The sequence below is a fragment of the Mobula birostris genome, chromosome 31 (genome assembly GCF_030028105.1).
Source record: "Mobula birostris isolate sMobBir1 chromosome 31, sMobBir1.hap1, whole genome shotgun sequence".
Lineage (NCBI taxonomy): Eukaryota > Metazoa > Chordata > Chondrichthyes > Myliobatiformes > Myliobatidae > Mobula > Mobula birostris.
Window position 1 is genome coordinate 31,024,665 of NC_092400.1, and position 487,587 is coordinate 31,512,251.

The window sequence follows — 487,587 nt, forward strand, 5'->3', positions numbered from 1 at the left end:
TTCTTGATTGGTCAGGGCATGAAGGGATATGGGGAGAAGGCAGGAGATTGGGGCTGAGAGGAAGATTGGATCAGCCATGATGAAATGGCGAAGCAGGCTCAATGGGCCAAGTGGCCTAATTCTGCTCCTGTATCTTCTGGTCTTATGGTCTTTTACACTTTATCCTGCATTGTTATAATTTTACCTTATTCTAGTTCAGTGCACTGTGTAATGATTTGATGTATAAACAGTATGCAAGACAAACTTTTCACTGAATCTTGGTACACATGAAAATAATAAACCATTCCAATCAGCTGTGTGGAGAGGGGGTGTCTGCTACATGGGCAACCACTTATTCTCCATATCGTACTTCCCTGGCTTATGTATCATGTTGACAGCTGGGACACAATGTCAATGGTTAACCCTGGCCAATGGAGGAGTTCAATGCAGATGACAATTAATTTCTTAATTCTTTTTTTCATTTTGTGAGCCAACAAAGACTTCATTCTGGTAAAAGAAATATTAATTCCTGAGAAAAACATTACTTATTTGGAATCTGCATTTCATGGAACCAGCTATTCATGCACTTTTGACATGACTGATTCAGGTTGAATTCCAGATTCCTCAGATTATAAAAAAGTCACACATTACTGGTTCACGAGTTGGGAAATATATTTATTTAGATTATGAGAACACTCAGTCCTCTTTTATTGTCATTTAGAAATGCATACATGCTTTAAGAAATGATACAATGTTGCTCCAGAGTCATATCACAGAAAACAGGACAGACCAAAGACTATCACTGACAGAACCACATCATTATAACATGTAGTTAGAGCAGTGCAAAGCAATACCATAATTTGATAAAGAACAGACTATGGGCACGGTAAAAAAAAGTATCAAGTCCTGATCGACTCCCGAGCCCCCGATAGCAGGGGACAAAAGGGAGAAACTCCCTGCCATAAAGCTCCAGGCACCGTCAACTTGCCGATGCCTTGGAAACAGCCGACCACAGCCGACACTGAGTTCGTCCATCCGAAAATTTCGAGCCTTTGACCAGCCCCTCCGGTACAGCCTCCCGAGCACCATCCTCTGCCGAGTGCCTTTGACCTCTCCACGGCCGCTGAAACACGCAAAGCCGAAGATTTTGGGGCCTTCTGCTCTGGAGATTCCGGTTACCACACAGTAGCAGTGGCAGCGAAGCAGGCATTTCAGAAGTTTCTCCAGATGTTCCTCCGTACTCTCACGTCTGTCTCCATCAAATCAGAATTGTGCACAGTCCCCTACTTGACAGATTACAGATATCATTCACTGGAGAGGCCACGCACGCTGTGTCGTGCCGCCATCTTCTCCTCCTCCTATATAAACAGAAAGAATTTTAAAAATGCATTAATAAAATCGAAACTAACAGTTTTAGCAGATTGTATACGTACAAGAGATAACTTGGATGAATAACGATCTTTCACTCATCCAATCTTAATTTTCTGGGATATTTATCATCAGATAGCAGTTTGATTTAAATAAGGAAACACTCTTAGTCTTGAAAAACACTGTAGTCACTGGGGCAGCACAGTAGTGTAGAGGTTTGCTTTACAGTACCAGCAACCCAAGTTCAATTCCCACTGTTGCCTATAAGGTGTTTGCATGTTCTCCCCGTGACCACATTGACTTCCTCCCACAGTCCAAAGAACTACCAGTTAATTGGTCATTGTAAGTCGTCCAATGATTGGGCTGGGATTAAATTAGGGGGTTGCAGAGTAGAGTGGCTGGAAGGGCCAGAGAGCCTATTCCGTGCTGTATCTCAATAAGTAAATAAAGGCCAGTGACCTTTTCAAATGGACATTATCTTTAGGGGAAAAAAGTATTTGCCAGATGTTTTCATTTGGTTTGGTGATTGGATAATACTTTTAACTCGTATCAAAGTGACACTTTATTAGGAAATATATGTTCAAGGTTTTCCAAGCTCCACAAGGAGCATTGGAAATATCCTTCATGATATTTTTTTGTGATAGGAAGAATGAGGGGAGATTTGATTGGAGTATGTAAAATTATGACGGGCATAGATAGAGTGAATTCAAGCAGGCTTTTTCCACTGAGGCAAGGGGAGAAAAAAACCAGAGGACATGGGTTAAGGGTGACGGGGGGAAGTTTAAAAGGAACATTGGGGGGGCTTCTTCACACAGAGAGTGGTGGGAGTATGGAATGAGCTGCCAGACGAGGTGGTAAATGTGGGTTCTTTTTTAACATTTAAGAATAAATTGGACAGATACATGGATGGGAGGTGTATGGAGGGATATGGTCCGTGTGCAGGTCAGTGGGACTAGGCAGAAAATAGTTCAGCCCAGCCAAGAAGGGCCAAAAGGCCTGTTTCTGTGTTGTAGTTTTTCTATGGTTTCTATGGTTTCTACTCGCCTGCTGCAGTTATAGGAGCAGGACAAGTTGCTTAGAATTTAAATACCTGTCTGCAAATAAGTGGAAGAGTCATTTTTTGTTGGGAGCACTGTTCACGCTAAGCCACATAAATGCGCAGCCACGCAGTGGCTGAAATGCTCCCATGCACTTACCCTTCGTTGCCGCGCAGCTGGAATATTCTTTCATCTAATGTTAATATTAAAATGCCGCGCACTTTTCAGGCCATGTAAAAATTTCCTGCTCAGAGCATTGGTTGCTCAGCGCAGTTGTGAAAAATGAGAGGGAACATTGGTGGTGGGGGTGGGGGATGTGGGGGTGGCTGTTAACTCTTTAAGAACCAATCCTATTATTGGTCACTATTATTTTAGCGCAGTTTCAGATATCTGATTTTCTTCACAACCCGCATCCCTCCCCCGTCCAGCCATTGTCAGTTCCTCAAATGTCAGTGATAATCTAGTACCTCGCTCAGGGCGGTTCAATCATGAACCCGCTAAGTGAGAAAGCTGACTTGACTGTGAGCCTGATGTCGTAACTTAAAGCCTGGATGGGTAGTGAAGAGATTATGCTGGCTGTGTAGATTTGCACATTCTCCCTGTGACCCTGTAGGTTTCTGCTGGGTTCTCTGGTTTACCACCACATTCCAGAAGACATGCCAACAGCCACGTTCCTTCAAACTTACTTTACAGCAGCATGGCCCAACTACCATTGCTCCGAGCAGGAAAGCTTTACACAGCCAGAAAACTGAGCGGCACTTTAATAAAGCATTATATAAAGCTGCATGGCAACAAAGGCTATGTGCGTGAGTGTATTTCAGTCACTGTGCAGCAGCGCACCCATTCAGCTTAGAGGGAGCAGTGGCCGATAATTTAGTTAGCTACAGTAAGTTATCCTTTAGTGAATAAAAAGCGGACCTGAAAGGCATATAAGACAATATTCGTCAGCAGGAATAAAGGGACGTAAGACCATAAGACATAGGAGCAGAATTAAGCTATTCAGCCCATCGATTCTGCTCTGCCATTCCATCATGGCTGATTGATTATCGCTCTCAACCCCATTCTCCTGCCTACTCCCCGTAACCTTTGAAGACTTTACTAATCAAGAATCTATCAACCTCTGCTTTAAATATACCCTGGTGCAATCCACAGATTCACCGCACTCTGGCTAAAGAAATTCCTCCTCATCCCTGTTCTGAAGGGACGTCCTTGTATTTTGAGGTTGTGCCTCCTGGTCCTAGACATCACCACCATAGGAAACATTATCTCCCCATCCACTCTATGTCTTTCAATGTTCAATAGGTTATCCTGGTTCCTGTCTCTCTATGTTGAATCTATTCGACATAAAGAGACAGAAACCAGGTTTGCTGGAATTTATCTGTTAGAAGCCAACATGATACTGATAAATCAAAGCACTTACTCACAGTACTGTGCAAAACCTTTATGCACATACAGTATACAGCTAGGGTGCTGACTATGTTTGCACAGTACTGTATTTGTTAACATGGAGCAGAGAGCGAGTTTGTAAATCTGGCGGGAGCAAAAGGTTTTGGGAATGGTGAGGGTGGAGCGCGTGGGACAGGTGGCAGAGAAAGAGTGCCAAGGCTTGGGGAGGGGCCGAGGGTGGCCCGGGTGTAGACAAACCCAGCCCTGAGACACACCAAGCAAGGTCAATTGGTTTATTGATCATTACAAAATGTCTCTCTGTTGCTTCCCACTCCCTCCCTTCTTTCTTCCCCTTTTCCCGAACCACGATTCCCCTCTCCCTGTCCCCTTCCCACTCTCAGTCCACAATCGAGACCCGTAACAGAATCAGGTTTATCATCACTCACACATGTCATGAAATTTGTTTTTTCTTCATGGCAGTTCTACAGTGCAATACGTAAAATCATTATATTACTGTGCAAAAGTCTGACGCACCCTAGGTGTATATATGTGCCTAAGACTTTTTCACAGGACTGTATGTGTTATACTACTGTGGTAAATGCAGTCAGGAGCATGGCAGAAGGCCAAGTCTGCCCTAACCCAATGTACACATAATTTTCTTGATACAGCAACTGATATCTCTGAATACCACCTTACATTCAGCAGTGCCAGTTTCCAGGTATAAAGAATCAGAATCAGGTTTAATATGTTGTAAAATTTGTTAACTTTGCAGCAGCAGTACAATGCAATACATGATAATATAAGGGGAGAAAAGTGAATTACAGTAAGTATATATATGTATATGTATATCATATAGCTGAAATTAAATAAGTGAGGTAGTGTTCATGGGTTCAAAGTCCATTTAGGAATCAGATGGCAGAGGGGAAGAAGCTGCTCCTGAATCATTGAGTGTGTGCCTTCAGGCTTCTGTACCTCCTCCCTGATGGTAACAGTGAGAAAAGGGCACGTCCTGGGTGGTGGGGATCCTTCATGATGGACACTGCCTTTCTGAGGCACTGCTCCTTGAAGATGTCTTGGCGGGGCGGCACGGTAGTTTTGTGCACAGCACTTTACAGTGCAGGTGACCTGGGTTCAATTCCTGCCGCTGCCTGTAAGGAATTTGTACATTCTCCCTGTGACCGTGTGGATTTCCTCCAGGTGCTCTGGCTTCCTCCCACATTCCAAAGACGTACCGGTTAGTAGGTTAATTGGTCATTGTAAATTGTCCCATGATTAGACTAGAATTAAGTTTGGGGATTGCTGGACGGCGTGGCTCGAAGTGCCAGAAGGGCACATTCCATGCTGTACGTCAATAAATAAATGCTACGAAGACTAGAGCCCATGGTGGAGCTGACTAATTTTACCACTCTCTGCAGCTTACTTCAATCCTGTGCAGTAGCCCCCTCCTCCCCATACCAAACAATGATGCAGCCAGTCAGAAAGCTCTCCACAGTACACCTGTAGAAATTATTGAGTATTTTAGTTGACAATTCCAAATGTCCTCAAACTCCGAAAGAAATTCAGAAAAGTATTCATTTCAACATGTGTGGATTGAGAAGCTGAATTAATGCTTCAGGCTGATGATACAGCATCAGAACTTTTATCAGTTGTTTGGCTGGCAGCACATTTGAAAATGTTGCTTTTTTTATTTCTGTATTTCAGCACCACAGCATTTGGCTTTTATTTTGATGGTTCTTTGAGAGTCTTATCTGGAGCCCAAGGTTAAAATGTAGTTACTGCGAAAGCATATGGTTCTTAAGTAAATCCCAATGTATTAAAACTCAGAAGCTCTAAAGCATCACACTTTGCAAAATGCAAGAAAATCTGTAAGAGAAGCCAAATATCCACCACAATCTCACCTGGTCCAGGAACACCACTGGGATTGTGAAACGGGCCCAGCAGAGATTGCACTTTCTGAGGAAGCTTAAACAAGCATCACTCCCCACTAACATCTTAACTACATTCTACAGAGGCGTGGTTGAGAGTGTGTTGACCTTTTGCATCACAACCTGGTACTCCAGCTGCAGTGCTGTCGACAAAAAAGCCTTGCAGAGGGTGGTTAGGGGAGCAGAGAAGGTTATTGGGGTCTCCCTACCTTCTGTCCAAGACCTCTTTCAGAGTCGATGCCTCCAGAAGACACGGTACATCATTAAAGACCCCTCACACCCTCTCTGTGAACTGTTTGTTCTTCTGCCATCAGGAAAACGTTACAGGAGCATCAAAACTAAAACCACAGGGCTACTAAACAGCTTCCTCCCACAGGCAGTCGGACTGCTAAATAGCTGCTCTACCTGACTCTGCTTTGGACACTTTTAACTTGCACTGGACACTTATAACTGATTTTAACTGACATGTGGCTGTTGTGTTTTACTATTTATTGTTATGTTTATTATTTAGTGTTGCGTTTGTTATGTTATGATTGCACTGCCCCTGAGAAACACTGTCTCATTCTGCCCTGCAGAGCTGACGTATGGTTAGAATGACAATAAAGTTGTTTGAATCTTGAATCTTGAATCTTGAAAAGCTGGACTGAAGGTACCATCTTTAATCTTTAATGAGAGAAGGCACCTTGCCTCCTATAAACAATATTAGAAGTCCCAGCAATAAATTACATGCATAAACTTTGTGATCTGTTTTAGGAATTCAAAAGTCCTTGAATAATGATAATAACAATGAACAATTCTGAACCTGAAATTAATTGCAACTTTTAAGTGTACAGGAAGCAATCTGCTGATTTCTGAAATAAATTCCAATTTGCTGCTTAAGAAATGTGATTGAGAGGCTTTTACAAAGGATTCCTATCCTTTTGTTGTTTAAATCTTATCTTAACTGGAGTGAAAGATGTTCACTGTGTTAAATTTCTTCTAGTGTGGTTTGTCCTCCCATTTACTTCTATCTTGTGCTGATCATGTTGAATCACTTGGTTGTTTAAGCAGTACAAGTTTGCTCTTGTCATAAAGTGCTTATTTTGACATAATGAGAGTTCCAATTAGCTGAAAATGCTTTTATCTCCGGATGGTCTACTAACACTAATGTTAAGGCATCAATCCTGCCAAGTAGGAAGATGTGGCGTGGTGGCATAATGGTTAGCACAGTGGTTTTCAGTACAGGTGACCTGGGTTCAATTTCCGCTGCTGCCTGTAGGGTTTCCTCCAAGTGCTCCCAGTAAATTGTTCAATGGGGAAGGGCCAGTTGGGCCTGTTCTGCGCTGTAAATAAATACTAAGGAAGCTCGTGCCCATGATGAGTTGCTGGCTGGTGTGCCTCAAAGGGCTGGAATCTCAATAAATAAAATCAAATTTCCTGTAGAATTAACAGAAGACTGCACTTCGTAAAATAAAGTACAGATTGAATCCGAGGACTATAACCTTGATGAGTTGTATATAGTGTAAATTAAATAACACTCATTGTATGTCTAAAATGACTGTTTATAAAACTGAAAATATTTCAATGTCAAATTATTATCTCATGAGCAGTAGTATGCTATAGTGAGCTCTTAATGCTTGGTGGCTATATCAGACACTTGGAACAGAATGTCTCTCTATTTCACTGCAGTTGTGTCTACTCTGCGGACTGCAACATGCGAAAGATAGTTCAAAGTGAATGCTTACTTAGACAAAGAAAAAGGTCATGCTGAACAACACTGTTTAGTGCCCCACATGTCTGTTGAGGCAATCCCATGACAGTACTGCTTGTGCTGTCAATTTCTTCTTTATTTGATCCCAAAACATGGCTGGCAATGGTAGTGGAATGTGAGATGGCATCCTCATTGTCGGACCATCGAAAACAATTGAAAGAGAGGAGACTTAAAGGAATCTGAAGGGAGCTGGGCTGAGGGAAGTGCAGAGGTTTCACAAAGTTCAAAATTCAAAGTAAATTTATTATCAAAGCATATATATGTCACCTTATCATACTTTGACATTATTTTTCTTGCAGGCATTCACAGAACAGAGAACTAGAATAAAATCAGTGGAAACTACACACAAAGACTGACAACCATTGAGCAAAAGACAAACTGTGCAAATAATAACTAATTATACTTTATACTTTATTTTCGCCAAACAATTGGTACTAGAACGTACAATCATCACAGCGATATTTGATTCTACGCTTCACACTCCCTGGATTACAAATATTAAATATTAAGGATATTAAAAATAGTTAAAATTAGTAAATATTAAAAATTTAAATTATAAATCATAAATAGAAAAATGGGAAGTAAGGTAGTGCAAAAAAACCAAGAGGCAGGTCTGGATATTTGGAGGGTATGGCCCAGATCTGTTAAATAAATAATATGAAGAACATGAGGTGTAGAGTACTTATTAAGAGTTTAAGAGTCACGGCAATAGATTATGTGAGAGTTCTGATGAAGAGTCTCAGTTCAAAATGTAGACTGTTTATTCCTCTCCGTAGTTGACTTGCTGAGTTCTTCCAGAATTCTGTGTGAGTTGCTCAAGATTTCCAGCATCTGCCGAATCTCTTGCGTTTACTCACCCAGCTGTCGAGTGCACCATAGCTTTTGGTTATGCTTCAGCAAATTATCTATTGAGTGATGCACCGCAATTTTCAAATAAACATAAAAATGAAAAGAAGCTTTTTTTTTTGCCACGATAATTATCCCAGAACAGAAAGCATGTTGCTACAAATAATAGGTAAACTGGGAGTCTAACTTTCAGAATCAGGTTTAATAATTTTATCAACACACATCAAAGTTGCTGGTGAACGCAGCAGGCCAGGCAGCATCTCTAGGAAGAGGTACAGTCGACGTTTCAGGCCGAGACCCTTCGTCAGGACTAACTGAAGGAAGAGTTAGTGAGAGATTTGAAAGGGGGAGGGGGAGGGGGAGATGCTGGCTTGGAACAAGATAAATGGTCGATATCATAAAGTGTCAATATTATTATAATGTACATCAAGACACAGATTCATACGCAAGTAATATGGGTGACATCAGTTAAAATTAAACGTGTTACTGAGAACTGGGTGAATTTTAATATTCCTAAAGATTTCTTTTCAGTTTGGAGTAACATTTTAGACACACCAGAATGAGAGGCAGCACCTTGTTTTATTGCCCCAATACTTGCTGCACAGGTTCTGTACACCAGGAAAGCTGTACTCTCCGCACTGAATGGAATGACTTACATTTATATACTGACTTTCACAACCCTAGAACACTCCCAACAATTTCATAATTTCTGAAATGAACGCAGTGATATATTTCAGGAAACGTCCAAGTATGGGCTGGTTATATTGCTGGAACCGGGCTTGGAAACAGAGGGTGTTGCAGGAGGTGGGAGGTAGGGGGTTGTGGGGAAGGATGTGAGGCTGATCAGGGGTCAGAACCATGGGCTGGGTGCTCCCCTTCCAGCATGATCATGGCTTTTCACCCAGCTTAGCTCTCAGTTCTTGCTTCCTTCCCAAGGCCCTTAATCCCTTGACATTTAAGAAAGATCACATCATTAAGAACTGAGATTCCCACATCCTGTTCACAAAGTCAGCAGAGGGCATGTCATTAACTATATTTAATGATATACTGTATATATCTAATGACTTGACTGCCACTGACTCTGTGGTCGAAAATTCCACAGGTTCGCCACCCTCTATACGAAGAAGATCTCAGTTCTAAATGACATGCTCTATATCCTGAGTCTGTGACAAATGGCCCCACCCTTCTCCTCTCCCCTCTCTGCTGGACTCTCCAACCCTTGAGAAAACCCTCTCTCCATCTGTTCTGTCCAACCTTGTTAAAATTATTATAGGTTTCTGTAGATATTCGTATTTGAGGATATTGTATTTGTAAGTAGGGTGCCGTGCACAATTCTGATTTGATGGAGACAGACGTGACAAGCACGGAGGAATATCTGGAGAAATTTCTGAAATGCCCGGTTCGCTGTCGCTGCTACTGTGCGATCGAGAATCTCCGGAAGGAAGGCCTCAAAATCCCCGGCTTTGCCTGCTGCTGGCAACCGAGGCTGGGGTCGAAGAGCTCGGCAGAGATGGTGCTTGGTACTCGGTGTCGGAGGGCTGATTGGAGCTTGAAGTTTTCGGACGACTCAGAGTCGGACCGTGGTCGGGCATGGCAGGGAGACTTTTCTTCCTTCTCCCGTCTGCGTGAGACATGGGACTTTCGAGAGACTTTGAACTTCTTACTGTGCTCATGGCCTGTTCTTCATCAAGTTATGGTATTGTTGCACTGTTGTAACTATACGTTAAAATTATGTTGTTTTTGTTAGTTTCTTAGTCTTGGTCTGTCCTGTGTTTCTGTGATATCACACTGGAGGAATATTGTATCATTTCTTAATGCATGCATTACTAATTGGCAATAAAAGAGGACTGCGTGTCCTCATAATCTAATATTCTCATCCTTTCACACTCCAATCAGTATAAGACTAATGGAACCAATTTCTCCACATGTAGCTATGCTACCCTCCCAGAAATCAGTCCACTGAGCTTATATTGAGCCCACTCCACACCAAGAATGTGCACCTCAGATTAAAAAAAAATAAAATTGCACACACAATTCTAGATGTGGTCTTATCATGGCCCTGTACTGCTGTAGCAGCACATTCTAACTCCCTTTATTCAATTTTATTGACTATATATACTTACCCGTATCAGGAATTTGCCGTGGAGTGTTGGCACGAAATGCAACAAGGAAACAACAACATTCAACAATCATAAAGAATAAAGAATTATATAAATTAAAGTTAGAGGTCGAAGTGTGGACATGGAGTAAAATACGGATGAATATATAAATAGCAGCATATATTCACAATGTGAACAGCATTATAAAAAAGTGGTTTGGAGTGTTTACAGTGCAGTGTCCGGCTGGTGGTGTAGTGGTGTCCACACTAGACTTTGAGGTGAGTGGTCCTGGGTTCAAATCTGGCCGGCTCCGTGCAAACTCTCCATCCGTGCTGAGTCGAGTGTCGAGCTAGCAACTCGGCCTCGTAAAAAAACAGGCAGAATACGAAAGACGTGGCAAGGTTGCCACACAATATGCTACAAGGTGTGGCAAGGAACAACAACTAGTGCAGTGCAGTGACTGAGGTCATATGAAGAGGGGAGTGGGTGGGGGGGAATCTAACTAGAATAGTTGATCAGATTAATTGCCTGGGGGAAGAAACTTCTAAAATGGCATGAAGATTTTTGTTTTAATAGCCCTATAGCGCTTTTCAGAAGTGAGCTTATGGAAAAGGCAGTTTGCAGAGTGGATAGTGTCTACGATTATTTTTCCTGTCCACATCATTGTCCTGCAGTGATGGTAGACTGCAGCCCATGACTTTTTCTGCTGACTGGATAGTTTACTGTACTTTTCACATATTGTGAGAGTTTGCTGCACCGAATCAGACAGTAATATCTGATGTGAGGCCCTCTATCATGGCAGTGAAGAATTGCACTGGTACATTCTGGGGAAGATGGAATTATACCAACTCCTGCAAATAAATACATCCTCTGCTGAGCCTCTTGCAATGTAGGTCGATGCATATCAACATTTATCCACATTAAACTGCATCTGCCATGCACCTGCCCACTCAACCAGTTTGTCTATATCAGATTAGAGCCTCTTTGAATTCCCACAGCTCACATACCCCGAAACTTTGTGTCTTCAGCAGACCTGAAGATGGTGCATTTACATCTATTTTCCAAATCAGTAGGACTTCTTGTAAACATACTATAAGAAGAGTATTTGCTACTTAAGGCGCTGCTGTAGAAATTCAGCAGTTCAGGCAGCATCTATGGAGGGAAATGATAGTCGAATTTTTGGGGCAAGATCCTTCACTTGGACTTTTCAACCCAAAATATCAATTGTCCCATTGCAGATAAAGGGCCTTGACCTGAAATGTTGCCTATATATTTCCTTCCACAGATGCTGCCTGACCTGCCGAGTTTCTCCAGCATCTGCAGTTTGTCGTGTCTCCTTGCTACAGCAGTAGAGGGCTTTGGCTACCTTGGTGAAGGAGAGAGATATACTGCATTCTGGCAAGATAACCTGGGCCAGAAACATTAATTAATTTTCTTTTCACGCAGGTGCTATCTGATCTGCTGCAGATTTCCAGTGTTTTCTGTTTGTATTTCAGATTTCCGGTATCTGTGGGGCTGTTTTTGCTTTCACAGATGACTTTGTCCTGGAGGCACTTCAGAGAAGGATTCCCCGGGTGGAGGTGTTGTCATGAAGAAACAGCAAGCACATTGGACCTATGCCAATACACTTTCAATGAATAAAGGGGTATCATATTGAGGGTTTGGCAGGTGACTGCCAATTCCCTCCGAGGGAAATCTAGAACTAGTAGGGGCACTATCCTGGGTTGGGAACAGATTACTGGACCTTTATAACCTCATTCCTGCTAACCACTATCCAACAACATCACACGAGAACCTTCACCGAGACACTCTTGCACACTCTTCTTGTAACCATGTTACGCTATCTTGTATGTGTGAGGACTAGGCCTTAAGCTGCGGTGTTGTCTGTTTACAGCCACCAGGAAAGAAGCATAAGAGCTGGCGCATTCCACTGGGGGCAGTGTGATGTGGCGTCCATGCTACAGACAGTGCCGTCCACACCCACCACCCCGCCCCCCGGCCGTTGTTCGCTCGGCAGACTGTTGGGGTCGACTGCAGATTTCTGCAGCATTGATGGCTCAAGTCTGGACTATTTATAGCATGGCTGTATCTCGTTGATATCTTACACGTGTTTGCTATCTTGTATGTGCTACGTGTGCTTTGTGCTGTGTGTGATTGTTGGTGTTGTGTTTTGCACCTTGGCCCTGGAGTAACGCTGTCTCAATTGGCTGTTTTCATGGATATTCATGTATGGCTGAATGACAATTAAATGAATTGAAATTGAATTGACATCACAAGAACATGCACACTAGTAGCTTAATTGGCCACTGCAAATAGCCCTTCTTGGTAGGTGTGTGGTAGAATCCAGGGTGAGAAAATAAAAAACCGGATCAGTGTAAATGGGTAGCAGATGACTAGCATGGCATAATGAGCTGAAGGGCCTGTTTCTGTGCTGTGTGACTCAGTGGACTATGCACGTAAATACCCACAGTCGTCAACACATGTGCATTTGGGAGCATCCTAACATGCTGCATCACTGCACTTCAGCGGGCAGGAGGGTAGTTAGAACTTCCCAAAGCATCACCATCACCAACCTACCCGCCATCGAGGACACATATACAGAAAGGTGCCGGTAGAAGTCTAGCAATATCATGAAGGATCCCAGCATCCTGCTCATGGACTCTTTGTCCCCCTCCCAACAGGGCAGAGGCTTTGCAGCATCCACACTGGGGCCACCAGACTCAAAAACAGTTACCTTCCCCAAGCAGTAAGGCTGATCAACACCCCCCACCCACTAACCCACCCCTCCACCACTGCTTTATCATTTCCTGTCAGAGACACCTTATGTACAGACACTCCTATACCCAGCGTCACTTTATGGACAGACAATAAGTGTATACATAAGGCAATCTTATGTATTAATATTTATTATGCTTTTATTGTGCTTTTTTTTTGCTGCATCGGATCTGGGATAGTAATCATTTCATTCTCCTTCACATTTGTGTACTGACGACTGAGAATACAGAAACTTTGCTCTTGAATTACTCTAAGGGTGGTTTGCCATATCCTTCTCAAGGGTCTTTTAGGATGGGCATGAGCATGTTAAACACATATCAAATTAACCTTTAAAATTCCCAACTTGACATGAGGAATGGGAGATTGGGGTGCTTTGGGTGTGATTGGAATAGTGAACTTGATGCCTTCAAGAGACATTCGATGCTGAATTTCTTCAGGAGGTTAAGTTCCATCCCAGCAGCCACTGTGATTTCAGTGGAACACCTGTACAGATGGCATTCCTTAATATGAAGCTTTGTTCTGGTGCAAATTAACCCACAACATGAAACTATCCCCCAGACATCTGGAGATCAAAAAGCAACTAGTTGTTTAAAATCCTTCACTCAACTTCACTCACCCATCACTGAACTGTTCCCACAGCCTATGGACTCACTTTTAATGACTCTTCATCTCGTGTTCTCCGTGTTTATTGCTTTGTTTTTGCATAGTTTGTTGTCTTTTACACATAGGTAGTTTGCCCATCCCGTTGGCTGCGGTCTTTCATGGACTAAATTGTGTTTCTTGCATTTGCTGTAATTGCACCTAAGGTAACGAATCTCAGGGTTGAGTATGGTGACATGTATGTAGTTCGATGACAAATTTACTTTGAACTTTTTTATTTCCCATGGATTAGTTCCAAACAATGTTGAAAGTTTTACTTCAATATCATCTGTTGAACAAAGAAGTTGGATTTTAGATTTTAAAAAAAAACACGTAAGAGATTCTGCAGATCTTGAGCAACACAAACACACAATGCTGGAGGAACTCAGCAGGTCAGGCAGCATCTATGGAAGGGAACAGTCGTCCTTTCGTACGAGACCCTTCTCAGGTCTTAAAGGAAAGAGCTAGAAGCCAGGATAAGGTGGAGTGGTGCGGTGCAGAGCGCACAGCCCGGGATCAGTGTGATTTAGAGTGTTAAGACCGGGATTGCTGCGGTGTGGAGCGCACAGATAATGATCAGTGCGGTGAAGAGCGTCAAGGAGGAGAAGTGAAGTGGGAGGGGTAAATGCAAAACTTGCTGAGATAAGACGGCAGCTTCCCGGTCCTATAAAATGCACGTCTAGTAGCATCCGTCCAGCATCAACTTCACTGCCCACTGTAAACATTTCAGCACTTTAATTCATACTGTTCATGAGTGCGAGGGTCAAGATGCTTGCGGGTGGATGTTTGCTCTGCTTGCTGTACTTTTCCCCGGCTCTAGGGCAGGCGCCGTGGCTGAAGGGAGGGTTAGCTGCTTTGGGCCGGGAGAACGGGACCTTGTGCCATTTGTTGTCAGGGAACGGTTCAGTGAGCTCCTGGAGCTTCCTGGCCCGGATGGGGGGAGGGCTGGTCTTCTTCCAAACTCTCTGGACCGGACAGGGTGACCTGGAGCAGTGCGCGGTTTGGAGGGAGACAAGCATCATCCGCACCTACCTGACCTTCTGCTTCGCGACCCGCGACGGGGCGGGGGCGGGGACGGCGGGTGGTCTCCTGGGACAGTCGGAGCCGTGGCTTCAACGCCAACTGAAGTTGCTGCAGCAAGTCGCGGCGGCCCGGTGCAGCCCGAGTCCCGCGGTGCTGGGCTCTCCCCGGCGGGACAAGAGCAGCGACCCGCCGGCAACCTGGTTCCACCGGCAAAGAGGAAGAGGAGCCAGTAGGAGTCGCCGAGGCTTGATCGTTCCTGGGACGTTCTGGTGTGGGGCCGGAAACTCCGCAGAAAGCTACGATGAACTCGGTAAGAACTTTCCCTTCTTTGTTGTAAAGTTCAATTAAAATCTTCCGTCGTGGCGGGGCGCGCAGGAAAGCTGCGCACATACAACGCGCGCTGGTGGGATGTGCTATCCCCTTAAAGGACAACCCTTAGTTGGGAAAGTGACAGGAGCGCAGATTCCCCCGAACAGGGAGTTCGCGCCAAGCTTTGAATTTCCAGAGCGCTCGCAACCTGGATACAAACGTTCCAAGGGTCAGGATCTGGAATACAATCGGAGCGAATAGTGCGAGTTGGCCATTCGTAAGCCGGAGAGGTGACAAGTTAGTCGAAAGCTACTGCTCTATAAAACTCGACCACAACGTTCGGTTCATTATGGGAAGGTGTGGAAACTTCAGGGAAAACGCAGAGCAGATTTGTCTGGATTGGAAAACATATTTTATGAGGAAAGATTGGCAAGCTTGGGCTTTTCTCTCTGAAGCGACAAGGGATGGGATAAGATTTGACGGAGGTGTATAAGACGCGTTGATGGAGTAGACAGCCAGCGCATTTTCTCCAAGGACAGAAATGGTGATACCAAAGGATATAACTTTAAGGCGATTGGAGGGAAGTATGGGGGGGGGGATGTCAGAGGTAGGTTCTTATACACAGCGAGTTGGGTGGGTGTGTGGAATGCCCTGCCAGAGATTATGATGGAGGCATTAATGACATTTAAGAGACTCTTAGATAGGAGCGCCGATGAAAGAAAACGTTGGGCAACGCGGGAGGGAAGAGTTAGACTGATTTTAGATGTAGATTATGGAACAATATCGTAGGCCGAAGGTCCTGTGTTATGCGGCACTGTTCTGTGCTTTGCCTCCCTTTTGAATTCAATGTTCAGGCATTTGGTGTCACTGATAAAGTCAACATTTGATGCTATTTTCTTTGTGTGTCAGCCGCAGCCTGCGACCCCTGTTAATCTTCTGGGGAAAGGCACTGTCGTGCCGCTTTCCTTCTGGGCAAGGCACTGTCTTGGCGTTGAGCAGGAAAATCCAGGAATCTGACCCGGCAATGAGGAAAGATGAGGAAAGATTGCCAGGTCGGGGTCTGTTTGTTACATGGAGGGGCATTTGCCGACGGTGGTTTTCCCGAGTACTCAAGCTGTGGGTTTGGCAGTTGCTATTGGAATCCTGATGCCATGCTTGATGGTACAAACTGGAGCCGCACTGCCCCAGAGGGGCAATTCTGAGCTATCCATCTGTTCCATTCAACACAATCCTCCTCTACCACGTGGCGGAGGATTTTCTTGGCTTTTCTCCATGAGGACAGTATGATGGTCACTCCTAACAATTCCTTCATGGGCAGATAGATGAGAACCTGGTTAGGTAGATGTATCCCTCCATTTCCTTCACTCATTGCCTGCTACTACTGAGGCTGGCAGGTGAATTCTTCATCACTTGGTCAGCGATGGCCATATCAAACCACTCTTGGTGATGTGCATCGAAGTAGCCAATGCACATTATTTAATTGCTCTGCCAAGTGTTGCTTATCAGCCGGGTGGAGGATGGTAAGTTATCCAGGAGAATATTTCCTTGAATGTTTTTCATGATACTTGACTTTGGTGCCTCAAACTAAATCCAGTACCATCCTCATCCCTCCTGTTGAGTGCGCTGCGTGTTATTTTAGCGAAAAGGTTTATCAAAATGCACTTTTAAGAATTTTAGGTGCTCAATCCCTTTTGGACTGATTCTTATCCCAAAACTAATAGGATACTTGAAATCGGACATTTTTATTGCCATATTCCATTATTGCACCTCAGACAGGGACACAGTGCCAATCGTTTAATTAGCAAACAGCTGCAGAGGTTGGAAATCGGGAATAACAAAACCTTGGAAATACTCAGCAGGTGGAGAGAGAAGTAAATCCTAAGGTTATCCGTTGATATCTTTCAACAGAACTGAAAGAATCAGACTTATAACATGTTTGAAGTTGCATACAAGTTGTGAGAGGTGATGTAAACAAAAGGATTATCTGTCAAGAGAGAGACTGAATGACGCAAGTATCGGGGTGCTGGCTGAGAGGGGGCGGTGGAGTTTTGCCTATTGAAACTGATCAGTTTGGAGGAGATCTAAGTACGGTGAAACTCTGGTAATTGGGCATTTTGAGGACTTTGATACTGGACTGGAAAATTTGGAAACTCAATAACATTTAAAATTTTATTGGTATTTTATTGTATGATTTCCAGAGAACCTGGCAAGTGTGCTGGAAGTTTGGCTCCTGTGAGCTAGAAGGGAGCCTGGTGGGTGAGGCACTAAATGGTTGTGATGACCAAATCATCAGATAATGGATTCTTGGAGTTTCACTGTAGAGTAGAGACTCCCTACTTTCTTTATGCCATGGACTAATACCATTAAGCCAGGGGTCCATGTCCCCAGGTTGGGAACCCCTGCTGTAGAGGAAGATTAACAAAAACAATGGTAAGATCAGCTGCAGATGCTGGAGACCTGAGAAACAGCGAGTTAAGGATATATTTTGGCTGTATCTGTGGAGAAGAGATTTTTGATACTTATAGTAAATCATCCCACTTCACTGTTGTAATGTTCAAATTTAATTGTCATTCAACCATACTCATATGTACAGCTAAAGCAGTGTTCTTCTGGGGCTAAGATGCAAAACACAGTACACAGTCACACACAGCACACAGAACACATAGTCACCATAGCATATACAGTCACTTAATAATATTTACACAACTCCCTGAGTGGCATGGCCTGAACATTGATTGCACATGAAGGAGCAACAGTTCAACAAGAACCAGCACATAGCAGTTTCAAAGAAAATTGGTTTCCTTTAACCAATATTATTAGCAATTCCTGTACTGCACAGCTCCTTCCTGACCATACCTTCCTTTTCGTGCCAGTCCTCTCTTCCATCCTCTGCAAACCTGATCTCACTAAAAGCTCGACTGTATATACACTGAAGTGGTGGCAGGTTCTACTTACCTGTTGCTGTCTGCTCTGACAATGCCTCTGTTTTAAAATGCCTCTATTTCCCAAACCCGCTTTTGCCACCCCACCCCTCCCTTATCTCTGTAAATCCCCCAAACCCACACCCTCCCAGTTCTATTCTTGTCCATACCCTTGCTCCCAGTTTAATTGGTCCACCTTTGGCGATTGTTCCTTCAGCTCTGGAAAACCATGGACCAACCGACTTGCCTCTCTTCCTTTTTAAACTTGTATTCTTCATTCAAGTTTTTGCCCGTCTGTGTTGACCATTGGTGACTTGTGGAATATGCTTAGTTACACAAGCTCATTGAGATATTTTTACTTCACTAACGAGTGGGTATCAATCTGTATTTTTAAAGTTGTTCTGATGTTGAAAATGAAAATATTTGGTCTCAATTTGCTTTCTCAAACTTCTCTTCATGTCTAGCATATCTTTTATGTTTTAACTTCTACCATCTTAACGAAGTTTTATTTAGCTCCAGTGAACAGATACCCCCTTTTTTCATGCATCATCTTAATTAATACTTTTTACAAACAGCTTCTATTACTGATATATTTCATAAACTAAGGCAAGAAGAACTGCATGTAGTATTCTAATAGCAGCTCGCTCACGATTTCTTTAGATTTAGGACAACCATGCCGGTTATTGGGTGGCGCGCGGGAGATACGTCTCCGCCAAAGGAGGTTTAAGGTAGCCTTCCCTCCGCAAGCCTGATTGTAAACCTGTTTGTGTGTGTGTGTAAGTGGATGGGTATGGATAGGGTGGCAAAGGGGCTTGTTTTGTTGCTGGTGTTTTGTTTTGTTGTTGTTATCGTTGCTGCTAGCGCTATTCTGGACAAGCTATGTTGATGCCAGCATGTGTGGCGACATCTGCGAGCTGCTCCCTGTACATCCGTGGGTGTGTTGATCGTTAACGCAAATGTTGCATTTTGCTGTCTGTTTCGACATAATGTGTGCTAAATAAATGGGTGGCGGGGTGGAGATATGTTACTACCAAAGAGGTGAAAGACGCATCTTCCTTCCACTGGCCTGCAGGTCAACCTTAGGCAAGGTGTATCACCTGCTCAGCACCCCCCCACAGATCAGGGTCACGTGAAACCATGGGGGCAGGTGATGGATGGTCGTACGAGCATTGGTGCATATCATAAGTCCTAGTTATGTGACCACTGACGCCAGGCACTCTCTGAAGAGTATTAATAATGGCCGGGGTCACCCTTCTTGTAAAGACACTGCCCAGCAGAAGGCAATAGCAAACCACTTCTGTATAAACAATTGCCAAGCACAATCATGGTCATGGAAAGACCGTGATCGCCCACGTCAAACAACACGGCATATAATGGATGAATGAATGAAGTCTGTTATACTCTGGACCTGATTTTGAAATCCAGGGTCCCCCTTGGTTTATACATCACTGTTGAGCTTTTTAACCATTTGGTTTGAACATAAGCAGCAGGAAGGGTGGTCCCCATAGCTGTCCTGTCGTGGAATGAAGTTGTGTTTGATCTATCCTTTCACCTTGACTACTTTCCTTCTGACCTATTTTCTTTTAATTTCCACTGCAATTCAATTTTGGCCTTGAAATATTCAGTGCTGTAACATTCTCTGGCTGCGTGCCCCCTTCCCCGTGTTAAATAGCTGATCCTGTACCTTGAGACTAACTCCCTTTATTCTAGACTTCTCAGGAAAAGGTCCCATAGCATTCACCTCATCAGGGGACCTGGACTCTATCGGTAGAATTTAAATAGCAGTAGAAAGTGACAACACACAAGACCTCAGCCCATACACATCAACTCTCCTACACTCTGGATCAATAACCACTGAGTCCCACACTGGAAAATGAGTGTGTGGATTTTCAGTAAGGACAAGGACTGACCACTGCTGTGAGTGACCCAGATGGGAAGCAACATGTGTATACTCATCGCCCTGGCTTACCCACAAACTTCTACTCAACGGACAACGTGGCGGAGAATGTTCAGTAAACGCACTTCACACACACACACACATACACACACACACACACACACACACACACACGCGCACATTGCCTTGACATTCTGCTGTCGTTGTGCTGAGTACGTGCATTTCAATGTCTTCCCCTGTATATTCTCATAATGGGTCGCAAAGGGTTGGCTTTGTGGTGCCTTTCCCACCATACACGGCGGATTATTTCATTTCTTTAGTAATGGGGATGTGTAAACGTGTGAATGTTCTTTGTATACTGTATTTAATGTATATATTTCTGTTTATTTTGTAATATGATTATAACTACATTATGGGATGCATCATATTCCAATTCACGTGTCATCTTAAGTTAACTTTGTGGGTCATTAAAGATGGTGTGTCTTGATGCCTGATAAACGGGGTTCATCACTGTGTGTGTGTGTGTGTGTGTGTGTGTGTGTGTGTGTGTGTGTTAGATAGATCGGGGCTGCCAGGAGTTCACACCGGAAAAAGTATGGAGCTATTATTGTGTTTGCCGGTAGATAGCTTTTTGTAAATATTGGCAGTTCTCTTTTCACTGTTCTCTCTAATTTTTGTAACACACCTAATGAACACCCTTGTACTAAAGTGCTAAGTGACTCCAGCCAATTTCCCCTTTGGTCATAACGACGTATCTAACAGTCAATGTGAGAATGCTTATCATCTCTGAAAGCATAACTCTGTGGGCAATACTCAGGACACCACGGAGAGGGAGGACTTCTCCGTTGAAGAATCTGTGGCACCTTCTGAACAGTGATTCTAGTCCTTACGCTTCAGGCAAAAGCTTGCCAGTAATAAGATACCGCGACTTGCACACAAGGCAGCAGAGAGTGACATAATCTGCCCACAGGGCATTTTTAAAGTGGTGATGTGATGTTATGTAACTTGTGTGGCATCATCATTCTTTCTCTGTGATAATTTTACTTTTTGAATTGACGTGTTTGCACTTAGCAAACCAGTAAAAGAGGCAAGTGACGAATGTTCCCTCTTTTTTTCTACAGCTGCGCAGACCAACTATTGCTATGAGCGGGAAATTTTAATCTGGCCTGAAAACTGTGTGGCATTTTAAATGTTATATATATATATATAATATGCATACTACAAATAATTAGAATGAAAATTGAAAAAGCACGCACTTTTGATTTTATTTATTAATTGAAGGGTATGGTGAAATACAGTACAACAGGGAAAATCTTTCATGTTTCGTAAACCTTTTCTAGCTGCGTCCAATTCCAGCTGTGCGGCAACGAAGGCTATGTGCGCGGGAGCAATTCAGACACCGGGCGGGAACGGTGCAAGTGACAGGAATTTTACTCGCAGCTGATGCTTGCGTGTAGGAATGTGCCTTTCCATACCTGTCAGTGCTTTTTTTTTTCAGAACCTCACAAACTTGATTCCTGTCATGCGAAATCGCCTAATTATAATTATTGCAAAAGATTTGTTCCTCTTCATTGCACGCAGTAAGGAAGCAAGAAACTTCAGATGCAAGAAATCTGAATAAAAGATAGAAAATACTATGAACACTCAGCAGGTAGGCAGCAGCAGGGAGGGGAACGGTTGATATTTCAGATCTGGCAACATATCGGAACAGGGCTTGTTTATACTTTAGAACGGAGGTGGCTGGAGACAAAATGGATGGAGACCAAAATGCTTCAATTGGTACGGAAGCAAAAATCAAACGACAGGAGGAACTCAGTAAGGCAGGAAACATTTGTGGAGGTCGAGGGATGGTGGATGTTTTGTGCAGAGAGTCTGCATCAGGTTGTAGGTTTCTTAATCCGTCTAGAGGAGATGTAAAAAGTATAAATTGAGACATCAGGATACAGTGGGAATGCTGGGAGGAGTGACCATGTGGGTTTCCTCTGGGTCCCCCCCCCCCCGACCATGTAGATTTCCTCCCGGTGCTTCAGTTTCCTCCCACAGTCTAAAGACATACTGGTGGGTAGGTTAATTGGTCATTGTGGATTGTCCAGTGATTAGGCTAGGGTTCAATTGGCGGTTGCTGGGTGGCGCAGCTCAAAGAGATGGAAGGGCCTATTCCATGCTGTATCTCAATAAATAAACAAACAAACTTGGGCAGCACCTGTGGAGAAAGAAACAGGCTGATGAACCCCACACCCATCCCCCCCCACCAACAATTGACCCCAAAGACCCGCCTTTCTTTCCTCACGACCACTCCACCCCACAGTTAGTCACCGTTCATGGTTTGGTGAGGTAGCTCCTTATTGGTCGGCTGCCAGCTGCTTATAACATTACTGACAATCCACACAGAGTCGAGGAGAAACCGAAACGATTGAAAGCTACCTGCAGAGAGAAAATAGAGACAGTAACGTTCATGTTATCGAACCCAAACCGGATCCTTGAGGAATGTAAAGGGAGGCTCACTGGAACTACAAATCCAGACAACCTAAGTCTGTCACAAGTCCTGCAGGCCTGTGTGACAAGCCATAGGGCACTGGGCTCCTAGGTTTCCAGAGCACATGTATCTGTTAATTGTTGGCTTAACGAGAGTCGTTAAACCCTTGTGCTTTCTGTTTAATCTTGACAAGTTTATTTTGACTGACATGGGTTTTCTACGTACTGTGATTATTTAAAGTGGACTCCCGATTAGCACTTACCACGGGGTCCTTGTTTTGAGAATGATTTGTCTCGCGGCCTCACTCAGGCGAGCCACTGATGTTCGGTTGAGATCCCCGCGTATAAACTCTTGTTTCCATCTCTACATGGGAGTCTGTCATTCCTCTGCCCCTGGGTTCAGTTATTTACAGTGCACGCTGTGACAAAATCAGTGTGCTGATTCACTGCGTCCAGTTTTTGGACATCCACACAAAGAGAGAGCCTGGATCTAGGTATTGCCAATGGTGACCAGGAATGTAGCAAGCTTGATCCTTGTTTAATAATCTCCTCAAGCATCCCACTCAGGGATTGAAATAGAGAAATCAGTAGACCTTTCCACTGCTTGTTACATTTCAGCATCCAGATGTCACACTGGAAAAGTCTAGATCCTAAAAGGTGATGGGATCAGGATCAACTATAATCTGTACATTTCAAACCCCTGTTAATGCTTACAATGCAGGCTATTAACAAAATACTTCATAAGACCAGAAAGTATAGGAAATGCTCAGTAGGGCGGTCTGCAATCTAATTGACTAGCAGCTACTTACTTCCACGATTCTTTGTCTGTATTTTTGCATCTCAATGATGCACATTTCTTGTAATTTTTATTATGCACAATTGCTGGAAATGAAATTGGATTGCTAATATTTTTCTTATCAAAGTGTGGGTTTCCTGTTTATGTCTTGGAAAAGGTTTGGATGTAAGCTTGTGACTTCTCTTCCAAAGCTGTTTAATTTCCATCTCGCTCATAATATCTCACTCATAATAGGTGAGACTGAAGGAGCGGTGTGATCTGAAGAGCATCTTGTGGGTATTCTAAAGCACTGGAAACATTTGGAACAGTGTTATAACTCACCTGCTTCATTAAGTTTTGAAGGGGAGAGACCGCTCTCACTCTGCAAGTAAAAGCTCTCCATATGATGAGGGGGAAATTGGTGAAGCCAATGCCTTCCATGAAAATCTCTTGTTGTCTGATGTTTAACTTATCCCTTTCCAGGTCTATGCTCAAATTGTTCACTTAAAAAGAATCATAGGCTATCGGACACAGCTAACTTACAAGGCTGATGACAAAGGACCATTGATTGGAAGATGTGTTTGAATCCCATTACAGGAGTTAGGGAATTCAAGTTCTCGTTCATTCATTATGTGCTGTAAGTGATCATGGTCTTTCCATGATCATGATTGTTCTTGGCAATTTTTTCCACAGAAGTGGTGTGCCATTGTCTTCTTCTGGGCAGTGTCTTTACAAGATGGGTGACCCCAGCCATTATCGATACTCTTCAGAGATTGTCTGCCTGGCGTCAGTGGTCACATAACCAGGACTTGTGATATGCACCGGCTGCTCATACGACCATCCACCACCTGCTCCCATGGCTTCACGTGACCCTGATCTGCGGGTGCTAAGCAGGTGCTGCACCTTGCCCAAGGGCGACCTGCAGGCTAGCAGAAGAAAGGAGTGTCTTACACCTCCTTTGGTAGAGGTGCATCTCCACCAGGCCCACCCAATTTAAGTTCCCATAGTCACGAAAATTTAAGCTTAACAGTCCCAATCAATGCTGCATTGATGTATGACACCAGCCCCACCACTGTGGTTTGGCTCTTGATTGAAGGTGGATAATAAAGACAGGCCATAAAATGATCTTCATCCAAATATCTATTCTCCATGTTACACTCTTTAAAAAATAATTTACACTGCCTTGCTCTTGACCTCTGTACCTGACCTTAGAACAGGGCTTCCCAACATTTTTTTTTAATGCCATTGACCAATAACATTAAGCAAGGGGGTCTATGAATCTCAAGTTGGGAACTCTTGCTTTAGAATGATCAGGAAAAGGGAATACAACCTGACTGATTCCCTACCCACTCCCTAAATCTTCCTCCACTTCAGCCTGGAGAAACTAGCATCACTCTAAAGCAATGACACCTTGTGTTGCCATATTCTATAAACCGGCAACGTAGAAACCATTTTCTTTACAGCATTGATAGAAATCTTAACATGCTAATGTCACTTATGATTGTACATTTCCAAAACCATTTGTAATCTTTTCCCCTCTCTTCAGGGACATTCAAATGGACAGATTCCTGCTGCAGAGAACATGACCATTGTGAACGTACAATATCTGCCTTTGGGTACAACTATGGAATGCTAAACTACAGGTTGTACACCATATCCCACTGTGATTGTGATTATAGGTAAGCCTGAAGCCAGTGTATAGAGGGTAAGACCACCACTGGAGAAGATGAGCTAAATCAAAAGAAATTAATTTGGTCACAGGAAGCGGGAAAAAAAGGAGAAAATGGGTGGGAAAGGATTGATGTACCTTCAATGGGTTTACTGGGTGGATGTACAATGCTGTATGGATCGGTGTCTCATTGAGCCCGTGTGCGCGAGGACACTAGGAGTAATATAGGGGAGAAGCAAGCTATTTATGCAGAGGACTAACATGGCTTTAGAGCAGGAATTGGGAGAGAATAGGTGATTAAAGCTCAAAGTAAATTCATTATTAAAGTACATATATATCACCATATACAACCCTGAGATTTATTTTCTTGCTGGCATTAAATCCATCATAGAGTAATATCTGTAACAGATGAGCTGTGGGTAGTATTTAAAGCATTATAACAACCAAGCAATTAGACCTAATGCATCAAACAGCATACTCCTGTGTAATTACAAAATAAGGATGATGTTTATTTTGGCTGGGGTTTTCAGAACCAGGGTGCTCAGTTACAAAGTAAATGACTGAATGGCTTCACCCAGAGGTGATGGATCTAAGTAAATCTGAGGACAATAGGGGCTTTGTTGCTCAGCATATTCAATACAGAAATGAATAACTTTTGGATGGAAGAGAGTTGAGGGATGGAAGTTAGTCTGTCCGAGGTAAAAGGTCAGTCATGGTCTTCTTGAATGGCAGAAGGGCAGGATGGCCTGCTTAACAAAAAAAGTTACCCAGGAGCATAAACATTAGAGCTGGTGTGGCCAAATAAAAATAAGGGGAAGAAGCAGAGAGAAGATAAAAGAAGTGCAGGTTCTAGCTGGCTTGACCATGAGACCACAAGACATGGGGTCAGTACTAGGTCACTTGGGCTATCAAGACTACTGTGTGGCTGATTTATTTTCCCTCTTAACCCTATTCATCTGCCTTTACTTGGTAACCTTTACCCCTTATTAATTAAGACCTATCAACCTCTGATTTCTTATAAAATGACCTTCAAAGAATTCTTTTTAGCTTTACGTTCCATCTTTCCAGGTTCAAGAAATGTCTCCTAGATGTCAATAACACCATCTCCTCGCTGGTCGGAGTGACATATTTCAACATACTCCAGATCCCTTGTTTCTCCCTGCAACCAGTCGACCTTTGTATGAAGAAGACTGTTTTGAGCTTGTGAGTCTGCCAATGACTTTTCTCACTTCCTTCTTATCTATCTGCTGGTGCTATCTCTCGGATGTATTCATGGGTACCCATATATTGCAAAGTCTCTGTTCCTGATTGGAAAATCTTCGAGGCTTTACACAAACATTTTCAGTACTGAGCTTTGCCAATATGGAGCATGTATTAGGGGCACAGCCAATCAGTTGAGCAGAATTCCCATCCATCAAAGTTATTGGAGCAGGGCAGACCGAAGGGAGAATAGAGAGACCGTAAGGCCACAAGACATAGGAGCAGAATTAGGCCATTCAGCCCATCGAGTCTGCTCCGCCATTCCATCATGGTTAATTTATACATACAATGGATGAAATGCCTATGCCTCATCTCCTTTCCTGTGCATGGCAAGGGTTAAACTGCCATCTCCCTCCCACCCTAACTGCCGGTTCTTTGCATTATTATTCTCGCCCACCTTTCCTTCAACCCACATTGATCCTTCAGTCTCCCCGTTGCTAGACCAGATTCTCACAAATACAAGAATCCATTTATCATAAAGCCTACACTTTCCCCTTTCTTTCTTTGTTATACTTTGACATAACTTTAAAGTTTTAATTTAAAGAAATCTAATGGAAGGATGTACTTCGCTAATGCAAGAGGATAGTAATCAGTGGATGTGGCTTGAAGGTTCTTTTGTTCTGTGGGAAGATTAGAGAGGATTATGGACAGTAAATTCACCAAAAAGATAATTCACAACCTGAAAGGGTAACAGAAGCAGAAACACTTATCAGATATAAAAAAACAATCAGTTAATCTCTCACAAAATGCTGGAGGAGCTCAACAGGTCTGGGCTGCTGAGTTCCTCCAGCATTTTGTGTGTGCTGCTTGGATTTCCAGCACCCACAGATTTTCTCCTGTTTACCATTTAATCTCTGACAGCTTGCTGGTAGTGGTCTCCTTCTGTGTCCCAGAGTGGCATAATGCTTTGAGATATTCAAGCATGATACTGCTGATGTTGTTGACCAACAGATGAAAACATAAATATCTGAACGCACAAACTTATCTCCTGCTCATTAACCTAGATGGTGAGTTACTACTCACGACCCAGTTGCAGAGGGAACCGCGGTCAAGCTGTTCATTTGCAAAGATATTGCACATTGCAAGAGAGATGTCTGAATGGTAATCAGGAGTGGGAATATTGGAAGATTTATTTTTTGCATTCCACCCCACCTCTGCATTTCCCACAGGTTTTAGAATAAGAGATCATTATAGAGTCATCGTGGCACAACAGAGAAATAGTTCAAATTTATTTTTGTCAGAGGCATACACACACAGGGTATGACTGCCATGTAGATTAGCTTTTTTTTTGCAGCAGAAGTACATTATGAATAAGGACAAATGTAAGTTAGCAGACTTCAATTAACATAAATTATGTGTAACTTACATGTGAGCAAAAATGAATGACAAAATAAACAATGACACTAGGGCAAATTTGAAAGAGAGGAAAATATTTAATTTGAAGAAGTGTTAAGGATTTTCAGGTTGTGCACCTACACTAATCCCATTTGCTTGACTTGGTCCTTATTCTCTATGCCTTGCCTATTTAAATGCTTGTAAAGATGACTCCACCACTCCCTCCAGCAGGGAGTTCAAGACAGCAACCACTTTTCCCTCAAATCCCCTTTGAGACTTTTTCTTCACCTTAAACCTTCATCCTCTGACAGCTCTGTCATTGTTTATTTTGTCATTTATTTTTGCTCACATGTAAGTTACACATAATTTATGTTAATTGAAGTCTGCTAACTTACATTTGTCCTCTTGTTTTTAATAGTCCTGCTATTGGACAAAGATTCTGACTACCTATCCGGGGTTCTTAAAATGTTGTATACCTCTGCCAGTTACTCCTCAGCCTCCTTTGCCCCACAGAAAAGAAACTCAGTCTATCCAATCTTTCCCTGTAACTAACGTCCTCCAGTCCAGACAATATCCTGATGAATCTCCTCTGCACTCCCTTCAGTACAACCATGTCATTCCTAGTGTAGTGACCAAAACCTCACCCTCGCCAGTATTTTGTAAAGTTGTAACTTATCCAAATGTTTGTATTCTATGTCCTGAGCTGTGAAGGCAAACATATGCCTTCCTCACCATCCTACCTACATGTGTCACCACTCTCAGGGAATTATATACTTGAACCACGAGACCTTTCTGTTCATCAGCCTTCCATTTATGTCCTGCCCGAAAATGACTTCCCAAAAATCATCACCTCGAACTTACTGGAATTGAATTCCATTTGCCAATTCTCTGCTCTACTTTCCACCTGATCTACTATATATCATGTTGTACCTCGAGAAGATCTTCCTTGCTAACCACAGCACCATCGACTTCCATACTGATTTACTAATCATACTGTTACCTTCGCATAAAGACGGCTGCAGCACCAAACCTGTCAAAGTCCTCCCTCAGAAAGCCATGGTTCCACAATTACCCAATGCCCCTATTGAAGCATATTTTGAATCAAATTATCCAGCTGCCCTTGGATACCATCTGTCTTAACTTTATAGATTAATCTACCATTTGGCATCTTGTCAGATGCCTTACTAAAGTCCATAGAGCAAATGTCTACTGTTCCACCTTCATCTTGGTTACCTTCTCAATGTCTCAGTCAGATTAGCGAGAAAGGATTTCAATAGTACGAGCGAGAAAGGATTTCAATAGTACGAAGCCATACTGACTATCCCTGATCGTTTGTTCAATCATTCGTTGTGTGCCTTGTCGTATGACGTAGGTGATCATGGTCTTACCATGACCATGATTGTTCTTGGCAAATTCTTCTACAGAAGTGGCTTGCCACTGCATTCATCTGGGCAGTCTCTTTACAAGATGGGTGACCCTAGCCGTTATCAATACTCTTCAGAGATTGTCTGCCTGGCGTCAGTGGACACATAACCAGGACTTGTGATGTGTTCCAGCTGCTCGTATGACCAGGGGCGAAGCCACTTCTTCACCTTGCCCAATGGTGACCTCCAGGCTAGTAGAGGAAAGGAGTGCCTTACACCCCTTTTGGTAGAAACGTATCTCCACCCCACCATCCAAATCAGCCGCTGATAATCCCTTAGTAATTTCTCCAGTATATTCCTTACCAATGGCATAAGACTTGTGGCTAATAAGCTTATCCGTGCTCCCCTTACGGGAGCATCATTAGCTACCCTCCAGTCCCCTTTATAACACTCCCAATTGTTAGCTGTCACTTTACCCAAAATCGGCTCCCAATCTCATTTTACGTCTCTTACAATATTGAAATCAGCGTTCCCACACACCCCACCCTGTCCATCGACCTTCCTGATTCTAAACCTGAAGCTGAGCGACTATCTTGCTCCTTACCACAACTGCATTGAAACTTACAGAATTGTGGTCGTTGTTGCCAGGATATTCTTCAACACCAGCCCAGCTTCATTCCTTAAGATAATGTAGAGTACTGGTTAAACTTAACCCAGTAAGTTTAAAGAGCACAGGAAAAGGAGGAGGTGGCTTTAAATGGAGTGCAGGATCTAGGCCCAGAGCCTGGGTAGGGCAGGCAGCAAATATTACGTGGTGTGTCCTCCTCTACATTGATGAGACCTGTCCTAAATTGGGGGACCACTTTGAATAAGACTCATCTTTTTCCAATCTTGATCTGAATCGAATAAGTAATTTCAAGTTCTGTTTTCTTATTGCTGTAATTTTGCCATGAATTCATGACAATGTTGAGCAGAATGCAACTTTCCTAAGGTACTAATAGAAGATTTCTTACTTTAGACCATAAGGCCATAAAATGTAGGAGCAGAATTAGGCCATTTGGCCCATCGAGTCTGCTCCGCCATTTCATCATGGTTGATCTATTTTCCTCTCAGCCCCAATCTCCCACCTTCTCCCCCTATCATTTCATGCCCCATCCAATCAAGAATCTATCAACCTCTGCCTTAAATATACATAAAGACTTGGCCTCCGCGTCTGCCTGTGGCAATGCATTCCAGATTCACTTTTGTTAGCAAAAAGATTGAAAAAAATATTAATTCACAGTATGACCTTCATAATGAACGAGGAGCCATTTTTGAAACCTTGAAGTAATTAATGGGTTATATATTACTGCACTACCTTCAGCAGTATGTTGAGAATTTCGCATGAAACATGCCACGGCTTGGTATTCTATGAATCAGGATCAGGTCTATCATCACTGGCCTACGCCATGAAGTTTGTTGTTTTGTGGCAACAGTACAGAGCAAGACATAAAGATTACCAGAAGTCACAGAAATAACTAAAAAGAACACAACAGCGGAATAATAATGTAGTGTTCATGGATTCATGGACCATTTCAAATCTGACGGCAGAGCAGAAGAATCTATTTCCTGCAGTGTTAATGGTCGTAATGAGAAGATCGTATCTCCCAAATGGTGATGGACATCCCTTCTTGAGACAGTATTTCATGAAGATGTCCTCAATGGTGGGAAGGGTGGGGCAGGGGGAGCGCTACACCTGAGTGACATTTCCGTGTTTGTTGGCACCCTGGATTTTAACTTTGATTACCACCCTAGTAGGTGTTGAATTTAAGGAGGATTTGTGTGGAGATTGGGCCACGGGAGAACTAATCAGGGAAACAGGATTTGGATGAGACAAACTTCTCTTCAACTGCATATTAACGAGCTTGTCTCTGTGTGCATCTCTCCCTTTCCCTTTCCTTCTCCTAATCTGTGCTTCTAACAGTTGCCATGCTGTTGAGCTGACACACCAGGCTATTTTACACTTTCCATCACCGTACAATTACACCCACCCTACTGTGGATGACGAAGTGGGACAGTTGCCTGCATCCACAGAAAGGCCAGCAACAACAAGCAGAGTGGATGAAATTGGCAGCAGTGTCTCGGGCGAATTTGTTTATCCAACTACACAGCAAGGAACAACGCAGAAATCTCGGAAGAACGAAGAGAAATGCAGGAATTGCAGTGGTCGCCAGAAGCAGGAAGCCAAAGATGCTTCTCAAAATACCTTGAAGTCAGGAGCAGAAATTGGAGGTATGGATTTTAACCATGCCATTGAGCAGAATTCAAAGGAAAACTCATTTCTTGTTGACCATGAGGAAAAAAGTTTTTCTATAAAACTTTTCCAGAGAAATGCTTCCACTTTAATGCATCATGCACGTGGTATTAAGTCTGTTGGCTTGGTTGAGAGTATCCATCCATAATTTTTCTTTCTCGACAGAACTGAGCACTAACAACTTTCCAGACATTCCCAATCCTTGCCAAATGGCTTGGATCATGGAAGTCCTTTCCGATTGATTCAATGTATCTAAGTGGAAGCTGCAACCATTTGGAAGTTGCTGGCAAATATGCCTCTGATTCTCAATCTTGGCTTCTTATTGGAAATCATTGGACAGAAAAGAAAGGCTAAGCACTATTTTAAATGTTCTAAGCACAAAATAATCTGCAGATGCTGGGGTCAAGGCAACACCCAAAACACGCTGGAGGAACTCAGCAGGTCGGGCAGCATCCGTGGAAACGATCAGTCAACGTTTCAGGCCGGAACCCTGACGAAAGGCTCCGGCCTGAAATGTTGACTGGTCGTTTCCACGGATGCTGCCCGACCTGCTGAGTTCCTCCAGCGTGTTGTGAGTGTTATTTTAAATGTTCTGTTGTTTGATTTATTTAAGTGTAGAACAGCTTGTAACAACTTGATACAAGGTAAATGTCCCAATATGCAGCAGCATAGGAAGACTGAAACATAAGATGTCCCAGTGATTACAGCTGGAAGTCTTATACCAGCAATGTCACACTGTGCAATTCTAGCTTCTGTGCTCTTAGTTTTAAAAACTGAAACATGCACTAACATAACTTCATATTTTAAATGTACATCACGATAAAATTTCGATTTCATTCAGTAATGTAGCTCCTGAGAAGATAAATTCACAAGTGCAAAACTAGAATTAATATAAAACTGTCTCCTTTTTCCTGAATCTACCCAATTTTTGCTTTATTTTATTTGCAAATCAAAATGATTTTCACCATTCCCCATTCCTGTTTCCTCGCTCATTTCCTTACCTGTCCGAGCTCTTTCCTCTTCCCTTTCTGTCCTCTCCAATCAGATTCCCCCTTCTCCAGCCCTCTGTCTCTTTCACCAATCAACTTCCAGCTCTTTACTTCACCCCCACCCCCCCTCTTGGTTTCACCTATCACCTGCCACCTTGTACTTCTTCCTCCCCCCCCCCCCAGCTTCTTACTCTAACTTCTCCTCTCTCTTTCCAGTCCAAATGAAGGGTCTCAGCCCGAGATTTCAACTGTTTGCTCATTTTCATAGATGCTGGCTGGCCTGCTGATTTCCTGCAGCATTTTGTGTGTGTTGCTTTGGATTTCCAGCATCTGCAGATTTTGTCATGTTTGAGATTTTGACGTAGTCAGAAATGGTGTTTAGGAGTAAAATTACTCTTTGACTAATTCAGCCTGTGATACAGTGAGTTGAGCAGAATCAAGTCCAATGCACTTTAATGTAGGTCACAAGAATTGTTGTATCATGCTGAACAAAGGCAGCCTTCTAAGATGTATTCATAGTAGCCACACGGTTTTGACACAGTGTTTACATTGCAGGCAAGACTAGTCTCTGACTGCACATTTCCTCAGTCTTCTTTAGGTCAATTCTCTTGTCTACCCAGTATTTTCAGTAACATTATTTGAAGACTCCCACAAAGACATGCAGATAATTATTTTTCTCTTCACTTCATATTACTTGGCTTCACTAAAACAGGGAACTGCCCCCCTCCACCCGTCCCCTGTCCTCCACCCCGTCAGCTGTTTTTTTTGTTGAGATTTTCAATTGAAATGACCATTGTGATTCACTCGAGCAAACACCCAGAAGGACCCAATTCTCGTCTCGACTGGGGGCCCCAAACAGCCCTTCCAGGTGAGGCAGCACCTCACCTGCGAATCTGCTGGGGTTGTCTCTTGTGTCTGGTGCCCCCGATGAAGCCTCCTCTGCGTTGCTGAGACCCGTCGTAAACTGGGCGACCGCTTTGTCAGGCACCTCCACACCATCCGCCACAGGCGTAACTGCTCAGTGGCCACACATTTTAATTCGCATTCCCTCCTGACATGCGTGTGTCCGTGGCCTCCTCTTACGCTCTTACGCCATGATGAGGCCACCCACAGAGTGGAGGAGCAACACCTTATATACCATCTGGGTAACCTCCAACCTGATGGTATGAATATTAGCTTCTTCCAGTGAACAAACTCCTCCCCCCCACTTCCTTTCTTCCCGACTCTGGCCTTCATTTCTTCCCACTTGCCTATTACATCCCCCTGGGTCCCCTCCTCCTTCCCTTTCTCCAATGGTCCACTCTTCTCTCCTATCAGATTCTTTCTTCTGCCCTTGATCTTTCCCACCCACCTGGCTTCACCTATCACCTTCCAGCTAGGCTCCTTCCCCTCTGACCTTTTTAATTCAGGGATCTTCCCTCTTCCTTTCCGCTCCTGATGAAGGGCCCCGACCAGAAACGCCAACTGTTTACTCTCTTCGGGAGATGCTTCCTGACCTGCTGAGTTCCTCCGGCATTTTGTGTGTGTTACCTAGAAGGCAGGTCTCTGGAGTGGAACAGAATGATGTGTATCTTAAAAGTAACATGTAGTATCATAAAACTAAAACAAATCCACTTCAAACTAAATTATAAAACAAACAGTAACCCTGGTCTTTGAGAGGACTATGCCATCCTGGAGTTGGAACTCAGCAGGAAATAAGTCTGACATTTGCAGTTCTTTGTCATTTAGGTAAGTAAACATTTTACAAAGGCAGAGGTATCTTGTGCTTCTTTAAATATTTTGCTCACTTCTCATTCTTCCATTTAACTTTGGACATCGTGACATTAACTCTGGCTGGAGAGATCAGTGTATGTCGTGGGTCCATCAAATATCTGCAAGGTTTTCCTTAGTGCCATCACACCACAGAAACTGTGCCGCATCACGACCATTAGATGGGAAAGGAATTTAGATTGGGTTGTTCTCCCCTTTAAAATAAAACCTCCTTGGTTGAAGGCTCCAGTGATTATACTTATTGATCACTGGCTGATACTTGGAGGAGACAATATGGAACATAGGAGGCACATTGCTTGCTTATGACAGATGCCAGTGATCCATCCAGGATCTGCATTGGATCCAGGCTAATCTGGTGTATGGTATTCTTCTGCTGTTGTCTGGGATCTCTTAATCAAATGAAATTCTTTAATCAGTCCAGATCAAATTTCCGATAGGGCACTAAAACCATATGAGGATTTTCACAAGTGCTTACCTTGAGTGGAGTTCAATAGTGGTAGAGTTGAATAAATTGAAGGCGAAAATCAATTTTCTAAATAGTTTCCATTATTGACTTCAATAAAATGTATTACTCATTTTGCAGGTGGTTCCCGAACTTGCAACTGTTACAAGCCTCTGGATCGTTGTGTGGCCAAGATCTTGCCCCAGGAATTCAAGTTCTCTCTTTACAACCAGGAATCCAAAACCCTCTATCACTGCAAGTGTATGAGAAGGTAAGGCCACCCCTTCACTGGTTAGTTCAGTTGTTAAGCCTGGGCTTGATCCTGTCTCATCAAGTTTGCTGTGAGTTCTGTGATAATGTTCACTATTCAATTAGTCCACTTCACGTTGATGCCCCAGAACGTGCTCCTCTCCTTTCAAATCAATGTGCTCAGTCCGATTATTCCTTTCAAGTTGGTCCGTTGTTTCACTTGTAGATTACAACATTTTCCCTACTGCAGATGTTGGACTAATAGGTCAGCTGTTTCCAGTTCTTTCTCTCCTTGTTTCTTAAATAGTGTGGCCACATTCCCCTCCAATACATACACAGGAACAATTCAGAAGTCTGCTAGATCCTGGAAGATGATAACCAGAGCATTCACTATCTGTAAAGCCACCTCTAGTGTGGTATCACAAACACAAGAAAATCTGCACATGCTCAAAATCTTGTGTGTTGCTCTAGTGTAGCACTCTAGCTGCAGCAAGACAGGTCATAAAGCACTCCAATGGGTGAGTCGGATGGCTCAGCACATCACTGGGACTTGGCTACTGGACCTGTAGACAATCTACAACTCTCGATGCCTACTGCACGCTCATAGCATCATTAAAGACCCATCCCATCCCTGACACAGTCTGTTCAATCTCTTGCCATCTGATAGGAGATGCAGAAACATCTTAGCCAAGACAGTAAGACTGAAAAACAGCTTCTTCCTGAGGGCTGTTGTGCAGCTGATTAATGCCACAACCCGATTTGCCAATGCCCTTCGAGTGTTATGAACTGCTATAGAGTGTTATCAATTTTTTTAATTAAGCCACACTGCATGCATTGTAAATATCTGTTTTGCACAGACTGGAGTAGCACTGTAAATCTTATTGTCTTGAGCAATGACAATAAAGTGCTAGTCTATTGGCTATTAAGCTTGCCAACTTTTCCAGTAATATTTTTAAATTGATATTTAGTTCTTCTGGTTCCTTGTTTTCTGATAAACCTAGAAGATTTTGTGGTCTTCCATGAAGACAGGTAGAAAGTAGCTATTTTATTCCCTTGTCATTTCCATATCCTTCATGTAAATTCTCCTGTTTCTATCCTTTGGGTACTTAATAAAGTCTTTTACAGTCTCTTTTGTTTCTTACCAGATTACTTTCATATTCTATCTTGTGTTTATACATTTAAACTCCTTGGAGTTCTAAATGTAATCTAAAATGCTGTGTTCTAAAGTCCTTGGGGCTATTTGCATTTCTGCCAAGTTCACACCACTATTTTTTAACTTTCTCTAATCAGCCATGGAGGAATAATTGGACACTTTGATTTTTATATCGTTAGGTATACATTTTTTCAACTTGCCTATTATGTCTTTAAGTGCTCACATTGATGCCCACCATCAAACTTTGCATTCTCCCAGTCAACCATAGCCAACTGTCTTTTTGTTCTGGCTGACCAATGTTTGTATAGCTTTAAGAACCTAGTTTCAAATTGGAACACACTAAACTGGATTCAGAAAAAAGTTTGATTTTACTGCATCCTTCACAAAAAGGCAATCAATTTAATTTCTCATTGTACAAAATATCCAAAGTGGACTTTTCCCAATTGATTTCTCACATATTGACCTTAGTGTCATGTGTATGTTCCATGACTTCATCTTTCATGATATTACAGCAATTTGATTTAAAAAAATCTCCCATGATTAGTCTTGCATGTACCTGTAATTTCTTGTTAATTCATGGCAAGTTGAAAACTGTAACTAGAATCAGAATCAGGTTTAATATCACCAGCATATGTTACGAAATTTGTTATCTTTGCTGCAGCAGTAAAATGGAATAGACAATAATAGAAAAAAAATCTGTGAATTATAGTAAGCATGTGTGTATATATATGATAGTTACATTAAATAAGTAGTACAAAAATAAAAATAAAAAAAGTAGTAAGGTAGTGTTATGTCCATTCAGAAATTGGATGGCAGAGGGGTAGAAGCTGTTCCTGAAACATTGAGTGTGTGCCTTCAGGCTTCTGTACTTCCTTCGTGATGATCACAATGAAAAGAGGGCACGTCCTGGGCCGTGAGAGAACTTAATGATGGATGCTGCCTTCTTGAGTCATTGCTCCTTGGAGATATCCTGGAACTACAGAGGATAGTGCTCATGATGGAGCTGACTGAGTTTACAATTGTAGCTTATCTCGATCCTGCGCAGTAGCCCCTCCCCACCCCATACCAGACGGCGGTATGGCCAGTTAAAATGCTCTCCACAGTACATCTGTAGAAACTTGTGAGTGCCTTTTGGTGACATACCAAATATCCAACCTAGAAATAATTCCCATCAACGTTTTCTGCCCTTCGATATCTCTTAGCTTGGACCAATACTACAGTGTGTCGTGCTTTAGAATACAAGATCAGTTCTTGCCGCTGCTTTGATCTTCATCCTTACTGATAGTGGCATACCAGCCCATCAATTTCCTTTTTGACTCTCCTTTCTAAATGTCAATGAGCCTCAAATATTTAGTTCCCACAGACCCAGCTCTTCCTGACCGAAGGTTATGAAGAGAAGGTAGGAGAATAGGGTTAGGAGGGAAAATGATTGAATGGCAGAGCAGACTCGATGGGCTGAATGGCTTAATTCTGCTCCTTTGTCTCATGGTCTTATTTTGGTCTTATCGTGTGACCAGCAAGAAAGGACGTAGTAATCAATTTTTTGTGCAGAGATTGTACATATTAATAATGAGAGTGCTCTTCATCAATTGGGGCTTGATGCAATGTCTGATTAAATGTTGCCACTCTTTTTCTCTGACCCTTTTTTCTTTCAGGTTTACAAACCAGATGAAGATGGAAGTAAATGTGAAAATGGTGAAGAAACTTTTCTTCAAATCTGTGTCGCAGAGTTGCTTCCAGCTGAAATCGGTGCCAAGGAATTGCAGCGGAGAAGGACACGTTCCGTAAGTGGTGGATTTGACTGTTGTGGCCACGGTGGGAAGGGGTTGGAAAGTGAATGTCAGTGCATGGGATTCCTCTAACAGTGAGAGGTTCTAAGAGGCAGGTGTAAGGAAGCCAAGGAGTGGAGCTGCCATCCTTGAAGCAAAACGGCACCTGATACACAATGTACCTGCAAAGCAAAGTTTCAAATCTGTTAATTTCTACAGATGTGTCATGGAGTGCATTCAAACTGGCTGCAGCACCGTCTGGGATGGAGGGGCTACTGCACAGGATCAAAGAAAGCTGCAGAGAGTTGTAAACTCAGCTCCATCATGGGCACCAGCCTCCGTAGTATCCAGGACATTTTCAACGAGCAGTGATAGTGTCCATCATTAAGGACCCCCATCACCCAGGACATGCCCTCTTCTCATTGCTACCATCAAAGAGGAGGTACAGAAGCCTGAAGGTACACACTCAGTGATTCAGGAACAGCTTCTTCCCCTCTGCCATCCAATTTCTGAATGGACATTCAACCCATGAACACTATATAGACTTACTGTAATTCACAGTTTTTTCTCTATTATCATGTATTGCATTGTACTGCTGCCGCAAAGTTAATGAATTTCACAAGTTTTGCCAGTGATATTAATTCTGATTCTGATGTCTAAGAATTCTGACACTTCGATCAGAGAGTGTCTGTGGAGGCTGAAGTAGAGTTAATGTTTCTGGTACTTCATCAGGCCTGGAAAAGTAACAGGAGGGGCAGGGAACTAATCTGAAATATTTTGTACAAATTATAGAGGGGGGAGAGAACAACGAGAATGTCAGAGACACCACTGCCTTCAGTACAGCCTGAGTGAAGTGACACAAAATGGTAGTTGATCATAGCTCCTCTGTCTGGAGGGGAGTAAAGATACGGGGGTGAAGGGGGACAGTGGAGAGAGGAGCTCAGTGGGCTGGAACTGAGGTGCAAAGCTCAATGAAGCTTGTGCTGACACCCCTTGTATCATAATAACCCACAAAATAAGGAAAAGGGACACAATAAAATGAAATTTTAGACATCAGCAAATGAACAAACAGTATAGTTTATCTGAATAACGCACAGGCCTGGGGGAGGTAGTCCTGGCTGATCACAGGTGGGAGAAATGGGGACAGAGTTAGAAGGGAGAATCAGATCTGTTTTATAATCTCAGCAAATTATTATAAAGTTATTATAAATTATGAAATAAGTAAATCATGCAAAAAAAGGTATAATGAGTTCATGAACTGTTTGTGCTGTATCTCTAATTCAGGGTCAGAATCAGGTTTAATATCACCAGCAAATGTAAAATTTGTTGTTTTGCGGCAGCAGTAAAATGGAATACATAATTTAAAAAACTGTAAATTACAGTTAGATACAGAATTATATATATATATATAATTCAATAATTAAATTAAATAAACAATGCAAATAGAGAGAAAAAAGTAGTGAGGTAGTATTCAATCTCCAAGAGGACCGCAGCTTAGTCATGGTTTGGGGGCTTGTGTGCGTCAGTGACCCAGAGAGCTACGTTGGCCGGAGTCAGGGCTTTACGCTTCGGCTGCTGATAGGGTCACCCACGCCAAACAAGTCAAAGGGCAGAGGTCTGACTAAGAATGGTCCATCGGTCCTCCGGGTTCGGGGGTTCAGCTCAGGGCTAACAACCCTGACTGGTCAAACAAAACTGTTACAGAGACAGCAATGAAGAATCCTTCTACATCTGAAGCCCTGAACACTGAGCTTCAGAGATGGAGGACCTTCATTGCTGTCCTAAATGTCAATGGTGTAATCGGCAGTAAGTAAGTAAGTGTTCACGGGTTCAACGTTCATTCAGAAATCGGATGGCAGAGGGGAAGAAGCTGTTCCTGAATCACTGAGTGTGTGCCTTCGGGCTCCTGTACTTCCTTCCTGATGGTAGTAATGAGAGGAGTGCATGTCTCAGGTGGCGAGGGTCCTGAATGATGAATGTCCACCTTCTTAAGGCACCACCACTTGCAGATGGCATCTGCAGCAGGGAGGGTTATGTCCATGATGATTCTGGCTCGGTCTGCAACCCTCTGCGGCCACTTGCGATTCTGTGCATTGTAACTTCCTTACCAGTCTATGATGAACCAGTCAGCATGGTCTCCTTGTATATCTATAGAAATTTGAAAGAGTCTTTGGTGACTTAAATTCCTAAAGAAGTAGAGTCAGTGGTATGCCTTCTTCATAATTGCATCAATGAGTTGGGCCTGGGACAGATCCTCAGAGATGCTGACAGACAGGAACTTGAAGCTGCTCACCCTTTCTACCATTAACCCCCTCAATGAGGACTGATGTGTGTTCTCCCAACTTCTCCCTCCTGAAAGGCCACAATCAGCTCCTTGGTCTTGCTAACACAGAGTGCAAGGTTCTTGTTGCAACACCACTCAACCAGCTGATCTTGGGTGCTCTTGTGTGCCGCCTCGATGCCATCTGAAGTTTTGCCAACAAGTGTTGCCACCTGCAAATTTAAAAATGGCGTTTGAGCTGTGCATAGTCAAACAGTCGTGACTTGGGGGGGGTGGGAGATAGAGAAGCAGTACGTTAAGCAAGCATTCGTGTGATGCATCTGTGTTTTGCACACTGGTGGAATGCCCAAGTGGTTATTATTTGATTATGGATTTCTTGAGTATGCTCCAAGAAAATAAATCTCAGGGCTGTATATGATGACATTTCCTTTGATAATAAATTTACTTTGAACTTTGTTGATTGTCAGTGAGAAGCCAGTGTTATCACTGATCTGCACTGACTGTGGTCTCTCAGTGAAGAATCTGAGGATCCGATTGCAGAGGTCTGGGGTTTAGAAGCTTGGTGATTTGTACGGAGGGATGGTGTTGAATGCCGAGCTGTAAATCGATAGTCAGAGGCTTGACATGCAGCTTGCTGCTGTGGACCAGTTGGTGAGGTAAAGAAATTGCAGTTGCTCAGACAGGAGTTAACTCTAGCCATAACCAACCTCTTAAAGCACTTCATTACGGCGGATGTGGCTGCTACTGTTTGATAGTCATTGAGGAAGTTCACCCTGCTCTTCCCGGGCACTGTAATGATCGATGCCCTTGGCACAGGTTTTCAGAAACGTGCCAGGTACACCATCAGGGCCTGACGCCCGGTCAGCGTTCATCCTCTTGAAGGATGTTCCTAGACTGCGACCACAGGGTCAGAACAAGAATCAGGTTTATCGTCGCCAGCTGCCTTGGGAATTTGTATAGTTGCAGTGTTATATTCCCCATACTTGTGTCCATCCAAGGGCTGTAATAAGGACATGAACACAACAGTCCACATAAAATGAAAAGGTTTGCTTGGTTTGTGTGCAGTCTAATCTGAGCGTGGTCTCAATCTGGCTGAGTAATTTGCACACTATCAATCACTATTGTTCACTACAAACATGATTTTCTCTACAGGTGTGAAAGTCAATCCAACTCCACCATGGCTATTCTCTCCAAACCCAGATATCTACAGGATATCATGAAAGGTTGGAGGACTGCCGGCGAAACCCTGTTTCCGTCACCAGATGAGCAGCAGAGAAATCAGAATGGAACATTTAACAGCACGGACTCCGTTAAGCTGTATCATCGCTGTTTACAGATGATTCGTACTTCAACTGTAAAGTCTTAAAGGCTGCTTTCTGGGCCACGCAGTGTGGGTTGTGACGCAGACACGGAACAGTACAGCCTGGATGTTGTGCGACCCCTTACTCTTAAGATCAATCTAACCCACATAGCCCTCCATGTGCCTATCTACGGGTCTCTTAAATATCACTCATTTATCTGCCTCTACTACCAACCCTTGCACTGCATTCCATGCACCTACCAGTCTCTGTGTGCAAAAAAAAACCATCTGATATATCCCACCTATACTCTCGTCCAATTACCTTAAAATTACCCCCCCTCCACCCCGCATATTGGCTATTCCCACCCTGGGTAAGAGTCTCTGGCTGCCCATTCTATGCCTCTTATCATTTTGTACTCCTCTATCAAGTTGCCTCTCATCCTCTTTGTGATTTTATGAATATTACGTGGCTCCATGAGTCTTAGGAGGGCAGCCAATGGTGCAGTAGCATCCACACTGGACTTCGGGGTGAGTGGTCCTGGGTTCAAATCCGGCTGGCGCCTTGCTCATTTTCCATCTGGTTTGAGCGCCGAGCTAGCAAATTTAGCCTTGTAAAACAGACAAAACGCTAAAGAAACAGCAAGGTTGCCCTCTGATGTGCCAGAGTGACACTGGAGGATAGTCTGAGTCTTAGTGGTAGGAAAAGGATGCCTTGATAAATATTTTGTCTCGGGGTGCAAGTCTATAGCTCCCTGAGTGGGATTGAGTATAAAAATTGGTAAACAACTATGTAAAACTTTGGCCTCCTCTACTGTCATGGAGACCAAATCTAGGTTGGAGGAGTATCACCTCCAACCTGATGGCATGAACTTCATTTTCTCTAACTTCTGCCCCCTTTTCCCTTTCCAGTTACTCCCTCACCCCTTGTCTTCTCCTCACCTGCCCATCACTCCCATATTGTTCCCCTCCTCCTTCCCTGCTCCACTATCCTCTCCTATCAGATTCCTTCCTTTTCAGCCCTTTATCTCTCCCAGCTTCTTACTTTAACACTCCCCCCACCCACTTTCCCCCTCACCTGGTCTCACCTATCACCTGCCAGCACACACTGCTCCCCGTTCCCCCCACCTTCTTATTCTGTCTTCCACACATTTCCTTTCCAGTCCTGAGGAAAGGTCTCAGCACAAAACGTCAACAGCTTTTCACCCTCCACTGGTGCTGCCCGACTGGTTGAGTTCCTCCAGAACTTTGTGTCTGTTGCTCAAGATCCCCGTCATTTGCAGAATCTCTTGTGTTCAAAACTTTGAGGGCACATTTGGAATATTGCGTCCAGTTCTTGTTGCTGCATTACAGGATGATTTGGCAGCTTTACAGAGGGTGCAGAAGAGGCTCACTGGGATTTTAATTGGATTAGAAACTACTACTTAGAAGCTTAAGTTGGATGAACTTTGATTGTTTTATCTGAGATATTGGAGAGTTAGTGGCAACTTGATTGAAGTTTATAAAACTAGAAGAGGCAAAGACCGTAAGATACAGATCTGAATTAGGCCATTCGGCCCATCAAGTCTGCTCTGCCTTTTCATCACGGCTGATCCATTTCCCTCTCAATCCCAGTCTCCTGCCTTCTCCCCATAACCTTTCATATCCTGATTAATCAGGAACCTATCAACCTCCGCCCTAAATATACCCAAAGGCGTTGACTCCACTGCCACCTGGGGCAACAAATTCCAGACTCCGCACCCTCTGGCTGAAGAAATTGCTCCTCTCCATTCTAAATGGACATCCCTCTATTCTGAGGCTGTGCCCTCTGGTCCCAGACTCCTATAGGAAATATCCATTCAAGCCCTTTCAATATTTGACAAGGTTTCAATGAGATCCCAACGCTTTCTTCTAAATTCCAGTGAGTATGGGCACAGAGCCTTTAATTGCCGCTCATATGATAACCCTTTCATTCCCAGAATCATTCTCGTGAACCCTCTCCAATGTTATTACATCCTTTCTTAAATAAGGAGCCCAAAACTGCTCACAATATCTATCCTTAATCAGTCCATGTCTATCCAAAGACTCATATATACAGTCCCTTATAATACCTTCCAATAACTTTCCCGCTACTGATGTCAGGTCTATAATGTCCTGGTTTTCTTTTAGAACTTTTCTTAAACTGCAGAGCAACATTAGCTGTCCTCCAATCTTCCCTATACCTTAGCTGTTGCTGAGGATGATTTGAATATCTCTGCTAGGGCCCCTACAAACTTCTGCACTTGCTTCCCACAGGGTTGAAGGGAACATTTTATTAGCTGGGCTCACCCGTCTTGTAAGGACACTGTCCAGAAGAAGGCAATGGCAAACTACTTCTGTAGAAAAATTTGCCAAGCGACCACAATCACCCACATCATATGACACAGCACATAATGATAATGACCCATGATAATGAGATTGGTTGAAATTGGAAGCTTGGTTAGCACAGATACAAGACCAGAAGACTTAGGCACAGAATAAGGCCATTCACCTTATAGAGTTTGCTCTGCCATCCATTCAAATCCGACTGAATCATAGCGTCGCCAAAGATCCTCTGTTCTGTGCTGTACTGTTCCAAAAATGACTTGACTCCAACAGGACTTTGTCATGAACCTTTCAGAATATGCACAAAAATCTCTGTGAAGATTATACTCTAAACTTTATTGTTGAATCAGAATGAAAATGTTTACATCCACAGAGTACACCATGTTTCTCAGCTGCCTTCAGTCAATGGCAGAGGGGGAAGACTTGCACATAACGCGCCCACACAGGAATTCTAGCCAGCCACATCTCAAAATGTACAGGACGTAGGAAGCCTACAACAAAAGTGAATCCAGTAAATTTAATAAATTCTTCATATCCATAGTTCATTGTCATATGAAGCCTTCACAGTTTAAAAAACATACCTGTTATGTTCACTGCCTCGAGGTGCAGGGAACATTGGCCCTAATTAGTAATACTGTCAGAATGATTCTCCTAGTGACGCTAGACTTCACAATAAACTAGACAGAAAATGGTTACCGATTTCCACAAACCGAGGGTGGGGCAAAAATCACAGATGTAATGTTGTACACAGTATAATTGGGGCCCAGTAACAATGTCTTTCAACAATACTGAATAACAGTGAGCGATGGGTGAGAAAAGTCACTCACTTTTGCTGATTCCTCAAGAGTTTTCTACTGCTTGCTTTTCAGTTGTGTCCTAGAGCACAGAACAATGCATTCTTATACATAACAGGTGTACATCATTACAAAAGTTGAAGAATCCCTATCTTTACTGAGGAGTCCTGGTTCAATTGAAGAGTTCATGCTTTTCTTTTCTCAGAATTATGTCAATCAATTCTGACGATCTTCATCAACGAAGTCTGGTACGGCATCCAGTGCCTTGAACTGTACACCGACTACTGCCAACATGTTCACAAAAACAGCAGAGCAATAAATTATAATATTTTACACAAGGTTGATGTAGCAATATCCATTCTTTGAGGACTATTTTCTGTTTTTTCCTACATCAGTCAAGCCTAAGTACACATTTGCTATAGTTTTAATTCTCTCTTGGACGATCCTCCGTCGTCAATAGCCAGGAAAAGCAGAGGCCTGGCTCCTGAGTGTGATGAGGGGATGAGTGAGCGGACTGCTCCACACACTCATCTTAGCAGCCACCCACACGAGGGCCCAGGGAGATTGACAAGAGATCTTAATACAGACCAGCTTTGCTGGTGAATCTGGGGGAAACAAAAAAGAATTTATGGACAAATTGCATGTGCAAAGTGGAAAACTTGGAAGATGCAGTCCAAGTTTTATTTAAATCCTAATTTAGATTAGATTAGGTTTATCTGTCAGATGTACATCAAATCGTACAGTGAAATGTGTCGTTTCACTTCAGTGACCAACATAGTCGAATGATTTTGCTTGGGGCTGTCCGCAAGGGTTGCCACACTTCTGGCAAGCCCGCAGCTCACTAACCCTGATCTTAACTGTACGTCTCTGGAATGTTGGTGGGGGTAACCGGAGCAAACCCAAGCGGAAAAGGGGAGAACGTACAAACTTCTTACAGACAGCAGTGGGAATCAAACCCAGATTGGTGATCACTGCCTCTGTAAAGCAATTCACGCTGACCGCCGTGCCATCGTGCTGCCCCATTATTTATTTGGCAATTGTGAATTTGACAGGCTTACCAAATGGATTGAACATTTCAAATGGGGCGGGAGTGGTGGCTGATGGGCATTTAAATCCGCTGGGACAACCTGACTGCCAGAAAGTTGGCCACATCTTGGTGAGGTGGATTTCACTCAAGACTCTGAATAGCAAAGGCACATACCCAGACCCACAGGGGTCCATCACTAAAGATTGACAGTGGGAGCCGATGATATCATCTACACTTTAACTCCGATCCTACTGTAGTTAGAAAAGGTGTCAAAGACATCACTTTAACCCCAGTCTAGTTACAGAAGGTGCCACAATGTTTGTATCAATAAGATGCAAAGGGGCATCTGCTGGTTGAAAGGGACCACACAGTAGGAGCATCTTATCCAGAGAGAAAAGACCTCCCCCCACCCCCAAATGCATTCTTCCATGAAACATACAGTATTGTGCAATCATCTTATGCACATATACATTGTATATAGTCAGGGTGCCTAAGACATTTGAACAGTAAATTTATGTATTGCACTGCACTGCTTCTGAAAAAAAAACCATGATGTATGTGAGTGATGATAAACCTGATTCTGATCTGGGTCTCTGTTGTGGACTGAGAGTGGGAAGGGGGCAGGGAGAGGGGAATCGTGCTTGGGAAAAGGGGGAAGGGAAAGGGGAGGGAGCGGGAAGCACCAGAGACACATTCTGTCATGATCAATAAACCAATTGTTTGGAATCAAATGACCTTGCCTGGTGCCTCAGGACTGGGAGTGTCTACATCCATGCCACATCCCGCCCCTGGCATTCCTCTGCCAACTGTCCCACACCCCTCCCACGACACTCCAGCCTCACCATTCCCAACATCCTTTACTCTTGTCAGATTTACAAACTTGCTTTCTGCTCCAAGTTGACGAAAGTTTGTCCTGTGCAAAAGTCTTTGGCATGCCGAGCTACATACATGTGCCAAAGACTTTTGGATAGTATTGTACATACAGCAGGAAGGCAAGAACAGGCAAAAAGGAAACTAGGAGCAGGGCTCGCATTCCAATTACATTTCACAAATGGTTCCAGAGACTCAGGTGGGAGCTCAACTCCACAATAAAAATAAAGCTGATTGCTCTACACATCTTTAAACTATGAATAACAATTACAGTTTGTGCTTTGTTGAGCTGTCAAAGTGGAAAGGGAAACTTTTATTTCAGTGTTGCTTTTGGTGATGGGTATTGGAAAGGTCTCAGCTGCAGGTCCAGACCTGTACTGCTTTCTCCAAACGCCACGGTATGCTGGTTGTCAGCACCTCTCTCTGAAGTCTTTGCCGTGCTCCGGCCTTCACCAGCCTCTGGCCTGCCGTGAGTACTGGAGGCCCTAACGTTGGGACTTGGCGACCTGGAGTGAAGGCTCTTGCTGCTCGAGGAATGACCTGCCTCGCCTCGCCTCGCACCTACCGCTCCGGTCCCAGAAGGTGTCTGGGGGAGTTTCGGAGACAGGCGGGGATGCTGAGCACTGTCGCTGTCGTGCGGATGCAGAACCTGGCTGGCAGGCCTCCCAGTGCGGCTGGCAGCCGCATCAGTAGCAGTCTGACCTTTCCCATGAGCTGCTGAGTGTTTCAACGCAGCTGGGCCTGTTGGTGAGGGCACGTCACCAAGGGCAGCTTCAGGATTCAGGCCATTCCCCGTGGCGGCTCTGGCTCCCGGCTCCTTGAGATGCCTGGCTTTCGACGCCTGGTCCCCCCGTGGTGAAGGACTGCGGCTTTTGCTCTTGGACTTGGAGCCCACTCGGAGGTTGAGGCCTTGCAGGCTCCTGGCTATTGGGATGACCGGGCTCTTGCTGCGGCTCCTGCTCCTCCCCTTCTTCATTTTGCCCGGACTAGGGCTGCGGGATTTAGGGCGGATCAACTTCAAGGTGCTCATCTCCTCCCCGTCGGAGCTGGAGTCAGAGGTGTCGGACTTGCTGGAACTAGAACTCGAGGAGGGCAGAATTATCTGTGGGGGGATGGAAGAGAGAGAGAGAGAAATGAAATCTGATTTTGAACTTCACGCAAACCTTGCACAACCTCTTTCTACACATGGCCCCTGATACCTGAGCAAAGTCTGATTGCTCGTCTGACTCTCTGCTGCAACCATTTGGGAATAATTCATAAAAAGATCACGGTGTCACATACACCATTGGACACTGGTCTGCAGAATGAACCTCTCCCCTTCTCCACGCCCCTCAAAAAAAAATTTAGGATAAGGTAAAAAACATGCTTTATCTTATGCCCGATGGTTTCAAATGCTAAAATATAATTTTACTACCGACGTCTGTGCAACAAAGAGTGAATAGACCTAATTCTAGTTTCCTTGTAGTCCCAAGCAAGAACTCTTGTGTAATTTTATCTTCTAGATGCAGGGACGTCTGGAACCTCTGATCATACAGAACCAGGGGTTAGACTCAGAATAAATGGTTGGCCATTCAGGATGGCGATGAGAAGAGATTTCATCGCCCTCAGAATGCCAAGTCTTTGGAATTTTCTAGTGAAGAGAGCTGTGTCGACCCAGCTGCTGTGTATCTTCCTGACAGAATTAGCCTAAATTTTGGGCTTATTAATTAAGGCACATGGGGCTTGTGCAGAAAGTGGAGCTGAGATAAGAGATCACCTACAATCTTGCTGAAAAGATCCCTTTGAAAACTCCTGCCTCTATTTCTGTGTGTCCTTATGTTAGAAGTTGTGAGTTCAAAGCTCACTCCAGGCACTAGTTTGACGCTGATAATCCAGCGGGGAGTGTTCAATTCTTACAGATGAGACATTGCACTAAGATCTTGCCTACCCTCTCGGGCGGAGGGAAAATATCCTTTGCAATATTCAAGTAATATTCTCCTGATCATATAAGACCAACACCTAAGAAAAAGTTGTCTGAATCCCTGTGACATTACTGGTCATGAGACCTCACTGGGACAGACTTGGGCTGCTGCATTTTAAAACACAGACCAATAAAACCAGGAATGGGCCCTTTATTCTGAACCAAATAAACTAGTAATTAAATGCCTAACTAAACAAATCCCTTCTGCCTAGTCCAGGGGTTCCCAAACTTTTTTTATGCCATAGGTTGGCATATGGCCCGCAGGGTGGGAACCCTTAGCCTAAACAATCTCCATATACCTCCATTCTCTGCACATTCATCTGCATATCTAAGAGCCTTTTAAACATCTCTGTTGTAGTTACCTCCACAACCACCCCTGGTACCCACCACTCGAAGTGCCCTACACATCTCCCTTGAACTTGTTCCTTCTATTTTAAATGCATACCATCTAGTATTAGGCATTTTGACCCTAGGGAAAATATACTTGCTGTCTACCCTATCTCATATTTCTTCAGTGGTTTGAACGGGGCACGACTGCGCAAGCGCGTGGAGGTCAGCCAATAAGAACAGCGGGAAGAGTTTAAAAAGACAGATGTATACAGTGAGGGTCGGAGGAGCGGGCATCAGAGTAGAGGGAGACAGAGGAGGAAGGCTTTGGCTCAATGGGGCTCCGGCGATAAAGGGTCGAGGCGAGGTAGGAATATGTGTAGAATACAGACAGAAAGTATGTGTGTGAGGCTCAGTGTCAGATGTGGGAGGTCCTGGAGACTCCCAGCCTCCCAGACGAACATGCATTGAGCTGCAGCTCCTAAGGGACCAGATTAATGAACTGGAGTTGCAGCTCGATGACCTTCGTCTGGTCAGGGAGAGTGAGGAGGTGATAGAGAGAAGCTATAGGCAGGTAGTCATACCGGGGCCTCAGGAGACAGTTAATTGGGTAACAGTCAAGAGAAGGAAGGGCAGGAGTCAGATACTAGAGAGCACCCCAGTAGCTGTACCCCTTGACGATAAGTACTCCTGCTTGAGTACTGTTGGAGTGGACGACCTACCTGGGGGAAGCAACAGTGGTCGCACCTCTAGCACGGAGTCTGACTCTGTGGCTCAGAAGGGTAGGGAAAGGAAGAGGATGGCAGCAGTGATAGGGGACTCTATAGTTAGAGGGTCAGACAGGCGATTCTGTGGACACAGGAAAGACCCAGGCCCGGGATGTTTCTGATCGTGTCCACGATATCCTGAAGTGGGAAGGAGAACAGCCAGAGGTCGTGGTACGTATTGGTACCAATGACATAGGTAGGAAAAGGGAGGTCCTGAAATCAGACTACAGGGAGTTAGGAAAGAAGTTGAGAAGTAGGACCACAAGGTTAATCATCTCAGGATTATCCCATGCCACGTGACAGTGAGTATAGGAATAGAACGAGGTGGAGGACAAATGCGTGGCTGAGGGATTGGAGCAGGGGGCAGGGAATCAGATTTCTGGATCATTGGGACCTCTTTTGGGGCAGGCGTGACCTGTACAAAAAGGACGGGTTGCACTTGAATCTGAGAGGGACCAATATCCTGGCAGGGAAGTTAACTAAGGCTATAGGGGAAGAGTTTAAACTAGCATTGCTGGGGGGTGGGAACCGAACTGAAGTGACGGAGGAAAGGGAGGTTGACTCACAAATGGAGGAAGCTTGGAGACAGTGCGAAAGGGAGGATAGGCAGGTGATAAGAGAAGGGACGTGCTCAGACCAGTGTGGAGGGCTGTCAGAGGTTACAGCAGGACATTGATAGGATGCAAAACTGGGCAGAGAAGTGACAGTGGAGTTCAACCCAGGTAAGGGTGGGGTGGTTCATTTTGGTAGGTCAAATATGATGGCAGAATATAGTATTAATGGTAAGACTCTTGGCAGTGTGAAGGATCAGAGGGATCTTGGGATCCGAGTCCACAGGACACTCAAAGCTGCTGCGCAGGTTGACTCTGTGGTTAAGAAAGCATACGGTGCATTGGCCTTCAGTAACCGTGGGATTGAGTTTAAGAGCTGAGAGGTAATGTTGCAGCTACATAAGACCCTGGTCAGACCCCTCTTGGAGTACTGTGCTCAGTTCTGGTCACCTTACTACAGGAAGGACGTGGAAACCATAGACAGGGTGCAGAGGAGATTTACAAGGATGTTGCCTGGATTGGGGAGCATGCCTTATGAGAATAGGTTGAGTGAACTCGGCCTTTTCTCCTTGGAGCAATGAAGGATGACAAGTGACCTGATAGAGGTGTACAAAGTGATGAGAGGCATTGATCGTGTGGATAGTCAGAGGATTTTTCCCAGGGCTGGAATGGCCAGCACGCGAGGGCACAGTTTTAAGGTGCTTGTAAGTAGGTACAGAGGAGATGTCAGGAGTAAGTTTTTTTTTTTTACACAGAGAGTGGTGAGTGCGTGGAATGAGCTGCCAGCGGTGGTAGTGGAGGTGGATACGATAGGGTCTTTTAAGAGACTCCTGGATGGCTACATGGAGCTCAGAAAAATAGAGGGCTATGGGTAAGCCTAGGTAGTTCTAAGGTAAGGACATGTTCGGCACAGCTTTGTGGGCCGAAGGGCCTGTATTGTGCTGTAGGTTTTCTATGTTTCTATAATCTTATAAAGTTCTTTAACATCTCCTCTCAGTATCTGGCACTTCAGAAAGAACAACTAGAGTTCGTCCAACCTCTCCTTATAGCAGGGTGCTGGGGTGGAGATATATCTCTACCAAAGGAGGTGTAGGGTGCTCCTTTCTTCTGCTAGCCTGCAGGTCACCCTTGGGCAAGATGTAGAACCACCCGCCCCCCGATCAGCATCATGTGAAGCCATGGGAGGAGTTGGTGGATGGTCGTATGAGCAACTGGTTCACATCACAATTTCTGATTATGCGGCCACCGACACCAGCAGACAATCGCTGAAAAGTATTGATAATGGCTGGGGTCACCTGTCTTGTAAAGACACTGCCCAGAAGAAGACAATGGCAAACCAATACTGTGGGAAAATTTGCCAATAAGAATCACAGTCATGGAAAGACCATCACTGCCCACGTCATATGACACGGCACATAACGAACAAATGAACAAACTTCTAACCCAGGCAGCATCCTGGCAAACTTCCTTTGCACCCTCACCAAAGTCTCCACATCCTTTCCTTAACATGGTGTCCAGATTCGAATGCATTACTCCAGATGCAGCCCAATAAGAGTTTTATAAAAATACAAAATAACTTCTTGACTTTTGAACTCAACAAACATCTGTATTCGGTAAGCACCCTGAAAAATCTAATAATATTTCTTTGTAACATTCAGGAAAGGACAATGCTCCCAATGTTTCTGCAACCTCTGAATATCTGGACAAATAGAACTGGCAAACATTGAGTGCAAGGCAGTCAGACCCTCCTCTATAATGATGAACTCACTATATATTTTCGTAGACTCAGGGCAGAGCCCCTGCTTGGACCTGTTACTCATTTGACTTGCTAAATTCCTCCAGCAGAGTGAGAGAGTGTGACTGTGAGTGTGTGTTGCTCAAGAATGGTGAAGGATTTCTGATGGCCACAGTGGAAGAAAGGATCAGAACTTTCAGCAGAGGGAGAAAATTCAGTTTTGCAAACAAGATTTCTTTACAACTACATGTGACTGTGGGCTTACAAAGCTAGCAGGAGTGTCGTCGGCTTATTTTCAGCAATGAGTCTGGTTATTTGCCACCTGCCGCTACGGGCTTGGAGGATCAAGGAAGGATTTGCACAGCAGAGCTAGAGAAGAGTCACCAAGCACAAGTCTAACTCCTGCTTGTTTCACTGCAGCGGAGCAAGCGCTTTGTCGCCAAGCCGTCAACTCGATTGCTGCTGGATAGAAGCCTGCCATGACAGCATCCCCCGGATGCACAAACCTGGACACTGGTGCATTTGCCTACACGCACTGTGACGCTCATTTGTGAAATGCGTTCTTGCACACGGTAACACAAGCACATGCAGCAGGGAGAAGTGGTGCAAATCAGGGGCAGATCTTGGACTGGGTGTTCTGACCTGGAATGGCTCGGTTACTCCCACAATGCTGTTGAAATTGTTGCTGTAGTAACACAGGATGTACTCCCCGGTGCCCTTTGGCACGGAATCCTCACTGAACATGACCTGCAGAGACATGGAAGAAATTCCGCAACAGTAATAGCATGGAACTTAACACCCTTTGGTTTGCTGATTCTTATAAGCGTAGAGTATTTTCTAAGTGGAGAGAGAATTCAAAAATCTGAGGTGCAAAGGGACTTGGGAGTCCTCGTGCAGACTCTAATTTGCAGGATGACTCAGTGGTGAGGAAGGCAAATGGGATGTCAGCATTCATTTCAGGAGGACTAGAATATAAAAGTAAGGATGTAATATTGAGGCTTTATAAAGCTCTGGAGAGGGTTGGAGTATTCTGAACAGTTTTGGGCTTCTTATCTAAGAGGATGTGCTGACACTGGAGAGGGTTCAAAGGAGGTTGATAAACTTGTCATACTAGAAGCATTTGTTTGCTCTGGGATTCAGAAAAAATGGGTGACCTCATCAAAACCTATGGAAAGGTGAAAGGCCTCAATAGAGTGGATGTGAAGAGGATGTTTCCTATGGTGAGGGAGTCCAAGACCAGAAGACACAGTCTCAGAATAGAGGAACATTCATTTACAACGGAGACAAGGAGGAATTTCTTTACCAGAGATTGGCGAATCTGTGGAATTCATTGCAATGCGGAGCTGTGGAGACCAAGTCATTTGGTATGTTTAAGGCAGAGATTGATAGGTTTTTGCTTGGACTGGGCATAAAGGGTTACAGGGAGAAGGCAGGAGACTGAGGCTTAGAGGGAAATGGATCAGTCAGGATGAAATGGCAGAGCAGACTCGATGGGCCAAATGGCCTAATTCTGCTCCTACATCTTACAGTCTTATGGTCTTAAGTGTCACTGTCTATTTGGGCAAGATTAAGCACGCATGTGTCAGCATTCTGTAGAGGCCTTTACAGAATAAAACCAAAAACCACAAAAACTAAAGTCGTTAGACAGTGCGATTTCCATTCCTTGAAGCCCAGAGTAATCTGTGACTGGCATTGAATATGCATCTTAATCAATCAAAATGCTTGATAATGAATTCCTAAATCCAGACCTAGTTTAAAGGGAGAGGAACCTCACTTTGACTTTGAATCAAACACTGCACTCCTCGAAGGCTAGTGATGGCCTATTGCAGCAAGGAAGGGCATCCATGAAAAAGATCAATTGCTGGTCTCTGTTGCCAGGTAACAGAGAGAGAACCTCAGCTGCGATTCTTGCTCCTGATCAGTGAACTCCCACCATGTCACTGAGGGCACTGCCAAACTCACAGCGTGTGAGCCAGCGCCTTCCTGCGTGGAGGGCCAAGATGAATACCAATGCTCTGCAGGGACAGCTTCTCTATTTTGTTGCCGCCATTGCGTTGCTATGGCAGTGAAGTCAGGTAAGGGGTACGTGGACATTGGTGTAGCAAGATGGTTGGGTTGAGCTGTTCTCCGATCTTGGCAACCCATTTGCAAACGTTCCGTCACCATACGAGGAGACATCATCAGTGCGCTGTTCATTTGTGGCACGTCTTCCGAATGCGTGGCCTTCACATACTTCTCAATCAGCTAATTGGTTGTCATTACAGAAACTCAATTGTGACGTAGGGAGGGGGTATCGTCGCTGATTAGATGTGTGGCGAACTCTGTGCGTTGACTGGAATCTTGCCCGCCTTGGCTTATAAATGGTTCATAGTCTCTTCCTTGCCTCTACCCATGAAGATCGAGAGGGGCACAAATTCGACTGGTGAGAGTCATGGCGCAAGCAAACACGCGGCATACAAGAGAATTCCTAGGAGCGTGGTTTTCCGCAAACAATTCTATAAACAGACATGTAGACCTCAATCCCATTTATAAGCCAATGGGGGCAAATTCCAGACAACGTACAGAGTTCGCCACACAGCCAATCAGCAAGGAGACACCCTCCCTATATCACAATTGAGTTTCCGCAATGCTGACCAGTCAGCTGATGAGTATATAAAGGCCAAGCATTCACAAGTGAGCTGTGCACTGATGATGTTGCCTCGTAACGTTTGCAAAGATCAGAGAACAGCTCAACCCAACCGTCAACCTCCTGAGCTACACATTTTCCGAGTTATTCTCAACATATGTAAGATGCAAATGTTAATAAATTAGTGAACTAATTAATCCTTGCTTATATAGACAAGAGCTACGCAAATATATTTTGATCCCCATCAAGGTACTGCTCAGTTTAGATATGGATTCCAATTTGTCCCAAAAAAAACCAAGAAGAGCAGCCTTAGATTATCAATCGATATAGCCAATTCAATAGCAAATGATGGCAATTTTGTGCAGGTAACATCTCACCCATTGAAACTGGTGTGAGATCGAGCAAGCTTGGTTTGGTTTGTATCCTTACAGTCAGCAGAGAGAGAGGAGACTTGCATCTAAACACAGAAACACACAGAGTTTAAGACTTGGGAAGAACATAGTTAAAAGACAAGGCATGTCAAGGTTTACTCTGAAGTGGTCATGATCACATGCACCCGTCCCTGGTCCTAGTTTCTTGTATCACACATTTTATTTTAATCCAATATCTTTTGGAGAGCTGTTAATGTTTTTGTCTCAACCACTAACCATTGCTCAGACAATCAAACTTTGATCTGTGACGAAAGCACCTCACCACTCAGTTTCCCAGGGGAACGGCTTACTGGGTAATATTTACCTGATAACATTGTTTGTCTGAATCAACTTCATCGTGCTTTGCCCAGACGTATGTTATGTAATCTTTGTGATGCTTAAAGCCAACCTGTGAACATGAATAGGAAAAAAAAGCAAAAGAGATCTGTTGTTTAAACCCATTAATCTCTCTATTCCCTCTACTAGTGACCAAACCAAGAGCCATATTGAATCTAGACAAGGAAAATCCTCGAACCACCACCCAAGTGGTAGCAACTCAAGTTTATTGTCAGTTAACTATGAACATGTCTACAACATATATATCCGTATAATATATGTAGAAGCAAGACAACATTTCTCCAAACCAGGGTGTAAAGCATAGTAATGCACAACACATATTACACCTGATAACTTATGAAGGTAAGGATAAAATCTAGAGATGAATCACACAGAAATAACAAACTATAAATAAAAAGGCATCTGTTAGTCTTGCGAGACCATGGATCTGCGCCTGGAAAGTCTTCACTCTCCAGGGCGCAGGCCTGGGCAAGGTTGTACGGAAGACTGGCAGCTGCCCATGCTGCAAGTCTCCCCTCTCCACAACACCAGTGTTGTCCAAGGGAAGGGCATTAGGACCCATACAGCTTGGCACCAGTGTCGTCGCAGAGCAATGTGTGATTAAGTGCCTTGCTCAAGGACACAACACGTTGCCTCAGCTGGGGCTCAAACTCACGACCTTCAGGTCACTAGTCCAATGCCTTAACCACTTGGCCACGTGCCCACTGAACAAACTAAAACGCATAAATTAAATATTGTAAGGTACGGAACAGATTAACCAGTGATACTTTGAAAGTGATGCGGCAGGGAGTGCAGAAGCCAAATGGCCTGAGGGGAAAAAACAGTCTCCCATCCTGACCGTTCTTGTTTTTATGCCACTGATGGTAGGAAGTCAAAGAGGATGCTGGATGGATGGGTGGGACCCTTAATAGTACTAAGGGTCCTGTGTATACAATGCTTCTGATAGATGTCTCTAATGGATGGTAGAGAGACCCCTATTTCAGAATCCAATCACTGAAACAAGAATTTCATTGGAAGTTTCTCCGGACGCACAAACGTTCACCACCAGACATTCAAAGCCCTTCTTTATTTTTATTATTTTATTGAGACACAGCACAGAATAGGCCCCTCGAGCCGCGCTGCTGAACAACCAGCCTAATCACAGGACAACTAACTTATCAACCGGCACATCTTTGAAACCAGAGCACCCGGACGAAACCCACGTGGTCACGGGGGAGAACGTACACACTCCTTACAGGCAGCGGCGGGAATTGAACCTGTTACACCTGCACTGTAAAGCGCTGTGCTAACCACTACGCTACCATGCCGCGACAAGTTCAAAGTAAATTTATTATCAAAGTGCATATAAGAGTACTGTGCAAAAGTCTTAGGCACCATAGCAATGTATATGTGCCCTTTTTAGCACAGTCCTGTGGGTCACCTTGATATTCATTTTCCTCCAGGCATTCACAGTAGAATGGAGAAATACGATAGAATACGTGAAAAACTACACAGGCTGACAATGTGCAAAAGAAGACAAAACTGTAAATAGAGATATAGATAGATAGATTAAACAAACAAACAAAAAAGGCTCAGAACATGAGTTGTAGAGTCCTTGAAAGTGATCCCACAGGTTGTGGAGTCAGTTCACAGTTGAGTTGAGTGGATTGGCTGATAGAATTCAGACAGTTTGGTGACAGGATTCCATGGAGTGGGAGGACAAAACCTTGTTATTTTTCCACCACTCCAAAGTAACATTTGATCACACATTCACCTCAAGGCTAAAGGATACCAATTCCATCTACAGACCTTCCAAAGGCGCCCTTAAAATAAGCTTAAGAAGCCTGTATCTCTATACAAAGTTCAAAGTAAATTTATTTTCAAAGAACGTATAGGTCACTATATACAACCTTGAGATTCATTTTCTTGAGGGCATACTCAATAAATCCACAATAGAATAATAACCTTAACAGAATCAGTAAAAGACTGCATCAACTTGGCCATTCAACCAGAGTGCACAAGACAACAAATTACAAATACAAAAAGAAGAACTAATAATAATAAATAAATACGCCATAAATCGTGAGAACATGAGATAAAGAGTCCTTGAAAATGAATCCATTGGTTGTGGAACTGGTGAAAACAAAAGATCTCACAGCAGGGAAGTTCACCATTCCTAAATAAAAACACATGGTCTTTGTGGGATTTTGTGTGGAAATGGGTGTAGTATTATACTTGTGACTATCCTTGAAGCACTTCATTGGTTGAAAATTTTGGGACATTTCCACATCAGGAAATGAATGTTGTTTCCATCACTCTCCTTGACTGACCACTTTCGTCTCACAGACTGATGTTGACGATGAAGATGGGAATCCTTCGGCGCCCTACCACGGCAGACAAGCCCGCTCCCAATGCGCGCTGAATTGTGCTCAGCTACAGCACAACATGCAAAACCTTTGAGGTTGATCAGGGAGACTCTCAAAAGTTTTCTTGGGTTGTCAGGGCAAAGAGCTTGTCACCAACAGATACACCAACTTACAAGAGCTACAAAAAAAAAGAGGACCAATAGCAAATAAATTGTATAATACGTGTATCTTACTGTCATTCTTGAATAAGACTGTAAGGCCATTATATCAGACAATTCCACCTGTTACATTTCTTTTTGCTGTCTCTAATAATAGTTTCATTAAGGATCCCACCTATCCATCCAGCACCCCTTTTGACTTTTCTACCATCAGAATGGAGACTCTGATGCACAAAGACCAGAACAGTCAGGGTGGGAAACAGCTTCTTCCCTCAGGCCATTAGGCTTCTGAACTCCCTGCATTTGAAGTGTCACCGGTTAATCTGTTCCGTACCTTACAAATATTTAATTTATGCACTTTAGTTTTATTTCTGCATGATTCACCTGTAGATTTTATCCTTACCTTAAGTTATTGTGTAATACTGTGCTTTACATTCTGGTTCGGAGAAACATTGCCTCCTTTCTATTTACCCTATATGGTTAAATGCGTTATATGCACACATATAGTTAAATGACAATAAACTGGACTTGAGACTTGAGATACTATTACATTGCAAAATCAGTATTTGTTTTGAATTGAAAAGTCAAGGTTATCCCCAACTGCTTCCAATTGTTGGTCTCACATGGAATAGTTGCCCATGACAGAGTTGTGTTCAGGTTACTAGATGTTAGATTTATGGGGCGGAAGCCAGTCAAAACTTCGAATATCGCTTTGGGGTTCGGATGGGAATAATACCATTGAAGACTCAAGATGTCGGCTGAGTTCAAACTGTCAGTAATCGCGCTGGCCCTTCTGAGCAGAATTTTGAGTCTGCAGAACAGAAGCCAAGGTTCTGTCGCCCACATGGGCTCCATCTGCTTTTCCATGCAAGAAAGACAGACAGGATTTTGCTTGTGTAGTATCTTTCATGTCCTTCATGGGATGTCCAGGAGCATGTTAGATCTGGTCCTTAAAACACAGCTGTGAGGTCAGAAATGGGGCAGCTTGTGCTCTTGTTGAAACAAAAGACGGCACTTCCAACACAATATTCTCAAATTTCAATCAAGATTTCTGAACTTGCGGAGAGGAGAAAGAGCACCACCATCTGACCACAAGTCTTCCACTGTGTGCTCTCCCTACGTCAGATCTGCCTGTCTTTGATCACTCTCCAGTCCTTGCAAATTCAGCTCAATTGCTATTGAGTTTGATTGCAGGGAGGGAAGCTGCATTATATCCTAGTGAAATTAGTTATATCGAGTTTCTTCAAAGATTGCTCAGACATGACTCTGCACTCTGAGGGGATTGTAACAATTCCGTTTGCTAAAACGCTCGGTTCATTCGAAGAAACTGTGCAGAGGGAAGGGGATATGGGTTGTTGGTGAAATCTCAATTGAAAGCTGAGGCTTATTCCCAGTCACTGATAACACTTCCGCTTGCAATTTTTGTTTCATATTTCCTCAGCAAGTGAAGAGAGAAGAGCTCTTCCATCTGTCCCATTTACTTAACTTATAACTGTTGATTTTTCTTTTATCACTAAATTTAAGTATTATAGGATTACCAGAACCCAGAGGAACATGTGATCTTATAAAATGGTGGCAGCTTTCACTTATTTTCTCAGTTATTCCTGCCCTCAAGGGCTTGTCCAGACACACACATAACACCCACTACTACTTCATTTGTAGTGCTTCTACCATAAACAGGACACCCGTGAGAGAAGGGCAAAGATATATGCAGTGTTCTGACAGAATCATTCTCTTCTTCATCCTCAATAAATCTAAGTCAAATGCATGAGAATGTTGGCATCGATCATGTCAACAGGTTGTTGAATTTACGCTTAGGAGAGTGGGGCTGGAGGAGGCAGCAGTGCTTTGAATCTCAGCACTGAGCAGCTTTACTTGGCCAGCTGGGAGTCAAACTGCGTCCCACATGCCACTGGAGTTGAACAAAGGGCAGAATGGAGAACGAGGTTAGAATTCGGACAGCTGAGACAACAATAATTAATCTGGGCTAGTTCACTGCTCCTGTACAAGATCCTGGATTCTGGAAATGTGAGGCAGGAGTGTAAAATACTATCAGCTTTGCCGTGTTACTCTGCTCCCTCACACACCTCTTAAACCCCAAGGATGCAGGTCTGAACATCTTACAGAGAGCAGCCTGGCACTGAGCTTCAATTTCTGACTGTGAAGGGCTGACCTTGTACAAGCCAAGCCAGTCCCACGAACTCTTGGCGAAGGAGTCTGCCATCCTGTAGCGGACCACCGCATCCGAGGCCTTGTTCCATTCATCCTCCACCTGCAGCTGAATCAACGGAGCCTGAAGTTTCTGGGCAAACTGCAGATAGGAAAAACAGACAGAAATTGGAGCTCTGAGTACTCAGGGTGCAGGCTAACCGTGATCAGCTCCATGAGTAGATTAATTAGTGAAAAATTAGATTAGGATAGACTAATTGTCATTTACATCAGGGAGCAATTAAATTCCTTGTTTGCTTGAAGCTCAAAAAGTAAACAGTATACATGGTCATAATAGAAACAACAGTGATGAGTCCAAAACTGAAGCACAAAGTCTAGTATAATTTGAAACAGTGTAAAAAGTGACAATAGGATAATTGCTGAGAGAGGGAGAGTTAAACCTAATTCAATATTTCCAGGTGATAATCAATTCTGGTCCCCTTATATTAAATGCAAGACAGAAGTACACCCAGCGTTCACTTTATCAGGTACATGAGTGGAACCCGGTGTGGTTTTCTGTTGCTGTGGCCTATCAACTTCACGGTTTGATGTGTTGTGTGTTCAGAGATGTTCTTCTGCCCACCCCACTGTTGTAACGTGTGGTTATTTGAGTTACTGTCGCTCTCCTGTCAACTTGAACCAATCTGGCCATTCTCCTCTGACCTCTTATTAACAAGGCATTTTGTCTACGGAACTGCCACTCTCTGGGTGTTTTTTTTTTGGTTTTACACACCATTCTCTGTAAGCTCTAGAGCAAGGGTTCCCAACCTCTTTTATGCCACGGACCCCTACCATTAACCGAGCGGTCCACGGACCCCAGGTCGCAAACCCTTGCTCTAGAAACTGTTATGTGTGAAAATCCCAGGAGATCAGCAGCATCAAGCACCAGCAATCATTCCACGGTCAAAGTCACTGAGATCACACTTCTCCCCCATTCCGATGTTTGGTCTGGACCTCTTGACCATGCCTGCATGCTTTTATGCATTGAGCTGCTGCCGCATGATTGGCTGATGAGATATTTGCATTGACGAGCAGGTGTACAGGTCTACCTAACAAAGTAGCCACTGTGTGTGTAGGAAACAGAAACTCTTCTGAGCAAGACCACTACACATCTGAAATTTCAATGGAACTAACATCCCTTCTATATATCAGCTCAACGGCAGATGAAGATCTTGTGTCCCTATTCCAGTCCTCTCCTCCACACTGTTCCAAGGTTTGTTTCTCAGTAATGACCCACCTTCAAGCAGAAAATGGCAGTAACAGGTTTGTGGTCGCTGATGAGGTACTCCATGTGACTACGGTAGGCATGCTGTAACACCTCAATGTGGCTGCTTTTGCTGGCTGGAGAGTTATTCCTCGCCAATAACGGGGAATTCTGCAATGAGTCGTAGCAGTCAGACACTTTCACCCTCCAGAGAATCCGATCTGTCCAGGCAGGCTTGCGCTTCTTAGAACTAGGAAACATCAGAAAATTACAACAGTAAAATGAAAGCATACTGCGGCCATGGTGATGCTGTGCACGAAGCCAGGCCTCTCCAGAGACAGACAACAGTCAAGAAATTTGGTATGGATTTGTGTTGCATAATATCTTCCAAGGTAAAGATAGAGAGGGAAAACATCCCTCACCCTCCAGTCTTCTTCCATTCCCCACTCTGGCCTTATACCTTTCCTCAGCTGCCCATCACATCCCCCAGGTCCCCTTCTCTTATCAGATTCCTTCATCTCCAGCCCTTTACCTTTCCAACCCACCTGGCTTCACCTATCACCTTCCAGTTATCCTCCTTCCCCTCCTCCCACCTTTTTAATCCTGGCATCTTCCCCCTTCCTTCTCAGACCTGAAAAAGGGTCTCGGCCTGAAATGTCGACTGTACTTTCATTTCCATAGATGCTGCTTGACCTGCTGAGTTCCTCCAGCACAGGTGTGCAGTGCTAGCTGGAGCACACCAGAGCGCATCCGGCACATCTTTAAGAGAAAAGCCGAAATAAACAAGCTAATTAATTAGGTGCCGCCCAGGGTGATTTGAGTATCTCAGAAACTGCTGATCTCCTGGGATTTTTACACACAACAGACTCCGGAGTTTACAAAGAATGGTGCCAAAAACAAAAAAAAATCCAGTGAGTGGCTGTTATGTGAGCAAAAACATCTTGTTAAATCCACTCGCTCGATGTTTTTTTGTTTTTGGCACCATTCTTTGTAAACTCCAGAGTCTGTTGTGAGTAGAGATCCCAGGAGATCAGCAGTTTCTGAGATACTCAAATCACCCTGGGCTGCACCTAATTAATTAGCTTGTTTATTTCGGCTTTTTCCTTAAAGATGTGCCGGACGCGCACCGGTGCGCTCCAGCTAGCACTGCACCCCTGCCCCAGCATTGCTTTCGATTTCCAGCATTTGCAGGATTTTTCATGTTAAAGATAGAAGATTCCCATCCCCTAAAGGATGTGTGTGAATTAATTGGGTTCTTATATCTGTAATAGTCACGATTACTGATATCAGTTCTTTAATTAATTCCAGGTTTACCTAATTAACTGAATTTAAATTCCCTCACTGCCCTTAAGGGATTTCAATCTTGGTCTCCTGAGCATTAGGCCAGACCCAGATTGTAACCCTTCTGCTTCTGTCTTATTAACTAAAGAACGGCATCGATAGTGACACAAGAGATTCTGCAAATGCTGGAAATCCAGTGCAACACACACAGAATGCTGGAGAAACTCATTAGGTCAAGCAGCATCTATGGAGAGGAATAAAGAGTCAGCATTTTGAGTCAAGTCCTGATGAAGGGTCTCAGCCCGAAACATCAACTGTTTATTCATTTCCATAGATGTTGCCTGACCTGCTAAGTTCCTCCAGCATTTTGTGTGTCTTACATCAGATAGAGAAGATCTGATAGATAGGGTAGACAGCTGGTATATTTTTCCCACAGTAGAAATATCTCACACCATTGATTTCATTCACTATGTGCTGTGTCATATGACATGGGTGATCATGGTCTTTCCATGACCATGATTGGTCTTGGTAAATTTTTCTACAGACGTAGTTTGCCATTGCCTTCTTCTGGGCAGTGTCTGTACAAGATGGGTGACTCTAGCTATTATCAAGAGATTGTCTGTCTGGCATTAGTGGTTGCATAACCAGGACTTGTGACGTGCACCAGCTGCTCATACGACCATCCACCACCTGCTCCCATGACTTCACGCAACCCTGATTGGGGGCTTATCAGATGCTACACCTTGCCCAAAGGGTGACCTGCAGGCTAGCGGAGGGAAGGAGTGTCCTACACCTTCTTTGATAGAGACGTATCTCCACCCTGCCACCCAAGTCTCATACCATAGGTCATGAATTTAAGGTCGGAAGAGAAGCAAGGGGCAAGTTTATGTTATACAGAGAGGGATGGGTTCCTGGAATGCACTGCTAGGGATTATAGTGTTGGGAAATGAGATAGAGGTGCTCAAGAGGACCTTATTAGGTAGGCATATGAATGTGCAGAGAATGGAGGGTTAAGGACATTGTGTAGGCAGAGGGATTACTTTAGTGTTTTGGTCAGGTACTTTGATAGAAGGAATAAAGGCAAAGGTTATTTTCTAAATGGCTAGTGAATTCAGAAATCTGAGTACAAGGGAACTTGGGAGTCCTAGTGCAGGATTCCCTAAAGATTAACGTGTAGGTTGAGTTGGTGGTAAGAAAGGCAAATACAATGTTGGTATCCATTTCGAGAGGACTAGAATATAAAAGAAAGTCTGTAAGGTGTTGGTTAGACTGTATTTGAAGTATTATGAGCAGTTTCGGACCCCATATCTAAGTAAAGATGCGCTGGCAGTAGAGAGGGTTCAGAGGAAGTTTACCAGAATGATCCCAGCAATTAAAGGGTTATCATACATGAGTGTTTGAAGGCTTTGGGCCAATATTTGCTGGAGTTTAGAAGAATGAGGGGAGCACCTCATTAAAACTTACCTAATTTTGATAGGCCCTAGATAAAGTGGACATGGAGAGGATGTTTCCAATAGTGGGACAGTCTATGACTACAGTGCACAGCCTTAGAAGGATGCACTTTTAGAACAGAAATGAGGAGAAATTTCCATATCCAGAGGGTGGTGAATCTGTGGAATTCATTGCCACATATGGCTGTGGAGGCCAAATCCTTGGGTATATTTCAAATGGAGGTTGACGGGCTCTCGATTAGCCAGGGTGTCAAAGGTTACAGGAGGAAGGTAGGAGAATGGGGTTGGGAGGGAGATTAAATTAGCCATGATTGAATGGTAAAGCAGACTTGATGGACCAAATGGCCTAATTTCTGCTCCTATCATTTATGGTCTTAACCCCCATTGAAATATAGGTGCTATTTTAGATACAGTAGGAGTCCAGTGAAAATTCAATAGACTGATTCCTGTGATGGAGTGTATATTGGTATAGTTTTAAATTCATCACCTGGTAGATGAGATTTGCTAAGGTCTCCCATTCTGTGTGAGGAGTGACCAAATACAATTAGTTAAGCTGCACGATCAATGTGTGTTCAAATTTCTACAATCTAATGACTTTCCAAACTGAAGGTCAACACAAATAAAAAAACATCCCATGTGTCACAAGCAGAGAAGGTCGGAGCAGTCCTACCTGGTGTCAAATGTGTTTGTGCCCACGTCGTATTTGTACGTTGGCCTGAAGTTGAGAGGTCCCTCCTGAAATCCGTTTAGTGCAGGCTCAATCACCTTTGCAATGTTCAACTGACAAAAGACAAGTAGTATTGTTAATAAGCTGGGTACTGACCAGGGCAAGCAAATTATTTCAACATCAATTGACAAATGTCAACCTCGGCTCAATCTCATCTCTATATTAGAAGGTGGTGGGTCCTAATAAACACATAATCAAGTCTAATTCTCAATATTGAGCAAGGAGTTGTTGTTGGAGATGGTGGACTATCAGAGGAGCAACGAAAACAAAGCTGACATTCTAGGTAACTGACCTGAAACGCTAACTGGTTCTCTCCCTGCAGATGCTGCCTGACCTGTTGGATACTTCCGGCAAAGTTTGATTTTCATTTGTTTTCCAGATTAAGCAGTGGTTCAGTTTTGTTCCACTGGATTTATGGTTTCTTCAAATCTGATGTGCTCACGTTAGATGTAAAGAACTTAAAACCAGAAATATTCAATCAATAGACTTGAACAAATAAAAAATGCGCCAACCCATCAATCTGAACTCTCACTGTCGTTCTGACCCTACGGACTGTGTGCTCTCCTCATCTTCCTCTTTTATTTTACTTCTTCAACTTTGGAGAGGATATTAAGATATATTTTAAATAGCCAGTCTTTAACTGGAAGGCAATGATAGGCAGACACTGGACTCTGAATTATTTCAATCAATATGTTTGCTTCATCCCGACTTATTTTGCTGCACCACCCTTATAACTTTGAACAAATAATTATTTTTTATAAACTTAATTTGATCAAACGCACAGAGGGCAGTCTATACCTCTGCTGGAAAAATAGCTGATTTACTGAATAGAAACACACAGAGACTGCTCAGAACCGATGTGACCAGGAGAGGGCGCTATGAACTCAGGACCAATGGAAGGCTCCAAGAGCATAAGGAAGGCCATTCAGTTCTTATTCTGTCAAAGCAATAGATCTCCAACCTGAAAACCATTGCTTATGTTTTTCTACAATCCTGTGATTCATTTTACATCCAGAAATCATATATATTCCTCAATGACTGAGCATCCACAGACTTCTAGTGTAGAGAATTCCGAAGAATTCACCACCTTCAGCTTGTAGAAACTTCTCACCATTTCAGTCCTGAATAACCTACCCTTGTTTTAAGACCGTGAACTCCTTCTGGTCTCCTCAAGGGAAACATATTGCCGATATGTACCCTATCAAGACCTCGCAGTATTTTGTTTCTTGGCCTTCGAAACTCCAGAGAACATTCAATCTCTCGTCATATGCCAAGCCTGCTATCCTAGGAACGAATCCACACTCCAAATGTAGCAAATATGTCCTTTTTTTTTTGCATAAAAAGACTAAAAGTTCACACATTCCAGGTGTTGTAGTCTCACCAAGCACTAAGCCCTATGTAAGTGTAACAAGACATCTTTATACTTGTATTCAAATCCTCTTGCAATAAAAGGCACCATACCATTTGTCTTCCATTTGATAAATCTACACATTAACTTTTAATTGTAATTGTAGACGCACTCTCGAGTCCTTTTGAACATCAACATTTTTCAATCTCTCACAATTTTAAATTAATTTAAAAACTGTAAACCATTCAGTATTTGATTTTCTCCCATCGGTATTAACCTCACACATTTCCACACTGTGCGGTCTCTTCCACATTGATAGCCATCATTTCACTTATCCAACTACATACTCTTCAGCAACACACATAAATCGCTGGAGGAACTCAGCAGGCCAAGCAGCATCTATGGAAAAGAGCAAACAGTTCATGTTTCAGGCCTCCGAGACCCTTCATCAGGATGAAGAAGACCCTTCGTCCAGATGAAGGGTCTCGGCCCGAAATGTCAACTGTTTACTCTTTTCCATAGATGCTGCCTGACCTGCTGAGTTCCTCCAGCGTTTTGTGTGTGTTGCTTTGGATTCCAACATCTACGGATGTTTTCTGGTTTGTGAGGTATTCTTGAGGATCTTTTGTTTTTCCCTCACTATTCACATTCCCACATCATTTCATTCCATCAGCAAACTTGGAAATGTTACGCATCAGTCACCTCAGCCAAACTGCTGACATACTGTGGATATTTGTGACCAAGGCACCAGATCTGTGGTTTAAAGGATTCAAAGTACATTTATTATCAAAGTATATATGCAGCATACAACATTAAGATTCGTCTTCCCACAGACAGCCACGAAACGAAAAAGAACCATGGAACTCGTTCAAAGAAAAAAAACATCAACCCCCCCCACACCCCCACATGCAAAAAAACCCATGCAAACGGCAACAGAAAAACAAGCAAAAAACACAGAATATAAAGCACAAAGTCAAAAGGTAGACTTCAGTCCAACTCAGCGTTCCTTATTTGCAGGCTGCCCTGATTTAAAATCACCCAAACCAGCGACAAAAAAAGGAGCAACAACAAAAGCTAGAAACTCATCGAACCGTGAATTAGAGTCCACAATCCACAAACTGTGTTGATTAAACTTTGTTCCAGCACCATCCTCTGACAGCATCAAAGGAGGGAGGGAGGGAGGAGGGGAGAGGGGGAGAGGGGGAGAGGGGGGAGAAGGAGGAGAGGGGGAGAAGGGGGAGAGGGGGGAGAAGAGGGAGAGGGGGAGAGAGGGAGAGACACAAACGCACGCAGACAGCTTCGTCCGAAAGCAGCGAGCGAGAGGCTGGTAGATGGCGCGGAACATTCACTCACCCTCCACACCGGCCTTGACGATTTCAACCTTCCTCGGGGTTTCGGTCACCGAGATCGGTTGTGGGCCCGCGCCCTGCCGCCATGCTTCTTAGCCTCGATGTTGCACACTTCTCTCACAGCTTCGTGGATCCGTGTAAATGGGTGCTTGATGGTCAACGTGGACTCAGTGATCCAACGGACCTGCTTCCAAACTGGAGGACTCTATGAATCTGCCGCAGATGAGCTGGTGAGGTCTGCTTCTTCCACCACTTCCGTATGCCCCAGTACATTAATAAAATTTTCTCTATACTATTCCTGAATTCTCCTCCACTCTGAGCAGTCACAGGACAGAGAGGCCAAAATGCCAATGGGGATGTTTCATTTCTTCATCCAGACTTTGACTTGTTCCTTGAATTTCTTTTCCCAGATTGCCTGCGATATCTTCACATTCCCAAATTTAGGACAGAGTGTCTGTATAACCAGTCTGATGTTTGGCAACACGTCATGGCCTGCGCCATGTAGTAAACTGAGTGTAATTACGACCTTCAGTGTTGGAGACGTTGACCTGGGCAAGGACACTGAGATTGGTTTGCTTGTTCTGCCAGTGAGGGGTACTTGCTCACAGCCCGTTAGGCCTCTGGCATTTAGGGTAGCAATGAAGGTCCTACATCTCTGTCTGTCCTTGCCCATCTTCTCTACTGTGCCCCAGGTAGAGTTCAGGATCCTCATTTCTGCCTCTACGGTACGGTGCCCAGTTGTCTTTGGTCTCCCGCGTTTCCTCTGCCCTTCAAGGGTCCAGTGAAGTGCTGTATTGATGATGGAGTTGGCCCTCTCTTCTCACCACATGGCCAATCCATCTCCAACATTTCCCCATGACAATTGTGGACACATCCTCTTGATGATACCGAAGGAGTAGGGCATATTGGACATCTTTCTTGGCGGGAAAATACGGAGGGGCACGTCGTGGAATGACAACAGCTAGGAGCATATTGCCTCTAATTCTGTACAGCCAGTTCCACGAACTCACTGCAGGGGGCGCTCACAGCTCACTGGTCCGGGATAGCCAAACTGAGTGCCCATCTCTTCCTTCATCACAAACAGTGCTTTCAGAGTGAAGATGAATGACTTACTCCCATTCCAGATCTGTAGACCCTGAGAGTTGCTGATGAGGCCAACGTGGGACCCGCAGACACTGCTGTACTTGGGCAAGTACTGGCTTGTTTGGCTAGGGAGTTGGTGCTATCCATCCTCCGTACTCCCAGCGACGGGAGTTGAGGCTCTCAATGTCAACCTGGGTGCTGCTACTCCAATTTGAATAATCGTCGGCCAGGGATTCCAGTGGGCTGCTGGGGATGTGACACTTATTCAGGGTTTGAAAACAGGATTGAACATTTTTTTTAACCTTCCATCCACCTATAATTTCTTGATGGTATTGGAATGAAACGTTTCAGGATTGAAACATTAAGCATGTAAACAAATGCCCTCATTGGGAAATGATGTTTAACATGGGTTTGCATATCAGAGAATATAGAGCTCAGAATAGAATGCACAGTATGGGACCTTCATCCCCCGATGTTGTGCCAACCTTTTAATCTACTCTGATCAATTTAACCCTTCCTTCCCCATAGCCCTCCAGCGCGGCAGCGCAGTGGTTAGCCAAACGCTTTACAGTACAGGCAGCCCGGGTTCAATTCCCGCCGCTGCCTGTAAGGAGTTTGTACGCCCTCCCCGTGACCGCGTGGGTTTCCTCCGGGTGCTCCGGTTTCCTCCCACAGCCCAAAGACGTACCGGTCGGTAGGCTCATTGGTCATTGTAAATTGTCCAGTGACTTGGCTAGCATTAAATTAGGGGGGAGGGGTTGCTGGGTGGTGTGGCTTCAAGGGCCAGAAGGGCCTACCCTGAGCTGTATCTCAATAAATTTTTAAAAATCCATGTGTCTATCTAGGAGTCTCTTAGATTTCCCTGCTGCATCTGCCTCCACCACCACCTCTGGCAGTGCATTCCACACCTACCACTCTCTGTGTAAAAAAACTACTTATGACATCGCCCCTATAGTTTCCTCCAATCACCTTAAAATTATGCATTCCTCGTCATATTAGCCACTTCCACCCTGGGCATAATCTCTCTCGCGTCCTGCATTTAGACTTCAGGGATTATACAGGGTAAGTATCAACAGATTTATTAATGATGAATGAGTTTTTTAAAAAATGTCCAGAACAGGAGGATAACTTCTCTGCACTTTGAAATACCACCTTAGAATGGGCTCTGTGCACCGGAGAGCGCCAAAGCATCACTAGATGGAAGTACGTGCTCAGTGCAGGAGGGTGTTACGTTATGTAACTCCAAAACCTTCAACTAATTGAAAGCCAAACGACGGAGCCCAGGAAAGCTAATGTACTGTGTTTTCACGCATCACGTGGTAGCGTCGTGACACGTGCAACTCACGTGTTTTTTTTACATATAACCCATAACGAGTTATTTAAACAAATAAAGAATGCTTAATCAAGGACATATTTGATTTGCCCAGCTAATACGATGAACTGATTCTGAGGCCTTGGGCCTGCTCTGGGCTGCTCCAAAGATTCAGATCCAAGGACTCCGTTTGGTTCGGAATGCTGTTGCTGTCGATCGCTTCCATTGTTTGCATGATTTGTTGTTTTTTTTTTCTCTGTGCTCACTGGGGGTTGGTCTTTATTTTTTTTTATTGGGTTCTTTCGGGTTTCTTGCTTTGCGGCTGCCCGTAAGCAAACAAATCTCAAGGCTGTATAATTTATACGTTCTTTGATAATAAATGCAATTTGAGTCTTTGATTTGCAATGTTACTCAAATATTAAATAGTAAATACACAACAGAGGACATGCCTGCTGACTGGACATCAAGGGCTGAGAGAGCAAGAACATGCACTGGCAAATTCCTGTGTGCAGTTCAAAGAAAGACTCAGTTTGATTGAGTACCAGCTGCACATGAAGTTAGGGACCCTCAGGGTGGACAGCCTGCGGCATGGCTGAGGGGCAGGCACACATTAAAGAAAGGGAGGAAACTAATAGCAAAGGAGGTCTCAACCAATCTTAAAACACCCTGCACCTGAATGTTTTTGCACTGGCTCACTCCTTATTTCAAACTTACACCCCTGCGGTCTGCTCGTTCCAGTTTGGCAGGCAGATGGAGAGCTTTCTGTTCGGCCTCAAGACACCTGAATTTTATCACTCTGCATTTCCCAAAATGGCTGTGTTGTCATGACAACACACCTGCTGATCAGGCCCATTTCCTCAGGCAATGACAAAATGAGTAGCTGAATATCCATGATGGATTTAACTGAGGTAAAGCTGGGCCAAGAACACAGAGAGGACAGATTGTATGGTATTTGTCATTAACTCTCAGTACAGACCCACTTGTCACTGTCCTGCTCCACAAAGTGGAGCTCTGTGGTCCCGCTGTTATAAGCAACACTAATATTCTGGAACCAGCACTTATCGCTTGTCCTGACTGGGGGAAAATAAACAGCTGCAGCAACCCTCAGCATTCACACAGTGAGACAATGCGTCGACGTGCGGGAAGAGGACCATTTCTGCTTTTTGTTTTAATTTTTATTAATGCCCAGTACTCACTGTTCAGGAACCTGTGAATTTCTTCATTTGCTATCTTTGTTTTTAAACCTGACCATTTCTCTCTTCCCCTTCCGAATAAACACACACAGCGCTGCTTTTTCTCACCCGTTTCTTGCTGCGCTTTTTTTAAAAACTCGAACATCTCGCTGTGTTTCAACAGGTAGGTAGCCATCTTGGGATCGTTTTAAAACTTACTCATCACCACTATCATGTTTTGTAACTCCAAAACATAAAATCAATTTAACAGAAAAGATGGAGAGTCTGAAATGCGAGTCTAAGTTAGTTTTTACTTTAAGCGAAGGTGTGCACGTATCACGTGGTAGCGACATGACGTGTGACATTCACATACTTTGTACATTTAACTGTAATAAATTATTTAAACCACAAAGAATGCTGAATCAAACAATACATTTACAGTATTAATCAAATATTACTGATAAATTAAATACACAACAGTATCCCATGTTCCAGGCTGGAGTGAAACTTGGACCTTGAAGTGAAATGTCATCCTCATTTGAGCCACATGTTTTCTGAACATAAAGATACCCTTGCTGGATTTAGAGAGGGCTTTTATCTTAACGATGGCCTGGTGCTGGTTGTGACACCTGAAAGAACGGACCGGTGGCACAATGGCAGGCAGAGAGCACTGCTCCCTCATGGTTCCAGCCTCTTCGGGCAACAGGACTGGAGGTGCTGCCTTTGTCGAGTTTGCCTATTCCCCGCATTGTTGTCCCCTGGGTGCTCTGGATCCCTCTGCGCTGACTGGCTCATTAATTGGTTATTGTAAATGGCCCCTTGTGTAGGTGTGTGGTGGGAGAATTGACCGGAGTTGGTCGGCAGGGGAGTGATAATAGGTTAAAGGGAAATGTGGGGGAGTAGTGTTGATGGGATTGCTCTGAGAACCAGCATAGACTCAATGGGCTGAATGGCTTCCTTCCACGTCCTGACAAGATACAAGAAATGCCCATGCCATTGACCATACCTGGTCCTTCTCCCACAGCATACCCAACTTGTTCTTCTCAATGGCATTTTTGATGAAGCGAATATCGTACTGCTCAATCCGAAAGTTCAGGTCACCGAACCAGAAGACAACGCTGTATAGAAACACAAATGAGTGACAGCCAACAAGAAGGAGAGTTACGTTTTCATCCCAACTCATTCCTACACCTCTCTGAATCTGAAAGCTCTTGTTCTTTTTGACCCTCACAGCCCTTTGCTCGCTTTTTCTGTGACTGGAAGGGAGCCCAGATCAGAGGCTCCCAATCTGTCTTGTATGCCGTAGACCATTACCATTAAGCAAGAGGTTCGTAGACTCCAGGTGGAAACCCCTGGCCCAGATCATTTTCTCAGCAGGTGTCTGCAGCTGCACATCCTTCACCATTCATCATTTTCCTGCGCTTGCTGAGTGGCAGGTCCAACAGCTCCCTCTGCAATCCAACTCCTTCCCTTGTTGAGAGCAAATCACCCCACAAGGAAGCAACTTCACCAAAAGCCTCCATAGCGACCACCTCCTTCAACAGCAGCCAGACCTCCTTACTCTACTCTACTCTACTCTTGCTCTCGCAAAGCTCTGCAGGTGTACCATTCTGACTGGTTATGTCACCGGCAGGTTTGGAGGCTCCAATGCAAAAGGTGCAGAGATCATACAATACACTCAGCCCGTTCCATCTCGGTCACAACCCTCCCCAGCATCGAGGACATCTTCAAAAGGCAGCATCCATCATTAAGGACCCTCATCATCCAGAACATGCCCCCTTCTCATGATTTCCATCAGGGAGGAGGTGGACATACAGTCAATGTTTAGGAACAGCTTCTTTCCTTCCACTGTCAGATTTCTGAACGGCCCATAAACCCATGAACAGTACCTCGCCATGCTGGTCTCCTTTTCTACCATTTATCTATCTATCTAATTTCAGGGTCAAAGCGCTCAGCAGAGATGGTGCTCGGTGTCAGAGGGCTGGTCAGAGGCTCGGAGTTTTTGGACGGACTCAAGAGTCGGCTGTGGTCGGGTGCTTCCAGGAAGCTGCATCGGCAAGTTTGTGGCGCTGGAAGCTCATGGCAGGAAGAGTTTTTTTTTTCTTCCTTCTACCGTCTGTGTGAAATGATGGGACTTTCGAGAGACTTTGAGACTTTTCACCGTGCCCATGGTCTGTTCTTCATCAAATTACGGTATTGCTTTGCACTGTTGTAACTATATGTTATAATTATGTGGTTTTTGTCAGTTTTTCAGTCGGTTTGTCCTGTGTATCTGCGATATCATTCTGGAGAAACATTGTATCATTTCTTAATGCATGCATTACTAAATGACAATAAAAGAGGACTGGGTGTCCTCATAATCTAATCTAAAAAAAATCTAATCTAAATATTTCTTATACTAATCCTTTTATGTAATGCCCTCTGCCATCTGATTTCTGAATGGACACTGAACCCATGAACACTACCTCACTGCCACACACACAAAATGCTGGAGGAACTCAGCAGGCCAAGCAGCATCTATGGAAAAGAGTGCAGTTGACGTTTCGGGTCGAGACCCTTCGGCAGGACCCAACCCAAAATGTCAACTGTACTCGTTTCCACAGATGCTGCCTGGCCTGCTGAGATTCTCCAGCGTTCTGTGTGTTTCGCTTGGATTTCCAGCACCTACAGATTTTCTCTTGTTTGTGATTGGAACATTACCTCACTACTTTGTTTTAATTTCTATTTTTGCACTACTTATTTAACAGATGATTCAGTGTTGTTAGCCGAGACTGAGGACGAGTTACTCAGAATGGTAGATAAGATAAATGCTGAGGGAGAACGATTTGGAATGAAGATAAATGCTGCAAAGACGAAGATGATGGTAGTATCACGGAAGAAAGAAGTCCCCAAAATCAGTATCAAAATTAACGGCGTAGGCATAGAGCAAGTCAAGAAGTTTGTGTACTTGGGACAGATGGTCACAGAGGATGGGAAATGTGATACAGAAATTAGACGAAGAATTGAGATTGCAAGATCAACGTTCTGGAGCCTGAGTGAGTGACAATGCTATGTGGCAAGAGGCTGGACTTTGGGCTGTGTTGTAGAATTTGGAAATGCTGCGTCTGGAGCAGTCTGTTGTATGGAGTCGAATCGTGGACCTTATGCAAGGAAGTGCAACGACGACTGGAGGCATTTGAAATGTGGTGATTAAGGAGAATGCAGAAAATTAGATGGGTGATGAAGATCAGTAATATGGAAGTGTTGAAGAGAGCGAGGAGAGTAAAGGAGTTGCTGAAGAATGTGCAGAAAAGGAAGCTGGAATATGCTGGACACTTGTTAGGAGGTGGTGGACTGCAGAAATTGTTATTGGAAGGGATGATACAAGGAAAGAGGGAAACAGGAAGGCAGCGAACCACTTGGTACGATAATGTGAGGCAATGGACTGGGTTGAGTTATGCTGAGGCCAGAAAAAGAGCACAAGATCGAAGAAGATGGAGGTGCATAGCCGCCAACCCTGGATTCGGGACGGCACCCACTGACTGACTGACTGATTTAACTATTATATAGAAATAAATATATATATGTGTGTATGTATATATACTGACTGTAATTTGCAGTTTTTTTCTATATTAATGCATTTTACGGCTGCTGCAAAACAACAAATCCCATGACGTACGTCAGTGATAATAAACAACTCTAGTTCGTCTCCTCGAAGGCTGGAGGCTGCTGCCCAGAACGCACGGCGGCAGAACCCATACTCACTCATGGTCGAGGACTCCACTGGCGGCGGGGCCATTAAACTGCTGCAGCTGCAGGATGCTCTCAAAGTCGTCCATCCGCTGCTCCGAGTTCTCCATGTGAGCCGGCAAGTGGCAATTGAGGAAACAAATCATGTGGCCGCTCAGAGACAGCCTGGCGCTGACCGCTCCCTTATTCCCCTGTTGCACAACAATGGAGAGCACGGTCACTGCCATCCACGCTTCTGAGGGGCACCACACTCTCACATTCGGCGGGCAGGACACAGGGACACCCACACCTCATCAGTTCTACCGTTCAGGGCAGGAGGCAGAAAGAGATGGGCATCTCTGAAATAACTGAAACAGGTTCCTGCGGCTCCAAGGGGTGAATAGTCAAGGCTAATGAACACAGGTGGTAAAAGTAAACTCCTCTACCCTTCAGGAGCTATTGATTCCTTTGCCTCTAAAACACTTGGGGCCTAGTATCTATTCCCAACAGGAGTGGAACTCACTGAGCTTATCAGGTGGTGTTCCAGGGCTGGCTACGACTGTCTCCTAGGAGTTGGGAAGGCAGCTTCAGGTGGAAAAATGGTTCCCCCCCCCCCCCCAACCCCAAATGTACATTTCTAATTGCATGTAAATTAAAGTCTGTCACGAGCCTTGTGGCCCATCAGGCCAGTGCTTATGCCAGTTTCTGTGGCGTGAAGCAACTGAGAGTATGAGACTACCCCCCCCCGCCCCCCGGATAGGACGCCAGTCTATCGTGAGGTTAACCTCCAGCATTTTTGCCGGTACTCATTCTCAGCTGAGTAGACTGGAGCATTGTGTGGTTAAGTGCCTTGCTCAAGGACACAACACACTGCCGCGGCCGAGGTTCGAACCCACGACCTTCAGATCGCTAGTCCATCAGCCTAACCCACTTGGCCACGCGCCACACTGCATGTAAATAGAGCTCTAATTAGTCAACATTCATCTGTGTCAAAATCAAGGTCAAGTTTATGGTCACAAGCGCATGTACAACGGAAAACTTCCTTGCAGCACTATCATAAGCACACAGCATTAGGAACACAACATTCACAACAGCATAAATTACACAAAATTAAACACTAGCCTCCCCAGTATCTAGGACATCTTCAAAAAGCGTCGCCTCAAAAAGGCAGCATCCGTCATTAAGAGCCCCCACCATCCAGGCCGTGCCTTGTTCTCATTGATACCATCAGGGACAAGATACAGAAGCCTGAAGGCACACACTCAGCGATTCAAAAACAGCTTCCTCCCCTCTGGCATCAGGTTTCTGAATGGACATTGAACCCATGAACACCACCGCACTACTTTCTAATTTCTATTTTTGCATTATTTATTTAATTTACCTATTTTGTGTGTGTGTGTGTGTGTGTGTGTGTGTGTGTGTGTGTACGTACACTTACTGTAATTCATGGTATTTTTCATTTCTTATGTACTGCATTGTACTGCCACCACAAAGACAACAAATTTCCTGACGTATGCCGGTGATATTAAACCTGATTCTGATTCTGAAGAAAGGACATAATCAGAACACAATAAAAGACCACGACAGTGCTAAGTGGTCACCGTGCTCATCGTATTGCAGCACTGAGGTGATTAAGGTTCAAGAACTGAACGGCTGAAGGGAAGTAGCTGTTCCTGAACCTGGCGGTGTAGACTTCAGGCTTCTATACCTCCTGCCCAAGTGGTTACTGTGAGAAGGCGTGGCCCGGGTGGTGGAAGACTTTGATGATAGATGTGTTCCATCCAGGCATGACAAGACAGAGTCATAGATGATTAGATACAGTCAGGGGTTCCTTGCCTGGGGTCCATGGACCACTCAGTTAGGGGTAGGGGCCCATGGCATAAAAAAGGTTGAGAACCCCTCAGTTACAGGATTATGGGGACAATTTCCTTCCAGAACAAAACGAATTTTAGAATGAAATTAATGTATACAAACTCCCTCACAGTCATCAGTGAAAACACAGGAACACAGATATGTGCACCATCAAAGGTATATGGGCATAATAGCTCAGGGTATGATCAAATACATAGGGACAAAAGAGGACAGGACATGAATCCAATTAAGCATATACATATAAGGGCAGCACGGTAGCCTAGTGGTTAGCACAACGCTTTACAGTATAGGCAACCCCGGTTCAATTCCCAGCACCACCTGTAAGGAGTTTCCGTGACTGCGTGGGTTTCCTCCAGGTGCTCTGGTTTCCTCCCACAGTCCAAAGACGTACTGGTTGGTAGGTTAATTGGTCATTGTAAATTGTCCCATGATTAGGGTAGGGTTAAAACAGGGGACTGCTGGGCAGCGTGGCTCGAAGGGCAGGAAGAGCCTATTCCGCACCGTATCTCGGTAAATAAATAAATATGTATGGACACAGGTGAGCAAAGACACAGAACATAAACACAGTCAAGATCGGTTGTACGGAACGTGACATACATTGCTCCAATCAAACCCTCCCTCAGTAAGTTCAATGTAGTGTACGCAGCATTGTCAAGTGTGCATCACAGAATAGATTAATCGACTGCAAACAGTAATTAGTGCCTAGGTTCATCTTCACATGCCTGCATAACGAGCTGCTTCTTATGTCAAATGGCAGCAGAACAATGCTGGCAGGATGTGAATGAGCAGGTATCATGAGTGCCACAAAAAATGAATGGTTATCACAGTGTAGGGTGATTACTGAGATCCCGATGCTTTCTAATCTCTGCCTGTGCTGACAGCAGAATGAACATGTTTCTGAGATCCCTCATGGCTCTAAAGGAGCTGATGTTATTGTATACTGTGGCAGGATGGGGTGGGAGGGTACAATGTATATTTTAGGAACTGCTGCCTTGCTGGTGCTTGTCATCTGTGCTGCAGTCACAGTCAGTGAAATGTAAACAAAGCCTTTTACCTCCTGGTAACCTACACTTGGTTTTTAGCTTATAGCAGATTTGTGATTGGGCCAACGTTTAGGCTTCTACAACATAGCTCATTTGGTAACAGTGCACTTCATGCCCAGTTCCGGACAGGTCAGGTACAATGCTAATCTATTTGAATTAGAGTTGCCCTGACCTCAAGAGGGCGCTGTTCTCAATTTATGGTCCTGAGGATCAGCTTTGTTGTGATGCCCTCAGGATAGACTAGCCTGCTCCTCTTGCTGTCATATCACACGTGGTTGGTCAAGAAATTGAGGACATTTTGGCCCCAATGAACCTTGGAGAGGCAGAATCTCCAAGGTTGAAGGATAAATAAGGGAGCAGAAGCACCAGCAAGGAGTAATGGTATAGTGGTCACCACAGCAACATTTGTTTGAATGATTTTAGTTCACTCCCTGCAAAGAAAACATCTATCCATAGTGATTTTGAAGCTTACCCAGTATCCACCAAGACCCGTCCTGGTGCAGTCTGTCTGGATGTCCTGCAGGCTTGGCAGGAGGTAGTATTTGGCAAACACCAAGAGCAGTTGCCCCTGCATCCTCTCAGAGGTCACCTGGGCCAGGAGAAAATCAGGGCTAGTTTTAGGCCTTAGCAACATTAGTTAAAGTTCTATTACAAAAACACCACTAATCATTTCATTTAACATGGAAGTATTACTGGTACAGAGCAGGACTGGCACTTATAAAAGCATCTTCCACCCGGCCATGCGATGTTCTACGGGCCTTCAGTATTCAGAGCAGTGTGGGTTAGACCAAAAGACTAGGTGTAGAGCCAAAGAGACAAGAGGGAGAACAACATTTAGTCAAAGGGGTGGTTTTCAAGAAGGCAGAGTACTGGTTATAAAGGAATTTGAAAATTCAGGACAACACACACAAAATGCTAGAGGAACTCAGCAGGCCAGACGGCAGCTATGGATAGGAGTAAACAGTCAATGTTTAGGGCCGAGACAGTTCCTCAGGACTGGAAAGAAAGGGGAAAAGTCAGAGTAGGAAGGTATGGTGGGGGGGGAGGAAGGGAGGAAGAGGTACACAGTGGCAGGTGATTGGTGAAACCGGGAGAGGGGGAGGAGATGAAGTAAAGAGCTGAGAAGTTGATTGGTGAAAGAGGTAAAGGGCTGGAGAAGGGGGAATCTGAAGGAGAGGACACAAGGCCATGGAAGAAAGGGAAGGGGGAGAGGCACCAGAGGGAGGTGATGGGCAGGAAAGAAGAGAAGGTGTGAGAGGGAAACAACAATGGGGAATGGTGAAGGGGGGGTGGGCCTGCAGGACAATTACCAGAGGTTCGAGAAATCGACGTTCATACCATCAGGTTGGAGGCTACCCAGACGGAATATAAAGTGTTGCTCCTCCAACCTGAGCATGGCCTCTTTGTAGCAGTGTGGAGGTCTGAGAGGCAGTCGAAGGCAAAATTGGAAATAATCATGTGAAGGGAGGAAATTATTGAGAGGCTGGGATAAGCGGGGAAAAAAGGGTTCTGAAGGCAGAGTCTGGTAGCAGAATTTTGGATGAGACAGAGTTTACATACTAGACTTTCTCCATCTTTCCCTGGCTTTCTCATCCCTCCCTTATCCTCAGAGATTTGTCCTTCATCCGCTCACTATCTCGTTCACATGCCCGCAATATCACCATTCTATACAAGGTGTCTGTTTTTACATTTAAAATAAATTGATGAACTCGTTACATGTGGCCGCTATTGGAGAGCCAACGTTATTGGCCATCACTGCAAAAGCAGGAACAAGTCACCCACTTGGTGTGAGCCTAGATATACCGGACAGCCAGTGATACGTTTCTGTCTCTGAAGGCATTAGTTTGGGTTTTTATGACAATCCAACCATTTCCACACCACATAAACTGACAACATTTTATTGACATTTTTTAAAATGAGATTCAAGTACTAAAGTGCTAGGGTGAGGTTTGATATTTTAGTCTACAGCACTGAAATACTATGTTAATGTTTAAGCAAACCATCAGGGTGACCTGGTTCCAATCTGGTTTGGTAGGCTCTGAGGTGGTTGACTAGGCCAACAGATGGTGGGGAAGTCAGGTGGTCCAGTTCTTCCATCATTTGCGCTAAGCTCCTGATGTTTGAATAATCCTCAAATCATTCTGAATGCTCCCTCTCCCAGTGAGAGTGTTGTACTTCTTTTTAAGAGAGTAATCCTGGAACCTTTTCCTCTGTTCATCCTTACGGTGACTGAGCTCCACACAAAGTTGTCTGTTTCAGAAATATGCAGTTGGGGAGTGATGCACTATCAATTACTCCAAAAGACCTATAGACATGGTTTACCACAGGGAGGCAAAAGACGTGACCTGCCGACCAGTGCGGACTGAGTCCGGTTAGAGTCTCCGGGTTGTGTTGTTGGTGGGGAGAGGGTGCTGATTCACCATCAATCATTCTGCCAGTGGATTGAAAGGGCCTTGCAAAGACCACGTAAGTGATCACCTAACTGGCTGCATCGCTGTCTGGTATGGGGGTGCGAGGGACATTCCACTGGATCAAAATTAGCTGCAGAAGTTGTACACTCAGTCAGCTCCATCACGGGCACTAGCCTCCACGGCATCTTCAAGGAGTGATGCCTCAAAGAGGCGGAATCCATCATTAAGGACCCCCATCACACAGGACGTAGGTTCAATGTACATTCAGAAATCGGATGGCAGAGGGGAAGAAGCTGTTCCTGAATCAGTGAGTGTGTGCCTTCAGGCTCCTGTATCTCCTCCCTGATGGCAGCAATGACAGCAAGGCATGACCTGGGCGATGGGGGTCCTTAATGATGGATGCTGTCTTTTTGAGGCATCGCTCCTTGAAGATGTCCTGGATATTACGGGGGCTGGTGCCCATGACGGAGCTGACAAAGTTCACAACTCTCTGCAGCTTACTTCAATCCTGTGCAGTAGCCCAGATGGTGATGCAGCCAGTCAGAATGCTCTCCACCATACACCTGTAGAAATTTTCAACTGTTTTTGGAGAATACCGAATCTTCTCAAACTCCTAATGAAAAATAGCTGCTGTCATGCATTTTTTTGTTGCTGCATCGATATATTGGGTCCAGGAGAGATCTTCAGAGACATTGACACCCAGGAACTTGAAATAGTTTACCCTTTCCACTTCCGACCCCACTATAGGGACTGATGTATGTTCCCACGTGTTACCCTTGCTGAAGTCTTTGGTCTTACTGACGTTGAGCGCAAGACTGTTCCCACCCCAGCTCAGGTCAGGTCACCAACTGATGAAGCCTTCATCCCTATCCATGCAGAACTGACAGTTCCAAACATCGGCTAGCTGCAGCTGATGGAAATCATGGTTACTCATCCAGAGCAAGGTCTGGCCTCTGTTGTTGACCCTCATAGCTCCAAGCCTACACAGAGTGATTGGCCTCTTGGTTAGCTTTATCACAGAGACACTCAACAGTGGAGGAGAAAGGGAAAGGTTGTCAAATCATGAACACGCACAAAATGCTGGAAGAACTCAGCAGGTCAAGCAGGAGAGGAATAAACAGTCGTTGTTTCAGGACAAGACCCTTCATCAGGACCTGAAACAGCCACAATTCTCCATGGGAGTTGCTGGGTGCTGCAAAACAGAGGGGAATCTGGGTGACCTGTGTTTCCTTCCCCAGCCTGACAGGAAGCCTGTTCATTCATGACGGCTCGGCCCAAAACGTCGACTGTTCATACCTCTCCAGAGGTGCCTCCCAATCTGCTGAGTTCGTCCAGCATTTTGTGTTTGCTGCTCTGGATTTCCAGCATCTGCATTTGGAAATGATCAAAGTCTCCCAGCAACACATACAAAATGCTGGAGGAACTCAGCAGGCCAGGCAGCATCTATGGAAACGAGTACAGCCGACGTCTTGGGCCGAGACCCTTCATCAGGACTGGAGAAAAAAAGATGAGCCAGAGCTAGAAGGCAGGGAGAGACAAAAGGTGATGCATGAAACCAGGAGGGGGATGGAGGGGTGAAGTAAAGAGCTGGGAAGTTGATTGGTGAAAGAGATACAGGGCTGGAGAAGGGGGAATCTAATAGGAGAGGACAGCAGGCCATGGAAGAAAGAAAAGGGGTACAAGCACCAGAGGGAGGTGATGGGCAGGCAAGGAGATAAGGTGAGACAGGGAAGAGGGACTAGGGAATGGTGAAAGGGGGGTTGTAGAGTGAGTGTTATTACTAACAACAGTCATTGGCATTAAGGTAACAATTTGAATGGATTTTCAAACTTACCAACACGTAACCAAAGCGACTGAGAGTGTCCATAAAGAGCTCGCTCCATTGGTCGGTGAAGATGGCATCCTTTAGCCTTTTATTGATCATGGAATTCACTTCCTGCAAACTTCAAAAACAAAAAAAAAAATTACACTTGTTTTACAGAATTTGATTCCTCATCTGGAAGTGATCTCTCCGCTCGACCAGCTCAAGAAATTAGGACCTTGTCAGATTTCTGCCTTCTTGAACCAGAGATTTTCTCCATGTTTGCACCTCACACCCTGACCTTTACAATCTGGCCCAGCGCTTAAATCGCCCAAATATCACCTCATTCCTCACTCATAGACCCGGCACTGCCACTTCGACGGGCTCTCAGGCATGGGACCTGCTGCTTCGATAGGCTCTCGGGCCTGGGACCTGCTGCTTCGATAGGCTCTCAGGGCCTGGGACCTGCTGCTTCGATAGGGTCTTGGGCCTGGGACCTGCTGCTTCAATCATCCCATACATGACCTTCCTGATTTGGCCTGATGCTTAAATTGGTCAAACATCGGCTTGTTCCATGCTCTCAGGCCCAGGCCCTGCCTCAGCTTTGCCTCGCCTTGGTTCTGCTGCTTCAAGTCGGCTCCAAGTCCGCTCCAACATTGGCCAAATATTGTCTTGCTCCACAGTCTCGGGCCCAGACCCTGCTGCCTCGATTCGTCCCTCGCACACAACATTGCAAACCCTCCTGCACCTTCGAGACTTCAGCCCAGACTGCGAAAAATGCCAGGTCATAAAGACCGTTCAAAAGCTCAACTCTGAAAAGGATGTTATAGGCTACTGACTGCCGTGATCACATCTGAGAAGAAGTGTGACTAATAAAGTAGCTAGCAGTTTTGTTTGCTGCCGGTAAGTCATCGCTGTGTTGCACCAGCACCATCTTAAACCCAATTCCACCCATGTGACCAATTAACCCGTAAATCTTTGGAAGGTGGGAGGAAATAGGAGTGTCCAGTGGAACCCCCTGAGGACACAGAAAGAATGTAATTCCTTATAGACAGTGCGGAATTGAACCCGGGTTACTGGCACTGCAATATGCTAACTGTGCTGTCCTATTGTTGAATGAAAGGCCTCCTGTCAGGCTGGGAAAGAAAACACAAATCGCCTGGATTAGCCTCTGTTTATCAACAGCCAGCAAGTTCAATGGGAATTGTCAGTGTTGAATGAAGCTGTGTTCAACTGGGGTTCTACTGCCTATCGCCTCCGGTTTCTGACATCATCCCTCTGCCTAAGCTCACAAGGAGGAAGGGGAGGGAACATCGGCTCAGACCACGAGGGGCCTGCGTCGGCTATTTTCATGCCTTACAAGGCACAGATTGGAAGTCTGTGTGGGGCGCCACTCCGCGCACAAACTAGAGCAATGTGTGATTAAGTGCCTTGCTCAAGGGCACAAACACGCTGCCACAGCTCAGGCTTGAACTAGCAATCTTGAGATCACTAGATGAACGCCTTAACCACTTGGCCACGTGCCCAACACAAGCTCACTAGGAAAGAGCCCAAAAGGTCCACGTGACTTTTTCATAATGTTGCACTGCAGATCTGAGGCTCCTTCAGTCCTGTGCAGACACAACAGTGAGCTAACAGCTTACCTGAAAACTCATGGGAGTACTATTGTTGTGACTGTCAACAAAAGCCACCAGAGAGACACAGCTGGTGTTATAAAAGTCTTTATTCAGTACACACAAGCTGACAGTATTTGGAGTCACTTTGGAGTGAGGATCCATGATCCAACATTACAACGCAGTTTTAAATGCTATAGATCAAAGCTAACAGCTAGGAAATTTCTATAGTCACAATGCATTCATAATGCTTCCTTTGAGTTACATATCATTTTAAAACACCAAGATCTCCAGACACCCAAAATGAATATTAATCACTGCTGTCTCTGAGCTGCATTCATGCATATGCAGACATCTCAGGTCAATGGGATGTTTCCAGGTTTGCAATTGTCCCCAGTCTGCAGCTCCAGGAAGACCATTGTCCTGAGCTGCATTTCAAATTCAACCTACAATCCATATTCAGATCTGAAGACTGGTTGCTGTTGAAAGTAGTATTTGCTATATTCCATAACTCCAGAATATGCCCCAACAATATTTCAGTGAGAAGTTGTGGAGAAAGTTTAAAGTGCACTTTTGAAGTTCAAGAACAGTGTACAATTTCAGCAAAATGGCTGGGAGGGAACAGTAGGCAGATTGAATTAATTTAGGTTCCTGTGTGATGCTTTGTGACATTTTTAAAAGAACATTTTCAAAGGAGTAACAGACAGACACACACGGAGCAGACAGCTGGGCTGAGGAAGGGGAAGAACAAAAGCACAACATTTTAATCACGCTGAGCTTCCTGGATTAAAAGCAGCCAAAGGAAAGAAAAATTGTTGGTGTCTTGGAAAGAAAAGTCAAAAAATGCCTTGTGTAGGAAAGAGGTAAGCGCAATTAATGCCAGCCTTCGCAGAGCAGTCCAAATAACCTACTGAAGGCCATAGCCAGAGTATTGGGAACACACATTTTGGGCTAGGCTTTCATATATGCTCTGAAATCCACAAGAGAATGGAAATAATGGGATTGGAGGGTTTGAGTTATAAGGAGAGTAGGGATAGGACGATAATCACTGAGAATTCTATCCCTGGCACAGGTCAAGAAAAGACAATAATGTAACCGTCAATTCTGAGATGGGGTAATGAGTCAGCTTCTGTGGATAAGGGTGTGGCAGAGCAGACATAACGTGAGAACACTTCGTCAGATATGTTCCAATCATTAAATATACTCAAGTGTTTTGTGTGCCACAGTTCCTGAGGGGACATGGAATTACATTGCGGAAGAGAGAATTTAGAAGAAGCAAGTGGGGGTTGCCGGCATATTTTGTGCACCACGGTCCCAAGGAGACATTGGATTGCACACAATTAGGCACATGGCGAGTCTAATAAAAAGAGGTCAGGTTTAAGCAGAGCAGCCATTGTATGAATGGGCCAGTGTTAGAGTGGGGAGTTGAGACTTTTGGCTCATTGAGGCTTCAGCAAGGAGAGGCGAAGGCAGTAGGTAGATATTTCTGTCGATGTTTATTCTTTCCTGTTGCACGTTTAGAGCAGCGGGGGTGCCAGACATGATCACCGAATGTTCCTCCTGTGGGACGTGGGAAGACAGGGAGACCTCCAGTGCCCCTGACCACCACGCCTTCAAGAAGTGCATCCAGCTGCAGCTTCTAACAGACCGTGTGAAGGAGTCAGAGCTGGAACTGGATGAACTCCATATCTTTTGGGAGGCGGGGGGGGGGCATGGGTTGATAGACAGGACACACTGTACAGAGAGGTAGATGCACCCCAAGGTGCAGGACACAGGCAACTGGGTGACCGTCAGGAGGGAGAAAGGGGATTGGCCGTCAGTACCGAGTACCCTGTGGCCGTTCCCCTCAATAACAGGTCTACCATTTTGGATACTGTACAGGGGTTTTAAACTCGTACAGGTCATCAAGTAATACTGCATTGGAGACAGTCCATTCAGCCCAACTCATCCATGCTGACCAGGGTGCCTAGCACTCTGCTATGCACATGCAGAATGCGGTGCACCTGTGTGGGGCAGATCAGCCCATGCGAAGAAAATAGACTAGTTGCTTAACGAAGCCTGCCGAATAATCACGGGCACACTGCGCCCCACACCCACTAACACAGGGGTCCCCAACCTTTTTTGCACTGCGGACTGGTTTAATATTGACAATATTCTTGTAGACCGGCGACCGGGGTGGGGGGGTAGGGTTGCCAACGGACAAGAGTAGCAGTCAAATACGTTGTTTATCCCGAGAAAGACTACAATGACCATGAAGCCTTGCGCGGGCACCAGTGCACATGTGTGAACGTGCCAATTTTCTTCACAAATCGTTTTTGGCGATTCTGTTCGGAGGGGGTGTTAATCACGACCGGAATATAGGTGATAAGTGGCTAATACACTCAATTTCTCAACCTCGTTTCTAAAAGGGTTTATCTAACGAATTTAATATTAAACACACAGCGTATATTTTCCTCGCATGAATACAGTGATAAGTCAAATATCAGGGGAGCTTGAAATAAGTGTTGAATGAACTTCCTGTAGAAGTGGTAGAGGCAGGTTCAATATTATCATTTAAAGAAAAATTAGATGGGTATATGGACAGGAAAGGAATGGAGGGTTATGGGCTGAGTGCAGGTCGGTGGGACTAGGTGAGAGTAGCGTTCGGCACGGACTAGAAGGGTCGAGATGGCTGTTTCCATGCTGTAATTGTTATATGGTTATATAGGTCACTTATAAGTCAATAGCAACATTTGGATATTAAACATACAGCACATATTTTCCCCGTACGAATTTATAAAATCATTGCAACACACCAATATTGCTGAATCAGTGGGAGCCCTGGGCTTGTTACCCTGCAACATCGAGGGGTGATGGGAGACAGCGATACTCGAAGGGGGTTCCTTATGTCCAGTCTATTCCGCAATTTAGTTTTTGTTGCATTCATTGCAGAGATATGTTGGAAATGGAAGCAACGTTTTCAGTGCTTTCGTGGCTGTCTCAGGATATTTAGCCTTGACTTTGATCCAGAATGCCGGCAGAGATGTTATGTCAAATATACTTTTCAGCCTGTTGTCATTTGCAAGCTCAAGGGGTTGATCTTCTTCCCGTGCTGACATGGATGACGCGTGGGTCATGACCTCGCGTGCATTCAAGCTCAACAGTGGATGTGACAGGGAATGAGGAAGGGTGCAGCTGAGTCATATCACCAAATCATATCGTTTCATCGCGGCCCGGTAGCGCATGCTTTGCAGCCCGGCACCGGTCCGCGGCCCGGTGGTTGGGGACCACTGCACTAACATCATTTACGGACTTGCAGGCATTGCTCCCCCAGAGATCGGAAGACACACTACAACAAAAATTGAAAAAGGTAAACAGAACTCGGATCCACGGCACCCACTACACCATCATGTGCCAGTTTCCAACGGCCTAAAATCGAGGAAATGCTTTGCTACAGTGCAGGAACTACCGCACGGAACATCCCCCCAAACACACAGGATTGACCTCCGGCAACAAACAGAAGCCAGAACCCCACCAAACAATACAGTGCAAGACCCCACAGAAATGTTGCCAGACGGGGCACGGATTGACAGACGGAAGTGGTGCACTCTCAACAGAGCGAGAGCGGGAGTTTGTAGGATGGGAGACAATATGGTGAAGTGGGGTTTAAAGACCAGCGAATTCTGTGAGTGTGGCGAAAGGGTGTAGAACATCGAACACGTTCTGCACAACTGCCCACTCTCACCTGATTTAGCCGACGTTGACCTGCTCAACGTCAACCAAACAACACTAGAGTGGCTGGCTGTCCGGTGTGACAAGCTATGATGATGACCAGGGTGCCCACCTAAGGTGGTTCCATTTGCCCAAATTTGGCCTGTAACTCTCCTTTCTAATTCATGTACAAATGTTGCTATTGTACCTGCCTCAACTACTTTCTCTGGGAGCTCAATATACGTGACTATTAAAATCTGCGGGCAATGTATTGAAGGAAAGTAGAGAGATTGGCCGGACTGAAGAATAGCATTCTTCCCTTAACCAATATTATAAAACATAAATTGACTGGGACTGCTGTTAGTTGGATCCATGCTGTTAGAAAAAAATGTGTTCTGTTTGTTGATATAGCACAGTGGCCACACATCAAAGGAATTCTGTCCAGAGTTAATGCTATACTGTCAGCGCAGGGCAGACGGCAGAAGAAGATAGGCACGCAAGCTATGATTTTCCACCATTAAATTGCAGGCTGCTTTCACATAATAGGTTTACTGAAGCAAGGAAATGTCCTTTATATGTTGTGTGGGAGAAAGGTCGGTTACCAAGGGGTACGGATTTTAGAAAATAAATCAGAGGGCACATGCTCTTTATTTCTGTAATATGCAATGAATTCATCAGATCTAGAATTTACTAACTGAAAGCATAGTGGAAGCAGAATTGATCAGAGCTTTCATGCAATCAAAAACAGAAAATGCTGGGGACACTCAGCAGGCAAATGTGATGTTAGCATTCATTTCCAGAGGACCAGAATGTAAAAGAAAGGATCTAAAGTTGAGACTTTATAAAGCACTGGTGAGGCCTCACCTGGAGAATTGTGTGCAGCTCTGGAGAGGGTTCAAAGAAGGTTTACAAAAATGACTCCAGGATTGAGTGGCTTGTCATATGAAGAGCATGTGACGGCTCCAAAAAGCCATCTTGTAGGCACTCACCAATCTGATTCTCCCAATCTACCTGAATATTGAAATCCCCCATGACTATTGTAATATTGCCCTTTTGGCATGCACTTTCCATCTCCTGTCGTAATTTGTAGACCACATCTTACTGTTTGGGGTCTGTATAGAACTCCAGGGTCTTTTTCCTTTGCAGGTCCTTAGCTCTATCCACAATGATTCAACACCTTCTGGCCCTATGTCACCTCTTCCTAATGATTTGGTTTCATTTTTTTTACCTACAGAGCAATGCCACCCCCTCTGCCTACTTGCCTGTCCTTTCGATACAATGTGTATTCTTGGACATTAATCTCCCAGCTATAATCTTCTTTCAGTCATCTGGAAGAGTCTCTAAAATGCCTCTAACGATTCTGCCTATATCACAATAATAGGCAGCAAGTTCCATGCACCCACAACCGTCCATGTAAGAAACGTGACATCCTTCCTATACTTTCCTCCAAACACCATAAAATTATACTTTCTTGTATTAGTCTGGGTGTCAGGGTGGAGACAAAGGAGGTGTAAGGCACTCCTTTCCTCCGCTAGCCTGCAGGTCACCCTCAGGCAAGGTGTAGCACCTGCTTAGCCCCCGGATCAGGGTCATGCGAAGCCACGGGAGCAGGCGGTGGATAGACGTATGAGCAGCTGGTGCATATCACAAGTCCTGGTTATGTGACCAGGCAATCCCTGAAGAGTATTGATAATGGCTGGGGTCACCCATCTTGTAAAGACACTGCCCAGAAGAATGGCAAACCACTCCTATAGAAAAATTAGCCAAGATCAATCACGGTCAAAAAGCATGATTACCCACGTCATACGACAATGGCACATAATAGCCGTTTCTGCCTTGGGAAAAAGTCACAAGCTGTCCACTCTACCTACACTCCTTGTCACCTTATACACCTCTATAAAGTCACTTCTCATTTTCCTTTGCTCCACAGAGAAAATCCCTAATTTGCTCAACCTTTCTTCATAAGACATGCTCTCTAACTCAGGCAGCGTTGTGGCAAATCTCTTCTGCACGCTCTGTAAAGCTTCCACCTCCTTCCCCCGGGATCAATAAAGTATGACTATACTACTAATGAGGCGACCAGAACTGAATACAATGCTCCCGAGTGTGGTCCCAACAGGGTTTTATAGAGCTGCAGTATCACTTAGTGGTTCTTGAACTCAATCCTGCAAATAATGAAGGGCAACACAGCATACACCTTCTGAACCACCCTGTCAACCTGCACAGCAACTTGGACGTGTGTCTATGGATCTCCGTACTGCATGCTTTCATGATCACATCTGGATTGTGGTGAAGACAAGTATGTGGTGCAACAAAGACAGTGAAATGAGCCTCCCATTAAGTTCTGCATTTGAAGCTCCACTCATCAAGTTAAATTCAACCGGAAATAAACTTACAAGCAGAGTTAAAGGAGTCCTTAGATTTCCAAATTCATTTATAGTAGGGGCTCCAACCTCTTTATGCCTTGGACCAATACCATTAAGTAAGGGGTCAGTGGACTCCAGGTTGGGAACCTCCGATGTATAGCCTGCCATGGGAGACTAAAAAGAAGCAGGTGGAGGTTCAGTGAATGTTGAATTGCACATTTCCAAGCCCCCTTGTACTTTGTTTTGTGTTACGCCACCCAGCACTGATTCATTATAATATTCTTGGTCCTCCAGTCCAAAAACCCACAGTTAGGTATCGTCAGAACTTAAAAAAAAACACCGAGGTATCTAGCAGATTCCTTGTCTGTCCCACTAAAATGTGCTGCTATGGCAGGAACCTGAATTCAGGGGACGTACCCTCTGCCGGCACTCCCATGGCATGGAATCGTGGGGTGCCTTTGAGGGCTCAGCAGTGTTCTGGTGGTCTGAAGAATTAGCCCAACGTCACAGCAGGGGACGGACCACATGTCCAATGGCCTCTCTCATCAGCGCCTGCTGGATGTGATGGAACGTGCAGAGTGCAGCTCTAAGCAGCTGCACCACTCACCATGGCCAAACCAACGGCCAGACATCACTGGCAGTCCCTCCACCCCAAAGGCAAGCAGCAATTCAGGAACAACGTGCACACAAAATGCTGGAGGAACGCAGCAAGTCAGGTAGCGTCTATGGAGAGGAATGAGAAGTCGATGTTTCAGACCGAGACCCTTCATCAGGATGAAACGTCGACTGTTCATAGTTCCTCCAGCACTGTGAGGTATATTACTCATGTATTCCAGCACCTGCAGAATCTCGTGTATTTAAGGGGCAATTCATGGCTGCTGGAGTCTTCTGGAGGGCAGGGGTAGGCTTTGTTGCCAACACTGCTGTTGGTATGGTATCTCTCTGTATAGAATGCTACAATGACTCCTTTTAACAGTGATTCCATTCCTGAGAATGTAGTCGTAGAGGGGTACAGTCAGGAGAGTTATTTACCATCATTAAGACATAGCCTCCCTCACGATGCCTTTGATAATATTCATCACAACCTGCAAAGAACCTGAGAGGAATCAGGTTCACCACTGATCTCAGCCCAGAATGCCAAAGTAAGGATCAATGTCTCTAGGCTGGAGCAAGGACCTATTCGTCAGGCAGGCGACCGTTGCTCTGGAGGATATCAGGTGCAGGCCGAATGAGGCAGTGGGCCCAGGCCCAAAGCAGCATGGCCCAAGCCCAAGAGCAAGGAATGAGTTAAGGGCCAGGCTAGATTGAAATGGTCAGGCTGTCGGGGCTGGAGTCAAGGGATAGGGCAATCCAGCTCCCTGCCCTGTGGTGTTTACCTCCCTCTGCGCTGTGGCCTGAACCGGTTGCAGTGATGACTGGCTTCCTGATTGTGGACTCACTTTCCTGAACTTCAGTTCTAACTGCTATTTGCTTGCTTCTATTGCTTACACAGTTTGTTTTTTTTTCCCTGCACATTTGTCGCTTGATGGCCTTTTTTTTCCTAATGGGCTCTGTTGGGTTTGTTTTGTGGCGGCCTATAAGGAGACGGACCTGAAGGTTGTATATAGTATATATACTTTGATAATAAATGTAAGAACAATTTTAGGCTTGGCTGAGAAGCCCTTCCCTGTGGGACAGGCGCTCAGCATTAGCGATTGCCGGCGATGTAAGAAAACCGAGGACGAGCACAGCTCTGAAATTATTCAAAGAGTCAAAGTGCATTTATCATCCAAGAACGTATACGGAATACAACTCTGAGATTCGTCTTCACACAGGCAGCCACGAAACAAAGAAAACACCACAGAACCCGTTCAAGAAAACATCAAACGCACAGTGCGCGAAAAAAGAACAAACTCTGCAAACAGCAAAAAGCAAGCGAACAACACAGAGAATATTGAACATCAAACCAGGAGTCCAGTAGTATCCAGATTAACACGAGGAATTCTGCAGATGCTGGAAATTCAAGCGACACACATCAAAGTTGCTGGTGAACGCAGCAGGCCAGGCAGCATCTCTAGGAAGAGGTACAGTCCACGTTTCAGGCCGAGACCCTTCGTCAGGACTCAGTATTCAGATTAGTTCAGTTCAGCGTCGTGCCACTAGCCCACTGCAGGCTGCAGGGCAAAGCACCTTCGCTTTGATTCAGGAAATATTCCGGAACGGAATGATGCAAGTAAATGGCAGGTAACAGCGTCAGTTTGAACTAAACTAGAGATGATCTAGAATGGAATGTTTTTTCAGTCTGAGCACGTGGTCTCCCATTACATTTTTCATGCCTGGAAGGTGTACCATGCACAACAGGGTCACATGCCATGTAACCCACAACCAGTTCTTTTAGTGCTGATCTCCTGTGGCTTCGTAAACACATACCAGAACTATATCTCTACTGCGCATCTGTTTGAGGTGTTGTTTGCTTTCGTCCTGTCTGCATATCAGCTGCAAATCTTTCCACTGTCTCTCCCTCATTGCTATAGAGAAAGTTTCTTTCCCAGTGTCTCTATGCGGCTTTGACATGTTCCCTTCCTGAGATCACAGCAGCACGGTAGGTAGCAGTTAGCGCAATCGCTTTACAGCACCAGCGATTGGAAGATAGGGGTTTGTTTCCCGCCCCATCTGTAAGGAGTTTGTACGTTCTCCCCGTGATTGCACGGGTTTCCTCCGGCTGCTCCAGTTTCCTCCCACAGTCCAAAGAAATACGGTTAGGTTTAGTGAGTTGTGGGCACGCTATGTTAGCGACAGACACAGCGCAACACTTGCGAGGTGCCACCAACACACCCACAGTTGGTCACTGGCGCAAAATGACACATCTCACTGTACGTTTCAACACACATGTGACAAATAAAGCTAATTTCTTCCACCTTCATTTCCTTTCAATTCCAATTGCAGGAAAGTCTTTCGATCAAAGATAAGCTAACGGCATCAATTCATCAACAACAACAAATTGCATTTAAATATCACCTTTAGCGTGATAAAGTGCCACATGACACAGGTTGCACCATAAAATAAATAAGAAATATCTTGTTTTTTTTCCCCACTTCCTCATTCCCTGCTGTTATACTGCAAGTCGTCTGGATCAATCTGCTTTTGATATTTTTCTTCTCATTAAGTTAAATGAATGTTGATTAGCAAGTTGACAGATAAATGCATATTTTAGTTAAAAGCTAGTTTTGCTCTCTGAAATTATGATATTATAAAGTAATAGTCTTATGGAAGGGGCCTGTTGCCTTGATAGAAAAGTCAAAGTTCAAAGTAACATTCATTATCAGAGTACATACATGTCAGCACATAAAACCCTGAGATGCTTTTTCTGCAGGCATACTTCACAAATCTATATAATGGTAACTGTAAACACGATCAATGAACAACAAACTGTGCAAATGCAGATATAAAATAAACAGCAATAAATAACAAGCATAAATAACAAGATAAAAGAGCCCTTAAATGAGTGTAGCTCTCCCCTTCTGTTCAAGAGTCTGATGGTTGAGGGGTAGTCACTGTTCTTGAACCTGGTGGTGCGGGTCCTGAGGCTCTTGTACCTTCTACCTGATGGCAGCAGTGAGGAAAGAGCACGGCCTGGGTGGTGAGGATCTCTGATAATGGATGCTGCTTTTCTACGGCAACATTTCAATCTTTGGGAGGGTTTTTACATAGAAAAATACAACAAAGTAATACAAATGTATAATTTAGCTATCTTTTAATTATATAGATAAGTATGCAAGCCATGTCTTTTCCTCATCTATGTAGCAGCTTTAGAGTCCTGTTCTATTATGAATGTTGTGACCTGTGAAATACAACAGAAGGAGAGGACTCCAAGCATTTAATACAGGATCTGGTTGAGTGGTCTTAAAGCTTTTTCAAAGTACAGTATGTACACAGAATACAACTCAGAGATTCATCTTCCCACAGGCAACCACGAAACAAAAAAACACCAAGGAACCCGTCCAAAGAAAGCATCCAACACCCAACAGGAGAAAAAAAAGAACAAATTGCGCAAACAGCAAAAAACAAGCAAATGACACACAGAATATTAAACATCAAACCGCAGAGTCCTTGAAGCAGTCTGGGAATGTTCAGTTTAGTTCAGTTCAGTTCATGTGTTATTATGCTACGTGAAAGCATAATAGTTCAAGAGCACATTTAACTTATTGTTCCTTCTGGACAATAAATATTGAAAAATAGTCTTCTGCCAGTAATACCTAAATGTGAAAACAAAGTTACTTAAAACATTCAATAGAATACTGAAAGCATATTAAAATTACTACTGAAATTATTTCTTCTCATCACTTCAGAACCAGGAAAAGCTGACTTAAATTCTCAGCTGTTACACCTGTTAAGAGTTCAGTCCCAAAATGAAACAGGGCCATACTGCTGGTTGCTAATGTGGGTCTGTAGTAGCAATGGGCCTGGCGAGCAAGATGTCAGTGAAATGATAAAGGACTAACAAGAAAAGCAACAGTAAATTAGTAAATGCAGCACTCCTTAGAGAGCTGATCTGGGAAGCTCCAGATTTGAAAGCTGATCTACTCTTCTTCAGAACTTTAAATTCCTCGGTGTTATCATTTCAGATGATCTATCCCAGATTCAGCACATAGGAATCATTACTTTCGTGGAAGTTTGCAAAAATTCAACATCTCATCTAAACCTTTGACAAGCTTCTATAGCTGCACGGTGGAGGGTATACTGACTGGTTGCACCACGGCCTGGAGTGGGAACACCAATGGAAAAGCCTGCAAAATGTCATGGGTACAGCCCAATCCATCAGGGACAAAGCCCTCCCCATCACTGAGCATATCTACAAGGAACACTGTCTCAGGGAAGTAGCATCCATCATCAAAGACCCCCACCAACCAGGCCATGCTCTCTTCTGACTGCTGCCATCAGGAAGGAGATACAGGAACCTTGCGTCACATGTCACTGAGTTCAAGAACAGTTATTACTCCTCAACCATTGGGCTATTGAACCAGAGAGGAGGACTTCACTCACCCCAACACTGAACTGATTCCACAATCTACGGACTCACATTCAAGGACTCTGTAACTCATGTTCTTGAAATTTATTACTTATTTTATTTTTGGATTTTTTTTTCTTTTTTTGTATTTGCACAATGGTTGTTTGTCCATCATTGTTTGCATGCAGTTTTTCGTTGATTCTCCCAGAGTGCAGGTGCAGTTGCTGCTCCAAAATAAGCCCATTGTGAGTGTTTATGGTGAGAATCAATTTAGACTCTTCTTCCATCTCCATCTGTAGGTCGGACTCAACTAAGTCCACATTGCTGAAGAATTCTCCTCCAGAAAGGTTTGCAAAGATATCCGCTATCCTGGGCAGAGAGCATGTATCTACTTTCGGTACTGGGGTGATTGTGACCTTAAAATCACCACAGATCCCGACAGAACCATTTTTCTTGGCTACTGAGACCAGTGATGTTGCTCATGGGCTCCACTCAAACTTGGAAAGAATTCTTGCAGCCGCCATGCGATCCAGCTCAGTTTATCACGGATGGCATAAGGAACCAGATGGGCTTTGTAAAACTTGGGTGTGGCATTTTCATTTAACACTATTTTACCCTTTACAGGTTTGAGTTTTCCAGTGCCATCCTTGAACACTGCTATAGCATCACTCAGTATCTTTCCTAATTTGTTTTCAGTTGATTCTTTTGCGGGGCATGTGGGATGCAAATGGCAGATGGATCTCCAATCAAGTTGTTGATGACTCAGACAATCACAACCCCTCAATGCTGGCCCTCCTGTTTTTAACAGATACTGTACGACCAACGTAGCTTGTTGATTGTTGTATTTCACTGTTACGAATGTCATTCCCACAAGAGTTACCTTTTCTCCAGTATAAGTTCTTAGTTGGATATCTGCAGACTTCAGTTCAGTAATGCCATTCAAACTCATTTTGTGGAATGACTGAAACCGCTGAGCCAGTGTTTGTTATAAACCATATTGCTTGTCTATTGTTAGTTTTCACATGGTAAATCTCAAACCTAGCCAGTCCTGTGTCAATCTCATCATTATCAGGTTTTTCATCAACAGTTGAAATGACAACTTGACTTTTTATCTTTTTCTCTTCCTTATACAGTCCATTTATTTTTGTATGTCTGACATGTTCTTTGTTGCATTTTCTACAAGTTTCACCTTTAAATCTGATGTATGTGAGCCCCTGCCACAACAGTAACACAACGTGTTCAGCCAGGCTGTTTTCTGTTGAGATATTGTACTTTCGTTCATGCTTGCTTTCATCGCCTTTGAACTTAACATCTCTCACCTTAAATTCATGCCCTCTAATATTAGAAATCTCAACCTTGGGGAAAAGATACCAGCTGTCTACACTACCTATGCCTCTAATAATCTTATAAACTTCCACCTGGTCTCCCCCTCAACCTGTGCCACCCTAGAGAAAACACCTTAAGTGTGTCCAACTACCCCTTGTGGTACATGCTCCTTAATCTAGGCAGCAGCCTGGTAATCCTCAGGTTGGAGGCAACCCAGACGAAATTGGGGGACCGCTTCGTCAAGCACCTCCGCTCCATCCACCAAAAGTGGACCTTCCCAGTTGCCAAACATTTTAATTCTGATCCCTATTTCATCATATCAATCCATGGTCTCTTCTTGGAACACCAGGATGCCACCCTCAGAGTGGAGGAGCAATACCTTATATTCCGTCCCAGTAGTCTCCAACCTGATGGCATGAAACTCGATTTCTCCTTCTGGCAAAATATTTTTCCCTCCTCCTCTCCTCTTCATCTATTCCCCATTCTGGAGCCTCTTGCCTCTTCTCACCTGCCCATCACCTCCCCCTGGATCTCCTCCTTCTTCCTTTTCTCCTACGGTTCACTCTCTGCTCCTACAGAATCCTTCATCTCCAGCCCTTTTTGCACCTATCACCTTTGGCTAGTCCTCCTTCTCCTCCTCCCACCTTTTTATTCTGGCATCTTCCCCATTTCTTTCCAGTCCTGAGGAAGGGTCTCAGCCTGAAATGTCGACTGTTAATTTATTACCATAGATGCTGCCTGACCTGTTGAGTTCCTCCAGCATTTTGTATGTGCTGCTTTGTTATACAATTAACCTGCTGGAATAAGCTTGGGAGGAAGTTGGAGCATATGGTAAAAACCCACAGATTAACAGAGAGGAAATCTGAAGGCAGGATTGACTCTGGGTCCCTGGGGTGGTGAGGCAGACACTCAAACTGCTATATTCCACAAATCTTTCCACAAGATCTGTCAACCACGTAATTTCAGAGTGAGTCATAACTGTTGGATTCCACGCAAGCTCTCAGGGCCTGAGTATAGGCATTTGCAAAAGATACTATTAAACTTGATAATGATTCTTTCAACAGTGTAATGGATAAGAGTGATCCTGATGGCAGCATTATGCAGGGGGGGGGATCAGCTCAACATCTCTAAGCTACTTTATCGCCACCTTAATCACTCACCCATGGGTGCTGGGGTGGAGATACATCTCTACCAAAGGAGGTGTAAGGTGCTCCTTCCCTCCACTAGCCCACAGGTCACCCTTGGGCAAGGTGTAGCCCCTGCCTAGTCCCCCCGATCAGGGTTACGTGAAGCCTTGGGAGCAGGTGGTGGATGGTCATATGAGCAGCTGGTGCATGTCACAAGTCCTGGTTATGCGACCACTGAGGCCAGGCAGACAATCTCTGAAGGGTATTGATAATGGCTAGGGTCACCCGTCTTGTAAGGACACTGTCCAGAAGAAGACAATGGAAAACCGCTTCTGCAGAAAAATTTGCCAAGAACAATCATGGTCATGGAAAGACCATGATCGCCCACGTCATACGACACGACACATAATGATGATGTCATACAATATAGCACATAATGATGACGTCATATGACACAGCACATAATGATGATGGCAAATCACTCACCTAGGGAGAGCAGCAAGAAGTTTATTCATACAAACCATAATGGTTAAAGGCTCAAACCTTGAGCTGATCATAGAAGTTACATGACAATCTCAGGGATGAAAACACCACTCAGTGTTCTGCTGGGAAATGTGCATACATAAAAGCTACTGAAGGCAGCATCAGTTCTGAAGGCAGCAAAGACTAGACTATAAACAATCCACCAATAAGTATGTGGAACTTTTGAACCCTGAGTAAATTATTTGCCCCTCTTCAGAACCTTGTCATTTTGCACAAAACACCTCAGAAAAGATGAATGGTTAAAGGTAGGTTCAACATTCAACGTTCAAAGTACATTTATTATCAAAGTAAGTGTAAATTATACAACCTTGAGATTCGTCTGCTTACAGGCAGCCATAAAACAAGAAACCCGAAAGAACCCAATTAAAAAGAAGTGGTAGAACGAAGAACAAGAGTGAGCTACCAGCAAGAGCTGCCCAATTAGATTGGTGAGCAAAGGTACAACTGAGCAGCAGAGATCCAAGACCATCCTAGCTTTGATAGCCGATTCCCAATTAGACAACTGATGCAGGCAGATAGCTGCACTGTGTGGCAGTAGGTTAGAAGGGTGCCTAACTAGGACTCAGAATTTTAAAAAAGTTTACAATTATGTAATTTAGAAATTTTGCACAGAAGAGATAATTTGGTTAAGGGGATAAATATAGGTTAGCTTTATTTGTTACATATACCTCCATCAAAATTCAGTAAAATGTGGCGTTCGCATCAATCAGTGAGGATTACACTGGACAGCCTGTGAGTGTTGCCATTCTTCTGGTGCCAACACAGCATGCCCTAATGTGGAGGAAACCAGAGCACCTGGAGAAAACCCACGCAATCATGGAGAGAACATACAAACTCCTTATAGACAGCAGTGGGAGCCCAACCACAATCTTACAGCCAGTGCTGTACAAAGTTGCGCTATCCTGGCCAGCAAACCAGGGTTAATTCTCTAGATCTTCTTAAAACTGCGTCACAGGATTACTTACATATATCCAAAACCGGACCTTGGTTCTTTTACCCACAGAATAACTCCTTCATCAGGGTGACACTCCCACAGTCAGCAGTAGAGCATCAGATTTTCTGTGCTCGAGTCTCCGGAGTAGGCCTTGAACCCAGGATGCTCAGACCCAGAAGTGAAAGTCCCACAGATGAGCCCTGTCTCAGAATTTCTGGGCTGTGGAGGACAGACCAGCAAGGGTTCCTTACCTGGGGTGGCAAGTGTGGGATTAATGTGATTTCAAAGTGCTTGCTTCAATTACAGGTCAGCATGCACATCAAACTAAAGTGTCCTGTTGGACAAAGCACTAGAATAGGAGATGGACAGCATTAGTTGAGTGCTTCTGGAAAACTACCACTTAAAATACAGAAAGAATATTTAGAAAGGGTGAATATATAAAAACAAATGGAAATAATTCACATCATTTTTGACTTTGAAAAACTTGTATCTTGAAATTCTAGCCAATTCACACAGGGTAGGAAACAGAACTGATAGTTTATCTGAAACGATATTAAAGGCTAGCTGAAATAATTGATACAAAATTATTTCCATCACGTTAGCATTCTCTGACTGCGCATTGCATGAGGACCCTTGACGCATTTTTCTCAGCATCAACACACGGTCTTCTGAAACAGCTTAAATGCTGGAAACAAAATGTTTTGGATTCTCAGGGATTGAAGAGAATATAAATGAAGGCATACTTCAGGAAAAAAAACTATTAACTTCATTTTCACAATCACATAGTATTTCATTTGATTTTCTAAATCCCGGAGGGATGCTAGTTATGATGAGCTACATTATGCATATTCCAGAGATTGCAGAACACTTTTCCCTAAGCTCCAATGGACCTGCATAAGTGCTTTCAAATTAAGCATAAAACAGAGACAATGTCTTTCAACTCACGGTGCCTGTTCCAAACACGATGCCAAATTAAATCAAATCTCTTCCGCCTGATCATGATCTATGTCTCTTTTCTCCTTGCATTCAAGTGTCGATCAAACAGCCTTGTAAATGTCGCTAACATATCTGCTTCCACCACCTCTCATCAGCCCGTTTCAGGCACTTGCCAATCTCTGTGGAAAAAGCTTGACCCACACATCCCCTTAAAACTTTCTCTCTCTCACTTTAAATGCACATTTGATATTTCTACCCTGGGGAAAGGATTCTGTTTACCTGTGTGTCAGTACCTTCAGTTGAACTGTTTTTTTTGTGTGTTTCCCCCCTAGCTGTCAGTCTGTGGTTTTGTATTGCCATGTGCTCCTGTCCCCACTCCTGCTCTACTCCGGCCCCTGTATTACTGAGTACTCCGTCTCTCATCATTACCTGTATTGCTGCCCCCTGTGTCTCATTGTGCTCCACCTATCATCTGCCTCTCTGTTTGTTGCTCAGGGTATTTCAGTCCTGTGTTTTCACCTGCTTGTTGCCAGATTGTGCCAGTGAATTTTCCTGAGCCCTTCCAGCATTTGTATCTGTACTCTGTCTGTCTGAATATCGACTCTGCCTGTTTCCCGGTTCTGGTTTTTGGATTTCTCTAGATGTTTTGATCTCTGCCTGAACTTTGACGCCGACTATGTTTGCACCTTGGGATTTGCTACTCAATTAATATCACTGTGTGCGCAGTACCGGGCCTGCGATTGGATCCCTGCTCCAGCCTCCTGACACTGTGCCTCTCATAATTTTATATTCTTCCACCAGATCTCCCCTTATTTCAAAGGGCATTGAGAATATGCTGGAATATGCCTCCGTTCATCCAGTAAATTCTTCTTCCCGTGTCAGAGCTTGGAATAGTGTGTGGGAATTTTGAGTTGGGCATGCAAATTAATTGTCCTGCCCAATGGATGCATTGGATGTAATTAGAATCTCAATCCTTAATCTGGAGGAAATGCAGATGATAGTATACTTATTATTTGGGTGGGTTGGAAGATTTTGTAAAGTTGGTTTTGGTAGTATTTTGCAATGTTTTGAGGTGTCTGCTGTAAATCTGAGAAGCATATGGGAGTGCAGAGGTGACATGGCAGAAGGGTACTGAGAACTCTACATTATCCTGAGTGGATAACATTCTGTTGAAAGGGTAATGTAATGCCCATTTGACTGGTAGCCAGCTGTGTTAGGGTGTATTCTGGACTTGTGGTATACAGCAAATACTAATTTCAACAACAGCCAGTCTTCAGACCTGAATGTGGATTGTAGGTTGAATTTAAAATGAGCTCTGAACAATGTTCTTCCTGGAGCTGCATTTTGGGGTTGATTGCATACAAAAGAACACTCCATTTGACCGGAGATGCCTGCATATGCATGAATGCATCCCAGAGTTAGTGGGAATTAACATTCATTTGGGTCTCTGGAGAGAGGATGTGAAGATTGAGGTGCTTGAAAATTATATGGAACTCAAATGAAGTATTGTAGATACATTGTAAATATAGAATTGTCCTGCTGTTACCTTTTGATCTTCAGCATATAAAAATGTCGTGTAATATTGGGTCAGACAGGCTTCTTCTTTCAGAAGCGTCTTAAGTATGATGCCTGATAAGGAATAAAGACTTCCAATATCTACTAGCTTCAGTGTCTCTTTGTTCACAGTCACAACAAGGTGTGTCACAACATCCCAAGGGCCTCTTCAGAGAAAGCAGAAAGGTCTCCTGGTTTATTAGCCAAAAATTCCCCCTTCAACAACAAAAGTTTGATTAACTAATCATTTGCCTCATTACTCTTCATGGAATTTCATGTGTAAAACATCTGATACTGCTGTCCACATAATGGTCACTACACTGTAAGTATTCCAAGGGGCTTGTTTTGAGGGAGTTCTGAGAAATGTAAAAGACATCTGGAATTTGTTATTGTTTTGGTCAAATTAAATACTCAGACCTTAAATGCTTGGGGCATCGAAGTTCAGAGTCCAATACCAACACCACCTGTAAGAAGTTTGTATAACCTTCCCATGAGTGCATAGGTTTCTCCGGGTGCTCTGGTTTCCTCCCACAGTCCAAAGGCGTAGTAAGTTAATTGGTCATTGTAAATTGTCTTATGATTAGTGTAGGGTTAACTGGGTGGTGAGGTGGATACATCTCCACCAAAAGAGTTCCTTCGCTTCACTAGCCTGCAGGTCACCCTTGGGCAAGGTGTGGTATCTTATTACACCTGCACTCCCATGGATCAGGATCACATGAAGCCATGGGAGCAGGCTTCACGTACGAGTAGCTGGTGCACATCACAAGTCCTGGTTATGTGACCACTGACGCCTGGCAGACAATGTCAGAAGGATACTGATAATGGCTGGGGTTACCCATCTTGTAAGGACACTGCCCAGAAGGCAATGGTAAACCACTTCAGTAGGAAAACTTGCCAAGTACAATCTTGGTCATGGAAAGACCATGATTGCCCATGTCATATGGCACGGTGCATAACGAACAAATGAAATGGAAGTGGTGCTGGGCGGTGTGACTACTTGGGCCAAAGGGTCTGTTCCACACTGTATCTTTAAGTAAGATAAATAAATGAACTTTTGTCTCAGAGATTTTTTTAAAAAATGATTAAACCAGCACTATCTAGTATATTTGCAACTTAAAGGCAAATTATCTGCAACTGATTTTCCATTGTCCTGAATGGAACGGTGTAATTTAAGATCAGCTCATTCCATTAATAATTGGGGGCTGCACGGTAACACAGCAGTTAGCACAGTGCCCCACAATACAGGCGTCCTAGGTTCAATTCCCACTGCTGCCTGTAAAGAGTTTGTACATTCTTCCCCGTGACCACGTGGGTTTCCTCCGATTGCTCTGGCTTCCTCCCACAGGCCAAAGACTTTCCATGGTTAGGGTAGGATTAAATCATGGTCCCGCTGGGTGGTGTGGCTTGAAGGGGGGTGGCGGGGATGAAGAGGAGATGGATGGATGACCAGCTCCAAGTATCAGATTGGATCCGTGTAAGAAATATATTAGTAGAGTGAGCAAGAAGTTACTAATCAAGTGAAAGTTGGAACAGAATCTCAAAAAGGGAACCAAAATCACTTGCATTCTTTCCCTGTACTAGGAAGTGATGGGGGAAAATGTGAAGAACAGAAACCAGGGTGCTTAGTACACGAAATGCTGTTGCAGGAAAGCAGCATCCATCATAAGGACTCCCTCCACGCAGGACATGCTCTCTTCTTGCTGCTGCCATCAGGAAGGTGGTGTAGGAGCCTCAGAACTCACACCACTAGGTTCAGCAACAGCTATTACCCCTCAGCCCTCGGGCTCTTGAACCAAAGGGGATAACTTCACTCACCCCATCATTGAAGTATTTGCACAACCAATGGACCCACTTTCAAGGACTCTTCATGCTCTTAATATTTATTGCTTATTTATTTATTATTATTATTTCTTCTTTTGTATTTGCACAGTTTGTTGAATTCTGCACTCCAGTTGAACACCCTAGTTGGGCAGTCTTTCATTGATTCTGTTATGGTTATTATTCTATAGATTTATTATGCCCACAAGAAAATGAATCTCAGGGTTGTATTTGATGACCTACAGTATATGTACTTTGATAATAAATTTACTTTGAACTTTAGATAGCAAGCACTAAACCGTGACTGCGCCCATTACACTGAAGCATGGAAATGAGGTATATTGTAGCAACTACTGCTGCGCTTGCTAAAATCAGTAAACACAGCAAAAGAAAGGAATTCAGTATGTGATAGCTGACGTACAAGTATTCTAGGTTTAACCCTGAGTATGAACAGTACACGAGTCTCGGTCTTTAGTGGAAACTCTGCGCCAGCTAACCTTAGGTCGGAAAGAGAGTGAACAGTTGTCACGTTTGCACTCAGCACAAATGGTCTGAAGGTCTTGAGTTAAGGAAGGGTTCTTACCCTTTTTTCTATGTGCTTTGGCTGATAGGATTTTATTCTTTTATCAGAGGGGTAAACATTTGATGAGCTCTCTACGTTCACTCCAGCGCGCCAGGGGTTAATTGCTTAACCTTGGCATACTGACTTGTGGATGGCTCATATAATGATCCAGATTTCCTGTTCCACGGTTGAGGGCAAACCGCCCTCATAAAAGCACAAATGAGGTGTTACAGGTATGTCACGTTCCAGTAACACGGGAGTAATTTTCAGCAAAGGATTTTACATTTTTAAGAAAGGAAATTAGGCTAAAATGTGTAGAAATATGGGATTTTTAGGGTTATTCTAAGAATTAAATGTTTCAGATGTAACATGAGCTTTTTTCTATGAAACTATCGTTCTGCAAAAACGCACTGCTTTCAAATTCTGCTTTCTGACAGGTGCAGATCCCCAGTGACCTTGGTAATGCAGTAAGAAAACTGAACATAATTGCCAGAATGGAAAGACAGGGAAGGGGAACTCAACCTTCAAGCTCTCTATTGTCATAGATGCTATCTCTTTCTGTTTTTTTTCCTGTGTGAACTTTTACAAGTTGCTGAAGAAGATCAAGTGGAATTATATCCAAGCCTGACCAACCTTTGCTTGTTTGCAGTTTACTGTGAATTATGTTACAATAATGAATGTGGACTTAACTTCCATCTGTAGAGCATAGTAGATTAAAGTCTGGCTAGATTTACAATTAGAATCAAATGGCTTTGGGTTAGCAAAAGAACAGGAACAACAACAATTTCTATTTGTACATTCTTGAACCATTATCATCAGGACCAGACCCTGAACAGCAGAAAAGACAATAAATTCCCAAGTAGCTACACCAAGAAAAATCAAGGAATATGGGTACTGCATTAGCCAAGAACATTGACTTTACAGACTAGCCCTTTGTGCATGGGTGCACAGCCACGCAGTTACTGAAATGCTCCCACGCACATAGCCTTTGTTGCCTCACACCTGGAATTTTCATTTATACAATGTTAATATAATTTTAAATTACACTAATATAATTTTGAAATCTATGTTAATGTAATAATAAAATACTCTGTAATTAATTATGTGTTAAGGAATATAATCCTTAAATTTTCTATATAATTGCACCACAATCTATATTTGAAACATTTTAGAGCTTCAAGGTATTTACATTGTCAGTGTTTCAAGTTACAACACTGTTACAAATTGTAACAATAAACACAGAATGGAAGTTGGTAGTTTATTGTTAATAGACTGCTGGCCTGCTGAACATCAATGCATCTGGGTGCGCAATTAATCTGTACAATATTTACAGACAATGATTTGTAATAAAGACAGATGAGGAAAAAGTTTACAAAACATGAAAGATTTTCTTTGTTGGACTGTATTTCATTATACCCTTCAATTAATAATTATCAAATGATTTTTCAATTTTCATTCTACAAAACATGAAAGATTTTCTTTGTTGGACTGTATTTCATTATACCCTTCAATTAATAATTATCAAATGATTTTTCAATTTTCATTCTAAGTATTCATAGTATGCATATCACAAAAAAACCATTTAAAGTATGGCGCAGTTTTCAATTCGTGTAGAAGATTTCCTGCTCAGAGCAATGGTTGGTCTGCAAAGCTGTAGATTAGATTATGAGAACACTCAGTCCTCTTTTATTGTCATTTAGAAATGCATACATGCATTCAGAAATGATACAATGTTTCTCCAGAGTGATATCACAAAAAACAAGACAGACCAAAGACTAACACTGACAGAACCACGTAATTATAGCATATAGTTACAGCAGTGCAAGGCAATACTATAATTTGATGAAGAACAAACCATGGGCACAGTAAAAAAAGTCTCAAAAGTTCCCGAGTCGATCGACTCCCAAGTCCCTGATAGCAGGCGGCAAAAGGGAGAAACTCCCTGCCATAAACCTCCACGCACCGTCAACTTGCCGATACCTTGGAAGCAGCCGACCCTGAGTCCATTCGTCCGAAAACTTCGAGCCTCTGACCAGCCCTCCAATACAGCCTCCCGAGTGCCATCCTCTGCCGAGAGCCTTCGACCTCTCCCCGGCCACTGAAACAAGCAAAGCTGAGGATTTCGGGGCCTTCTGCTCCAGAGATTCCAGTTACCACACAGTAGCAGCGGCAGCGAAGCGGGCATTTCGGAAGTTTTCCAGATGTTCCTCCGTACTCTCACGTCCGTCTCCATCAAATCAGAATTGTGCATGGTTCCCTACTTGACAGATAACAGACATCACCACCGGCGCTGCTGTCGCGCCGCCATCCTCTCGTCCATTTTACAAAAATATGAGAGGGAACATTGACCTGTTCCTATTTTTCACACTGGAATTGTTAATTGGAAGTGGGTTTCTCATGGTCCTGACCTGTAGTATCACTGCTCAAAGCTCTAAGTTCAAAGTAAATTTATAGAGAAACATAGAAAAGCTACAGCACAACAGGCTCTTCGGCCCACAATGCTGTGCCAAACATATACTTACTTTAGAAATTACCTAGGGTTACCCATAGCCCTCTATTTTTCTAAGCTCCATGTACCTATCCAAGAGTCCCTTAAAAGACCCTATCGTATCTGCCTCCACCACCGTTGCCAGCAATCACTATACTCTGCGTAAAAAAACTTACCCCTGACATCTCCTCTGTATCTACTTCCAAGAACCTTAAAACTGTTCCCTTTCGCGTTAGCCATTTCAGCCCTGGGAAAAAGCCTCTGACTATCCACACGATCAATGCCTCTCATCATCTTATACACCTCTATCAGGTCACCTCTCATCCTCCGTCGCTCCAAGGAAAAAAGGCCAAGTTCACTCAACCTATTCTCATAAGGCATGCTCCCCAATCCAGGCAACATCCTTGTAGATCTCTTCTGCACCTTTTCTATAGTTTCCACATCCTTCCTATAGTGAGGTGACCAGAACTGAGCACAGTACTCCAAGTGGGGTCTGACCAGGGTCCTATATAGCTGTAAAATTACCTCTCGGCTCTTAAACTCAATCCCACAATTGATGAAGGCCAATGCACCGTATGCCTTCTTAACCACAGAGCCAACTTGCACAGCAGCTTTGAGTGTCCTATGAACTCGGATGTCAAGATCCCTCTGATCTCCACACTGCCAAGAGTCTTACCATTAATACTATATTCTGCCATCATATTTGACCTACCAAATTAAACCACCTCACACTTATCTAGGTTGAACTCCATCTGCCACTTCTCAGCCCAGTTTTGCATCCTATCGATGTCCCGCTGTAACCTCTGACAGCCCTCCACACTATCCACAACACCCCTAACCTTTGTGTCATCAGCAAATTTACTAACCCATCCCTCCCCTTCCTCATCCAGATCATTTATAAAAATCACAAAGAGTAGGGGTCCCAGAACAGATCCCTGAGGCACACCACAGGTCACCAACTTCCATGCAGAATATGACCTGTCCACAACCACTCTTTGCCTTCTGTGAGCAAGCCAGTTCTAGATCCACAAAACAATGTCCCCTTGGATCCCATGCCTCCTTACTTTCTCAATAAGCCTTGCACAGGGTACCTTATCAAATGCCTTGCTGAAATCCATATACACTACATCTACTGCTCTTCCTTCATCAATGTGTTTCGTCACATCCTCAAAAAATTCGATCAGGCTCATAAGGTACGATCTGCCTTTCACAAAGCCACACACACAAAATGCTGGTAGAGCACAGCAGGCCAGGCAGCATCTATAGGAAGAGATTACAGTCGACGTTTCGGGTCAAGACCCTTCGTCTTGACTAACTGAAAGAAGAGATAGTAAGAGATTTGATAGGAGGGGGAGGGGGAGATCCGAAATGATAGGAGAAGACAGGTGGAGGAGGGATGGAGCTAAGAGCTGGTAAGTTGATTGGCTGAAGGGAAACAAAGCTGGAGACACGGGAGAAAGAAAGGGGGAGGGGAGCACCAGAGGAAGATGGAGAACAGGCAAGGAGTGATTGTGAGAGGGAAAGAGCGAGAGAAAAAAAGGGGTGGGGGAACAATAAATGAATTAATAAATAAAATAGGGGATGGAGTAAGAAAGGGAGGAGGGGCATTAGCAGAAATCAATGTTCATGCCATCAGGTTGGAGGCTACCCAGACGGAATATAAGGTGTTGTTCCTCCAACCTGAGTGTGGCTTCATCTTTACAGTAGAGGAGGCCATGGATTGTCATATCAGAGTGGGAATGGGACGTGGAATTAAAATGTGTGGCCACTGGGAGATCCTGCTTCCTCTGGTGGACAAAGCGTAGGTGTTCAGCGAAATGGTCTCCCAGTCTGCGTCGGGGCTCACCAACATAAGGCCACACCAGGAGCACCGGACACAGTTTATCACACCAGCCGACTCACAGGTGAAGTGTCGCCTCACCTGGAAGGACTGTCTGGGGCCCGAAATGGTGGTGAGGGAGGAAGTGTAAGGGCACGTGTAGCACTTGTTCCACTTGCAAGGATAGGTGCTGGGAGGAAGATCAGTGGGAAGGGATGGAGGGGACAAATGGACAACGGAATCGCGTAGGGAGCAATCCCTGCAGAAAGCAGAAAGTGGGGGGGGAGGGAAAGATGTGCTTGGTGGTGGGATCCCGTTGGAGGTGGAGGTGTTTGCATTTCACAAAGCTATGCTGACTATTCCTAATCATATTATGCCTCTCCAAATGTTCATAAATCCTGTTTCTCAGGATCTTTTCCATCAACTTACCAACCACTGAAATAAGACTCACAGGTCTATAATTTCCTGGGCTATCTCTACTCCTTTTCTTGAATAAGGGAACAACATCCGCAACCTTCCAATCATCTGGGACCTCTCCCGTCCCCATTCACGATGCAAAGATCATTGCCAGAGGCTCAGCAATCTCCTCCCTTGCCTCCTACAGTAGCCGGGACTCATCTGGTCCCGGAGACTTATCCAACTTGATGCTTTCCAAAAGCTCCAGCCCATCTTCTTTCTTAATGTCTACACGCCCATGCTTTTCAATCCACTGTAAGTCATCCCTACAACCGCCAAGATCCTTTTCTGTAGTGAAAACCAAAGCAAAGTATTCATTAAATACCTCAGCTATCCCCTCCAGTTCCATACACACTTTTCCACTGTCACATTTGATTGGTCCTATTATTATTAAAAAGTACATATATGTTATTGGGTGTTGAGATTCATTTTCTTGCAGGTGTTTACAGGTAAAAAGAACTTTGCAAAAAGCTACACATAAACATACAAAGGCAAACAGCGATGTGTAAAAAAAGGCCGACTGTGCAAATACAAATGTTATTGATAACGTGAGTCGTAAAGAGTCCCTGAAAGTCAGTCTGTAGATCAGAGTAGTGGTGATTGAAGTTATCCACACCAGTTCAGAAGCCTGAAAATGAAAGGGTAAGATCTGTTCCTGAACCTGATGGTGAGGGAACCAAGGTTTCTATGCTTCCTACCCATTGGCAGTAGTGAGAAGAGGATACTGCAGCTACTAAGTTAGCTTATTGAAAACAGGCAAGAACCACTAGAAGGTCTACTAGTCACTAAGGCTCACCTGCACTGACTTTACCTCAGAGCGTACCAAAGCGACCAAACTAGATGTTCATACAATGATTTAAGCACTAGGCGGAACTGGAAAGATCAGGTACAGGCCAAATCGAGCCAGCGGGGTCCAGGCCCCACAGTGTATCGAAGTGACTGAATCAACGTTTGGACAACAATTTAGGTGCCGGGCCAGATTGGAAAGGTCAGGGCAAAGGCCGGGCCAATTCAGCTCACTGCTCCACGATGTTTACTCAGCTCTGCGCTGAAATAAGGGTCTGTGGTCAGGAGGGTCTTTGTGGACTGCAGTTCAGAATGCTATCTGCTTGTGTTCATTGTTTGTACAGTTTCTTTTTTTCTCTGCACATTGGGTGCCTGATGGTCTTTTTTTATGGGCTCTTTTGGGTTTCTTTGTTTTGTGGTTGCCTGTTAGGAGACAAATCTCAAGGTTGTATAAAGTATACATACTTTGATAATAAATGCACCTTGAGCTTCACCAGCTTAGCAAATTACTAGAGCGATATGCATGAAAAATCAGAGTAGTTTCATAAGAGTGCGTATTAAATTAGTTCCTGTCTGGGACTAGTGCAGTATGTTACTTTAAGCTGATGTAATTTACAGTACATTTGTCATGTTTGTAATGTACTCTGCTGCTGCTGCAAATAGCTAATTTTCCATGGTATTTACACCCTGGGTGTGTATGTCCACAACAATAAACATGAACTTGAAATTAATGAAACCCGCTGGTTTCTTTGGTTGCGTAAGTCTAGGGAAGACACACTCTGTCCCACCAAACCTGTGAGATTGATCAACTCTCCCACCCCAAACCCCGGTTTGTGTGATGGCTGCATAATTTGCTACCCTGTTACAAATCAATGCCACGAAATGACAGGCAGTGCACTGCATACGATTAAAGGAATTATATTTATGAGTCTTAACTAAAGGGTTAGTAAAGAAAAACAAAAAGGGCCCATTTTAATTAAACAGTCAAATGTGCACAAGTTGGAGCTCAACATTTCATCATATTCACCAATCCTCAATTGACCTTCGCTCCTGGCTTCATCGAATCACGGTCCCGCTCCGGGTCAAATCCTACGACCTGTTCTCTCCTACGTCGTCTCTCTTCATCTCCCGTCGAACAAAAGCCCCAAGCCCAACCTTAGTGTCCTTCACCAGAAAAACCTCCCCTCAGTTCCACCATCCTGATTGGATGTCACACATTCCTCATCATCCCTTATCTTCAACAATAACCCAAACAGGCTGACAGCAGAACAGACTGCTCTACCAGAGCTGCTATATGAAATACACACAGCATAACAGTGAAAATACCAACCAGGGCATTACATTAAAAAGAGGCAATAAGTTGCTATGGAGATTGAATAAGGCTTCTGACTTTGCTGTTAAAGTCAGAAGTTACAGACAGTTAACTGAGTGCCTAAAAGTGTGCCAATGCTTTCCCTGCCTTCAATTATTTTTCAACTAGACCAGAGGTTCCCAACTTGGACTCCACAAGCCCCTTCGACTAACAGTAGGGGTATATGGTATAAAAAAGGTTGGGAACCCCTGAACTAGGCAGCCACCTTTGGCACAGGGAGCATCTTCTATTAAACTCCATGGGAACGGAGAAGAAAGATGCACCCAGCAACCAACATGACTTGTTAGCATCAAAATTTGCAAATAAATAACTAATGCATAAATTTATTCACTTAAATACTTGTAACTATTCTATCACTAATTCTTTTGCTCATTTAAGTTATTTGTTGACTTACTTAATTTACTGAGATACAGTGCAGAATAGACCTTCCGGCCCTTCGAGCCACACCACCCAGCAATCCCCCGAATTTAATCCGAGCCCAATGCCCAATTGACCTACCCAAACAGTACGGCTTTGGGTTGTGGAAGGAAACCAAGGCACCCAGATGAAACCCATATAAATAGTTGGCTTTATATTTGACTTGAAATACAATTTGACTTTTGAAAATATAATTGGAAATCTGAAGTGAAACTGTGAGAGAAAGTCAAGGTAAAGTAATCTAAGCAAACACATGAACAATGGTTTATCAGAATATCTAAATGCAGTATTGTTAACAATATTGAATACACGTAACAGTTTGAAAGTGAGTGAATGGAAGGAACACTGAAAGAAAGAAGTGCTGGTAATAAAAAATCCATTTTTCTCATGCCTACTCCACTGTATCAAAACATTGAGACATAAATCAATGATTCATGTGACTGATTAATTATTTACTTTTTGCTGAATTTCCATCATTAGCAATTTAATCCATGGAATCCAAACCATCGTCTCACTCTTGTCCTGTCCTGGCTTTTACCTTACTACTATGGTTTTGTTTCTTAGATGTGTGAAAGGATAACATTGCTTTACCCACGCAGAAGGATGAGGGCACACAAAACATCACAATCTGAGACATCCCGGACCCTGGCACCTGGGAGGCAACATACCATCCGGGTGTCTTTATCGCGTCCACAGAGGGTCACAGTCGGGAGGGAGAAGATGGCTGTGCGACGTAGCGCACGCGGCCATTCCGAATTGATATCGTATCTGTGAAGTAGGATGCCGTGCACAATCCTGATTTGATGGAGACAGACGTGAAGAAGCACGGAGGAACATCTGCAGCAACTTCTGAAATGCCTGCTTCGCTGCCGCTGCTACTGCGCAATCAAGAATCTCCGGAGGGAAGGCCCCAAAATCTCAGCCTTGCGTATCGCCTGTTGCCGGGGCCGGGGTCAAAACGCTCGGCAGAGATGGTGCTCGGTGCATCGGTGTCAGGGAGCTGGTCAGAGGCTCGGAGTTTTCGAACGGACCTGGAGTCGGACTGTGGTCGGATGCTTCCGGGATGCTGCATCGGCAAGTTTGCGGCGCTGGAGGTTTACCGTCTGCATGAGATGATGGGACTTTCGAGACACTCTGTGACTCTACCGCGCCCATGGTCTGTTCTTATCAAACTACGGTATTGCTTTGCACTGTTGTAACTATATGTTATAATTACGTAGTTTTTGTCAGTTTTTCCAGTCTTGGTTTGTCATGTGTCTCTGTGCTATCATTCTGGAGGAACATTGTATCATTTCTTAATGCATGCATTACTAAATGACAATAAAAGAGGACTGAGTGTTCTCATAATCTAATCTAATCTAATCTCATGTGCACCATGGAAAGCCCTATCACTACCATGCTTTTGTTTCTTAAATGTGTGAAAGGATAATCTTATTTTACCCACGCAGAGGGATGAGAGCACACAAAACATCACTGTCCGTCCCTCACAACAGAGTCCAATGCACAAGTCTACAGTTTTGGAAAAAAAAACACATTTCTTTGCTTGTTTTTTTCCGTTGCAAAGAACTCTGAGAAAGGGTCTCCAGCTTGAAACATTCACTCGTTTCTATTTGCACTGCCTGACTTCCTGAGTGTTTCTATTTTCTTTTTTGTTTCCATTTCCAGCACTTTTTGTTTCCCATTTTAAAATTCCCATTTTACCACACATATTCCCTATCTGGTCTTCGGATGGGGCGGACGCCCGAGCACTCACACTCAGCAGGTGTACCTACGTGCCGAGGAACACGGCATTTGGACAGGGGGTGGTGACAATTTGGCCACTGCACATGCACAAAGTACCTTGATTATATCACAACAAGGGAGTACAGAGGATTCCAGTTAACTGGTCCGTCAGTTGAACGGGACAGCAGCTTAGTTGGGACAACTCTTAAAGAATAACAACCAATTGAAAAAATAGCCGGGATTCCCTTGTTTATTTGGGACACTATGCCACTTAATTGGGACAGGAAACTGTTGCTAAATAGTTTATAACTAACATCAGTCGCGTGAACTTGTATAGCCATTAGAAACTACACCATGCTTAGAGCAAACTGTTTTTTAAGTAACATCATTTGCTTGTGTTTTGTTCAAAAAGCAGTGATTTTTGTCACTGATGGTTGACGAGATTTAAGCAGCAAGACAACTCAGAATTGTTTCGCGCACAGGGGTTTCAAGCATTCAGGCTTGGAGATGCCAGAAACGGCCGGGAGTGAAACTGAAATGATTTCCCTGCTTCAACAAGTTAAGAACTATGAAGAATTTGAAGGTATTGACAATCACCTTGAATGTTCCAATGAAAATGAAGATTTGGAGGATGCAATTGTCGGAAGAATTGTAGAACCGCTTTCTTGGCCATTAGATCTCACGGTGGATCTCATTCACCCAGTCCACCAGAGCTGAGTTAGGGCCCTGTTTCACCAAGGTATGAAGCCCGCCGGCTACCCTCACCTGGTTTTGCCTGCCTATCATAGGTGTATTGAGGTGTGGCTGCTGTCACATGCAAACAGCTGCTTGGAGCTACAGGCGAGAGCTAAGTGTCAATGGTGCCCAAAGGTGAGTGAGCTGCCCCAGAATGGACGTGACAAGCCCCTTTAACAAAGGTGCCACCCCTCCATGGACACCACATACTCAGCAGTTTACATGTGAATTCCTCCATCAATAACTTTTTAGGAACTAATACACACTTTTATAGTACTGTGGTAGTACTGGTCGTGTTCTAATTTGTTCTGTATTTCATTTAAATACATAATTTGTTACTTAGTTAAACAGTTTGTCTTTCTTATACCTTTCTTATACCTTCCTAACTATTTCCATGAAATTTCAGCTAATTGGGACAGCTACTTAATTGGACCAAAATATACTGGTCCCAATGTGTCACCATTAACTGGAATTATGGAACTTGTGCAGGATTAAAAATGCCTTTCTTAACATTGTTTTATTCCTTCTCTGTCCTCATTTTTCTTGCTCTGTTTACATCTCCTTCAGTCAGATCCACTCTATGACAAATAAACCTTCACCACCATATTCCAGACAGCATCATTATCATTATGTGTCATGTCAAATGACATGGGCAATCTTGGACCATGACCACGATTGTTCTTGGCAAATTTGTCTGCAGAAGTGGTTTGTCATTGCCTTCTTCTGGGCAGTGTCTTTACAAGATGGGTGGCCCCAGCCATTATCAATACCCTTCAGAGCTTGTCTGCCTAGTGTCAGTGGTCGCATAACCAGGACTTGTGATATGCACCAGCTGCTCATACGACCATCCACCACCTGCTCCCATGGCTTCACATAATCCTGATTGGGGGGACTAAGCAGGTGCTACACCTTGCTCAAGGTGACCTGCAGGCTAGCGGAGGGAAGGAGCGCCTTACACCTCCTTTGGGAGAGACGTATCTCCACCCCGACACCCTACCATCAGATATCATCTGTTTCCCTTGACCTGCATCCAATCACATAAATTCTCTTGGATCTTTTCCACTCTTCTAGCTTCGCTACAATTTAAAATGTGTTTTATTTTCTGCTGTGGGTTTGTTCTTGCCAACAATATCCATGGACTCAGGGACTAGTGGTATATTATATCTTTCAGTGTGACTGTACATTTACTGCTATCTTATATGTGCCTTGTGCTGTGTATGACTGCTGGTGCTGTCTTTTTCATGGGTATTCATATATGGTTGAATGACAATTAAACTTGAACTTCATTTTCTCTCACTTTCTCCTGTGTCTTGTTCTCCAAAGATGCTGCCTGACCTGCTGAGCATTTCAAACATTTTGTCTTTATTTCGGATTTACAGCAACTTGCATTTTTTTGTTTTGCTTTTAGATCTAATGAACTTATCCTGTGGTAGAAGAAATTAAAGGTGATTTAGATACATATCACCGGGTACATATGAAGAGACAGCATAGGTACGGGTTTGCCCCAACCCTTTCACGGCCTTGAGTCAAATTTCGTCAGACAAAGCCAATGAAGCCAAAAAAAGATGCATCAGTTCATTCAAGGGTGGATTTAAGTTCTTAACAAGGTTAATAAATAATGTATCCTCCATAACTTTATACAGACCTTTGGCCCAGGTGAGAGAAATCGAGAACAATGCTATTTACAAGCTATTTAGTTCCGGGTAATTTAGGCAGCCAGCCACATTCTGACTGCAGAATGGAAAGGGTTATACCCAGACAACGTGAGCCTGTGGTAGCACCTTAAAAGGGGCAATGAGCTCAAGGATAACAACATTGCATATACAGACAAGAAAGCTTCTTGGTGCTTGACACCTTACTACATATTTTGGCTCCTCTCACGCACTGCTGTCTGGTTTTGTGCAGCATCCTCTCAGAATATACAAAAACTACAGCAAACTGTCACATCAGCTGAAAAGGTCACTGGCCGCAGGCCAACATCACCGCAGGGGTTGTACGTGCCCAGCCCAGAGAAGCGGGCAGGAAAAATTATTACAGACACTACCCTCCCAGCAAACTGCCTTTTCCAAAAGCTCCCTTCTGGAAAGTGCTATAGGGCTATTAAAACAGAGACTTTGCACCATCTTAAAAGTTCTTTCTCTCAGGCATTTAATCTGATTGACGATTCTAGTTAGGCCTCCCCCACCCTGCCATCTAATTACCTCAGCAATCGCACTGCACTGTAAACAGCTTGACCCCTCCCCATTTTTATATGCACATTTTATTCCATTTCCAAACGCTAGTCTCCAAGTTTATTATTTATTTAGCCACTGTGCACATCTGCACAGAGCGTTGTTGCGGGAAAGCAGGCCCCCACCATCCCAGACATGCTCTCTGCTCACAGCTGCCATCAGGAAGAAGGTACAGGAGCCTCAGGACTCGCAACACCAGGTTCTGGAACAGTTATTACTCCTCAACCATCAGGAAGAAGGTACAGGAGCCTCAGGACTCACACCATCAGGTTCTGGAACAGTTATTACTCCTCAACCATCAGGATTCTGAAGCAAGGAGGATAACTTCACTCAGCTTCACTTGTTTCATCACAGAACTGTTCCCACAACCTCTGGGCTCAATTTGAAGGACTCTTCATCTCATGTTCTCGATATTTATTATTTATTTATTATTCGTTGTCTTTTTCTTTTGTATTTGCACAGTTTGTTGTCTTTTGCACACTGGTTATCCTCCCTGTTGGTATGGCCTTTCACTGACTCTCTTACGGTTATCAGATTTATTAGGTATGCCAGCAAGAAGATGAATCTCAGGGTTGTATATGGTGACGTACATGTACTCCGATAATAAATTCACTTTGAACTTTGATACAGCACAGAGTAGGCCTTTGAAGCACTACAATGAGCGCCGCCGCAGTAACCCGCGACAACCCCAGTTTAACCCTGACCTAATCATGGGACAATTTACAGTAACCTATTAAACTAGGTGGTACATCTTTGGACTATGGGAGGGAAGCGGTGCACCCAGGGAAAACTAACGTATTCCACGGGGAGGACGTACAGAGACTCCTTACAGAAGGCGCTGGAACCGAACTCCAAACTCCGACGCCCCGAGCTGTAATAGCACCGTGCTAATCGCTACTCTTTCATGGCATCCATATACAATTCCTATTCTTATTCTTCTGGCTGTTTGTCCATTATGCCACAAGCGATTAGGGCAGCAATGAAGATCCTCCATCTCAGGCAGTGTTCAGGGCTTCCTTCTTCATATCAGCAGCTTCCTCTCTGTTTTCACTACTGTCAGTCACACAATTCCCAGATGGCAACTCAGGAATACCGTCACACTCAGATGTAGACGGCTTCTTCACTGCTGTTTCCGTAACAATTTTGTTTTACCAGTCGGAGTTTTTACCCCTGAGCTAAACCCCCAAACCTGAAGGACCAGTGGACCACGGCATGGGTGACCCTACCAACAGACAAAGCATAAAGCCCTGACTCCAGCCAGCATAGTGGCACATGGCCAAGTGGTTAAGGTATTGGACTAGCGATCTGAAGGTCGTGGGTTCGAACCTCAGCCAAGTCACTTAACCACACAATGCCGAGAATGGGACCGGCGTTAACCTCGCGTAGACTGGCATCCTGGGGGGGGGGGGGGGTCTCGTGCTCTCAGTCGCTTCACGTCATGGAAACCAGCATAAGCACCGGCCTGATGGGCCACAAGGCTCATGACATACTTTAATCTAATCCAGCTTTCCAAGTCATTGAGACAAGGTTGCGGTTCTCTTGTAGTTCCTAGTCTCATAACTGTTGAATATTATTTTATGCTGCATGTTGTGTGAACACGTAAATTAGAAGCAAATTCCTAATGTGTGAAAATGAATATGGTAAATAAAGGTGACCCTCAGTCCTTGACATTTTGACCCGATACCTGTTTATTTCAATTAATACATAAACTAGAATCACTGCTTTTTCAGCAACAGCTCAGAGGGTCACACAAACTGCTCGGAAACACTGCCAATATTAACAAGTATTATGCGAAGGTTTTGAAGGGACGTCTAATTCCCACTGCCCAGATCTCAAACAGGAGAAATTCTGCAGATACTGGAAATCCAAAGCAACACACACGCAAAGTGCTGCAGGAACTCAGCAGGCCAGGCAGCATCTGTTGAAAAGAATATACAGTTGACGTTCCGGGCCGAGACCCTTCATCAGGACTGGAAAGGAAGCGAAGTCAGAGTGAGAAGGGGAGAAAGAAGTACAGGGTGGTAGGTGATAGGTGAGAAGGGGAAGGATGAAGTAAAGAGCTGGAAGAGATAAAAGCCTGGAGAAGGGGGAATCTTACAGGAGAGGACAGAAGACCATGGAAGAAAGGGAAGGAGAAGGAGTAGCAGAGGAAGGTGATGGGCAGGTGAGGATATAAGGTAAGAGAGGGAAATAGGAATGAAGAATGGTGAAGGAGAAAGGGGGGGGGGGGAGGTGCAATTACCAGAAGTTCGAGAAAACAATGTTCATGCCATCAGGTTGGAGGCTAGCCAGATGGAGTTATAAGGTGTTGCTCCTCCAACCTGAGTGTGGCCTCATCGTGGCAGTAGAGGAGGCCATGGATTAACATGTCTTTCTAGTCCTGATGAAGGGTCTCAGCCCGAAATGTCAACTGTTCACTCTTTTCTATGGATGCTGCCTGGCCTGCGGAGTTCCTCCAGCAACGTGTGTGTGTGTGTGCTGCCCGGATCTCAGCCGGGCTATCATAATTAGCCTTGGTGCCTCGAAATTTGGAGAGGAAAGTGAAACAATATCCTCATGCTTGATCCCAAGGGAGCAGAAGTTCCTGGTTTATGTATGACAGGCTCATAAGTCAGCAGTTATGGGAGAGGAACCTGTAGCTGTGGATTAATGTACCACACGTCTAATACTGGGAGCACACACATAATCTATAGATGTCTCAGAAAACAGAGTATTAATAAAAGCTCTCAGGTTTAAGGGATCAACGCGATTGATCTGACTTCACAACTGCACACTAATGTTTGCTGTTCACATCAATCTAATACATACAAAGTGCTGCTATGGATACTCTTGTAAGTTAAACCAAACACAAATCATGTTGCTGAGTATCGAAAAAATGGAGCCATTTAATGTACAGAAGGAAAAATAACTAATGGCTGTTTGATGAATTATTGATATTTAGCTTTAATTCCTGCTTAGCAAGACGTCGAAACCCCAAGCCTCAACCCCTATTGATTCGAAAAAAATTGTTGTTGCCGGTGAGAGAAAGGAAAGATCAGTATAAATTCATTTTGGATCTCCCCCTCCCCCTCCCACTTTCAGATCTCTTACTAGCTCTTCCTTCAGTTAGTCCTGACGAAGGGTCTCGGCCAGAAACGTCGACCGTACCTCTTCCTAGAGATGCTACCTGGCCTGCTGCGTTCACCAGCAACTTTGATGTGTGTTGCTATCAGTATAATTTATTGGTTTGCTGAGTTTAAAAGTAGGGCTGGTCCAGGTCAAGGGCTGAGGCACACGCATTCATTGGACAGGCAAGGCTGTGGATTCGTCACACCTGAGAGAATTCTTCTGGAGGGTGAGCCCACAGAAAGTACCCAGCCCCAGCGGGGTACCTGGCCAAGTACTACAGCCCTGAGCTGATCAACTGGCTGGAGTGTTCACTGAGATCTTTAACCTCTCACTTCGGCAGTCTGAGGCAGCCTTCGAGAAGGCTTCAATTATACGGTGCTGAAGAACTTGGTAACCTGCCTAAATGACTATCGTCCAGTCACACTCACATCCATTGTGATGAAGTGCTTTGAGAAGTTGGTGATGGAACATATCAACTCCTGCCTGAGAAGTGACTTGGTTCCACTTCAGTTTGCCTACCATCACAATAGGTCAACAGCAGGTGCCATTTCATTGCCTCTTCACTCAACCCTGGAACTCTGCACAGTGAAGATGCATGCTTCAGGATGTTTTTCAGTGATCACAGCTTGGCATTCAACGCTATCATCTCTTCAGAACTTATCAATGAGCTTCAAGCCGTAAGGGCCTATTCCACGCTGCATCGCAATAAAATAAATAAATAAAATCCTTGGCCTCAATACCTCCTTGTGTACCTGCATTCTTGATTATCTCACTTGGCAGGCCCCAATTGGTTTAGATCGACATCTCCTCCACAATCACCATCAGCACAGGGGTACCACAAGGCTGTGTGTTAAGCCCCCTGCTCTACTTGCTATACACTTATGAATGTGAAGCTAAGCACAGTTCCAATATCATATTCACATTTTGCTGATGACACCACTATTGTTGGCCAAATCAAAGGTGGCAACAAATCAGCATATAGGAGGGAAATCACCATATATGAGGGAGGTTGAAAACCTGACTGGGGTGTCACAACAACCACCTCTCACTCAACATCAGCAAGACCGAGGAACTCATTATTGACATCAGGAGGAGGAAGAGGTCCATGAGCCTGCCCTCATTGGGGAAATCAAGGGGAGGAGAGGGCCAACAACTTCAAATTCCTCAGTGTTATCATTTCACAGGACCTGTCCTGGGCCTGGCAAATAAACGCAATTACAAAGGAAGCACAACAGTGCCTCTACTTCCTCAGAAGTTTGCGAAGAATCGGTACAACATCTAAAACTTTGAGAAACTTCGAGAGATGTGTGGTGGAGGGTATATTGACTGGTTGCATCAAGGAATGGTATGGAAATGCCAGTGCCCTCAAATGGAAAAGCCAACACAAAAAATATTAGATGCAGTGCAGTTTATCACTGGTGATGCCCTCCCCAGCATAAAACACATCTACATGGGGTATTGTTACAGGAAAGTCACATCCATCAGAGCCACACTCTCTTCTCACTGCTGCCATCAGGAGGGCGAAACAGGAGCCTCAGGTGCCACACCACCAGGTTCAGAACAGTTATTACCCCTCAACCATCAGGCTCCTGAACCAGAGGGGATAACTTCACTCACCTCAACTCTGAACTGTTCCCACAATCTATGGATGCACTTTCAAGGCATGTTCTCGATATTTATTGTTTATTTATTTATTATTATTTCTTCCTTTTTGAACTTTCACAATTTGTTACCTGTTGCACATTGGCTGTTCGTCCTGCTGGGTGTGGTCTTTCATTGACTCTATTGCGTCTCTTATATTTATTGTGAATGCCCGCAAGAAGACAAATCTCATGATTATATACGGCGACATACACGTGCTTTGATAATAAATTTACTTTGAATTTTGAACTTTCAGAAAGCAAGGATCGCAGCAAAAGGAATATTTTCCTGTCCAAAACTTGTCTAATATCACTTACAGCTGACCTGATCTAGGAATCCCCTTTCACCTCAATGATTTCATTTCCTCCTTTTGATAACCTTTGCCGCAATACAGTTCCAGAATCAACAGCTCTCCCTCTACATTATCCAGGAGACCATTCTTTCTGTGACCGTGTAGGTTTCCTCGGGGTGCTCTCGTTTCCTCCCACATACGGTTTAGGGTTAGTACGTTGTGGCCATTGGCTCCGGACAGAACCCTTGTGGGCTGCACCCCCCCCCCCACCGACTCCCACCCCCGCTGCACATCTTGGGATGTGTTGGATGTTGAAACAATAAAAGTATTTCACTGTATGTTTCCATGTCTTGGTCTTTAAAAATCTTTAAATCATTGCTAACAGGATAGTTGAGATGTACCAAAAGAACGCAGATCAATCTTTTCTTTTCCCTTCTATGAATGTAAATAAGGCCAGTTGTAACATGTCCACACAACACACACTGAATACTGGAGGAACTCAGCAGGTCAGGCAGCATCAATGGAAATCAATAAACAGTTAACATTTCAGGCTGAGACCCTTCTTCATGACCGCAAAGGAAGGGGGAAGACGCCAGAATAAAAAGGTGGGAGGGAGGGGAAAGTGGATAGCTAGAAAGTGACAGGTGGAGCCAGGTGGGTGGGCAAGGTAAATGGCTGGAGAAGAAGGAATCTGATAGGAGAGGAGTGTGGACCATAGGAGAAAGAGAAGGAGGAGGCAATCCAGGTGAGGTGATAGGCAGGTGAGAAGAGGTAAAAGGCCTGAGTGGGGATCAGAAGAAGAGGAGAGGGGAGGGCCATGTGACTTTTATCTTAATCAACATTGATTGCTCAAGATTCATTAATTATCAAACTTGACAATTTCTGCACAACACACGGAGAACATGGGAATAGGAATCCACGAGCTGTTCAGATCCAGGGCAATTGGTAACCAAAGTTCAAAGTTCAAACTAAATTTATTATCAAAGGACATACATATATCACTATATAAAACCCTGAGATTAATTTGCTTGCGGGCATACTCAATAAATCCGTAATAGAATAATAAGCATAACAGAATCGGTGAAAGACCATGCCAACATGGGCCCTCAACCGGAGTATAAAAGATAACAACCTGCAAATACAAAAAGAAAGAACTAGTATTAAATAAATAAAAAGCAATAAATATTGAGAACATGAGATGACGAGACCTTGAAAGTGAGTCCATGGCTTGTGGGAACAGTTCAATGATGGGGCAAGTGCAGTTGAGTGATGTTATCCCCTCTGATTCAAGAGCCTGATGGTTGAGGGGTAGTAACTGTTCCTGGTGGTGTGAGTCCTGAGGCTCCTGTACCTTCTTCCTGATGGCAACAGTGAGAAGAGAACATGATCTGGGTAGGGGTCCCTGATGATGGATGGCACTTCCTTATGACAACATTTTAATGTAGATGTGCTCAATGGTGGGGAGGGCTTTACCCGTGATAGACTGGGCCATATCCACAACTTTTTGTAAGGTTTTCCAGTCAAAGGCTTTAGGCTGTGCTGGCAAATATAAGTGGAAAATCTCCCATTGCTTTCCAGCAACATCATTCATCCCCTCAAATAAGTACCAACAGGCAATGAAAGGGAAAAAGCTTTCACTTACCCAATGACATACATATCAATTCTTCCATCCGTCGAATTTAACCCCAAAAGTGACGAGACGTCATCAGGTGGCACAGCGGTGCCAACGTTCCATGTGATTATCTGCATACTGTCAAAATGAGAAAAGAACAGCATACTGAATAGACAAAACAGGTAGAAGCAGCACAAGAAATTAATGGATTTAATGGGATTACAGCTGAAAAGGACAAATACACACTGAGCTCAGATACTCTCACTTCAGATTCACTCCTCAAATAATGGGCACAGCTGGTGGGACACATACGTGAGGCAGGAAGCAATGAGGAACCATGCAGACAGATCAGAGTTTTGAAGTCCTTTTTCAGAAATCTTTGGTTGAGTTACTTATTCATAACTTTTACTCAAGAAACTTAACAGGCAAGCAGAGTCTGTGATTGAACAAGCTGTAAGATAAGGCTGAATGGTTAAATGGCCCTTACACTTCAAAGACTTTTCTCATACCTTACATAACAAGACCTAATTTCCTAAAAAGCCCCGTATCGATTCCCAGCTTAATAGTTCCTTTTACCCTAAATTAAATCCATTTAATTAATTTTAATATCTGAGCTGCTTCTTGGCAAACACTTACTATTGCACACATGGAATGTTCTGCTTTCATAGTCATAGTCATACTTCATTGATCCCAAGGGAAATTGGGTTTTGTTACAGTTGCACCAACCAAGAATAGAGTATAGATATAGCAATATAAAACCATAAATAATTAAACAATAATATGTAAATTATGCCAGGAAATAAGTCCAGGACCAGCCTACTGGCTCAGGGTATCTGACCCTCCAAGGAGGAGTTGTAAAGTTTGATGGCCACAGGCAGGAATGACTTCCTATGACGCTCTGTGTTGCATCTCAGTGGAATGAGTCTCTGGCTGAATGTACTCCTGTGCCCACCCAGTACATTATGTAGTGGATGGGAGACATTAACCAAGATGGCATTCAACTTGGGCAGCATCCTCTTTTCAGACACCACCATCAGAGAGTTCAGTTCCATCCCGACAACATCACTGGCCTTACGAATGAGTTTGTTGATCCTGTTGGTGTCTGCTACCCTCAGCCTGCTGCCCCAGCACACAACAGCAAACATGATAGCACTGGCCACCACAGACTCGTAGAACATCCTCAGCATCGTCCATTTCTCCATGGGATATAATTTTGCTTTGAAAATTCTGAAGTACAAAGTCACAAACAAACTAGGTTTCTTTAATACACAAGGCGACAGAACTAAACCATAGTGGGAGAGACCTTTCATTGATCCCCATGCTCTAGTTTTCTGGCTATGCAGCCTATGAGTATTTTCTATGCAATTCTTGTTCTTTAAAGTGCTAGGAAATTGGAAGATTTCACTGTGTTGGTTTCCATGGTAGAACACTTGCCATTGTTCACTTTTAAAGACCTGTTTATCAGATTACACTTCAAAGGTACTTTATTATCAGCTTTGAGGGGTTCTGGCATTGTGAATGGCACTCAATAAATGTTTTTGCACCGTGGACCGGTTTAATATTGACAATATTCTTGCGGACCGGCCGACCGGTGGGGGGGGGGGGGGGGGGGTGTTCAAATAGGGTTAAACTCACCTCAACATGTCTTTTACAGTTAGGGTTGCCAACTTTCTCACTCCCAAATGAGGGACAAAAGTAGCAGTCAAATCCCAGGACACTTTACCCCAAAACACTACCATGACCATGAAGCCTTGCACAGGCACCTGTGTGCGCATGCGTAACGTGCGCATCTAATGTGCACATGCACCTAAGTGCCAATTTTTATTCCCCACAAATCGGTTTTGCCTTCATCTTCCCGACTATACTGTACATACATTATTTCTGCTTTATATAGGCTGTGTATTTATCATATCATTCCTGCTTTTACTATATGTTAGTGTTATCTATTTTCAGTTTTATGTGTTATTTGTTATGATTTGTTAGGTTACTTTTTGGGTCTGGGAACGCTCAAACAATTTTCCCATATAAATTAATGGTAATTGCTTCTTCGCTTTACGCCATTTTGGCACGGAAGTTTTCATAGGAACACTCTACTTTAGCAGGGGAAATACGGGACAAGGGCGGACCCTTATGGGGCAAACCAATTTAGCCCAATATATGGGATGTCCCGGCAAACACGGGACAGTTGGCAACCCTATGTTCAAGTTCAACAGTGCGTGACAGGGAATGAGGAAAGGTGCAGCTGACTCATATCGTTTCCTCATGGCCCGGTAGCACATGCTTTGCAGCCCGGTGGGTGGGGACCACTGATCTAGTAAACTAAATTTCATTCCTAACCAACAGCCAATACTTTCTAATACTTTTCCAACAACGCTACTTAATATAGTTTCCTACAGAGGAAAGATGTGCTTCTACTGAAGGCAATGCAGAAAATGACAAAGGAGGTGGAAATATAAAGCCCTCCCAACTAATGAGCACATCTACATGAAACACTGGTATAAGAAAGCAGCATCCATCATCAAAGATCCTCACCACCCAGGTCATGCTCTCCTCCCGCTGCTGCAATCAGGTAGAAGGTTCAAGAACCTCAGGACTCACACCACCAGGTGCAAGAACAGTTACTACCCCTCAACCATCAGGCTCTTGAGTGAAAGGGGATTACTGCACTCACTTGCCCCATCATTGAAATATTCCTACAACCAATGATCTCACTTTAAGAAGTCTTTTCCTCATTATCTCATGTTCTTGTTATTTGTTGCTATTCATTTATATTTGCATTTGCAAAGTTTGCTGTCTTCTGCACTCTGGTTGATCTTTCATTGATCCTGTTATAGTTACTATTCTATAGGTTTGCTGAGTGTGCCCACAGCAAAATGAATCTCAAGGGTTGTATATAGAGCCATTGAGAATTTGAGGGCATATTTTCAGGGGTCATATATTTCAGGTGGGACCGAAGAGGAACTACTTCTTTCACAGAGCTATGACTCCTCGCTGAGACTGCCATTGAATATATTCAAGTCAGGGATCTGAGGGGTATGGGGAGAGTGGAAAGGTGGGACTGTGTCCAAAATTAAATCCTTCATGATCTTTTTGAATGGCTGAGTTCCAAATGGCCTTCTGCTGGAATTGTTTCTAAGATTGACTCACATAGGACTCTCACAATGGCAATAACAGTGCAATGTTTTACATGAAACACCGTCACGGGACAGGAGCAACCATCATTAGCGATCCTCTCCCGCAGGACATGCTTTGTTCTCGTTGCTGCCATCAGGAAGAAGGTACAGGAGCCTCAGGACTCGCACCACCAGGTTCTGGAACAGTTACTACCCTTCAACCATCAGGATCTTGAACCAAAGGGCTAACTTCACTCGCCCCATCTTTAAGCTGTTTCCACAACCAATGGACTCACTTTCAAGGACTCCTCATCTCATGTTCTCAATATTTATTGCCTATTCATTATTATTTTTTCTTTCTTTTTATATTTGTAGTTTGTCGTCTTCTGCACTTTGTTTGAATACTCAAGTTGGGTAGTCCTTCATTGATTCTGTTATGGTTTTTATTCTATAGATTTATTGAGTATGCCCACAAGAAAATGAAGCTCAGGGTTGTATATGGTTACATACATGGTATAAGGTGCTCTCCCCCTTTGTGCACTGAACCTGTGTGGCTCCTCCTGGAATTACAATCTCAAAGTGAGACTGAAATTCAAGGATTTGAGTAAATCTTGCCCAGCTCTGGGACGTGTGAAGCTGAAGGCACAGACACGAAGAGGCACATCCAACAACAGACCTGCCCGGACCTGCTCTCAAATTCAAACTACAAGCATTTCAGTATGTGTGAAAAAAACCACCACCACAGACCTCAAATCCACTTCTTCACGGAGCTGAGAGAAAATTATTTCCTCATCACATAAACCTCTTCGGCACTCAGGTCACACAATATTCAAATCTGCTTGCAACAGCCAAACCACAGGAATGAACCCTCCACATACAACACGGATCTGTGTTCTATGCTGGAACACAGAGATCACTATCAACCAAGGGAGCCAATTTGCATACTTCTTTGTTTTTTATGTAAGATAGCACAGAGTCAGAGGCTGGGTGGTTTGAGTTTGATCAGTTCACAGAGCAAATTGAAAGTAATTTTTTTTACATCACTCTTTCTTTAAGTACACTAAGTAACAGCTCTGTGATTTTGGCAACGCTTCAGTGTCTCAACCAATGATTATATTCAGTGGCAGAGGAGGTTACAGGAGCCATACAACATACTGCAGACCTGCTACCACAGCCATGGACCCTTCCCAGGAATTTGACTTTGCCATCGCCTTATTCCGCATGGCTTCTAGCTCTGTTTTCTAGTCTCTCGATTCAGAACCACCAAAAATCCCAGGTACTCACCCTCCCCTCTTTTTCCATTCCCCATTCACGCCACACCTGCCTATCATTTCCCTTTGGGTCCTCTCCTCCTTCCCCTTCTCCTCTGGTCCACTCTCCTCTCCTATCAGATTCCTTCCTCTCCAGCCCTTTACCTTTCCCACCCACCTGGCTTCACCTATCACCTTCCAGCTTATCTCCTCCCCCTCCATCCCCACCACATTTTTACTTCTGGCATCTTCCCCCTTCCTCCTGAGTCCTGAAGTAGTGACTTGGCCCAAAATGTCAACCGTTTATTTATTTTCACAGATGCTGCCTGACCTGCTGAGTTCCTCCAACATTCTGCGTGTGTTGCACCTGCAGAATCTCTCATGTTTACAACATACTCCTGCTTCCTTATACACCAGAAGAGGTTTAGTGGTAAGCTCTTCTAGAAGGGAATGTTAACACCACAGCATGGACGATAAAAATTGTGTCTACATCCCACAAAATTACTTGATGAATACATACATAGTTCAAGTGACTACATTTAATGGAAAAGAATGAGGTTCCTACCTCAGCCAGTTTTTCCAGGCTGTGTTCTAGACTGTTTGGGTAAAGCAATATTTCAATTCATTTTTTTTTTGTCAGCTCTAAACCTGTGAGTCTCTACTAAAGAAAGTAGGACCTAGTTAAGGGCGGAGTCAAGATGGCCCCAAGAGGCTGCCTCTGAGCCCATCTGCGGAAGCAGCTTAAATCCCTCTCTTTACTGTCTCTTTTTTCCTTTTCAAGGTGGCTGGGGTTCTATCGAGGTTCTGATCTGCAACAACACCAAAACTGTGGTGCTTTTTTTTAAAATGGCAGATGAGTTCTCACTCCTGGAGCTCGCTGGCCGACCGCTTCTCAAGATTCTCCAGGGCGGCTTGGAAGATGGCGCCTCAAGGGTGCAGCCCTATAGATGACCGATTCTAGGCCAGCGTTGCCGACTGAGGTGTCGTGGGAGAAGGAACATCACGATTTTGCTGCGGTGAATGTACAGACGGAGGTCTCTGTGGTCAAGTGATCGCGCTCTCTTTCTCTCGCTAGTGGGGATAAGTTGCTGCCAATTCCTAAGCCGGAGAATTTCAGAATAAAAAGCGAAATGGCAGACTGCAACATCATAACAGCGACTGTTAGTCTCTCCTTTCGCTGTGAAATGAGTGACATCCCTCTGTGCCTCTCTGGCATCAGCCAAACTAGCAAAGTATCAAGTCTGTGATCATAGTTGTCATCTACCTGCCCAGAGATCTTCGGTTCCCCTACATTTTCCAGCATTCCACCATCGATTGTATTTCCTTGCCTTCCTCAAATGCATTACCTCACACCTCTCCATCTTAAACCTGGTTTATGACTTTCTGCCCACTCAGCAGTCTGTTGTACTGTTATTTATAACCTTCCATTTCAGAATGTTTTGCTGTCAACTGTGATCTTCTTATGCCCACTAAATTTAAGTTTGAACTATTGATACATACCATAAAACCAATGGGGATCTGTGGAACCCCACACAACCAGCCTCCAAACAGTGAAATACGTGCTCACCATTACCCTTTGCTTATATTGTATTTTGGGAACTTACTTGCCTCCTTCCATCAAAATCCATGAACTATTACATTCCAATTAAAGTAATTCTTGTCAAAAGCCTTGCTAAAATCTGTGTCGACCATTCAAATCTGCCACCCTTCGCTATCTTTCTTGTTAGTCAGTTGGAGATATCTTTCCCTTAGCGAATTAATGGTGACTGTTCTTGAATAATTTCCAATTTCTCTCCCTCTTGCTAGCTGCTGTTGAGGAGCCTTGGGTCCCATGCTGCGAGGATTGAACAGCGAGGCTGTGGACTTGTTTTGGGGGACTTTGAGGTTCCTGCTGCGAGTACAGTATTTCCGGATTCTGGTTATTCTTTTCTTGTGCTGTTTTCGAGCGGGACGATCGATACAGACTGGGGCGCCTCAGCAAGGAACGGCTCTGCACTTTGGAATTTGAGCCATTTGTGTAAACAAATAAGTCACATTTCCATAAACCAGGTCATCCGTAAACTGAAATTCCACTCATACACTTGTTTCAGAACAAAGTTCATTTCATAAAAGGAGTCCGTTGAAGAGAAGCCTGGAATTCAGGTGCTGGTAGTAAATTCCTTCACGTTCCACTTTGCAGATTTCTTTTTCAGATGGAGGGACAGAAGCCCAGCCTTGTTCAACTATCCAGAATAAGGCAGTAGAACACACCCATTGCATTCTGACATAAATTATACCCCTCTGGAAATCCATTTGTCTAGTACTGTTTAGATTTCACTTCTTCATTCTTGCCTAATTGATTAAAGCACTTTCTGGATTTATCCACCTGATAGCTGAAAAAACATATTTTCTCAATGCTTCCTTATAATGCAGACTCTTATCGTTGGAGACCAGTTCCTCTTATTTGGATTGCTTGAACATTTCCCTCACATCTCAAAAAACAGAAGTGGAATTCTGGACCGGAGCAATTTTTACAATTGCATTTCATAAACACGAGATTCTGCAGCTGCTGGAAATCTAGGGGAATGCACACAAAATGCTGGAGGAGCTCAGCAAGTCAGGCAGCATCTATGGCGGAGGTTCCCAGGCTGGTGTCCACGGACCCCTCGGTTAACAGCAAGGCTCGTTTTGGGCCAAGACCCTTCATCAGGACTGGGAAGGGAGTTGGGGGTGGGGGGAGAGAAACCAGAAGAAGAAGAAGACAGCAGGAGAGGAAGGAGTACAAGCTGGTAGATGGCAAGTGAAACCAGATGAGGGGGGAAGGTAGGTGAGTGGGGCGGGGGGGAAGAAGTAAGAAGCTGGGAGGTGATAGGTGGAAGAGGTGAAGGAGGAGGAATCCGGTAGGAGAGAAATGGAAGGAGGAGGGGCACAAGAGGGAGGTGATGGGCAGGTGAGGAGAAGTGGTAATAGGTGAACCAGAATGGGGAATGGAAAAAGGGAGAAGATGAAGGGAGAGAAATGATCAGAAATTAGAGAAATTGTATTTAACTCCTTTGACCAAATAATTCTCCATTTATTTAGTTCAGTACCACTGTTCAATGACTGAATGATTTTTTTCTTCTCCTGTTACAGCCACTGCAGCAATGGCTTGTCCAAAAACCATTCTTCACAAATGAGTGTCAGGAGCCTCTTGATTCAGCTGGTCCTGAAGCCTGATGGAACTTCAATGTGGAACTGAATCAGGATCAGGATGCCAGAGGAAAAAATCTAGTTATTCCTCCTGAAGTTAGTGACGTTCGAATCAACAGCAACAGAACTGTCACTGTGTCAGAGGTCAACCGACTTCACACTACCTAAACTTCCAACCAGCATTCTCACTGGACCACGTGCCTATTTCCATACTGGGCAACACACTTATTTACTGGCTCACTAGGGAAATCAGAGCAGTTATTCTTCTGTAAATATAGACTGAACCCAAATCAAACTGTGACAACAACTGTCACGGTGAAACGCTGCAATTCTGAGAAAGAAAATCATAAACAAAAGAAATTCTGTAGATGCTGGAAATCCAGAACAACATACCGAAAAATGCCAGAGGAACTCAGCAGGTCAGGCAGTATCAATGGAAAGGAATAAAGAGTTGATGTTTCCTGCCAAGACTCCTCACTGGGACATGGTGAAAGGTTTCGGCCCAAAACATCGACACTGAGCCTTTCCGTAGGTGCTGCCTGACCAGCTGAGTTCCTTCAGCATTTTGTATATGTAATTCTGATAAAGATTATTTTCTATTGAAATCATCAGAACCGTGAAGTTCATGTTCAAATGTCTTTGTCACATTTTGCCAGGTCAAAATTACCCTTTGGCAGCAGCACTACAGACCATTACAACATGACAAACATCCTGCAAGTTAACATTGGCTTTAAAGTTCAAAGTACATTTATTACCAAAGTATGCATACTATTATAACCTTGAGATTCATCTCCTTACAGGCAGCCACAAAACAAAGAAACCCAACAGAATCCATTTTTTAAAAATGAAGACTGTCAAACACCTAATGTGCAGAAAAAAAAATTATGCAAATAATAAAAGCAAGCAAATAACATTCAGAACTTAAATTAACAATAAATTATACATAACTTGCATGAAAATATAAACATAATAACTTTAGTAACACAAGAGATTCTGAAGATGCTGGAAATCCAGAGCAACACTCAAAAAATGCTGGAGGAACTCAACAGGTCAGGCAGCATCTACAGAATTGAATAAAGGGTCGACATTTCACGCCGAGATCCTTCTTCAGGACTGGAAAGGAAGAGGTAAAATGCCAGAATAAGAAAGGTGGACAGGGGGGAAGAGGACAAGCTAACAGGAGTTAGGTGAAGTCGGGTGGGTGGGGAGGAGGGGGTGTTGGAGTAAGAAGCTGGGAGGTGATAAGTGGGAAAAACAAAGGGCTGGAGAGGAAGGAATCTGATAGGAAAAGAGAGTGGAGGATGGGAGGAAGGGAAGGAGGAGGGGATCCAGCGGGAGGTGATAGGCAGATGAGGAGAAGAGGCAAGGAACCAGAGTGGGGAATAGAAGAAGAGGGAAGAGGGAAGAGGAAGGCGATAAAATTACCAGACAGAAAAATCGATGTTTGTGCCATCAGGTTGGTGGCTAACCAGATGGAATACAAGGTGTTGTTCCTCCACCCTGAGGGTGGCCTCATCATGGTAGAAGAGGCGGCCACAGACCAACACATTGGAATGGGAATAGGATTTAAAATAGTTGGCCATCGGGAAATTCCGCATTTTTGTGGATGCAGCACAGGTGACATTAGTGCACGGTGAGAGAGTGGGAGAAACTTAAAGTCTGAGGCAGTGTTAGAGCTTTCCAGGTCCATTTCAGAACCTGATGGCAGTGAAGAAGAAGGGCATGGGTTAAGGATGAAAGGTGAAATGTTTAAGGTGAACATGAGGAGGAACTGCTTCACAGAGAGGGAGTGTGGAATGAGCTGGTAGCAGAAGTAGTGGATGCGGGTTTGATTTTAAAACTTAAGAGAAGTTTGGATAGGTACATAGATGGGAGGGGTATGGAGAGCTATGGACCAGGTGCAGAATAATTGTTCGGCACAGACTAGATAGGCTGAAGTGCCTATTTCTATGCTGATGTGCTCTATCGCTCAAAAGTGTTGTCGAGGTTTAAGATGTGGGTCTTCAGGCTCCTGTACCTCCTGCCTGACAGCAGCATTTAGAAGGGGGAAGGCTCCAGATGCTGGGGTCCTGATGATGGATGTCACCTTTCTGAGGTATCACCTCCTATAGATGCCCTCGATGGTCGGGAGAGCTCTACCCATGATGGAACTAGATGTGTCTACCACCTACTGTTGCCTCTTGCATTCCTGTGTACTGATGTTTCCCTACCAGACCATGGTGCAAGTAGTCAGAACACTGTACATCTGTAGAGGTTTGTTAAGAGTCTTCAATGGCGTGTCAAATCTCCGTAACTTTCTAAACAAAATAGTGGAGATCTGGCATGCTTTCTCCATGGATGCATCCTTGTACTGGGCCCAAGGTAGATCCCCTGAGGGGCTGACACCTAGGAACTTGAAGCTGCTCACCCTTTCCACCACAGACCCTCGTGCACGGTCACCTGACCTCCTCTTCCTGAAGGCCACAATTAGTTCCTTGGCCTTACTGATGTTGAACACAAGGACATTGTCACAACACCCCTCAACCAGCCGATTTACCTCATTGTCATATGCCTCCTCGTCGTTGGCAGAATAAAAGATGGTGACAACAGTTTCATTAGTGAATTGCAGATGGCTTTGGGTCTATGACTAGCCACATTGTTGTAGGTAAAGAGAGAGTAGAGCAAGGGGCCAAGCCTTGAGGTGCATCTGAGTTGACGGCCAGTGAAGAGTTAAGGTTTCCAATCCATAGCCATTGTGGTCACCAAACGCATTTCCATTAAAAATCACCCTTATACATATATATTATATCTTTTACACACATTATATATATTTTTGGCTGTTTGTCAGTCATCACCTATGTATAAACTTTCATATCTCTCTTTAATTGTAAATACCAGCAGGAAAATGAATCTCAAGGTAGTATATGGTAACATATACATACTTTAGTAATAAATTTACTTTGAACCTTAAACTTCAAATCTTCATATTAAATTGAAATAAAATTATTGACGCTTCCTTCCAGTCACACTGCCCAAATGTAATTAACCCGGTGAGTTACTGATCAAAGGCAGCAATAGCTTCTATTTATTAGTATTTTTTTTTAAATAGCTCCCATCTGACCCAACCTAGTTTGTGGGCTGACCCAGCCCAATTCCAACCGGACCCAGCCCAGTTTGACATCTGGTTATTTGTTGCTAAATTCGAACCAGAGTCAGACCAGGGTGAAAACAAGCCTGGGTGATAAACGTGACCCAGAGCTGATCTCTGGTTCCAACTGCTCAGCCTAAAAGCACCATCCATCTACTTGAGGGCTCTGTTTTTGGCTAAACCTCTTCTATCTTTTCATACAGACACTGTGGGACTATTCTTAGCTCCTTCCCTTATCAGGTGTTTCTCCCCAGCACAGCAACAGAACACTTGGCTAAATACAACCTCTGATATTCAAAAGCTGCAGTCAGAATGGAAGCCAGTATTGCCTTAGCAATGGGTGCCTCCCCAACCTGTCCCAGATGACAGACAGTCATCTCTCCAAGAAGTAGCAAGGACCCTCATGTTCCCAGCCTACAATGATCCCCAGACTCTATTACACCACACGGAGTGCAGACAGTTGTTGACACTGTGCAGTGCCAGATGGCATTTGAATTATTCATCAGACAGAATGTTTCTTCAGCACAAACAGTGGCAACAGGATGTTGAAGACCAAGGATAATTGACAGTAATGGAGGCAGATCAATATTTTTTTTTAAATTGCAATATTAAATGCTTCCCACTTCTTATCCAAAGCATTGATGGGCGACACAGTAGCCTAGTGGTTAGCACAACGCTTTACGGTACAGGTGACCCAGGTTCAATTCCCGCCACTGCCCAAGAGGAGTTTTTGTACATTTTCCCCACGGCCTTGTGGTTTTCCTCCGGGTGCTTTGGTTTCCTCCCACAGTCAAGGAAGTAACAAGCAGGGTGGACAAAGGAGAGGCAGTGGATGTTATTTACTTGGATTTTCAGAAGGCATTTGATAAGGTGCCTCACTGAGCAGGTTTTGAAAGTAATCTAGGCATATTAGTACTCAAACCCTAGTGTGTGAATAGATAATTTAATGAGTACTGGTTAAAAGACATCACAACGACACAGTAAGTTTGGACCCCAAACAATGACTGTGATTAGGCCACGATTGATGGCAGTTCAGCCAATAACTGTAAAATTGATTCTTTGCATTAGAACATTGAGTTCTGAGCAGCGGTTGGATAAAATTAGTCTCCTCAGCTGTGGCAGGAAGTGGCTGATAGAGCATCCCATAACTACCTTCCAGTCATAAATACTTTAACCAGTCAATAGCAGTTTCAGGCCCTGTCTAGAAAGAGGGTGCTGAGGAGGTTTAAATGAATGATCCTGGATATAAAAAGGGTTAATGTATGAGGACCGTTTGATAGCTCTGGGCCTGTACTCACTGGCGTTTAGAAGAATGAGGTGGGATCTCATTGAAACCTATCAAATATTGAAAAGCCTTGACAGAGTGGATGTGGAGAGGATGCTTCCTATAGCGACGGATTCTAGGACCAGAGGGCACAGGCTCAGAACAGAAGGAGCCCCACAGAGTGCATGTGGAAAGGATGTTTCCTGTAGTGGGGGGAATCGAGGACCAGAGGACACAGCCTCAGAATAGAAGGACTCCATTTGGAACAGAGATGAGGAGGAATTTCTTCAGCCAGAGGGTGGTGAATCTGTGGAATTTATTGCGGCAGCTGGTTATGGAGACCACATTGTTGGGTATATTTAAAGCGGAGGGTGATGGTCAAAGGTTATGGAGAGAAGGCAGGAGAATGGGATTGAGAGGGAAAATAATTCTGACTCTGTGGGTTGAATGGCCTAATATCTTCTGGTCTGAGATCCAGAATTCACAGAAAAGCTTGACGAGAGGACTCTAGTTGAAACTAGCTGAAGGTTAAACTGATGTGAAGAAGTTATTCCTCGTAGAAGGAATAATGCCAGGATGTTATTTTTCACTATAAGCAGGTGGAATGGCGATGCAAAGTTCAGGCTCTGAAATTATTTAAGGAAGTTGTGGATTTACTGCATCGCAGTGAGTTCAGACGGGGCCAGTGGCCTTATCCACCTTACAGTCTTACCTGACTGACTGACATGCCTGATATATTGCTGGTGCTTAGGGCAGCAATGAAGGTCCTCCATCTCAGGCAGTGTTCAGAGCTTCCTTCGTTGCGTCAGCAGCTTCCTCCCAGTTCTCACTACTGTCAGTCATACAAGTCCCAGGTGGAGACTCAGAAATACCGTCGTGCTCAGATGGAGAAGGATTCTTCATTGCTGTTTCCGTAACAATTTTGCTTTACCAGTCAGGGTTGTTAGCCCTGAGCTGAACCTCTGAAGCTGGAGGACCAGTGGACCACTCTTAGTTTGACCTCTACCCTTTGACCTGTCTGGCCTGGGTGACCCTACCAAGAGCCAAAGCAGCCAACATAACTCTCTGGGTCATTGAGGCATGCATGACTCCAAACCCAGTGACAATATACCAATGAGCACAAAGCAAGGTCTCAAAAACACCAAGGTTTTAAAAATAATTAATTAGTCTGCTTTTTTGATTATGGAAAGAATGACAGTCGGGATATTAGGATTAGAGAGTAGAGTTAGACCAAAGAACTGATTGTGGGTTTCAGAAAGGGTAGGATGAGGGAACACACACCAGTTAATACCTCTGACAATCTAACCTGGTTCCAACTTATCAATACAGCTATAAAGAAGGCAAGACGGTGGCTATTATTCATTTGGAGTTTGAGCTGATTTAGTATGTCACCTAAAACACTCACAAGTTTCTACAGATGTACTGTAGAGAGCATTCTCACTGGCTGCATCGCCATCTGGTATTGGGGGTGGTGTGGGGGGTTGGGGGCTACTGCACTGGATAGAACTAAGCTGCAGAGAGTTGTAAACTTAGTCAGCACCATCACGGTCACTAGCCTCCATAGTATGCAGGACATCTTCAAGCAGTGATGCCTCATTAAGGCGGCATCCATCATTGAGGACCCCCACCACCCAGGTCATGCCCCCTTCTCATTGCTACCATCAGGGAGGAGGTACAGGAACCTAAAAGCACACACTCAGCAATTCAGGAATAGCTTTTTCCCCTCTGCCATCCGATTTCTGAACGGACATTGAACCCATGAACACTACCTCAGTACTTTTTATTTAATTTCTGTTTTTGCACTATGTGTAGAATATATACTTACTGTAATTCAGTTTTTTCCTACACTATGTATTGCATTGCACTGCTGCCACAAGCAAATTTCACAACATATGCCAGTGATATTAAACCTGATTCTGATTAAAATCTACTACAGAGTAGAATATCTACTCTTTATTAAATACAATCTTAAGATATTTTATGTAAATCCAAAAAGGCAGCTGTAACAGATCACCTGACAGATGTGATTGTGTATTCCCGTCTCGGCCCAGATTACATGTTGCAACGTTAGAAACTGATTTATAACGCAGGGCTACTAAAACTCAGTCAAAATGACTCAACCATCACAGCCTTACAAATGCACAGATATAAATTAGTGAGGCTATTCTAATTGATCAATAGTCATGGTGAGTGTGAAGAACAAGAACATCCTTCCCAGCTGGCACTCAGTACACTCACCCACAGATCTCTCCCTCCCACACACAAAGACCATATTCTGTTCCATAACCAGGCGAAGAATTATTTTAAACCCACACCTCGATAGATTTCAAGCGCCATCCCTGTGACAGACCCATAACAATCTGGAATATTAAATTTAGTTCACCACAGTGATTTTATAGATATTCCAAACAAGCGGCTGCTTTATTTGTGCTTTCACAGAGTCATAACTAGTAGAAGAGAAATTCCTCTGGTTGAAACTTCAGGAATACACCTCACCCTGAAGACAATTCCGGAACATTCCTCTGAGATCTTTATTCGATTCACTGTCACCATTACTTGACCCAATTCTGTCAGATTTGTATAACAATGCTTGGGTCTGAGGACATGTGATTAACAAGCCACCATAAGGAATATCTGTCCTGCTTTATGAGATCATGGGGGTCATTTTAACTTTTTATATCAGTGCAAATAGCAGATCGCTTGCCACTTCTAATTCACGTTCTTCAGAGGTGTTTTAGAGAACAGGTCACTGACTGAACATCAACATTACCCAAAGTGAGTCCTGTGACTTGATCAGCTGGTAAAAAAAACACAAGAGGTTGTGCACGGGCAGAGTGAAAAGGTGGCAAAATGAGGCTGAACTGATGCTTCAAGGAACTTGTATACAATACTGTACAAAATTCTGAGGTAGACATGTATAGCTAGGGTGCCTAAGACTTTTGCACAGGTCTGTAGTAATTTTATGTATTGTGCTGTACTGCTGCAAAAACAAATTTCATGATGAGAGTGATGATAAACCTGATTCTGATATGGCTGATGGCGTGTGGCCAAGTGGTTAAGGCATTCGTCTAGTGATTTGAAGGTCGCTAGTTCGAGCCTTGGCTGAGGCAGCGTGCGTGTCCTTGAGCAAGGCACTTAGCCACACATTGCTCTGCGACGACACTGGCGCCAAGCTGTATGGGTCATAATGCTCTTCCCTTGGACAACATCGGTGGCGTGGAGAGGGGAGACTTGCAGCATGGGCAACTGCTGGTTTTCCATACAACCTTGCCCAGGCCTGCGCCCTGGAAACTTTCCAAGGAGCAAATCCATGGTCTCATGAGACTAACGGATGCCTATTAGATATGGGTCTGGATTGTGGACTAGGAGTGGGAAGGGGGCATGGAGAGGGGAACCAAAATCAGGTTTAATATCACCGGCATACGCCGTGTAATTTGTTAACTTTGTGGCAGCAGTGCAAGGCAATACATGATGTAAGGGGTTTCTTCTCTTATGTTACTGCTAAGGCTAATAAAATGGCTTCTCGGTTATGTTATAGTGAAATGGCTTCTCTGTAATGTTAACTGCTGAGTTAACGGTAGCAGCTTGTTTGGGTTATAATTACTGATAACGAGAATTGTATTCATTTGCTAACCGATTGGGATAGACATTATTCTTTCTTGTGTGTCTGTAAACTATTGTTTGTGTGGGCTTTGGGCAGAAGGCGCGATGGGGACAGAGAGAGGAGACGTGATGCTGTAAGCTGAGCGACAGAACGGACCCCGAGCGGGAGTCCGAGGCCCAGGGTCTTCGGCAAGGAGAGGAGACAAGGACAGACTCGAGTAGAGCATTTGGTCGATCACCGAGAGTGGTCCCATTTGTGGGTCAGCGGAGTTCAGAGTACATCACAGGAAGGGGGACCCGGTTCTGTAAGAGCTCCAACGATGTGTGCACAAACTGGTTAATAATAATGGCACCTTTTTCTTTTTTTAAAAACAGTTAAACAGTTCTTATTTTGTTCCTTTACTATCTACATAGTCAAAGTAAAAGTTATAAAATGTAATCATTTCATCGCATATGGTGTGCTGTCTGTTATTTGGGTGGGGTGGGGTACATCACACAGCATCCACACAAACTTGATCACCCAGTTTGGCAGGGCCGAAGGCTGCTCCCCCTCGCTGAAAGCGAGCTGAGCGAGCCTGAGGCTTATGAGGAGGCTACAATGATAAATATAGGGAAAAAATGTGAGTTACTGTAAATATACATTAGTTAAATAAGTAGTGCAAAAACAGAAATTTAAAAGAAGTAGTGAGGTGGTGTTCATGGGTTCAATGTCCATTCAGAAATCAGATGACAGAGGGAGAGAAGCTACTCCTGAATCGTTGAGTGCGTGCTTTCAGGCTCCTGTACCTCTCTCCTGATGGTAACAGTGAAAAGGGGGTGTGTTATGGTTGGGGATAAAAGGAGGGACCAGAGAGAAATTCTGTGATGATCAATAATGAATTGTCCTTGCCTGGTGTCTCACGGTTGGGTGCTTCTGCACCCGTGCCACACACCCCTCCATCTCTGGCACTCCTTCTCTACAACCTGTCGCACACCCCTCCCGTGATGTTCCTTCCTCGCCATTCCCAACATCCTTTGCTCCCACCAGATTTACCAGCTTGCTCTCTGTTCCATTTTGGCAAATACAGTACTGCGCACAAGTCTTAGACACTGCAGTGATACATACGTGTCTAAGACTTTAGCACAGTAACGTAGGCATAGAAACAGCAGCCAAAACTGAAAAAACAACTTGTTCCCCTGATTAACTATGCTTTTTGGAGCATAGATTCACAGCAATTCATGACACCTTTAAAATCCATTCAGCCAATCACATCCATTCCAGCAAACAATCAGCCAGGGGTTTGTCCCTCTTCCCAGCTTTTGGTCCACATTCCTACTGGTTATGACTCTAAGCTCACCTGGATTTTTTTTTTAAAATGCATTAGCTCCAGAGAAGTTCGAGCTGATCATAGAAATACTAAACTTTTGAGGGAAAACTTTCAAAATGTTAAATACAAAACATGCAGGATTTTTAATATGTAGCTTGCATTATGTAAGTAAAGAGGTAATTTTAATACGATCAGCACACAAAATCAGGCATGTTCCACTTATTGCGTAATGGAATGCAGAAAGGTTTCACTTCCTCGAGTGGCTACAAAGCCTTGACGCAAGACAGGCTGGTTCTTTGTAATACTGGGCCAAACTGCCCCAGATCCAGCCCTCTGCCCGCATTTGCCAGCTGCAGTATCCACCCCACCCACTCCAACGGCCAACAGGCCCCAAGTGGCATTTGAATGAGGCCTTGCATTGAGAAAGACCCAACAGACTTGAACTGATCACTGCTATTCTTTGATTCTGAGAGCCAAATACAATTAAATAATAATTCAAACAGATTTACTTAACAAATAAATTTTAAAAATTAAATAAAAATCTTTGTGACTGCATAACTGATTTAGCTACAAGCTCACAATAGGAAATAAGAAAAAAAAATTAAGACTCTAGAAACCAGAGTTGAGTGTAAATAAGGATGGGAGACCATCAAATCTGTTCCACCACTGAAGAGTTCGAACTGTCACCTGATTCACCTATGACTGGCACAGCTCCAAAGCCATATTCAAGTTGGCTAACGACACCACTGTTGCAGGCCAAATCAAAGGTGGTGATGAATCAGCATATGTGAGGGATATTGACAATCTGAATTACTGGTGCCATAACAACAACCTCTTACTCAATGTCAGTAATACCAAGGCACTGATTACAGACTTCAGGAGGAGGAATCCAAAGCTCCACGAGCCAGTCCTCATCAGGGGAACAGAGGTGGAAAGGGTCAACAGCTTTAAATTCCTGGGTGTTATTATATGGGAGGACCTGTCCTGGCCCGGCACATAAGTACAGTTATGAAGAAAGCACAGCAGCACCTCTCCTTCCTTAGGAGTTTGTGGAAATTCAGCATGACATCCAAAACTTTGATTAATTTTGGCAGATGTGTAGTGGTGAAAATATTATTATTAATCTTTTTATTGATTTAAAAGGAGCATAAACACAAACAGCTGTCCCATCCAAGACCGGAAAAAGCTGCAGAAGATCGTGAACACGGCGCAGCACATCACACAAACCAATCTTCCATCCTTGGACTCACTTTACACCGCACGCTGTCGGAGCAGTGCTGCCAGGATAATCAAGGACACAACCCACCCAGCCACACACTTTTCGTCCCTCTTCCCTCCGGGAGAAGGCTCAGGAGCTTGAAGACTCGTACGGCCAGATTTGGGAACAGCTTCTTTCCAACTGTGGTAAGACTGCTGAATGGATCCTGACCCGGATATGGGCCATACCCTCCAAATATCCAGACATGCCTCTCGGTTTTTTTGCACTACCTTACTTTCCATTTTTTAATTTTCTATTTATGATTTATAATTTAAATTTTTAATATTTACTAATTTTTACAAATTTTAATATTTAATATTTGTAATCCAGGGAGTGGGAAGCGCAGAATCAAATATCGCTGTGGTGATTTACGTTCTAGTATCAATTGTTTGGCGACAATAAAGTATAAGTATCAAGAGAATTATCTCAAATATATATATATATCAGTAACAATACAAACTGAGATTAAGATAGACATTGTCAAACTCATAGATATTGTTAAACTAGTATAAAATATATAATTAAAAAATGAAAATAGCAATTCTCCTCTTATCAGTTTATGAAGTGGCGAATATATTAACTGGTTGCATCTAGCCTGGTATCAGGGGCGTATCTACAGAAAATAGCCCCTATGGCAAGCACTGAAATTGCGCCCCGTCCAAACATCTGACACCCATCTTTTAGATAACTTTACCATAATATCAGCTCAAAAATACAAGTCAAGCTCGTTAATCTTTTAATTAACAAACTATGGCACTACATGAAAATTATAACTGCACCTTCCTTGCTTTCACGGATGCAAATTGGTCTATGATGTGACCAAAGTCAGTTTTATCAGTTTCTTCTCTTTCTACACCCAGCAGAGCAAGATCACAGAGTCTGCCTTGACCCATGGAGGCTCTCAAATACAAAAGTATCAGTTTTAACTTGCTGAATGATCTTTCACAGCTGGCAATGGAAACTGCGATGGTTAGCATTATCTGAATAGCAATGCGAAGATTGGGGAAGACGCTCTCATCTCCATACTGAACAATAAATTCAAGAAGCTCTTCAGGTCTTGATATTTTCATGTTGACCCGCCTTGATAGCAACATTCTGCAACCCAAAATGTTTTCATATAGCTGCTGTCCATCAACCTCAGAGCTGTAAAATTCGCCCAAATTTTCGCACTTCTTCTTTAGGTCGTTACTGTCAGCGCCGTAACACAGTACCTCGACATCGAGAAGGAACCCAAACTTGGTGTCAGTGTCATGCAAATGAGCAAACCTTTTGTCCATTTCCCTGTGAAGACGGTCGAGTGTTCCCTTCATGACTCTTTCCATTTCCTCCTTAGCTGTTAACCCAGCGTCTCTTGAGTTCTCATCAGCCATTCGTTTCTTTCGTCTCTGACGTCTTTCAACTTCAATATTCCATTCTTGACAGAGACCAACTCCTTCTTCGAGCGACTCACTGACCAACATTTCTCTTTCATCATAAAGATGATCTCGGATGGCTTTCAAATCCAGGGCAACATCGTGGAAGTCCATGCTAGGATTCTGCAGCCTCTTTTGAATACGGTTAATGCGAATGAGTACTTTGATCCAAAATCCTACCAAAATCAGAAAATTGTAACTCAACATGCGCTTGTACAGCTGCCTTGCGTCACTTCTTGTTTCACTGGTCTCGTTTTCATCGTCTATCATGTCCTGGAGAACTTGAAGTATCTCCTCAAGGTACTTGTTGACGGGCTTCACTGCTTCTGTCCTTGCACTCCACCTGGTTTTGGACTCCAACTTAACAACCACAAGCAAGGCGTTTTTGAGTTTTTCCCAGCACTGTGTTGAATGAGAGAAAAACACGTAGAGAGCTTCGATAGTTCCAAAAAACGTGACCATTATTGTATCCTGCTTGGCTGCATGTACACTCACCAAGTTGCGTGAGTGATTGTCACAATTCACAAACACTGCTAGGTTGTTTTTCTCACTTATTCTTTGATGAACACCACTTCTGTGTCCAGCCATCACAGCAGCGTTGTCATAGCACTGTGACCAACAATTGTGTAGCTCCATTTCGTCCTTCTCTAGCTGTTTCAAGATGTCTTCAACCAAGCTCTCAGCAGCCTTCTGGCTTATCTGGATAAAACCAAGAAAGAACCTCTAACATGGACTGTTTTCCTCTCAAAATCAACTTCCACATACCTCACTACTTCTGACATCTGCTCAGGAGTCGAGTCAAACATGAGACCATAGTACTTGGCTTTACGAATGCTTCTCAGTAAACTCTGGCAAACAGTGGATGCCATCATGTGGACGAATTCATTCTGGACACCCGGTGAAAGATGAGACGTGGATCCAGGATGACTTTCCAAATGAGTGAGGTGTTCTTTTATGACAGGGTCAAAGATGGCCAGTAGTTTCAGTAAGCCAAGGAAATTTTCCACATTGGAGTCATTGTCTAGCTGAAGTGACTCCCTGTGTCCTCGCAAAGCCAGGTTCTGAGTTGCAAGAAATTTTATGCAGTGAAGGATTCTCATCAAGATATCACACCACTTCTGCTTTTCTTTCTCAATCTGTGACTGAAATACCGCGTCAATAACTCCTCTGTTTCCAGCTAAATTTCTTTCCATTTCTTTCCACTATGTGAAGCATTCCCAATGATTCTTGGCATTTTCATGAACACTAATCCTTTCAGGTGCTTCTTTTTGGGGGGAATTGTGGAAGGGGAGTTAAGGATAGAGCGGGTGGGTTGGGGTGGGTATTTGATCCTCCACAATATTCCACGTGGGAATTTAAACTGGAGGTGGCAGTGATTTTTTTTGCAAGGTCGAGTTGCGAGCTCGACATCAACCTGGTACGGATGGAGAGCGTGCTCAGGAGCGGTCTGTCATGGGATTGAACTCGGGAACCTCCGTTCTCGAGTACGGCGCTGATCACACTGCGCCACCAGCCGACCAACTTTCCACTGATTGAATCCACTTTCCTGCTCCAATGAGGATTGATGGTCTGTCCGGGAATAGGGAAGACAACAGATACAAAATGCAGACTTTTTAGAAGGGGAATAGACCAGCCATGAGCAAGTCACTTCCTCACCACGACCATTTCTCAATTTCCTCTTGAACCAAGTTTTGTTCATTGAGCAGTTTTTGTTGATAGGAAAGGCCCCTCACTGTTCTGGAAATACTTCGAACCCAGCTTTATTATCTCTGTTCTCAACGTGTCAGGCAGAATTGATTTTCCAGTATCCTTGTCGAACTTCAGAAGTCCAGTGTCATGCTGTTCAATCACTTCTGGTATGACAGTTCCAGGCTCTTTGCCACCGACCAGTTCACTAGATTCAGTGTTGTCAGGTTCAATCTCGTCAGGTAAAATCTCGTCAATAAACTCAACATCACCACCTCCACCATCATCTTCCCCTCCTTTCATGTTCACGTTCTGTGTGGCAGCCTCACTCTTAATCTCGTCATACTCGGATTTATCTGACTTGACTTACTCCTCGGCTTGTGACACATTTGTACTTGATCCACCTTCGGATTCTGACAAACTTGTAGCAGGTGCAGGCGACTCCATGGAACGTGTCGAACTACTTGTTCCGGGCTTTTTAAAGGGCATGAAGAACTTGCTCGACTTCTTGGCTTCCTCCACCTCCAACTTTCATCTCTTCTGTCCTTCAGCTCCACTTTCCTTCTTCTTCGTGAAGAAATATTTCATGGTCTTCTTACACAATGCTCTGAAATAAGGCCATCCTAATGCTTCTCACCCATGATAATCAAAGACCGATCATATATCTGAAGAAAATTCTTTTTTCACTATCCAAGGATGGCTTGTCTGACTTTAATAGAAACTGCTCAGTGGCGTTTCCCCCCCCCCTTCAAGTGGCGCCCAGGGCACGTGCCATACCTGCCACACCTTAGATACGCCACTGCCTGGTATGGAAACCCAATGCCCTTGAATGGAAAATCCTAGAAAATGCAGTGGCCCAGACCATCACAGGTAATGCTCTCCCCACCATTGAGCACATCTACATGAAACTGGGTCAGAGGAACAGCATCCATCATCAGGGACCCCCACCACCCAGGACTTGCTCTCTTCTCCCTGCTGCCATCAGGAAGGTGGAGCCTCAGGACTCACACCACCAGGTTCAGAAACAGTTACTACCCCTCAACCATCTTGAACCACAAATGATAACTTCAATTACCCCATCATAGAAATGTTCCAACATCCAATGGACTCACTTTCAAAGATTCTTCATCTCATGTTCTCAATATTTATTGCTCTTATTTATTTAACATTAGTTCTTTCTTTTTCTACTTGGACAGTTTCAGTAGAGTCAGGTTTATTATCACTGGCATGTGTCATGAAATTGTTAACTTAGCAGCAGCAGTACAATGCAATACATGATAATATAGAAAGAAAAATAAATAAATGTCATAGTGCAAAAAACAGAAATAATACATATTTAAAAAGTGACGTAGTGTTCATGTCTTCAATATTCATCTAGGAAATGAGATGGCAGAGGGGAAGAAGCTGTTCCTGAATCGCTGAGTGTGTGCCTTCAGGCTTCTGTACCTCCTACCTGATGGTAATAATGAGAAGAGGGCATGTCATCGGTGGTGGATGATAGATGGTCCTTGATGATGGACGTCACCTTTCCGAGGCTCCGCTCCTTGAAGATGTCTTGGATACTACAGAGGGTACTACCCAAGATGGAGCTGACTAGTTTTATAACTTTCTGTAGCTTCTTTCAGTCTTGTGCGGTAGCCACCCTGCCCCCACCCCCCAAACCAGACAACGATGCAGCCTGTCACAATGCACTCCTCGGTATATCTATAGAAGTTTTTGCGTGTTTTAGGTGGCAAAACAAACACTCTTCCAACTCCTAATGAAATATAGTTGCTGTCTTGCCTTCTTTATAATGACATCGATATACTGGGACCAGGTTAGATCCTCAGAGATTGTGACACCCAGAAGTTAAAATTGCTCACTCTCTCCACTTCTGATCCTTCAATGAGAATTGGTGTGTGTTCCTTCGTCTTACCCTTTCTGAAGTCCACAATCATCTCTTTCATCTTACTGACATCGAGAACAAGGTTATTGCTGAGACACCACTCCACTAGTTGGTATATCTCACTCCTGTACGCCCTCTCATCTCCATCTGAGATTCTACCAACAATGCTTGTATCATCAGCAAATTTATAGATGGTATTTGAGTTATACCTAGCCACACAGTCATGGATATAGAGAGAGTAGAGCAATGGGCTAAGCACACATCACTGAGGGGCGCCAGTATTGATTGTCAGCGAAGAGGAGATATTATCACCAATCCGCATAGATTGTAGTCTTCCACTTAGGAAGTCAAGGATCCAATTGCAGAGGGAGGTATAAAGGCCCAGGTTCTGTAGCTTATCAATCAGGACTATGGGGATGACGGTGTTAAATGCTGAGCTATAGTCAACGAACAGCATCCTGACATAGGTGTTTGTATTGCCCAGGTGGTCTAAGGCCTTGTGAAGAGCCATTGAGATTGTGTCTGCCGTTGACCTATTGTGCCAATAGGAAAATTGCAATAGGTCCAGGTCCTTGCTGAAGCAGAAGTTCATTCTAGCCATGACCAACCTCTCAAAGCATTTCATCACTGTAGATATGAAATAGTCACTGTGGACAATAGTCATTAACCACAGCAGGGACTGGTTGAAAACGTCCTTGCCTTCCACCTAGTTTGTATTCCACCTAGTTTAACAATTTTAGATTCTTTAAAGACTCTGGAAATATCTTTAAGACTCCCATTGGTAAATAATTAACCCAATTTTATGAGCTCTAAACTAGGTCCGTGCTTATAAAAATACTGATAAAAAGCAGGAAGTTTTCTTGTAGAATGTATCTGAGAAGAGTTTAGCCCACCAAGAACGTTCTATATAAATTCTCATATTCAACAGCAAATGTGAAATGCACCCACTGATAAAGGAACTGCTGTTGCTGCTTTGTTTGCTCACAGATCAGTGAGATACAGGTTTCCTGAGCTTGGGTGTCAACCGCATAAAGTTTCTACCATGTGAATTCATGACCAAAAGATAAGGCAAGAGGTCTTCCAGATTGCTGTAAGAGGATCACATCTACAGGGGGCGCTGCCGCATCCATCGTCAAGGATCCCCACCATCCAGGCCATGCTCTCTTTCCACTGCAGCCATCAGGAATAAGGTACAGGAGCCTCAGGTCCCAGAACATCAGGTTCAGGAACAGTTATTATCCCTCAACCATTAGGATCCTGAATGGTTAACTGGCTAACTTCCCTCAGCTCAACAGTGAACTGATTCCACAACTTACGGACTCACTTTCAAGGACTCTAGAACTCATGTTCTCAATATTATTTACTTATTTTGTATTTCCGCAGTCTGCCTCCTTTGCGCATTGGGTGCTTGTGAGCTTTTGTATGTGTCTCTGTGTGTTTGTGTAGATTCTAATATTCTTTGTATTTACTGCGAATGCCCACAAGAAAATGAATCTCTGAGTAGTACATGGTGACATATATTGTACATGCTTTGATAATAAACACACTTTGAACTTTCTGAGTTTGGCTTTTTGCATTTTGACACTGGTTCAGAAATATCAGGAAGGGGGTGCGGAGATGAATTGAGGAAGTCCTCGTGCACGTGGACTGAAGGAAAGTGTCACACAAAGTAAACACCTAATCTGCATTCAGCCCTCACCATATAATGAGCAGCAAACCCAGTTCATAACTAAGAAACAGCATCATCGCCATTCACCTGTGAGTAGCACATGGGGCCCTGATGGTTGGAAGAAATGTAGTAGATTTCTGGGTGTTGCATAGGAAGGTGCCAGGGGAAGGATTGTGAGCAATTTGTCAGTGTGGAAGAGTAAACAAATATCCAATTCAGAAAGATTCCTTCAGAAAGATAGAACACAGAGATGTGCTGGGAGAGAGGTCATAGACTACAGGGGATGGTCCACTGAATATGGAAATCGATGTGATTGAAGGGGAGACAAGGGGAAACACCTAATGATTCTGAGTTGTCAAAGAAGGGTTGAGGTCAGAAATGTTGGAAATGGAGAAGACTTGGTCAACTGCATGAAGACAGTTACTGATGGTGGAGTTGAAACTTTGATTAAGGAGAGAGAAAGAAATATTGGTGTGGGAGGTGGCACCATCACAACAGATCCTGGCAAAACCAGAAAAATTGTGAGAACAGAGTAAAGTCCTTATAGTGGAGAGGAATAATGGTCAAATAAGCTGTGAGGATCCATAGTTTAAACATGGATACTCTTCACTGAAATGGAGGAGGAAGGGAAGAGTTAAAGCTAGAAAGCAGGAAGGTGAGAACAGAATGGAAAATGGCAGCCAATGAAAATTTCCAATTCATGCAGCACTAGTGCTCTATCAATGTACCAGAGAATGAAGCACAGGAGGGGCCCCAGGAGGGATGAACCAGATAATTTTTCCACAAACCCCACGGGGAGATGGGCCTTGTTTAGACCTGTACAGATCCCCAAACCAATACCTGTCTGGAAGACTTAAATGCGGTCAGGGGAGTTGTTTCAGAACTTAAGATTAAGTTTAAACCAAGTGAAGGAGGGTATTGGGGGGGCCACTCCTTGTCAAAGGAAGAAGCAAAGGGTCCAGAACTAATTCTGGTGTGGAATGGAGCTCGAGGGAGATTAGATACTCAGTGTGAAAATAGGAGAGAAATGGCTAAAAGAAACTGGAAATTGTTAATGTGGTGGAGAGCATCAGTCGGAAGTGCTGTAGGTGGTGATGGAAGGAGAATGGGAGTACAGGAGTTAAAACATTGCCTAGATAGGAAGGGATGTGATTCATGGACAAGATGAAACAATAGGACAGTACTGTTTGTGAATTAAACAGATATGGGGGATTGTGCTTTTTTATATACAGTGGATTCCAGTAAATTGGGCTATTGGTAAATGGGGGACAACTCTTAAAGGACAAAAACTAATCAAGAAAATAGCCAGGATTTCCTTCATTTATTTGGGATGCTATGCCACTTAAATGGAGCAGGAGACTGTTGCTGGACAGTTTCTAACTAGTGTCAGTCACATGCACTTGTGTGACCTTTATACACTACATCGTGTTTATAGCAATCAGATTATAAATACTGTCAGTTGTGTGCGTTTGTGTCGAGAAAGCAGTGATTTTTGTCACAGATAGTTAGTGAGAACTAAGTAGTAAGACAATTCAGAACTGCTTTGCCCACTGCAGTTTCAAGCAATCAGGATTGGAGATGGCAGAAATGGCCGGGAGTGAAAATGAAACAATTCAACTATTTCATCAAGTTAGGAACTACAAAGAATTAAGGTATTGGCAATCATTTTCAATATTACAATGAAAATGAAGATTTGGAGGATGCAATTGTCGATAGCATTATACAGAGGCAGGCCATTATCCACACCAGATGTCTGCTCTGATTTTGTTCATTTACAGTCAATTAAAAGAATGAGGCAGCGTACATGTACAATGAAAGAATTCCTCTGTCGATAACAATTATGAACTAATGCACAGTTTTATAGTACTGTAATAGCATTTAAAGTCTAAATTTTTCTCTATTTCTTGTAAATACATAATCTATTATTCAGTTAAATGGTAGTTTGTATATTTAAACCATTTTAACTATTTCCATGAAAGTTCGGCTAATTAGGGCAGCCATTTGAAAAATATTTACAAGAATAAACTGTGCAAAGCCTTTTCATTCTCACATTCACAGTCCATGCTTTCTCTGATGCAATCAGCATTCTGTTAAATCTCTTCTGCATCCTCTCTAAAGCTTCCACATCCTTCCTATAATGTGACCCAGAACTGAACACAATACTCCAAGCCTGATCTAAGCAGAGTTTTATAGAGCTGCAACATTACCTCGTGGCTCTTGAAAGCAATCCGCCAACTAATGAAGGCCAACACATCAACCGCCTTCTTAGCAACCCTTATCAACTTGCGTGGCAACTTTGAGGGATCTATGGATGTGAACCCCAAGATCCCCCAGTTCCTCCTCCCGCCATTAACCCTGTGTTCTGCAGACAAATTTGACTTTCCAAAGTGAATCACTTCACACTTTTCCAGGTTGAACTCCATCTGCCACTTCTCAACCCAGCCCAGCTCTGCATGCTATCAATGTCTCATTATAGCACTCAACAACCTTCTACACTATCCAACAACCTTCGTGCCATCTGCAAACTTCCAACCCACCCTTCCACTTCCTCTTGCAAGTCACTAATAAACTTGGATCTAGCAGTTTCTTTCGCCTTCAAACTTAATTTTAAAGACTTATGCCTTTGAAAACTTTAATATATTTTCTCCTCCACATTTACTTGTATACTTCTGTACAGTTTCAAGTTCCCGGGTGTCAACATCTCTGAGGATCTATCCTGGGCCCAACACATTGATGCAATTACAAAGAAGGCATAATAGCAACAATATTCCATTGGGAGTTTGAGGAGAATTGGTACGTCACCAAAGACCCTAGCAAATTTCTACAGATGTACCACGGACAGCATTCTAACTGTTTGCATCAATGTCTGGTATGGAAGGGTCACTGCACAGGACTGGAAAAAGCTGCAGACGGCTGAAAACTCAGCCAGCTCTATCATGGGCCACCAGCCTCTTCAGCATCGAGGATATCTTCAAAAAAGCGTCACCCATCATTAAGGAGCTTCATCACTCAGGACAATACTTTGAGAGGCTGGTCAAGGACTACATCTGCAGCACACTACCACCCAAAATAGACCCCCTACAATTCACCTAGCAACACAACCAATCGACTGATGATGCAATAGCCACAGCTCTACACACTGTCCTTATACATCTGGAGAAGGATGCTTATGTGAGAATGATGTTCTTGGACTACAGCTAAGCATTCAACACCATAATTCCCTCCAGCTCGACAAGAAGCTTAGAGACCTTGGCCTTCACCCTGCTTTGTGTAGCTGGATCCTGGACTTACTGTCAGATTGCCGGCAGGCGGTAAGAGTGGGGTCCCTCACCTCCGCCCCTCTGACCCTCAACACAGGTACCCCTCAGGGATGTGTACTAAGCCCCCTCCTTTACTCTCTGTATACCCATGACTGTCGCTACCCACAGCTCCAATCTGCTAATTAAATTTGCTGACAACACTACACTGATTGGCCTAAACTCAATTAATAATGAAGAAGCCTACAGAGAAGAAGTCATCACCCTGACACAGTGGTGTCAAGAAAACAACCTCTCCCTCAATGTCGCGAAGATAAAGGAGCTGGTTGTGGACTACAGGAGGAATGGAGACAGGCTCACCCCTATTGACATCAATGGATCTGGGGTTGAGAGGGTGAACAGCTTTAAGTTCCTCGGTATACACATCACCAAGGATCTCACATGGTCTGAAGTTACGGGATGTGTGGTGAAAAAAGCACAACAGCGCCTCTTTCACCTCAGACGGTTGAAGAAGTTTGGTACAGGCCCCCAAATCCTAAGAATTTTCTACAGGGGCACGATTGAGAGCATTCTGACCGGCTGCATCACTGCCTGGTACGGGAACTGTACTTCCCTCAATTGCAGGACTCCGCAGAGAGTGGTGTGGACAGCCCAGCACATCTGCAGATGTGAACTTCCCACTATTCAGGACATTTACAAAGACAGGTGTGTAAAAAGGGCCTGAAGGATCACTGGGGACCCAGGTCACTCCAACCACAAACTGTTCCAGCTGCTACCATCTGGGAAATGGTACCTCAGCATAAAAACCAGGACCAACAGGCTCTGGGACAGCTTCTTCCACCAGGCCATCAGACTGATTAATTCATGCTGACACAACTGTATTTCTATGTTATATTGACTATCCTGTTGTACATACTATTTATTGTAAATTACTATAAATTGCACATTGAACAATTAGATGTAGACGTAACGTAAAGATTTTTATTCCTCGTGTATATGAAGGCTGTAAGTAATAAAGTCAGTTCAATTCAATTCAATGCCCTCTTCTCATTGCTACTATCTGGAGAAGGTAAAGGAGCCTATAGACACACAACGTTTCAGGAACAGCGTCCTCTCCCTCCACCATCAGATTTCCGAATACCACCTCACAATTTACTCTCTTTTTGCACCGCTTGCTTTTTTAAAATATTTCTTTTTGTATCTTGTGGTAATGTTTAAATGAATGAATGCCACCTCTCTAATTTTTTGCTCTCTTTTTGCACTAATTTAATTTCATATACAAGGTTGTAATTTAGTTTATGCATTGCACTCTACTGTTACCACAAAATAACGAATTTCACAACATATGTCAGTGGATCCTGATTCTGAGAAAATATCACTTCCCAGTTCTATCATTAACTCACTCTCTGACTTCCAACTGTAACTTCCTGCACCTGACTGCAAAATTTAATTTCATCGTCCGACATTGTCCCCTGAAAACTTAAATCCCCATATAATTGTATTTTTGTAAGCCAGTCATTACTGTATGGTGAAAAACCGAAGCCCTTCTCCAGCTTTCTGAAGGAAAGTGCATGTCACAGACCACATATCAAAGTTTATTCCTTTGATTCGCCACTCTCTGTCATCTACAGTGTTGCTCTTGCCACAAAATTATCACTCAAGGGAAAGAGCATTGACTGAATCTTCTACCAGAGAGGGACTAGAGAGCTACAGTCAAACACGTGGAAAGATTTGGGTATTTGAGACACAGGTTGTTATATTAATGTGCCAAAGGAAGGGGGTAAGTGAATGGAGAAGTTATGGACACAAGAGATTCTGCAGATGTTGGAAATCCAGACCAACACACAAAATGCTGAAGGAACTCAGCAAGTCAGGCAGTATCAATGGAAATGAGTAGACGGTCAACATCTCAGGCCAAGACCCTTCTTCAGAATTGAGAAGGAAGGGGGTAGATGCCAGAATAAAAAGGTGGGGCGAGGAGAAAGAGGTTAGCTAGACAGTTAGATGGTTGGGAAAGGTGAAGGGGCGGAGAAGAAGGCATAAAAGAGGATTTAAGTAGCATTGGGGCGGTGGTGGGAGAAGGAATTATCTAGCAGAGGAAAACATAGGAATGGATTTCCAACAGGGTTCAAAACCTAGGCTATGGTTAAACAGGATACTCTGATCTGGGTGGGAATGAAGTCACAAGCAAGGGTACAATGCCTTCTGTCTAAGATGATCTGATGGTTTCAATCTCACCAGGACTCAACTACAAAACGCTCCACCTCACCTCCACAAACGGGAGACACGGTGACGAGGAACGGGGCTGTTGTACGTGGGGGGAACACAGGCATGGAAGGTGACCACAAACCCTCAGCCAACGTCCCTGACCAGCTTTACAGATGAGCCAAAGGCAGGCAACATGGGTGATGGAGACCTGAGGTGACCTTGCGAAGGTCAGCTGCTGGTGAACTGACTGTACTCATCCAGGCAGAGGTGGGGGGGGCGGGATAATGGGAAAGATTAGAGACAGTGCAGGGGTACAGCGGTGGTAATCATGTTGAATTTCACAGTCTCAGTAATTACAATGTGATTTGACTTTGGGAAGTGATTGGAGACTCGGGAGGGTCAGTCAGGCTATATATTCAGTGAAGTACCGCTCCAAAGATTTTTGTCCGCTGCCACACGGAGCAGTGATTGGATGAGTGCCCTCGGTAATGTGATTTGAGACAGCGGCTGGTCCCAAGCTCACCTGAAGCCATCCTCTCCCGCAGGGACTGCCTCCGGCACGGACGGGGAGCCGACCCTCAGCCCGGGCTGTTCCTGGTCCACAGCACCGCTCATCCTACAGCAGCGAGAGATAACAGATTGAAACGATATCCAGGAGAGGGGAAAAAAAACAACGTCAAACAGAAAATATATATATATCCACCGAAGGCATACTCTGCAGGGAAGACAGACACCGTGGGCTCTCTGTAGTGTGGTATCGCAGAAGGTCACACTTCGTCCTGACTCTGTGCTGCGGGCTCCCGCTAAGCGGATGAAGGGTCAGCGAGCAGGTGCTCGTGTTTCGGGCGGCGATCTCCGGCTGTCGGCAGCCGCAGTAACCCTGACTGTTGACGGCCGGCTGTGCTGCCGGGACTCCGGGCGCGTCGCCCGCTGCACGGCCTGACGTCAGTACAACCACATTGCACTCACAGGCACTTAAAGGGGAAACACTGAGAACGGGAGCATTGGTCTGCTGCTGCCTTAGAGGCTATCTAAAGCTCGTCCTGATATAGTGATTGAGATTCTCTTAGTGTTGTTGAGATGGGTTGTGCAGTCAGATTTTCATGGATACCTGGGCATGCTGGGGTGGAGGGAAATGAAATTGTGGATGGCATTGCAAAGTCTTCCTTACAGAGCAGGCAAGTAGAAATTAGAGTACCCCTAGGCAGAGCAGAATTGAGAAGTAGGATTTAAAAAAGGTCTAGAGAAGAAGTGGCAGGAGGATTGGAAAAATGAATTAAGGGGCAGGCATTATTTTTCTAGTCACCCACTGGTTAAAAAGGTCTCAGGCTGTTACCTTTTAAATCGTAGAGATATGGTGAAATTTACAAGACTTAGGTTGGGGCATTGTGGGTTAAACTATTATTTAAAGGTAATAGGAAAACATCCTACTGGATTATGTGACTGTGGTAGTCCAGAGACAGTCCAGCATGTTTTGCTGAGCTGTAATCGATACAAATTTGAAAGAAGCATGTTGTTCCAGAGGCTGTCTGGCTTAATTGTATTTTGGTTTTCTATTAAATCTTTGTTTGGCCGTCAAGAGAACCACCATCTGATTGAAGAGTTTATTATTCAGTTTATACGTGAGACTAGGTTATACAGTATTCAAGAATTTGAGTTCCTTGAAGTTCTATGATTAATTATACCTCCCGCGGAGGGCTGTAATACGCCTGGATGTGTCTAAACAGCCGGAAATAAAAGAAGAAAGGAGCATTGCTATGAGAGAGTCTCCCAGCCCACAGGCGCACCCTCCCACATAATCCAAAAGCCTACAATTTGGAAGGATTCCACTGTGTCCCCTCCCTCCTCTCCCCTCAAAGACTGGGACCATCTACATAGAGTGTTTTTGCAGGAAAGCAACATCCATCATCATCATCATCAGGGATCTCCACCACCCAGACCATGCTCCCTTCTCGCCGCCGCCACCAGGTAGAAGGTACTCACACAACCAGGTTCGGCAACAGTTGTTACCCCCCCGACCATCAGGCTCTTGAACCAGTGGGGATAACTTCACCCAACTTCACCTGCCCCATCTTCGAAATGTCCCCATAACCTATGGACTCACTTTCAAGGACTTTTCATCTCATGTTCTCGAAATTTTTTTGTTGTTTACCTGCGCAGTTTCTTGTATTTTACACACTGGCTGAACGCCCAAGTTGATGTGGTCTTTAACTAATTCTATTATGGATTTATTGAGTATGCCCGCAAGAAAATGAATCTCAGAGTTGTATATGGTGACCTATATGTACTTTGATAATAAGTTGATTCTAAATTTTGAAAATCCATCTGAATTTTACCCAAATGAGCCACTAGCTGGTGTCAGACTATTCTCCGAAGGACATCACGAGCCAGTAAGTATCACTGGAGAGCAACTGAATTAACAAAAATATTAGTTTCATCCATTAGACACTGTAAAGTATATAGATAGTCAGGTGAATATGTTCAAAACATAGAGCAGTACTGTACAATGCAGGCCTTTCAGCCCACAATGTTAGGCTGACTTACATAAAACTACTCTACCATTAATCCAACCTTGCCCTCTGACTTTATAGATTAAATTATTAGATTATGAGGACATGCAGTCCTCTTTTATTGTCATTTAGTAATGCATGCATTAAGAAATGATACAATGTTTCTCCAGAATATCACAGAAACACATGACAAACCAACTGAAAAACTGAAAAAAAACATATGATTATAACATATAGTTACAACAGTGCAAAGCAATACCGTAATTTGATAAACAACAGACCATGGGCACAGTAAAAAGTCTCATCATCTCAAAAGTCCCATCATCTCACGCAGACGGTGAACCTCCAGCGCCGCAAACTTGCCGATGCAGCATACTGGAAGCATCCGACCGCAGTCCAACTCTGAGTCCGTCCGAAAACTCCGAGCCTCCGACCAGCTCTCCAACACCGAGCACCGAGCACCATCTCTGCCAAGCGCTTCGACCCCGGCCCTGGCAACAGGCAATAGGCAATAGGCAAAGCCGAGGATTTGGGGCCTTTCCCTCTGGAGATTCTCGATCGCATAGTAGCAGCGGCAGCGAAGCAGGGATTTCAGAAGTTTCTCCAGATGTTCCTCTGTGCTTCTCACGTCCGTCTCCATCAAATCAGGATTGTGCACGGCCCCTAGTTAACACATACGATATCAACATGCCCCATAACGACATGTCCCATAACACTCCACTTTTTACATCCAATGTTCAAAGTAAATTTTATTATCAAGATACATAAATGTCACCTTATACAACCCTGGGATTCATTTTCCTTCGGCCGTACTCAGTGAGAAGAGAGCTTAGCAAGTCTATAGATTAGTAACTATAACATGATCAATGAAAAATCCACTAGACTGCAGAAGACAACAAACTGTGCAAATGCAAATACAAATAAATAGCCATAAATAAGGAGAACATAAGACAATGAGATCAAGTGTCCTTAAAGTGAGACCATTGATTGTGGGAACATCTCAATGACGGGCCAAGTGAGTGTAGTTATCCCTTTTATTCAATAGCCTGATGATTAAGGGGTAGCAACTGTCCTTGAACCTGGTGGGTCCTGGCATTCTTGTATCTTCTACTTGCTGGCAACAGCGAGGAGAGTGCATGGCCTGGGTGGTGGGGGTCCCTGATGATTGGTGCTGCTTTCCTGGAGTATGTTCCTGGAGTATGTTCCAGTCACCCGCCACTCTCTGTGTAAAAACCTTGCCTCTGCCATCTCCCCAAAACTTTCCTCCACTCACCTGAAACAAATGTCCTCAGGTGTTGGCCATTGCCGCCTGGGCTGTCCACTTGATCTATCCCACCCATACCTTATACACCTCTATCAAGTGTTGAATAGTAGGGGCATGGAAGGCAGGAGAATGGGGTTTAGAGGGATAATAAATCAGCCATGATGGAATGGCAAAGAAGACTCGATGGGCTGAATGGCCTAATTTTACTTCTAACTAAAGGGCTTGTAGCTTCTCATCCTCATTCACGCCACAGAGTAACACCGTAGCTTTCTCAACCTTTCCTCACTAGGCATGTTCTCCAAGAGTTCTCCTTATCCCACCAGAATCTTTCTTTCATAATCTTTTTATTGATTTTCAAATATACAGACATAACAACAGTATTAATACAGGGAGTTTGGGATTACATTGTAAATAATTGACGTACGCAATTAGAAACTACAGATAATACAAGTAATTCGGCCTCCCAAACTCTTAGTGTGATTGAACATGGTAGAGACATCCTACCAGAATCAATCATCGCTTCCACACTCCCTTCCAGCTGGTGCTGCCACATTCTCGTATTCTTCATTCTACCTCTCTCCCTCCTATCCTTACTTCCGCAGTTTTTGCATTACTTTGTGATAGGAGCTGTCCTCGAGCTTTGTGGTACATGCTTTTGGGCTTCGTTATCCTCTTTTGAAGAGGCAAACACATTGGGTATTTCAGAGACACATAGATAGGCACATTAGATTAGATTAGATTATGAGGACACACAGTCCTCTTTTATTGTCATTTAGTAATGCATGCAATATTCCTCCCACAGGACAGACCAAGACTGAATAACTAACAAAAACCACATAATTATAACATATAGTTACAACAGTGCAACAATACCATAACTTGATGAAGAACAGGCCATGGGCACAGTAAAAAAGTTCAAGGTCTCTCGAAAGTCCCGCATCTCACGCAGACAGGAGAAGGAAGAAAACTCTCCCTGCCATGCCCGACCACAATCCGACTCTGAGTCATCCGAAAACTTCGAGCTCTGATCAGCCCTCCAACACTGAGTACCAAGCACCATCTCTGCCGAATGCTTCGACCACAGCCTCGATCGCCAGCAGCAGACAAAGCCGGAGATTTTAGGGCCTTCCCTCCGGAGATTCTCGATCGCACAGTAGCAGCAGCAGCGAACCGGGCATTTCAGAAATTTCTCCAGATGTTCCTCTGCTTCTCACGTCTATCTTCATCAAATCAGAATTGTGCATGGCATCCTACTTACAAATAAGATATCATTTCACCAGAGAGGCTGCGCGCGCTGCGTCACGCCGCCATCTTCTCCTCCTGACATGGTTGATTGAATAATGGCAGGATACGAGGTGGGGAAAGGGTTAGGTCTTCAAGTGGATTAAAAGGTCAACACAACATCGTGAGCCAAAGAGCCTGTACTGTGTTGTGGTGTTCTGTGTCTGATGTTCAGATCACACTGAAGTCTTTGCACCACTCGGCTGTTTTCTGCTCATGGTTTGGTTTATCATTCCCACGTAAACACCGCTATCTCTGCGAGCTTCATACAAACAAGGAAATTCAAACCCTGGTGCATATGTCAACACACTAATCTCATTTAATCTAATCTACTTCTGAAGACCACCAGCGAGTATGTGCATGTTAACATGAACTGGGCACTTTGTGTGCCCGAGGAAAAAAAGCAGGTCAGGCAGCATCTATGGAAATGAATAAATAGTTGACGTTTTTGGCCAAGTCTGTTCCAAACAGAGTTAATATTTTGGGTTTAATACCCTCCAGCTGGGTGGAGGTTTGGAGATACGTCTCTACCAAAGGAGGTAGGCATTGCTTCCCCCTGCTAACCTGCGGGTCACCCTCGGGCAAGGTGTAGCACCTGCTTAACCCCCAGTCAGGGTCCTGTGAAGTCATGGGAGCAGGTGGTGGATGGTTGTATGAGCAGCCGGTGCACATCACAAGTCCTGGTTATGTGATCACTGACACCAGGCAGACAATCTCTGAAGAGAATTGATAATGGCTGGGGTCACCCGTCTTGTAAAGACACTGCCCAGAAGAAGACAATGGCCAAGAACAACAATGGTCAGGGAAAGACCATGAACACCTATGTCATATGAGATGGCACATAATGAAGAACAATTCAATCTTCCACCCTGTGCAGACTTGAACCTGTCCAGGACCCTGCTGCTTCCTAACTTTCATAACTCACCAAATACGTTTTGCCCTGTTCTGACTGAAGTTCTTTTGCCCTTGAGTGAGGAGTCCATCAAGTTTTAAACCTTTATGTTTTCAAATATTCTCACAGTCTTCTCCCCTCTCATTTACGGCCCTCTCCTCCAGTCCTATAATTGTCAGAATGCCTCTGCCTCTACGGTTCATGTGAAAACAGAGAATAACACAAGCAAGCATGAGGTTCCCACTCCAAAGCAGAAACTGTAGTGGTGAATAGGCTGAGATATTAACAATACAATCAGTGGTTACTTTGTTAGGTACACCTGCTTGTTAATGTAAGTATCTTAGCAACCAATCATGTGGCGGCAACTCAATACATTAAAACATGCAGACGTGGTCAAGAGATTCAGCTGCTAATTCAGAATGGGGAAAAAATGTAATCTGAGTGACTTTGACCGCTGGTGCCAGATGGGAGTGATTCGAGTAACTTAGAATCGGCTGATCTCCTGAGATTTTCATGCACAGCATTCTCTAGAGTGTACAGAGAATGGTGTGAAAAACAAAACAAACATCCAGTGAGCGACAATTCGGTGGGTGAAAGCACGTTGTTAATGGGAGAGGTCAGAAGAGAGTGGACAGACTGGTTCAAGCTGACAGGAAGGTGACAGTAACTCAAATAACCACGTTACAACAGTGGGGTACAGAAGAGCATCTCTGAATGCACAACACGTTGAACCTTAAAGTAGATGGGCTAACAAAGCAGAAGATCATGAACATACTCTCAGTGGCCACTTTAGCAGGTACAGGAGGGACCTAATAAAGTGGCCATTGAATGCATGTTGCACCTGTCTAGAAGACTTAAATAATTTCTTGGAAATTTAGGAGGCCAAGGGTCTGGCAAGAGAGTAGGATTTAAACTAATCAATATTAGTAAAGGAAAATGTACATTGAAAATTGAGGTAAGAGTTGCCAAAAGTGTTTCTCAGCTGGAGAACCAAGAACCTAGAAGAAGGTAGATGAGGAGACAATAGATGCATTGGTGGCTGTCATTCAAATTTCCACTAATTCTGAACAGTCTGAGAGTATTGAACGTTAGGAAATAGAAAAATGTATCGCAAACATGAGGGAACGAGAAAGTAAGAAATTACACAACAGTTAGCCTGCCTTCTGATTTTCAGTGTTTGTTGGATGTTTTGATGATGACTTAGGCAACGGGCTGGATTGAAAAGGTTAGGGTGTCGATGTCCGAGGTGAGAGATATTTTTTTCTCTGCCCTTTGGGTGTTCAACGGTCTTTTTTTTAAGGAGTTCTTTGTTTTGTGGCTGCCAGTTAGGAGACAAATCTCAAGGCTGTATAATGTGTTTTAATAATGAATATACTTTGAACTTTGAATCATAAAGCAAAGAACATAGATTCGTGCAGCGCAGTACAGGCCCTTCAGCCCATAAAGTTGTGCTAACCCCTTAGCCTACTCTAAGATCAATCTCACCCTTCCTTCCCACATGGCTCTTCCCTTCTCTATCATCCATATGCCTATCTAAAAGTTTCCTAAATGCCTCTACCACCACCCCTGGCAGAACATTCCAGGCACCCGCCACTCTCTGCATAAAAACTTACCTCTGACATCCCTGTACTTTCTTCCAGTGACTTTAAATTACGACCCCTCCCTGTATCCTCTATTAAAAGATGTATCAGATCGTTTGGCAAGGTCAGCATGGCTTTATGCAACTGAAATAACACTTACCAAATCCAAGGGGCACGTTTGATGATGTAATTTCGAAAGATAAGGAAGAATCAGTGCAAATAATTTATGCAGGTTGTGGTTGAATGTGGTTGGTGTTGGCACTCCAGCATGGACAGAGGACTGGATACAAAACGGGAAACGTGGAGTAGGTAGGTACTGTATAAGTGGGTTGTTTTCAAGCTGGCAGAATAACATTCAGAGGGTCCCACAAGGATCAGTAGTGGGACCAAATTTTGTCTTGTCAGACTTGCAAAAGGGGATTGGGACAAGTCATCTGTGCTGCAAGCATGTGGTAGCTGGATTTTAATGTAGGAAATGAGAGACTTTCATTTTGATGGGAAGATGAGCAAACAGAATATCTTTGAAATGATGCACAGAGTCATAGAATCAATGAAAAGTAAAGCACAGAAACAGGCCCTTCAGCCCATCTAGTCTGTGCCGAACCATTTAAACTACCTACTCCTATCGATTTCTCAAACTTCCGGTAATGCTTCCAAACCCCCTCCAACCCTCCACCCCCACCTTGCTCTTTCACCATTTCCCATTCCCCTTCTCCCCTTCTCCCTCCCTCACCTCATCTCCTTGCCCGTCCATCGCTTCGCTCTGGTGCTCCTCTCCCCCCGACCTTTCTTCTTTCTTCCATTGCCTTCTGTCCCTTTCACCAGTCAACTTCCCAGCTCTTTACTTCGTCCCTCCCCCTCCAAGTTTCACCTATCACCTGGTATTTCTCTTTCCCTTCCCCTCCACCTTTTAAATTTACTCCTCAGCATTTTTTCTCCATCCTGCTGAAGGGTTTCGGCCCAAAACATCAACTGTACTTTTTCCATAGATGCTGCCTGGCCTGCTGAGTTCCTCCAGCATTTTGTGTGCATTACTCCCATTGACTTGCATCAGGACATAACCCTCCATACCCCTACCATCCATGTACCTATCCAAACTTTCTCTTAAGCATTGAAATCTAGCCTGCATGAACGTCTTGTGCTGGCACCTCGTTCCACACTCTCATGGCCCTCTGAGTGAAGAAGTTTCTCCTCATGTTCCCCTTAAACTTTTCACTTTTCACCCTTAACCCATGACCTGTGGTTGTAGTCCTATGCAACCTTAGTGGAAAAAAGCAAAATCCACTAACAGTTGGAAATCTGAAATAAGAAAAAAAAATTTAAGTGTTGACTGAGCACAAGCTGAGGTTCTGCCTGCAGACTCACGGTTCCTGGAGACAGAAGGTCTATTCAATGTTTTATAAACGTCTCTGGTTATCAAAAACATTTCAAAGTTCAAAGTAAATTTATTATCAAAGTACACATGTGTCACCCTGAGATTTGTTTACTTGCAGGCATGCACAGTAGATTCAAGAAACACAATAGAATCAGTGAAAGATTGCACCCAATAGGACAGACAAACAACAGATGTGCAAAGAACTACAAATGGAACAAATGTAAAGAGAATGATTTTGTGGAGACACATTCGTTCACGACTGTTTGAATACAGACCGTGACAACTGCGGTCTATTCACTCGGATCCTCTGATGAGTCCAACTCAAAGCAGTCCCGTAGCCACTCCTCTGCCTCTCATGACTGCCTCCTTGTTGTTCTTATCTCTGGAGCCGTGCTCTTCAGCCTCTGTCAGTACACAGGTAGGAGTATGACAGCCAAGTGATCACATTTTCCGAATTGTGGTCTTCACATGGAATGGTAGGCATTCCTAATTGTAGTGTATTGGTGGTCGAATGTGTTGAGACCCCAGGTGCTGCAGGTTATATGCTGATGGTAATCGGGCAAAGGTTTCTTCAAACAAACCTGACTGAAATCCCTGCCTATGATTCAAAATGCATTGGGATGGGCAATTTCTTGTTTGGTGATGGCAGCATCCAATACCTTGAGTGCCTAGTTAACATAGGCTTTTGGCAGTATGTAAACTGCGTTCAAGAGGAGAATTGTCTTTGTAAGTAGAATGGTCAGCACTTAATCATTAGATGTTGCAAGTCAGGGGAACAAGAGTGTGACTAGACCAAGATCATTGCATCTGAGCACCACAGAGTTTATCATGAAACACAAATCCTCACCTTTTGCCTTCTTCAAATCAGCAGTTCGGTCCATCCTATGTATTGAGAAGCCTTCTGGTCTGATTGCCAAATCTGGCATACTCTAAGTGAGCCATGTCTCCGTAAAACACAGCATACAGCGATTTCCCATTTTTTTTAAGATTATGAGAACACTCAGTCCTCTTTTATTGTCATTTAGAAATGCATACATGCATTAAGAAATGATATAATGTTCTTCCAGAGTGATATCACAGAAAACAGGACAAACCAAAGGCTAACACTGACAGAACCACATAATTATGGCATATAGTTACAGCAATGCAAAGCAATACCATAATTTGATGAAGAGCAGCCCATGGGCACGGTAAAAAAATGTCTCAAAGTCCCGATCGACTCCCGAGTCCCCGATAGCAGGCGGCAAAAGGGAGAAACTCCCTGCCACAAACTTCCAAGGCACAGACAACTGCCGATGCCTTGGAAGCAGCCGACCACAGCTGACACCGAGTCCGTCCATCCGAAAACTTCAAGTCTCCGACCAGCCCCTCCGATACAGCCTCCCGAGCACCACCCTCTGCCGAGTGCCTTCGACCTAGCCCTGGCCACCAAAACAAGCAAAGCCGAGGATTCAGGGCCTTTTGCTCCAGAGATTCCAGTTACCACACAGTAGCAGCGGCAGCGAAGCAGGCATTTCAGAAGTTTCTCCAGATGTTCCTCCGTACTCTCACGTCTGTCTCCATCAAGTCAGAATTGTGCACAGTCCCCTACCTGACAAATTACCATTTCCTTCTGATACAACATTCTCGACCTTGGGTCCTCAATCTTGCTCTCCAGTGAATGTACATTTGCTAACAAGGTGCTGGATAGAGGAGCTTTCATTGCTTGGCATTCTAGCCTGGCATGCCCTTCTTTCAACTGGTGCAAGGTATCTTTGTTATCTTAAAGGTGCTGTATCTGCTTGATAGTTAAGTCCGCCAAATCCTTCAGAATATTGTGAGATCGCTGGTTCATTAAGATGGTTCAAAAGTTCATTGCTTAAGGGCAAATTACATGCTGCAGCTTTCAGTGAGAGTAAGTCAGAAGAGGCATATTTAGAAGTTTTGTAAGCATCCTGCAACACATCACCATGATTCACCAGTGCCATTTTGACATTTAGAAACAACTGGAAATCATAAAAATTAAAACTTAATTAAAATTTTGAGAAGTAATAAATGCATGTAAAACACAATTAAATTCAAAGAGAATTTATTATCAAAGTACATATGCATCATCATATGCTACACCGAGATTCATTTTCTTGCAGGCATTCACAGTAAAACAAAGAAATACAACAGATTCAATGAAAAACTACAAAGACTGACAAACAATCAATATGCATAATAAGACAAATTGTGAAAATACAAAAAAAAATAAATACATGCATAATAAAAAATGAATATATACTGTAGATAGATGGATAGATCGATTGATTGATCAGCAGATAGATAGGTAATACTAACATATGAGTTGTATAATCCTTGAAAGTGAGTCCATAGGTTGTGGAATCAGTTCAGTGTTGAGGTGAGTGAAGTTATCCACATTGGCTCAGGATCCTGATATATAAATAAATAAATAAATTAGTTAATTAATAAAGCATGTATAAATTGATTAAAATGTTGATATCAATTACAACATACTGATAATAATGCCAAATAACTGACCTTCCCTGAACAATTTAATAAAGACGGGTGCACGCACTTGAATTGCTTTTCTAGATGCCCCAGCTATGGCTCGGTAAGGCTGATGGGCCAGAAATGAAGCAGAGACGGTTATGAAGGACTTTTGACAATGGCAATCTCAGGAACGTAGTGAGAGTCAGATGCAGCCACCCCCAATACACTCAGCAGTTCAATGTGCTGCAGTGCTTGGGGACCTGTCCAGACAGCACAAGTGTGCACACTGCAAGCGGCCGGCAATTCTCAACGTCTGGCCACCAGTGTGATCTAACGCAGTACAGGTATCTCCTTCTGTGACTTATTGTCAATTTTTGTGCAGAGCCTGGGGATATTTCAGTAAATTCCAGAGTTATACCAATACATGTTGGTGCTATTTTTACAAGATGTTTAATTTTCCTGACCTCTAGCTAACAGTGTGTTTTTGCTCTATTAATAGTACCAATTATCATGCTGTGTTGAAATTCCATTGGTGCACTCAATTTCTTTCCATTAATGCAAGTTCTGGTTTAACCTTGATGCTTATTTCTATTTAATTACACAGACATTCCACTCGTTTCTCTGATAAAGAGTGATAGACGAAGTCTTGCATCAGTTTGGAAGCATTAATGAGGGAAGTAAATTCTCACACTTAACTCTCATTATGAACAATATCCTGAGTTTCCATTTCACAGATGGAAGTTGACCTGCCGAGCAGCAAGGTGCAAGAAGGCAGTTAAACCGGAGAAACTCTGTTTTCTGAGGAAGGGTCTCAGCTCAAAATTTTGATTATTTATTCCCCTCTATAGATGCTGCCTGACTTGCTGAGTTCCTCCAACACTGTGTGCACGTTCTGGGGCGGCATAGTAGCGTAGTAGTTAGCACAACGCTTTACAGTGCCAGTGACCCGGGTTCAATTCCCACCGCTGCCTGTAAGGAGTTTGTACGTTCTCCCCATGACCGTGTGGGTTTCCTCCGGGTGCTCCGGTTTCCTCCCACAGTCCAAAGACATACCAGTTGGTAGGTTAATTGGTCATTGTAAATTGTCCTGTGATGAGGCTAGGGTTAAATCAGGGGATTGCTGGGTGGCATGGCTCAAAGGCCCGGAAGGACCTATTCCAAGCTGTATCTCAATAAGCGATTAAATAAATAAATATTGTTCAAGATTTCTTGCATCTGCAGAATCTTTTGTGTTTTTGATTTGAACCTCTATTTTCTATTTTCTTCCCCATTTTAACCCCACTGGTTTTGGACTCCAACAGAGAGTATAGAATATCTAATAATTGCAAATTATTGTAATTGTTATAGACATTTTCTTTTAACCAATCGGGAGCAGCCCTTGACTCCGATAGGCATCAAGTCTCCTCTACTTTTCTCAGTGAAGTCAGGAGGTGCAGGGCTGCAGGAATCAGAATCAGAATCAGGTTTATTATCACCGGCATGTGACGTGAAATTTGTTAACTTAGCAGCAACAGTTCAATGCAATACATAATCTAGCAGAGAGAGAGAGAGAGAGAGGGAGAAAAAAATAAATAAAATAAAACATAATAATAAATAAACAAGTAAATCAATTACATATACTGAATAGATTATTAAAAAACATACAAAAACAGAAATACTGTATATTAAAAAAAGTGAGGTAGTGTCCAAAGCTTCAATGTCCATTTAGGAATCGGATGGCAGAGGGGAAGAAGCTGAGTGATTCAATTCTGCCTAGATTGTAACTGTTCCCCACACCAGCAGGTTGAGAAACAATTATTACCCCTCAACCATCGGGCTCTTGAACCAAAGGGGATAACTTCACCTAGCTTCACTTGCCCCATCATTGAAATATTCCACAACAAATGGACTCACTATCAAGGACTCTTCATCTCATGTTTTTGATATTTATTGTTTATTTATTATTATTGCTATTATTATTTCTTCTTTTTGTATTTGCACAGTTTGTTGTCTTCTGCACTGTGGTTAAACAATCTAGTTGGGCAGTCTTTCATTGATTCTGTTATGGTTATTATTCTGTAGACTTACTGAGTATGCTCACAAGAAAATTAACCAAAGAGTTGTATATGGCGACATATATATACTTTGATGATAAAGTTTACTTTGAACTTTATACTCACTGTATTCCCGGGCAAGGTTCAGGAATTCACTACAACTGTCTGTGCTGTGCACCCAGCTATCCTTTTATTAGCAATAAATTCTGATAAATCACGGAGAATCCTTTACATAGATTGTTCAGTAGTTGCTGTTTATTAAATCCATCAACCACAAAATATTTTCATAAATGCACATGGCATCAAAGTTTAATGCACAGAATGTGAATGAGTGATTTATGTCAAATGAACCCAGTACAAATCTCTGAGGAAGTCATAGTGGGACCTTTGTCTGCTGTGCTAATTGGGTTCAGCCTAGCCCTCATGGTACATGGGCTTTTCCAAATACTCTGAAATTGCTCAGATTGATCTATTGTTATCATAAATCATTGGAAGCTCTTTAGTGTATGCTCGGCTGAAAAACACTCCTGTTAAATATAAATACGGTGGACTCTGGTTAATTGATCTATTGGTTAATCAGAGCAGCTGCTTATTTGGGACAACTCATAAAAAACAAAAACTAATTGAGTAAATAGCCAGGATTCCCTTTGCTGATTTGGGACACTATGTTGCTTATTTGGGACAGAAGACTCCTGCCAACCAGTTTCTGATTAGCATCAGTCACGTGAACTTGTGTGGCCTCGAGACACTACATCATGCTGAGAGCAAACAGCTTTTAAATAGCATCAGTTGCGTGTGTTTGCGTTCAAAAAGCAGTGATTTTTGCCACTGATAATTGGTGAGAAATAAGCAGTAAGACAATTCAGAACTGTTTTGCTCACTGTAGTTTCAAGCATTCAGGCTTGGAGATGCCAAAACAGGCAGTAGTGAAATTGAAATGATTTCACTACCTCAGTAAGTTAGGAACTACACAAAGAATTTGAAGGTATCGACAATCATCTTGAATGTTACAATGAAAATGAAGATTTGGAGGATGCAAGTTTATTCAAACTTCATTTAAATACATAATTTGCTACTCAGTTAAATGGTAGCTTGTTGCCTTTTGCCCATTGGGTGCACTCTTTCATTGATTCTATTATATATCTTGGATTTTCTGAGTATGCCCACAATAAAACAGATCTCTGGATTGTATATGTTGACAAATATGTACTTTGATAATAAATTTACTTTCAGCTGTCTCCATTTAGGGTGCACCAGGATATCTAAACATATGGGTTCCCTCTATATATTAATACTGTACATGATGTTGTTTCTGTATAACACTGAACAGAATATCCTACTGCAACTTCCCACTGACAGACTCTAAAAATCATAGTTCATGTTTTGCATGTCCTAAGATGATCCAAAATATCTTACATCCAAGGAGATATTTTTGAGATAAAAATAGATTAGTTTCATTTGTCACCTGTACATAGAAACACGTGTTATTTGTGTTGAGAATGTATTGGGAGTCGCCCACAAGTGTTGTCATGCTTCCGCTGGAAACATACCACGCCCACAACTTACTAATTAACCCTGACTCATACATCTTTGGAAAGTAAGAAGAAAATATAGCACCCAGAGGAAGTCCACACAGGCAAAGAGGGAATGTACAGCCTTATTATAGACAGCAGCAGGAATTGAACCCAATCTTACAGCTGATGCTACAAAGCATTGGGCTAACTACAATGGTACCATGTCACTGACTCCAAAAATACGTTCTAAGGCAATCCAAAATACTTTGCAGCCCAGGGATTATTTTCGATATCTATTCATTTTTTGTTTTCTCAGCTAATTCAGTGGTGACGCACTGATCTCTCTGAAATGCTCCCATGCACATAGCCTTTGTGCCACATGGCTGGTGTTTTCTTTTATATAATATTAATATAACTTTAAAATTATGTTAATATGATTTTGAAATCTATGTTAATATTATTGTGAAATACCTTGTAATTAATTATGTGTTAATGGATATAATCTATAAATTTTCTAAATAATATGTAGCCCCCCCCCACCCCCGGCCAGCCTCAGGGTCGCTCAGCTCGCTGTCGTCTAGGGAAACAGCCCTCAGCCCCACCAATCTGGGTAACTAGTTTGTCCGGATGCTGTGTGATGTACCCCACCCCACCCAAATAACAGACAATACACCAGATACGATTAAATGAATTACAGTTTATAGATATTACTGGAACTACATAATTAATAGAGGATAAAATATAAAAGGAAAATAAAACGTGCCACACTTATCAAAGTTCAATCTCTTCGTGCACAAACAGTTGGAGCTCAGGACCCTCCTTCTTCACCCTGCGTCTCTCCTCGGACCACCTCGACCTGCTGCCTGCGACCAACAACAGTGGTCGACCAGATGCTCCACACGAGTCCGTCTCCGTCTCCTCTCCTCTCCTCGCCGAACACCCTGGACCTCAAACCCTGTGCGGGGTCCGACCCCATTAGCGGACTCACAGCATCTTGTCCATCCTCTGTGTCTCTCTCCGCCTTCTGCCCAAAAATCCACGCATCACACTAACTTACAGACACACAGAAAGAATAACATCTATCCCAATTGGTTTGTCCATCCTCTTATCAGTAACATAATCCAAACAAATTGCTAGTGGGAGGACTTTCTCAGCAGTTAACATAACAAAGAAGCTATTTCAACTATAACATAAAAGAAGAAACCCCTTACAAATAAATATACCACAACCTTTATTTTAAAACTTTTTGGAGCTTCAATGTATCTATATTTTTAGTGCTTCAAGTTACAACACTGTTACAAATTGCAACAATAAACAGAATGGAAGTTGGTAGTTCATTTTTAATAAATTGCTGGCCCACTGAACACCAACACCATCTAGTCAAAACATCTTACTTTTGCCATTATGCTATCAGCTGTTTTGACTGCCCAACATTGTTTACTTGTGATGTGAGTTGTGGTTTGTGTTTGTTTGATGTGCATATTACCAAAAAAGAAGCATTTAACGTGCCATGTGAAAATTTCCTGCTCAGAACAATGGTTGGTCCATGCAGCTGTAAAAAAATTAGAAGAATGTTAGTGGTGAGCTTCCACACAGCAATTTCCCCCAAACAGCATGTGATCAGATAGTGATTTTGCCAGAAGAAAGAGCATTGGCCAACGCACTGGATGAATTTACAGCTTATTTTTAAATAGCACCATAAATTGGCTTAATTGAAACTCCCGTGGGAGAGCATGTTGCGCTTTCAATGGAGATAAAAACAGATATTAGTGTTGCTAAAGGATGTCTGGAGGAGAAAACAGTGATTAGCTGAGATAGTAATAGCAAACGTTTTTAAAATGGATCAGAAGTTAAAAGATAATTTGGAACTGCACAAGTCCCTTGAAGCTAATATCAGAGTGGATAAAATTGTGATGGAACTGAAATAAAACAGGAACTGCAGAAACAGTCGATCAGGCTGCCTCTCTGGAAGAGAAATTGCACTTCATCAGAACTCACAATAATGGCACTAAGTGTAGGCAGATTATAGAGAAATCTGGCAGGTCTGTTCTTATCCTACAAACTGAGAGTTTTTTTGATGAAAGAAGAAAGAGGATCAATGTGGGAAATGCAGCTGATGTGATGTATCGGGACATCCAAAAGCTTGCATTTGAACTGCACAAGAGTAGGAACATATAGGGGTAACAACGGGTTCGGTGGCCTGCAGTCAATGAAAGACACAGTGCTAAATTAAACTGAACTAAACTGAACATTCCTACACAGTTTCAAGGACTTTATGGTTTGATGTCTAATATTCTGTGTATTTTTACGCTCATTTTTTTGCTGCTTGTGCGATTTGTTCTTTTTTTTGCATGCTGGATGTTTGATATTTTCTTTGAATGGGTTCCATGGCGTCTCGTTGTTTTGTGGCTGTCTTTGGGAAGTCGAATCTCAGAGTTATATACTGTATACATGTTTTTACAATAAATGTACTTTGATTCTTTGAAGCAACACACATCAAAGTTGCTGGTGAACGCAGCAGGCCAGGCAGCATCTCTAGGAAGAGGTGCAGTCGACGTTTCAGGCCGACACCCTTCGTCAGGACTAGAGACTAGGACCACACAGCAATTTCCCCCAAACAGCATGTGATCAGATAGTGATTTTGCCAGAAGAAAGAGCATTGGCCAACGCACTGGATGAATTTACAGCTTATTTTTAAATAGCACTAGAGACTAGGACTAGTCCTGACTTTTATGTGTGTTGCTTGAAATTCCAGCATCTACAGATTTCCTCATGTTTGATTCTTTGAAGGTAGTTTATTTTCCCAGAGTATGTATGGCATTGGACTACATTGCTGATTGGTGTGCTAAGCGAGGTAAAAATAACTTCACGTAGAAGACAAGAATTTTTACAGACTGTAACTCTGGAGTAGGTGACTATCATTAAACTACATCTTCAACATTGCAGTGAATCATAGTAACCAACCAGTAACGTGTCTGTGATCTACTGCCATCTGCTGCTCACTAGAAATATTACAACAGATGGGATTTGCAGCAGACGCCCCACATTGACAAAACACTATCATTTTTTTCAGTCATTGGAAGAGCGTTTAAAATTCAGATAATGAACTAATAAGTGAAGTCACTTTTTTTTTAAAATTCTGCATAGATTGTGTTAATGGTCAGGATACCAACCAATCATGAGGAAATTACACCGACAAAATCACTCACTCTCTTCAGCTTATCAGGCAACTTATCTTGCTCTCACCTTTGGCCCTCTTCCAGTTTACAATTATAACCACTTAAATGGGCATCTTTGAAACAGGACACACTTAAACGCTCTCTGAAGGAGGCTATCTGAGTAGTTCTCAGCTTTTTGTTTTTTTTTAAATATCCATTCATCAAACACATCAATTTTGCTCAGGATTTCTGCTTCCAGTTCCATTACTGATACATCCACTCCACTCCACCCACTCCTTTTTTCACTGTTTTGGTGACGATTTTTTATAGATTCATTGAGTAGTGAATATAGGTCATCTTTGCTTAACTCATTGAAGAAATCAATTTTTTGATTTTCCTAGTTCCTGTAAACCAGCTTGCGCTGCATTCAGTGGCATGGTTGAGATTCACATCATCTGTCTCGGGCCTGGGTCCGACAGCGAGGGACGGCTCAGGGTCAGGTTGGAAAGGTCAGGGCTGTAGGTGAGGAACAGGCCCATGTTCGGCTCACTGCTCCACGAGGCTTACTCGTCTCTGTGCTGAACTGAGCCTGTGGCCTGCAACTAACGGGCTCCTAGATCGGCTGCAGTGATCACTGTCTCCATGGCTGTGGACTCACTTCCCTGAACTTTCGTTGTTTGCTTTGCTTTTATCGTTTGCATGATTTTTTTCCTGCACATTGTGTGTTGGATAGTCTTTATTTAAATGGTTTCTGTTGGGTTTCTTTGTTTCGTAGCTGCCTGTAATGAGACGGACCTCAAGGTTATTTGATAATAAATGCACTTTGACTTTGACTTAAAATAAAATGATTTCACGATTGTGGTAATTTTCATCTCCCCTCTGTATGGACATTGACCACCTTACTGTGAGATGCTGTGTGTGTGTGTGTGTGTGTGTGTGTGTCTCAGAGACAAACAGCATGAAAACAGATCTTTTTGACCTATCAAAACAAGTTTCATTGCTCACGTTTGGCTGATATCCATTTAAACCTTTCCTATCCATGTATCTGCCCAACTGTCCTTTTATTGCTTCAACCACTTTTTTTTTAAATTTCAAAGTATACTTTATTGAAAAATAAAATTATATACAATAAATCATTCAATAACTTTCCATCCTTTACATACGTTCCCTTATGGTCTGTATATATCCATACTTTTGGCCACCCACGTGACACTCCATTGGTTCACCTTACCACATCATTGTTGAGGGGTATACTCCCAGCCACCCAACCCCTCCCACTCCTGCAGGTGAAGAAATCTATACCATGGTCCTTCCCCACCGGGCCCTTGCGGTGGCTGCACCAAGTTTCAGTGCGTCCCTCAGCACGTACTCCTGCAGCTGAGAATGTGCCAGTCAGCAGCATTCTCCCACGGACTTCTCCATGTGCTGGTAGGTCATCAAGTTTCGAGCCGACCAAAGAGCGTCTTTCACCGAGTTGATGATCTGCCAGCAGCACCGGATGTTATTCTCCGTGTGCGTCCCCAGGAACAGCCCGTAGATCAGAGAGTCCTCTGTTACGCACCTGCTGGGGATGAAACGTGACACCAGCCCGTCCATCCTCCTCCACACCTTCTCTGCGAACTGACAGTGTGCAAAGAGGTGGGTCACTGACTCCTCCTCACTGCTGTCCTCCCGTGGGTAGTGGGGTGTGGAGACGACGTCCCGGGCATACAAGAGGGAACTGACTGGGAGGGCCCCTCTCACTGCCAGCCAGGCAAGGTCCTGGTGCCTGTTGGTGAGATCTGGCGATGAGGCATTTTGCCAGATGAACTGGATGGTCTGCTCAGGGAAACACCCCATTGTGTCCATCACATCCTTCTCCTGCAGTGCCTGCAGGACATTACGTGCCGACTACTACCTGATGGCCCTGTGGTCAAAGGCATTCTCCTGGAAGAACTTTTCTACGAAAGACAGGTATGGCGGCAACGACCAGCTGACTGGAGCGTTGCGCGGGAGTGCGGCCAGACCCACCCTTCCAGTGGCGGTGCCAGAGATTTTTTTCTTGCTGGTGCTACAGTGGGGCTGAATTATTCAGTGATGGTGCTGAGGGATGTACCCTATGGTAATATGTATTCACAAGGCCAGACGCGTGGCGTTCAAAAGTCAGTTTCAAGCATTATGTGCCTACTATAAATGCCTCTGTTGATTCACAAGTAACAGCAATTGATAGATCTAATATAGAAGTGAACTGTGACAGTGTCAACAGCATCGGAGACAACCCGGACTACACAGAGCATAAACAAACAAACCAACAGAGCATCCAACCCACAGCACACAACGTGAATCACGCACCAATCGCACAATCAGAGTCAAATGCGTGCTTTTCAACTGAAAAGCACAACAATGTCCATTGCTATTCGCATTACATAGACAGACAATGCCAAAAGATACACCGTTATTAAAGTCAAATAAGGCAGACAACAAATGCAAGGTTTTACCAGGAGTTGGACAAATCGTACTCTGACCATGCAATACCTCAATTAATTCGGCTACTGAATTTAAAACAAAAATCAACAGAATCACCGCTTTGAAGTCTAAGCAAAACCAGTAGGCTTAATAGCAGTAAATGTAATATTTTGGGATTTACAGGAATCATAAAGACTATGAGGTATCCACCACAAAATAATAAGAATAATCAGCATTAGTCTTGAATCAATTTTTTTTAAATCAACTGCACTCACCATTGATGTTTTCAGAGAAGCACAATCTGTCTGTTGTTGTGATTGGTGGCGAAACGATTTCCTGGATGTCAAGTGCTTTGGTCCTTCGTCTGTTTATGGCCAACAGGGCCAAGTTGTTGTTCCGAGCATCACCACTGCTATTCCTTAGGTAGTTTTTGAGGCGTCTGAGGCAAGAGAAACTCCGTTTGCATGAGGCAGATGTCACAGGTAGAGTCAGAGATATGCAGATTAGTTTGTATAAATCTATAAATGCATCGCGGTAGGGTCTCATTGGAGCTAGAAATTCCACTGTGTCATTCACTGTCTGTCCTTGCTAGAGACTCAACTACTGCTCTCGTATACTCACGATTTTCTTGGACAATCTTTTCATGTCCTTTGTCAAGCATATTTCCCAATCTTGAACCGTCTTGTTCTCTCAATCTGAATTCGGCCCATGCCTCCGTAGCAAACTTATGAGCTGCACTTACATGATGGGTTTTGAAAGCTGTTGTAGCTTTCTGCCAATTGCGGTAACCAGTGACAGTGAAGGTAGATTCAGAATGGAACCCATGTCCTCCACACAGGAAATGCCTGCATGCGAAGCAGAACGTAGTATCTTTCGTGATCGAATATTCTAGTCAGTCAAACCAGCCCAAATAAAACTCCTTCGCTGATTGCCAAACTGTTGTGAGCAGTGAAGGGTACTTTTTCAATGCTGGCCGACGGGGTCCTTCCTCAGGCTGCTGGCTAACATCGCTAACAGTATTCCTACTCACACTAAGAGCAGCTTCATCCACGTTCTCTTCCGAATCCCGCTCCATTTCTTGTTCCTCTACTTCACCCTCACACTCCTTCGATGAACTGCTGTCGTCCTCATCCCCACTTACTTCTTTCTGCATGTCACTTTCAATTAAGACAGGCTCAGGCTGAGACACCTCTGATTCCTCTGGATCAGGTCGTTTTCTCACTAAAAATCAATCTATCTTTCACGCCGACCAAAATAATGCACGTGCCAGGCCCATGCTAGCTTGCAAAAGCACAATGTGTGTGTGTGTGGCATCCATTAGTCTCGCAAGACCACGGATCTGCGCCTGGATGTATACTATCAGTCTCCCGCGTGAGTGAGAGTGAGTGACACCACCACCTTAAGTGATCTTAGATCAGCTTAACTGATCTGAGGACAGCAACAGCAAGACATTAACAATGAACAAATAAGCAGAAGTGTAGAGTGGATCTGACAGAGTTTGACTAGATCTGACTAGGTCAACTGGAGAAACAAGCTGTATTCAAAACTATACAGAGAAAGCAAAGCAGCTGCAATTTGTATGTCAAATTTCAGTTAATTTCTTGGTGATGTTACGGTGGGTGCTATTGTAATTTCTGCTGGGGCTCTAGCACCAGCTAGCACCACCCTTGCGCCGCCCCTGTATCCTTCGTAGCCAGGGCGACAGGTAGAACCTGGGCACATAGTGGTACTTGGTGCCCACATACCTGGGTTCTACACACAACCTGGTGCAGCCACACACGAAGCTGGCCATCAGGGTGAGGGCAACACTGGGGACGTTCTTGCCCCCATTTTTCAGGGACTTGTGCATGACAGTCCATCTGACCTGCTCCATCTTGGATCCCCAGACGAATCTGAAGACAGCTCAGGTGATTTCCGAGCTGTAGGAGCGGGGGACGGGCCACACCTGCGCCAAGTACAGCAGCCCTGACAGCACCTCACACCTGATGACCAGGTTCTTGCCCGTTATTGATAGGGAGCGCCCTCCCCACAGTCCCAGTTTCTGTTTCACCTTGGCAGTCCGCTCCTGCCAGTTCCTGTTGCACGCTTCGGCCCCTCCGAACCAGATCCCCAACACCTTCATGTGATCTGACCTGATGGTGAAGGGGATGCTGGATTGGTCGGGCCAGTTGCCGAAGAGCATGGCTTCGCTCTTCGTGCGGTTGACCCTGGCCCCTGATGCTAGCTCAAACTGTTTGCAGATGTTAATCAGCCTGTGAACTGACCTCGGATCAGAGCAGAAGACGGTGACGTCGTCCAGGTACAGGGAGGTTTTCACTTAGGTCCCTCCACTGCCTGGCAGCGTCACCCCACTTATGCCTTCATCCTCCCTGATGGCTTCGGCAAAGGGTTCAATGCAGCAGACAAACAAGACACGGGAGAGGGGGCAGCCCTGCCTGACTCCAGACCTGATGGGGAAGCTGCCTGTTTCCCAACCATTGACCTGGACTGCACTACGGATGTCTGTGTAGAGCAGTCTAATCGAATTCCGGATTCCCTCCCCAAATCCCATTTTGGAGAGCACATCGGCCACGTACGTGTGTGATATCCTGTCGAAGGCTTTCTCCTGGTCCAACCACTTCCTCTGAAAGTGCATTCCATATACATAGCACCCTCTGTGTAAAATTTGCCCCTCAAGTTCCTATTAAATATTTTCTCTCTCACCTTAACCCAATGCCATCTGGTTCTTCATTCCCCAATCTTGGGAAAGTGACTGACTGCATTCACCCTGTCAATGTCCCTCATGATTTTGTACACCTTTATAAGATCACCTCTCAGTCTCCTACACTCCAAGGAAAAAGTCCTAATCTGTCATTCTCTCCCTGTAACTCAGCCCCTTTTGAGTCCTGGCAACATTGTTCATACTGATTTCTGCACTCTTTCCAACAATAATATCTTTCCTATAGCAGGGTGATCAAAACTAAACACAATACTCCAAGGGCAACCTCTTGTACAACTGCAACATAATTTTCTGACTTTTAAATGATGAAGGCCAATGTGCCAAAAGACTTCTTCACCACCCTTTCTACCTGTGACTTCACTTTCAGGGAACCACGAGATTCTGCTTTCAGGGTACCTCTGTTCTGCAACTATACAACTAGGGTTACATCATTTACTATGAAAGTCCTACTTTGATTTGACTTTTTAATATGCAACACCTCACATTAAACTGAATTAAACTTCATTTGCAATTCTTTGGCCTACTTACTCAGCCGATCAAGATCCCCTATAATTTTTTGACATCCTGTTTCACAAACAACAATATCACATATTTCAGTGTCAGCTGCAAATTTACCAACTGTTCAACATTCCCTCTCAATATTTTTACAATTGCATGGACCAATCATTGCTCTGAGCAGGAAAGTTTTACACAGCCTGAAAATTGTGTGGCACTTTAAATGATTTTTTTTTAATACTATGAACACCTAGAATGAAAATTTTAAAAATCACATACTTCTGATTACTTACCAAAAGAGTCAGAATATGGAACTTTTCACATTAAACAAACACAAACCACACCTCTCAACACAAACAAATGACATCAGGCAGTCAAAACAACTGACAGGCACAATGGCAAAAGTAAAATGATTTGAGTAGACAGCATTGGTGTTCAGCAGGCAGCTATTTATTAACAACGAGCTACCGACTTCCATTCTGTGTTTATTGTTACAACTTGTAACAGAGTTGTAACTTAAAACACAGACAATGTAAATACATTTAAACTCAAAAGTGTTTCAAAGTAAAGGTTGTAGTACATTTATTATTTAGAAAGTTTATAGATTGTATTCATTAACACCGAATTAATTTCAGGATATTTCACAACTACATTTACATAGTTCTCAAAATTATATTATCATTATATAAAAGAAAATTCCAGCAACACAGCAACAAAGGCTATTTCCCCGGGGTATTTCAGTCACTATGCAGCATCCATGTCCTTAGAGGGAACAGTGCAACAGTGCCTTGTACATTCTCATCTAGGTCGTTGATATAGACGACAAGTAACAATGGATCCAGCATTGACACTTGAGACACAAAACTGGTTTACATAGAAACATAGAAAACCTACAGCACAGTTCAGGCCCTTCAGCCCACAAAGCTGTGCTGAACATGTCCTTACGTTAGAAATTACCTAGGGTTACCCATTGCCCACTATTTTTCTAAGCTCCATGTACATATCCAGGAATCTCTTAAAAGACCATATTGAATCTACCTCCACCACTGTCGCCGGCAGGCCATTCCACACACTCACCACTCTCTGCAGAAAAAACTTACCCCTGACTTCTCCAATGTACCTGCTTCCAAGCACCTTAAAACTGTGCCCTCTCATGTTAGCCATTTCAGCCCTGGGAAAAAGCCTCTGACTATTCACACAATCAATGCCTCACATCATTTTATACACCTCTATCAGGTCACGTCTCATCCTCCGTCACTCCAAGGAGAAAAGGCTGAGTTCACTCAACCTGTTCTCATAAGGCATGCCCCCCAATCTATGCAACATCCTTGTAAACCTCCTCTGCACCCTTTCTATAGTTTCCATGTCCTTCCTATAGACCAGAATTGAGCACAGTACTCCAAGTGGGGTCTGACCAGGGTCCTATATAGCTGCAACATTACCTCTCAGCTCCTAACCTCCATCCCATGATCGATGAAGGCCAATACACCGTATGCCTTCTTAACCACAGAGTCAACCTACACAGCAGCTTTGAGTGTCCTATGGACTCGGACCCCAAGATCCCTCTGATCCTCCACACTGCCAAGAGTCTTATCATTAATACTACGTATATTCTGCCATCATATTTGACCTATCAAAATGAACCACCTCACACTTATCTGGGTTGAACTCTATCTGCCACTTCTCAGCCCAGTTTTACATCCTATCGATGTCCCGCTGTAACCTCTAACAGCCCTTCACACTATCCACAATACCCCCAACCTCTGTGTCATCAGCAAATTTAGTAACCCATCCGTCCACTTCCCCATCCAGGTCATTTATAAAAATCACAAAGAGTAGAGGTCCCAGAACAGATCCCTGAGGTACACCACTGGTCACCAACCTCCATGCAGAATATGATCTATCTACAACCACTCTTTGCCTTCTGTGGGCAAGCCAATTCTGGATCCACAAAGCAATGTCCCATTGGATCCCATGCCTCCTTACTTTCTCAATAAGCCTTGCATGGGATACCTTATCAAATGCCTTGCTGAAATCCATATACACTACATATACTGCTCTACCTTCATCAATGTGTTTAGTCACATCCTCAAAAAATTCAATCAGGCTTGTAAGGCATGGCCTGCCTTTGACAAAGCCATGCCGACTATTCCTAATCGTATTATGCCTCTCCAAATGTTCATAAATCCTGCCTCTCAGGATCTATTCCATCAACTTACCAACCACTGAAGTAAGACTCACTGGTCTATAATTTCCTGGGCTATCTCTACTCCCCTTCTTGAATAAGAGTACAACATCTGCAACCCTCCAATCCTCCAGAACCTCTCCCATCCCCATTGATGATGCAAAGATCATCACCAGAGGCTCAGCAATTTCCTCCCTCGCCTCCCATTGTAGACTGGGGTACATCTCGTCCAGTTCCAGTGACTTATCCAACTTGATGCTTTCCAGAAATGTACATTCTCTTTCTTGATGCACATCGTCTTTCTTAATATCAATATGCCCAAGCTTTTCAGTCCACCGTAAGTCATCCCTACAATCACCAAGATCTTTTTCCATAGTGAACACTGAAGCAAAGCAGTCATTATGTATCTCTGCTATTTCCTCCGGTTCCATACACACTTTTCACACTTTGTCACACTTGATTAGTCCTATTCACTCATGTCTTATCCTCTTGATCTTCACATACTTGTAGAATGCCTTGGGGTTTTCTTTAACCCTGTCCACCAGAGCCTTCTCATGGCCCCTTCTGGCTCTCCTAACTTCATTCTTAAACTCCTTCCGGCTAGCCTTATAATCTTCCAGCCTCATATTTCCCCTTACTCCAATTAAACTCTTTCCTAATTTGTCTGTTCCTATCCCTCTCCAATGCTATGGTGAAGGAGATAGAATTGTAATCACTATCTCCAAAATGCTCTCCCACCGAAAGATCTGACACCTGACATGGTTCATTTCCCAATACCAGATTAAGTACAGTCTCTCCTCTTGTAGGCTTATTGTGTCAAGAAACCTTCCTAAACACACCTGACAAACTCTACCCCATCTAAACCCCTCGCTCTAGGGAAATGCTAATCAATATTTGGGAAATTAAAATCTCTCACCATGACAACCCTATTATTATTATACCTTACCAAAATCTGTCTCCCTATCTGCTCCTCGATGTCCCTGTTTCTATTGGGAGGTCTATAAAAAACACCCAGTAGAGTTATTGACCTCTTCCTGTTCCTAACTTCTACCCACAGAGACTCTGTAGACAATCCCTCCATGACTACCTCCGTTTCTTTCAGGCCTGTCGACTGAGAAACAACCTTCTACCATCACCCCTGCCTTCTACTGTGAAGCCAATTGTCTATCCAATTAGCCAACTCTCCCTGAACAGACTACCATGTGGAATCTATCAAAGGCCATACTGAGGTCCGCATAAACCATGTCTATTTGGTTCAGTTTTGGTTTGTGTTGTCTTGAGTTCTCAGATAACTAGCCACATTGTCACACCAGCCTCAGGTTACTGTCTTTAAGTGTGGGAGGGCTCTTTCTGTCTGTCGTCAATAACTGTAAATGTGTGAATGTGAGCATCATAATGTGTATGTGTATGTAATCAAGCGAACACGTACTTTGAGCGTGAGGGTATCTCTGCTGACTCTGACTCTGTCTTCTCTCGATGTCAACATTCATACCCTTACAATTATCGTCTGCAGATTAGAAACCAGTAAACTGAGGCCAGTATTTTAACGCAGTAAGACCACATGCACAGTCTGACGCACAACACAGCAGTGTGATTACCATGACATCACTGAAAGTTTATTCACTGTTTCTAGTCAAACTGCACATTGCCTACGAGTCCCTGACCTGAACTCCTCTTCCAACCCCCACGTTTAACCCCATTTTGCTTCATTGTCTGCAATAGGTTGCCTTTAGAATGTAACATCACAGCTGGACAGAACTGAACATGCTGTTTGAAATTAAAATTTAACACCAGTGTTTCTTTGTTAAATAAAACAGAACATGCTGCACATATTCAGCAGACGAGATGGAACCTATGGAGATAGAAAAACAGAGTAAACTTTGCAAGTTAATACCGTTTCATTAGAAACAATCAGCTCTAATGCAAAATGAAATGGCTGATTATCTGAAATTAAGGAACAGTACAGGCCCTTTCACCGACGATACTGTCCCAACCCTTTAACTTACTCTGGGATCAACCTACTCTTCCCTCCCACATAGACCTCCAATTTTCTTTCATTCATATGCCTATCTAAAAGCCCCTTAAATGTTCCTGATGTTCTGCCTCTACCACCACTCCTGGCAGCACATTGCACACACCCACCACTCTGTGAGTAAAAACTTAACTCTGACATCCCCCTATACTTTCCTCCAAACACTTTACAACAGAGAACATAGAAGGGTACAGCACAGAACCAGGCCATTCAGCCCACAATGTTGTGCTGACCAGCTAAAAAGCAAATCAGAAGCATCCAAACATTAATCTCTCCCACCTACACAATGTCCCTATCCCTCCATCTTCCTCACATCCATGTACCTATTCAAACATTTCTTAAAAGCCTCTAATGCATTTGCCTCTACCACTGTACCAGGCAGCGCATTCCAGGCATCTACCACTCTCTGAGTAAAAAACTTACCCCTCACATCCTCCTTTGAACCTATCCCTCTCACTTTCAATGCATGCCCTCTGGTATTTGACGTTTCAACCCCAGGAAACAGATAATCCCTGTCTACCCTACCTATGCTTCTCATAATCTTATAAACTTCTATCAGATCTCCAATGCTCCAGGACTTAAGGTTATGCCCACCTGGACAAGCCAGCGAGCACTGTGAGGGTCATGTTTTTTGACTTCTCCAGTGCGTTCAACACCATCCGCCCTGCTCTGCTGGGGGAGAAGCTGACAGCGATGCAGGCGGATGCTTCCCTGGTATCATGGATTCTTGATTACCTGACTGGCACACCACAGTACGTGTGCTTGCAACACTGTGTGTCCGACAGAGTGATCAGCAGCACTGGGGCTCCACAGGGGACTGTGTTGTCTCCCTTTCTCTTCACCATTTACACCTCGGACTTCAACTACTGCACAGAGTCTTGTCATCTTCAGAAGTTTTCGGATGACTCTGCCATAGTTGGATGCATCAGCAAGGGAGATGAGGCTGAGTACAGGGCTACGGTAGGAAACTTTGTCACATGATATGAGCAGAATTATCTGCAGCTTAATGTGAAAAAGACTAAGGAGCTGGTGGTAGACCTGAGGAGAACTAAGGTACCGGCGACCCCTGTTTCCATCCAGGGGGTCACTGTGGACATGGTGGAGGATTACAAATACCTTGGGATATGAATTGACAATAAACTGGACTGGTCTAAGAACACTGAGACTGTCTACAAGAAGGGTCAGAGCCGTCTCTATTTCCTGAGGAGACTGATGTCCTTTAACATCTGCCAGACGATGCTGAGGATGTTCTACGAGTCTGTGGTGGCCAATGCGATCATGTTTGCTGTTGTGTGCTGGGGCAGTAGGCTGAGGGTAGCAGACACCAACAGAATCAACAAACTCATTCGTAAGGCCAGTGATGTTGTGGGGATGGAACTGGACTCTCTGACGGTGGTGGCTGAAAAGAGGATGCTGTCCAAGTTGCATGCCATCTTGGACAATGTCTCCCATCCACTACATAATGTACTGGTTGGGCACAGGAGTACTTTCAGCCAGAGACTCATTCCACCGAGATGCAGCACAGAGCGTCATAGGAAGTCATTCCTGCCTGTGGCCATCAAACTTTACAACTCCTCCCTTGGAGGGTCAGACACCCTGAGCCAAATAGGCTGGTCTGGACTTATTTCCTGGCATAATTTACATATTACTATTTAATTATTTATGGTTTTATTCCTATTTAATTATTTATGGTGCAACTGTAACGAAAACCAATTTCCCCCAGGATCAATAAAGTATGACTATGACTATGACTATTAGCTATTTGAATTATTCAATTCAATATTGATTTCTAAAATTACAACATGTCTGGGGGGAGAATAAGGTGCTGTGTCTCAAACTTGCACTGGGCTTCTTTGGAGAATTCTGAGAGGCCATGGAGTGGGGATTCAGGACAGCAGAGAGGCGGAGAAGTAAACTCAGGTTCACCTATATGAACTTAAATGCTTTACTCAGTTTACCTTTTGGTTTCCGCACTGTAGAGGGGACCATATCATGAGAACTAAGCACAGTGGACTCAACTTTGAAAGAGTACAAGTGAATTACTGTCTGACCTGGAAGGACTGTTTGGGTCCCCAGAAGGTGCTGCTTACAAACAAGAGAAAATCTACAGGTGCTGGAAGTCCAAGCAACACACACACATACAATGCTGGAGGAACTTAGCAGGTCAGGCAATATCTATGGAAAAGAGTACAGTTGACGTTTCAGGCCAAGACCCTGGGTGAGGCGCTGTTTATCCTGCGGTTGCTTTTGGAAAGTGCCATGAAACAGAGAGAGGGTGTTGATAAAGGTTGAAAAGTGGGCTAGATGAACTTAAGGCAAAAGAGAGCTTAGGGTAAAAAGAACCCTAAGGGGTAAGTGATCATAATATGATCAAATTCACCCTAAAATTTGAGAAGGAGAAGTTAAAGTCAGGTGATTCAGTATTACAATGGAGGAAAGGGAATTACAGAGGCATGAGAGAGGAGTTAGCTAGAATTGATTGGAAAAGAGCACTGGTAGGGATGGAGGCAGAGCAGCAATTGCTGGAATTTCTGGAAGCAATTCAGAAGGTGCAAGACATATACATCCAAAAGAGGAAGAAGTAGTCTAAAGGAAAGATGATACAACTATGGCTAACAAGTCAAAGCCAGCATAAAAGCCAAAGAGAGGGCTTGTATAGGCCAAAAATTAGTGGGAAGTTAGAGGATTGGGAAGCTTTTAAATTCCACATGGAATACAAAAGTAAGTAATCCAATAATATTAAAGAGATACCAAAAGTTTCTTCAGATACATAAAGTGTAAAAGAGAAGCAAGTGTGGATATCGGACCGCTGGAAAACGATGCTGGAGAGATAGTAATGGGGGTTAATGAAATAGCGAATGAACTGAATAAATATTTTGCATCAGTCTTCACTGTGGTGGAAGTTTCAGGTGTCAGGGGGCATGAAGTGCGTGAAGTTACCATAATTAGAGCGAAGGTTCTTGGGAAACTGAAAGCCCTGAAGGTAGATAAGACACCTGGACTAGATGGTGTACACCCCAGAGTTCTGAAAGAGGTGGCTGAAGAGATTGTGGAGACATTCTCTAGATTCTGGAATGGTTCCGGAAGACTGGAAAATTGCAAATGTCACTCCACTCTTCAAGAAGGGAGAGAGGCAGAAGAAAGGAAACTATAGGCCAGTTAGTCTGACCTCGGTGGTTGGGAAGATGTTCGAGTCTATTATTAAGGATGAAGTCTCAGAGTATGTGGAAGCACATGATAAAATCGGATGTAGTCAGCATGGTTTCCTCAAGAGAAAATCTTGCTTGACAAATCTGTTGGAATTCTTTGAAGAAGTAACAAGCAGGATAGACAAAGGAGAATCAGTTGATATTGTGTACTTGGATTTGCAGAAGGCCTTTGACAAAGTGCTACACATGAGGCTGCTTAACGAGCCCATGGTATTACAGGGAAGATTCTAGCCTGGATAAAGCAGTGGCTGATTGGCAGGAGGCAAAGAGTGGGAATAAAGGGAGCCTCTTCTGTGGCTGCCAGTGACTAGTGGCGTTCCACAGGGGTCTGTGTTGGGACCAATCCTTTTTACATTATATGTCAATGATTTGAATGATGGAATTGATGGCTTTGTTGCAAACTTTGCAGACAATATGAAGATAGGTTAACGGGCAGGTAGTTTCGAGGAAGTAAGGAGGCTACAGAAGGACGGACAGATTAGGAGAATGGGTAAAGAAATGGCAGATGGAATACAGCGTCTGGAAGTGTGTGGTCAAGCACTTTGATAGAAAAAATAAAAGGGGTGACTATTTACTAAATGAAGAGAAAATACAAAAAACTGAGGTGCAAATGGACTTAGGAGTCCTTGTGCAGGATTTCCCAAAGGTTAACTTGCAGGTTGAGTCTGTGGAGAGGAAGGCAAAGGCAATGTTAGCATTCATTTCAAGAGGTCTAGAATATAAAAGCAAGGATGTAATGTTGAGACTTTAAAAAGCACTGGTGAGGCATCACTTGGAGTATTGTAAGCAGTTTGGGGCTCCGTCTGAGAAAAGATGTGCTAAAACTGGAGAGAGTTCAAAGGAGGTTCATGAAAATGATTCCAGGATTGAATGGGGTGTCATATGAAGAGTGTCTGATGGCTCTGGGCCTGTATTCACTGGAATTTAGACAAATGAGGGGTGACCTCATTGAAGCTTATCAAATGGTGAAAGGTCTTGATAGAGTGGATATGGAGAAGATGATTCCTATGGTAGGAGAGTCCAAGACCAGAGGACACAGCCTCAGAATAGAGGGACGTCCTTTTAGGATGGAGATGAGGAAGAATTTCTTTAGCCAGAGAGTGGTGAATCTGTGGAATTTGTTGCCACAGGCAAATCTTTATGTATATTTAAGGCAGAGGTTGATAGATTATTGATTGGTCAAGGCATGAAGGGATACGGGAAGAGGGCAGGAGACTGGAGCTGAGAGGAAAAGGATGTAATGGCAGAGCAGACCCAATGGGCTAAATAGCCTAATTGTGCTCCTGTATCTTATGGTCTTAAGGTCTTAGGGAGAGGGGACAGCCCCTTTGGGATGCTGAAAGGGAGGGCAGGGTGAGGAAAGATGTGTCTGGAGGTGGCTTCATGTTAAAGGCGGCGGAAATTACAGAGAGTAATTATTGAACAGGGGAGGTAGTAAAAGAGGGTGGGGCCCAAAAAAAAAAAAATTAACATCATACAGCTAGAGGACTACACCACAGAAAGAGGCCCTTCAGTCCCTCTAGCCTATACCATACTGTTATTGTGCCTAGTCTCATCGATCTTCACTTGGACCATAGCCCTGCGTACTCCTCCCATCCAAACTTCTCTTAAATGTTGCAAGGGAGTGCAGGATGGACCTTGGCAGCAAAAGTGGTGAAAATTATAGGCAAGTAAATGAGCAGGTGGTTAAGTGGCCTGGCTGGGCCTTTGTTCAAGGAAGAAATAAAGGGTCCTCATGCCTTCATGTTGTATGTTTGGTGTGAAAAGTGATTGGAAGTTTGTGGTGAAGATTAGATGGTTGGGACCAGGAAGCTAGCAATCGAATAGGTGGTATAAGTCAACAGAGGTGTCACAGATGTAAGTGGGAAAAGACCATATACCATAAGACATAGGAGCAGAATTAGGCCATTCAGCCCATTGAGTCTGATTTTCCATTCCACCATGGCTGATTTATTATCTCTCTCAACCCTGTTCTCCTGCCTTCTCACCGTAACCTTTGACGTACTTACCAATCAAGAACCTATCAATCTCTGCTTTAAACATACCCAATGACTTGGCCTCCACAATTGTCGGTGGCAATGAATTCCACAAATTCACCATGCTCTGGCGAAGAAATTTCTCCTCATCTCCTTTCTGAGGCTTTCTGGTCCTAGACTCCCTCACTATAGGAAACATCCTCTCCACATCCACTCTATCTAAGCCCTTCAATATTTGGTATGTTTCAATGAAATCCTCCCTCGTTCTTCTAAAAAGACTGGATGAGGGAACAAACAACGTTTGATGAAGGAAGAATGAGTTTGTGAGACAGTAACAAGTTGAGACAATGGATCTGAAGCAAGATGGGCTGGAGCAGAATGATCCTGCTTGTGGACGTTGGATAAGAGATAGAATTGAGATGTGCAAGAATGGGGAGATTGACACTCGAAGCATAAAGGGACTATCACCAGTTAAAGTGAGGTCAGTGACTACCTGGGAGACAATATCAAGCCATGAGGAGACGTTGGAGAGTGGCATCCAGTCTCTTCGAAGCAGATTGCAGATGTCTTTGAAGCGATCCGTCCAACAGGTTTTGGCTGCCTTTGTCTCCTGGAGGAGTTCACTCATGTTATTGGGTCCCAATGGCACAAGATTGTGGGTGGCTTTTACAGAACCGATGAGCGCACATATACAAGAGCAGTCCGTGAGTTCTTGAGCCTCCCGTGCTCTTGCCATCCTCCGGCTGGTCCTCAGCTCATTGTTTTTCTACTTTTGTGCGTCCGTGCACTTGTTCCTTTTGTCTTGATCTACCAGCCCAGGAACACTGTACGCTTGCAACTGATTGGCTCCTTGTTCTGGTCGATCTCAGCGAACTGAGCCTGTTTTTTCCTCTCTGGTGGGGTTCAGGGCAGTCTATGAGCTGAGAACCCAGCAGCTCCTGGCGACTGGGCGTTGACAAGCCCTCCAGTGTGTTGTTTGAGAAGAACTTCCTTTGCAGAGTTTCTGAGCGCATCTTCAATAACCTTCTTGTAGTGATGCTTTAGTTGCCACTGAAACTTTAGGGCGAGGATTTCTTTCCTTTGGGGAGGTAGGTCAGCTTCGTCCGAAGCTTCCTGTTTGGATCAATGATGTTGGAGCGAGCTGGGGTGGGAAGAGTTAATTCCACGGGTCGTCACTTGAATGCTGGTCTGGCTCATTCTGTGGGGACAATATTCCTAGTACAGGCAGAACAGACAGTACCAGGCACACACTAACAGACAGGCAGGCAGTCAAACACACACACACACACACACACACACACACACACACACACACACACACACACATACACACACTGACGGGCAGACGCACAATCAGACAGGCAGACACAGACTCTTTCAGACGGCAGCCCTTGCCCTCGGGAGGTGCAGTTTGTGGGTAACGCTCACTAAGGCCGGTGGTGAGGGGACTGAATGTTTCGAGTGATGAAGCTTCAGCCGCCTGCTTGGTGCTGGACGGCGTCGGTGGAGTACAGTAGCCGCACTCGCCCCGGCAAAGTGCACAGTAATCCATCATTCTCCTGGCTTGCGGATGGTGGGAACGTTTATTTCTTTTGGGGGGAGGTCAAAAGGCGATTTACTTAAACCCATAGTATTGATCATTCCCTCTCGTGGTAACGAGGAAACGCAGAAGCAAGTTGTAGGACCATTCAATCCCTTTTGATGGACAAGAGCCCAAGTTGCACTCAGTTCGCTTGTGTTTTACCGAAGTGGATTTAGCGAGACCGTCAAAGCATCCCGCGCAGGTTTGCGGGTGGGTGGGTGGGTGGGTGGGAGGTGAGTGTCACACGGAGCCTCGCCTACTTTACTGACCTCCCCTTTCACGCAGAGGCTCGGTCTCCGCCCCCAGCCCGCTGCCCCCGGCCGCCCCGCAGCCCGGAGTCTGACGTGGCAGCAGCCTTTATAGCGGGGCGGACTTGCCCCGCCGAGCCGTGTTTGCGGGAGAGCCGGTGGCTGGCGACCTTCGCCACAATGCTCATCGTCGCCCTTCTGGGGCTCTTTCAGGCAGCGTCCTGCTACAAGCTCGACTTCGGGAAGCTGCCGGGACTGGCTCGGGGCAGAGTGGAGGTAACGGAGTAGGGGGGGGGGGTGTGGAGTGCAGACACCAGGGCAGGGCAGCCGGGGAGACCCACTCTGAGTCACTCTGCCTTAAATGTTCAACGTTCAATGTGATAATTTTTTTCTCCGTTTTACAGACCTGCGGGGGATGACAGTTGAGTGTCCTCCCGGAGGTAAGCAAAAATTCCCTCTATTACTTCCAGAAAACAGTCAAGGTCTCTTGTTAGAATCTTTAGCGAGATTTGAAGACGTCAGTCATTCTAACTCTTTGTCAGCGATGGGCGACGAGACAGTCCCAAGTCCCAATCCCGTGGTTGTTTTAGGGTATTGGGTTTACGTACAAGGCTGCTGTTAATACGTGAGAGAATAGTTCTTGTTTCAGGCTTGCATCGACGAGCCAGGTGGCAGACAGCCTTGTGGTCCAGGTCAGACGCACCTTCGTGCGGGCGATGCGTGACAAACTGAGGCTTGGGGCGGACAGTGCAAGTTGGACACTTAAGTTTTCAAATCGAGATTCGGCCAAAGGATGTGGCTCAGGGAAGCTCCGGGTTTCAATTGCGCTAACTCTTTACAATAAAGATTCCCAACGCTGTCCAGAGCATTGACAAATTTGCAGAGTTTACTTTAGAAATTTGAAGAAATTTACATAGGAAAGAAAGCACACGTAACGAAGCGTTAATCGCTGCACTCCGGAATACCGAGAGAGATAATCTAGAAACATGATGACGCACCCAGACCCTGTTCTGGTGATTTATCCTGGAGGAATGAATGACTGAGCTTGGCTTCTTTAATATTTTATACCGTCGTTACAAAATGCTGGAGGAACTCAGCAGGCCAGGTAGCATCTATGGAAAAGAATACAGTCAATGTTTCCGGCCAAAATCCTTCGGCAGGACTGGTGAAGAAAAAGATGAGGGGTCAGAGTTAGAAGGTGGGGGAGGGGAGGAAAAACGCCATGTGATAGGTGAAACCGGGAGGGGTGAAGTAAAGAGCTGGGAAGTTGATTGTTGAAAGGGATATAGTGCTGGAGAAGGGGAGATTGTCATGGTCCGGTCCGTGAAGTCCGCATTCCGGTTCATGGTCTGGTCCATCGACCCTTGCTCCAGATTTTCCTGTCTACCCTGTTTCTGTTCCTGTTGAGCACTAATTGAGGCAGCTGATTCTCGTTGGGGCTGGCTGCATAAATACCTCCAGAGACCAGGGTGTGGCTGCTGGATTGTTCTTGTCCTTACTCCTTGTATCCCTTCCCTTCCCCTGCCTTCTGTTTCCTTGCCTGAAGCCCTGCCTTGTCTTGCCGGTGAGTCTCGTCTCACCTGAAGTCTTGTCTTGGAGCCACCCTGTACCTAGCTCCCTTCCTGTCCCTTGCCTCCATCAGGTAAGTCAGGCCAGATTGCCATTACCCTGCGGTTGGTTCTGTCCCTTGCCTCCGTTGAGTAAGCCAAGCCAGATTGCCATTACCCTGCGATGGGTTCTGTCCCTTCCTGTCACTTGCCTCCATCAGATGGAGATCCGCGCCCTGACCAGGAGGAGCTTCAAAACCCCAAGTCTCTAGCCAAGCCTCATCTCGAGTCTCTGGTCTCCAGCCTCGCCTCGAGTCTCTGGTCTCCAGCCTCGTCCTGCCTGCCAGCCTAGTCATGTCCTTGCTTAGTTCTGGGGTCCAAGCCAGAGGCAAGACCCAAGTTCTGGGTCCTTGTCCAGTCTCTGGCTCGGAGTCCAAGCCCGGGCTCCTAGCTCTCTTGTCCAGTCCTGTTCCGGGTTCCCGGTTTTTGTGTCCATGTCCTGGACCTCACCCTGTATCCTAGTCCTGTCCCTCGTACTTCAGTGTTGGTGTCTTGTACTCGGGTCCATTCCCAGCCACCCCTGTATGACAGGGATCTGATAAGAGAGGACAGAAGGTGTTGGGTCTCTTTGATGGATTCAACAGTTATAATTCCTTTGTATTTGCAGGACTGGAGGACTTGAGTTATAGGGAATGATTGAATAGGTTAGGACTTTATTCCTTGGAACACAGAAGTTTGAAGGAAGATTTGATAGGTATACAAAATTATGAGGGGTATAGATAGCGTAAATGCAAGCAGGCTTTTTCCACTGAGGTTGTGTGGGACTACAACTAGAGGTGATGAGTTAAGGGTGAAAGGGGAAAAGTTTAAGGGGAACATGAGGGGAACCTTTTCACCCAGAGGGTAGTGAGAGTGTGGAATGAGCTGCCAACACCAGTGGTGCATGTGAGCTTAATTTCAATGTTTAAGAGAAGTTTGGATGGGGATATGGATGGCTATGGTGCAGATTGATGGGACTAGGCAGTTTAAATTGTTTGGTACAGACTAGATGGGCGGAAAGGCCAGTTTCTGTGCTGTACTTTTCTATGAGTATCCTTTCAGGCAATTTTGCCTTTTCAAAAATGTTCTGAAGAGTTATTTCTGTAGCAGACCGTTTAGTGTAGGAGCAAATCACACAAAATGCGGGAGGAACTTGTCAGGTCAGGCAGCACCCGTGGAGGGGGATAAACAGTTAATATAATGGGCCCAGAACCTTTATCAGAACATCCTGATGAAGATGATTTGTGACATTCCACAAATGCACCATAGATGCTGCCCAGCTTGCTGAGTTCCCCCAGCATTTGTTGCTTAAGATTTCCAGCATCTGTGGAATCTGCTTAATGTAGGACTTGTGTCATCTAGGTCACCATTTTGCATTGATTCACCTTTTGTTGCTGGTGACGCCAGCAATGATGGACCAGCTCTCAACCTCAGTGCTTAGTTTCTGTCTTAGTGATGACTTGTTTGCCTTCTAAAATGCTAAAACTTTATCAGACTTCTGAAACTTTGACAAACCTCTATAGATGTGTGATGGAGAGGTTGCACAGAGCCTGATATGGAGGCACCAATGCCCTTGAATAGAAAAACCTTCAAAAAGTAGTGAATGCAGCCTAGTCCATCACGGGTAAAGCCCTTCCCACCATTGAGCTTATTTACAGGGAGCACAGTTGCAGGAAAGCAGCATCCATCATCAGGGACCCCCATCATCCTGGTCATGCTTTCTTCTCATTGCTGCCATCAGGAAGGGGGTACAGGAGACTTGGGGTCCACACCACCAGATTCAGGAATAGTTATTACCCCTCAACCATCAGGTTGTAGAATTAGAGGAGATAACTTCACTTGCCCCAACTCCGAACTGTTGCCAGAGCCTTTGGACTCACTACCAAGGGCTCTTCATCTCACGTTTTTGATATTTATTGCTTTTGTATTATTATTTCTTTTTTCTTTTTGTGTTTGCACAGTGTATTGTCTTTTGTACACCGCTCCTCTGTCCTGTTGGGGGTGGTCGTCCATTGATTGTGTTTCTTGCATTTACTGTGAATGTCTGCAAGAAAATGAATTTCAGGGCTGTGTATGGTGACATATAATTTGTAATAAATTTACTAGAATTTTACTTTGCCTTTCTGTCCCATCACTTCAGACAGGAACCCTGATGTTAGTTGCATCTTTTAAATGTATTTTGAGGCTATCCTCCGTTCTCATCTATAAAAGGTTCTTGACAAACTTTCTGCAGTTCCCAAGTCAAGAGTATCACATCTGAGGATGTGTGCGGCATTACAATCCTGTCACCTAATGGGATTCTTCTGATTTTTCTTTTTTTTGTCACTTCCAATGTCTGAGTAGTATGCAGCCATATCTATAGCCATCTCTAAACCTTTGCCATTTACCTTTACCTGAATGGCAGGTCTCTTGGCCTTTTCGCCACTGTCTTTGGCACAAACACAGTTCAAAAGTGCCTGTGAGTATCCTCACATATTAAAATGCTATGTAAAGCCCCACTCCCTTTGTCCATAGTAATGTTTCCTTTTAAATTTCCTTGTTGGAGGAGCTCGGTATATGATGCAGCATCCATGGAAATGAATAAGCAGTTGACATTTCGGGCCGAGACCCTTCATCAAGACTGGAAAGGAAGGGCAAGGAAGACACCAGAATAAAAAAGTTGAGGGAGGATAGCTAGGAGGTGATGGGTGAAGCCAGGTGGGTAGGAAAGGTAAAAGGCTGGAGAAGAAGGAATCTGATAGGAGAGGAGAGTGGACCTCTGCTCTTTGTTTCCTTCTGTCTGAATTTTGGTGAACCTCCATCATCCATGTCTGTCTGTGCAGAGAAGCCTAGTGTATCCTTCTTTGTTATAAAGAGAAACCAAGCAATCCTGAATGGATACAGTTGAGTTAAATCATTGCCCTGACAATAACAGGTTTTGCCCTTTTGCACACTCCCAGGAATGAGGTCTTTCCCACTGAGAGCATTCCATCTGATCACAACTTGGGCTCATTGAGGGAGACACCGTCATTACAGTCCACATTGCTGTATTCTCTCCTGGCTCCTACACCATTTTTCTGCCATCTTCTCACACCATTTCCCTTGATTGCCACAACCTCCTTCACCATGTAGATGTGAGCTCTGGTATACTGAATTGCTTAGAAAGGTCATGAATAAACCGGTATCATAAAGTACGAAGCAGGAACATGCCGAAGGTAGTGTGGGGCGACAGTGAAGTAACTGATCACCTCACTGGATGTTTGGTTGTGGGTCCACGTCTGGGTTCTTGGGTTTCAATATCTCTGAGGATCTATCCTGGCCCCAACATATCGATGCAGCTACAAAGAAGGCACAACAGTGGCTATATTTCATTGAGAGTTTGAGGATATTTGGTATGTCATCATCTAGTATGGGTTGGGGAGGTGGGGCTACTGCGCAGGATCGAAATAAGCTGCAGAGAGTTGTAAACTCAGTCAGCTCCATCATGGGGACTAGCCTCCCCAGCATCCAGGCCTTCTTCCAGGAGCAATGCCTCGAATAGATGGCATCCATCATTAACGACCCCTTCACGCAGGTCATGCCTAGTTCTCATTGCTACCATCAGGGAGGAGGTACAGGAGCCTGAAGGCACACACTCAATGATTCAGGAACAGCTTCTTCCCCACTGCCATCCGATTTCTGAATGGACATTGAACCCATGAACACCACCTCACCACTTTTTTTTAATTCCTATTTTTTGCACCACTTATTTAATTTAACTATGTATTTACTGTAATTCATGTTTTTTTTTCTATTATTATTTCTGCTGCCACGAAGACAACAGATTTCACAACATATGCCAGTAATATTACACCTGATTCTGTAACTTGCAGAACTTCCAGACAGCACCGAATTAGAGTGGCTCTGTAATATTTCAACACGGTCGTTGAACTGGGTGTCGGCCAGACAGCGAGGAGGTGGTAGATTGACTGGAAGAGTGGCCTTTTTCTGCAAACTGTTGGCTTCAACAACGTTATCAGTATTTCCATTGCCTTTAATATCTACAGCGATTGATTGCATGAAAGAATAGTTCCACACGTTATATTAAGCACTGAACACCATTCCCCCCCCCCCCCACAAGATAACGTTTATTTACAAAATCTGAACATTTCAAATAGCGTGCATTCGTGCTGGATGAACGCTTCCAGACTGTACCAGACTCTCCGATCCAGGAGCTGCGGTAACAACGTGACAGCAATTGCAGGGACCTCCCTGCCAACGGGCACTCATTGCAATCTCGAGAACAGTTAGCCCTGTGTGATCCTCTCTTACTGAGACAGCCACTGTCACACTGTGGCAACCTGTATTAAAACACTGCAGAGAGTCAGCCGACTGGGTGTGCGAGGCTGATGGAGAGCTAGGATTAGTCACCTCAAGGCTGCCTCACCTCTAACGACAGTACCATGTCACCAACTGCTCTGTAGATTGCAATAACGTGTTACAAAAAGCCCCAGAGACCACCTCGTTAACTTTGGAAGAGAGAGGACTGAAATGTAAGGGAATATTAATTTTTGAAAGAAGTTTTCTCGAACAGAGAAAGGATATTTTTCTGTGAACAATTGATTTGACTTGGTTGGACACTAACAAGCTCTGTTCTGCTTTGCTTTTCTGGTTCACAGGTGAAAGCTTTCGTTAATGAAGACTTGCCTCTTTAGTATCCTTTTGAGAAACTAGGGATATATATAAGTAGAAAGATATTATTGACATGACCAACACAGGGCTTTAATGGGAAAACGTTAGCCCCCCTGGCTCACCTTGCCCATCAGAGATGCTACTTTCCGTCTCCGCTCCCTGCTGTGACCTGACAGGTTCGGCTCATTCTGCGCTGCCCGGTTTGGGGAATTTGTAGTTCATCCTGTGAGACGGCATAGGAGGTGGCGGTGGAGAGAAGGCAAAGTTTCAGATTGGTGGGTGGGAGAGTGGGTTATTGTGATTGGAGGGTTGTCACTAACCAGGCCAAGATTAAACTAATCTATGGACCCTGGGGTTGGGATGACAATTGTTTGGGGTGTTTTAGATCTGGTCACCTATCCTCTCCTGATGGTAATCATTGGGCAGAAATGTACAAAGAGGTGGTATTTGGCTGGAAATCACTCCTGTGCAAACCCAGTGTCTGTGTTCCTGATGGTTCAAGCTTTCCTGACCTCCTGCTAAAGTCACAATCTGGTGTTGAAGTATATCCCGGGAGCCAACCCCGTGCTCCTTCTGTTCAACCGCAACCTCGAAGAACTAGATGTAAGACTTCCTCTGATTTGACATTGTTGCAATTTTTCATTTTGCAATGGGTACCAATAACGTTGCCACAGATTGTGCTTTGGCCGGGTACAACTCAAGGTTGGCTTCCCCCTCCAACTTCCCAACCTTGCCCAATAAAATGCTGCAGCCACTCACCATAGATCGGAACCCTCCCCATCAACCCTCCATTCCCAACTTCCATCCCATGGCGACGCAGATCGATGACAATATCGTGATCATCCTGAGTTGTAGAGCTCAGCACCTCCTTGGATAAGTCAGGAGGTGAAACAACTAATCCACCAGGAGCACTCTGAGAGGTTTTGGGAAGGGACACCAGAGAGAGGGAGAGATTCCTGGAGATAGAGGAAACATTGGGAATGGTGTTTTAAGGCTTCCCATGGATAATGGAGTAATCCAGTAGTTGGAGGCAGGTATCGGATGAAGTTCAACCCAGCCTAGGACAGGAGGATCTCCCTGCACTTGGTGTCCATGTGGGTCCGAATGACATTTCTTGACCAAACGCCACATTCATAACCTGGCATTGACTTACTTCCCTGGAGTGGATCCTGAGCTTATTCTCTTGAACTACGCTTACCAGGAACTGGATGTAAGAAATCAATTGGTTCACATCATTCCTTTATTTCTGATCATTTAAGTGAGTCACGGCTTGTGAATGGAACAGATTGAATTTTGCACCCAGTGTTGGGGGTTATTGCATGCCTGGGCTTCTTGGCAATGGTTATATAGAAAATAAAGCGCAGATTCTGTTCCAGTAGAGGACTGCCTGAGGCACACCTCGTTCAACGGATATAAAAATAGCCATAAACACGAGAAAGCCTGCAGATGCTGGAAATGGAAAGCAGTATGCACAAAGCACTGGAGCAACTCAGCGGGTCAGGCGGCGTCTATGGAAATGAATGAAGAGTTGACGTTTTGGGCCAAGACCCCTCAGGCAGAGAAGGAAGGGGGAAGGTGCCAGAATAAAAAAGGCAGGGGAGGGGCGGAGGATAGCTGGAAGGTGATAGGTGAAGCCAGGTGGGTGGGAAAGGTAAAGGGCTGGAGAAGAAGGATTCTGATAGGAGAGGAGAGTGGACCATAGGAGAAAGAGAAGGAGGGAATCCGAGGGGGAGTAATGGGCAGGTGAGAAGAGGTAAGAGTTCAGAGTGGGGAATAGAGCGGAAGGAGAAGTTTGTTTACCGGAAGGAGTGATAGAAAAGCATAGCACATTTAGTCCATGCCAAAACCATCGACCATAGCCCTCCATATCCCTGCTTTCCATGTACCTGTCCAAACTTCTCTAAAAGGTTGAAATCGAGCTCGCCTGGACAACTTGGGCCAGCAGCTCAGTCCACGCTCCCACGAGAGGAGAAATGGATATTAATGCCATCGGGTCGGAATGCAAGGCGTTGCTTCTCCACCCTGAAAGTGGCCTCATCTAGGTGCACGAAGAGGCCACGGGCCGACGTAGCCAGCAGCTTGAGTGGCGTTCCTGTCGCGGCCGTGTACGCGGGCCTGACTACTCTCAAATCTGCTCAGGTTCAGATCTTCCTCTTGTCTCCGCAGCGAATAAACCTAATGCCCATGACCAGGAGCCAGATCAATGAACTACTGCAGAAACTGGGCTTTTACAAGAAGGAGAGTGCCAATGCCCCAGTGCCCCCCGAGTTTCTGCACGCACCGATGGCAGGGAAACCTGACAGCCAGCCTACAGCCGAACCTGTTCACGGGGTCATGACTGATCAACAGGACGAGCCTGATGAGATGAAGCAGGACTTGTAACCGATGGTTGAAATGTTATTGCCTTGCCTCCTAATCAGAGGGCAGGTACAAGTGGATTGTAAATGTAATGGTTCTTGTTTTGAGTGGAGGCTTTGGTTCTCATTACTAACTGTCTACCTGCTGTCATTACCTTGTTTCTTTTTAAACACACACAAAATGCTGGAGGAATTCAACAGGTCAGTCAGTAGCATTATGGAAGGGGTTCCCAACCTTTTTTGTGCCATGGATTGATCTAAGGGGTCTGTGGATCCCAGGTTGGGAATCCCCTGATCTATAAACAGTCAACGTTTCAGGCCGAGATTCCTCATCAGGGCTTGTGGCTTTTTAAGTCTGACATGTCCAGTGGCAGGTGACTGAGGGAAATTGAAATAAGTCTTCCGTTCATGGGCATATACCTGGCCTGGAAACCTTGTTAATGGTAGGTGGATTTTGTTCAGTTGGGTTACTTGGGTCAGATGTTCATGGAATTATCTTGAGCAGTTTCTTTTTGTTCCTTTTCATACTTTGTGGTGCATCAGGTGGCATTTTTTTGCCATTTTCTTAGCATTTGTCTGTTTTTACGAGGCCAAGTTGCTAGCTGGACAGTCAACCCAGCACAGGTGGAAAGTGTACAAGGAGCTGGCCGGATTTGAACCTGGGACCATTTGCCTCCAAGTCCGGTGCTGATGCCACTACACCACCAGCTGGCTAACAATCTCAGGCAGTAGGATTGATTAATTTCTCCGAAGGATCTTCCTTGGTCTCTGCCCTATGATCTGCTGTGTGCAAACCTGAATACCCTACAATGTCTCAAATGAGGCTCTGAGATTTGCAAATTGGCTGGCTCCCACCTCTAGTCCAGGTGTGTGTAAACATTACCTGGCGATGGGTGCGCCACGTTCAGAGTAGGTCTCTCTCTTTTCCTGATGGTGAAAACCCTGGCAAATGATCTTGCCTGCACACTAGGGAAGGATTGGATTGTGAAGGTGCTGCAGCCCAGCTGTGGTGGGGAGGTTTGAATTGCCCTTGTACAACAGCGGGCCAGAACAGAACAACAAGCTGGAAAATGGAAGTCAGGTGATATAAGTAGCGACCTGACTATTAAACCTGTGAATGATGTGTAGGGACGGCGGGGTCTACTGATTAATACTGCCGCCAGCAGTGATGATCATTTTTCCTTCACCCTGGTCCAATGCCAGCAATTCTTAACACGTTGTAGACAACAGGGGGCGCTGGAGACCGATGAATGTGTCCCTTTGTGGCTTCCCCACTCCCTCCTGGTCTTCTGTCCCACATTAAACTGGTCAGAACATGTGGATTCTGGCTTCTGTCCCCTTCCTTTCAAGTCTTGATGAAGGATCTCAGCCCAAAAAGTCGATGTTTATTAATTTCCAATGAGGCTGCCTGACCTCCTGTGTTCCTCCAGCGTTTTGTGGCTGAGAACACGTTCAAAGAATGCAGAGATATATTGTGCTGTTTTACTGCCAATATTGTTTCTTCCCCTTCCTGGTGCTGGGGATAGGCAGCTGGATGATGCTGACAGAAATGTGGCATTTCATTGAGTGGCGCTCAAAATGCTGGAGGAACTCAGCAAGTCAGGCAGCATCCATGGAGGGGAATGAACTATCAACGTATCAGGCTGAGACCCTTCATCAGATCCTACTTCTCTCCATAGATGCGGCCTGATCTGCTGAGTTCCTCCAGCATTTTCCCTGTGTGTTGATCGATTATTTCCAGCATCTGCAGAATCTCGTGTGTTTGAGACACTTTATTCCTTTAACTGCCCAGCAGTATCTACACCAGGGGAGAAGACATTATTTGAAACATCGTTCTGTTGTTCACATCTAAGTCTCAAAAACTGGCATTCCATTTATGGGGAAGCAAATATTTTTTTTAAATGACAATCAGTAATTGTGATAATATGGTTCAATTTAATATCAGAGCATGTATACAATATACCACCTGAAGTTCTTACTCTTCACAGACATCCACGAATCAGAAGAAAACCCCCAAAGAATGAATGACAGACAAAAGTTAGAACCCCAAACGTCCAAAGCAATTACCAACACATAGTTGATGTGTAACTAATTGTTGCTAAGGTGTTGCCAATCTACCCTTCTGTTGCTTCACTCAGGTTCTGACGAAGGGATTCCACCTTGCCCAGTCTGGGGTGTATATGGTCCATTCAAATAAGAAAAAATCCATAAAAAATAATTTTATTTTTTAGCTTGTAATAAAAGCAGAATATGTTTGAAACACTCAACAGGTAACATTTCTGTATGTTTCAGGTTGATGTTCTTTTAAGTTATCGGTCGAGTGTTTTAAAAGTTTCTTTTTTTTTGTTAGTTTTGGATTTCCAGCTGATGCCATACTTTGCTTTCAACTTGTAACTTTTTGTGTGCTTTTAGCACTCTGAGCTTCCAGAAATCTTGCCTGTTCTTTCGCAGTTCACACTGAATCTGCCCAGATCCACTGAGTTTGAGAGGCTGGGTTGGTGCCGTGTGTACACAAGTACCTTCAGTCCTCAAGGGAATTGAATGAAGCTCTCAGCTTAAAGGTGACGGTGCTGAGAGCAGAGGAGAAATATTCCTGAGGACTAAAGGCACTCGGTGCAGGGCACCAGTATTCTCAGAACGTATTGTTCCTGGCTCTCAGTAAAATTCAACAGTTCCTACACAAACCGTCTGCGTCTTTAATGCTGTGTTTCAGTGTCAGCTGTGTGGATGTTTAAAGAAGGGAATGTACTCTTAAAGTCTAGTTCTTCAAACACCTGCCTTCCCACTCGTTCACTCGTTCAAATTAGCCAGGAGGGACAGTTTGAATCTACTCCCTTTGATGAAAGTTTGAGAGGTACAGTGAGATTCATTTGTGAGTGCCAAAGAGGGCTGTGGAGCTCAAAACATTGGCTATATATTGGGGTCATAGATCACTACAGGATCATAGATCAGGTCAGGTCACTGGTCTGAGTGCTACTGGTACCATGTAACCCAGTACTACCTGCTGCGTGGTCAGGTGGTCGATTAAACCGGCTCCCCCACCAGGCTTGCCTGGTGAGGAGGGTGGCTAGACACCCTGCAGGATGAAAAACAAGACACTGTCAAAGGCTGGATGAACCCTCTCGTAGGGTCAACGCCCATCTAGCAAACACGTGCCATGAAGCGCGGAAAGGGCATCCCTTGCATTGAAGCTTGGTCTGGCCATTCACTGCAGCAGAACTTCCCCCAGCCGTCTTGGACCCCACCATGCCGCTGGATCCGGGAGGGGATGTTGAGAGGGTGGGTCTGGACCCATACAACCCCCTACTCACCTAAAATCCACTCACGCACACGCTGTTCCTTTCTGAGGAGTGGGGTACCACTCCACTAACTGACTGAAAGGAACCGTCATCATCCTATGGGATGGATAGCCAGACAGAGAGAGAGAGATCACTACAGCACAGAAGCAGGCCCTTCTGCCCATCTAGTCCTGCAGCCCGACCATAGACCTCCACCCATGTACAAACGATACTTGTGCAAATTTCGATTCAATGCTGAAAATTGTAAAGCAGAACTTGACAGGTTGTCAAAGTTTATGGGGAGGAGTTCAAAAGAAATCTTTATTATCAGAGTACCTACATATCTCCACATGCAACCCTGAGATTCTTTCTCTGTGGGCAAACTCAGCAAATCCAGAGAACAATAACTGTAAACAGGATCTGTAAACAAACCCTGCAAAAGCAGATCATAAATAAATAGCAATAAATAACAAGATGAAAGAGTCCTTAAATGAGTGTTTTTGTTTAAGAGCCTGATGGTTGAGGGATAGTAACTGTTCCTGAAGCCGGTGGTGTGGGTCCTGAGGTAGCAGCAAGAAAAGAGCACAGCCTGGATGGTGAGGAACTTTGATGATGGATGCTGCTTTTCTTCATTAGCATAGGAAGAGGCAGGAGAATGGAGTTAAAAGGGAAATAAATCGAATGGAGGAGCAGAGTCGATGGGCAGAATGGCCCAGTTCTACTCCTACATCTTATGGACTCAACCAGCAAAGTAGAGGGACTCAGGGAGGAGTTACCACGTTTGATCCCCAACTGGTATTGAGTTAAACCTCATCTCAATGGAAAAGAAACCAAGAGTCCAGGTTATCTATTAGTGAGAGCTGCTGGAAAATCACATGCCAAACTGAATAATATTAAACTAGAAATTATTCCAGAGTGCAGGTGTCATAAGGCTGATTTATACTGCTGCGTCAAATGGACGCCGTAACCTATGCAAGTGGCCTACGTGCGTTGTGAGCATTTATACTTGTGTGTTGGTGTGTCTGCATCACTCTGCAATTTGGGCACGTCGCGCATGCGCACACACCTGCCCATGCAAGGCTTCATGGTCATGGTAGTCTTTCGCGGGGTAAACAAGTTTAAAGCGAGTGTCTTTTTTCGTAAAAGCGAAATGTGTCCTCCATAATTTCGGAGGTCTGTAAAGCTTCATGGAAAGCATTGCAGCCAGAGTTCCTTCCCTGCCCTTCAGTCGCCCGATAGGAAGCTATTGCAGCGTAGGAGGAAATACGATGCTCCCAGGCGAACCAATCACAGTTGTTGCGTTTTGCGTTGCCGCAGCACGTAGTTACATTTTGGGAGAGGTGCGCGTCAGGCTACGGCGTAGGGATCTGCATAGGCTCTGTGTAGGGTTTGTGGTGACGCCGTACCTACGGCGTCGAGTTGATGCAGAAGTATAAATCAGCCTTTAGATTGAGTTCAGTAATGATACATCCACGGTCACTCAGTGACTAAAATGTAATGAAGCACAATGCTTTGACTGACCCATCGGTAACAGGTAACAGAGAACCCACAGGTCTTAATAACACGTGAGGTATGACAGACCAGAACAGAGACTTACAGCACAGAAACTGGGCATCCATGTGCACTCTAAACATTGGGTATCTTTCTACTCTAATATTCTACCAAAATTCTACTGATATACCATGGAGAGGGCATTACACAGGATCGGAAAAAGCCGTCGAGCATTATAAACATCGTGGTCATGAGCTTCCCCACTGCCTAGGACATCTTCAAACAGAAATACCTTCCAGAAAAGGGAGGCAAGGACCCTGACCACCTAGGACATGCCCTCTCCTCATTGCTACCATCAGGGGAGAGATACAGGAGCCCGAAGACACACACTCAGTGTCTTAGGAAAATCTCCTTCCCCTCCGCCATCGGATTTCTGAACGGACCATAAACCCATGAGCACCGCCTCACTATTTTTGTTGCACTCTTTATGGACTACTTTTTATTTATATACTCTGTGTGTGTGTGATATACAGTATACAGTGCACTCCAGTCAATTAGACACATGACCTAGGTTGGGAACCCTTGATTATACCCTTGGCAAATCAAGTGCTCATCAAGAATTTGTGAGGGTCTCGGCCTTCACTATGGGGAAAAGTTTCTTATTATCCACCTGATCCATGCCCCTCATATTTACAGATACAGCAGGATAACAACTCTTTTGCCCGATTATACTCAAGTGTAATTCACCTTTGGAATTTGGGAGGAAACTGGAGAACCAGGAGGAACCTCCATGCGGTCATGGGAAAAACATCAAACTCCTTACCGACATAGGTGGAATTGAACCTGGGCCCTACCTGTCTGTTCAATCTCCTGCCATCTGGTAGGAGATACAGAAATATTTTAACCGAGACAGTGAGAATGAAAAACAGCTTCTTCCCAAGGGCTGTGCTGCAGCTGAATAATGCTACACCCCAGCTTGCCAACAGCCTTTGAGTGTTATGGAATAGTTTTATTACTAAACCGTACCGCATGCTTTGTAAACATCTGCTTTGCACAGACTGGAGCAGCACTGCAATTTCACTGTCTTGAACAATTACAGTTAAGTTATATTCTATCATTCATTGCATATTTCCTATCCTTCATTCTTCCCAAAATACGTTATCACTTATCAGGGTATCAGGATTAAATTCCATCTGCCCTTTGCTCTATCCATTTTTAAAATGCCCCATATTATTGTCCTCACCATTAACATCATCAATTTTTCCATCATCTGAAAACCTATTAATTATACTCCTTTCACTCAGTTGAAATCTCTATTGTATATAACAAGCAGCAAGGGCTCAGCACTGATCCCTTTGTAGACTGCTGGTTACAGGCTTCCAACCATAAAAACGACTCTCCACCATCTCCCCTTGCCTCTTATCACCAAGCTATTTCAGGTGCAGTTTACCAACAGATTCCAAGAACTCCACTCTTTTGGACCAGTTTCCTCTTTGGGACCTTTCCAAAGTTTTATTGAAGTCAATGTAGACTATGTTCATTATCATTATTTTGTACCGTGTTAGCTACATTCTTACCATCAATACATTTCATCACCATTTCAAAAAATTAAATCAACTTGGCCAAATTCCCTCAAAACCTGCTCATCTCTACCTTAAACTTATATCTGCAATGGGAAAAAGTTTCTTATTATCCATCCTATCTGAGCCCCTCGGTATTTTCCTCACCACCATTGTATGCTGTGGGTCATCACAGTCTTTGACCATAATTGTTCTTGGCAAATGTTTCTACAGAAGTGATTTGCCATTGCCTTCTTCTGGGCAGTGTCTTTACCAGATGGGTGACCCCAGCCATTATCAATACTCTTCAGAGATTGTCTGCCTGCTGTCAGTGGTCACATAACCAGGACTTGTGTTATGCACCAGCTGCTCACAGAACCATCCACCATCACAGAAATTGTTCTGAGCTGCATCAGCCAGGCCCGGGTGCCAGTAACAGTTAGTTAATCTAGACACACAGTCATCTGATTTCTGCCAAGCTGCGTGAGAAGTTGGGTGAACTTTCTAAATTGCGCGAGTGGATTGCAGCAGCGCTCTGCAAACGGTTACCACTAGAGAGCGCTAAGAGACCGGAGTTTGACTTCATTTTTGCTCATTACGATTGCCCTGAATTTCAATCAACTTAACCAAGTACGTACCCCAAAGTCGCGCAAAAGAATGTGTATGTTGGTTGGATTCAAACTTAACATGCACAGGTGGAAATAGCAAGAATCCTAGTCAAACAGGTTCGCTCTTGCAGCAAAAAAACAATTTTAAGACAGGAATATAAAGTAAGAAATGATGCTCTATGGATGTACCATGGAGAGCATTCTGACAGAATGCACCACTGTCTGGTATGGGGGGGGGGGCGACTGCACAGGACCGAAAGGAGCTGCAGAGGGTTGTAAATCTAGTCAGCTCCATCTTGGGTACCAGCCTACAAAGTATCCAGGACATCTTCAAGGAGCGGTGTCTCAGAAAGGCAGCGTCCATTATTAAGGACCTCCAGCACCCAGGGCTTGCCCTTTTCTCACTAACAAGTTGCTGGTGAACACAGCAGGCCAGGCAGCATCTCTAGGAAGCGGTACAGTCGACGTTTCAGGCCGAGACCCTTCGTCAGGACGAAGCCTGTCCTGCCGAAGGGTCTCGGCCTGAAACGTCGACCGTACCTCTTCCTAGAGATGCTGCGTTCACCAGCAACTTTGATGTGTGTTGCTTGAATTTCCAGCATCTGCAGAATTCCTCGTGTTTGCCTTTTTCTCACTGTTACCATCAGGGAGGAGGTACAGAAGCCTGAAGGCACACACTCAGTGATTCAGGAACAGCTTCTTCCCTTCTGCCATCCGATTCCTAAATACACATTGAACATAGGAACCCCACCTCACTTTTTAAAAATATTTCTGTCTTTGCACGATTTTAAATCTATTTTATATACATAGACTATAAATAATTTGCTTATTTATTACTTTTTTATTCTATATTATGTATTGCATTGAATTGCTGCTGCTGTTAACAAATTTCACAACATATGCTGGTGATAATCAGCCCGATTCGGATTCAAAGTTCTAAGTTTAAGTTTTAAATAAAACATAATTGCATTTGTCTGTTTATAAGTTTAATATTATACATTATGGCATCAGTTGAAGTATTATACCAACATCTTTGATTGCAATGCGCCGGTGAGTTGAGATGTTACATAAGAACCGTTTTAAAGAAAACTCGGAGTTAATGAGTTGAAGGTGGGGCAGAACATGTCCATTGTAAAGAAATGCTGGAGGAACTCAGCAGGCCAGGCAGCATCTATGGAAGAAAGTATAGTAGACGTTTCGGGCCGATACCCTTAGACAGGACTTCCTTTTTTTAAACACAGAAACCAAAGGAAAGCAGAGGACAGAAACAGCGGTGGAAACAAACTAGAGCAACTTCTCCTGAAAACGAATAATTGTTTATTTATTTGAGCATAAAGACAATCCCAGATCTTTAAACCAGCGGGCATTAAACTTGATTGACAGGACAATTAACCAATCAGCGCACACATGCCGGAGGAACTCGGGGGGCCAGGCAGCATCTTGGAAAAGGGGGGAGCAGCTGAGACCTTTGTCGGTACTGTTTATTGATTTCCATGGATGCTATCTGGCCAGCTGATTTCCTCCAGCATTGTGTGTGTTGCTTTGGATTTCCAGCATCTGCAGATTTTCTTCTGTTTGCAATTACCCAATCACATCCACTTACTCTGACATCGCCACCATAGGAATCTGCTGTTTTTTTAAAAAGTGTTTGTTGAAAATCTAAAAATTAGGAATTGTTAAGAGGGAACGGCAAAATTGCCTGGAAGTAAAATTTGAGGAACACTATGGGTTTATTACTCCAATGTGTCAATGAATTGTTTACTAACGGATGGGAAGTGACTGGTTGAATATGTCGCGGGTGCACTAACGGAAGCACAAAATATTGCGGATGCTGGGAATCTGGAATTAAAACAGAAAATGCGTGGAAAACAGAGAAGTGTAAGGCAGTATCTATAAAGAAATGGATAGGGCTTATATTTCAGACTGATGGTCATCCCTCTTTAGCACTTGTTAGGTGTGACAATGCATGGTCCTGCTGCCGCCCCACTCTTCAGCAGCCTGGCTTCAATCCTCAATTCAGCGCAGTTTGCACGTTCTCCTTACACCGCATGCGTTTCCCTTCGGTGCCGTCCACATCCCAAAACCCTGTACGTTAAAAGGTTAATTATCTGCTGTAAACTGCTCCTAATGTGTTGAGAGGAGGAATCCCGTTGAAGATGATGGGAATCTAACGAGGAAAGAAATTGGGTAGCACTACTGTAAATGTATCTAATGGCGCCACCTCGTTAAATATACAGTAGTTAGATAGTTTTGCAGAGCAGGGGAATTAAGGGTTATGGGAAAAGGCAGGTAGGTGGAGCCGAGCCCACGGCCGGATCAGCCATGATCACAGCATTGGTCAGATTACTCGGAGTATTGTGAACAATTTTGGGCCCCTTATGTAAGAAAGAATGTGATGGCATTGTAGAGAGTCCAGAGGAGGTTCACAAGAATGATCCCAGGAATGAAAGGGTTAACGTGAGGAGCATTCCATGTCTCCGGACCTGTAGTCGTTGGAGTTCAGAAGAATGGGGGGGGGGGGTCTCATTGAAACATCGAATATTGAAAGGCCGAGATGGAGTGGATGTAGAGACGATGTTTTCTATAGTGTGGGAGTCTAGGACCAGAGGGGACAACCTCAGAATAGAGGGGCATTCGTTTAGAACAGAGATGAGGAAAAATTACTTGAGCCAGAGGGTGGTGAATCTGTGGAATTCATTGCCAAAGGCAACTGTGCAGGCCAATTCATTGGGTATATTTAAGGCAGATGTTGATAGGTTCTTGATTAATCGAGGTATTAAAGATTGTGGGGAGAATGGGGTTGAGAGGGACAATAACTGAGCTATGATGGAAAGGCAGAGCAGACTTGATGGGCCAACTGGCCTGATTCTGTTCCTCTGTCTTGTGGTCTTATTGAATGGCAAAACAGGCTCGATGGGCCAGGTGGCCTACTCTTCTCCTACGTCTTACGTTTCTTATGTCATTAGTGGTTAGCCCAGATTGGATGGGCTGAAGGACCTGTCCTTGTGTTGTAGACATCTTTTGATGATTCATTTTTCTGTTTTCTTTTCCTGACAATGAGCATTGTGCGATGTAAAGTTTACATCTCTGAAATTTTATGATTTTGTCACTGAGCCTTTCATCTCCTGTCTTGTGGCATTCAAGGCCTCAACTAAGCTTCAATAATGTTATTCAGATGAACCTTGTCAGTAAGTCTTGACAATTGTTTTGGCATTTAGCATTATATATCCGTGACACATGCTGCCCTCAAATGAAATCAACAGAAACACAAAGATTAGAAAAGCATAAATCTTTTATTGATAATTTTCCCGTGTATCTGAAGGTAACTAACTTAGTCATGTGAATGAGAATTGAATCGGAGTTGGTGATGCGTAGTGGACCAGGTGGTGTAAGTTGCTGTTGTACCGTTAAAGATTAACTGGTTCACTAATGGAGGTTTATCCAAATTGGCCTCTAAAACTGTAAATATAACTAGAAAGCCTAAGGAGGAAAGGGGAGAAATAACTCAAAAACTGCTACAAATTTTATTACAAAAAATAATTGAAGTTATAATGGTATTGAATGGTGCTTTAGGTCTAGATTCCAAAACTGGACCTTAATAATCACAGGGAAGAAGATTCTTTCATTGAGAATATATCCTGTTCAAGCAGTTACACTCCGTACATTATACCCTAGGCTGGATGAAGGGTCTCATCGACCATTCATTTCCCTCTTTATGGATCATAAACACAAGAGATTCTGCTGATGCTGGAAACCCAGAGCAACACACACAAAATGCTGGAGGATCTCAGCAGGTCAGGCAGCATCTATGGTTCAATTTAATATCAGAGAGTGTATACAATACACAACCTGAAATTCTTACTCTTCGCAGACATCCACAAAACAAGAAATCGCTAAGAATGAATGACGGAAAAATCAGAAACCCGAAGCCACGCCTCCCCCTCCCATCGCAAAAGCAACAGCAAAAACTTCGACCCTCCCCCCACTTGTGCCAGCAGAAGCCCCCCAAAAGAGACCTCGATCTGGGGTCTATCAAAACCTACAGTCCATAACCCAGCACTTCAGTATCTCAGACAGGTTCTCTCTCGCTCTCTATCGAGGGAGAGAGAGGTCATTCCTGCAACAATGAGAGCAGGAGACCAGCAATCTTCTACCTCTCCAACCCCCGCCTTTGTCTCGGGGACCTACAGGAATAAGCAGTTGACATTTCAGGTCCTGGAAGAAGGGTCTCAGCCCAAAACATCAACTGTTATTTCTCTCTATAGATGCTGCCTGACCTGCTGAGTACCTCCAGCACTTTGTGTACGTTGTCCCTCTACAGATGCTGCCTGACCTGTTGAATTCCTCCAGTCATTTTGTTTTGCACTCCAGATTCCAATATCTGCAGACTCATGGGTCTCCATAATACTATATCGTTGGTGTTCAGTCAGTTATGAACAGAACTGGGTATCACATATTTTCCTCATATGCCAAGGTCATTATGGTCAATTTTTATTCCACTTAGGTGGGCATGAGGTTGTTGAAAGTAGTTGGGGGACTCTGCACCAGGGTGAAGTTTTGCCTGTTCTCAGCAGACCTGAGGAGACGTGATAGTTCTGCATCGACCTGGGAGCAGCCCTTCAGATTGAAGCACAAAACCTTTGAGCTTTATGAACCAAATGTGATATATCGACAGAACAGTCAATCACGTTTTCTGTGTGCATAAATTCTCTGACCCCCACAAAAAAAATTCCAAGCCATTTCTACTGGGAATTCTTGCACATTACTGCTCAGCTACTTCATGTTGGACTCGAGAATGTTTCTAATTCACTTTGCTTTTGTGTTGCATTCAGTCCCAGTGAGGGCAAGGTAAGGATTTAGCATTCACTTGATTCCATGGTCCAATTTGATATCAGAGAATGTACACAGTATACTACCTGAAATTCTTACTCTTCACAGGCATCCATAAACCAAAATAAACCCCCAAAGAATGAGCGACAGGAAAACTTTAGACCCCCTCAGCACCCCAACCCCTTCCCATGCACAAACAACAGCAGAAGCATCAATCCTCCCCCTCCGTCGCTCTCCCACCTCAGCAAAAAGCATCTGCCCCTCCCACCAGCCACCTTGCAAGAAATAGCAAAGCCTCAAGGGAATGATGATCTAGAGTCCATTCAAAACCAATGTTAACCCCAATAGTTCAACGTGCCACAGGCTCGCTCTCTCTCTCTCTCTCTCTCTCTCTCTCTTTCTTTCTCTCTCTCTCTCTGTTTATTTTTACTAATGGTTGATCATTACATCTGAGAAAGAGGAACATTCACCACTGTCATTAGGAGCTCCTCTTTAGGGCATGCTCTGTCCTAACAATGTCGAGATTTCAAAACAGGACCTTGCTATTGACAGGGAAGAAATTCTTTCACTGAGGGTCTAGCCAGTTCAAGCAGCAATATTTATACCTTATACTCCAATCTGTAAATAAAAATTATATACAGGGTCCAACGATAGGAGTATAATTTGCACAAATGAGCAGCCTACGTCCTGCTTTGCAAGTCTGTTTAGTGCTGATAATACTGAGCTCAGGGCAACGCCCTGGCCAGCATGGCAAGAGTGGATCATTGTCAGGGGCGGCCAGCACCTTCCACAGGTCATTGGATTCTTTCATCAGCTCCTGTTGGGCATGATGGCTGTGGTTATCTGGGGATGGTGAGACAGCAGGGAAGAGGAGAAGGCAGAAGGAGCAGAGGAAAAGACGGGAGGGAGCTTTATGGAGAAAAAAAGCACGTGAACATCAGTTAAGACACGATCCGAATGTGAGAAATAAGCAAAACCAAGACAATACCAATCGTAGATAGTTTTATTTTGTGCTTTAGTACATTTCCATGTAAACGGTGTAAAACAGATATTTCAAAATACATACTGAAATCTGCTGACTATTTAGAATGGTGGAGTGGTCTGAAAAAGACACAACATGCTAAACTGAAGGTAAAACCAGGCTTATTCCATACGTAAATTAATTCTAGTGCAAGCAGGAATACAGTCATGTTGTGAGCTCTCCAAAACAAAACTAAAATTAAATAGCATTTTAGTCAAAGAGTTAAACTCTAAAAGAGCAAAAAGCCAAGTTTACCTGCTCCACAAGTTGTGAATGAAATGGACTTTAAGTAGCAGGTGTTTGTGTAAACATGTTTATGTGCATCCTACATCTGCAAATCTGAGTGCAGAACGAAAAGCATTGGTAAAACCTTTAACTGAAGCTATTGCCCTTTAGGAACAGTACTGGCTGTTTGTTCCCTGAGCTTTGGCGATGACTATTTATTGAAAACAAATGAGGACAACCTGTGGAAGGCAGAACTGATGCGATAGTGAATTTTCATGTAAGTGTGTTTGAACAGATCAATAAAATCAATCCTGTACTGGAAAGATAGTGGCAATGGCCTGAATTTTAAATTCCAATCAGATTAACCGGCTCATGTCAAGAGCTTACAAAACATCTGGAATGGGAACTGAACCTATTCAAACTCACCTATTCTTCTTTAAGAAGTAGGGTAAAGCATAGGAGACCTATCATGTTGGGGGGGGGGCGGTCATTTAAATATCATAACAATTCAATCTGCTTTAGTTTAACCATCAACATGAACCAGCCTGGTTTCCCTTCCCTTATTTTCTTGCTCTAAACTCAGAAATTGAAAGGCAAAATTGATTTTTGCCTTTGGAATAAGGGATGTTTCTACAGGCTCCAAACTGTCCAATAAAGCTCCAATCCTCACCATTCCTCCCAAGAGCTCTCAGTGCCTGCTGGTCGCCATCTGCTCCCATGTTCCTGAGTATCAGCAGAATCACCCTAATCTGAGCCACTCTCATGGAGTTCCTGACCTCATTTGCCCCCTGCCCACCCCATAGTCTCTCTCAATTTCCCCTGACTACTCTCAAAGTCTTTAGCTGTTCCCTTCTGAATGGGTTCCAGCTTATTGATCATGTTGCTCATGGATGGGAATGCCGCAAAAAACCTGCCAGTTTACTTCTGTCCGCTATTCCGGCTTCATCATCATCTCATAAACGAGCATCCCATGTCCTTGCCCCTCACCCCTCAACCTCCTGGCGCAGAACTGGTCTCCAGACTGAAGTCCACAGCAATAAATCTATTTCTGATCCATGTCATACTTGCCTGGGAAATAACTGAAGTATATCCAATCCCAAACACTGGTATTGCATATTATTATGAGATAAAGTATCTTAAAATCATGAAAATATAAAATAACTTCTTGTGGCAAGATTGCCAGTGCAGGCCAAGGAGCCTGTAAGGTGGCACAAAACCAATGCAGTCTCAAATATCCTATCATCCAATGTTACCTAACTCAGGGGTTCCCAATCCCCTAGGTTACTGGTAGGGGTCCATGGCATAAAACAGGTTGGGAACTCCTGTCCTAACTAATGGTTTTTTAAAAAATCCTTTTGTTGGATTTCAGTCATTTACATTGCACTGTGAATTAGCCTGAGGAAAGTCAATGGGCTGGACCTTTGATTGAAACTGACAGTAAAACTATCAGAATTCACCATCACTCCCTAGGAATCTGGTGACAACTTCTGGAGTTCATACACATGCACTAAACTCGAGATAGTCATAGCTGAGGGCCTTCTGTGGTTGTTTTATTTATCAGCCTTCTCTAGTGTGACCTCTGAAAATCATTGAGTTGTTGTTTTTATTGCAAAATACCCTGTGAAAAATTGGGCGTACTAGGGAAGTATGACTAGGAAAGTATGACTATGACTATGACTATGAACCCTTTGAACTGCTTTCAGACCACAATCAAAGGGAGTAAAAGGCCAATTGATGCCAGAGTTTGCTAGTACTGAATAAGTCTTGGTCTGAAATGTCGACTGTCTATTCATTTTCATAGACGCAGCCTGACCTGTTGAGCTCCTCCAGCATTTTGTGTGTGTTGCTTTGCTAGATTTTTGTAGACAGCTGTCTTTGAGACCAGCAGTGAATATTCAGAAAACTGGGATTTAATTTGCTTTGAGATTTCTGGAGTAGAGTTTAAACTATATCATCGACAGAATGGAATAATTACAGCCAGCACTCTGACTTGCGGTCATACAAGTCTCACTAACAACTCATTTTATTATAACATGGCATGAGCCTATGATTGAAGAACACCTGTACGTTCAAGCCCACTAACATAAAAATGTAATTATACGGCAGTTTATTTATTTGTTGTACATTTTGAAACCTTAGCCTATTTTTTAATAAGACAAAGAATAACATTTGGCACAAGCTCCAAAATTGAACATGCAGTGGAGCAGGCATCATACCCGTCTTCCAGAACAATGTATGAACTTGCAGCCAGATTGCGCGGGTGTATCTGTGAGCCCCGGATCTATATGCTGCTTGCAGTGAATCAGGTTTGAGAACATCTTCTCCTTCATACAGTCACTGTCTTCCTTACAGCAATCATTATCCTCCATGTACCAATGAACTAAAATTCATGGTTTAACTACCGATCTATCAGTCAGTATTCATCCAACACCCAGTGGTAGTGCAATCTTAAAAGAATCTACATTCTACATTTTCAGATTTAATCCTGGCTTAACTCCAACTTCCTTGCTAACCTATTCTTTGCTCTTTATCTGCAGAATGTAGGCAACACTGGCAAAATGTCGAATGGACACATTAGGGAGGCTTCACAAGGCTGTGCAGTGGGTGAAATATTACCCAACAGAAGATGTTACAAGTGTTTGCAAAAGATAATATGGACCAAGTCACTGCACTGTAAACACTCCTAAAAAAAATCAAACTGGCAACCAAAATACTGTTGTTCAGAATAGAGGAAATTTATTGGTATTTTTATATTTTAAGATGCCAATTCATGATTAGTATTTAGTTTTTACCTTAAAGCACCATATTCAAAACTTTTTTTATATGGCAGTTTTCAGCTAGCATGAGGAGAGAGCTAATTGCAACATCTGAATGTACTTGTAAACAGAAGTTAGGATCTTGGGCTGTTGACATTTAGACATACAGTGTGTGGTTTACTTTGTATAAAAAATGCCACTCCGGGTGGAGTCACTCTAAACCATGGTCCTGCATTTTCCACATGAGCATTAGCTTCCTGACTCCATGTGCTTTTATTATCAAGTTACTTAGTTTTCTGAAGGCCAGTCCCTGCAGGTCATCTTTTTGCATGGTTGCACCAGAATGTGTCCGTAGCAAGGTAGATTTATTTGGACAGCACATTACAGAATTCACAGGAATCTGGGCAGATTGGATCTACACTCTTGTCAGATTTCTCAAATTGCTTTCTTTACATTATGGTAAACTATCACTAGTCAGGACAGGTATGTGTCTACGCTTTCATTTATCCCTCAAGGTAAAAATCTTGAAGGAGGGACATGGATTAATCAGTAACTACAAGCTGGTTAGCTGGTAAAGCTGGTCAAAGGCCAACAATTCTCCTTCCCCAGTGTCCAAAAACCACCGGTTTCCAATCCAAGAATTTCATCATTTTGAGTACAAGGAGGATAATCAATAAAAATAAATCTGGATTTCTAGAAACAAATATTAAAACTATCTTTAAAAAACTGTAGCAAGCTCAATGCTAATTTTAATAAGAAAACATAGTCCAAATGGACAATAAAAATATTTATACAGACATACACATGCGCATGGCAGTTTTCTTCATACAGTTACATATAGAAACATTGCACTGATTTATATATATATAAAATGTGGCACTAATATCTACAGTGAATATGCATGTGGTTTGCAAAGGTCAGTCTGCCCTGTGTAGATTATTTAAAACACACACATATAATACCCTTGACAGAGGGAAACACACCAAGCTGATTTTGAGTACTGTAATTTGAAAATTAGAGCCTGCAGCATTCTTGCTTCAATAAACAGTGCCAGGGATTTGAACCCTCTACTACAAGGTGACAGAAACCTGAATATTATAGTGTAATTATTTGCTTATGATACTGGTGATTATTAAAAATAGCAGACCGTGGGAATCATTTTTTTTTCTTTTAGTTAATGTAATGGAAGAAGCTGGTTTGAGCATCAAAGCATTTTTATCTATAATGTACTTGTATAGTCAAATTTGTCTTCTGCCTCTGAAATTCATTTCACTGGCTTCAAATGCAATGAATTTCCAGAGTAGAGCACAATGTAGTGTTGCATCTCCATGTTCTTCTTAAACACCCTTGGGATTGAGAAAGTCTAGCTGTTTCCGCTCTAGTTCTGTGGGTTCTGGGAAGCCAGTGTGGGAACCACAGATTTCTCTACAGATGAGGCAGGAGATGCCTAAAGGGTTGGGCAGGTAGGTAGTTTGTGAAGTGATGTAACACACACACACACAAAAAATGCTAGAGGAACTCAGCAAGTCAGGCAGCTTTTATGGAGAGGTCCTGATCTATGGATTAGTCCTAATGAAAGGTCTCGACCCAAAATGTTAACTACTTATCCCCTTCCTGACTTGCTAAGTTCCTCCAGCATTTTGTGTCTGTTGCTCTAGATTTCCAGCATCTGCAGAATCTCGTGTTTGTGAATCGGTGTGATTGCTCTGCCTGTACTGTACACTGCATGTACCATTACCAATGGACTATAAATATCTCAGCTTACTCCTGTTTTGCACCACCAGCAAACTTTAAAAAATGTTCATGGTTTAAAAATATCACCAAAGCTGCACAACATGGTAAGTGATCGCTTTATTACATAACTTGCTGATCAGAATTTCACATTTGCACAGTTCTAGAATTGAAAATTATAGTTAAGCCAGTCATAAATCTTTCAGCCCCTCTCACTCCAGGAATTAATGGTGGGTAGTGCATGGGTAGTCCTAGTCATAGGGACAGCATGTTGCAAGTGAGAGTCTGGTTAGTATTTTGGGTGTACATTTTGGCACAATTCTTACAGGTGTTGATTGCTCGATGTCTATGATTATTATTTCTGATTTATCATATTTGCATTATTTCCACAATTTATATATTTAAAAAAAGATTTTTATTTAATTATGTGCAATCATCTTTCTTCGTTTGGAGATGTGAAAAGACACCATACTGTTTTAGAATAGTATCACTATTAATTATTTACCTGGCTTGACAGTGGAATATTTTAAAGTACAACTTTGAAAATAATTTGTCATTTGCTCTCCTAGAAGTTCTAAGCAAGAGCTAACAGCCACGAGCAAAATATAAAGTTAGTAAGTATAAGCAGGCCATTAGAAAGCTTACACTTTCTCTGCCGTAGCTATTTCCTTTTTTTACCCAAGTGCCATTTTCTTACACAACTCTCATAACTTCCAAAATTCTATACATCATAACCTTGGCTATACTGGGTGACTGAACCTCCACAACTTTGGGTAAAGAATTCCAAAGATGCTCTATTCTCTCGGCAAAGAAATTTCTCAAGATCTTGCTCCTGAGTGGCTGACCTGGCTATTGACATGCTTCAGGAAATGAGCAATATTTAAATTTACCAAAAGTATTGCAATAGTGTGCAATGCAAAATCTACCCAAAGAATGGAGTCTCCGTAATATACACCATCAGTCTATTTGCCTATCCACAGCAAATTTCTCATTCTCCCACCTCCAAGACCAGAAAACCTAGTTAAAGAGCAAGGTTGGCCAGGTTAGCTCATTATTCCTTGGAATGAAGGAGAATGAGGAGTGAATTTAGACAAGTGTTTAAGATCATGAGAGGCATATATAAGGTGTATGGTAGTGGGTAGTGGCTCCATATGTCACTACTACAGGGTGTGACGACCCTGCCTTACATGAACCCTGGGCTCAGCTGGCTCTGGCAGACAGTACCCGGTATGGGCCCCTATTCGGGAGAGGAGAAGGCTAAGGAGTAAACCCTACACAAATCCGGAGTGGAGCTCCTAAGGTGGCTGGATGACATATCACGTCACCTCCCGGCAGCTCCTGCAGCCAAGCTGATGCCAAATGTAATGCTTCGCGTTCATTTGGACCACATCCGCGAGGCCGAGAGGGGGATCTTGATGTCTGGGCAGCCCAGGGTCTCCATATTCATCACCCAGGTCTGCGCCCCGGGTGGGCACATGCACTGTCTACTTGACAGACGGAGCCATTAATATATAAGGTGTAACAGTCTTTTCCTCAGGGCAGAGGAGTCCAAAACTATGGGGCATGGATTTAGTGTGAGAGGGGAAAAGTTTAAAAAGGACAGTTTATTCACACAGAGGACGGTGAGTGTCTGGATGAGCTGCCAGAGGAAGTGGTTGAAGCACGTACAATAAGATCATTTAAGATGCACTTGAAGAGATACATGGAAGGGAGGGGCCTGGAGGGACGTTGGCTGAAAATCAGGGCAACACAACGGGCATGGATTCATTGGGCCAAAGGGCCTGTAACCATGCTGTAATGCTCTATAAGCTATAGAGCCTATCTGTATGTAGGCTTTGCAACAACATATTGACATTCTCAGTTCTGCGCTGGTCTTTAGTTGTTATATTTTTCTATCAGATACTCAAGCGTGCAGTAAGCTATATTAATGAAATGGGGAGAATTAACTGTTAGACTTGCTACATGTGCAAGTATCACCTGGTGGTTGGCCTCATCTCTGCACATACAGATTCAACAAAGTCAATGGAACTAGTCTAACAGGTACGATCCAAGTGATACTAATGCTCTTGCAAGTGCTAGGTGCTGATTACCAAAGACAAACTTCTCTCCCAAACAGCAATTAAGTTAGCTATTAATTTTATTGGTGTCAGGAATACTGATTTTTTTTAGTATTATAACCAAATGACATGCCCACTTCCCTTTATCTTACTAAAGTGCATTTTTTTTCCTGCAGATGCAAACAATGAAATATAATTTTAATTGTACAACACAGAAGCTACCTTGCAGAAGTGAACATGACAGTATAACTGTACACTGCACTGCAAAAGAGATGTATCAGAATGAAGTGATAAGCCACTGGATTTGAAATTACCTTTTACTGCTTCTAGATATGTCTGTTGGGTGATGAGTGATGCTGGCAGAATGAGAGGTGAGAAAAAAGGATGTGCTGCATAATTACAAATCATATTATACCAATTTTCCTTTCTCTAATGCTAAAAACTGTTATGCAGCCTTCCGTGCTTTAATACTCTGCAAATATGTAGGTGGATGGTTATACAACATAAAGATTCTTTCTCAGTACATACATAAGATTTTTTTTTCCCTGATTTGGAAATAAAAATAGTCATGTGCTAGAATTCTTTAGAACACATAACATGAATAATACATCACCCTAGGATCTTCACCCTTGTCCGTTTGCATTAAAAGAAAGAAAATCCAAGCATGCAAATGCAGTACATAGTGACTCATGTCTGTACATGTCTTTGACAATTGTCTGAAAACACAGGCAAGCTGTGGATATATTTTATAAACAGAAATACAAGGCACTCTGCCTTCTATTTGCCGGGTCCTGCTACTCGTACCTTCGTAGATGGTTATACAGGGACTGAACATAGGTGAAGACACACTTAGGATCGGGTCTTTTGCGCATTATCATCATATCTTCTACGTCAATGAGGGGATCACAGGAAGCTACCCGTCTGCAATGAGAAAATATAAATAAAGCACATTGCACCAAAATAAACTTTAAAGCTCTACAGTGCTATAAACATGCAATTGTTAAAATAATTACTTTCTGTATGCCTGTATAAGTCTGTCAATGTAATACACTATTTTTTTAATAAAGACAGTGCCTCTTCTAATGCCAGCTATCGGAAAGTGAACAAGAACACTTCATGGTGATTCTTAAATCTTTCATCATTGTACCTATAATAAAGACCACAAGAGATACAGATCTTGTCTCTCGGTTAGGATGTATTCTATGGCTGAACCCAACATATTTTTTAAAATCTCTGTTAACTAAGCTGACAGGAGAAAAGAGTGACTTCAGTCAGGAGGAGGAACAAGGTGACCAGGGTGCCTTTTACTGGAACAGCAAATAATGAAAGTTTGCATTGAGAAAGGATGCTGAATCAAGAAAAAAAAACAAGGTATTTAATTGGAGATAATCAAATAACAACAATCACAAAATATTAACTTGGACCTTAAATTGTCAGGCATAGAAATCTTGTGAATCTCTCAATTCACAAACAACTCATAATTAATCAAACAATTAAAAAAATAATGCATCATCTAAAAATATAGTAAAATCGGTGCCCAGATTTCACAGCAAAAATTATGAACTTAAGGAAGGTCAGAATTTCCATAGTGCATGAAAGTGATTAAGAATCCTTTATTTTCTTATTTAAGATACATGAAGTTATCATCTAAATATAGCTGCACTCAGACTCAGACTAAACTAACTAACAGAGGCAGTTGCTACTGAACAGAGGGCATTATGCTTTTTTTCATAAAGTAGACATTGCTGAAACTACTCAGTAGGTCAGGCAGCCTCTGTGGTGAGGGAAACAGAATTAATGAACAAAATTTGGAATCTTTAACTCTATTCCTCCCTTCACTGATGCTGCCTGACCTGTTGAGTATTAGCATCAATTTTAATCTTAGATTTATTTCATCTGGTTTTCTTGTCTCATTCTCTTTAACTTAATTATTCTGATTCATAACAGCCAATATATATTGAACAGATTTAACATTCATGTGGAATCAAAACTGAAATATCTGCATCAATACTGAATGGGTAGTCTATTTTCTATACAATTTTTATACAACTGTTAATTTTCACAGATGAAAATATAGTCCTTCAGTGATATCAGAGTATATACCTTCATGATCTAGCAATATTCTGAGTCCATCCCTGCACAAATTACCACAGTGCTATTGCTTTGTGTTCTATAAATCTTTATAGTTGAAATTACTATAATGAGATGAACTTGGATGTTTCTAGTCCTCTAAAATCAGACATCACCGCATGTGGGGATATATCCATGTCTTTCTAGATTGGCTCTCAAATTCTTGTTTACCATCAACATGATCAGCATGACTTTGCCAAAGGCAGGTCGTGCCTTACGGGCCCAATAGAATTTTTTGAGGATGTGACTAAACACATTGATGAAGGTAGAGCAGTAGATGTAGTGTATATGGATTTCAGCAAGGCATTTGATAAGGTACCCCATGCAAGGCTTATTGAGAAAGTAAGGAGGCATGGGATCCAAGGGGGCATTGCTTCGTGGATCCAGAATTGGCTTGCCCACAGAAGGCAAAGAGCGGTTGTAGATGGGTCATATTCTGCATGGAGGCTGGTGACCAGTGGTGTGCCTCAGGTACCTGTTCTGGACCCCTTCTCTTTGTAATTTTTATAAGTGACCTGGATGAGGAAGTGAAGGGATGGGTTAGTCAATTTGCTGATGACACAAAGGCTGGGGGTGTTGTTGATAGTGCGGACGGCTGTCAGAGGTTGCAGCGGGACATTGATAGGATGCAAAACTGGGCTGAGAAGTGGCAGATGGAGTTCAACCCAGATAAGTATGAGGTGGTTCATTTTGGTAGGTCAAATATGGTGGAAGAATATAGTATTAATGGTAAGACTCTTGGCAGTGTGGAGAATCAGAGGGATCTTGGGGTCCGAGACCATAGGACACTCAAAGCTGCTGCGCAGGTTGACTGTGTGGTTAAGAAGGCAATAGATGTATTGGCCTTTATCAATCATGGGATTGAGTTCAAGAACCGAGAAGTAATGTTACAGCTACATAGGACCCTAGTCAGACCCCATTTGGAGTACTGTGCTCAGTTCTGATTACCTCACTACTGGAAGGATGTGGAAACTATAGAAAGGGTGCAGAGGAGATTTACAAGGATGTTGCCTGGATTGGCAAGCATGCCTTATGAGAATGGGTTGAGTGAACTTGGCCTTTTCTCCTTGGAGCAATGGAGGATGAGAGGTGACCTGATACAGGTGGATAAGACGATGAGAGGCATTGATCGTGTGGATAGTCAGGGGCATTTTCCCAGGGCTGAAATGGCTAAGAGAGGACACAGTTTTAAGGTGCTTGGAGGTAAGTACAGAGGAAATGTCAGGGGTAAGTTTTTTTTTAACGCAGAGAGTGGTGAGTGCGTGGAGGTGGATACAATAGTGTCTTTTAAGGGACTATTGAATAGGTACATGGAGCTTAGAAAAATAGAGGACTATGAGTAACCGGAGGTAATTTCTAAAGTAAGTACATGGTTGGCACAGCATTGTGAGCCGAAGGGCCTGTATTGTGCTGTGGGTTTTCTATGTTTCTCCGTTACTGTTTGTATCTTAGCCGCTCTGTTCCACCATTGGATGGAAATCTTTTAAAAAATAATCACCACACTACCTGTCTACAACCTTTCAAACCCTCATTGTAATCTTACTCATTGTATTAAAGCAGCCTGTGGATTTTTTGTTCATTTTTATTGTGTTTGAAAATACTACATATATGCATCCTTTTTTGAAAATGATATTTTATTCCATATAAAATATTGATAAAATATTTTTAAAACTTAATTATCATTACAAGTTGTAGTATAAATTGGAATTGGAACTGTTTTATTATTGTCATATGAACTGAGATACAGTGAAAAGCTCGTTTTACATGTTGTTCAGATCATTACACAGTGCATTGAGGTAAAACAAGGTAAAACAATAAAGTGTAACAGCTACAGAGAGAGTGCAGTGCAGGTAAACAATAAGGTGCAAGATCATAAAGGGTGTGAAGCCAAGAGTCTGACTTTTCATACTAGGAACTATTTAATAGTCTTATACCAGTGGACTAGAGACTGTCCTTGATCCTGGTGGTATCTTCTGCTCAGTGGAAGAAGGCAGAGGGAGAATGTCCTAGGGCAGGTGGGATCTTTGATTATGCTGATTGCTTTACTGATATAGGTCATCGAGGTAGACAGAGGTATGTGCACCATCCCCCTTCCCGAATCCAATGATCGGCTCCTTTTTTTTTGCTGACATTGAGGGAAAGGTTATTGTCATGTCACCATGTTATTAAGCTTTCTATCTCTTTCCTATACTCCAATGCATCATTAGTTGAGATACGCTCACTGTGGTGGTATCGCCTGCAAACTTGTAGATGGAGTTAGAGCAAAATCTGGCCATGCAGTTATGAGTGCACAGGGAGTAAAGTAAGGGGCTGAGGACACAGTCTTATGGAGCACCAGTGTTTAGAATAATCCTGGCAGATTAACCTGTACACTGTTGTGAATTACAGAGTAATTTTCTGTAAAGTTTCAAATACTTTAAAATTACCCACTCTAATTATAATCAATAACTAGGATGTACAACATGCTGCAAAAGTGTTCAGCTTCTTCCAGAAGTTCTACATTTACTCCAAAGTTTTCCCATTCGAACTTTTACATGAAGATTATTTAATGTCATAACATTATGTTTCATCAGGCGCCGATCTAGATTTTTTATGGATTATCCTGGTAATGAGAATTAGTAGATCCTTACTTGAGATTCTAAGGTGCCACATTGAAAGGTCACATTGCTTTTGAAGCTAGAATAATATGGAAAATGATTAAAAGAAGTCTAGAAGTATGCCATCCGTTTCTATTTACCATGTTAGTACAATGGAATGGTAAAATATTGGAACACTTTCTCTCCTTAATACTTATGCGTAGAGCACATTCTTCTCGTGATTAATCTTACAGTTGAACCCAACTGCATGGCTAATACAGTTCATGGCTAATTAACCATGAGAGGGAATTGTAGTTAAGTTCAATCCTCTTCCCTGTAATATTCACACACAAGTATTTTCCAGCAGCAATCACTTGGTGATACTTACAAATTAAACTAACTACAGCAGTACCCAGTCTTTTCTTGATAGGAAGGTGAAACTGATAAACTTTTCAATGGCAGGTCCCAAACTTCCTGAGAGGTTCTTGGTGACTGTGACCTGACACTGAACTACTCACAATGCCTAGCAATGAAGTGACAGCTTCCACAAGTTTCTCAGCATCTTATTTGGAAATACGGCTGTTTAAATTGTGTGATGCCAGACCTGGCACAGGATCAGTCAAGCAATTTGCTTCAGCGGAAAGGAATGGCTTCACGGCCAATTGGAACATATCAGTAATTTCTGTTTTTGAATTAATTGGTCTAAGAGACAAATATTTAATGTATTTCATCATTTACAATATTTTAAAAAATAAGTAACATTTTCGTGGTATGCTTTGTCTTTAATCGTTTTAAAAACACCTTTCGTATTTATGAAAGTCACAGACATAGATATTCAAAGTCACTTGACAGTTTTGAAAGCTGGTAATCATGGATGTGCAGATTAACCAGATTCCACCCATGCTTTGTGATGGGGGCTTGCATTGTGTACTTGGAACCTGGATGATCACAACCCAGATCTGGAAGCCAAGTAGCCAGCTTCAGTAATTTACTGTTTGCTGTGGTGGGTTGGACTGAGTTATCCTTCAGCCTGTAGATGGTGCAACACTGCTATATATATATAAAATGGCAACTCTTGTTTAAAGTAGATCCAGGTCAAACATAGGCATTATATGACTTCCATGATGCAGTAGCATACAGTAATGGGAAATTCAAATACCATGTTAATGCATTTTTTGACAATACAATTCAACAAGGAAAAGAACTGCCTTCCTATATACTCTAACATTCTTACATGATGTCCCTGTATATATTTCCATCAATTTTCTCAGTTACCAAAGTAATTATTTTATGTGAATACACAAATTGGAATTGGGTAAATTGTATATCATTGACATCATATACAGATCAAGGGCTCAAACACCAGCATATTTAATAGTTTTAATTTACCATATTACTACATTATTAAAAAATTAATTTATGATACAAATCCTTGTGGTGAATTGGTATCTACATTTCTTGCAACCAAGTGCACTGATATTTCTGTCCATGTAAAGCTTTCAATTTTCTCCCGGAGAAATATCAGCACAAATGAGGGCTGGAGTTCAGCTTGGAGGTTAAAGTGAAAACCTCACCTGAACCCAATCACATTCATTCTGAACCTGGTCTGTATCTACGGTCTTTTTCTTGATAACAAACCAACCAGAAAACACATGGTCACATTCTGGAGCCAGAGTCTTCTACACTGGGAACCTGTTCCAAAACTGAAGATGGAGCTTTTTTCTTTAGAAAGGCATAAAGGTACTCTGACCCAAGGTGGGTAAGGACGATTACTGTGGATTGCTAGAAGGGCAGATAATGGCTAATGCCACGTTACTTTGGTGACATGGTGGGCCAATGCGCCTGTTTCTGTGTTGTATGACTCTCTACTATTATCCACTTACAGGCAGTCCCACTCCAAATTGGACCTTATGCCAAGTAATTGTGTCCTTCCAGGAATAACCAGCCCTGCCTGTTTGCTTAACTTATTTGGCACAGTGAGCTGAAATGTCATTTTCAATACCCTTACAAAATTGCCTGCAGTCAGTGTGTCAGACCACACATTAATTTGGAATACTACATCTTTCAGATACACTGACAACAATTTATTTTTCAACTCTAACCAATTACGCCCAATTTCCATCAGCTACTGGCATTCACATCATGAATGCGGTCAACAATTTCTCTACTGCTTTGACCAGTTAACTCAGAACTGCACAATTCAAATGGGTCTAACAAACTAAAGATAAGGTAAAGACTAGATTTATTTGTCACATGTACAGTGAAATATTTGCATCAACAAGCAAGACAGTCCGAGGATTCATCGAAGGCAGGTGTCGCCATGCTTCTGGCACCAACATAAAATGCCAACAACTTACTGGTAGTCTTTAGAATATACGTATGTGGGAGGAAACGGGAGCACTGGAGGAAGCCAACACATGTGGTCACGGGAAGACAGTAGTAGGAATTGAACCTCAGTCACTGGTGCTTTAAAACATTACACTAACTACCAGATTATCGTGCCACCTTCATACTAACCCAGTTTTAGTCGTATTCTGCTCTCTTAGCACTGGTTCCCTTGAATAAAATAGCGGCTGGGAATGGCTGCTGTCATCTTCTTAGGCAGCCAATCAGGATCAAGAATGACTCCTTCCACTCTGGTCTAGTAGGTTCTGAGGTGGCCAGTAGGGCCAATGTGGAAAGTGCAGGCTCTGCCACAGATGGGCAGGTCCATGCATAGTTTATGAGGTGAGATGCTTCTTCCACCATTAATGCAGAGCTTCTGTATTCTCTGGGCACATGGCCTTGGTGGTTCTCAATACCATCATGAATGATTTTACCGAATTTGAGAGTCACAGAGGTTGTGGGAGGCGAAGGTTGCTGCTGCTCTTCTTCAAGGATACTTTGAGCAACTTCTTCAACTTTTTCTCTGTCTACCCAGTAATCTCCTCCCATGACAGTTCCACTTGAGAGGCATGTTCAGAGTCATTGAGAGTCATGGAGAGATACCCCATGGAAAATGGCCCTTCAGCCCATTGAGTCTACGACAGCCATCAACTGCCCATTAACACTGGCCCTTCATTAATATCACTTTATTCTTCCTACACTCTTATCAACTCTTCCCAGTTTCTACCCAATTTAGGTTTGTCCAATGTAAGAGATGGTTGTGAGAAAAAAAAAATACTGTGATTGATTTTCTTATCCTACCAGTGAATTGAGAAAATTTGGAAGAAGTGACATTGGAAACATTTTTCTGCTACCTGAGATATCTGCTGCAGGTGGTCCTGATTTCAGAAGGAATAGGAAGCAGGAATCCCTGTTGTGCAGTAGACCATAAGTTGGTGCCAGATCTGAAGTACATCATTTTCCTCAATTCAGTATTGGACCAGTTTTTAAAGAATACAGAATCTACTTATAAATCTTTATTGTAGGAGGGCAGTGTCGTACAGTTGGGACAGACTGGTGGAGGACCAAGTTATTGGGATATTGAATGTACGGCCTATTCTCTGCTATCCTTCGGTAAATATGTCAAAAGAAACTTGGAGTTTGGTCTGTAATTGGGCAGAAATGCAGAGGTCAAATAACTTTGGGGTGGTCCTGTCTCATAAGTTTAAGTGAGTTTTTTTGAGAAAGGGTCAAAATGATAGTTAGCTGTAGACATTGTTTACATGGACTTCATTAAAGTGTTTGACCAGGTCCATCGTGGTAGGCTAGTCCAAAAAATTAAGTCACGTGGGATCCACAGTGAGTTGGTAAACTGAATGCTTTTCTGACCAGAGATCTTAGATTAATGGCATTCTACAAAGCCTACCGCTGAGACCTTTTTTATATGTTAATGATTTGAATGAAAATGTACGTGTTCTGATTAGTACCATTGTAGATAACATGAACACTGGTGGAGTCATGGATAGCAAAGGAAGGATCCAGCAGAATGCAGACCAGTTTGAAACATGAGAGGAGAAATGGCAGGTGTTTAATTCAGACACAGCATAAGATGCTGCATTTTGGGAGATCAATGTAAGAGGAGACAATACAGTAAATGGCAGGATCCTTAGAAGAACCGATATCTAATACGATCTTGGAGTGAAAGTCCATAGCTCTATGAAAGGAGCAACACAAGGAGGATAGACTTGTAAAGAAGGTGGACAATAAACTTGCTTTCATCAGTTAAGGCACTGGGTATTAATGTTTGGAAGTTATGTTGCAGCTACATAAAACTTTGGTTGGGCCACATTTGGAAAATTTAGTGCCATTCTGGTTGCTACACTATAGGAAGGGTGTGGAGTTTTGGAGAGGGTGCAGAAGAGGTTTACCATGATGTTTCCTGAATTGGCTTTAAAGAGAAGTTAAATAAACTTGGATTGATTTAAAGATCATTGATGGTTGAGCAGATCACCTGATAGGAGTATATAGTAGTATGAGAGGTAACAGAAAAGGTTTTCCCCCAGGGTGGGAATGTTAAGTACAAGAGCATAGGCTTAAGGTGAGAGGAGGAAACCTTTGGGAGGCAAGATTTTCTTTACATAGAGAGTCCAAGAGACACCCGGAACGCCTGCAGTGGAGGCAGTGAAGGCAGTGAAAACAGGTATCAGATCACAGATAGGCAAATTGGATTGATTTGATTTGGTGTTATGGTTAGCACAGACATAGTGTGTCTAAGGGCCTGTTCTTACATCATACTTTTCTCATTCATGATGTGCCTATCTATAAAACCTGACAGTTTCACCAAGTCCTTACTCAACTGTCCTAATATTTCAGGGATCAAAACATGCTCATGAAAGATCAATTATCTCAGTGGTTCCCAAACTTTTTTTATTCCATGGACTCCTACCATAACCGGGTTGAAACATTATCTCAAACATTAAGTCTTTCACGACCTTTGTATAATTTACTGAACATGTCCAGCATTTTCTCTTTATTATTTCAGATTTCCAAGTTCCACGATTTTTTTCTTTGTAGTTACTAATCTTCTGTTAATCACCACAAAATCTGCACTATTAATACACCACTCCTTTTAAAGTCGTAATGCTTTTGATTCAAAGGCAAACCGAGACCACTTCCTCATACAAATATCACCATCTAAAGTCAGTGTTTATAGCTGATAAGTACAAGTGACCTCCGAAGCTTGGAACGGTTTACGAATGCCCATTAATTTACTTGACAGAAAAAATTTAACTTGTAATGTTTTAGAAACACACGTAACATACACAGTCATTAATCCCAGAAATAACAAGATGTCAGAGACTGTGGAAAATCTTTTCAATAACAAGACTTCAGTTTGGCACTCTGTTTAGTAGCCAAGGAGACAGATGCTGTGTTACAAACAGACTGGTTAAATTAATGTAAACCTCATTTCAACACTTCTCGAATAGCTGTTGTCAAATTTGAGCCAAGATATGATGTAATCAATGTGTCAGTGACTGCCTGCATGGACTGGCAAGGAAATTGTATAATGCAAAAAAATGATTTACTCAAACTATCATTTTTAATAAATATAATGGGGAAAAGCTCAGTAAAACACATTATTTCCAGCACAGAAAAGTAAGCTAACGTTAAAAGAATTGCTCTTAAATCATACCACTTCATAGCACATTATATGACCAATGTTTCTTTTGTCATAGAGTAACACAGCATGGAAACAACCTTTCAGCCTATCTAATGCTGACTAAAATACCACATCCATGCTAGTCCAATTTACCAGTGTTTGGCCCGTAGCCTTCTAAAACTACCAAATTATCGTACCTGAGCAATTTCATTTTAAAAGGAGTTACTGTACCTTCCTATGGCAGCTCATTCCACATACCTTTTGTGTTAAAAAAGTTTCTATTAAATCTTTCCCCTCTACATTTTCTAGATCTTCTGCCTCTTTATCTTCTTAGTAACAACTTTGAATCCACCATGTCACTAATTTCATGATTAGGAAGAAACATATCAACACTGGATTTTCTACTCGTACATCTTATCAACACTCACAACACGCTGGAGGAACTCAGCAGGTCGGGCAGCATCCGTGGAGACAATCAGTCAACGTTTCGGGCCGGAACCCTTCGTCAGGACTGCAGAGGGAGGAGGCAGAGGCCCTATAAAGAAGGTGGGGGGAGGGTGGGAAGCAGAAGGCTGGTAGGTTCCAGGTGAAAAACCAGTAAGGGGAAAGATAAAGGGGGGGAGGGGAAGCAGGGAGGTGATAGGCAGGAAAGGTGAGGAAGGAATAGGGGAAAACACAATGGATAGTAGAAGGAGGCAGAACCGTGAGGGAGGTGATAGGCACCTGGGGGAGGGGGCAGAGTGAAATAGGGATAGGGGAAGGAAGGGGGAGGGAATTACTGGAAGTTGGGGAATTCTATGTTCCTACCAAAGGGCTGGCGACTACCTAGACAGTATATGAAGTGTTGCTTTTCCAACCTGAGTTTAGCCTCATCATGGTAGTAGAGGAGGCCATGTATGGACATATCTGAATGGAAATGTGAAGCAGAGTTGAAGTGGGTGGCAACTGGGAGATCCTGTTTGTTGTGGCGGACGGAGAGGAGGTGCTCAACAAAGCAGTCCCCCAATCTGTGTCAGGTTTCACCGATGTAGAGGAGGCTGCACTGGGAGCACCGGATGCAATAGATGACCCCAACAGACTCACAAGTGAAGTGTTGCCTTACCTGGAAGGATTGTTTGGGACCCTGAATGGTGGCAAGAGAGGAGGTGTAGCACTTAAGCTTACAGAGATAAGTGCTGGGTGGGAGATCCGTGGGGAGGGGCATGTGGACCAGGGAGTCGCGGAGGGACCAAACCCTGAGGAAAGCGGAGAGGGGTGGAGAGGGAAAGATGTGCTTAGTTGTGGGGTCCTGTTGAAGGTGGCAGAAGCTGCAGAGGATAATGTGCTGGATCCGGAGGCTGGTGGGGTGGTAGGTGAGGACAAGGGGAACTCTGGCCCTGTTGTGGTGGCGGGAGGATGGGGTGAGAGCTAAGTGCGGGAAATGAAGGAGCTGCGGGTAACAGCATCATTGATGATGGCAGAAGGGAAATCACAATCCTTAAAGAAAAAGGACATTTGAGATGTCCTGGAACGGAAAGCCTCATCCTGGCAGCAGATGCGGTGGAGACAGAAGAACTGGGAATAGGGAATGACATTTTTACATGTGGCGGGGTGGGAAGAGGTATAGTCGAGGTAGCTATGAGAGTCAGTGGGCTTGTAGAAGATATCAGTGGACAGTCTGTCTCCAGAGATGGCAGCCGAGAGATCGAGAAAGGGGAGAGAAGTGTCCAAGATAGACCAAGTGAATTTGAGGGCTGGGTGGAAGTTTGAAGTAAAGTCGATGAAATTGATGAGCTCAGCATGGGTGCAGGAAGCAGCACCAATGTAGTCATCAATGTAGCAAAGGGAAAGTTGAGGAGCAGTACCAGAATAGGTTTGGAGCACAGACTGTTCCACATAACCAACGAAAAGGCAGGCATAGCTAGGGCCCATGCGAGTTCCCATAGCTACACCCTTGGTCTGAAGAAAGTGGGAAGAGCCAAAAGAGAAGTTATTAAGTGTGAGAACCAGTTCTGCCAACCAGAGGAGGGTAGTGGTGGTGGGGAACGGGTGAGGACTATTGTCCAGAAAGTAGCGGAGGGCTTTGAGGCCTTCTTGATGGGGAATGGAGGTGTATAAGGATTGGACATCCATAGTGAAAATGAAGCGGTCGGGACCGGGGAACTGGAAGTTATTGAAGAGGTGGAGGGCATGGGATGTATCCCAGACGTAGGTGGGGAGGGACTGAACTATGGGTGACAAAATAGAGTCCAGGTAGGCAGATACAAGTTCGGTGGGACAGGAGCAGGTAGAAACTATGGGTCTACCGGTTCAGTCAGGCTTGTGGATCTTGGGGAGGAGGTAAAACCAAGCGGTACGGGGTGTGGGAATTATGAGTTTAGCGACTGAGGATGGAAGGTCACCGGAGTTGATAAGGGCGGTGATGGTACGGGAGACGATGGTTTGATGTTTTTTGGTGGGGTCCTGTTCCAGGGGTAAGTAAGAGGAGGTGTCAGAGAGCTGCCGTTTGGCCTCAGTGATTATCAAGTGCCTCTGAAATACCTACGTCATTAATGGAAACAGCAGTTGTATAGGATGGAACGTATCATTACTGATAGTTTAAAATATGCCCTTTACAGATAATTTCAGCTTGCATTTGGTAGTTCTGATGTGACAGATCCTCAGATAATATGTCAGGACTGATGTCTTAATCATCCTACATATGTACACTAGAACAAGTTCCAGTGGGATCAATAATAATCTATTCCTTTGTGAATATTTTAGCATTTAATTGTTCTAGGTATTTGCAGCTATCTTAGAAAATAATGTGGTTATTTTCACATCAGAAAAATAAAATTAAGGTCAAAATAGGTGATAGATATTAAGCGAAAGAAATGTTTCTATTTTCTCCATTGCAATAGTTCAAAAATACTAAATGATTAAACATAAAAAAAACAATTCCTGAGAATAATCCCAAATCATGAGAGATTTGTTGTCTTGATGTGATTTACATACACTATCAGTTTAGTTCCTGCTGTTCCTTTAGTTCCTTTGAAGTTTTCTGTGACTAATTTATATTGACTCACTGAATGGATCATTAAATGAGACTGTACCACAAAGGTTTACAAATTGTTTGCATGTATGGACAATGAAGTGTAGACTTGTTGGAAGCAATGGCAATTTTATGTACCAGTGCCTGCCTCTGAAATTTAGTGGACTGGAGGTGAATTTCCAAGCAATTGTATTTTTGCTAGAATGTACAATAATTATAAAGTGCCAATAATCCGACGTAACTTATAATGACTGGCAAATATTTCTTTCTGCTCTTCTCTCTACATTTGCCTCTGATGTTGATTCATGCTGGCATGAGAGTAAGCAGCCTTGTGAAATATGCCCATGTGGATGAGCAGAATGACAATGGAACACAGCTTTGCTAGCCCGCTGGTGCAAAGCCACCTACACTTCCTGACACACAAGTGATCCGAGAAAAACTGCTTTCCCTTTGTCACAGCGTCCTCAGTCACTTTTTAGCTCCCAGGTTTCTCCAAAGTCTGAGTAACCTAGTGTTAACTTTGGAAGCGTGGATAAATCTGGGGCATGCAGTTACATTACAGTTTCTGAAAAAAGATGATAATTCTGCTAGTACCCTTTACATCGGGAGTTCCAACCTGTGGGTCCGTGGGTCCATGGGTCCCTCAGTTAATGGCAGAGCTCCATGGCATAAAAAAAGGTTGGGAACCACTACTTTACACCTTCTTTTGACCCGCTATAGTCCCATTGCCACTTTCTTTCATCTTACATATAGCTTTTCAATTCTCTTTCTTCTGCATATCTAGTCTATTACAGATATTCCTTGTTCTCTTCCTACCAACACCCTACCTCAGCATTTTAAACTTGTATTTTCTATACTTTCTCCGTCTTGTTTGGAAATGCTAGCTCTCTCCCTACAGGCACTGCTTGATAAACCAAGTACATCCAACAAATCATATTTCATATTTTCAGAGCCTATAGGATTATATTTCCATGTTTTCAGTAATTATGGTTTTACACAGCATTAACAACTCAGTTAAACTTTATATGGCAAACTATAATATACTGTATTCTGGGATCTTCAAAGTGAGAATTACTTGAAGTTCTCATATATCTAATTTCTTTGTAGATTATATAGTGGATAAGTCTGGTAAGTATCAAATCCTATGGTGAAGCAGGAAATCATCAACAGCATTTTCTAGATTTCTGTCTAACTCTCCAAGTGAATACTCTAAAGACCACTGTTGTTTTCACTGAGGCTACATCCTCACTACGCCGAATAATTTTGAAAACGCCGGTTTCAAGTAAAAACGACAGGCGTCCACACTAAGCGTTTTTCAAAATATCTCTGCCCACATCAGACGGATATTTGGGCAAACCTCCTCCTACTGGGCACGCGCAGGACACACAGAAAACAAGCAAAGAGGAAACGGTATACTTGGTGCGCGTTTGTCCAGTTACAGACTAGAAAAACGTAAAAGGAATTGCTCTTGGCTCTTGCGCAGGAAGACTTAAAACTGAAAAAAAAACAAATACTGGAGCGTATGGAGGCAACCGACAGGGAGTTCATGGACAGCATGACCCGGCTGACGACGAACATTGAAAAACTGACTAACTCTGTTGCATTAATAAAGCACCTTGTTAAATATATAAAGCATGTCTGCATCAGTGTTATCTTGTATTTCCATACAGTGTTACATTAGGCTGTTACACATCTATTGTCGGAGAAGTACTTGCGTAAGTAGGTAAACCACCTTGGTTCTTGGTTCTTGATCCTCCAAAATATTCCGCATGAAATTTAAACTGGAGGTGGCAGAAGGTGTTTTCTGTCCTTACCTTCATACAAGCAAGGACAGAAAACAGGGCAAAGTAAGTATACTTATTTATTCAGTAAGCTACGGGTCGAAGTATTTGGTGAATACATTTCTAACTCTTCTGGCTTCAGTCTCGTTGCCGTCTGTTCTGAAATTGTTCAGTTCTGCGAAGCGCAGAATCAAATATCTCTGTGATGAGTGCACGCTCTAATATCAATTGTTTGGCGACAATAAAGTAATAATAATAATAATAATAAGACAGAGAAAACAATGAAATGCCGGGCTGCCGCCATCTGTTGCGGCACATCATGACAGCGGTTTTAAAAAACTCTATTTACCATGTCCACACTGCAACGGATATTAGGCGTTTTCAGATTTATTCACTCTGGAGACCATTTCTGAAAATCTCCATTTTCGGGGGATGAAAACGCCGTTTTAGTGTGGACAGAGGGTCAAAACGAAGAGAAAAAGTTTCGTTTTCAAAATTATCCGGCGTAGTGTGGACATAGCCTGAGTAATGATGACGAATGCTGTCAACTTCCCTACCATTAACACAAATTATAGGCCATTAGATGTTAATTTAGGCTTTTACTGATGTTAGGTTATCCTTTGATATGTAAAAACTATCTGTAGATGTTAATAGTTGAAACATGTATAAAACTAAAGCTTTAATTTATACAGTGATGCTGTTTCAAAGATAAAGTTTGTGTCAATATATGTCAAAGTTGGTCTTCTGGAAGATCAGAGAGCCAACCTACGTGCGGAGGTGAAAGAGACGGAGGAGATTTTAAATTGATGTTTTGCACCTGTGTTTACAGTACTTGGGAGTTGGAGTCTATAGAAGAGGTCAAAGCAGCAGCTTTACAGAGTACAGAGGAGGAGGTGTCTGCCCTCTTGAGGCAAATTAGGGTGGATAAATTCCCAAGGCCTGACAAGGTGTTCCCTTGGACCGTGTGGAAGCTAGTGCAGAAATTGCAGGAGCCCTCGCAAATATATTTAGAACATTCTTATCCACAGGTGAGGTGGTGGAGGACTGGAGGATGGCTAATGTTGCTCCATTGTTTGAGAAAGGCTCTAACAATAGCCAGGTAATTAAAGGCAAGTGGGGCTGACGTAGAGGAAAGTTGTTGGAAGGTATTCTAAGGGACCTGATGTATACCCAAGTACATGGATAGATGGGGACTGATTAGGGATAGTCATCATAGCTTTGTGTGTGGTAAGTCATATCTAACCAACCTTATAAGGTTTTCGAGGAAGTTACTAGGAAAGTTGACGAAGGCAAGGCAGTGGATGTTGTCTACATAAACTTTAACAAGGCCTTTGGCAAGGTTCCACATGGGAGGTTTTCAAGAAGGTTGCTTGGCATTCAAGATGAGGTAGTACATTGCATTAGACATTGGCTTCGCTAAGAAGCCAGAAATTGGCTATAGAGGGCTACCTCTCTCACTAGAGGCCAGTGATGAGTGGTGTGCCCCAGGGATCAGTGCTGGGTCCATTGTTGTTTGTCATCTATATCAACGATCTGGATGATAGTGTGGTAAACTGGATCAGCCAGTTTGTGGATGACACCAAGACTGGGGTGTAGTGGACAGCGAGGAAGACTATCAAAGTTTGCAGTGGGATCTGGACCTGCTGGAATAATAGGCTGAAAAATGGCAGATGGATTTTAATGCAGACCAACTGTGAGGTGTTGCACATTTAATAAGCTCTCACTACCTATTAAATCCTACCAATAGCATACATCTTTATTAGGCTCTGACAACCAAGACAAGATCCTGACCTTTATGTGTGGCTTAGCTACTAAACTCAGCGAAACCATTTCCACTGACCGGAGAGGAGGCCGCAGGGATTACTGCCACCTTAAAACCAGTCACTCTGGGGAGATGGAGCTTGTCAGCTGTGGTTGGCAGCTCATCTAGTAAAACTCTGATCTCAAACCTTCGCTGCCTTGCAGCTCTACCCACTCATGGGGAAGGCTTCAGGTGTTAACGCCAAGTAAAATCTGAAGTGGAGTTCCTAAGTCAGTCCTACATTGAGTTCATTGCTAACCGGCAACTCCTGTGATGCCACTGGTGCCAAACTGTATTGGTCTCTGCCCTTCCCTTGGATTCATCAGCTCCGTGGAGAGAGGGAACATGCTACATCAGCAACAGCAACAGTAACGTCCTGGCTTATGTACTGACTTGTGTTCAAAGTAAATTTATTATCAAAGTACATATATGTCACCATGTACAACCCTGAGATTAACTTTTCTGGTGGGCATACTCAGTACTTCCAACAACCATAATAGAATCAATGAAAGACTGCAAAAGACAATAAATTGAGCAAATACGAAATCTATACTAATAAACAAACAAATAAACAATACATATCAAGAACATGAGTGCAGGTCAGTGGGACTAGGTGAGAGTAAGAGTTCGGCACGGGCTAGAAGGGCCAAGATGGCTCGTTTCCGTGCTGTTATTGTTATATGGTTATATGAGATGAAGAGCCCTTGAAAGTGGGTCCATAGGTTGTTAGAACATTTCAGTGATGGGCTGAGTGAAGTCATCCCCATTGGTTCAAGAATCTGATGGTTGAGGGGTAATAACTGTTCGTAAACCTGGATGTATAAGTCTTGAGGCTCCTGTATCTTCTTCCAGATGACAGCAATGAGAAGAGATCATGGCTTCTGTGGTGGATGTCCCTGATGGATGCTGCTTTCCTGCAATAATGCTCCATGTAGATGTGCTCACTGGTGGGGAGGGCTTTACCCATGCTGGCCCAGGACAAGTCCTCTGAAATGTTAACACTGAGGGATTTAAAGTTGCTGACTTCTCTAACTCTGATTCTCTTATGAGAACTGGCTCATGGACCTCTGGTTTCCTCCTCCTGAAGTCAAAAATCGGCTTCTTAGTCTTACTGACATTGAGTAAGATATTAGTCATTGAAGCAGGTTATCACATTCTTTGGAGGTATCTGTATAACTGAAGCCGACTTGAAGCAGGTGGATACCTCAGACTGCTGAGGTTAAGGATCTCAGTGAACACTCCAGCCAGTTGATTGGCACAGATCGTTAGTACTTGGCCAGGTACACCATATGTATGGTTTCAGTGGGTTCATCCTGTCCTTGGAACATCCTGCTAGCAAAGATAGATGCATCAGGATGCTCTTTATCGACTACAACTCAGCATTCAGTACCTCAAAAATAATTAATCAGCTTCATAATCATGATCTCAATATCTCCTTGTGCAATTGGATCCTTCATTTCCTCAACCGCAGTCCCCGGTCAGCTTGGATTGGCAACAATATGTCCTTCACGATCTCCATCAACACAAGTGCCCCACAAGGCTGTATGCTTAGTCCCCTGCTCTACTCACTTTACATTTATAGCTGTGTGGCTAAGCACAGCTCCAATGCCATAGTCAAGTTTGCTGCCCACACCACTGTCATAAGCCGAATCAAAGGTGGCTGAGTGGTGCCATAACAACAACCTCTTACTCAATGTCAGCAAGACCAAGGAGCTGATTATTGACTTCAGCAGAAGGAAACCAGAGGTCCAAGGGCCAGTCCTCAACTGGGGATCAGTGGTGGAGAGGGTCAGCAACTTTAAATTCCGCAGTGTTAGCATTTCAGAGGACCTGTCCTGGGCCCAGCACATAATGCAATTATGAAGAAAGCACAGCATCGCCTCTACTTCCTTAGGAGTTACTGAAGATTCGACATGACATCTAAAACCTTCTCACCCAGAGACATGTGGATCTGTGGAATGCTCTGCCTCAGAAGGCAGTGGAGGCCAATTCTCTGGATGCTTTCAAGAAAGATATAGATAGAGCTCTTAATGATAGCAGAGTCAAGGGATATGGGGAGAAGGCAGGAACGGGGAACTGATTGTGGATGATCAGCCATGATTACGGTGAATGGCGGTGCTGGCTCAAAGGGCCCAATGGCCTACTCCTGCACCTATTGTCTATTGTCTAAAACTTCAACAAACTTCTATAGATGTGTAGTGGAGCCTGGCATGGAAACACCAATGTCCTTGAACAGAAAATCCTACAGAAAGTAGTGGATACAGCTCAGTCCATCACAGGTAAAGCCCTCTCCCTAACCACCCCCCCCCACCCCAATGAACACATCCACATGCAGCATCCATCATCAGGGACCCCTATCCCCAGACCATTCTCTCTTCTCACTGCTGCTAACAGGAAGAAGGTACAGGAGTGTCAGGTTTGGGAAGTTACTACCCCTCAGCCATCAGCCCCTTGAACCAAAGGGAATAACTTCACTCAACTTCACCTGCTCCATCACTGAAATGTTCTCACAACTTTCAAGGACTCTTCGTCTCATGTTCTTGATATTTATTGCTTATTTATTTATTTATTGATTGATTGATTTGCTTATTGATTTATTAATTATTTCTTTCTTTTTGTATTTGCACAGTTTGGCGTATTTTGCACACGTTGAATGCCCAGCTTGGTGTGGCCTTTCATTGATTCTATTACCGTTATTATTCTATTATGGATTTATTGAGTATGCACCCAAAGAAAATGAATCTCACAGTTGTATATAGTGACATATTTGTCCTTTGATACTTTGAACTGAAGGATGCTCACACATAAGCCTCAGAGACTGAAATAACAGGATTATTGGGGGCTGTTGGAGTTTGTGATGGTTGCTCCATGTTTTACCATTCAAAGCAAGCACAAAAGGCACTGAGCTCATCTGGAAATGAAACCCTGTTGTCACCTATGATGTTTGATTTCATTTTGTAAGAGGTGATAGTATTCAAGCCCTGCCAGAACCATTGAGCATCTTTCATTGATTTAAGTTTAGTCCGGAATTGCCACTTACTTGTGAGGTGGCTTTCTGGAGATCGTACCCCGACCTCTTGTAACTTTCTTGTGTATCGACTAGGATAGCTAGGACGCAACGTTCATGATCAACTCCGACCAACAGAGGGCCATACTTTAGTTAACCTTTGGATACTGACACAACATCATACTCTGCTTGATCCCATCTCTCTCCACGAGAAGATATGCTGCTGCTTGATTTAGATGGGAAACAAATGTGTGCTTTTCCAGCTGGAACCAACACCTAAACTGAGATTAGGAGCAAACATACATGTAGCATGTGGGAAACAAAACAACTGCCCTTGCTGGAAATGTGAAATTGGAACAGCAATCTCCAAATCCTGAAATATTAACAGGTTATTTTGCTGACTAACCAGCCAAGTATTTCCTGCATTTTGCTATTATGTAACCTGAGGGAATTGGTGACCAGATCCAAAGTCTGTGCAATCAAAAATTGAAGAAAATCTTGGCTAGTTAAACAACGTAGCAGTAGAAATTCAGTGAATCAAATGAAGATTTTAAAATCATAAATATAAAATTATATTCTAAGAGGCCATGTCATAACATGAATATAAATAAAACACAGACTGAGTACATCCAAATAATTATTAACTTTCTACATTTTGTTTACACCATCCCTAATAAAGAAACTGATACAATGTTTATACACTTAAAACAAAAAGGAGTAAAAGAATAAACTGGATGAAATATAAAGAATAATTAAAACTAACAAAAAACTGCATAGGATAAAAATTTTATTTTTACCAACGACTACTATGACCCAAGTTTCTAAGTCAGATGAGGTCTCTCACCCTTTACTCCGTTAATCCCTAGGTGGTGGTTTTGGTTTTAACCAGACCCTTCTGCACCAGACAGCGATAATATTCTTGAATGTATGTGTAAACACATTTCCAGTCCGGCTCCTTCATTCGCACCATATCTTCCACATCAAGCAGCTGTGGACAGTCTGCACGTTTCCTATGGGGCCAGAGAAAGGGTCAAACAAGAAAGGAGATGGGACACAACAGGGTTCAGAAGGAGAGAGGGAGAAAAAAAAGCAAGAAAACAAAAGAACATAAATTACATTCATTCAGTGACGTACAATGAACAAAAAGAAAACAAATCCATGCTTCATGATACACAACAGCAATAACATTGTGCTCAATACAAATTGACTGAACATGGAATGTTGCATGACAAAACATAGTAACTACAAAGGTAATGATTCTAATGGGGAAAATGTGTAACTCATTGAAGAACGTGTAGAACATTCAGAGGTGCATTAGCAAAGATAGTGCACAAAAGACCAACAAAGAAGGTTAAATAATAAAACTTTTTGGACACAATGGAACATGGTGGTGAATACTGGTAGCTTGGGCTGAGTGTTTGATGTTGTGCTCTTCTCCAAGCTTGGGAGTTAGCTTGCAAACATTTCATCACCAGTCGAAGTAACATCCTCAGTTCTCAGCTATCAGTGTTTTTCTCTGGGAGTGCTCGCATTTATATAGCCACCCCCCCCCCCATTTGCTTGCCTCAGTCCTGATTGGCTACCCCTTCAGCTGACCTTTGAACTCTATTGCTTTGCAATTCTTTGGCTCTTAGGGATTTGCCTGCACCAGAACCTCCGACACATATGAGAATTTGTAGAAGCAAGGTTCTCTTCAGATAACACTGTAAACAAGCAATTCAAAATAGATGCCATCTACGAACCTCTTAGAACCAAAGAAACACAAGCCAATAAAATTCAAAGATCAACCGAAGGGGTAGCCAATCAGTACCACGGTAGAATGGGGGGGTTATATAAAAGTGAGCACTCCCAGAGAGAAACACCAACAACTGTACACTCAGGATGTCAGATCAACTGGTGATGAAATGTCTGGAAATTAATTGTCAAGCTTAGTGAATACAGCAACCTCAAACTATGGAGCATTATCTGTGGAAAACAAAAATAACAGCAAAATTGAACTTAATCTCTCTCCACAGATTATACACAGTGGTATCAAATAGAAAGCTTTTAGTCAAAACATAGCCCAAATTGACATGTTGCTTTGACCTAATAATTCAATATATAATATTGTTTCTGTGTTATTTCCAGGGTTAGCTCATACTTTTCTTCAAACTAGATAAAATAATCCTATTGCTCAAGCAGACACATAATTGCTAAAGCATGGTGGAGCAGAATTAGGTGAGCACAAAGCCATTTAATTTAAATATGGAACGCCAAGTATAAGTGTGCAAGTTTTATATTCTCAGTGGGAGAAACGAACAAGACCCTGAACACAGTATACATATTGGCCATGCAGAAACAAGACACAAATATATATATATATATATATATATATATATATGAGAGAGGGGGGGAGAGAGAGAGAGAGAAAGAGAGAGAAAGGAGAGATGGAGTGAGTGAGAGAGCAAGTTAGGAGAAAGACAAAGGTAGATTTTGGATCTCAAGAACTCCAATACATTTTCATCCACACTCCTTAACAGTAGGGTTGGGTTTCTTTGAAGAAATAAAACTGCAATAAAGATGATGCTGTTCATAAGAATCAATTATTTCACTGCAAGTAGAATATAAACACTAACATTTTATGGAAAGGCAAGTTTCTCAGTTAATGCATAAAGCTTACAGCAAGTTATCCTGTAAAGATCATTATGGCAGATGACAAGGAGCTGGATTAAAAATTCAAAAGAAAACTTCCATTTAAATAGACAAGCACTTTATTTACATTAAAATTTTATTATCACTTTTAAGACTTCTAGAATGGAAAAATCAGTGATCGAGCTCATGAGAAATATCTCCCTAAATAACAACTTTGGGAGATGATAGGGATGCATGATCTAATTGGTCTAATGTGTAGACTTGCAGCATTCATAATCCCTTCTCCCTCTTTTGTTCTCCAAAAATATTTCAATGCACTTGCATCATCTCCCTGTTCTGTGTGGCTCGTAAATGTATAAGGATGGCATTAATCCATAACTTTACCGCCATTGCAGTCAGTTGCATATTTTCAATCGAGGATGTTTTAGAACAATATCAGAATTACAACAATATAACATGAAGTCTTTCCTGGGCCGGCTGGTGGCGCAACGACATCAGCGCTGGACCCAGGAGCAGAGGTTCCCGGGTTCTAACCCAGTTGGGTCCGCTCCCAAGTATGCTTTCCATCCGTGCCAGGTTGAGTGTTGAGATCGCAACTCGACCTCGTAAAACAAAGGGAAAAATACTGCGAGAATGTCTGTGTGAGGAGTGGCGCGCCACACAGTCTCTCTCTTGCTCTGCGCCTTGTAAAAAAGCCATGGAAAAGACATCATCATGGACACACACGCACAGACTCCCAGGCACACAGGCACACGCCAAAAAAAAACATTAAGTCTTTCCACAATCAAGATCACAGATCACCTTGCAATTAAAATGCAATAGAGAATTACAGGTAAAAATCGACTGCTGAGATTTCTCATAGTCCCACAGGTTGGCTGACAATAATGAAATCATTGCTCACAACATAAGCACTAAACCTACAAACCCACAACTTCTACTACCTAGCAAAGCAAAGGTGAAGATTGCAACCACCCACAAGTTCTTCTCCAAGGCAGATACCATTCCATCTCCAGAAAAAAATCTCCATTCTTCACAGTGTTGGAATAGAGTACAAAATTGTTCTTTTTCTCTTAGTTTAGTTTTTCTTATGCTTTCTTATAATTTTTACGTTATCACCAATACGTGTGTAATCATGGTATACTGTATTGTTCAGTGAATTTTGAGTACGTAATTGTAATATAGATGATCCCTTATTTTTCTAGCTTCTCTGCAGCCTGTGTCATGCCACTGAACACAACCATTTCATAAGTTACTTCTTATCAGTGGAATGTCTTTTTTTATTTTTCTGGCTTGTATAAGACCGCGATGTCTTCTTTGTTCTTTGTTTTTGGGATTTTCTGCCTTTATTTGTTCTCCCCTTCTTTACAGCAGAGTAAGTTGGACACCGTTATTTCTCTATGATAAATGCTTAATAAAACAGCCGTAACTACCAAGTTTTATGCACTTCTAAACAATATCACAATATTGGATCACAATATCACCAGGACCAACAATGGTTATTGGGTTAAAATTTGGGAAGCATTCCATCTATCTATCAAGCTACAGTGCGGAATTGGGCCTTCTGGTCCTTTGAGCTGCACCACCCAGCAATCCACCAATTTAATCCAAGCCTAGTCACAGAACGATTTATAATAACCAATTAACCTACCAACCAGTAGGTCTTTAGACGGTGGGCGGAAAATGCAGCAGCAACATAATCACGGGGAGAATGTACAGGCAGCAGTGGGAATTGAACCCAGGTTACTGGTACTGTAAAGCGCTGTATTAACCACTATGCTACTGTGCTGCCCAATATCAAGGCACCTCACTACCACATTTTACTTATTACATCATAGTAGGCCTATCAGGTCCATGGGGGTTTTCAACAGAGTACTTCAATTGGCGCCATTCACCTCCCTTATCTACATTAAGGGGCAATTTACAAGAGCCAATTAACCAGAGCACTTAGTTGGTACATATGCAATTGCAGGCAGATCGTTTGGATCCATGCAGACAGCAAGCCCTGGTCTCTGAGGCAACAGTTCTCTCTGCCACTCGTTTGTCTTTTCCAAGTAAATCAATGATGGACCTCAAGCGCCAGACTTGAATATGATCTTTTACATTTCAGGAACTGGAAAAAACAGAATTGTCCATATGGCCAGTCAAAGACTCAAGGAATATTTCTTGTAGAGATTAGCTATCATTTGTTAAATTCACTATATAGGTAATAAATAGGGCTTGCTTAGATTATTAGCAGAACACACTTTAGAATCCCAGTAAAACAGTTATGTTTCGTGTGTCATTTCTAGCAGTACTGTTATATAAAACAAATTTTCCTCAATAATTAGGAGCATAACAAACCATTTCAGAAGAGAAAAGGTATAAAGAGGATAGATGACACTCAATAAATATCAATAAGGTTACTACTGAAGCTATTTCTTCTAATTAATCATGTATGACCCTACAGATTAACAGACATCCATCAGTATCAAACAGTACAAGTTACAGTAGGTACAAAAATCGAATCTGAACTGATACAAGAGCTGCACTAATAGCACGTCATCAGCAAAATCAGACATACTGACATGTATAAATCAGAAATGGAGTAGAATTTTTCAGGAGTATCTGTTAGAAAACATTTGTTGCCACACACAGATGCTGTGCACATTGTGCAAGAGACTTTTTTGGAATGTGGCAATTGAAAAGTAGAGTTATGGTGTTACTGTTACATATGTAAAATATGTATGTTACTCACCCTTTAACAAGACAGATGGCACATCTTAGCTGACAGATATCAAGCCTGTATTAGCATTCACTAACATCTACTCCACATCCATACTTACATTATTTAGTGATTCTCTTTACAGCAGCCAATATAATTACCCATAGTTTACTTTGTACAGAATGCTTAGTCGATATCAATTCATCAGACATCAATGGAATGCTACACCAATACTGGCTTTTTCTCAGATGTAAATTACATTAAATGCAACTTTACATAAACAGGCAGCTTTACATAGGAGACTTACTTCAAAAGTTTGAAGTTACTAATGCCAAATGCATCTTTTAAATACCAAAAGTATACTGCACCAACAAACAAAACCAAAACTGCATCCACACTGTGATAAAATCATTGCAGTGAAATTCCATAGGCAGAAGATATTCTTAATGAGCAAGATTATTACGCCTTTTGCACAGGAAATTGGTTATCCAGTATTTTGATTTACAGAGACTTCAAAATCTTTCTCAATGTACAGGGCATACTTATTTACTTTATTTTCAGTGAAGCACTTACAAATCATTCTTCATTACGACAGTTACATTTTTCAAGACAATATTCTGTAAGGTTTATTATTTAACAATAACTGTTATTATCATGTTTTCAAAGTAAAAAGAGGCCCTTGATAATTACTGTCAAAAGCACCAATCTAATATTTAAGATAATACAATGCATGTGGAAGTCAAGGAAAGGTACCTACTCTGCCATGGTGAATGCTACCTCGAAGTTGTGCCTGGGGTTGCTGGGATTCAGTTCTGAATAATCAAAGGCATCAGGAAAGAAGTTATGAACCAAAGCACAAAAAGCCATCCCATCACTCCAGCTGGAGGAGAAGTTCTGGATAGCGACATGCTGATGAACAAAATAATATATTAGCATGAGATGAACAAATCTTCAATTACTATGAAATTCAGTATTATTGCATACAGGATGAATCAGAACACAAGATCCCATCTACATGATTCTCTTTGAAGACTTCCTTTCCAAAACACAGATGAAACCTCCGTTTCTCTCTCCACAGTTACTGCCTGATCTGAGTATTTCTGGCACTTCTGAATTTGCTACACACTATAATTGACTTAGTAGCAATACCTGCCTTTGCTCACTGCTGTGGGCAACTCCATCCCATTAATATATTCAGACAAATAGATAGGAAGCAATTAAAATAAGAATGATGAATTGATTGCAAGTGAAGAAACAAGGCAATTGAGATGGTACTTGTCAATAGTAGTTACATTTCTCCCGCATGATCACTTTCAGAATTTTTCTCCAAAGAACTTCTCAACATTGTTGTTCAGACCAAACATACCAAAGTATAATTTGGGAAAAAATAGTTTGCATCTTTTTTATAGTTACTGATGCTAAAACTCTTCTGCAGGTTCAATGTAAGGTAACCTTCTACATGATTCTCTCATTCACAGTCATATTCATAGTCATACTTTATTGATCCCGGGGGAAATTGGTTTTCGTTACAGTTGCACCATAAATAATAAATAGTAATAGAACCATAAATAGTTAAATAGTAATATTTAAATTATGCCAGTAAATTATGAAATAAGTCCAGGACCAGCCTATTGGCTCAGGGTGTCTGACCCTCCAAGGGAGGAGTTGTAATGTTTGACGGCCACAAGCAGGAATGACTTCCTATGACGCTCTATGCTGCATCTCGGTGGAATGAGTCTCTGGCAGAACGTACTCCTGTGCCCACCCAGTACGTTATGTAGTGGATGGGAGATATTGACCAAGATGGCATGCAACTTAGACAGCATCCTCTTTTCAGACACCACCGTGAGAGAGTCCATGCCATTTATATTCACAGTTAAATATAGGCCATTGTTCTGGTGTCATAATTGTGCTCAAAAGGTGCAAAGGATATTCCAAAGAGAAAAAAATAATTCATGTGACTTACAAACTTATTGGTTTGAAGTAGGGCTCAGTGAAATCCATGACATTCTTTTGCTGTTTTAAATAAGAGTGATTTCAAAGCAGGACAATGGGAGAAATAGAGAGACTTCTATGACTATGTCCATTGTTACCATCAAAATACAATGCAATTTCAATCAAACTAAATGTTAAGAGGATTTAGAGAGTATAAAGAAATATTTCCTCTAGTGGCGGAAGACTCAAAATTGAGAGGAAGATGAGTCGTAAGTGAAATCATTCAGGAAGACTGAGCTGTATTGATCAATTGATTGGGGTATCTAGAGATGGAGGACAAAAGGTGGCAAACAGTTAAGGTACAGAGCTATCATGATCTATCTGAATTGTAAGACAGGCTATAGATATCAAATGGCCAATTCCTTTTCTATATTCCAAACTTATCCCTTAAAGAGTCTTTTTCTTGCTAGAAATTAAATATTTCCTCTTGCATGGTCATAGATTTTTCACATTTATATGCTTATTATATGGTGGGGTAATAATGCCTACCTCATAACCACGTGTCTTAGCTCTGCACCAGTCGAGCAGCATCTGCTTAATACTATTAGCATTTGGTACACCACAGCTTGCAGATCTCTGCACTTTCACTTTGGCAACGGCTAAATTTCCAGGACTGAAATGTAGAGATAAATGTTAATGATTATTTATAAATTAATAAAATAGCAGTTAGACTTTTGATATTTTTCCCTATAATATCTGTTTGGGAAAATATTTCAGAATACTTAAGCACTATATGGATATTCACATAAATATACTTTATTTTAGTGCATTATGGCAAATTGGCAATGCAAACAATTTTATCCGGTTGGCAATTCATTGCACGGAAATGGTAAAATGAATTGGAGGAACTTTGTTTCTGTTGAAGAGAACCTTGCTCAGATCCTGTAAGTTCTGATCAGATTCAGAAACTGTAACTCACTACAAGAAAGGTATACGTATTAACCATGGAAAAGTAATCATGTGACTCCTGCCAAATTAAACTCAGCAGATATTTCCTTTAATAGAATACACTGAAGGGTCAAATGTTTTCTCTTCTGGCTCAGGGAAGTCCAGAAGAAGTGAAGGAACTAAAAAACAAACAGTGCCATACTGAAGCAAAATCAGAAATTATAATTCATTTCAAGGGTTGTAAAGGGATCCAGCTTTCAGTCCAAAATGGCTGTGGTGGCTATGATAATAGTGGCTTTCAAGACAAAAGTTGTTTTGTTTGGTTGAATGGCCTACCTTCCACCTTCTTTCTCTAGTTTCTCAATCAATGCCTTCCGTGCCTGTGATCCTGAAGTCCGTGGCAACGTCTGTGACCTCAACACCTCTTTCCTCTTCTCAGCCTGTTTCCTTTCAAGTGCTAATACACTGCTAGACCTCGTATTGTCTTCTCTGTCAAAAATACTGAAAAGCAAATCATAAAATTATTGAGTTGCTAACTACAAATCTCTATACTTTCACTTCGACAGTGATTGGATTTTCTGCTATGAAATCTAGCTACAGCATGAGCCCCCCTTATCCAAAATGCTTGGGGCTGGAAGTGTTTTGAATTTTGGAATATTTGTATCTACATAATGAGATACCTTAGGGATGGGACCCAAGTCTAAACACAAAATCCATTTACATTACATATACAGTTTATACATATATCCTGAAGGTAGTTTTATATAATGCTTTTAATAATTTTGTACATGAAACAAAAATGTGTACATTGAACCATCAGAAAGGTAAGCTATCACTACCTCGGCTGCCTATGTAGTCTTTGACTTACACCTGTTCATCACACTTGCAGTACTGGGCAAAAGCCTTAGGCAAATGTATAGCTAGGGTGCCTAAGACGTTTGCACAGTACTGTATTTGTCAACATGGAGCACAGAGCGAGTTTGTTAATCTAGCGAGAGCAAAGGATATTGCAATGGCGAGGGTGGAGAGCTGCAGAAAGGGTGTACGACAGGTGGCAGAGAAGGAGTGCTGGGGCAGAGTTCGTGGCGCAGGTGCAGACGCACCCAGCCCTGAGACACGGGGCAAGGTTATTTGATTCCAAATAATTGGTTTATTAATCATTACAGAATGTCTCTCTGGTGCTTCCCACTCCCTCCCCTCTCCCTTCCCCTTTCCCCACTCTCAGTCCATATCAGCATCAGGTTTATCATCACTCACAAATGTCTTGAATTTTTCTGAGGTAACAGTACAATGCAATATATAAAATTACAACGGTTTTGTGCAAAAATCTTGGGCACTGTAGCTATATATATGTTTAAGACTTTTACACAGTACTCCAGATCAGCATACTGTTAAGTGGCATATGTTCATTCTGACGCTGATGAATCCACTCTTTCAATACATGTGCAAGATATCAATTTTTTTGCTTTATGCAGTGTTTTTCTGTTTTTCATTATATTCTGTTCATTACATAAATGAGGTCACTTCTGGGAATTGTCTGTGGTGCACAGAGATCTGTACATTGCCTGGGAACCTTCCCAGTGCCTTTTAGGGTTTTCCATTTGTGAAATCATGTCAGTGTACAAAAAATTTTAGAATTCGGAGGTTTTCATATTTTGGAATTACAGATGAGAGGTACTCAACCTGTACGATCCTGGTTAACAACAAGAGATTCTGAAGATGCTGTAAATCTTGAGCGGCATTCACAAATGTTGGAGGAACTCAGTAATCAGGCAGCATCTACGGTGGGGAATAAGTTGTCGGGGTTTTGCATATGAGACTTCCTCACCTTCCCCTTCATCCGGTCTCACTTATCGCCTGCCAGTTTGCATTCCCTTCCACTCCCTCCACCTTCTTATTCTGACCCATTCCTTTCCAGTCTCACCCAAAATGTCAACTCTTTATTCCACTTCATAGTTGCTCCTGACTTGTTGAATTCCTCAGCATTTTGTATGTATTATATTGTTCCTTACTTAACACTAACCTGTAGAGCACTGAATCATTATAATGCTCTTGGTTCTAATGGACTCTCAAAGGAAGGTGGCCACAGAACGTTACAAAAGGCAATCATCTTTGTAGTGTGCTGCCTACTGCTGTGCTGGGAATTTGGCAAACACCCAACACCCTCCCCATTGTTGTCTGCTGCTCTGCCAGGAATCTGGTGTGAACCTCTGCCCTTCTTGTGGTTACATTCCACTGTGCTGGGATTCTGGTGCTAATCCCTGTCTGCAGCTGCTATTCCCCTGAGGGCCTGTGTTGGGCAGGCAAGGAAGAAAGGCACAGCCAAGCAGCCTTCCCCATCCGCAGCTATAAGGGAGATTGGTAACACTATACAGAAAATTACCAGGTTAAAGGGAGTTGTGCTGACGAACCATCGGCTCTCCACTCGACCTTTAATCACTTGGACAATAGTAATACCTACATCAAGCTGCTGCTTATTGACTACAGCTCAGCATTCAACATAATCATACCCTCATTTCTAACCAACAAGCTCCAAAATCTGGGCCTCTGTACCTCCCTCTGCATCTGCAGACATCCCACCTCTCCTGGTAGTTCCGGGAATCTTCCGCATATTAATAGTGGCTCCCTGATGCCCGCAAATTATATACAATATCACGGAAATCAATTTTTTGAGAGCGAGCGAGCGAGAGAAAGCAAGAGAAAGTGCGAGAGCGACCACAAGAGAGAGCGCTCACGCGTGAGAGCGAGAGCAAGCAAGCAAGAGCGCATGAGCGAGAGAGAGAAAGCAAGCGAGAGCAACAGAGAGAGAGAGAGAGAGAGAGAGAGCAAGAGCATGCCATGGCAATGTTCCAAAAAAAGAAAATATAAAACGTACGTCACCCCAGACGACCCTAAAGTGTACCCCTGCCTAATAGGGGTCAAAATAATGACAGTGTTGCTCGCTGCCCTGTTTGCAACAGTGACTTTTCTATTGCCCATGGTGGGTTAAGACTGTAAAAGACATGTTGAGGTGAGTTTAACAGGTGTCATTTGTTCATTAGCATAGCTAACGTTATTTAAACTAGCTAGCTTGATAAGGAGCTACTCTAGTGCAAACATCCCACCTCTCCCGGAAGTTCTGGGAGTCTCCCGCAAATTGATGGTGCTACCTCCCTGAAATGAGTTTTTGCAGGGTGGGATGTCTGCATCTGGATCCTTGACTTCCTCACTGGGAGACCACAGTCTGTATGGATTGGAAGTAACATCTCCTCCTCACTGACAATCAACACTAATGCACTTCAAGGATGCACGTTTAGCCCACCGCTCTACTCTTTCTACACCCACGAATGAGTGCCTCAGCACAGCTCAAACGCCATCTTTAAAATTGCTGATGATACAACTATTGATGGGAGAATTTCGGATGGTGCCGAGAAGGGGTACAGGAACAAGACAGATCAGCTGGTTGTTAAAGGGATAATAAATCAGCCATGATGGAATTGTGGAACAGACTTGATGGGTCAAGTGCTCCTATGTCTTATGGTCTTAATTACAAAGAAGGCACAATACTGGCTATATTTCATGAGGAGAATTGGTATGTCACCAACAGCACTCACAAATTTCTACAGTGTATCATGAAGATCATTCTAACTGGTATGGAGGGGCCATTGCAGAGGACTGCAAAAAGCTGCAGGAAGTGGTGGTCTCAGTCAGCTCTGTCTTGGGCAGTAGCCTCCCCAGCATCCAGGCCCCCTTCAAAAGGCAGCATCCATCATTAAGGGCTCCCATCACATGCCCTCTTCTCATTGCTACCATCAAAGAGGAGGTGCAGGAGCCTGAAGACATACACTCAATGTTTCAGGAACAGCTTCTTCTCCTCTGCCAGCAGATTTCTCAATGAACCCATGAACATTACCTCAGTTTTCTTTTCCTATCTTTCCACAGTACTTATTTAATTTAATTTTATACTTCTTATTGTAATTTACAGTTTCTACTGTTATGTATTGCAAAGTACTGGTGCCACAACATATGCCAATGATATTAAACCTGATTTTGATTATGAAGAGTTTGAGGCGCTGTCCATCTTCAGCAATAATCCACACTCAAGGTGTCACTTAGGGCCATCTGTGAGTCCCGCATCTCAGTGTTGAACAGTACCTTGAAGCACAGGTAATTCATTGCTGCAGGAGCACCAACAGAGGGCAGAGATCTGTGCTAGGTTCCTGGCACTCAGCATGGCACAGAGGCAAAGAGTGCAATGCACACCAGATATCTGGCATTCCGGGTCCCAGGCAGTAGTGGAGAGGGATGGATTTGCACCAGGTTTCTGTCAGTAATGTTATTATATGATCTATTGTCTAGCACTTATCTCATTAGTGCCCTTGCTGCTGGGAATGCATTCTGAGTGCTAAATGATTAATGGTGATTGAAAAATTATGCCTACTGGAGGGAAAACTTCAATGCATATTAACTAAAGAGTAAAAGATGCTAGACCCTGCTCACCTGCCAACCTTTTTGGATGTACTGCTGCTGGAACTGAAGGAGGTCTTGGTCTGGATGACAGATGTTCCTCCTGTTTAAGAGGGAAATAAAGGTATCAATTTTGTCCCATATTACTCCAATAATGTACCTCAGTAAAGTTGTCCCAAATGAGCAATATGTAAATCTAATTTCTTCTTATGGTCTCAACATGAAATGAAACTAAACCTCTCATGTGGGATATTGTAGCATAGGACTAGTATCCAGACATTTGAGTTATTTGACTTGAGACACGAGTTTGAGTTCCCTACTCTGACTTCCCAGTCTCTGGACTGGAAACCCAAAATAAGTTTGAGAAATATGCTAAATTTTAGAAATAGCATTTGCTATAAATGCAGATTAAACTCCAGATATTCCTGGTAGTTTACGATCTGAGGTTAACTTTCAGCTTTTTTCTCGTGGGATGATATATCCTATTCCAAGACTTCGCTACTTCATCCATAGCAGAACAGAGCATAGTAAAAGATCTCATATTAATCCAATTTTGGTTGCTTACCATCAGTTTTCTTCACGACGCTGGATTCCACAGTTGTTGTTTGCAAAGTTCTGTTGCCACCACCTAAAAGACCAGAATAATTATCAGTAATTCTGTACATGGAAATTTGTCTCAACACAGAATCATTATGCAGGTACTTTTAATAGGGTAGAGCACCAGCCAAAACTGCATTTATTTTTGAAAAGTGAATAAGTAATTTCATTCAAGGTTTAAGGTAACACAGGGATTCCAATAAATGGGATTCATCGCTCAGTGAGAGAGATTGGGGCTGCCAGGAGTTCACACAGGACAAGTACAAGTACAGAACTATTGTGTTTTCTGGCAGATACCTGTTTGTAAATATTGGCAGGATTTTTTCACTATTTTCACTAATTTTTGATGCACCTAATAAACACCCTTGCACTAACATGCTAAGTGAATCCAGCCATTTTTTCATTGGTCATAATCCACATATCTAACACCCATAAAGTACATAATTATGCAATTATTAATTCATATATTCAATGCAACTATTTACCCCCATTGGATCGATCAGAGAATTTTTCATTGTCTTATCTATCCCCCACCCTCTCTAATTTAAAGCTAATATTTTTTTTAAATTTCCTGGTTCTGTTAAAGGGTTTTCAACCTTTTGACAGAAGTTGTTTGCACTGCTAAATTGTTTGATCTTATTCATTTATTTGCACCAAATTTCAATTACCTCTGAAAACAAAGTGTAAACTTGGTCAGCTTCCAATTGACTTCAAACAAGCCAATGCAAATAATAGGTGGTACAAGGTTTTTGGATTGGATACAGAAGCTAGGTTATAGATTCATCTGAAAGTGAAGCTTTCCTTATTGTGAACAATGTCCACAAATATGTTAGCTGATAGTTCTATGCTCATCAAAGCATAAATTTCATCACCAAATTTACAACAGGAGGAGTAGACCACCTGGTTTCTCAAGCCTATCCTGTCATTCAATATAATCATAGCTGATCTAGTCATAGTTGGCCGCGGTTGTTAGTTCTTCTTCTCTGCTAGATCCATGTAGCCCTCAATTTCCTGATATTTCAATATGTATCCACTGTCACCTTAAATGATCTAGCCTCCATAACAATCTGGGATAGAGAATTTGTAAAATTCACCCTCCTCCGTGAAAATAAATTTCTATTCACCTCCATTTAAATGATTGGCCCTTATTTTTTAAATAATATTTCCTTGTTCTGGTAAAAACCAGTTGGCAGACCACTATATGAAAAAATTCCATGACTTTGGAACTGAAAAGGGTTTAAAGTACTTTGTAATCTGTAAGGAGCAAACCCTGTTCTAGTGTTACAAACATTTAATTTTCCACAACCCCGGTGCTCACCTCCCTCACACTTTCATCTGTCTACATAATTTTCTTCTCCTTTTGTTTGTACTCCATTTCCTCCCCCCACCTGGTTCCATCTATCACCATCCCCTTCCCATCAGGTCCCGCCTACTCCACCTCCCTTCGTGTTGCTATGTACTGGCAATCTTTCTGATTCTCTCAATCCTCATGTAAATTCTCAACCTGAAAGGTCAACTTAATCTTCTGTCTCCACAGATGCGGCTTGACCTGCTGGGTTCTTCCAGCATTTGGTGTTTTCACTGTCTTGAATGCATTAACACAGAGGTCTATCTAATCATCCCTGACTTTCTAAATATGCAATGGCGAGCCCCCTTTATAGAACATAGAATAGTACAGCACAGTACAGGCCCTTCGGCCCACAATGTTGTGCCGACCCTCAAACCCTGCCTTCCATATAAGCCCCCACCTTAGATTCCTCCATATACCTGTCTAGTAGTCTCTTAAACTTCACTAGTGTATCTGCATCCACCACTGACTCAGGCAATGCATTCCACGCACCAACCACTCTCTGAGTAAAAAACCTTCCTCTAATATCCCCCTTGAACTTCCCACCCCTTACCTTAAAGCCATGTCCTCTTGTATTGAGCAGTGGTGCCCTGGGGAAGAGGTGCTGGCTATCCACTCTATCTATTCCTCTTATTATCTTGTACACTTCTATCATGTTTCCTCTCATCCTCCTTCTTTCCAAAGAGTAAAGCCCTAGCTCCCTTAATCTCTGATCATAACGCAGACTTTCTAAACCAGGCAGCATCCTGGTAAATCTCCTCTGTACCCTTTCCAATGCTTCCACATCCTTCCTATAGTGAGGTGACCAGAACTGGACACAGTACTCCAAGTGTGGCCTAACCAGAGTTTTATAGAGCTGCATCATTACATCGCGACTCTTAAACTCTATCCTTCGACTTATGAAAGCTAACACCCCATAAGCTTTCTTAACTACCCTATCCACCTGTGAGACAACTTTCAGGGATCTGTGGACATGTACCCCGAGATCCCTTTGCTCCTCCACACTACCAAGTATCCTGCCATTTACTTTGTACTCTGCCTTGGAGTTTGTCCTTCCAAAGTGTACCACCTCACACTTCTCCGGGTTGAACTCCATCTGCCACTTCTCAGCCCACTTCTGCATCCTATCAATGTCTCCCTGCAATCTTTGACAATCCTCCACACTATCTACAACACCACCAACCTTTGTGTCGTCTGCAAACTTGCCAACCCACCCTTCTACCCCCACATCCAGGTCGTTAATAAAAATCACAAAAAGTAGAGGTCCCAGAATAGACCCTTGTGGGACACCACTAGCCACAATCCTCCAGTCTGAATGTACTCCCTCCACCACCACCCTCTGCCTTCTGCAGGCAAGCCAATTCTGAATCCACCTGGCCAAACTTCCCTGGATCCCATGCCTTCTGACTTTCTGAATAAGCCTACCGTGTGGAACCTTGTCAAATGCGGGGGTGGGGGTGGGAAATGCATTCCCAGAAAACAGCCTGCATCACAATTTTTTGTTATGTGAAACTGCGTCACCTGTTGGAAACACAAGCTGGGAAAATTTTGCATTCATATACTTTTTTCTCCTCCATGAAAATGCTATGCGAGCGAATTTTATTCCATATCTCAAATTCTTGGGTAGTAATTTGTGAATTCTGTAAGGGTGAATTTCCATAACCCAAACATCAGTAACATGGGTTGACCTGCAGCTTTTTTCAGTCTTAATATATTTTGATTGCTTTCTCTCCTATATAACTTCCAAGTACCCACCAGAATTTGCCAATAATGTTAACCTTGAAAGTTTCTTCAAGCAGCATGTTACATTTTCTGTAGCTAAATTTTACTTTCTTTCCTCTAGGTTCTGTCTACACATACCTGTATTTGTAGAGCTTGTAGATAAATAATCAAAACTACAAATTTATTTTATCAATACTTTTCAATAATACAATCTTCCCTGAACCTCTCCTCTGTATAAATACCTCTACTCTCATAATACTCACTTTGTAGGTGAGGTATCTAATCCATGTCTCACTTTAACTAAGATCAACATCTTACTGTAGTTATTTTTCTGATTTTCATGCCTTCATCTGAACTAAGAAGGATTGTTTGGTGCTTTAGCTAACTTGCCTTCTGCAAAACTAGCAGTTGAAAGACGATAACTTCACATTAACTGTAGAAAGCATTACGACTCACTGCAATTGCTAAATGTTACCTGTGGCTTTAAGCCCACTTTTCTATTTTATACAAATTATTCTTCAACAGACCAATAATATTGTGGCGAGCATTTAGTCAATGATGTTCAACAAGAAAAGCTCATTTAACTCAACAAGCACAAGAACAGACTGGCGCAATGACCTGGGGAGAGAACCCACTCAGCCACACATGCCGTTTACAGTCAGGGTGACCCACAAATGCATGTACGAATAACTGTATAATCCAAGCTAAAATGTAACAATAAATGAACTTGAACATCCCACCATAATCCCACAAAGCATTTTAACAAGAACAATAAATAGCACTGGTCATTAGGAATGTTGGGCTGTTGACCACGCCCCACCCCCCACCCACCCACAGTGCCACAATATCTTCCTTTTCTACCTCTGAACATAATACTTAGTACCTGATTGGGTGATTCTTTCAGTCTTTGACATTGAGGTAACAGTCTTGCCATCTGCAGATTTTTCTGTTTTGGATACAGTCATTTCAGCAGTATTTGAAGACTTTGTTTTCTTTGCATCTTCTGATTTCTGTTTCAATTCTTGTAGTCTCATTTCACGCTCCTTTTCTCGTTCATCTAAAGAGAGATGAAATAAAAAAATCCCAAATGTTATAAGTCGAAACTCTGGAACTTCTGGGATTCTCCAATGCCTGATGAGAATTCGTACAAATCTCACGATCAATTCATTGATACATCCACCCAACATGCCCATCACTGATCTTTGGTACAAATACTGTTAGAAAACTGAGTCTCTTACTTCTGCTCCCAGGCAATATTCTAATTTGCTGCACAAACTTGGAAAAACAAATACTGCAAGTTTAGAACTAACATTTTTCCATGGTTATAAACCAATTTACTTTATTCAAAAACAACATACCAAAAATGTATTAATCTGTATATTAAGTTGTAATACTCAAATCTATTCCTCTAGTAATTCTTGTGAATTATGAATGTGTCACTTCCAATTAACTGGGTAAGAGTATTCTCCAATTCAGCCTCCAACCAAAGAAAATTAGTTCATTTCAACCTTCTGAAATTAGAACATCTAAATTAAGATATTTTACTTTATATATCATTTTAATTAATATTTTTGGATTTTGTGATCATGCAAAATCACAAAATTACTTTTAAAAATACAGTTAAGATGTAACACAAGCTCAGAACAGTATTTAAATCTCCAATTTGATTAGTTGCATAATGTGAACATTTTATAATATGAATGCCTTATTTGGTAGATCTAATAAGGTTATCAGGTCCACAACAGCAAACTATATCACTTTGTAAAGTATCTTTTGACACATAACAGCAGCATTGAAATAATCAATTGACTATGTTGTGCTTCGGGACATCCTGAGAACAAAGAAGCTTTATATTATTGCAAGTTTTCATATACAGGAGCTTGGCAAGATCCATCGCCTATCTATGAGCTTTCTTACACATAACGAGGCAGCTCTTTTGAGAAAACAAGAATTAGTATTAAAGCCATATTAAAAAGATGATAGCTATGTTCATCAATATATACAGACATTAGAAAAGATTTTAGCATTATCACAAGCTGTATCAAATCCAATATTTTCACTTCTATGTTAGGCAGTGAAAATGATACAAGAATGAGCATCAAGCACTATGATATCTATTTTGATAACTGAGAAAACTTGAGTTAACAAGACACGCTTTTGTAGATCTAGTGTAAGAGAAAAGGGGAAAAATGTAAACATCTTACAACAGCAACCTGTTTGAATCTGTCAAATGTTTGTTTATATATTATGCAGCAGACTGTGCCTCTCATATTGGTCTTGATAATCAATAGCATATTCATAAAAGATTATTTAAAAAACAGAATTGCAGAGGAATGAAGCCAATCGCCACTGAACTATCAAAATAAACAGGGTCTAGGCCAAGGTCCGTTGATTTAGGATAGCCTTGCACAATTCAGTTAATAATCTACTTAACCTACTAAATATAAATCCATCAAGAAACCAAGATGTCAGCAATGCTCTACCATTATCTGGTTTCCCTGAGTTCCAGGAAATCCAAGGATAATCACTCCTTATTTGCAAGATCACAAGACAAGCACATTGTTTGTGCTGCACAATGTGCCTTCTCATTTAAAGTACCCACCTCTTTTCTTTTTCCGAAGTTCTCGCATTGCAGCTCGAATCAATTTCCTTTTCTCAAAGTCTGTTGTTGCATCGAGCTTTGAAAAATATATTACAAAGTAGTATTATTTATTTAGATAAATGTGTTTCTCTTTCCTACTGAAACCACAAGATTTAAACACTCAGAATATCTCAAATGTTTAAGGGTGGAGAGATGTATCACATCAATCGTGAAAAAAACTCACAATTTTGATTGGCAACATATGCTGAGTTAATTGTCTTTAACCAAGTTTGATTGACTCTGAACAGGGGAATACTGATCATTCAAAGTTCAAACTTCAAAGTGAATTTATTATCAAAGTACTGTCCATATATAGTATGTCACCATATACCACCCTGAGATCCATTTTCTTGCAGGCATACTCAGTAAATCCAAGAATCATAATAGAATCAATGAAAGACCGTACCCAACAGGACAAACAACCAATGTGCAAAAGACAACAAACTGCAAATACTCAAGAAAAAGAAGAAATAAAAATAAATAAATAAATAAATAAATAAGCAAGAAATATTGAGAACATGAGATGAAGACTCCTTGAAAGTGAGTCCATAAGTTGTGAAAACAGTTCAGTGAAGGGGCGAGTGAAGTTGAGTGAAGTTATCCCCACTGGTTCAAGAACCTGGTGTTTGAGGGGTAATAACTATTCCTGAATTGGGTGGTGAGAGCCCTGAAGCTCCTGTACCTTCTTCTTGGTGGCAGCAGTGAGAAGAGAGCATGATCTGGGTGGTGGGGAGTCCCTGATGATGGACGTTGCTTTCCTGTGTCAACACTTCATGTAGATGTGCTCAATGGTGGGGAGGGCTTTAGTCGTTTCGGACTGGGCTGTATCCACTTATCTTTGTAGGATTTTAAATTCAAGGGTATTGGTGTTTTGATACCAGGCTGTGATAAAACCAGTCAATATACTCTTCACCACGCACCTATAGAAATTTATCAAAGCTTATTGTAACCGATCTTGATCATTACCCATAAAGCTCTGGAAATACATCTGGATGAATACGCCAGACTGAGACTTGGCTGTGCATTCATCACTGACAGAACATTTGCTGATACTTTTTGATACAAAAAGTACATCCTCAAGGTAATCTAATACATTTGTCAAACACAAGTTTCCTTTATTAAGCAACACACATCAAAGTTGTTGGTGAACGCAGCAGGCCAGGCAGCATCTGTAGGAAGAGGTGCAGTCGATGTTTCAGGCCGAGACCCTTCGTCAGGACTAACTGAAGGAAGAGTTAGACCTGACAAAGGGTCTCGGCCTGAAACGTCGACTGCACCTCTTCCTACAGATGCTGCCTGGCCTGCTGCATTCATCAGCAACTTTGATGTGTGTTGCTTGAATTTCCAGCATCTGCAGAATTCCTGTTGTTTTCCTTTATTAAATCATATTGACTCTGTTTAATTACTGTATTATTTTACTTGATAGCCTATTAATTTCTGAATAATAAATACCAGCATTTTTCCCCACAGCTGACTTTAGACTAACTAGCTTGTAATTCTCCATTATCTTTCTGCCTACAGCAGCACTGTTACACTTTCCAAATTGCAGTTGGTATTGTCATAAAAATCACGATTTTACCTTAAAATTACCACGGATTTTTATTCCTGTATAACATATCTTTAAAAGGTAGAGAATTAAGTGACATGTAATTATGTTCAGTTGTCATTTGAAAGCTCTATATTAATTGAAGCTAAAATTTAGCTTAACGTTGTACTTTGACCACTGAATTGGTACATTTAAAGTACAGATTACTGATAGCTCATATGAATAAATCAATGGTGCTGAAGCAGCTTTTCACCACAACTCTATTATGAAACCGTTATGATTTCTTCAATGAAAACGTACCATTTTGTCTAGGACCTCTTCATCTTCAATAGCACTCAGATCTTCTTGGATGGCTATGCTACTTTTCTCATCGGCATTCTCCTTCTCTTTCTCCTCTACCCCATTGGGAAGAGTAGCCTCAAACTGTAGTGACTGGGCTTTGACTGGCTCTGTCTCCATCTACAAAGATAAATAAACAGACTCCTTTTGATTAAGTTGCCTCATCTACACACAGGTGTGATTCAGTAAAGCTTTAACATTTTTAACCAGGTTAACATCTCTATTAAAATAAGACAGTAGATTAACTGATGGTATATTAATTCTCACAGAAATTTATGAATTTAACACTGCACACATTCATCAAAGTAAGCTTTACCAATTTAATTGAGGAAAACATGAATACCTGACTAAGCCACATTCAAGTTAAAATAAGAGCTATGCAGAACCACCAGCGTTTGGGAAACTTCAGGATCAAATTCAAACCTGTATTATCTCCTTTCCAGTAATTATTCCATCTCTGACTTTTACTTCCTATAGCCTTAAAATCAGAGCTCATACTCCCGTAAATGTTAATGATTTGTGTGCTCAGTGGTTGCAGAATCAAAAATAGTTCACTTTAGTCATTTCTAATTGTTATACCACACATTTATATAATTGTAGAACATAGTACACAACACAGTGCAGGCCCTTCGGCCCATGATGCTGTGCTGACCCTTTAACCTACTCCAAAATCAATCTAACCCTTCCCTCCCATGTAGCCCTCAATTTTGCTTTCATCCACGTTGCTATCGAAGAGTCTCTTAAATATCCCTAAAATATCTTTCTCTACTACCACCGCTTGCAGTGTGTTCCACACATTTACCATTCTATAAAAACCTGCCTCTGCCATCTCCCCATACTTTCCTCCCAACGTCCTAAAGTTATGCCCATTTGTATCAGCCATTTACAGTAATAGAGTCATCGAAAAGTACAGCAAAGAAACAAGCCATTCGGCCCATCTAGACTGTGCTAAACCATTTAAACTGCCTAGTCCCATCAACCTGCCCATCCATGTAACAATGCAAACTTCTCATAGACGTTGAAATCAGGCTCACATTCACTACTTGTGCTGGCAGCTCATTCCACACTCTTGCATGTGAAGAAGATCCCCCTTAAATTTTTCACCTTTCACCATTAACCCATGACCTCCAGTTCAAGTCCCACTCAACCTCAGTGGAAAAATCCTACCTATACCCCTCATAATTTTGTAAACCTCTATCAAATCTCCTGTCAATCTTCTATGTTCCAAGGAATAAAGTCCTAACAGATTCAATCTTTCCTTACAACCCAGGTCCTCCAGTCCCAGAAATATCCTTGTAAGTTTTCTCTGTACTCTTTCAACCTTGTAGGTAGGTGACCAAAACAGTACCACCTTGTACTTCTTCCTCCACTCCCTCGCTCGAACTTCTCATCTTTCTTTCTAGTCCTGATGAAGGGTCTTGTCCTGAAACATTGACTGCTTACTCTTTTCCATAGATTCTGACTGGTCTGCTGAGTCCCTCCAGCATTTTGTGTGTGTTGCTTTGGATTTCCAGTAACCGCAGATTATCTCTTCTTTGTGTTGTACTGCCTGATCCGCTGAATTTTCCATTATCTGTTTAGGTTTTCAGCAGTGACTTTGGTTTTGACAAACTACTGTTGTTTACCAACGTATTAGAAGATGACTTTAAGCATTAAGAGCTCAATAGTTACTGTATGCAATACAATAAAAAGCATGCTGCTTTACTTTTGAGTTTGTGCACATAGCTAAATGTCACAATATGACCTTTCAACAATATTTTCTGTTTGCTGCCAGTATTAAAATAGACAACAAAAGTCAAGGAGTGTATATTTAGAACGCCAGGACATTCCCTTGGCTTACATTCACTGTAGCAAGCAAGCAGCTGCTCTGCTCTCAGTCATGCTGTCTTAAGCAAATTGAGTAGACATGAATGTTATGGAGGCCAGATCAGTAGTATACTCCTCCTGTAGGATGTGAGAGAGCAAGGACATTTCCTGTGTGCTTATTTATTGCACTTGCAGGAAGCACATCCAGCTATAATTCCTGGAAGATTTTTCAAACTAAATAGAGCTGCGAATGTACTCACTATCGCTAATTTAGTGAGATGGCCATTCCCACAGGTACGTAAAGGGAGGCAATGGGTGACCACCAGGAGAGTCTTGCCCAAAACACAGGCTGTTATTTTTCCTGCACTGATGCTGCCTGACCTGCTGAGTTCCTCCATGATTTTGTGCATGTTGATACAGGCAGCGCAAGAACAACTCAAGTCATTCTCCTCTCTAACGAGTATAGTATATTGGATCCTGTTGTAGGGATATGTCCTCCTAAGAGAGAACTACTTTGTTGGATGGCAGTGGGGGGAGGGGCTAGAAAACAGGACTGGGAGAATGATAGTGGGGGGATTTCTTTTGTAAGGGAGGGCATGTCGGTATTCCTGTGCTTGCAAAGAGACTCTAGGTTACCTCTCTGGTTGCAGGATGTTCTGAAAGGGGAGGATGAACAACCAAACATCATGATATATCCTTACTGGCTGGCTGGTTTGCTAATGTTGATGGGGATGGTTTAAACAGAATTAGCAGAGGGAACTCAGAATATTTGTCCAGAAGGAGAGGTAAAATCACCTCATGCAGAAACAGTTAGTAAGTGTAGTAGGCAGAACAAGTACACATCAAGTGAATTCAGAGCTAAGCTGTGTCTCTATTAATGCAAGGAGTATTACTAGTAATGTAGATAAATTCAAAGCTTCTATTAACATAGAGGTCTATAATAGTGTTGCCACCAATGAGACATGGTTGAAGGACAGAGAACACTGATAATTCAATATCCCAGAGTAGAGCACTTTTAGATGAGACAACCCTTTACAGTACAGGTGACCGGGTTCAATTCCCACCACTATCTATAAGGAGTTTGTATGTTCTCCCCGTGATCACACGGGTTTCCTCTGGGTGCTCTGGTTTCCTCCCATGGTCCAAAGATGTATTGATTGGTAGGTTAATTGGTCATTGTAAATTGTCTCATGATTGGGTAGATTGGGGGATTCCTGGGCAGTGTGGCTCGAAGGGCCAGAAGGGCCAACTCCACACTGTATCTCAATAAATAAAAATGTGTATAGGTACACATAGAAAGAACGCCATCTGCAGAATGTATAGGAAACTTTCAGAACCTGTGGAACTGTACCACTGAAACAGCACCTTATTGAGAGGTGACTGTCAGTAGAAAGAACAAACCATTTATTCCAGAACCATTTTCTTTCAGAAACAACAGGCTTGTTACATTTTCAAAACTACATTGCCTTTTCTTTATTATATTAATAACATCACCAGAAAGTAACATACAAATTCAGATTCACAATTAGAAGGAAGCATATGTACAATTAGCCAACTGGTGGTGTAGTGGCATCAGTACCAGACTTCGAGGTAAATGCTCCGAAGTTTGAATATGGCTGACTCCTTGCATGCTTTCCAACCTCTCATTATAACTAACACTTTCTAACCTAAACAATGTACCCTAGTAAATCTCTTCTGCAAACCCTTCACATCCTTCCTATAATATGACAACAGAACAGCACATAATCCAACAAGTGTAGACTAATTGAAGTTTTATACAGCTACAACATAACTTCCCAACATTTAGACTCCATGCCCCAATCGATGACGGCAAACATAACATAGGTCTTCTTTCCCACTTTATCTACCCAGGTTGCCACTTCCAGGAGCTGATGAACTGCATCCAAGATCCTTCTATGCATCAATATTCCCAAGGTTTCTGCCATCACCATTTGACCTCCAATACTGCATCTCACATTTGTACAGTTGAACCCAACCTGTCCAAATTTCCAACTGATCTGTATCCTGCTATATCCTTTGACAACCTTCTTAGCTGCCATGCCTCTGCCAATTTTCATAACAGTGCACAATTCCACTGATTTTTGTGACAATTTTCTCTTCCATTATTTTTTTAAATGGATGTTCATGGAAACAACATTTTCTCAGGTGGGGAGATTGAAATTTGGAAAGTAAAGAGCTGTGGCAGAGATGGGCCATGAGAACAGTGTGGAAATTGGCAGCAAAAGTAATTAAACATGATTTCTATATAGATGATGATTTCCATTTTCTGAACCCTATAAGTAATAGATTAATACTTTATTATGCATGGAAGCTGTAATTACGCTTACTTTTAATTTGCTTAGTTTCTCAGATTCTTATACCTTTGCTCTGTTCTAGCATCAAAATTATTCTTCAGGAAATAACTTTCACTTCTTGGCATAATGAAATAACCTCTGCTGTTAGATAGAGTACATAGAGTATCAAAATATTACTACATTTCGCTAATAATACCTATGCACTAGTGAATTCACATCAATTTTTCAAACTTCCAATAAAATTTTAACTCAGCAGATAATAACGATGTCCAAAGCCATCAGTTCTTCAATGATTTAGTTCATACAGCTTTGTTTACCTCATGCTTATATTTTCAGAATCAGAATCAGGTTTAATATCAGCAGCATATGTCATGAAATTTATTAACTTTGCAGCAGCAGTACAATGCAATACATGATAAATATAAGAAAAAATGAATTACAGTAAGTATATATATGTATATTAAATAGTTAATTAAAATAAGTAGTACAAAAACAGAAATTTTAAAAAAGTAGTGGGGTAGTGTTCCATGTACATTTAGAAATCTGATGGCAGAGGGGAAGAAGCTGTTCCTGAATCCCTAACATTGTGTCTTCAGGCTCCTGTACCTCCTTCCTGACGGTAACAATGAGAAGAGGGCATCAGCTGGGTGATGGAAGTCCTTAATGATGGATGTCACCTTTCAGAGGCACTGCTCCCTGAAGATATCTTAGATACTACAGAGGCTTGTACCCATAATGGAACAGACTAATCTTACAACATTCTGTAGTTTCTTTCAATCCTGTGCAGTAGACCTCCCACACCAGACAGTGATGCAGCCTGCCAGAATGCTCTCCACGGTACATCTGTAGACGTTTTAGAATGCTTTAGATGATAAATCAAATCTCCACAAACTCCTAATGAAACATAGCCGCTGTCTTGCCTTCTTTATAACTGCATCGATATATTGGGACCAGGTTAGATCCTTGGAGATATTGACACCCAGGAACTTGAAATTGCTCACTCTCTGCTCTTCTGATGCCTCCATGAGGACTGGTGTGTGTTCCCTCATCTTACCCTTCCTGAAGTCTACAATCAGCTCTTTGGTCTTATTGACATTGAGTGCAAGGTTGATGTTGTGACATTACTCAACTACCTGGTATATCTCACTCCTGTACGCCCTCTCGTCTCCATCTGAGATTTTGTCAAAAATGGTTGTATCATCAGTAAACTTATAGACTGCATTTGAGCTATGCTCAGCTACACAGTCATGGGTATAGAGAAGTAGAGCAGTGGGCTAAGCAAACATCCCCGAGGTGCGTCAGTAAGAAGGAAGTGTTTTTACCAATCCGCACAGATTGCGGTCTTCAACAAAATCTTATTTATCTCAGTCTGTATATTTCTCCAGAGAGCAGATAACTGACTTGTACAATCCTTTCATTAAATATCAATGTATTATCTACAATATTTGACACTGACAGTTTTTGCCTGATTTAGCAATTGCAAACAGAAAACACTAAAAGCAATCGTGATTTTTATTTTCTATTTGAAACACTCACACAAAATGATGTGAGCTGTTTCCCTCAGTCTATCAGGATTTTAGCCAGAAGCAGCTGTTCAACACATTTGATCTTTGCTGTCAGTGATAACACACAAGAACTTCAAATTGATTACAGGATACATCAAGTGAACAAATTATGAAAGCAGGGACAGCACATGGCAACCAGTATCACTTCATATCCCCACCCTCCCTCCATTAGCCACAATAGCTTTATCGAATGTAATGGTTAATAGGCAAGTTAAGAATATCTCTCTCTCTCTCTCTCTCGTAAAAAAGTTATGAGGAAAGGAAGGTGCACAGGGTGAAAAGGTTCGTACATTCAGCGCAAATACACATTCACAAGCCAATGAGCTGCAGCAATACAAAAGAACATGGACTGTGGTACTGTAACATGGTATTTTTATAAATTTAATAATTCATGATTTAAGCCACACCTGAAATAATAAACATAAAAGGTGTGTTAATAGGTCTCTCCGTTCCAATAATCTGTATTAAATTATTACAAAATAGCATATAAAATGTTTGTTTAGGCAAAAAAACATAGTGGATTCCAGTTAATTGGGACAGATCAAGACTAGTACATTTTGGCCCAATTAAGCCGCTGCCCCAATTGGTCAAAATTTCATGGAAATAGTTAAAAGGTATTAAAAAAGACAAACTAGCATTCAACTGAGGAACAATTTATGTATTTAAGCAAAATACAGAACAAAATAGAACACTACCAGTATCTCCACAGTACTATAAAACTTTGTCTAGGCTCGTAAGAGTTATTGATAGAGGAATTCATCTGCTCTGCTCTTTTGATTGACTGTAAATGAACAAAATCAGCTTAGACACCTAGTGTAGTTAATGGACTGCCTTCACAGAATGCTTTAGATGATTGCATCCTCCAAATCTTTATTTGCATTGTAACATTCAAGATGAAAATTCTTCAATGTTCTTTATTTGCATTGTAACATTCAAGATTAAAGTTCTTCAATGTTCCTAACTTGTTGAAGTAGTGAAATCATTTCATTTTCGCTCCCAGGTGTTTCTGGCATCTCCAAGCCTGAATGCTTGAAACCATGGCGAGTAAATCAGTTCCTAATTGTCTTACTGCTTATTTTTCACCAACTATCAGTGCAAAAAGTCACTGTGTATTGAACACAAACACACACAACTGACATGATTAACAATCTGATCGTTCTAAGCACGATTTAGGGCCATGCAAGTGCACGTGACTGATGCTAGTTCAAAACTATTCAGCAACAGTCTTCTGCCCTAATTAACTGGCATATTGTCCCAAATAAATGAACAGAATCCTGGTTATTTTCTTGATTTAGTTTTGTTCTTTAAGAGTTGTACCAAATAAATGGCTGCCTTGATTAACCAGTGATAGCCCATTAACCAGAATCCACTGTATATTATTTATTATAATTGTAGATTTTCTAAGGATTAATGAGATTTTTCCTACACTTGAAACATTGTACAAGAATGAGGGTCAGTTTGGCAAGTACTGGAATTTGTGGTTGGCAGGTCCTGAGGTCAGAGGCCTATGATCAGTGAGTCATTGGTTCAAAGTCCAGAGGTTAATGAATCTAGAGGTCAAAGGGCTGAGTTCAGCGAGTCCAGAGGTCTAAGCCTTTGGTTGGTGGGTCTGGAAGTCAGAGGTCAAATGTCTGTCCAAAGTTTGGAGGCCTGTCTGTGTGTGTGGGTGGGGTGGGGGAAGGAATTTGTGTTCTTCTCGCTTGTTGTATTTTGGATGCGTGTTATTCTGCTGATCATTGTGATGAGACTTGCAGACTGTCCCCAGAATATTGTGTTGGTTGTTGACACAAATGACACACATCACTGTATGTTTCAATGCACATGTGATTAATAATTAAATTAAATCTAATCTAATAACTCAATATTGTCCATTAAGTGGCCAAAGGTAAAATTCTGTCAATTTAAGTTACACCTCCAACAGGTGTTTAATAACCTTTTCAGTCAATGTCCAGGCACCGCTTCATGACATGTAACAGATGGACAGATTTAACCATCATCAATCATAAGTTTCTAAGAATGATCCATAAGTGATGGTAAACTGAGGTCTGCACTCTACACAATGAATTCCATGACGCAGAAAATTGAAATTGAATCTATCCCAATGGCAAGATATCGCACATTTCACCTTCAACAGATGCAGTGTCAGATATCTGTTACCCAAAAAAAACATGCAGTATCCTCAATGATCAACAAAAAAAAGTGTCCTGGATAATCTACAAACTGGGGAAAATATTATTTTTCAATCCTTTTCAAAACTATACAATAATTCATATTTTGTGATGATGCCATGCAATGTAAGGTAAGTTAAAAATTAAAAATCCCATTTATCAACAGCATTTGAAGTGGGGAAAAATCTGAAATTCACCATCCATGGCAAAATTTTACTCATAGGTAGCTACATATATCCAGTATATATAATTTATATCATTTTGAATGTTTGCTCTGAAAGTACAGTGGCTTATCTAAATTCACTTTTATTATCTGCCACTATATGAATAACGAGCTGAAAAAAAGACCTAAAAGATGATTCACAAATTGTATATACGCCAACTGGTTAGAAGATTATCAGAAAAAAGATTTCAGGCCTAAAATCACTTAATCCATTTTAAGATTTTGTTTGAAGTAGGGTTTAATCTCATACCAGCTTTACTACAAATTTAGTGTACAAGAGTCACTTCACTTTCTCCGGCTTTATTGATCCAAAAAAGGGATTACAATCATTCTGACAAAATTAGACAGGCAAAAATAAAATGAACACACACAAAAAAATTGAATTGCAGATTTTGGATATCTGAATAAAGCAAGGAAGTACTCAGCAGGTCAGGCAGCGTTTGAAGAGGAAAAAAGAGAACGCTTGATCAGATAGCACTGGCAAAGGAAGAAGCAGAATTAACCTTTCATGCTAATTAAATCTGCTTCTTTGTGCTAATGAAAATGTAATTTATTATACTTATAGATTTTCTAATAAGATGAAAGGTCATCAATAAACGGGGAAAAATCTTTTTCAGTTCCGTTTATGACTTTTCCTTCACTCATTTTGTGATTATGCCATAAAATGTAATGAAGACTAAACATAATTCATAATTCTTATCAATAACTTATCATCATTAAGATTCAGCTTGGTTTCATTCCAGCAACAGCAGGAAAGGTTTAATAAATCTCCACAGATGCAGCCCTGACCTGCTGAGTACTTTCAGAATCTTATACTTTATTTGAAATGAAAAGTAACTTCTTACTTCAGAACTAATCACATGTTTCAACCAGAGGGTTTTTGCCCAGCAGAAATTTGTGAATAATTTCCAATATTCAACTAATAATCTTAGTAAAAGAAATCTTGTAACTGAAGTACACAATTGATTTCGTAACATTGCAAACTAGGTTCAGTCAAACTCCTGTCAGTGGGACTAGGCAGAAAATGGTTCGGCACAGCCAAGAAGGGCCAAAAGGCCTGTTTCTGTGCTGTAGTTTCTATGTTTTTTTTTCTGTACATGTTTGAATAAAACAGCATGAATAATAAATAGCAAATTTAAAGATTCATTACTGACTTTTAAACTGCAAATAGCCCTAATGTGTACAAAGCCTAAATCAGGGCACATTCAGTGGATTCCAGTTAATTTATTGGGACCAGTACATTTGGCCCAATTAAGTCGCTATCCCAATTAGCCAAAGTTTCATGGAAATAGTTTGGAAAGGTATTATAAAAGACAAACTACATTTAATTGGCTAACAAATTAAATATTTAAATGAAATACAGAACAAATTAAAACACTATCAATACTACTACAGTCCTATAAAATTGTGTATTAATTCCTTCCCAATTGTTATCAACGGAGGAATTCATCCAGTGTACCTGTACCCTGCTGCATTCTTTAGACTGAATGAACAAAATCAGCACAGAACACCTAGTGCAGATAATGGACTGTCTTTATACAATGTTATCGACAATTGCATCTTCCAAATCTTCATTTTCATTAAAACATTCAAGATGATTGTCAATACCTTCAAATTCTTCGTGAGTCTACTTGTTGAAGTAGTGAAATTGTCTAATTTTCACTCCTGTCTGCTTCCGGCATCTTCAAGCCTGAATGCTTGAAACCACAGTGAGCAAAAACTTGTGAGTTGTCTGACTGCTTATTTTTTGCCAACTATCAGTGACAAAAATCACTGCTTTTGAACACAAGTGCACACAGCTGTTGACGCTAAGCACAACATATTGTTTAACAACCACACAAGTGCACGTATCTGACACTAGTTAGAAATTGTTCGGCAACAGTCTCCTCCCCCAGTTAAGTGGCATAATATCCCAAATAAACAAAAAGACTCTTGGCTACTTTCTCAATTAGTTTTTGTTCTTTAAGAGTTGTCCCAAATAGGCAGCTGCCCCAATTAACCAGAATCTATTGTATCTGGCAAGACATGTAACTGTTACACTGTGAAATCCGCAGAATCATTCCACAGATAAATTACATCAAAACATGACATTTTGCATGTGTTCAAAACACTTCCTAGCAATGTTCGCAGAGTGAGGAAATAACATCGTTACTTGTGCAATTTCCACATGGATCAGTGAAATATTCTTCACATTTTCACTGTTATCGTCATAGTAAGAGAACACTCATGTGATAAGGAATTTAATTGAGAGTAATACCTCTTCTATTACACTCTTCTATTACACTCCATAATTGCAATGTATTGCAAATCTTCTTGACAAATCATTGGTAAGTAGAAGCTCATGTCAAAAGGCAGCGTATGAACTCATATACAAAACAGCTTATGGAGTTCATCAATGTGATCCCTAACTGCACCTGAAAAAAAATCCTGAGCTATCCATTTCTCATGCTTTCAATTTAATTCTTCCGGTGCTAGTTTCTAGTTCTAGTTTCTTCTGGTGACATATGGACTGTTCAAGAGGTTAGAACTAATTTTTAAATTATAATCATAAGAAGAGTGTAGGTACTCTGAAATCCAATATGCAACTTCGTTAAAAACACCAAGTTGACAATTCTGTGGCATCTGCTGACAGGTAACAGCTTTTCTTTAATTACTTAAATAAAATATTAAACACAAGAGATTTTGCAATTGCTGGAAATGTGTTATTGAACAAAACATTTCTTGTCAAATAAATTACTTAAGCTATGACTCTGTATTACAACTGCAGGATAGGTCTACTACAAACTTCATGAAATTCCTTCTAGTTCTCCAAAGCAGTCATTCTTCAAATATGAATGATCTTTATAACAATTGCCATTAGGCCATTTAACTGATGAAGTATTAATACCATGTCTGATCTCCTCCTTTTCTCAATGGCTACTGGACAAAGTGTAGAATTTCTGTCTGATTTCCTCTTAACAGCCTGTGATAAATCATACAGGAATACTGAAATAAGCAAAGATAAGGAAATATTCCTTACTGACTCAGATGAGAACAGATTCACAATGATTACATAACTGATTTTGAAGAAGTAATATTTTAAACATTATGTTGAAACAGCGACTTCTAACTGGATGATTTAAATCTATTGAGAGGAAGTAAAATATTGCTTATGAATAGACTGAAACTATGTATGAACACTTGATTAATAAACACAGTAGTCAGTTTTTGGATGTGCTGGAGCAAAAAAAAACAATATATTTTGTGGATTTTCTCCAATCATTCCTTGGACACATGCAAATTCCCAATCCTAGCAGAAACACTGAGGAAAATCAAAACGTTACTCTCATGGAAAAATCAGAGACAATTTATTATTATTTGGCAAATTCCAAGCAAATAATTGAAGTGAACAAAGAGCAGCATTATGGAGATTAGAAGGCAGATTATATTTGCTTTCAGAGTTTTTGAATTTGGTCTTATTGTGGAGTAGGGCTTACAAAGCAATAAAAAGGAGGGCTGATGTGGAGAGATAGTATCCAAGAGATACTTTAACTGACTGTGAAGTACTTAGTGCAATATTGTTGCTTTGCAGTGAAGTGTGAAGTCACTGACTTCTGCTAGTTACTTACAATGGAAATGGTTGGTACACTTTTTGAGAATATGAGTAACTGTGAATGATTCTAGCACATTTTGGCAAACTTTGATCAGTTTGCTGGGATTTTTCTTATATACATACACATATGCACTTCCCTGCAGAGACCATTAAAACCACCAGCTGGAATAAGATTTGTTTTTTTCTCTTTCCATAGTGTACGAAAGCTATGAAATATCGGCATAGAGACACAAGGGACTGCAGGTGCTGTTTGTTGTTGAAGTATTACAACAGCTATTTCCATTACCTCAGTAAAAGCCATGGGCTGAAATTGGATGTTAAAAGTAATAAATCTCTATATTCTATTGCAGAGGTTCCCAACCTTTTTAATGCCATGGACTCCTACCATTAACTGAGTTTCCCAGTCTGGGAAACCTTGCTACAGAGGTTGGAAGTAGCATATTTTCCTCTGTAGATATATTCCATACAAGAAACACCAAATTAGATCCAAGGCAAGCAATGAGAATCAGCTAACTATGAGGAGATTAACTAATTCTGTTACAATATATTGAACAAAGTTGCTAAGATCATCAGTTCTCTGCAATTTCCTTGGTATGGAAAGTGTCACCTTACTACTATTGTGGGACAACTGGATGGTAGAGATCATTCTGTTTTAGAAAAAAATCATGCAGACAGATCTTTTGCCATTCATTAGCAAGAATACAATAACTTTAATGGCTTGAAGACAATGGAAATTAAGTTCAAAGTTCAAAGTACATTTATTATCAAAGTATATATGCTCATACAACCTTGAGATTCATCTCCTTACTAGCAGCCACAAAACAAAGAAGCAAGATAGAACCCGTTAAGAAGACCGTCAAACACCCAATGTGCAGAAAAATAACAAATTGTACAAACAATAAAAGTAAGCAAATATTATCCAGAACTGAAGTTCACGAAAGTGAGTCAACAGCCATAAAGCGAGACACGTCTGATCTAGGAGCCCATTAGGTGCAGGCCAAACCTCAATCAGCACAGAGACAAGTAAACCTTGTGAGCCATGAGGTGAACACTGGCCTGTTCCTCTGCTCCAGCCCTGACACCCTGACCTTTTCAATCTGGTTGCTTGCTCTCACACCCGGGCCCTAACACTTTGATATGCTCTTGGGCCCGAGACCCACCAGCTTGATTTAGCCTGTACCGGACCTTTCCAATCTGGCCTGGCGCCTAGAAGCAAGAATCATTCATTCATCTACTTCTGATTACTCTTCCTTTCCATGAAACTGTGGGTGAGCAGTTATCTCAGTAAAATCCTTTATTTTTCACCATATTCACTGCATCTTCACCATGCAAAATAATGTTAGACTGATATTGACATTAATAGAATAGCTGATCTTTTGTTTAAATTTACAGGTAGACAGCAATAAAAACTTCAACATGCTTTTGCACTCACCAAGCTATTGTTTCTAGATAGACGAGTTGTTCCTGAGGAGGATGATCTTCGAGTACTTGCAAAAGTCGGAGGATGTGGTACCAAATCTTCATTTGCTTCCACCTTGACGACACTGGCCAGCGCTTCAACCTGCTGCGCCAACCTCTGTTGTTCCTCCTTGAGCTGCAAATTCTCCTCTCGCAGCATGTTCACAGTGGTGGCCAGAGGCAAGATCTGGTTTTTGACCTCTTCCACCTGTTCATTTATCACTTTCCTGAAAACTTGTAGATCAACGTGGATCTCTTTTATTGCACTGCATAATGCATCTTCAAAGTCCTCAACCACAGTCGAAAGGGTTTGGAAGTTTTCATTCTTTACATTCCCAACGTTAACACCAGGCATGCTGACAGAGATGTACAAAGGCTTCCAGTTTTCCCTTTATATAAAAGACCTTCCCTTGTGATTTATTAACAAGAGATATGCACTGTTAGATATGATCACGCAGCTTTTCTGACCTTCTGCATATCCAGTTACATAGTAATATTCAGTTTTAGGAGCAATCAATGGCTTCACTGTACAACAGCTCCTAATGTCACTTTTGCAACAAATCCACTAGCATGGTCTATATTTAACTGCTTTGTCTTGACAGAAAGCTATCTAATTTTAGGATGCTGTGGAACAAATAAATGTGATTGGCTTCCAGGGTTGTTTTTGCCAGCCAATTACTAGCAAAAGCAAGAGTAGAGACAAAAGGATGACAGCTGCACTGCTGTGTATGTGCTGTAGAGTTACTCACAAGAAGTATCAAGCAAGCATGCACACATGCCTTGCAGTCTGTGTGTCCTAGTCCTGCACATTCACTGAAGGGCAGGCAATAAATTCGGCCTTTTGTCTTCTGCTTTGACCTGAAAATCGCTTTTCAAAATCAAAAGACTTGAGCATCCTGTTTTATTGAAACATAGAACTGTACTGGAATATTTATGGTATTTTATCACATGGTATGGTTGTTACTTGCCAAATCCATCTTCATTGACCCTCCATCTACAAACGTATAATTCCTCAATCCATCGGCACACTAATTTCATGCTTAATTTTATTCTTCTTTGAAAATAGTTACCATAAATACTTCTGAATTTCGGTGGTTGCTACATATTCAAACATGCAGCCGGCAAAGCAGCAAATGTATAACCTGAAGCAGACAGATGAGAAAGTAACTCTCAGTACAGTACTCTACTCTGACAGGAGAAGGAGCAGAGGTGGGTTACTGACACCTTAAAATCAATCGCTTTGGGCAGATGGGTCTTGTCAGTCATGGCTGGCAGCTCATCTAGAAGGAAAACTCTGATCTGAAACCTCTGCTACCTTGCGGCTATACCCACTCATAGGTACTATTTCTGGTATTCTATTCTTATCACATGTAGTAAGTTCTAATTAGTACACAGAAGACTTTTAATTTCGATTACTGGCAAATCTAAAGGCTATACAGGAAGCAGGATTCCTTAATGTTGTTATAGCCAGGAGTGGTAATGGGGATAAGCCCCCACTACTTATTAAATGTTCCCAATGGTGTGCACCTTAAATAACCTCAGATAACCAAGTCCAGCTCTTGGCCTTCACGTGTGGCTTAGCTACTAAACTCAGCAGAACCATTTCTACTGACAGGACAAGGAGCAGAGGTGGGTTACTGATACCTTAAAATCAATCGCTTTGGGCAAACAGGGCTTGTCAGTCATGGTTGGCAGCTCATCTAGAAGGAAAACTCTGATCTGAAACCTCTGCTACCTTGCAGCTGTACCCACTCACAGGGAGGGCTTCAGGAGTAAACCCCAAGGGAAAAATCTGGACCTGGATTTCCTAAGGCAGTGCTATGTTGAGTTCAATGGTGACTAGCAACTCCAGCGATGCTGCTGGTGCCAAACTGTATCGGTCTCCGACATTCCTTTGGGTTCAACAGATGCATGGAGAGGGAAGCTTGCTATGTGGGCAGTATCTTGCTCTCCATATCATACTGCCCAGGCTGCGTATCTAGACAGCTAGGGCACAACATCCATGGCCAACCTGGACCAACAGAGATCTTCGATGGGAAGCATATTGTCAAGTTCTCCACCCACAACCTAAAAATGGTCATTAACACACTTCACTTGTGGAAAAAGAAACAATATTTAATTGTACTTAAAAAACACAGCAATGCTGAGCATGCAAAAGTTCATATTCCATGAGTGCATGGTAAACTCCAAGAATATATGGTAAACAGTGGAAATAGATAAGAAACTGGCTGAAAGATAGAAAGTAACTATAACAAATGACAATGTGATGATATTGAGGGAGGTGATAGAGAGATGGAAGAAATGTTGGTAAGTGGAGAGGTCATGTTTTAGTGTTACAACACTGATGTTCAATTACATAATTTCTGTAAGTGAACAGATAGAAACAAAAGATGCACTTTGTACCTCACAACTTGCAAAGTACAAATCTTTAGAATGCAACACCTTAACTAGCCAAGGATAGATTTGAAAAAGACAAAGAGGTCTTTGTAGACTAGCTGGGCAGTGCATCTATCAACACAGTTGATGGAGTGTTAAGATGACACCAGATAGCAAATCTCTTCAATTATTTCACTTTTTCTATGCCTTTTGCTTGATATTTTTGTCTTTTTTGTGTTACGGAAACTGTTGGAGCCCGTGACGTACCACTTGGCATTCCATCGAAGGATCCAGTACTATGCTTCGTGGAGATCAAAGACGGAGGGCCAAGAAGGATGGAGAACACAAGCTGACTCAGAGGAAAGACATAGGGTCATGAACAACTCCATCTTGAAGCGGCAAGGAAGATTGAAGCATCAAGGTGAATGCGGAGGCTGTCAGCGATGGCTCCCAACAGAGGCAGTCAGCAGCCGGATCAGTGCGTTTGGCCCCAGATTGGTGTCTCTCGGACCTGGGTCAGCAGTCACTCATTACAGAAGGACTGAGTTTGCGTGGCTGCTCTCCTCATATACAGGTGAAAAGGCGTTTCCTAAATTCTGAGATTAGTGTGATTATTGGACTGTACTTTATATTGGTTTCCTTCAGTTTTTCGGTGTTTTCTTAATGTGGACAATTGATGGGTGGGTGATTTGTTAATGTTTTGTACGCAGGGAGGGTGGGGCTTTGGTGCTACTGGCACTGTTCTTTTCTGCAAGTGAGGAGATTGGGGATTGTTATATTGGCTGTTTTTTTGCGGAGGGGCAGGGGGGACTGGGGGGGGGTGCGGTTCTGTGAGTTTTGTTTCTTTTCCTTTTCTTTTCTCTGGCCTGGAGGGCGGAAGGTGATATCTTTTCTTTCATCAACGCCCATGGTCTTTCTGTATTTAACGGCTATCTGGAGTAGACAAATATGAGAGTTATATTGTACAGTACATGCATACTGTGATAATAAAATGAACCTTTGAACCTTTGTTAGAATATAAAGCAAAATAGGCAAATACGGGCCAGAGCAGGTCAAAGCAAAGATGCAGATCTCTTCTCCTGCTGTCACTCAGGATCAAGGATTACTTATATCCACTCCAGTGTTGGTATTTCCAAGGTGGCTAAAGAGAGCAATGTTGGAAACACAGACATTTCCATAAATAGGACAGGTAGAGCTTGACTGAGCAGATGGGTGTACAGCTTATGAAATGATCTACTACCTCCACCACTAATGCAGGGCTTTTGCATGCTCTAAAGACCATTACAAATGCTCTTTCCATCATTGAGTAGTGATGAGACAAACATTCCTAAGAGTTAGTAACAATGTTGCATGTCTTCAAGAAGGTTTTAAGTACATCCTTTAATGAATACCTTTATCTCTTCCAATAATAAGCTTGAAACAGGGCAAACACAATATAATTATTGAATGTAAGTATGATACAAGCACTAAAGGCAGGATGGGGAGCTGTGAAGTTGACCCCATTGGATGTTTGATCTTTTGGTAAGTCCTGGAACAACACAGGTACTTAAATGAGAAATGTGATATTCTAGAGCAATGTTCCCTCTAGGATGTGAGCAAGTGCACGCGCACACCTCTTTTGCTACTAGCGCAGAAAGGCATTTAAACTGCACACCCTCTACCTTCATTGGCATGTTAAGTGTATTTCACAATGGTACACAATCACATTTCCTTTCCCAGTTTCTGATGCAGACGGTGTTGACGACATGGAATTTGAGAAGGTTTGTCTGCAGATTTTAGAACTGGCTTATTTACGCTGTTTTTATTGAAGAAATAATTCAGTGCGCATATGTTGTTGTCACTGGGCAAAAAATTGCACAGAACAAGACTTTTGCACACACTGGTCATTACAAATTAGAAGCAACATTACAGAACCTTACAGAACCATGCAAAATATTTAAGAATATGGAAAATGTAAATCCAAAATATTACTTAAAAGTAAACCAGAACAAGTTGTACAGGGTAACGTAGGATCAAAGTAATAAAGCAACAACTTACATTTAAGTAGAGCTTCTAACATATGAAAATGTGCTCAGACGCACAGTGGAGAGTATCCTGACTGGCTGCATCATGGCCTGGTATGGAAACATTAAAGCCTAAGAATGGAAAAGTCTACAGAAAGTGGTGGGTATTGCCCACAGCAAAGCCCTCCCCAACATTGAGCACATTTACAAGGAGCTCGACCACCAGAAAGCAGCATCCATCATCAAGGACCCCAACCATCCAGACCATACTCTCTTCTCACTACCACCATCAGGCAGAAGATACAGGAACCTTAAGTCCCACACAACAAGGTTCAGGAACATTTATTACAGTATAACCATTCAGCTCCTGAACCAGCATGAATAACTTCACTTGCTGTAACACTGATCTGATTCCACGTCTACAGACTCTGTATTTCAACATCTGATTCTACATTCCATGTTCTCAGTATTATTTACTTATTTGCACAATTTGTCTTCTTTTGCACATTGGTTGTTTGACAGTCTTTATGTACAGTTTTTCACAAATTCTATTGTATTTCTTTATTTCCTTGTAAACAACAGCAAGAAAATGAATCTTAGGGTAGTGTATGGTGACGCATATGTACTTTGATAATACATTCACTTTGACTTTGGCTTAATTTGAAACCAGAGGAAATGTTTGCAAAACTAACAAAATTCTTGATTGGAATTGAGAGATGGAGTTGCAGAGAGGTTTAAGTAGGGAATTCCAGGGCTAATGCTAAGACAGCTGAAGGCACAGCTGTCAATATCGATCTTGGGAAGTAGTGTTGCTGAAATAAGAACCAGTAAAGGAGGAATATATAGGGAAAACTGTGGTGCAGCAGGTAATTATAGGATTAATAAACAATATGGAAAATGAGCAAAAGGATAAGAATTCTAGGTTAAAATTCACATTATAAAGTTAATTAATTGAAAAGGGAAGAAGTCATAAAAAAGGAAAAGGCATTTTATAGTATTAAAGGGTATTCATTACTGTACTCTTCAGTGCACATTAAAATACCAAGAAATAAACACTGAGCAAATTGTAAAGGACTGAAGGAAGAGCAGAAATGAATGCAGAGTGTTCTTTTCATGTGCCAAGTTAGGAATCAATCATCAGAAACTCTTCTTGATTTATATTTAAAGAATGCATCACTTTCCAAGAAGATAGTTTTATAACCTACACTAAACAGGAGAAGCAAACACACACAAAATGCTGGCGGAACGCAGCAGGCCAGACAGCATCCATAGGAAGAAGCACAGTCGATGTTTTGGGCGGAGACTCTTCCTCAGGACTAACTGAAAGAAGAGATAGTAAGAGATTTGAAAGTGGGAGGGGGAGGGGGAGATCTGAAATGATAGGAGAAGACAGGAGGGGGAGGGATAGAGGTAAGAGCTGGAAAGTTGATTGGCAAAAGGGATACAAGGCTGGAGAATGGAAAGGATCATGGGACAGGAGGCCTAGGGAGAAGGAAAGGGGGAGGAGAGCGCCAGAGGAAGATGGAGAGCAGGCAAGGAGTTATTGTGAGAGGGACAGGGAGAGAAAAAAAGAGGAAAGAAAGAATGAATGAATGAATGAATGAATAAATAAATAAGGAAGAGATGGGATAAGAACGGGAGGAGGGGCAACAACGGAAGTTAGAGAAGTCAATGTTCATGCCAGCAGGTTGGAGGCTACCCAGACGGAATATAAAGTGTTGTTCCTCCAACCTGAATGTGGCTTCATCTGACAGTAGAGGAGGCCATGGATAGACATTTCAGAATGGGAATGGGACGTGGAATTAAAATGTGTGGCCACTGGGAGATCCTGCTTTCTCTGGCGGACAGAGCGTAGGTGTTCAGCAAAACAGTCTCTCAGTCTGCGTCCTTTTTTTTTGGAGAAGGGAAGCTTGAATTATTTTTTCATTGATTTGCCACAGGGTTCAAGTTAGGAAGAAATCCAAAAATCTGAGTTTAGGAAGCAATGGAGGAAAAGCACCTGAGACCATAAGATGAATCTGGTTCAAATGTGTACTTTTGATCTTTTATATATATCAGGAGGGGTTGGATCTTCTGTATCAGGAAAAGTAAAGAAAAGCAAGATTCCACAGATAGTGGTAACCTGACACATAAAGACAGAGTGCTGGAAGTACTCAGAACATCAGGCAGCATCTGTTGTGGGAAAAACAAAATTTAATGATGAAAAGTAAATTGTCTGAAAATGTTAAACCTGTATTTCTTTCCATAGAAGCTGTCCAAGTAGCTGAATAATTCCAACATTCTCTTCCTTTTATAATAAAAGGTGTTCAACATTGCATTCTCTAATGCTGAACCTCCTGTAGCACACTGATGTCAATTAAACATAGGAAGATGATAATAAGGCTATATGTTAAGCATATGTTAAGCATATGTTAAAGCTATATGTTAAGCATTGTTGAGATTTGTTGAAATGTGGGACTGATTAAAACAAAGAAACAGAATAATTCAGTTCCTTAAATAAAGGCAGTTCTATAGAGGATTCTGTTAGCTTATCTTTAAGATGCAGAGTGTTATGCATTTCTGGCATCAACTGAATGAATTGTGACTTATCTTTGTGGCATTTACACAGTGATTGCCCACGAACAAAATACCATTTCTGCAGACAGAGAACAGTATTCATGGCATCTAGAAGAGAATGGTACATTAGTTGTACATAAACAGAAAACATTACAATATTACCTAATTAGCCAGCTGCCTGTTACATACTGATCGAAGCATCCACTGCTTGTTACACACATAGATTTAAGTGTGTGTTAAAAATAATTCAAATAAATAAACAGTAAAACATATCACTAATTTAAAATTAAATTGTGGGGACTGCCATTTTTTAAGATGTTAAATAATTTGGAAAATGTTAGCAATTTTGGATAATATTCAATTTGTGTAGGAGCAATGGAATTTAATCAGCATTCAGCTAGAAAGGCATTTACTCAGTCATTCCCAATTTACAAATACAATTGAATATGCAGCATTATCTGACCCAAATTCTTTTTATTTGGTTAATAAAAGGGATATAGTTTATTTTGAAGTTTACCCCAATTTCATTTTGCTAGTTGTAAAAATACCACGCTACGTTTTCATGTTAAATAAGCAAGTAGCACACTTGCAAATCCATTTAAACTTCTGCCTTATCCTCTTAAATACAATATATTAGTATCATTGTTCCAAAATGAACTATCAGAGCAGAGCTTATATTAATACAAGAGCTTTTAGTGAATGCACAAGGAAAGTTAACCAACCGCTTCTTTAAAATGATGCCGGTATTACTCTACAATGATAATACACCATTATTCCTCAGCTTTCAATCACTGAAATGTTTTGGAATCCAGCTAGTCTCACATCTTCATCCTCTCATCACTGTTTTGATTTACTTTTCTTTCAAACTTGCTCCAAGGGGATGAAATTCTACATAGTGTATTCAAACAAGAATAGGCAATTGGTATTAGAATCAATTAGATCTATTTGTTGCTGGTGAACGCGGCAGGCCAGGCAGCATCTCTAGAAAGAGGTACAGTCGACGTTTCGGGCCGAGACCCTTCGTCAGGACAAAGACCTGGTCTCGGCCCGAAACGTCAACTGTACCTCTTCCTAGTTATGCTGTCTGGCCTGCTGCGTTCACCAGCAACTTTTATGTGTGTTGCTTGAAATTCCAGCATCCGCAGATTTCCTCGTGTTTGAGATCTATTTGTTTCTGGTATTGCATCATTCACACTCTAACTTGGAATAATTTATACAAGCTTGGATTCTCTTTGCATAATGGTCACTTATTTATTTTACTGTTGGATTGGCTCAGAAATCCTCAAGAGTCTAACATTTCATCATTTTACCAACTGCTCATATGGTATGGCAGTGTATAGGAACCAATGCAGGCCAGAAGGTTCTTATTCAATATTTATTTAATTAGCTAATTTCTTCCACAAATGTCTGGCTCCATATCAATTTATTCAGGTATAAAGTGAGTAACCTAACATTTGGGAAATTGCAAACGTGTTTTTTCACCCTTGCTATGATCCAACGTATTTGTTTCTATTTTTTATTTAGAGATACAGCATGAAATAAGCCCTTTGGCCCTTCAAGCCATGCCACTCAGCAATCTCCCAATTTAATCCTAACCTAATCATGGGTCAATTTATAGTGACCAATTAATCTACCAGTCGGTATGCCTTTGGACTGTGGGAGGAAACTGGAGCACCAAGAGGAAACCCACATGGCCACGGGGGGAGTGTACAAACTCCTTACAGGCAGCAACAGGAATTAAACTCAGATCACTTGTACTGTAAAGCAACGGTCCCCAACCACCGGGCCGTGGACCAGTACCGGGCCGCAGAGCATGTGCTACTGAGCTGTGAGGAAACGATATGAGTCAGCTGCACCTTTCCTCATTCCCTGTCACGCACTGTTGAACTTGAACATAGGGTTGCCAACTGTCCCGTATTTGCCAGGGCATCCCATATATCAGGTTAAATTGGTTTGTCCCATATTTCCCCCGCCAAGGTAGAGCGTTCCTATGAAACCTTTCGTGCCGAAATGGCGTAAAGCGCAGAAGCAATTACCATTAACTTATATGGGAAAGATTTTTCAGCGTTCCCAGACCCAAAAAGTAACCTAACAAATCATACTGAATGACACATAAAACCGAAAATAAATAACACTAACATATAGTAAAAGCATGAATGAGATAAATACACAGCCTATATAAATTAGAAATAATGTATGTACAGTATAGTTGGGAAGATGAAGGCAAAACCGATTTGTGGGGGGAAAAAAATCGGCACGTACGCGCATCTGCACATCACATGCGCGCGGCACACATGCGCACACAGGTGCCTGCGCAAGGCTTCATGGTCGTGGTAGTCTTTCCTGGGGTAAAGTGTCCCGGGATTTGACTGCTACTCCTGTCCCTTATTTGGGAGTGAGAAAGTTGGCAACCCTATCTGTAAAAGACATGTTGAGGTGAGTTTAACCCTACTTGAACACCCCCCCCCCCCCCCCCCCCAGGTCGGCCAGTCCCCAAGAACATTGTCAATATTAAACCGGTCCACGCTGCAAAAAACGTTGGGGACCCCTGCTGTAAAGCTTTGGCCATTATCACCGCAGAATATTCAGAAATTTTTCAACAAAATGGCTATGTTCAACTTCAAGCTAAGAAAGGCCAAACTTGTGCATAATAATATAGAAGTGCCCATCACTGGAATTCCCTTGTATAGTGCAGTTACAGAAGGATGAAATTATCCCATACAATTTACTTCAGAACGTTCAAACTGAGATTGTCCTCCCATGGAAAATCACTCTCTGCTATTCCACCTATACCTTCACAAAAACAGATCAATGTAACCTCGTGGAGAGGCACTCTCAAAATTGTACTCTTTTGCAAAGCTAATAAAGTAATGATTATTGAATGTCCTAGATTCAATTCCTAGTCTACACCAAGCCAGTTGATCTCTGACAAACCGTTTCTGAACAGAATACACTTTAAAAATTAATTAGAACAGTTTACATTCAAATAATAATCAAACTTAACTGCAGATGCTGGAAATCTAGAATATAAACAGCTAAGAGGGCAGGTAAGCAATGTATTGGGAATAACTCTGCAAAAAGACGAATGACAATTTAATCAGAAAATGCCGGAAATACTCAACAAGTCAGGCTGTATCTGTTGGAAGGGAAAATGTTACATTGTCAAAACTTGGAAAGAGGGAAAAGAATCTCATGGGTAAGTGAGGAGGGGAATATTTATAATAAGTTAAACAGGGGTAACCAAAAAGATTATCTGGTTAATGAGTGAATGGGAGCTGTTAGAGAGTGAGATCATAGAGAAAAGAATGCACAGTTGGTGAAATGCATGGGAGCAGGAACGTGTCCAATGGATCAGGTTGGGCACAAACAAGCTGAGTTGATGTCACAGATCGACAACTAATCAAGACAGAGAAATCAAGTTATTTCAAGCTGTAGAAATTCAGAAGGCTGTAACCTGCCCCGATGGAAGATGTAAACTTACCTTGTAACAGTACAGGAGCCACAAAATAGGTCATTGTGCGAGTGGGATGGAGAAAAAGTGTCAGGCAACAAGAAGCCACGGTTATCCATGTGGACTGAATGTAGGCACACTGCAAAGTTGACACCCAATCTGTGCTTAATTTCTCCAACCTAGAGGAGACCACATTGTGAACACTAAATGCAGCACACCACATTTGTAGAAGTCCAGGTGAATCGCTGCTTCACCTAGGAAGTCCCCAGGTACTGGGGAGGGAAGAGGTAAAAGGACAAGTGCTGCATACCCTGTGGTTGCAAGGAAAAGTGCCATTAGAAGAGGGATAGTTGGTGGTCCCTCTGATATGTTGAAATGGGAGGGGAGGAGAAGGTGTGCCTGGTGGTGAAAATTTCTTTGAAGGAGTTGGAATTGCAGAAAAAATGTACTGTAGTTTGAGGGGTAGAAAGTGAAGAATAGATGAACTCTATCCTTATTCTGGTTATATACAGCAACCTTGGGTCTGATTCAATGTCTTTAATACTTAAGATATTAGGCATTTCTCTTCCTGCGCACAGCACTTTTTTTGGATGATAACCCTCCCATATATTAATGAAAAGGTATTAAGTGCAAGCAGGCTGTTAATCCAACACCTCAGACACAATGGACTTTGAAGTTAAGTGAAAGTCTTTCTTGAGAAGTCATTTTGTCAACTGAGACATATTTAAGTTGATATACATTCTAAACACATAATTATTTTTTCTCCAGCTGCATGCTATCAAAATCCTTATGCCAAGTATCAATGGAAAAGTGGCAAAAGCTCAGACAAAGTAATTGCTTCATGTGTTTCTTCTTTGTTTTTAGTCATTTTATAGTTTGCTTTACATTTTCAAAAGACTGGTGTTGTGATTTTTAGGCTTTTGTAACACCGTAGAAGGATACAGCTTGGAAACAGGAGTTAAGCTCACCAAGTCCAGAATGATCATCAACCACTCATTTACAGCATCTCTATTAATTCCAGTTTAATGCTCCCTACATTTGCTTCGACTCCTCCAGGTTCTGCTACTCACCTACAACTTAGGGGCAATTTACAGTGGTCAGTGAACCTACCAACCTGCACATCTTTGGGATGAAGGAGGAAACCAGAGCACCAGAGAAAACAGGAACACCTGGAAGGAACCTGCGTAATCACAGGCAGAACGTTAACGTAAACATGCAAACTACAGGCAGACAGCACATGAATGAAGATTGAACTGGCACTATTAGATGGTGGCTTTATTAGCTGCACCATGGGCTATACATGGAATAGCTGCAAGTACTGACAAGGAACTAAAAATCCTTGGCATAATTTCACCAAGAAATTTGCCTATAGATCAGATAATTTACATCCAATGAGCATTAACCTCTGGACCGTTGTCCCAACCAAGTTGAAGAAAATATTACACGACCAACTGGAATAATGTACTTGTACACAATTACATTACTGGAACTTTCTTTTCTTCCCTAACATCACTAAAATCCCTGCTAACATTAAACACCTGGTGAGGTGAGAGAGGATAAGGATCTCTAAGCAAAATTAGGGAAGATATAAATAATGTCACCAGCAATTCAATGACATCAAGAACTTTGGGTTCTCATCATGAATCTTTTACACACCCCTGACCATAATCAGAAAACTTTAACGATAAAGTGTTAATGCCGGCAAAGCACAACTTGTTTCAATTCAGATGACAGACAGGCTAATGAAAGCATTCTCCGGAAGATCTGAACAGACAGTTACGACCATTTGATTCTATGAAGATGTTGTTTGAGCAAAATATAAGCATGAGAAATAGAAGGAGGAGTACACCATCCATTCCCTCATGCCTACCCTGCTGTTCTACAAGATCACAGCTGACCACCTTTTATACACTAACCCCATTATCCTGGACACAAAAGATTCTGGAAATCCAGAGAAACATACACAAAGTGCTGGAGGAACTCAGCAGGTCAGGCAGCATCTATGGGGGGAATAAACAGTCAACATTTATTCACCAGATCTTGTTGAAGGGTCTCAGCTCAAAATGTTGATCAGTTATTCCCTCCATAGATGCTGCCTGACCTGCTGAGTTCCTTCAGCACTTTGTGTGTGTTGCTCCACTTCTACTCAGTCAAGCCTGTAATAATTTTGTACATTTCAATGAGATGATCTTTCATTCTTCTGAACCCAAGTGAGTACGGACCCAGTTGACTTAACCTTTCTTTACACATCAAAGTTGCTAAACCAAAAACCAACCTGGTGAACCATTGTTGCATTTCCCCTAACACAAGGATATCCTTCCTTAGGTAGAGAGACCAGACATATACACAATACTCCAGATGTGTTCCCATCCCTGTTTGCTGTACTTCAAGGACATTTCCAGGGACTCGTGTACAAGGACATCCAGATTCTTCTGAACACTCACATCTTGCAGTCTTGCCCTTTTGCTCATTATGACACGAGGCCATTCAGCCCACTTCCAGCAATCCTACCAGTCCCACAGATCCTTTTCTTATTTCCTGAGCCCTGCAACCTTTTCCCTCTCATACGCACATCGACTCCCTTCTGATTCTTTCCTCGCTTACTTACCCCAAGGGTAATTTACAGTAGTCGATTAACCTGCAGACATTATGCTTAGGGTGTGAAAGGGATCCAGAACATCCAGTATCACAGGGAAATGTGCAAACTTCACACTGACAGCAGCAGTAAGAGCTGTACCATTTAAAAAGTAAGTCACCTTTCCATTTTCCAACAAATACACCATTCACACTTCGGATAAAGAAAGCAGAATTTCCTAAAACTCTATGTTGCCCACCTTATCAGAAACATTACCTTTATATAGTTGGTTTCTTCCAACTGAACTCAGTTGCTGAAGCTTCCACTTGTAATACAGACTGTGGGTTATATTTTATCTTCACCCTGTGCAATATGAAACTCTAAGTTCCCAGTTAGTTACTGACTCAGTGACTCAACTATCCAGCATCTTTCAACATTTCACTATCTCCGCCTGCCTTTCCTTACTCCTGTGGCAACCAGTGCAGCAAAACATCTTATTAATTACAAGCAAAACAGATGGGAGTTGAAGTTCAGAATGAGGTCACGTTTCTCTGCCAATAAAATTAAGCAGTGTCAAAAATGGAACAATGATCACTAACTTTTTCTAAAAGAATGGAATTCTGTACCCTGCTGTAGATGGATACTAATTAGTTGTAGCAGAGAAACTAAATGTAGTCCAACATCAGTTTGCTGATTTGAGAAAAATCAGTGGTTAACAAGTAAGTATTTTCCACAGCTCATCAGTATTGCAAATCGTTCTCTCAAATACCATTCATTGCCAGCAAACTAATTTTTATACATCTTTTCCTTTCATATTTGTACTAACTTTTATAGACAGAGCAATAGTTACACAGCCGTTTTGTTTTTGTTGCCTTCCTTAAATGAACTTAACAGGAATAGCTGGGCTTTGAGGGCACTCGGAAGTAAAGTTGATCTAATTCACAGCAGTGCATTTTGCATCAAGAATCAGAATTCTTACAGTTCTCCCACACTTTGGCTTTGTACAATTATTTTCTGAGCTCGAAGAAAAAAAGACCTTGAACTTGGGAATAACTAGATGGGTTCCTCACTGTGGCTGGGTAAATAGTGTAGCGAGGTCTTAGCTGTATGAGGAGAATAAGCAATTGCTAACTAATTAGCAAGCACCAATGATCAAGATGAGTTCTTTATTGTTTTAAAATTCAAGGTTTCAGATTTTTACTCTATTTAATAGCTAAAAATGAAAAATAAAGACTTCAGTTCTCAAATGCTTTAAGTGATTCCATACACCTGTGGACAGAAACAGAGTTAACTTTTTAGGTTGACAAGCAGAAGCTGGAAAAGTCAGAAAACAATGATTTAAGATGGAAGACAATGCAGGAATGGAAAGGAAAAATCCTCGTGCCCATGAATGTCCTGGATCCCTTTTGTTTTCTCCACCCCTCTCCATTTCCTATTATTTAAAGATGCCTGTTTTCTAACTTTTTATAGCCTGGCAGAGATTGATCTGAAATATTAACTTTGTTTCTGTCTTCACAGATGCTGCCTTAGCTGCAGAGTGTCTCCAGCATTTTCTGTTTTTGTTAATATTTCAAGTCACTGCTCTTTCTCAAAGAGAAATCAGTAAGTGTGAAACCAGGTGTGTGCACAACATAGGGAGTCAAGCAGGGGGATGTAACACACAAGCCCCTTACCCCTGCCCAATCAATCACCTTAAAAAAAATCACTTCACCCATAATATCATTGGCCAAATTTCAGTTCCTTCTCAAATATCTGCTCCATCTTCCTCTGTACATATGCTACCCGAATTGCTGAGTTTTATCAGCATACTTCACTTTTATTTTATACTTTGTTGATGTTGCTTACTGGGCCTATTAATACTCGGAAGATCTCTTTCAACTTCATCTTAAGCTAATTGAGGAAAGTTACGCTGATTGCTTTACTTCTATCTGTAATACCACTTGTATGATTAAATTTCATCTGCCTTTGATTCATTCAGTTATTTATTACACCCAACTCATATTTCAAGGCTACCATACTAGATTGATTATCAATCCCTATTTACTTTATTCATTTATGGACTGAGGGGATTACTGTAGAACTGACATTTATTGCACTTTTCCAATTGTCCATGTGTTTTTTTTTCCTGAAATACTGTAGAGCTTGTGGTGAAGATATTCCTACAATATTATGAGGTAGAGGATTCCAGTACATAGCTACAGCAATCATACAACACCGATAAATGATGAGCACCTCTGCACCATCCACCACAAGCAGGACTTCCCAGTGGCCAAACATTTCAATTCTGATTCCCATTCATGTTCCAATGTGTGCCAAGATGAGGCCACCTTCAGGGTGGCCTCTGGTTACCCTCCACTTGCGTACCCTCCAATCCATTTTTCCTTCCAGCGAACATATTCCCCACTCCCCCACCCCCTTCCTCTATTCCCCACTCTGACCTTTTACTTCTCACCTGCCTATTACTTCTCCCTGGGTCCTCTCCTCCCTCCCCTTCTCCTATCAAATTCTCACTATTTATAAAGCTGGTGAGAGAAAATAGATATCAACAGACCAGTTAGCCAAACATCCGTAGTACAGAAAGTGCTCAAGTCTATTAAAAGGATGTACAACAGGACATTCAGAAACTACAAACAAGATTAAGCAAAGTCAGCTTGGATTTATGAAAAGGAAACTGGAATGACAAACCCACTGGAGTTTTTTTGAGGATATAACTGGTGGCAGATAAAAAATCTATGAATGATGGTGTATTTGAACATTATTTGATCAAGCCCTCCAATCCAATGCAAAATTAAAATACATGTAATTAAGGTAATATACTTCAGGGTTGCTGGCATGGAAGCAGTTGGTGGATGATCATAAGAGCAGCTAGTGCATATGACAAGTCCTCCTTAAGTAACCACTGATGCCAGGCAGATGATCTCTGCAGAGTATTGATAATGGCTAGGGTCACCCATCTTGTAAAGACACTGCCCAGAAGGCAGCAATGGCAAACCACTTCTGTAGAAAGATTTGACAAGAACAAATATGGCCAACATGATCGCCTACATCTGGCATGGCGGCATGGTACATATTGATGATGATACTTCAGGGACTGAAAACGTTAAAAGATAGTAAACTGGTTCTTCAGAGATGACAGAAAGCAACCAACAGGGTACTGCAGGGATCAATACTTGTGGCTCAGCTGTACACTATATATGTCAATGATTTGGATAAGGAAACTGAATTTCAAGTTTCTATAACTACTGATGACACAAAGCTAGTTTTGATTGTTGCTGGTGAGGAAGACTCAAAAAGGCTTCAAGGTGATTTAGACGAGCGTGTGGGCAAATATGAGACGCATGTATTAAAGGTGAAGGTATCCACTTTAGCTGGAAAAAGTGAAAGGCAGAATATTATTTTAAAGGTGTTCCATTGGGAAACATCAATGTACAAAGGGACCGTGACGTGCAAGTGCAACAAGAGGTTAAGGAAAATGATATGTTGCAAGAAGTTTGCAATACAGAACCGAGGATCTTGTTACAGTTAACAGTGCCCAAAGAATTGCCTGTAGTCATGGTATTCAAAAAGAATATACATGCCATAGAAGGAATTCTGTGAAGATTCACCACACTGATCTCTGGGTCAATGAAAAGGTCATACAAGGTTGACTAAGTCTGCATTCACCAGAGTTCAGAAAAATGAGAGTAGATTTCATTAAGATGCACAAAACTCTGATACAGTTAAATCTACTGAAAGCAGGGAAAATGACATCCCTGGCTGTGGTGTTCCATCCCAGGGAACACAGTTTTGGGATTTGGGTTTCGACATTTAGGATTGAGGTGATGAGAAATGTCTTTACTTAGAAGGTGTCCAGCTTGTGGAATGCTCTAACACTGAAAGAAGTGGAGGCAAAGTCTCAGATCGTATTTAAGAGGAGGTAGGTAGATTTTCTGTATATGAGGGGAGAGAACAGGAAAATGGTGGTATAAAGGGGATCAACTATGGCAGACCATGGAATAGAGGACCTCTCTGTAGTAGCCATGACAAGCAAGCAGTGAGACGTGGTACAAATCAAAAGAACCAATTAGAGTAACTGTGAGGATGGAAAGATGAAAGAAACCATGAATTTCACCTCCATTGACAAGTCAATCCAGGTACATCTATGTTACTGTGAGGTCGCAGCACTTCATAGATTTTGGGAAGATCAAAGAATTAGTTTCAACAATGGCTCTTTAAATAGCATGGTTTCGAGGGAAGTGGATTTAGAAGATATGGATATTCTGTAAATAAATAAGAATATTCCTGTGCCGATTTGTCCAGGTCTGTCTACGGTGGGTTAGATATAAAGTCATTCACTAAAGGATACCAAGTCTCTAACCTGTTCCTATAGCTATAGTTTTGATGTGAATGGTCCAGTTAATATTCTGGTCAACACTCACCTCCAGAACTTGGTAATACTAAAGTCATTGTATACCAAGTGAAGTGATTAGATTTAATCACATGTATTTAGTTGTTAATTTTGTTATCAGCATGATTTAGAAATAGCAAGAGTTCCTGCATTTATCCTGAGAAGAGCATGGCATAGAAATTCCAGTGCCCTCTGAAGGGTGTACTTAATTGGCATTATGACCGTGTGCACTGCCATGTCGGTAGCTTCAGCACAGCGCATTGTTTTGATCTATTTAAAAGTTCTTGCTACTGCAGGCATTTAGGAACGGCAACCTGGAATAATTCTGAGGCCAGGAAGCTGATACCATGAATTTGACCTTCAGAGACAAAGCAATCCAGGTGGAACTACAATAATGTGTTTGAGATCACGAGTTCACAAATCTCAGAGAAGTCAAAGAATTTATTTTTAGTATCAACTCTTTGAATGACATGGTTTCAAGGGAAGTGGATTTAGAAAGGTCTGATTCTGTAATCATATAAGAGGGATCACTTTTCAGACTAGTGAGGTTGAAAATCACATTGCAGACAACATTTTGTTAACTGCATATAGATTTATCATTAATGTCTTTGGAGTATATGATGCCAAAAGTACAAAACTGTGGTAAATGACAATCACCCAGAAGGGTCAAAAACTGACTTGCACTTAGGGGGTTCAGACATTTGGGTATCAGTGCAGGATTCCTTTGCATCAAGTGAAATGTATTTTAATTCCATAGTAAGAAACCTTTGTTGAGCAAAGATCTTGATATCTCCTCCCTTAGGTGCTGATTTCCCAACTTAATCTCCAAGTTCCCCCTGACTAACTGTCACCCAAAACCTTGTATGTCAAGTGTCAATTAATGTTTAAGCAGGAAGCACACAACAATTATTAATGCACCACGTAATAATGGATTAGACCTGCTCAGTGGGCATTAATGAATTTTTAGTTTTTTTTACTTTTACACTGCTATTGTTCGGTGAAGTGCTGTAAAGCTGTGATATACACTCAGTGGGCACACCTGTACACCTGCTCATTAATGCAAATATCTAATCAGCCAATCATGTGGCAGCAACTCAATGCATAAAAGCATGCAGACATGGTAAGGAGGTTCAGTTGTTGTTCAGACTGAAAATCAGAACGGGGAAGAAATGTACTTAAGTGACTTTGACAGTAGAATGATTGTTGGTGGTTTGAGTATCTCAAAAACTACTGATCTCTTAGAATTTTCACACACAACAGTCTCTAGAGTTTACAGAGAATTACACAAAAAAAAACCCAAAAAAAGTGTGCAGCAGTTCTGCAGGTGAAAATGCCTTGTTAACAAGAGAGGTCAGAGGAGAATAGCCAGTTGATGGGAAGGCAACAATAACTCAAGTAACCTTTCTGAATACACATCACATCAAACCTTGAAGTTTATGGGCTACAGCAGTAGAGTACCATGAACATACACTTAGAGGCCACTTTATTAGGTGGAGGAGGTACTATTTGTAAGTTGCAGCTGTAAAAGAAGCATCATATCTAAAGCTTATCCACAGTATGCAGAGATTTGAGCAGAAATAAGACTTGAAGGCTTATTGCTCCAAGCTTTAGGAAAAAATAACATAATAAATAAAATATTGCTTGTTATTATGAAGTTGAACAAATAGAAATTTAGTATGCAACCATGAAATAACTAATAAAACTTCCAATTGTTTGTATTTGTACTGAATATTAACAAAACATAAACATGTAAGAAATAAGAAATTACACATTAAATGGACCTGGGTATATCGGGCATAACTCCAAAAATTTGTAGATGTTATGAAAGTTGGGAAAAGAAAATAGCAATGAATATTAACAAAAGACATTAACAGGACACAGACAATGATGTGATGAAGTTGGAACCATTTAGTAGTGAAGCTCATTTTATGAAGAATTTGTTTTATTGTGTTAAAGATGCTGTACATATGTAAGTTGTTAACATTGTAGGAGAAACTCATTGGGGAAAGAACCAGCAAACTTTAAAGGCAGTGCAGGAATATAAAAATCTGGGAACACATGTACATAAATCTTTGCAGGGCAAGTTGAGTAGCAAGTTACAAAGCCACTCAAAATCAGAAAATGCTGCATACACTTAGCAGATCATTCAGCATCTGTGGAAAGTTTCAGATTTGCAATCCTTCATTAGAAGTTATGCTAAACCTCCATTAAACAGTTGTCAACACAGCCAGACTTCAGGGGCTAGTTCAGCACAGCACATGCTCAAGAAGGATGCCAAGACCTTGGATACCATGCAAAACAGATTTACTTAAATTACGTCAAGAAGCATGGAACTTTCATAAAGTGAATAATATTAAAAAGCTGGGACTGTTCGTTTTGGAGACAAGAAAGTTAAAGGGAAATTTGATAGAGGTGCAAAGATCTTATTTTCTTATTTCTTTAATGGACTAAGAAAATATGTCATTCAACCCACTGAATCTTATGTCAACTCAGAGTAACCACAAAGTTCAAAGTAAATTTATTATCAAAGTACATTTATGTCACCATATACAACCCTGAGATTCACTTTCTTGTGAGCATACTCAATAAATCTATAGAATAATAACCATAACAGAATCAATGAAAAAACACCCAATTTGGTGGTTCAACGAGAGTTCAGAAGACAACAAGTCGTGCAAATAGAAAATGAAGAAATAATAAAATAAATAAATAAGCAATAAATATCAGAAAATGAGATGAAGAGTCCTTGAAAGTGAGAATATTTCAACAATGGGACACATGGAATGTAGTTATCCTCCTTGGTTCAAGAGCCTGATGGTTGAGGTGGTGTGAGTCCTGAGCCTTCCATACCTTCTTGCAGCAGCAAGAAGACAGCATGTCCTGGGTGGTAGGGTCCCAATGATTGATGCTGCTTTCCTGCAACAGTGTTTCAAGTAGATGTGCTCAGTAGTTGGAAGGGCTTTACCTGTGATGGACTGGGCCATATCCACTACTTTTTGTACGATTTTCCATTCAAGGGCATTGGTGTATCCACTCCAGGCCGAGAGGCAGCAACTTATCCACTTATCTCTTTCACCACGCATTTCGCTGAAACCTATCCTCTTGCACATGCCCACTGATTCTTCCAACAGTCACGAGCTCTATAGGCAATTTGCCCTAGCCAGTTATTCTACTGAATGTGAAGAGAAACGAGAGCACTTAGTGGAAACACATGCAGTGTGAGAGAAAATGTGCAAATCCACAAAGGCAGCAGCAGAGGCTTGCACTGAAACCTGATCATTGGAAATGCGAGGGAAACAGCACTTCTCGCTCATATTTTAAGGTGCAACTATTCTTAGTTGTAAAGTCTTGGCAACCAGATATGCAGAATTAGGATAAACATAACAAAAAAGCAAAATAAGGGAAAATATACACAAAAAAAAATTAAAGATACAACAAACTGCTTAGAGAAAGGTGGAATTTCCAGAGAAACATTCAGTAAGGTGCCACATAAAATGGTACTGCAAAGGTAAGAGGGATACGTACAGTGTCTATAAAAATTATTCATCCCACTTGGAACTTTTCCTGTTTTATTGTTTTACAACATTGATCACAGCGGATTTAATTTGTTTTTTTTTTGACACTAATCAACAGGAGAAGACTCATGTCAAGGTGAAAACAGATCTCTACAAAGTTATCTAAATTAATTACAAATATAAAACACAAAATAATTGATTGTATAAGTATTCACCACCCCCCCCTTTAATATGATACACCAAATCATCACTGGTGCAGTCAATTAATTTTACAAGTCACATAATTACAAACGGTTTGTAGTTAAATGGAGATCTCTTTTTGGAGCCTTGTGTGCAGTCTATGTGTTTCAATTGATTGTAGTTAAAATATACAGGAATCTGGAAGGTCCAACTGCTGGTGAGTCAGTATCATGGCAAAAAACACACCAGGAAGACAAAAGAACACTCCAAGCAACTCCGCGAAAAGGTTATTGAAAAACACAAGTCAGGAGATGGATACAAGAAAATTTCTAAGTCACTGAATCTCCCTTGGAGGACAGTTAAGTCAATCATCAAGAAATACAAAGAATATGGCATAGCTGTAAATCTGCCTAGAGCAGGCCATCCACAAAACCTGAGTGACTGTGCAAGAAAGTAGCTAGTGAGGGAGGCCACCAAGAGACTTATGAAAACTCTGGAGGAGTTACAAGCTTCTGTGGTTGAGATGGGAGATAATGCACATACAACAACTGTTACCAGGGTGCTTCACCAATCACAGCTTTCAGGGAGAGTGGCAAAGAGAAAGCCACTCATAAACAAGAGAAAATCTGTAGATGTTGGAAATCGGAGCAACACACACAAAATGCAGGAGGAACTCGGCAGGCCCGGAAGCATCTAGGAACAGAGTACAATTGACATTATGAGCCAAAACCCTTCAGCAGATCATAGTAACGGATTCAATAATAGCTCTCCAGAGGAAAATAAATATATATTTAAGGGGGGGGGGGGGGAATTGAAGAGCTAAAATTGAACAGCAGATATAAGTAGGATTAAATGGATACTCATGGATACTCCTTCAATGAGCCAGTATATCCACCTGTTACTCTATGAATCACAAGAAGTGATTATCCATTGCAAGTCAGGCAATTTCCACAGGACACAAAAATAACATGGATGCAATTACATAGGTGTAATTGGGCAGGAAGGACCTGTTACCACACTCTGTATCTAAACAAAATAAAAACCCACAGCACAAATTGATCATTTGAATGCCTTTTTTCACCTTCTGCCACTGCTGCATTAAAGTAAGTTTACCCTTACTCTAGCTACTCTCCCTAGTTTTTCACCAGCTTTCCGCCCCTCTCTCCCATGCAGTAAAAGGTAATAGTCTATGTTATCTCAGCCACGTATGGGAATATAAATGTAAAATATATGGCCATCTATTGTTAAACTTCTTACCATGTAACTTAATATACCAATTCAGTAGAGCTCCCCATGCACTCCCCATCCCCAGGCATTTGATAAGGTATCCCATGCAAGGCTTATTGGGACAGTAAGGAGACATGGGATCCAAGGGGACATTGGTTTGTGGATCCAGAACCGGCTTGCCAACAGAAGGCAAAGAGTGGTTGTAGACGGGTCATATTCTGCATGGAGGTCGGTCACCAGTGGAGTGCCTCAGGGATCTGTTCTGGGACCTTTATTCTTCGTGATTTTTATAAATGATCTGGAGGAGGAAGTGGAGGGATGGATTAGTAAGTTGCTGATGACACAAAGGTTGGAGGTGTTGTGGATAGTGTGGAGGGCTGTCAGAGGTTACAGCGGGACATTGATAGGATGCAAAACTGGGCTCCTAAGTGGCAGATGGAGTTCAACCCAGTTAAGTGTGAAGTGATTCATTTTGGTAGGTCAAATATGATGGCAGAATATAGTATTAATGGTAAGACTCTTGGCAGTGTGGAGGATCAGAGGGATCTTGGCGTCTGAGTCCATAGGACGCTCAAAGCAGCTGTGCAGGATGGCTCTGTGGTTAAGAAGGCATACGGTGCATTGCCCTTCATCAACTGTGGAATTGAATTTAGGAGCCGAGAGGTAATGTTGCAGCTATATAGGACCCTGGTCAGACCCCAGTTGGAGTACTATGTTCAGTTCTGGTCACCTCACTACAGGAAAGATGTGGAAGCCATAGAAAGGGTGCAGTGGAGATTTACAAGGATGTTGCCTGGATTAGGGAGCATGCCTTATGAGAATAGGTTGAGTGAACTCAGCCTTTTCCCCTTGGTGCGAAGGAGGGTGAGAGGTGACCTGACAGAGGTGTATAAGATGATGAGAGGCATTGATTGTGTGGATAGTCAGAGACTTTTTGCCAGGGCTGAAATGGTTGCCACAGGTTTAAGGTGCTGGGGAGCAGGTACAGGGGAGATGTCAAGGGTAAGTTTTTTTACTCAGAGAGTGGTGAGTGCGTGGAATGGGCTGCTGGCAATGGTGGTGGAGGTGGATACAACAGGGTCTTTTAAGAGAATCCTGGATAGGTACATGGAGCTTAGAAAAATAGAGGGCTATGGGTAAGCATAGTAATTTCTAAGGTAGGGACATGTTCGGCACAACTTTGTGGGCCGAAGGGCCTGTATTGTGCTATAAGTTTTCTATGTTTTCTATGTTTCTATGCACCTCACCCCATTCCATCCTGCTCCAGAAAGGGAACAATTCAATTTATTTCCATAAGTTAATATATCATCAAGTTTATTACCTTTCAAAAAACATCTTGGTTTTAATTTTCTCTTTCCTCTCTCTTAAATTCATTCAGTCCCTCTTTTATTTATCTCATCTTATATCTGATTTGACTTAATTTCTTTTCTCTCCTTGGACATCCATTGCTTCTTTCCCAATTTTTCAGTTAAAGAGATGGTAAATTACAGAAAGTACTGGCTATGATCCCCAACACTTCATTATTCACATCATTATATTATTGCTTGTACCTACAGAAAGCTACAAGACAAAAACAATTTGAAGGGAAGAGAAAAATTGTAATACAACACACAAAATCCCACGCCCCACAAACGGTATTTATTATTTATTGAGATACAGCATGGAACAGGCCCTCCTGGCCTCTTTGAGCCATGCCAATTTAACCCTAGCCTAATCACAGGAGAACTTACAATGACCAACTAACCTAGCAACTAGTACATCTTTGGACTGAGAGAGTAAACCGGAACATCCAGAGGAAACCCATATGGTCATGGGGAGTACAGATAGTGGCAGTAAATGAACCCAAGCTGCCTCTACTGTAAAGCATTGTGCTAACCACTAGGTTGCTGGGCTGCTCGTTTCATTAGGTTTGAAAATTTTAGAATACTTGACACATTTAAAAATATCCCTAACCTTTATCCAGCCTCAGAGCCCCAGAGTTGTACATCTCCAATACAAATAATGACTAGGTTAGTGTATTTTACAAAACAACAATGGATTCAGAGGTGAACATTTCAGTTCAAACCATGTGATCTGGCCACAGGAGCTACCATCTGTTATGTCTGTTATATAAAGAAAGAATGCTGGAGCTCATTTTCAAGGACAAAACTTAAGCTCTTAACTCCTTGATGGCTAAGATACGCAAATCAGCCTTAAGCGCCTCTTCAATAACTTGTATAAACAAACTGTTCCTTCTGTATTTTACTTGTTACTAGATTTTTTCCATCAGCATTGGCTATCTTAGAATTGATAAATTTTGGTCTTACGTAATCCAATTATGATAACTAAAATTAATTACTCTTTAACTGCTGCTGTTATCTGCTTGTTGCTGAAATTGAACGATCTCATTTGAACTATAGCCAAATCACGATTAGTAAAAAAGATCAAAGTACACTTTTTGAGAAGACTGATAATATAAAATACATTCTTTATTACCAACTAGGTCTGTAATCAAGTCTCCATTTAGCGATTAGAATCATACTAAGTAAATTAATCTGTTAATACGTCTTTCAAACAGCAAAATAATCCACAATCATCAAAGACTATTTGCTCTGTGTATTATAATACCATAATACTCAATTTGATAAAAATAATCACTCACATTGAAAGTAGACAATGGAGGACATACAATTTCAGCTTATTTTTAAAAGCTGTTCTTGATAGAATGTTTATTCTGACTGGAAGATACAATATTTGTACACAGGACCCAGTAGCCTTCTTTAGTTAAGTTCCCTCCTACCTTATAATACATAGATCCGTACTCTTCTGATTTTTCACAGAATCATATGTTGCAGGTTCTCAACGTACATGGAGTATTTGTGCAATTTATAGTCAGATTATCTTTTGAGTTTACTTATTTCTTCTTTGGGAACTTCATGGTATTAATTTGACTTGATGTGGTACTGGCTGTACACTTCAGGAATCATAGTTCAACTCAGATTAGCACTGAATGAAACTAACCTTAATTAATGGAGCAGGAGAAGAACTGTATATGACCAAACTGTTATCAAGCTGTGGAAGATATTCATTCAGGAATTCTCTCCTGGAAAATATGTAGGTCTAGATTTCAAGAAAGCAATGGACACAGCTGTGGGTCAGACAGATAGTCAGGCTTCCAAATGAAGAAAGGGCAAGTTCAAGCCCATGCCACTGATATTATTTTTAGTCGAGTCTTCATGGTGTTGGGTAGATGCAAGTGGAGGGTGTGGGGACAGAAATAGCATTACAGGATAATTCAGCTTCGTGAATAAACTAGGGAGGAAGGATGAAAATTTAAGGGCTTGGTATAAACAATCAATCTATGGCAAAATAATGACAAATCATGTTCAAATGGGATACCAAACAAAAAAAAGGGGTTTTCAAAATGCAATCATATACAGTTTATTCAATTAAATTACTTTGATATACTGTTTTACATTTATAATCCAAACATTAAAACTTTTGGATGACTGAATCAGTTTTTAACATTTCTTAATAAAGTGCTAGAATTGCTTAAATACAGTTTTCCTTCAAATCACAAGTTGTTGATGTTATCTACCTATACTTTAGTATAAATTCAGACTGACTGAAATGCCTTTATCCACTTGAAATAGAATTCTCACCTTACAATACAAGATCACTTCAATCCCATGCAAATCATTTACAAATAGCAAAAGGTTTTTTAAAAAGTACATTACCCGTTACCTTCTCTAACTGAAAGCTCTAACACAATTTCGACTTCCCAATGAACTTACATAGAACCTGAGTGGATATCTCACAGCCTGGAATGATGCACTCATAGTTTAATGAGTTAACAAGATTATACGCAGAATACTACAGCCTGAGAAGCCAATCAGCCATCAATAAATCTCTTACGAACAAAGGAGACAGCATAAAAACTCATCTTGCCTTAATATGCATCTCAAACCTCTACCTACAGTTGCACGAACAAGTTTATGAACCCAATTACCTGGTTTTTTGCATTAATTACTCATAAAATGAGGTCTGATCTTCATCTAAGTCACAAAAATAGACAAACAAAATCCGCCTAAACTACACAAACAATTGCACTTCCTCTCGTCAATACTGAGTACACCATTTAAACAATCACAGTCTAGGTTCAAAAAGGTATCTGAACCTCTGGGGTACTGCCTTCTACAAAACCTATTTGCAGTCAGGTTGGAGTCAATGAGATGAGATTGGAGATGTGGGTTATAGAGGTGCCCTGCCCTATAAAAAAAAAGTCACACAAAGTCAGCTTAATGACAGAGCCCTCCCACCCCCACCCCCTTTGCCAATTCCTTTCCCCTTTTCCCTCTCTCTGTCACCATATATCCTTGCCTGCCCATCGCCTCCCTCTGGTGCTCCTTCCCCTTTTTCTTTCTTCCATGGCCTTCTGTCTCTTCCAGCTCTTTACTTCATCCCTCTCCATCCAGATTTCAACTATCACCTGGTTTTACTCTCTCCCTCCCCCCCACCTTTTAAATCTACTCCTCAGCTTTTTCACTCCAGTCCTGCCAAAGGGTTTCAGTCCGAAACGTCGACTATACTTTTTTCAATAGATGCTGCCTGGCCTGCTGAGTTCCTCCAGTATTTTGTGTCTGTCACACAGATTTTCAGCTTCTGCAGATTTTCTCTTGTTTGTGACTTAATGACAGAGCCTGTGCATTCCAAGAAAGATCTACACAATGCCTCAATCAAAACAACTTTTAGAAGACCTTAGAAGAAGAATTGCAGAGATGCATGAAACTAGAAAAGGCTACAAAAGCATTTCTAAAGACCTTAGTGCTCATCAGTCCACAATAAGAGAAATTGTCCCTAAATGGAGGAAATTCAGTACTGTTGCTACTCTCCCTAGGAGTGGGCATCCTGCAAAGATCACACCAAGAGCACAACTAAAGGAGGTGGGAAAAAAAAACAAGGGCAACAGCAAAAGACCTGCAGAAATCTCTCGAACTTGCTGAAGTCTCTGTTCATGTGTCCACTATAAGAAAAACACTGAACAAGAATGGTGTTATTGGAAGGACACCATGAAGGAAACCACTGCTCTCCAAAAAATCATTGCTGCTCATCTCAAGTCTGTGATGACCACCTGGATGCTCCACAACGCTTCTGGAACAATATTCTGTGGACAGATGAGACAAAGGTTGAACTTTTTGGCAGAAATGCACACTGTTATGCTTGGAGGAAAAAGGGCACAGCACACCAAAACCAAGGCCTCATCCCAACTGTGAGGCATGGTGGAAGGAGCATCATGGTTTGGGGCTGCTTTGCTGCCTCAGGGCCTGGACAGATTGCAGTCATTGAGGGAACAATAAATTCAAAACAGTATCAAGGCATTTTACATGAGAATATCAGGGTAGCAATCCGTCACCCGAAGCTTAATAGCAGTTGGGTAATGCAACAAGACAATGATCTGAAAGATAAGAGTAAATCAACAACAGAATGGTTTAAAAAGAGGAAAATTTGTGTTTCGAAATGGCCATCAGAGTCCAGACCTTGACTCAATTGAGATGCTGTGGCATGACCTGGAAGAGGGCTGATTATGCAAGGTATCCCAAAATATTGATGAACTGAAACAGTTTTGATTGGAGGAATGGTCTAAAATTCCTCCAAGCCCACGTGCAGGTCTGATCAACAGTTACTGGAAGCATTTGGTTGATGTTATGGCTGTGCAAGGAGGTCACACTAGTTACCGAAAGAAAAGGTTCACATACTTTTTCCAACAAATACGAGTTATATTGGATCATTTGTCTCAATAAATAAATGAACAAGGATAATCTTTTGTGTTATTTATTTAATTGGGTTTTCTTTATCTAGTTTTAGGACTTGCATGAAGATCTGATCACATTTTAGGTCATATTTATGGGGAAATAGAGAAAATTCCAAAATTCTAGCTGTAATTCCTCAAACGTCAATATAATAAATAATATGGTTAATTTTCATTTTGACAAGACCTTTCTATGCACAATTTGGTTGCTGCCTTACTCTGTGTTACAATGACTAGCCAATGCCAAATTAGCTGTGAAAAGGTTTTGGATTTTCTGAGGCCATGAAAAATACTCTAAGTTTGCAGGTTCCTGTTCTCCTTTTTAAAATAAATTACCAAAAAAGAAACAATGAAAGAACAAAAACTGGTGGACACTAATGGATAAGAATAAGTAACACTAGGTGAATTTAAAAGAACTGGAGGAGGCGTAACCAACTCAAGAGTTTCATATGTTCATTACAAAAATTCCCATGGTATTATATTTTGGAAACTTATCAAATAGTCATTTGAAGTAACAGATAAGTGATTTAAGGAGATAATCCAGTCACATTTCATTGTGTAAAAAAAAACTTCAAAGAAAATCTCATATCTTTCTATTTGAATTTAACCTCAGAGAGCATCATAATTGCCTGGGCTTCAATAATTTATGATGCCAAAGGGGAAAAAATGAACGAACAACACATACAGATTAAACATAACCTAACATGGAGGCAAAGAAGCTGACAGCCACAATTCTCATCTTAATTTAGCTCCAGATTTAATCTGCCACTGAATATCAATAAAGCTTTTCAAAATAAATAATCTTATAATTGTTATTTGTTCAACTGTATTCCAGCCCTCTGTAAGCCTTGAATTACTACTTGTACTTTTGCTATGTGTGATTTGAGAGCTGTGGCTTGTAATGCCTGGGACTATTTACAGCTCTGGAGATTATTAGGACAGTTCATTAAGGTTACGCCCACACTATGCTGGATAATTTTGAAAACGAAGCTTTTTCTCTTCATTTTGACTCTCTGTCCACACTAAAACGGCATTTTCATCCCCCGAAAACGGAGATTTTCAGAAATGGTCTCCAGAGTGAATAAATCTGAAAACGCCTAATATCCGTTGCAGTGTGTACGGGGTAACCGGAGCTTTTTAAAACCGCTGTCATGACGTGCCGGAACAGATGGCAGCAGCCCGGCATTTCATTGTTTTCTTCTTCATATTATTATTATTATTATTACTACTTTATTGTCGCCAAACGATACTGGAGCGTACAATGATCACAGTGATATTTGATTCTGCGCTTCGCAGAACCTAACAATTTCAGAACAGACAGCAACGAGACTGAAGCCAGAAGAGTTAGAAATGTACTCACCAAATACTTTGACCCATAGCTTACTGAATAAATAAGTATACTCACTTTGCCCTGTTTTCTGTCCTTGCTTGTATGAAGGTGGTTTACTTATTTATGCAAGTACTTCTCTGACAATAGATGTGTAACAGCCTAATGTAACATTGTATGGAAATACAAGATAACACTGATGCAGACATGTTTTATACATTTAACAAGGTGCTTTATTAATGCAACAGAGTTAGTCAGTTTTTCAATGTTCATCGTCAGCCAGGTCATACTGTCCGTGAACTCCCTGTCAGTTGCCTCCATACGCTCCAGTATTTGTTTTTTTTTAGTTTTAAGTTCTCCTGTGCGAGAGCCAAGAACAATTCCTTTTAAGTTTTTCTACTCTGTAACTGGACAAACGCGCACTAAGTATACCGTTTCCTCTTCGCTTGTTTTCTGTGTGTCCTGCACGTGCCCAGTAGAGGAGATTCGCCCAAATATCCGTGTTAGTGTGGACAGAGATATTTTGAAAAATGCTTAGTGTGTACACCAGTCATTTTTACTCGAAACCGGCGTTTTCAAAATTATCCAGCATAGTGTGGACGTAGCCTAAGTTGTGGTGGGAACGAGCATGTTTCCCTCAAATGCAGGGAAACCTTTCCTACTGCTATACTGAGACTGTTCTTTAATCACTGACTTGTTTCCTAGTGGTCACTGCGAAAATAAAGCAGCTGTAACTTTGCATTTAATCTTGATGAATGTAGTTTCAGTGTAATGAAGTAGCATGCTAAATGCCATTGTATTACTTCTAAAAATTAAAGATTAGCTTTATTTGTCACATGTGCATTGAAATATACAGAGAAATGCGTCATTTGCATTAAATCAAATCACCAAGGATTGTGTTGGGCAGCCTCCAAGTGTTGCCAACGTAGCAAAGTTCAAAGTTTGAAGTAAATTTATTACCAAAGTACAAATATGTCACCATATACAACCCTGAGATTTGTTTTCTTGCAGGCATACTCAGTAAGTCCAAGAAACATAATAGAATGAATGAAAGACCACACGCAAACGGACGTACAAACAACCAATGCGCAAAAGGCAACAAACTGCAAATACAAAAGAGAAGAATAGAAATAATAACAATAATAATAATAATAGGGAAGAGGACTAACAGACATTAAAAATCTACACAACAGTCATATAAACTTCTAAAGATATACCCTCACCAATGAAAACAGGAATCAGCACTCCACACAAACATATGCAATTCTGATAAAAAGTACACACCACTAAACTTAACGGAGACCACAACCCAGCAAAATGAAGAAATAATTACTACTGAAGAAAAAGTTAACTAAAGGAAGAGCATGACCCTCCATGGAAGACCTCCTCACGATCTGAGCTGACTAGATGTCACCAAGGAAGTGTCATAGATACAGAGGGTTCCTTCAGCAATACAGGACCAAGTGGTTAACACAAAAAATATCAAAAATACATAATAAAGACCAACAAATTCAAGGCGATAAATGTAGAAAATGCCGCGAAGAACCAAAAGCAATCCAACACATTACAGGATCCTGTAGTAGTTTAACACAATCTGATTACTTACTGTATACAGGCACAATCAAGTGGCAAACATCATTCATCAAAATCTTGCTTTAAAATACAAACTCATGAATGAAAGCACATCTTACTATAAAACAAGACTGAGCCAGTTTTAAGAGTCAGAATACTACAAATTGTATTATGACCAATCCATTATTACAGATAGGACAATCCATAATAACTGTCTGGATAGAATAATGCAGGATAAACAAGCAAGAACAACATATTTAATAAATTTAGCCAATCCAAACACACATAACTTACAGAAATCAATAATTACCAGAAATATGCTGAATTCAAAGAGGAAATTGAAAGACTTTTGGAACATGAACGAGGTACACATTGTCCCAATGGTAATATCTACAAGTGACATCATCCTAAAGGCACTACACTATAGTATTAAGCAATTCGGGTTACACAGTAATATCTATGTAAATCTTCAGAAAGTCACAATACTAAACACCACTAGAATAGTCCAAAAGCTCCTGGCAATTGACAAATGAGCGTACTTGGCTATGCCCGTACCTCAGCTTTTACCAGCTTGATCTGAGAGAGAGAAAAATAAATAAATAAAGAAGCACTAAATAACGAAAACATGAGATGAAGAGTCCTTGAAAGTGAGTCAGCGATGGGTGAGTGAAGTTGAGTAAAGTTATCCCCACTGGTTCAAGAGCCTGTTGTATAAAGGGCAATAACTGTTCCTGAACTTAGTGGTGTGAGCCCTGAGGATCTTGTACCTTCTTCCTGAAGGCAGCAGTGAAAAGAGAGCATGCCCTGGGTGGTGGGGGTCCTAGATGATGGATCCTGCTTTCCTGCGACAGTTCTCCAGTCAAGGGTATAACATACAACCTCCTAACAGGCAGCATTAATTAATTGAACCCCATTTGTACAACTGGTCCTGTGAAGCATTCATTTTGTACTTCTGACAAAGTTTTGGGCAGTTTCACAATCTTTTTTTTCAGGAGACATTAGTTCTTTATTTAGCAAAAGGTGCTGAACTCAAATGTCATAGTATTAAACATAAAATTACACAAGTGACCTTCAGCAGAATGACTAAACCTTCCTTTCACAGCTAAACACATCTGGCATTAGAGTTAATGATCCTCAGACTGATACTCCACTGTAATACAGAAAGTTGAGACATTAAATGAGATCCTTCATGTGTTCTATGATTCACTTCCACATAAAAGTTCTGCTTAATAAGGGCAATAGGCTCTCAGGTCATGTGGAGCAAGTATCCACCCTTGACAATTAAACCAGATAAGGTGGTCATAGATTTGTAAGCTCTTGATCACAAGACAGCTACAGTGTTTCTCTACATAATATTCCTTGTATTTCAAAGCAGAGTGCTGAGAAATGCTTCTATTGTATATTTAAGAATATACTTAAAATAAAATTTGTAGTGCATTGTTAAAGTGGAGCACTCTAGAACTCCATAATATCTAGCTTTGTACTAAAAAAAAAGCAAAAGGTTAGCTGGCTTGTCCTCTGGGAGATCTTTTTCACAAAGTTTTTGAACATTTTAATCTCCAGATTTAAATGAGTGCTTTGTTTGGGGATAAAAGTATGACCTTCAGATTTATTTTAGGAAACACAAAACAAAGTCACACCTGGTCACACAAAGATTTCATTATTTGTACAGAACTTGGACTAATCAGAATTCTTATTTATATTATATTAAATATGGAAAAAAGTCATTGATCTTTTGGTGAGCAACTTTTACCCTCTACAAAGAAATAAACAATCAGAATTTGGGGTTATAGATGGGAATGTGCGAGTTTATATGCCAGCTTCTCATTAATATCAAGCCTTGAGGCAAGACTACTACATCATGAGCACCAACTGCAATTTAGTAAGTAGAAAAAAGTTTAAATGATGTCCTCTGTGTCGGAGAAATCAATAGCAGTTTGGGGGACTGTGTAGCAGTATATCTCTATTTAATTTGATTGGGTGACCGTGAGCTTCTAGTTGCCTGTCAATTTAATTCTCCTACCCTAACCTTGGTTCCTAAGGTTGTCATAGCCAGGGGTGGTAGTGGGGATAAGCTCCCACTAGCTATAAAGTGCTCCAAGTGGTGTGTGACTCTAACAGACTCTGACAACCAAGTCCAACTCTTGGTCTTCACGTGTTGCTTAGCGGATCTGTTTCTACTGACAAGAGAAAGGCAAAGGTGAATCACTGGCGCCTCAACACCAGTTGTGTTGGGCAGGTGGGGTTTGTCAGCCGTGGATGGCAGCCCGCCTAGGAGAAGGAAAACTCTGATTTTAAACCTCCACTGCCTTACAGCCATACCCATCCACAGGAAAGGCTTTCGGAGTAAACCCAGTGGAAGAAATTTGGAGCCGGGGTCCCTAAGGCAGTTTGATATTGCTTACAACTTCACTCTGGCAACCTCTGCAACAACACTGGTGCCAAGCTGTATCAGTGCTTGTCCTTCCCTTGGACTACATCAGTGACATGGTAAACGGCAACCCGCTGCATGGGCAACAGCCGGTTCTTCAAATTTTCCTGCCCAGGCCTGCACCCTGGAGAGGTGACAGTCCACCAGAGGTGCAAACCCATGTCCCCTGGGATCGATGGCTACCTACTACCCTAGCCTCTTTGCTTTTTTCACTTACATTGAAACAGAGACCAACACAAACTCAAGGAACAGCAACTCATTTTTCATCGTGGTCCTAGTGACTTGGTGAAATCAACCTTGTCGCTGTCAGAACTGATTTTGAATCCTTTGACATGTTCAGCTGAAAAGTTATCAACCTGCCAATAAATGTTAACTTTATAGTTAGCTCAGACTTTTTTCTCCCAGTTTGTGTCGTATCTGCTGGCCTTTTCCATAAATTTCCTTTTCTTCAGATTGCCAGTAACAGAAATGTTCTGTGTATCACAGCTTCAGATTTTCAAAGTTTGAAGTACTTTTGTTATCAGTACATATATGTCACCACATACAACCCTGAGACTCATTTTCCTGTGGGCATACTCAGCAAATCTATGGAATAGTAACTGTAACAGGATCAATCAGAGTGCAGAAGACAACAAACTGTGCAAATACAAATATAAATAACTAGCAATAAATAACGAGAACATAAGTAATGAGATAAAGAGTCCTTAAAGTGAGATCATTTGTTGTGGGAACATCCCAATGATGTGGCAAGTGAGTGTAGTTATTCTCTTTTATTTAAGAGCCTGAAGGTTGAGGGGTAGAAGCTCCTTGAACCTTTTGGTGCAAGTCCTGAGGCTCTTTTCTCCCCTCCCTCTCATCTGTTCTCATTTATCTCCATTTAATTACACCTCTTCCAGTCAGGTGAGCTGCAGTTAACACCAATTCTCCCAAGCAGCACCAACACCACTGTGCATCTGGTTTCATTTGGTTTCCACCCTATCACAGGCCTTCCTTTGTTCTGTTCATTCTTTCCTTCCTATATAGCTAAAAACATGTTATTTTCTAACTTTTCTTTGCTCTGATAAAAGGTCTTCAGAAACAGGCCCAGTTAAAATGATAAAGTTAACTTTGATTTCCTCTCTACAGATGCTGCCTGACATGCTAAATACTTCCAGCAATTTGTTTCCATTTCAGATTTCCAGCACCTGCCGATTTTTTTTTGCCATTTGATATTTGATTAATGAGCAAGCACTGCACTGTCAGACATAATGTCTAAGGATGAGAAACTTTGGCAGGTTAGCTAAATAGTCATAGTCATAGTCATACTTTATTGATCCCCGGGGAGATTGGTTCCCGGGGGAAAATATAAGAGATGCTACGGTACTGTGTCAAGTAAAAGCAGAGGAATGGTCCTATCCCAGATTAATATATAGCTTCAACGAATCTCATTAAGTAAATAATATTTGTGAGAACCTACTGTGGGTGATTTGATGGCCTCATTTACTATGTTACAAAGGTGAGTACACTCCAGAATGACTTCACTGGGATGACTCAGATCTGTGAAAGGTACCACTCAAATGCAGAACTTCTTTCTTTCTTTCTTATTGGCACAAGTTATCTTGTTGCAAGAAAGAAGAGATAAACATTACTGTCAAAAGTTCCCAAGCCAGAGTGGAGGCCATGGGAGTGATTGTTATCCCTGCTCGAGTAACACATTAATGTAGTCAACTATTAATGAACTGCCGTAACAGACAACTTGTGAGCATAGAATAATCAACTGGTTAGATTTAAAGAAACCAGTGTCTGGGAAGATATATAAGTAAGTCCACTATATATTCCAACGTCTTTGAGCAGTCTATGAAACAATTTTATTTTTAAAGAAACATTACAAAACATAATTGTTGCCTGGCACTCTGGCTGTACGCTTAAATACTTTTGTTCAAAGCCTTCCACATTCAGAAAGGCCACTGGGCACAGAATAAAATATCAAAGTTTGAATTCATTGTATACATCTGTCTTCTCTATATGAGGGCCATAAATGATGTGGGCTCCATGATCTGAGGCAAGCTTTAATTTTAAGAAATAATTATATAAATCCAATTATTCCTGGTCATAATGTTGCCAAGGAGTCCGAAGCACCTATTTTTTTCCAGATAGGCACTCCTTCAGATATTTACTTACTAATTACTCCAACCATCTCAAATCCTCTCAGTAATAATGTATTTATGTTTACAATTATCACCCCCCAATTGATCCATATCGCTCTGCTGAACCAATTCCCCCCAAAATCAGCTGTTCCATGAAACCCCAATTCCTTCTAATTACTTAAATCTCCTCCACGTGCAGTCCTCCCTCCAGATTTTCATACCTCCACTCTCATTTCCCCTTCATCCTCTTTATTCACTCTGACCTTATCTACTTCCCCAATCTTCACTAACCCAAACAATTTCCAAACCAAATGAATTCTGCTGTGAACACTGCGATGGATGAAAGAACCTGGTGTTCATTTCAACATCCAAAGATTGTTCTTTCGTACATAATGTTTCATGTACAAAAGAACTTTGGATATTCCCGCAAATACCTTTTATCAGTCTATTTCTCATTGTGTATTTTTTTCTCTCTAGTCCCAGTTTCTAGCCTGATCACTCTCTGCAGTACCAAGATGAAAGCAACTCGGTGGGAAAAGTTGTACTACGGTAATATATTCTAACTTTCGAGCAATTGTAAGTCAAGGCTACTGGCCTTGCTGTGTTGCCTAGAAGATGTTTTGCCACTCATCCGAGAGGCTTCTTCAGTTCTAATCCATGGTGGGTAGTTTTCCATTTTATAAACTCTGTGAGTTGTTTAAAGGTATAACAATCACATGAGGGCTGTTAAAAGTCTTAGAAGGAATGAGAGGGTCATTCGTCTCATGTTTGCATGAATGGAGCTGTGAACTGCTGTGGAAATGCTGGGGTAAGGATGCTAGGACTGCATTGTAAGTAGCTGATAGGTGGTGTCATGCAGGGATGCGTTTTCCAGTTTGCCAAAGATGGCTTCTTTACCTCTCATTACCTCTATGACTTTTAACGACCCTCGTGTGATTGCTATACCTTTAAACAACTCACAGAGTTTATAAGCCAGAAACTACCCACCATGGACTAGAACTAAAGAGTGGCGAAACACTTTCTAGACAACACAGCGAGTCCAATTGCCTTGATTTACTACTGGTTGATATACAATGGCCTGGGTGATTGAGAACCTTCATAGACATATTCTAACATTCATGTTTATCTTTTATTTTTTTCTCAGTGTTTCCATTATCTGCTTTCCATAATTTGTTTAATGACTTCATGAGCTGAATGGCCTAATTCTGCTCCTATGTCTTATGGTCTTATTCCTATCCACTTGGCTTCACCTATCACCTGCTAGCTATCCTCTTTCCCCTCCCCCATCTCCTTATTCTGGCATCTTCCCCATTCCTTTCCAGTCCTGAAGAAAGGTCTCGGTCCGAAATGTCATTTTAGTTCCATAGATGCTGCCTGACCTGCTGAGTTCTTCCAATATTTTGCATGTGTGGCATGTAAACAACATGCTCAGAATGTTAGTGATGGGCTAACTTTCTATTTGTAACTGAATATGAGAAAAAAAATCTTTAGAATGAAGTAACATTCCAAATGCAGTTAATTAACAAAATTTTAAGACTATTTCACAGAATTCACAAGTCATTGAAAAAATCCTACTAAATTACACATCTGCAATTTGTTCAAGCAATTGCTTCTAGACCATAAGATGCAGGAGCAGAATTAGGTCATTTAGCCCATCATGTAACAAGTATTTTTACATTTTACAATAGTTGGCTTCTTGTAGCTGGTCATAAACCGCCAGAACTAAATTGATAAAATCAGTCTTCAAAAAATGGTTAATAGACAGCTTAAATGTATCTGTTCAAAAAAGTACTGGACAAGTGCATGCATGCTCTGCTCATCAGGGTTCAGGTGGCATCACAAGTTTTTATTGTCATCCAATGATATTGTTACTCATCCTTGTCTATTGAAAACTGGCCAGTTTCTGTACTGCATACTCAGCTAAAACCAGGAAGGTGATTTGTAAATATTTTTCACTAATAGAACTCTTGGATTGCACCCTTTTCAACAGTGATACAACCAAAACTGAGAATTAATAAGTAAGGTAAATCCATGAGCTTGGACCCAGAATTTACCAATTCCGTTCCCAATCTGCTTTTTTTTAATAGTTACTATTCCACTCCACAATAAACTATGCATAACACATATCAGTAAAAGTAATACCAAGCTTACCATGATGCCACTTGGACCCAACATTCTGAAAGGTGTAGCTCTCAAACCAAATGTCAGCTCTGAAGAAGAAAGGGATTACTTTAACCAACTGTTACTGGTGAAATTACAGCACTTATCAAATAATCCTCAATATTGCAGATTGAAAATTTGTAATTTTATCTAAGCAACAAATTGCTAAATGAAGATATGTTTTGAAAATTTCTCCAAAATGATTTCAAAGCAACAGTGCACGCTCAGGTTTTAAATTAAATGTAAAAGATACAGGGCACAATGGAGAAACTGCGGGCAAGGATGATGACCTGTATAGATCTTTCAAGGAGCCAACACAGGCATGTAGGGCTGAATGCCTTCCTGAGCTGTATCATTCATAAAGCATGTTATGTTACCTTCCACTTCGGCTGATTGCATTTTTTAAATATCAAGGCTCTAAAAACTACAATTAATAACTAAAATATTCTGCCTCTTCATTTCACATTAACACGCTTCTTAAAACTTGTCACTCTAGTTATTCTTTATACCACTTGTTTGGAAATTATCCCTTTGTTCAGTGCCTTGGAATGTTTTTTTCTGTCAGTCACCGCTGTCTTGTTTCTTCTTGTGCAGCACAGGAATAGGCCCTTTGGTCAAATTTGTCCATGCCAACCAAGCTGCCTAACTAGTCTAATACCACTTACCACATTTGACACCATACCTCCAAATCAGGGTGTCCCAACCCGTTTTATACCATGGACCATTACCATTAACCGAGGAGTCCGTGGACCCCAGTTTGGGATTCCTGTTCTAAACATTTTCTATCCATGGCCTGTCCATCTACCTACCTCTACCACTTCCTCTCCCAGCTTATTCCATATTTCACCATCTGCTTCAATGACCCCTGTTAAATCTTTCGACTCTCAGCTTAAACTTCTACCTTCTGTAGTTTTAAACTCCCCCATGCCTAGAAAAAGAGTATGACTATCTACCACTTATATAAACATCTGTAGGGTCACTTCAGCCTCCTGTTCTCCAGTGATATCAACACCAGCAAATCCAATCCGTCCTTCTAACTAAAGCCCTCCATTCAAGAGACAATTTTAGACATAAAAACATTAAATTGTAGATATTTATCAGATGCAAACATATTGTTCCTGCTTTTATTTTAACCAGATAGTATGTTATTTCTGGTTAGTGTCTCAATTGTTTCTTGCCATTAGGGAATAAAATTCAAACACACACCAGGAGGGTTGGGTTCATATTGCTTCTGTATTTGTTAGCAGTTCTATCTTTAATTTATAATTATTATTGCCAAAAATTAATACAAGAGCACAAAGACCAGTAACAATAGATGCTACACTGTTTTCATATTTATATTTTAGCATAAAAATTTAATAGAGTATTTTATTCACTGAAAACCACTTCTGGGAGTTAAAGTATCAAACTAACTTGTAAAAGCTTTTGTCTTTGAAGGGAAATGAATTGACACAAACACTGTTCCCTCTAAACTGCGTGGCTGCATGGCCACACAGTAACTGAAATGCTCCTGTACGCATAGCCTTTGTTGCTACGCAGCTGGAATATTCTTTTATTGTTGCAATATTGAAATAATGCTAATATAATTTTGAAATCTGTATTAATATAATTATGAAATACCCTGCAATTATGTGCTAATGAATATAATACATAACTAATAAATGTACAACCTTTACTTTGAAACATCTTAGAGCTTCAATATATTTACATTGTCAGTGTTTTAATTTGTAGCATTGTTACAAATTGTAACATTAAACACAGAATGGAAATTGGTAACTCATTGTTAATGAGCCGCCGCCTGGTTAACACTGACACTGTCTAGTCAAAACATTTTACTTTTGTCATTGTGCCTGTCAGTTATCTTGACTACCTGACACTGTTAATTAATGTTGTGGGTTGTGGGTTGTGGATGTTTGATGTGCAAAATTCTATATTCTTACTTTTTTGGTAAGCATTCAAAAGTATGTGAGTTTTCAATTTCCATTCTAAATACCCATAGTATGCATAATCGAAAAAAAATTAAAATGCTGCGCAGATTTCAAGCCAAGTAAAAATTCCTTGCTCAAAGCAATGATTGGTCTGCGCAGCTTTAAAACAAAATAGAGGGAATGTTGGACACAAACAGGATAGATTTTAAAATGTGCAGTTTACTGAAATAACAACACCAAACATTTACACATATTATAGGTATGAAAGGAAATCAATATCTAAACCAATGGCTGTCAGTGCCTTTACAGGGAAGAGTCTCATGTCTCATTTGACTATATTATCTAGTGTCCTGAGTCCCCCTGTAAATTTCTTACTGTAGTTAGTTCAAATATGTTGAAGAAAACATTCAACAAAATGTCAAAAGAAGCTTTGAATTTATGTTGCAAGACATGCCAATAAAAATTCACAGGAATTCAATTGAAAATATGTACAAAAGTCATAGAAGATTCAAAGGTTTCTCTCCTAATTATATGTTTAAAATGATCTGAAAAGATGAGCTACAAGAGATATTAAGGAAGATAATAAAACCAATATAGATCATAGGTGAGAAAACCACATTTAACAATGGCTTGAAATAGATGCATAATTCAAAGGAAGAAAATATTAAGGAAGGTATATGTCCCGGAGAGCTTACGTGGATAGAACGGTATTCCAAAACTGGCTTCTAATGATACATCTCACATTTATAGCTTTCCTTTTTACATTACATCTGCATTCTTCTTTGTTATCTGGTAAACACTTATAAAAAATATGCATTCATAGTTCTGCTCTGTAAAAAGAAAGATTTTATTAGTAGTGATCCCTCCCAAACTGACTAATCTTGGATTTTGGTGGTGAACATACTGTGGGTATCCAAACCTTTAATATCCTGAAATCAATAGAAAAGGAAAAGGTTGTGCAGGAGAGTAATGTAACTCCCACTCTAATGGCATTCGGAGATAACAAAGGAACAGGACTTGCCATTAAACCCAAGGGTTACATAAATGGAAATCTGTGCTAAATTCAATAATAGCATTGAAATGGAAGAATGTAGTGTATGTAATGGAGACACGAGATGGGTAGTTTAGTTTGGGATTAAATGTACTTCAACCAGACAGAGAAATGGGTGGAATCAGTACAAATTTCCTTCCAAAATTGAGATAGCCCAGTCCACAAAGCAGACCAACCTCCCCTCCAATGCCTGCTTCTTTCTGCAGCCTCAGGAAACCAGCCAAAATAATCAAGGATGCCTCCCACCCAGTCATTCTTTCAGCTCTCCCCCCCCCCCCACCCAGGCTCAAGGACAGCTTCTATTCTGCTGTTATAAGACTCTCGACTGGACCTCTCATACACTAAAAGATGTATTCTTGATCTTCCATTCTATCTCATTGTAGCCTTTCCTAATACATCTCATAGTAGCCCCTGCACTTTTTGTCTCTGTGCGCTGCACTTTCTTTATAACTGTAACAATATATTCTCCGTTCTGTTTCCTTTGTTAACTACCCTAATGTACTGTGTATGGAATGATCTGAATGACACACAAGCAAGCATTTTTCACTGTATCCCAATACATTTGACAATAATAAACAAACTCAATTCCTTGAAACTATGCCTTTCCAAACTGTCTGTTAAATGCACAGACCAAAATAATGATAGCGAAAGATGGAGAAAGATGAAGAGCTGGAGCTGCCTGTCAAAGATAAAAGCCCGTCACTAAAAATAACAACAAAGAACTGGAAATAGACAACAGAAAGGGGCTATTTAGGGCTCAAGAGATAGAATGAGAAGTTATTGCTGGAGACAGAAACAAATATGGCTCATTGCTTGATCCCTACCATAAAAGTATAACAAACTATCCTTATCGTCTGCATTTACCTCATGCTATCAAAGATCAGTCACAAGCTCTTCTTTTACTCGGTAGCCTTTGTAAGATCCAAAACAAACCAATCCCAGAACAGAAATGAGTAAAATTTTTAGTAGCCTTTAAGAAAATCCATCCATCCATTACCCTCTTGGAGAATAAAAATGTGTGTCCTAATCAAGGATTTAAATATCAACAAATGTGTCCTTATTGGAAAAAGTGAACCAATTTTTTTTGCAGATTTTGAATGTCTCAGTAAATTTCAAAATTTTGGGTAAAAGTAAAAAAAAATCAAAATAGCAGCACAAAATAATGAGCTGATCTTGTTGGCCCAACAGTATAAACATATGAGCTCAACAGCAAGAGAGGGGCAGAAAGAGGGAACACAGCAAGCCTCCACAATTAAATATCCAGTAACATTTGAAAGAAAATGTATTAGTGCAGACAGATTTGTATGAGTTGTGCATGCTAAATCTCAGAATCCGGCCTCACATCTGAAGTATGTCAGGCAATGTGCTAACAATATTTAATGTAGATCAGGAAGACAAGTCTGCTTTACTTCAAATTTCTCAGGTCACAAGGATTTAATGCTTCTGCAAATCACTTCACTCAGAAACTTTCCTATAAAATCACCAAGGGGATCGATGACTCATTATTAGCACAGAACAGCCAAGTACTGTTTAATAAAAATTCAATGTCACAATGAAATCAGGCAATTTTAGAACTAAACTGATGTTAAAGTAAATTCTTTGTGGAAAATTTAAATTATTAAACTATTGTGAGATGGAGATATGCTCCTTTCCTTTGAGAAACTAAATGTCCCCAAATATACATACCTCCTCTCTGTGAGGAAGGTGTGCCAGAGATCCGCGTAGTAACAAGATTGGGGTTCCGTCCATCCTTAATTTCAATTGTCATAAGTGTCTTCATGCTGTTTTCGGTGTTATTCGGTTGCTTTTCTTTCTCAGATTGTCTGGTTAAGCTTTGTTGGAAGTGTCTGTTTGATGCGGCGGGAGGATCTGAGGGCTGAGTAGATCGTGGTTGCTCTAAGTGTACTGAGCTGTCTGTATGGGTTTTACTGAAGTCCTTCTCTGACGCAAGCTGCTTTGTTTGTGATTTGCTTATGTTGCTCCTCCCTGGAGTCTGGATGCATGATTTATCAGTAACAGTTTTTTGCATTAGAGATTTCTTATTGCAATCTTTCTCTAAAGATAATGTGGGTAATGTTGATTTACTTGATCCATCCACAGTAACTCCAGATGTGATTGGATGGCTTAACAAGGAAGATGTTGTCCTAAAGCAGCCCTGAGTTTGTACCTCAGGAGTTGTGAAGTTGTATTTGGCAGTGCTGCAAATCAGCCTATTACCAGATTTTGATGAATTCTTTCCATCCATTTGGTCAGAGCTGAACTGCCGCTCCCTTAATGAGGTTGACCTATCCCGCTCTAATCCATTTTTTTTATTTGAGCCTATGAGTTTTTTATTTTTACTGGACATTAAGTACTCATCCTGTTTATCTGTTTTTTCTGTTGACTTGTCCACTTGCTGCATATTCCTAAAATCAACAGAGCTCCCTTTGAAAGTCATTTCTCGGCCTGGAGTTACAGATTCTTTAATTTTCGGTGTGGGGCTGCCCTGGAATGACTGCTGATGCAGCAAAATTCTGCTGTTTCTGTTCTCATTTGGCTGGTTTCTCTTCTGAGTGGAAAAATTTGTACCTAGCTCAGAAGACTGGTTAGACGGATCTGCAGTAAACTTTTTCATTCTGTCTCGTACGGAGTTGGCTCTCCTGAAAGGTGAGCTGGTCAAGCAAGTATCAGATGCAACATCTGTAAATAAAGCACAGTATGAAGACAAGTCATTAAGGAGCACAAGAAGAATCAAGGTATTATATCAAATACCATTCAGCAAATGCTATTTGCAAATACCTGCTCTTAGTAATCACAGAACATAGAACAGTACAGCACAGGGACTGGCCCACTGGCCCACGATGTTATGCCAGACTAATTAGTGATCAAATGTTCAACGTAATGTCCACATCTTTCACTCCTTGCACATTCATGTGCTTATCTAAGAGCCTCTTTAAAATGCCTCTATTGCATTTGCCTCCAACACCACCCCAGTTACCCAACCCTCTGTATAAACAAAATGCCCCACATATCTCCTTTAAAATTAATCCCTCTTACCTTTAATACACGTCCTCTGGGTATTAGACATTTCAACCCTGGGATAAGGATGACTCTCTGTCTATGCCTCTCATAATGTTATAACTCTCTAACAGATCTCCACTCTGCCTCCTCTTCTCCAAAGGAAGATTGGAGAACTCAAGTTTGTCCAACCTCTCCTTATAGCACATGTCACCTAATCCAGGCAACATCCTGGTAAACCTTCCCAACCTCGACATTCTTGCTAGTAGTGGGGCAACTAGAACTGAAAGCAAAACACCAGATGTGGCCTAACTAGACTGACATAAAGCTGCAATACAACTTCCTGACTTGAAGAACTCAGTCCTTCAACTAAACGCTAGCATTCTGTATGCCTTCTTTACCACCCTATCAACCACATTCAGGGAGCTATGTACTTGGATCCCAAGACCTTCTGCACATCAACACCATTAAAGGGTTCTGCCATTCATAAGATGCTGCCTCTTTACATTTGATCTCCCAAAGTTCAAATCGTTCTGTTTATTATCAGATAATGTGTACATTATACAACCTGAAATACTTGTCTTCGCAAACATCCACGATAAACAGAACCCCAAAAATGAACGGCAGAAAAGTGTTAGAACCACAAAGCCCCCTCTTCCCTGCCCTGCACAAGCATCAACCTCCCCCTGCCCCTTTAAAGCAAAAAGCATCAGTGCCCTCTACCCATCAAGCAATAGCAAAACACCCAAAGAGAGACCATGATCAGCAATCAACAAAAACTATTGTTTACTCAACAGTTCAACATGCCATAGGCTCTCCCTCTCTGTCTCTTTCTCACTAGCAAGTGATAGAGAGATATCACCCATTTTCACAGTAAAAGGGGAGACTGACAGTCGCTGTTACGATATTACAGTCTGCTACGTTGCTTTTTATTCTGAGATCCTCTGACTCAAGAATCGGCAGCAAACTCTCTCACAATAGAGAGATACAGAGTTCAACACTCAACATTTGGCCAGGTTAAACTCCATCTCCCATTTCTATGTCCAATTCTGCAACTGATCTACTTCACACTGCATCCTTTGCTACTCTTCCACAGTGTCCACAACACCACCAATTTTTGTATCATCTGCAAACTTACTAACACACCCACCCATGCTTTCATCTGGGCCACTTATAAATATCACAAACACCAGAGGTCCTAGATCACTAGTCACAGATCTCTAGCCAGAATAAGTTTGCTGGACCACTGTCCTCTGTCTAATCAAGTAACTGGAATGAAACATGATTTCCTTTAGCGCATGAACATTCCATCCATTAATAAATTCATCATGTTTACTGGACCTGTGGGGGGTGGGGGCAACAATGTTTTAAATCTTATCCTGTTGGGAAATCTCAAAAGATTACAGTATTAAATGCCTAAGAGTACTGACTTTAGAACCACTGAGCTCAATTCTCTATTCTCTGATGTTTGCCTCGTGATATTGCTAACTTGCAAATTTTGTTCCAAGGGTTGATTTTTTTTTTGCTGAATATGGGAATCCCCGCTTAAAGTTCACAATCAAGGGGACAGGTAACAACCAGTAAGGCACCAGTCACATCAGGTCAGATTTAAAGAAGCTGTGGGAGAATTTCTCTGATCTGGAGAGATGAGGAGAAAGAGATTTGAATGCAGTAAAGATAGAGAGGGGAAGGATCATGCACATATCAACTGAGAGTTGGAGATTGATTTAAATTATATGGAATCAAACACCTCTGTGTGTTTAAGGATAAATTTACCACAAGATTGGAATTGGAATTGGTTTATTATTGACATATGTACTAAGGTACAGTGAAATACTGCTTATACAGATCAATTCATTATGCAGAGCATTGAGGTAGTAAAAGGTAAAACAATAACAGAATGCAGAATAAAGTGTAACAGCTACAGAGAATGTGCAGTGCAGGCAGACAATAAGGTGCAAGATCTTATGAGGTAGATTCTGAGATCAAGAATCCATTGTATCATCAGAATCAGTTTTAATATCACCGGCATTTCTCGTGAAATTTGTTAACTTTGCAGCAGCAGTACAATGCAATACATGATAAATATAGAAAAAAGCTGAATTATAGTAAGTACATGTATGTATACCAAACAGTTAGATTAAATAAGTGGTGCAAACACAGAAATAAAAAGTAGTGAGATGGTGTTCATGGGTCAGTGTTCATTTAGAAATTGGATGGCAGAGGAGAAATAGCTATTCCTGAAAGGCTGAGTGTGTAGTTTCAGGCTCCTGTATGTTCTTCCTGATGGTAACAATGAGAAGAGGGCAGGGAATCATTCAACAGTCTTATCACAGCAGGGTGGAAGCTGTCTTTGGGCCGAATGGTATGTGCTTTCAGTCTTTTACATCTTTTGCCTGATGGGGAGGGGAGTGAAGTGAAATGTCTAGAGTGGGTGGAGTCTTTACGTAGATTGCTTTACTGAGGCAATGAGAAATACAGATGGAGTTCATGGAGGGGAGACTGGTTTCCATGGTGTACTGAGCTGGGTCCAGAACTTTGCAGTTCTTTGCGGTCACAGGCAGAGAAGTAGCCTTACCAAACTATGATGCATCCAGGCATATGGTTTCATTGGTGCACTAATAAAAACTGGTATCATTGAACAGAGCAGGAGGTGCATAATACTGTGGAAATAATATACATTTTATTTTGATAGTATTTCTAAACCACATTTATACTATAACAATGGGGTGCTGCGACCACACCATTTAGGAAAAATGAATACAATTCTACATTAGGATCTTTTAAATCCATGAAAGATGGCAGTGATTTGCATTTGCACTCTCTCAGTAATAGACAGAGATGTCAAGCTAGTTCATCTGAAGTGAGGTGTGACTTGATCTGGAAATGAGACTGCTGCCATTATAACAAGGGTGGGACTAAGAAGACCCACATTTGGATTTCTGGCCCATGGTCAGACAGCTGCTATCTGAAAGGATGCCATGGTGGACAGAGCCAGTAATCACATATCATCTATTGCCCACACCTTTGCTTTCGCTCCTTTCCTCCTAGGTGGAGGAAAAGCAGAGCCTCTCTGGGCCCTGGGCCTTACCTGCCTCATCGTTCTCAAACAAGAGCTTTCACCAGGAGCATATTCTCCTGCACTTCCCCTTCAGCTTCCTTCTCACCTCGCTATTATTTTCTTCTGTCCCTGTCTACTTCCCATTGTAAGGCACTTTCCCATGCAAATGTTCAAAGTGCAATACTTGTCTCTTCATCACCTCTCTTCCCACAATCCAGCGACCTAACCAGTCTATCCAGGCCAAGTAACTATTCACTTGCATTTCTTCCCATCTGGTGCACTACATTTGGTGTTGACAATATGACCTCCTCTGCAGTGGGCACACCAATTGCAGATTGGGTAATCATTTTGTGCAGCATCAGTCTGCAAGAGATACCTGACCTTCCCGATGCCTTCCAATTTAATTCACCATCCTGACTTTGACCTCTCATTTTACCCTAGTGCAGAAACTCCCCACTTTCTCTGCTACCTAGACTAGCTTGTTTTCTTTCTCAGTTTTTATAAAGATGCCTTGACCTCAAATATTAATTCTTTCTCCTGCCTGATCTGCTGAGTTTTTCCAGCATTTTCAGTAAAATTGTAATTAGTGTGCTGAACAGAATTGGCAAGAAAAAAAGTCAGTCTGGTTTCACATTCTTAACCACTATTCAGTAATACCTACTGTATATGTCAATATCATGATCAACTAATCAATGCAATGGGTGTTGGGATGGATATACGTCTCTACCAAAGAAGGTGTAAGGTGCTCCTTCCTTCCACTAGCCTGCAGGTCACCCTTGGATAAGGTGTAGCACCTGCTTAGACCCCCGATCAGGGTTACATGAAACTATAGGAGCAGGTAGTGGATGGTCGAATGAGCAGCCAGTGCATATCACAAGTCCTGTTTATGTGACCACTGTCGCCAGGCAGACAATCCCTGAAGAGTACTGACACAGTTATTGAAACAGGGCTACGGATACTATAATTAACCTTAATCCATGTCAGAAAGGTGCATCGGCTATTATTTGTAATATTATTATGAAACTTAGGAAAGCTCCATTTGATAAGATTAGGTCAGATTGGGAACAAGAATTGGGATCTATTATTTCCGTGGATGACTGGGGGCAGATTTTACAATTAGTCAATACTTCCTCTATCTGTGCTAAACATTCCCTAATTCAATTTAAAGTTGTTCATAGAGCACATATGTCCAAAGATAAATTAGATCGCTTTTATTCTCATGTTAATCCTTTTTGTGATAGATGTCCGGGGCAGATAGCCTCTTTAACTCATATGTTTTGGTCTTGTCCTACTCTGGAAACTTTTTGGAGAGACATTTTTAATATTATTTCCAAGGTATTGAATATAGATATCTCTCCTCACCCTATTATTGCTATCTTTGGACTACCTAAAATTTCCAGTAATCTTTCTCCTTCAGCCCGTAGAATGATTGCATTTCTTACTTTAATGGCGAAAAGATGTATCTTACAACATTGGAAAGAGCTTAATGCTCCAACTACCTTTTTTTGGTTTTCTCAGACGATATTATGCTTGAATTTGGAGAAAATTAGAAGCAATCTTTATGACTCCTCATTTAAATTTGAACAGACCTGGAGATCTTTTATTCAATATTTTCATTTAATGTAATATATACCCTTCTTGTTTTTTTTTACTGTTTTTTATGGAGGTCGGGATTGAGGACGTGATTTTAAGTTTTTTAACTCTGTTTGGTTTCAAGTTAGCCCATTGCTTTGCTTTGCTTTTAGTTAGTTGCACGGTGGGTTTTTTTGGGGGGGTTTTGTTTTCTTTTTCTCTATTGAGATATATATATAAAAATTAGTATACTATTATGTTACCTTGGTACGTTATGTTTAAATTACATTGTTTGTATCTTTTTTTTGTATTAATATCTCCTGTAATTTTATTATATTCTAACAGTGTATTAGTGCCTATATGGCTTACCTTTTTGTATACTTATTCAATAAAAAGATTTAAAAAGAAACAGGGCTACAGTAGGAAACTTTGTCACATGGTGTGAGCAGAATTATCTGCAGCTTAATGTGAAAAAGACTAAGGAGCTGGCGGTAGACCTGAGGAGAGCTAAGGTACTGGCGACCCCTGTTTCCATCCAGGGGGTCAGTGTGGACATGGTGGGGGGTTACAAATACCTGGGGATACGAATTGACAATAAACTGGACTGGTCAAAGAACACCGAGGCTGTCTACAAGAAGGGTCAGAGCCGTCTCTATTTCCTGAGGAGACTGAGGTCCTTTAACATCTGCCGGACGATGCTGAGGATGTGCTACGAGTCTGTGGGGGCCAGTGCGATCATGTTTGCTGTTGTGTGCTGAGGGTAGCAGACACCAACAGAATCAACAAACTCATTCGTAAGGCCAGTGATGTTGTGGGAATGGAACTGGACTCTCTGACGGTGGTGTCTGAAAAGAGGATGCTGTCCAAGTTGCATGCCATCTTGGACAATGTCTCCCATCCACTACATAATGTACTGGTTGGGCACAGGAGTACATTCAGCCAGAGACTCATTCCACTGAGATGCAACACAGAGTGTCATTGGAAGTCATTCCTGCCTGTGGCCATCAAACTTCACAACTCCTCCCTTGGAGGATCAGACACCCTGAGCCAATAGGCTAGTCCTGGACTTATTTCCTGGCATAATTTACATATTACTATTTAACTATTTATGGCTTTATTACTATTTAATTATTTATGGTGCAACTGTAACAAAAACTGTAACGGGATCAAGAAAGTATGACTATGACTATGACTAGGACTATAATGGCTGGGGTCACCCATCTTGTAAAGACACTGCCCAGAAGAAGGTAATAGCAAACCACTTCTGTAGAAAAGTTTGCCAAGAACACGTCATATGACACAGCACATAATGATGATGATGATGATAAATTAATGCAAAGGTACAACAATGATAGACAGCAAAGACTAATTGCCTTTTAAGTGAATCCTACAATGCATATAATTTCATGGGAGGTGTGACAAAAACAGCTACAATTTGTAATCGTTATTATCCAAAGATCTCCAATGGAAATGTATATCAATAAACAAGTCAATTTGACAGTGATCAAGGACTAAAGATCAAGGATCAACATTATTCACCATATATATTTACATGAGGTGTGTTGGCACTACATGTAACAAAAACAACATCGTTCAACAGTTATACAGAATAAAGATTTACATAAAAATAAAATTAAAAGTACATTTTATACCTTAAGTTAGAAGTACAGATAAGGTATAAAATGTGCATAAATACACAAATTCCAGTATGTATTTGCTGGAATTTTACTAATTTACTTTTTATAAACAGCATTATAAAAAGTGGTTGAAAGTGCAGTGATTGAGGTAATAGAGAAATGAGTACTAAAATGAAGTCCCACATGGGTGCACCTACGCAACATGTGCAACAGGAGATTGTGGAGGCATTAGCAATGATCTTTCACAAATTGCTAGACCCTGGAATGGTTCCAGAGGATTGGAAAATTTCAAAGGTCACTCTACTCTTTAAGAAAGGAGGAAGGCAGAAGAAAGGAAATTATAGGCCAGTTAGCCTGACTTCAGTGGTTGGGAAGATGTTGGAGTACATTATTAAGGATTTATATACAGAGTTCTTGGAGGCGCATGTCATCACAGTTTCCTAAAGGGGAAATCTTGCCTGACAAATCTGTTGGAATTCTTTGAGGAAATAACAGGCAGGATAGACAAAGGGGAGTCAGTGGATGTGGTTTACTTAGATTTTCAGAAGGCCTTTCACAAGGTGCCGCACATGAGGCTGCTTCACAAAATTAGAACCCATGGTATTACTGGAAGGGTACTAGCATGGATAGAAGATTGGCTGATAAAGCAGGAAGCAAAGAATAGGAATAAAGGGGGCCTATTCTGGATGCTGCCGGTGACAAGTGGTGTCCCGTAGGGGTGAGTTTTGGGACTGATTCTTTTCACGTTATATGTCAACAATTTGGATCATGGAATTGATAGCTATGTGCCCAAGTTTACAGATGATACGAAGAAAGGTGGAAGGGCAGGTAGTGTTGAGGAAGCAGGGAATCTGCAGAAGGTCTTTGACAGATTGGCAGAATAGGCAAAGAAATCACAGATGAAATATAGCATTGGGAAGTGTATGGTAATGCAGTTTGGTAGAAGGAATAAAGGCATTGACTATTTTCTAAATGAGGTGAAAATTCAAAAATCAGAAGTGCAAAGGGACTTAAGAGTCCTTGTGTAGGGTTCCATAAAGGTTAACTTGCAGGTTGATTCGGTAGTAAGGAGGCAAATGCAATGTTAGCATTCTTTTTGATAGGACTAGAATATAAGCACAAGGGTGTGATGCAGAGGCTTCATAAGGCATTGGTCAGACTGCACTTGGAGTATTTTGAGCAGTTTCGGGCCTCTTATCTCACAAAAGATGTACTGGCATTGGAGAGGGTCCAAAACAGGTTCATGATAATGATTCCAGGAATGAAAGGGTTAACATACTCATTTGAGTTTAAAAAAATAAGGGGGGGGATCTCATTGAAGCCTATCGAATATTTAAAGGCTTAGACAGAGTGGATGTGAAGACAATATTTCCTATAGTGGGTGAATCTAGGACCAGAGGACACAGCCTCAGAATAGAGGGACATCCATTTAAAACAGAGATGAAAAGGAATTTCTTTAGCCAGAGGGTGGTGAATCTGTGGAATTCATTGCCATGGATGGCTGTGGAGGCCAAGTCATTGAGTATTTTTACGGCAGAGGTTGATGGGTTCTTGGTTAGTCAGGGCGTCAAAGGTTATGCAGAGAAGGCAGGAGAATGGGGTTGAGAGGGGTCATAAATCAGTCATGATGGAATGATGGAGCAACCTCGATGGGCCAAATGGCCTAATTCTGCTCCTATGGTCTAACTGTACTTAAGTAATTAAGTCAGCCGCCACTAGAACAAAGAACTCATGGGAAGAAAAGTAATATGACAATATTGTCAAGATTATAAATAATCATAACAAATACTGTAAAGGATAGTAATCACATTCAAGTCCTGATTGGAGTATATACTGACCAGCAGGAAAATATGTTAAATCTCCAGAGAATTGACAGATCAAAGCAAGTCAGCCAAAAGTGTATAGCTGTAATCAAGAAAAGGAACTGAACATTTCAACAGCAGGTTCAGAGTAGGCAACGATGAAAATAAATCATCTAAATGAAAGCAGTGTTTTAGTCTGAATTATATCACTTTAAAATATGACTTGAAGATTGCAAACATTTTGGTACTTTTGTAGTTGCTCGGAACTGAGAGAATTACATAGGCGGCTATGGAGGGGAATAAACTCTTTATGAGACTGGCTTCTTCCCCCTTCCTTTCCAGTCCTGATGAAGGATCTCATCCCAAAACACCAACTGCTTATTCCCCTCCATAGATGCTGCCTGATTTACAGAGTTCCTCTGCATTTTGTGTGTGTATCTAATGCTTGAGGTTATTGTGACTGATTCAAGTTAAGCCATACGAAAGCAGTAACTAGGAAATCTCACTCTCCTGACTCCATGTTTTAAACTTCTTCAACACAAAGATAACAATAACTTATTAACTACAGTTTCTGTTACTATAATCACATATTTAACATTTTGAATATAGTCAGGTAAATTTACAGAATTACATATTTACAATGGTAACACAAAACCTTTGAATAGTCAATAGTTCTAAACACCCAAAATATATCCCTTCTTTTACTGTGTTGAGGGATGGGTCAATAAATATACAACTACCCAGAAGGTTAAGTGACAAAACAGATCTGTCCTGAACAGTGCATTAAACAGCAGGGACACACCCTTAACAATTGCTAATGTGCTAATAGCAGGAATGTTCATCTATTGTCTTCCCCTATGTAATTTCAATGAACCAGAATCAGAACCACAACTCAGTTAGAACCCAAGATTGGTTTCACTTCCACAAAGCACCAGAAGTTAAATTGTATACAGGTTTTACTTCCCAAGGACTGGTCTCATTTTCATTAATCCATAATTATGCAATCCATAATGTCATAATTCCAGAATGACTCCTAACAAAGGTCAGGAAAAAGAAATAGACAATTTAGAGTGAGGTGAAAGGAAGGTATAGCTCAATATCATCATCATCATTAACCTAAAAATGATTGTTGATATTAATGATGAAATGCCTAATGCATTTGTTCTGCAATATCTAACAAGGGGGTTCATTACCAATGCATTAAGCATTAGGTTGTTATATCCAGCCTACTAATTTATAGTCAGATATTTCATAAAAGTAACAGCTCAAAGTGCTCAAGTCACTGCCCCTAAGAAACCACTCTACTGACGCGAGTGAAAATGTCATTAATAGTAGGTTCAAGCAACACACATCAAAGTTGTTGGTGAACGCAGCAGGCCAGACAGCATCTCTAGGAAGAGGTACAGTCGATGTTTCGGGCCGAGACCCTTCGTCAGGACTAACTGAAGGAAGAGCTAGTAAGAGATTTGAAAGTGGAAGGGGGAGGGGAGATCCAAAATGATAAGAGAAGACAGGAGGGGGAGGGATAGAGCCAAGAGCTGGACAGTTGATTGGCAAAAGGGATATGAGAGGATCATGGGACAGGAGGCCCAGGGAGAAGGAAAAAGGGGGAGGGGGGAAAAACCCAGAGGATGGGCAAGGGATATAGTCAGAGGGACAGAGGGAGAAAAGGGAGACTGAGAGAAAAAATGTGTGTATATAAATAACGGATGGGATACGAGGGGGAGGTAGGGCATTAGTGGAAGTTAGAGAAGTCAATCTTCATGCCATCAGGTTGGAGGCTACCCAGACGGAATATAAGGTGTTGTTCCTCCAACCTGAGTGTGGCTTCATCTTTACAGTAGAGGAGGCTGTGGATAGACATACCAGAATGGGAATGGGACGTGGAATTAAAATGTGTGGCCACACAAGATCCTGCTTTCTCTGGCGGACAGAGCGTAGGTGTTCAGCAAAACGATCTCCCAGTCTGCGTCGGGTCTCGCCAATATATTCCACCGAGATGCAGCACAGAGCGTCATAGGAAGTCATTCCTGCCCGTGGCCATCAAACTTTACAACTCCTCCCTTGGAGGGTCAGACATCCTGAGCCAATAGGCTGGTCCTGGACTTATTTCATAATTTACTGGCATAATTTACATATTACTATTTAACTATTTATGGTTCTATTACTATTTATTATTTATGGAGCAACTGTAACGAAAACCAATTTCCCCTGGGATTAATAAAGTATGACTATGACTATGACTACTATGACTATATAGAAGGCCACATCGGGAGCACCGGATGCAGTATATCACCCCAGCCGACTCACAGGTGAAGTGTCGCCTCACCTGGAAGGACTGTCTGGGGCCCTGAATGGTGGCGAGGGAGGAAGTGTAAGGGCATGTGTAGCACTTGTTCCGCTTACAAGGATAAGTTACCAAGTTTTGGAATGTAATTGATCTAGTTAATAGAAACTGCTGTCTTCTCCTTCTCCATCAGGATCATTTTGTAAGTATTTACTGTTCAATAATGCAGGAAAATAATCAACAAAAACATCTGATCAAGCACAATTATAAAAGACCATGTCATTCAGAATCAGAAGCAAGTTTATACATGAAATGTGTTGTTTTGTGTGCAGTAGAATAGAGCAGGCATAACAAATTACTTTGTTACAATAAATAAATAAACAAATATTTACCATGAATGTTACTATAATACTGCATCTTTAATATGCTAGTAGAAATATCCCGATGCCACTATCTCAAATAACAGTATTTCGTGCACAGAATTATCTAGAGTAGAATTTGAGGGACATGATATCCAGTCAACACTCAAGTTCTATAAAGGACAGGAAGTGTCATGACCATGAAAAAAAAGAAATTTAAATATAGACAAGGTACGTTTAAATAAAGGTAACAACAGCCTCTATATTTAGCATGAGAATCTGGTAAGTCAAATTCAAGTTTATTGTCATCTGACTACAACCAAATTAAACATTTTCCTCTGGACCACAGTACACCCACAACACATATCACACACAGCACATAAAAACAAAATATTGCCACAAATAAATTAATAAAATATAATTCAAAACTGAAGTTTGCACCAAACTTCCAGCTTCCACAGGCAGTCAAATGGCTGAGCAACCACTTGCTGAGATTCCCGAGTAATTACATTAAGGAATCAGCTCTCGAGTCTTGTGCCACGCTGATACTAGAGCAGGAGCTCAATATTCACAGGGATTCAACGGGGACTGCCAGGATATGGGGAAGAAAGATAAGAAAACTTGCAACATTTGGAAAATATTTTGATATTTATTTAATGTTCTGGTTATTTTAGTGGTTTTAGTACATGTATATTTTAGTTCATAATTAATTTCATTCTTTATTTCATTTTTAATAGTCCCAAACGTTTTGGATGTCAGAGCTATTTAGGAAGATTTAAAAACTTTGGCTGATTTTATCAACTGCCAAATGCTGGGGAGAGCTTTGCCAACTGTCTAACGCCTCCAGTAAACTTTGTCCGGACAAAGCTGTGGCCTCCTGCACTTGTCACTCCATTATGCTACAGATTGCCTTGACACCACTCAGGGCTTTGTGTTCAACTCCAGGATTGCCCAGACAAGCAAGATCTAGCTCCCAAATTCAGCTGATCTGTTAAACCAAGTGGTACCTGTGGGTGGTGAATAGTGGTAGTAGGCAATGGAAATCCAAGATTAATAGTTCAGTAAAACAAAAGGCACTAAATTAATAAGTAAATACTACCTTAAATGGTTACAATAACATTATTTGAAAGACTTAGATGATAAGGTATGACGTAATGCCTATGCCATTTTTATAACTGTATCAAGTTCAACCAGCATTTACTCAAAAAAAATTCAGCACCACATATGGTACTTCTTTTTTTATCTTTTAAGAGGGCTTACTCCATGGCAGATACCCTAGCATTTGTATAATTGAATCTGAATGTATTAGGTTAACCATAAATATACACAAGACCAAATAACAATTCCAGGGACATTTCTATTTAGTTTTTCCTGTTCATTCTCACAGTTCTGAAGTTGGATAAATATTGGATTCCCTGAGCCATGGGAAGGTTCAACAGCTGGATAACAGATATCAGAGGAATGAACGTCGGGGCAGAGAGTTGGGAGAGTTCCAACAATTTTAGAGCACACTGATCTCCTCACCTTGTTGTTGGTGTGAGAAGACAGATACAGTACTTAACGTGTGGTTTGTGCATGAATACGCTGCATTAGAAAATCAGTTCCTTGTAGCCTTGGCCCTGAATGGGTCCACAAGGAACTTCTTCATTGTGTATTTTCCCCATGAAGAACTTCTAGCCCAATGAGTTGATAATCAGTGGCTCAGCAAAAAGAGTAGCAGTGAAATATGAGGAGGAATTAGTAAAGAAGATGGAAAAATATATTAGATAAACATTAATGGTTAAGGCTAAACAAGAAGGGAGTCTATGCATATCTTTGTATGGTAGGCAAGGGGAAAAGAAGTCAAGCTGCAGAAAATATAGGTCAACCGTGAAATGAAATCTTTCATCATCTGTTGGACAGAAGGGTGAAAGGGATAAAGGAGAAGCTTGCTGGTGGAGAAAAAGAGGGCATCTTTTTTAAACTACTATCTCACTTTACATGTACATACTGAACCTTTAAGTCAGAAACAGAACAGAACTAAGGCAAGGTGCTATCTTAAATATCAACTTAAACCTTGATGAGTATTTTGTTCATTTCAGAAATGCTGCGCATCAGAATTGAAATAAACTTTGACCTTATCCATTTGCACGACTGATTTTGAGGTTCCACTGTATAATGGTGGGGGGGGGACTTTAATATCTGCTCTATTTCCACAGGAGACCAGTTGTAGCTCCATACTGTAAATCAAATAAAACAACAATAAAGATTGGTACTCACTGAATTACACTACTCAGTGAGGAAACTAACAAAGGATTGAAATTTTTCCTTAGAGTTCCATTGTTATATCATCTAAATGCAGGTTGGGATCTCTTACAGAAAGTGTTCATCTGAAAAAAAAACACCAGTACCACAAAAGAGGGGAAAAAACAGAATTCAGATGCCAACTCAAAAGCAAAATGAATAGGAATGAGATTACTATTGTACAGCATATCTATCTAAGAAGGCAAACAAGCAATTTATTGTAAATCATTGTGCAATATGGCAATATGATCAGAAAATGCTGGTAATATTTAGTCGGTCCAGTAGCATCAGTGGAAAGAGAGACAAAGTGAATGTTCTTGATCAGAGTCCCTTTGTCAGAACTGGGCTTCCAGCATTTTATGATTCCCAGGATCTGTACTTGGAAAAAAAATAACAACAGTGGAATCAGACTTGTCTGCAGAGTCCTGCACGGTAGAGTGCCCTGCCAACACTCACCGTCTGGGGTCACAGAAGAAAAAGGGGCGTTGAATTATGAAAGGAATTGTATTTAAGCATGATGCTCATAAGAGTCAACAGCAAGAGAGAGAAAAAATAAAAATTAACACACTTCAGTTATCAGTTATATATGCTTAATTGGACACCTAAATACAAAGACACCTAAATTATCAGCCCAAAGTGTATATAGAATATGCATCCTTTAAAGGTCTGAACAAGTAATAGTTAAGAGGAGAATTTTTCAGTACTGAAAAATTATAGCGGGTTGTATTGTGTCTCACTCGGAATACTACTGCTGGAAGATTCTCTCCTTATGTGGGTAAAATATGTAAGTTAGTACCATGGCTTTCATGTGATTACAGTAATGCCATAGGCACACATTTCCTTTTTTGCCATGTACTGTTCTGTGGGAAAGAATATGCATGAGGCTAGACTTTCCAAACACACAAAATAGGACAGGATGGATGTTCCTAAAGTTTATCTGACAGGAGAGCTCCACCTCGCTTAGAACTGCAAAAGAAAACTTCACTGAAATAATGTAAACACTCCATAAATGGAAACATTACAAGTTCATAACAGGAAACTGCTAGGCAACAGAGGAAAATGTTTTCCTCTTTAACATGACTATTCAAAACAGAAGATACCTTTTGTCATGTTTAAAAGGATGACTGATTGTGAATAAGTCTTCCTCAAGTATCTTGACTGTTGTCACAAGAGAAGAACCAGCATTAAGAAAGGTTTCCTCCTGATTTGCTGTGAAAATGAATAGCTATTGTGATAGTGGATTTAAATTTGGCTTTAATCTCAAACCAATGCTAAATTTACAGATCTAGCCAGGGTAGAAGCAGAGTACTACAAATAGTAAGGGCAGACCCTATTTGCTTAGAGGAAATTTATGAAATATTATCACTGCAAGGATATTCAGTAGTTATATCAACAGAAACTATTATTGTCTTCCATTAGGCTTTGTGATTGAACAGCCTGTTGGCAGTTATAATCTAGACACATTAAGAACAGCTATGCACAAAAACAGCAGAGTAGGGATATTGCTGAAAGGACAACATCACAGCATAAACCAATGTCTTCAGAAAACTTGCAGCATATTATGTCATCAAGGGTTGTGCTTTGATGGTCAACCATACAAGCAATTTAAGTGTGTTGTGATCATTACACAATTGGAATGTATATTTAAATTACAAACTATCATATTCCGTAAAAAATGTTAATTAAAAAGAACTACGTTGTGCCCTACAGAATGATAGTCCAAGTGGTTTTATTTTATTCAATATTGCTATAATCCTACCTAAATTTGTAAAAATTCAATAGACAATAGGTGCAGGAGTAGGCCATTCGGCACTTTGAGCCAGCACTGCCATTCATGGTGATCATGGTGATCATGGCTGATCATCCACAATCAGTACCCCGTTCCTGCCTTCTCCCCATATCCCTTGACTCCGCTATCATTAAGAGCTCTATCTAACTCTTTCTTGAAAGCATCCAGAGAATTGGCTTCTGCCTTCTGAGGCAGAGCATTCCACAGATCCACAACTCTCTGGGTGAAAAAGTTTTTCCTCAACTCCGTTCTAAATGGCCTACCCCTTATTCTCAAATTGTGGCCTCTGGTTCTAGACTCCCCCAACATCGGGAACATGTTTCCTGCCTCTAGCATGTCCAATCCCTTAATAATCAATGCATGTTCTAACTGCTAAATGTATGACCTTGTGAAGAGGTGCATAAATGAGGTTGATTTATGACTTTGCAAAACAGTGTATTAATTGAAGGAACCTCAGAATTACTCAATTGAGTTTCTTTGTTGCCGATATATAGTTCAAATTGGAAGTCAAAAGATATCCCCTATCACTTTAGTGTCTCAGTTAATTAAAAAGACAATGACTAAGTCCTGGATAACTTTCTAGCTTGCATTGTTAAATGAAGAGCAATAATGAAGTGATAAGCAATGACCACCTCCATAAGAAAAGTCTAAACATAAATGGGTAACCAAAGGCAATAAATGGGACCAAAATTATTGATTCTATAACCACTGACTAGATACTTAACTGGACCAGCTGCATAACAAGTATAATGGCAAAAGCAAACCAGAAGCTCACTAGGTATTCTATGAATGACTCACTGCCTGATTGTCCAAAACCTCCCAAGGCACAAGTCAAGAATTGGATGGTATCCTCTCCATTTGGCTATCCAAATTCAGCTCAAACAATGGGCTTGGCCACTGCAATTCATTTGTCACCAAAATAAGACTACAATGGATGCCATTTCCCTGACCCTACGCCAACCTCTGGAGCATCTGGACAGTAAAGACACTTAGTTAGACTATTGTTAATTACACCTAGGCCTTCAATACTATAATTTCCAGTGATCTTGTTATTAAACTTGGGAATCAACACTTTCTTCTGCAACTGAATCCTCGACTTCCTAACTGACAGACGGCAATCACTAAGAATAGAGAGCAATGCCTCTACTACAGTTATTCTCAACACTGGTACTCCACACAGTTGCATTTTTGGCTCCCTACCCTACTCCCCATACACTCATGATAGTGTGGCCAGATTCTTCTGTAACTCTATCTACAAGTTTGCAGATGATACTACCATAGTGGGATATATCTCAAATAGCGATGAGAGGACAGAGCCTAGTAACATGGTGATGTTTCAACAGCCTTTCCTTCAATCTCAGCAAAACAAGACAGCTTGTCATTGCCTTCAGCAAAGGGGCAGTGGACATGGTCCTGTCTACATCAATAGTATTGAGCTTGAAAGTGTCAAGAGCTTCAAGGTCCCATAAGCATTCATCACCAATAGCTTTTCCTAGTTCAATCAGAGAGATACCATTGCCAAAAACTCACCTGTGCCTCGACTTCCTCAGGGGGCAAAAGAAATTTTACATGTCATGTTGACCCTCACCAATTTGCATTAATGCAAGATAGAAAGCTCCTATCTGGATACATCATGGCTCAGTACATCAACTGTTGTGCTCATCACTACAAGAAACTGCTGAGAGATGTGGACACAGCTCAGCACATCACGACAACCAGCCTCCCCTCTATGGACTCTTTCTATACTTCTTGCTGCCTCAGTAAATCAGCCAGAATAATCAAAGACTCAACCCATCCCATATACTCTCTCTTCTCCCCTTCCCCATTGAGCAGCAGATACAAAAGTCCAAAACCTTTCTCTGTAGCTGTTACACTTTATTCTGCATTCTGAAATTGTTGTACCTTGCACTACCTCAAAGCACTGTATAACAAATTGATCTGAATGAACAGTATGCAAGACAAGCTTTTCACCATTCCTTTGTACAATGGACAATAATAAACCAATTCCAATTGTCAGTAAGGGTAGCATCATCCATTTGATTTTGCCTTCTCTAAATTCACCATGTATGCAATATGTACTATCTATATATATGACAGAAACTTGCCAAAGCTTTCTCGGTAGCACACCTCAGTCCACAGTTGCCACTTTGAAGGCAGTAACAGCAGGTACATGGGAACACCACCATCCCTCCAAATTATTCACCATTCAAATCCCTCCTTAAAAGCACTCTCAGAAACCCTTAACCTAATAGACCGCATTGTTTCAAAAATATAGCTCACTAAAACCTTTTCAAAAGGAATAAGCCATAAACAAAGAATTGGCTTTGCTGATGACACCAAATTTCGTGAAGGCACAGAAATAAATCTAATACTAGCACATGTAACCTGTAACATATATAAGAGACGAACAAAACTAATTAAGTAACCCCTTCTTACCAGTTAACTCTTTCTGCTTGGACTGAGTTGCTGCATTCCTTGCCATCTGAGCATTGTATGTGATCTGATTAAAAAAAATAAAATGCATTATTATCATAGTTAAAAATTCTTCAGGCCTTTTCTCCACCAAAGGGATGTTAACATTTGAGATCCTTGTATGTTTTGGGAACATGCCAGGCTGAAAAGATTCGTTGTTCCAAAGAAACAAATGCTTTTATTTGGCCACCTACATTCAATTGTGGATTGGCAGCTGACTTTTATTTACTGATGCCAAACCAGGACAATTCTTCAGCCTTGTTTGGTCATTCAAAGAGACATGTGGCATCTTGGTGGTGTCAATTATCTTTGATATTTGTGAGTAGGTCTTTTAACGGAGGCCGCTAGGCATCAATAAAACTATCAGAAATGACCAAGGCAGCAGAAAAACTGTGTAAAAACAATCATGCAGCAACAGAATACAAATGTGGAACCTCTGTACTTCTCAGTGGAAATGTCATTTTGCACTAATAAAGCGTTCAGCAAAATGATCAAGGAGATGGTTATTCTTTACCTTGGTGATGGTATGTAAACAGAAGTTGAACTGATTGTGACAACATACTGTTCACTGAAATAAAGCAGTAGCTGAAACAAATCAGACAAAACTGTTTCCCTGGATTAACTCAGTCTGGGTTCAGACAGATGAAAGGAGGGACAAAGATTAAGACAATATAGAAATTTCCTGCTACCCTCTTGGGTCATGCCCTTCCCTCCAGTAAATACAGAACAATTAAACTCTTCTAAACGTTGTTTATCTTTCACAGAATCTGCTTGACTTGCTGAGTGTTTCAAATGCTTAGTTTTCTTTATGCACATTTCCAGTAATATAGCATTTTTAAAACTTTCACTTAAGGAATTGACACTCTACTGAGCACTGTTACCGGTGATACTTTCTGGATACCTTGTCATCCTAGATACAAAAATTGTACAACATGCTCCAAGTATTACCCTTCCATTTCACAATGTGGACACATCAACATCTCTCAAAATCTGTACTGTGTCCTTCTGGCTATACTTTCAAAACTCAATTAGTTTTCCTAATTGCAACCAGACAAGCTTGTTCTCGACTCATGCCACACATGCATACTTTCCAGGGTTAATCAAGAGCAGCTGGAATACTTCTACATGCAGCTTTCCTATCAGATGATGTCTGTCACTGCACATTTTGTTTTAGATTTTCTCTGAATGAATATCAGGGAATAACTAGTTTAATTTTGTCATTTCCAATTATTTTCATAGTTCAAAGTAAATTTTATTATCACCATATACACCCTGGCATACTCAGCAAGGTCTATAGAATAGTAACTATAACGGGATCAATGAAAGATCAACCAGCGTGCAGAAGACAACAAACTGTGCAAATACAAATATAAATAAATAGGAATAAGTAAGGATAACATGAGATAATGAGATAAAGACTCCTTAAAGTGAGGTCATTGGTTGTAGGAACTTTTCAATGATGGGACAAATGAAGTTCAGTATAGTTATCCCCTTTTATTCAAGAGTCTGTTGGTTGAGAAGTAGTAATTGTTCTTGAACCTGGTGGTGCGAGTCCTGAGGGTCCTGTACCTTCTGCCTGATGGCAGCAGTGAGAAGAGAGTGTGACCTGGGTGCTAGGGATCTCCGATGTTGGATGCTGCTTACCTACGACAGTGTTTCATGTAGATGTGCTCGATGGTTGGGAGGGCTTTACCCGTGATGAACTGATCTTCAACATGCTTTATAGCACTATGGGTACCAGAACCTCACATTACATTTCATCATCTATTGTGGATTAATTTATGTATAATATCTAGCAGTGCTATCCTTTCTCATCCTTATAAATGACTGAACCTTGACCACCTACAGGTTTGACTTACGTGGCAGCAGGGTAGCATGAAGCCTAGCTGAGCTGCTTCGCTATACCTAGCACAGCTGGGTGGTAAATTCTGGCCGAGCAATAGAAAGAAAATTGGGAGAGAGTTGATAATGGACGATAATGTGGACAGAATAGGTTACAGAGAAAATAAGTGGAGGGATGGGATTGCTCTATCAGAGTAGCTGTATTTTGATTTTGATTTTCTTTTGCCCAATAGTTTAATTTATTATTATTATTAATAACAAAGTGACTCCTATGTTACAGCTCATCTTGGAAATCTCACCATTTTATCATTTGTGAAGCAGGTCTCCCCTTGTTTCTTTTCACTGGCTACTCTTGTAGTTGAAGGGATATTGTCATTTATGTCAGAATGCAGCCTTTTCTGGACACCATTCTGGGAGCTTATCTCTGCCTGGGGAACTGCTGACTCCATCTTTGGTGCAAATGTGTTCTTATCATTGACGGCAGAGGAACAACCATTTTTTCTAAGATCAGCATTTTTATTCTTTGCATCGTCATCTTCTGCTATGTTTGATGAGTTGTCAAATGTTTTCTGTAATGCTTCATTATGCTGCGTTTTAATTGTCCAGTGGGTTTCCGATGTGCTCCCAGTATTTTCAGCTGTCGGTCCTCTATGGGAATCCTTGCTGCTCTCAGAACTCCAGTCAAAATCTGTGCTACAGATGAAAGGAGCCAAACCAGAGGATTCTGTTCTCAGTCCAGATGTTTGAAGTGATTTCATTGAACTATCGTCAATATTTTTCAGTGGATCAAGGACAACAACCATACCCGAGGCCATTTCTGTAATTCAGAAAATAAACATTGTTTTAAAGACAATTCTGTATGCATTTATTACAATGCACGGATAAATACATGTTACCTCCATTTCTATCATGTTCTACAAGATTGAATGACCTACAAGCCTGAATCAACAATGCAATATGCACAGTGGTTCAGGAAATGCTTTGAATATGTATCATATTGTGTTCTATTTCAGAAGAAAGAAACCAGCACCCAGCAGTTCTAGTTTAAACTCTCCCCAATGGCCTTAGCAAACTTCCCTGCCAGGATACTGGTCCCCCTCGGATTCAAGTGCAACCCGTCCTTTTTGCCTGCCCCAAAAGTCGTCCCAGTGATCCAGAAATCTGAATCCCTGCCCCCTGCTCCAATCCCTCAGCCTCACATTTATCCTTCACCTCACTCTATTCCTATACTCACTGTCGTGTGGCACAGGCAGTAATCCCGAGATTACTACCTTTGAGGTCCTGCTTCTCAACTTGCTTGCTAATGCCCTGTAGTCTGTTTGTTGTCCATTTGGTGTCCATTAATGCCTTTGAGAACCTTGTCCCAGTGACAAAATAAATGTAATTTAAGTCAGTGGGAGCAAATCACATATCTTGTATCAACAAATGCACTACCAGACTCACAAACAGTAGCATTGTACATATTTCACACTTTACAAATACTTGCAGCTGTTCAGCAATGCAGGTACATCATACATAGACAGTAGACAATTCAGTACACTAAAGCTCTTCTCTATCACACTCTCTCTCTCGCCACACACATATTCTAAATCACATCCAAGGAAAGAAAGCAGTAGCAGATAGTGGGAGGTACACTTTGACCAGTAGCTCAGATGTCAGGATACAGTGCATTAAATCAGAGGCCATCAGACTGAAGATCATAAAGTCACAGAGCTCGCTATTCAGCACAGAAACCGGCCCCTCAGCCCAACTCATCCATGACAAAAAGGTTGCCCAAGTGAGCCATTTGGTCGATATCCATCTAAATCTTTCCTACCCAAATGCCTTTTAAATGTCAGAATTGTATCTGTTTCTACCATTTCCTCTAGCAGCTTGTTACATATACTTAGAACCTACTGTGAAAACAAGAATCATCCCTCAGGTCCTATTTAATGTTACCTCTCTCACTTTAAACCTATGCTCTGTAGTTTTTTGTCTCCAGTACCTTGGGAAAAGACTTTGGTTATGTCTCTCATGATTTTATAAATCTCTATAAGGTCACTCCTCGGCCTCTGACACTCCAGGGTAAAAACCCTGGCTTTTCTAACCTGTCTTTATAACTCAAACCAGGTAACATTATTATATTAATTATTTTGTACCTTCTCCCATTAATTGGTATCCTTCCAACAGCGGGACAACTAGAAGTGTACACAGTACTCAAAATGTCACATCACCAATATCTTGTACAGCTATCACATTACATCTCATATCCTGACTGCAATATTTTGACCAAATTAAGGAAAGCATACCAAGTGGCCTTTTCACCACCCTGTCTACCTGTGTTGCCGATTTCAAGAAACTACATACCTGCACTCTAGGGTCTCTCTTTGGGCCCTACCATTTGCAGTGCAGGTTCTACCCTGGTTTGCATTACCAAAGTGCAGCACCTTGCATTTATCCAGATTAAACTCCATCTGCCATTCCTTGCCTACTGGAACAATTGATCAAGATCCCATTTAACTAATTCTATGATGCATTGTTGAAAGAACTGTCCCAAATGCATTCTATGAGCTCTTTTCCCCAAACTACTACTGAAATTTGATTACTTAGAGTGCTTTGCACGAGCAAGAAGGGAGGCTTGGGGAAAGTACGGCCCAAGATATGGGCTGCTGGATGGTAAAAGTAGCTCGAGCTCAGCTGAGGATGAAATAATTGTCAGCATTCACTTGATTTATGCACAGCAGCACTTCCATGAAGTATTAAAAAATCTAAACAGGATGAACACTAGAAGGATGGAGGTCAGATTCTAGTTTGTGCAAGCTCATTTCACAAAAGTCCACAGCTTGCAGTGGTCCATGGAGTATATCAGCGGAACATTTAATCTGTTCTGATCAAAGCTCAATCTAGTATCATTAAGATCCTTGACTCCATTATTTCCAACACCTTTGGAAATAATGTATAAATATGTTTTTAAACCCTCCATAGATTATCTAACATTTGCTTTCCTGTAATTAATTGAAGCAGTGAACTTCACAAGTAAAGTATTGATGCTATGTGAGTTGCACAAGTTGTCCCTCTCAGAATGAGAGGAATTTGCTCCTTCAGTAACCAATTAACCAACTCTCTAAAATGTCATAAGTGAAAACTTTTATTTTCATTTAATTTTAATTGCCTCTATAATTCCTTTTCTAAACTTATCAACTTTTAGAGCAGGGGTTCCCAACCTGGGGTCCATGGACCCCTCAGTTAACAGTAGGGGTCCATGGCATAAATAAGGTTGGGAACCTTTGTTTTAAACAATCCTTAATACCTCTCCACAGAGCAAAGACATGAATCACTGGCCTAATGGCTCAGTTTAAATTTCTTTCTGTAAATACACTCTTGTAATACATTTTGTTTCTTTATATATGCTGGTGCTATAAATTCAAGGTAGTGTTGCTTTTGAATGGCCTGATCAAGTATGACAGAGGATTGAAATTTGGACTTCAACTATAATCTGAATATACATTTCTAATTAGGACAAACAGTATTACCCCAGGGGTCTTCCACATAAAGGCAATGGATAAACTACAGCTCCCAACAGATCAAAAACCTGCAAACAGCTTAGTCAATAAAACTGAAATGTGTGCCGAGCTGTAATTAATTAAACCAGGAAATAAAAAAAACTGAAGGTCACACAATACATGCAATACAAAAGACATAGAACATAACATAGTACAGTCACTTAAAGAAAGGAGGACTTATCTCCTGATTAGAAATAAACTAGATTTATCAAACAGCAGGAAATTAATGGCAACGAGTCTCACTGAACAATGTTTAGCTAGTGCATATGCACATTCACAACAGTGACTTTTTACATGGTTGTTCAGCTTACAATATCAGTTTTAACTACCACTTACTTTTTGACATTGCTTGAGCCAAGTATAAAGTGCATAGTAAAAGTGAAATGGCTGCTTTTAATAAAAGACTAGACAGGAATTGTTCCGAACTACGTCACAATTGATTGGTTTTCAGCTATACAGTACTCTCAAAAGAGTTTTTTCCCCTCGGAAAGGAAACAAAGCAAACACAATATGTACCATCAAGCTCACTTTGACCACTGCTCTGATTCCGAAGATCTTGGATCTGTGCTCGTATCTTTGGTCTGGGCTCCAGGTCCTCCGTCTCCGCTACCTAAAGGCAATAGACTTTAGTTGGTTAATACCTACCATATGAAAGGAAATACGAAAATATAAAGTCTGTCTCATTATGAAACATTTGATACAAAATACTTTACATTTTATTTACATGAATTCAAAATTAAATATTCATAATTTTCACCTAGCATTATTTTACATCAGCTTTTTTTCACGAGAAGCAGGATTACAGATCTATAAAAAGTTAGGCTTGGGATGTGGCTCAGGAATACTGGTCTCTTGGAAACTAACACGATGACACAATAAAAACAGATTTTAGTACTCCCAGACTGCTCATTACAAAAGGCAGGTAGCATCATCTTAATGTAATGTATGTAATGTAATAATCAGAAAACAAAGATTTTCCACTGCTATAAAAAATTCATTAAATTTCTAATTAACCTTTAAGAAATTATGGTGAACTATCACTTAAAACTATTAATTACATATAAATTATACATAAAGTCTGTACTTAAAAACAAATGCATTCCTTCTAGCTATCTTTAACTAATTAAATTACCAAATAGCTGAGCCATGTAGTTTAAGTTAAGCAAAGTTCCTGCTTGCTAACTGCATAGAGTCGAGGTAACACAAACTGCCTGAATCACAGTCAGAAGAACAGCACAGCAGTGGATCATTTCACCAACGACCTGTACCATTGCTGGACTCTTCAACCGGAGTTATTAATGCTGAACCCATTTTTACAAGCAATATCTATACTTTCACTTAACCTAACAACATCAGTGTAGGAAAGAGTTGAAAATTGTGAGGGACAGGATTGTCATGCATATCTTTGGTCGAGAGGAGATCTGATTTGACTAATTTGATTGGATGTTTCAAAGAGGTAACAAAAAGTATTTTGATGAGAGCAGTACGACTGATATAGTTTACACAGACCTCATTGATAAACATGAGAAAACCATCCAAAAATGTTTGAGCGCATGAGATCCAAGGTAAAATGGATACAACACTTGTTTAAAATCTGGAGGCAGAGGGTGAAGTCAGAAGGTAGTCTTTAGAAACTTGTAACATGTGTCTATGGACTTTAAGAAAGGGAAATTGGGAGAACACACACTAGTCCTTATTGACAGATCAGCAGTGGAAGGGATGAGCAGCTTCAAGTTCCTGGGTATCAACATCTCAGAGGGTCTATCCTGGGCCCAATATATTCATGCAGTCATAAAGGAGGCATGCCAGGAGCTCTATTTCATTAGAAGATTGAGGAAATTCTGTATGTCACCAAAGAAAGACTCAGTGGAGAGCATACTGACTGGTTGCAACATCACCTGGTATAGAGGCTCCAATGTGCAGGATTGCAGATTGTAGACTCAGCCAGCTCCACCAAGGGAAGAACCCCCCCCCCCCCACTACTGCGGACATCTTGAAAAGGCAGGGCCTCAAGGAGGCAGTATTCACCATCTTCTTTTCATTACTACCACTGGGGAGGAGGTACAGGAGCCTGAAGGCCCACACTCAACTTTTTAAGAAAGGCATCCTCCCCTCTACCATCAGATTTCTGAATGGTCCATGAACTCAAGAACACTATCTCACTTTTCAAAGTTCAAAGTAAATTTATTATCAAAGTATCTATATGTCACATATACTACCTTGAGATTAATTTCTCCTTTGGCACTATATTTTGTAACAGAGTAATTTTTATGTGTTGCTGTAAAACAACAAATTCCATGACACATGTCAGTGATACTAAACCTGATGCTGATTCTAATGGTCTATCGCAAGGACTGATGCTGAGATCCTTTCAGTTGTTGTGGAAATAAAACTAACAAACACATTAAAATTCAAGATTGTTTATTGTCATTCTTCACTACCTGAGTGTAAAGGAGAATGAAATGATTGTTAACCAAATTAATAATTTGGATATGAATTTTGCAGTAGGATTGGCTAGTTCACAGGTAAAAAGATCACATACTTTGGGAGAACAAGTAAGAGTAGGCAATTTGCAAAAGATAATAGAGGATATTGATAAACAGAGGGACATTGATGCAACATACATAACAGTTGCTGGTGAACGCAGCAGGCCAGGCAGCATCTCTAGGAAGAGGTACAGTCGACATTTCGGGCTGAGACCCTTCGTCAGGACTAACTAAAAGAAGAGCTAGTAAGAGATTTGAAAGTGGGAGGGGACATTGACCCACATGCTGAAGAATCCCAGGGCAAAGAGCATAGTGTAAGTACAGGAAAGTTAGGGTACACCATCATAAACTACAACAGGCTGCCACACTTCAGGAAGAATGGGATTGCATTGGAGTAATTAAGGAGGAGATCCACCAGAATGTTTTCTGGTGAAGAGGAGAGATTGGTTAGGCTGGGTTAGTCTTCCCTGGAGGAAGGATCCTTGATGGAAGGATCTGATAGAGATACTTAAAATAAATCATTTTATTTTATTGAGATACAGCATGGAACAGGTCCTTCGAGCTGTGCCACACTGCAATCTCCCAATTTAATCCTGGCCTAATCACATGACAATTTACAATGACCAGTTAACCTACCTACCAGTATGTCTTTGGACTGTGGGAGGAAACTAGAGAACTCAGAGGAAACCCACGCAGTCACAGGGAGAACATACAACTCCTTACAGGCAGCAGTGAGAATTGAACCTGGGACCCTAGTACTGTAAAGTGTTGTGCTAACCACTACAGTACTGCACCAGCCCAAAATTACGAGGGTAGACAGTATGAAACTAGAGGGCCTAGGTTTAGGGTAAGGAATAGAGAGGATCTGAGGAAAGATTTTTCATGCAGTGGGTGACTAAATGTGGAAAGCACTGAGGATGGAGGCAGATACTCTCATAGCATTTAAGTAGTACCTAGACAAGCACTTGAATCGGCAAGGAATAAAAAGCTATGAAACACTGACCGATCATCACCAGACATGCTGGTTGTTAAATTAAACAATTCCTCTGAATTGCCCCGAGGGTAGGTGGCTGGTAGGAGAATCAGAATGGGCATGTAAGAGAACATTTACAAAGAAGTGAGGGAACAGATAGAATTGCTCCAATATCTGAAAGACATGTGATAGGGCAAAGGGCTTCCTTCTCTACCATGAGGAAATATGAGAAACTTGGAGGTCCTTCATATTAAATGGGAACTTCTCCCAAGTCCTCTTTAACCCTCTGTTCCTGCGATAAAGGATGTGTTCTGATGAAGGGGCTTTGACCTGAAACATTTCTAATCACAGATTCTGCCTGACCGACTGTGAATTTCCAGCATTTATGTTTATGTTCTGCAGTTCTATTGTCATCAAATTAATTTTCTGGAATTCATTACCCATTAGCAGTGAGGAGCCGCAACAGCATCAACAGCAACTGTCCTCAAGGAAGGGCACTTAGAAGTAGATGGCTTTGCTGATGACCCCAAATCCCATGAATGAATAAAATAAAATAATTATTTTTAACTGTTTTTTATATATTGCCACCTACTCTTGGCAACATTCAAGTAAATCTTCACTTTATTCTACATTAAAAAACCCAACTCTTTTTGTGATTTTCATTTACAATTTTTTTTGTTTTCATGTTTCAGAATGCTACTACAGGTAACACTCCTGATGTTTTAGGGGAAACAAAAACAACCAGTAACACATTAGATGTTACACTATTGGAACGAGAAAACAGACTAAGCACATCCTGGTGTGATTCACCCAAACTCTGACATAATTTCCTCAACATATTCCATAAACATGACACATTGATGACTTACTATTACTAACTGGACGAAAGGACAATGGCTTTGTTATTTATACACATTTCAATCGAGAGTCTATATCGTAAGTTGTAAAATTGTACAGTATTATCCCTGAGAGATACCATTTTATATATTTAAGAAAAAGAATCACAATACAAGACTACAGCGCTGGTACAATCTGGTACAGATCAAGGCTTTCTGTGAATGGAAAACCGGGCATTCACATATCCCTCACTTTGAGGCCAGACTGTGACTAATTATAGGGACTCAAGATACTTATGACAATGGACTGTGGTTCATTCCATGCTCATTAGTTGTAAAGTTGTTCTTCATTGGGAAACTCATGATGTTAACCTTGCTCTCCCCACTGTATTACAGGCAACCCATCCCTGTTTTCAAGACCTGTCACGACAGTTTATCATGCCTTTGTCTTTGCTGATGCCTTCACTTTACAACTTCCTAAAGGAAGAAATCAATCCCAATGATTTCTTAAAGCAAGAATATCCATCCCAATTTTACAAGTTTTTAGTGACTTCCAATTTGACATTAGTGCCAAATTACATTTGTTCAGTGCATAAAATATGGGAAAATTCTGATTTCAAGGCATGCATGATTTTAATGTGTTTTCAGTTTCAAGATACCTGGGTATATCTCACCCGGTGGCGAATAAAGACCAAGTTGGATGGGTGCAAAGCTTGCCAATCAATTTTACTCCACCCAATTAAAAAGTGAGCTCAGTTGAGGATAGGATCGAGTTAATTTCAATGCCTCCACTTAAATCTGAAGCTTGTGCTGACACTGAACTTTCCAACTTTATAATGGAAACTTGGGTGAGATAGCAGAGGGTAGTTAGTTCTATGGAATCATTTCTCAATAAGAATGAGAGGAAAGAGGGCATAAAAACTGCTGATTTTTTTCAGTGCAGAAATGTTCCAATTATTGGTTATGATCTCTGAAAAGTGTAATCTTTGCTTTGCTTCAAGGGAAGAATCATCAGTTCTCAGTTGTTATATTAACGTTGAGGCAAAACCTTTATTGTTTTTTTAAGTCAATCATTTTTAGTTTAAGCTGGAGGCCAAAAACTGCAAGAATAGGGATAAAATAAAATCCCAAAGTGATTTTTAAAAAGTATGAAGACGCACCATGCTGATAATCAGCGCAAGTCTGTTGCCAGGAAAAATATCTAAATATGCAGGGCTTTTTTGGATGTAAAAATGAGCTGTGCTTTGACCTCTGATCTTACTGGGCAACAGCTCATTAGACTGAAAGAAGATGGGAAAATCTACCACATCCCAAGGCAACCATGCATGCTCAGAAAAGCAGCAGGTATTCATTCTTCAGACCTACCATTCCTATTAACAATGGCTGAATGGAAGAAACTTTTCTTTTAAGAAGTTCAGTATTATTACAATGGAAGCATATTGTACTCCAAATTAGCATGAAGAAACCCACACAAAATGTGCAAGTTTAATTAGACACTATCCATAGTACACACAGATGGTCAGTATATAATTTTTATTTGAAAGTTACCAGATGTAATGATTCAGATCATAAGCATCATAAAAATGCCTAAATATTTATGTAATTTTAAAATCCCAAATACGTTCTGTGCCGCCCAGAAACAGATTAAAATTAGACATAATTATTCACAAGTTTACCCAAGAATACTGACATCTCACACTATGAACAGTCTTCTATCCCAAGGATAGCCATAGATCAGACATAATTAAATATAACCGGATAAATAAAGTAATAAATTTATCATCTGTAGTTTTATTTAACAATCTACTAAACACAAATTATAACGAAAAATGGGTCACAGATTAAAATTTCGGTCAGACAATTTGGTGCTCATCTTTAGTACAGTATATACAAATAACTAGTTATAAACCATTCATAATCTCCTTAGAAAATCTGACTGATCTAATAAAGTACATTATATCCAAAACATTCTAGAAGCAGATATACATTGGAGCTGATGTTGAAATCTTCTCCTCCACATAGTTCAATTCAATACAAATATCAGGGCTTTATTTTTCAGCATTTTTCTCATTATCCAGCCATCCTTTCCATATTCTTCCATCACTCATTTAATTCTGCAGCTCTACTGATGTCGGTTGCCTTCTGTTACTGCAGTCAAGTTGCCAGATTTATTTGGCAATTTAACCAAATCACACAGTATACCAGACCCAGGTTCTACAATCTATGAGTGGTTAAAATTAGCTATCTCAAGGAAGATTAATGAGGTTTTTAAATTCTATATATCAATGCTCAACAAATTTATTTCTTAACAAATTGTCAATTATAATAATTTAAAATATTTTATGTTAATGAAATGATGCAGACTACAGACCATTATAGAACATAGGAAATAAATTTAATTCCACTGAACAAAGCATATGATCTTGGTGCCTTTGGTTGTGGTAGACCTTTAAATTTTCTGCATGGTCAGTACTTGTTCTCAACTCACTTCCTTAGGCAGCTCCTCTATAGACTCTTAACATTGGTACGAAAGAGGAAATTACAGTGTAGAGCCTTGGCATTAGGGGCTTCAAATTAGTAGAGAACACTGAAGAGATTTCACTTATCTACCCATTTAATTTAGAAGATTTCCTCGAGACAATGATGAGAATATGTTCAATATCCATCACTACTTCAGAATCATTTCAAGGTTCTAATCACTCTTAATAAGCTCCAATGTATATGCTACTTATGTACGTCTGACAGCAGAGTCCTGAAACAGGCCCTCTACTTCAACTCCATTACTTCAGGAGATTATTAGGGGGAAAAAGAAGATGCATCAAGAAGGCATTCAAAGACTCCTTAAACAAAATTGCAGCATTCTCGTTGACTCGGAGGAATCCTGGCCCCATGTCTATGGACAGTAAAAGAAGCATCTGGTAATGATTTTCCTTAGAATCAAGTGGAAGTCACTGAAAATGTCAAATGCAGCACAACACATCCCAAACTATCTACACAGTGCTCCACCTGGCAGAGTCTGCAAGTTCTAATTTGGTTTCATCTTCTATGTTAGAACTATTGATCAGGAATTCCCAACCTTTTTTATGCCATGAACCAATACCATTAATCAATAGGTTTCATGGATCCCAGTTTGGGAACCCCTGCTATAGAGGAACTGCCCTAGGAGATGAGTTGAGTACAAATGTCTCTGTACTCATCTCATGATGTGCCTGCTGTATAAATCCTATGAAAAGAGATCCATACTTTTCAAGGAGTCACTGTGAATTTTATTGCCAGTATAATTTTTTGCAGTGAAGGATAAGGTGCATTTTCTTATACACTTCAGTGAATGAATCTATAAAGGCTTGGAGTTTAGCCTCAGAGCACTGGCAAGGACAAACATCATCCGAGTGCTACAGCTTGATGGCCGAGGATGAAATTTGATTCTGGAGCGGGGTTGTTGGTTATTGAACATTTTCTTGTAGATTAGCTCCACTCCAGTGGAAAGCTTCTTGAAAAGGTGCAGTATTGTTCAAGAAAGGTCGAGATGAGGAGAGATGAGGAGCGATAAGGGGCAAAAGTGGAGGTTGATACGTTCTTGAATAGTAGCAGTGTCAAATACTACAGGGAGAAGGCAGGAGAGTAGGGTTGAGAGGGATAACAAATCAGTCATGATGGAATGGCGGAGTAGACTCAATGGACTAAATGGGCTAAATCTGCTTCTACACCTTATGGTCTAGTGATGCAGTTTTACACGGCTCATTTGGGATTGGGTTTGTGGTTAATCTATTGATCAATGGGCAGAGAATGGAAAATAATTTCCTAGAAGGATTCTTCAAAATTCCTCCTTGCCTGACAGATTCAAAAGCTTCTGCAAGATCAACAAAGGCCCAGCAAGGTGTTCTTGTAATAATCCTATTACTGCACACACAGGCCAAATGCAGGGAGGAAATGGGAGCAACGGCTTTAGGCAATGCTCGGATATTTTCATGCATTGCTGTCCAGGACAGCAGATCTTACAGCTCCAATGACCCAGTTTTGATTATGACCTCTGGGGCTATCTGTATTGAATTTGAGTGTTCTAAAGCAATTCCTTCGGGTACTCCAGTTTCCTCCCACATTTCATAGACATGCAGACTGTTAGGTCAATTACCTATTGTAAAATGACCATTGTACAAGTGCCTGATAGGAAAATTGGTGGGAGGAGCAGGGAGGTGTTAATGGGCATGTGAGAGAAGTGGAGTGATGGGATTACTCTGTAATCTGACGTCGTTAAATAGTTTCCTTCCATCATATGAGAAAATGTTAACTGAATTGTAGATGTAAAAATTACAGTATATGCATATAAAACTGCACTTGAATGGGCCACAGTAATCTGTCAAAAACAACTTTAATGCAGTTTCACCCAAGCAAAACACAATCTGCTTGAAAAGTGTTATTGAATGTAATTAAATTCCATTTTACAAAGTTAAACATTTTTCCATCTTCTCAAATGATGAAGCAGACCGCAACAGAAGAGCAGACTAGGCACTTCACTATCAATGCTACAGGAAAGTAATACTTTGTGGAAACAGATGCTTAATCACTTGTTTAAATGAGTCAGCCCCAGGGCATGCACTTTACCCCAAGAGAATAATAAACTCTACAAAAAAATTCATTGTGCAGATCCACCTTCCCACCACTGTGCAACTCTTTTTTCCCATGCAAATTTTGGCTTGAAATGACCGTAATGGCATCATTATCAAGTATTTCAATCTACTCCTGCAGTCTCTCTGGCACTATTAAGTGGATTAGTTATCCTTTACTAGCAAACACTGATACCTTGCAATGATAAAAGTAAATAATTTAACTATCTCATTAAATAACTATCTCAGCATTTTGACCAATTATGTCCTTTACAAATAGAGTGTTCCTATACTGTGCAGCCATGCTGTTTTCTGTTATCATTGCTTTTTCTTGTTCAGATACACCAAAATCCTTAAGGTGTAAAACCATAGTACATCACTTTAGCAAATACAAAGATTCTCAGATTCAATGTATACTTATTATCAAAGTACATATACAGAATACAACTCTGAGATTCTTCCTCTGGCAGGCAGCCGGAAATTGAAGAAACACCATGGAACTCGTTCAAGAAAACATCAAACACCCAATGTGCAAAAAACAGAACAAATTACGCAAACAGCAAAAAGCGAGCGAACAACACTTGAAGTATCAAACTTCAAAACCAGGAGTCTGATAGCATTCAGTTTAGTTCAGTAAGTACATTGGTCCAAATTAAGTAAAAGTATAGATATTTAGGTTAAACTAAATATCAGAGCATACTGTATAGGTTAAGTCTAACCAACAATAGAAATAATATAATAAATGAATAATAATAGTCTGTCAAGGATAGGAACTTACAAAAATGAATTTATTCTATTATTTTCATGTTTTTTTTTAGCGTGTCGCACCAGACAGTCAGCCATTCTTGTCTGGCGCGTAGTGTCAGGATTGGTCTCCTTTCCGATTAACTGGGTCACGACATGAACGTTCCTGACTCAATCCTTGTTGCTCTTTATGAGGCCGAGTGGCTAGCTCGACGCCCAACCCGGCACAGATGGAAAGCATGCTCCGGGGGTGGCCCAACTTGGATTCGAACTCAGGAGCCTTCGCTCCAGAGTCCAGCGCTGTTGCCATTGCACCACCAGCCGGCCATTTTCATGTTGATAAATAAACAGAGGCTTTTTTAAAAATCTCATTTATTGTTAACCTTAAACTATGCTGGTGAGTTGAGTTACTGGACATCCCCACATATTTGTCACATATTTCCTGGAGCATTCCTCCCATATTTTCTTCCTGCCTTTGTTGTCTAATTAGCAGGCCAGTGTTGTAGTGGCACCCACACCAGACTTCGAGGCAAGTGATCTCAGGTTCGAATCTGGCTGGTTCCTTGCACACTTTCTACCTGTGCTGAGTTGAGTGTCAAGCTAGCAGTTTGGCTTCAAAAAACAAACAAGTGCTAAAGAAACAGAAAAGCTGTCGCCCAAGATGCCATAAAGCACGGAAGAACTCAACAACTTTGCTGACTAATACTGGTGTGAACAGCTAAAATTTATAATTCTCATTTGTCTCACTATATCTCTGTACTCTTGTCAAGCCCTGCAATATCCTAAACTAAGTTGGCAAGAGATTGATTTTAAATGTTACTAATTTGGCCGCTTCAACCACAATTTCTGGTAGCTCATTCCAAATACACACCACCCTTTGTGTGAAGAAACTGCCACTGATTTCTCCTTTAAATCTCTCACCGCTGATCATAAACCTCTGCCGTCTTGTTTTTAGCATCCCTTCTGAAGAGACAGACTATGTGCTTTCACCCTATGTCTATCCTATCTATTCCCCCACCTTCGGTCCCCACCTGGCACTCAGCTCTCACCTGTGGCTCCCCGTAGCTGTTTGCATGCGACAGCGGCCACACCCCGGGCAACGGCTCCGACAAGCCGGCTAAACCAGGTGAGGGTAGCCGACGGGTCTCAAACCCTCGGTGAGATAGGGAGTTGTCTATCCCAGCATGTGAAGACAGACTCCAGCGGATTGAGCTGACGAGACCAATGGAAGGTCCAACGGTCAAGAAGGCGGTCTCTGCAAGCGTCGTGGAACATGTAGAGCAGGACAAGACACAGAAGATGTCCTGGTCATCCACTGCCTGCCACTGGACCCAGATGGGAATTGGGAAGAGAGAGTGAGGCTGACGCTGCGTAACTCTCCCTCACTTAAATCCAAATGACGCGCTAGTCTCGACACCATCATAATGGTGTCGAGGTCCTCATCGACGTCAACAATGGACGAACAACAACATCCTATCTATTATATAGCTCTACCAGGTCACCCCCAAATCTCCTACATTCCAGGTATTAAAGACCGAATCTACGCAACCTCTCCTTGTCATTCAGGCCCTCAAGTCCAGATGACATGCTTATAAATCTTTTCTGCACACTTTCTAGTATTTTTCCTATAACAGAATAACTGAAACTGTACACAATACTCCAAGTCAGCCTCACAAATGTCTTATATACCTGCAACATTACTTCCCAACACTTATATTCAATGCCCTAATAAGGTCAATATGTCAAACACCTTCTTCGCTACCTTATCTATCTGTGATGCTGCTTACAACAGGTATAAAAGCTAGGTTTAGAACACAAACTTGTAAACAGACAAAGTGTGGTGAGAAGAAAAGGCTAGCATAAATAGTCATGTGGGATAAATGCATTGGTAATAATGGAAATATAGCTCATAAACTAAACCACAGGGTTGGGCATTAATATTCCTGGATATAACATATTCAGCACAAAAAAGTGAAGGATAAAAGATGATTGGGTGAAAGTGCTAACTAAATAAGATTTTTTATTGTACTGTAACAACAGTGGATACCCTTGAGAGGGTACACACACAATTCAGATGGTTAGAACTTAAAAGCAAAAATAATGCAATTCTATAGGCCACCAAATAGGAAAGCAAAAGAAGAAATTGGTGGAATCATGGACTGTTGATATTGGCAGATTTCATTTATGCCAGTGCTGTTAAGAATAATGATGCAGAAAAGATGTACCAGAAGAATTTCAGAAATAAGAGATTTCAGCTACAGGGTTAGATTAGCTGCTTTGTTTTCCTCTCTCCATGAAATAAGATTAGGAAACTATTTGATAGATGAATACAAGATCCAGATTAGACTGTAAATAGAGAAAACTTTTTCCCTGTTTGGTTTTACGAACAAAGTGAAACAGATTTAATATTTTGGACAAAAGACAAGGGAATATTTTTTAATTACAGTGAGTTGTTATGATCTGGAATTCACTGACTCTAAGGTACTGGAATTAGGGTCAAACTCATTACTTAAACAATAGAATTAAAGAACACCTTTGTGGAAATAAATTTGCATATTGTTGGGAACAAATTATGGCATTCCTCCTGTTGGTCAGATAACTATGGTAACATATTACTTATCTCAACTAAATTGGCAACAGGATTACAATTAATTTTAGTGTCCATGGACGACAGGTGAGAAAATCTATCAGGAAAATTAGATTGGCCCCGTTAAACAATATGCGTCAATGTTGTCTCAGAACAGAATACCTAAATAAAACAGCCTGTAAATATACATTTTCTAAGCATTCATGAGAGAATGTATACTGCCTAGAGAAAGTGACTGCATTATGTGTAGAAAAGAGTAGGACATTAGTATTTTCCCAATGGTATGGAACTTTGTTTTTCTTTCATAAAGAAAACTATGCTATTTCTGACTGCTGTTGCCCTTTGTCAGAAAACTTTTCCAAGGGTCAATTTACTACATGCACATTGCATTGCTCTTTGTGCTATGTACTCAGCTTCAATTAAGTATATATTTTAAAATAAATTGTAGAAGGAGGTGACTTTGCAATTAACTACAAAAATCATAGAATCGTACAGCACAGAAACAGCCCATAATCTCTTTCTATGCCAATCCCATCTGACTGCATTAATTCTGTATCCGTATTGGCCTAGGTAACGAAGTACATATCCAAATGTGATTTGAATATTATAATTGTATTTGCTTCTACAACCTCCTCTTACCTGTTCCATCCAGATAATCACCAACCACTCTTCTGAGTGATAATCTTACTCCTCAGATGTCCTTTAAATTTCTCTCTCACATTAAACCTGTGTCCTCCAGTTCTAGACTCACATGCCCAGAGAAAAGGAGTCTGGCTATCTATCCCATCTGTGCATTCTCCTATTTTTTTAAACCTCTTTAAGGTCACTTCATAGATTAATGTACTGCTGATGAGACACAAGGGACTGATTTTTATTCCTTGCAGACATGATGAGGTAATAGTAGTCTCCTTATATGTTATTGTACAGTGAAAAGTTGCCTCAACAAGTTGAAGATTATATGCACGCCTCTTCACCACAATGATGCTATTTTTTTATTAGCTTTCTATCTGATGAAGGCAACTTTCATCACAACTTCAATCATCTGTAGCCCATATTACTGTGATTACACAACACAAAAATTTACAGTACTTTTGAAAGCCTGAATGTAAAATGGGATGTTTTCTTTCCTGATAAGTCTACACTTAACCAAAAAGGCATTTCTCACAGGGATATCTAGCATTTCCAGATGTGAATAGTGTGACTTGGCCATCACAACTTGACAGTTGGTTAATTAACATTGGGCTTGCGAGGGAGTGTGGAGCGAGTGGCTACAGTCCTACAGGGAAGACTGTCTGTTCTGTCTGTGCTATGGAGGGGAACATGACATAAAAGGGAAACATTTAGAAAATAAAAGACAGTTTACTTCAAAGAGCATTTCTGGCAGAAAGAACACGTTAATGTAAAAACCAAAATTATACAGTGGATTGTTTTTGCATTGGATTAAAGCATCTGCAATTTCTTGTTTCTATAAAATTATAGACATGCAATTAATTAGTTTTCAACACACTTCCTATCATTTTTATATTTCCTTATTATTATGCATGATGAAGATTACTAAAAATTGAAGTAATACAAGTTCAAAGAACATGAACTTCTGTAAAAGAAGGATCAGAGTCATCTCTGCTTCCTGAGGAGCCTGAGGTCCTTTGGAGGATGCAGGCTTCTCCTTCACATGTTCCAGCAGCCTGCTGTCACCAGTACAATCTTCTATGTGATAGTGTGCTGGGGCAATGGCATCGACACGGGTGATGCCAACAGGCTCAATAAACTGATTAGAAAGGATGGTTCTGTTATATTTGAACCTTAAGATGCTATCCATCCTAATCCAATCATTCAAGGCTGGGTCTGTAGCCCTGTAGATCACAATTCAAGTACACATCTTGGTACCATTTAAATTTCAGATAGTGCATTTCAAATCCCTGTCACCTACTGCTGAAAATTATTCTACTGTAGTCTTTCTATCAAATAGTTTACATCTATGCCTGTTTTTGTCCCCCTGCTATTTAAGTGTCTATATACACCTCTATTAAGTCTCCCCTCAGTTTTCTCTGTTCCAAAGAGAACTATTCTACCTTAGCCCACCTTTCCTCATAGCTACAATTTTACTTTCGGTCACTTCATCTCTCCTGAACTCTACCTACTTGTTTCTCTTTTAATCTCATCTACCTTTTCTTTGCATTATACCTCTAAAATGGGCTGCTGCTTCAGAATTCCAGTGAGCCACGTTCAATCATGACCTCCAGTGCAACCTGTGTGGAGTTTGTAGGGAGAATAGAATTAGAGTAACATTAACGCAGGGGTTCCTAACTTTTTTTACGCCATGGACCCTTACCATTAACCGAGGGGTCAACGAACCCCAGGGTGGGAACCCCTATCTTAATGGATGCCTGATGATCATTATGGGTTTTGGTGAGCAAAAGACCCATTTTTGTTCTCCATGATTCTACAAAATCAGTTGACACCAACAAAGCTTGCTTCTATTTAAATTTTTACAATGTCAACATAGAATTATAATAAACAGGATAAATTTAAAGATTTCTAATCTAGACAGGAATTGTGGTTTCTTTATTGCTGAATAACAAAACTGGAGGAATCTAAACACTGTAATCTAGTCAAGTTCAAATGAGATCATAGGCACCAAGTCATTATCTGAAGCTAGGCTTCATCTCACACAGGCAGCCTAATGATTAATTAAGGTTAAATAAAATGGGCTTTCAAAAGGGTTTTAAGGCAGAAGTCCAAGAGGCAGTGTGACTTTTGTCATTAGTTGTTTTTAATCTTTTCAGTTTGGCCCACAGTAATAAAAGAGGTTTTGGCCACTTTGCATTATAACTATGAAACTGCTAAAGTCATTTTGGAAGGTCTCAAACTTTAGAATTTGAGCACAGAAAACATATTCTCACCTTGCCAGAAATTTCTTTGATACTGCATTAAGCAGCCATTCAAGCAGATTCATATTACTGTAAATATTCTTTGAATAAGCAATAATTTATATCCAGTATTTGACTGAAAAATGACTTTCAACTATTTAACAGGATAGGAAAAACAAACTTTTGTTGTAACTTCATCAAGATTTTAAAATTTATTAATGGTTGGTTAGAATTAGGGATACTACTGCTTCATAACTGACTTGGAGTCACAAGAAATTCAAGATTACCTTTATGGATAATCCTGTTGGCAATTAGACTGGTAAAAAATAAGAAGCCAGAAAGTTTTTTTTAATGCAAACATTTTCAATGAAAAGGTAGGACATGATAAAAAGATGTAGGATGTGAAACTTCCTATGAAGGAAATTCCAGGGAATACATCATTAGTTGGCAACTCCTATCGGAATGGTTTGGCAAAAGGAGCACATTTGAGTTCTATGTGGCTTTATTTTCCTTCTCTGTAAAAGTGTCAGGCATAGAAAGATGCAAGTTACAGATTGTCAGCTTGTAGTTATTGACTACTTTAATTACTGACTATATTCTATAGTTCAAAGTAAATTTATTATCAAAGAACAGATGTCACCAACCCTGAGATTAATTTTCTTGCATTATTAAATCTGTAATAAAGTACTAACCATAATAGAATGAATACAAGACTGCACCAACTTTGGTGTTCAACCAGTGTACAAAAGACAACAATCTGTGCAAATTACAAAAAGAAAGAAATAATAATAATAAATAAGCAACAAATATCGGGAACACAAGATGAAGGCCCTTGAAAGTGAGTCCACAGCTTGTGGGAACAGTTCAATGATGGGGCAAGTGAAGTTGAGTGAAGTTATCCCCGTTGGTTCAAGAGCTTGATGGTTGAGAGGTAATAACTATTCCTGAAACCAGTGGTGCAAGTCCTGTGGCTCCCGTACCTTCTACCTGATGGCAGCAGTGAGAAGAAAGCATGTCCTGTGTGGTGGGAGTCCCTGATGATGGATGCTGCTTTCCTGCAACAGTGTTTCATGTAGATGTACTCAATGGTGGGGAGGGTTTTACCTGTGATGTACTGGGCCATATCCACTACTTCTTGTATGATTTTCCATTCAAGGACATTGATGTTTTTATACCAGGCTGTGAACCACACATCTATAGAAGTTTGTCAAAGTTTTAGATGTCATGCTGAATCTTTGTAAACTTCTAAGGAAGTAGAGTCACTGTCATGCTTTCATCATAATTGCACTTACGTGCAGGGTGCAGGACAGGTACTCAGAAGTGATAACACTGATCCTCAAATGAGCATTAGCTCATGGACCTCTGGTTTCCCCCACCTGAAGTCAATAATCAGCTCCTTGGTCTTGCTGACATTGAGTAAGAGGTTGTTGTTGTGAAACCACTCAGCCAGATTTTCAATCTCCTTCCTATATGCTGATTAGTCACCACCTTTGATTCGGCCTAAGACAGCAAACTTGAATATGGTATTGGGGCTGTGCTTAGCCACACTGTCATAAGTGTGAAGCCAGCAGAGCAGGGAGCGAAGCACACAGTCTTGTGATGCACCTGTGCTGATGGAGACTGAGGAGATGTTGTTGCCAATCTAAACTGATTAGGGTCTGCAAGTGAGGAGACAGCTAAGCATCTGGATATGCTATAGCTTTACATTTCTTCTTGTATGTTACTTATCAATCCAGATCATCTTCTTCCACAGCCGAAGCTACATGGCATTGAAAAGATCATGTTGCAACTGCTATTACACACTTTATACAGTAATATTTGCAAATATTGTGAAATGTATGTTAATTGTTCTAGAAACTCTAAGAATGACATTCAAAAGAGCTGCTCATATCTACTTCATGATTTGAATAGGTAATAGCAGACAATGGTAATGGTAATACTCAGTGCAGGATATCAGGGTGGAGATATGTCTCTACCAAAGGGTGTAAAGTGCTTCTTCCCTCCGCCAACCTGCAGGTCACCCTTGGGCAAGGGGTACTACCTACTTAGCCCCCTGATCAGGGTCGCGTTAAGCCATGGGAGCAGGTAGTGGATGGTCGTATGAGCAGTTGGTGCATATCACAAGTCCTGGTTATGTGACCACTGACGCCAGGCAGACAATCTCTGAAGAGTATTGATAATGGCTGGGGTCACCTGTCTTGTAAAGACACTGCCCAGAGGGCAGCAATGGCAAACTACTTCAGTAGAAAAACTTGCCAAGAACATGCTCATGGAAAGACCATGATCGCCCACGTCACATAATGGTGATGATGAAAACTCAGTGGAAGTAATGGAAAAGTATCTAGTCTTTCAACATATTTATTTACTTACTTACTTTTATTTAGAGATATAGCACAGAACAGCCCTACCAGCCCAACAAGCCATGCTGCCCAGCAACCCACCTATTTAACGCTGACCTAATCACAGGACAAGTTACAATGACCAATTAACATACTAATTGGTACGCCTCTGGTCTGTGGGAGGAAATCAGAGCACCCAGAGGAAACCACATGGTCACAGGGAGAACATACAAACTCCTTACTGATGACGCCAAAGTTGAATTCTGAACTCTGACGCCCGAGATTGTAACATCACATGATAAAAGCAACAGAAATATATCCAAGATCAAATGGCACAGGACAGAAGTTCTACGGGGAAAGGGAAATTACTCTGCAACTTTTATAGGTATTAGAATATCAAATAAGAGGTTTCCTGATCATATGGTACCAGATTCCAGAATATTGCACACCTGGAAACAATAGTTCAATATTAATACATTTATAGTTACGAGACACTTCACTTAATCTAAAATAAGGTTCAAATTAGCACTCAAGTGACTAACAAATGTTCATATGCATCATAAATAATTGACTTTGCTCAGCTATCTTCACCCAAATAGGTGCTGAAAGGCAGAATTCAAGTAATTCTATTATTATTCCTAACAAGGTAAATTATTACATTGGTAAAAATTACATCATATGATTACGTATATACAAGCTATGAGAAGGTAATAATGAATAATACATACAAAATATTCCACAGTAGTTTAGACGGTAAATATTTGGAGCAAAAAATCCATGAAGACTGGAACCACCAAAGTTCAACCGGCAGTGTTAAGTTGTTGCTCAGTTTTTCCAGTGCCCACCCAGGTGTACGTTTCAGGAGGTGACGGCAATCAGTAACAGGAACTTTAACTTATCTTCCACTCCCTTACTCAGGGGAGCTAAAGCAAATAGGATCACTCTAGGTTTAATCAACTAGTTCATTACCAACCTAGCACTTTCTGGTTTCTATTGTTTAACTACAGATTTATTTTATCAACTAAGCAAAGAAACAGCCACCTTGAGTAGAGAACACCAAAGGTAATTGCAAACAGATAGAATTTGGCAAGTTGAAAATTCAATTTAATTCCCATTTCATAATTTCACTTTCACAAAATAATGATGGCAACTTAAGTACAAAACCTCTTTATGTACAAAGTGTAAATTAGGCATAGGAGTAGGTCACGCAGACCTTAAACCTGCCCCACTGTTTAATAAGACCACGGCCAATCGAATGTAACTTTATGGTGTTGCTGCCTCCTCACGATAACCTTTCAGCCTCATCAATAATAAGTTCTGAAAAAAGGCCTCGGCTAGAAACATTGACAAATTGTTCATTTCCATGGATGCTGCCTGACCTGTTGAGTTCCTCCAGCATTTTGCGTGTGTTGCTTTCAATTTCCAGCACCTGCAGAATTTCTTGTGTTTTTTATTTATCCTTGCCTTCTAAATATTCAAAAAATCTGCTTCCAATGTCCTTTGAGGAAGGAGCGTCTAAAGCAGGGGTCGGCAACCTTTTTCCCTCTTGCGTATTAATGAGCAGACAGTGGGCCAGATAAATGTCATAAAAAACTTGAAATATGGGAATTATCCATTTAAATACATCTAGTTATGTTTTGCCTCAAATTAATGAATAACACATGCTAGAAAATCATTTGTGCTTAACCAAGGATGCCAATTAGTAATCGAAGAACTCAGATTAGTTGTAATTTATTTCAATCAATGCATCTTTTGAATCTATTAAAAGGACACAAAGAATCTTTAAACATAAAATGTATGAACATGATGCATTGAGTGGTGGTAAATTAAGTATAATAAAAAAGAAAACTTTAATGCGAACCGTCGATAAATCAATGTGAAACTTGATGCTGTTTGTTGCGTGAAAGCTTCTCAATATTGGGTGTCAGATTTGTTGGTGCCAAGAGCAAGACATTATCCCAGACATCCCACCCTGCAAAAACTCATTTCAGGGAGATAGCACCCCCATTTCAGGGAGTTAGCACCCCCGCCCCCCGCAACCCCATATCCCCCCACCATCGACCTCCAAAGGCGCATGTATACCGGAAATTTGATTATGAAAGAACACAACAATTTATTTGACACATATTGAAACTATTTACACATACACATATATATATATTCATTCCTTGTTGAGTATTTTGTTGGCAATCTCAATGCTAATGCAAATAGCTTTTCTATTTCTTTTGCAAACTTTCCTTGTACTATGATGTGGCTCTGCTGAAAAGAACTCTGAAATACTTGAGCAGCCTTCCCTGCGATTGGCCTCCCTAATATGTTGTGGTCCCTAAAAGAAAAAAAAGCATAAGGTGTATCCTTATTATATTGTCTTATGTAATACTTTGTTTCGTGATTCTGTCTAATCTGTAAACCAATCTGTAATCTGTAAACTGGGTATATGCAGAAAATGTGACATTAAAATATGTGCTTATATATTATCATGGAGTCATTTTTTAATTCTATTACAACTTTAACCATGTCTACAGGGAGTTTGGCCTCATCACGTAGGACATCAATAGAGTAGCTCCTTAGCAGCTGGCCAGCTAGTTTAAGTAACGTTAGCTATGCTAATGAACGAATGACACCTGTTAAACTCACCTCAACATGTCTTTTACAGTCATTTAACCCACCATGGGCAATGGAAAAGTCACTGTTGCAAATAGCGCAGCAAGCAACACTGTCATTATTTTTGACCCCTATTAGGCAGGGGTACACTTTAGTGTAGTCTGGGGTGAAGTGTGTTTTATATTTCCTTTTTTTGAAACACTTTGTCATGGCGGTGCAGGATACGAAACTGAACCGATGGAGAGACAGAGGTTGACTGTAAAGCCCGCCCACAGAGAAAACTGATAGGTCTACTTAGCACAAAGAGAGACCAATCAGGATGCTCGTTCTTGCTCCCGCTCTCAATCTCGCTCCCGCTCCGGTTCTCGCTCGCGCTCCCGTTCTCCCTCTCATTTCCGGGATATTATATATAATTTGCAGGTGTCAGGGAGCTGCTACTAATATGCGGGAAACTCCTGGAACTTCCGGGAGAGGTGGGATGTCTGTTATCCAGATGGGCATCAGTCAGTCTTGTTCTCAAATGGTTCTTGGTGTGCTTCATTTTTGAAAATAATTGCTCACACAGATAAGTGCTGCCAAACAATGATGCCATCTTTTTTGCATGGTCCACTAAGTTAGGATACTTCCCACTTGGATGAATATAGCTGGCACGAGTATTTCCTTCATTTTCACTGCTTTTCTTGGCAAAAAATAACATCTGTTTTCCGAAACTAGCCTTCTTTCGCTCAATTTCATTTTTCCTTGCTTGCCCAGTAAACTTGTTAAAATTTCCACTATGGCGGGTCTTGTAATGTCACCTGATATTTGCCAACTTCTTCACAGCAACATTTTCTAGACACCAGTGTATACCAGTGTTTGGTTTGGAACAAAACAGAACCTGGGGCCAGTGTAACAAGACAACATGCATGTCCCATCAGTGTGGTCGCGTGAAACACTCAGAATAAGGAAAAATCACTCGCAGGCCGGATAAGCATAGTATCCCAATATTTGCTCGCGGGCTGGTCGAAATAGCTTCACGGGCCGGATCTGGCCCACGGGCTGTAGGTTGCCTACCCCTGGTCCTAAGAATCAAAAGTTGCTCTATCTCATCTCTGCCACACACTCAACATTTTCGAAACAGCTTCTTCCGCTCTGCTATCAGACTTCTGAACAGTCGTGAACATTACCACACTATTTTGTACTATTTATTTTTTAAATATATTCTTATTGCAACTTAAATCGGTAACCCCTTGTTTTTTTTTAAAAACCAACAATCCTTATTTCTAAATTCTCCCACAAGAGGATATATAAAAAAACTTAATACTTGTATATTTCCATCAAGTCCACATGCATACTCCTAAATTCAGGAGATATAAGCAAGGTCTGCCCTATCTTCCCAATAATGCAACCTGGCCAGTCCAGGTATTAGTCCAGAAAACCTTCTTTGAACTAGTTCCAAATGGTTCTTTAGGTGAGATTAATACTGAATACAGAAGTCTCATCAATGCCCTATATAATTGAAGCCAGCCAGCTCCCACTGCACAACACATTCCTCTGATAATAAAGAATCATGGCCAGACTCCGAGAAATGATATTGATGACGATATTAACAATCACCTTACATGGACCAGCAGAACCTTTGGTCAAACAAGGAAAAAATATGTTTGAAGATGCATGAACAGCACCGAGGTTAATTTGAATGATAAACCTACAGTAGATAGAAATTAAAGTGAGGGATATCATTTCCAAAACAATAGATAACAAAACAATTAATCAGGATTTCAGCAGATGAGATGAACAGGTCAAATTTGACACTAATTTCCTACAGCTGCGAGGGGCAAGGACTGAGTGGTTGCTTGGAAGAGGAGTTTGCCATCAGGTCCTAAAGTAATGGGTTTATTCTTCTCAATATTTTCCAATAGTTTTATTCTCAATTGGTAATCTAAACCAGAGGAATTTCACATTTGTCGAAGGAGCTGGTGGAGATCTCAATAAACTTAAAAAAATTTGATTTTTGGATGATGTTACTGTAGATAAGTAGGAGTGAACCAAGAACAGTACATCTTTCAGTGACACCACAGGAGGAGACAGATATTACAGGTAGTTCTTTGTCTATGACTGAACAGATAATAGACAAACCAGGCAAGTACAGTTGTAATTACACCTAGCTGAATAACAATATCAACAAAATTCATATTTGAAAAACACCACCCGGCTTCCATATAAAATCTACCAGCTCATTTGATGGTTATTAAAATAATTAGATTTGAGATTTATTTTCCTTAAATATTTGAGGTGACCCAGTAAGCCCTGGTCATCTGTGTTTCGAAAAGATTTGAGCTAACTGGAATAAACAAATAATGCCGTCTCTTAAGGTTATCATAGCTTGTAGTATTAGATAACTTTAGAAAGGAAAGGGACATGCAGAAAGCAAACTTAAATAGTTGTTTAGTTCAAACATTTATGCATTTTTGTATTTGCCCTTACCTACAAAATCCCATTAAAAAGTTAATTAGAATCCTATTTAATGTACTGACCTAGGAACCTAAAGTGACTAGTATTGGTGACACTGCGATTCTGTATTGTCCCATTAAGACAACAGAAGAATTTAGCAGAATAGTTCTTCAAACTCCTACCATCTTTGTACAAGTAATTAATGCACAAAATACAAAAACTCATAATGTATGCAATATATTTATTACAGTCAGCTCACTTTTAAAATTTGGGGTACAACTACACTTCAGATCTGCTCACCTTCAAATTCTCTATTTGAAAACACAAAATTGTGATCAGTTCTAGGATAACAGAGTAAAAATGAATACTAGTTAATTCTATTGAAATAAACTTGAGGAAATACTTACCTCTGTTTGGGAACAGGAGGAAACTCCCAAGAGATTAGAATTGTTCTAACTGGGCTAAAAATGGCCAAGTGAAAAAAATATATAACATGGATTTTTAAATTAAATAATGCATTTTATAGCAGTGTGAACAGAGCCTAATCAAGAATGCTATTTGGCAGGGTCAACAATTTTAAGGCAGCCTGAGAGGACCTCTAAGAAGTGAGCCTTACAAAAGTCTGAAAACTCACATTTTGGCACAAAATTTACCCACCCAGCACCAGCTGCCAATGAAAGGACAATACCAAAAAAATTAGAAAGTGGTTAAAAGTGGAGTGAAATGTGATACAAACCAACAACAGCATGGAATCAAACAACGATATCTACAAAATTTTGAATTCTTAATTTTGATTTGCCCCAGCAAATTTATAAAACAAGCTAGATATTATTATCCTGGCACAATAACTTAGTATAATTTTAGACAAATTCTATAGAAAGTGTAGACTTATATTTATTCACCAACATAACACAGAACAGATATATTATTGGGTAAGTACATGGATGGGAGGAGTATGGAGGACTATGGCAGAGGTATGGTATGGTATATTGTGGCACTAAGTAGAATAATAGTTTGACATGGACTTGATGGGCTGAAGGGCCAGTTTCTATACTGTAATGCTCTATAACTCTTTTTCTAAAAATACTTAAAAGCTAAAGTGAATCAAATGATTCTGATTCTGATGTACTGTCTATAATGTCTGACTTACTGAGTGCAATGCTAGGAGACACCAGTAAATACTCAGGGGTAGTTGGAAATAAAAATCTAAATAATTTTTGCATTTGAAACTTAGCCCTTTCTCTGCACCTAAGGATACACTCATTCTATTATATCATCTAAATATACCTATTTTTTGGACAAGGATTGAAATTCTGACTGGAAGTGATTTTTTAAAAACTCTTAATATATCTTCACAAAATGAACAAAGGGAATACCAGACTACATCTTTATCATTTGCTCCACATGTTTTGTTTGTTTCATCTTCTTTTCTCTAATTATTTTTAATTTGATTGCAGTTATTGAGCTTGGATTTGTTTCGGGTGGACTAGCCGTTCCCAGATTTTTTTTTAATTGTTTCTGCTTGTAGGGGGAAGTAAACAATTCTCATGGGCTTGGGCTTTAACCAACTCCCACAGTTCAGTAATCTACACCAAAATTAGACATTTTTATCTTTATTTGTAAAGCAACAGTGCTAGTACTTGGCAAAGACAGAATATATATCCAGTTAACATTGAAAACAATGCAATTTACCAAACCCACTGCTCATGAATGGAAATGAGACTCATTTCTTCCAACTCAACATCACTCAATGCAATCAAGAAATGTCCATGTAGGTGAGCTTTAAATAGTTTTTTCCCTGATAAATGTGATTGAAATATACTTAAAGATAGTATTTGTGAAATTATAGGTGCTACGAGTAAAATTGCAGTCTTGTTCTTAAAATTGGCATCCCATTGAAATGCCAGTACTTAATGTTACCATCTGCTTTTTAATATAATTGCCAGCATCATTACCTATTCCTCAAATATGAATATTTGCTCTTTCTAGCATAAACTTCTTTTATACCATGCAACTCAAGGAATCACTGATATCACGGCAAGTTAATCTCATTCCACACATTGCAGGAATTTCCGCTCCTCCCCCACAGCAGTCTTTTCATCTGTATTTAAGCCTTTATCTGGGATGCCTGTGCACTAATTCATGAGAAAAATCCTGATAGCTGGTTCACTATTTCGTTCAACTATCTGATCGATTCAATGCAAATATTAAAACACTGAAAACAATAAAAATTATTTTTATCACATTTCTGTATCTACTGATTAAAAACATTGTCAGTTCCTGAAAATATATTTCAAGTGGCACAGGAGCCAAGTTAGATACAAAATCACTAAGCTGAAAACAATCTGTAAAGATTGAATAAAGAATGCTTAATCAGATTTAAAACAGTACATGGGAATAGTTACCTATACCCAAGTATCTAAGCATTGATATATATACAGTGACAAAATGCAGTACACTTACCGCTGAACAGCAATGAGATAGTACTGTACAACTGATTGACAGGATTGCACAGTAAAATTTCAATCCAATTATCCAATATAAATTACTGACATGACTTGAATGTATGTCTCCAGCTTGGTTAGGCAACAGATGGGATCACTTGAGAAGTCCTAATTTAATCCTATTATTGATGTTACTCAGATGAGGATTTTGTTGGTGTGAGACCATCTGCAGTTCAGCCACCTCACAACCATTTACTGGAAAGACATGCACTCAGACCCTCCTGCCTCAGTAATCATGCATTAAAATTATGTTAAATTACACCAGTAACATTAAGAACATCTGTGTGTCCCTCCAAAAGCCAACAAATTTAAATTCCTCCGCACACCCCAAGTCGCAAGCTACAAGTACATGTGAAGAGTAGGCAATTTGAAAAGTATTAGAGCAAAGCAACAAAACCAGTCCCCAGAAAATAACATTTTCAGTGAAAGAGACAAAAAAATAAAGAGGATATTTTTCCCAAAAGATGCTGTCCATCTGGCTAGGTTTTAAGAGAAAAGAATGTGCTTGAAACTGGGAAAGGCTATAATTGGTAATTGCTTTTCACCATAGATGAATAAAATACAAATATAATTTCATTTGTACTGTATTCTTCATTATACACCTGCAACAACATTTAAGACTCATAAAACTAAAATTAACAATATCAGCCTTATCTGAACATGCCCCGCACAGTAACTAACTTGAAAATAATCCCTTCTTCCTGTGAGCTTCCTGTGTCCTTTAAACTACTAGACTGAAGTATTTCCTACCTTTATTTCAGATGTTCACTAATTGGCAGTATTATGCAATGTGTCTCTCAGCCCGTAATCCATCCCATCTGTGAGCTGTAGCAAGGAAAGCAGATGCAGGCAGGCAGGTACACCAAGACTGCTGCCAATTATGCTGACAGAGTATGAATGAGTCACAGAACAGTCAGTGGGAAGAACAATGAGAAACTCTGAAATCTAATACAATACAAAAGGAAGAGGAGGAGAGATGTCATCAGTGGGCCTGTGGGACAGCTACACCCACAGTAAAACACAGAAAGAAGGGAAGAATAACCCGGAGTAAAGCCAAAAACGGACATTTTGAAAATAGCACAATTTGCATCCACTTTTATAACATAGTTTATTTCAAGTTCTGTGAATACTTTCTCACATTCAAAACTGGACATAAATTTATTATATATGTCACCATATACAACCCTGAAATTCATTTACTTGCAGGCATTCACAGTAAATTCAAGAAACACAATAGAATCAATGAAAGACCATAATGAACAGGACAAACAAACCATGTGTAAGACAACAAACTGCAACCACAAAAAGAAAAAAAATAATAATAATAAAACAAAATTAAGCAATAAGTATCGAGAACATGAGGTGAAGAGTCCTTGAAAGTGAGTCCATAGCTTATGGGAACAGTTCAGTGATGGGGCTAGTGAAGTTGAATGAAGTTAAAGAGCCTGATAGTTGAGGGGTAATAACTGTTCTACACATCTAGCAGGTAAATCACTTGCCCCATTCCAGTAATGAGTTAGTCAATGCTAGCCAAGGAACTACAATTGAATTTAGTAAAGGATTAAGGAGTCAGAAAGCAATTTGATGAGACATGCTGAAATATAATCATTAAAATATCAGGAAAGAATATAGCTGGGTGAAACCTAGTAATAATATTAGCAAGAGACACTAATTTTATGCTATTTGGTTAGTGCTTGTAGTATACAGTAGTTATCTTTCACAAAACCACAACCTTCATGCAGGTTATGAACTGGTACTCAATGAGAGGCACATTCAAATAAGAGTTATACAAGTTTTGTAATTACATGACTGAATATGTTATAAATGCCATATTATTTCAAGTTTACAAGCCTATCAATGGCAACAGGTAATAAAACAGAGAAAATTTTAAGCCGTTTTATTTGTCCAGAAGAAAAATAGCCTTGCTAATTCCAAAAGAATTGCTACTACCTGTAATTTTGGTTGAAATAAGAGATTTTGCCCCACAGACTTGAAATCACAGCAACACACACAAAATCAATCTACTCCTCAGTTTTTTTTCTCCAGTCCTGCCAAAGGGTTTCAGCCTGAAACGTCGACTGTACTTTTTTCCATAGATGCTGCCTGGCCTGCTGAATTCCTCTAGCATTTTGTGTGTGTTGCTTAGACTTCCAGCATCTGCAGATTTTCTCTTGTTTGAAGCCTGAAATCACAGTCTTTTCCAAGTTTCCTGCATTGAGGCTAACTGAACATTCTGAATGGACTTCTGTTTTCCTGCCCTTGGTTCAATGCAGAGAAACAGTAGACAAGTATTTCAGCTTTGCCAAAGGAAGATCACGGAACAAAATGCATCCATTTGTTTATTTTCGCATATGACTGAATAAACATTCAACTTCTCATTCTTACATCACCCTTTCAGTTACAATGATTGATTGATTGACCAACCATCGTATCAACAATGACAGTTAGATTTGTGCAGTTTGTAGGTGGCCGCTGAGTCGAAGTTGTGAGCGACATAGAGACATTCACAATAAGGACATGAAAACTGTGCTGGATCTGGAACTGGTGCCACTGTTATTGATTTCCTTCTTTGTTGGGTACTGATTACCTACAAGGAATATGAGATGTTGCTCCTCCGCCCTGAGAGTGGCCTTGTTATTAGTTTTCCTACACTGCAGTAATACCTACGCTTTGAAAATATTCCACTGACCACAGAGCAAAACAAAGTTCTTACTTTCTTATTTTGTATGTATTATCGTTTTATTAGATCATCATGCTTCTGCAAAACAACAAGTTCCACGTCACAAGTCAGCGACAATATATCTATTTATTCATTTGTATAGTACCGAATAGGTAGGCCCTTCTGTCCCTTCAAGCCTTGCCACCCCAGCAACCCTCGACAACTTGATTTAACCCTATCCTAACTATGGGACAATTTACAATGACTACTTAACCCACCCAGTCCTACTTGGGACTGTGGGAGGAAACAGAGCAGCTGAGGAAAACCCATGGGTTCCACAGGGACACTGAAATCCAACACTCCAAGCTGGAGTGGTGTCTCACTAACCGCTTCATTACTGTGGTGCCCAATTTATTTAGTGACCAATTAACCTAATTAATTATTATTAACCTACCGCCCTGTATGTTGTCGGAATGTGGAAGGAAACCCTTGGAGTCATAGGGAGAACGTACAAACCCTTACTGACAGAACCTGGGCCACTGGCACTGTAAAGCTTTGTGCTAACCACCATGCTACTGTGCCACTGACACAGAATAAATCTGATTCTGATAGATCTTAAAATAGTCACATTCTTTTTTTTAGGTTTTCAAATGTCTTTATTGTGAAGCAACGTCAGCTTAACCACAACCGACAATGTCGTAAAGTACAATGCTTCTTTTTTCTTTTCTTTCTTATAACAACATAAGGATGTATAGTAAACAAGCAAAAAGCAAAGGAAACCCTACCACCCTGTCTCTTTTCCCCTTCCCAGCCCTTCCCTCCCCTCACCCCTCCTGTATGTGCTGTTTAGATCCTACCACCCCCCACACTTAGTTCAGCTGTCGGTCTCTTCTAAATACAACAGTAATGGTTGCCAGGTTTTTTCAAATTCCTTGAGTCTGTCCTTGATAACGTATCTTATCCTCTCTAGATGCAGAGTATCCATTAATACAGCCAGCCATTGTCTGAGTGTTGGAGTTTCCTCCTTTTTCCAGAACATCAGTGTGAGTTTCTTTCCACTAAGTACGCCATAGGTCAGGAGTTGTTGCTGGGTAGCGTGGAATTTATTTGACCTCGCAGAAGTTCCAAGAATTATTAAAATGGGGTCTGGTATTATCTGAACCTTTAGTACCTTTGATAGGACCTCAAATATTTGCATCCAATACTCTTGTATCCTGGAACATAAAGCATAACTATGTAACAAATTTGCCTCTGAAGACTTGCATTTCTCACCCATTGGGGACACCTCTGGGAATATTTTATGAATCCTTACTTTTGAGTAATGTAGTCTACGTAGGATTTTAAATTGTATTAAACAATGCCTGGCATTGATGGAACAGGAGTTTACATACTCCAAAGCCTCATTCCACATAACCTCCTCTATCTCTGTACCCAACTCCTTTTCCCACTCTTTTTTAATATTATCCATTGTTGTATAGCAATTGTTTTGTATGGAATCATACAGATGGGCGATGATGTGTTCTGAACCTAAACATGATCTTAAATGACTATCTAATTTATCAGGTTCTGCCGTCTCAAAACCAGAAAGATGTGATCTTATATAGTGTCTTAGCTGGAGATACCTGAAAAAGTGACTTTTTTGCAATCCGAATTTGTCCTGGAGCTGCCGAAACAACGCAAAAATCCCTTGTACGTATGTCTCCAACGCTGCGTATCCCTAATTCTCGCTATGCATCAAAGGCCCCATCTATACATGAGGGGATTAAAGAGGGGTTTGCTGACATAGACACAAGAAAAGATAATGTTCTGAGTTTCAAATGCTTCCCCATTTGACTCCACATCTGTATGGTGCTATGGATAATGGGATTGCCTCTATAACTGGCTTTATTTAACCGAATAGGGGACATAATGATTGCCCCTATAGAATATGGTAGGCAATCCTCACGCTCCATCTCCAGCCATCCGGGAAGTACAACTGTATCATCTATCCAGTATGCTATATGGCTAACGTTAGCAGCCCAGTGATAAAAAATAAAGTTCGGTAGTGCCAGCCTCCCACTAGTCTTATTCTTGCAGGGATGTTCTTTTCTAATTCAATGGGCTTTATAATTCCATATCAAAGGTAGAATTATCGAATCTAATCCTTTAAAAAAGGTTTTGGGAAGATAGAGGGGCAGGTTCTGAAATAAATAGAGCAGTTAGCAGTTGGGGAAGAAAGATCATCTTGACTGCATTTACTCTACCCACTAAAGAAATTGGGAGTGTCTTCCAAAATTCTATTTTCTTTTTAATCTTTTCAATTAGAGGGATAAAATTTGCTTCAAATAGAGAACTATACTTTTTGGTTATTGCAATTCCAAAGTAAGTAAACCTTTCAAGGGTTATTTTGAATGGAAATTGTTTAAGCCCCTTCTGTTCTTCTACTCGGACTGGGAATAATTCACTTTTCCCCCCAATTAATCTTATACCCCGAAAAAGTGCCAAATAAATTGACTATTTCCAGCAAAACTGGAATAGTAATATATGGTTTTGTTACAAACAACAAAACATCGTCCGCATGAAGGGAAATTTTGTTGATAGTATATTCTGTATTGTACCCATAGATTTTGGGGTGAAAACATATAGTCTCTGCCAGTGGTTCCAGGCCCAACGCAAACAATAAGGGACTTAATGCACAGCCCTGTCTTGTGCCCCTGTGCAAACTGAATGGTTCTGAGAGGGTCTGATTAGTTACTATTTTAGCACTAGGGTTACTGTACAGTAACTTAATCCAAGTTATAAATTTGTCTCCCATTCCAAATTTTTTCAAAACCTCATTGCCATTCCACTTGGTCGAATGCTTTCTCAGCATCTAAACTTAATATTATAAGGTCTCCCTTATGATGTCTTGGGGAATGCATTATATTAAGAAGGTGCCTGATGTTATGGAAAGAATTCTTTTTAAGGAATACCCTGTTTGATCTGAGTTCACCAATTTATTTACCTGCTGACTAGTCTCCTTGCCAGCATCTTAGCCAAAATTTTCTGATCTGAATTTAGCAGTGAAATCGGCCTATAAGATCCTACCTCCTCTGGGTCTTTGTCCTTCTTCAGAATAAGCGTGATAATGGCCTCGTTCAGGGTTTGGGGTAACCTGCCAGTTTCAAACGACTTTCTATACATCCTTACCATATAAGGTGCTAATAAGTCACTAAACTTCTTATAAAACTCATTACCTATTCCATCCGAATCGGGACTCTTGCCATTTTTCAGGGATCTTATTGTTCTTACTATTTCGTCATTTGTAATCTCTGCTTCCAAAGCCCGACACTCTGTCAGATTGAGTGAAGGTAGTCTACAAGTGTCCAGGAATGTATGCACGCTCCCCGTCAGGACATTAGATCAAGATGCATACAATTTTTCATAATACTGACGGAATCTCTGATTAATGTTTTTGTGTGACATCAACGGAGCGCCCGAGCCTGATTTGATTTTATGAATGGCCCGATCACTTTCCAATTCGAGTAGCTGTCTTGCCAGCAATTTGTGCAGTCTATTACCAAATTCAACAAAATTCTGTTTTGTAAGCATAAAGGCTCGGCACATCCTTTCTGAGAGTATTTGGTTAAGTCTGTATTTTAATGCTGAAATTCTGTTGTATTTTTCTGCAGATGGTTGTCACGCATTCTCCGTGTCTAGTTTACCTATTTGTTCTTCTAGTTCTATTTGCTCTGCTCTACTATATTTCTTTAGGGAAGACTGAAAAGAAATTATACATCCTCCAACATAAGCTTTAAATGTTTCCCATAGTAGTCCTGGGAGTGTTTCACTATTATCTTTTGTCTCAAAAAACAATAAAATTTGCGATTCTAAATACTCACAAAATTTTGGGTTTGTAAGTAGCTGAGGATTAAACTTCCAATTTCTATGTATTTGCGTCATTTCACCCAGCTCCAGCGAAAAAGTAACAGGGCTGTGGTCTGAGATGACTATAGTATGATATGTTATGTTATCGACTTGCGGCGGTCTTTTGCCATCAAGGAGGAAATAGTCAATCCTAGTATATACATTATGAGCTCTACAATGGAATGAATACTCTCTCCCTGTTGGGTTGGATTTTCTCCATATCTCACACAGATTCATATTGTCTATATATGTTTTTAGCAGGTTACTTGCCTTTGATGGTAATGCCCTCCGATTGGAAGATCTGTCTACATATGTATCCAGAACAAAATTAAAATCCCCTCCAATAATCAGATTAGCGCTGGAGACCTCTGGTATCAATCCTAGAACTCATCTAAAAAATTCCGGGTCATCCCAGTTTGGTCTATAGATACTCAATAAGGTAACTGGCATAGATTGCATTTCCCCAGTAACTATATCTCCCATCCTTGTCAGCTATTGTTGTTAGGTGACGAAATGGAACGTCTCTGCGAATTATTATTGCCACACCCCTAGATTTCATTGGAAACTTTGAGGTATATATTTGGCCTATCCACTTGCCCCTAATTTTACAGGGAGCTTCAATCTTCAAATGCGTTTCCTGCAAGAAGGTCACATCGGCCTGTAGCGATTTTAGGTGAAACAGCACTTTACCCCTTTTCACTGGCTCATTAATCCCATTTACATTCCAGGAACAAAAAGTAATGTGATTTCTTGTCCCTTGACCTCCTACCATCTCAGTATTTAACATCTGTATGATAATGTTTTTGATCTGTTCTGGACCTTGTAAATCTATCGGTCATTAGAAATTCACTAAACAGCACTCCCTTACCCCTGTCCCTCCCTCCCCCCACAACCCCCATCACCCTTAAAAGCTTGAAATAAACAAAAAAAAAATCTCCATACACAAATACACCTAGTCAAAACTCTAGGAATAACTTCTTGATCTCTAACACTTCTCTGAACCAATGTAGTAGCACCCCAGTTATATGATGGTCACAAAGCCAAATCTGGCATCAGAATGAAAAAAACAAGAAAAACTAGCAAACAGAGATTATCGAGATGTTAAAGTGAGTGTGATTCTCAAAGCTATAACTTACTCTAGCACCAGAAAGTCCAGCACCATTAACAACATACTCCTCATACAACACCAGTTTAGACCAATTCTTATTACCATCTGTGCACTCATAGGGCCTTAATCCGACATAGTGCAATCTAAATATAACTCAAAGAGTCCTGTTTTCTACAGGGATTAGAGGCAGGGCCTGATTGATGTTCGAAACGTTCACAATTTCCTACCGCGGAGTTTTACTTGGGGCACCTTCATTCTGTAAGGGGTTTCTTCTCACTGTGCACAGTCACTTCTCAGCATTTCCCAAATGACGTTCCGCATACCAGTGAGCTTCTTCTGAATCTGTAAACACTGCCTCAGTTCCATTAATTGTCACTCATAGCTTCGCAGGATAGAGGAGGCCAAACTTGACTCCAGGTCTATCCTGCAGCAACCTCCTGACCAGTATGAAAGCCGCACATCGTTTAGCCACCGTGGATGGAAGGTCTCAGAAGATCTGAATCCTTTGTCCTTGATATTGTAGATTCTTGGTACCTATCGCCTTCTGCATTATACCTTCAAATACATGGCAATAATGGATCCTCACGATCAGATGTCGCAGCGGCTCATCGTCCCCTGGGCGTTTCTGAAGTGCTTTATGTGCTCAGTCTATCATTGGAGCTTCTCCCAGGTTTAGAGCTTCTTTTAGCATCTGTGCCGTGAAATCTCTTGTCTTCTGCCCATTTTCCTGCCCCTCTCGTAGGCCCTCAATTCTCAGATTCTGTCGTTTCGAACGTCCCTCCAAATCTAGGCATTTTTCAGGAAGTTGTTCAACTTGCCCACAAAGTCGTTTCACCTTGCTTTCCAGCTCTACAACTATGTCCCAAGCTCCGTTAGCCGACTCTGCTATCTCTTTCAGAGTTTGATCTTGTGTATTCAACTGGGCTTTCAATGCGGTAATCGCAGCGTCATTTTCCGCTTTCAACGAAGCAATTTCACCTCTCAAAGCGACTGCTACTTCTGCAACTTTTTCTTCAATTTTCTTACAGATGTCTGACTTCATCGTAGTTAGCTCTGCATGTAGTGACTCTATGGCCACAATACCGCATTGCTGTCCATACACTGTGCACGTGGCTCCACATGGCCCTCACTTGTGAGCTCCGAGGTGTCAATTGGGCTGCTTATTCATTCGTCTCTGCCTTAGCCGTTCCTCTTCTCAGTATTTTGTAGCGCACTCCCTCACTCTTTCTCCTTCTGGTATGTATTGAAGAGCAACTCCCCTTCGATTGCCACCCTAAACCTCAAATTGACTTTGTGTAAATGAAGTTTTAATAACAAATCTGTCGGAGCTACAGGAGGGTGCGTCCTACTTGCTCATGGCTCAACAGTGCCCCCAATATAGTCACATTCTAATTACACTTTAATTAATCTGTCAGTGTCAACTTTCTGCAGGATGCTAATTTAATCAGCCTGTGGTCCTTGCAACCATAAACATTGTCATATCGGAATGAATGAAATAGTTCAAGAACAAGTGGGAAAACAAGCAGTAGAGAAAAAAATTACCTCTGGCCAATCCAAGTGTGATACCGGAGACATGAGGCACATGTGACAGGGAATTCAGAAGATTACAGGCTACAAGTAAACCCTGTTCATCAGTGACCTGGATGTTCCACTCCCTGATTAGCCGAATGTCTTCTACGCCCAGTCTGATGCACAGAACAAATTGTTGGCGAGGAAGGCACCACTCCGCCCAGGGGAGCAGACATTTCATCTGGCTGAAGCTGAGGTGAGGAAGACACGGGACAGAGTCAACCCACGCAAAGCTGCAGGGCCCGATAATATACCAGGTGGGATTCTGAAAGACTGCGTAGTCCAGTTGACAGAGGTGCTTACAGATACATTCAGATCTTTCTAGAACAATCCATTGTTCCCTCAGTTTTCAAGACAGCAACCAACATTCCAATGCCAAAGAATACAACAATAACCTGTCTAAGTGACTATAGTCTGGTGGCATTAACATCAACCATCATGAAATGCTTTGAGTAGCTGGTCACAGAGCACATTAAAGCCTTTCTCCTGGCTACACTGGACCCTTTCCAGTTTACTTATTGCTCAAATCAATCCACTGATGATGCAATAGCCTCTGCCCTCTACTCTGTCCTGTCCCACCTGGAAAATGGGGTCTCATACGGCAGACTGCTGTTTATAGACTTTTGTTTGGCGTTCAATACCATCACACCTCAGAAACTGGTGGGGAAACTGACCTCACTGGGTCTCAATACCTCCCTCTGCAATCAGATACTGTTACTTCTTAGCAGTAAGGCCACAGTTAGTCTGTGTGGGCAGCAACGTCTCCTGTCCCATCACGCTGAGCACTGGCACTCCCCAAGGCTATGTGAGCCTGCTGCTGTTCACACTGTTGATGCATGACTATGTTGCAGGATCAAGCCCAAACCAAGTCAGCAAGTTTGCAGGTGACACATCAGTGGTTGGCCTTATCAAGAACAATGATGTGATGCAGTATAGAGCAGAAGTTGAGTGGCTGGTGGATTGGTGTGAGAAGAACAACCTAAGCCTGAATGTGGAGAAGACAAAGGAAATTATAATGAACCAGGAAGGTGCAGACGAATCATCTCCCTCTGCAAGTACATGGCTCCTCTGTAGAGAAAGTTAAGTGCACCAAGTTCCTGGGCATTCACATCGCGTATGACCTCACTTAGTCTCTTAAAGTCATCTCCCTGAACAAGAAGGCACCACAATGTCTCCACTTCCTAAACAGATTGAGCAAGCAATGCTCCCTCCCCCATTTTAACTGCATTTTACAGGAACACCACTGAGAGCATCCTGTTCAGTTGCACCTCCATCAGGTATGGAAGCAGTTGAGCATCGAACCAAAAGTCCCTACAAAGGACTATGAGAATAGCTGAGAAGATCATAGGGGTCTCCCTACCATCCATCGGGGACACTTATAAGGGCGTTGCATACACAGGGCCCTTAGTATTATTAAGGATCCCACCCATCCATTCAGAATCCTCTTTGACTTTCTACCATCAGGCTCTGATGCATAAAAACAAGAACAGTCAGAATATAAAACAGTTTCTTCCCCCAGGCCATTAGGCTTCTGAACTCTCTGCTGCATCACATTTGAAATGTCACTAGTTAATCTGTTCCGTACCTTACAATATTTAATACTAATGTACCTTAGTTTGTTATATGTGTGATTCATCTGTAGATTTTTTCCTTACATTCATAAGTTATCATGTGTTATGTATTTCTGTGTTATGTATACTACTGTGCTTTACACCCTGATTTGAAGAAATGTTGTCTCATTTCTATATAGTTATATCTATATAGTTATACCTATTTCTATACAGTTATATCCATGTATATAATTAAATGACAATAAATTTGACTTATTCTAAATTTGGTGACTGTCACAGATATTGAAAAACATTTAAAAAATTCAATATCTATTACACATCTCAGAGTTACATTAAAACTAAAATACTTAAATTAATATAAATATTTAGTTATAGTTATAAAACAAACTTGCTTTTGTTCCACCCAGCTCTTTCTTCCATCTAATGAGTGCAGAGATTATACTTTAGATTAGATCTGACCTCCGTGTAAGTATTTGGGGAAATGCCACAACTTCATACTCTATGTACGAATTCCATGAGGAGTCCAACATCAGAGTGCAATCAGAAATAGCTCATAAAGTATGGCCAGCAAGTTTGGAATTCCTGCAATCACGCATGGAGATAGAGGAATCCTAAAGCTTTCACTATATTGGTGAGGAAATTGTGGTATTTTGTTGAAAAATTCAGGCTGTTCCCCTTCCTTCTGTTCATCCCCCTACCCAGGAAACTGAGTGACTATCAATACAAACTTCCAGGCTTATTTAAACAAGGGGAACTAACAAATCAAGAATTTATTGGATCTGCACACATCATACAACAAGCCAAGGAGAACGATTGTAAGGAAGCAGAAGTTTTCAACTTTTTTTTTAAATTGAGAAGAGTCATCTGTCACACATATGCTACTAAATGTATTTGTGGTTCTGAAAAAAAAGATGAATTACAACACATGCCCAAATACTTGAGCTACTTTCAGATTTTTAAATCATTGATCATCTATTAAATATATTTTGTTTCCTTTTGAGGTATACAGCTTTTTTGAAATTTCACCCCACTGAGACATTAAGCCAGAAACTTCTTGACACAATTCCCTCCAAAACTGGTTTCTTTTTCTCTCAGATATAACTTGCATCAATTAGTAAACAACAGAAGTTACTAACAGTAGCTCACAAACCTTTCATTCTTTAAGGCCAATGCTGTCAATGCACAAAGGATGTGACAGTTTCCTATCTGCATACACCAAGATTTTGCATCCCTGATAACAATTTCCTAAAGCAAAGATGTCCCGATTCAGTATTGTACACAGTTAAGACTTGAACTAAAAATATCTGAAGACTAATATCCAAACAATTTGATTAATTTCCAAGATGTATTTTAATTGCCCGGCCTTATTTTTTCTTAAGAGACTATGGTGATAATCTGCTTACTTATACCATTTTCATACAATTGAGAAATGTACTTATGTATTTAAGTGGATGGTTAATTCAGAGTTAATCATGTTGTATGGCATTTTGTAAAGGACATAGGTTTCCTAGCCTAAAAAAACATTCTTGAATTGACTAAGTTCATACAACAACCTGAACACTTCACAACCAACTTTACTGATCAGATTTTAAACTGAATTTCAATTCAGTTTTGAAATCACTGATTTTAGATTATTAAGGATCTGGATCATTAACATAGGAATATAACTACTATACTAACAACATATTCATGTATAATTATGTAAGAAATAAAAGAGGGAGAATTAGACTAAGAACCAACACAATCATTAACTATCTATCTATAGTTATGCCAACACATACTGAAAGAGGCTATGCAGGTCAGTAAGGTGGTTGAGAAGGCTTACTACTTGAGGCACTGAGTTCCAAAGTCAAGCGGTTAGGTTACAACTTTATAGAGCTCTGGTTAGGCCACTTCTGCAGCATTGCATACAGTTCTGGTCACCCCACTAGAGGAAGGATGTTGAGGCTTTGCAGAGGTTGCAGAAGAGGATGCTTCTGGATGCTGCCTGGTTCAGAGAGCATGAGCTATCATAAGAGGCTGGACAAATTTGGGCTGTTTCCTTTGGAGTGGCGGAGCCTGAGGGGAGATCTGACTAGAGGTTTGTAAGATTATGAGAGGCATAGATAGAGTAGACAGCGAGTATCTTTTTCCCAGGATAGAAATGTCTAATACCAGAGGGCATGCATTGGAAGTGAGAGGAGGTAGGTTCAAATGAGATGTAAGGAGCAAATTTTTTTACTCAAAGAGCCATAGATGCCTGAAATGCACTGCCTGATATGGTGGTGGAGGCAAATACATTAGAGATGTTTAGATAGGCACGTGAATATGAGGAACATGGAAACATATGGACATTGTGTAGGTAGGAGGGATTAGTTTTTGGAGATTTTTGATTTACTTCTTAGATGGTTCGGCACAACATTGTGGGCCGAAGGGCCTGTTCCACACCATCCTACATTCTATCACTGTCTTGCGAGGAATGAAGGCTTGGGGCCTGAATGAGGAAAATGACAGAAAGAAACAATGGCTGGAGATAATTTTTTTAATCTGTCCCTGTTGTTGTAGAAAAAGAAATTACCACATTGGTACATGGCTTTGTGCAATTACTATTCAAAACATTCCTTCAATTATTTCAATATAGTGAATATGTACTTTGGTTTGAAACTGGCAGTGGCAGTAATCAGACTAACCCATTCTTCATTAATTAAAATCAGGTTGAAGACCAGTTCCATATTTGGACATCAGCCCAAATAATAAGACTAGAGGAAGCTCTGAACTGAGGATATGAATCACAGAATCGCTGACTTGTTACTTCCTGCAAATTCTTTTAAGATGTATTACAACCAGTAAATAGCATCAGGACTTGGTCTTCAAAATATTACATCATCTCCACTGTCTGTCATCATACCAGCAAAAAAAAACAAAGTAATTTTGGCATTATATAAATACACCCTAGTAGAAACAGACCTATTCAATGGAGAAAACTAAAGTCAGGAGATCTACAGATTATATAGGGATCAGGATGGGGTGGTGGTTTGCACAGAAAATGACATCATGCCATGTAAACTCAAACATGCAAAATGGAACACATGACTAACATGACGAAGAATTTGGTCAAGTTTTAGACAAAAAATAGTAAGACCCAGACTTGATGTTTAAATCTAGAGGAAAAGAAAATCAAACTTCAGCTGCATAATTCCAGGGGGCAAATGTATGGAACTGAATTACTAGACAACAGAATGTTCATACACTACAAAATCCTGTCACTTCATCAATTTATCCTGAGAATGGAGTTGAAACAAGGAAGGATTAACACAGGGGAGTGCCAGCAGTCATTTCGTAATATCCTACTGGATACCTGAATAGAACAATTAAAGTTTCTTTAACAAACTATCATTGGAATATTCCATTTCAATCTGGGTGAAATTAGTATCAGCAATTTATTATTTTGAACCAATAAATCAATTGTTCCCCATTACCCAATAAATATACACTTGTGGGATATTTACATCTTTTTAAGAATTTTAAGTAAACAACTACCAAAGTTAAAAACTCCTGGAGGGCTTACAAACGAATGCGATTTTGAATATATAACAATGCATCCGTTTTTTAGAGTTCTTATATAAACAGCAATGGATGCTAGCTTAGTAGTTAACTCCAAATATGAGATGGATTGAGATTTGATTCACAAACCATATTAAGGGATATTGGGAAGAGTACACATATCCAAAGGGAAGTACACAATAACCTTCTCTTGTTTCTTTGTTCCAGTATTATTTTTTTTGGAAAAAAGGACCAGAATTTCAATTAAAAACATGATAAAATGACATAAGAATATGTAGTCTAATAAACACTGGAGCAGATCAGTGCTCTCTCCTCTACAGGAATATTACATAAACTATGTGAAGTGATACAGCACCTGCAACAGTAAAAAATGTTGCAAGGAATTTCATGGAGGATGACAAAAAAACTTAGTCAAACATTTGGGTTTTGATAAGAACTTTAGAGTAAGTGAGGGAGTTGGACATGAAATATGTAAGTGAACACATTCCAACTTATCAAGGTGCAGGGTTACAAACAATCGAGTGGATGGAGTGGGAATGTTTGATAGGCCAGAGGCAAGAGAACAAACAGATGGAGATGGAGAAAATGGAGTACTTCTTGGTCTGTAAGAAAGTAGCCACAAATCAGAGAAACACAATAGAATCCATGAAAAAAACCCTCACAACAAAGGCTGACAAACATCCAATGTGCGGGAAAAAAAACAAACTGTGCAACAATAAAAAAGTAAACAAATAATACACAGATCACGAATTCTATGAAGAAGATGCAAGCCACTGAAAGGAATGAAATAACAGGAATTGCCTGTTTCCAGTGAAGGAAGCAAGTGCAGCTGTTTGCATAGAAAATAAAGATTTCAATATAACAACTTGTTAAACATTTACAAATGAAAGCTATTATACTCAGTCAAATGGATGACTTAACTAGATAAAGTATTTTATTCCTTCTGGTTGAACTACTGGCGTTGTCTTAGGACTAAATATGGTTTAATTTCAATCTACACCACTTACAATTTGTCTACATTAGTCCACACTTTTATACAAAAAGATGTATTGCATTCATTAGTTTAAATAAAATAAAGGCATATATTCAATTTTGCCAAGGCAAGTCAAATGTCCTGATATAGTAGAAGGCAAGTCAAGACCAAACACAATCTTGAGATCAAATGACTTTCAAGTATATATTGGATGAAAAGGTTTGGACCATCAAATTCTCTACTTGGTTCATGGAGATGCATCATGTTCTAGTCTTCCAGATATTTGGATTGTGTGTGATTAATATTTGCTGTGATTTTGTAAGCAAATGGATCAAACAGGAATTTCATGCAGGACACATTAAATTGCTGGAAGCTGCAACGTTTAAATGCTGCAGTGTAACTACTGGTGAAAGGCCAGATTGCAACCCAAGTTTCCAATATACATATGTAATACAAACATTTACAATGATAAATATTTACATTATTATTGTCACAAAAACATATCTGGCTTGTAAACAGGCAATACACACTTACAAATTATACAATACTGTAGTCAATCTTCTGAGATGTTGCTTATACAAGTCATAGAATATGGTAAACAACAGGAATTCTGCAGATGCTGGAAATTCAAGCAACGCACATCAAAGTTGCTGGTGAACGCAGCAGGCCAGGCAGCATCTCTAGGAAGAGGTGCAGTCGACGTTTCAGGCCGAGACCCTTCGTCAGGACTAACTGAAGGAAGAGTTAGTAAGAGATTTGAAAGTGGGAGTGGGAGGGGGAGATCCAAAATGATAAGAGAAGACAGGAGGGGGAGGGATGGAACCAAGAGCTGTTCATAGAATATGGTCATCTTTTTACTGTTCTCTAAAATCTTTCTGCTAATCTTTGCCTTTTTTCCTTTCTTGTTTCTATCTCTCTGAAGAGGGGAAGAGTGGAGAAGAGAAAACAGAAAGAAGAGAGAAAAGAAATAAAGAGGAAATTGAACCGCAAGTGGAAGTTAAAAGCAAAGCACATCTGGATCAAGAAATTACAGATGAAAAGCACCTGCTCAAAGTTTAAGATGTCAATCACAATAGCAGGCATGATTTAAATAGATGACATGGATGAAGCTATTGTTAATGAAACAATTAAAAATCAAACTGTGCAGAAAGGACTGTTTATAGATACAGAATCTTAAAGTATACATTAAGCTAAATATAGCCATGAATACAGCAATTACATAGAGATCTGCATTATTTATTTGCCAATTATTGTGCTTGACATCTCCAACCTTGACAAGGCAAGTTGGTCGCTAATGCAGATGGGCTTACACAATTTTCTCGAGCTTATTTTTTTATTCACTGTTGCTGAAGAGACCCACATATCTGATATCAGCAGCGCACCATTAGCCTCTTTTAGTAGATGGAGCAAGAATGTGAATGTAAAATCAAATTTATTTTATACCATGAGCATAATCCAAGGTCAACTTCCAGTATTTATCTAACACATGCAAGCAGCTGTAATTCCATATGGACAAAGAAAATGTATTAATTAATACCCTCTTATATTCTAGGGGAAGAGAGCAATGAAAAATAAGCTCCTTTACTGGAACATCTGCCATACATGTTGCAATTATTTGTTGGCACCTTTGCTAATTTCTGGATAAAATGCAGATATTTTTAATCAGCCACAAAAGACATTTATATTATTTAATGTGTGCAATAAAGGAACAGCAGTTATAATGGGTGACTTCAATCTACATGTAGATTGGGTGAACCAAATTGGTAAAGGTGCTGAGGAAGAGGATTTCTTGGAATGTATGCGGGATGGTTTTTTGAACCAACATGTCGAGGAACCGACTAGAGAGCAGGCTATTCTGGACTGGGTTTTGAGCAATGAGGAAGGGTTAATTAGCGATCTTGTCATGAGAGGCCCCTTGGGTAAGAGTGACCATAATATGGTGGAATTCTTCATTAAGATGGAGAGTGACATAGTTAATTCAGAAACAAAGGTTCTGAACTTAAAGAGGGGTAACTTTGAAGGTATGAGACATGAATTAGCTAAGATAGACTGGCAAATGACACTTAAAGGATTGACGGTGGATATGCAATGGCAAGCATTTAAAGGTTGCATGGATGAACTGCAACAAATGTTCATCCCTGTTTGGCAAAAGAATAAATCAAGGAAGGTAGTGCACCCGTGGCTGACAAGAGAAATTAGGGATAGTATCAATTCCAAAGAAGCAGCATACAAATTAGCCAGAGAAAGTGGCTCACCTGAGGACTGGGAGAAATTCAGAGTTCAGCAGAGGAGGACAAAGGGCTTAATTAGGAAGGGGAAAAAAGATTATGAGAGAAAACTGGCAGGCAACATAAAAATGGACTGTAAAAGCTTTTATAGATATGTAAAAAGGAAAAGACTGGTAAAGACAAATGTAGGTCCCCTGCAGGCAGAAACAGGTGAGTTGATTATGGGGAGCAAGGACATGGCAGACCAATTGAATAATTACTTTGGTTCTGTCTTCACTAAGGAGGACATAAATAATCTTCCAGAAATAGTAGGGGACAGAGGGTCCAGTGAGATGGAGGAACTGAGCGAAATACATGTTAGTAGGGAAGTGGTGTTAGGTAAATTGAAGGGATTGAAGGCAGATAAATCCCCAGGGCCAGATGGTCTGCATCCCAGGGTGCTTAAGGAAGTAGCCCAAGAAATAGTGGATGCATTAGTGATAATTTTTCAAAACTCGTTAGATTCTGAACTAGTTCCTGAGGATTGGAGGGTGGCTAATGTAACTCCACTTTTTAAAAAAGGAGGGAGAGAGAAACCGGGGAATTATAGACCGGTTAGCCTAACGTCGGTGGTGGAGAAACTGCTGGAGTCAGTTATCAAGGATGTGATAACAGCACATTTGGAAAGTGGTGAAATGATCGGACAAAGTCAGCATGGATTTGTGAAAGGAAAATCATGTCTGACGAATCTCATAGAATTTTTTGAGGATGTAACTAGTAGAGTGGATAGGGGAGAACCAGTGGATGTGGTATATTTGGATTTTCAGAAGGCTTTTGACAAGGTCCCACACAGGAGATTAGTGTGCAAACTTAAAGCACACGGTATTGGGGGTAAGGTATTGGTGTGGGTGGAGAGTTGGTTGGCAGACAGGAAGCAAAGAGTGGGAATAAACGGGACCTTTTCAGAATGGCAGGCGGTGACTAGTGGGGTACCACAAGGCTCAGTGCTGGGACCCCAGTTGTTTACAATATATATTAATGACTTGGATGAGGGAATTAAATGCAGCATCTCCAAGTTTGCGGATGACACGAAGCTGGGTGGCAGTGTTAGCTGTGAGGAGGATGCTAAGAGGATGCAGGGTGACTTGGATAGGTTGGGTGAGTGGGCAAATTCATGGCAGATGCAATTTAATGTGGATAAATGTGAAGTTATCCACTTTGGTGGCAAAAATAGGAAAACAGATTATTATCTGAATGGTGGCCGATTAGGAAAAGGGGAGGTGCAACGTGACCTGGGTGTCATTGTACACCAGTCATTGAAAGTGGGCATGCAGGTACAGCAGGCGGTGAAAAAGGCGAATGGTATGCTGGCATTTATAGCGAGAGGATTTGAGCACAGGAGCAGGGAGGTACTACTGCAGTTGTATAAGGCCTTGGTGAGACCGCACCTGGAGTATTGTGTGCAGTTTTGGTCCCCTAATCTGAGGAAAGACATCCTTGCCATAGAGGGAGTACAGAGAAGGTTCACCAGATTGATTCCTGGGATGGCAGGACTTTCATATGAAGAAAGAATGGATGAACTGGGCTTGTACTCGTTGGAATTTAGAAGATTGAGGGGGGATCTGATTAAAACGTATAAGATCCTAAAGGGATTGGACAGGCTAGATGCAGGAAGATTGTTCCCGATGTTGGGGAAGTCCAGAACGAGGGGTCACAGTTTGAGGATAGAGGGGAAGCCTTTTAGGACTGAGATTAGGAAAAATTTCTTCACACAGAGAGTGGTGAACCTGTGGAATTCTCTGCCACAGGAAACAGTTGAGGCCAGTTCATTAGCTATATTTAAGAGGGAGTTAGATATGGCCCTTGTGGCTACGGGGGTCAGGGGGTATGGAGGGAGGGCTGGGGCGGTGTTCTGAGTTGGATGATCAGCCATGATCATAATAAATGGTGGTGCAGGCTCGAAGGGCCGAATGGCCTACTCCTGCACCTATTTTCTATGTTTCTATGTTTCTATATTACTTAATCATAGCCTAAGTAGGTTCACAACATAGGTCTCCACAACCCAGGATATGCTCAGATGCATTCCATTCATGTAATGACAAAGCAGACTCCACAAGCAACATCAAAGCATATTTTTGCTTGAGTCACCAGACTATTAGCACATTGAACCTATGTAAAGCCCAGAAGTGAAATGTCAACTATGTGAAATTCATAGCAATTTCACAATTTTCCTTTGTATTTAATTTCTTTTTGATACTTAATCCAGTAATGCACAAAATCCTTTGACAAAAATACAGTTTTAAGATTAAAATATTTCCAAATAAAAGTCTGGTAGTATCTTACAATGTACATCAGCCTCCAATAAGATCTGGATTATATATTTAAGCACTTTAATGCTCAATATTTAGTAATAAGTGTCTTTTCTTTGTAGCAGCCAGGATATGCCATTGAAATTGAACATTAGAATAGAGGCAGAAGTAGACCTTTGGTCCTTTAAACTTGTTCTTCCACCATTCAGTAAATATTGGCTGATATTTTATCCGAGTGACACTTCCCTCTGTTTCAAAGTCTATCCAAGTTTGTCATGTGATTTGGCCTCCAAAATCTCGCCGGAGAATTTCAGAAACACAAGAGATTCTACTTATGCTAGAAATCCAGAGCAACACACACAAAACGCTGCAGGAACTCAGCAGGTCAGGCAGCATCTATGGAAATGAACAAACAGTTGATGTTTCAGGCTTAGACTCCTCCTCAGGATGGGAAAAGAAAGAAGAAGACACCAGAATAAAAAGGTGGGGGGAGGGGAAGGAGGACTAGCTCGAAGGGGACAGGTAAAGCCAGGTAAAAGGCTGGGGAAGAGGTAATCTGACAGAAGAGGCAAGTGGACCATGGGAGAAAGGGAAGAAGGAGGGGCACCAGAAGGAGGAATCTCAGCCCAAAATATCGACCCTTTATTCATTTCCATAGATGCTGCCTGACCTGTGGAGTTCCTCCGGTGTTTTGTGAGGAGAATTTCATAATTACTTTCTTTTGGGTGAATACATTTCTTTTCACCCGTCTTGAACGACTGATCCCTCATTTTGAAACTGTGACTTCTGATTCTAGATTCATGTCAAGTGGCATGAGAGTTTTGTATGATTCAGTGTGATTATCTCACATTCTGATGAACTCCAGAGAGGTAAGCACAGTCTGCTTAATCTCTCCTCACATCAAAAACTCACATCCAGAGAGTCAATCTGAGAAGCTTTCACTGTACTCCTTCTGTCACAAGTAGATCATTTCTCAGACTGGGAGACCAGACCTGTACACAGTACTCCAGGTTCCATATTACCATAACTCTATATAAATGGAGGAAGATGTCTTGTACTCAAGTTCTCTTGCAATAATAATTAACATATTGTTTTCTCTCCTAACTGCTTGCTGAAATTCTGTTTTCAAGCATTGAACTCTTCATCAGAACTGTGGAAGTGAGAACACAAGTTAGTTTTAACTGCAGAGAAGACAGAGAAGGGATGGATAGGTCAAAGAGAATTTTGCGATACATTAAAACCACGATGTAATTCTTCCCTTTTACAGAGCAAGCTGATTGATTAATTAATGAAACAAAGAGAAAAAAACAAAAAATGGACATGCATGTTCAGAAATGCCAGTGAGTAACCTGAACCAATAGAGGTGCTAGAAATGCCCAGTTCAGACAGACATTCCATCTCTTGTAGTTACATGACAAAGATCTTCGGGAAAAAAAGTTCTGTGAGACAGAAGAGTATATGATAATTCATTGTGCTGGAAGGTGAAGACTAGAGCAACTCTATCCATGCTCAGGCAAAGAGGAGAGAGAATGGGAAAATAGAAAAAATGTTATCAAGGATCAATTAAATATAGTCAGGAGGAAACCATGATCGATGAGAAAGCAAGATAGCTTAGAGGCATTTGTGTGGAAAATCTCATCATTAGAATAGATAGGATGAAAATAGAGGATTTTGGAAAGTAAAATAGTGCTCAAAGGATTTTCTGCAGATTTTCTCGTTTGTGGAAGATAGTCAAGGTAGTTGTGGGAGTCTATGGGCATGTAATGGACGTTGTTTGCTGATGTATTCCCTAAAATGAAGATAAAGGTAAGTAGAAAGGCAAGGGAAGAAATGAACCTTATAAATAATTGAGCAGGTTGGAAAATGGCAGCAAAAGTAATTAAGTATTTGAGTTCTATATGAATGCAAGAACCAACACTAACACAAAGTTAATAATGTTCCTGTTAAAAAAAAAGTTGAGAGAGAGGAACCAAGTAGGACTTTTAAAAAAAAAAAAGAAACTACATCTTCCACAGAAGGACCCATTTGAGGTTCCAGCTTTGATCCGGAATAAGTTGTTCACTTTCAACCAGGCAAATAACTGTTGGAGGAAGAGAGCAGAAGGCCTACTGTACATGCCATCCTGGTAGTAGTGAAGGTACCTTATTTGGGATCCGGATACTAGAAATTGCCAGTGGCAGAGGGCACTTGGGATGTCAAGGAGATCATTCACAAAAGTGATAAGGGACTGGACCAGAGGAGAAAGAATGAAGTTAAGGTAAGAAAAAATGTTTGCTAGGGAAAAGCAAGCCTTAAACAAAAGGGCCAGCCTATATAGTCCCTTCAGTGGATTTTAGGAAGAAGATAGAAGTATGGACTGCACGGATGGAGTACTACAAAGCTGGAGGATGATGAGGAAAGATCTACTGAGTAACGAGATTAATAATTACCTGCTCCTCAATGGCCTGATCTTCATAGTGGAGCCAAGGCTCAGAATGAGTTATGGGGTATTTCTAAAAACTGATGTTTGGCCCTTCAAGATAGGTCCCATCAAATCACAAAACCACCACTCTAGAGGACAGTTTGGATAAAGGTATTGCTTAGGGAACAGAAGTTCAAGTTCAGAAAGGGATAGATTAGAACATGTAAAGGGAGTGGACAAACTAAGGTAGTCAATGTCTCATCAGCTGATAGTCATGAAAAGATCTCGAAAGGATAAGATGCCAGGAGGGGCCCATTTGGGGTGGGGAGAAATAATCATTAGGAATAAAGACACTTCATGCCTTCTAAATGTACTGCAGTCATAGTTTAAACCTGGTCGGTGTTTCTTTTCTCTTTAACTGCCAATACCAGAGTTAATTGTTACCTTAACAAACTTATTAAAAGGCATCCCCCATTTTCCTTACCTCTGCCTGACACTGCAACTTAAAACAGGTTTGTTTTCTCACTTTCCATTTCTGATGAAGACTCACTGACCTGAACCATTGACTGTTGCTTAATCATGTTATAAAATACTCACCACTGGTCGAAGAAAATTGTCCTCGTATTTTGCCAATTGGTCCTTGCTTGAATGCATTGTTTGTGGTAGGACATCACGCTGGTACGTAGACGATGTTTTTTCAATCTCCTGTGCTCCATTATGGACTGGTCTGCCAATTGGCCTGTCCCGGATATATGCAGCTGAAGAAATGGAAGGATAGCAAGTATAAGTCATAGACAAGATCTTTGGAGAATATTTTCATGTGACTTAGATTAGAGTATGGAAGGTAGCTCGTGAGTCGATGTTCAATAATATACGATTTGATAGTACCAATGTAGAGAAACTCAACATTCTTTATTTCTAACAATCTCCAAGAAGTTCATACCAAAATGGAAAGGTATGAGGCATATGCTAAGTTTATACTTCTTCAATGTTCTTCAATGAAGTGTTTCATAGCTAAAATACTATTCCAGAAATGGAATTTTTCCCAGGTTCTTTCTGCCCTCACAGGTAGAAGTAGAATATTTCACATTTTTACTCAAGTTTTAAGAGTCCCTCATTCCTTTCATTTATTCCTCAATCATTCCACAAACTTGCAGCCTTCCACATTTTCCCTCATTCTTCATGCCTTCTCCAAATTTATTTTGATCACATATCCTGCATCCTGGCCAAAACATTGATCATCCAACTTTTCTTACTGGCTCCCATGTTAGGTAATTCCATAATAATTCTCCTTCCTCTGATTTTCTCCTTTTTTCCTTCAAGTCTGCTATAATACACCCTCTCTTCACTAAACAAATGTCACAAGACTTTAAAGCCCTATCCACAGTCCTAGTTATGCATTTCGCTGGGATCCAGGTCCCATCATGGTTCACCCCAATATGGGTGCCAATTTCCTATGAATTCAAAACCACTTCTCCCACACCAATCATTTAACTCTCTAATCTTCTTGACCCCATGTCAATTTGCACATGGCTCAGGTAGTAATCCAGAGATTACTACCTTTTTGGTTCTGCTTTGTAATTTAGTGGCTAGCTGCTCAAATTCCTTCAACAGAACCTCTTTTCTTGTTCTACCTATGTTATTGGTAACCACATGGACCATGACAATTGGATATTTCCCATCCCACTGCAGATCAGATAAGACGTCCTGAACTTGGGCACCAGGCAAACAACACAGCCTTCAGGAAGCTCTATCCTTACAACAGAAAACTGTCTATTCCTCTGACTTTACTATCCCCAATTTCCACCACATTTTTCTTCTTTTCCCCCCTCTTGAATGGCTCCCTGAACTGCAGTGCCAAAGTTAGGTTGCTCATCCTTCCTACAGCCCCCATTCTCATCCACTCAGGGAGCAAGAATCTCAGACCTGTTGGACAAGCTCAAGGGCTGAGGCTCCTCCACCACTGTCCCTTGGATCCCACTACCCGCCTCATTCACAGTCACACCTCTTGTCCCTGATCACAGACTGAATTTGAGGCAGCTGAACTGAATTGACTTTATTACTTACATCCTTCATATCCATGAGGAGATAAAAATCTAATCTAATGAATGTGACTACCTCTTGAAATAGAGAATCTAGGTAGCTCTCCCCCTCCCTGATGTGCCACAGTGTTTGAAGCTCAGGTTCCAGGTTATCAATTTTGAGCCTGAGTTCCTCGAGCAGCCAACACTTGCTGCAGATGTGGTCACCAGGAACCACAGCGGGGTCCACCAGCTCCCACATCAGGCAGCTACAGCACATCACCTGATCCTGCATCATCCCTTTATTTAATCAGCTCTAATTTAGTGACTTTATATTTAACAAGTACAAAAATCTTACTTGCTACTTACCTGTGCCTCCTCGCCAAAGCCTCAAGTACCCACTCCTAAACTAGTCCCCTCACACAATGGCCTCTCTGCTTTGACCCTGCTTTACTTTTATTTGCTCCTACTAATGACTCACAAATTGATTGGTCCGCCACTAATGTGCCGATTCCCATGAAACACTCCTTTTATAAACTCTTCACCAACGTGTGCAAAGTTCTCCCTCTCTCTCTTCAAATCGACTGGTCCACCACTAATGTGCTGAGCCCCGCGAAACACTTTTTTTAAAAACTCTTCTCCCCAACCTCTGTGAAGCTCTCTCTCTCTCTCTCTCTCTCTCTCTCTCTCTCTCTCTCTCTCTTTTCAAATCAGTTGGTCTGCTGCTAATGCCAATTAAATAAACTGTGATGCAAAGTGTAACTATAGTTAATAATGAAGACAAACTTTAGGTGGCACGGTAGTTATCACATCACTTTACAGTACCAGTGACACAGGTTCAATTCCCACTGCTGTCTGTCAGGAGTTGGTGGGTGCTCAGTTTCCTCCCACAATCCAGAGACATACCGGTTGGTAGGTTAATTGGCCATTGTAAATTGTCTTATGATGAGGCTAGGGTTAAATCGGGGGGGGTGGGGGGAAGAGGGTTTGCTGGGCAGCACAGCTCGAAGGGTCAGAACGGCCTACTCTGTGCTGTATCTCAATAAATAAGTAAATAAATAAAATTGTTAGCAATGAGCATGTGCGACATTATCAGCAACCAGCCTCACTTCACGTACCTGATTCCATGATGAAACCAAACGTGTCGACAGAGAGCTTACTTAACACTAGCAACAAAATCAAGATTCTCCCCTGACAAATCATTTCAGTACTATGTTAATATAAATTCATCTGAATAAACTTATATATGAAGGATACAGACTGACCCACCTTCAATCTCCCGTTCACGGAGCTTACGCATAGCAGCTCTAATTAATTTACGTTCCTCATATTCAGCTGCACTTCGGAGCTGTTGAAATACCAAAAAGAAAGAAATTGTAGTAATGGAATTTCAAACCTGATGCTAATAGTGTAAATAAACATCTTTGAAACAATGTTTCATACTACTTTTTGTAGACAAATCCTGATGACAGTATCCTGAAGATCACTATTTAGTTATGAATACAGTTGCTGAAGAACAACCCTATCCCACCGTGTGTTGCCAAGACACCAGGCATCACTCACATCGCTGTAGATTTTTGTCTGTGGACAACAGGTATCGCAGTCCACCTCCATAACCAATCCACCATTGCCACAGTATTTTAGGTGTCATGGAAACCTGCCCTTGTCTCGTTTAGTGGAGGACTCCAGTGTGCATTCCAGCAATACATTCTTGATAACTGGTGACCAGTTTTTGTGGCACGGTGGCCAATGACCACTGGGGCCATGTTTTCAGTGTAATCTTATTCTACCTTCACAATCACAGCTTTTCTGTGCCAGGTCCACCATTTAAGACTTAGAGTAACATACAAAAAATGCTGGAGGAACTCAGCAGTCAGGCAGCATCTATGGAGAGAAATAAAGAGCTGACATTTTGGGCCAAGACCCTTCATCAGGACTCATTATCAGGATTATTAAAGACTTGTTGGATCATTCACAGTTTTGGACCTCTCCCTTAACTCAATGCATGGAAGATTCCACCAAGAGCACAAGCTCTAGAAGATATCAGAGCCACCAGAGCAGGTCAGGGGGCGAGTAGCCTTTGGCAAGAATCATACAAAAGCATGAAAAATAGGAGGAGTAGGTCAAAGAGCCCGTCAAGATCAGGACTGATCTTCTACCTCAGTGTAATTTTCTAACTCTATCCTCGTACCTCTTGATTCTCTTAATGTCTAGAAAAATATTGATCACTATTCTTAATGTAGAAAGAGCACACACTACCCAGTGTGGAGAGCAACATGGAGGCCAGGAGTTTGTACTTTCTCCTCATAACTGCATGGGTTTCCTCCAGGTGCTCTGGAGTCCTCCCACATTCCAACCACATACACTCATTGGTAGGTAAATTAGACACAGGGGTGTAACTGGGCTATGTAGGGTCACTGGCCAGAAGACCTGTTGATGCACTGTATTTCTAAATAAATAAACCCAGGTCTCTGCTACTATAAACAAGTAGCTCTACCAGCTGCACCACTGATCCTTTCTTTTGGCAATTTATGTAAAGTTCCAGAGGCTGGTGTACTTTATATAGATGGTGGTCCTACTTCAGATCATCATGAAATTAGCAAAGTATAAGGAGCCCCCAGCCTGACTTACTATTCTATTTTAGAATGAGTTTTGCAATATTTTAGCTTGTTGCTCAAAATGTCATATTTTTTGATAGCAGCAAAACTCTTTTTGAAAATTAGAAGAGTACAATAAACATTGAGATAAATATATTTTTTCTTTTTTCCTCAATGCTTCATTAATCCATGAAAGAGACATGAGCCCTACAAGCTAAAAAGTCATACTTGACTTATTCAACATTCAAGTACATTTATTATTAATACATAAATTATACAACCTTGAGATTTGCCTGCTCACAGAGCCACAAAGCAAGAAACATGAAAGAACCCAATTGAAGAAAAAAATTAAAATAAAAACAAAAGACCAACACTTGATGCACAAGAGAAAGGAGAAAAATACAATGTAGGACAGTTTGACTCACTGTTCCAGACAGTGTGGAAACTATATTAGGTTTCTGATCTAGCAATTCCTAGTTTGTTCCAAAAACTAAAATACTGTATATACCTGTAGAAAACAACAATGCTATTAATTTCAGATAAATTTTATAATTTGATGGCATGTCAGTTAGCTTCAAAAGATTAGTAGCTCAGGCACGAGTCTTCATCAGAAATATACAACCTTGACCCAACAGGAATTCTTTATTTCAACTGTTTTTCATAAATCTGAAAAAATATTTTCACTTTTCTATACGGCTCCAATTGTACACTTCTGAGTACAGTCACATTGATAAATTATTGTATTAAATCCTAAGAGGGAAATTTACTCAGTCCAAATTAAAACATCTGACCTCAGCTTTTACAAGTCTTGCCAGCAACTTTATGCTAGGAGTGAGATTGGGGTGGGGATCTGAAATAAAAATGAGCTCTCTGATATTTTGCTGGAACATGCACACAAATGGAGACTGACTCAGGAAGGAAGGATTCCTTCAAACAAATATGATGTACCGTATGCTCACTGGTGGACATCAGTAGAAGTATATTTTAAATTAGACTTTAAGAGAAAAAAAGTAAATAGTCAGAAGCCTATTGAGTGATGCTTTAAGTTAAAAAGGTAAGTTTAAGTTAAGTACCCATTTACTCTGACCCCAGTTTCCAACATTTGACTAATAGATTCCTATATCTTAACAATTAAAATTCACATCTAAGTACTGTATGTCTTAAATTTTGTGAAAGTGTCTGCCTAAGTACCTCAATCCAATCACCCCTCAGCCTCATCTACACCAAGGAAAATAAAGCTATACAGTCTCTGCTCATAAGTGAAACATTCTGTCCTGGGCAATAACCTGATAATCCTCCTCTGCACCTTCTCCAGTGCAATGACATCCTTCTCCTATCATGGCAACCAGAAATACACACAGTACATTAACTATGGCTTAACCAAAGTTTTACATCGTACAGCCATAACTCCCTGTTCTTAGATTTTGTATCCTAGGCAATAAAGACTTACTAGCTCTTCCTTCAGTTAGTCCTGACGAAGGGTCTTGGCCTGAAACGTCAACCGTACCTCTTCCTAGAGATGCTGCCTGGCCTGCTGCGTTCACCAGCAACTTTGATGTGTGTTGCTAAAATTTTGGAGGTGGTGGAAGTTACAGAGAATAATATGTTGGACCCGGAGGCTGGTGGGGTGGTAGTTTGTATGCCTACTTGACCATCTTATTCACCTGTGTAGCCATCATCAGGGATCCTTGAACATGTACACAAGGGACCCTCTATTCCTCATGGGGTGTAAGGGAGGGTTAGCACCTCTGGTGGGGAAGCATGTCGCGTCCTTTTCAAGGCGGTTTTTCCACCTTTGGTCCCCACCTGGCACTCAGCTCTCACCTGTGGCTCCCCGTAGCTGTTTGCATGCGACAGTGACCACACCCGGGCAATGGCTTTGACAAGCTGGCTAAACCAGGTGAGGGTAGCCGACGGGTCTCAAACCCTCGGTGAGATAAGGAGTTGTCTATCCCAGCATGTGAAGACAGACTCCGGCGGATTGAGCAGACGAGACCAATGGAAGGTCCAATGGTCAGGAAGGCGGTCTCTGCAAGCGTCATGGAACATGTAGAGCAGGACAAGACACGGAAGACATCCTGGTTATCCACTGCTCCTAGTCCCATCTCCAGCCGTCTCAACTCTGTCTTGCCACTGGATCCAGATGGGAAATGGGAAGAGAGAACGAGGCTGACGATGCGCAACTCTCCCTCACTTAAATCCAAATCACACGCTAGTCTCAACACCATCAAATGGTGTCGAGGTCCTCATCGATGTCGACGATGGACGAACAAAATTTCCTCATGACTCTCTTGGCCCTCAGCTTTCATTATCCATGTCCCAACCTATTAATCCTCTCAAAATTCATCAGCACACATCTATATGGATTAAATTCCATCTGCCATTGCTCTGCCTCCTTACCAACTCATCAGCATTGTTCTGCCTACCCTCTGTCTAGCCTGTCTACCCTCTCCACCAACAACAAGAATATGCTATCTCTGCAATGTTCTAGGAAGATTTTTGACACAAATAAAAGGCACAGAAATAAATGCAGTAGTCAGACTTAAATGCTCATTTTAGTCTTCAACCTGGAATTTTAACTCTGTTTCTCTTTCCATAAAAGTTGCCAGAGTTGCTGAGCATCTTCTGTTTTTATTCTAAGCTTAAATGCTCTTCTTCTGAATCTTATAATTAATTTTAATTTCTTTTCTCCATAATACTCTAAAAGGTAAGCAGTTATTAATTAAACCTACAGCTTCTTAATTATCAATTGACCAGACCACAGTTGATGAGGTTGTGGGGGTGAATCAAACAAGGGATTAATGCAAATGAGTTGTTTTTGGCTCGTCATCCTGATGGGCAAAAAGACCTGCTTATCTGCTGAATGTCTGTGACTCCCGGTTCCCTACTCCACTAATGGGGGTTAGTTTGTTTTCATAACAATGTAAGGGGTTTCCTTATGTGGGTAGGTATTACTAACCTACAGCAAAAGTAACCAAAAAAGGGACCACTTTGATTTTCCCCTGTCATTTTACAGGACCAGAATTACTGCAGTCCTGCACTCAAAATAATATTTTTTACTGATTGTGGAAGATCAGTTACTGGATAAATCAGGAAAAATATATTTGCCAGTAAAAGTATGCCAACATAATTTTCAGTGCTTGTAACTATAGGCAGGAGAAATTCAAACCAAAAAAGGTGAAATTTGAGTGAACATTGAGCTTTCTAGAAAAGGGAAACACATGTTGGAAGAAATACAGTGCCTTTATAAATCTCAAGTACATGTACTAATAGTTGTCAATCTTCGAAATGCATGCATTCTCCCTTACAGTGAAATAATAAACTAGTTTAAACGTTTATGGGGAAGCCACTTACACAGATGAAAACATCAGGACTTTATGGAACGATACAGTGTCTGGTTCTCTGCTATTGCATTAAGTAAACATTGGATATTGCCCAGGTAGGGTTTCTCGTACTCCTGATCTTGCTCCTCAAGACAGGGCCAATGAATTCCATGTTTGCATCTCCTATTATTCCAGCATCAACTCTGGGAAGTGATTGCAAAGATTCTTCGGCATACAGCACTCTGCAATGAAATAACTCTGCTACTCAAAGAATATTGCAGGTAACAGAATTTCATCCTTGAGGTAATGACAGTTCCTACCATGTTTCCATTATTTTGTTGGGTTACACCCAGGTGCTTTAATTCACGCTTACACTGGTATAAGTAGTTGGAGAAGAAATAGACAGACCTTTCCACACAAGATTCTTCAGCTGGCAGAGTTGACCATAAATATATCCAAAAGTGTACACTCTCACCAGATGGAGCCATCATGGAATTGGCCATCAATTGGAAACCAGAAATATATTGAGTATGTTTGTTAAATTTGGTTATTAATGGGTGCCCTTATGGGTATGTGTGCAGTAAATAGTTCTCTGCACTTGCAACATTGGCAAATCAGTAAATGAGATACTTCTGGTAATGCTCCCCCCTCTCCTTCACCATTCTCCATTCCCCTTTCCCTCACTCACCTTCACCTTACACCCGTCACCTGATGGGTGATGCCCACCCATCACCTTCCTCCAGTGCTCCGCCTCGCTTTCCTTTCTTCCATGGCCTCCTGTCCTCTTCTATCCTCTTCTATCAGACTCCCCCTTTTCCAGCCCTGTATCTCTTTCACTAATCTACTTCCCAGCTCTTTAGTTCATTCCTCCCCCTTCAGATTTCACCCATCACCTTGTTTCTCTCTCCCCGCCACCTCCCCCCACCTTTTAAATAATGTTGGAGGTAGGTTTTTCACACAGAGAGTGGTGGGTGCGTGGAATGCACTGCCAGCAAAAGCAGTAGAGGTGGTTAGAATTGGGCCTTTTAAGAGACTCTTAGATAGGTACATGGAGCTTAGAAAAATAGAGGGTAATGTGGTAGGTAAATTCTAGGCAATTTCTAGAGTAGGTTACAAGGTCGGCATAACACTGTGGGCCAAAGGCCTTGTAATGTGCTGTAGATTACTATGTTTCTTTTTTTTTTGTAATTTATTTTTATTGCAATTCAGCATCATACAAACATTTCCATAAGATGTATTTCAGATACTGTATGTATATATCATATAGTCATGTTTGCCACAAATCTCCACATAGTATTTATCTGAGGTATACGCTTATAGAAAAGAAAGAAAAAAAAAGAACTAACAAAAGGAAAACTATGTACAAGTAGGGAGTGATCTTTTTTCTTACAACATAATCACTGATTTGTGAGAATAAAATCAGGTCTGCAGGGTGTTATGTAGTTGAACTATTTTTCCCAGTATTAATCAAATTGTTCCAATTTATGATTGACAGATGCTGTTATCTTCTCGATTTTGTAAATGTCCATTGTAATTTCCACCCATGCATTTAAAGTTGGGCTCTCCTGTGATAACCATTTCCTGGTAAGAGTCTTTTTACCAGCCACCAGCAGTATATTCGTTAAATATTTATCTCTTTTCAACCATTCTTGAGGTATATACCCAAAATATATGGTCTTACTTTCTAAGGGTATTTCACATTTAAAAGTGTCTTGTAGGGCATTGTGCATTCCATTCCAATAATCTTTGATAACGGGGCAATCCCAGAAAATATGGTAATGGTTTGCATTTTGATTTCCACAATTTCTCCAGCAAACAGGGAGGTTACTATCATAATGGGATTTTTGAGAGGGTGTAATAAAATGTCTTATCAGGTTTTTCCACCCAAACTCCCTCCATTTCTGTGAACTGGTACACTTCCATTGATACCTCCATATTATTGTCCATTCTTCCTCAGATATAGTTATCCCTCCTTCCTTCTCCCATTTTGTTTTAATTTATGAAGTCAAGTGTGTTTTAAGATTTGACAAACCCTTATACACGCTTGAAATTATTCTACTACTGTTGTCTGAATTATATGCTTTTCTAAATAGCTCTATCAAACATGTACTTGCCTTGGTTACATTTTTAACCCACCTATTAACATACTGTCGCATCTGTAAATACCGATAAAAATCTTGTTTTTCTAATATGTGTTTCTCGTTAAGTATTTCAAAACTGAACAGTGTTCCTTCTTTCATTATATTGCATAGAACTGTTATTCCTTTAGCTGTCCAGTCCTTAAATCTAGCATCCAGTTTATTCAGCGTAAGATCCGAGTCATATGCTCACCATTTAAGATTTACAATATCTCCCTCTAGTTTATATTCTTTTATAATAGTTTTCCATATTTTAAGAGTCCATTTCACCCAATGGTTATCAATAGTATCAATAGTATTTATATAACTTTGTAGGTTGTTATCAGCCAAAATTGCCTGCATGGGGATGGAAGGTATCCTCTCCTCAATGTTTTTCCATTGAGCGTCATATGATGGGTTGCACCAGTATATCACAGCTCTCAACTGTGCTGCAAAATAATAATCTCTAAGAGAAGGTAGGCCCCATCCCCTCTTTTCCTTGGCTAATTCCAAAATTTTGAGACAAACTCCACGTCTTTTACCTTGCCATATACACCTTGATAACATTTTGTGCCATTCATTGAATTGATTTTGGTTAATCTCTGTTGGTCGGGTCTGAAAGAGATATAATAACCTGGGCAATATATTCATTTTAATGGATTCAATCCTTGAACTGAGACTAAAGAAAGGAATTAGATTCCATCTTGTTATATCTTCCTTAATTTTTTTTATATATAGGCAAATAATTGCATTCTGATAGTTTTGCCAAGACTTTTGGCATGATGATGCCCAAATATTTGAAAGACTGTTTGCCATGCCAAGGGATATCTACTTTCAACTTCTCTTGATGTGCTATAGTTATATGAAAGTAATTGGGTTTTATCTATGTTAATCTTGTATCCTGATAATTGACCATATTATTCAATCATTTGGCCATGATGGAGGTAAATAATCTATAATCTACATTAAGAACAGATATTGGTCTAAATGACCCACATTCCATTTTATCCTTGCCTTCTTCCGGTACAGCTGAGATTATCGCCTCCTTCCAGCTGGGTGGCGTTTGCGCCTTTTATAAAGCCCAGTTCAGTGTGGGGATTAAAGCAGGAATTAACTCATTTTTAAATTCTTTATACCACTCTGCCGTATACTCATCTGATCCTGGTGACTTACTTAATTTAAGCCTACTAATTGCAGTTTTTAGTTCAGTTTCAGTTATGTCAGCAGTCATCGTTCTATTTTGTTCTTCGTTTAAAGTGGGTAACCCTAAGAGAATTCAGGTAGGTGTCAATTTGGGTTATGCTTCCCCCTGAAACTTTAGAATATAGAGTTTTGTAAAACACTTCAAAAGCTTCCTGAATTTCACTTAGCTTATTTTTTTTTTTATCACTTTTGTTCTTGGATCCCTAATTCTATGAATTGTATTTCCTGCTATCTTTTATTCCAGCTTCCATGCCAGTACTTTCATAGATTTAGATCCACTTTCATAGTGTCTCTGTTTCAAAAACATTAGATTTAAGCAAGTTGTGAATAATGGAATAGATTGGCTATTAATAGCTGCATTGATCCAATAGCCATGAGAATGAAATCACCATCCCCTTGACCTTCACATATAACCTTGGGCTAAGTTCACATATTTCTAATGACTACCAGAGAAAACTTGAGCCTCCAAAAGTATTGTGTGCAGAGAGGTCCATGTATGAGAGTAGACTTGCACAGATTGGCATATCTTTTATCCCTTCCAAGATGTCTCAAACCCTCTGGATGGACTACCCAAGATATCCCTAAGCCCCAGTAATGGAATGCTGCCAGCAGCGTCAATACTGAAGCATCTATTGAATGAGCAGTTCAGCTGAAGTAAACGGATTTTACAATGTCTGAGCATCCCTTTAAATAGTGAAAAATCCAAGTACTTAATATTGTACATATAACATTTTTTTTTACATTTCAGTGAGGAGAAAATGGCATCTTAGGTACCAGGATTTGCTCACATTGTGAGTACAGATACCTACTAATTGTACTCATAGGGGCTCCATTGACCTAATCCTTTTCCTTGAATTCTGCTCAGTGTGCACCTGTTATTGTGGGGAGCTTTGACCACTAATTTACACACAACAGAACCATGCATTCTGTTCATAATAGCATGGAGGATGAATTCATGGTGTGTGTAAAGGGGATGGTTTCCCAAATCAATATTTCAATAAATCAAGGGAAAATCACATTATTTTAGATCTGATGTGGGGCAAAATAGAAGGATTAATTTACAATTAAGTGGTTAAGAGCCTTTAGGGAAGAATGATCACCATATTATAAATCTTTACTTAACGACTTAAAGTTATTTAAAATATGATAAAATGAAAATCAGGGCTTTAAATTCAGCGGATTCCAGTTAACTGAGCCATAGGTTAATTGAGGCAGCCACTTATTTGAGACAACTCTCAAGAACAAAAACTAATCAAGAAAATAGCTGTGATATCCTTCATTCATTTGGGCCACTATGCCCAAATTGGGACAGGAGACTGTTGCTGAACAGTTTCTAAATAGCATCAGTCGCATGCACTTGTGTGGCCGTTAATCACTACACGGCACTTAGAGCGTCAGTTTTTAAATAGCGCCAGTTGTTTGTGTTTATGTTCAAAAGCCATGATTTTTGTCACTGATAGTGGGCAAGAAATAAGGAGTAAGACAACCCTGAACTGTCTTGCTCACTGCAGATTCAAGCATTCATGGAGATGCGAGAAATGGCCTGGAGTGAAAATGAAATGACTTCACTACAACAGGTTAGGAACTATGAAGGATTTGAAGGTATCAACAATCATCTTGAATGTTACAATAAAAATTAAGATTTGAAAGATCACCAATTTCTAACTAGCATCAGTCGAGTGCATTTGTGTAAATGTTAAGATGCTACACCATGTTTAGAGCGAAGAGTTTTTAAACACCGTCAATTGCTTATGCTTGTGTTATGTTATTCATCTGGACCGACCGAAGCCGAATTAAAAGGCAGTGATTTTTGACACTACTTCATCAGGAGGCAATGAAGGCAACCCATTATCTACACTAGGTGCCTGCACTGATTTTGTTCATTTACAATCAGTCAAAAGAACATGGAAGTGTACACTATATGATAACTATTAGGAACTAATACAGTTTTATAGTACTGCAGTAACATTGGTAGTGTTCTAATTTGTTCTATATTTCATTTAGTATATAATTTGTTACTCAGTTAAGCAGTAGTTTGTCTTTTCAAAACTATTTCCATGAAACTTTGGCTAGTCGGCTCTGATGTGTCCCAGTTAACCAGAATCCACTGTATATTCAAAACAAGCTGACCAAATGCAGCTTGAATTCATTGTGGTAAATGGAAACTCTGTTAAAAGTTTCGATATAAATGGACACAAGGCTAATATTTAAAGAACTAATACACAATTTCCAGCAAATGAGATATCATATCCCAACAGTAAGAGCAGCCCAGGCATCACTAGAAAGAAAAGTCAAGGATAATATTAGATCAAAGTAAAAGATTTAAAATGTTGCCAAAAAGAGCAAAAAGCCTGAAGATTAGGAAGAGTATCTTATTTCAGCAATGGAAGATGAAAACATTTATAAGAAATGGAAAAGTAGTATACAGATGCTATTAGTTAATGCTCTGCAGCTGGATCATTGACTTCCTAATCGGGATCACGGTCAGTGGAGATTGGAAGTAACATCTTCTCCTCGCTGACAATCAACACAGGCACATCTCAAAGATACATACTTAGCTCGGCTCTCTATTCTTCATACATTCATGACGGTGTGCCCAGGCACAGCTCAAATGCCATCTATAAAATTCACCAATGAAACAACTGCTGTTGGCTGAACCTCAATGGTGACGAGGTGGTGTACTGGAGTGAGACAGATCAGCTGGTTGAGTGGTGTTGCAACAACAACCTCGCACTCAGTGTCAGTAAGAAAAAGGAATGGACTGTGGACATCAGGAAGGTGAAATTTAGAGAACACACAGCAGTTTTCATAAAGGGGTCCACAGTGGAATGGTGAGCAGCTTCAACTTCCTAGGTGTCAACATCGCTTAAGATCTATCCTAGGCCCACATAGAGTCATAGAATACTAGTGCACAGAAGTAGGTCCTTTGGACAACCTAATCCATGCCAACCTGTTATTCTGCCTAGTCCTATCAATTTGACCTGGACCATAAAAAAAACCTTCATACCCTTCCCAACCAAATACTTATCAAAATTTCTCTTAAATGTCGAAATTGAACTCGCATCCATCACTTCTGCTGGCAGCTCGTTCCACACTCTCACCACCCTCTGAGTGAAGTTGTTTCCTCTCATGATCCCCTTGAGCATTTCACCTTTCACACTTAACCCATAACCTCTAGTTCTAGTCTTACCCAAACCCCAGTGTAAAAAGCCTGTTTGTTTTTACCCCATCCATACTCCTCAAATTTGTATAACTCTTTAAAATTTCCCCTCAATCTCCTACATTCTAGGGAATGAAGTCCTAAACTATTCAAACTTTCCCTATAACTCAGGTCCTCAAGTCCTGGCAACATCCTTGTAAATTTTCTCTGCACTTTTTCAGTCCTATTGATATCTTCCATGTAGGTATGTGACCAGAAATGCACACAACACTCCAAATTAGGCATCCCCAATGTTCTGTAGAACATCAGCATAAGATCCCAACTCCTGTACATATGAAGGTTAATGCACCAAAAGCTCTCTTAGCGACTCTACCTACTTGTGACACCACTTTCAAGGAATTATGGAAGTGTTTTCCCAGATCCCTCCATCCTACTGCACACTGCCATTCACTGTGTAAGATTCCCAGCTTTGTTTTCCCAAAGTGCAATACCTCACACTTGTCTGCATTAAATTCCATCTGCTGTTTTTCCAATCCAACCTATTTTTCCAGCTAGTCCAGATCCGGCTGCAAGTTTTGTTAGCCGTCCTCACTATCCACTGTCCCCTCAAGCTTGATATCATCCACTGCAAGCTTTGATAGTCTTCCTCACTGTCCACTACACCTCCAATCTTGGTGTCATCTGCAAATTTGCTGATCTAGTTTACCATATTATCATCCAGATTGTTGATATAGATGACAAACAACAATGGACCCAGCACCAATCCCTGCAGCACACCACTAGTCACAGGAATACCAGTCAGAGAGGCAACAATCTGCTACTACTCTCTGGCTTCTCCCACAGAGCCAATGTCGGATCCAATTTGTTATTTCATCCCAAATGCCAAGCAACTGAATCTTCTTGACCAACCTTATCAAAAGCCTTGCTTAAATCCACAATGACAATGCCCTCTGCCTTTCCTTCATCAACTTTCCTGGTAACCTCTTCAAAAAACTCTGTAAGATTGGTTAGTCAAGGTCTACTGTGCATAAAGCCATGATTACTATCTCCAATCAGCCCCATCTATATAAATACTTAAGAATACCTTCCAATAATTTAGAATCCCTTAAAATAACTTCTTACCTTCCAATCCTTTGACACCTCACTCATGTCTAAGGAGGCAATTACGAAGAAGGAATGATAGTAGCTATATTTCATTAAGAGTTTGAGAAGATTTGGTATGCCATGAAAGACTTTAGCAAATTTCTACAGATGTAATGTAGAGAGCATTCTGACTGATTGCATCACTGTTTGGTATGGAGGGGCCAATACACAGGATTGGAAAAATCTATAGAGGGTTGTAAACTCGGCCAGCTCTAACATGGACACTTACCTCCTCACCATAGGGAACATCTTCCAAGGGTGATGTCTCAAGAAGGTGTCATCCATCATTAAAGACCCTCACCATCCAGTACATGCCCTCTCCTCATTACTATCATTGGAGAGGAGGTACAGGTGCCCCAAAACATATACTTAATGATTCAGGAACAGCTTCTTCCCATCTACCATCAGATTTCTAAATGGACATTGAACCCATGAACATAACCTCACTATTCTGCTCTCTTTCTGCATTATTTATTTTTGTACACGTATTCTTATGGTAAATTGAATTGAATTGAATTTATTTCTTACATCCTTCGCATACATGAGTAAAAATCTTTACGTCTACCGTCTAAATGTGCAATCATAGTAATTTATAATAAATAGAACAGTCAATGCAATAATTTCAATTAATTTTCATGCATTACACTATACCACTGCTGCAAAACAACAAGCTTCACGACCTGACAACAAACCTGAATCAACAGTACCCATAAATGATAGAGTTCAAAAGCAGTTCATCCAAAAATGCCTTCCAGAACAGTCCAAACTACAGTTCCACAAGACAACACCTCCCAAACCTGTCTCTTCTAGCTGCTAAAAAAAACTATTTCCTTGCCATAAAACCATCAAACATGATTTGTTACTCTCCCATTGTTCTAAGATTGAAGTCCTAGATCTTCCCATTTAAGAGCATTCCACTCCTTTTCCTCCACTTTCTGCTGTATGGGTGAGGATGTTTACAGTTGGAATCAGAATAACTCACGTTTCTTTACATACCACATACTATCTCAAATCTATGTACAATCTGCCTGAAGGTTTAGACAGCGGAAACATCAAGCAAGTTGATTATCTGCTTCAACCAGCGGGTGTTGAATCCATGAAATTCATTGCCATGGAGGGCTGTGGAGGCCACATCACTGGGTGGAATTAAGGCAGAGATTGATAGGTTCTTTGTTTGTAAGGGGATGAAGGGTTATGGAGAGAAGGTGGGAAATGGGGTTGAGAGAGAAAAGGAAAATCAGCCATGATTGAATGACATAACAGACGATGGGCTGAACAGCCACATTCTGCTCCTACCTCTTATGACCTCTTTATTACTATTTTCTTCTATTCTTTCATATTTTAGTTGCTTCACAACTGGCAGCCCTATCTTCTCTGTAAGCCCCAAAATTCTCTCTTGATTTTTTTTGTCTCTGTCCTCTGGAATGCCTTAAGGCGGTTCTGATTTTTCTCATTTGCCTTTTTCAGTGCGGATGATGTAGGCTAAATTACTTGTAACAGGCTAGTTGATAAGGTATTGATTTTCAACATTGCTTCTCTGTGAAGTTGAAGTTGAAGTTTAAATGGAGTTCCTCAAAAATACCTCCTACTGAGTATGGTTTTGCTCCCCTTTTTCTTCCCAGCTATTTCAGCACTCTCCACTGCTTCCCACACAGAGCTCCAACAAATGTGTTTTGAAAGCTAAAAGAAAACAACAAATGTTTGTACAAAAGTGGGTGCAGATGAGATTTACCAGGATGATGCTAGCACTAGCGAATTGTTGCTGTGAATGATCAGATACGCTAAAGAGACACAACTCAAATGTATTCAATTATAGGGGCCTTGAGAGATTAACTAGAAAGGACCTTTTCCCTTGGATGGGGGTTGAGGGACAAATCCATAAGGCATATATTGAAATTAGTTAATTGAGAAATTGGAGGGAGACAAGAAAAGCTTTCGCATTCAGAAGATAGGAGCATCTGCAAGGCATTGCCTGAAAGGGTGATTGATGCAGCATTTTCCAAAATTACCTGGATGTACTTTAAGAACAATGGGAAGCCAAATATTCTTCTCTAGCAGAAATTTTCTATGTATTAATTTTTCTACTACAATGAAATCATAACTGATTCTTCTGGCAAAACAGATTTTTAAAAAGGCTGTGAATTAAATCAGTAACTGAAAATAAGCCAGCATTTATCCTGCATAGAATGCTTGAACATTTGAATACATACAAATCTTTATCATCCACTGGATTCACAATTTGTAGTTTATACCATGGTTAACTATTCACTTACATAAAGCAACATCAAGTGGCAAATAGTCCTGCATAAGTGTTTATTCCATTGAAATTATTATGAATAGCATTTCCAATGCAGCTGGCACGTGAGTAATTCAGAATCTAATTCTGAGGTGGGATGAGAATGGCAGGTGAACAGAAATGTTACAATGGCGGAATATGGAATGTCTTAAATGATGCACTTGAACAACAACATCTATTTTCTAAAACTTCTGTTTAAAATCATTAATTAATTTGTTTTTGCCATGTAAAAAGAGTAGATCTGCTGCCCTATACATACAAGTAAACATTGGAGACACCTCCCTCTGTAGGCAAAGTATGGAAAAACACTACCAAAATAATCTTTGACCATTTTAAAAGAACAAGAAATATAAACAGGAATAAGCTATCCAGTCCCTTACTTCTGTTCCACATGACTTGTACCTCTAATCTAATCTAATCTAATAATCTAATATCTGCACTAATCCTGTATTTTATGGTCTCATGGTCTACATTATCGATACTCTTCAGAGACTGTCTGCCTGGGATCAGTGGTCGTATATCTAGGATTTGTGATATGCACCACCCGACCCTGATCAGAGGGCTAAGCAGGTGCTACACCTTGCCCAAGGGTGACCTGCAGGCTAGCAGAGGAAAGAAGCACCTTGTACCCCCTTTGGTAGAGACACATCTCCACCCTGTCATCTACAATTACTGATATAGATTGTGAAAATCTGGGTCTCTAGCACTGATACTCACTGCTGCTCAACCCAAAAGTGACACAAACTCAATACAAAGTTCATGGCCCAGCAATTCACTCACACAGTGCATGTAATTTCACACATACTATAGGTTTTCTTTTCCTACAGTGAACTATAGTGAACAGCGCTGACGAGTTCAGATGCAAGATCAAGCATGATAATTTGATTTTTGTTTCTCTATAGATGCTATGACTCTGATGTCTTATTGTCTGATGGTAAATGATCTTGTGCACGAATTGCAAACATTAGCAGTCAGGTGCAGTGTGAAACGCAAATACCATATTGTCCTTAATTCCAATAGGGATTGGATTGTGAAAGAGGAGGAGGAAGGGGAGTTCAAAACAGGGTATAACTTTCACAGTGAATGGTAGGAGTCCAGACAGTGTTGGACAACAGAGAGACCTAGGACTACAAGTAAATACAGTACCATGCAAAAGTCTTAGGCATCCTATATTTTTTTATATATGGTTTCAGATCGTATGGCCTCCACAGAGTCCTGATCTCAACATCATCGAGGCTGGCTGAGATTATCTTGAAAGAATGAAGCAAGTGAGACAGCAAAAGCCTGCAGAAGAACTGCGGTAAATTCTCCAAGATGCTCAGAACAATCTACTGCAGATTTTCTTGTAAAACAGCACAACAATGTACCTAAGAGAACTGATACAGTTTTAAAGCCAAAGGGTGGGCACACGAAATATCGATTTGATTTAGTTTTTTAACCACCCTTTGCCTTTAAAACTGCATCAGTCCTCTTAGATACATTGTCATGCTGTGCAAGTCTTAGACCTGTAAAACATTCTGTAAAACAAAGATGCTTTTGAAAATACTGAAATGAAACATTTCTAAATGTCAAAAAAAATACAGTACTATAATTCCCTGAAAATGGTGCTTCAGTGTTGTGCACAGCTTTGGTTACCCTGCTACAGAAAAAAAATTCATTAACCTGGAAGGGGAACAAAGAAGATAAGAATTTTGCCAGGATTTGAGGATCTGAGTTATAGATAGAGGCTAGGCAATCCAGAACAGTCTTCCTTGGAGCACACAAGAGTGAAGGTGACCTTACAAGTATAAGATCATGAGGGGCATAGGTAGGATGAATCTACACAATCTTTATCCCCTAGAGATAGGGCATTAAAAATGAGAAAGCATAGGGTTAAGGTGAGGGAGAATCATTTAAAAGGGATCTGAGGAACAACTTCTTCACACATACACCGGTGCATATAAGGAATGAGCTACCAGAGAAGGTAGTTGAGGCATCAGGACAGGTACATTGAGAGGAAAGATTTAGCAGGATATGGCCCAAATGTAGGACTATCAGCCTAACTCACGCATCTTGTTTTGCATGAATGAGTTAGTTCAAAGGACCTGTTTCCATGCTGCATTACTCTATGACATGATGACTCAATGGACAATCTACATTTCTATGCAAGGGCCATCAGCTAAGGCAATCCAAATGGTAGACACTGGAAACACAATACATAGCCCACATTCAAAGCTATAACACTACCTTACCTCTTACTGTTGTGAATACAAATATATAGCACTTATCTCAAAAGCTTGATCATTTCCCTCAATGTTTTGGGATAAAATAAGGACTGCTGCATGAACATGACTATTCATAGTTCTATAAAATGTATTTGTCTTTACACAAAGTTTCAAATATTAACAGAAGTGTTTTATTCAACTTAAAAGTGAAATTACACTAAACCATAAGAATATGCAAGGAGGAGGATTAGGCCATTTGGCACCTTGATCACGCTCCACCATTTAAAAGAATCACAGCTGATTTTATACCTCAGGCTCACTTTAATGCACTAACTCATATCCAATAACTCCTTTAGTATCTTAAAAATTGATCAATTTTCTTGGATATATACATGGTTATCAGCACTCCATAGCTTTCTTAGGTGGATAATTCCCAACATTCATGACAATCTTGGTGAAGAAATTTGTTTTCCTCTGTCCTGAGTAAGCCTCTTGGCACTTTTCTGTCATTTTTGTTGTATGCCCACAACAAAAGTGGCATTTGGAAGTTGAAATTCCTTTAAGAACTAGAGCACTAATATTACAGTAGCACATTTGCAAACTGGAAGCTACACAACATTGTACTCAACCCATGTAGACCACAACATCTGCCATTAAAGGAAACATTTACATAATGTGGATCACAAATAAAAATCATGTGGCTGGAAAACAAGGGAGCAAAGGATAAATCCTTGGAGTAATTATAGTTAATTGCACATGGAGGAAAGAAAACCTGATGCTGAAAACTCTGTGCATTACTGCAAACTTAACTTGTAGGAAATGAAATAAAAGGAGAGTCCAGCAAGTCTGGACAATGGAAGAAAAGAAAATGCAGGGGCTGATATGGTCCCACTTGGAGACAAACAAGTGAAATAATGGACCAATTAAGAAGTTATCATTCATGATTTAATATCTGGTTAAGATACTGTAATAGAATTTGTACTGTGAAGTTTTAAAAAGGAGGCTTTGAAAAAGATTGGTAGGCAGAGAGGTAATTGCAATGTATTCCAAGATTACTACTTTAAATTAAGGCCAAAAGATAGGATTTAGACAACAATTTTATTTTAATATTGCAGGAATCATAATATTGCAGGAACTTGAGCAATCATAGAACAGAAGACATAAGATGACAAAACACACAACATTTGGGGCAGAGTAGGAAAATATTTTTTAAAAAAGCAAAAGCTGAGGTTGTGCAATATATCACTAGATTCAGATGACTGTAAACGCTGAAGATCAAGTTAGAAAGGTAATTAAAATCAAGATATGGGTACAGAAAAGTTTTGTGGAATGATGATTGCTGCAGATGACGAATAAATGGACCGAACTACCACTTTCTGCACTCCAATTTCTTCAAAGTTAGTTTCAGTCATCTATCAGAAATAAGAATAGTTTTCCAGATGCTCCCCAAAAGGTTTTTCTGAACTTAAAAATGAAGCATACTGAAAAGCCTCTGCAAAGCATTTTTTTCTCCCTCTTTTATAGAAAAGGTTTACTTTTTCCTAATGGATATATTTTATGAAACTTAACTGCATTTACTTCGGTCTCCTTTAACAAAACACTGAAAGTGATGTTCAATTTGATGGCATGAATATAGATTTCTCCTTCCGGTATAAAAAAAACTATTCCCTTCCCCTCCCCTCCTCTTCTATTCGCCACTCTGGCCTCTTACCTCTTCTCACCGGCCTTTCACCTCCCCCCTGGGTCCCTTCCTCCTTTCCCTTCTCCAATGGGCTACCCTATCTCCTATCAGTTTCGTTCTTGTCCAGCCCTTTACCTTTCCTACCTACCTGACTTCAGCTAGCACCTTCCAGCTATCCTCCTTCCCACTCTCCCATCTTTTTATTCTGGTGTCTTCCCCCTTCCTTTCCAGTAATGAAAAAGAGTCTAAGCCAGAAGCTTTATCTGTTTATTCATTTCCATATACACTGCCTGACCTGCTGAGTTCCTCCAGTATCTTGTGAGTGTGTAGCTTAGGATTTCCAGCATCTACAGACTTTCTCCTGTTACAGAAAGGGTGCTTCAGTTTTGATTGCAAAACCAGAAAATACAAGCTTGCTTATAGCACCACCCAGTGGTCATCCCTACACACTTCAGAAAATAGAATTTTCCTATTTGGAACTTTAGAACCAGAATGGTGAAGATAGCTAATTAATTCACTCTCACTGTACATCTTTATTAATTATGTTCATCTTCTTTTTCCAATTAACCTATTGACAAGATGACATCCTTGCTCAGACATGATCAGTAGCAGGCTAATGACTTTCACAGAAAAGCAAAATTGTTAAATACATAAGGAACAGAGAGTACATATTTTCCAACCAATTTCTATAAACAGCCAGAAGACAACTTAAAGATGAACTCCAGAACATTTGTATTCTTGAGAAATACTGCAAGGTGATTGCTGATGGAGAAGGCCAACAATCCATCCTCACCCAAGGATCATATGGTGTCATGAATAGCAGGAAAATTAACAGCTCATCCCCACTTCGGTTTTGGGGTTTTGGGGCATTGTGTCTAATTATAGCATCTATACTGCCAGATTAAGGATCGAATCAAGCATTTCCTCTGTTTGGTTTCTAAACTTGCAATCATTAAAGCTGAAGACGAACTCAAAAATAGTTCAAAAAATAATAGAAGTACAACCAAAATTTGAAAAATTATGACAATGATGTTGGAAATTTACAGTGATTGTCAATGTAATGTGGTGGTACTGAAGTACATAAACATTCTAAACTGGTCAGGTCATAATATCTTATCAATCTAGGTCAAAAAATGGGAACTTACTTCACTGTAGTTGCTAATAAAAATTGACTTCTATTATGATGAGTAATCTGCCAAAAAAATTACGTGTACATCGGAATACCGTGTAATATTTAAAGTTCAAGTTTACTTGTCATTCAACCACACATGAATACCCATGAATACAGCCAAATGAAACAGCGTTACTCCAGGGCCAAGATACCAACAGTCACACAAGGCACATATAGCACATATAAGATAGCAAGATATCAGTAAAATATAGTCACATAAAAAAAAATCCAAGACCCTGAGTCTATTAAATGTTGCAGCAGTCTGCAATCGAACACAATACAGCTTGCTGAGTGAACACTGGGGAGCAGCACCAATTCCAGCTGGGATGCCACATCATACCACCTCCGGTGGAGTGCACCAACTCCAACGGAGGTGCTTGAAGACTAGTCCATGCAGCTGCCCCACCGTTTGCCAATAAATCAGTGAATCGGACTTGCAACATTCCACATTAACAACGTCCAACAGGGTCTTGCGATCACAAGAAAAGCAACTAAGATGCTCCCTGGCTGTTAGACTGAACACCGCCTCCACGCACCCACTCTTCCAACGCCTCTCTGATGCGGGCAGCAGCATGATCTGCACCAAGTACAGCTCGTTCCATTTCTCCGCTAATAAACTAATGGGGTAGACCTGCAGTACTTTAAGTTTTTAATGTCCAGCAGGGTCTTGAGATTATAAACAATACATTTAAAAAAGACAATAACATCTTTGATTGACCTTGTACAAGCTGCTGCGATCGTACACATCTTACTGGAAGCTACATATTAACACATTGTCAAAGAAGTAATTCTGCTCACCAGTGTTGTTAGCTCATCAATGTCATCAATGGACTCTAGTTTTCCTGAAAGCTTATCCAAGGACCCTTTCTGATCTTCTTCTTGTCTGTGAGATCTGTCAAAACATTCAGAAAGGAAAATTAAAACATCAAGCTTTTGGGTCAAAGATAGCAGTTCTCAAGCAAACACCATATTGAATTAACAGGCATTATACATACACATGTAATCTTTTAAAATATTACTAGTAGATTTCATAGAGTATTTTTAAACCTTTGTGCCCTCACTTCCTTTTATACACATCCTCCATTTATTTTGCCTCAGATATGTTTATGTCCCGTGGCTCACAAAACCAATGCTTAATCTCTGCAAGATAATTCAATATTAATTTGTGTCTTGCCTATTTTATTATGTAAGTTGATCTCATTATCTACACCTTCAAATATCTTGATTTCTTCATAAATATATCACAGTATGTGGCTGTGACCATTGCAATAATCCAATTTCAACATTCTGGAGATAAATATAAAATACCAGCTCATGCCACTGTTCTCCAATGGCTCTTTATTCCCCCACTTGTATTCACCCGATAATATTATTATATATGCATTCATAAGCAGAATATCCTCTACCCTTTCTTTGCTTCTTGCTACTTTCAGTGTATTTCTATTTCAGTGTAATCAAAAAATCTTTCACTGAACACACCAATTTCTCATTAACAACCTGCTCTACCATCACCTCTGTCTGGTACCCTTCCTCCTTCACTTTCTCCCATGGTTCACTGTCTTCTTCTATCATCAGATTTTTTCTTCTTCTTCTTCAGCTCTTTACCTCTTTTAGTTATCACCTCCCTGTTTCTCACTTCAAATCCCTTACCCACCCACCCACCATCCCCTTTATCTGGTTTCACCTACCTTGTACTCCTTCCCCTCCCTCCACCTTCTTTTTCCAGTTTCTCCCCCCTTCCTTTCCAGTCCTAATGAAGGGTCTCAGTCTACATGTCAACTGTTTATTCCTCTTCACATATGCTGCCTGACTTGCTGAGTTCCTCCAGCATTTTGTGTGTGTTGCTCTGGATTTCTAGTAGCTCCAGAATCTTCTATGTTTATGACCCACTCTTCCATGATGTCAACCAAATCTTCTGTCAAATCTGACAGAGAGCTAAGCTTTTGACCACATACCTTCACCACCAAAATCACTCTGTTGTGCTCTCACTATAGTTTATCTGCTGCTGAAACCTTTCCTTGTTTTCAATGGACTTGACTATTCAATTCTCTTAGATTACCCTAATGTTATACTTTCTATGTACAGGAGTTTATGAAAGGTCTGCTACCTATATGCATGGTGCCCATTTACCCAAATTGTCTCCTAGTCCAGCAATGGCTCAACTTTAAAACTTTCAGCTATCTACATAACCTTCTCCAGCCCATGTTGTAGAGCACCTTGCATTTGTCAACCACTTGCTCATCTCCATTTATAAGCACTCTACCATTGCTGGAAGTACATCACATTATAATATGCTAACTTGTTAGGTTACCCCTTAATTGTCTTTTAAAATAAAAACATAGGAACATTAGAAAATAGGAGCTGAAGTAGGCTATTTGGTAGCATATGCTTTTTTCACCATTCAACAAGACCACAAATTTTCCTGCCCAGTCCCCATATGCCTTGATTCCTTCAATGTCTGAAATACCCAAATGTAGAACCCTTATGGATAGAGGTGAGAGTTTATGATGGAGGATAAAAAATGTTTAAAAATTATGTCCATCATCACAGGGGAAGAAAGAAACTTTCCAGAAATGTAAATTTAAAAAATGCAAATTACAAGGACCTGATGATCTGAAATAGCTTGCTAGAGGTAATGTATGTTTCAGAAGTTCTATACATTCTAGAGTTGTTCCTGTGAATTGGTGTGTATTCCTACATGATAGCACTCGAAAAGGAGGAAGAAAGCTATATAAGGGAATTTGCTGGCTTGTTAACCTGACAACAAAAATTGGGAAAATTGCTAGAATCTAAATTAAGGGATATGAAAAAAATTGTGAGATATTAATGATTTAAACAAAGGGGAAGGGTTGATGCTTTGCTGCTGCTTGTGCATAGGAGGAGGAGGAGAAGAGGGCTTTGGGGTTCCAACATTTTTACTCACTCATTCTTTGGGCTATTCTTCTGTTTTTATGTACATCTGCACAGAGCAAGAATTTCAGGTTGTATATTGCGTACATTCTCAGATTAAATGGAAGAATTGATTTATGAAAAAGAAATCATATTCATCTAATTTACTGAGAAGGCATCTACTAAAGAAGATAAATACAGACCAGCAAATATGGTGTATTTGGATTTTCAGAGCACTACTAACAAGGATTCACAAAGGAGATTGGTCAATAAGGTTAGAGTTAGGGTAGTATAAAAACATAGGTGGTGGGTGGAGATACGTCTCTACCAAAGGAGGTGTTAGGTGCTCCTTCCCTCCACGAACCTGCAGGACTCCCTTGGGCAAGGTATAGTATCTGCTTAGCCCACCCAATCAGATCATGTGAAGCCATGGGAACAGGCGGTGGATGGTCGTATGAGCAGCTGGTGCACATCACAAGTCCTGGTTATGCAATCACTGACACCAGGTAGATAATCTCTGAAGAGTATTGATAATGTTGGGGCCACTCATTGTGTAAAGACATTGTCCAGAAGGCAATGGCAAACCACTTCCGTAGAAAAATTTGCCAAGAACAATCGTGGTATAGAAAGACCATGGTTACGCATGTCATACGACACGGCACATAATGAATGAATAGATGCTTTAATACGTTTTCCTACTACACAAGTATCATCTGCTGTTTATCTCCAATTATCATTCCTCTGCATTTCTGTCTGGAGTTATGTCTCCATTTGTGTTCAAGTCAGTCCTCAGTCTAATGTCAAAAAAACTAAAAGCAGTTCTGAAACAATTGAAATAGAAATTTTATTTTGAAAACTGGAGTACTTAAGTTTTTCTAGTGGGAGAGCAACTACTATAAAGGCCTGAACTACCGAGAAAAGTAAAAGACGTGGAAATTGGAGCAACCGACAACTGAAAGTAGGGTGAGATTGCAAAGTAGAAGATCAAATTTAACTTTTTTTCCTGCTATTATCAGATTCATTACAGCATTAGAATTGTGTTGTTTAAACATACTATTGATTGAAGTGTGCAATTCTGATTTGAAGGGCATCTGTTTTAGACAGTGGGACCCTATTAATAACAGAAATTAGGATCCTATCCATGTCATGGTTAGCATTAAATTTAACTGCAGCATGAATAATTCACATTTTCATCATTGGCATTGGTTTACTATTGTCACATGCACCAAAATACAGTGAAAAGTTTTTCTTTCATACTGTTCATACAGATCAAATCATTATATTGTGCATTGATTTAGGATAAAGTAAAATAATAACAATGCAGAATAAAGTGGAAAAGCTACCCCAAAAAGCTACAGTACAGGTAAACAATAAGATACAAGATCATAACAGGGTACACAGTGAGGCCAAAAGTCCATCTTATTGCACAAGAGGTCCTTTCAAGTGTCTGATGACAGTGGGATAGAAGCTGTTGTTGGGCCTGGTTGTATGAGCTTTCAGGCTTTTGTATCTTCCATCTGATGGGAAAGGGGAGAAGATGGAGCGTTTGAAGCAGGTGGGGTCTTTGATTAAGCTGGTTGCTTTACCGAGGCAGTAAGAAGTGTAGACAGAGTCCATACAGGGAGACTGGTTCTTGTGATGTGCTGAATTAGTACACAGATGATGCAACTGAAGAGTGGAGTACTTTTGTTGATCCTGGAGTGGTAAAAAATCACCTCAAGATCCTCAGAAATAATCTGCACCTCTTCTACTTGTGGGATTTTAACTTTCCATGTCTCCTTATTTAAGACCCATTATCTTCTACCTCAGAGCCATTTAACAAAACTTCCCTAACAGTCCACAATTCCCTTAATATACTGAAATCTATCTATCATTGTTTTTATTGAATTCAATGATAGGGCCTCAATAGCCCTTGAGTAGAAAATGCCACATATCAAGTGAAGGATACTGAAGTCCTTTTGAACATCACCACTACCCAACCTCTCACCATTCAATAATACTTTCCTGCTTTCTCACCTCACATTTTTCTAGACTATATTGCATTTGCCATACTCTCAGCTATTCAGTTAGCTTCATTACAGTCACTTTGCTTTTAATAATCACACTCATCTTAGTATCACCAGAAAACTTGGAAATATGACATATGGTTCTCTCAGCCAAATCATTGACAGAGATTGTAAAAGTTAGGTCCTGTTGAATTTGATGATATTGCTCCAGAGGTTCTTCAGAATTCATAACTGAGGTATTAAACTTGGTAACTATGGTCATTTCATTAAGCATTTCAAGAACAAAGAAAACAAAGAGAAAGAAATTGTGTTTGTCTCATACTCAGACTAGAATTAACAACATTGCAGTGATAACAATTAACTTGCATTACAGCCAGATTCAAGTGGTGAGATACCTCTTACAGAGAAACTGAAAAGCTTTTGGAAAGTACAGAAGCAGTTATACTACAATTACTGAACAATTATACATATATAGAATCAGAATCAGATTTATTATCACCAGCATATGTTGTGAAATGTGTTGTTTGCAGCAGCAGAACATTGCAATAAACACTATACAGTATATCACAATAAGAAGCACATATAAAAATAAACTAAATACAAAAGGGAAAAAATACTGAGGAAGTGTTCATGGGTTCATTATCCATTAAGAAAGCTGATATCGGAAGAGAAGAAACTGCTCTTGAAATGTTGAGTGTGTGCCTTCAGGCTCCTGGACCTCCTCCCAGCTGGTAGCAATGAGAAGAGGGCATGTCCTGGGTGATGAGGATCCTTAATGACAGATGTTGCCTTTTGAAGGTGTCTTGTATACTAAGGGGGCTCGTGCCCCTGATGGAGGTGACTGAGTTTACAATTTTCTGCAGCTTATTCCAATGCTGTGTAGTAGCCCCTCCATACCAGATGGTGATGCAACCAGTTAGAATGTTCTCCACGGTACACCTGTAGAAATTTTCAAGTGTCTTTGGTGACCTAACAATTTTCATCGAACTCCTAATGAAATAAGGCTGCTGTCACACCTTATTTGTAATTGCATCAATATGTTGGGCCCAGGATAGATCCTGAGAGATGTTGACACCCAGGAACTTGAAACTGCCCACCCTTTCCACTTCTGATCCCTCAGTGAGGACTGCTGTGTCCTACTCTTGCTTAAATCCACAATCAATTCTTTGGTCTTACTGACGTTGAGTGTGAGATTGTTACCGCAACACTACTCAGCCAATTGATTTGTCTCGCTCCTGCATGCCTCTTCGTCACCACCTGAAGTTCTGTCCACAATAGAGTTGATGGCATATGAGCTGTGCCTAGCCACACAGTAGTGAGTGTAGCAAGAGTAGAGCTGTGGGCTAAGCACACATTCTTGAGGTGCACTAGTGTTGACTGTCAGTGAGGAGGAGATGTTATTTCCAATCTTCATAGACTGTGGTCTCCCAGTGAGGAAGTCGAGGATCCAGTTGAGGGGAAGGTCTAGAGGCCCAGGTTTCAGAACTTTTTGATTAGAACTAAGGGTATGATTGAGTTGAACACTGAGCTGTAGTCAATAAACAGTAGCCTGAGATAGGTATTACTATTGTCTGGGAGATCCAAGGCCAAGTGGAGAGCCAGTGAGATTGTACCCACTGAATCATTTTATTCTCACTCTTTGCTATGTCCAATAATCAAATCTCAGATCACATTAGTATATCAGACATCCCACCTCTCCCGGAACTTCCGAGAGTCTCCCGCATATTAATAGTGGCTCCCTGCTGCCGGCAAATTATATACAATATCAGGGAAATCAATTTTTTTGAGAGTGAGCAAGAGAAAAGCAAGAGAGAGCGCGAGAGCGACCATGAGAGAGAGCGCGCGCGCGAGAGCGAAAGAGAAATCGAGCGAGAGCACAAGAGCGAGAGAGCGGGAAAGCAAGCGAGAGTGCGAGAGTGAGAGAGAACGAGAACGCTATGGCAGAGTGTTCCAAAAAACAAAAATATAAAACGTACGTCACCCCAGACTACACTAAAGTGTACTTCTGCCTAATAGGGGTCAAAAATAATGACAGTGTTGCTCGCTGCACTGTTTGCAACACTGACTTTTCTATTGCCCATGGTGGGTTAAGACTGTAAAAGACGTGTTGAGGTGAGTTTAACAGGTGTCATTCGTTCATTAGCATAGCTAACGTTATTTAAACTAGCTGGCCAGCTGCTAAGGAGCTACTGTATTGCAGACATCCCACCTCTCCCGGAAGTCTCCTGCAAGTTGATGGTGCTACCTCCTTGAAATGAGTTTTTGCAGGGTGGGATGTCCAGTATATTAGCTCTAACTTTATGATCAAACCTTGCTAACTAACTTTCTGGGGGGAATGCAAAAGCCAAAAATTCAAATGTACCACATCCACTGGATGACGCTTACCTATTAGCAGCATCAAAGTTCCAGTGAATTACTCAAAGACCCCAAACTGCTCTTGCATATTTGTTTAGAAACCACCAACCCAGACTCAAGGCTTTCTTTGTTACAAAAAAATACAAGGCTTTCACCAGCATTTTTGAATGGCTTTCTGGGCTAAAGGCTGCGAGGGTAGAATACAATGAACTAGCTTTGGAAATTAACAAGTTTATTCAGTTATACTTTAATCTACATTTTCCCATTCTCTTGCTTTTCAAACCAGCGCAAGAGTTCATGAATTGACTAAATAGTATCTTTTCCTAAGCACAAATGTTTATAATTTCTGTTACTTTTAAGCTTTCTGGCAAACTGCTTTTGTGGCACTTGAAATAATTGATCCATGTTTGCCAAGATTTCAGATTTGAACAAGCATACAGATTTAAAATAACAAGGATTAAAATGTTCCTAATTTTTGGCCTTCTAGAAGCATTATGTAATTATTTTGACAGAAAACATTAACTTTTAATATCTGGACAAAATTGAGATAAATGGTCATTTTGACTCCTGAAGACATACCAGATAATCAAAGTACATTTATCACCAAAGAATGTATGAATTCTTTGGTAATAAGCAAACATCTTGAGATTTGTTTGCTTACAGGCAGTCACAAAGCAAGACACCCAAAGTACTCAATTTAAAAAAAATCATAACAGAAAAAGAGGAAAATAAAACCTATCACAGAAACACAGAAACAGAAACAATATAGGCCCTTCGGCCCACAATGCTGTGCCGAACATGTACTTACTTTAGAAATTACCTGGGGTTACCCATAGCCCTCTATTTTTCTAAGCTCCATGTACCTATCCACGAGTCTCTTAAAAGACCCTATCATATCTGCCTCACCACTGTCGCTGGAAGCCCATCCACACACTCACCACTCTCTGCGTAAAAAACTTACCCTGACATCTCCTCTGTACTTACTTCCAAGCACCCTAAAACTGTGCCCTCTCGTGTTAGCCATTTCAGCCCTGGGAAAAAGCCTCTGACTATCCATACGATCAATGCCTCTCATCATCTTATACACCTCTATCAGGTCACCTCTCATCCTCCGTCACTCCAAGCAGAAAAGGCAGAGTTCATTCAACCTATTCTCATAAGGCATGCTCCTCAATCCAGGCAACGTCCTTGTAAATCTCCTCTGCACCCTTCCTATAGTTTCGACATCCTTCCTATAGTGGGGTTACCAGAGCTGAGCACAGTATTCCAAGTGGGGTCTAACCAGGGTCCTATATAACTGCAACATTACCCCTAGGCTCTTAAACACAATCCCATGGTTGATGAAGGCCAATGCACCATAAGCTTTTTTTTTTGTAATTTATTTTTTTATTGAATTTCATCATCAAACAAACATTTCCATAAGATGCATTTCAGATACTGTACATATACCATATAATCATATTTGTCACAAATCTCCACATAATATTTATCTGAGGTATACACTTATAGAAAGGAAAGGAAAGAAAGAACAATCGAAAAATGAAAACTATGTACAGAGCAGGGAGTGATCTTTTTATTATTCTGCTACTGTTGTCTGAATTATATGCTTTTCTAAACAGCTCTATCAGACATGTACTTGCCTTGGTTACATTTTTAACCGTCCTGTTAACATACTGTCGCATCTGTAAATACCGGTAAAAGTCTTGTTTTTCTAACAAGTGTTTCTCTTTGAGCATTTCAAAACTGAACAGTGTTCCTTCTTTCATTATATTGCAAATAGCTGTTATTCCTTTAGTTGTCCAATCCTTAAATCTAGCATCCAGTTTATTCAGCGTAAAATCCGAGTCATATGCACACCATTTAAGAATTGGAATGTCTCTCTCTAGTTTATATTCTTTTATAATAGTTTTCCATATTTTAAGAGTCCATTTCACCCACAGGTTGTCAATATTATTTATGTAATTTTGTAGGTTGTTATCAGCCAAATTTGCCTGTATGGGGATGGAAAGTATCCTCTCCTCAATGTTTTTCCATTGAGTGTCACATGATCGGTTGCACCAGCATATCACGGCTCTCAACTGTGCTGCAAAATTATAATCTCTAAGAGAAGGTAGGCCATTCCCCCCTTTCCTTGGCTAATTGCAAAGTTTTGAGACTAACCCTAGGGCTTTTACCTTGCCATATATATCTTGATAGCATCTTGTTCCATTCATTGAATTGATTTTGGTTCATCTCTATTGGTAGGGTCTGAAAGAGATATAGTAGTCTAGGCAGTATATTCATTTTAATAGATTCAATCCTTCAACTGAGACCAAGAAAAGGAATTAGGTTCCATCTTGTTATATCTTCCTTAATTTATTTTTATACATATAGGCTGATAATTGCATTCTGATAATTTTGCCAAATCGTTTGGCATAATGATGCCCAAATATTTGACGGACTCTGTTTGCCATGCCCAAGGATATCTACTTTCAATTTCTCTTGGTGGGCTATAGTTATAGGAAAGTGGCTGGGTTTTATCTATGTTGATCTTGTATCCTGATAATTGGCCATATTGTTCAAAGGATTGCATCAATTTAGGTAACGAGTATGTTGGTTGCCCTAGATAGATCAAAATGTCATCCACTTAACAGGCCAATTTATGCTCTGTCCCTTTAATAGTAATTCCCCTGATATCTTCATTTTCTCTGATGTATTGAGCTAATGGTTCCAGATATAATGCGAAGAGTTGCGGTGACTGTGCACAACCCTGTCTCGTGCCCCTTTCTAGGGTAAAACTATTAGATAAATATCCATTGATTTTAATCCTAGCAGTAGGGTTGTCATATAGTGCCTGTATAGTTTTAATAATTGTGTCATGTAGACCAGATCTATGTAAAACTCTGTAAAGAAAATTCCAATTAACTGAATCAAATGCCTTTTCCGAGTCCACGCTTATCACTATTGCTTCAATTTCATTTTTTTTCCATATGAACCATAATGTGAAGTGTTCTTCGTATATTGTCCTGTGTTTGGCATTGTTGTATAAAACCTGTCTGATCATTATGTATCAGTATGGGTAGAAACTCTTCTAATCATTTGGCCATGATGGAGATAAATATCTATAATCCACATTAAGAACAGATATTGGTCTAAATGACACAAATTCCATTTTATCCTTGCCTTCTTTCGGTATAGCTGAGATTATCGTCTCCTTCCAGCTGGGTGGCATTTGCGCCTTTCTTAGAGCCCAGTTCAGTGTGGGGAGTAAAACAGGAATTAACTCACTTCTAAACTCTTTATACCACTCTGCCGTATATCCATCTGATCCTGCTGACTTGCTTAATTTAAACCTACTAATTGCAGTTTTTAGTTCAGCTTCAGTTATGTCAGCAGTCATCATTCTATTTTGTTCTTTGTTTGGAGTGGGTAACTCTAAAGAATTCAGGTAGGTGTCAATTTGGGTTATGCTTCCCCCTGGAACTTTGGAATATAGTGTTTTGTAAAAACATTTCAAAAGCTTCTTGAATTTCACTTAGCTTATTTTTTTTAAATCACTTTTGTTCTTGGATCCCTAATTCTATGAATTGTATTTTCTGCCATAAGCCTTCATAACCACAGGGTCAACCTGCGCAGCAGCTTTGAGTGTCCTATGGACTCGGACCCCAAGATCCCTCTGATCCTCCACACTGCCAAGAGTCCTACCATTAATACTATATTCTGCCATCATATTTGACCTACCAAAATGAACTACCTCACACTTACCTGGGTTGAACTCCATCTGCCACTTCTCAGCCCAGTTTTGCATCATAACGATGTCTCGCTGTAACCTATGACAGCCCTCCACACTATCCACAACACCCCCAACCTTTGTGTCATCAGCAAATTTACTAACCCATCCCTCCACTTCCTCACTATGGCACACCACTAGTCACAGGTGTCCAGTCAGAGAGACAATAATCTACAACCACCCTGACTTCTTCCTCGGAACCAATGCCTAATCCAATTTACTACTTCATCTTAATTGAACCTTCTTTACCAACCTCCCTTGTGGGACTTTGTCAAAGGCCTTGCTAAAGTCAATATAGACTACATCCACTGCCTTGCCTTCATCAAATTTAGCCCAGGCTACTGTGGGAGGTGAAGGAGGAGATTGCTGAGCCTCTGGCTGATCTTTACATCATCAGTGGGGACAGGAGAGGTTCCGGATGATTGGAGGGTTGCAGATGTTTTTCCCTTATTCCCTTAATCATTAGAGATAGCCCAGGAAATTATAGACAGTGAGTCTTACATCAGTGGTTGGTAAGTTGATGGAGAAGATCCTGAGAGGCAGGATTTATGAACATTTGGAGAAGCATAATATGATTAGGAATAGTCAGCATGGCTCTGTCAAAGGCAGTTCGGCCTTATGAGCCCGATTGAATTTTTCTGAGGATGTGACTAAACACGTTGATGAAGGAAGAGCAGTAGATGTAGTGTATATGGATTTCAGCAAGGCATTTGATAAGGTACCCCATGCAAGGCTTATTGAGAAAGTAAGGAGGCATGGGATCCAAGGGGACCTTGCTTTGGGGATCCAGAATTGGCTTGCCCACAGAAGGCAAAGAGTGGTTGTAGACAGGTCATATTCTGCACGGAGGTCGGTGACCAGTGGTGTGCCTCAGAGATCTGTTCTGGGACCCCTTTCCTTCGTGATTTTTATAAATGACCTGGATGAGGAAGTGGAGGGATGGGTTAGTAAATTTGCTGATGACACAAAGGTTGGGGATGTTGTAGATAGTGTACTATCATCCAAGCAATAGTATTCCGAACCAGATTGAATTCTTAGATCCGCTCCTCAGAGCAGCCAGAGTTATAAGCCCAGGCTACGTTCATAGTAGCTTATCATAGTAGCAGGGCAAAAACACCACAAAACTTGTAGAGATGGCAGCCACCGGAGAGAGGAATGAACGTCGTGGAGAGTGAGCAAAATCAGCCCGACCCTTGCCTCCGCACTTGGGTTTTCCGGTTTATTCCCTACCGACAAACTCTCTAGATCATGGGGACTGATTAATATAAAACGTATGATTAAGTAAGCTATCAGAAGAAAAGATTTTTCAAAATAATAATCATTTGTAAGGCAGTGAGGGGAATGGGAAGTTGCAGGTAATGAGCCCATTATCTTTATCCACCCTGGGACTTGAATTGCAAATTTTAGGAATGTTGTCAAATTAACTTTGATAAGTAACAGCAGTTCGTTTGTAGATGGTATTCATTCACTATAGCCTGTGTGTGCTGGTGTTGGAGAAAATGAATACTTTGAGTTGGTGGATGGGGTCCAGCTTAGTTTGAGCACAAACGGTCACTCCTACTAACTTGGCATAGTCTTAATTCCTCTCCAATTTCTGTGTAACATGTAAACAAATTTCAATTACCACTGCAATAAGATGTTGACTGAGCCCTCGCTGAAATCAAAAGTTCAGAAATATTTATGATATATCCTATTGAGCATTAGAACCACATACATACAAGAAAGTCTGCAGATGCTGGAAATCAAAAGTAACATACACAAAATGCTGGAGGGACAGCAGGTCAGGCAACATCTACAGAAATGAATAAACAGTCAACGTTTCGGACCAAGACCCTTCTTCAAGTACCATTGTAGTTTTTGCCCTGCTTCTGAATATTTTTAATTTGTATTGCCAACCGATAATTATGGCCCAGCTCTGCGGTGAAATGATATTGTATTTGTAAGTAGGATGCCATGCACAATTCTGATTTGATGGAGACAGATGTGAGAAGCACAGAGGAACATCTGGAGAAATGCCCGGTTCACTGCCGCTGCTACTGTGCGATTGAGAATCTCCGGAGGGAGGGCCCCAAAATCCCCGGCTTTGCCTGCTGCTGGTGACTGGGGCTGGGGTTGAAATGTTCGGCAGAGATGGTGCTCGGTACTCGGTGTCGGAAGGCTAGTTGGAGGCTCGAAGTTTTTGGACGACTCAGAGTCAGACTGTGGTCGGGCAAGGCAGGGAGAGTTTTCTTCCTTCTCCCGTCTGCGTGAGATGTGGGACTTTCGAGAGACTTTGAACTTTTTTACTGTGCCATGGCCTGTTCTTTATCGAGTTATGGTATTGTTTGCACTGTTGTAACTATATGCTATAATTAGACTATAAGACCATAAGACAAAGGAGCAGAAGTAGGCCATTCGGCCCATCGAGTCTGCTCCACCATTTCATCATGAGCTGATCCATTTTATCCTATTTAGTCCCACTGCCCCGCCTTCTCACCATAACCTTTGATGCCCTGGCTACTCAGATACCTATCAATCTCTACCTTAAAGACACCCAATGACTTGGCCTCCACTGCTGCCCGTGGCAACAAATTTCATAGATTCACCACCCTCTGACTAAAAAAATTTTTTCGCATTTCTGTTCTGAAAGGGCACCCTTCAATCCTGAAGTCATGCCCTCTCGTACTAGACTCCCCCATCATGGGAAACAACTTTGCCACATCCACTCTGTCCATGCCTTTTAACATTCCAAACTCATTCTTCTAAACTCCAAGGAATACAGTCCAAGAGCAGACAAACGTTCCTCATACGTTAACCCTCTCATTCCCGGAATCATTCTAGTGAATCTTCTCTGTACCCTCTCCAATGTCAGCACATCCTTTCTTGAATAAGGAGACCAAAACTGCCCACAGTACTCCAAGTGAGGTCTCACCAGCACCTTATAGAGCCTCAACATCACATCCCTGCTCCTATACTCTATTCCTCTAGAAATGAATGCCAACATTGCATTCACCTTCTTCACTACCGACTCAACCTGGAGGTTAACTTTAAGGGAATTCTGTACGAGGACTCCCAAGTCCCGTTGCATCTCAGAACTTTGAATTCTTTCCCCATTTAAATAATAGTTTGCCCGTTTATTTTTTCTGCCAAAGTGCATAACCATACACTTTCCAACATTGTACTTCATTTGCCACTTCTCTGCCCATTCTTCCAATCTATCCAAGTCTCTCTGCAGACTCTCCGTTTCCTCAGCACTACCGGCCCCTCCACCTATCTTCGTATCGTCAGCAAACTTAGCCACAAAGCCATCTATTCCATAATCCAAATCGTTGATGTACAATGTAAAAAGAAGCAGCCCCAACACTGATCCCTGTGGAACACCACTGGTAACCGGCAGCCAACCAGAATAGGATTCCTTTATTCCCACTCTCTGTTTCCTGCCAATCAGCCAATGCTCTATCCACGTATGTAACTTTCCTGTAATTCCATGGGCTCTTATCTTGTTAAGCAGCTTCATGTGTAGCACCTTGTCAAAGGCCTTCTGAAAATCCAAATATACAAAATCCACTGCATCTCCCTTGTCTAGCCTACTGGTAATTTCCTCAAAAAATTGTAATAGGTTTGTCAGGCAGGATTTTCCTTTAAGGAATCCATGCTGAGTTCTGCCTATCTTGCCATATGCCTCCAGGCACTCTGTAACCTCATCCTTGACAATCGACTCCAACAACTTCCCAACCACTGACGTCAAGCTAACAGGTCTATAATTTCCTTTTTGCTTCCTTGCCCCTTTCTTAAATAGCGGAGTGACATTTGCAATCTTCCAGTCCTCCGGAACCATGCCAGAATCTATCGACTTTTGAAAGATCATCGCTAATGCCTCCGCAATCTCCACAGCTACTTCCTTCAGAACACGAGGGTGCATTCCATCTGGTCCAGGAGATTTATCGACCTTTAGCCTATTCAGCTTCCTGAGTACTTTCTCTGTCGTAATTGTGACTGCGCACACTTCTCTTCCCTGCCACCCTTGAGTGTCCGGTATCCTGCTGTCTTCCTCAGTGAAGACTGATGCAAACTACTTGTTCAGTTCCTCTGCCATCTCCTCATCTCCCATTACAATTTCTCCAGTATCATTTTCTATCGGTCCTATATCTACTCTCACCTGTCTTTTACTCTTTATATACTTGAAAAAGCTTTTAGTATCCTCTTCGATATTATTTGCTAGTTTCCTTTCATAGTTAATCTTTTCTCTCTTAATGACCTTCTTGGTTTCCTTTTGTAAGGTTTTAAAGACTTCCCAATCCTCTGTCTTCCCACTAATTTTTGCTTCCTTGTATGCCCTCTCCTTAGCTTTAACTTTGGCTTTGACTTCTCTTGTCAACCACGGTTGCATCCTTTCTCCACTCGAAAATTTCTTCTTTTTTGGAATATACCTGTCTTGCACATTCCTCATTTCTCGCATAAACTCCAGCCACTGCTGCTCTGCCGTCTTTCCCACCAGTGGCTCTTTCCAGTCAACTTTGGCCAGTTCCTCTCTCATGCCACTGTAGTTTCCTTTACTCCACTGAAACACCGACACATCAGATTTCGGCTTCTCTTTTTCTAATTTCACAGTGAACTCAATCATGTTATGATCATTGTCTCCTAAGGGTTCCTTCACCTCAATCTCTCCAATCACCTCCGGTTCATTACACAATACCCAATCCAGTACAGCCAATCCCCTAGTGGGCTCAACAACAAGCTGTTCTAAAAAGCCATCTCGCTGACATTCTACAAATTCTCTCTCTTGAGATCCAGCGCTGACCTGATTTTTCCAATCTACTCGCATGTTAAAATCCCCCACAATTATCATAACACTGCCCTTCTGACAGGCCTTTTCTATTTCCAGTTGTAATTTGTAGTCCACATCAATGCAGCTGTTTGGAGGCCTATAAATAACTGCCATCAGGGTCCTTTTACTCCTGCTATTCCTTAGCTCAACCCATAAAGATTCTGCACCTTCCAATCCTATATCACCTCTTTCTAATGATTTAATATCATTTCTTACCAATTACCAATAATTATGTGGGTTTTGTTGGTTTTTCAGTCTTGGTCTGTCCTGTGTACCAATTACCAATAAATTAACAATAATTATGTGGGTTTTATTGGTTTTTCAGTCTTGGTCTGTCCTGTGTTTCTGTGATATCACACCGGAGGAATATTGTATCATTTCCTAATGCATGCATTACTAAATGACAATAAAAGAGGATTGCGTGTCCTCATAATTTAATCTAATCTAATTCACGTGGTCTTCTTTTCGAACAACAGCCTCTGTTCCCTTAATATTTTCTAACACTACATTTATGGTGCCCTCCATGCACAACTCCGACAGGTAGCTCCAACGCATAAATATAAATATTGTTCCTTAGAGGTAAAATTGAATTCAATCATAAGGTGCGCTTTTAGAAATGATGTTCTATTGACTTTCCCCAACCCTAATCTAATGCTCCCATGACAGCACTGAATATGCTTTCGAATATGGTTAATTTCCTTCTGTGGCCTGGTCAGTTTCCCAGCTGAATCATAATTACAGATGATATAGTGTTTTAAATCATAAAAAAAAACAAATACTTCTCAAAGTATCTATTAGCAACTTTTACTTAATCTTGCAATACAAACCGATATTCACTTAAGCATCATGGAGCTAAATTCACTGCTGTTTTTCAAACACCCTTACCGTAAATGATTCTCCTTGTTTTCAAGGCATTTATTTGTTCTTTCAGAACGAAAACGTTTGGAGGATAATGCTTCCTCTGTTCTTTTCAATTCTTTCCTCCTTAGTTCATAAATTGTGGAACGAATAAGTCTGCGTTCATCAAAGTCATCTGTCACTTCAAGCTGTTTCAGGAAAAACAAAAATGAAAAAGTACATTAGAGTCAAATGTTTTAGATAAAATCAATTTTCCAAATCTAACCCAGATAAGGAGTGAAATGGTGCCTCAGATTGTGAAATTCGTTTTGTTAATGAAAAGTTGAAATGAAATCAGTAGTTAGCATTTTCATATCTTAAGTTGGGGAAAAAGCATCATTCATTTATTGTAAAATCGTTGTTTAAAGATTTTGGGGAGGATTAAAGGGGTAAAATTCTATTTGCATACATTCCTTTACAAAAGTGAACTTAAGGTGACTATTGCAATAAGTGAACTTTTATGGTGACTCACTGCAATTTAGAGAAGGATATCAGCTAACTTAAGTACGCCAATGTTCTACAAATTACCATGGGTTAAATACACAGATATTTACTCGCCCAGATCGAGCTCCCCAAGAGAGAACTGTGAGCCAACACCATGTACAGATGAGTTCTTCCTCACTATGTGTAGAGTCCAGCATGAAGCTTAAAAATGTACTCTTCACACTTAGTTAACATATATATTGCGAGGCCATTTGTAAAGATTTCAAGTTGGGAATTGGCTATTATTCATTGTTATAACTATTCCTCAGCAATGTAGCATATATGAAGAAAGTTCATTCAGATGGGGGCATTGTTAACCCTTGTCCCACAAGAGGGGTGAAAGGTTGATGCAGATTTAACTCAAGTGTGGAGCATTACAAGGTCAAATCTTCAAGCAACTGGCTGAAACAAAAGAAGGAAGCAATAGAAATTACATGGGTAATGAAGTATTGCACACATGCACGCAATCAAATCTTTCTTCAAGCCTCTTTTTGACAGCTAAATAGGAATAATTGCTGCAAATCTGACATTAATGAACAATTTCAATGTGTTTAGTGAGAAAGAAAACTGAGGTACTTAAAACTAATATGGTGTTAAATGACGTTCACAATTTATCAACTGTAGGTCAAAGGAACTTTTCCAAGATTATTAAAGAATTTAAATGAGTCACAATGATGGTTTATATGCTCCAAACTTTGTCATGAAATTAAATGAAAGTTCATAAGTTTTTTGGATAAGTTTATGGAAAATTAAAATGTCCATAACTTGCAGCCAAGAATTACAGTATGTTCTCATAATTCGCAAATGGCATTCATAATTAAGCTTAAAGGCAGTTCTAAGAGAAAAAATGAGAAAACTTTTCCTCCATCTACTTAGTGATTCTTAAGCTATTAGAAGATGAAAAACATCAGTTTAACATCTGGTTATTCAGTCTCTAGAAATGAAGCCATATAAAGAAGTGGAAAAAATAAAGGGAGCCATCTAGAACATAGTAAAACAAACCATTCCACAGGCTCACACACAGAAATTCAAACCCCGTAAACACCTTCATCCTTAAACAGCTAGCCTTCTGATAGTCTGTTCATCAACACTGTAGGTCCCTCAGCCACTCTAATGGAAACTGAACATTCCAGCTTTCATTTTCATGGATGACTGCATCTTCAAATGATCCATCAAGGCTTTACTGCGCCTGAATCACTGAGTGAAAAGCAGTTACAGATTTCCTGAGACCATATGAAGGGTTGATAGGGATAGGGAAAGAGAAAAAACCATCAGGCTCTTGAACCAAAAGGGATAACTTCACTTAACTTCACTCGTCCCCATCAGTTAAATGTTCCCACAACCTATGGACTCATTTTCAAGGACTCTTCATTTCATGTTCTTGATACTTATTCCTTATTTACTAATTATTATTACTCTTTTCGTTGTCTTTTGCACCCTGGTTGAACACCTAGTTGGTGTGGTCTTTCATTGATTCTACCATGATTATTGGATGTACTGAGTACACCCACAGGAAAATGAATTATATGGTGCCATACATGTACTTTGATTATAAATCTACTTTAACTGTTTTTTGGAAATTTGAAAGCCTTTGAGGGCAAAGTTAATGCTCCAAAGTTGCTTCAATTCCATAACATCTCATCAATACCTTTATAATGAAAGGGCACCAAAATGAAACTTTTTTCTCTGAGGGTGCTACATGCATTTTCTATTTCTGAAGTGGAAATATCAATATTACATTCCTTTTAAATCAAAATGCTGGAAATGAAAACAAAATGCTGTAAAGATTCAGGAAACAATAATCTGTGGAGAGGTAAACAGAGTTAACAATTAATTTCTATGCAACACACATAAAATGCTGGAGGAACTCAGCAGGCCAGGCAGCATCTATGGCAAAGACTACAGTCAACGTTTCAGACCGAGACCCTTCAACCATCCTACCGAAGGGACTCAGCCTGAAATGTCAACTATACTTTTTTCCATAGATGTTGCCTGGCCTGCTGAGTTCTTCCAGCACTTTGTGTGTGCTGCTTGGATTTCCAGCATCTGCAGATTTTCTCTTGTTTGTGAATTGATGTCAATATGACATTTTATCAGAACATTTCAGCAGTTTGAAACTACTGCAAGCTCTCTGGCTAAGTCATCAGTATTCACAAACCGCTGGAGTCACAAGAGACTGCATTTGCTGGGATCTGGAGTAACAAGCAACCTGCTGCAAGAACTCGGAACATCAAGCATGACCTGCTGAATTCCACCAGCAGATTGTTTGTTGCTTCACTTCCAGTTAAACTGACTTTGCAACAGTGTGATCATCATTAACCGCAGTAAGATACGAGTGATGCAGACACTTTCTGCATGCTCATGCCAGAAATATGCAGTTAAAAGCCTGCAACTTTTTTGTTCCAGGCCATCGGCATCAATATTCTATATGCCAAATTTTAAATAGCTGGTGTCGCCAACAATAAGAAAACTTGAAGACTTACCCAATTAGTAGGCTAGTGCAAAAGCTGAGGCTTGGATTGAGATGGACTCTTTAATGAATAGGGATACAAACCTTTAACTTCCACTAGGGGCCTCTTCCTGTAGTCGAAGCCCATGTGTATTCACTCCATAATTTTGCATTACTAGCTCCAATTATGTGTTAAGCATTGATTTATATTACAATAGTTTACATGTATACATTTATGGAAGACCTTATAATTTCTCATAAAGGCACCAAGAACAGCAATACCGTAATTATTTTAAGTAGTTTGATACACTCATAAGTTAACCTTGCAAACCACCTTGAGTTTCTATTTGGTACTCATTTCTGTTGTTCAAGCATACAAAAAATGTTTGAAAAACGCATCTGAATGTACATCAGTGTTACTGGTAAAACCCTGGCACCAGAAAAGTCTCCAAATCCACACCTCTAAATTGGAAATTAGTGTCAAAAACTACACAGAATTATGTCATCAATAAAGGAGGGACAAAAATAGACCAGGCTGAACAAATATTACACGCTACAAATGGTTAATAATCCATAAGGTTTTAATTTGAACCCAATAACGGCACCTAAAGACTCAAGTTCCTATAGTTTTGCTTCAAAAAATCTGCAAAACTTCTAATTTCATTTATATACTTATGCTCTGTCTTGTCCTTTAACAAGCTATGCTCCACTAAAGAATCAATTCCAAGTCTGAATGGGTTAAAATCAATTTATGCTGGGTACAAGTCAGATCCATTGGTAGAATTACCAACTTGAAACATTTAATCATGTATTGTTTTCAAGAATTACTTATTTCCATTTGGATTAAATCAGTTCTTACCTCTTATTGTACAATACTTGTTTCCTTACCCCCATCAGCAATTTCTTCCTAAAGTATACAATAGAATAACTTTATCCAAGTGAATCAGATCAAATTTGAACAGTCTGTCAAGGATTAAGAACCAGTAATTGGGAATATGACCATATCTAATCCATTATACACAGAGGGCACATTTATTTAATTCTGAGTGTCTGATGTTCTCATACACTTGCCTTTAGACTTATTACAGCTTTGGTCCAAATATGTATGCAAGTTAAATTCCAGAAGCATCACACAGGGGGAAAAAAACATAGGTGGGGGTTAAATTGCCACTGACTTGAGTCATTATTAATAGAAAGGAGGATGGCTGTGAATGTTAGAAGCCAAATCCTTTCAATTTGGTGTTCCTCAAGTGAGTGGCCAAGCTCCAAACAAATTCAGCTTCTTCCTTTTCATGAAGGGATTGATGACCAGGAATGGAGATATTTCATGATTATACAATAGTTTGTTCCATCTCAAACTCAGAAAATAAAGACCTGCACAGAGGCATCCTTCAGGCATGGTCTGAAATGGCAAGTTGGATTTGCATTACTGAGGTGCCTGGTGACGACCATCTCCAATGAGAGCATGTAACAATGAAGTTACTTTTCTTCACAATTAGGTCCTTTTTAATCCGCAAACTGCAGGTTATATTGACTACAAACATAATTGAACCATGTATAACTACTATGACTACAAAAATCAGTCAGAAACTGAACCTTCGGTATTAAGTGACTCTCCTCCCAATTCTCCAATTTTTAAAAATTCTAACTACAAGGCATATCAGGAATTTATTGAAAAACAGTCTATTTGCATGGATGCATTGAGCTTTAAACCACAAGGGAGCTCAGCACTGTCAAAGGCAAGAGTAAAAAAATATTCCTGATAAAACTCAGCAGGTCATGCATGTACTAGAATTGGGGAAAATATAGCTCTCGGCTGCAGAAAAATTGGGGTAATAGATGGATAAGATAAAGGAATATCTGATGTTAGCTGTCACTTCTCGCTTGTTAATGAGAAAATGTAAAGTGATATTTTATCGAAATTTGTCACTTTCTGGAACTTGTGTTGCTTGGATGTTGCCATTTATCTGGTCAAGCCTGAATGCTGCCTTAATCTTCCTGCATTCATTATCAGAGCAAATACAGATGGAAATAGACGTGACAGTCGCTGCCAAATACACCCACCTCTAAACTAACAAAGAAGAGGTGGTCACTGAAGAAACAGCTAAACTGGAACAATGACCTGAGAAATATCTTGGGAACAATTAGCCTCCAACAGCCAAAAAGCATCTTCTGCTTCATGCTGCCAATAACAAGTTATCTGCATCAAATTCTCAATTCCAGTGGACTTTGATCAAATACCTGTACTTTCTTTCATTAAGGGCAGTCACTCATTTGTGGCATTCTGCTGTTTTCTTAATGCACAATGACTTATGGTACCACTACAGGTGGACCTATTACAATTGCATAAGTGCCTCTTGATTGCACTCTTGACAATCCCATCCATCATGATTGAGAATAAGCTCCTGGGACATTAATTGACTAGAATGGATTCACTCTTGCGTACAGCACACACCTGGCCATTTAAAAATTTCATCAAGTACACGGATGTTTTGCAGGAGGGCTAGGTATTTCTGGAGTTTCTGGTATTCCTATCAATATAATAATTTAACAGAGATGGTGTCAGGGGCCAAAATAACCTTTGTTGTATTCAGTGTGCTCAGCCATTTGTTGATATCATATGAAATGTATAAAACTGACTGAAAACCAGCTCAGATGATAGAGGAAACATTAATTGGGGATCGATGGATTGAATGATGATGCTTTTAAATGCTTTGGGTTTCTTTTGTACTCAATACCTGGGGTGCACAGAGACGACATTTTTTTGGATTGGATTGATCCTAATCTATTGTTCCATTTATTCTTAGACTTTTATCCCTGGAATAATCACACTATTGCCCTCTTTGGTTTAACTTCACACATCGTCACAGGCAAAATCCAGGGATTGAGCTGTGGTCCACATACAATTAATTTTATTTATTTATTGAGATACAGTGCAGAATAAGCCCTTCAGCCCTTTGAGCCTTCAGCACCCAGCCATCACCCCAATTTAATCCTAGCCTAATAACAGGGCAATTTACTATGAATAATTAACCTACCAATCAGTGGATCTTTGGACTGTAGGAGGAAACTGGAGCACCCAGAGGAAACCCCTGCGGTCATGGGGGAGAACATACAAACTCCTTACAAGCATCAGCAGGAATTGAACCTGGGTCGCTGGCACTGTAAAGCATTTTGCTAACCATTACACTATCATGCTGCTCCAGTACTCTACTATGCGCCCCAATTTGTGAAATTTGAGTGGAGTATGGGAAAGGAAAAATAGCTACCTATGTGTACTGACAATTCTGAACTACAAGTCCCAATCAATAGTCTGACCTTCATTCTCAGGCACAACACAATTCTATACTGCAGCCAAATAGCAGAAAAACATGAAGGCTAATCATCAGACATTGGGCTCATTACTGACATCATCAATCTTTTCACGTGCAAAATGAATTTTAACCAAGTTATTTCAGTTACACTTCTGCAAAATGCTCAAATTTTTGTATTCTAAACATTATATAGTCCAAGATGGAATCACCCATTTGCTGCACATGAAATCAATATGCAAAGCCAGAATCACTGAACAAAATGTTTCTGACAATGTTGCCTGTAGGTATTCGCAGCTGGCAGAAGATGTCAGCTGTACACATCAACGAAAAGGCACTGGAACATCATCTAACACATCTGTTCATGCCACACATTCCATGGTCCCATTTCAGGACCTTATCTCCTGATATAGAACGAATGAGCAAAACATTTTTTTCTTATACCCTTTGCATGCATTGAAACCTGTGCTTACGCATGCTAGTTATTGATAAGATGATGCAAAGATACTGCATGCATGCAAGCACAGCAAATAGAATGCAATATATGGGATTTAACCATCTATCTAGGCAAAAAAAGGATGAAGTGAAGAGGAAATTGCTGGATCTCTCTTTCAAAGGACGAGTGAGATTTGAAGAACTGATTTTCATCGGGGCGGTCTGGCTCTGAGGACTGCAGTTAACGAACAACATAGCACTAAAGTGAACTGAGCTAAAATAAACATTCCTAGCACAAGAAAATCAACAGATTTTGGAAATCCAAAGCAACACACAAAATGGAGGAACTTAGCAGGCCTGGCAGCATCGAGAGAAAAGAGTAAACAGTCAACGTTTCAGGCCAAGATCCTTCATTGGGACTGGACACATTTCAGCCTGAATGACCCTAACCTTGATGGAAAGACTTGGCCTGAAATGTTAACTGTTTACACTTTTCTATAAATGCTACCTGGCCTGCTGAGTCTCTGAACATTTCTAGACCGTTTCAAGGACTCTGGTTTGAGGTTTAATATTCTCTGTTATTTACTCGTTCTTGCTATTTGCATGATTTGTTCTTTTTTCATGCATTGGATGCTTGATGTTTTCTCTGAACAGGTTCCATGGTATGTCTTTGTTTCGTGGTTGTCTGTGGGAAGACGAATTTCAGAGTCGTATTCTGTATAAATGTACTTCGACTCCGGATTCCCTTCCCCATGGCAGTATTTTAAGGACTAAACCAGATTGCCTAAAATTATGAACTTCTCCCAAGTTTTGTGAATTTGCCCATTTTCCGTCACCTAAAACAAGTGGATGCCAACAGCAGCACCACAAGTGTCTTGTAGCTACAAAAGTCAAGTGTAAGAGACACTACAAGTCAATGACTGAAGATAGCACAATAAAACCCATTTGTAACGTGCTACAACATTTCTAACAGAATAGCTACACAAAATTGTAATTTCTCAACCCATCAGAGATAAAATCAGCACTTGGTTGCGTGTCTTGCTAAATTATCGTTATTTGCATGGATACAATAATATTTATTTCTTGTGGCGAGGTTTTAGATTAGTTCAAATTGAAAAAACATGATCTCAAGATTAAATTCAATTCTTTTGCAATATTTTCAGTTTCTGTCCTGTGAAAATGAAGTGCAAGTCTTTTACCAAAATTGGGCAGAGGGATTTCAATTTACAAGTGGATGCATGTTGTAGGACAGGGAATTTATGAAAATTGTTTGTAAGCATTCCACATCTTTACTCGCAAATGAATATGTTCAAAGAGAACCATGTACATATAAACTATTTCAAACCGAGTCTGTCATTTAAAAGCATACAGCAGTGAAAATACAGACCCCAAAAATTTGGAGTAATAAGCAAACTTCTGGAAGAACTCAGTGGGTCGGGCAACATATGTGGAGGTTAGACCCCTTCCTCTTCACACTTAATACTGGCCATCTATCTTCTACTCTTTCAGTCCATCTAAAGGGTCTTGACTGTCCACCTTCCTCCACACATGCTGCCTTACTTGCTGAATTCCCTTACAGTTTGCTTGTTGCTCCATGTATAGTGAATGGTAGGCATCAAGAAATGTTGATGAGCAGAGAGACTTTGGGTTCCAAGTCCATAGTTCCCTAAAAAATGGTAACACAGATGAATAGGGTGGCAAAGAAGGCACGTGGCATTATTGGATTCATAGGGTGAAATATAGAATATAAGAGTTTGGACATTCTGTTGCAACTTTGCAAATACTGGCAAGACTCCACTCGAACTACTGTCTGTAGTTCTGGTTGTGACACTATACGAAGGATGGGAATGAGCTGGAGAAAGATTGTAGAAGATTCAGCAGGATGCTATCTGAGTTGCTGAGTTATAGGGGGAGATTAGATAGTCTTGACTCATCTTCACTGAAGTAAATATTCCTGGACATTTAACAAGGTAAAATGGAGAAGTATTGGTAACTCCAGTATTAAAGGGAGGGGGAAAAAAAACCTTAGAACTGAAGGGTTCCAGCTCAGAATACAGTAATCAAAGAATGAGAATCAGTTTGGGGGAACCAAGAAACAACAAGGCCGAAAACATTGGTGCTTTTTGTCTATAGGCCATCAGACAGTTAGCATAATGCAGTGTAGAGTACAAATCAGGAAAATCAAGGTGCATTTAATAAGGACAGTACTGTATTTGTTAGGGAGTTTTAAACTACACATAGACTGGGAAATCAAGTACTGTAGGTATCAATAATGTGGAACAGGAATTCATGAGATGTACAAGCAATGATTTGCTACATCAGGATGTTGAGGAAATAGGTTATTTTAGTTCCAGAATTGTATCCTGAAAATAAGTTAATTGATGATCTGGTAATTAAGAGAACTTGGAGATCAGTGATCATTACATATAAAAACTGAAATAGATTTTATCCAATCTGAAACCCAGATCTTTAGTCCAAACATAAGGCGTGAGATAGCTACATTATAAAAGTATTACAGCAAACGAAAAGAGGTTAACCTTTAAAGTAAAGTTTACAACACAACATATACATATCCCTTTAAGGTAAAATAAAACAGAAAAGGTGATGTGGCCCTGTTAAGCCATTGGGAAGATGGGGTGAGTACAGATGTCTGGGAAATGAAGGAGATGTAGGTGAGGGTAGCATCAATGATGGGGGAAGGGCAACACTTTTCTTTAAAGGAGGACATCTCTAATGTCCTTGAAATGAAAGCCGCATCCTGGAAACAGGTGTGGCAGAGCAAAGAAGTGAGAGAAAAAAAAATAGTATTTTACAGGAGACAGGGTGGGAAGAGGTTAAGCAAAGATAGCCTTGGGAATCAGTAGGTGCACACCTCCTCTTCTGCCACACTGAGACCTCTTTTAGGTTTAAGGAGCAACACCTCATATTCCATCTATAGAGCTTCCAATCTGATGACATGAACATCTCTCTGTCTTTCGGAAACGACAGGAATTCTACAGATGCTGGAAATTCAAGCAACACACATCAAAGTTGCTGGTGAACGCAGCAGGCCAGGCGGCATCTCTAGGAAGAGGTACAGTTGACGTTTCAGGCCGAGACCCTTCATCAGGACTAACACCTGACACCTTCGTTAGTCCTGACGAAGGGTCTCGGCCTGAAACGTCAACTGTACCTCTTCCTAGAGATGCCGCCTGGCCTGCTGCATTCACCAGCAACTTTGATGCTCTCTATCTTTTGGTATTATTCACCCCCTCCTCCTTTCCCTCTTCTTCAATTCCCCACTCTGGCCTCTTCTCTTTTCTCTTCACCTGTCTATCACCTCTCCCAGTGCCCCTCCTCTTTTCTTTTCTTTCATGGTCCACTTTCCTCTTCTATCAGATTGCTTCTTCTGCAGTCCTTTACCTTATCCACCACTCACCTCCCAGTTTCTTACTTCATCCCCGCTCCCCCATCCACCCACCTTCACCCATCACCTTCCAGCCTGTCCTCCTTCCCCTCCCCTCATCATCTTATTTTGGCAGCTTCCCCTTCCTTTCCAGTTCTGATGAAGGGCCTCTACCTAAAATGTTGACCGTTTATTCACTTACGTAGATGTTGACTGACCTGCTGAGTTCTGCCAGTATTTTGTGTGTTGCTCTGGATTTCCACCTGCAGAATTTCTTGTGAAAATAATAGGACTGATCATCGGGACCTAATGATCTGCATCCACTGGTTGTCATCTAAAACACCATAAAAACTAAAAGAGCTCCCAACAAGTACTGTTCAAATAATTATAAATTCATTCAAAAGATGTAGGCTCTGCAGGTTGCACTGGCATTTAATTGCCTATTCCTAGTCATCCTTGAAATGGTTCTGGTAACCTTCCTTCTCAAACCACGGAAAAGCTTTACATGTGGTTGTTAGAGGAGTTCCAAGATGTTGACCCAGTAAAGTGAAGAAACGACAATACATTTCACGTCAGGATGACAAGAGGTTTGGAGGGCAATTTTCAAGTGGTGGTGCTCTCATGCTTTTGCTGTTAGAGATTGTGTGATTGTTGCTGACTAAGGAGTCTTGGTGAGTTGCTGCACTGCATCGTGTAGATGGTACAAACTACCTATTGACAGCTACCCCATCCACAACTATTCACTCATGCTTCCCATTTGTCCTGTATGACGTCAACCTTTGAATGTTGTTAAAGATGCACTTATCAAGGAAAGTGGAGAGTATTCCATCACGTTCCTGAATGAGCCTTGTAAATGGTGGACAGGCTTTGGGAAGTTAGGAGGAGAATTATTTGTCTTTAGGATTCCTAGCCTCTGCCCTAGTCCTGTAGCCAGATTGTGCATATGGCTACTCCAGTTCATTTCTGGATAATGGTTACCCCCAGAATATTGATATGGGAGATATAGTATGGAAACTCCAGAAATGTCCTGTGGCTGAGACGATTGACCTCCAATCACCACAACCATCTTCCTTTGTGCTATGTAGGATCCCAACCAGCAGAGGGTTCCCCCATCCAAGCCCCAATTGCCAACGACTCCAGTTTAGACATAACCGGCTGGTGGCATAGTGGCATCAGCGCCAGGCTTTGGAGCAAAGGCTTCCAAGTTCGAATCCAGCCAGCTCCCTTGCACGCTTTCCATCTGTACTGGGTTGAGCGTCGAGCTAGCAACTCGGCCTTGTAAAAATTAGAAGGCCTGCAAAAAAAAAAAAAAAAAAATGCTGTCATGATGGTGTCCTGATGACTCCACACAGAGTTAAGGGCTTTCTTCTTCTTTTTCCAGTTTAGACAAGGCTCTGTGAGGACATACTTGACCGAGTATTACCTTAATGTGAAGATCAGTTACCCTCAATTAATCTCTGGAGTTCAGATCTTTTGACCAAGTTATAATCAGGTCAGGAGCTAAGTGACTTTGGCAGAACCCAAACTGAGCTTCTGTTAGCAGATTGAGTAAATATCGCTTGATAGTACTATTGGTAGCTGCAGTGTTTTTTCCATTTTTCATGAACTTTTGCTCATTACATATGCTTGTAACCTCACATATGTAATGAACAAAAGTTAATGAAAAATAGAAAAAACACTGCATAAGGCAAAAAATGAAGATCTTGATTCTGTATTGAAAGAGTGATTCGTCAGTGTTGAGTGAACATATGCAGCTTAATGGTATGCTGATCATGAAACAAGCAAAAATCTATCAAGATGAACTGAAAATTGAAGGTAATTGTGAATATTCAGCAGGCTGGTTGCAGAAATTTAAGAAAAGGCGCAGCATTAAATTTTTAATAATTTTAACAAATTTAAAGATAAAACTTCTGCTGATCACAAAGCAGCAAATCCATTGAAGAGTTTGCTAAGATTGTTGCTGTTGAAAATCCAACACCAGAACAAGTCTACAATGTTGACTGTTGTCATACCTTACACAAAACCTAAAGTAAAATACAGATACTGTACTGTAACCTTTTAAACAAAACACGGCAACATAGATGGGGACTGAAAGCATGTTGTTGTTCAACAGCTGATTCAGGTATTCACCCACTGTGGCTATTCTGCTTTTGTTACCCTGCACACATTGTATTTTCATTATATAAATGGTATGTAATATTTTTCATTGAACAGATGTAAGACAAAGGCTGCTAACCAGTAGCACATAAATTCAGAGTCAGAAATGATTGTGATTCCAAGCTATCTCATTATATATTTCAACTGAAGGCATCAACAATCATCTTGAATGTTAGAATGAAAATTAAGATTTAAAGGATGTAATTGCATTAGCATTGTAAGAAGGCAGTTCATTACCTGCACTAGATGTCCACATTGATTTTGTGTGTATGTGTGTATATTATATATATATATATATATATATATATATATATATATCAAAAAAACAAAATCAGTGTGGACATCATACATATGTATGTGTGTGTGTAGATATATATGTATGTATGTAGATATATATGAGTCGAATGCCTTAACCACTTAGCCACATGCCCACGGTACGTACATACACACACAGACACCCCCAAGTATTGTTTCGTGAGACTCAACAAAATTCATGTTCTTTATGTCACTTTTACAAACAGTTTTAGGGAGAGTTGCAACATAGGTTTTAATACCAACAAAAAAAACAGAAAATTTTAGTTCTTTTGTGTCATTTCAACATTAGAAAACGTTCATCAACATGAATAGTTGAGTGAAGTCAGTCAGTCAAAACTGTATTTCTGACCATTATAAAGTTAACCCCAACTGGAGCTAAACACCTGTGAATATCCTGTGACTCCGTCTAGATGAGTGCTTTTTATTGCAAGACCAGTGAGCAATTAACACTCACTGTAGTTCCTAAGGAGTACGGGAGGAATGGTAGAAAGAACAGTTGAAGTATATGCAAAATTGATCAGAAAGGAGAACTGATCGAGATATATAGTCTTCAAATGAGGTTCAGCTTCCATGCCACACTTGTGCAGCTTGTGGCAGTTATCAAAGAACATCAAGGTATATGTGTGTATTGATGACTGTGTTAACTTTGGATCCACACGTTGCTCTTCAAGAGAGGAAGGTGTTGGGAAATAAGCAGAAAGGCAAAATATATTTAATAGAAACAGAAGTAAACAGAAGAAATATATTCTTATCAGGAAACCATCTCAATTTAAAGTAATAGGCTATTGTATCACAAGTATTTTGAAGGAATTTAAATCAATGCTCAACTTAATACACTAAATTCAACCATTCACAAATACCTCTTAAGGACTTGCCGCCATAGCACAACTCAAGAAACAGATGGAAAAAGGCTTTTCATTGACCAAAGTAACTTAGTAACATTCCTTTTACACTCAGTATCCAATAATGAGATGACGTTAAGCAAAAAGACTATGAAGAAAAGCTTCAAGACATTAAATTCTATTATGTCTGCATTACATTTGCAAGGAATAAGAATGGTTAAAGAATGGGAAGTTATTTGGCCTATCAGGTCTATGCCTTTCTCTTGATCCTTTACCATACATCTGAAAGTTGCTCTTGCTCAGATGACCAATAAGTTCTCTCCTTAAGGCACTGTGTCCATCATGCTACTTGTAGTGAATTCAAGATTCAAACTAGTTTTTCCTTGCACCCTCTTGTATCCTTTGCCCAAAACTTTAGATCTGTGCCCCTGGAACATCTGCTAATGGGAACATCAGTGAAAATCGTGTACAACTCTATATAGAATCTCCTTTCAATGTACTTGCTCTAAGGAGAATGCCCATAGCTTCTCCATTCTAATCTTACAGTACACTCCCTGCAACCATTCAAGTACACTTATTTTTATAAAATCTCCAACACCTGTACACTATTCCTAAGCTGGTGTTGCATCCAATCAAAATTGGATGCAGCACTCCATACTGTTTTAATAGGTTCAAATAAATCATGATTTCATACTCAAAGCCTCTATTTATAAATTCCAGGATCCCAAATGCTTTGGTATCTACTCAGTCATCATAATCTTTTACTTTCAAGGATTTATGCATATGTGCATCCAAGTTTCTGTCTTCGCACACGTTTCTTAAATAAAGAGTTGTATATTTTATATCATAACACTTGTACAACTTTGAAAAAGAAAAAACAAACATTTTGCCAATGTAATCCTAAATATACATATTGGCTGGCCATGTCAAATTCAATCCAGTTCTCATCCTATTTTACATAAACATTATATTATTGTTAGAAACAAGTAATGTGGCTAGTCTAGGTCAGTTCCCCCCTTTCCACTTTATTTTCACCTTCCCATATAAAAAAAATCAAAAATTATGACAATTGCATGGAGCAAGTTACCATTTATATTTTCATCCAGTTTGATAACCTTTGACCAGAGACTTGACAGCTGAGTTTCCAGTATCACTGTTACAGGTTACTCTTAACTTCTCGTTTGACTCATCCCATTTCCTTCAAATTAAAGGTACGTATAGCCTTGGCTCTCGGTGGGCCCCAGCTACACCTGCCTTTTCATTGGCTACGTAGAGCAGTCCGTGTTTCAAACCTGGTCCAGTACCACGTTCCAACACTTTTGCTGCTACACTGGTGACTGTGCTGCTGTTTCTTCCTGCACACATTACCAAATTCTACCCCACCCTCAAATTCACTTGGTCCATTTCTGACACCTCTCTCCCATTTCTTAATCATTTTTTTCCATCTCAGGAGACAGATTATCCACTGACTTCTACAATCCCACCAACTCCCACAGCTAACTTGACTAGGTCTCATCCAAACCAGTCACTTAGAAAGATGCCAATCCTTTTTTAAGTTCTATCATTTCTGCTAAAGCTGAGACCTTCCACTGCAGAACATCTGAGATGTCCTTTTTCATAAAATAGGGTCTTTTTTCTCCACTGTTCTCCTCTACCCTGCAACTGTTATTGATGGAAGAGATGAGGCCGAGGACTCTAGTTCCCACGTTTCTGTTCTTGCCCTTTTCCTCCTCAAATCAGAGAACAGTGAAAGAGTTCTCCTGGTCCTTGTTTATTACCACAGTAGGCTCAGCATCCAGGACATCATTCTTCACAGCTTCTGCCAACTATGACATGATTGATCCCACCACCAGCTACATCCTTCCCTCCCCACTCCTTTGATTTACACTGGGATCACTGTCTCCATGATTCCCTGCTCCGCTTATACTCCCCATATCACCTACCCTTGTGCTCCATGCACCATGGCCATCTACAGCTCCTGGTTGCTGGATATTTTAATTCTCCTCCCCCGTCCTACACCAAAATTTCTGTTATCTGCCTCCCCTGCTAAGGTGAGGACAATTAACAACTAGGAGGAACCACATTTTCAGATTCCACCTGGGTAGTCTATAATCCGATGGCACTTTGTATTGAATTCTGTAACTTCTGGTAAAATGCTTGCCATTTGTTCCTTTTGTCATTCCTCATTTACCTCGTTCTTCCTGCACTCATCCTTGCCCCCAACATCCAGTTTCTTTCCCCTCATGTTCTCTGCCCATCAGGCACATACTCTCCCCACTGGTTCTGCTTCTCCACTATTCCCATCTGCCCTCTCTATCTTCCTCACATGATTCAATGCTCTACCTTCCTCTCCTATCAGGTGCTGTCACCACTTATCACTTACTATTTCTGTTGCCATTTCTGCTGCTCCATCTGCCTATCATCCTTCCTCATCTGGATCCTCCTATTACTATGCAGATCTTGCTCCACCTCTTCCCTCCACCTTTTTATACTGGCCACCTCACCTCTATCTTTTAGTTCAGATGAAGGGTCCTGATCAGAAATGTTGAACATCTATTTCCCTTCATGGATACTGCATGACCTGCTGAATTCCTCTCACATGCTGCAGTCTCTTGTGTCTCAATGATGGTAGATTTACATAGGTGAAGTAGTAGAGAATTAACAAAGTAAGAGATTTCTTTGTGTAGAATTGTAAAATCTTTATGTAACAAAATGCAATGTGGTTTTATGATGTTTTCAAAATATCTTCCAGATTAAGGAGCAGAAGCTTCTGCACAGCATCTCATGACAGTGGGAGCATAATGTTGAGGATACATATTTGTATTTATGCACAACAAATATACAGGATACAAGTCATTTTGAAAAACAAAATACATAATGCACGTACAATAATCACCGGCCTATACAATGATTGAGTCCTCTCCTCAGTTAAAATGGAATCCAATTATCTCAGAGGATCTATCATCACATTAATGCATCATGAAGAGGGCACATCAGCGGCACTGTTTCATAAAGAGATTAAGGAGATTTTGTATGTCACCAAAGGCTCTTGCAAATTTCAACAGATGTACGATGGAGAGCACTTGAACTGATTGCATCACAGTCTGGTATGGAGCTGCCGATGTACAGGATCGCAAAAGGTTACAGAGGGTTTAGACTCAGCCAGTTTTTTCATGGGCAGAACCCTCCCTGTCATCAAGGACATCTTCAAGAGGTGATGCTTCAAGAAGGTGGCAGCTATCTGGGAGATCCCCTCTTAGCATTACTGCCATAGAGCAGGAGGTACAGGAGTCCGAAGACCCATACTCAATGTTTTTGGAGCCTCTTGCCAACAGATTTCTGAATAGTCTACCAACCCATGAATATTACCTCATTATTTCTCTTTGCATATTTATTTTTGTAACTTAGTTATTTTTATGTCTTGCTGAAGCAAAACAATGAATTTCATGGTATATGTCAGTGATAATAAACCTGATTCTAATCCATAGGATACCAAGCTATGGCATGTTTTATGTCCAATTCTTAAACTGGTGCAAGAAAACAGAGCAGTAATATATAATGCATATGCGCAAGTTTTAGGAATGGCACTCATTCCCGCTGAAGGTCATACTGTGGATGATCATATTTTTCAATCTTTTTGCAAACATTGCCCAAAATAAGAATTATTTTAAAAGTACCTCAATTAAGTACTATTCTCCACTGTAATGCCAAAAATTCATAGCAGAATGGCAATAATAAGAAAACAAAATTTGAAATTACTCCTTTTGATTCAGATTGAATTAGAAAAAGATTGAACAAAAGATGAGTCTTAAATGAATTCAAATTCAAATAAAAACATTCCAGAGTAATGACATCACCTTTAATTTTTGCTATACTATACAGTGTTTCATATCTAAAAACCATGTACAGGAAAGGGTTGTGCTTTTTTTTTTAAATACTCAAGGGGATCATTATTTCCATTTGCTGGACAGAATGTACAGTTATATTGAAAAATTTAAAACTGGATTTTAAAGTCTAAGCAATAGCTATACAAATAGTCAGTTTAAACTGAGTGGGTAGTCAGCGGTCAGAGCTGGAAAGTAGCCGTTAATGGAACGGTATTTGACACAGTGTGTTGTCTTACTGAGCTCATGAGCAAATAAGAAAATTGTTGACACTGGCAAGTGTTCCAAGGTAGCGAGACACCAAAAACTTTGAATTTTATAACTGTCCAATATTAGAGCTTTGCCTTACTGATTTTTTTTAATTCTCTGCCACATTTTTGCTGTTTGAATGACTATAGTAATTGGACCCGAATATTATATTAGCAGAGCAAAAACTGCACAAGTACAGCATACAAAATGCGGAAAGATAGCACTAGGTTAGTGAGAAGTGTAAAAGCAAAAATTTACTTTGAACAGACAAAAGAACTTTCATGGTTTTACTAACAAAACATTAAGATTTTAAATTTCCTAGTTAGTTAATTATTATTAAGTAGTTGTGTTGTGTCAAATGAAAGCTTGGTGATGAAATTGATGCTTTTCTTCATTTCATTCTGGACTACCTGTCATTGAAATTGACTGAGTAATTACTCATCCCAAATCTACCAGTTATTTCCTTCAAAAATCCCTCAACTGCACATTTTTGAGTATTAACAGGATCAAGAAATCAGTCGATCCAGAAAAGCTATTTCAGATCATTTCCTTCCAACTGTTCCCAATATAACATGGTATTAGGGATTGCAGTGAGACACCTCTTATACAAAATCATTATCCATAGTTTAGCACAAACATCTTCATTTGAGTGCACCAGTTATAGAAGTTTATGAAAAATAAACATCCTAAAATTGAAAATTTTGGCAAAGTACTTATTCGTAAATTGTGTGTTATTTTGGTGGAGATCTTTCTATTCTCAGGTATACTTATTTTCTAAACTTTGTCTATGTATACTTAAAAAAATCATATTACACTCTGTCCTCAGATTTAGTCTCTTGATGAGTTAAAATTGTACCCAAGTTGAAATGTTATTCTTGTATTGCTCAGACTCCTTGGTTATCTCTTTCATGCTTTCACTAAGGAAAAGTATCAGGCACTAATAAATAAAACTTGGCTGATAGGACTGCCAGAAACTGTATGCCATCTATCAAATTACATTATACCACAATACACTAGAGAGCATGCAGATGTACTACTTTCCTTTTACTTTCCAGAAAGGTGGCTGAATAATACGGCAGACCTTCTGATGACCCATGACCTACCCAAGCTTGCCTACCCATGGACCACGGTATTTTGCTTTCCCTGGCTAATCTTGAAAACCAAAAGGCTCAGCATCACTCCAGGCTCTGTTGGAATGGCTGTGTCAACGATTCCAACATTCCATGTTAACTTGTCAAAGTAATGATTCGTGAGCTCAGTCGTGAGCATTGTGGAATACTATAAAAAAAGCTGTGATAAATACATGGTGGTAGGAAAGTAATTTGGTGCATACAATAATAAAATATACATTATTAAATGTATAAATAATATATTTTAAAATATTTTATATATATATTTATAGTCCTGCCCTAGACTAAAAATCTCATCAAGAATTTCAAATGATGACTTAAGATCATCTGTCGTGCATTAAAACTTTGAATTACACCACAGTAAACATTAAAACAAATTAAAAATTTATGAAATGAGTGCATATATTAATATTACATGTTCTTCTTACTTTACCACACACGCACACACACAAACCCCCCTGAAGTAACAGGCATAAAATGCTGGAGGAACTTAGCAAACCAGGCAACTTAAGTGGAGGAGAATAAAGAGTCCTCTCAAGTGCTAACTTCTCCCACATCTGGAGAAAAAAAAACTAGAACTTCAAAAAGTCAAAAAAGCCTCCCCTTCACTGTCAAAACCAGCAGCCCTGATATTCACATGGCATGTGATTTAGACATTAGACGCAAGATTTTCACGTAACAAGACAGCTGGCCATACAGTGGCTTTAAACCACTCATGCCAGGGCACAAAAAGTGTCATCTCTCTTGATCACAAAGGTGTTATATCAGTTGTGCTGCAGAGGACTCTAATGGGAGATTCAATGGAGCAGGCTACAGTAGTTAGCTAGTGGATAGGTAGAACTAACTTCCTGTTTCAGCGACATGTTGCTGAAAACCTTGAATGCATTGCAATACTAAAGAACGCTGAGATGTCAAGAAGATGACTCATAGATTGGAACCAATCCTTTCTAGCATGGATGTAGTAGGATATTTCAGAAGAACATATTTGGACCCAATTACATTTCTATATGCAATGAATCAAGGTTCGACTCCCATTTGATTACAGACAGATATCATTTCATATCTGTTGCTGCAGTACACCACTCATGTGAAGACGGATTGGTATTCGCAAGTTTGATTGTGCCAGTATTCAGTCAGATTTCAAATGGTTCTATAGCAGCCTAACATAATATCTTCAGGAGATTATTATTAGGACAATTAAGACACCATCATGGAAAAGTAACTTTGACTTCATGGATCATTCATTTGCTATTATTACCGCTCTGACAATGCACGTACCATTTCAAACAGCAATTTAGTGGCACTCAGATCAAGATAGCACAGTCTAAAGGGCAGAATAATAACACAACACATCCTCCAAAGCTATCTGCACTCTTCATTATAGGCAGAAGTCTTCCACCAACCATACTCCAACATTGAAGCTCATAGGTATACTAAGACAAATAATAAAATAACACACAAGGGTGATTTTTCGTAACATGAAATAACAGATTAACTGAGAGGTATGGAAATATGGACAAAAGAACCTTTAACCTCTCACTGCTATGGCCAGAAGTTCCCACCTGCCTCAAAAAGTCAACAATTATACCAGTATCCAAGAAGAGTAGTGTGAGCTGCCTCAGTGACTATTGCCCAATAGCACTCACATCTATGGTGATAAAATGCTTTGAAAGGTTGGTCATGACTAGAAAGAACTCCTGCCTCAGCAAGGACCTGGACCCACTGCAATTTGCCTATCTCTACAATAGGCCTAGGACGGTTTCAATCTCAGTGGCTCTTCACACGGCCTTAGATCACCTGGACAAGACGAACACCTATGTCAGGATGCTGCTTGTTGACTATAGCTCAGTGTTTAACACCATCATTCCCACAATCCTAATTGCTAAATTACAGAACCTAGGCCTCCGTACCTCCCTCTGCAACTGGATCCTCAACTTCCAAACAGGAAGACTACAATCTGTGTGGATTGGTGATGAGCTCTCCTTGCCGATGATCAACATTGGCACACCTCAGGGGTGTTCACTGCCCCCACTGCTCTACTCTATCTATGCACATGACCATGTGGCTATCAATACCATCTATAAATTTGCTGATGATATAACCATTGTTAGTAGAATCTTAGATGGAGATGAGAGGGCATACAGGAGTGAGATATATCAGCTAGTTGAGTGGTGTTGCAGTAACAACCTTGCACTGCATATCAGAAAGATGAAAGAGCTGATTGTGGACTTCAAGAAGGGTAAGAAGAGGGAACAAACCAATCATCATTGAGGGATCAGAGTGGAGAATTCCTGGCTGTCAAGATCACTGAGGATCTAATATGATCCCAATATCAATACAGCTATAAAGAAGGCAAGACAGCAGCTACGTTTCATTCAGAGTTTGAAGAGATTTGGCTTGTCAACTCAAACACTTGAAAACTTCTATAGATCCCAGGGAACGGAGAGGTTTGAGTATAACGTGAGGTCCTGGAGAGCAGTAGGGTTGTTGGGAGGTGGGGGGGGGGGGGGTTCAGTGCCTGGTAAGAGGGGAAGATGTGTCTGACAGGAGGATTACATTGGAAATGTACAGCAAGCTGATTTTTTTGGGAAATTTTATGTTTAAATTGAGGTGAAATAGATACAGAAGATCAACAACAGCTAATGATAAGATAAGTAATTTTCTGTGAACATGCAAGTTTCATGGAGAGCCTAAGGAATTGGCTTTCTTCCTCCATTTGTTGGAAGGCTGAATAGCATTTAGCAAACCACCAGACTTAAGGCATACATAACTGTAGACTACAGCAGGATACCTTCAGAGCAGTTTTCATTGAGCAGACTATCCACATTTTACATGGCAGCATAAAACTCGCCTTGAGTGGATGAGTGCCACATTTGCGCAGATTATACATCTTCGTCAACCATGTTGTCGGCAGGTAACTTGTCATGGAGTTTGAAGTGTAAATGCCACAGTGGATTGCCACAAGAAAGCAAGCATCATGATTGATTCCAGGATATCATGTTACAAGTGACAAATGCACTGCATATGACCATATATCAGATGAACATCATGGAAATTGAAACATGTTTTTGGATTCAATATATCTCAAGGCTGGCATGTGCATTTGAGTGATATGCATGCGGTCAAAACAACAGTATACACACACACAATTTCAAATCTTAACCCTTTTTCCCTTGGAGTGCTGACCGGCCTGCTGAGCATTTCAACATTTTCTATTTCAAATTTTGAGCAGTGCAGTTTTTAATTTTTGAATTATGTAATATATAGTACTTTTACAGATGAAAAATATCTCAAAGTACTTCAGAGGTCCAAGGAATGAAAAATGAACATTTCACTAATCTTGATTAAAGAGACTGAAAGGAATGAAGGGCATTTAACAAATAAGGCAGTTAAGAATGGAAATTACACGAAGTGAAGCCAAGACAACTAATTAGTAAAAGAGCATACAAGGCTTGTGCGGCAGAACATTAGAGAAGGAGGGAAAGTCAAAGCCATAAAGAGATGTAAAATACTCCATCTGTGTCATTAGTGGGAGCACTTGTTAATGAACAGAGTGTATAGTCCAGACATCCCACCCTGCAAAAACTCATTTCAGGGAGGTAGTACCATCAATTTGCAGGAGACTCCCGGAACTTCTGGGAGAGGTGGGATGTCTGCAATAGAGTAGCTCCTTAGCAGCTAGCCAGCTAGTTTAAATAATGTTAGCTATGCTAATGAATAAATGACACCTGTTAAACTCACCTCAACATGTCTTTTGCAGTCTTAACCCACCATGGGCAATAGAAAAGTCACTGTTGCAAACAGTGCAGCGAGCAACACTGTCATTATTTTTGACCCCTATTAGGCAGGGGTACACTTTAGCGTAGTCTGGGGTGACGTACGTTTTATATTTTCTTTTTTTGGAACACTCTGCATGGCGTGCAATCTCTCTCTCTCTCTCTCACACACACGCTCTCTCACTCTCGTGGTCTCTCGCGCTCACTCTCTCTCACGCTCTCTCTTGCTCTCTCACGCTCAAAAAAAATTGATTTCTGGGACATTGTATATAATTTGCAGGCATCAGGGAGTCACTATTAATATGCGGGAGACTCCCGGAACTTCTGGGAGGGGTGGGATGTCTGATAGTCCCTCCTCTCTCCACCTGCCAGCCATTCTCAACACACACTTTTGCAAGTTACAAATGCAAAATGCTGGAGGAACTCAGCAGGGCAGGCAGCATCAATGTCGAGGAATAATATTTGAGTACAGCTTGTCTCTTAAGGGCTGGCATCAGAGGCTAAGTGTAGGTATGTTCTAAAGCACCCAAACCATGCCACTTATCTGCCTAATGAAAAAAAACACTTAACAATGCTCAAATAAATCAGAAAATCCGAACCGTATCCACACTTTGAAAAATATGTTTGCATGTCAAGGTAAACTGCTTTATTGCTCCTAAAACCAAGTACTAGAATTTTTAGGCCTTTGTTTTCAACAAAACCATTCTTAAATGAAATGGCCAGCTACATTAAACAATAATTACTCCAGTTGTTTTCACTGATCTTGCAAGTCAATTTCTGGCTACAGTTATGTACTATGCTTTGGGAGTTGCAACTAAAAGAAAACTACTATGTTTCTGGATAAGCAAGTTTTTAATAAAGATAGAATAAAAAAAAGTTGTGGAATTCTAAATGAACACTGCATTTTATGATTGAATGGAAATCTATTAAGTTCAGTAGATCCAGAGAATTGTAGAGGCAATTGAACTGTGCTTTAAGGGTTTGAGAGATTGCATTTACATCCACATTGTTGTTCTTTTGCACCCATAAACAATGCTTTGAGAATGACTAAACAGAAATTTGCCTGCAGGTGACTGAATTATGGGAAGTGAGCAGTCAAGTACTCACATAAAAATTGCTGGTGGACGCAGCAGGCCACACAGCATCTCTAGGAAGAGGTACAGTCGACGTTTCAGGCCGAGACTCTTCCTCAGGACTAACTGAAAGAAGAGATAGTGAGAGATTTGAAAGTGGGAGGGGGAGATCCAAAATGATAGGAGAAGACAGGAGGGGGAGGGATGGAGCCAAGAGCTGGAAAGTTGATTGGCAAAAGGGATATGAGAGGATCATGGGATAGGAGGCCTAGGGAGGAAGGGGGAGGGGGAAGCCCAGAGGATGGGCAAGGGGTATAGTGAGAGGGAGAAAAAAAGAGACAGAGACAGAGACAGAGAATGAGAATGTGTGTATATAAATAAATAACGGATGGGGTACGAGGGGGAGGTGGGGCATTAGCAGAAGTTAGAGAAGTCAATGTTCATGCCATCAGGTTGGAGGCTACCCAGACAGAATATAAGGTGTTGTTCCTCCAACCTGTGTGTGGCTTCATCTTTACAGTAGACGAGGCCATGGATAGACATGTCAGAATGGGAATGGGATGTGGAATTAAAATGTGTGGCCACTGGGAGATCCTGCTTTCTCTGGCGGACAGAGCGTAGATGTTCAGCAAAGCGGTCTCCCAGTCTGCGTCAGGTCTCGCCAATATATAGAAGGCCACATTGGGAGCACCGGACGCAGTATATCACCCCAGTCGACTACAGGTGAAGTGTCACCTCACCTGGAAGGACTGTCTGGGGCCCTGAATGGTGGTGAGGGAGGAAGTGTAAGGGCATGTGTAGCACTTGTTCCATTTACAAGGATAAGTGCCGGGAGGGAGATCAGTGGAAAGGGATGGGGGGGGGAACGAATGGACAAGGGAGTCGCGTAGGGAGCGATCCCTGCAGAAAGCTGGGGGGGGGGGGGGAGGGAAAGATGTGCTTAGTGGTGGGATCCCGTTGGAGGTGGCGGAAGTTATGGAGAATTATATGTTGGACTCGGAGGCTGGTGGGGTGGTAGGTGAGGACAAGGGGAACCCTATTCCTAGTGCAGTGGTGGAAGGATGGGGTGAGAGCAGATGTGCATGAAATGGGAGAGATGCGTTTGAGAGCACAGTTGATGGTGGAGGAAGGGAAGCCCCTTTCTTTAAAAAAAGGAGGACATCTCCTTTGTCCTGGAATGAAAAGCCTCATCCTGACAGCAGATGCGGCGGAGACGGAGGAATTGCGAGAAGGGGATGGCATTTTTGCAAGAGACAGGGTGAGAACAGGAATAGTCCAGGTAGCTGTTAGAGTCCATAGGCTTATAGTAGACATCAGTAGATAAGCTGTCCCCAGAGATAGAGACAGGAAGATCCAGAAAGGGGAGGGAGGTGTCGGAAATGGACCAGGTAAACTTGAGGGCAGGGTGAAAGTTGGAAGCAAAGTTAATGAAGTCAACGAGCTCACCATGCATGCAGGAAGCATCGCCAATGCAGTCATCAATGTAGCAAAGGAAAAGTGGGGGACAGATACCGGTATAGGCTTGGAACACGGATTGTTCCACAAAGCCAACAAAAAGGCAGGCATAGCCGGGACCCATACGGGTCAAGTACTGTTCAGTCATTTTGACTGGTTTATCTCAATAATTTTTTTTAAGTAATCATAAATGAAATCAGGAGGTGATTAATCTGAAAAGGTTAATCATCATTTTGCTTCATTCATAAGGTAGACTGGAATGTGAAATCGCAGACAGAAACCAGTCTGCTAATGATGAATGATCTCCAGTAAGTCACACACCATAAAGGTGTTTTGGTTGTGCAATAGTAATCTAGTGCCAAGTGTCACGCAGCAAGTCATTTATTCAGACTCTCACATACCATATCTCTATATCCTGTTAACAGCAGCTCAATACCACACCAGTCAAGCATGGTTACTCACTTTGGAGTATGCACTGGTAAGTAAGCCACTAATTTACTAAACAGCATCTACTTGCTCTTGTATACATTATCTGCATAAAATAGACAGGTTAAAGTAGTTAATTTCAGACTCTTTAACTTGACCTAGTTCAAGACAGTAGCATTTTCTTTAATCTTTCAGCAATTCTAATGCTACAAATCATTCCAAAAGTTTTGAAATTGATTTGTTTCTTTCAAATTCAGATTATGACAGAAAGCATGTGACACATGATATGGTTAAAAACCGGATTTGACATGAACTGCATATCAACCTGTTATCACAGGCTAGGTTGTATCCTAACTGGTATGGAGAAAGGAAAAAAATTTAAATCATATCAGGAATAGCCTACTATTACCACAGATATCTAAAATAAAAGCATAGAAATTGCTTTGTTAGTTTTTAAAAGCAGCATTTTTGTTCACTTTAATGCACTTAATGCTTTAAGGTTCAACTTCACCAAACAATATTGTTGGTTTTCCTCTTTAATATTATACCATGTCAAATATAGCTCTGCTGTCTCTTTTATTTCCTTGCAAATGTTCTCAGTTTTTGGCAACTAGCCTCACAAATGCAGCCCATGCCTACAGCTCAATAAAGAGATACTTATCTACCAACTACAATGGAGCATTGCCACTAAACAAATGGATGCTGCAATGATGGGGGGAGGGGGGTGAGATTTTTTTTCTCATGGTGATGCATTTCTCAGAGGCAATGGGTTGAGGTTTTAAAATAGTGTGGTAGTTATAGTCATAGTCATACTTTATTGATCCTGGGGGAAATTGTTTTCGTTACAGTTGCATCATAAATAATAAATTGTAGTAAAACCATAAATAGTTAAATAGTAATATGTAAATTATGCCAGGAAGTAAGTCCAGGATCAGCCTATTGGCTCAGGGTGTCTGACCCTCCAAGGGAGGAGTTGTAAAGTTTGATGGCCACAGGTAGGAATGACTTCCTATGACGCTCTGTATTGCATCTCGGTGGAATGAGTCTCTGGCTGAATGTACTCCTGTGCCCAACCAGTACATTATGTAGTGGATGGGAGACATTGACCAAGATGGCATGCAACTTAGACAGGATCCTCTTTTCAGACACCACCGTCAGGGAGTCCAGTTCCATCCCCACAACATCACTGGCCTTACAAATGAGTTTGTTGATTCTGCTGGTGTCTGCTACCCTCAGCCTGCTGCCCCAGCACACAACAGCAAACATGATAGCACTGGCCACCACAGACTCGTAGAACATCCTCAGCATCGTCCGGCAGATGTTAAAGGACCCCAGTCCCCTCAGGAAATAGAGATGGCTCTGACCCTTCTTGTAGGCAGCCTCAGTGTTCGATAGGCTGTGGGATAAAAGTGCCTACAAGAGGCATCTTTTTCTGCAAGGGGCCATGTAAATATTCAGGTGCTATAACTAGACACCTTTAACAGAAACAAAATGTCAGAAGTGCAGCAGTAATTTGCACATAATGTGGTAACAACCAAATTATTCATGACAGGAAATTAGCTTAGGGATATCAATATGCCAAGTCTTAAGGAAAAAATGCCCTTGAAATACAATTTTCTATTACACAAATACAAGAATTATTAATCTTTTGTTTTTCATATTTAGGGCAAAGTAAATAGAAAAAGCTTCTCATCATGATTATAAAGTGTATTTTCCCCAGGCAATATATTGCTGGGACCCAGGCATCAGACTTCCACACGTACAGTATAATGAATCCAAGCATCAAACTATCATTCCAATTCAAACATGCTCATCCTAGCTCTCCACTTGACCTTTCATTTCCACCTTTCATTGATTCAACAAAGGAGGAAAGTAGGGAACCAATGCCAGGAATCTCTTTTTGGCTTGGAAATACAAGACCAACGGAGATTTCAAAACCAAAAACAATTCACACTCCAGATTTCCTTGAAGTAGTCTTAATATATTTCCTCTGAATTAACAAAGAATCCATATTAACACAAAAGCAGAACAAAAGCCAACACAAGAATCAAGCTTCGTAAGCAAGTCAACTGTCATTTAAGCATTAATTAGTCATCGTTGTGAAATCCCTTATGGGCCTCAACTATTTTGTTTTCCTTCTTGTTGCATGCAAGCATTTTGGCAGAACTGCCAACGTGCCAAGCATTTTATTACCATACCTGTCAGCATTCTCTTGTAGGCTATTTGTTTAAAATTATTAAGTCAAGTCCGCTTCATCAGGATTTCAAAATGAAGAGAGATAAACGGTTAAGCGGTAGTAATCCACTGCGAGTGAATTCAGCTCCAAACAAAACAACAGTGGTTGGTTGGTACGATGATGGAGAAGATCCTGAGAGGCAGGATTTATGAACATTTGGAGAGGCATAATATGATTAGGAATACTCCGCATGGCTTTGTCAAAGGCAGGTCATGCCTTAAAAACCTGATTGAATTTTTTGAGGATGTGACTAAACACATTGATGAAGGAAGAGCAGTAGATGTAGTGTATATGGATTTCAGCAAGGCATTTGATAAGGTACCCCATGCAAGGTTTATTGAGAAGTAAGGAGGCATGGGATCCAAGGGGACATTGCTTTGTGGATCCAGAACTGGCTTGCCCAAAGAGAGATTGTAGACGGGTCATATTCTGCATGCAGGTCGGTGACCAGTGGTGTGCCTCAGGGATCTGTTCTGGGACCCCTACTCTTCATGATTTTTATAAATGTCCTGGATGAGGAAGTGGAGGCATGGGTTAGTAAATTTGCTGATGACACAAAGGTTGGGGGTGTTGTGGATAGTGTGGAGGGCTGTCAGAGGTTACAGCTGGACATTGATAGAATGCAAAACTGGGCTGAGAAGTGGCAGATAGAGTTCAACCCAAGTAAGTGTGAGGTGGTTCATTTTGGTAGGTATGGTATGATGGCCGAATACAGTATTAACGGCAAGATCTTGGCAATGTGGAGGATCAGAGGGATCTTGGGGTCTGAGTCCATACCATAGGACACTCAAAGCTGCTGTGTAGGTTTAACTTATGGTTAAGAATGCATACGGTGCATTGGCCTTCATCAACTATGGGATTGAGTTTAAGAGCTGAGAGGTAATGTTACAGCTATATAGGACCCTGGTCAGACCCCACTTGGAGTACCGTTCTCAGTTCTGGTCACCTCACTACAGGAAGGATATGGAAACTATAGAGAAGTGCAGAGGACATTCACAAGGATGTTGCTTGGATTGGGGAGCATGCCTTTTGAGAATAGGTTGAGTGAACTCCGCCTTTTCTCCTTGGAGCGACGGAGTTTGAGAGGTGACCTGATAGGAGGTATACAAGATGCTGAGAGGCTTTGATTGTGTGGATAGTCAGAGGCTTTTTCCCAGGGCTGAAACAGCTAGCACGACAGGGCACAGTTTTACAGTGCTTGGAAGTACCTTAGGTACAGAGGAGATGCCAGGGGTAAGTTGTTGTTGTTGTTGTTTTTACACAGAGTGGTGAGTGCGTGGAATGGGCTGCCGGCGACGGTGGTGGAGGTGGATACGATAGCATCTTTTAAGAGACTCCTGAATAGGTACATGGAGCTCAGAAAAAGAGGGCTATTGGTAATTTCTAAGGTAAGAGCATGTTCAGCACAGCTTTGTGGGCCGAAGGGCCTGTATTCTGCTGGAGGCTTTCTATATTTCTATAACACCTGTCCAAAGAGCATGAACATGGCTATCCTTTACTTATCTTGGGGTGATGATGCAGGATTGCTTGACACTGGACTGCACTGAGTTTTGTGCTATTGTGTTGATTAAGAACAGAACTCAATGTCAATGTATGACAGATAAAAGACAGCAATGATTTTCCATGAACCACCAAATTTGAGTGATACTTCACAGTCCTCAAATGATGCAATCAAAAACATTTTCTGGTTTATAAAAGTCTATGAATAGTGGTTAATAAACTCTTCACATTTTTCTTAGAGCCGAAGTATAGCAAAAATCAATGTCCATACGTCTCTAGAAGGGTGGAAGCCATTCTGTGATTAAGGAAGCTTATTCATAGTCTCTGTGCAGAAGAATTGAGAGGGGCCTGGTGATAACTTTCCCTATGACAATGAGGTACTGCGTGTATGAGCTAATTTTACAGCATGCTTGAGATAGTGAGTGATATTTTTCAATATTTTAGGATCATCTAGAAACTTAATGTGCAAGCAAATGATAGTTCGATTTGAACTCTGTAGGCTGTATGACTGCCTTTTTACCAATAAAGTAAGCCAATTGCTGTAACTGCAGACTGATAAACTTTTAGGTCCTAATGGCCTTCATCCTAATGTCTCAATAGAAGTGGCCAGTGAGACAGTCAGTTGATTTTAAAATTATTCCCTAATTTTAGAAGTTTTCATTAGACTATAAAATAATAAATTCAACTCCTCTATTCAAAAGGTTGAAAGAAAAAAAGCAGGAGTTTCACATCAATTAAATTAAAATTTGTTTATGGAATTTGCTTGAAGCTATTATTAAAGATCGTATAGCAATGATCAGAAAAACATCAAGTTAAGCATGTTAGATTTTCTTTTGAAGTACTGTTGTAACATGTGGTGAAGTAGTGAAGTAGTAATAAAAATGGAAGACAGCAGGGTAAAACTATTGTACCAGATGGACATCAGGACTGTTGTGTACTGTGCTTCCCAGAGACATGGCTCACCCCAAGCACTCTGGCACAGTGCTCCAGACTCAGGGCTTTACCCACCACATGGACTGGATGGCAGCATCACATAATGTCAGAGACAATAGCATTTGTTCATAATTAACTTTTCGTGGTGCACAGTGTCTTGTCTCAGTCCTGCTCTACTGACCTGGAACATCTGGCAGTTAAGAGTCATCCATTCTAGTTGCTGAGGGCGTTCTGCTCTGACATCTTGGTAGTTATGTACATTCCACCCCTAGCGAACATCAAGCCAGCACTGAAGGAGCTGAGCACTGATCAATAGTCACGTGATAGTAACACTTTCCTGATTATTGTGGGCACCAGCTTGAAGATGTCTCTGACAAACTACCACCAACCTGTCACCTGCTGAACCAGCTAAGTTCACACAATCACTGTTACACCACCAAGAAGAACACTTACTGTGCATCCTGTACCTGCACTCTGGCAAGCTGGATAACCTGGCGGTTCTTCTCAGGCAGGGACTGAGGACCACAGCACAAGTGGTGAGGAGCATGAAGGTACAAGGGAGGCAGAGGAGTGTTTAAAGGACTACTTTGGATTGATGGACAGAACCATATTCAGGGATTCATCTTCAGATCCGAATGAATATGCCATGGTCATCAATAATCTGTGTGGATGAGTGTGTGCCTTAGAAAACATACTGAGTTTTCCCTAAACCGAAGACCTGAATGAACTAGGAGATTAGCAGTCAGCTGAGGGCTAGATCTATGGTGTTGAAGACCAGTGGTCCAGATTCCTTCAAGTCCAAATACAACTGACAGAAAGCCCTTGTGAGAATTAGAAAGCAATTCTGTGTGAAATTAGAGACAAGTCGATGCAAACAACTGTGGAAGGTTTGCATGCCGTTACAAGGCAAAACCCAACAGCATAAATGGCATCAGGAAGCTTCACTCTTCAATGAGCTTAATGCATTTTATTCATACTTTGAAAGGGAAAATAACACTGCACCTGTGCAAATCCCCACAGCATCCAGCGACCTTGTGATCTCTATTTGAAGTCTGCTGTCAGAAAATACATCAACAGGGTGACACTCACAAGGCATCAGACCTTGATGGTGTACCTAGCAGGGTATTTAAAACTAGCACCAACCAACTAGCTGGAGTGTTCACTGCTGTAGACTAAGATTCTGATTTTTAAAAGGATAGCAATCATACTGGTGCCCAGGTAGAACAGGATAAACTGTCTCAATTACTATTAACTAGCAACAGTCACATCTACCATTATGAAGTGTTTCAAGAGGTTGGTCAAGGCAAGAATCTGCTTTCTGCTTTGGAGCACCTAGACAACAGCAAAACAAACATCAGGCTACTGTTAATCTATTACAACTCTGTGTTCAACACCATCATCCACTCTGTACTTAAACCTGGACATCTGCACCTCCATCTGCAACTAGATCCTCTGCTTCCTCATCAAAACACAATCAGTACTGATCAGTGATAACATTTCCTCCTCAATGACAAAGAACACAAATGCATCTTAAGGATGCACACTTAGCCCATTGCTCTACTCTCTACATTCATAACTACCTGGCTAAGCATAGATCAAACAACATCCATAAATACACAGATAACAGCACTATTGTTGGTAGGATCTCAGATGGCAATGAGGTGTACAAGAGCAAGGCTGTTTAAGTGGTGTTGCAACAACCTTGCACTCATTGCCAGTAAGACCAAGGAATTGATTGTAGACTTCAGGAAAGAGAAATCAGGAGTTCACACAGGTCCTCATTGAAGGGTCAGTGATGGAAAGGATGAACAGCCTCAAGTTACAGGACATCAGCATCTCAGAGGATCATTTTTGGGCCCAGCACAATAATGTAAACACGAAGGTGGCACGCCAGAGGCTCTACTTTATTAGGAGTTTGACAAGAATTACTATGTCACCATTGACTCTTGCACATTTCTATATGTGTATAGAAGGGAATGATCTTTCTGACAGGTTGCATCATTCCCTCGTATTGGGGTCCAATGCACAGGATTGCACGCTGCTGCAAAGGGTTGTAGACTTAGTCAACCCCAACACAGGCACAAGCCTCCCCACCATCAACGACATCTTCAAGAGGGCAGCATCCATTACTAAGGACCGTCATTGATTAGGATATGCCTTCTTCTCATTACTACCATCAGAGGGGAAGTATAGGGACCTAAATACCTGCACCCAAATAATTCAGAAGCAACTTCTTCTCCACCGCTATCAGATTTCTGAATGGTCTATGAACCTATGAATACTACCGGCTTTTTTTGCACTCTTTATAGTAATTTTATATATTTGCACACAGTGCTGCATGAAAACAACATTTCATGTCATAATGGTGATAATAAACCCAATTCTGAATCTGCTGTGGATAAATGGGAACCAATGGGATGTGCTGATAAGTTGCCACAAAGGCCGAGGAAAATAAAAGCTCACAGTTATAGGAGGCTGCATATTTGTGTGCACAGAAATTTGGAAAAAGAGTAGAGATAAATCATTCCCTTCTTGGTTGCCAAAATATAATAAATGGTATGCCACAGAGTTCAATGGTGGGTCTTAATTTACTTTTACAATTAATATGAATGAAGACGTCAAAGATATGGTTGATATATTTACTGATGCCAGAAAGATAGCAAAATAACTTAAGAGGACAGGGAGATATAGATTGATAAATTAGATAAATGGAATATAAAAATTAACTTTGGGATCAGGAAACAGCATCAGGCAATCTTAATAAAGGACATGCCGGCCTTGTATAACTGCAAATACAGAACTACTATACATGTTTGCTAAACAATAAAAGCAGCATACAACAAACATACAGTAGTTGAGCTGGTCTCAACCAACAGATCAGATAAACTTCTGCAACCCTACCAAAGAGCTCTGAATGCTAGCAGACAATTAAACAGCTGACAGGAAAAGTGTCCAAGAGCACCTCCATCATCAATAATGGAAAGGGTGAAACAAGAGAAAATTTGCAGATGCTGGAAAACTGAGCAACACAGAATCAGAATCAGGTTTATTATCACCGACATGTGACGTGAAATTTGTTAACTTAGCAGCAGCAGTTCAATGCAATACATAATCTAGCAGAGAGAGAAAAAAAAAATCAATTACGTATATTGAATAGATTTTTTTTAATGTGCAAAAACAGAAATACTGGATATTAAAAAAAGTGAGGTAGTGTTCAAAGCTTCAATGTCCATTTAGGAATCGGATGGCAGAGGGGAAGAAGCTGTTCCTGAATCGCTGAGTGTGTGCCGTCAGGCTTCTGTATCTCCTACCTGATGGTAACAATGAGAAAAGTGTATGCCCTGGGTGCTGGAGGTCCTTAATAATGGATGCTGCCTTTCTGAGACACCGCTTCCTGAAGATGTCCTGGGCACTTTGTAGGCTATGCCCAAGGTGAAGCTGACTCCATACCAGACAGTGATGCAGCCTGTCAGAGTGCTCTCCACGGTACAACTATAGAAGTTTTTGAGTGTATTTGTTGACATGCCAAATCTCTTCCAACTCCTAATAAAGTATCGCCACTGTCTTGCATTCTTTATAACTACAAACATACATCGATATGTTGGGGCCAGGTTAGTTCCTCAGAGATCTTGACACCTAGAGGAACTTGAAGCTGCACATTCTCTCCACTTCTGATCCCTCTATGAGAATTGGTATGTGCTCCTTCATCTTACCCTTCCTGAAGTCCACAATCAGCTCTGTCATCTTACTGACGTTGAGTGCCAGGTTGTTGCTGCAGCACCACTCCACTAGTTGGCATATCTCACTCCTGTACGCCCCCTCGTCACCACCTGAGATTCTACCAACAATCGTTGTATCGTCAGCAAATTTGTAGATGGTATTTGAGCTATGCCTAGCCACACAGTCATGGGTATACAGAGAGTAGAGTAGTGGGTTAAGCACACACTCCTGAGGTGCACCAGTGTTGATAGTCAGCAAGGAGGATATGCTATCACCAATCTGCACAGACTGTGGTTTTCTAGTTAGGGAGTGGAGGATCCAATGAAGAGGGAGGTACAGAGGCCCAGGTTCTTCAACTTCTCAATCAGGATTGTGGGAATGAGGTATTAAATGCTGAGCTATAGTCGAACAGCATCCTGACATAGGTGTTTGTGTTGTCTTGGTGGTCTAAAGCCACATGGAGAGCCATTGAGATTGTGTCTGCTGTTGACCTATTGTGGCAACAGGCAAACTGCAGTCGGTCCAGGTCCTTGCTGAGGCAGGAGTTCACTCTAGGCATAATCAACCTCTCAAAGCATTTCATCACTGTCGATGTGAGTGCTACTGGGTGATAGTCATTAAAGCAGCCCAGATTATTCTTCTTAGGCACTGGTATGATTGTTGCCTTTTTGAAGCAAGTGGGAACTTCTCATAGCAGTGAGAGGTTGAAAACGTATTTGAATGCTCCCACTACTTGGTTGGCACAGGTTTTCAGAGCTTTAACAGGTACTCCATTGGGACCTTCTGCCTTGCGAGGGTTCACTCTCTTTAAAGACAGTCTAACATCAGCCTCTGAGACGGAGATCACAGGGTCCTCAGGTGCAGCAGGGATCTTCACAGCTGTAGTTGTGTTCTCCCTTTCAAAGCATGCGTAGAAGGTGTTGAGTTCATCTGGTAGTGAAGCATTGCTGCCATTCATACTATCGGTTTCACTTTGTCGGAAGTAATGTCTTGCAGACCCTGCCAGAGTTGCCGTGCATCTGATATCACTTCTAACCTCGTTCAAAATTGTCTCTTCGCCTTGAAATAGCTCTCCACAAATTATACCTGATTTTCTGGTACAGGCCTGGGTTGCCAGACTTGAATGTCACAGATCTAGCCTTCAGCAGGCGACGTACCTCCTGGTTCATCCACGGCTTTTGGTCTGGGAATGTATGGTAAGTCTTTGTAGGCGCACACTCATCCACACAGGTTTTAATAAAGTTGGTAACAGCTGCAGCATACTCATTCAGATTCAAAGATGAATCCCTGAATACAATCCAGTCCACCGATTCAAAGCAGTCCTGTAGACGCTCCAGTGCTTCCCTAATCCAGACCTTCCTGGTCCTCACTGCTAAGATATACTAAGAGATATACATACACTAAGATATATAAGGTGTTGTTCCTCCAAACCAAGTGTGGATTTATCCCAACAGTGGAAGAAGCCACGGATGGACATATTGGAATGAGAATGGGAAGTAGAATTAAAATGCGTGGCTACAGGGAGACCCTGCTTGCTCCGGTGGACTGAGCGTAGATGCTTAGTGAAGCAGTATCCCTATCTACGTTGGGTCTCACTGGTATACAAGAGGCCACACCAGGAGCACGAACAGACTCACAGGTAAAGTGTTGCCTCACCTGGAAGGACTGTTTGGGGCCCTGAATGGTTGTGAGGGAGGACGTGTAGGAGCAGGTGAAGCACTTGTTCCGCTTGCAAGGATAAATGGAAAGGCTGAATACGCTGGAACTGGCAAAAGGCCAAGGGACCAGAAAACATCTAAGCTATAGCACTGAAGACTGTGGGTCTAGCCAGCCAATCTAATACAACTACAACAATGACAATATGGGAAATTGCTTGCATATATCCTGCTCGCAAAAAAACAGGACAAATCCAATACAACTAATTACTGTCCAATTGGTCTATTCTCAAAGTGACAGACACTACTGTAGACAGTGTTATAAAGTGACGATTATTTGCCAATTTTTGGATTTTTACTATTCTCACTCCACTCCTGTACTCATTACAGCATTGATCCAAATTGAATTCCAGAGGCAAGGTGAAAACACACAAGGAGGTCACTCAAAAGTGGAGATATTCACTGATAATTGTGCAATGTTAAATTCTATTCACACCTCCTCACCAAGAGAAGCAGCCCAAGCCTCAACAACATTCAAGCATGGGCTAATAAATGACAGCTAATATTTGCACCACTGACTCCAAGTAAAGGTCCATTTACTACCCTTAACATTCAATGGTATAACTATTACTGAGTCCCCCTTTGAGCAGAAACCCAACTGGTCCAGCCAAAAGTACCATGACAGCAAGAGCAGATCAAAGGCTATGACTCATCACCCGGTCTAAGGCCTTTCGACCCTCTAGAAAGCACATTTCAGAAATGCGATGACTTTCCTGGATAAGTGCAACAACAAAAAAATACCATCAAGAACTTCAGTACCATCTGGCCAAAAGCAGTGCACTTGACAGGCATCCCAGCAACCACTGCAAGAATATATTCCCTTCATTACTGACACACATTAACGTCTTCTACAAATTGCTCTGTAGCTATTTCAATAACATCTCCAAAACTTAACTTCCACTGCCAAGAAGGACAAAGAAAGCTGGTGCACGGGACATCATTTAATTGTTCCCCACTAAGACACACACCATCTTTACTTGGCAATACACCGCTGACCCTTAATCATTGTTGGTCTAAATTCAGAAAATTATATCATTTTCAAATGGTAGTGATCATCATGACACCAGAGTTATACTTCGGAATTTAAGAATGCCAATTAACATAATAAAGTTAACATATATAGCAAACACAAGAGATTCTATAGGTGCTGGAAACCTTGAGTAACACACACACAAAATGCCGTTGACAGGTCTGATGAAGCGTCTTGGCCTGAAATTCCTTTCCATAAAAGCTGCCTGACCTACTGAGTTCCTCCAACATTCTGTATGTGTAGGCATGTACAGTATAGGATAAGTGAGAGCATAACTTCAAATTTGCTGCTGCTGTGACATCCAATTCGTGAAGAATTACTGGCTGTTCAAACTGAAAGCTATGGTGGTCCTTGTGAATCAAAGTGCACCTTTCACTTGGGGATGACACCAACTTCCCCAAGTCTCAGTGGCCAGCCTCTACTCAGCACCATTCACCACCATACCCAATTGGTTTTCAAGGATTTTAAGTGACATTTTGCTGCTGGTCAAGCTGCACGTTTGCTTTTTTTCCCATGTTAACAACTTACTACTACTTCAGATCAGAACAATCTAATTGACCACAAAACATCCAGGGTTCTTCAGTTATTCTGGCCTTACTTGCTTCTTCCTTACAAATCATTTGTTCAGGATAAAGCACCCTGTTAATTGTATAAGAAGATAAATACAATTTAAGATCAAACACATTGCATATAATTCTAATGGCTTATTCTTAGCAGATATCTGTACAACTTTCCTGTACTGACTGTCATTTTATATTTGCAAGTCATATTAGTGTGAGAGAAACGATGAGATAGTTATTTTTTCCCAAGCATCCTTAAGGAATAGATTAAAGGAAGTCATTTCAAGCTGTTTATCTTGACGTTCCAAAAAGTTGTAACTGTCAGCATTGGGAAATGTTTATGAGCGACTAGAGTGCCAAAGATAGCTGAATGCAAAGATAGCTGAACATTAGAACCATATGGCATTTGTGATACACTAAAACATTCTGCTTTAGACTAAATTGAATGCTCATGATTTTAATAGTTCATTCTTAGTAGCTATCTATGTGACATATTGCTTAACTATCAAGAGGAAAATATGCATCCTGGCAGCACATGAAACACAAGTTTTCTATTCCCCTGACTACCAGCATCAACCCCAACAGAAAAGTTAGACACACACACACACACACCACTGCCAAGAGTAGAGATGGAAGTAGATACAGAAGGTGACATTTAAAAATATTTTCAGCAGACACACCAATGTGGAGAATGGGGGACATCCTGAGTTGCCGGTGTCTTTGCTGTCAGTGAGATGATCGTCACTGAGCGACAAGTCCGGTGGCTGTAAGGTGTCCGTCTTGTTGGATGCAATCTACTCACGCATCCAATATCTGGTCCACCTGATGTCTCCATGTATGATTTCCAACATCCACTGTGTACATCAATGATCCTGTTCTTGTAGCAATCCTACCGGGTATTCACTTGTCTTCTCAGTAATCACGTGGTAGGACTTCCTGTCCAACCTCTAAGCTCTTTGCTGATTCACTTGGCAACTGGCTGAATTATTTAATCTGCACTTCCCTCTGTAGATCTGGTTTCAGGAGGTCTACGTGAGATCTCAGATTCCTGCTCATGAACAGTACTGCAGGTGTTTGATTTATCATCGCATGAACAGAGTTCCAATATACAACAAGGAAGTTATCCATCTTGTGCTGCAGAGAAAAGTTCTCCTTGTCCATCAGTTTAATGGTCTTCTTGAAGGTCTGGATAAGCCTTTCAGTTGGCCCATTCATTATTCATTGCTGGGTGGTGAGGAACTGACTTGAAATGTTTCATGCTATTTTTCTTCATGAACAGTTGGAATTCTTCTGATATGTATTGTGGTCCATTGTCACTCACAATTTGTTCTGGTAAGCCATTTCTTTTTTTTTTCTGCTCAGCATAACAAAACTTTCAATTTCCAGGTACATATACAATTTGTTCTGTTAAGCCATTTCTAGCAAAGTTAGTCCTCAGGGTGGAGAGAGTCTTTGTTGAGGTGGTTGATTTCATTGGTATAACTTCCAGCCACTTTGAATGAGAATCCACAGCAATCAGAAGCATGGACTCCATGAATGGCCCAGCAAAGTCAACATGTACTCTTTGCCATGGTGATGACAACCACTCCCATGCAGGTAACGGTGCCTGTAGGAGTGCATTTTGAACTTTTTGGCATCCCAAACAGCTTTCAGCCAAGTCTTCAATCTGTTTATCTATTCCTGGCCACCACACTTAGCTCCAGGCAAGAGTTTTCATCTTAACTGTGCCCAGGTGTCTTTCATACAGATTCTCTAACATTCTGGCGTGCAGTTTAAAGGGAACCACAACATGAGATCCACACATCTGACATACCTACAGTCGGTCTTGTCTCACTGAGAACTCTGGAAACATAGGGTTACCATGAGCTGGCCAAGTTTGCATGGTGATTTCATAGACTTTTGACAATGTCGGGTCATTCCTCGGTTCTCTTTGTATTTCAGAATTTGTTACTGGCAACTTGTTCACCAATGCAGTGTGGAACACTTCTGCTGGGTCACAGTACAAGGACTTTCCTTCATTACTTGCCAACAGTGGAAGATGTGACAAGCCATCAGCAATGCTGTTTGTTTGGTACCCTTGAACTCTATGTCATAAGAGTGGGCTCCTAGGAACAGTGCCCAACATTGTAAGTAGTCATCTCTGGAATTCCCTTACTGAAATTGAAATTGAAATTGGACACAAGGGGCTGGCGATCTTTCACTAGTGTAAACTTTTATCCGTAGAGGTAGTGGTGGAACTACTTTATTCCTCATACCAGACTAAGAGGCTTGGTCAATCTGTGCATAGTCGTGTTCTGCACTTGTCAGTGATCTTGACACAAGTGCAATTGGGCGTCCAGATTCATCGTTCACAATGTGTGACAAAACGGCCCCAATGCCATAAGGGGATGCATTGCATGCCAGTCTGATGGGCAGGGATAGGTGAGCAGTTCTCCTGATGTTATTAGTCTCCTTGTTTCTATGCTGTGGAGAAACTGTTGGAACACCAAGATGTCAACTCAGCACCAAGCTGTTTATTTGTAACTGTCGGCGCAGTTAGTGATATTTTCTGAGATTCGGGTTCGTACTCGTCGCTGAGGATGTTGCCGGGTCCTCAGGAGTTGAGTTACAGGGAAAGATTGAACAGGTCAGGACTTTATTCCTTGGAGCATAGAAGAATGAGGGGGGATTTGATAGAAGTTTACAAAATTATGAGGGGTGAAGACAGAGTAAATGCGAGTAGGCTCTTTCCACTTAGAGTAGGAGAGATAAATATGAGAGGACATGGCTTTAGGGTGAAAGGGGAAAGGTTTAGAGGGAACATTAGGGGGAAGTTCTTCATTCAGAGAGTGGTGGGAGTGTGGAACGAGCTGCCATCCGACATGGTAAATGCAGGCTCACTCTTAAGTTTTAAGAATAAATTGGATAGATACATCGATGGGAGAGGTTTGGAGGGTTATGGACTGGGTACAGGTCAATGGGGCTAGTGGAATAAAGTTTCGGCACAGACTAGAAGGGCCGAATGGCCTGTTTTCTGTGCTGTAGTGTTCTATGGTTCTAATGTAATGTGATGAACTTTGGGAAGTCAAACAGGCTTATGTGGTAAATGGAAGGACCAAGAAATGTGATGAACAGAGAGATTAGAGGTCCACGTCTCTAGTTCCCCAAATGTCAATAGGCTGATGAAGGAGGTACACAACAGGTTTGCATTCATAGGTTAGGGCATAGAATACAAAATCTGGGACATAATGTTGCAGCTTTACAAGTGCTGGTTAGGCCACACTGGAGTAATATGAACAGTTCTGGTCGATACGTTGCATCCGGAGTTTCTCCGGTTAGCTGACGATTTCCCTCCACGCCTCTCTGACATAGTGGGGAGTCGTGTACAAGGCAAGTTACAGCAGTGGTTTGCCATTGCCTTCTGCTGGGTGAGTTTCCAAAGAGATCACATGACAGGAAGGATATAACTATGTTGGAGAGAATACACAAGAGACTGTCCAAAATGTTACCTGCATTGGAGTACTTTAGTTATGGGGAGAGATTGGATAGGGGGTTTGTTTCCCCTGGAGCAAAGAGGGCCGTGGGGCTGGAAAGTGGTGAGGGTAGAGGTTTATGAAATTATAAGAGGGATAGCTAGGTAGAGAGTTATAATCTTTTTCTATTAATTATATCAAGAGGGCATACATTTAACGTGACAGGAAGGGCTTAAAGCAAGGGTTCCCTACCTGGGGGTCCATGAACCACTTGCTTAATAGTATTGGTCCATGGCATAAAGTACTTTGGGAACATCTGGCTTAAAGGGAATTTAAAGGGAAAAAATTTTGTTTGTCTTTTATTAAAGAAAACGGAATGATTGATATCTGGGGCATTGAGTATAAAAATCAGAAAGTCATGTTCCAGCTCCATAAAGCTTTGGAATAGTTCTGATCTCTATGTTATAAGGACAGAGAGGTTTTGGAGAGGTTCACCAGGATCTCAACCTGATACGTCAATTATTTACTCCTCTCCACAGACGTGTTCCTGCAGCATTTTGTGTGCTGCTCTGGATTTCCAGAATGTGCAGAATCTCTTGTGTTTATCATCAGGATGTTGCTAGATTCGAGTGCATTGACTATAAAAAAGGTTATATAATCTTGGATTATTCTCTCTGGAGCAATGGAGGCTGAGGGGCAAAATGGACGAAGTAAATGAAATTACAAGAAGCAGAGATAAGGGCAAGTCTTTCCCCACCCCCACCCCCAGGTGGAAATGTCTAACACTAGAGGGCATTGCTTTGAGAGGGGGAGAATTTAAAGGAGACTGCCAAGGAAACCTTCCTGATGCCAATCCGCCTTCCCCCCCAACAAAAATCCATGGAGTGGTAGCTGCCTGGTACATACTGCCAAGGAAAATATGATAGCTATGTTTAGGAGGCATTTAGACAGGTACATAAACAGACAGGCAATGGTGGAATATAGACTATATGAAGGCAGATGGGATGAATATAAATTGACATCATGGTTGATACGCACAAAAGGCTGAAGAGCCTGTCCCATGTTCTCTTACAACTAATTAATGAAATTAGTAGTTAAGAGGAAGGTGAAAAGAGAACAAATATACCACCTTATGATTGATAAAGTGGAGGGCAAGGAGGAGGACAATAATGAAAAAGCAATAAAATGAATTTGAACTTGACCTCCCCACGGGTTTATGCCAAATGTGCTTGTTCTCCCTGTAAACAACAGGAATTCTGCAGATGCTGGAAATTCAAGCAACACACATAAAAGTTGCTGGTGAACGCAGCAGGCCAGGCAGCATCTCTAGGAAGAGGTACAGTTGACGGTTCAGGACTAACTGAAGGAAGAGTGAGTAAAGGATTTGAAAGTTGGAGGGGGAGGGGGAGATCCAAAATGATAGGAGAAGACAGGAGGGGGAGAGATGGAGCCAAGAGCTGGACAGGTGATAGGCAAAAAGGATACGAGAGGATCATGGGACAGGAGGTCCGGGAAGAAAGACAGGGGGAGAGGTACCCAGAGGATGGGCAAGGGGTATATTCAGAGGGACAGAGGGAGAAAAAGGAGAGTGAGAGAAAGAATGTGTGTATAAAAATAAATAATGGATGGGGTACGAGGGGGAGGTGGAGCATTAGCGGAAGTTAGAGAAGTCGATGTTCATGCCATCAGGTTGGAGGCTATTAGCGGAAGTTAGAGAGGTCGATGTTCATGCCACACATTTTAATTCCACATCCCATTCCCATTCTGACATGTCTATCCACGGCCTCCTCTACTGTAAAGATGAAGCCACCGTCAGGTTGGAGGAACAACACCTTATATTCCGTCTAGGTAGCCTCCAACCTGATGGCATGAACATTGACTTCTCTAACTTCCACTAATGCCCCACCTCCCCCTCGTACCCCATCCGTTATTTATTTTTAAACACACATTCTTTCTCTCACTCTCCTTTTTCTCCCTCTGTCCCTCTGAATATACCCCTTGCCCATCCTCTGGGTCCCCCCCCCACCCCCCGGTCTTGTCTTTCTTCCCAGACCTCCTGTCCCATGATCCTCTCATATTCCTTTTGCCAATCACTTGTCCAGCTCTTGGCTCCATCCCTCCCCCTCCTGTCTTCTCCTATCATTTTGGATCTCCCCCTCCCCCTCCCCCTCTCAAATCCCTTACTCACTCTTCCTTCAGTTAGTCCTGACAAAGGGTCTCAGCCTGAAACGTCGACTGCACCTCTTCCTAGAGATGCTGCTTGGCCTGCTGCGTTCACCAGCAATTTTTATGTGTGTTGCTTGTTCTCCCTGTGCTCATCACAAGTATTAGTGAGTATCTGGCTGGTAAGCCTTTGCTACAGAATCCCTTGTATAGGGTGTTTTATCTGCCCCTCATTTTACGGTTGGTCAGTGCCTTTATCTATAAGGAAACTACTCTCTTTGTTTGTCTATTATGAGGAAATTACTTCCTTATCTCTCATTTTGTTTCTCCAGATCATATTTTATTTAATTCCATTTTTGTATTGGATCTGTAATTAACAGTAATGATGTGGGAGTACCATTAAGCCCTGTGATTTAAGGATGTGGGAAGTGTGATAAGCTATTCACTATTTGCTACTTGACAGAAATATTATGGTGAAAGCTTATGTTTCCAAGAGTTGAATGTCAAGGTGCTAACAGGACTTTCAAGAGTTACAGTGATAGATGCATTTACAGAGAATATACTCTGAAGACAATGAGCAACAGGTTTTATTATGTTTGGGCAATCAGAGATGGAAATAGGGAGAAGCTGAGGGCAATACAGAGGGACCTGAAAGCCAGGATCAGGAGGAAGCTTGAGTGGAAACTCCAGCAGAACAACATGAGAGAGGTCTGGAGGGGGATGAGGACAATCACTGGGTTTCGGCAAACTAGCAACAGAGGGGCTGAAGGCAGTGTGGGCAGGGCCAATGAACTTAACCTGTTCTTTAACAAATTTGACATTGTGACCCCTGCCCATCCCCCACATGAGCCATCTGTTGTCGGCCCCCAACCAACACATATTCCACTCTCCCCTCCTACCCCTTCTCACAGTCCCCCACCCTGCTCTCATGACTATACCCCTCCCCCACACGAAACGACCACGGTGGGCTTCACAGCTGAACAGGTGAGAAGACAGTTAAAACTCACCAGGGGTGATTGATAAGTTTGTGGCCTAAGGTAGAAGGAAATGAGTTATTCACTTCAAACTTTCTGCATAATCACTCAAAGAGTTGAACTGCGTGTGCATGTAACGAGAGCTGTATAACTCATCTCCTTCCATCTTAGGGCATGAACTTATCAATCACCCCTGCAGTGGGCACTTTCTGGCGGTCTAAGATCTGTAAGCTCCACGACTGCTGGACTAAGTGTGTAAATGTAGGAGGGGATTATGTTGAAAAATAAATGTGCTAGGTTTTCTGAAGGTTTTCTGAAATTGACTCCTTCGACCTTAGGCCATGAACTTATCAATCACCCCTTGTAGTAGCATGTTTTGTTGCTGCTGTTGTGTTGATGTTTATGTTGTTCTGCTGCACATTGTGCACACGCTATGTTGGTGCTGGTATGTGCGACAACACTCGTGGCTGCCCCAGCACATCCTTTGGTCATTTTAGTTGTTAACACACATGATGCATTACACTGTATGTTTTAATGTACATGTGAAAAATGAATCTGAAAGTAATGAGGTGGAATCCAATTTAATAGACATTTAGACAGGCACTTAGAAATGCAGTACATAAAAGAGGATGGACTTTTGTCTATGCCGTGCAACTCTGATTTTAAAGCTCTTGAGGATAATGCAAGAATGAGTGAAAATATCAATATGGCTTTCTGAAAGTGGGAAAAACTTGATTTGCTAGTGATACTTAGAGCATCATTCATAAAATAATTTGCAGCCAATTTTAACTCAAGCACTTCCTTCATAACCAGTTGATGTCCCCTTGAAAATAAAAGGTTCAAGTTAAGAACCTGAAAGTGTAGATCACTTCCCATTTTTAAAAAGCTACCTTTTGAGGATGGAAGTAACCATTAGAGCCTGTGGTCAAATGAGGAAAAGGGTAAGTGACCTCAAGCTTGGCAGGAAACTAAGTTCCAGTGATCCCTGCCCTCCTGTATAAATCTACAACTTGCATGTTATGGCATTGCAAAAGTGCCAATGTTGTCTTTTCAAAATCTTCCAAATTATGTAGAAAGCAAAACAAACCTATATCAAAGTCTTCTCTCAGGCTAGCATTCCCATCATTGAGGCTCAGGTTACAGTCAGCTATGCTGGAAAAGCCACATTGTTTGTATGGCTTAAAACAGATTCTATTCCAAGCTCTTTTTGGGAAGTGATGACCATCCAGAAGACCAGGGAGCTTTCTACTGAGGTGACATCTTGGTATTTCAACAGTTTCTCCACAGTCTGCCAAAGAATCTCGGCACGCATGTGGCTGCGGTGAATCTTAATGAGATCACATAAATCAGAGTAGGGGAAATACCTTTGCACCCTGAATTATTTCCACACTTGGATCCCAATCTACTTAGGAAATGATTTCCTGGTCCAAGGAAAGGTCTCTAAATCCTAATCCAAATGTTTTCCATTACAGAGATTCTGATTAATATCAAAAAATGTTGCCAATTTTTGGCATTCACAGTTCAAGACTGAACTCATTACAAATTGCACTTGTTTAAAAAGTAAATGATTACACAAGCATTTTATATTTCCTGTCTACTGCTAATTTTCTCATAAACAAGAGAAAATCCGCAGATACTGGAAATCTGAGCAACACACACCAAATGCTGGAGCAACTCAGCAGGCCAGGCAGCATCTATGGAAAAAAGTACAGTCAATGCTTCGGCCCGAAACTGTACTTTTTCCCCATAGATGCTGCCTGGCCCGATGAGTTCCTCCAGCATTTTGTGTGCGTTGCTAATTTTCTCATTCTAGCTTTTAAAAAAAATCTCCACAAAATATCCTGCTCAAGCTGTTAGTCACAGGGTAAAAGCTGGAAGTTAGTAGCATTAGTCACTTGAGTTGTAATTCCATTTCCTTCACATCATAAACTTCATTTCAGCACCTCTCCTCATTTATTCATTCTTCAGGGTCCTACCATACCAAGCCAGACATTCAACTCTGACCCTCCCACCAGCATTCCTGGGTGTAACTGAGGTAATATTCATTTCCCTCATCCCACCCTGACCTGATTTCAGGGAACTTGTTTAAATTTTAATCTGATAATTGCCCAATTAGACAAAATATTTAATTCTACTTGTCAAGCAGGTATGTAAAATTTGACACATCTTACAAAACTGCTTCACTGGGTGTTTTCTCAAATGTCATGAGGGCTTATTGTTTATACGTTGGCCCGCTATGCAAAATACTGTATTTGCAAAAATATGCTTTTGCTCATGCAGAAATCTTTTTTATCAACAATAACATTTCTATGCCTCGCCCTCGAGATTTGATTGTATAATCAGGCTGTCATTTTGACTTTGCAATTCTAAGGCAGTTCTGTACTGCAGGAAATGCAGTTTTTGTTTTGTTTGGTCTGAAGCCAAGAAAGTAATTGTCAGCAACAGATCCAATAGGTCCATTTGAGGAGCAACAAGGAAATCTTCCCTTTCCTGGTCATCATTTATCCGTCATTCAACACCACTATCAGAGACCTACCCATGCACATATCAAATGTTTTTTTTGTCCAAATTACAAACTTGAATACACTTAAATATTTAATTCACTGTGAAGCATTTTGGAAAATCACACAGAATATTCTTTCCTTGCAAATTCAGAGGAACGTAGACTTCAGCATGGAGTATCAAGAAGTGATTTGAATTGTAATTGCAGTTTTGTTTTTTTACTACTAATAATATAATACAAATTACATGAATTACCTGGCTCTAAAGTGCATTAAATCAGGAATGAACACTCAGGAGCTGTGGATTATAGCATGTAATCCATCTTTCACATGATTTAGCAGAGTTTGGAGATATCTTGTATCACAGAGTGTCAAATTACATATATTATAATTGTTATAATACTATATTATATAATTATATCTAATAACCTAAATAAAGTGTGCTATTTCCAGTGAAGGCTTCTTCCTGCATTTTCACTTTTGATAGCTGCAAGTGAAGTGATGGGTACATGAACAGGCCCAAATCCTAGGCCCTAGTACCAATCCTGCTATTCCAGCTATACGAGTGTGTGAATCCAACTGACTTTAATATTGGCAATAATAAAAATGAAATGGCTGTAAAATTTCACTAGGAAGCTACACTATGGAGAGCTCAATATTGAAGAGGAGGTTCCTGCTGAATCAATACAAGATGAAAAAGATGGGCAAAAGGTTTGTCTATTGTAGACCCTCCAAGCGCTGACAGCTGCACCAGTAAATACCTGCAGGATACCAGAAGATACATTTCAACATTGAGGCAAATAATGCATCTTTAATGTTCAAGAGCAAATCCTGTAATACAATTTTATTTATTAGCTTTGTTTTATAGTTTGTATTTCAACATTTTAAATGAACATCCTTCAGTGGTGAAAATTAAATTAGTATTGAAGTTAATATATTATCATCTATATACGTAAATAACATCTTCACCAATTCTGTTTCGTTAAATCCAACATTATATAACCAGACCAATTGAAAAAATTGCCAGATAGACTTAGTTAAATTTAGATTTAATTTTTTTTTAAATTAAATCAGTCATATTCAGCTGACAAATTAAGAATTTGCACTGTGTCAAGATCAGAAGAAGATCAAAAGGGTAAAGCACCTGACAGAAAATCCATCAATATAATATTTTGAACCACATTCATTTGGAATTGAAATTAGCAAGCAGTTTGCATCATATTAGAAAGACTGCAGTCTAAGCAGATTGGGGGTACATGGGAGGGAGAAATCAAGGGGAACTTTACAAATCACTCTGGCTGTCAGATCTAATACTAAGGAAACATATTCCAACTGATAATTCCAACCCTGGCAGTTTATCAAGTCAGATATTGACAGTCACACAACCCAAATTCAAAATGTACTAACCTTCTAAACAAAAAAAAGTTAATGTAAAGCACAGAGTTAGAGAATCAGAGCAATCTTTTCTTGCAATTGGAAGAAGCAGTGAGATTTTAAGCAAAGGTATGAATTTATAGCATGGATGAAGAAGAGAAAAATAAGTTCAGACGCTGATAAAGACAACAAGGTCCAATGTAAGTGCCTTATCTTCCATCTAGACAAGCAACAGCCCTTAAGGCTTTACTTTGAGTTCAACAATGTCAGAAAACCAAACTTTCCAGTTTCCATCAGAACTGGATGGTCTGTAAATTCAGCTATATTTTTTTCTTTCCGCAATTGCTGCCTCACTTATCGAATATTTTCAACATTATTTTATTGCACATCTTTTTTGCAGCTGCAGTGTTTAGTTTTGCACCATACAATATTGTGTTTTGTTTCTTACTCCTTTGCCCTTTTTCATTTCCTTCTATTTACATGTCTTCTAGACAGATCAGCTGCAAATAATCAGCCTGGTATCATTGTCTTGTGGCCTCCACCCTGGCACAGATATTCCCTTTGTTCTCCCCAACTCTTACACTTCACTGCAAATTAAAACATGTTTTTTTTACCCTTTAAAACTCCGATAAGAGCACATTAAAATGTCGAATTAGTTTCTCTATATTCAGGTGCTGCATGACCATTATCTAATCCTGCTTCCCTTGCCTTTATTTCTAACTAGTCATTTTATTTCTCTAGCAGGTGTTGCCTTTCCTGTTGCACTCTGCAACAACTAACTGATTTTCAGAAAAGTTACATTGATAGTTAATGAAATACTAAGTCATCCGTCCACAATAGTTTTCCTCTTACTTTCCACCTACCTTTCTTACAGGAGGAAATCTACTTTGTGCCCTAGCTTTCCTTTTCAAATAGATATAGAAAAATAAAAGACGTCATTAAAGCATAAATTAATTTTGTTATACAGGTTTGCTTCAAATTTTGGGCACTTGTTATTAAAAGAAACTAAAGGACAAATCAGAGGGTGAAAATGAAGTGACAAGACCTGGTATGGAATTAATATAAACAAAAATTTTGGAAGTATTATATATAATTTACTGTAATTCAGTTTTTTTCCCCTATATTTATCATGTACTTCATTGTACTGCTGCTGCAAAGTTAACAAATTTCATGACATATGCCGGTGATATTAAACCAGATTCTGATTTTGATTCCTGGGGTAGAAACATGTTATATGCAAGTAATTAAAATTATGCTTACATACATGACCTTCAAACAGGGGGATCAATCTGTATAACTAATATCCATTACATCAATTCCAGAATTTTGTTTCAGATTTTTAGCATCTACATTTCTTAATAATTTCCTTCACATTAAGTTATGTTCTTTTATTGAAGTTTGCTTACAAATACTTGCTTAGGATGGGATACTTAACTATTGAACTGTTTTCAGAGAAAGGCAGAAGATTTAAGTAGGCTAAAGTAGTATTACTTTGTTGCTGGCTCCATATCAGAAATTCATTCTACCCTCAACTTGCTGGACCAATTCCATTTCCTGATCTTGTGGTTTTTGTATAAGTTTCATGCATTATCATGAGTGGTCATTGCCATTTTTATTAAATCCCTAGTTTCAAATCCCTTCAGTTTTTGAGTAATGTTGAACTAAATTATATTCAAGGCTGAAATCCTGACTCAATTTTTCTCCTTACTTTTCATACCCCATCTACACTGTTTCAGTAAGTTAATCACTTTTATAGAACAATCTATTATTCATTAAAGCCAGCAGTAAATGGATTATTAAATACTGAACACTTGACATGATTTTTCTGGGCAGATTACTTAAATAGCCTTTTTCTGCTGCCCAAAAGTTCAAAGGTTTTCTTTTTGTTCTTTTGGGAAAAGTAATTAAGTGATTGTATTTTTGTTTTCTGCACTGGAAATTTACTGTAAACAGATTACTTATAATGGAATTGATGACTAAATAAAGAATTCATGATATGGGACCACTGGAAGGAAAAATAAGTCAAGGTTAAATGTTTCTTGAAAGAAAAGCTGGAATGATAATCTGAAAGTGTTTTGTTTCATCCCTAAACATCACCATCAACGTTCCATAACTAACCATACCAACCACCACCAGCAAAATTAAACACTGTACTCTCTCATTTGTTTACCAGCCTTCCTTTCAAGTACTAAGTATTAGACAGATACCGTAGACTGTAATTGGAATCAAAATTATGGGTAGTGATTTATTCTTAACTACTTCATGGAAATAATATTCTTTTTTCTTTAAAAAATTACAAAATTACCACCTGGCTTCACCTATCACCTTCCAGCTAGCCTCCTTCCCCCTCCTCCCACCTTTTTGTTCTGGCAACTTTCTACTTCCTTCTCAGTCCTGAAGGAGGGTCTCAACCCGAAACGTTAATTGTTAATTCATTTCCATAGATGCTGCCTGAACTGCTGAGTTCCTCCAGCATTTTATGTGCGTTGCATCAGATATTCAATCTCCTTTCTATTCATTCAATGCATGTAGGCTGAGCCAGCATTTACTTGCCTATCCCTTATTGCAATTGAGAAAATGGTAGCTAGCTGCCTTCTTGAACTACTGTAGCCCTTGAGGTACTCTACAAGGAGGGAGTTCTATGGTTTTGTCCCAGCAACACTAAAGAAATAAAGGTACATTTTCAATTCAGGATGGCAGACAGCAACTTCCAGGTGGTGCTGTTCAGAGCTTTTGCTGCCACTGACCCTTTAGCTGGTGGAGGTCAGGAGCTTGGAAGTTGCTGTGTAAGGCATCTATCAAGGTGCTGCAGTGAGTTCTGTAGATTGTGCATGCAGGAGTGAGTGTTGCCCCTACTCCAACTTAACCATGACTTCATTCTTTACCAGATTTATTGAACTCCTTGATCATTGATCCCATTGTCTTGATTTCCATTGGAATTTCATGAGAAATGGAAAAGAAGTCCTGCTCTTAGGTTAGTCTTTTTGGATAATTTTGATCTCCTCACTTCATTTCTTTCAATATCAAGGCCAACAACTTCTTATTTGAGAGAAGATAAATTGAAACTGTAGGTGACATGTGATTCTACAGGTGGTGAGCTTAAAAGGCATCCAATCTGTGCAATAATTTATGCCAAATACATTCTTGAATTCATTTGGTCAGTAACAAGAATATACAAGATTAAAACAATTATTAAAATATATTATTTTACATAGAATGTAGTGGATAGATAATTAAGATCAAAAGTACACCAAAACCATATTTTAAGAAAATAAAGACCCTTTAGTTTAACCTTGATCATTGAGAAGTGATGGAAGAGTTAATCAAGAGTGCTATCAAGTAATACTTGGTTAGCAACAACTTCTCACAGAAGTTCAGTTTGGATTTGCCAAATGGGAAATTAGTCAGTTGGGGAATCCTAATTGTAGACAAGCAATTCTATAACATTGCCATGAAATTACCATTTTGGGGGTAAAGCATTCTATAACCACATTTAATAAGTTTGTATGACTAATTTCAGATTAAGCTTTTTCAAATAATATATTTCCACCATTTAACTGAAACTTTCAGGTAATGTTATATCTAACTTCATGTGGGAACATTTTACTCTGAACATTAAAAATAATATGATATTCCAGATTTGGCCTTAAGCACCAAGCTAACTTTAATATATACTGTAAATACTATGAATTTGCATTTTTTAAAAAATGTTCTATTCAAGACTCAGTTTAATTTTGTGGGTCTTTGTTTTTTTTAAAAAAAAAACAAAAATATTGTCTTGCAAATACTTTTCTTCTGAAGCGTACATGTTCTTCTGATCCCTTTTGTGTGCTATGAAAAACCACATCTGACAGTCCTCAAGAAAATGTAACATCAGTAACATTTTCAGTGTTTCTTTAAATCCACAACCCCTTGGCAGTACAGATGCACGATGACTGTTTTGGCTTAAATTAGATGTTTTTCAAAACCATTTATCCATATAAGGCCATTGATTGCATGCTAGCAGCTCAGCACTTCATACAGAGAGCTGGAAAGCCAATGTTTGCTTATTCTCTTTGGGCAGCTGGAATGAGATTTTTTTTCCAGGAAAGACAAATTCAATCATTACAAGTACAATTTATTCCAATGAAAACCGGTAACAATATAGTTTATTTTTTCTAATCACATTGTTTTAATTATTTTCAATAAAGCTCAATCTTTTTGTAATTATATTTGCTGAAATTTGATGTTAAGCTCTGCTCAAAGGAATAGACGGGACATAGATTAATGAAATACAAAAATAAAAACAAAGTGCCCGAAATTTTCAACAAATCAGGCAACATTATGGAAAGAGAAACAATTATATCTCCCAAATTCTTTGTCAGAAACTGGATTCTCAACTCCAACTCCATTCTTCTTTCCCCACCGACCACACCCTGTCTGATGGCACATTCCTATGCAACTGCAGGAGAAGTAATACCTGTCCTCTCACCTCCCACCTTTCATTCGAGGATGGAGTATTTCCTGGTAAAGGGACAGTTCCCTTGAACTTATTCCAATCTACTATAATGAACTTAGCGTTTAAGTGTGGTCACCTCTATACTAAATGAATCAAACATTGATCAATAGTATTCAGTGTATTGGGGCATCTGAGCTCCCTACTGCCTGCTACTTTAAATTGCAATCCCACTCTGTCATATCTGCCTGTGACATTCTGCACTGTTACAATAAGACCCAATGCAATCTTGGCAAACAGCACACTTTTCTGGGCATATTGTAGTCTTCCAGACTCACTGTCAAATTCTTCAACTTTAGACAACTCATTTTCTTTATACTGTATCAAAACTTGCCATTTTTGTCAGTCATCCATCTGCGATTTTGGCTCATTTGTTTTACTTTTGGTATAGTCTGACTGTTGGACAGGTCCACAGCCCTGCCAATAGCAACACAAATGCAGATAAAGCAGTATAATGTGCTTTTAACCCATTTCAATTCATTTGGTCTCATCCTATTGAAGATATTACTTTTGCTCTACTTTCCCTTCTCCAACTTCCCTACGACTAAAAAAACAAAATTTGTTTTCTCTTTCCCAGCTCTAAAGGGGCTCAGATCTGAAACATTAATTTGTTTTTTCTTTTCACAGCCTGACAAGTTCAAGTTCAAATTTAATTATCAATCAACCATACCCGTGAATACAGCCAAATGAAACAGTGCTACTCCAGTACCAAAATGCAAAGCACTGTACCAGTAGACCCGTACAGCACAAGGCGCGTAGAAGGTAGCTAGCATATAAAGTGCAGTCACAAACATAAAAGTATAAAATATAGTCAAAGCCCCCAAGTCGATAAATGCTGCACTTCTGCTGAGTGAACACTGGGGTGCATCACCAATTCAACTGGAGCACCTGCCTCCAACACCTCCCCCGGGAAGCTGCAAACAGGCGACACTGCAGCTTGAAGCCTAGTCCTCGCGGCAACTGAGGCCACACAGCTCCCCCGCAATTCACCAATAAATTGGATTTGCAACATTCCACACCAGCAGTGTCCAACAGAGACTTGCACAAGAAAAGTGACTGAGATGATCATTTGCAGTTTGACTGCACACCTCCTTTGTGCAACCACTCCGACACCTCTGTCGCAGACAGCATCACGGTCCACACTAAGTCCAGCTCCTTCAGTTTCGCCGCCAACAGGCAACTCAGTGATAAGGTAGATCTGCAGAACTTTAAGTTCTTAGAGTCCACTAGGGTCTTGCGATCATAAAAAATGTTTTTAAAAAAAAACAATAACACTTTTAGCTGACTCCATAGAACCCAATGCGTCTGAGTGCACTGCCACCTTACCTTCAATAATTACCTACTGAGCGTTGGGTTATGGAAATTCATCTTAAATTAAAATTTTCACTTTTATTCCCATTATCAGCACCTATAGTTTCCATTTTTGTTAACTTTAGATGAAATATAGTATGGGCATAAGTATTATCATGCACATTCTATTTAGTACAGTCTACACTACCACCCTCTCACTTACTCAGAAGGAAATGTGAGTTAATGGTTCCTCATGGTTTCATCCATGCTTTGCTACCTGTATCTGATAGTCACCATTTTTTAATGAATCATCTTCCTTTCAATGCTCCACATATGTGCTCGCCACTTCCTTTTACAATTGGCCTTTGCTGCAAGAGAGGAGGAGTTTAGAAATAAGTATTTCCCAGTTCTAAACTCCAATCATCTGAGAATAAAGACCAACTGCTACTTGCCCTCCAAATCACTCGCTCCACCTGTCTGCTAAGTTTTTGTGAATTGTTCACAAGAGCACCTAGATCCCTCTGAATTTTGCTCATCTTCAATCTTTCTCTATTTACATAATAGTCAGCCTTTAACATGCAAACATGTGGACTTTGGTAGGAGGAACATCATTTCATTTGCCAAGCGTTTGCCCATTCAGTCTATCCATCTATTTCCTGTTGCAGAATCCAAATATCTTCACCAGAACATGCTCTGCCACTTTTTCAATATAATAAGCAAATGTGGAAACCTTACACACTGCTCCCTTTACCAGATTATTAATAGGTGTTGTAATAATTGAGGGTTAAAAGCTGACCCTTGGAGTACGTCACTGGTTACATTGTGCCGGCCTAAAAAAGACAAGATTACAGCTCACTCTTCTATATGAAAACCAGTCTTTAACCTATGCTAAGTATACTTTCCTCATAACTATGAGCTTTATCTTCTGCATCAACCTTTTGACACATCCTCTAAAATGTTTTCTGAAAAAAGAAATACATTACATCATAGATTTCCCTTGTTATTTCAATTCTGCTTGTTATATCCTTGAAGAACAGTAAATTTGTCATACGTGATTCACATCATATTTGGTTTGGTTTGGCTCTTCTAGATGACTCACAATTTCTTCCTTGATTAAATACTCCAGCAACAAGCAAATATTAAGTTAGCAGGCTTATAGTTAACCAGCTTTTGTTTTCCTCTCTCCTTGAAGAAATATTTTCAGTTTTCCAATTCACTTGTACTTTCTGGGAACTAAGATGGTGTAGGAAAGTGGAATTTTGATAGAAAATCAAGCAGAAACGTTATGAATGGTGCAGCATGATCATTGTTGCATGTACTTGTGCTTTTTTGACATCAATCAAATGTCAATTCATAAGGATCCCTCTGAGTATCAATGACAATGAAGAATTGACAAGGAAGTAGGGTTACTAATAATTAATAATTTAAACATTTAGTACATAAAGCTTTAGAATGAAAGTTCTTTATTTTGGAAAGTTTAATAAGGAAGAAAGAAAATAAGGATTTCTAGACCCTAATGTTCTTGGCAAACTATTGGAATCTATCATTAAGATGTCATAACAAGGCACTTAAAATGCCTAATCATACTAACATGTAGTTTTTGAAAGCGAGATCATGATTGGCATAGGAAAGAGCTTTTTTTGAGAATGCTGTTCACAGGGTAGATGAGAGGAACCAATGGATTTTCAAAAACATTTGATAAGGATCACACAACAAAGTCATTACATAAAAAGGATCTAAGATTGTGCCAATGGTAGAAGAACAAAAGCAGAAATTTTCCAATAATAGCAAGTAACAAGTAAGTGAGCAGTGTATAGTTTCATAAGGCTTAAATTGCGCATGAGCAACAAACTATTAGGAGGAGGTGTATATATGTACACACACACACACACACACACACACACGTATCACAGTTTTCAGTTCATATTGTACTAACTTAGATGTCGCAACCATTGCTGCATGCCATAGAAGTGGCAATTAACTGGAGTACCTTGAAAGTGTCAGATAATGGTAATCTCCAACAAGGGAATCCAAACATCTGCCCTTGACTTCAATAGCATCAGCATAACCAAGTCTCCCATCATCAATGAAGTCATCACTGACAAATATTTGATTGGTTCAATCACAGATATCATGGTAACAAATGCAAATCAGAGTCTGGATAATCTGCAGGAAGTGACATAGTTCCTGATGCTCTACAACCTTTCTACTATCTACAAGGCATAAGTCAGGAGAATGATAGAATACTCTTCATTTGCATGGAAAAGGGCAATAACTCTAAAGAAAGTTGACATCATTAAGGACAAAGCCGCCCAGTTGATTGGCACACCAGTAACCATCCCAAATATTCACTCCACAACCAGCACACAGTCACTGTCAGTCTGTGCTATTTTCCAAAATGCCCTACTGTTACTCTTCCAGACTGCTTAGACAATGCACTCAAACGAGAAACTTCTATTTGGACGGTAGTTATGTAACAACACCACGAACTAAAGAAGTTTTGCTAGAACCAAACAGAGCTCTGGTAATAGCACATTTGAGCACCATATGCTGTTTTGGTCTACCATGTGCAGTTTTGGTCTTTTTTTAGGTCTCGTGAGACCATGGAATGTTTCCAGGGCGCAGACCGGCAGTTGCCCATTCTGCAAGTCTCCCCTCTCCATGCCACCAATGTTGTCCAAGGGAAGGGCACTAGGGCCGATACAGCTTGGCACCGGTGTCATCACAGAGCAACCTTGGCACCGGTGTCATCACAAAGTAATATGTGGTTAAGTGCCTTGCTCAAGGACACAACACGCTGCCTCAGCTGAGGCTCGAACTAGCGACCTTCAGATCACTAGACCGATGCCTTAATCACTTGGCCACGCGCCAACACACGTCTTGGTCTACATACCCAAGGATAGATATGCAAGGTTTGGAACTGATTTCTGGGATGAAGTTATCCTACAAAAACTGATTAAGTTTAACCTATAATGAAGTGATTTCATTGAGGCATCCACAATTTTAAGAATTGACAAGGAAGATATAAAGATAATTTCCCTATCAGGAGAATCTAGAATGAGCATTTATGATTAGGACTTCTTCATGAAAAGGTAAAAATTTTTGGCATTTTATTGCTAAGTGCTTTGGATACTTAGCCACTATTTTCAAGACTCTGATCAATAGATTTTTGGACAGTGATGAAACAGGAGGATATGGAGAAAATCATGCAAGAAAGTGAATGAGACACAGGATCAGAACTAAGTCACTGGATAGCACAGAAAACTTGAGTTACATACATAAACTACTGCTGCCTGTGTTTCTTATTAACCAAAAGGTTAATGAGAAACCTACATATATAAAATCATTAGTTTACTTTAAGGATGGAGTGTTGGTTAGAGTGCTTTCAAGTTAGGGGTTACCTCACAAACCTGGTTACATCATGCAAATTAAACATTTTTTTCTTTTAAAATAAGGAATTTTACAGCAGGACAGATTCACGGATACCCTAACTTCGAAAGAAAAATGCTAATCAATGACAGGGACATATAGGTTTAAGTTTTCACTGCGAACATTTGTCCATTTCATGGCATCATGATGGTAAATACTCAGAGCTTTGCCATCATTATAATTTCAAAATAACTGGCACCATGGTAGCGTACCTCAGGGCGTAGGAGTTCAATTCTGGCATCCTCTGTAAGGAGTATCTGTACATCCTCCCCATGGAATAAGCAGGTTTTGCCTGAGTGCTCCAGTTTCATCTACAGTCCAAAGGTGTACCGGGTAGGTTACCTGGTCAATGTCATTTGTCCCATGATTAGGTTATGGTTAAAATCGGGGTTGCTGTGTTGACATGACTCAAAGGGGCTATTCTGCACTGTATGTTTAGATAAATGAAATCAGTCTGATGTTATCTCAGAAAATCACACAAGCATGGCTGCCTGGATGTTCTAATTGACGAGTAGCTCCAAGGGAGCAGAAGGCAAATTTCATGGTCAAGATGAGCTTGGAGGGCATAAGGAAGAAAATAAGAAAAAGAGAAATTGAAGATTCAAGGCACAAGTGAAAATCCTAAACAATAATTGCTGGACTGAAAGGGGAAAATCCAGCATGATGACTGAATAACCTTCAAAATCTTATGAAACGTTGGCCTCCTGCAGAAGCTGGAGGAAAGAATGGAGGGTGAGTAGAGAGCGGTTCAAATAAAAAGTAGTACAGCGAAGAAGCCATTTCCCAATATTGTTCTATAGCAATGAAAAGGTTTGCAAACAAATAGTTCAGTGAAATCTGGCAATGGGACAAAATTACCTCTGCTTTCATCACGCCACCTTCAGTTGGCACAGCATCTTGGATTTGATTTTCCAGACAAAACTAACATAAATGATAAACCCAAGAAGGTCTGCATACACTGGAAGTCCAAAGCAACACAAAAAATGCTGGAAGAATGAACAGTCGATGTTTCGGGCCAAGACCCTTCTTCAGGACTGAGAAGGAAGGGGGAAAGATGCCAGAATACATAAATGATCTTGAGACCTACAAGGGCTTGCATTACAAATCAGCAATATTAGATTTCAAACAATCATGTTAAAACCTGCAAACTACACCAGTTTAAATCAAAGGCACATTCCTGTAGACTAAAAGGTGTTTTATGTTTGTACCTCTAAAGTCTCACTTATACTTGCAGCTGTTCCATTTAAAATCTTTTCCATGACTTTGGTAGATTACCTTTAAGGAGCCCCATTTATACTGAGGTACATAGCAGGGTACCTGGCAAACTAAACCCCAACCACAATTCACTTGTACGTTAAAAAAAATTGCATGTGCATGACAGAATACATAATTGACATGTTCTGACATTTAAACTGTAACAAATTGCTTGCTCAGAGAAATACAAACTGTACTTTTAAATTCAAACCACCTTCTTTAATACCTTTTTCCTAAAGGAATAAAGCTACGCAAAGTAATAGTTCTATCACCTGATATTAACTCTCTGATCTCTCTCCCTTAAATGACAGTTCCTTACACCCATGATCAGAATTAGCAAGTAAGGAAAATGAAGTCAAGAACTGAAAATTTTGATCTCCTCCATGTGCTGCCACCACGGCCCCTCCACCACCCCCAAGGTCCACAACATGCACTTTCTGTTTGGTCGTTTGATAATAGCATTGTGCTTTGCAGTACATATGACCCAGGTTCAACTCTCACTGCTGCCTGTGAGGAGTTTCTACGTTTTCCCCCTGACCATACAAGTTGGTTTCCTCCCACTGTCCAAAGACATGCCAGTTGGTAGGGTAATTGGCCACCATAAACTGTCCGTGATTAGGCTCAGATTAAATCGGAAGATTGCTAGGCGGCATGGCTTGAAGGGCTGGAAGGACCTACAAGGGCACTGTATGTCAGTCAATAAATAAATAAATGAGGGACAGATCATTTTCCTGTTTCCTACACTCTGGAGTCAAGGCTACCATCACCATTTACTTGCCTTGAAAGAGCAAAATAACGGTCAATCCTAAAGAATTATGTAGAATTCCTTAAATCTCCAGGCAATGGTTCTAAAAAGGTAAATCTACAGATCTGGATACAAAACATTAAATCTAAAATATGATTCCAATCATTACTTACTGCCCTTTCCAGAAATACTAATAACCTTCAATGTAACTGGTAATTGTGCCAATTTTGAAATTTAGGAAATAGTCATATCTCATGTGTTTCCTTTTCAGAGTTATTTAAAATGTTTGTAATATTATATGGTAGATCACTGACAATTCAAAATTTACAGACCCACAGACTGACTTCATTACATTTAAAGTATCAAGCCAATTCTGAGTATTTCTTTCAATGAAATATTACTAAACATTCCAATTTATTACTCATGACATAGTTTAAATTAGAATAATAGTCATGCAAACTAACGAGCGTCCCTAAAGCTCACAGAACAAATCAGTCATCAAGCAGTTCTTCATCAATAAACACAAGTAAAAGAAAATCTGTTTCTTACTTTTTGCCCCTCTTTCAAGACACAAAAGACTCTAGTTGTAATGCTCTAATAAAACTTCACATTTTACCAAGTTAGGAGATGCTGGGGCAGATTATCCAAGGTATGTTTTAAAGATTTCTTAAAATAAAAGATAGAAATATAGACAAGTTTATGAAGAAAAATTCCAGAGCTTATGACTTGGATCTTTGGCAGACAAAGCTAAAGCTAACAAAAATGAAGGAGGAGATCTACCCAGAATTGGGGAAGGATATAAATCTGAACATTTTCAAAGGTTGCAAGAGGGGAAGAAGCGGGTGAAAGATATGAAAACAATATTTTACAATAGTCATGGAAGCAACAGTAGTTATCAACACAAGATAAGCAGCCAAATTGTACAGCAACATTTAAAAGTAAATATTGTAGATTTAGTGACAGTGAAATAGATCATGATTCTTGATTGAAAATAGTATCAGGACTGGACATACTATTATCCAAATTAGTTAAGTTGATAGATATCTATTTCTAGGCGCACTTCAATTGGTAATCCTTAGTAAAGACATTGTATACAGTATCTCTGGAAAATCCAACCAAAACTCACTGGAAGATAAATGAATCTATCAATCTATCAATCCAGTATTCTCAGCATTGAGACCCCAAATTATTCACAGTTGGCTACGCATTTCCAACAGCACACTTACAAAACTAACTTCCTATTCTGCATTCTAACCTGGGAGAAGATTAACAATTTGGAATAGAAAATCATCCAAGATGTACTTAAAATTTCCTTGAAAAAAAAATGCAACAAACCTACTCCTGGCGATCTTTGATCATGACTGCTCAAAGTGGAGACAAACCATTTGGGATGGTATTGAAAATCTAGACCATACCCTGGGAACACAGAAGTACTGCGTAATGTTTGAAGGAATGCATCATTTCACAAACTACCCAGTCCATCAACCACTTCCTGCCCCATAGGCAAGTCTGTGGTTTTTACATTTATGTTACTTGCCACTTCAGAATGCATATGACTGGAGAGAAGTCAAGTAATCCACTACATCATGAGGCTGTTCAAGTAGCATTTCTAAGCATTGAACTGTAAGATCATTCAGAACAAAGTTATACTCAAATCTACATACAGTATAAATCATTTTCCATTAGCAAATAGACAGGTCAACTACACAGGGGTTCCCAACCTAGGGTTCACAGACCCTTTGGTTAATTGCAAGGCTTCATGGCATAAAAAAGGTTGAGACCTCCTGATGCAGTGGAAACAAGGTTATAAAACCCATTTAATAAATAAAGCATTGGTTATGAAATATAGCAATGATTATATAACGGCATGTGATATATGATTGATATATAACAATGCCACTTGCCACTTCAAGGTAATAAATTTTCCAGTTTCATCTGTTGACATGGCAGTAACATCTTTTTTTCATTTTACAAACAAAATTTTAAGATTTGAACAAATTAATGCATGTAACAATGGAGATTTCTTTACTCAAAGGCAAGATAATTTCAGCTTAGAAGCTATACAACTGCAGTAACAACAAACTACTGATCCTAGCTCTTTTTAAACTATTGTTCCACATTCATCAAGTTCTCGTGAGCCTATAAATGTACTAAGGTGGATAACGTCTCCCCAATCAAACCGGTGCCTGCTTAACGAAACGAGGACCGGTTGAACGCAAGTACCAAGTGCGGTTCATGTCCAAAACAGAAGGTTCTGAAATCAAGTTCATTCCAGAAACCCGAGCGCAGGAATTTTCTGTGACATTCCCATGCAGAAATACAATAAGGGAATATTTCAGAGAAGTATCATTTTCAGTTAAACTGAGACAGTATTGGTTCTTTCGGGTGTACATAAAGGATACCTAAACGCTATTTTGTGCAGCAGGAAATTGATTTATCACGGAGGAGTAAAAGTTGACCCCCCCCCAAAAAAAAATCAGGATTTATAAAAGATCCAAGGTAGGGTTTGGAACTTTCTTAAAATAACAGATAGGAATATGGGCAAAATTATGGAGAAAAATTCCAGAGCTCATGATCTTTGGCAGACAAAGCTAAAGCTAACAAAAATGAAGGGGGAGATCTACCCAGAATTGGAGAAGGATATAAATCTGAAGATTTTCGAAGGTTACAGGAGCGGGAGAAGAGCAAGAGATTCGTTTATCGTGGTCATTTAAGCAGCCTGTGCTGTGCAAATTAGCGGAGTATCGCCGCATGGAATAAAGACGATATACACGTTATTAAAAAAGCACACCCTTGGCTTTATAATACTTAGATGTCAAGAAATCGTCAGTGTCCATCCATACAGATTTAGGTATTCCACATTTCTAATGATCACATTAGTTCCAAGACATCTTCACCTGAAATGGTAGCCTCTATTCATCTTGTAGGTGACAGGAAGCACTACACATGCTCAGTGGAAAGTGAATCTCAGGGTTGTATATATAATAAAATTTACTTTGAACTTTAATTGCGTTAACAATCGCGTTCAGTTTGCTTCTCATTGCCAAAACACCTGCTCCCGTTAGAACGTTAGATGATGTTAGATACACATGAATGTACAGATTCAGTTAGTTTACCTACTATTCAATAAAATCAGACACCCTTCATGAAATCCAACGACGAAGGAAATGAGTAGCAAACTCTGGAGAACTTCAATTCAGTTTTAATGTCATCCATTTGCTAACCGATTTCTCATTAATAACGGCATTTTTTTCGCAGTAAGAATCAATTTTAATATGAAAAACGTTAAATTAACACGAGTGCGATCAAAACACCAGGGTACTAAAAGGTGTATCTGGGCGATCTCACCACTGTAAGGAAAAAAAAGAACTATTTAATTGGTCTAACAGCCAAGCTTGACGCTGAAGTCCAGAAACTGTCATCTGCTGCGGAAGGACACAATAAACTGGAGTCAGCATTTTATTTGAACGTTTAAGCAGAACTGACAAGTTAAGAATAAACTTCAACTGCATTTAGAGACTGCTTGCACAAAAAATTAAGCGAAGGATCAAATATGTAAAACAATTTTGCAGTATCTGCTTCATTCTGTGTTAAGACCGGTTTAGAGACGAGAGATAGCAAAAGCATTGTTAAGTCATGCGATTTAACAATCGAAGTGTAGTTATGGATCTGCTTTGCGAATCGTGACACGTCGCATGCCAGATAGGAGGCTGTCCCAACTTGTACCTAGGCACACTAAGAAATCAAACGTGCGGACTTTACGTTATCTGCTTAAAGAATGGACGTGTACCTTGGCGCAGGACGGATCGATAGCATTATAGTGAGCGGCACTGCCGCCAGCGACATACTCTGTAGCCCGGGACACTCAACGTTTCACAGCTAAAACTCATCGTGGATCTTGGGATAACCCCCGCCTCCCAGAGGACTAAGCAAGGCCAGAGCAAGAACCACGGAATCGCAAGCACCGAGTGCGGGGGAACATTTCAGTGCAAATCAAACAACACCCTCTCCCTTGATCTCTCACCAATTTCCTGAGGGCTGGTTCGTCCAAAGATGAATAGCGGTCCGCGGACATCGTGAGGCCAGGCTCTGCCCTTCAGAGCTCCAGAGGGTCAGAAGTTCGCTTTAGTGCTCAGCGATGGTGTTGCCGGCTCAATTCACCCCCTCGGACAGCCCCGTCACTCGGCGACTCCCCAGGTGTCCCGACGTCTGACAGTCCGATCGTCGCAGGTGCTCGCTCCGAACTCCGGCAATGGGGCCAAAGTTTCCCCTCAGGCGAAATCAACCTGGATCACAGGTCACACGGGCGCTCTTGTCCCAGTTTTATTTCCCACAGCCCCCGCCCCGAACGTTTTCTGCCCTTCGTCTTCTCCCCGAACAATTCCCCAGGTTCAGAGTCCCGAACCCACCCCGCTTGCGGCGGCTCACCTCAGCTCGAGCTTCAAATACCGATCTCAGCTGAAGTCCCGCCCAGCGGCCTGGGCGTCGCCCAATCGCGCTCACGCTTATCCGCCAGCTTCCTTCTGATTGGATATCAGGTTTCAACCGTCGTTTTCGGACGTCACATCGGCGGCCACTCCGTCCGACCGTGGTACCTTTGGGACAATTTTCCGCTCGGAGCTACCGTGAAGTTGGACTGCGGCCGCCTAGGAGAATTACTAGCGTTCCCGAAGCTTAAAATCTCTGCTAATGTTACGAAAAACAACCCATAGATGATGCTAGGCACAATCTGGTCTAACGAAAGGCCTTCGCCCTGAAACGTTAAAAGTTTATCTTCTCAAAGGTGTAGCCTGACCCGCGGAATATTCGCAGTATTTTCAGTTTCTATTTTACATTTCCAGTATATGCAGTTTAAAAAACATCCAATTAGACTAAGCGGGCTCTCTTGATTGAGTCGCATCCATACCAGACACCTAAAACAGGTAATCCATTCTGAATGCCATCATGGCAAGAGATCACCAGAATGACAGAGTTATAGAAAAGTACAGCACAGAAAACAGGCCCTTGGACCCATCTGGTCTGCGCCGAGCCATTAAGAGAAAGCTCTTAAAAGAAGTTCTCAGAGCAGCCTTGAGAAAATGCAACATTTTCAGTGACTCGTAGTACTCCCTGGCCCATGACCAAACAGAGAGGAAGAAGGAGCAGCCAGGACAGCATCAAAAAACATGAGTCTTTCCATTAAAAAAAAACAGCAAAAATGTAGCCAGCGGCTCACCAACTTTACACTACGCACCTTCCTGTCGTATTAAGCATCTGCCGCCCTGCCAGTGGCAGTGTCTGAAGATCCCAACAGCCATCTCGGAGCCCACAGAATTGGAAGCAAGCCATTCTCATCCCCAAGGGACTGCCTGAAAATGACTTCACAGCCAAGACATTACTTTTCATGTGTAACCACTGGAGAAATGCAAGGAACTGGAATTAACAAAATGGAAGTATTGTCATAGTGGACAGAAGCAGGGACTTCAGATCACCTTATGTCACCTATCAAGTATCCATCTATATTAAGCCAATTTTCCACCATTTGGACAGCAGCCTTTCAGACCCTGGTGATTGGAATGCTTACTTCAATACTTATTTAATGCTGTAAGAGAACCTGCATCCACTACCTTCTCAGAGAGCACATTCCTGATTATAACCACACTCTTCATTAACATTTCTTACCTTGGTCCCTCTAACCTTCATACATTACACCTTGAACATGTACTCTCGAGTTTTACATGTCTTCATTAAGAGGAAAAAATCTTCACTCTCCACTCTATGCCCCTCATAATTTTACATATTCTTATCAGGTTGTCCCTCAGCCTCTGAACTAAGTAAAATAAACACAGCCTATCCATTCTCTTCTCATGATTGAAACATACCATCCAAGGAAACACCTGAGAGATTCTCCACAGCTTCCCTAATGTATCACATTCATTCATTTGTTCACTAGAATTGTGTGCAAACCTCTAGCTGTGGCATAATCCAAGATTCTATAACATTACACCATGAACTCCGTAATATTATATTTCATACCTTGGCTAATGAAGACCCACATTGTCTTCTTCAATAGCCTTTCAACCTATGCTGCCACCTTCAGGAGCTTTTTGGACTTGTACAGGAGATCTTTTCTCTCTATATCTCCTAGGTCCCTAACATGTTACATGATACATGTTCTGATCTTTTCTTCTTCTTCATGCACCTAGCGCATTACACGCTTGGGTGATCATGGCTCTCCACATCGAACGATCCCATGCAGTGTCAGTGATATCTCACACACTTAGATCTGTTAGTTCTTTCACAGTGTCCATATATTTTCTTCTTTGCCTTCCTCTTCCACGTTTCCCAGGCATGCAGCCTTGTAATGTAAGGCATTCTATTTCTCCCTTTCTGACGACATGGCCCAGGAATTTAAGTTTCCTCTTATTTAATGTTCTCATTAAAGATCTTTTTCTATGGGCACGTTGGAGTACTGTCTCATTAGTTACCCTATCTCTGATCTTTTAGACCTCCCAAAATGCAGCACTTCACATTTATCAGTCTACAGCAGGAGAATTTGGCCCATCGGACTCCTCCTGTGCTATGTAGGAAATTAGAGAGACTTTCTTAGTCCTTAGCAACCAGTTTATCTGAGAGGTGTTGTCAGGCTGTAGCTCCTGACTGTACTGCACAGATGGAGCTGCAAATGGATTCATTATGGAGCAACTACAATGCTAGGGACGTTGTGGACAACATGCTTAGTGAACTTGTGGGAAGGTAAAGACTAGGATAGCTGTCATAAATTATTGTATTCAATTATGAGGTAAGCAGACAGATGTTTCTATAGCTGCAAACAAGGTCCGCCAATTGCATTTTGCTTCCCAGATCACAGATGTCTTGGAGTAGATAGAGGACTTTCTAAAAGGGAAAATTAAACTACTTGAGGTTATGGTCCATATAAGTACTGTTGACGTAGCTAAGCAGAGGAATGAGAAACCTAGAAAGCTGGATCAAGATTAAAGAGCAGGGCCTCTCAGGTTATAATCCCTGAGTTGCTTCTGGTGCTCTGTGCTAGTGAAATCAGGAATAGGAGGACAAGTAAAATGAATGTGTAGCAAAAAGGATAGAGTGGGAGAGAGGACTTCAGACTTTTGGATCA

At 41.3% G+C, this 487,587-nt stretch overlaps 4 protein-coding genes across 9 annotated transcripts; 2 read left to right on the forward strand and 2 right to left on the reverse strand.

Annotated features, from left to right (window-relative positions):
• The first annotated feature begins 14,572 nt into the window (after positions 1-14,572).
• pla2g3 (phospholipase A2 group III) lies at positions 14,573-41,144 on the forward strand. The gene is made up of 7 exons (XM_072247848.1): positions 14,573-15,137; positions 24,751-24,883; positions 25,942-26,076; positions 30,796-31,103; positions 34,468-34,597; positions 37,384-37,512; positions 40,931-41,144. Exons 1-7 carry the CDS (start codon positions 14,573-14,575, stop codon positions 41,142-41,144), a joined length of 1,614 nt encoding a protein of 537 aa, XP_072103949.1.
• A 2,588-nt stretch (positions 41,145-43,732) lies between these two features.
• On the reverse strand, positions 43,733-152,574 carry inpp5jb (inositol polyphosphate-5-phosphatase Jb). 3 transcript variants are annotated; one of them, XM_072247628.1, is made up of 13 exons: positions 152,372-152,574; positions 152,181-152,273; positions 121,481-121,588; positions 81,349-81,457; positions 77,576-77,692; positions 74,225-74,400; positions 71,487-71,598; positions 64,160-64,269; positions 60,791-61,007; positions 59,519-59,656; positions 54,811-54,894; positions 52,092-52,196; positions 43,733-47,211 (listed from the first exon to the last, which is right to left on the reverse strand). In XM_072247628.1, exons 2-13 carry the CDS (start codon positions 152,270-152,272, stop codon positions 46,423-46,425), a joined length of 2,157 nt encoding a protein of 718 aa, XP_072103729.1. In that variant the 5' UTR covers position 152,273; positions 152,372-152,574; the 3' UTR covers positions 43,733-46,422. The 3 variants fall into 3 exon arrangements, with proteins under 3 accessions (XP_072103729.1, XP_072103730.1, XP_072103731.1); XM_072247629.1 differs by having other exon boundaries at positions 152,361-152,574; XM_072247630.1 differs by lacking the exon at positions 52,092-52,196.
• Positions 152,575-186,264: 33,690 nt separating this feature from the next.
• Positions 186,265-196,422, forward strand: selenom (selenoprotein M). The gene is made up of 6 exons (XM_072247546.1): positions 186,265-186,373; positions 186,668-186,906; positions 187,035-187,070; positions 192,854-192,888; positions 193,391-193,469; positions 195,033-196,422. Exons 1-6 carry the CDS (start codon positions 186,265-186,267, stop codon positions 195,246-195,248), a joined length of 714 nt encoding a protein of 237 aa, XP_072103647.1. The 3' UTR covers positions 195,249-196,422.
• Positions 196,423-207,979: 11,557 nt separating this feature from the next.
• smtnb (smoothelin b) lies at positions 207,980-484,919 on the reverse strand. Of its 4 annotated transcripts, none has more exons than XM_072247879.1 (20): positions 484,495-484,919; positions 421,718-421,878; positions 405,805-405,898; positions 385,381-385,459; positions 382,688-382,848; positions 335,402-335,495; positions 331,643-332,160; positions 329,466-329,529; positions 310,929-311,921; positions 306,255-306,313; positions 255,424-255,582; positions 253,539-253,614; positions 251,820-251,993; positions 247,835-247,897; positions 247,303-247,372; positions 243,160-243,324; positions 242,425-242,548; positions 240,698-240,849; positions 215,584-215,700; positions 207,980-211,684 (listed from the first exon to the last, which is right to left on the reverse strand). In XM_072247879.1, the coding sequence occupies exons 1-20, from the start codon at positions 484,543-484,545 to the stop codon at positions 211,573-211,575; spliced, it is 3,486 nt and encodes a 1,161-aa protein (XP_072103980.1). In that variant the 5' UTR covers positions 484,546-484,919; the 3' UTR covers positions 207,980-211,572. The 4 variants fall into 4 exon arrangements, with proteins under 4 accessions (XP_072103980.1, XP_072103981.1, XP_072103983.1 ...); XM_072247880.1 differs by lacking the exon at positions 484,495-484,919 and adding an exon at positions 423,258-423,409; XM_072247881.1 differs by lacking the exon at positions 207,980-211,684 and adding an exon at positions 235,453-235,618 and having other exon boundaries at positions 215,611-215,700; positions 484,495-484,915.
• Positions 484,920-487,587: the final 2,668 nt, after the last annotated feature.

Coding starts and splice junctions, on each gene's coding strand:
- pla2g3 (XM_072247848.1), top strand. CDS start 14,573: ATGCTTGCGGGTGGATGTTTGCTCTGCTTGCTGTACTTTTCCCCGGCT. Junction 31,104..34,467: donor GTCAGGAGCAGAAATTGGAG/GTATGGATTTTA, acceptor CTCATTTTGCAG/GTGGTTCCCGAACTTGCAAC. Junction 34,598..37,383: donor CACTGCAAGTGTATGAGAAG/GTAAGGCCACCC, acceptor TTTTTCTTTCAG/GTTTACAAACCAGATGAAGA.
- inpp5jb (XM_072247628.1), bottom strand. CDS start 152,272: ATGAGCGGTGCTGTGGACCAGGAACAGCCCGGGCTGAGGGTCGGCTCC. Junction 121,589..152,180: donor GCGGGAGAGGATGGCTTCAG/GTGAGCTTGGGA, acceptor TCATTTTGACAG/TATGCAGATAATCACATGGA. Junction 71,599..74,224: donor AGTGGAGTCCTCGACCATGA/GTGAGTATGGGT, acceptor GTTTCTATACAG/CGTTGTCTTCTGGTTCGGTG.
- smtnb (XM_072247879.1), bottom strand. CDS start 484,545: ATGTCCGCGGACCGCTATTCATCTTTGGACGAACCAGCCCTCAGGAAA. Junction 385,460..405,804: donor TTGATGAGCTAACAACACTG/GTGAGCAGAATT, acceptor GTATTTCAACAG/CTCCGAAGTGCAGCTGAATA. Junction 243,325..247,302: donor ACATCCAAAAAGGTTGGCAG/GTGAGCAGGGTC, acceptor TTTGCTTTTCAG/TATTTTTGACAGAGAAGACA.